The sequence below is a fragment of the Anastrepha ludens genome, chromosome 2 (genome assembly GCF_028408465.1).
Source record: "Anastrepha ludens isolate Willacy chromosome 2, idAnaLude1.1, whole genome shotgun sequence".
NCBI lineage: Eukaryota > Metazoa > Arthropoda > Insecta > Diptera > Tephritidae > Anastrepha > Anastrepha ludens.
Window position 1 is genome coordinate 65992870 of NC_071498.1, and position 441382 is coordinate 66434251.

The 441382-nt window shown below is 36.9% G+C and overlaps 17 protein-coding genes across 34 annotated transcripts; 6 read left to right on the forward strand and 11 right to left on the reverse strand.

Moving 5' to 3' along the window:
- Positions 1 to 2311: 2311 nt before the first annotated feature.
- Positions 2312 to 30048, reverse strand: LOC128871680 (CDC42 small effector protein homolog). Of its 2 annotated transcripts, none has more exons than XM_054113625.1 (3): positions 29931 to 30048; positions 5751 to 6119; positions 2312 to 3793 (listed from the first exon to the last, which is right to left on the reverse strand). In XM_054113625.1, the coding sequence occupies exons 2-3, from the start codon at positions 5994 to 5996 to the stop codon at positions 3785 to 3787; spliced, it is 255 nt and encodes an 84-aa protein (XP_053969600.1). In that variant the 5' UTR covers positions 5997 to 6119; positions 29931 to 30048; the 3' UTR covers positions 2312 to 3784. The 2 variants fall into 2 exon arrangements, with proteins under 2 accessions (XP_053969600.1, XP_053969599.1); XM_054113624.1 differs by lacking the exon at positions 29931 to 30048 and adding an exon at positions 29790 to 29876.
- Positions 26290 to 30014, reverse strand: LOC128871679 (uncharacterized). Its single transcript, XM_054113623.1, has 2 exons — positions 29927 to 30014; positions 26290 to 27413 (listed from the first exon to the last, which is right to left on the reverse strand). The coding sequence occupies exon 2, from the start codon at positions 27281 to 27283 to the stop codon at positions 26411 to 26413; it is 873 nt and encodes a 290-aa protein (XP_053969598.1). The 5' UTR covers positions 27284 to 27413; positions 29927 to 30014; the 3' UTR covers positions 26290 to 26410.
- Positions 30049 to 42074: 12026 nt separating the features above from the next.
- On the forward strand, positions 42075 to 45968 carry LOC128871681 (probable cytochrome P450 6d4). The gene is made up of 5 exons (XM_054113626.1): positions 42075 to 42873; positions 42947 to 43099; positions 44950 to 45146; positions 45211 to 45450; positions 45534 to 45968. The coding sequence occupies exons 1-5, from the start codon at positions 42338 to 42340 to the stop codon at positions 45953 to 45955; spliced, it is 1548 nt and encodes a 515-aa protein (XP_053969601.1). The 5' UTR covers positions 42075 to 42337; the 3' UTR covers positions 45956 to 45968.
- Positions 45969 to 46251: 283 nt separating this feature from the next.
- Positions 46252 to 50054, reverse strand: LOC128864932 (cardioactive peptide-like). The gene is made up of 3 exons (XM_054104748.1): positions 49978 to 50054; positions 46620 to 46690; positions 46252 to 46534 (listed from the first exon to the last, which is right to left on the reverse strand). The coding sequence occupies exons 1-3, from the start codon at positions 50052 to 50054 to the stop codon at positions 46254 to 46256; spliced, it is 429 nt and encodes a 142-aa protein (XP_053960723.1). The 3' UTR covers positions 46252 to 46253.
- Positions 50055 to 53695: 3641 nt separating this feature from the next.
- LOC128871685 (probable cytochrome P450 6d4) lies at positions 53696 to 58067 on the forward strand. The gene is made up of 5 exons (XM_054113631.1): positions 53696 to 54492; positions 54566 to 54718; positions 57049 to 57245; positions 57310 to 57549; positions 57633 to 58067. The coding sequence occupies exons 1-5, from the start codon at positions 53957 to 53959 to the stop codon at positions 58052 to 58054; spliced, it is 1548 nt and encodes a 515-aa protein (XP_053969606.1). The 5' UTR covers positions 53696 to 53956; the 3' UTR covers positions 58055 to 58067.
- A 184-nt stretch (positions 58068 to 58251) lies between these two features.
- LOC128871687 (cardioactive peptide-like) lies at positions 58252 to 74513 on the reverse strand. Of its 2 annotated transcripts, none has more exons than XM_054113638.1 (3): positions 74424 to 74513; positions 60787 to 60850; positions 58252 to 58634 (listed from the first exon to the last, which is right to left on the reverse strand). In XM_054113638.1, exons 1-3 carry the CDS (start codon positions 74463 to 74465, stop codon positions 58354 to 58356), a joined length of 387 nt encoding a protein of 128 aa, XP_053969613.1. In that variant the 5' UTR covers positions 74466 to 74513; the 3' UTR covers positions 58252 to 58353. The 2 variants fall into 2 exon arrangements, with proteins under 2 accessions (XP_053969613.1, XP_053969612.1); XM_054113637.1 differs by lacking the exon at positions 74424 to 74513 and adding an exon at positions 63928 to 64632.
- On the forward strand, positions 67567 to 78658 carry LOC128871686 (uncharacterized). 4 transcript variants are annotated; one of them, XM_054113635.1, is made up of 7 exons: positions 67568 to 67867; positions 73648 to 73766; positions 74497 to 74631; positions 76791 to 77126; positions 77200 to 77400; positions 78131 to 78244; positions 78310 to 78658. In XM_054113635.1, the coding sequence occupies exons 3-7, from the start codon at positions 74503 to 74505 to the stop codon at positions 78427 to 78429; spliced, it is 900 nt and encodes a 299-aa protein (XP_053969610.1). In that variant the 5' UTR covers positions 67568 to 67867; positions 73648 to 73766; positions 74497 to 74502; the 3' UTR covers positions 78430 to 78658. The 4 variants fall into 4 exon arrangements, with proteins under 4 accessions (XP_053969611.1, XP_053969610.1, XP_053969609.1 ...); XM_054113634.1 differs by having other exon boundaries at positions 67568 to 67856; XM_054113636.1 differs by lacking the exon at positions 73648 to 73766 and having other exon boundaries at positions 67567 to 67867; positions 78310 to 78582.
- Positions 78601 to 95505, reverse strand: LOC128871684 (uncharacterized). Its single transcript, XM_054113630.1, has 10 exons — positions 95033 to 95505; positions 84672 to 84872; positions 84317 to 84613; positions 83841 to 84258; positions 83590 to 83772; positions 83333 to 83505; positions 80940 to 81087; positions 80621 to 80862; positions 80070 to 80556; positions 78601 to 78811 (listed from the first exon to the last, which is right to left on the reverse strand). The coding sequence occupies exons 2-10, from the start codon at positions 84729 to 84731 to the stop codon at positions 78684 to 78686; spliced, it is 2136 nt and encodes a 711-aa protein (XP_053969605.1). The 5' UTR covers positions 84732 to 84872; positions 95033 to 95505; the 3' UTR covers positions 78601 to 78683.
- A 3469-nt stretch (positions 95506 to 98974) lies between these two features.
- On the reverse strand, positions 98975 to 148232 carry LOC128871682 (protein winged eye). Of its 3 annotated transcripts, none has more exons than XM_054113628.1 (10): positions 145749 to 148232; positions 145414 to 145557; positions 122786 to 122932; positions 122550 to 122666; positions 109075 to 112829; positions 106247 to 106478; positions 104977 to 105845; positions 104730 to 104909; positions 104428 to 104589; positions 98975 to 100962 (listed from the first exon to the last, which is right to left on the reverse strand). In XM_054113628.1, exons 1-10 carry the CDS (start codon positions 146368 to 146370, stop codon positions 100651 to 100653), a joined length of 6540 nt encoding a protein of 2179 aa, XP_053969603.1. In that variant the 5' UTR covers positions 146371 to 148232; the 3' UTR covers positions 98975 to 100650. The 3 variants fall into 3 exon arrangements, with proteins under 3 accessions (XP_053969603.1, XP_053969604.1, XP_053969602.1); XM_054113629.1 differs by having other exon boundaries at positions 104977 to 105875; positions 109075 to 112796; positions 145749 to 148230; XM_054113627.1 differs by having other exon boundaries at positions 104977 to 105875; positions 145749 to 148230.
- A 1747-nt stretch (positions 148233 to 149979) lies between these two features.
- LOC128857910 (E3 ubiquitin-protein ligase RNF220) lies at positions 149980 to 151711 on the reverse strand. Its single transcript, XM_054093740.1, has 2 exons — positions 151238 to 151711; positions 149980 to 151176 (listed from the first exon to the last, which is right to left on the reverse strand). Exons 1-2 carry the CDS (start codon positions 151520 to 151522, stop codon positions 150298 to 150300), a joined length of 1164 nt encoding a protein of 387 aa, XP_053949715.1. The 5' UTR covers positions 151523 to 151711; the 3' UTR covers positions 149980 to 150297.
- Positions 151712 to 152810: 1099 nt separating this feature from the next.
- On the forward strand, positions 152811 to 174787 carry LOC128871688 (transmembrane protein 47). Of its 5 annotated transcripts, none has more exons than XM_054113641.1 (7): positions 152811 to 152984; positions 156870 to 157234; positions 157359 to 157434; positions 162548 to 162734; positions 162805 to 162954; positions 167189 to 167251; positions 167319 to 174787. In XM_054113641.1, the coding sequence occupies exons 3-7, from the start codon at positions 157384 to 157386 to the stop codon at positions 167477 to 167479; spliced, it is 612 nt and encodes a 203-aa protein (XP_053969616.1). In that variant the 5' UTR covers positions 152811 to 152984; positions 156870 to 157234; positions 157359 to 157383; the 3' UTR covers positions 167480 to 174787. The 5 variants fall into 5 exon arrangements, 4 of the variants coding, with proteins under 4 accessions (XP_053969616.1, XP_053969615.1, XP_053969617.1 ...); XM_054113640.1 differs by having other exon boundaries at positions 152811 to 152976; XM_054113642.1 differs by lacking the exon at positions 156870 to 157234 and having other exon boundaries at positions 152811 to 152976.
- Positions 174788 to 190308: 15521 nt separating this feature from the next.
- Positions 190309 to 207526, reverse strand: LOC128871690 (uncharacterized). Of its 2 annotated transcripts, XM_054113644.1 has the most exons (9): positions 207017 to 207526; positions 206600 to 206754; positions 194826 to 195227; positions 194244 to 194757; positions 194039 to 194158; positions 193807 to 193971; positions 193561 to 193669; positions 190932 to 191125; positions 190309 to 190770 (listed from the first exon to the last, which is right to left on the reverse strand). In XM_054113644.1, exons 1-9 carry the CDS (start codon positions 207096 to 207098, stop codon positions 190718 to 190720), a joined length of 1794 nt encoding a protein of 597 aa, XP_053969619.1. In that variant the 5' UTR covers positions 207099 to 207526; the 3' UTR covers positions 190309 to 190717. The 2 variants fall into 2 exon arrangements, with proteins under 2 accessions (XP_053969619.1, XP_053969618.1); XM_054113643.1 differs by having other exon boundaries at positions 190309 to 191125.
- Positions 207527 to 208582: 1056 nt separating this feature from the next.
- Positions 208583 to 211040, forward strand: LOC128871691 (signal recognition particle subunit SRP72). Its single transcript, XM_054113645.1, has 5 exons — positions 208583 to 208809; positions 208902 to 209275; positions 209342 to 210169; positions 210235 to 210755; positions 210811 to 211040. The coding sequence occupies exons 1-5, from the start codon at positions 208698 to 208700 to the stop codon at positions 210938 to 210940; spliced, it is 1965 nt and encodes a 654-aa protein (XP_053969620.1). The 5' UTR covers positions 208583 to 208697; the 3' UTR covers positions 210941 to 211040.
- Positions 211041 to 211608: 568 nt separating this feature from the next.
- Positions 211609 to 213309, reverse strand: LOC128871692 (pseudouridylate synthase 1 homolog). 3 transcript variants are annotated; one of them, XM_054113648.1, is made up of 4 exons: positions 213187 to 213309; positions 212560 to 213073; positions 212212 to 212482; positions 211609 to 212138 (listed from the first exon to the last, which is right to left on the reverse strand). In XM_054113648.1, exons 1-4 carry the CDS (start codon positions 213289 to 213291, stop codon positions 211613 to 211615), a joined length of 1416 nt encoding a protein of 471 aa, XP_053969623.1. In that variant the 5' UTR covers positions 213292 to 213309; the 3' UTR covers positions 211609 to 211612. The 3 variants fall into 3 exon arrangements, with proteins under 3 accessions (XP_053969623.1, XP_053969622.1, XP_053969624.1); XM_054113647.1 differs by having other exon boundaries at positions 213148 to 213309; XM_054113649.1 differs by having other exon boundaries at positions 213144 to 213280.
- A 5221-nt stretch (positions 213310 to 218530) lies between these two features.
- Positions 218531 to 226977, forward strand: LOC128857914 (glycine receptor subunit alpha-2). 2 transcript variants are annotated; one of them, XM_054093754.1, is made up of 8 exons: positions 218531 to 219339; positions 222613 to 222796; positions 222857 to 223083; positions 223253 to 223335; positions 223415 to 223549; positions 226077 to 226143; positions 226217 to 226538; positions 226619 to 226977. In XM_054093754.1, exons 1-8 carry the CDS (start codon positions 219227 to 219229, stop codon positions 226766 to 226768), a joined length of 1281 nt encoding a protein of 426 aa, XP_053949729.1. In that variant the 5' UTR covers positions 218531 to 219226; the 3' UTR covers positions 226769 to 226977. The 2 variants fall into 2 exon arrangements, with proteins under 2 accessions (XP_053949729.1, XP_053949738.1); XM_054093763.1 differs by having other exon boundaries at positions 226217 to 226529; positions 226619 to 226976.
- A 3938-nt stretch (positions 226978 to 230915) lies between these two features.
- Positions 230916 to 255846, reverse strand: LOC128871693 (myotubularin-related protein 13). Of its 3 annotated transcripts, none has more exons than XM_054113652.1 (19): positions 254836 to 255846; positions 254487 to 254587; positions 253756 to 254091; positions 253427 to 253646; positions 253068 to 253194; positions 252566 to 252940; positions 252252 to 252495; positions 250233 to 250538; positions 249989 to 250173; positions 249556 to 249913; positions 249330 to 249484; positions 240760 to 241163; positions 239853 to 240665; positions 239411 to 239797; positions 238667 to 239341; positions 236076 to 236985; positions 235169 to 235293; positions 232762 to 232844; positions 230916 to 231715 (listed from the first exon to the last, which is right to left on the reverse strand). In XM_054113652.1, the coding sequence occupies exons 1-19, from the start codon at positions 254888 to 254890 to the stop codon at positions 231623 to 231625; spliced, it is 5952 nt and encodes a 1983-aa protein (XP_053969627.1). In that variant the 5' UTR covers positions 254891 to 255846; the 3' UTR covers positions 230916 to 231622. The 3 variants fall into 3 exon arrangements, with proteins under 3 accessions (XP_053969627.1, XP_053969626.1, XP_053969625.1); XM_054113651.1 differs by having other exon boundaries at positions 238655 to 239341; XM_054113650.1 differs by having other exon boundaries at positions 238667 to 239797.
- Positions 255847 to 257312: 1466 nt separating this feature from the next.
- On the reverse strand, positions 257313 to 271786 carry LOC128871694 (uncharacterized). Its single transcript, XM_054113653.1, has 7 exons — positions 271145 to 271786; positions 269867 to 271039; positions 267884 to 268039; positions 258946 to 261808; positions 258126 to 258270; positions 257976 to 258045; positions 257313 to 257908 (listed from the first exon to the last, which is right to left on the reverse strand). The coding sequence occupies exons 1-7, from the start codon at positions 271328 to 271330 to the stop codon at positions 257873 to 257875; spliced, it is 4629 nt and encodes a 1542-aa protein (XP_053969628.1). The 5' UTR covers positions 271331 to 271786; the 3' UTR covers positions 257313 to 257872.
- Positions 271787 to 441382: the final 169596 nt, after the last annotated feature.

A 441382-nucleotide genomic window follows, 5' to 3' on the forward strand; every position in this document is an offset into this window, starting at 1 on the left:
TATAATTTTCAAGAAAATCGTTTGGATTTATGGGCAGAAAGTTACTGCCAGAAGCTTTGACCTCCGCATGAACGAATCAAAAACAGAATGTTTGTGCGCTGGAAACGTTCCAAATGAATGTACATCTGCCGTATTGGGTGTTGTTGTTGTTGTAGCAGTAACTTTGCCCTGTCAGTGTAATGTAATCACTGGTCGTCGTTGTCTAGCTCATCTAACGGTAGGCCCAAGAAACTAGCTGTTTCGACTGGTTGTGTCCAGAGGGAGATGAGTGGGTTTGATGGGGCATATGAAGAGGTGGTTAGTGTCGTGCGGGGTGCTTTCACATGCCGGACATATGTTTAGTATGCCGGGGTCGATTCTGAATAAGTAGGAGTTCAACCTGCTACAGTATCTAGAACGTAGTTGTGCCAAGGTTACGCGGGACTCTCGGGGAAGTTGGAGCTCTTCGTCTGCGATGGGTGGAGGTTGGACTCCGATGATGGCATTCGGGGGTCGGGGGCTTAAGAAGGTGGTAAGGGTCTCCCGATGAATGTCGTTGCCTGTCTGTCTGTACACTGTCCGATCCAGTAGGTGTCGGTCTGTTTTGTCCTGGATCTCGTCCGCGTAATTGAGGAACTGCCTCCAGACGTGCCTTGGAGGTGGCTCAGGTTCAAGCAGGTGTATGCATGGGTGATACCTGCGATAACACTCTTGCTGAGCAGTTTATTATGCTCCTTAACAGGTAGAATATGGGACTCGTCGTAAAGATGTTGTATTGGGGACATTATTAGACATTCTGTCGCGGTCCTTATGGCAGGTCTGTACCTCGTCCACTGCTAATCACTGGTTCCAGGCGACCAGACAGGCGCATCATAGTTTAGAACCGGTCAGCCTATTGCCTTGAAAGTCGATAGCAACATTTCTTTGTCCCAAGTGCTGCCGGCCAGCGCCTTGAGGACCTTGTTGCAATTCTGTACTTTAGTGGCAATTGCGGTTGTGTGCGCTGAGAAGGAGAGCAAGCTGTCGAAGGTAACTCCCAATATTCTGGGGTTGTTGATGTATCATCGACTTTCACCTTAAATTGCAGCTTGACTTCCTTTGTCCAGGTGGTGAAGCGGGCCGCCGTGGATTTAGATTGGAAAGTTGTAAGTTCCTCGCAGTGAAGAAGCGAGAAAGGCAGGCGAGGTAGTCGTTTACCTTGGAGCATAGGCCATCAATATCATTGCCCGACGCCATTATCGTGCAGTCGTCGGCGTAGGAGACCAGGGAGACTCCCTCTGGTGGCTGGGGGAGTTTCGAGATGTAGAAGTTAGGAAGCAAGGGTGAGAGGACACCACCCTGCGGAACTCCTTGTTTTATTTTCCTCTGTTTTGATGTTTGGTCTCGAAATAACACCGACGAATGACGACCACTCAGGTAGTTCGCGGTCGACCTCTTTAGCCCTGGCGGGAGTGTCGACTGTAAAATGTCATCTAGTAGCGTGGCATGGCTGACTGTGTCGAAAGCCATTTTTAGGTCCAACTCTACCAAGCAGGGGCGGTTTTGGTTGAGCCCGCGGTTTACCTGGGTGTTAATGACGGTGAGTGCCGTGGTGGTACTTTTGAGAGCGGGCGGCATCGTTTAAATATCTTCGATCTATCATCTCTACGGACGCATCAGCTAAACAAGAAGTGAGTGCAAGGTTCTAGGTTCTTCGTTTCTTTCTAAGCGAACGAAGCTGAAACTCTATAAAAGAATAATTAGGCCTTGCCTTACTTATGCTTCTGAAACCTGAGAGATGCGTATGGCGGATGAACATAAACGTTTAACATATTTCAGTGAAAAATTCTACGACGCCCGGTACGGATAGAACACGTAAACTATCGCCTACGTTATAACGTTGAATGCCTAGCTGAGCTAAACGACTTCCAAATCGCCGACTACATCAAGCTTCAGCGTCTTGAGTGGGCTGGACATGTTCTGAAGATGAACCCAAACGAAATTGCAAAAAAGATCTGCTATAGTAAGCTGTAGAGAGCCTCATAAAAGCGGTCGCCAAAGGAATACATGGATTGTCGCCAATATATTTGAAGTGAAAAACAGCAAAGGATCGAGATTCTTGGTCGAAGTTAATGAGACAGCCCAAGGTTCAACGCGCAGCGTTCAACTCTTCGTACATGTATGGGGAATGTTTTTACTGCTATAACAACAACATGATGGGGTTGAAAAAAAAACGTGCATAGGAGAAAACGCTTTTTTAATTCTGTTTCACCACTTTATTTGCGTTCATTAAATTTACGTATCTTTTTAATGCATAATTTCGAGTCCAAATAATTCCTAATACGATCATATACATTTTTTTACAATATTTTACGCTGTAATTGTCACAACGTTTACTACCTTTTTTACAATCCAGATTTTTATAAAATAAGAATGTTTACACAATTTTCTGTGAGAAAAAGAACTTACAGTTAAGTAAATACGTATTTTATTTATTTTCTATTATTAAAACTGTAATTAGTTTATAATAAATATATGTAAATATATAAATAGTTCTTTGTGGTATTCACGCACATACATATGAAGACACATACATATGCACTCACCATTAGCAGTATTCATTACGATTTCTGTAAAATTGATTGTGCGTTTAAATGCATTTCAAAAAATTCAACAACTATTTTAAATTTATTTTTATTTCGATATTGTTTTTTTATTTTTTATTTTTTGTTAACCGGTTTTTTTTTCTATGTACGATTATGTATGTGAAACTGCTACAAAATATGCTTTCAGTACAATTTATCTAATGTTTGGTTGTGTCAAAATTCAAAATTCTAATTATAAATAAAGTAAAATGTACGTCCAAGAAACTGTGCTCTCGTATTCGCGGTCGCATTTACTCCAAATTCGTTCGAACAAAAAATTATGTAGGCAGCTTAAAATGCTTTCTTAAGTACACAAATTAGTGCAAAATAAAATGCTTAATAAACATAACCTAAAATTAAATTATGTATATTTCGTTTTGATTTTGGTTATTCAAAATTCTTCAAGTATTGCTAGTAAAAACACAAAAGAATCCATAAATTGTAAATAGATGTTAGCGAAAATTGCATATGTTTTTATGCTCAAAAAAGAAAAAACAAAAAAATACAAAACAATTTAAAGTTCATTAAAAATTAAAGGCACATATGTACATAATCTCTTACATACTCCATCTACATACTTTTAAAAAGCATTTTTCAATTTATTTTTTTTACACACGCGCTGCATACTTTATTCTTGTGTTTCTGTTTGTTTCTTTTTCCTACAAAAGTATTCGTATATAGTCAAATTATTTAAAATCGACTGCAGTAGTTGCAAAAGATCGAAAAGAAAAATATCAGTTGAAGATTTCATAAAAAAATGTTCAAATATTTTACTTTTTTTCGATACTCTTTTTTATCACCACTACTAAGATATCGATTTTCAGCCCTTTTTGTGCTAAGACCCAATGATAAATTAAAAATTAAAGCAAATTCAAAAATGTTAAAAGATTTGATACTCTTTAAAATTGTGTTTCAGCTTCCAAAGTCTTACAATACATACAAAACAAAAAAACATACATATGTATATTTTATAAACGAATACAATAAATCATTGCGTGAGTGTTGTAAAAAATTTATAAGTATGTATGTATGTATGTATACATGAGATTCAATTGATTGCACTACGCTGATCGGGGTAATATCGTATTGTGTATATAAAGCGCCCGGATTAGGTGATGAAAATCCAGCTAAGGGTACTGTGCCGCAAGTGATATGATGAGCTTCGGCAGCGTTCATTAGCATCAGCAGGCCTGCATGAAGAAAAGAAAAAAAATGAAAAATTGCATAAGTAGGTACATACATACATATAACATACTTCAACAAAAATTTGCCTCAACTGCAATCACAGTTACAAGCAAATAAACCCCAATGGAATTCCTCTAAGGCTATCTTCAACAAACACGATGATATAAAATAAAATATATACAAGGGTTCGTCTTAGGCATACTAAGGCCACTCATGTTTTTGCATCATAAAACGAGAACTGCAGCCCGTCTGTCATTTTTGCAACATTTTCCCACTAACCATCCCAGTACCCCAGCCTTACACAAACGTACTCTCCATCCCTCTCTATACTAAACAAACCGAGTGACTCTCATGCTAATATGATTTAAATTTTTTTTTAGAAAAATTAATCTTAAATATTATATTTAAACTTACTTATGCATATATAATATATTAAGTATATTATAATAATAATCCGTTCTTTTCGAAAGTAGCTTTATTAATAATTTCCAAGGTTGCATAGTTCTTACAACTAAGTTAACAAATATGACCTTAAAAACTAATAGTGAGAGTCAAAATGTAAATTGTTGTAATTTTTATGTAACAAAGAGAAACTTGAAGAAGAGATGTGAGAATATAAGTGGGAGAGGTAAGGAGAAAATAAGTAATAATACGTTCACATATAAGTAGATGATCTACTTTTTCGCGCTTAACTTAAAATCCGTAATTAAAAAGCGCGATTTCCCATACAAAATTTCTCTCCCAAAATCTGAGATTATGAAATAATCCCAGATAATAACGATACTTATTGACACACAACCTTGTGTTTTCTGTGTTATCGATAATTATTATTACGAATGTAAGGAGAAACATCAAAATAAATGAAATGGATGCCGGCAAATAAAACAGGTCTGTAAACATAGTTCTAATAAAATGTTTGTTAAAAGGGATTCATTTTACAGAAAAAAGCTTGCGTCCATAAACGTTTTGTCCTCTTATTACTTATTATAAAATGTAAAATAGAATATCCCATGCGCATTGCTGCCATAATTTTTTGCATCCTCAGTAAACGTCGCATACGGATTTCCTCCAACTGTTTATTATTAGCAGCCAATTAATTAGCTATTCCATCTCCTTGTATTTTCTTGATATCATTAATAATAACACTACGTTACAAACACGAACTTTTTTCTGTCCTATGAACCAAATATACTTGGACTTATTGAACAACCTAGTAAAATTAAAAATGTTTCGAAAATTTCCTACAAAAACTTGAGCAGTTGAGCAATGAACGAGTTTCGAGCGAATTCGGGAATCTGGTACTCTACTTTACAGGCGTTACAGGCATTAAAATTATGCAACTCCATACAATAATTGTCAGGCGTGACATTTATATATTAATCTCTTCTTTACGCTTAAATATCAAATAAAATACTAAAGCATAAAAATAGCCAAAATCTAACCAAAATAGAAGACCAAAATACAAAAGTGAAGAGAAGATTTTTCCCATAAGCAATTTATCGACTGAAAAAATGTGAATTTGATGAGAATACAGCTTTTTTATTTCAAACAATTTGAATTTGCAATGCAATGCTAAACTTTCAATAAAATATGGAAAGAGCTTTCGATTAGAATCTTACCGTTTAGTGGACCGAGAATGAATGTTCGAAACATCTTTTTGTTACTAACGCCTGAAGAGACCAAAAAGTAGATAATTTTGCTACATAAGCGGCGTATGCGACAACGCCTGAAAGGACCGGCATGAAGTTCTAACTTGAGAATTTTAATATGGAGATTATCTATGTCTAGCACTATTGCACAATAGCACAAAATGCAAATATTCTATATCAAAATGTGCAAGGGAGAGTACTCACATTGCACCACTCAAAGTTACAATAAAACACAAAAAATTGCACACTCCACAACTCTTTTACACCATTTTAAAACATTTTTTTGTTTTTGTTTTTTGTAAATTTCACTCACCTGTAACCGTATCGAATTCATTTCGTAGCCACCTTTACTCTGCATCTGTGTTTGCAACGCATTCAGATGATTCGTGGAGAGTTCTACATCGGCCGAGCCGATATGTGCGGTGTGTACGAAATTCGTTGGATTACCGATCATTGAACGATCGATACGCAGGCGTTGATGGCGTCGTCGTGACGGTGATTGCGGTTGATGAAAACAGCAGGAGAACCATTGCAGCCAAATATCGCCGGTAGATGCCATTTTACGGGCTTTGCTTGTGATGGCAGCGGTTGTGGAGGTGTACGATTTTCGATTTCCCTTAGCCACGGTGACGTTTATTTGTTGATATGGTGGAGGGGCGGCGTATGTTATTTTCGAATTAAACTGTAAATAAAATGAATAGCTTGATATTAGTTCAGAGAATGAACAACTGCGTTGCAAAACCATACAAATCTAAGTAATGAAAATCTAAAAAAATATGAAGAAAATGTTACTTAAATGTTATTTGCTGTTGAGTGATGTTGTTGCCTTTGAAATATTCAATACTACTAGTGGAATAGAAATATTCGCATATGGATTTGATATTGGTGCTTACTTTACTTATGTAAGCTTACATGGCAAATTTCAGCGTGATATGTCACATAGTTTGTTTTCTGTGCTACTGTAAACAAGTCAAGCTCGAGTGTGTTCTTCGAATTTAACGATGGAAATTCAAGTTGAACAAAGAATTTGTTTGAAATTTTGTTATTCCAACAAAATTTCGGCTTCAGACGCCTTAAAAATGTTGCAGACAACCTATGGGGACTCTGCTCTATCGCGTGCACGTGTTTTCCAGTGGTACAAATCGTTCAAAGAGGGCCGTACATCGGTTGAAAACTTGCCTCATGAACGTCGTCCAGCAACATCAGTAAACGACGAAAACATCGGAAAAGTAAAGGAAATTGTGCTTGAAAATCGCACAAATCGCAAAATCGGTTAACGCTGAATATTATTTAGACGTTTTAAAGCGTTTGCGCGAGAACATTCGTCTTAAAAGGAAGGAATTGTGGGACAACAAGTCATGGTTCTTGCATCACGATAATGCACCAGCTCACACATCACGTCTTGTTCGCGATTATTTGAACAAAAATAATCTTAATATCGTTCCGCAAGCACCGTATTCGCCTGATATGGCTCCGTGTGACTTTTTCCTGTTTCCCAAGCTCAAGTTGCCGCTCCGTGGAAAACATTTTGAGACAATTGAAGTCATAAAAGAGAATTCGAAGAACACACTTGAGCTTGACTTGTTTACAGTAGCACAGAAAACAAACTATGTGACATATCACGCTGAAATTTGCCATGTAAGCTCATAACAGTCCTACCAAAAAACAAAAAAATTATTTTTGCCATATGTCATCCGCGGACCGTTTTATTGATAACGTCTCGTTCATATTTTAGCAGAAGGTACTTACAGTGGTGAACACACATGTGTAAGCGATATCAAACTAAAAGCACTTGAAAAAAATGCTCAAACCTTTGGAAAAATCTTAGTTTTCACTTCGATATTTAGCTTTGTTTATCATTTGAAACTAAATATTTTCTTAAATTTTTCTCATATGTTTGTCATCAAAGAAAGAAGAGGCCTATCAAGTGGCGAATAGATGAAGCAACTGGTATAAATAAACATATTTCGGCAGCGCTGGAATAGAGCTGCCTAACATTACATTTGCTTGTAAAATATTGAGTTATATCAGTTTTATGAGGTATAACCATACTCGCTAGTGGCGAATCTTGCTCGACAACTTTGTTGACTTTGTTGTTGCTTTCACATGCAAATTTCTCGTCAAGTTAGCCGAGCAGAGAAATGACGACTAGAAAAGGCCTTATATTACGTACACCAAACCATACTGAAACGAATTGAGAGGGTGTGGCCAATAACAGGCCGTTAGATATGCGGCTCTCAGCGAATTTGACAGCGAATAAGCTAATGGGCTGATGTAACAGGGGATGTGTTTACAAAAAAAAACTGAGATTGTATTACAGACATACAAAAAAAAACACAACACTTGTTTGCCGTGTGAACAACCACTGATTGGACGAGTGTGTGAATTTGTGTGAAATTATCGTGCAGCTTTCGGCTGGCGATAAGATTGTGTTAGTGATATACGAAAAAAAATTAATAAAGCCTACACCCATGCTGCTTCGTTGACATCTCAACAACGATTGATGGAACGAGTGTGTGAATACATATGATATGGCCGACCAGCTTTCGGTTGCCGAATCCCCAATGTCGTGGCAGCCAAAGTTCCCTCATAATTGTCTTTTTCTCCATAGTTATTGCCCAAAGATTGCAAATCTATCATCCTTTACCAAACTCTCTTTTTACACGGTCTATTTTTACACGAATCTCAAACCAAAAAATGTTTTTCTAAACAAAACATAATTTTTAAAAGAATGCCTATTAATAATTTTGAGCAATAGCAAAACCACATGAATTGAACTTCGAATTGGTGCCACATGCACCGTATTCGCCATATTTGGCTCCCAGCGACTACTGGCTGTCCGCAGATCTAAAAAAAAGCTCGCCGGTAAGAAATTTCGCTCGAATGAAGAGGTTATCGCTGAAACTGAGGCCTATTTTGAGACAAAAGCTGACTTCAAACAACAGATGATTTATGATGAGCTTTTTCATGGCAGAAATACACTCGGAGGTTTGAAAAAAATTTTCTATTCCTACATTTGGTGTTTCATGCACGAAGATTCAAACCTGCGCACTTTCGAATGGTAGTCGCGCACCAACCCATACGGCATTGGAACATAGGTTCTGTTTGAATGTCATTCATATTTTTATATATTGCTCATTCCACAACAAAAATTATATAAATCAAAATTTCGAACTTTGACAAAATTCACAAAAATTTAACAAATTTCAAAGAATTAGCATTAAAATGTTCAACTTTCGAAAATTTCTGGGTATGGAGTTATAACATATGTAAAGCTAATTCAATTCTAGTATAATGAAGTGACAGATTGAAGTTAGAATGAGTGAATCGCGTTGATCTTTGACACTTTTTTTGAGCACTTTCTTCCATACAAAAAACATACTGAACATTTGCTTTATATGGCAGAAAATTATTTATATTATTTTGTCCGTAGGTATATGCAGATATTCACACACACATATGTATTTATAAGGCATTAATTCGTCCCCTTAGTATAACAATAGCCTATGTGCTCATAGGCTATTATTTTTTTATTGAATTTTTGGATTCTCCATCGTCGATTTTATATGTGGTCAAATTTTGGTCAAATTCTAGTTCCAGAAAGGGGGTCAAAACGTCAGTCAAAAATAATAAATATTTACAGACATAACGAGATTTGAGTGAGAGCTACTTTCGACAAAAAGTTTGAAATTCATTTTCTCAAAACATCAAAAAATTTATAGGCTATTTTAATACTAAGGGGACGAATTGATATGTTATTATACATTTTCACATTTGTGTGCCTTAAAGCGCACCGTAATTATAATTAAAAGCAGTTTACGTAAAAACTACCAAAAGCAAACGAAAGTAAAGAAAAAATCTTTGCTCCAATTAATGCGATTGTTTTTTTTTAAGCAAATGTGGGCTGGCTCAACTAAGTATTTTCTTCCGACACTTCCATTCAAATATAAACATGTAAGTACACGTTTCCGCACACAACTTTTTCACCGATTATACCGACACTACCCGCGTTAACACGACCAGGTTGGGGCCAGCTGGTACACAAAACTTTGCTTTGCCGGCGACCAAATACGCATATGCAGGCATGCCAACTTCATGGATGTCACTAGTCGGTTACCTGTGATGCCCATACACCATTCCTATGTATGTATGTACACTCACACGCACACATTCGTTACGTTGATGGGCTTTTCTAGTTCTTAGTGTGACTTTAGTTGTCACGGTGGTTGCACCTTGGAGGGCAATTGCATTAAGAAGCTTGAAAAAACAGCAATAATAACGTGGTTTGACGAATTACAACAATTTAAATTGTCGAGTGAAAAGCAATTAATACTGCCGCCAACCGAAAATGTGGCATACATATCAACGAATGAAAGTGTTTGTCGACATTGCGTGTGAGAGGTTTAAAGTACGACAAACAACTATAAAACAATGCAATAAAATAGAAATACTATATTTATATTAAATATGTAAAAACATCTTGATTTTTGGGTTGGTTGAGTGGCTGATAGTTAAGAGCATTTTTCTTTGGTGGCTATGTACATACATATGTATGCACATTAGGTGGATTAAATTTTTTCTATTTTTGACACCGCTTCTAGCAGATTTGGATTCTACCTAAAACTCTAAGAGAAAAGGTCCACTAGCATAGCTCCAAAGACAATTTCCAGGGCCTAAAATTTTAAAAGAAGCTTTCTTTAATTAGTACGAGGTTAATACGGAGATTAATATTATATATATTGTATATGTATACAGGGTGAACGATGTGAAGTGTTACCTATTCAAAACACCATAACTTTTTTGTGTTAAATTAGTTTTAATTGATTTCAAAGACAAAATTGTTCAAAAATTATTACAATTTTAACATATAATAGGTCTATTTATAAGTTCGTGCGGTTTTACAACAGATGGCGTAACTTGATTATTATTCCATCGATCCACATTTCCAAACATTCATTGGAGAGCTACTGTCGTAAGGCACAAACGTCAGTATAAGTTTTTTATTTGAAGCGTAAACAACAATATTTTTACCACACTTGAAAATGTCGAATTTCGTGCCAAATAATGTGTTTTTGCGGGGAATTCTTCTTCATTATTTTAATATGAAGAAAAAAGCAGCCGAAAGTCATCGTATCTTGGTGGAAGTTTATGGTGAGCATGCTCTATCTGAGCGAACGTGCCAGAAGTGGTTTGCACGCTTTAAAAGTGGTGATTTTGGCTTGGAAGACGAAGAACGCGAGGGTGCGCCGCCAAAGTTCATGGATACCGAATTGGAGGAATTGCTCGATCAAGATCCGGCTCAAACGCAAGAAGAGGTTGCAAAAACTTTGGGAGTTGATCAATCAACCATTTCCAAACGTTTAAAAGCCATGGGAATGATCCGAAAGGTAGGCCATTGGGTGCCGTATGAATTGAAGCCAAGAGACGTTGAACGCCGTTTTATGGCATGCGAACAACTGCTTCAACGGCACAAAAGAAAGGGTTTTTTGCATCGAATTGTGACTGGCGATGAAAAGTGGGTCCATTACGACAATCCAAAACGTCGGGCAACGTATGGATACCCTGGCCATGCTTCAACATCGACGTCGGCGCAGAATATTCATGGCCTGAAGGTTATGCTGTGTATCTGGTGGGACCAGCTGGGTGTTGTGTATTATGAGCTACTGAAACCGAATGAAACGATTACGGGGGATGTCTACCGACGACAATTGATGCGTTTGAGCCGAGCACTGCGAGAAAAACGGCCGCAATACGCCGATAGACACGACAAAGTTATTTTGCAACATGACAATGCTCGGCCACATGTTGCACAAGTGGTCAAAACATACTTAGAAACGCTCAAATGGGATGTCCTACCCCACCCGCCGTATAGTCCAGACCTTGCGCCATCCGATTACTATCTCTTCCGATCGATGCAACATGGCCTGGCTGACCAGCACTTCCGTAATTACGATGAAGTCAAAAAATGGATCGATTCGTGGATTGCGGCAAAACCGACCGAATTTTTCACAAAGGGAATCCGTGAATTGCCAGAAAGATGGGAAAAAGTAGTAGTAAGCGATGGACAATATTTTGAATATTAAATTTGTAACCATTTTACGTCAATAAAGTTTCAAATTTCGAAAAAAAACCGCACGAACTTATTCATAGTCCTATTATGTATTCACTTTAGTTCGATATGACCACCTTTTGCCTTGACTATAGCCTTCAAACGGTCAAAAAATGAGTTGCAGGCTGCACTAATGTGATCTTGAGGTATTTTGGCCCATTCTCGTATAACACTGTGCGACAGTGATATTATACTTTTATGGAGACCTAGTACAACTTGTAGGTATAGTAAAACTAAGAAAAATGGTATAGGAGAAATTTCCAATACACCCCCAAAATCTCATTTTATAGCCATAAAACCGATTTTCAGTAGATTGATGTGAAGAATCACTCCTAACTTCGCCAATTTCCATCCGATTTCGAATTTGTTTCTTTAGTTCGAATGAACAAAAACAAGCCTTTTTGACAGTGTGTTGACAATTTTTCTGAAATGACAACTGACGAGACTGTAGACGGAAGTATTTGGTATTTTTTTACTTTTTCTCTATTTTTTCAACTTTGACATAATTTTTACGATATTATCCGATATTGAGGATTTTTTTAGAACACTACTGTTATAGTAAATTTAATTTTGCGTTGAATGAGCTATATTTGACAGTAATTGAATTAAAATTAATAGAGTTGTGTGAATTTTAAGATTTTTTTTTTTTTTTACTAATTTGGTATGTAGGTATAACTTACGCTAAATGGGAACAAGGGCGCGTAATAATATTTAATGGAGTATTGTGCAGTGCAGCACTGTACGTTTGGTACGGTGCGGTATGGTGCAGTACACAACGGAGCTGGTTCCAAACTTAAAAATGCATTGGAAACGGCCCTTTGGAGTTTAGTATGGTACGGTACATTTGTCATTCTCTTCATCAGTTTTGAATTCTTCTCTGTAAGAAATTCGATCATCATCATTCATCTGAAGTCGTCATCAACTAAATTCCATTGTTTAAATCGAGAAGCGAGCGTTTCAGATTGTCTACCCGATAGAAGTAAATCACGAGAACGATCCTGAAAATCTGAATTTGATACAATGTGTCGTTCTGAAGACTTAGAACCAGACGGAAAGTACTCTTCATCATCAGGTTTATTGTTATGAGTTTGATCATCATCAGCAATGAGTTGAACTTCCTTCAGTTCATGACCTACAGTTGAGTCAATCATATCGTCCAAGACTACGGGGTTCTTAACAGTTGCAACATCAGCATACTTTATGTGCTTTCGAGTTTTATAATGATGACCGTTTACGTCCGTTTTACAAAAATAACAATCATCTGGTTTATGATAAGGCTGATGATGCCACATCATCGGAGAATATAAAGAAATTCGACTTTTCTGGCAACGTTTTGATTTATATCTCTTGAATTTCAATGAACACTCAGTACAAGCAAATTCCGGTTCATACCAGCGATCCGAAACATTATATGTAAGCTTAAAGAAATCGTTGTAGCCATCAACCAGAGCTTTGTTACTCTGTAACTTCAAACAATGCTTTTGATCCACAAACCACATATGAAACAAAACTTATTGGGATTATAGCACATTTCTTTCTCACAAATTGAAGCAAAACAATGAAACTTTGACGTTTTAATTAGGTTAAATTATAATAACAAACTTCTTTTCTTAATCAATGTACAGTGTGAACTTTGGTACACTTGGGAGCTTTTTCATATTTCTATTGAAAAAAAAAAAGTGTGATAATATGTCAGACATTTACGTAAGTTCTAACCAGTTCTGTTGTATGCAGTACAGTGTACTCTTATGTATACATATATATATACTTCAATAAATATTACGTATGTATCTATAATAACGCATCAAAACACGTCCATATTCCCATTTAGCGTAAGTTATACCTACATACCAAATTAGTAAAAAAAAAAAATACAATCTTAAAACTCACACAACTCTATTAATTTTAATTCAATTACTGTCAAATATAGCTCATTCGACGCAAACTTAAATTTTCTATAACAGTAGTGTACTGAAAAAAATCCTCAATATCGGATAATATCGTAAAAATGATGTTAAAGTTGAAAAAATAACAAAATTCCAAATACTTCCGTCTACAGTCTCGTCAGTTGTCATTTCAGAAAAATTGTCAACACACTGTCAAAAAGGCTTGTTTTTGTTCATTCGAACTAAAGAAACAAATTCGAAATCGGATGGAAATTGGCGAAGTTAGGAGTGATTCTTCACATCAACCTACTGAAAATCGATTTATGGCCATAAAATGAGATTTTGGGGGTGTATTGGAAATTTCTCCTATACCATTTTTTTAATTTTTCTATACCCACAAGTTGTGCTAGGTCTCAATAAAAATATATTTAATTTTTTTTTTTGGCACACAGTGTAATCGCTTTTTTCTGCGCATCCATACTGGCATATTTTTTAGTCCTCACCTTGCTCTCCAAAATGGACCAGATGAAATAGTCCATCGGATTTGCGTCTGGCGAATTCAAAAGTCATTGTGTGGACGGAATGAAGTGTGGAACATGCTTTTTTAACCATTCTTGGTTCACACGAGCTTTATGAGACGGTGCCGAGTCCTGTTGGAACGTCCATGGTCTATGACCGAAATGTTTGCGTGTCCACGGCTCTAAAGCAGCTTCTAAAACATTTTCCCGATAATAAGTCGCAATTCACTTTGACACCAGGCTCGATAAAAACGATTGGAGAGCGTTCATCAGCGGCCACTGCGGCCCAAACGCAATCACACTATTACGTTTGAATTCTATCACAGAAAAAAAAATTCAACAAAACTGAGACGCAAATGCTTTTGATGGCTTATAAACAATACATTGAACTGTCATTAGTGTGAAGTTGGTAACAGTTCATATCGTTCACCCTGTATATAATTGGCGCGTACTCCTTTTTTGTGTATTTGACCAAGCTCCTCCTCCTATTTGTGGTGTGCGTCTTGATGTTGTTCCACAAATGGAAGATTAATATTAGGTTGTGGAAAAATAAATGGTCGATCTTTTACTTGAGCACTGGATGTTATATTTTATTACAAACTTGTACTTGAATTTCTTGGTAGGAAAAATTTATTTTTTATATCATTGTTTACTTAAATAACTGCAAGATGGCGCTAATTGTTGAAAATTATTTTTATTAATATATTATATATTTTTTTTTAGTTTTTCTTTGATGTACATATAAATGCAGTCACTTTTCCGTTTAAAATATTAAAAGATTACATACAATATGCTTTGTATGGGCTATAAAAGTACATACCCAGAAGTTTTCTAAAGACTAATGAAAAAATTGTATATTTTGATGACATTTTTTATAAATTTGTTGAATTTTTTACAAAGTTCGAATCTATACGTACCAAACCATTCGGCTACGGTGGCCACCTTTGGGTTCATTATTTGCACCAAATATTATTAATTTTCAAATCTTCAGCTCAGACCCTCATCAGTCTGCCCTCGCAATAAGTCAAATCGGTAAGTTGTGATAAAATAAAAGTTAAGACTGGCGCTGCAAAACATTTTATTTAGATTTCATACATATCTACTTCAACCTGCAACCTTTTCTATATCCTTACACTGCTTCATGAGAATCTTTCATTGTTCGAAACTAAGACTTTAGCTCTTCTACTGTACCTTTTAGTGCACGCGCGGCTCAATTTCTGACGAAAAAATTAAATGGTCTAATACCGTAACTTCAAATTTGAAACCTGAAGAAACCTCTTGTGAGTGAACCAGAATCACTCCGCATTATCTGGCTTGGTAGAGAACTCATTACTTACTTACAAAATAATTTGTTTAACATATGTAAGTCTTTGATTACCGATATTAGCAAAATCGTCGCCATCCAAAGTGTATTTGTACATTTTTTTTTAAAAGAAGAGAAACGCGAATTGGTCATGGTTGCGATTTCACTAGAAAGGTAACTATTTAGAATAGTGAATTTTGCTGCAGGTCAGTTATGAATAGTCACAGATAAGATGAACGAAGCAAATGTTTAGCAAGAGAATAAAAGCTACAATAACAAAGAAAAATAATAATAATAATTGAAAAAGGTCAAAGGAGTTCTACTTGGCTGATAAATTTTTAGATATTAGTTAATTAGAAATATTTGCATATTTATACACACCGGCATGTACATAGGTATGTACATGCACAGAATTTCCAGGTACAAGTTAATTTGTCACAACCTCTCATTTTACAAACAACAACAACTAAGCAACTTATGTACTTTCTGATAGCAGCTGACTCATTACCGGCGCAAAGCCGGTGCCAGCCTGCCACTGAGACAACAATAATTTATCATTTTGAATACGCTGTGGCATTTATGATTGCTTTGAGTGCACAATCAAATAGTTTTTTAATTTTATGACAATAACACTTGCGTGCGAATATAATTTGGCATAAAAGACAATATTTAATTGCTGATTGTAAAAATGTACAATTACTTACAAAAGCCTGTAGACGTTTGTCATTCGAATAATTTTTCGTCTTTGCTTAAGCCATTTATTATCCAAACCAAAAAGTACATTAACCCTAGAACCCTACCCATATTTTACATTGACTTTTCCTACCTTCCTTTTATAGATTATATTTTCCAAATAAGATATAAAAATGCGGTTTTTTAACTTCAGTGTGTTTATTGATTAAATTTGTATTGAATTATAAAAAAAAAATTCACAAAACATGCTTAGAGACATTTGCTAATAGGACTATGAATAAGTTCGTGCAGTTTTACAACAGATGGCGTAACTTGATTATTATTCCATCGATCCACATTTCCAAACATTCATTGGAGAGCTACTGTCGTAAGGCACAAACGTCAGTATAAGTTTTTTATTTGAAGCGTAAACAACAATATTTTTACCACACTTGAAAATGTCGAATTTCGTGCCAAATAATGTGTTTTTGCGGGGAATTCTTCTTCATTATTTTAATATGAAGAAAAAAGCAGCCGAAAGTCATCGTATCTTGGTGGAAGTTTATGGTGAGCATGCTCTATCTGAGCGAACGTGCCAGAAGTGGTTTGCACGCTTTAAAAGTGGTGATTTTGGCTTGGAAGACGAAGAACGCGAGGGTGCGCCGCCAAAGTTCATGGATACCGAATTGGAGGAATTGCTCGATCAAGATCCGGCTCAAACGCAAGAAGAGGTTGCAAAAACTTTGGGAGTTGATCAATCAACCATTTCCAAACGTTTAAAAGCCATGGGAATGATCCGAAAGGTAGGCCATTGGGTGCCGTATGAATTGAAGCCAAGAGACGTTGAACGCCGTTTTATGGCATGCGAACAACTGCTTCAACGGCACAAAAGAAAGGGTTTTTTGCATCGAATTGTGACTGGCGATGAAAAGTGGGTCCATTACGACAATCCAAAACGTCGGGCAACGTATGGATACCCTGGCCATGCTTCAACATCGACGTCGGCGCAGAATATTCATGGCCTGAAGGTTATGCTGTGTATCTGGTGGGACCAGCTGGGTGTTGTGTATTATGAGCTACTGAAACCGAATGAAACGATTACGGGGGATGTCTACCGACGACAATTGATGCGTTTGAGCCGAGCACTGCGAGAAAAACGGCCGCAATACGCCGATAGACACGACAAAGTTATTTTGCAACATGACAATGCTCGGCCACATGTTGCACAAGTGGTCAAAACATACTTAGAAACGCTCAAATGGGATGTCCTACCCCACCCGCCGTATAGTCCAGACCTTGCGCCATCCGATTACTATCTCTTCCGATCGATGCAACATGGCCTGGCTGACCAGCACTTCCGTAATTACGATGAAGTCAAAAAATGGATCGATTCGTGGATTGCGGCAAAACCGACCGAATTTTTCACAAAGGGAATCCGTGAATTGCCAGAAAGATGGGAAAAAGTAGTAGTAAGCGATGGACAATATTTTGAATATTAAATTTGTAACCATTTTACGTCAATAAAGTTTCAAATTTCGAAAAAAAACCGCACGAACTTATTCATAGTCCTATTACAAATTTTTATTTGATGCTCTCCACATATAGGTATATTGCACTTGCTGCAATAAGTATTGCTTTTTCTGTCTTTCTTGTAAGGACAGAATCTACATCGCCCTTGCTTTATGGGGCGCCAATTTTGGCGCTCTTCCAAAAAAGGTGTTGAGTTGGAGAGACAAAGTTTTTAAAAAAAATATGTCTATTCGGTACATTTTCTGTATTTGTTGCGTTACTTAGGCTCAGTAGTATCATCGAGTTTATATCAACGCTGTTTAGTAATCCAAAGAAAACGCACAATGGCCATCGACGGGTTTTACGTGACACTGAATAAGTGTGACTTAGTTGATCAAAAGGATCAACTCCTCCTTTTGTCTTGTTGTAAAAGTCAACCATTTCAGGCAAAACAACAGATTTATCTTTATCAGGTTTAATGTGCATCGTTGATAACAAGGTGACTATCCTTTTTTGGCTGCCTTTAGGTGGACAGTAAGCTAATAAAGTTAAAGTTAGAGGTCCACTATATGCAAATTTAGCAGAATTTCTTCGAAAAGATGGTTTATCTTTCATTTGTGAAGAAATTTCTCTTTTATTTTGTTTCAAAGTACCAATTAATGTTATGTTCTTTTCCAGTTAAGTAGTAGCGGAAGGTATTGACGTGAACCAATTATCACATGTCAGGTTCCTGTTAGATCCGTGTATGGGAGATGTCAGAGACTGAAGATAATAATCAGAAACTGGTTGTGTTTTCGTTGTACTTTCTTTACCTAAGTACAGCTCTGCGTTTATCATATAAAATGTTTTTGAGTCACACATCAATATTATTTTTATACCATATTTGTCAGGTTTATTAGGTATATACATTCGAAATTGGCATCGGCCTCTGAACGCAAGCAATTGCTCATCTATTGTACAACAACTTGTTGGAGTGTAAAAACTGTTGCTTTTCTTCACAATGTCATCAAATAGTTCTCTTATTGGAGCTAATCGATCTTCTCTACGACGTTCTTCACAAGTATTTTTATCGTCGAATCTCAAACAGTTTCTTAGGAACTCAAATCAAGATCCAGACATCGTTGCTCTAAAATATGGTACTCCTGTGTCTTCATCAAATAATTCTTTTACCGTGACAGAATTCATCTTTAAAACTCCAGACAAATAATATAAACCTATCAAAGCTTTTACTTCAGTAATGGTAGTGTTCCGTGTGTACGATGGCCTAATACTTGTAGAGCTATCATCTTCGTCGTAGTTTTGGCGATCGTTTTTATATTTTAGACGTTGTAAATTGAATTCAGCATTAGTGTAACACAAAATAGTGTAACAAAAAATAAAGACCAAGCTTCTAATGGTGTAGAAATTTTTTTACCACGTCCTTTATTACCAGGTGGGTGTAATATAATGTTTCGTCGGGGAGTACGTCCAGATGATTGCGGAGCTTCTCCACTCCATTTATATCTGTTTGAGTCGTACATTTTTTTGGGCACATCCAACACTTTTAGAAAATCACTTGTTCTTTCTGGTAAGTTATCCAATATTTCGTCCTCCTCTGAAGAAGTTTCTTCGTCAAGAAAATCTTGAATGATTTCATCCGGCTCAGCGTCTGAATCTACACCTCCGACAAATTCATCTTCATCAGAATCACACTCGAGAAGTCGCTCAATCATATCATCACTCCACTGTCTTCTGGAACCCGCCATTTCACTTTACTGCTTACAATACTGAATCTACAAAATAAATGTACTTAGTAACACAAAAACAATAGTCACTTTGTTTAGAGCTTAGAAATTCAAAATCACTTTATTTGCAGTTTTTAAATGGAAATTCACTTTGTTCGCAGTTTAAAAGCAGCACAAATACTAAAACAAAAATTTAACTTATTTTCCTACCCATGGGTACTACAGCACCCAGTGCTAATTGCTTAAACCACTTACCGGCGGAAAAATTATTTTAAAACTGATGAAATGTCAAAGACGGGTGATATTATGAAAATAAGAAAAGCTTTAAGGCAAAGCAAATTGTTATTTTCGCTCACGCTGCTAAAGTGAAAATACTGAAAAGGTAAAGAGGAACTCTGGAAAAAAAGGACTCGTATAGTTCAAGGGAAAAATAAAAAAAAAAATATAGCCTAGCTTCCAACTACTTTAAGTAAACTGTTCTCCCATCCCATTCCTTTCGCCATTCCATTTCAGTATAAATAAAATATTTACCATACTTAACTTTTGTTTTCCTTTGGCCAAAATAATTGTGGACTCTGCTACTAAATGGGCAAACCAAATGAAGGAAAAAAAGTAATTTCTTTAAAAAAACCACAAAAAATGTGCACGTGTGTATATACTCAACATTGCGACACACTCAACGAGCTTATTAATATGCGCGACACTGCCAACTGGACATCGGAAATGATTTCGTATGTAAGATGCGGTAAATGCGTCAGACGCAGACAGCAGACACAGAATTTACATATCGCACATTTACTTCAAAAGTGTCATAACACAAAAATCCAAAATCTCGTGAAAAATGGATTCAAAGTTTTGAATTTATTATGCCTCCCTAAGTAAAAGGAAATACATATTTTCAACTAATGAGATGCTGTTAATAGATATCGCCATGCATTTTTACCCAGCATAAAAAAAGAGCTTGTAGTCGTTCCTGCTGACTTATCTAAAAAAAAAGATGTTTTTGGATTATGACACTATTGAGGTAAACGAGCGATATGAATTTGTATTTGCATTTGCTATGTGTTGGTAGAGAAAAAGAAGTAAAAGTAAAGTATGATAAAGTATACTGGAGCATTGAGCAATTCGTATGTGAGTTCAGAGTAATGGACGTGAAGATTGGTTTTACATGCAAAGCTTGACGTTTTTGTTAAGTCATAGTTAAACTCAAAATATTATGTGGAGAAGTACATGCCTTGCGTATCAAAATATTGAGTTATCTAAAATTACGATATCAAGTTGCTCAAAATAGTTGGCTTTAAACTCGAGTATCTTTATATGGAAACACAATAAAGCGTTTGAAAAGTGGCATTTTGCAAATTGAAATATAAAAAAAATATTTGGTGTCTTTTTCGCAGAGGCGAGTTAAACCACTTTTGGGCAGTAAACTAAAGTTGTTTACATGATTAAAACAGTAATTTTTTTTTATCTTGAAATAATCAACATGGTGTAGACTCCAACCAGGCACTAAGACAGAACTTCAGGACACAGAGAAATCTTTATAATGCTATCTAAGCAGCATCCAATGTTTTGCGCGCCTAAGAACGATCTTATGCCAATAGTTTCCTTTGGAAGGAAATTTGATGTCAATGGAGGAAGAAAATATGTCACGCAATGGTTTAATCCAGAGTACATTCAAAGAAATTTGACGGATATTTTCTTTATAGATGATTTCAAGAAAGTAATTGGTTCCGGAGTCGGCACTTAAACGATAGTAATAAGTATTGTCACGCTTCGGAAGAAGTGGTAACTGTTTTCCAAATGGAAATTATGCCATTATGAAAGTAGCAGAATAGATAATTGAGAGGAGATGGAGCGGGAAACAGATTGGAGTATTTAGTGACAAACAGGTTGCACTGAAGGCCTTGGAGAACGCGAAGTAAGCCTCAAAGATTGTAAATGAAGATTTGTCCCACCATGAATTAATTGGCCAACTGCGCATCAGCGGTTATCCCACAGGTACTGGAGCCAATAATCGGAATCAGAACTACTGGAATCATGCATTGGATCAGCGATTATACATGCATATATGCAATTTACTTAAAGAGCGATGGCCCGGTCTAGAATGTTGCAGAACTGCGAAGTGTTTTGTGACAAACTCGAACAGAAAACTGCCTTTCTTCTAAAACTTGGAGGAAAAGAAGTTCGGTTGATGGTCGTTATTATTACAGGACACAACACATGGGGTCAGATCACATAGCCGATTATTCTTCCATAGTGGCGTTCGGCAATGACATTCGTGGTTTTAGTTACAAAGTAAACTTTTACCTCTAAAGACTCCCTTAACTTCTTCACAGTGAGAAGCCTTACGACAAAATATCGAGAAACTGTAACCGGGTTCACCAACTCTGCTCCAATAATGCTGTTATAGGCGACCAATTACCACCTAATACTGGCAAAGAGTTTCATCTGGTTTAGGTTCTGATATTTGGCAGATTAAAGTTCTATTCATTTCCTGCTTGTGAAGGAACCAACTTATATAACACCACTTTTGCTTTGGTCTGACTTTGTTGAAACTCTTGCCTAACCGTTAATGGGCACCAACGACCACAAAGCTGATGCTGACAATACACCATTTTTATCAAAGCGGCGCTTTCCAGGTGTATAAGTATAGCGGGAATAAGCATTAGACATATCGGCCGGATGTGGCCGGAAGAAAGCCACATACGCTCAGCCTAACTCAGCTCCATCTTTGGTTAATTGAGAGAGCTGAGTTTGGATGAGGTATTGTGATGAGTAGAGTGAGACACGAAAGACTGTGAAGTCAAGGTACAAACCTCATTCATTAAACTGTAATTACAATCAAAGTGTGCAGTCTAAACAAAATCTTCAAAACGAGATGGAAGCACAAACAGCAAAGATACGCGAAAACGACTGAGATGTGAGTGTTCTAGAAGTAATTTCTCTGCTTTCGTCGTCACATTTCAGATTATCAACTGACGGTGCACGCGCTGCGGGTTGTTGTTGAAATAGCAACATGAATGATTGCGTAATGCTGCTGAGGTGACACTCTTTGGCCGGATATAAAACCGCGTCGTTCCGGGCCTATTAAAATCTACGATTAGATTTGCCATATGAAAGCACTTCAAAGGCCCACCAATTTCTACAAAGCTTTGTAATTCTGCTAAAACAACCACAACACTTTGGTTCTGTATCGAGATACATAATTCGTTGAATTCGATTATATCCACATTTCAATACTGTGTTTTCTATCACAGCTGAAGGATATTTTTTAATCAGACACACCTACTTTCATGGTAAGGAGCGTACATTCATGCCAGAAGGGTTGGATATAAAACAAAATACTAATGCAATACTAAATATTTAGTGCAAGAATTTGATGAGTCACTTATTGATTTTGCCTTTCATTTACACTGTCGCTGTAGTATAGTTCAATTTACCATTACATTCAAAAGTGTACACTCTGTGTACGAGTAATAGAGATTATAGTTTGATAGGCCAGCGAAAAAGTTTACCACGCAATTTTTCGAAAGTTGTTTGCGCATACTGAGATACCATGAAAAATGCACAAAAAGGCACTTTTACAATACTTATGTTTCACCAATCGGGAAAGCTTGAGAATTAAACATTGTCAAACGCAAATGCTTGTAACACTGCTTAAAAGATTACCAAATATAAAAAGAACAGTGGAAGATAATGTTTCTTTGAATTTTGTTGAATTTAAAGCAATATAATCGCGTCCACAAAATAAAGGAAAATATAACAAAGAATAAGAAAAAGAACATATCACTCGTTTGCTCCAAGTGTCAAGCATATGAGTGAGATAAATATGCGGAACAGACCGGCATCTATTATTTTATGTTGTGTAGAAATACTACATTATAATGAAATATCTCTTAATTTATACTCAGGGCACAATAGTAAAATGAAAAATTTAAAGTTGGTTTTATCGATATTTCGTTTTTGTTGGATTATGAACCTCTTCCAAAGACAAATGAAAAAAAAAAAGATAAATAAAAAAAAAAATTACAAATGAAAAAAAAAAAAAAATATCGCAAATAAAAAAATGTACAAATGAAAGAAAGTACAGATGCTCATTTAATATTCTTATTCATAATAAAAAATAATTGGCGCGTTCACTTCTGTTAGGTGTTTGGCCGAGCTCCTCCTCCTATTTGTGGCGTGCGTCTTCATGTTGTTTTTATTCATATAATATTAAAAATTCTATCGGACTATAAAAATATTTCATTTTTATAAACAATATACAAAAAAATAACGTGTCACAGGATGTTCCATCTATACATGGCACAAGTGAACTCTGAATAATTTAATGAAAAATTCATCAATTGCGATTTCGTCCGATTCAAATTTTATTTGGTGTAATACAATTTATTGGGGTAATAACAGTAATTAATATCGAGGTTACCATTTCCAGTGATGTACATTTGGGCTATATTTTTTTGCATTTTCCATAACATTTTTAAGAATTTATATTAATTGGGGAAAAAGAAATCCATTATTTTCTCGGTAGATGGATGCAGTGATCGATATCTCGTAAAGTATCGATCAAATAATTAAAAATTTATGCTCGTTGTGAAGGTGACATTTCACACTAAAAAAATTCGTTTGCTATTTTTTGTTTGTTCCATTCAGTTGTGAGTTACAGGGTGTTGACAATGGAAGTCAACAAAGGGAAAATTCGTTCCACTTTACAATTTTTCTTTGATAAAACGAATTGCTGAAATTGTGATTGGTGTTTATGCTGCCGATGCTGTAACAGTTAATTACGTGCAATTTTTGTTTCGTCGATTCCGTTCAGGCATTTTTGATGTCAAAGAAAATGCCGACGGTGTCGATAAAATCACAGAAATAATCGAAGTTTTTAGTAGCCAATGCATCGCTCAGGAGCTAAAGATCGATCATAAAACAGTTTTAAGCCCTTTGCGCAAAATTTTTAAGCAAAATAATGGATTTATTTTTCCCCAAACTAATATTATTGGCGTCGATTTCCTCGCGAGTATTAGCCTTTAGAAGATCGAATATTTGAAGTCTTAAATAGCCACACAGAAGAAAGAACGGCATTGTCAAATCGAGTTAGCGAGGAGGATGAGTTTCAGTGTGCCCGAACCGACAGTTTTGTTTCTTTACCCTTAATTGGCGCGTACACCCTTTTTGGGTGTTTGGCGCTCCTCCTCCTATTTGTGGTGTGCGTCTGGATGTGTTTGCACAAATGGAGGGGCCTACAGTTTCAAGGCGACTCCGAACGGCAGATATTTGTATGAGGAGCTTTTCCATGTCAGAAATACACTCGGAGGTTTGCCATTGCCTGCCGAGGAGTGACCGCTATTAGAATAATGTTTTTCTTAATTTTGGTGTTTCACCGAGATTCGAACCTACGTTCTCTCTGTGAGTTCCAAATGGTAGTCACGCACCAACCCATTCGGCTACGGCGGCCACGGTTTTTGAATATTTGCAGAGTTATTTTCAAAAAAAATTTCGGGTTTCAAATTTTTTGGCATAGACGTTTCTAAAAAGCTATCCTATAGAAGCAAGTCGAGAAGCAACAACTGTTAAAGTTCTCCTGCGTCAAGTGCAGTTGAGAAACCCTTGTATATTTTTTCAATTCCTGCGAACATCTTTTTAAGAAATTACAGCACATCGCTGAAAGCTACTAATTTCTGTATAAGTATATAGTGAGTCAAAAAAGTATTAGCACACTCGAAAAATCAAAGTTCTCAGTGCTATAACTATTATTCTAATGGAAGTATAAAAAAAAGAAAACGGTATTTTCTAAATGTATTTATTTATTACGTATCTGAGCAAAAAAAAAAAATGTATAACGACATAGGTTTACAAGCTCAAACTGAAAAGGTAAAATAAGGCACAAATTCACATCAAAAAAGTATTGCCACAGGTAGCGTAATCAGCTTGCTCCATTGCAGCTGTAACGCGCTAATACTTTGTGGGTCCTCCTGTAGACTGAATAACGGCCTGCAACGTCTCTTCATGCTATTTACCAGATTTGAAGTTTCGGAAGGTGTTATTTTATTCCATTCAGCAATTATTTCCTCTTTTAGAGAATCCTTTGATGTTATGTGGTGGGATCGTATCTTCCGTTCCCGAAGATGCCACACATGCTCAATAGGATTTCAGTCCGGCGATTGGAAAGTGTTTTAAGCTGTTTGCAATGGTATATTAACCACTTCAGCGCAAGATAAGACGAATGTTTTGGGTCATTATCTTGTTGAAATTGTCAAGTTGTCCCATTAAGGCCCAGTTTTTTGACACTTGCATTTAAATTTTCTTTAAGAATGTCGCGATACACATGCTTACCCATTGTCTCATTTATGAACACGAGCTTTCCGACACAAGATGCCGCGAAACACCCCCAAACCATCACATTTCCTCCACCGTATTTAACTGTTTTGAACCGGTTGTTTTCTTGAAGCTCTTCATTTGGCTTTCGCCAAATATTTTGTGCTCCATATAATCCAAATAAATTGAATTTTGATTCAGCACTAAATATGATGGTGTTTCAAAAAGCGTCGGGCTTATTTAAATGCTGTTTAGAAAATTCTAGCCTGTTTTTCTTATTTACCTTCGAAATGAAGGTCATGATACCCAGACTTTTATAGGGTATTCAAAAGTGATTGCGACCGTATGCAAATCCTAAAACGTACGAATAAGTAAAAAGCAAGAGTAAAAATAACGGGAGTTTACCGTTACGAAGCCAAAAGCATAAGCTAACATAAAGAATGTGCCAATACTTTTTTGATGTGAATTTGTGCCTTATTTTACCTTTCAAGTTTGAGCTTGTAAACCTACGTATGTATGTCGATATTAATTTTTTTTTTTATTCAGATACGTAATAAATAAATACATTTAGAAAATGCCGTTTTTTATTTTTGTATACTTTCATTCGTAGAAATGTTATAGCATTGAAAACTTTGATTTTTCGAGTGTGCCAATAATTTTTTGGCTCACTGTATGTATGTATATGAAAATATTTTTGTTTTTCTGCTGTTCACGCAATTTTTGTTTTGGGCTTTTTCTTCTGCAGACTATCGCATCTTTGCCTACCATGTGATGATTGATATTGGTATCTGCCCAAGCAATAATCGTTGCGCATAGTTATTCATAATTATCGTTATTTTATTTATATTTCATTGTACACAATTATTTACTCGCTTAAGTATATATTTATTTGTGCCGTATTGTTTCAAAAGACAATGCATGACAACTCACATCTCGTTTAAGTCAATACGATCACCAAAGAACATTCACTACATTCGACAAGCACTTCGCCCTCTTCGTCACCGTCACCGTCCCCATCAGCAAAACCAGCGCCTGTAACGTCTTCATAAACACCAGTCTTTTCACTGTTTCTGTTGCTGCCGCAATTCGGTGAAGGCGCATTCTCTGCATCACTGTCAGCAGCGGGTTGGCTGTTTTGCTTATCGATGCCATTATCGAGGTTCATTTGTTTTTGTTGCGTTTCATACTCTTGTGGCGGTTGATTGTGGCTGTGGTCGTTGGCAGTGCGCTTCTGGTTGCTTTCAAGTATTTCACTGTCTGCTGACTCATCAACAATGTACTGACCGCCACATCGACAGTCATACGTATAGTACCAGCATGTACCACCCTCAGCTGTCTTGCCCTCGTAGTATTCACCAATATCACTGTCACTGCCACTGCCATTGCCACTGCTTGTTGTTACTGTGGCGGCACAGCGTTTCATGTCCGCAAGCTTTAACCGTGCAAAAATATTACTGTGGGCTTGGAACTTTGTCAACATTATTTCGGCATCGTAGTGGCGTCGTTTGGTGGGATCTTTGAGCGTATTCCATGCTTCATTTATGGTCACAAATTCTCCATTGAGTTGATCTAAAGATGTGGTCATTGTCAATTCAGCATTTAGGTCAACAGTAGCAGCCGAAGTGGACGCAGAATCATTAGTTACGCTGGTGCTATTATCAACTTGCGTTGTTGTTTGGGTATTGGTGTTATCGTGTTGTAATTTATCCGGATGACATTGTAGAATTAATTGTTTGTAATTGCGGCGCAACTCTTCGAAGCTTGCTGTTGGTGTGCACTTCAATATCTCATAGAAATTCCGTTTTGACATTATACGTCGATGATGGGCAGCGGCAGTTACAGCAGTGGCCCTTCTCACTTCACCACAAAAACGCAATTATTTTAAACAAAAATATTTATTTTGCTCTGGTAGCGAGTTAGTATTTATTGATTGTTAAGGCCTGCAAGCAAATAAATTTAGATATATTCAATTTTAGTTCATTTGTCAATTTATATGCATACTTACTTTGTAAATGTTGTATGAAAAGCGGAAGATATGAAATAATGAGATATTGCTTTGCGTGACCGCGATTACAAAATTCAGTATACATATATGTATTTATTAATACATATATAAAATTATTCAATTCTGGCATGACTCACGAAAGGAAAGGGAAGCATTTTAAGAATTTGTCACTTTTTTGCGATGCTTAGCCCACAGAAGCGACACTCCTTTTTAGAAGTGTACAAGCGCAGACAAGGAGTGGGAAATTTCAAACAAGGAAACCATGAATATTAGTTTATTGATCACAAGCAACGAACAGGAGGTCAATGGCTGCATATAAGCGACCAGACGTCGGTAAGACAGGTGTAATGGAAAACGCAATCAATTGATTAGGTTGGAAAATCAGGAAACTTTTATATCTATGTACATATGGGCATACAACCATACGTGCATACATAAATTAATATAGATGCTTTCCATTTCAATTCAACCGGGCTATTCGGGACATGTTCTTCGATTTCGATGTAACTCAAATATGTTGCTCTCTGGCCAAAATAATGAAACACGTATTTTTTTGTTTGCCCGAAAAAAATTTTTTTCGAGATTTATTGGCAATTTTGTTTTCCCGGCTCAAAATCGATTTTTTTAATTACATAAGAACATTTTTTTTAATTGCTCATAACTTAGTCAAAAATGAACCGATTTTAATGATTCTGGGTCCAAAATGATCGTAATTACTTGCACGAGCGACTTCATGTACAAACAATACCAAAAAAATAGTTGAACATTTTTTAATTTGCAAAAAAAAAAAAAGAAGTGCGAAATTTTTTCGAAATTCAATATTTCAAAACGTGTATTTTTTTTTAACTTGAATTTTTGAGACCTGTTACGCACTTTTTCGTATCCACCAGTGTACTAAAGAGATTCGTTGGGGAATGGTGATCCCATGAAGAAAAAATTGAGTTTTCATTCGGAGTTGATACTCAATTGAACAAAAATCTGGGTTACTCCAGCTCCCATCTTATTGTGTTGAATGAGCGTTACCTCACAACCGAACTAAACGGAAGACATTTTTATGAGGAGCTTTTTCATGTCTGAAATACACTTGGAGGTTTGCCACGACCGCTATTAGAAATAACTGTTTCTTAATTTTGATTCTCTCTTGATTCCGAATGGAAAATTAAATAATCTCTATGTCATTGGCGGCCACCGTAGCCGAATGGGTTGGTGCGTGACTACCATTCGGAATTCAAAGAGAGAACGTAGGTTCAAATCTCGGTGAAACACCAAAATTAAAGAAAGCCATTTTTCTAATAGCGGTCGCTCCTCGGCAGGTAATGACAAACCTCCGAGTGTATTTCTGCCATCAAAAACCTCCTCATAAAAATATCTGCCGTTCGGAGTCGGCCTAAAACTGTAGGTCCCCCACAACAACATCAAGACGCACACCACAAACAGGAGGAGGCCAAGCACACAAAAAGGGTGTACGCGCCAATTATAAATATATATTTATATTTCTCTGGAACATGCCGTTCCCTCAGATTTCCATTATTTCTCTGTTACATTAACTAGATTTACAGAAAATGTTAAACAATTGTACCCCCACTGTACATAAATATGTACATATGTGTATGTAATACACACACAAATTCATTAACAATGTCAAAAAATGCTTGAAATAAGAAACCAGTTTTCCGAGAGAACAAAAATAATAGTTATAAAAACAATAACAGCAACGTATAAAGGTAACATCAATTTCTTGACGTTGACCCAATTCAACTGCTGGTTGCGTTGGGGACGACTGGTGCACATAGCCATAAATAAGTCCAAATGTGGCAAGGGGAGGAATTCATAAACTGTGAAATAAGCGAAATAAGAAATGGTGAATATCTAGTGGAGTTTATGATTGAATCGATTATGGACAAATAAAAAGATTTATGTGATTATGGACAAAATGCCGTGAACAAGGAAATACAGCCGCTTTGAATGCGCTATAAACCGGCTTCCAAGGGAAGCAAGCTGAAGTTCAAACCCACAAAACTCTGTATGTCTGTCGTTCTATATTCAAGCACATAATATGCGTGTACATATGTACATACGTATGTATATTTGTATGCTTATCCAAGTTTGCCTGCGATTGCATATATTTTCATACTTTTGTACAATGACACACGCATGCTCACACTACGTATAAGTGTTATTTGTTGTTTTTATATTTTACTGTTGATTTGACACACCAGACTTACGAAGATTTTCGGCATCTTGTTTATTTAATATGTACCCACACATTTGATTAATTATCATGTTCATAATTTCAAAACATTGTACTCACACAAACTAGGTCGTAATTTGTGAATGTTATTCGTGTGCGGTTTTATGTTTTTATACAAAGAATTGCAAAGTTTTCGTCTAATGTAAACCGACATCTCTCCGATATATCTGTTTATAATATTACTCGTTCGTACTTACTTGCCTTTTTTGGAAATGTCGCTGGATTTGTGCTCCTCCCACTATAAGAAACAAAGTCAAAGCAAGACGACGGACTCAAAAGTTCCACTACACTGCTCGTTAATTTTCTTTCACACGCTTTTTTCTATTGCACACTCGTTTTCAACACATGTTGTTTTGTTTTTAATTCAATTATAAAATTTTTACCAAACCACAAATTTGTTTAATAAATATTTATAAACTTCATTGAATGAAGTCACCGAAATGATTTTGAAGAAAACACGCAACCGTATAATAGTTTATTACGAAAGATTTCCTAAGAAACTAACAGCGTTGCCAACAGCGCTATCGATCAGCTGAAATGTCACACACGTTTATTAAAATATACACGACATAAAAATTGTCAACCAACAACGCAGGGTTGCATTTTTGTGCTTGTTCATTAACGTTTGCAGTGTTATCGTAAAAATATTCATAGTGTTTTCTTTTCTCATAAAAAGATGTAATTTTATTATTATTATTATTTATAGGGGATATATACAATATAACCCTAACTTAATTAGCACACTGGCTACTAGGGCCTTCATTGCTAGATGTAATTTTATTTTATGATAAAAAAAATATTGCCGTACGCTCTCGGACCAATTTGGGTTCACATGATAATATAACAAAAAAATTCAATAATTCTACAATATATATTATACATATATGTATAATGTAATATGATAATAGAAGGTGACGCACAATTAAGCATCCAAATTGTTTTTGAATAACTTTTCTACTAAATAAAAAATTGTTATTGAGTAATTGAAATCTTTATTTTGACCTTTAAGCTTTCCAATCATATTTGTATACTGCAGTGGTCTAGTTAAGAAGTGCCAAACACGACACCATTTGCAAAATTGTACATTTTTCGTTAGGGTGCTTAAATTTCCGCTATAATGAGATGGAATAATTTACTTCCATTTATGTAACAATAAAGGTTTCTCACAGGTAATTTGAGGAACGTGCGTACACAGATAAATTCAAATCAAGCGGGCAATGATCACTTTCACTTTCTGTAGAGGGTAAAAAATGCCACACATTGGCTTGATTAGAGTGCCTGAGAAAAAACACACAATTCTATGAATATGCTAGGAAAAGATCGCGAAAGTTTGATAGACCTGAGACTATAAGGCAGAATAAATGCGATATTATTACGGGAAAAGTAAACTCCATTAATTTAATACAAAAGTTAGAAATATTTATGGGTATCTTAGTGAGCGCAATAACGACAGGACAAAATCTGAAAAATTTATTTACACACTTTCTCTTATGGATTTAATAAAAAAATCACATTTTGAAAGCTCTCACATGATAACGAAATTTCAAATTAGAATACTTCTATTACCGCAATTGCCATTATAACCAAAATAGATGAGATAAGTACCATTATTTTCTTTTAAATAAGAAGTTATTATAAATGTATTCAAATAATTTATAAACGAATTGACTCCTTTATAAATGAAATGAATTTTAGTTGTTATTAATTTAATTCTAATATAAACTTTCTTTGAAATATTTCTTCTCTCTACTCTGTTCCAAAAATAAAGTTGCCATGAAGTGCAGTTAAATCAATTATGTCGTGCTGTTGTGGGGAGTTGTTGCTTTCAATGTGTTCATGTAAGCAAAATAGCCCAACACAGCGTGGTCAAGAAGAAAAAAAAAAAATAGCTTTCTGCTTTCCTTTAAACTATTGCAACGGCAAGAAAAAATTATCAGGATAAACATATGTATTTAGCCGATAGTCCTGGTAGCTAGTGCTGTAAACATATTCATTTATAATTTTAATTATAATTTAATAAATAAATAATAATAATAATAATATAGGTACTATATACATATATAATAAATATATTAATGGGTCTCTCATACTTATATGCTTTATATAAAGTGTGACTCCATCCTTCTGTTCCAAAAATATCCTGAGTTAGTTCGAGTATACAGTACTGTAGTTGTGCATCGCATTCGATGAAATAACACGAAGCAGCGCTGCTTTGCGTTAGAACTCCAGCCAAAGTAAACATTTGTAAGATGTGGGGAATGATATGAACGAGAACATTTGACTGCTATTAGGAGCATTTTTGAATCTGAAACTGAAACGGTTTGAATTTCTTGTAATTATTAGTTCATAGGCATTACACAAATTTTCATTCCACAAATCACATAATAGAAGCTCCGTTTCATACTTTTTACTTTACAAAAAAGAGATGCACAACAGATTTGCCAGTACTGGCACCCCACATACAAAATAATTTCTCTTCGAGATTGTGAATCTAAATATGTTATTACTTACTCACTGTTTTAACCAACATTGGGGCATACACGTTTTTTTTAGCATCAGAGCCCACTTAAGCAAGTAAACTATAATTGCTCCCAAGGTCAAAAGCACAATATTGGGTTTAAAAGGTAGAATTTTACTCCCCTGTTTAGATCAGATTTCCATTCAGAGTTCATTGTGAGCGGATATAATTGATTAATTTTTCGCAAGTCATACTATCCAATGCGAATGAATAAAATCATGAAATTGATTAATGTTAACATCACATCCTATCAGAGAATATTAATGAATTTCTGCACAGAGACCCCAACATAGGATCGGAGAATGTTAATAAAATTCTCTTGACTGATATGATATGATGTTAACATTAACGTTCTCTGCTGTGCATTTTACAGAGCGGAAAATTAAATAATCGGACTTAAATAATCAATTTCGTGTTTTTATTAATACGCATTGGATAGTATGACCTGCGAAAAATTACTCAATGAGTTGTAATGACCCAATCAACTGTGACCCGTCGTGACCATTAAAAGAACTGTTATATTTAGTTGCGTTATTGGTTGTACAGATTCGGTTATTTTCATAAAGTGTAATTTTGCGTGACCATTAAAATAGGTACTTTGCGGATAACTCTTGCATTTTAACTAATTAAGTGAAAAATATTGAATGTAACGTAAGTCGCGAATTAGATAGTTCATTTAATAACTAAAAATTAATATGAATTTCTTTCAGCGATGGGCTGTGCGCGTTATTGCAAAAAGAAAACGACTTGCACTACGATAATTTAACATCAGCGACAACTGCACAGCGTCGATTGTATAACAATAGCCTATCAGCCAGAATAGCTCGTAAAGTTCCTTTGTTGGTGCAAACAAATTTAAAGAAAAGGAAAATTTTGCTCTAGAGCACAAGTCATGGTTTCCATCTAGGGAGGAATAGAATAAAGGATTCTCAATAAACAACTTCGATGTCGGAGCTGGTATATATTCTCATAGACTTAAAATTGAAAAATCTGTGCGTCTCCCTAATGACTACAATGCCTTTCAGGCGGAGGTAGGGGCAATTGGGGAAGCTGGATACGGCGACAACAACCTCTAAACTGGTGGAAGAAAACAGGACTAGCCTTACCATCTAGAGTGAAAACTATAAAGTTACCTTAAGGCCGGCGGGCCAATTAGATGTCCTAAATTCAGTAGTTTTCGCGAAGCGTTGTAGGATGAGAAAAAAAAAACAATTAGCCAAATGAAGTTTTGGGGATAGTTTAATATATATTTGAACTAAACAAAAAATTTGTACAATCTCCAACAATATATTGTAAGCCGAGTTATCAATAGATTCCCAGAGCGCCTTGCCACTGAAGTATCCAACTTCTGTACAAGATACAACTTGCAATTTTCATCTGAAAAAAAAAAAGATTATTAATTTTGATGTAATTATCTTCGATGTGAACTAAGAAAATTGGGAGAAACACGTAAAATTCGAATTTTTGGGGAAGGTAGAAAAAAAAGTGGTTTTTCAAGGAAAAAAAAACTCTTCAACTGGGTAAAAAAGTCGCTGAAAAAAGTTTTTGGATGTTTTTTTTAGTTCACATAGAAGAGAAAACAATACTGAAGATAACGTATTTTGAATGAAATGGATAGCTCGTTTAGTTTTTTTGCAATCGTGTACATAAATTAGGTAAAATCGTCAAAATGAAAAGCCGAGAAAACGCGCTTCAAAGTACAACAATAAGCGCACGGTTGCTCGACGCCGTACTACGCTCGGCTCGGCTCTGTAGCTCTGCAAATACTTGGAATTTAACTCCGAAAATTTGTGTCTCATGTTCTTGAATATCTAAGCTATTGATTTCAGGACAAAAAAAATCGATTTTTTTGACCTTTTAATTGGCCCGCCGGCCTTAATCTGGGTCCCGGGACATCACAGCATTGAAGGTAATGGAAAAGTAAAATAACTGGCAAGAAGGGGATCTGCCATGAATAACGATTTGGTAGCAATCGTCAACGTTGATAAACATGAAACGATGGGATGCCTAGAGACTAACGGCAGTCATAACCGGCTTTTGGTCTGTCGGAGAACAAGCAGCCAAAATGGGGATCCCAACGAGGATGTGGCAACAAAATGATGCGGAAGCGCCAGTTGGATTCTGCTCGAATAAACACTTACACTAACCAACCAACAAGTCATGGTGTGGACCTGAGGGTGTGAAAAAATGGTATAACATACTTTGGAGCAATGAAACCAAAATCAACTTATTTGGAAATGACGCTGGGCGAGATGTCAGACGTTCTATAGGACAAGAGTTCTCACCGCGGTTCACAAAAAAATAACAGTCAAGTACGGTGGCGGCAACATAATGATTTTAGGATGCCTCCCTTGGTATGGAGTAGGACCTATTCACCTCATAACCAATAAAATGGACGAATTGATTTACAAGGGCATACTTCAAAAAGTTATGCTACCATTTGCTGAGGAGAATATGGCACTTCGGTGACTTTTTATACAAGATAATGACCCAAAACACTCCTAAACCCCATTGCAATCCTTTGGGGAGATTTAATTAAGCGAATCGGCAAAGAAACATTCAAAAATAAGAAGGATTCATGGCAAACTTCACTCCTACTAAGAGAGTATACTGTACATTTTACAGTCTGGATATTTTACAAATACTTCAAGAATGTCGCAAAAATAATCAATTTCATGAATTTATTTGTCGCTTACATTGCTAGCTACCAATATGCGCATTGGATTGTATGACTTGCGAAAATTTACGCTATGAGTTGCAATGACTCAAGCAATTGAGACAGGCCAAGGTTTTCCTTATATTTCAGTTTAACTTAAACTTATGGTACTTTTCGCATTTTAGTTTCATGCTTCGTTCAAACACTGGGATGGTGGCCATCGCCGACTGAGTGCTTTGAAATTAATCAACAACATTTAGACAGATAGTCGCTATGCTAAGCACAAAGTCACTTAGTAACACCAGCAGAACTTAATATTTCATGCTTACTATCTTAACAAATAAAGACTTTCTGTTATAAATAACATACACACATATATATACAATATACAAGCACAAGTATTAGTAAGCAGCATGGCGGCCTCGGCGGCACACCTCCATCCGATGGTCCAAATTTTCGATGACGCTGAGGCATAATTGAGGTTCTATGCCGTTAATGTGCCGAATTATCTCATCCTTTAGCTCTTGAATTGTTGCTGGCTTATCGACGTTCACCTTTTCTTTCAAATAACCCCAAAGAAAGAAGTCCTACGGTGTCAAATCACATGATCTTGGCGGCCAATTGACATCGCCGCGACGTGAGATTATTCGGCCATCAAATTTTTCGCGCAAAAGAGTCATTGTTTCGTTACCTGTTTGTCAAGTGGCACTGTCCTGTTGAAACCACATATCGTCCACATCCACATCTTCCAATTCGGGCCATAAAAAGTTCGTTATCATCTCACGATAGCGAACACTATTCACAGTAACTGCCTGACCGGCCTCATTTTGGAAAAAATACGGCCCAATGATGCCGCCGGCCCATAAACCGCACCAAACAGTCACTCTTTGTAGGTGCATTGATTTTTCGGCAATCACTCTTGGATTATCATTCGCCCAAATGCGGCAATTCTGGTTATTGACGAATCCACTGAGGCGAAAATGTGCCTCATCACTGAAGATGATTTTCTTCACGAAGTGCGTGATTTTGATTTGAACGCCCGTTTTCATAATAAGCCTGAATAACTTTAACGCGTTGCTGGATTGGTTCTTGGTTCTTTCCATGGTTCAAATTGAGTTAGTCTGAATTGAGGTGTGGTTCACATTCAACATCGGCCCATATACATACAAGATGAAGTCCAACATAAACAAGACTGGCGTCATTATAATGTTTTTGATGGCGCCATCTTTTAATGAGTTAGTACGTTGGAAGCTACATCCCTAGCTTACAGTGGAAGCGAAGTTATTGCATCTAAGCAAAAACTTTAAATTGTCCGAAAAGTACGGTAACTTATGTGTTAAAAAAGGTAAATGAAACAAGGTTGAACAAAGGCCTGAAAGTAGAAGAAAAAAAGCCATTGTGTTGCAATCACAAGCCAAAGGAGTGGTGTCATTATTTCGAAAAAAGCTGACCTTTCAATTTGAGATGCTGCAAAAAAGGCCCGTATGTCGGAAGGATATCGTCCAAGAAGTGTGCAAAAGTGAATGTTTACGTTCATGTAAAAAGATTGCATGACCCAATCGAAATAATAAACCAAATAAGAGTAATAAAACACGCGCGCGAAAATTATACAGTCAAAGATATTCATAAATATGGCTGGGTGGTTATGGATGATGAAACATACGTCAGATTCAGTAAGCTGAGTTTTATACCGCAACGAAGAGAGGAGGAAACTCAGGTGCCTTTATGGGGTTAGGGGTAGTCTGAGGGCCGAAAAAATAAATTGCAAAAAAAAACTCCAATGTTTTGAAAACTCTCATTACCCCTAATGTCAAGCAATCGGCCAGCATGTCTGCCAGAAGGAGTACTTGCAAAACGTTTGCTGCCATTCATAAAATAACATAATGGCTCACTCTGTTCTGGTCCTATTTATCTTCATATCATTAAAGCCGTCTTGCTATGAACTGGCATAAAAATCACGAGGTAAATATTGTTGAAAAGAACCACAACTGACCAAACTGTCCTCAATTGAGACTCATTAGAAAATATTGGGAATTGTTTAAAGAAAATTGGGAATTGTTTAAAGACGAAAAAAGAAATTAAAAATGAGCAGATGGACAAAAATTGATGTCCATCGCCTAATGGGAGGAGTTAAATCTACTTTGCACCATTTTGTTTGTAACAAAGAAAATTAAGATGGGTTTTTTGTTCAACATAAATTTAATAAAGAAGAAAATAAAATAGAAATTGTTTTGATAGCTTATATAACTTTGATGTTATAGCGATTCGGCCCGACCTGATTTTCGGCCGACCAATATTTTTCGTATCCATTCCTTAGTGGTTGTTTTTTGTTTGTTACGCTCATCCTTGTTCGTCAATTAAATTATTCTAGTATTGCTTAAAAGTTATTATTTCCTATATCTCCCAAAAGATACTTTTTCGAATGTTCCTATTGCCTTCTCATATTTGTTCGGCATCGTCCACCGCACGCATTTATATTTGTGTTTTTTGTTCGGCGAATCTGCGAATCTGTTTTTAATTGCGTAGCGAGCCCAAACTAGAGTCCTGTTGGGTGATCTCAACGCTAACATTGATAGTTTATGCTGATTCCTAAGTAGACAAAGTTATATACAGCTTCGAAGTTACCAAAGGTAAAGAAAAATTTGAATCGCTAAAAATGTTTACGCCGAAAATTCGAAATATAGCCCTTTTTGTTTTTTTGGTGGGTGAGGTAGAGCGATCATCGTTTGCTGCGTTGAGTGGTGTGGAATTGGACCAGTTCTATTCATTCATGTCTGAACCCTACATATTTGTAGCCAGCTTCATGCCATAAGCTCGTCTTTTTTTGTCTATTGATCACAATTGACTCGTGCATCCAGGCCCTTTTCTTTCTCACATATGAATATCTTGGACATATCGATAGTCTCCATTGCTCCGCTTTTTGTAACAAAAGGAACATCGGAAGAAAACGGTGTTAAATTTGTTAGTATCGACTTGTTCCCGTTTGATATCATCGTGAGCGTTACCTCAGGTGTTCGTGAGGGTCGTTTGTTAGTCATACAGTTAGTGTCTCCTTACTCAAGAGTTTCTGTTCTTTAGCCGCTCACTCCGCGTATCCGAGGTACTGCATTAGCTTTGCTGCATGTGCCTTAACAGCATTCCAGTTATTGTTTGATGAACACATGGCTTGTATCGGATTGTTCACCTGCAACGGGTGTCCAAGTAGCGTTCTTCCAGCATTTGACGTTCGTCTCGAAAACGGTCACATTGGAAAATAACTTGCTTTGCATCTTCGATCGTGTTGAAGCAGTGCGGGCAGTAGGGGTTGTCTCCCAGCCGAAAACGAAATCATCCGTGCCCTCTGATTAGCTGCTTTCGATAAAAATCAACGTCGCCGTGTTTACTAACCACCCATGGTGCGATTTCAGGTATACCCCTATGGGTTCAACGCCCGTGGACTGGAGGTGACTCTATGCGCACGAAATACGAGGTGTGTTCAAAAAGTATGGCGAATTTTGAATTTTCGCGATTACGTATATTCGAATTTAGATTTTTTTATGGCGATATGTTGGTACTCATGTCTCTCACTCATACTCACAACATTTTGAATGTTCAGTTAATTGTGGACAGCTGCTTTGCTTGCACGTGTTTCGGCTCGTTTTCGATTTTTACCTATTCAAAAAATTGGATCAAAGAACCTGTATCAAATTTTGTGTGAAAAACGAAATTAAGTGCGCGCATGCTACTTTGGACCAAAGCAACGTTTATCGGTGGTACAAAATGTTCTCAGAAGACCGAGAAGATATGAACGACGAAAAGCGTCCCGGACGCCCGAGCACTTCAACAACAGACGAAAAAATTGATGAAGTGAAGAAAATGTACTGGCCAATTGTCGAATCACCGTTAGAGAAGTTGCTGACATATCGGTTGGCTCGTGCCATTCTATTTTTTTCAATGATTTGGGCATAAGACGGGTCGGCGCAGAATTCGTTCCAAAACTGCTTAATTTCGACCAAAAGCTTACATCGCATGAACATTGCTAATGAGATGTTGGACTCTGTCCGCGACGACCCAAATTTGCTCCAGAGGTTCATAATTGGTGACGAATCGTGGGTTTATGGGTATGACGTGGAAACCAAAGCTCAATCATCTCAATGAAAGCTGCCGCACGAACCAAGACCGAAATTATGCGCAATTTGCGCGAAGCAATCCGTCAGAAACGCCCGGATCTGTGGAAGAGCAAAAATTGGCTCTTGTATCACGATAACGTCCCTGCTTACACATCGTTACTTGTGCGCGACTTTTTGGGAAAAAACAACACACTAATGATGCCATAGCCTCCGTATTCCCCAGATTTGGCCCCTTGTGAATTTTTCTTGTTCCCGAAATTGAAGAGATCCATGAAAGGACGACGCTACGCTACGATTGACGAAATAAAGACGGCATCGAAGGAGAAGCCGAACAAGATAAAAAAAATGATTTGTGGAAGTGCTTCGAAGATTGGAAAAACTTTGGCACAAGTGCATAATATCTCATGGGGATTACTTTGAAGGGGGCAAAATAGATATTAATGAATAAATAAATAATTTTTGAAAAAACACAAAATTCGCTATACTTTTTGAACACACCTCGTATAGTGCTGTATTCAAATATATGTGTATGCACACATTATTTTGTGCTGAAAGGTAGTGCAATTTTACCTAGAAAGACGGAATTTATTTCATTTCTTTTCTGATATTTGGCTAATTAAATATATGTATATAAGAAAGCAAGCTAGTTTTATTAGGAATACTTTTTATTTTATTTACAGTTTTCTGACAGCCAGCAGCTGATTTGTTTTCATAATACACAAAGGATAATAATTCTCTCTCCAAGAGAAAAAATTACAAGTACAATGTGACCCGAGAACGTAACCACACTTGTTTATGCCATATGGACATAAATCGTAAAATCAATCAGTTAAGAATATAATATTGAAAACCCCGGTTTCTGTTGATAAGAAAAAATTATTTGCATTGTCATTTATATATGTATGTGCGCATGTATATGTACATATTATATTATAATTATACACGAACATCCCAGCAGACATTCAAGCTCTAAATTTATTTGAGAATGATTAAAATCAAAGGTTTTTCTAAAATATTAAGCATTTGAAAATGATGTGATACTAATTTGAGAGTTATAGTTATCTAAAGGAAATCCCCTCGGTACTCTAGCGTAAGTGCACTAGCCTGTCATCCCAGAGGTTGTGGGTTCGAATCCCACGTAAAGCACGCTCCTCACACTTTTTCAAATTTACCTAATTTCCCTGTTTCTAAGCAAACAAAAAAAAACTTATTCTTTCCATCATTACTCCCGTACAATTTGCATTGTGGCTGCTAAAACAAGCAAAAACCAAAGAAAAACAAACAGTTACACATTGCATCAGTGACGTCAGCAAGAGGAAGCGGGCAACTGCGGTAATAGCGCAGACACACCAAATTTAGCGAAATCCTCAACCATCTGTGCGATCCTTCTGCCAGAAAAATGTGAAACACGTGTTTTTCCTTGTTTTTGCTTGTTTTAGCAGCCACAATGCAAATAATGCGCTGACTATTGCGCGAGAGTAAGGATGGAGAGGAGAAGTTTTTGGGTTTGAGGAATGAGATTTTTTTATTTGTTTTGTTTAGAAACAGGGAAAGTAGGTAAATTTGAAAAAGTGCGAGGAACGTGCTTTACGTGGGATTCGAACTCACAACCTCTGGAATGACAGGCTAGTGCACTTAGAGTAGAACTACCGAGGCCGCTAAAATAATACGCAAATGACGTCGCTCAACACTTGCGGCGCCGTCAGAATTGAGAAGGAGCTCTCCGACCCGTTTGATACCAAATGAGATTTCAGGGTGAATCTCTGTCGAGTGACTTCTTTAACTTCATGCAGGAAAAGACCGTGGAGCCGCAGAACTTAATCGCTCAGGCACAATTTTTTTTATAAGAGCATACAACTGTTGGCGTTTGACATCATCGGCCTTAACAACCGCACTGTTAGTTCTGCCTTTTCCAAACTGGATAAAGAACCAAAGCGAATGAGTATGGTGGTGAACGAGGACTAAACGAAGTACCTCCTGTTATCAAACAAATAGTGGCTGCGTTGGCTGGGTCATGTCGTCCAAATGGATACAAACGCGCCAGCTGGTGGTAGCAGAGGAAGAAAAAGGCCTCCTCTGCATTGAAAAGATCAGGTGGGGGGAGGACTTGGCTTATCTTGGTGTTTCCAACTGGCGCCGGTTAGCACGCAAAAAATGATTGACGCACTTTGTTAAACTCTGCCAAAATCGTTTGAGAAGTTAGTAGTAGAAACAACATAAATAAAGAAATAAGAGACAAACAAAAACAAGCCAAAAATACGAAAAAGCTCTTGCGGAAAATAATTGAAAATAACAGAAACAATTGGAAATTCCAGATAACAGGAATAAAGAAATAATTGATAATAGCGGATACTAAAAAAATTACAAAAATACGGAAAATAATTCAAAATAACAGACATAATTTGAAATAACAGAAGCCAACTGTTTGAGTTAACTCTTTTGGTGGACATTTAGGTCTTTGGTGAAAGATAACAGCCTTAATTGCAGTTAATCTCGGAGTATAAAATTACTTGTTCAGCCTTCCATCATTTCAAATGAAACTCAAAGAATAGCACAAAATATAAATCTCATTTCAATTTGAGCATCGCATTTAATATAAAATTGAGAAACTGTAATCCGGAACGTTTGAAACTGTGTTTACTGGGTTATGGCTATTTATCTTTGTCATTGCTTTGTCATCATGATGCAAAGAATAATGAGATGGCGCCCATCGTGGTCCCGTTACTTTGCGCTCAGCGAATTTGACAACTAGTTACGTGATTTTAGCTCCAGTATGGCCAGATTACCATTTTCGTAACTTGATTTAGAATTTTTTTTTTGTTATTTTTATTATTTTTTGTCTCGGAGTTTTAGTTCATTCCACATGACATTTTTCTAGCCTATTCTAATTAAAAGTAATGTTTATAATTTTGTAAAATATAAATTTTTTAATAATTATTTAAATAATTCACTCAGTTTTATTTAGCTTTACTTTTTTTTAACATCTGGTGACGTCACGTACGCTCTGATGGGCGCAATCTTGTTTCTATCATTCTTGCTTTGTCATTGTGCGCGCGCTACATTGCTCTGCTCTTGTTTTGTTAATAAATTTATATGTAGTAGCGAACTTCAGCACAGTCGCAGTTCACAAAAGGCAATGCACAAAATTGGACGTTCGTAGAACACCCGCGTTTATGCAAAAGTTATCGTGATCTTACTCGTACCGGTTTCTCAATAATTTATTGTCTTTTCTGTATATACACACATACCTGTATATACTCGTATTATCACATGCGCAGTGCGGTTCAAAGTACAATAGTATCTACTTCACCGGAATTAAGTGAAAATGTTCGTGCTTCTCCTCTTTTTACTGCTGGGTACAACACTCTTCTGGTTGACCAAGCAACAATACTCTTATTGGAATCGTCGCAATTTTCCAACCGATCCTGATCCGCAAATTCCCTGCGGTTGCTTGAAATCAGTGGTTAAGCATGAAAAATCTATGGGTGTGGCAATTTACGATGCTTACCTCAAGGCAGCGAAATTACCATTTATTGGTGTTTATTTGCTCTTCCGACCGGCCGTCTTGATACGTGACCCAGAGTTAGCGCGTCAAATACTCACACAAGATTTTAATAGTTTTCACGATCGCGGCATTTATGTGGACGAGAAGCGCGATACCTTGTCATGCAATTTGTTTAGTTTGCGCGGTCAAAGTTGGCGATCATTGCGTCAAAAGTTGACACCTTCCTTCAGCTCGGGTAAATTGAAAGCAATGTTTCACACGTCCGATGATATTGGCAATAAAATGGTTGCACATCTGAATAAAGTATTGCCGGAGGAGGGTAGCGCGGAATTGGACCTGAAAGATATACTTGTGACGTAAGCATGAATTTTGGATAGAATGGGAAACAAAAAGTGAAATGAATATTTTGCATTTTCGCTTATTCAACAGCTATGCTATCGACATAATTGGATCTGTTATTTTCGGTTTGGACATCAACAGCTTTGAGAATCCAAAGAATAAGTTCATATGCCTTGTACACAAAGCGCGGCGCAACAACTTAATAAATGCCAATATTGGAATGTTAGTCTTCTTGTGCCCATCGTAAGTAACTGATAATTTTATCGATCATAGTAATAAAAATATAAAAACAAAAAGCAAAAAGCAAACTAAAACAATAACAATAATAATAAAGTACTAAAAAAAAAAAAATAAAAAACACAAACATCAATAAAATAATACAAAACATAACAAAAACAAAAAAGATAACAATAGTGCCGACATGACTCGTAGCCCGAAACTACCGTCGTGCTCGGTGAAAATGAACTCCGACTCACGCGGTATGCGGGTGGGAGAGTGGTGTAGATTATAATAATAATAATAACACTTTTAATTTTGGCGTGTGAGAGATTTTAAAATGCCGATTTTTAATTTTTTAACATTCTGCTTTTGATATTAGAACAAGTTTCTTATTTTGCATTTGCCTGGTTTTGGTTTTGCAATAATTTGAGCAATTTTCCATACTTTTGCGAAATATTTCAAGTTCAAGATTTGATTCAATAAGTTCCTTATATAGATAATTCCCTTCTCTGGGAGTTCTCTGAAAATTTTACCAGTTATTAGGTCGTTTCCTGGCGACTTCTTAGGATCAATTCTCTTCTATATGCATTGTTTTATTTCTTCGACTTCTTAATTTCTTGGTTTGCATGAATCCTTTTTTTACGTGGGTGTATTATTGGTGAAAGTAAGTTTGAAGTGTTTTGTGAAAACTTCAGCCTTGTCAAGATTCATTCAAGTCTTCTAATAGGTGGTTCGTATAAAATTTTATTTTTGATTTTGCTTTTAGCCTTCCATAGTGAATAGTTTGTCGTTATACCAGGTCCAAGATTTTCGATGTGTCTCTTAAGTTTTTTATATTTATGGTCAAATAGTATTTGTTTGATTTCCTTTGAGGCTGCGTTCAGCTTGTGAGGTGGCAGCTATGTTAATGAATATTTTTGAATGAACTAGTCATTGTGGTTTATTGGCTGGATGAGAGAGAAGTTGTTTGCGGCTGTCATGTGTTTTTGTTAGTGTAATGGATATTATCGGTGTTAAAAGTTAAATTTTTGTTCATGTTTTTTTTTGAGTTGTTTATTGTATTTTAACCGGTAGTTCTAATCATAATGCACAGAATGCAGAGATGTAGTCAACATCATACCGTTAAATGGCTCTCAGCGATTTTAAATGAATCAGCTGATTGGCTGCTGTAAGCTGGGTTATGCACGATGTAGAGAATGCAGAGGCTGACAAGGATGATAGATTTACTAGGTTTGGCAATTAACTATGCTGAAAAACAAAACTGTTCGAGCAACTTCGGCTGTCATGTCACAGGAGTACTCGACATCCGAATTCTGTCCGCTCATTTCACACGTATTCACACATTCGTCCAATCAGTCGTTGTTCAGACGGCAACATGGAAGGGGATGTGTTGATTTTTTTTTGGATTCATAACTTCTGTTACACCAGCCATCAGCCGATTCTGTCAAATTCGCTGAGAGCTGGTTAACGGTCTGATATTGGCCATATTTGTAAAAATATTTTCCCATGGAGGTGTGGCCAGCATTAGACCATTAACCGGCTCTCAGTGAGCTTGAAGGAATGAGTTGATTTGCTTACGGTATGGGGAATGTTACGGTGGTTTGTTTACGGCGAAATCGTCTGAACCATATATACATATATACATAAATGCCTAACTGCGAACCTCTCTCATTTTATGTAAGAGCTCGCCAGGAATTCGTTTGAGTAGTTGGTAGAACTGCCAACCCCTCGGCTGATAAACAGCTGATAGACGAAATGACGAGCTGCCAGAAATAAGGCGCCAAAAATAATTGCCGGGAACAGTTCGTTTTCACGTAAATTCATTTTTTTAAATTTTGTTAACAGATTTTACATTTCTTACCTATGCATTATAGCCTTGTGCAAATCATGACACGTTTGGGCTTCACAATTGATTTAGCTGTGGGGTTGCGTGAAATAATGAAAGAAACGATTGAATATCGTGAGAAGCATAACATAGTGCGCAAGGACATGTTGCAGTTGATGATGCAGCTGCGTAATACTGGCAAGATCACCGAGGATGATGACAATTGGAGTGCCAAGCCCAACGCAGGTATTAACTATTTTAAAACTTTCCAACATTTTACGCACATTTGAGATCCGAATCTTGTTCACAGCTGTTGGCGTAGAAAAAGAATTCACGTTAGATCACATAGCCGCACAGGGTTCCATTTTCTACCTTGCCGGCCAGGAGACCACCAGCTCAACAGCTGCTTTTACCATTTTCGAATTGGCTCAATATCCAGAACTGCTTGAACTTGCGCAGAAAGAGGTGACTGAAGTACTGGCGCGTCACGATGGGCAGTTGAGTTATGATGCTTTGCGCGAAATGTCATTCCTGGAGTTGTGCTTACAAGGCAAGTGATAATGCAAACACGAAAGAAAAAAACAATTTGTTGTAATAATTAATTTTAATTAATTAATAATTTTATTTTTTTAGAAACTAATCGCAAATACCCGTTGCCCTTCTTGAACCGTGAATGCACACAGGACTACACCATACCCGGCACCAACCATATCATCGAAAAGGGCATACCCATCCTTATCTCTTTGCTGGGTATATTTCGCGATGCGCAATACTTTCCAAATCCAATGACATACGATCCACACCGCTTCTCGCCCTCAAGTCCCAATTACAATGTAAATGCGTATATGCCTTTTGGCGCTGGACCACGACAATGCATAGCTCTGCGTATGGGCATGTTGAATTCAAAATTGGGCGTTGTTAAAATCTTACAAAATTTCAACATTGAAATTATGAGCAGACGTGAAATTATCATCGATAATCACTCCGTGGGTATTCAATCAAAGGGTGGTGTAAAAGTACGTCTCTCAAAGAAAACACAAACCACAAAAGAATAGCAGGCTTCATGTTATATTAAAAAAATTTAGACTTCCTTGGTATTTTCTATATGTAATTAGTGTAATAACATACATTTAGGCGTAGTAACGCTGCATGCAATTGTAACTTTTTAATTTTTATTTATTTTAATTGTATTTCTTATTTTTCAAAATGTTTTATTTAGTTATGAAATATAATAAATGTAACTCTATTTAAATCTCTGCGCTCGATTTGCTTGAAAGAATCAATACTTTTTCCAGTTACACGACTACATTTTTATTTCTATTGTTGTTGTTATTTTTCCTTATTGTTCGTTGCTTAGACACCTTCAGTATTATCTTGGACTTCTTCACGCTGCCTCATTTTTTGTTTGTTCTTCTGTCGGAATATTTCCTTGCTCGCTTCTTTGATGGCTTCGAATATTTTAGCCTGCGACATTATTTGTTTTTGTACATTTTCCACAGCTGGCTCAGCATTTATATCGATCAGATCACTTAGCCCCTCAGACATTTCTTCGTTGTTATAAGTTTTTGCTTCGTCCATTTCAGCGCGCTTCCATAAGGGGTAAGGTGGGAGAGATGAACGCTTTTTACAGCAACCTTTGAATGGAAGTAAGAAGTGATTAAGACATTTGACGTTAACAAGAACAAGTGAATATCTGAATAATTATTTACTGCGAATTACTTAAAAACAGAATAAAAAATAGATATACAGTGCTACATTTTCGTTTAAACGCATTGCATTTTTTTCGTTTACTTTAGAACTGTTTTAAGATTACAACAATAACAACAACAAATATTCTTCCAAACTATTCAATTTCATGAATTTATTTGTCGCTTACATTGCTAGCTACCAATATGCGCATTGGATAGTATGACTTGCGAAAATTTACGCTATGAGTTGCAATGACTCAAGCAATTGAGACAGGCCAAGGTTTTCCTTATATTTCGGTTTAACTTAAACTAGTTTCATGCTTCGTTAGTATCTTATCAAATAAAGACTTTCTGTTATAAATAAACTTACATACATATATACTATATGTATACTATATGTACTATATATGTATGTATATAATATACAAGCACAAGTATAAGTAAGCACAGCCCTCAAAGATCGAAAGTAGAGTAATGGGCAGATAAATAATATACTTTGAAATGCGCAAATCTATTTCCAGGCAATAGGAAAGCTTATCGCTGTTACATATTCGGCAGAATAAAGTGGTAAATAAATACTTATACATATAAAGTGTGGTTAAGTTTCAAGGGCCGGTGTTGATTTTGAATAAAATACAATTTTTTTAGGAATTTATTGTCATTCCTCTTTATTATGATAATATTGGTATGGCTCAATTACGTATGGAACAAAATATTGGCCAAATGGCCACCGCGGGCTCGGCGGCACACCTCCATCCGATGGTCCAAATTTTCGATGACGCTGAGGCATAATTGAGGTTCTATGCCGTTAATGTGCCGAATTATCTCATCCTTTAGCTCTTGAATTGTTGCTGGCTTATCGACGTTCACCTTTTCTTTCAAATAATCCCAAAGAAAGAAGTCCTACGGTGTCAAATCACATGATCTTGGCGGCCAATTGACATCGCCGCGACGTGAGATTATTCGGCCATCAAATTTTTCGCGCAAAAGAGTCATTGTTTCGTTACCTGTGTGTCAAGTGGCACTGTCCTGTTGAAACCACATATCGTCCACATCCACATCTTCCAATTCGGGCCATAAAAAGTTCGTTATCATCTCACGATAGCGAACACTATTCACAGTAACTGCCTGACCGGCCTCATTTTGGAAAAAATACGGCCCAATGATGCCGCCGGCCCATAAACCGCACCAAACAGTCACTCTTTGTAGGTGCATTGATTTTTCGGCAATCACTCTTGGATTATCATTCGCTCAAATGCGGCAATTCTGCTTATTGACGAATCCACTGAGGTGAAAATGTGCCTCATCACTGAAGATGATTTTCTTCACGAAGTGCGTGATTTTGATTTGAACGCCCGTTTTCATAATAAGCCTGAATAACTTTAACGCGTTGCTGGATTGGTTCTTGGTTCTTTCCATGGTTCAAATTGAGTTAGTCTGAATTGAGGTGTGGTTCACATTCAACATCGGCCCATATACATACAAGATGAAGTCCAACATAAACAAGACTGGCGTCATTATAATGTTTTTGATGGCGCCATCTTTTAATGAGTTAGTACGTTGGAAGCTACATCCCTAGCTTACAGTGGAAGCGAAGTTATTGCATCTAAGCAAAAACTTTAAATTGTCCGAAAAGTACGGTAACTTATGTGTTAAAAAAGGTAAATGAAACAAGGTTGAACAAAGGCCTGAAAGTAGAAGAAAAAAAGCCATTGTGTTGCAATCACAAGCCAAAGGAGTGGTGTCATTATTTCGAAAAAAGCTGACCTTTCAATTTGAGATGCTGCAAAAAAGGCCCGTATGTCGGAAGGATATCGTCCAAGAAGTGTGCAAAAGTGAATGTTTACGTTCATGTAAAAAGATTGCATGACCCAATCGAAATAATAAACCAAATAAGAGTAATAAAACACGCGCGCGAAAATTATACAGTCAAAGATATTCATAAATATGGCTGGGTGGTTATGGATGATGAAACATACGTCAGATTCAGTAAGCTGAGTTTTATACCGCAACGAAGAGAGGAGGAAACTCAGGTGCCTTTATGGGGTTAGGGGTAGTCTGAGGGCCGAAAAAATAAATTGCAAAAAAAAACTCCAATGTTTTGAAAACTCTCATTACCCCTAATGTCAAGCAATCGGCCAGCATGTCTGCCAGAAGGAGTACTTGCAAAACGTTTGCTGCCATTCATAAAATAACATAATGGCTCACTCTGTTCTGGTCCTATTTATCTTCATATCATTAAAGCCGTCTTGCTATGAACTGGCATAAAAATCACGAGGTAAATATTGTTGAAAAGAACCACAACTGACCAAACTGTCCTCAATTGAGACTCATTAGAAAATATTGGGAATTGTTTAAAGAAAATTGGGAATTGTTTAAAGACGAAAAAAGAAATTAAAAATGAGCAGATGGACAAAAATTGATGTCCATCGCCTAATGGGAGGAGTTAAATCTACTTTGCACCATTTTGTTTGTAACAAAGAAAATTAAGATGGGTTTTTTGTTCAACATAAATTTAATAAAGAAGAAAATAAAATAGAAATTGTTTTGATAGCTTATATAACTTTGATGTTATAGCGATTCGGCCCGACCTGATTTTCGGCCGACCAATATTTTTCGTATCCATTCCTTAGTGGTTGTTTTTTGTTTGTTACGCTCATCCTTGTTCGTCAATTAAATCATTCTAGTATTGCTTAAAAGTTATTATTTCCTATATCTCCCAAAAGATACTTTTTCGAATGTTCCTATTGCCTTCTCATATTTGTTCGGCATCGTCCACCGCACGCATTTATATTTGTGTTTTTTGTTCGGCGAATCTGCGAATCTGTTTTTAATTGCGTAGCGAGCCCAAACTAGAGTCCTGTTGGGTGATCTCAACGCTAACATTGATAGTTTATGCTGATTCCTAAGTAGACAAAGTTATTTACAGCTTCGAAGTTACCAAAGGTAAAGAAAAATTTGAATTACGCCGAAAATGCGAAATATAGCCCTTTTTGTTTTTTTGGTGGGTGAGGTAGAGCGATCATCGTTTGCTGCGTTGAGTGGTGTGGAATTGGACCAGTTCTATTCATCCATGTCTGAACCCTACATATTTGTAGCCAGCTTCATGCCATAAGCTCGTCTTTTTTTGTCTATTGATCACAATTGACTCGTGCATCCAGGCCCTTTTCTTTCTCACATATGAATATCTTGGACATATCGATAGTCTCCATTGCTCCGCTTTTTGTAACAAAAGGAACATCGGAAGAAAACGGTGTTAAATTTGTTAGTATCGACTTGTTCCCGTTTGATATCATCGTGAGTGTTACCTCAGGTGTTCGTGAGGGTCGTTTGTTAGTCATACAGTTAGTGTCTCCTTACTCAAGAGTTTCTGTTCTTTAGCCGCTCACTCCGCGTATCCGAGGTACTGCATTAGCTTTGCTGCATGTGCCTTAACAGCATTCCAGTTATTGTTTGATGAACACATGGCTTGTATCGGATTGTTCACCTGCAACGGGTGTCCAAGTAGCGTTCTTCCAGCATTTGACGTTCGTCTCGAAAACGGTCACATTGGAAAATAACTTGCTTTGCATCTTCGATCGTGTTGAAGCAGTGCGGGCAGTAGGGGTTGTCTCCCAGCCGAAAACGAAATCATCCGTGCCCTCTGATTAGCTGCTTTCGATAAAAATCAACGTCGCCGTGTTTACTAACCACCCATGGTGCGATTTCAGGTATACCCCTATGGGTTCAACGCCCGTGGACTGGAGGTGACTCTATGCGCACGAAATACGAGGTGTGTTCAAAAAGTATGGCGAATTTTGAATTTTCGCGATTACGTATATTCGAATTTAGATTTTTTTATGGCGATATGTTGGTACTCATGTCTCTCACTCATACTCACAACATTTTGAATGTTCAGTTAATTGTGGACAGCTGCTTTGCTTGCACGTGTTTCGGCTCGTCTTCGATTTTTACCTATTCAAAAAATTGGATTAAAGAACCTGTGTCAAATTTTGTGTGAAAAACGAAATTAAGTGCGCGCATGCTACTTTGGACCAAAGCAACGTTTATCGGTGGTACAAAATGTTCTCAGAAGTCCGAGAAGATATGAACGACGAAAAGCGTCCCGGACGCCCGAGCACTTCAACAACAGACGAAAAAATTGATGAAGTGAAGAAAATGTACTGGCCAATTGTCGAATCACCGTTAGAGAAGTTGCTGACATATCGGTTGGCTCGTGCCATTCTATTTTTTTCAATGATTTGGGCATAAGACGGGTCGCCGCAAAATTCGTTCCAAAACTGCTTAATTTCGACCAAAAGCTTGCATCGCATGAACATTGCTAATGAGATGTTGGACTCTGTCCGCGACGACCCAAATTTGCTCCAGAGGTTCATAATTGGTGACGAATCGTGGGTTTATGGGTATGACGTGGAAACCAAAGCTCAATCATCTCAATGAAAGCTGCCGCACGAACCAAGACCGAAATTATGCGCAATTTGCGCGAAGGAATCCGCCAGAAACGCCCGGATCTGTGGAAGAACAAAAATTGGCTCTTGTATCACGATAACGTCCCTGCTTACACATCGTTACTTGTGCGCGACTTTTTGGGGAAAAACAACACACTAATGATGCCACAGCCTCCGTATTCCCCAGATTTGGCCCCTTGTGAATTTTTCTTGTTCCCGAAATTGAAGAGATCCATGAAAGGACGACGCTACGCTACGATTGACGAAATAAAGACGGCATCGAAGGAGAAGCCGAACAAGATAAAAAAAATGATTTGTGGAAGTGCTTCGAAGATTGGAAAAACTTTGGCACAAGTGCATAATATCTCATGGGGATTACTTTGAAGGGGGCAAAATAGATATTAATGAATAAATAAATAATTTTTGAAAAAACACAAAATTCGCTATACTTTTTGAACACACCTCGTATAGTGCTGTATTCAAATATATGTGTATGCACACATTATTTTGTGCTGAAAGGTAGTGCAATTTTACCTAGAAAGACGGAATTTATTTCATTTCTTTTCTGATATTTGGCTAATTAAATATATGTATATAAGAAAGCAAGCTAGTTTTATTAGGAATACTTTTTATTTTATTTACAGTTTTCTGACAGCCAGCAGCTGATTTGTTTTCATAATACACAAAGGATAATAATTCTCTCTCCAAGAGGAAAAAATTACAAGTACAATGTGACCCGAGAACGTAACCACACTTGTTTATGCCATATGGACATAAATCGTAAAATCAATCAGTTAAGAATATAATATTGAAAACCCCGGTTTCTGTTGATAAGAAAAAATTATTTGCATTGTCATTATATGTATGTGCGCATGTATATGTACATATTATAATTATACACGAACATCCCAGCAGACATTCAAGCTCTAAATTTATTTCAGAATGATTAAAATCAAAGGTTTTTCTAAAATATTAAGCATTTGAAAATGATGTGATACTAATTTGAGAGTTATAGTTATCTAAAGGAAATCCCCTCGGTACTCTAGCGTAAGTGCACTAGCCTGTCATTCCAGAGGTTGTGGGTTCGAATCCCACGTAAAGCACGCTCCTCACACTTTTTCAAATTTACCTAATTTCCCTGTTTCTAAGCAAACAAAAAAAAACTTATTCTTGCCATCATTACTCCCGTACAATTTGCATTGTGGCTGCTAAAACAAGCAAAAACCAAAGAAAAACAAACAGTTACATATTGCATCAGTGACGTCAGCAAGAGGAAGCGGGCAACTGCGGTAATAGCGCAGACATACCAAATTTAGCGAAATCCTCAACCATCTGTGCGATCCTTCTGCCAGAAAAATGTGAAACACGTGTTTTTCTTTGTTTTTGCTTGTTTTAGCAGCCACAATGCAAATAATGCGCTGACTATTGCGCGAGAGTAAGGATGGAGAGGAGAAGTTTTTGGGTTTGAGGAATGAGATTTTTTTATTTGTTTTGTTTAGAAACAGGGAAAGTAGGTAAATTTGAAAAAGTGCGAGGAGCGTGCTTTACGTGGGATTCGAACTCACAACCTCTGGAATGACAGGCTAGTGCACTTAGAGTAGAACTACCGAGGCCGCTAAAATAATACGCAAATGACGTCGCTCAACACTTGCGGCGCCGTCAGAATTGAGAAGGAGCTCTCCGACCCGTTTGATACCAAATGAGATTTCAGGGTGAATCTCTGTCGAGTGACTTCTTTAACTTCATGCAGGAAAAGACCGTGGGAGCCGCAGAACTTCATCGCTCAGGCACAATTTTTTTATAAGAGCATACAACTGTTGGCGTTTGACATCATCGGCCTTAACAACCGCACTGTTAGTTCTGCCTTTTCCAAACTGGATAAAGAACCAAAGCGAATGAGTATGGTGGTGAACGAGGACTAAACGAAGTACCTCCTGTTATCAAACAAACAGTGGCTGCGTTGGCTGGATCATGTCGTCCAAATGGATACAAACGCGCCAGCTGGTGGTAGCAGAGGAAGAAAAGGACCTACTCTGCATTGAAAAGATCAGGTGGGGGGAGGACTTGGCTTCTCTTGGTGTTTCCAACTGGCGCCGGTTAGCCCGAAAAAAAATGATTGACGCACTTTGTTAAACTCTGCCAAAATCGTTTAAGAAGTTAGTAGTAGAAACAACATAAATAAAGAAATAAGAGACAAACAAAAACAAGCCAAAAAATACGAAAAAGCTCTAGCGGAAAACAATTGAAAATAATAGAAACAATTGGAAATTCCAGATAAAAGGAATAAAGAAATAATTGATAATAGCAGATACTAAAACAAAAATGACAAAAATATGGAAAATAATTCAAAATAACAGACATAATTTGAAATAACAGAAGCCAACTGTTTGAGTTAACTCTTTTGGTGGACATTTTGGTCTTTGGTGAAAGATAACAGCCTTAACTGCAGTTAATCTCGGAGTATAAAATTACTTGTTCAGCCTTCCATCATTTCAAATGAAACTCAAAGAATAGCACAAAATATAAATCTCATTTCAATTTGAGCATCGCATTTAATATAAAATTGAGAAACTGTAATCCGGAACGTTTGAAACTGTGTTTACTGGGTTATGGCTATTTATCTTTGTCATTGCTTTGTCATTGTGCGCGCGCTACATTGCTCTGCTCTTGTTTTGTTAATAAATTTATATGTAGTAGCGAACTTCAGCACAGTCGCAGTTCACAAAAGGCAATGCACAAAATTGGACGTTCGTAGAACACCCGCGTTTATGCAAAAGTTATCGTGATCTTACTCGTACCGGTTTCTCAATAATTTATTGTCTTTTCTGTATATACACACATACCTGTATATACTCGTATTATCACATGCGCAGTGCGGTTCAAAGTACAATAGTATCTACTTCACCGGAATTAAGTGAAAATGTTCGTGCTTCTCCTCTTTTTACTGCTGGGTACAACACTCTTCTGGTTGACCAAGCAACAATACTCTTATTGGAATCGTCGCAATTTTCCAACCGATCCTGATCCGCAAATTCCCTGCGGTTGCTTGAAATCAGTGGTTAAGCATGAAAAATCTATGGGTGTGGCAATTTACGATGCTTACCTCAAGGCAGCGAAATTACCATTTATTGGTGTTTATTTGCTCTTCCGACCGGCCGTCTTGATACGTGACCCAGAGTTAGCGCGTCAAATACTCACACAAGATTTTAATAGTTTTCACGATCGCGGCATTTATGTGGACGAGAAGCGCGATACCTTGTCATGCAATTTGTTTAGTTTGCGCGGTCAAAGTTGGCGATCATTGCGTCAAAAGTTGACACCTTCCTTCAGCTCGGGTAAATTGAAAGCAATGTTTCACACGTCCGATGATATTGGCAATAAAATGGTTGCATATCTGAATAAAGTATTGCCGGAGGAGGGTAGCGCGGAATTGGACCTGAAAGATATACTTGTGACGTAAGCATGAATTTTGGATAGAATGGGAAACAAAAAGTGAAATGAATATTTTGCATTTTCGCTTATTCAACAGCTATGCTATCGACATAATTGGATCTGTTATTTTCGGTTTGGACATCAACAGCTTTGAGAATCCAAAGAATAAGTTCAGATGCCTTGTACACAAAGCGCGGCGCAACAACTTAATAAATGCCAATATTGGAATGTTAGTCTTCTTGTGCCCATCGTAAGTAACTGATAATTTTATCGATCATAGTAATAAAAATATAAAAACAAAAAGCAAAAAGCAAACTAAAACAATAACAATAATAATAAAGTACTAAAAAAAAATAAAAAACACAAACATCAATAAAATAATACAAAACATAACACAAAACAAAAAAGATAACAATAGTGCCGACATGACTTGTAGCCCGAAACTACCGTCGTGCTCGGTGAAAATGAACTCCGACTCACGCGGTATGCGGGTGGGAGAGTGGTGTAGATTATAATAATAATAATAACACTTTTAATTTTGGCGTGTGAGAGATTTTAAAATGCCGATTTTTAATTTTTTAACATTCTGCTTTTGATATTAGAACAAGTTTCTTATTTTGCATTTGCCTGGTTTTGGTTTTGCAATAATTTGAGCAATTTTCCATACTTTTGCGAAATATTTCAAGTTCAAGATTTGATTGAATAAGTTCCTTATATAGATAATTCCCTTCTCTGGGAGTTCTCTGAAAATTTTACCAATTATTAGGTCGTTTCCTGGCGACTTCTTAGGATCAATTCTCTTCTATATGCATTGTTTTATTTCTTCTACTTCTTCATTTCTTGGTTTGCCTAAATCCTTTTTTGCGTGGGTGTATTATTGGTGAAAGTAAGTTTGATGTGTTTTGTGAGAACTTCAGCCGTGTCAAGATTAATTCAAGTCTTCTAATAGGTGGTTCGTATAAAATTTTGTTTTTGATTTTGTTTTTATTTTATTTTTTATCAGGTCCAAGATTTTCGATGTGTCTCTTAAGTTTTTTATATTTATGGTCAAATAGTATAGGGGTTTTCAGTAAGAGCGCTTCAACTTTTGAACTTTTTTGAATAAAACAAACGGTTTGACTTTTTTAACTAATTTTTTTTTATTATCGAGTTTGAACATATACATTTAAGTATGAAATTCGATTTCTTTTGCATGACCACCGCGTGCACGTTTTACGAAGTCCAATCGTTAAACCCAATTTTCGGCCACTCTTTTGCATAAATCGGCCGAAATCCCAGCAATTTCGCTTTCAATATTGACCAATGACTTCACATAACCCCAAAACGGGACGGCTTGTTAAATGGACCGTAAAATGGCCGTAATGCTCTTAAAGTAGCAGCAACAGCACGATTATTTTCATAAAAAATTTGCACGATTTGCAATCGTTGCTCAAGTGTGTAGCGTTCCATGATGAAATGTATTCTAATGAAGTTTACAAATGACAAGCGAAAAATAAAAAATATTGCGTCGTTCGCTCTCCCTATCGGAAAAAAGTTGAAGCGCACCTATTGAATAACCCTATATTTGTTTGCTTTCCTTTGAGGCTGCGTTCAGCTTGTGAGATGGCAGCTTTGTTAATGAATATTTTTGAATGAACTAGTCATTGTGGTTTATTGGCTGGATGAGAGAGAAGTTGTTTGCGGCTGTCATGTGTTTTTGTTAGTGTAATGGATATTATCGGTGTTAAAAGTTAAATTTTTGTTCATGTTTTTTTTTGAGTTGTTTATTGTATTTTAACCGGTAGTTCTAATCATAATGCACAGAATGCAGAGATGTAGTCAACATCATACCGTTAAATGGCTCTCAGCGATTTTGAATCAGCTGATTGGCTGCTGTAAGCTGGGTTATGCACGATGTAGAGAATGCAGAGGCTGACAAGGATGATAGATTTACTAGGTTTGGCAATTAACTACGCTGAAAAACAAAACTGTTCGAGCAACTTCGGCTGTCATGTCACAGGAGTACTCGACAGCCGAATTCTGTCCGCTCATTTCACACGTATTCACACATTCGTCCAATCAGTCGTTGTTCAGACGGCAACATGGAAGGGGATGTGTTGATTTTTTTTTGGATTCATAACTTCTGTTACACCAGCCATCAGCCGATTCTGTCAAATTCGCTGAGAGCTGGTTAACGGTCTGATATTGGCCATAATTGTAAAAATATTTTCCCATGGAGGTGTGGCCAGCATTAGACCATTAACCGGCTCTCAGTGAGCTTGAAGGAATGAGTTGATTTGCTTACGGTATGGGGAATGTTACGGTGGTTTGTTTACGGCGAAATCGTCTGAACCATATATACATATATACATAAATGCCTAGCTGCGAACCTCTCTCATTTTATGTAAGAGCTCGCCAGGAATTCGTTTGAGTAGTTGGTAGAACTGCCAACCCCTCGGCTGATAAACAGCTGATAGACGAAATGACGAGCTGCCAGAAATAAGGCGCCAAAAATAATTGCCGGGAACAGTTCGTTTTCACGTAAATTCATTTTTTTAAATTTTGTTAACAGATTTTACATTTCTTACCTATGCATTATAGCCTTGTGCAAATCATGACACGTTTGGGCTTCAAAAATGCTTTAGCTGTGGGGTTGCGTGAAATAATGAAAGAAACGATTGAATATCGTGAGAAGCATAACATAGTGCGCAAGGACATGTTGCAGTTGATGATGCAGCTGCGTAATACTGGCAAGATCACCGAGGATGATGACAATTGGAGTGCCAAGCCCAACGCAGGTATTAACTATTTTAAAACTTTCCAACATTTTACGCACATTTGAGATCCGAATCTTGTTCACAGCTGTTGGTGTAGAAAAAGAATTCACGTTAGATCACATAGCCGCACAGGGTTTCATTTTCTACATTGCCGGCCAGGAGACCACCAGTTCAACAGCTGCTTTTACCATTTTCGAATTGGCTCAATATCCAGAACTGCTTGAACTTGCGCAGAAAGAGGTGACTGAAGTACTGGCGCGTCACGATGGGCAGTTGAGTTATGATGCTTTGCGAGAAATGTCATTCCTGGAGTTGTGCTTACAAGGTAAGTGGCAATGCAAACACGAAAGAAAAAAACAATTTGTTGTAATAATTAATTTTAATTAATTAATAATTTTATTTTTTTAGAAACTAATCGCAAATACCCGTTGCCCTTCTTGAACCGTGAATGCACACAGGACTACACCATACCCGGCACCAACCATATCATCGAAAAGGGCATACCCATCCTTATCTCTTTGCTGGGTATATTTCGCGATGCGCAATACTTTCCAAATCCAATGACATACGATCCACACCGCTTCTCGCCCTCAAGTCCCAATTACAATGTAAATGCGTATATGCCTTTTGGCGCTGGACCACGACAATGCATAGCTCTGCGTATGGGCATGTTGAATTCAAAATTGGGCGTTGTTAAAATCTTACAAAATTTCAACATTGAAGTTATGAGCAGACGTGAAATTATCATCGATAATCACTCCGTGGGTATTCAATCAAAGGGTGGTGTAAAAGTACGTCTCTCAAAGAAAACACAAACCACAAAAGAATAGCAGGCTTCATGTTATATTAAAAAAATTTACGACTTCCTTGGTATTTTCTATATGTAATTAGTGTAATAACATACATTTAGGCGTAGTAACGCTGCATGCAATTGTAACTTTTTAATTTTTATTTATTTTAATTGTATTTCTTATTTTTCAAAATGTTTTATTTAATTACGAAATATAATAAATGTAACTCTATTTAAATCTCTGCGCTCGATTTGCTTGAAAGAATCAATACTTTTTCCAGTTATACGATTACATTTTTATTTCTATTGTTGTTGTTATTTTTCCTTATTGTTCGTTGTTTAGACACCTTCAGTATTATCTTGGACTTCTTCACGCTGCCTCATTTTTTGTTTGTTCTTCTGTCGGAATATTTCCTTGCTCGCTTCTTTGATGGCTTCGAATATTTTAGCCTGCGACATTATTTGTTTTTGTACATTTTCTACAGCTGGCTCAGCATTTATATCGATCAGATCACTTAGCCCCTCAGACATTTCTTCGTTGTTATAAGTTTTTGCTTCGTCCATTTCAGCGCGCTTCCATAAGGGGTAAGGTGGGAGAGATGAACGCTTTTTACCGCAACCTTTGAATGGAAGCAAGAAGTGATTAAGACATTTGACATTAACAAAAACAAGTGAATATCTGAATAATTATTTACTGCGAATTAATTAAAAAAATAATAAAAAATAGATATATTAAAACTGCGTATTAAAAGAAAGGGTGATCAGATTGGAGGTACTTTTTCGAACAGTAGTTGTTTTACTGATGTCGCGTGACTACTGTCAAACTAAATACATAATTTTTTTATTTATAATAATTTATGCGTAATTTATTTTTCGTCTCGAACCAGTGAATTCGTCACCAAGATCGGGTGATATTAAACCTTTGGACTTTTATTTGAGTGGGTACGTAAAGTCTAAATACTTTGTGGATGAACCAGCTTCGATTGAGGTATTGGAAGCCAACATTACTTAAGTTATTCCCGAGATACCGACCGAAGTCCTCCAGCGAGTCATTCAAAATTGATGTTTACGGATGGCCGAATTACGGCGTAGTTGCGGCCAACATTTGAAAAAATTGATGTCAGGAATGGTTCTACCAGGAATGGGACCTGCACAACATCATCGTTGTATAGTAACTCAACATCTTATAAAACAGAACTTTGAATAAAACCTTTAATTGCTCCCTTACGAGTATAAGCCCCATTGACCCAGAAATAGAAAGCAAACGACCATTCACTTCGTTATCGGCTCTAAAACCTTAGGCCAGTTCGGTTTGGTAGTCGCTTTGACTGAAAAATAGTGCTAATGGAAAAAATTCCTGCATCCAAGATTCGAAAAAGCGCCACATGATTGTCAAGATATCAATGATTGAATCCGCAGGAATATAAATGTTTGGCGCGGATTTTGAATTTGTAGCCACTTTGGATCATTAATTTTTTAAAAAGCCTTTTTGGTCAATGGTGAGCGTTACAAGCTTGATTATATGATTACTGACTCTTTGTGATTCGAAGCAAAACAAAACTGGCTTTGACACCGAAGGAATCCCGCAAAATCCTTCGCAGTGCATAAAATTCCGCCCATCTATGTAAAAGCAAAAATGTAAGAAATGGCAAATCCACCGTTCGAAGGGCTATTCTAAAACATAAATGTGAATGTAGTGACATGGTATGGGGAGCAATATCGTGCATCGAATTTAAAATTGTAGGCAACAAAATAACGGGAAAGAGCTATAAAGCTCTGTTAGAATCATCTTTTCCCGAGATTTGTGAAACATTTGGACCTCTTAATGGGATCATTCAATAGGATAATGCACCTATACACAATTCAAGTGTGGTCAAACTTGAATCGCGTCCCAAAGAATGTTAAAGCATAGCCCCAGTATTCCCGAGATCTGAACCTTATTTAAAATCGATGGGTATGGCTTGCTCGCAAGGTTTATGAGAATGGGCAACAATTTGAAAACAAAAATGCTTTAATTCGAGACTGAAATGAAATTTTATTAGTCTGTTTGGAGAACTTGAACAAATCCATTCATTAACGTGTTAACGAAGTAATTTAAAAACAAGGTGACAGCTCAAACTATTAAGCTTTAAATAATAAATGTAAAAAATTGCCTAACTTTATTATAATTTTTTCTTATTTGTTTAGTGCCTCTTTTCAAGTGCCCTAATAAGTCAAAAACAGCATTACAGCTACCGAAGTTTTATTACTGCGAAATACCGTTAGATGGAATAATATTCTGATGCATGTTTCTTTTCGAGCAAAGTACAATCTTCGCTTGGATTTACACAAAACCTTGGATTACTAGATCAAATGCGGTTGCTTTAATAAACATTTTCTTCCATAAAAATAAATGCCTCTAATCAAGTGAACCGGAGCGCAGACTATCCGAGAGATAGACCAGAAACCGTTAACAAGGTCTTGGATGCTAATAAAATCCTCTACAACAAAGGCAGCTACGTGAATCAAATCCTTTGCCATAATTCAAGAAAAGTTGTGATCTTTCGAAATAATAAAATAATTTATACAAATTTATTTATATTTCTTTTAATTCAATTTTTTTTATTTAAAATAAAATAAATTAAAATTAAAATTAAACTAATTAAAAAAAAAATAAACTTGTTTTTGGACCACACTTTATTTAATATTTGGGTGGTATTTTAAATAAAATAAAGTTTTAAAAATAAACTTAGTTTTAGACCACCCTTTATATAATATGTGGTAATTACATACCTGTAAAGGCATTACAGAATGGACGCTTCTCATACTTCCACTGAATGATGCCACTTAATTTGTGCTGTAATAAAAAAACCAAACATTAGATTACATAGACATTTGAAAAGGGTGTTTTATAGACGTACTACTAGTTTTAATAGGCATATCTCAAAAAACTACCTCCTGAACCCTATAATTTCATTACGCATTTGTTCAATGCCTGCTTCACCAGAATTATCTTACCAGCTCAGTGGAAAGTGGCGGAAATTAAATTGGTGCTTACAGGGAATGAAGTGAAATCTTATCGTCCTATCAGTCTTCTACCAGTTCTACCAAAAACGTTTGAAAAAGCTTTCTTTAATCGTCCGTCGGGCACCCGGTTCTGGCCAGACTGGCTTTTTCAACTTTGGACATGAATTTAACATATTTCTATTACAGCTAACGACTTGAGCTTCCAGGTAGCTTCCTAAAATTTAATTTTCTAGATAACCCTTTGAAAAAGATCCTTGGACAGGACGAAAAAAGGCCAGCCCCGGTGCACAACCGAAGGTTTTAAAAAAGATGTCGAACGGAGTGTTAAACGTTTAATGGTTGTTATTGAACGCAAACAAATAATCCCAATACATTAACTCGGTTTTACGAAAGAGCATTGAGCAGATTCAAAAAAAAAAATTTCTTCAGCAGTTTCCCTGGACATACCACAAAATACGACCGAGTGTGGCACAAATGTCTACTCTTTAAAATAAAAAAGGTTTCTGCACACTCCGAAAGAGTCAATGTTTGATGTGGATTTTGGTCCGCCGGTAGGTAAGTGGGTAGGTAGGTAGGTAAGTAGGTCTGGTGGTTGCCAATATGACACACATAAACCTATCGTAGGTCCGTTGTGACACCACTGGAACTTCTTCCTTACTCTATGGGATCCCTTTTAAAACATTCTGTTGCTTTTATAAACGAGCGTAACTTCGTTAGTTTAAGATGCGCTATATCTGCTACAAATGTTAAAAAAAAACAAGGCCGGTATCATTTTTATTCTTTTATTTCATCTAAGGTGTGCTAGAAACTGCAGCCGCTAAGAATTACGATCAAAGGCTGACAACAAACTTTGTGGGGCTTAGGATGGAGGGTAAGGATTTCACAATAGGAAAACAAAGACGATACTATACCGAAATATTCAAGAGTCTTTGCATAAACAAGTAAGCCTACAAACAGTCCGTTATTGCCTGCGTAACGCTGGTTATCATATCAGAGTGGCACGCCGCAAGCCCTAGATTTCAGCTATTAACAGAAAAATATATATATATATAAAATATAGAACTGAATGAAAAAATCTTATTCCTACCATTAAGCATGGAGGAGGAAATGCAGAGGTTTGGGGGTGCATGGCTGCATCTGGAGTAGAAAAATGGTTTTATTGATGACAAAAGGGACAAACATATTTATTCAAACATTTTCAAGAATAATTTGCATGATAGTGCTGTTAAAATTGGACTAGATGTTAAAGGGTTCTTGTTTTAACAATGACCCAAAGACTCATCTTATCTTGTGCAAGAATGGCTTATTTACCACTGTAACAGCTTAAAACGGCAGCCTCAATCACCGGATCTGAACCCAATTGAGTATGTCTGGGAGCTCTTAAAAAGGAGAATCAGAAAGCGCAAAATAACATCAAAAGCGTCATTAAGTCAGCTTAAGTGTTGAGTGGAAGAAAATTACAGCTAATGAAACCAAGGTATTGGTGAAAAGTATGCATCGACGTTTGGAAACAGTTATTAAAGTTAAAGGCGGCCCAATAAAATACTGAATACTCGTTTTTTATATTATTTGTTTAATAAAATATTATTTATATGGCTATGTACAAATAATATTTTTGCGTAAAATTCTGCCTTAAGTTCGTTATTGCCTTAAGTTCTCTAACTCCAGAAATGAGTTGGGAAGTTTTTGTTCCTTAAATATTGAATAAAAATGTTATTTTTTACGAATATATCCAAATGTTGTACTTTGGTATAAATCGTGCTAAGTATAGGTGTATCTGTTTATAAACTGTGAGTGGACGAATAAATTGTGTGATCCCTGTTCATCTTTTAGATGAACGTTGAAAAACGAAGAATGAAAACTTTTAGAATTGTCTCACTTTAGTTATTGCTTAAACTGTGAATAAATAAAATTACACAGGTCTATAAAATTCACTTTGTTTTGTTTAAATAAGACAAGTTTTCGATGTAATTTTGCACGAATTGCAAATTATGGGATTAAGCTAAACTCAAAAAAATTAGTAAGCAGAGGTCCTTACTCGTAGTGTCGCTGATTACAAACTTGATGGGAATTTTTCAAAACTAAAAATGATGAATCCAAGATGGTGGTTGAAGTTAAAAAATTTGAGCTTAGGTCCTGCAAATCATCGCTTGGGTTTTTTTCTGGATGTCTATCATAGCCTTTTATGTCCGAAATCATGCGAATTTGAAAATAATAGCGATGAAAACTCAGAAAAACTTGCTTTGAGTTCGTTTACTACTACTTTTCTTAAAAAGTTGAAGTACTAAGGACTTTGTATTTATATATTTGGCACTTATACCCTTTTTGGGTGTTTGGCCGAGCTCCTTCTCTTATTTGTGAGGTACGTCTTGATGTTCCACAAATGGAGGGACTTACAGTTTTAAGCCGACACCGAATGGCAGATATTTTTTATGACGAACTTTTTCATGGCAGAAATATACTCGGAGGTTTGCCATTGCATGCCGAGGAGCGAACGCCTATTAGAAAAAACTTTTTCTGCATTTTGGTGTTTCACCGAGATTCGAATCTACTTTCTCTTTGTATTCCGAATGGTAATCACGCACTTAAATTAAAGCTTGAGTTATTCACATTTTATTTGATCTTGCATAAAATTTTCATAACGTAAGAATCAGGGCTAGTTTGCAGTCTCAGACACGTCAAGTTTTTTAAAAACAGTTTAAAAAACACCCAAAACACGTTTTTAAGGGCTTTTACCCTCAATTTTCTCAAAACTGTGACGTTATGGGCACTTTTGAACACCAGAATCGCGCGTTCAGCTTACAAAATTACCTTATAAACCAGTCTTATACAAATACAAAAAAAAATATCATGCAGTCTTGTGTTACAGAGAATTCCAATTATATAAATTCATTCGTTCATTCTTACATTTAAAAAGTTATTATCCGTTTCGATTTGTAATGCGGAATGTACACACAGTAATCCAACCAATGACCACACCTTCCAGGCCAACATTTTTTTAAATTTGTTTTACTTAAAATCTGTTCGTATACGTCCTGCAATCAAATGCTCAGCAAGTCTCTGCGTTAACTTTTTCTTCACAAAATGTTTTAATAAAAATTTACATTAATTCCCTTAGTTAAATATAACTTTTTTAAAAAACTGTTTATACAATTTTCACCTTGCACAATTTTTCAAAATCTACTTCATATGGCAATTTATTCTATATTCGAAATTTCGAAAGCCTTCTTTGGGATAACCGTTCTGTGCAGCGTTCGGCGCACAATTGACCGTCAAAGTGGACGACTTAACTTTTAATTGTCCCTGAGCCGCCAACTCACTATACAAAATTGTGGCTGTTGGTGAAGTGTTGGCTGAGCAGTTCAGTATATGTAGTCGTATATGTGTATATGCATAGTTACCAACACTTGTAGGCGACAGGACCCACTGCTGTGCTGGAAAAGCGGTTTTCGTGGTTAGCTATGCAGGATCTTATAACATAATTGGCTTTTGTTTCAATTTTCCGTTGTTCGTTTTATTATTATTTTGTTTTTTGTTTTCTTTTCTTTTTTTTTTGGTTGGATTCTCATTCTCAAAATGTTTTCACGGTATTTTGCAAATGGACTACTTAAATTGTGATGTGTCCCGGCTAATGCATGCTTAAACTCATTTTTCAAGCATTTTATGAATATTTTTATATATAAATGCACTAAATATGAAGGGAAGTGACTCTAAAACTGGGTGATTCTCAATTTTATTTATCTATTGATTCATACAATAGTAACCTAGATTCGTTGTTTGCGCGTTCAAATTTAGTCGAGGAATGCCTGATTTCTCTCTCGATTGCATCTGAATACTTCGATATTAGGCTCATTTGGGTTCCCGGTCACAGGGACATAGTTGAAAACTGATAAGCTGGCTAGATAGGGGACTCTGCAGACAGCTTCGCCGTGAAATGAGAAGATCAGGGTTCCCTTGAGAACCTGTGTTCGCTGGGTTATTGCACAAACGAGAAAAGTCGCGAGATTCTTCTGGCCACGGGTAGATCGAGAGCGCTTGAGGGAACTTCTAAAACTAACAAAGCAGCAGCTCTCGAATTTTATGGGTATCCTTATCGGGCATTGGCCGTTAAGTATTCATGGGGAAAGACTTGGGATTACTACTCGTGCGCCCCGGTGATATATTCTGTTGGTGTTATTGGGTAATTTTTCTTCGAATATATGCCTGGAAATGGGCTTTCCGTTAACGGATTGTCATATCGAGATAAGTTAACAAAATCTTTTTGACCTATTATTGATTGCCACAGCCAATGGAAGAATCAATTTAGTGGAAACGAAATCGATGGAAGGAGTAATTTCACGAAATGGTGCAGCTATTCGACCGCCAGATCGACTAATTTAACGCCTTTGGACGTTTTCTGTGGAGCCGCCTCAAATATAGAGCGCAAGCAAGAAACAATTGATGCTTTGTAAAACAATAATCAACGCCGAGATAGAACTCCAATTGTCTCTAAATGTGTATAAGAAAGCAAGCAGAGAATTTTCGGAAAATATTGGCCATCATTTTTTAATTTGAATTGAGATAACTAAATGGGATTTAAAAGATCTTGTATGTGGGACCATGGCCATGAATTAAGCAGTAGAATAGAAACTATTACAACGGCCTTTATGCAGATTAGTAAACTGCTGACATGCCGGGGCATACCAATTATTATTAAGGGCATAATATTTTAAATGATACGTATGATCGACACATTTATATTGATGCCAGGCCAGAACGTTAAAAACTGCAAGCGTAGACTAGAAGACTTTGAAATTTAATGCTATAGAAAAACGATGAGAATAAGCTAGACTGACAAAGCATCACAAGACATCCTATTTATATAGGATACAAGTTCCAAGGAACATGCTAACGGACATGAAACAAAGAAAAATCGCTTATTTCCGACATATTACAAGAAGCAACCAATGCGAAATTTCACAACTGGTGATACAAGGAAAAATTGAAGGACAAAGAGGAATTGACAGAAGAAAAATAACTTGGCTTGAAAATATCAGGTTTCAAAACAATTGGCGAACTAACAGAGGCAGCAAGAAACAGACACAAATTTAATGACATCATCAATAATAGGCCTCCTAATATGGCCTGAATGCCGTCCGACTAAGATCAAAATAATTTTTGTATGTAATAGTCAACATCATCATAGCATCACCGTTCGGTGTAAACCATTGCTACAATTCGCCTCCACATCACTCGGACTTCAGGAATTCTTTTGACATCAAATATGCCCATAGTCCATGAATAAGTCATCTTCCATGTTATCTCTCCATTTTTTTCTATTCATTCAGCACTACTACAAGGTACTTAAATTCATAGACTTGTAATCACGAACATCCAACATGGATACGTCGACCAGATTTAAGATTTAAACTTAATTTAATTTAAATGGGTATATTGCCACATCCAGCTTTGATTAGCTTAGGGAGCGTAGGCGTCGAGGATAGAGAGAGTGAGCGAGAGGTGTATATAAAATATAGCATTTTTGCTCATCATCATTAATTCCTAGAGTTCCAATTTGGAGCATAGGACCACTTTTTTTACTTGTTTATTTATTTCAGCTTTATGGCTCGGAGGCCAGTTGCCGCGTATCATTTCAGCAATTTATTGAGCCGAAGAGTCTATGTGAAGAGACTGGCTGTTATAAGAAAACTCGTGATGGTAAGCATAGTACCATTTCATAAGATATTTTGTGAATTTGTGAATGAAGAACATGTTCTAAAATTTTAACTTGCTTCATACTGTACAAAACTTCTTGGCTGGTGTTGCAAATAACGAGCTGGATTTGAAGCCTAAAGCGCAGCACACACGATACATTGTATTGTGGAGCATGGGCTGTACTGTACAGTTTTATTGTACCTATTTGACTGTGCGGGCGATATGATGATATGTGCAATTTTATACGAAAAAGAAGAACAAGATTTCCTGTTTATGGTACAACAACGCTATAACAACAGTTCCGCGCGATACACCTTATCATACAACCTAAAGCTTCGCCCACCACAAATTTAAATATTTCAATATTTTTCCAACAATTGCACCATCAAAGGAATTGGTCATTCATCAAGGCTACATACGAACAACTGAATATGCTGCACGACACAGCCTTGTACGGTACAGCTCGTTGAATTGTGTGTATTCTGCATAATATTTCTATAAGCTAATATTTCGCGGTATTGAATGCCAATACTTTTACGAACAATATTTCTGTGATCTTGGAATATGTAATAAACAGTTGAAAAAGATCCGCAAACATCGGCACTTCAAAATACTTTGTAATCACATATTTATGGTCGATTTCCCTCAAACAAAAAAATGGAGTCTGACTGAGTCTCAGAGAGCACGGCAGATTGAATGCCGCTCACCACATCGGCCGGCCGAATGCATTTTTTCGATTTTCCGATTTTCGAAACAGCCGGTAAGTGTCGCAACGTTACGAGAACGCGACGTAACATAGTCTATTTTTATAAATATTAACAGAAAAGTGGTGAAAGCATTTTTCGGCAAGCTGAACGTGCTGCGCCAAGAATTTTTCCGAGTCATACGCTCGCGCTCGATTCGCTATTGCAATATGAAAATACTTTTCGAAGTGAACGGGTGTTTTGCGGTATAGTGTAAAATAAGATAGAACTGGACAAAAAAAATACAAAAATAAAAATTGTGAAAGAAAAAACAAAAAAACGGTAAACAAGTGTGAAATAGAGTCTGAAATTTGTAGAAAGATTTACAGTTATATCATAAATAACGAAGTGTATTTAAAAAATCAACAAAAATAATTTTTACAGAAGTTTCGCACAAAAGTGAGTAAAAAGTAAGAGAAATTAAGTAAGAATGCATGTGTGGTTCAAAAATATGCTCTGATTAATGAAAACTGTATCCAAATGTAGCTATTTTTCTTTAACCAAATGTTTAAAATATGAAAACTTTGTAAAATTTTGAAATCAAAATCAGCTAAGAATAGCCGCAAATAAAATAAAAACCGCAGTGAGGACCGCGTAGCAACGCAGAAGTTGCGTACACATTGCATTTTTTCCTGTATTACCTTTTCGATGAAGAGAAAAAAAACACGGAAGCAGAGGCGAGACGAGAAGGCAGACGGTGACAAATTTTCCCCACTTTCCTGTCTATAAATACGGATACTATTTTAAGAAATATGCGCTTTTTACGTTTTTTGCTGTGTAAATTTATTAAATTCGCTCCATAGGTGTGGAATAGCAGGGAAATCTTTCCGTTAGCTGTGAAAGTAGAGATGGCGGATTTTTCGTGGATCTACATCTAAATTTCATTAATACATAGGTGAATGTACATGCAGAAAAATATTTTAGAGAGTGTTGAGAATGGGATTTTATTCTTCACGTCTCACTTCCTTGTTGGCGCATTTTGCGTGAACTCAGGAAGCCAAAGACATTTGTTTATAAGAAAAACCATCTCGAAATTCCAACACATCCGATTTATCACAACTACTAAAATAAATTTTACACGTGCAACTACCCTGCAGGAAAACCAGTACTAATAAAATAAATTTCGAATTTAGAAATCAGGCTGAAAGTGATTAGATTTTCGTAAACTAGAAGTGGACTGTTCTAATTTGTGATTTTGACCTATTAAGGTTTTGTTAAAATGTTAATTAAAAGTTGTATATACTACAATGATGAAATTGAATTGTTTATATAGTTTTCTATCTTCTTTTATGCATCCAACCGTTTTCGTCGCCTTCAAAGTATTCCATCTTTGACACGAAACTCACTTATGCCAATGCCTTTTTCCAATTCTCGAAAAAAATCGTTCAACTCGATTTCCGAGACGGCCTTCAATTCACGTCGAGACTCATTCTCAAAAATTGACTGTTTGTGCACTTTATGGTCATATTTCAAAACAAGGAAGGAGACACCGTTATCGATATAGGGCGATGTTAACTTACTTTCCGTGACCAAAACTCGGCAGCATCGATATATCTGAGCTTGGTTTTCAGCAAGATAGCACTACATGCCATAGAAGCGACGCAGACCCCGAGTTTGTGAATGAGAAATTTGAGCGTTCAATTGGTCCTCGTTGGGTGTTTGGCTGAGCTCATCCTCCTATTAGAGGTGAGTGTTCTGATGTTTCTCCACAAGTGAAGGAACCTAGCCTCCGAGCGGCATATAGTTTTTTTATGAGAAGATTTTTCAAGCCCGAAAGACACTCAGAGGCTTGACATTACCTACCTAATGACAGTCCTTAGATAGATAGATATATTTAATGTGAGGTTTGCACTTCGACTTCATGGTCTTTGTGCCCTCTACTCATCACAGTATCTCATCCAAGCACAGTTCTCTTATCAAACTTAAGATAGAGCTGGCTGGGCTGAGCGGATACGCCTTTTTCGGCTGCAATTGGCCGATATGGCTCAACCTTCTACGCGGCATAGCGCTGCATCCGAGGAGAAGGTGTATTGGAGTCTCTGGGGATTGGTCACACAAACGACAAGAGTCAGTGGACCATCATGAGCCGATCATGAACAAATGACTGCACAATCTGCAATGGCCTGTGGGAATGCCCGTACGTATTATCAGTTTATCCTTGGGAAGCGTTATGAGTTTCCTAAATCTCTTTTGATTGGATGGACTCAGTCTTTCAACACTGAAAGGTCTGACACTTGGTCTTTCCAACGAAGTTAAATATCTAGGAGTAATCTTGGATAAGAAGCTGACTTGGGAGACACACGTTTCACTGAAGGTGAATCGTGCATTGAAGATTTTTCAGCAATGCCGTAGAGCCTTTGGCGAAACTTGGGGTCTGAAACCTGCTGTGGTCCTATGGATATACACGGCACTTATCAGACCAATCATCACTTACGCTTCTGTGGTCTGGTGGCGATGGAGCATGATTAAGTCCACAATCCGGGAACTATACAGGCTGCAAAGAAGTGTATGTTTATGCATCACGGGTGCCATGAGTACAACCTCTGGTGATGCCCTAAATGCTATGCTTGATTTGCTCCCCCTGGATCTTAAGATACAACAGGAAGCAATAAAAGCAATGTGTAGACTCCATAAATATGGTTTCTGGCACGAAGATGGAACTTCGGGACACAGAGAAATCTTTAAGTTGCTGTCGGAGCAGTATCCACTGTTTTTGGCACCTAAAGATGACCTGATACCCACAGTTTCATTCGGAAGGAAATTTGATGTCAGATTTCCATTGCGTGAGTTTTTGCCATCCTAAAAGTAGCCGAATGGATAACCGAGAGGAGATGGAGCGGGAAACAGATTGGAGTCTTCAGTGACAGTCAGGCTGCACTGAAGGCCCTGGAGAACGCGCAGCAAACCTCAAAGATTGTTCAAGAATGTAAGAAGAAGCTTAATTCTGTCGCAAGACAAAACAGGCTTGTACTTATATGGGTTCCGGGACACTCCGGTGTTCAAGGAAACGAAATTGCCGACGAATTGGCCAACCGTGGATCAGCGGTGCCCCCACAGGGGCCAGAGCCAATAATCGGAATCAGTCCCGCAGGAATCAAGAATTGTATCAACGATTATGTAGGCAGTCTACATAAAGTGCTTTGTGACAAGTCCGAACAGAAAACTGTCAAACTTTCTACTAAAACTTAGAAGGAAAGACATTCGGTTGATGGTCGGCATCATTACAGGACACAACCCATGGGGTCAGCATATGACCACCATTGGAATCATCGAGGACCTGGTATGCCTGTCATGCTTGGAGGAGGCGGATAGCACTGAGCACTTTCTCTGTGAGTGTCCTGCCTTTGCTAGAGCACGACTACGAGTATTGGGTTCCGATGTCATGAGAATGAGTAATATTCGTTCTCTAAAACTGGAGGATATTTACAGATTTGCAGATCTGAAAAATTCTCACAGGACTAACTATCTCTATCTCTGTCTCTATTCTTTCCTATCCCTTTCTCTGATACTTTTCTCCCTCCCTCCTTGACTATCTACCCCCTTTCCAGAGCTTTAAATACAATGGGCTTTTTAGCCTGAGTGTTTTAGGAGCCACCAAATCTCCTGGTGCTCCTTGGCTCGACCTTTTCAAATTCATTCAATTCATCCAACCCCCCCCCCACCCTGTAAGGACTTCGCTTGGTATAGCCCCATAATTTTGTGCCAGCGAACCGCCCTTAGCCTTAGCTCTTCACTCTTAAGCTTCTCCTTGATGGTATGTTGCCCAATTGCAAGGAAAAGCTTTCCGCAATTTGTAACGTCAATGCGTCCGCTACTTCGTTCCCAGTTATACCCCAATGTCCTGAGACTCAAATTAGCCGCATGCGTTTGTGCTTTCCTAACAAATTCAATATCTCGATACACTCAAGGCCCAGTGATGACTTAACCTCACACCTTAACAGTACCTTGAGTGTCGTCTCACAGTCGCTCAGAATGGCAATTCGTTAATTCCCCCAATTCCTGCCTAAAATGATCTCTGCACATAGACAGATGGCATACAGAACGGCACAGAATGCTTGGTATTCCATATGCCTTGTGGTGTCTTCGATCCATCTGTATAGGGGCAGTCCTTAGTATAGACTATCACTTTGAATAATACGTTACACATATTGGCCAAAGACATCAAAAATAGGGCCAATAACTTGAAGCTTTGCCAGCAAAGCCGAGGCGACCATTTTAAAGATGTCGCATTCCATATGTAATAGTAGCTTCAGAATAAAGTTAGATGAAATATTCTGATTCTTTTTATCGTTGTTATTTCCGATAGCTTTAATTCGATCACCCTATATAATATTACTTGTATATACTGGTACTTACTTTGGCATACCCTATGATCAGAAAGTACCGGAACTGTTTAAATCAAACAAAACAGAGTTAAATTTCAGCAAACTGATTTTATCTCCTTCAAAATATGACCCGTCTGAAGCAACACACATGTGCCAACATTTAACCCAGCCCTCCATGCATCCCTAGTAGACCGACGAAGGGATTGCCTTCAGCTCCTTAGTTGCATTCTCTTTGATCTCCTCTATCGACTGAAATCTCTTTCCACGAAGTGGTAACTTCAACTTGGGAAACGAAAAAAAGTAGCACGGGGCCATATCAGGTGAATACGGTGATTGCACGATGGTTTTTACTTCGTATTTGGTCAAATAATCTAGCACAATTTGGACTCGATGCGATGGCGCGTTATAATCATGCAAAATCCAAGAATTGTTTGCCCACATTTCCGGCCGTTGGCGACATACAGCATCTCTCAAACGCTTCAAAACGGATAAATAATATTCTGTATTGGCTGTCTGACCCGGTGGAAGGTACTCATGGTGCACTACGCCTTGGCAATCGAGGAAAACAGTCAAAAACACCTTCCCGGTACGTTTTGATTAAAGGGTACTTACTCTAAAATTTTAAGGTGATTTAGTGCAGGCTATACACAAATTTGAACTTTTCAAATAGTGAATTCTTCTTCTTTATTTGCCTATTCCATTCACAGAATGTTAGCGGTCACAACATTACGATATTAAGCTGCTTGTACGAGTTGCCCAATTGTTCGAAGTCCAGTCCATTCTCTTATGTTGCTTAACCAAGACATTTTCTTCCTTCCTATGACACGTTTACCCTCGATTTCGCCTTGCGTAACTAACTTGCGTTAAAGTTGGTTTTAACATTAGACGTAACTTCCAGTGTCCAAGACTCAGCACCATCGGCAAAACAGACCAAACATAGCATTTAAGATACGGCAGCCGCAAGTTTAAATTTTAGTTCCTGTTACAGAGAACCTTCCGGTAGTTGTAAGCGGATGTTCTAGCTACTTCTATTCGACAGCGAATTTCTTTATCGCTTTGTCAGCTGTCGTTAAGCCAACATCCCAAGTATTTCAAACATGATACTCTTTGAATCGAGCTACTACAGGGTCCCGCACTCGAAGTGTAACCAAAGGAAAAAGCTATAAATTTAGTTTGGAAAGTTACTTTTATTCAATTCAAAGTAAAAAATGTGTCAAAATAATACAAAATTAGGAATCAATTTACTTTTGCTCGATATAACCACCTTTTGTCTTGACTATGGCTTTAGACGGTCCAGAAACGAATCGCAAACTGCTCGAATGTGATTTGCAGGTATTTTGGCCCACTCGCGGACAATGGCGTTTTTCAGCGCCTCGAGACTGGTGAATCTTTTAGTTCGGACCTTGATCTCCAAAATGGCCCAAAGAGAATAATCCATCGGAGTCCTGTTGAAACGCCCATCGTCTGCCATCGAAATGTTTGTCTGCCCACGACTTCACAGCAACCTTCAGAACACATTCCCGATAATATTGGAGAGCGCTTATCTGCGGTTACAGCGACCCAAATCATTACCTGTGGCGGGTGCTGCCTCCTGGTGACCAATCGATGACGCAAATTCTCGTATAAACGGTCCGTCAAATAAACCCTATCGTTTTGGAAGTTTACGTATTGTTCAATTTGAAAAATTTTCTCGTCGAAAACAAAATTCTAATTAGGATGTACTCTACAGGATTCACGGGGCGTATGAGTACCAAATACATATATACTAGAACTTCAATTTGTGAATTTATAAGTTATTATATTACCATATTTTTGAAAAAAAAAAAATCAAATTGCAATTTCATGCAAATAGCTTCTTTTTTTAGCACGAGCATTGTGGAAAATTTGCGATTATAGTACATATAGAATACATAGATTTGCCGCAAGAGAAATTTCAAAAATTGTTTATTTTGAAAGTGGGTCAAGTTTACTTCCGACAAAGTAGGTAAGATGATTTGTGCTACTTTCTAAATAAATTAAGTAAAATTAGTAAAAGTACGTGTATATGTATATATGTATACAGCTTTGCCTGTCACCTATATTCCGTGAAGACACATTGACAGGTGCGTTTTTAGAAATATCTGCAATTCCGCGGAAAATAATGGAACACTTAGACTTACGTTGTGGATGCGCACATGTATTAAAATGTAAACAAACAACAAAACTTGTGAACACATATGTATATGTATGCATATATCTTTATATACGGAAAAAAAGTTTTATTTAAAAAAAATTTACTTTACAAGTCGCTTACACAGATTTTTCTTTTTTGGGTTATATAAAAAATTTATAATTCATTGTATGATATTAATAATAATGAGCACATTTTCGTAATGTAAAAACATAAATTTCCCACTCGGTTTTTGCAATTTCCCGGTCATTTCCATTGTAAGTATTATTCCTACTCTTCCATGTGAACAATTAATTTGTATGAATTATTAATTGTACAGTCATGTACGGGCAAATTAAAATGTTTTTCTTTTTTGTGTTCTTTTGTTGTTTTTAATAATTTGTATCTATTATATTCTGTTGTATCACCTTTATTTATATATACATATATTTGTCAATATGTTTTGCAAATACTCAAAGAAGAGGTACATACATACACACACATATAAGCGTTTGTAGAATTTCTCTCCAACATTCCGGCATTTAAATTTTATTGATATTTTTAGGTGAAGATGTCAGACACCAACAGTGAAACATCCGCTCGGCAGCCGCAACAACGCGCAAATGGCACAGACCGCTCCCCGTCGACTGAAGAGAATGAAGTCCCACGCGAACCTGCTCTGGTACACAAAGACATAAATGTAAGTGTTATACAAAATTTATTTGCATCTATAGTATGCGCATACGAGTACTTATAAGTTCAAATACCTACTCGTGCATAGAGAAACGTAAGACGCATACATTTTAGTGATTTAACAGGCACATAAAAATAAATCGGTGGGTTCTACTCCGGCTGCGACCGGCAAATGGTTTCTTGCGAGACGTTTTTTCTTGGTAGAAATACACTCGACAATTTGCCATTGCTTGGTGAGAGGCGACCGTTAATAGGGGGAAAACTGTTCTCCTTTACTTTACTTTGCTGCTTAACGGACCAATCGCATGGTAGTTACAGTTGAAACCACTTGACTATAGCGGTCGCATAAAGGCTTAACAATTAAATATATATTTGTATGTCTCAAGCAAAGCGTCCCAACTGATTTGAAAGTGTGAGAAAGTTGTTTCCGTATACTGAAGCATGCACCTACATAGAGTCGGAATAGTAGCATAGAGAATTAAAAAAGCATGTTGAGGATCCAATTTCTCTTCAATCCTGTGTGAGATCTCGATGTAAGAGAACCCGTTTTGGTTGGCGCAAGGTGGTGCAAAATTAACCATCCAATTTCGCTTTTGAATTACTTTTTTTTAACTAAAAGAAATGATTTTCAGAGATGGATTATTTTGACCTTTATGCACTCCATTGCCCTACTGTTTGTATATTAAGCTGTGTAGTTCAGAAATGCTAAATTTGATTCCGATAGAGTGATTCATTTGTAGTCTTAAATCAGTAGCCCAGGTCAAAGATCTGCGAACTTATTTTAACAGACATAGTGATTGTATCTACAAAACTAATACGGCTATGCAAAATGACGTTGTTCAAAATCGGCAAAGTCGTCAGAATCGGGAAGGACCTCTCCGAGATCTGGTGATGAACGAGGACAAAACGGAGTAATTTCTGTGATCAAACAAACAGTTGGCGCCCTCACGTATCGATACCCACATTATTGCTGACAGTTATGATTTCGAGGTTGTAATAGACTTTCTCTATTTAGGAACCAACATTAACACCGATAATAATGTCAGCCTTGAAATCCAACGAAGAATCATTCTTGCCAACAAGTGGTTCTTTAGAGTAAACAGGCAATTGAGTAATCTCTTTATCATTGAAATCATCTCTCTCAAAACTAACACTTTATGATCATCATCATGCACGTCCTAATGTATGGCGCAGAAGCTTAGACGTTGAAAGAAGTAGAAGATTTTCGGACCTTTGTACGTTGGCGACGGCGAGTATCGTAGGCAATGAAATAATGACATTAGTAGGAATTTTTAATCTGATATTGAAGAACATAGAGTTACATAACTACAACTGCAAACATCGAAGAAATTGGCCGCAATACTACATAAAATGGTGAAACAAATAAGCCAACATGCGAGGAAATTCTATCAAACAATCTGTACTTTACAATACTTACTGTTATAATTTCGTAGTAGTAAATAATTTAGTTTACTGTTTTTCCAATAGATGGCCTAGTAATCTCACAATCTCGCATTATATAAGGGCGAATAAGTTACGCTAGGTGACGTTAGAAAGATAAAATGTAGTAAATACTACAAAACTTCTGAAACAGTTTTGTAATTACTTGACTCAGTTATTTGCGTGAAGAGAAAATACATCATATATGTGTTAGAAGTTTTCTTCAATAAAGCAGAAAAGATAAGGGACTCACCATAAGCTCCGCAAGCTTGGTTTGGAGGTTCTTATGCACCCACCACGGACCACGCACCAAATACTATCATCTACCCCTATCTATGACAAATAATATTGTTGGTGAAAAAATCACCTTAAGAGGTGAAATTCGACTGTTCTATTTTTTTTACCAATAGGGACGAAAGTTTGTGTGATAGTGGCATACTGGAATTACTTTCAGCAAATTAACGAAAAAACGGCGCACATTTAAAATAAATCTGAACAATCTGGCAACGTATTTATTTATTACACCTGCTCTGAGCTACTCTGTCCTATAAATTCTATCTCCACAAACCAAAAACTCACTCAATATATCCCTCCTATTGTTTGAACGGCGGCCCTGTTATTGTTTGAGCAGAAACGCCTCAAGTTGGAGTGTTTAGCGGAAAAAGATTAGTATTTTATATATGAAAATAAAAAAAAATATTTAGATTTTATTTCCACTTCTTGCAGATTAAGACTGAATTGGAATGCCTCGTCAAATTGCTCGATGGCAGAATCTACAAAGAAGAAGAGACTGCCATGGAAGAATTGCACCAGTATCTGATCGAAGACGAAGGCTCATGGGTGTTGGGTGACAATTTCCTCATTTTCGTGCAGCGCATATTGCGTGATGACAACTTTTCACCCGATACACGAGTACATTTGATACGTACATTGGCTTATGCAGCGCTTAAGGATGACGTCATCATTATACTGCATCAGGATCGACGAGATCATACGCTTATGAACTTTGCGCAAGACATTGAAAAACACACACCAGAAGAGCAACAAGCGTGGGCGATGTTTGTAAGTCAATTCGAATGTTTATCTGCGTAGAAGGAAATGAATAATTACGATTAATAATTGTTGTTTGTTTTAGATGTGTAATCTGTTTGAAAATCTAGGCCCCTCTGAATGGTTGCTTTATATCTCCGAATGGGATTATATGGGTCAAACGATATCGAATATACGAGTTACAACAAAAGTAGCGGTACATTGTATACTTTCGAATTGTCCACAAATGAAGAATACCGGTTCAATGATACTCTACAATATTGCCATAAAGGAGGTGAAGACAGTGGTAAGCATGGAAAATACATAGTTGGTGCATAGATATGGTTCTTATAGTCGCATGAAGAGAAGTGTTTTGAATGAAAGCTAAACTAATAAATTCAAGCAATAGTAGGATTTTAAGCGCATTGAGGATCTCAGCTCTCATTCAAAAGAAGGGTTGATCTTCATAACAATGCACCTCAAATATGTAAATAAAACATGGCAAAAGCTAGGAAATGAAATTGAAGTCACTTCATTATCGGTATTTATAAGTCCCAAGTAATGAGGAACAAATGATATTTTGAGATCGGTAAGATTTTGAAAAGCCAAGATATCTCTTAACAAACAGACACCAGGAATGATGACGAACAAAGATGTGAAAGTGCTAGAGGCAACCAAGAGAACTATTCTACGCAGGGTCACCAGGTATCTCAACATGAATTGCGAAAAGTACATAAAAGTATAAGCACCAACTTGGATTGACTAAACCATACAGTTCACAATCATTATTGATCGACGGAGAAACTCCCTTGATTTCCCGTGGCGATGATGTCGATCACGAAGAAGGCCTTGTTCCTGTTCCCAGAAGCTAAAACTGAATTGAATTATTTGCTAGCAAGACAAGGCAATATATTAGCTTTTGCTTATTTTACTTCACCCTTAAATACTTACATGCATGGATATGTATTATAAGTTTTTCGTTGCACACGAGTATTCACCGTTGATACGTACATACATATGTTATATATAATCTACAGGTCTTTGATGACGTTGCTGTGGAACTGGCCATGGCTATTTTGCAATTCTTTCAAAGCAGCCCAGTGGAGGAGCAAGTTTTCCGCACGCTTAAGGCATTGGCGCGTTTCTTGGAGGTGGACAACTCCTTTTTTTGTAATTCATTTTTATATTTTATTAATGTTTTTTTACTTCATTTAAGGTCTCCGCTGACGTTGCCGCCATCATCCAGATGATTGGTCCGCATCCCAAGCAGTTTGCCGGAATGAGCGAGCGCGTCGATGAGTTGGTGAATAATATTAGTCGCAAAGTGCCGGCTTAAAGCCATCCCTCTGCACACACTTCTACATACGTACATATATTTTAAAAATAACTTCTTCACAAGGCATATTTAATTTTAATATTATTTTTATTCATTTATTACTATGCGTTCGAAAAAATAATTTTACAAATAAGCACACTTTTTCTAAAGTAATGCAAGCGACTTTTTGTAAAAAAAAAAATATTAAGCTGAAATATCATTGTTTAGCTTTCATGCTTACTGAACAAGATTTTGAGGTTGTTTTTGTATTTGATTTACACCGCTGAATCGCCACAGCACCAGCTGAAAATGTTTCCTTTGCTGGCGCGCAACTGTAACCAATTTTTTTGATTTGACACAAACATTTCTGATGGCAGTTGGGTTTCTTGGGCGGCAGCATCAGCTAAAGAAAGGTTGAGGGGAAATTAGAGATAAATAAAGGGCGTACTATAGATCAAATGCTTAATTAAAAAAAAAAAGTTTATTAGAAAAAAATAATAAAAAATAAAAAGCTAAATACTAAAAGTAGAGTTTGAAAACCTGTTAGGTTAAGTTTAAAAAAACCGGCATTAGGAAAATTTGTGAAAATGGGCATGGTCACTCAACTATGACGCCCACCGCCCATCCAAAGTTAAGATCGTAAAAGCAGATGCAAGATGAATGAATTTCGAATAATGAGGCTTCTGAGAGACATTAAAGCTCATAGCTTGTTTCCACGACTGCCGGTTCTACGTCACCGGAATGGCCCCGACTTATATCCGGCCAAGGACGCTCACCTTGAAAGGCTGAAGAACATCATCAACCAACTGATTGGACCTAATCAGTGTGGCTTTAAACCTAGAAAATTTACAATCGACCAAATATTCACAATAAGCCAAGTCTAGGAAGAAATCAATCAAAGGAGAATCAACACACACCATCTTTTTTTCGATTTAAAGCTGCATTCGATAGCCCGAAAAGGAGTTACCTATTTGACGCAATGTCTGAATTTAATATCCCCGCAAAACGGCTATGCAAAATGACTTTCCTCAGCAGCGCCGTCTGAATTGGGAAGGACCTCTCCGAGCTGTTTGGTGCCAAACGAGGTTTCAGACAGGGTGACTCGTTATCGTGTGACTTCATTAACCCGATGCTGGAAAATATCGTGCCAGCCGCAGAACTTAATCGCTCGGGCACAATTTTTTATAAGAGCGTACAATTGTTGGCGAGCCCCTTCTACGGCAGCTGTATGGAGGCTGAGGTGGCGTCATCTCAGCTGCCTTGCTTTTGCGAGACTAATTTTGAGGCCTCTCGGCTCTCACCATTTTGCTACAACTGTGGAAATATTCGGTTTATATATCATCTCGCCTCACCATCAGCACGGAGCGGTTAGACCAACAATAAATAATCATCGTTCGAGCATTCTCTCTTATCTATTCCTCTTTCCTGCTGCTCTTTTCCACTTACAATATACCATCTGAGCTAATCGTAATGTCTCCTCTCATCCCACCTTAAAAATTACCGCCATTGCACAACTTTTCCATTCTTAATGCCGATAAAGAGTAATAAATATATATTGATAGATCAATTCGGCTGTTAATGAGCCCTTACACAACACCGGTGTTACAAGGTGGTACAAACCTCCCTCAGCATCTAAAAATCAATCACAATCATCTACTCACCGCCCACTGCCTTCCGATCATATTCAAATTTTGGCGATTGAATTATCGAAATTACATCCTCCGGCTTACGCAGCAATATTTTACCCACACCCTTGCACATGCGCAACACCTCGTGGTTACTCAACTTTTCCAACTGAGTCACGTCCAGCAGAGGACAGGCCAGTATCCACTCGCGCACGCAATCGAAATCATTGAGCAATTGCACGGCGCCGTTTACACTGAATTTGATGCGTTTCATATAAATATAGTCCAGCCAAGCCTCGCAAATAATCTTTAAAATCAACTTCAAAATAACCAAATCCTTGGTGGCTTTAATGGCAGGCAGAAATATTTGGTCCAACACATAATCAACATAATCGCTTTTCCCATCTTCATCGAAAACGCGCTGCTGCCAATGCGAGGCAGGCGGGAAGGCAAGCTTGAAATTGGCAAGACTGAGTATGCGACAAACTTCGGACATGATTTGCACGCATTCTTCGTTAGTTTTCTGTAAGGCGAGAGAATTAAACATTTAAAATTAAAAAGAAAATATGTAACTAAAACTTTGTCACCTTCAATTTATCAATATTGATATTGATCTCCAGCATCAACTTAGCGCGCAATGCAACATTGACCAGCATAAGAATATCTGTGAGATCGGCAGTTAGTTTTGGTAGCTTGTGGGTGCTGAAGCCGGCTAAACAAACGCGCACATCGTGCTCCAAAATGCGAAAGAAACGATCCATTTGCCATTCACAGCAAAGTTGTTTGGCTTGCTCTTTCACCCACAAACGCATGGAGTGTACGGAATGATCTGAAAGGAAATGTTGTGTATAACAAATTATAGGTTATGTTAAGAAGGTACAAGCTAAATAGACTTGGGCTGCTCACCAATGCGGTGCAATATGGGTATTTGTTCGGCCACAGGTAGAGTGCTGATTTGCATTTGTACTTCACTGCTTGGAAAATAGCTGTTGCTTAACTCTATCAAATTCTTGAAGACCAAGTCCCAAAAACCGCCAGTGTAGGTGCCCAAATGCTATAAAAATACATGAGAAAACGAAATTTGTGACCCAGGGTAGGATTAAGAAACATAACCTAAAAATAAATCTAGAAATTAAGTGATCGTGTTTGTTGATTAAGAAACATAATCTTAAAAAAAATTTAACGATTAGGTGATCGTGTTTTTTGCTCAATTTCATTGCTTTGAATCAAGCAACCGCATGCATTTAAAAATTTAACGATTTCACTTTTACTACTGAACTTTTTCCCCATTGAACTTTCAAGTCTCAAGGTTCAACTGCTTCTAAACAAATGGCATGCTCCAAGCGCATAAGACGCTCTCTCGAGAAAATTTACGTTCAGGTCCATTAAGTTCTCTAATCTATACATCATCATCGCATTCAATGCTATCCGCCTACGAAGCCTAGCAGGAATATCGAGAGGAGGAATAGGTGTACGATACTGACTTTGTGGGATAATTTATTCTTACAAAAATTCTATTTTAACCCTTCGTTGGATGCCTTTTTTAAAACCTTAGGTTGGGCACCCGGGTCTGGCCTTTTTCGCCCTGTTCGAGGATCCTTTTCAAAAGATCATATATTTAAAATATAAGCTACTTCGAAGCTCAAGCAGTTAGCTATAATAGAAATATGTTAAATTCACGTACAAAGTAGAAAAAGCGATAAGCTTCCTTTCTTTCCTAAGCCACAAAAAGGCTCTGATAGATAAATGTGTTGGAAAGTGGCGAGGTGCAATGGAAAAATATGCAAATTTATATGTTTTCATTAAGTCACAGCCATTTGCATTTATTTGTTATCAAAACATTATTTTGCCAGGGCTTGATCCAATTCTTAACTGGGCACGGACGCTTTAAGTTATATCTTCATCGATTCTAACATGAGCTGGATCTCATAGCCAACTATTTTGCAAGAGACGTGACAGAAGACGTTTACCATGGCTTCTTTGAGTGTTCGCTATTCCACGCTTATAGACGGAAACGAAGCGAAGCTCATACCGCAAAGCAGCTATAGACTGCAGAATGCGACGTAATAGCAGATACGAAAAAGACACGAAGAACCCTCAAAAGAGTACTGTGTAGCAGCACCGACTAACCACTTTTCCGCATACGAAGTAATGCTTGACGGAAATAACAAACTTCGCAAGCTGGTTTCATAGATCCCCTTGAGGGTAATGCACTATCACATATACGAGGTGTGTACAAAAAGTATCGCGAATTTTGATTTTTCGCAGGTTACGTATATTCGAATTTCGATTTTTTGTGGCGATATGTTGGTACTCATGTCTCTCACTCATACTCACAACATTTTGAATGTTCAGTTAATTGTGGACAGCGGCTTTGCTTGCACGTGTTTCGGCTCGTCTTCGATTTTTACCTATTCAAAAAGATGGGTCAAAGAACATGTATCAAATTTTGTGTGAAAAACGAAATTAAGTGCGCGGATGCATTCCGAATGTTGACTGTGCCATACGGGGAAGCTACTTTGGACCAAAGCAACGTTTATCGGTGGTACAAAATGTTCCCAGAAGGCCGAGAAGATGTGAACGACGAAAAGCGTGCGGGACGCCCGAGCACTTCAACAACAGACGAAAAAATTGATGAAGTGAAGAAAATGGTATTGGCCGTCGTACCAAAACTGCTCAATTTCGACCAAAAACAGCATCGCATGAACATTGCTAATGAGATGTTAGACTCTGCCCGCGACGACCCGAATTTGCTCCAGAGGGTCATAACTGGTGACGATTTATTGCTCCATCCATCTCATCTCCAAAGCTCCATCATCTCATCAGAGCTGCCGCACTAACCAAGACCGAAAAAAGCGCGCCAAGTTCGGTCGAATGTAAAAGTTTGCTTACCGTTTTCTTCGATTGCAGGGGCGTTGCGCATCATGAGTTCTTGCCACGGGTAAACGGTCAATATGCGCAATTTGTGCGAAGCAATCCGCCAGAAACGCCCGGATTCGTGGAAGAACAAAAATTGGCTCTTACATCACGATAACGCCCTTGCTCACACATCGCTGCTTATACGCGACTTTTTGGCCAAAATCAACACACTAATACTACATCTACTTATTCTTTTGCCTGCCGAGGAGCGACCACTATTTAAAAAAAAACCTTTTCTATCATTTCATGTTTCATTCCCGTAGATATGAACTTGGGCATATCCAAATGGTAGTTGCGCACCAACCTTATCGGCAACAACGGCCGCCCTACCACAACGCTCCTAAAAATAAGAAAACTTAGACAATTGCATTAATTTGTACCTCATCTTGACCAACAGGTCGATATAACTGTAAAGCACGTTCCATCGTTGCCGGCTGACAATTTGTTGACAATAAAGTATACCGAAACAATTGATCCCAAACGTTATTGGCGACGAAATTTGTGAGACTTTCAGCAACGCCACGCAACGTTGAGTAAACGGGTTCCGGAATGTCTGCAAGAAAGTGAAATTTAATTAAATAAATGCATTCATACATACAGCAAATGATGGCATTTTTCTAAGCACACCACTACTAACCTTCCTGCGTATGATTCTTTAGCCAGTTTCTCATAGTTTCCACATGCGTCAGCGGATAACAAGCAAGCGGAGTATCAATCCACCACAAAATGATGTGATCCAAAAGGAGTCCAACATTAGACCACATCAAACGCATGCCGCGCATAACAAACTCACCCAACTCCTCACGTGTGCAACTTTTACCTACAGCAAAAGAGAAAAAAAAACATTATTTACATAAATTCTTTGGGATTTGCTTTGAAATCGGGTACCAAATATGCTCGGACAGTAATCGTACGCTTTATCTATAAGCTGGGTGAGATATAAACGTTCACGCTGTAAAAAATGCTCAGCATATTTGCGGCAATTACTTTTCTGCATACGCCCCTTACTGCCCACATCCTCATTGTCATTGCTGTAGCTGCGAAACTCATCATTGTCACCGTGCATGTTGAGCGTGAGAATGCGTAAAATTTCCAAACTAGAGGCAGTCGATTCACAATTTTCTCCAGCGGCAACATCCGCCGTGGCAGTGAGAGTTGTTGCACTTGGAGCCGCTGCAGCAGGCATGGCGCCGGAGGAAGTGCCTGCAGCTGCAGCTGCTGCCTCGGCTTGCTCCTGCTCACTCAAGTTGAAGAGGCCGAACAGCAAGTCCAGTGAGTTTTGTTCGATGCGCGTTTGCGAGGCATGCTGGTAAAGTGTTATTTGCATTTATCAATTAAATGATTTCAGAAGACATGTAACTTACCTGTAAGACGTGTGCGAAGTCAATTGGTTTCTGCGGGAGCAACAATGCTGGACACATATTACTGCATATATTGGCATTCCACTCCGCACTAGATTCATCTGCTCCAGCTTCACCTGACTGTCGGTCCCTCTTCTTACTGGTTGGAGTCGCAGCGTTTGCCTCCTGCGACAAGTCATCGCCATTGACGATATCTTTTGACTTCTTGCGGCGACACCATTTATTGTAGAGATTTGTTATTTGTAATGCCCAACTCAACCACATATCCGACTGTGAGGACTTGCGTAGCAATTGTGTGACCTACTTAGGAAATTTGCAATGAAATGATAGATAGATGATTGAATTTCTGGCAACTTACCGTCTGTTTGAGAACGAACAGCAATTGACAAAAGCGTCGATCATTGATCTCCACAAGCATATTGTATTTCTGCAATAGCAGGGCATTGTATGGGCTGCGCTTGATTTTCTTATTTAATGAGTGTATGTCCTGGTTTTGCGACTCGTCCTTCAGGTTCCAGTATAGTTCACAAACATGTTCCACCTCTTCCAAAAGTGTATTCTGGCGTGAATGTAAGAAACGAAGTGGACATCAAAAAAGGGAAAGAACGATGCACAAAATCGGTCAAAATTGGCCCGACTGGGGATTGTAAAAGATCATCATTTTCTGACAGCTTTGACCTCGCTGAATCGAAAAATGACACTTAGAATGTTGTAAACCCTGGGGAAAGTGTTGAAAAACCACCCTCATCCCTTAATCTCAAAATATGAATATAAACTGTAAAACATTTTAATACAAAAATAGCACGAGTTTTATTCTCATATATTATTTAATTTTATAAGCAATTATAAGTAAAAAGATGTAAAATCAGATACACCCTTATCAGTTTTAAAAAACCACCCCTTTGCACCCTTACATTGAGTGAAGTAATTATCTATTGTTTTAATCATTTTTTTCATCCCAAGATTATTGTCATTAATAATATTTTTTCTCTCAAGCGAGCTGATAATTACCCCATAGAATTTTAATACCTCCTGGTATTTTTGAAACCACCCCTATTATATCCTTCTTACAAAATACAATCAAAAGTGTCCAAAAAGCCGAAAGTTGTTTCTTTTTCTAATCCATATAATCTTTGTCCTATATGAATGTTAAAAAGACTCTACTAAAATTCAAAATCCCCACACTAAAAAAACTCACCCCCTTTACACCCCTTATATAAAAATAAATCATTAAAATTCCCAAAAAAGCGTAAGAAATCTATTCTTTTTTGCTTTCGTTACTTTTAGGTTTTTAGGGACATAAAGCAACATTTATTTAATTTATTCTGCGAGGGTAGTTGCCGGCAAATATAGTTTTTTGATAAATTCATTGAGTTATTTGAAAACATATTTTTTGTAAAAAACTAATTTTTTTATTATAAGGGGTGAAAAGAAAATTCGTTCTCTGATGTGATAGGATCCTCTTGCTTTTGGTGAACTTTAATGATTTAATTATTATTCTTATTGCAAAAGGGATGGGTACTATAGAAAAAGGATTGAACCTTATTAGTGTTTTTAAGCAAATGATAGAGGTAGTTTTGTAATATGACCAGGGGCTAACAGATTCTTGTTTATTTTTACCAAGTGGTTTTGCTAAAAAAATTGACAATATTAACACTATTTTTTTATCAGTATATAAGTTTTGACTATTACTTATTTTTTAAGGGATGTAAAAAAGGTTGTTTTTTAAGCCATCAGGTGCTCCTTAAATTGATTAGAATGTTTTTGAAATAAGGTCAAGAAGCAAGTAACGAAAGCAAAAAAGAATAGATTTCTTACGCTTTTTTGGGAATTTTAATGATTTATTTTTATATAAGGGGTGTAAAGGGGGTGAGTTTTTTTAGTGTGGGGATTTTGAATTTTAGTAGAGTCTTTTTAACATTCATATAGGACAAAGATTATATGGATTAGAAAAAGAAACAACTTTCGGCTTTTTGGACACTTTTGATTGTATTTTGTAAGAAAGATATAATAGGGGTGGTTTCAAAAATACCAGGAGGTATTAAAATTCTATGGGGTAATTATCAGCTCGCTTGAGAGAAAAAATATTATTAATGACAATAATCTTGGGATGAAAAAAATGATTAAAACAATAGATAATTACTTCACTCAATGTAAGGGTGCAAAGGGGTGGTTTTTTAAAACTGATAAGGGTGTATCTGATTTTACATCTTTTTACTTATAATTGCTTATAAAATTAAATAATATATGAGAATAAAACTCGTGCTATTTTTGTATTAAAATGTTTTACAGTTTATATTCATATTTTGAGATTAAGGGATGAGGGTGGTTTTTCAACACTTTCCCCAGGGGTTACAACATTCTAAGTGTCATTTTTCGATTCAGCGAGGTCAAAGCTGTCAGAAAATGATGATCTTTTACAATCCCCAGTCGGGCCAATTTTGACCGATTTTGTGCATCGTTCTTTGTATATTGCCATCACAGATTATGTGTTTTTCTTCTATCAGAACTACAAAATGGACTAGAAACCTTTACTCTAATTGTTTAATAGGGACGCAAATGAATAGATGCATTTTTTTCGCCAAAAATCTGCAATACTCAACGGGCTTAAGAAAAACTTGCTTGGTTTCGTTAACTTTGGAAAATAAAACGCAGCAACTTTGGTATTAAAATATTTACCCTGGCAAAGAAATGCAAAAATAATGAAAATTTCAAAAAAATTATTTAGTTAATTCATGACAAAAATAACACAAAATTAATTGTCTTCAGCATCTTACATTAAAAAATTGTAAATACGGCAGGAAAAAATTATGTTTACTCATATTAAAAAGTTGTTAATAGGATGTGTGGTAATCTTTTTAAATATATTACACTTATAAGCCGACTTTTTATAGAAAACTCCAACTTTTTTTGTTTCGTCTGGAGAAATATTTTGTCACTCTTCTAAAAAGACAATTCAAGTTTTGGGAAAAGCAAAAAGTCACAGAGGCTATATCCGGTGAATACAGTGGTTGTTCGATGATATTTGTCGAGTTTTTGGTCAAAGAAGTGTTCATAATATGAGTCTTGTGAGATGGTGCGTATCCATGAGTTTTCTTTCCCCAAATTGGGCCTTTTCCTACGCACATTTTCTCTCAAAAGTCGCATAACTTCCAAATAATATTCTTTATTTACCTTAGAACCATTTGGAACGATATGATAATCAAAGAAAACGAGTAGCATCACTTTCACTTCTGACCGACTTTAACGTGGTTTTTTTGGTTTTGGCTCACGTGGATAGCGCCATTCAGACGTCTGTTGACTGGTTTGCATGTCAAACTCATATGCCCACGTCTCATCACCTGTTATGATGCGCTGGATAAACTTTGAATTCGAATTCACTTGCTCAAGCATGTCTTCAGCCACCTTCTTCCGATGAATTTTTTGAAAGAAATTCAACTCTCTTGGAACGAGTGAAGCAGCCACACGTCTCATGCCCAATTAACGGTGTAAAATGTAACGAATCGATTCGTAAGACACGCTAAAGTCATGAGCTACCTCTCTCAAACTTAAGTGATGGTTCTCCAGCCCCATTTCTTTGACTTTGTCGACGCTTTCATCCGTTGAAGACGTTGATGGGCGACTAGATCGGGACAAATATTCCACGACTTCTCGACCCTCTGCAAAAGCCTTATACCACTCGTAGACTCGTGTTTTTGATAAAGCCACAGGCTTTTTGCAGCATTTTCAAAGATTCGGCATACGAAATGCCGTTCAAAACACAAAATTTAAGACAAATTCTTTGTTCGATATTTTTATCCATAGTGAAAATCACAGAGCACACCTACGCTTGACTGATATAATTAAATGCCAAAAATAAGTTAATCGACAGATCCCGCTCAAACTCTGCGACAGAGAACAGTTGTACCCACATTTCAGAAAAAAAAAATGTGGACAAATATGTAACGCGCGCTTTTTAATGACAAATTCTCGATATTTTTTTGACAGAATGTAAGCTCAGAATTATGTTTGGGGTCATTGTCTTGCCACATCTCACAATCCGAGCCGAGAACCAGTCGACACTTGGCAGATAAATTTTGAAATCTATCCATAATACTTCCCACAAACTCAAGATTTCTTACTCCGTGGGCTGCCATTGTGCCCCAAGCCATTACATTGCCGCCACCGGGTATGATCATAGAAGTGAGGTTCTCCTTTCTCAGCGCAGTATTCGCTGTTCTGTATACAAATCTTCTCACATCTGACCCAAATATATTATATTTACTTTCATCTTTGCAAAGGTCGTCCGGCTTATCAATGTAGGTTTTGCGTACTCTAATCACTTTGCTTCATTCTTTGCTGAGATAAATGTTTCCTTGTAAAGTAAATCCGTTGTATCCTTTGATTTTAGGTAATTTCCGATGGTTTGCGGGTTAACAATTGCTCATCCAGTTTCCAAAAGGCTTGCTGAAAATTGGGTGCTCCGATTTTTCCGTCAGCTTTAACCATTCGTTCGTTTACTCACGCGGGTTAACAATTGCTCATCCAGTTTCCAAAAGGCTTGCTGAAAATTGGGTGCTCCGATTTTTCCGTCAGCTTTAACCATTCGTTCGTTTACTCACACCTCCTTCTCACTAAATATTCTTTTTCGTCCGCATCCTTTTGCCATTTGAAATGCCCTACTCTTTTCATATGTTTTCATGGCCGATTGATGGATGGTAGCACGTAGTCTGGCAGCAATTGAAGATATTTCAACGTAACTCTTTCCTTCGGTTTCTAAGCTTATAATTACTTTTTTATATCATCCGGCACTTCGGAAGGCTTTTTAGTCGCCTGACTCTCCATGTCGAGGTGTTTATTCTTGAAAAGTAAGAAATGCACTAAGCAACAACGATAGAAACTTCTAACAAGTGTAAACATGTCGCAATATCATGTACCGTTATTCACCGAAACAAGTATTGAATGATTTTTGCGAAATGCAGTTTGTCAAGAATATCTTTGCATAGTGAAGAAAAATATAAAATTTTAGCTTTGATCGCGAATTCCAACAACAAATAAAAAAGCAAACAAAAAATTTATACACATTCCATTACTGTACTTGTCTACGACTATTAGGCGCCAACAGTTATTAAATAAACACACACATTACAAAAAAACAACAAAACAAAGATGTTTAATCTATTTAAAAAGTGTCAACAAAATCTTTGCATAACTGATAAAAACAGTAAAAAATGCAGTCTTTTGGGGTTAATATTTTGTATGTCCTCCTTGGGCATCAATTACCGGTTGAAGACGACTTCGCATTGATTTAATTAATATAGTTTCGGAATATCATATTCCTCCAATGGTATTTTTCCCCACTCTTCTCTGATGAATCTTATTAATGCAGTTTTATTAGTTAGCGATCTTTTTCCTACTTTTATTTTTAAATTAACCCACACATTTTCGGTTGGGTTAATGTCGGGACTTTGGGCGGGAGTATCAATAACTTTGGTGCGGTTGTAGAGTAACCGGGACCTGCATAAATAAGATTTATGTTTGGGATCATTATCTTGATAGTACATATTTGTATTTAAATTTGTTCGAATTTTCTGGGTCAACAAAGCCGAATTTTCTAATACTGGAAGTCAATTCTTTTTTTTAAATATCAAGATATACTTCCTTGGTCATTATTTCGTCCAAAATTTTGATTTCACCCACTCCCTTTGTTGATATACAACCCCAAACCATTCCTGACAGTTTTCCAAACTTTACGGTAGGGATAATATTTTTGTTTTGTAGTGCTGTGAGAGGCTTACGCCAAAAATCTCTGGGATCCATCATGGTAGTAGAGCATCATTTTCATCTCATCTGAGAAAATAACATCATCCCAGTACTCTGTGGGAAGTGATATATGCTCGGCGGTAAATCGCAATCTTTTATCAACGTTTTGTGCTGATAACAGGGGTTTTTTCCCAACCACTCTTGAAGAACATTTGTGTTTTTGCAACACTTTTCGAACAGTTTCATGAGAAACTCTTAACCCGTAATCTTTTTCCACTTGAAGAGCTAATCCTCTTGTACTGCTTTGCGGACTATTATAAATAGTTTTAATAATTTTACATTCAATTCGCTGCGTCACTTTTTTTAGTCTGCCTGTAGATCCTTTCAACTCGAGTCTTTCTTCATTTTCAGGGAGAACATATCGGCGATTTCTCTGGCTGATTTGCCTTTGTAGTGATTGAAATACACTAATTGAATATTTTTTAAAACTCGTTTTCCTGGCATTTTTTTATTCAAATCTGAGATCACTTGTAGCACTGAAGACAATCACTTTATAGCTAAATAATTTCTTACCCCTTTCACATTCCATACCATTTGCAAAAAAACCCAAATGAATGAAATTCGCGGAAAATAACTGCATTTTTTGTTGTTTCCATCAGTTATGCAAAGATTTTTCTGACACTTTTTAAATAGATTAAACATCTTTTTTGTTGTTGTTTTTGTAATGTGTGTGTGTTTATTTAATAACTTTTGGCGTCTAATAGTCGTACACAAGTACAGTAATGGAATGTGTGTATAAAGTTTTTGTTTGATTTTTTATTTGTTGTTGGAATTCTTGATCAAAGCTAAAATTTTAAATTTTTTTCACTATGCAAAGATATTCTTGACAAACTGTATGTTTGCTGTATGTACAATTATTTGATATTCATTTGAATATAAGACAAGGTTTACTCAAATTAAAAAGAAAACTGGTACAAAACGTCAGTGATTTTTTATTGCCATTTCATCCTTAAAGAATGACTATTAATTGTGAAAAAGAATTTTCGTCTGTATTCATTAATGCCACTGATATCATAATTTCTATTCTGGAGCAGGTCCTGTATTTACACTTTTTTGATGCAGTGTATGCATATACATAGAGTCAATCAAAAAAATTTTCGCACACCGATATTTTTCCATGTTAAATTTTTATTAGTTTTGTATGAAAAAAAAGTAATTATTAATAACTTAAATAAATCAAAGTTTCAAACCCAAATTAAAAAACATTCAGCAAATTTTTAACAAAATCAGTTTTTAACGGAACTTCAAACTTTCTACCCAAGATTTTACATTTTTTTCTCGTATGCAATTTGGGTTGAGTACGAAATTTTTATGGTACAAAAACCCAGCATTCAAAATTTTTTGTATTAAAATTATAATATGTATTGTAAAATTTTACTCAGTAAACAAAACAAGCAAAACAATGGATTTAAAAATTATGTATTAAAAATTCTGAGAACCGTACAAATAATAATTATTAATGTTGAATTACCAATTATTTTCATTTATTTTTTAATAAAAAAAAATGGGTTCTAGTTACAGACCAAAAAAGCTAGACGACTGCTCTGACTAAATCGTCAGAGGTTGCATTTCCAGATACTCCCGTATGGCGCGATACCTATAGTAGAAAATTTCAAGTAAATTTTCCAGCATAATTGAGATTTAACTCGTGAGCTCGAAACTTAAGATTTTTTTTATATTAACTTGCAGTTGGTTGATTGGTTGAAGTGGTGATTCTCCAAGAATCCAATTGCATGCAGCTAAAAAAACACCTGATACATACATATTAGCATTAGGATGGCCCAAAACATAAGATTACTTGATGGCCAAAAAAAGTGAAGCAACTATTTTTCCTTTTTTAAAAATTCAACCAAAAATAAAAACACGAGATAAATATTTTTTTAACTTAATATTTTTTTCATTTTAAAATAATACTTTGTTTTAATAAAGCATAGGGTATAATTTTTTGAAAATTTCCGAATTATTATTTAAAAAGGGAAATAAATAATATTGGCCGGTACACATTTCTCTCATGGGAAATTAATGGTAATTTTCAAAGCGTTGGCGGTACGCTTCATATTTTATAAAAAATAATTAATAGCTTTTGTTGCCACATCCTCGCTGCCAACAAGTTATATGGCTTATTTCTTCACGACTTTATGCAGTCTGTGCTATTGAGAAACCTTATAAGATTGTTTACATCTATACCAGACAGTTCAGCCTTTTGTCAGCAATATCCTTCAAGGATAGACACATTTGTCGAGTTCTACACATATACACATATACACATGCCCCACAAAGTCTGCGTTCACCCGAATAACCTTCTTAAATTTATTAAGAACAAAATTGAATATTATCATTTAATTAAAATCTTTACAATTTGTTTATTCCCAGCTTTTAAGGGCAAAACAAAAAAAAAAACAAGATTCCCCACTTCACTTTTTAGATAACGGGAAAATAATTTTAGCAGCATGTAAATGTGGCACCAAAAAGTCTGCGTTCAGCCTGTTTATTTTAATGATACCGTTAATTCTTAGATATTTTTCCTTGTTTATATTAATTTTTCACTGCGCATTACTTCGACTGAATGTTAACAAAGCTTAGTTGAACATTTTATTTATAACTGGAGATAATTAAAGATCATGGAAGGAAAAGGAAAAGAAATAAGCGTTTCTGAGAGGAAAATAATTATAAAAATGTGGAAATACGGAAAAAGTTTCCGAAATATTGAAAAATCTATTGGGAGAACGTATTCCTCTATTCAGCGAGTTGTAACAAATTTTCGGCAAACTGGAATTTTTACATCTAAGCCCAGGTCAGGGCGTCCGAAAAAATTATCGACCCGGGAAGAGCGTTCTATAATCAACTTGGCAAAGGTTAACCCCCGGATTACATCCTCAAAATTAGTTGAAAACATAAATCAAACATTTAAAAAAAGTATTTGCGCTGAAACTGCCAGAAAAGATCTACGTCAAGCTGGATACCATGGTAGAGTCGCCCGAAGAAAGCCTTTCATTTCTCTTGTGAACAGACGTAAACGCATTCAATTTGCTAATGAGCACATAAATAAGCCTCCCGAGCTCTGGAAAAAAAGTAATATTTTCAGACGAAAGTAAATTTTGTATATTCGGAATAAAAGGCCGTCAAGTTGTTTGGCGAAAACCTGGAACTGCTCTTGAAAAGCAAAATCTTGTTGGCACGGTTAAGCACGGAGGTGGCGGGGTTATGGTTTGGGGCTGCATGGCGGCAAATGGAGTGGGTCAGTTAGAATTTATTGATTCGACGATGGATAAATGGGAATACTTGAACATACTAAAACGAAATTTAAAGCAAAGTGCAGAAAATCTCGGCTTATCAAGAACATTTTGGTTTCAACAAGATAACGACTCGAAGCACACAGCCGAGATCGTTAAGCTTTGGCTCTTGTACAACGCCCCAAAACAGCTTAAAACACCGCCACAGTCCCCAGATCTTAACCCCATCGAGCATCTGTGGGATCTATTGGAAAAAAGAATTCGTCAGCAAGTGATTACTAGTAAAGAGGTTTTGCGGAGTGTCATGCAGGCAGAATGGAGGAAAATAACAGCAGAGGAAACAGAGAAACTAGTAAGTTCAATGCCAAATAGGCCGAGTGAAGCCCTGAAGCAATGTGGATATCCAACTAAATATTATATTTAATTTTTGCATATAGCATATCATGTTTTTGTATTAGACTTTAAGACTGAACGCAGACTTTATGGTAGCTTTATTTCCTTGTTACACCCATTATTCACCGTTATCTAAAAACTTATGTGAGGAATTTTCAAATTTATTTTTGTTTTTGAAACCTAAACATATAATAAACATATAAATATATACAAATTTATTAAAATTATAAAATCAGGTTGTGTGTTTCATTCACTAAAAAGTTATTGTTGGGTGAACGCAGACTTTGTGGGGCATGTGTATATCGTCCCCTTAGTATTAAAATAGCCTATAAATTTTTTGATGTTTTGAGAAAATGAATTTTTAAACTTTTTGTCGAAAGTAGCTCTCACTCAAATCTCGTTATGTCTGTAAATATTTATTATTTTTTGACTGACGTTTTGACCCACTTTGTGGAAGTAGAATTTGACAAAATTTTGACCACATATAAAATCGACGATGGAGAATCCAAAAATCCAATAAAAAAATAATAGCCTATGAGCACATAGGCTATTGTTATACTAAGGGGACGATATAATTAGCGCGTATACCCTTTTGTGGTGTGCATCTTAATGTTGTTCCACAAATGGAGGGACCTACAGTTTCAGGCCGACTCCGAACGGCAGATAATTTTATGAGAAGCTTTTTCATGGCAGAAATACACTCGGAGGTTTGTCATTGCCTGCCGAGGGACGACCGCTATTAGAAAAATGTTTTTCTTAATTTTTGGTGTTTCACCGAAATTCGAACCTACGTTCTCTCTGTGAATTCCGAATGGTAGTCACGTACCAACCCATTCGCCTAGACGACCTTAGCTAGATTAAAAAAATCATTTAACTTCTTCTTTGTTGACCAATGATCTTGTTCTACCATGGCGGCTTTGGTTTTCGTTCCGCCTTGAAGGTGGACAAGATTTATGATAGGCTAGAAGAGTTTTTGAGATAAGAAGCTATGTTGTCGTCTCCAGACCGAATGATGGGTTCAAATAGAACTTCAGGAATTTTTCGTACTGAACCCAATTTGTGTTTTTTGGGTCTATGAAAGCCCCTTTTTTTGCGTTAGCTTCAAATACACTGTAAAGTTTATGTACCTATGAACAGAGAGCTTAGGTACCTAAGGCTTGTAAGTTGTTATCGCAACAGAGAGTAATATCTAATACTTCTTCTGATATAGGACTGATGTAGGTCGAAATATTTTCTCTATTTTTCTCTATATTTAACTTGTTCTGTAATATTTAGTTGAAAAGAAACTCACCTCGATTATTCACATCTTTGTTGCCCTCTTCCGTAAGCTTTTTCAGCTCAATGGGTGGCGTCTCGTCGTTGTGAGCCATGTAGCATGAGGCAAAGAGTCTGAGCCCTCTGTCCTCTCCCTCAATGGCAATCACAGTGTCAGGTGATTTGTTCTATAATTAGATAGTAAGTAGGCATTTACACATTGTTTCACCAGGAAGACCGATTTAGTCTTCCTTGCTGTTAGAACGTAGTATACATTTATGTTATCAAACTGCAGTCCACCCATCTCGTTTCCGGATGTTATCCAAGGTTCCTGGATTGCAGCCATATCGTAGCAAATACTCTCTAAGATTTTAAAGAGCTTTCCTTAAGCCGTTGTGTTATGATGGAGATTGATCTGCAGGATATTTCCTTCCAACGAGGTCAGAAGCCTGTTTTGCGGGTACAGCTGCCGTCGCCGTTTCTCCGCTCTCCATCGCTTAATCGCCTTTAAAGTGTAGTGCCAGTGTAGCTTGCGTCCCGGATTATTAAGCCGAGATCACGCTCCACTTCGTCAGCCTCCAGCGTGTTGTCGTTTCCGTCCTGCGGGTGACGTTTTTTGAGGCGTAAATAGACACTGCCAGTGCCCCACGACATCTTCCCAAAACGCTGATACAGTTTGTCCTCTGCTTCCTTATTTATTTGGATGATCAGATCACGTTCATTTTTGGCATCTGGTTTCCCTGCGTGTAGAAGTTTCCAGTCTGCCGTCGGAATGTCAGGGTTTTGTCGTTGGAAAAGCAGTAAAGCAGCTTCTGGCTTAACCGTGTTAGATACCCGGACCTTAGCTCTCGGTGCGCATGGAATGTTCTTCCTATCCACTATTTCCAGTTTTGCGCCGTTCCATAAGCCCTCCAGAGCTGGAACAGTCGCAGTGAGCCATTTTAGCGTCGCATCATCAATGCACTTAAGAATTTTCACGCCCGTTAACCATCCAGCTCCATCAAATGAGGGCGAGGGTTTGTCCGGCTCATTAACGATCCGCGCAACGATGGCTTGCAGCAGTTTTTCATCTACCCGCTTCCATTGATCCATCGTCATATGTCCATTCGGATGACTTCGGTCGATCAGTGCTACGATCAAGTGTCGTTTGGCTACATCACTGACCTTAGATATCTTCTTGGAACTACTCGGCTGGTCAGTACGATTTGCCCATTGTCCCGGCGGATTTGCAGGAGCTGCAGTCGTACGAGGACGCTTAGCTACAGGTTGTTCGTGTTTACCGGATCTTTTGCTTTTCGTCTCCTCTATGATTTTCGTCTCCCTTATGCTTTTTGCCACATTCTCCTCAATTTTATTGGCAAAGACAGGATTCGTTGTCGCAAACTTTTCGTTTCTTGAGAAGTGCTCTCGTCCTTTCGTAATTGTGCTTTCGGCCCACTCCAAACGTTCCTGCTCCATAGGAGTGAGGGAACTCTTGTTACCGAGCCGTATTCTGATTTTGACCGCCGCTTTGTATTGGGCAAGGGCTTTCAATCCCTCCTTACTCGGCTTCTTCCTCGGTCCGTACCTGCTCTCGGAAACAGCACCTGGCGTTGAAGCTTTCTCAGCTGTGTTTATGGTTGCCACGCTACTAACGTTTTCTAGAGCCCAGTCTGATTCGACTGCGGTACCTCTACAGGCTAACCAGTAACCTTGTTTTGCAGTAGTATTTCGACTGCTGGGGCCTGCAACCACCGCAGCAGAGATGTGACCGCTGGCGACACGCAGAGGAGAATAAATTTCCCCACCGTGCCTGCCGGTGGTAGCAGTCACTACTCCCACCGACGTTTGAACCGATATCCCGGCCCATGTTTCTTTCTTTGTCGACGCCATGTTGGTTTTCTTGTTCAGGGACTCCTCCCATAGCGTTTTATGCCTACCCGCCAGACACCTCTTGACCATGACTGCAACAAGGTTCTGCATATCTTCGCCCACCACAAAGGTGCTGGGAGGAAACATACATACCCTGTATACAGCCTCAGCTGGGCCTCTTACCGCCTTGGTCCTCGCATCCTCGCCCCCTTGCCAATATCGAATTTCGAAAATTCGATTATTAGAACTGAGACGGAGATGGGAAGAGCAAAGATGTCGAGACCCATTGTCCAGGCGGCACCCTCGCGGAGGGTTCAGTCAGAGGATTTTTGCCACCCATAATCAAAAAAAAGCCGCAATGAAACATAACCTCAAACACGGTTCGAATTCGCTTTGTTTGTACTTTTAGGTTAAAATATCTCGGAAACCTAATGCGTAGGCCCCGCTGATGTTACAAACTATAATTTTCATTTTCTATGACAAATTTACCACCAGCCAAAATTAAATGTTAATAAAATATGTTCAGATATATTATATAAAGTAAAGGGACGAGAAATAAAATAATTTTCTTCAGCTACAAATAAAAAAATAAATTAATTGAGAGCAAATTTATGCACTTCTAAAAATAGCGACTGAGTTATACCTCCTGTAATGTACATAAACATTTCCTGCCACCTTTCGAAAGGTTTTTTCATGAGGCCTTTATACTCACATGTTCATCGAAAACATCAACCTTCACGTCAACGGCAATGCGATATGTGACACGCCTCAATTCCTTGCCCAATTTCGTAATCTCCGTGAATGTTTGTATGGGTGGCGTTGATTTATTGCGACAATACCACTTCGGTGTGGAGCTCATCTATTGGATTACAGCAAAGGCAGCAAATTCAAAAAAACACAACACAAATTGCCTCGCTAAAATGTGCGGACGATAAGCTATTTGAATTTGTATTAATATTTCACTAAAGCTGTACGTTTTTTGTAACTTTTACAATTTATACAAAAGCGCAAACTTCCAACACAGCACAAATTTACTCACAATATCGCTTAACCCTCAATATGTTGTTGGATCGATGCTCAAGTGGCTACATATGCGACTGCCAATTGGCTGCATGGCAACCGAGTTGCAAGTAGGAAACAAAGCCACAGTTGCTTCGTTTCACCAAATTTATGTAGTTTATTGTACGTGCGTTTGTATCTATAGTACGTACAGTCTGTCTAATAGAAACGTGGCCGGCATAACTTAGAAACTATTTGACCTTTTCGATTCTAACAAATTGTTAACACACAATATATTCAATAAAATGTACTTATATAGTCACCACCATTAGCTTGAATAGCTTCAGATCTTCTTGCGCACATTGTGGATGCAATCCGCTCCAAGTCAGCTGAATTTGCCGTAATAACTGTTTGACCGTTCATATTTGTTCTCCTTTGAGTTCTTGCTTTACTTTGCTTTTTGTTCAAATATTTGCAATAAGGATGATATCAGGCGACTGCGAAGACCAGTGCAGCATTTCAATCCCATTTCGCTGTTTCCACTCTACTTGTCTGCTTGTATAATAAAATCGAAGTTTGACTAGTTCTTCCAAACCTCGAATTGGCGTAAATACAAAAAAACGACCAAATACTTTTTCGGAGAAGCAGCCTCAAACATGAACCTTAACTGGATACTAAGAGTTCCTTGAAGTTATCGATTATTAGCAATATACCAAGTCCGACATGTGCAACTATTCGCCAAAAAAAAGATTCATATGTGAATATTTAGTTTCTTTTCGTTTGTTTTCCGTTCTGAATTTACCTTAGCCCATGCAAGACTTTTTTGTGTGATATAGAGAGCAGCGGATTTTTCAAGGTACTCCGGAATTTTAAGTCTTCCAAAACGTTCTCGAATCGTACCTTCAGATACATTAATACCACATTTTCTTAAAGCTGAGTCACGCTAAGATAAGTTCGGCTTTGCCACAAACAAATCGAAGATCTTCTGATCATGGGTTGGAGATATATTTTTTTTTTTGTTTTTGGATATCGTCAACGTTTTTAGCTTCGGTTTACCGTTTCTCCCATTTATTTATAAACGGATTCAATCTTTTCAAATATTTTGGGAGATGCGTTCGACAGTTTTGGATTTTAAGGTGTGTGTACATAAAAAAACTGCTTCGTATCAATTCTCACACGCGTAACTCATTTTATTAAAAAACAACGTACGTTTTATAAATTTTTCACAAAAATTACGAATTGCACAACGCGTATTGCGAAAAAGTTACGACTATTTAGCGGCATTTACATTTTTTTTATAACACAACTCGAAGTTTCAATTTTGACGTTCACACTTCTATTAGACAGTCTGTATGTGCCCGTGTGTAGAAATCAAAACACCACTTATTTTGCTTTGTTTATGCTTATATGATTCTTTATTTTTGCGTTTTTTGTTGATTTTAGTTAAGATTCTTCATTTGTGTGTTTGTTTTTTTTTTTTTTTTGTTTTGTTTGCATTTTTTGCTTTCGTAATTTTAATTTTATTTTTCAATCTGAATAAACGAGATGTAAATATACAACGCATTCTCTCCATAGTCATAATCATCAAAAATCATTGTTAGCAATTATCATCAAAATCATTCTCTTCATCAACATCATCAATTATCATCGATCGACTATCACAATAAATTGTTACAATTATAGTATTTCTTTTTAGTAGTTTCCTGTGCCTAGTGACTGCTCCGACACTTCATTTCCCACGTGCACGCCATCAGTACCCCCCACCTATCTAACGCTATTTGCTTTTCACAGGTTTTTGTTTTTCTTTTTTGCTTCCTTCTTTTCCTTAGTTGCTGGAGTTTATCGTTTTTTTTTTTTTTGTTTTGTTTTGGGTTTCTCTCTCATTTTTTTCAATATTTTAGTTTTAAATTTCATCTGAAATATAGTATATATATATAAGTATATTTGTTGTATAACCGTTGTATTACTGTCCAAAAAAAAATATCCATTTTGTTTGTGTAGCAATATTTTGTTGAATTTGCTTTTTTCGTTTATTCTTTATTTCTTACTCCTTCAATTCTACAATCGTCGGTTCGTTTATATGTCCGTCCGCTCGCCTTCACGGTTCATTATATGTGCACGTTTTGTGTGTGTATATGTATATAGATATATTTATGTTTTATTTATTAAATTTAAAATTAAAATTATACCTTCATATCATAAATGTTGCTAATCGAATTTTAGCTTGCATAATTATATATTTATATATATATATATATACGGATATATATATATATATATACATATTCATATATATACATACATAATGTAGAATAATATATTTAGTATAATATATAGTGAATCTTTTTGTATCATCTTGTTTTGCAATTAGCTCCTTTTTAACTCTCTCTCCTCTAAAATTAAATCGTTTCACAGTTATACTTACACATATAGTATAAACATACAGCACAACGTAGCCGGCCTAGTTAAGTGACATGTATGTCGCTCTTGTCTGCCGTCTGTCGGTCCCTACAGTGCATACGGCACAACATACACCTATGCAGTAGTAGTACGCACTATGTTTTAGTATTAGTTACTTTGTCATCATGTTTTTTTTTGTTTTTGTTTTTTTTTTAATCTACATATGCATATTCATATATATTTTATATATATACTTATATGTACATATGTAATATATATACATACATATATTGTAATTTTTTTACATAAATGTTTCACTGCATTTTTACCTTAATTTACTTTAAATCAATTTAAATCCTTCGAGCCTCGACTTACTACTTTTTTTGTTGTTTGTTTGTTTGTAAATTAATCAACAACCGCATTTACATCATCTATGTCTATACCGTTTCTCTGTTGTTTCTCAAGCTGTTGCTGTTGCTGCTGCTGTTGTTGCTCTGCTTTAAACGCCGGTATCTCGTCTTGTAGATTAAGCACCTGTATTCGCGGATTGTAATAGCCCGCCAAGTAATAAGTATCATTGTTATCGTAAATAGATTGATATTGCTTTGAATCAGTTCCGAATTTGGCAAAATAACGCTCAAAAGGAAGTACTTCACAGCGATGCGATATTGTCTGAACATCGTTTTCGTCCTCGTGCGGTGATTCAAATAAAGCACCCTGTTTAAAAGAAAGAAGAGGAGTTGAGTGATAAGATCAGTAAAATCAATTTATTTGTGTATTTTAAACTTCTTTGTTTTACAAATCAGTGTTCTATATTTCGCAATGTTTTCCGAAATGGGAAAAACGGAGTATGCAGAGAATTCACACCGCAGAGCAAATATTTATTTATAATTTTTAAAATTTTAAGGTATTTAGTACTTCGTTATCAATGAGCGGACTCAGACCAAAAAAAGGGTGACAAATGAGTTAGTTTGAGGAGCCAACTGAAGAGAGGGCTTGTATCATGAGAGGTTATGTAGAGAATATGGAGGCCATATATGTATAAAATATGTGAGACTCCACAATACCCAGTCAGTGAACCGCAATTTAAGTTTTTATAAATTTTGTTAACATTTTTTATAAAAAAACAATTTTATATATATATATATATACATATATTTTAATATACCTATATACTTTCATATACAATATATATATATTTTGTTTAATATATATATTTATATATATATTTTTTTTGTTTTTTATATATATATGTATATATTTTTTTATATATTATATATACAGGGCTTGATTGAAAAGTAATGAGCCTTATTTTTGTTAAGCAGTTTTATTAAACCTTTTGGCTTATACAACTAATATTCTTCAAAACAGGACCCTTGGTAGCGGTCCTTCCACTGCAGGAAACATTTTTTAAACTCATCCGCCGGAATCGCGTTCAATTCGGCTGTCACAGTTTTTTGGATCGCCTCGATGGAGTCGAAACGCCTCCCCTTCAGCTTTATTTTCAGGTGCGGCAACAAGAAGAAGTCCGGAGGGGACAGGTCTGGGCTGTAGGGTGGGTGGGGAAGCACCGGAACCCCCATCTTGGCCAATGCAGAGGGGCAGAGGAAGGCGGTGTGCCGGCGCATTGTCGTGATGAAGGGTCCAATTGTTGACGAGGTCGGCCCGAACCCGGGCGACGCGGTTTTTCAGCCGAAGGAGAACTTCTTTGTAAAATGCCGCGTTTACAATGCTTCCTGGAGGTACAAACTGTTTAGCTTTACGCAAAATTTGATCGAGTAACGTTGCTCCAACGATCGCTGCATTTTCGGCACTGCAAAATCCTAACACACTTTTAAAACAGCTTTCACGCGCGGAGCGATGTTGACTGCACTGCTGTTGCCAGCGAACTGGGGCCGGTTTCTAGTGGAAGGGGAAGGTCCAACGATCATTTTCCCCCACCAGCCGATTCGGTTGATCGGTTGGCAAACACTCCGCGCGGGAAGGCTCATTACATTTCAATCAAACCCTGTATATATGTATATATATATATATATTTGTGTTTTTTTTTTATGTATATATTTTTGTTTTTTTTATATATATATATTTTTTTTGTTTTGGGTCTTCTCCGGGGAGGCCGTCATTTTTTTTTTTTAACTTCGGTATACCATTGCACCCATTTATTTATGAATGTCTTCGATTTCTTCAAATATTTTTCTGCAGTACATTGTAACATTTTTTTACCTTTAGGGTGTGTACATAGGAACACTGCTTCAAATCGGTTTTCATGCGCGGAACTCATTTCTAAAAACATCGTACACTTCCTAAATCTCTCTCAAAATTAGCAAATTACACAACGCGTATTGCGAAAAGGGTACACCTAAGTACATATTTAGCGACACCTCTATAACGAAACTCTAAGTTTGAATTTTGTAGGTCACGCTTCCCTTAAGCAGACATATATTTTTATATTATCTCATTTTGATCTCAATTTAAAGTTATAATCTTACATTATGAACTTGAAAATATATAAAAACCATTTTTGGGTTAGCAGATTTTTGGTTGAAAAGTTTTGAATGAGAAAACACGATGTTTGGAAAAAATGATTTTGAGTGATGGAAATCTTTATTTTGACTTTTAGGCATTCTATTGCCTGTATGTTTGTATACTTCAGCTGACTCGCCCACAATTGTCAAATATCATTGACATACGACGTGCAAAAATTACAAATCTTCTCTCTCTCTTATTATATATAAAAAATCATATAACTCAATCTCTGCTCCTTTTCAAGTTATATAGGCCACATATTTCAACACATCAAAGCCTCGTGGGCGCTAAGCAAACTAACTTTTTTTGTGAATTTTTATTAATACTCATAACACAGTTGAAATGATCATTTAATATCGGTGAATCAAAAATGTTCACGGCATAGAGTACATGGATTAGACTTTGGAAACAAGAGCCATGACGAGTAATCTGCTTTAATATTTCCTTCCTAAACCAGAATAAGATTTAAAATTAGAAAATCGAACGTAGTGACTTCAGATTTGATCTTTATTTAGAGACCAATGCTCGATCACCCTATATCCGACCGCAAGTACCAGCATTTATACAATACAAAAAAGAATTAACTAATAGGTCGGTCGTTATGCAGGGTATTTTTTTTTTAGCTGCATGAGAACTATCGATATCTATAACTGTGGTTTGGCAGCTGAGAATGTTCAGTACGGTTTGGCAAATCCTCATGAATCGTTTAACGCCAGAACAATACTTCTAAATTGTGGAAATTGACTTAAAAAAAATAGTTTCCAAAAATGTATCAGCTAAACATCGACGACATTTGGCTCCAACAAAACGGCGCAACTTCCATAGAGCGCGTTTCAATATCGATTTATTGCAATTTTCAAGCCAAACCTCCTTTGACGCCATAGGCCCGATTTATTGGAAAAAGTACAATAGTCAAAAATTAGACTGATCGAATGGCTCACGTAACTCTTAGTTGCGGCGGGCATATGCCAGATATCCTATTCAAAAAATTATTGCCATGAAGTTATCTACCAGATTATAACAAAAAACTCATTCCAACAATATTTCTGTTTTGTATTGTTGCAAACGGGAAACTTTGAGAACCGAGTGGCAACAATAGCGTGCGAATGACATGCCAAAACAAAAACATGAATTCGCTTGATGGCAACAGCCCGATGGCGAGACAGAACTCGCCAGAAGTTATGATCTAGATTGATGAACGTGTGCATGTAAAGTAAAGCAGTTAAGTGTTGGAAATAGAGTAAAGCAAGTGGTGTTGCCATTAATTTGTGATTTTTATTTGACAATCCAATGATCGAACTCAGAGGAAATATTGTAAGAGATTTATTTGCACTTTAACGTAAGCAAATTGGTTACAGCATTATCATTTTAAGTTCTGAAGCTCTTAAAAACACGCGATATACGTAGAAACAGCAGCAACATTCCTTTAAGTATCATCAAATTTGCTTAACTATTTCTATGGAAATGAAAATTCTAACAAAAAGTTTACTCATTTACGACTTAAGGTAACTTCTTCATCCTAATTAATACTTTTATTTTTTAACTAAATAAGTTTGCTCGCCCTCGAATGCAATTTTATGACTATTTCTTAATTTTTATTTCTTAAATAGGCTAATAACTTAAACAATAATAAAATAATTTTGGCCATTTACTCACCGGATATTTAAGGTTTGGACAACCCGTTGTCTCCTCGGGGTGATAAAACCATCTAACTCGCACCACTTTATTGCTAGACGTTGTCTCCCACATTGATTCAATACGTCCTATATATGGCCTATCTGGTCTACCAGTCGATAAAAATACTGCACAATCCCCAACCTGAAATATATTAAATAAAAGTTATAGATTAATTCACTTTCCAACACTTTAATGCAATCTAAGTACTCGTATAAGAACTCGATATCTTCGGTTCTCTCTTTCTTTGATACTCTTTTTTATTTTATTTCATCGCCACTTACGGTTATTGTTTCTTTGCCCCTTTTGATTGTTTTGTAGAACTGCTTGCGGGCTCTACCCTTAACACCAGCTTTGCGATACGCTTTGCCCTGCCAACCCCATAGCTGTCGCTCCGGCAAGAAGGCGGCAATCTTGCTGCCCTTCGAATTATTATGTTCCACCTCATCGTCATCGCCTTTGTTCTAGAAGCCAACATTAAAAGGAAAATGTGAGATACCGACATTTAGGTCACCTACTTATTTTTATTACCTCATCCGATAGTTCGGACATCATATTAGAGGTGCTTTCCTCCTCCAAATCCAAATGCTCAGTTTTGACTTTAGCATTTGTTGCTGCCGCCGCTGCTGCCACCGCCGCAGCGGTTTCCATTTTAATTGCCGCAGTTAAAGGTAAACCCGACGATGCGCTTTGCATTTGCGACTTATTGTGACCAGTCACTGCTTGGAAGGCGCCACCCTGAGTGTGATCTAGTTGTGCTTCTTCTGGCAGCCCCACAGCGACTTCATCTTCATCATCTTCTATTGGCCCATTATTGCTGGGATTATCACTAACTGCCACAGAGTATTCACGTTTACCCTTATAAGATGATGGTGTTGACACCAAGAAACTCCCGCTCGGCGCCACACCGGCATTCTTGATTACAAACGTGTTGTTCATGCCATTGATAGCTTCACATTCGCCATTCGCCTTGCGATGATGATGCTTCTTGTGCTTTTTGCGTTTTTTGTGCTTATGATGTTTGCGATTACACTCAGCGGATACAGCGGCATTGCCGTCAATACCATTTGTGCTATTCACAGTCGCAACGACCGATAATCCGCCATTAGAAGTTATAGCAGATGCATTTGCGTTTGCGGTCGCGTTAGCGCTGGCTGCCAATGCTGCAGCAGCTGCCTGCGATTTTTTCTTCAAATTCTTAATACGTTTTTTCTCCTTACGCTGAGCGCTGATTTCTTTCGCGCTCTGCGTTGGTGGCTCAATGCCGCATGTCAATGGTGCAACTACCGGCACATCGGAGAGAGCGAATGTGGAAGTGTGCTCGTGAGCATCATTGGAATTATGGCTACTGCCAGAGCCGTTAGCGTTGCGCGCGGTTGCGCCAGACTTCTTGTGCTTGCCTAAAGAGTAGAGGGGATTATCGTTGTACTCTGAGGAGTTGGGACGTACGTTTAAAAAGAAAAGAGAACGGAAAAAGTAGGGATACAAATTAAAACGCACGAAATATAGAAATAGGTGATCAATCGAAAATCATAGATGAATTGAAGTGGTAAATGAATTTGAAATTGATCGGAAATTTATGGTTTTAATTTTGAAGGGCAATAAAATGACAAAAATTCAATGGCATTCAAAAAATAAGAAAATTCGTAGCACATACTTTTCGGAAGCGAAGAAATCTCTTCATCATCCAATAAACTTTGACCCAAAATTTCCGACCCTTTTTTTAATGAAACTGAAATGAATGGGCGCAAAAGAGATGAATATGAATAATCATTGTGGTGTTACATTCGGTCTCACTTACCCACAATGGGATAATCGCTTAGTAGGAAGCGAATATTCTGCAAGCGTATGCGGCCGCTATCGCCATCATCGAATTCCACGCTCACCGAATCATTGGGAGTTTCACCATCGTCAGACGATTCAGAATCGATAGCACGTCCCGGATACAAGCAACGATATTGCTGGCTCCAATAGGCACAGAGTCGTGTGCCAACAGGTACACTCTCCACAGATTTGGGTGCCACCTCCAGAATCTGAAAATGGAAAGAAATATGAAGCCACGACTTATATGGATGTACATATTTAAGAGGAAACTAAATGAAACAGAAAAAAAGTACATAAAATAAACCAAAGAGCATTTAATTTCAGGAGCATGTTCACTTCGATTTCATCTCTTGATATTATGGTTAGGTTAGGTTAGGTTATGGTGGTCTGTACGACCAACTCACTTCGAACTTACAAGTCGATACGACAGTGCTCATTTATTTTTCGTCGTATAATAATTTTGTGGCTTTAGAGAATTGGAAAAGTATCTGCCTACCTATATTAGAAAACCTGCTTTATTTTAGCTACGGCTGGGCAATTGCAAAGGAAGTGCTCAACTGTGTCTTCCTCTTTCGCATCTCTACAACTTCTACATTATACTACTATTCATAAGAAAAAACTTCCAGTCTCAAGGAATGCCTGCCAAAGGCCTTCGACCTTCGAGATATCTTCTCTTGCAAGGCTAAGCAGTTCCTTTGGCTTTGTCTTATTCATTTGCGACCACAGCAGCCTAGCGGTTACACATGTGCTTTCATGACCTACTGGCCTCTTGGATAATGTTGTTCTTAATTATTAGTTTGCTCGTGGCCATAAGCATCCTAATGGTACTTCTATCGCTAAGCAGTTGATGAGCTCACATTTTCCCTCAATATGATATCATGACATCGGTAAAATTTTGTACAACTTTTTTCAGCGTAACCCGCAATAACTCGCCAATATTGCGCCAAATGTCGACTTTCAATCGTAGTTTGTTCATCAGCTCCATGTATATCCACAAAAAGTAGTCAAAAGGAGTCAAATCGCAAGGCCCAGGCGTCCAATTGACAGGCGACCTTATAGAAATGATGCGGTCACCAGATAAAGAGAAGGTTTTACAGGTTGTACTGCATGTCGCACATTGTTTTTCGTTCGTTGATTTAGCACTTCGATATATGATATTGAAATGTGAAGCCAAAAAGTCGCGAATCATTAGCGTTGTGTTCACGACGGAAAGGACACAGACGGTTGCGTTAGCGCGATGCCGCTACTCAGTTTTAGTGAGCTTGACAGAATCTGCTGTTCAGCTGATATAATTTTTTTTAAATTTTTTTATTAGCAAACAGCACTATCCGTAACTATAAAATTTTTGTCTTAAAATTGCGTTATTTTGACATTTTACTCTCAATTCTCTTTCATAGCTCATCTAAAATTACGTTACGTTACAATACCTCTCAAAATTCAGCTATGAGAGAGTATGTAGTCATACCTAAGCGATACAAACAACAACATACAGTGATTTTTCGCCTCGTAATGGTCTCGACGGCCTAGTGAGAATTGTGCTCACTCTACATAACATAAAGGCTGAAAAGTCCCGGGCCTAACACATAGATGGCACTAGTTTTATTGCATTCACCTTTTTTTTTTTCAATTTACTAACCTTAAAACGACAGGTGTTAAAATTTCATGAATGAATTTCGTGTTTTAATTTTACACTACTTCTTGATAGGAAAAAATACCGTTCACGCAATGGCTTGAAAAGTGTTATGGAGACTCCGCGCCATCAGAAATAACAATAAAATAATGGCTGGATGACTTCAAACGTGGTCGTAGAGTAGATTGTGCACAATACTGTGGACGTCCGAATGAGATGGTAATACCAGAAAACATCAAAAGAATCAACAAAATCGTTTTGAATGATCGGAAAGTGAAGTTGCGTGAATTAGCTGAAATCGTTAAGATATCTAAAGACTGTCTTGGCTTTATATTGTATGAGAATTTGCCTATGAAAAAGATTTGTTCAAAGTGCGTACCGCGTTTGCTCACTGTTTTGTTTTATCAAGACAACGCACCGTATCAGACACAAGTCAATCAAAACAATGGCAAATCTACATGAGTTGAACTTCGAATTGCTCCCACATCTACCGTATTCTCCAGATTTGTCTCCCAGCGACTACTGGCTGTTAGCAGACCTAAAAAAACTGAACGCCGGTAACAAATTTCGCTCGAATAAAGAGGTTATCGCCGAAACTGAGACCTATTTTGAGGCAAAAGATAAATCGTTCTACAAAAGGGGTATTGAAATGTTAGACCGGCGCTAGAATGATTGCGTTGTTCTTGATGAAAATTACGTTGATGAATAAAGCTAATTTTGAACAAAAAAAAAGGTGTTTTCTTTGTTAAGCCGGGGATTTTTCAGCTCATTTGTTATACGCCGCAATTTTGTTTATTCGCATTCCCATTAAGTCCGAAATTAGCATCATTGCAAAAAATGGTTCAATTTCCTTGCCATAGCTGGTCCAATGACTTCAACTTCTCCCTCAGGTGAATCTTTCACATGCATAGATCAAGATTTTTCCTCTAAATCTTACATGCAGTCATTTGGCAGGGAACGATTATATTGAAAAGAATGATGGCTTCACAACAAATGAATTTAAATGTAAATCAATACACACAAAGGAAAAATAATAAAAAAACGGGCTGAAAAAATGTTCTTAATATACCACCACTATTCCTGGCATTGACCGAAAGGGCTGTAAACTATTTAAAATAAGAAATATGTAAGTGATGCACGGATAAACAGTAACAACAGATAAACACAATACTTACAGTGTCCTTAAAAATCTCCTCGCGGGACATTATATGCGACTTATTACCGCGTTCCCCATCCAAAGTAATAGCGTAAACATCGGGCGGTTGCAGTGGCTTCATGACCCCTGCATAGAAAAGTCCGCCCATATCGGCTAGCACACGTGTCTCCTTCCGATACAAATGCTCGCTGGTTAGCATTAGCTGATAATCACGCGGATCTGTGGGTTTTCTGCATTGTTGCGATTGCGATTGCGACTGCGTCTGATGTTGCTGTTGTGGCTGCACCACCGTCGATAGCTGTTCTTGTCGCTGTTGTGCCGCATGTTTGGAAACCTGCGGTTGAATGCTTGCTCCCACGATTTTATGTGTGAGCGGCGATGACGCGCTAAGCGGGCGCTGCTCATCGGCCGAGGAAGAGAGTGTTTCATTCGAGCATCGACTGGACGCGAGCGAAGAAGACGAAGTTGTGGCAACTGCCATTAGTTTTGGCTCTTTACATACAATCGTCGAGTTCGCACTCTTATCCGATGAGATGTGTTTTTGCGCCTGACGTTGAGGTGTACCACCATTGAGCAAGCCGACACCAACTGACGCCGCCGCAACGGCACCCGCCAAGGCGCTGGGGCCCAATCGCACTGGTTTGTAAATGGCCATGGATGGACCGTTAGAACTACTAGCCGAAAGCACATTGTTTTCTTCTGAATTGTCACATTCGGCGGGCGGAAATTGTGCGTGTAGTGGTGTTGGCGTCGCTGATGGCGCCTTCTCGCCGAAACGCAGAAAACTGGAACGATTTAAGTAGGGTGTCGATGTAGCACCGACACCGCTATTGGTGGAGAATTTCGGAAATTTGTAATCACAGAGTGGTAGAGTGGGACCAGAGAGGCTACCACTGCAGCTGGCTCCACTGAGCGACGCCAATGAGAGTGTTGGCTGTTGCTGTTGTTGTTGTGCGGCAAGCAATTTTGCGCATTTCATTTTCTTCTTAAACTTCGATATTTCACTGAGCTTTCGCTTTTTCTTGTGATATTGTCGCGATATATTGGCTAAACGCAATTTCATATTTTTCTCCATCATATAGAAAATCTCTTTCGCATTAGCCCATTTACCGAGTCGCAACTGAACGCTGGGATCCATACGATCAAAGGCACTCTTCAGCTCCTGCTGTAATTGCTCGTCCTCAAAGTCCACGTCTTCGGAAGCAGATGCAGAGGCGGCAGCCGCGGCAGCAGCAGAGGCCAACAATTGTTGCTGATGATGTTTGTGTTTGCGCTTCTCCTTGGCATATTTCTTCTTACTCTTCTTCGAGCATCGCTGGGACTTCTTTCCACCTCCGCCCAGTGTAGACGACGAAGACGACTTCGATGATTTGGAATGCTTGTGTTTCCTACGTTTTACTGGCTGTTCGCCTCCGCCTCCTATACCGAGGCCAAGTCCACTCGTCGAAGGTAGTTCAATGCCTTCCATTGAGGGAAAAGAAGATTGTTCTAAACGATAGGGCGACTGTTGCTGTTGCGACAGATGTGATTGACTTTGTGACTGAGGCGTTGGAAAGCGGAAGGAGGATGTAGAAGGTGATGGCGGCGTTTCGCTATCACCAAACAAATTACCTCTACTGCTCTGAACTTCTTCCTGGATACGCTGCTCGGCAAGGGCACAAAGCAAGTTCAATCCACCCAGTGGTTCCACAGCAGGTGTCGGCGTAATGGGCGGCGGTGCAGGCGTAGCCACGGAGGGCAACAAAGGAAGCGCTGCTGGTTGACGCTGCATTTCAGCCTCTCTGGGGTTGCACGAGTCGCAGCTACCAGATGCCGCCTGCGACATTGCGGACTGTTGTGTCATTAACTGTGACGTTAGTGGTGGTTGCAATGGCATTGGCTGTGCTGAAAATTCGTCGGTCATTGAAGAGACCGGTACGTCTATGTTATCGAGTGGTTCCTGTTTGACACGTACCATTGACAGGCCAACGCCCACACCGATACCTTTACTCGCCAGAGTGCTTGTACTGATATTAGAGAGTAATTCGAGACCGGTTAGATCCTCTGCGCCAGACTGCTGCTGCTGTTGGTGGTTTTGATTTTGTTGATGCTGCTGATGCTCACTACGATGCGATGGATCATTCACCAGGTCTTCGCCTATAGACGATGCCGTTGAAGGCGGAGGCGGAAGCAGCTGTGGCTGCGAAGGGAGCTCTTGGTACTCAGCTTCTCCATTTGTCGTGGTGTTTGCTTCATTATGGCACTCAAAATTATTCGTTTCTGTTGTTTTTATGGCGGTAGATGCTGACGTTGTTATTGCCAATCCACCACGTTCGGAGCAATTTAGGACATTACCATGATAACTCTGCTTAGTTAGTTCCAAAGGCTGTTGCATGTCGTTATCATTCATACAGCTCGGTGAGTCTACCGATCCCCGCTGTGTCGTGTGTAGCTGTTGCTGCAGTTGCTGAAGCTGTTGCTGGTGTTGCTGTTGTATGGCAAGGGGGCATGTAGAGTTCTCGTCATCGCTACATACCGGCGTATCGGTTTGTATATTTACATCCTGCATTTGTGGCGGCGGTCCTGTCTGCAGTGCTTGCCCATTATTGGTAATCACACGCGGTACGCCCACCACAATACCACCCACCGATTGTTGCGGCGGCGCTTCCACTGGGCTGGTTTTAAAGTTGATTGCCGTCGCTTCATCTCCCAGTGGCGTTGGTGGTCCGATAGCCGTCGAAAGTGTCGCTGACGACCCTGCATTGCCGCCACCACTTAAGAAGATACCTGTAGGTGTGACAGTTGTAGCGCCGACACTACCAGCCGCACCACGCGGCAATGATGCGGACAAATTGAGCAAAGCCGGGGACGGCGTCGATGTGGTGTGGAATAGTAACTGTGGTTGCAGTTGTGGCCCGCCAGCAGCTGCAGCCGCAGTCTCCATAGTCGCCGAAGTGGGAGGCGTCGGTAGGCGCATTAAATTCAATGCTTGTGCATTAGCAGCTGCCGCAGCATTTTGCAAATCCAACAAATTCGTTGTAGTTGAAGTAGTAGTAGTCTTGTCGCGACTTTCGAAATTCAAAGCGAGCGGTTGAGTCGGCGCCGATGGGGCACCACCCAATGAAGTGTGGCCTGTCTTAACCGATGCTACCGCCGCAGCCGCCATGAAATCTGCGGCATTCCACTCTTCAATCTTCATTGCGGTAGGTGGTAAGATGAGTGAAGACGGCGGTGGCGGCAGCGAAGCTGTGGACGGTGGCGGCACGGGTTGTGGTAGCGTCAGCGTTGGCTGCAGGGTTTTCTGTGGTTTTGGTACATCGAGCATGGTGGTGCCAGGTGCACCTGCAGCCGCCAAACTTAGAAAACGGCCATTTGTGTGGCTGTTATTTGGATTATTGCTCATACTATTGCCACCGCTGCCACCGCCGCCGTTACCCGGTGGTGCAGAGCCCGCGCTCGCCAAACTCAAATTGATTGAGCTTGTGGTTTGATGTGTGCTCGTTTGTTGTTGATTGTGTTGGCATAATGTTGAAGTGGCGGCAGCTGCCGCGGCTGCAGCTGCGGCCGCAGTTAAGTAATTCGAGCCGAAAAGTTGGAGCGACGTGGCGTACGACTGCGGCTGTAGCGTAGAATGTGGGCTCATTGAAGGGAATATGAAATTGGGCGGCGGCTGTAGGGTGGCTGCCGCAGCGGCTGTAGCCGGTGTTGTACCCTGCGGTATGTAGGATGGCCAGACGAAAGCCGCCGCCTGTTGGAACGGATCTGTGGGGGCATAGAATGGAAAGTTTGATATGCCTATGTGGGTTTTTGAATTCGAGACGCGATTTTTTGTATTTTTTTTTTTTTAGTTTTGTGATTTTAAATCAGTTCAAACAAGGCAACAACAATTTTGATTCGGTTTCGAAATATTTTTTTTTAATTTCATATCAATTGTACCGATCAGGTGGTGGTGGTGGTTTGATGGTGATGGGAGATGGGATGGAAAAAGAAGGTACCAAAGCGAATTAGTGAATATGAAAATTTGCAGGTTTTGTTGAATATTATTTTCTTGTCTTGTTAAGTACTCTTTTTTGTGAAAAATGAGACATAGCAAAGCATTAAAATCATAAGCATAATTAAATATATATAAATATAGAATAAAGTAAACGATTTTTAAAGGGTTTCCCAAAAGGATGATGTATTTTGAAAACTTTGAAATTAAATTAAAACTATCGGCAGCAATTTTGCTTAGACTAAAAATTTTCAAAGCATACCACGACATTTTAAGAGCTTACCAACCCTATAGGAAAACCCTTTCTGATTGTTTGGCTCGGATTTTCAATTGTATAATTACCTAATAAATTTTACTTTGAAATATTCAATATACTAAAACTTTTGTTAATTACAATCAAAGTAATTTTTCAAATAACCAATTGAACATTTTCAAGGGGTCGCTTGCTAAACAGTCATATTTTAGGTCCCGTTAACGAGCTACAACTGAGCGACTTCATTAGAATCAAACAAAGGGGGCCTTATTATACTTATGCATTATTTTGCATGGAAAAGAAAAGCGGAAGAGTTTTTTCAAAAGAAAAAGTGAAAGGCGAGAAGCAAAGATGTGACTTATCTAATCAAAGGTTCAAGGGTTTACAAGGGTTTTCAAAGCTGGGGATTATTATAAGGTACTGGTGGAGGATGTTATTCTCGAACATCTCGTTCGTTTGCTTTCATTACAAAAAAAACTACTTTAAATAATAATGCAGAAATTACCCCCAGCTCATCTTTAATGCCGTTTAAGGAAATCGTACTATGATAGTAATAAACTCGGATGGCACAAACTCGGGTGAAGCGTTGTGCAATTGCAACTAGTATACTTTAGTATAAGTATATAAAAGTATACTTATATATATATAAGCCATAATGCTCACACATGACAGCTGTCAAATAACAACGCTTTATGATATCGATACAAAAACACTGCGTAAAATTCAAAATTGGATATCTTAATGGGGCACCCTATATTAGTTAAAATATTTTGTAGTGTACATTGTTGTTAGTTTGTGTAGAAATCGAAAAATTTAGTGCCACAGTTTTCTTTTTTTCTTATCATCATTACATTTTAACACTCTACTTAATTTTCATTTGTCGAACCATTTCTTGTTTTTTTATTTAATACAGCAGTCTAAGTCAAAAATGCAATTTTTTTCAAATACAGCTTATTTTACAATAAGGATTTAAGACAATGAAAACGAAATTTCTCACATTTTTGACATTTTTGCATTCATATATAAAAATTGTTAAAAGTGTTATAGAAAAACGTCTTATTGGAACAACCTATTTTTGAATTAGTTTAGATGAGGTTTGACAGGTTGTTCTTAGAATTCTTCCAATCCTATTCTAATGAAGAGTAATAAAGATTAACTCAATTATGTCTCTATTTGGCTATATAAGCGAGTTCTGATTATTCGCCCGCTCGTTAATATTTAATTTTTAATAGGGAATTATGCTATTGGCCTATTTATTTTACTTGCCCAGTACATGCCCGCAACTCTCAACCAGCTTAGAGACGGTTCATTTAATAAATTTCAGTTGAGGACGCGCTTTCGGCACAGGTACACGCCTTTTCCGCGGTTCGTTCTGTCATAAGCCGTCAAAAATGTCATCAAATGATTTCATTAAGTTTCTGAAGTAGCGAGAAATGTTGCCTCTAGCCTTACGTACCGTCCCTTGCACGGCTCAAGCCCATACAATGCAGTTTGTTAGAATCGAATGGATCAATAGCATTGGTCATAGTTTCTAAGTTAAGGCGGTCACGCTTCTATTATTTATTTATTTATTTATTTATTTATTTCAAGAAGTTGAGAAACTTGCCTCTAACTAACTAAAAAATAGAGTTCAATAGTACAGAAAATTTTTCCATAGCAACTGAGTAATCGAGCAAGTAAGAATTGGAGATCGCATTCAAATCACGAAGAACACGTTTAGTAGAAGTATTGCAGAGCATTACGGATAATTCTGGGAGGTATAAGAAAATTAATAATTAGAAGCTGAAGTGGGCAAGCAATTTCGCCTTTAATAACATTGAAAACAAGCGAGAGAACAAGAATCAATCTCTACTTTCTAATGACTTCAAGTTGATTAGACAGACTGTAGTAAAAAGTTGATTCTCATAAGAACTGCTAGTACGCGAATTTTAAAACTATCGATACTGAGTAGTAAAAGGTACACAGTACTGGACATTAAATTGAAATTTGTATTCAATATGAACTCATAGCAATAGTCAAGTCCCGAAAAAGTATTATACCTACAGTACTCAAAATAATTCAGTACAAAATAATTGAGTATCAAAACAAGATGAGTATAAAATATTCACTCTGCTATCCTATTTTGAAGTTAGTAATGCTCGTCTGATCACTTGTTGAGTTGTTTCTTTCGACATTGAAGATCTTTCCGTCATTCAAAATCGGCTGTTTGTGAAAACTAGAATGCTGAGCAGATTGAAAATAAAGTACGCGATACTTTAAAAAATACCAGATTCTTAGAAGAATCGTTCCCATTACTTGCCACATACAAGGTGGTGCAAAATTAATCATCCAATTTGGTGCTTCAATAACTTTTTTACTAAATAAAAAAATAAATATTTAGAGTGATGAAATTCTTTATTATGACCTTTACGCGCTCCATTACTTGTTTCTTTGCATACTGCAGCTGTCTAGTTTACAAGAGTCAAATATGATTGACGTACGACGCCATTTGCAAAAATTATAAATCTTCCGATAGGGTGAATGATTTGTGGAACAACATCAAGACGCACGTCACAAATAGGAGAAGGAGCTCGGCCAAACACCCAATAAGAGGTGTTATTTTGATAAAAGATCAATGGTTTCGTTGCTTGTGTGGCACGTAGCGCCGTCTTGTTAAAAATAAAAGTTGTCCAGATCAATAAAATCCAATCCCGCCGGACCATAAACCACACCAAACAGTCACACGTTGAGGATAGAGAGGCTTTTCAACAAATAACTCTTGGATTTTCTGAGCCCCAGATCCGACAATTTTGCTTGGCACCGAGGTGGAAATGGGCCTCATCACTCAAGATGATTTTTCGATGGAATTCCGGATCATTTTCAAGCATTTCAACGACCCGATCAGCAAAGACACGACGTTGTTGATGATCGGTCGGCTTGAGTTCTTGTGTTAACTGGACTTTATAAACCTCAAGATCCAAATCTTTATGCAAAATACGATGTAATGACGTTTGTGGAATGCCTAATTCCAAAGAACGACGAGGAATGGACAAACTGGGTTTTCTTCAACACTTTCGGCTAAAACAGCAATATCTCGGCTGTTCTTGAGCGACGTGCACGGGTTTTATTCTTCACATCACTAACTTGTCCCAACAGCTCGAATTTTTTCACCAATTTCTGTATTGCGGTCCGACAAGGTGCTCACGATGACCCAAAAATGTTCGAGTTTTACGAACCATCTCTGCCAAATTTTCACCATTTTTATAGTGAATTTTAATAATTTCATTGGGTTATTTAAGCGTGTATCGTTCCATTTTTATTAATGGCGTAGTTTCAAATATCAAAAATTGACAGCTTCAAAAGTAACATCTACCGAAATAGCAGGCTATTCAAAATAACACCTGTTATTGGAAAACCATTTATCTATATAATATTATAAAGAGGAAAACTTTGTTTGTTTGTTTGGTTGTAATGAATAGGCTCAAAAACTACTGGACCGATTTTAAAAATTCTTTCACCATTCGAAAGCTACATCATCCACGAGTAACATGGATTATATTTTATTTTGGAAATAGGGCTCGAGATATAGGTCAAAACGTGGACCCGGGTAACCTTCGGATGTGTATGTACAATATGGGTATCAAATGGAAGCTGTTGGTGAATGCTTTAGTCCAGAGTATTTTTCATGCCGCTCCGTGACTAGGGTCTCGAGATAGAGACCAAAACGTGGACCCTAGAATGTGTTTGTACAATATGGATATCAAATTGAAGCTGTTGGTGAATGCTTTAGTACAGAGTATTTTTCATGCCGCTCCGTGACTGGGGTCTCGAGATATAGGTCAAAACGTGGACCCGGGTAACCTTTGGTTGTGTATGTACAATATGGGTATCAAATGAAAGCTGTTGATAAGTGCTTTAATACGGGGTAATTTTCATACCTATTGATGACTAGGGTCTGGAAATATATGCCAAAACGTGGACCCGCCGTGTCTTTGCACCGAATTAAACCAAACTTACACACATTGTTAAGGAGGTATTGAAGATGGTTTCCGTATAGTTTGGATACCTATTGGTAGACAGGGTCTCGAGATATAGGTCAAAACGTGGACCCGGGTAACCTTCGGATGTGTATGTACAATATGGGTATCAAATGGAAGCTGTTGGTGAATGCTTTAGTTCAGAGTATTTCCATCCGCTCCGTGACTAGGGTCTCGAGATAGAGACCAAAACGTGGACCCTAGAATGTGTTTGTACAATATGGATATCAAATGAAAGCTGTTGATAAGTGCTTTAATACGGGGTAATTTTCATACCTATTGATGACTAGGGTCTCGAAATATATGCCAAAACGTGGACCCGCCGTGTCTTTAAACCGAATTAAACCAAACTTACACACATTGTTAAGTAGGTATTGAAGATGATTTCCGTATAGTTTGAATACCTATTGGTAGATAGGGTCTCGAGATATAGGTCAAAACGTGGACCCGGGTAACCTTCGGACGTGTATGTACAATATGGGTATCAAATGAAAGCTGTTGGTGAATGCTTTAGTACAGAGTATTTTTCATGCCGAATTTTTTTGGAGTGGATTTTGGAACAGTGAATAATTTCTTACGAAATTTGAGAATTTAATGTGAAATCCGAATGAAATTATGTGTTCGTGGGAAAAAATTTTTTTTTCGTTTTTTTTTTTTGAAAAATATAAATGGATAATGGTTAAAAAAGCTCCAATGCTTAATAAAACATATAAATTGAAACGAAAAATTCATGGATGATCAGGAAAAAAGACGATTGTTTATTCATATGCGTTGGTTTGAAATTTAAAAACAATCTTCTTTTTTCCTGATTTTCAATTTATATTTTATATTTACTCAAAAACAAATAGAAAAACAAAAAATATTGTTTATGCCAAAGCGCTTGAATAAAGAATAAAGAAATAAATAATATTGAAAATCATATATTTTCTGATCTAAACCATATCTATTCTATTTTAGTGTGCCCAGCGAAAGGGGCCGGGTTTGCTAGTATATTATACATTGATCACATTTATATTCTACTAAAGAATGAATTCGCCTTGTTTCATTCTGGACTGACAGCCACATGGACACGGCGAAAGAAAAAAACAAATCAGTTGATTTAACGATACAACCTTTAATAGATTCGCCTTGCTACCTTCCAAGGGTAGATAGTTTTTTATAAACTTTTTCGCGGCAGAAATGCTTTCGGAGGTTTGTCATTGCTTCCCTCTCGGTTACATTTTGTTACTCCAACAGTTATTTGTATGTTATTTCTCTCTAACAGTTCGCCGTGTCAAGCTCTCCTTTAGTTTTGTTTCTCATGGTAATTTTAAATTCCTACCAAAATATTTTTTTGCTCTCTTCTTCTAAAGCGGATTTACATATTTGCAATTAGGATTTTTTGGCGCTATTTAACTTTTTCAGCAGTCATATACATATTTACATATGTATATATAGTATATGTATGAAATTTGCATTCCTCAGGCGCCATTGTTGTAATCAGTGGTAAACTCCAAAATTTTGAAGATTGTATTATAAAAAGTTTTAGCCATTTCTGGGTGCCTTAAGCATGGCGCTCCTTTTTATTTTTATTGTAATTTTTTTTTTATATAGCGATACCGGAAGTCAACGCTTTTGAGTTTTGCTATGCGTATGACCGCCGGCAGCACACGACACCGCATTAAAAAATGTGCATTGCTAGTGGTGCAGATATCGCCCAAAGTGTTAATTAATAGTATAGACACAATCTACGTATGTAAATCAAATAATAAATAATGAAGTCAGCTTATCTACCTGTTTTGGTCTGTCTCATAACAGAGTAAAAATTTATATACAAATATTATTGGACTGATGCGAAAACCTTATTTCAAATACTATAAGTTAATGTCATCTCTAATCTACATCAGCACAGATTAAGACGTGGAATTTTCGGATATGCTTTCCAAAAGATTTTCGGCATATTCTCTGCTCTAGCAGATTTTCTGAGCCTGCCATTGTTGCTGTAACAGCATAAATATTCCCTATACATACAAACATTTTTAATGGAATTGTCATCTGGTGATTGTTTCGGTCAAGAAATAGTATTGTCTTTGTCCGAACATTTATTTAATTTTTTTCGGGTTTTCTGTTGAAAAAAACAAATGTGCTCAAAACCTACCGTAGACATGAAATGCCAAACGATAAAAAAGATTTTTTCTAATAGCGGTCGCCCTTGGCAGTCAATAGCAAATCTTGAAGTGTATTTCTGTCACAAAAAAAACTCCTCTTAAAAACCCTTATCTGCCGTTCACAAGCAACATAAAAATATTTTTTAATGTTGTTGTTAATTTCGCAAACATACCTTCTGCTCAAATATGAACGAGGCGTTATCAATAAAACGGTCCGCGGATGACATATGGCAAAAATAAATTTTTTGTTTTTTTGGTAGGACTGTTATAAGCTTACATGGCAAATTTCAGCGTGATATGTCACATAGTTTGTTTTCTGTGCTACTGTAAACAAGTCAAGCTCGAGTGTGTTCTTCGAATTCTCTTTTATGACTTCAATTGTCTCAAAATGTTTTCCACGGAGCGGCAACTTGAGCTTGGGAAACAGGAAAAAGTCACATGGAGCCATATCAGGCGAATACGGTGCTTGCGGAACGATATTAACAGCTTAACAGCTGCTTTTTGGAACTTGTAAGCCTTGACCTTGAACTCATTTTTCAATATGCGTCGAATGCTGCCTTGCGATATTTTCAGTTCTTTGGCCGTTTTTTTCCACTTCGACGTAGATTTCGTTCAAGACGAGCCTTCGCTTTCAGACCCATTTCTGGCGTTGTTGCGTTTTTTTTGGTCCACCTCCATAGCGTTTTGCAATGCTACCAGTATCAAAGTAACGTTTTATTCACTTTGAGATGACTGAGCTCACGAAAAATGGCTGGTTGTGATTTTCCAGCCAAATATAACGCAATCACACTATTACGTTTGAATTCCATCACAGGAAAAAAATTCAACAAAACTGAGACGCAAATGCTTTTGATGGCTTATAAACAATATATTGAACTGTCATTAGAACAATTTTGACGTTGATGTCATGAGCTGTTTTACAGATACAAGCAGTGTGAAGTTGGTAGCACTTCATATCGTTCACCCTGTAGAAAGTAAAAGAGTAGATAGGCAAGGAGAAAAGGAGAGGAGTAACAGCAAGAAAGAGATAGGATGAAATAAAGACAGAGACAGAGATAGCTAGTCCTGTAAAAATGTTCCAGATTCTGTGGCAAATCTGAAAATATCCTCCAGTTTGAGAGAACAAATATTAAACATTCTCAAGACATCGGAACCCAAAATTCTCACCTTGCTCTGGCAAAGACAGGACACTCACAGAGAAAATGCTCAGTGCTATCCGCTTCCTCTAAGCAAGACAGGCAAATCGGGTCCTCAATAGTTCCAACCAATGGTGGTCATATGCTGACCCATGGGTTGTCTCCAGTAATAATACCGACCATCAACGGAACGTCTTTTCTACCAAGTTTTAGAAAAAAGGTTTCTGTTCGGGCTTGTCACAAAACACTTTGCAGTTCTGCAGCGTTCTACACTGTACCTAAGTGTTAAATCAGTCATCTCTTGTCTACTTGTGATCCAAAAGTTGGTTTGTTACCAATGTTTTGAATAACCAAATCAGTCGACAGAATGATTATTGTTAAAACAACAACAAACAACAACAGAATGAAATCCAGTAATTTGAGACCTCTGGGCTTGCATTTTCTGCTTCCCCATACAATGTTCTGCTAGTTTGCATCACAGGCCACTAATAGCACCAGACACTAGATTCTACATACTGTAAAGAGTCGTAGTGTAGGTAGGCCGAGTCTACGATAACTTCGACACTATTCCTACTCTTTCAGTACTTAATCTTTGAAGCAGTGATATCTCTAGAGCATGACTCTTTTCAAACCATGTGTTCGATCAGCCTTAATAGGCTAATACATGTTCGCGGACTCACACTTCGTCCGCAATGAAGGATTCGTCCAGATCACTTGTGACACACTCATGGTTTTTGTATTAGTATTATGTGTGTTTTATGACATGTTGTTTTACTTGTTCGATTGCTGTCGGTTCGGTTTGCCGTCGGGTCTGTTCGGTCGTTCTCTATCACAGTTGGACACACCAAGTGAAGCCAAGTCCTTCTCCACCTGATCTTTCCCATGCAGAGGAGAACTTCCCATTCCTCTGCTATCACCAGCTGGTACCGCCTCGAATACCCTCAGAGCCGGAGCTTTTGCATACGCTGCCATCTATTGTCTATGTCGCCATAAGGCTCAGACAGCTCATTGTTCCATTGCCTACGATACTCGTCGTCACCAATGTACAAAAGTTCAAATATCTTCCGCAGAATCTAGCTGTCTAGTTCACAAGTGTCAAATATGATTGCCGTATGACGCCATTTGCAAAAAATAATAAATCTTCCAATAGGGTAATTAAATTTGCGCCACCTTATATTACATTAGTATTTTGGACGCAGAGCAGTATTATTTGTGCATCAACAGCAAAGTTATAATTTTTTGAAACGTTGCATACCTTTAGGCATACAGTCCAATCGTGATAGTCCGACACATACGGGACCGACTCGTTGTCGGATTATCAAATATTCCGGACTACCGAAGGTTCCATTTAATGACACGAAAAGACAGAAAAAAATCACATCAACACCGTCAGAAATCGCGAGCGAACTGGCGTCGTTCAAATTTAATGACAAATACGTTGTGACCGGGAAACAAAACACAATTTCCCTCTGCTGCTCTGCTACGACTGATCAAAATAAAATAATGCCAATTGCATCCATAGACGTTATGAGGTTGTCGGATTACCGAACGTGTCGGATTAAGAAATGTCGGACTATCACGATTGCACTGTACTATCAAAAACGAATTTTAAGTGTGAAAGTAAACTGCCGGATCTCACTATAAGCACTTTTATCACAGCAGATGTCCTAGTCACATACTAATAATTACCAATTACAAATACAACGTGTGGCACCAAAGTTTTCAATAAATGTTCTTGGTCTCGCTAAGCAAAGCAAATAGACGAAATATAGTTATTAAAACTTCACAGGTGAGATATGAATTCATGTACGTGTGTATGTATGATTCAATGTATGAATATTAGAAGGTAGCGAGTGTATGAATATGGAATAAAGCACTCTCTACTAAATGCATATTTACACACTTAAATACATACTATGATACTATGCATCTGCGAAGGCATGAGTGTGGATAAAAATGAATGAACACGTACCTAATGCGGCTGGTGTAGCCGGCAGAAGCACCACTTGACCGCGACTTGGATCGCGCGAATACTGCAAACCCACCGTGGCTGGAGACATGGAAATCACTGATTCAATGGGGAGAGCATCTAAACAAAATCAAAAACGAACGTATTTATGACAATAAATTAAGCATTTTCTGACGAGATGTGAAGATAATTCAAAAGAAAGAAGAAAAATTCATAAGGGAATATACTTTTGCACTCACTTTGATACTGCCAAAATGTGGATGGTGCGCGATTCACACTCTGTACACCTGCCGCGCTAAGGGCTAACTCCTCGGCAGTCGCTGAGCCGGCCACTAAGTCACCGTTGCCTGTAAAATAGATGTTACTGCAACCCGTACTAACGCCACCTAAAAACATGTAATTGAATTAAAAGAGAAAAAAAAAAACAAAAATTAATATTACATAATATAAAAGATTTGGTATGAAAACGCATAAAAATGCGGAAGCGCACAAAAAGAACGCGCCTAAAAGTTTGTTGCTTCATCACCTGAGTGTGCCAATGCGCAAGAAAGCGAAAAAATCGCGGGAAAAGAAGTCAAATTATCACTGTACTTCTTTCTACTATTGAATTCTAGTTAATTTCAGAGATACAAATACAAAAATTATAATTTTCTGTACAATTATGTTTATTAAGTTGTTATTGAGCCCACAACTTCCAAAAGTCAACTAAGTTTCAGGAAATTTGCAACGCAATACTTTGCATATGTGTGTGCATATAGACGTTGTGTATATGTGTGAGTGCCTGTGCGTATATGCGTTGACCTTGAACTATTTGTAGGAGCTGCAGTTGTTGTTATTCCTCTCCTGCTGATGCTACTGTTGTTGTTGCAGTTCTCATCGATAATATTTACATACACACATCCGCACACACACGCACACACTTAGTGAGTTAAGTGAGAAGGAATTCATTTGTTGTTGTGTGATTTTGTTTATTGCAATTGTTTTTGTTTTTCCCTTCTGTGGCTCATCATTTGGTCAACGCTGTACTTTTCGTGTTGCCTTCTCACATTGTCCTTGCCGCACAGGATTAACATTAAATACTCACACATTGCGCATAATGTGACTGTACTTTCAGGTGCAACACGGCCGTGGTGGTGATGGTGTTGTACATATACATATATACATTCATGCATGATAAGTAAGACTATTGACGGCTGTGATGTGATGATGACAGAAATCAAAATAAATCTAGAAAACAAGAAAATTCATTCGTTCTCCCCACCCATCGGCATGGTCTGGATTTATAATGACGCTACAAGGAGTTTTTCCTATTCGCCGCAGCGTCCCCAAAAACAGTGTAAAGAGAGTTTTATGAACTACCACAAAAATGTCACACCTCCAAACTTCATTTCCAGTCAGTGCACCGTCGAGCTTACGCTTCCAGAACGACCCAAATTTATGTCCCTGCATACATATAACGGGGCCAAAGACAGCGACTGTGGCAGCATTGACCAAAAACTGTTTTTTTAGTTTTTTTAAGTTCTACAACAACAGTAGCAAAAATGACAAAAGCTACGTCCATATGTTATTGTTGTTTCATGTTCTTTATTTCATACTAAATACAAATAATTACAATGGCATAATAATAAATAACAGCTTTGATTATTATTAACAGCAAAGATTATTTTGGCACATTTAATTTTTTTTATTGTGTACCTTGCGGATAATATAAAACCCATATGCATATATACATATGTATGTGTGTTCACTTGTATTTATTTAATTACTCAACTAGCCTCTTTGAATTTATATTCAAGAATTAAAGCATTTTACAATGAACAAAAATCAAGTATTTAGAAAAAGTCGCGCTTAGAAATTTAAGCGCCATTTTCCTACCTAACCAAGCAAATTAATTTTACTAACCGAGCCAACAAATTATTTCCCAACTTCAAAATGCCATTTGCCGCCGGCATTCATCTCCTTGAAATGGTCGCTTTCTTACTTGTTGAAGCAGCGAGATGTCGCTCGTGAAGCCCGCCAAAAGTAGAAAGCATGCTTTCTCTCGCTTACTTCGCGTTAAGTGAGAAGTCGCTTGCTTTCAACTGTCATTCTCGTAGTTTGACATCCACTTGCGCATTTCGTAGCATCTTTCATTGTGGCCAAGCCATATCAATAAGGCAGCATCAGTAGAGCAAAAACAACAATGGCGAGTACTTTGTTGTTGCATGAAAGCGCTAAAATGTCAAATTTGTCGGTGGTGTGTATTTTGTTGTGGTCTGAATTCTCTGCGCAACAACAAAGAAAAGGTCAAATCAGCTGCTACATGAATGATAGCACACAAGATTGCGCCTTCCCAAGTGCCGTGACGCCAGCACAGCAAATAATCAAACCAAAAGAAGAGGAAGCATAAGAAAGTGAGTGGAAAGTCAAGAATATACCATAAATCGTGCACACATACAACTACACGTGCATATGTTTCCAAAAAACAATTATTGTTTATTTTCTGTGCTCACGTCGCTCAATTGTCAAATTCGCCAAAAAATAAAGTAGCAGTTTTCGGCAGGGCCACGTATCCTCTAAATCGCGCGACTGCTTTTTTGTTGGCGTGCCTTGATTGTGACAACATTATCTAGAGTGGCTGATTTGCGAGTTTGTGCCTTAATTGTCAAAGTGGCCTGCTTCTTTGTTGTTGCTTTGTTTGTTTCTTTACATTCTCACGGAAATTTTTACAATCAATGCACAAAATTGCAAAAACAAGAATAAATGTAAAGGTTGTGGTTACTCTAATGACACCAGCTCTAAAAATTCGCCTTGATTTTCTCGCACTACAAAAAGGAGACAATCAGGCCATTTTCTTTCTTCCTCAGAAATCCTTTCTTATTTTCGTTAAGATTGAATAGCCTACATGCCACGACAAATGATGGCAAATGAAAGACTATTTGTTAGAAAGTCCCGCCCCCGAAACTGTATCTCGCTTGTGAGCAACAAAACAAACCAAAAAAAAGAGAATGCAATTGAGCGTCTCACGCATGTGAAGTCTGGCCGTTAAGCCGTTTTGTTGCCTCAACTGAGCGAGAAAGACAAAATATACATACATACCAAGAATGATAGAAAGAAGATTGCGCCCATCAGAGCGTACGTGACGTCACGTTTGAGTTGTGCAGTATTGCCAACCATTTGCTCTTCGCAATAAATTTAGTGCTTTTTTATACCGAAAATGCGAAAATTTTGAAGTTTCGTGTTTGTTTCTTTTTTTTTAATTTAAAGCTACCGAAACTTTAGGTTAAAAAACAAACTATATTATTAAACAAAAAAATTTTAAAAAAGGTCACTCTGAAAAGATTTTAGTGGTAATGAAAATTTTTTTACTCTTATAAAATTTGATGTTTTGAAAGTGTGAATTTAAGTTTTTGCTCCTTTTAAGGTTATGGAAGAATATTAAATGTCCCTCTCTGAACTCTTCTTAAGATTGAACACTTTTTACACATTTCAAAAGGCGTTTGAATTTACTGAATGCGAATTAAAACCATAGAGGTGTAATCGTTTCTTCTGGCCATCAATCCTTAGTGAGACATAGGACATTAAGAGTTATATTCATTGTAAAAATAAGCAACGAAATACCAGAAAATACTAAAGAAACCATACTGACATTTTTACAAAAAGAGTACTTTATCTAGTTACATAACTTCAAATATAGCAAAAAATTCGTTCCCTTAACAAAAGAGTCTCGCTTAACAAAAAAACTCATAAATTAAATTACACATAAGCATAGCACATTTATTTAAGAAAACGCACATTTTAAAGACAATTTGTCACGCATACAAAGTTCTTTAAGTGATTCAATAAAAATTTGTTGGGTTATTTTCTTTGAATGGGCATTTTAGTGCGTTTTTATATCCAAAGCTAGGCAACACTGCAGTAGCGAGAGAGAGATTTGACTGCCGAAAGCAGAAGAACACCAACAACACCTGTAATCTCGGGCAATGCCACCAGATGTTAAAAAAAAGTAAAGCTAAATAAAACTGAGTGAATTATTTAAATAATTATTATATTAAAAAATGTATATTTTACAAAATTATAAACATGACATTTTAATTAGAACAGCTAGAAAAATATCATGAAGAAAGAACTAAAACTCCGAGACAAAAAATAATAAAAATAACAAAAAAGAAATGCTAAATCGAGTTACGAAAATGGTAATCTGGCCATACTGGAGCTAAAATCACGTAACTAGTTGTCAAATTCGCTGAGCGCAAAGTAACGGGACCACGATAGGCGCCATCTCATTATTCTTTCCATCATGCGTAACAACGGCAAGGCCATTTTGTTCAACAACTTTTCATGGCAGAAATACATTCGAAGGTTTGCCATTGCCAACCGAGGGGCGATCGCTATTAGAAAAACGTTTTCTTCATTTTGTGTTCCATAGAGATTCGAACCTACGTTCTCTCTGAATTTCGAATGGTAGTCACACACCAATTCATTCGGCTACTGCGGCCGCCTTAACCATTAACCCTTTGCTGCATGAATTAATAAAGCGTTGAAAAAAAATTGTTTCACAGCGGAAATAGTTTTATTTAATTATCGAAAACATATCGAAAGAAAAATAATGAAAAAGTTTTATACTTGTTTCATGCTCATGTTCACTAAAAGACTTGAACATGATCCGTAACATGCCACCGACAGATCTGTTCATCAAAGAAATCAAGAATGATAGATTACAAGGCTTGGCCAACCGAAGCAAAAGCGTGAGAGCAACTTCGGCTACCATATTATCGGGGATTCGGCAGCAGAGTTCTGCCTGCTCATTTCAAACGTATTCACACACTCGCCCAATGAGTCGTTGTGCAGTCGACAACGAAGCAACGTGAGTGGGAACTGTGTTGATTTTTTTCATATATTACCAACACAATTTCCGTTTCTTCGTCAACAAATCGCTGTCATGGCTACGGTTATTTCAGCCAATCATCTGATTCCTTCAAATTTCATGACCCCGGATACATCAGCCAACTAACTGATTCGCTGAGAGCCAGTTGGCCAGTTGAACTCTTTTCACCATGAATATAGAGGTACATATAAGGTTTTCCAATAACAGGTTTTACAGGTCAATGGATTGCGCTATCGAGAGATGGTTAACGATTTTTTATGGCCGGAATTGGATGGTATTGATTTGGACAACGTTTGTTTTCAACAAGACAGCGCTACGTGCCACACAAGCAACGAAACCATTGATCTTTTACGGGAAAAGTTTCTGGACCGTGTTATCTCTCGAAGAGGTGATCACAATTGGCCACCAAGATCTTGTGACTTAACACCTTGTGACTTTTTTCTTTGGGTCCACGTGAAAGAGAAGGTCTACGCCAACAGCCCAGGGTCGATGCAAGACCTCAAAGATGGAATTCGTGAGGCTATCGAGGACAGAGGGTAGCCACTTTGCAATTCGGTTATGGACAATTTCATTAAAAGCATATTGTCCTGTTAGCGTGGTCGTGGTGGTCATTTGCTTGATGTTATTTTCGACTATTAACGGCTTACCTTCCTCTTTATAATAAAATAAACATCCGATCATTTATATTAAAAAATAACATTTTTCTTTGAATATCAAAATAACACCTCTTATTAAAACCCCCTTTACTTTGTACTCCCGCTCACAACGAATATTTTGCCGTCAGAAGTCGAGACTCGAGGCTATGCAGCACTAAGGGATCATTTTTTTCGGTTAGTGAGACAGCAGTGAGTATAGATACATTACGATGCGTCAATTGATCACAAAAGAATTTCAAAGCCAAAAGTCAGTATCCAGATTCATAGGACGACGATATTACCTACTTTTATATTCATGTGAAACAATTAATAAAAAGTATTTTTTCAAAATTAACCACTTAATTTTTTATACTACCACGACCATACTTGTGTAATATAAACAAAAAAAAACATAATCTTAAAATAAATTATAACAGAAAGACGTATGAGCAATTTAATTACATGTAACTACAAACGTACATTTGTAGTTCTGCGGGTGTCTGTCTTTTATGCACATTAAAGGTAGAGGGTACAACATTTTATCAATACCTAATAAAACTATTATAAAATTGCAGAATTCTATAAAGCACTGAGATAAGATAACTGTTTGCACCTAAAAAGTTACTCAAGAATTCTAAAAAAACTTTACCAGCCATATACAGATTAAACTGGTATTCACACAAAGACGTCTCCAGCTAAAAATATATGAATTTTCGAACTGGATCAGGCGCGTGTTTCTATAGTTTTTACTTCTATTAACAACACTCAGTTCGCAACCAAACACATTTCTCATAATGATTAATTTTTCCTTCTGCCTATTTTCAAGTTAGTAAAGAAATAAGTTTTTTTATGTATTTTGAAGTATAGGGTTTTCCAAACAGAGGAGTTATTTTGATATTCAAACAAAAATGGTATTTTTTAATGTAAATGACCGGATGTTTATTTCATTATAATATAGAGGAAGGTATGCCGTTCATAGTGGAAAATGTAATAACATCAAGCAAATGACCACTACGAACACGCTCACAGGACAATATCCTTTTCATGAAATTTTCCATAACCGAATTGTCCTCGATAGCCTCACGAATTCCATCTTTGAGGTCTTGAATCGACCCTGGGCTGTTGGCGTAGACCTTCTCTTTCACGTGGCACCAAAGAAAAAAATTAACAAGGTGTTAAATCACAAGATCTTGGTGGCCAATTGTGATCACCTCCTCGAGAGATAACACGGTCCGGAAACTTTTCCCGTAAAAAATCAATGGTTTCGTTGCTTGCGTGGCACGTAGCCCCGTCTTGTTGAATATAAACGTTGTCCAAATCAATACCATCCAATTCCGGCCATTAAAAATCGTTAATCATCTCTCGATAGCGCAATCCATTCACCAATAACATCTGTTATTGCAAACCCCTTTACTTAATATATTTTACATTCGAGGAGATCGAGAATAAATCCTTTTATATACATAAATGTGGCATAACTGCCGAGCTTATAAAAAATGGATGAACGGAACTACAAAACACCTTGTTAAGTCTTACAAAACATATATGAGAATCTGAGATTATATCAACAGACTAGCATAATTTTACCAATCTATGAGAAAGGAATTTCGTTAAGAACAGCGTATAAATTATTCCCGAACGTTCCAGACCGGAGATTTCATGGATACGCTGAACAAATATTGGGCAAGTACCAATGTGATTTTGGAAGTGGAAAATCGACGACCGATCAAGGCTTTGTAGATTGCCAAATTTTTGAAAAGTCTCGTGAGTATAAAATCAATAATGGAGACGCATTATCTACGTTTATGTTTATGTTCAATCCTAGATCCTAGACTATGTAATTAAAGATGTTGACCCATCAGCGACTACATTCACCAAAACTTCCTAAATATGTGACTTCGCTGATGACCTGGTGATCCTCGCGGGAAATATGAATGTTCCAAAAGAAGTATTCCAAGCACTCCAAATAAAATCAAAATGCTTTGGATTAAAGATTAATGAAAGCAAAACGAAAGACCTCGCAAGACTTAACACGAGAAAAGCGACAGGTCTTACAATTGGTAATCATAAATTTGAAAGCGTGGATCAAATTAAATATCTAGGACTGCTTCTCAGTAGAACGGATGATGTAACGATTGCTTTCCAAGACCGTGTGCAGGCTGCAAACAGGGAATATTTTGCCCACGTTAAACTGTAAAAAGCAAGCTATTGTATACAAGAACGAAAGTCAAAATATAAGTATATGATTCGACCAGTGAACGGTGCGAAACGTGGACACTGGAAGCAGATACAATTACACAATTAAGCGTACTGGAAAGAAGAATACTAGATCCAGTACGAGAAGAAAATAGTCTCTATCGCATCAGATATAATAACGAACTAGAGGAATTCTTGCAAGGCGAAAACGTCGTACGGCTTGTTAAGTCGCAGCGCATCTGACGGCTAGCAAACGTTTCCAGAATATTAGATGAAGGAAAAAAAGTTTTGGATGCACGCATGTATGAAGAAAAACGAAGTGAGCGACCGAGGAAAAGGTGGTTAGACGACGTTGAGAACTACCTAAGAAGCATAGGAGTGACCAACTGCCGTAGTCTAGCTATGGAATGAATTGTGGAGGAAGCTAAGTCTCACACCAAGCTGTAGTGATATGCCTGATGATGATGAAGATGATGAAATGTGAAAGTTTGTTCGTTTCTTTATTTCTAATTTATAGTCATCTGAACCGTTTATCAGACGGCGATGAAATTTTAGTGAGTTGTGATGAGTACAACTGAAAAGGTGTACGAATTTGTTTGGCGCACAAGGTGACGTTGTGATCGAGATATTAATATCGGAATATGTCCTATTTAAAAAAATAAGTTAGTCGGCGCTGGAGCCGAGATCATACAAAAATCGTATTTATGGTCAATATTTGGAATATATCTCATTTTTATTTACTTTTATTATTTTTTTTATTTTTATTAATTTTTTTTATTTATTTTTTTTTTATTTATTTTTTTTATTTTTTTATTTTTTTTTTTATTATTTATTTACATGAGAACTAATTATAACCCTATGTTCCACACTGGAACTCTAGGAGTTTATAATGATGTATTATATATAATTAAACAAATAAAAATAAACGCTGGCTACTACAGGTAAGGCCTTTGGTGGCATATATCTTATACTCCTAAAAATGTTCTAAAAAAAACCTACTAGGTTGGCAGTGTGGTCGAGATATCACAAAAAAGCATTTTTATGGTCCGAATTGGTTCATACTCGGTATATGTCTAAGCTGCTTAAAAAAAAGTTGTTTGCTAGAGCTAGATGGTGGAGGTGGAGTGAGGATATTGAAAAACAGAATTTTGGCCGGTTTTGGTTTATACGCGAAATCATTACTAAATTTTCCCATCAAGTGGCGAGGATTCTGAAAAATCATATTTATGATGATATTTCGTTTGTACTCGGTATATATCTTAACTAATAAAAAATAAATATTTCTGGCAATTCTGTTCCAGGTGGGCGAACTGTGGTCGAGAAATCGTGTCAATGTTTACATGTTTGTTACATTGGATATATAAAGTAATTGAGTTAAAAGGAGACTAATATGAAGTTATATAAAAAAAAATACTCGTACTTTAATTTGCTTGTGTTTTAAGCAATATAATTACCAAACCACCACCGTCGTAATAGCAATGCATGGTGAAAACTTTGTAGAGGTGTGTCACATAGCAGACCGTTATTCGACTCTGAGCGAATTTGAGAGAATCAGCTGATGGGCTGATGGCAATTTAGCTTGTGTTAATGATATAAGAAAAAAATCAACAAAACCAATGCTCTTGTCATGGCAACGGTTTGTTTACGAATACAGTGTATAGAAATTCCTTCTTAAAGAGATCTAAGTGGTTTAAGCAGCTTTGTTAGGTGATGGAAATGAACCACCGAGTGTGTTGTCTTAGATAAGTAACGTGGCTAACCTAATCTAGCCTTTTAAGATCCAGTGATTGCAAATACTGTCAAATTATTAAATTGCATAAAAATTACTCCTAAGGGTTTTTTGGGATGGATGATTACAAATGCGATGCCAGTTTTTCTTAATTTAAAATGTCGGATTCAAGACCGCAGACGGAAAATCAAGAAGCATGCGTTTTTACCACCATTTTTCTCATGACGTCGCTGACACTTTTATTAGACAAATTAGATATCTTCCATCTTTGTCTACGAGTTTTCCATTAACCAGGTATTTCGGACAGACTAGCTTCTTCTTATCTAAAACTGAGATTCGATCATATTTGAATCCATTGAACAACTGCATCACAGTTGGGGAAGATTGTGTAGGGTATCCACCGGCAGCATGATTTTATTTATTTGGAAATTTTTTCGACCAAAAATTAAAAGTGAATTACCAGTCAATATTCCTCTCATCTGTTCTATCGAGAAACACGAGACCCATTTTATAGAACTGACTGGAAAGATGAAAACTCATTTACAGGGGCGGCCGCGGTAGCCTAATAGGTTTCTGCGTGACTACCATTCGGTAGGGCCCGGATTCGAAACCCGTTTTTAGCATGCAACACCAACTGATAAAGAAAAATGTACAATGCACTGTCACAAGAACATTTTGACAATGACAAAAATCCATGAATTAAAGTACGAATTGTTGGAGCATCCATCGTATTCATCAGATTTGGCCCCTAGCGACTCCCATCTGTTTCCAGATCTAAAGAAATTGATTCGTGGAAAGCGATTTTCATCAAATGATGAGGTTATAATATCTGTGTATTTTGCGCATTTTGTAGCCCTTCCAGATTCTCACTTCAGGGATGGAATTCATAAATTGGAATTTCGTTGGAACAAAGTGTATTGATGTTCAGGGAGATTATACTGAATAAGAAAGTGTATTTCAACCATATTTTTTCTTATCGAACCGCAAAACTTGTTGAACAAACTAGTATATAAATCAATATGGAGTTTAGTACGGTTTCATTTGATAAATGGTACTCGTAGTAAACCAAGAATGATAGAGAAATAGATTGCGCCTTACGAGTTCGCCGTGTCGTAAGAGTGCTTCAATAAACCACCAGAGGAAGGGGAATTACTTGTAGAAGAAAGCAATGGAAACAACCAAACACAAGAAATTATACGCACACACACACACTTTCTAGCCACGGCGTCTTCCGCATAAAAACGCGAAAAAACTGCATTTGAAGGCTTTAAATTCATTTGTGCTTTCACAATTTCACACACTGCATTTCATTTTCATTAGTTTGAATCTTGCAAATCACAATATTACCAAGCCATACGCTGAATTTTCACAAATATGTATTTTCTCCTCCCTTTGTTTGCTTTGTAATGCGAAGGGAGCAGACGTCAGACGTGTCAAAATGACGAAAAATAAAGTAACCCTTTAAGGACGCCGGGAACTCCTTTCGCCTTGGTAGGACACAATAGAAATGTCAATTTGCCACACCAACACTGCCTGTCATCAAACACAGGTACATGTTGATCGACCCTCGTATGGTTGATATTCAAGCTTAATAAAGCATAAAGGATAAAAACCCCTATTCTCAAATCCTCTTACACATACATACATACCATATGCAATATGTTTTAATAGTACTAATCGCCTACACCGCACAACAACAAAAGTCTCAATAATTAAACCACATTTCTTTCTCGTTATTTTCGAACCACTCGAAAGGAAATATCCAATCAAATGTTTTGTATTATATTACAAGAATTCACCCACCATTAATTTACGAGCTCATTAGTACGCATTTTAGGAAAATTGGACATAAGAAAGACATTAATGCAATTTTTAATTTTACTCAACCGCTTGAAATGCCTACTACTCAAGGCACAAGAAAAAAAATTATGAACACCGAAGAATGTTTCGCGCGACCGAGGGGTGAAGTCGAAAACATGTTTTTAAATGCAAGTGGGTAGGTTGCCATATGGTTACACCATCTCATACCCAAATCCATGGCAGTGGCATTGTAAATATGTGTAACAAACGCAGCATCCATCCATCCATCCCTTCTGCGAGCGAGCTTATAACGCTGTGCTGCATCTATTGAGAACGATTGCTTTTCGCTACGCACTACATACACACATACAAGTATTGCTTTGTTGACATGCCCACCTTGCGAAATGTACTCGTAGTAGCATTGAAAGAACACAGCGACGGCAACACAAAGGCAAAACACAACATAACTTTAAAGAACAACACTGTAAACACCCCCAGTGCAAATAATAACATAACCTAAACACAACTGAAGCAAACGACGTTTTCACCTCAGCGAATTTTGCACTGTCAAATAGCCACAGGTACTACGCCCTGGCATTGATCACATCCATGAAATAAGTCGACAATAACGGGGCGCCGTTTCACTGAGATAGATTTATTTCCAATGCTGCCGACGGGTCAACGAATCAGAATGACCGTATATTTTTATTTGTTTGATGTTTCTAATTGAAAATTGAAAATAATATACATTGTTTGCATGTAAATAAAATGTTTAAAAGTGGTGGGAACTCGCGGTGGAATTTTACAAGTGAAGTAATAGCAGCAGAAAGATCTGGCACTGCCTTATTCGAATGACGTGTCTCTTAGATTTTCTAAATGGGGTAAATGATAGAAATGTAGAGTTTTACCCTTTTTGACTATTAAAGGGGCAGTTGCTTGACGATTTTTGTAATGCACATAAGAGTTAAAATTACTCTTTGGGATATTCCCCGCAATGAAAAATAATGAACACATAAATTAAGAAATTTTATACATATTTAATTACTATTTTTTTAATCAAATTAGATATAAGCTAACTTGTAAAGGGTGATCAGATTGGCGGTACTTTTTCCAATAGGGTTTTTTTGACAGATCACGCGTGACTACTGTCAAAGTAAAAACATATTTTTTTTCAGTATTCATTGACATTTTGTCATGGAAAGACTTACTTACTTACGCCTTAACAATGTTTACAAATCGTGCGACTGTACATATTACAAAAATCGACGCTCTGTAAAAAGTGTTCATCGCGCGCTCAGGCCAACTTATGATGATGAGCGATGAGGCCCAGTTTCGGCTTAATGGCTACGTCAATAACAAAATACCGTATTTGGGCTGAAGAGCAATCCGAAGCCATTCAAGAACAGCCATTGATTGCATCCGTTGAACACAACCGTTCGGTGCGACCTATGAGCTGGAAGAATCATCGGCCCATATTTCTTCAAAGACGAGGTTGACACCAGTGTAAGAGGGAATGGCGAACGCTATCGCGCCACGATAAACAGCTTTTTGATACCGGGAATTGAAGTCCGTGATTTCCACAATATTTGGTTCGAACAAGACGGAGCTATTTGCCACACAGCCTGTAAAACAATGGATTTACTGCATCGTCGTTTCGGTGAGCAATTTATCTCTCGCCGGAATGTAAAATCTAAATGCTTTGTGGACAAACCAGCTTCAAGATACCCTCCTCCAGCGAGTCATTCAAAATTGCCTGATCACGGCGTTGTTGTGGTCATCGTTTGAAAGGGATTATCTTTAAAAAATAAATGTCATCAATGGTCAATAAATGTCGTCAAAAAAATAAAGATTTCCGAATCAATGTGACTTTTCGTTGTTGTTATTTTAATTTAAAAGCCGATACCTTTAAATTGCCCACCCTTTATTTAGTAATTAAAAAACAAACACTAACAATAACAAAAAAGTTTCAAAACTTTTTCACGTGACGACCACTCAGAGCTGGAAGCATCCAGATCCTCATATTCTATGTTAAACTTGTGACTAAGGGTTTAAAACACAACAATGGCAAAAAACACCTATCAAAATAGTGAAATTACCACAAGTAATTATAGAAGGAAAAAGAGTATTGATAATTTTATGAAGCGAGGCAATGAAATACATGACATCCGTATCAACAAAGACGTTAAAGTGATTCATCAAAACGCAAGACGAGTCCTTAGTGAGGGGTGAGGTTCAGCGCACCAGAAAGGGCTAATTTACTGACATTTTCGTTTACTGGGGCGGCAGCCCTTTGTTGCGAAAAACCCGAATCATTCTGATACGTAGCACCGGCTGCCATATGAGTGCCCACTCACCTAACACCCCTCTCCCTTTAGACCCAATCCGTTGAAACAGACTATTTCCTGGGCCTACCGTTAGATGGGTTAAACAATGACGATCGGTAACTATACCGCACCGCATACGTATTCTTATGTTCATCCAATCAGTCGTTGTTCAGACGTTGTCTTTTGTCACCAACACAAACTCAATTTTTTTGTAAAGAATCCGATGACATGATTCCGATTACATCAGCCTATTAGCTGCTTCCTCCAAATTCTCTGAGAGCCAGTTGGCCACACGTTCTGAATTCTTTTCACCATGAATGTAGAATCAAGGATTATCGATTACTAGGTTTGGCCAATAGCTGTGGTGAAAAACAAAATTGTAAGAGAACTTCGGTAGTCACGTTATGGGGGTGATTTGCACGATCATTTCACATGTATTCACACACTCGTCCAATCAGTCGTTGTTCGGCAAAGAAATAACATGGCCCAAGACTGTGTTGATTTTTTACGTATATTGCCAACACAATCTCAGTTTTTTGGTAAACAAACCACTGACATTACCCCGGTCGTCAGCCAATCAGCTGATTTTTTCGAATTCGCACCGTTCGTCGGTTCAATTCGGTTAACGGCCTGATATTGGACACACCTTTTAAATTTTTGTTCCACCATAAGGTATACGCCAGCTGAATTTTGCCCGCTCATCATTTCATACGCATTCTTATGCACTTCCAATCAGTCGTTGTTCGAACGCCAAAGAAGTCACAGCTGTCACATCCGCTGTTACGACCGCAGCTCAGTTCAATGTTTCTTTCTAAATCGTTGAATGACTGTTAACGGTCTCATGTTGGCCACACCTTCCGAATTGTCTCCATCGTGAGTAGTACAAATTAATCGTCGTTAAATACTTGAAATATTTTACCCAAAAAATTAAGCTTTGTGCGAATCTCGTGTGAAGATTTTTTCAGTTCGCCATAGGATGCTTCGTCCATCCATGTCCAATCTTGTGTACATGGAATAAACCTACGCCTTCATCAATTCAAGCTTTTCTGCAAATTGCATAACTTGATTTGGGATTTTTAAATTCTTTATTCACATATAAGTGGCATTTCACAGATTTGACGCATTTTCCCATAAAAAATCAAACGGAAAATTTAAGAAAAAAAGAAAAACAATGTTGTAAGCAAATTATATTTGGAAAATAATAGTGAAATTTCTCCCTAAATCTACATATGTAACATAAATATCTCCAAAGAAGCAATGCATGAAACGTTTAACGAATAGAGACAACTTTCCAATCTACATACATAAATATTATATAAGGCAGTCAAATGTTAAAAACTGAACGGAAATAATCTCACCCTTGTTATTTTACATTTTTTATTCCACCATGGTTGGAGCTTCTTCTTCTACTTTATTTAAGGTTGGAACTGAAGCCCATAATTCTTAAACCTTTGCTTTTCTTTGTGCGATTCTTTTCTTTGGTATTACATTTCCCTTGTTTTGTAGAAATTTTTATTTTTTAAATATGACCACCTTTATTTTCATTGTCAAATATGCACCATTATTTTCAGCCAAGCCGCATTCAGTAAAGGTGGTGGCACTAGACCAAAGACAATATTTGGACGTCTGATTGTCAAAGCAAAGTATTGGCAAGGTAGAAAACAAAGAATGAATTCGCCTTGTTTCATTCTATGCTGACAGCCAAATGGACACGGCGAAAGAAAAAAAAATCTGCTGATTTACCGATCCCACCCAAGAATGATATAATACACGATTGCGCCTTCCGAATTCGCCGTGTCGTAAGAGTACATGAATAAACAAACAAAAGGAAGGGGAATTACTTGTTTGTGAAGAAAGCAATGGAAACAACCAAACACAAGAAATTATACGCACACACACACTTTCTTGCCACGGCGTCTTCCGCATAAAAACGCAATCAAACTGTATCTGGAGGCTTTATATAATATTAACTTATGCTCTCGCAATTTGACACACCGCACTCCGTTTTCATTAGTTTGATTAGTTTAAATCTTACAAATCAGAATACTATCAAGCAATTCACTGAATTTTCAGAAACATGTAATTCCTCCTACTTTTGATTGTTTTGTTCGTTTGCTTTGTATTGCGAAGGGAGCTGACGTCAGACTTGTCAAAATCGCGAAAAATAAAGTAATCGTTTTTTAATGGCGCCACCTTAGATACTCAATTCGCCTTGGATACCACATTTAATAGATTCGCCTGTTTTCGTTTACATCCGTAATTTCTTTCGTTGTGAAGAAAATGTTAAACCACTTGTTGTTGCTGTGGGGGAATGCTCCTGGAGTGACAGTACTTGGCCGAATATAAATTCAGGTCGTTCCCGTAATGCAGAACAGACATTACGTTAGTCAAATGATTTTGCGTAATGAACGAAAACTCTTCATTTACACCTGTAATTCTGTTTTAGTAAGTGAAATTACTAAGCGAGCGCTCGACGCCAACGTCGCGCAGTTCGACGAAATTCGTCGTGCGCCTATACTGCGGTTACGCCAATACCATATGATTTTTCAACGGTCGCAGATGGTGGGGAAGTCGGTATTTGCACAGAAATAAGCAGAAAAAAGGAATGAAAGCGACAAGGCAGCTGTCAGGGAGTCCTAGACTTTCACTTACTTAGTACTTGCACAGGGGTAAAGTCAACGAACGACGCTGACGGGGGTGGCATGCGCATGTCGTACTTCTATTGCACAAGCAAGCACAAAAGAAAAAGCACAAAGCGTGCCACAAAAGGAAGAATCCACCGCAAACAAAACCAACGACGTAGAAAGGAAGAAAGGAGCTGAGAAATTGTAAATGCAGCTTCACTAACAACAAAAAGTTACTATACATACATACATACACACATACACATATCAATTTTATTTCAGACTTTTTGCTTCAACAATCAGACGTGAAGAGCAAAGATAGAGGAACTTCACACAAGGAGCAATAGCAGTTAGGGTGGAGGCATAGGGCTTCACCGTATCTTTCGAATTGGCAATATGCTTGTAGTACATACTCGTATGTATGTATAGCAATTGGACAGCTGGTTGCTGATCACACGCTGCTCATTCATACACACCATCCATGCCAGCGGTGCTAACGCTCACCCACATTGTTTCTCCATTTAAGTGAGTATTCTAAAGAACTCACTTCAAACTCGTATTGTAAATTAAAAGGAAGGAAAATTCGATCGCCGGCGAGCACAAATTTACGCATCACCCGAAAAACCGATAACCATAACCAATCTGTCCGTTGAAAAAGGAATTCCCATGACGCATTCTATAATCTTGTTAGTGCTTTAAATCAACAAAGTAATGAGATATATTAAATGACACGCTTACAACCAGCTCTAACCAACCGATCAACCAAAGGTAACCCCAGTAACTAAATACTCGTCCATTCATCAGACTACCACCATTTCAACTAACCGGCACTATTGCCATCCCTCCCCTTCTACTTCCACTTTCTATCTACTCATCCGGCCAAGCGTACTCACTCCATATCCTCTCAATTCAACCACCATTATATTTTAATGCGTAGGCATCATGCTGCTGAGATTGTAGCAGAAATTAATAATAAAAGTTAAAGTATAAATTTTTGACAATAACAAAAGGAGCAAGGGGGTAGGTAATTGTTATGAAAAGGGAGTAAGCTGTTAGAGGGCACTTGAAGTGGAATTGCAAAGGAAAGACATAAACGTGCATACATATGTGCATATGGAAATGCATACACACGTGTATTTGTGTGCATTGTAAGAGCCCGCATGCTACGAGTATAGAGACCACAGACAGCAGCAACAAATCGTTGACGTTTTTATGCATCTCTACGGAAAAGTTAACCCGAATGACTAAAATCACTTAACCCTTCTTAGACTTATTATGAAAATTTGATGAAATCGAAATGAGGGAGCACAAATTGCTAAATTAACAGAACAAGAAAAAATACAACAAACAAAATATTAAATTTAAAAAATTAGATCAAATAAAAAAAAATGTATTAAAAAAAAGTGAATTAAAAAAAATTTTACTAAAAAAAATAAAGTTAAATTAAACAAAAAATAAAATGAAATTAAAGAAAAAAAGAATTAAAAAAATAAAATCAAGAAAAAAATTAAGTTAAATAAAAAAAATTACAGAAACGGGGAAGTTAAATTAAATTAATAAAAATGAAACAAAGTTTAAATTAAAAACATTAAAAGTTAAATTAAAAATAAATTTAAAAAAATTAATAACTAAATTTAAAAAATAAAAAATTAAGTTTAAAAATTTCAACAGAAAAACAGAATAAATTAAAGAAACAAAATAAAAACAAGTAAGTGTCTAAATTAATCCGGAACGAAAGTTTTCATATTACATAACTGACGCATATTTTAATAACTAACATTTTTCGAAATATTAATTCAGTGGTTTATTAGCCTAATAACGACTTAATTCGGAATTATCTCAGAAATTAAGTGCAACTAATGCGGATTGACAACTAAATTTCCCACTTGAATTCTCATAATTCAAGCGGATTAATGGAATTTTCGATGGCAACATTGCCGAAAAATTACAGTTAATATCAATTGTGAATAGAAAATAATAAAACGTTTAAAGAGAAGAACAAGAAAGACTGGATGCAATGCTAGTTTGAATTGCAATTTAAGATTTTTTTAATAAATAATTCTTTTTTAGTATCAGAGCAGCTAATACCCGTATTTATTGCCTGCGGTCCATCTTTTACTGAAAAAACTATCCCGTAAGCAAATCAACTAGTGAAATCTGCGTAACAACCTTCTCTAAAACTACAATTTTAAATTTCGATTAACACCGCTGTCTGACTAAGCCATAAGACGCATTCTTCCTAAAATTTGATATATCAGATTCTTAAATAGGAACAAAAGAATTTTTTATTTAAATGCAAATTCTCGAATAAAATATATTTTCTGGTCTGGCAATGCCAAAATATCGGGCAAGATTTAAAAATTGTATCTGTGGTTAATTTTACAAGCGAGCAACGTTTGCAAAAATTACTATGAATTCCTAAGACAGTGATCGCCACTTTAAGTAATTTAAAGGTGCCCTCAAACTTATAGCAGAAAACAAATAAATTTAAAAAAATGTTTTATGTAATCAAGTCATTAAGCACCGTAAACCCTAGTAGCCTATGTGTTAATTGAGTTAGAGTTATAATAAAAAAAATGTTTTAAGTTGCCTCCAATTTGAAGGTTTTTATACAATTTATTTCCAATTTCGAAAGTTACTATCACTTTACAAGTTTTTATTCTTTTAAAAGTACAGTTCAATTGTTGCTGGGTAATGATCTTTGAAGAATTGATATGGAATATTAATTAAAGTTGCCTAATTTATCGAAAATATTATTAATAAAACTTAACAAATTAATAAACACTCGAAAAAGCGATTTGTTCATGCGAACTGGCCTGTCTAAGCGCATTTGCAAAATTTTCTGCTTTTATTTTTTTATATTAATCGCAATCAAATCTTTCACGATCATTTTCTTCTCTATTTATTTATAATTTTTATTTTAATTAATCGGTATTAACTTTTATATCCACGATGACACATTAACGAAAGAAGAATAACAAAACGTCAGGTCGCAATTTAATATGAAAAGTACTAATGGCAAGTATTTTCCATCGCAGTGTAAAAAGTCAAGAAATAAAATATACTTCAAAATTGGGTCATTTATCCTTAGTATTTTACCGAAGGTCTTCGCCTGCTTGAAATTTTTGGCGAAGCAAGAGAGAACTTAGTTGCTTTCAACTGTCATTTTTGTGGTTTGACAGCCATTTTCACATAATCCTCACAGGCAGAAGAAGAGTAAGCGAAAGCAAGTGGAAACTGCCAGCAATAACTAATAATAATTTTGGGAAAAATAAATTCTTTTTTTGCGTAAAATTTTTGCCCAAATAGTTTAAAAATGTTTTATAGTCGATCTTTAGCTCCTGGGCGATTCTGCGACTACCAACATGCCGGTCAACTTCGATTATTTCTGTGATTTTATCAACATTTTCTTTAACATGAAAAATGCCTGAACGGAATCGACGATACCAAAATTGCACATAATCAGCTATTACAGTATCGGCACCAGAAACACCATTCACAATTTCAGCGGCCTGGCTTGCATTTTCGCCTTAATTAAAAAAAAAACTGTACAATATACTGAATTTTCTCTTTGTTGTATTCCATTGTTAACACCCTGTAACTCACAACTGAATGGAACAAACCAAAACCAGCAAAAGAATTTTTTTAGTGTGAAATGTCACCTTGGCAATGAGCCTTAACTTTAAATTATTTCATTGATACGTTACGAAATATCAATCACCGCATCCATCTACTGAGAAAATTATGGATTTCTTTTTCCCGAAACTAATACATATATATATGTATATATAATTGGCGCATACACCCTTTCTGGGTGTTTGGCCGAGCTCCTCCTCCTATTTGTGGTAAGCGTCTTGGTCCACAAATGGAGAGACCTACAGTTTCAAGCCGACTCCGAACGGCAGATGTTTTTATGAGGAGCTTTTTCATAGCAGAAATACGCTCGGAGGTTTGCCATTGCCTGCCGAGGTGCGACCGCTATTAGAAAAATGTTTTTCTTAATTTTGGTGTTTCACCGAGATTCGAACCTACGCTCTCTCTGTGAATTCCGATTGGTAGTCACTCACCAACTCATTCAGCTACGGCGGCCGCCGAAACTAATATTTAATTTTATTCTGGCATAAAAATGATAATTTTTCTTTTACTAAAACATTAAACAAGTTTACAATTAAATTTTTTCCTGAAGGATGATCCTAATCACAAACTATTTGCTAATTTTTCTCTCCCGCCTTCTCAACCTCAACTCTATTTGAGAAATTTCATTGAGTTTTTATAACATATGTAAATGCGATTTTTTTGTTTCCGAAAATGTATTAATTTTCTTGGTCTTAAATGCAATGGGTAATACTGCCTGATTGCTTTGAAAAAATTTCCTTTCCGATTCCAATTCTCATTCCGAAACGGACGCTGCAGCCGCATTACATTGTGTGTGTACACCGTGCGGTAGTGCAGGAATTCGAAACCCACTGCGGGTATGAAACACCAAATGGCGATGGCCCCACGGCAGGCAATGGCAAACCTCATTTGCCGTTCAAGAGCGGCATAAAAAAACTGTAGATCCTTCTATTTGTGGAACAACATCAAATCGTACACAACAAACAAATTGGATGTGGAGCTCGGCCAAACATCTAATAAACAAATTTTGATTTTTTTTTTTCATAAAACTGTGTTTAATACTTTTTCTCTCATATCATATTTTATTTCACAAAGCATCATTACATTTTGATGTTGATTTAAGCGTTTGTGAAAGTGAACAATGCCGATCTGGAAGCCAACTTCCACTCCACATATGCAACAAGCCAACAAAAAAACACAATGATAACGACTTCATTAACGCATTAATTCATCCAAAAATGCAATGTGATTGAAAAGTGGGCTGAGTTTGAATTTCATCGAAATAAACCGGTCTAAACTGCTGGAACAATCGAATTTGCATATAAGGGAGTGCCATTCTGTCAGTGTTGCCATTGGTGTTATATATCCGTAGGCCCAGCGTGCGTATCGACGGTGTGAGACGATAGAGGGGTGTTTAATTAGTTGCCTTCAGTTTGTAATGATAAACGCTTGTGCGGAAGGGAAGGTATACACCCATGTGATGATCAAGGTAGAGATTCTCCAAAATTTACATATTTTGATTTTGATATTGGTAATGGTTGTACGGGTTCGGATAAGGCCTTTATGGCCCGAGACCAGATTGATCTATTGTGCTTAATATTAATTATTATTGCGAGGAATCGAATCAGCTCCTTGAGAGGGAGCATTTGTAAGTATTCATTCTCTAGTAGGTACGACCCTAGGATTCTGTGACTCCTGTGACCTAATGCTTCACAATTGGTTATTAAGAGTTCCATGGACTCCACTTCATCACAGCAGAACCTGCTTAAACTAATGCAGGATAATCTTATTGTATTGAAATGTTAAATGTAAGTGCTCCACAGAGTAATCTGAGGCCCTTTTTGTCTAGAGCTAAAGCAGATTTTGTTCTGTTGGTATTAAAAGTCAGGAACTTTTTGGAGTAATTAAGGCCGTTTGCGCCGTTCTAGAATTCCCTGGTTTTTATTTGGATCCATTTTTTGGCTTCCTGTTTTAGGTTGTTTTTGCCAAAGCCGAAAAATGGGGTTGGTCTAATAAATGGCCTTTCCGCCCCCTTTTTTGGCATAAAAGTCTACGATAGTTGAGCTCTGATAGTACCAAGTTGTTGTTGTTTTAACATACATTTTTAAGCAACGCTGCTGCAGTGACAGTCCTTGGCAAATAAAATCCAATTCGTTCGTTGCCAAATCGGCATTATTTTTCAAAACAAATTATAGTAAACTTTTAGATCCTAAACCGGCCCCCACTAAGTACTGAAACGTGTTAATTGAAAAACCACGCATCGTTGTGGTCCTTGGGCGGACTTTAATTCAGGTATTTGGAAACCGTAAAATAATATCAAATTTGTTGCGGGAGTTACAAGTTTTTGCGATAATTAACAAAGGGCAGCCTAGCCTAGCGAGACTATTTGCCCCTCTTACAACCTCCATAACCCATAACATAATATGTATGTATGTAACCGAAGAAGAAATAATATTGTAGTGGAACAGAGAAGACAAGCCATTTGACGCACTCTGGATTCAGAGTTTGAAATATCTTCTGAAAAATGGCGCATGCTTCACAGAAAAATTAAGATTCTCATTGAATATGCTTTTGCTCTTTTAGGGACATCCGCCCCAGTTGAACAAGTCTTTTCGACAATTAAAAGCATATGGACGACCAAGAAACCCCACTTATACATAAGTCAAAACGCTGAAGTCTACATTAGTTCACTAAACATATTTTGAAACAAAAGTGCTTAAAAACTATTTGAGAGAAAAACCAGGTTTGTGGAAGCACATTTTATAGCGGCAGAATTAGCTTCAGGGCGCTTCGATATCGAATACTTTTGACGAAGAAAACTCGATTCGATCGTTTTGAAACTTTGTTTACGAAATTATATTTGTTTCATTAATAATTATTGTGCAAAAGAGACTTTGCGTTTATATTTTAATGTCGTTCATCGTTCCCCCAGAGATATGCCTGCATATGTATTAGGAATGACCAAATTCTCAAATGCGCTTTCATTTGTGAACAAAATGGCTAAGCCATCCGAATTTTGAAAAAAAATTAATACAAAAATATGACTTTCTTTAACGCAAAGGTCAATCAGAACTTACCCAAATCCGCCACCCGTATACCAAAGCAATTCATATCCTTGTTGAGTGCCTGTTGTACAGGAATCGTTGTGGAATTGGAGAGTGTGCCCGCCGTTTCCTGTGGTCGCTTACGCGCCACGGCAATACCAACGGGTACCGCGCTATCTGCAAGCAAGAAACAAAAGAACGCAGAAAGCCAAAGGCCGACGCTTCACTGTAGTCGCAATGCAAAACAAAGCACCAAAATTCATGAACAATGAGAATGGTAAATAATATGTTCGTATGTGCATGGAAATGCATTACTTAAATAATGCTAAATCGGTTTTATTCTTTCTAATTTTTTACTATCAACATACTTGTGGGCGCTGTGGTGAGCGCATTCACTGTGGCCGTTTTGTCCATTTCATTCACCTTCGGCGAGGACGCTTCAATCTTCACTAGCGTTGTCAGCGTGGAAGATGAAGACATTGTTTTGGAAGCGGCTGATATGGAAGCGGAGCAACTAGACGTTGATGAGGCCACACCAACGCCCATACCAACACCAATGCCGCCGCCACTTGCTGATGATGTGGACACGTGATGTTGCTGGTGATGCTGTTGCTGCTGTGTTTGATGGCAATTGGCGGACGTCACCTCCGAAACTTGGCAAGGTTCGCGTTTAATTTGTAAAAAGGTATAAGTTGATGTGGAATTTGTTTGTTGATGGTGGTGATGCTGTTGCTGTTGATGCGGATGATGAGCCGCGGTTGCACTACCCAATGGCGATGTCGTTGTAGTGACAAAATGTGGGCCGCCCGCAAGACTAAAGGGCTCCAAATGCAACGGTCCACCATTTGACGTCGCCGTAGATGGTACTAGAAAGGTAGTGGTGGCCGCAGCAGTGCTACGCTCAAAATGCTCTGAGGCAGCAGCGACGGCAACCGAAGAACCCAGCAAATCCGCAGCAGTATTAGTGCTATGACCATTGAATGTTGCCATTTAAGTGTGCACACAAAAGGTGTTTTACAGTATGTATTTATTACTTTAATTGATTTTGTATTTCTATTTAAGTTGGTTTTGATTATTATTGAAATTTAATATTTCTTTGTATAACTCACAAACATGGCGACGGGATTGGGTACGCGTCGAAGTGCCGTCGCTAAATTTCAATTGAATGATTTTGTTACTACTTTTTCTATTGTGGGAATTTTTATGGAGACCAGCGTGGCCAGCGAAAGAATTGCGACGCAAATTCATTGAATACATTTTCTAAATGCAGATATTCTCTGCACTAATATTTAAAACATTTAGAAATGTTAATGCTGTTTATGCTACATTTTGGTATACGTTTTTAGCACTTCAGTGAGTTCAGTTCAACACTTTTGATTTGAAAATTTTGTTATTTCACAGAGCAGGTTCGTTATGGCGCTTCATCGCATTCCGACTTATTAATTAGTTGGAACTTCGCACACACACACAAGTATATACAAAATGACATAATCCCGCCGCTGTGGTCTCGCGCTGTGGTGGTAAATGCGACAGTCGGTACGAATGGCCCCCCTCGGAGCGAATAAAACTTTGGAGCGTTTCCAATTCACTGGCCAGCAGCACCATAAAGTGTTTTGGAACAATTGCAATTTATTTTCCAACTTCGTTTGAAACGTTCACAAAAATCCTTTTGAAATGTTGTATCTTAAGTGTGCGAAAAAACGCGCGCGCCTTTCAATTTCGCGAATTCGAGTTCCAGGAATTCAACTTTATTTTTTTATTGCCAAATGCAAAGCCGCGGCCAAAACTGGATGGCTGGCTATTTGGTTGGCTGGTTATTTAGCTAAATACATTCGTAGATTTGCCGTCGCGAAAAGTGCGAAAACACAACGACGGTATAGTGACGACGACTACAACTACAACGACACGATGACAAAAAAGCAAGTTTTCACTTTTGCCTTTGCCCGTATTCTCTGCGGGTGCACAAACACATGAACACGCCCAATCTCACACACATCCAACGACACTATACTGCACTGCACTAATGCCCAGCCACTTTACTAGCTCCTTTTTCGTTGAATTGACTTTGCGTGTTATTATAATTTTATATCTTTTTATTCATTTATATTATGCACTTTCGCCTTTTCAACTATATTCGAGGGCACACAAAACTTCTTTTCGTACACGTTATATCTTCGATTGAATGGCAGAATTTGAGCAATTCTCCTGTGACGACGGCACATCCATCCATCCAACTTTTCGTTTACGTACTCTCCCTCGCTTCGTTGCTTGAATTAATGGTTTTTTTTTTGCTTGCGTCAATTTCAATTCCTTCTTCGTTCGTGCCTTTTTCGTGTAGATCCTCCACCTCCACAACTAACAGGTATATATATATTTTTTATTTTTATTGCTATAACTATCGCTTTGCTTTGCACCTCTTCTACTTTGTACGAGTTTCTAGCCCCTTCTTTTGCACTCTTCTTCTATCGCCTCCAGCAATTTTCAACCATTTCCGTTTCTTCAACATTCATGCTCCTCCTCAAAATATCAGCAACATTTCAAAGTTGTAAAACTCAGACAATTTTATATTAAATCACTTCCACTTAATATTTCCACTTCACATATATACTAAATTAAATATTTCCAAAAAATTTACATTAAAATGTAATAAAAAATATATTTTTAATTTGTTTTCATTCCCGATTCACAATCTATAGTCAATTCCGCGTTGCCGAAAGTTGAGACTATCTTGCCGAGCTGTGTGGCATTAATAACGGCGGTGGTAAAAAAATGTTGACTGCGGCTCTTTAACAGCTGAGTGCACTGTCAAAGGAAAACAACGCCGAGTATCGTGCATTTAACGACGGCAAATGGAATGATTACCGATGTTTCGCCACAATTCATGTTGGAAATACCGATTGGACTATTATTATTATGTGAAATAACTTAATTCGGATACTGTAAGTTATATTCATGCATATATATTTACATCATTTCTTTTTTAAAGTTGGAAACTAATAAAAAATTTCACACCGAGCGTAATAAAATTGTAGTTGTTGTTCGTTAATTTCTGTCGTATATTTCGTTTTTGTAATATTTCTGATTTTCCGAATAAAATTCTAACGTGGTACAAGTTTTATAAAGTCGTAAAAAATGTTTTAACGAAATTCTTTAAGACCACAGCGGATTTGTAGTGTTTTATAATAGAAGTGCTAATTTGCACAGAAATAATAAGTAAGTATAGAGTAAATTTATTTTAAAATATTACAGTTTACAGTGAATATACAAAAGGCAATATGATAGCGTGTGAAGCCAACAAAAATTGTTGAAAAATAAGTAAATTCAATATTGCATTGCACTTAATAACCCACTTTCAAGCATTGCAATTTCCTTAACTGCATTGGTTATGAAATATTCAGAGCTTTTAGATAACGTAACAAAAACCAAAAAGCCATCTCCAGCTTTCTAAAACATGTGAACACTTACGGAGCTAACACAGAATACAAATTCACTGATAGAATTAAATATTTGCAACTTGAATCTACTAAATTTTTAGTGGACCTCACATTCACGCTTCATTATACCTTACAAGAATAGAAAAAATCTGATTTATTGGACAATAACACCTACTAGTTTAACGAGACAACTCATGTATTTAGAATTTTAATCCTAAAGAAAGTTAGTTTGATTTTGCTTATAATTCAATACCACCTCGCTTTAAATTAATACGTGTATCACTGTGCACTTATTAAACGACTACTAATATTTTCACACATGTGTATCCATTTCGCGACAGCGTAGCGAAAATATTTACGAACGGAAGGGAAAAACATACATAGAAATATAAAACGGACTCAGAGAACACGGAATCACGAAAATGACGGATTTCGGTTGGCTTTTTTTGTTGCTATTTTTCATAACATTCGCAAAATGCCGGTCCCCCAGCCATCTCTCATACATTTAAGGGATGTTTGAAAATAACGGGTTGGCTACGAAATATAGCCAATCATAAAGCAAAAACGCTGTAGAAAAGATAAAATTACAAAAACTATACAATTTCGAGTGCATATTTTGTTATAGGTAATGTTTTAAATATCATTTTATGTGTAAGAACATACAGAAAAACTCAAAATTGATTATCTTCAATAACATAGGACTCATTCATTTATAAACAGTTCCTCTCCTTCCTTTAATTTTTTAAGCAACTGGTACGATTCGGCTTTTGTTAAATACACTTTCCAGATGGGCTTGGGAAGTTTTTGACGTATTCTTGACATACATTTTTATTTAATTTTTTTGTATTATCCAATGAATTCCCCAGTTTTAATTTCATATATGTTTGCCTTCTGCTTACCAAAGGCATTACTAATTAAATCGTCGCTTACTCTCCAAAATACAACTATCAAATGATAATTTACCTAACGTACATAGGTACTTACATATATGGAATTGGACAGTATATCATTCGTTTAATTTTACTGTGCCTCCAAAATAACTATTCTGTCAACATATTGCTTTACACGAAGAGTCAGCTTTCACACGTTAGATTTGGCTGCGAAAAATCGCACTCTACTTTTCCAATATCCCACTCAGATGAAAGAAATAAAAGTTCATTTAATCTGCGTATGTATATACTTCTATAATATAGCTTCTTACAGCTAAATTATATCTTATATTTTTATTGTAACTGCAACACAGCTTAGGATCTGTTTTCCTTAAAGGCTAATTTTATTATTTTTGCTTATTCGAACTCAATATGGGCGTAAATATGCAAATTTGTAACAAAAAGAAAACTGTTTTTTTTAACCTAAACATAAGTATGTATGTATAAAATGTGTCTGGATTTACAAAAATCAAAAACTGTAATTGATTGAATGAAATCGACTTGAAATTTAAATTAAATACACTGGTTATGCTTCTATCGTTACTTTACTCCATTCACATATAAATTCTACGTAAATCCTTAGGCGTCGTAATCAAATTGCACTGTGGGCAGAGTTTTCGTGTACCCAACGAGCGTAGCCAGCACTCCTCACAATGTACATGCCAACAAGCTACGGAAATTGCTGGGTTTCGATAATCATCCAAACAAATCAAACATTTAAACTTGTTCAGTGCTTGATTTTCGTAATGTCGTAATTTTATTTTTAGTGACTCTATTATCTGCGGGTTATTTTGTTGTTCACTCATAGAAAGTAGTCTTGTGGTGGGAACTTGTGCTTCTGTGGATACTACACAGGTAGTTGGGTCAGTCCGTGGAATGCATGCCTCTGTATTTGCGACTATCGCATTCGCGTTTTTTGTGCGACGCAACTCCGCCGCGTTGTTGCTTGAACCAGTTGTTTCTGCAGTGCCAGTTATTAGCCGCCGCATATAGTTTGTTACATCGCTATCTGCACTGTTACCATTTTCCTCCGAACCGGCGGGCGGTATAACATCTGTCTCACCATACTGAGCCGGTCCGTAGATTTGTGTGTCATCCTCATCAACATTCAAATCTTCGTCCTCTTCATCGCGAGCCTGACTACTGCTGCTGCTATGATTTGTCACAATCTGTCCTATACCGATTGCTGCATAACCGCCTTGCAACAGACTTGAGACACGTATGCGTTTTTGACCAGCCCATTCGTATTCTTCATATTCCTCACCATCTTCGTCTTCATTGCTTGAACTGCCCCCATCACGCCCATTGATGGTGCCGTTACTACGTAGTAGACACTGTTCAACATGCTGTTGAATTTCTTCCAAGCGAAAGCTGACATTGCAAACCGGGCATTTCTGATCGGCTGGTGGTGGCGGGCGTTTACCAGTTCTTCGCTGAAAGCAAATATTATTTGTATCTATAATAATTGTGATTATTTATATACTGCCAACAAACCCTTATACGTGAATGCCGATTTCGCTGCACGCGTTGGAATATTGTCCACGGTTTTCGTCGCTCCTCACTAAGCGCCACTGTATTGCTAGGGCTTTGTTGTGTTATTTCGGCAGTGGCTTCGCTTACCGCTTTCATTTGTAATTGTCTTAAACGCTCCATCTCTTGTTCGAAATGTGCCTTCACTTCATAACGTTGCAGTTTGCATTCACACGTAGGACACTGTAGGTACTCCTCGGCTACACTGCCAGACCTCGAGCGACTAATTGTTTCTGATGTAGCCTCCATTTTTATTGTTGCCAACAACCAATTCTCATAAAAAGCCAGCTCGATTTTCCATAAATATTTCGATTGATAATACAAAACAAAAGTTTAGCTTCAGGATGGTATTAGCACAAACATAAGAAAAAACAACGATACACATACGCACACACTAGAGACGATTGCTTTGTTGACGTCTACGATTGGAAGAATTGACAGTTGCTAGCATTTGACAGTTAAGCCTTCCAATATGGCGAGGTTTATGTGCTAAAAAAGTAGCTTCCATTATAAAGCAATGTTCTAAAAGGAAATAGGGCGCTCCAAATGGCTACAATTCCCTTCTCTATTAATATTATTAAAACTGATTCATGAATAATTACCGTGATTCAATAATTAATTGTAATAGTAATTGAATCATGAATAATTACGACATTTTCTTTTTTTATTGTTAGAAAATATACGCAGATCCGACTCTTTACTTTCTAAGTGGAGTTCTGGACTTCTTTTCTAATTTCTCGTTTACACGGGACAGTTTTGCAAAGACTATAGCAATACATTCACACCACACTATTTCGCGAATACATTCCCAATTCGCTCACATAATAACAAGGTCTATGGTCCCGCAAATTGTTAATTCAAAAAAGTTCAGTCAATGTATATATTTTTTTTTTAATATTTATTACCTTATATTTCTCTTAAAAGTTAATATTCATAAACCGAATAATAACGTAATATTTAATACTAAACATCTAAATATGTTTCCTAACCAAGTGTTGTCTTAAAACTTTAATATTAAGAATTGAGTATGCCAAACAAAGATATATACATACTCGCAGTGTTTTGTGTCCTGCTTTTTTACAGGGTTTCCTGTCTCTTCCGCTAACGAAACTCGATTAGTAAATTCATCATCCAAAAACCAATTAGAATCTAAACTGATACTAATTAGTTCTTGGCTGGAGAATTTCTATCCACATTTTGTTAGCGAAACGGGTCCGAAACTGCACCTTCTTGTTCTATTTGAGCTTCATTTCAAAATGCCGTTATCAAAAAAGTAATTGAAAATTTTTGGCTTGCTCAAAATGAGGTGTGCTCAGCTATTAAAATTAAAAACAAATTACCTCATTTTTATAGAAAAATTAAATTAAATGCAAAAGTTTGAGTATATTGGTAAAAAGGTGTCAGCTACTGAAAGACAAATGAGTTGAAATTTGCACGTGTAAACTTTAATTAGTGTGTTAGAACTGTTTTAGACCACGTATTCGTAAGCCACTTTCTACGAATGCAACCCTTTACTGATTGTAAACATTGCGGCGAATTCGAGAAAGAAGCAGACAAAGTAGTAAAGTAAAGAAATTTTCTCGACGAAAACGAACACAATTGTTTATGTGTGATCGCGAAAGTAGAAAAACGTCAATTTTTTATAATTTAATTTTTATTTTTACTTGCTAACCTATTAAAGGACGTGTGGTGTTTTTGGAAATGTAAGCGGGTAAAAGTTTTTTGATGTTAGAACTGCATAAACGACGAGGTTTAATAGTACGGTTCGCAAGTGATTCTGTCGCCATTTTGGTGTGTATGTCGTGTCAGCGTATGTGTGTGTAAAAATAGCTATTTGAAAAGGGGATGTCGAGGCAAAAGAGAAACAATGCCAAACTTTTTAGTTAAAACAGACAGTGCTAAATAGTATTTCAATCCATTAATTACAACAATTTCAAAGTAGGTAAAACTATATCCTGCGAAAAGTGCTACGTTTCGTTTAGTTTTGTGAGCCCATATATGTACATAATTTTATGTACGAAAATCGAAAATGTCTAGCAGAGACGCAGGTGAAGACAAGTTGGCGCAGCAACAGTCGCAGCTGAAACAACAACAGCAATTAGTTTTCAGTAACAATGCAATTGCTAACATAAATATGAGTGGATTTAGTTCTTTCGACAGCGATTCTCTGCCCGAATGTTCAGAGTTTGATTCAGAATCGGTTACTTTGGATTACTTCAAAGAAAGGTACTTTTATATGGTTTCCTCAAAATAGATGGAAAGTTTTGCATTTTGAATGCCTGCCTGGCTTTGCATCTGCAGCAACCACACATCATACATATATGTTTATGTATAAATGTAGGTGCAAATATGTAATTAATAACATGTGCACATAGTTGCACATCTCATCTGCCTATAACCAGATATTCGCATCGCCAATTGTAAATATTTAAATAGCAAATTGTCTGCCCATAAACATACAAATATATTTTTTAGTGTTCTTAACGGCAAAGTGCAAATTATATGATGTTCTATTATTTACAAATCGGATACATATGTATGTGTATACGACTTTTGCTTGTTGGGCTTTGTTTTTGTATTGTTGTTGTTGTTAGTAATCAGCATGTGCCCGCCCTATTTGGCAAGGCTTGTAAAAATTTAGTAATTGTGCAAGAATTAAAAAATTGAGTTGCTACTCTTAAATTAGCAAACAAACATTTTGCATAGTAGATATCTACATGCATATATCCATTTGAAATACTTATTATCATTACACTAAGCTAATTATGAATTTCCTGAAGTGGCCAAAATATAATTTATTTCGCTTTACTCATTCATTTATTTGTGCCCGATATGTGAGCACTCCAAAGTTCTATTTACAGCCTTTAACATAATGTTTGCATACATTGGCATTCCGTTAATTTTTCTACTTGAGTTTCCCCTGGCTTTCTTGTAATTGTTACATTTTATTTATATTCCTTTGTTTGTAGAGATGTAAATATGAGATGCGGAAGCTGCACCTAATAACAAATGAAGTGGCATAAATTCAACAACGTCAGTTTGTCCCTCTTATTCATTTCTAATTTACATATTCTCTTTTGTTTTAGCACGTTTGTTTGGATTACATTTTCTGTGACCTTTCGTAGGGCCAACAAACCTCTCTTTGGGCTTTTATTCGCTCTTTATAGAGCAGCTGTTTAATGTTTCTATGATTTAGGGTGCGTTATCCAATCATTAGCCAAAGAACTTGACATGCATAACACGTAATCATGAAAGAAAAAAAAACAGAAAAAAAAATTCTATATACAGCTGTCCACAAAATAATAGGAGTGCCGACATGAAAAATGTTCAAAGTTCATTTTTTTAGAAATGGTTTTATTTCAAAACTTTTAGCGTAACATTATTCACATGAGCTATATATGTACTTCTATTCGTAGTTAAAACATTTCAATTAAACGTATACATAAACTTAAAATTTAATTCAGGTAAAGATATATAAAAAATTGCTTCCACATAAAAATAGGAGTGATTTGTATAATACTTAGTTTCTCTAAACTTTTAACACTAAATGGTCTTAAAGCTCTTCAAAACTATTTAAAGACATTAATACTTCGTGGTATATCCTCGATTTCTTAACACTGCTTCGGACCTTCGTAGCATTGAGTCGATGAGATCCTGTCAACGCTTAATTGGGATTCCTTCCCATGCCTCTTTTACCACCTTCCATAAATCTTTCGAATTGGTGGGTTTTTGTTGATCAACACATTTTTTAATATCGGTCCATAGATTTTCTATTGGGTTGAGGTCGGGAGACTGAGCAGGCCAGCGCATAAGCTCAATCCCATTGACTCTGAATCATTCTTTCGCTGACTTACTCGTGTGCTTAGGATCATTATCCTGTTGAAATATCCATTTTAGGGGCATATTCCATGTGGCATATGGTAGCATAACTTCTTCTAATATCCTCACATAAACCTTTTGATCCATAGTGCCTTCGATTAAATATATTGGACCTACGTCGCCATACGAAAAGCTACCCCATACCATGACCTTAGCGCCACCATGCTTCACTGTTTTTGTTGTGAATCGAGGATTATATTCCATATTGGGTGGGCGTCGAACATACTTTCTGGAGCCTGAACTGCCAAACAACTCGATTTTACTTTCATCTGACCACAAAATATTTCGCCATTTACTAGCCGGTCGAGATTTATGCTCCTGTGCAAACTCAATACGGGCTTGCACATGCTTCTTTTTTAGAAGGGGCACTTTCCGGGGACTTCTTGCGTATAAATTATGATTGACCAAATGTCTGCGTACAGTTTCAGCACTAACTGGTAAATCAAGATCGTCGCGTATTTTCCTTGCGGAAACAAATGGGTTACCTTTCCAGGTGCGTATGATGTTGCGATCGTCCTTAGAGGAAAGTTTTTGTTTTCGCCCGCATTTTTCAGCTTTTGTTTTATAATACAAGGCCTTTGCTATCATTTGTGCAGAACATCCAAGTATATTTTGAATTTCCTTGTACGTTTTTCCGTTGTTCTTGAGACTTTTGATTAAAGCTCGCATCTCTTCCGTGCAATGATTTCCACTACCCACTAAGGCAAAATAAATCAACCCAAATATTAACAATAATTCTTCGAAATTACCAGTAACCTTCTCACTTTTCGATTTTTGTAAATATGTTTGCAAGTTTATCGATATTTTAAGAAACAAAGTTCGCACTCCTATTATTTTGTGTAGCGCAATAACAACCTTCCACACCAAAATATATTACAGTTTTAAAATAGGGAAAGCAATAATAAATTTCGATTCACATTTCAATACTAGTGACCCGTTAGGTGTACCGTTATGAATCGGCTACACTTGCGTTAGCGATAAAAAAAATTGTGCACTCACTTATATTTTTCATATCGGCACTCCTATTTTTTTGTGGACAGCTGTATATAATTGGCGCATACTTTCTTTTTTCGAGTGTTTGGCCAAGCTCCTCCTCCTATTTGTGGCGTGCATGGGGTTGTTGTTCCAAAAATGGAACGATCTACAGTTTTAAGCCGATTCCGAAAGGCAGTTTTTTTTGTATGAAGAGCTTTTTTATGACACATTTGCCATTGCCTGCGAGGGGCGACCGCCATTAGATAAAACTTTTTTTATTATTTGCATTACTATATGACGAAATTATGATGAACAGATAAACAAAAATCAGCTGAACAACGTTCGCCCTCACTTCGTAGAGTCTAGAGAACGCCACATATATACCTGGAAAGAGCACAACAGTTCGAGAGAAGAAAACGAAAATTTGACAGCTCTGGCGCCGTGCGGAATAAATGCGCCATTATTACGCGAAAAGAAAACGCCATAAGTTCCCTTTCTTCTCATGAAGTTTAAAACTGTATAACCACAAAATCGGTAGAGTTTATGCATACATGTTTTTTTGTGCCGGAATTGAATGCTATATGTATGAGTATATTTTGAGTTCCTATTTTCGTTACTGCATGGCTAGTAAATGTAGCGCCAATTTCGAAATAGTTTGTACATGCAAAACAATAGATTTTATTCCATACTAATCGAATGAACTTGTTCTTATTTCACTTTTCTCTTTCCCCAAAATTAACAGATTTTAAGCAGCTTAAAACAAGTAAAACGTACGCATTAAAAATTAAAAATAAAAATTTAAGTGCAAATTTTCGGAACAAAACGCACAGCAAAATTGAAAAACAAAAAATTGTGTGCAAAAAAGATAACAAAATATATTATAAAGGAAGAGTTGTACATTACTATAAACAGAAAAAGTTAAGGGAGCAGTAATTGAAAAGCCAAGAGGCTAATGAAGGAAGGTTGAAAAAAGAAGTGAGGTTTAAGCCAAATCAATTGGTGGTTCATATAAACATCTGTTGAGTTGTAACGCTTGTGTTGTTATTGTTGTTAGGAGGGCCCACTAACACCCTGCTACTAACAAACACACACATATTGACTTGATAGGTACGTATTATTAACCGGCATTAATAAGAGCGAAAAAAAAAATTTCCTTGTTAAATAGTTCAATTCGTTCATCCTTTTAATTTAAATTGAAAATAATGTATCTTTATATCTTGTTTGTGTACAGCTCGCGACGCCCCTCACCATCAAAAATGGCGCCCACAACAACTATTGAAACAATAACAATCACAAGGCCACTCAAGGTCGGTATACAAACTCATACAGCCGTGGAAAGTACTTAAGAGCGATACCATTTGAGACTTTTTTCAATGAAATAACTTAAATGTTTTGCATATTCGGTTTTATTTTGTAAATTTCAAATCTTTTCATCAGTACGAGTATCAGTCTTTTTGTCTAAGAAAAACATACTATATACTTTTTTCCATGAAGGATCAGACTGCAAACCCCACAACTGATCCGAAAACCGAATCGGATGACACCCCAAAGAAGACTGTTGCGGATAAAATCCTGGAGAAGAAAATAAAATCGGGATACAAAAGCTCAGTCAAGTTTCTTGAGAAACTGAGCAAACGTGACCCAACTTCGCTCTCCACACGAGATAAGGCGCTGATGAAGAGGCATGCATACAACGTCCGGAAGTATGAGAAGCTGCTTGCTTTGAATACGACGGTAGTTAAACGCGAAGCTCCCAGTCAAGACAGCCAGAAAGAGATGAACGAGACTGCATCTCCTTTGCAAAAGCTGGAACAGCCTTCAAAGTCTATGGCCTCAGTCGAAACAAAGCCTTTGAAAACGGAGAGTGCCCTCGACTTGAGTCCTTCGACTTCAAAAGCTGCAGCTTTGGCAAGAAAAACAGCGGACACATCGCCAAAGCGCCAAAGATTCGACAATAATCCGGTGTTTGAGAACAAGCGTATGAAGCCATTTTATAGCTTAACCTCGCCACCGGAACTGCAAGTAGCTATTATCGACCGTGGTCAGCGGGAAGGCAAAATTAGAAACGATAAATGGCTACTAGTGGAAGAGAAAATAATGAGATTTATTCTCACACAGATCGTTCAAGGCTCTAAAAACAAGGTCTTGTTTGATGGCGTCAAGTGGCACAAGGGAGTCAAGGTGGTCGGATGCAGCAACAAGGAGTCTTTAGAGCTTCTTACATCTTTTATTCGTAGTCTTGACGAAATGTGGCCTGGATGCAAATTGGATGTGGTGCCGTTCAAGGATGGACCTTTTCTAACGACCGTGAAGATGTGGATTCCACCTCCATTAATGGATGATGAAACTACCCTCTCACTGATAAAAGGTCAAAACGAAGAGGTGCATCCCGAAAACTGGACCATAGTGAGAAGCCATAAAAGGGATAAGGGAAACGGCAAAGATATATGGCTGAGTATTAGTCAACGATCGGAACAAGTCCTCAAAGACCTGCACGGTCAATTGAGATACGGAATAGGGCATCTTAAAGTGTTCCTACCCGAAGAGAAGAATAAGAGCAGCAATGAAACCACAGCCGCTGAAGGTGATGCAAATTAATTAGCATCACTGTAGAGCGGCAACGGTGGACTTGCTGCTCTTTAAGGAGGAGGAGGCATTAGGGGAGGGCTCTAGTACATTAACGTGGACTGTGCAGGGCAAAGTCGCTGGCCTTGACAACTCCATCTATAAGCTATTGGTTCCTGCTACTCAAGGTAAGATAAGAAATTACATTTTGGTTAGGAAAAACTTTAATGGTATGTTAATTAACAATATATTTCTCTTCCCGAAATTTTGCATCGCAGACCTAGACGGAGGCCCCAGACTTGTGCTTTTGTGCTTACATCAACGTACCTACCTTTTAAAGAAGAAGACCCGCCATCGCAGGCTCTCCGAGACCTTGTCCCATGGATCAGTGGGGGGAGTCGGCACGTGGTAGTAGGTTGCGATGCAAATGTACACCATTTGACATGGTATAGTAGCGATATAAATAGACGTGGTGAGTCTCTTTTGAATACTTACTCTCTACTAATCTTGATATATGTAACCGGGGTAATCATCCCACATACTATAAGAGGATTAGGGAGGAGGTTATTGATATAACCTTAGTCTCAAATGTAGGCTCATTCAGGGTTGACAACTGGCACGTTTCACCAAAGTGCTCTTTTCGGATCACTATAGAAATGTGTTCACAGTCAACATAGAACAATCTAAACGACTTTCCTATAGGAATACCTGAGGGGCAAGTTGGATAAAGTTCTATAATCTTATGGCTAAGTTAGATCCCCCTGAAGACGAGGAAACAACTATCGCTTCCAGCTTGGAAAATAACCTCAAATTGTTGACATGTGCAACAGATGAAGCTTTTCGCAAATCTCGTTCAGTAAGCAGGCCTCCAAAAAATGAACTAAATAAATCCATGGTGGGTCAAAGAGCTCAAACTACTAAGAAGACAAACAAGAAGGCTTCACAATCCAGCAAAGGCGACAGAAGTTTGGGATTGCTACCGAAATAGTTGCAATACTTTTAAGAGGGAAATAAAGAAAGCAAAGGATGAATCCTGCCGAATGTTGTGTAAAGAATTGGAGGACACATCTGAGTTCTCAGGACTTAGAAAATGTCTCTCCAAGGAACCCCGCAAACCAAGCAGCTTCACAAAACCAGGTCAGGAAACACTTGAATATCTCTTGCAAACACAATTCCCTGTATGCGAAGAATGGATAAATAGCGTGCAAAGTTCTAGCCCTTCTGGAATTCAGATGAACTTGCAAAGGAGAGTAAGGTAACCTGGGCGCTAAACTCCTTCCAACCCTACACGTGAGGAGGACCGGAGAGAATTATACCAACGATGTTACAGCTGTCAATAGGAACGATGAATATATGTTTAGTTAAGGTCTTTAGGGAATCCCTATCTTCAGGGAGGAAGGTTAGGGTAGGTCTTTATTCCCAAAGCAGGGAAATCGGGCCTTAATACTGCGAAAGATTTCAGATCCATTAGTCTCTCCTCGTTTTTACTCAAAACATTAGAAAGATAGATTGATCTACATATCAAGAACACGTTTAATGCCGAGAACTTCAGCAATGCCCAAAATGCTTACTAGAAGGGTAAGTCTATAAAAAGAGCACTGCACGAAGTTGTTGGAACAACAGAGAAATCTCTTAAACATAAGGAATTCACTATGGTGGCTTTTTTGGATATCGAAGGAGCGTTTAATAATGTTGAAACCTAGTCCTTAATGAATTGTTTATTACCATGAGCAAGAAAAGGTTCACGGTAGGTGCTTATGCAGACGATGTAGTCATACTGATGACAGGGAAGTTTCTCTCGACTATGAGCGGGCTCATGCACTCATGCAATCAGCGTTAGGGGAACTCTCTAAGTGGGCGACCTCAAACGGTCTTATGGTTAACCCAGTCAAGACCGGACTTGTTCTGTTCACTGAAAGATATAAGATCCAGAGTTTTCAGTTACCGTCTATAGATGGAGTAACACTAACTCTATCGAACGGGGCCGGGATTAAGGCAGCAGGCATGCTAAAAGAAAACACACACGTTCATGCATCAGCTATACTATCTGTGGAACACTTGCAAGACGTATCGAAAACAGACTATCTGGTTCCCAAGATAGATTTGAACAAAGACTATAAAATGCGAATACCCGACAGAAACAATTGACAGACCAGAGTCATATCAGATGATTCTCCATATTTATACTGATGGCTCGAAGGTTGACAATGGCACTGGTTTGGAAGTGTTCATCAAATATTCTTAAATTGCTCCTTTAGACTCCCAAACTGGTGTAGAATCCTCCAAGCTGGGATCTACACTATAGACAAAGCAGCAGAAGCGATAAGACTAATGGATTTACCTCCAGCAAACCTTACCATTTTTGTTGATAGTCAAGCGGCGGTCAAGGTACTCGCCTCAACGCGCATCAATTCATCGTTCAAGATGTGTTAAAAAATGTAGGACGTCGCTCTTGCTTATCGAACAACAACACAACACCACACTTTGTTGGATCTCCGGCCACTATGGAGTGGAGGGAAATGAAAGAGCGGATGAGTGTCCAAGAAAAAGCTCTGAGCTTGGCTTTCTGCGAGTGGTAGAGGGCATACGCTTTCCTTTAAATGAACTATACACTGCGACTGGCTTGACGATGGATGTCAGCAGCATGCTTCCTGGGATCATCTTTTGACAATCTAACGATCATCCTATTAATCTGGCTAATGGTCTTTCAAGCTTTCTCTTTCTGGGAACGTTTTCTGCTGTTTTATACTCAGAAAAATATTTCAAATCATTAAAAATCATTGTTTTTGAAATAACACTGTAGAATACTCCGGTCTTTTGCAACTCTATGATAACACTGTGCGACAGTGATATTATAATTTTATGGAGACCTAGTACAACTTGTAGGTATAGTAAAACTAAGAAAAATGGTATAGGAGAAATTTCCAATACACGCCCAAAATCTCATTTTATGGCCATAAAACCGTTTTTCAGTAGGTTGATAAAATGAGATTTTGGGGGTGTATTGGAAATTTCTCCTATACCATTTTTTTTAGTTTTTCTATAGCCATAAGTTGTGCTAGGTCTCCATAAAAGTATATTTAATTTTTTTTTTGTCACACAGTGTAACTTTTCGAAGAGCTGGTGTGCAATTTCTCCCTTTCGACATTATTGAATAGTTTCAAGTAAAATAAAGTAATGTAGAAAACTCCAGACCCTTTATTTTTTACTTACTTACCAATATAAAACAGAAAATAATTCACAAAATTTTGGACGAAGACTGAATCGTTCTTTAAGTATTTTTCTCAAAAAGATTTCAGTGCTCCTACTAAAACGTGAAGAATCAATGTGAACGCTTATAACGCAGGATAACGCATTTTAATGAATGTAATCACATATAATATATTCCAGCGCAAAAAGTACCGTTATGGCACTGTGCTTGATAAAAGATGCGGCAACGGTTGTGATTGCTAACACATCGTTCTTAAGTATTTTTCAACGGCTGCAAATGGCCACATATATTTTAATAACTTTTTTTCAATTGTTTCGTTTTCGTATTTTGGTTTTGTGATCTCAAGGCCTGGCGGCCGCCGTAGCCGTATATCTCAAGGCCTGTTTAACAGTCGACCAGGACTGAATATTCCTGAAGTTGACTTCTAATTGAGATCGAAACCTCCTCGAATGAACAACGAATAATAAAAGCAATGTGTTTTTATTTTGTTAAACCGGCCTTGAGCTCACGAAATGAAAAAAAAAAAAACGAAATAATTTTTTGGTATGAATATCGCTCTTTCAGTCAAGTAAAAATACTTGAATTTGAAATGCTTGCAATTGAATTAATTAATCTGGTTTTACAACATTCTTTCGCATCTGTAGGTCATTGCATTTATATGCGGTGTCATCGTTGTGATACTGATGATTATGGCATTAGCTTCCACGGACTGGTTAATGGCTGCTGGCTGGCGCCAGGGTCTCTTTGTGCACTGCATTGAGGAGGATGTTGATTCACCGTTGCCATTCAACTTGCACGATCCGCCTGGTTGTTATGCCAGTCGAGATGTGGGTAAGTAGGCTGTTGTAAGCTAGTTTCGAATTTAACGCCTTTCGAATAAACGCTTTTTATAATATTTTAGCTTACATCAAGGCTACTGCCGCTTTATGCATAATCACATTGATAACAGACGTTATTGCCACCATACTCACTGGACTGGGTTTGCGAACACAGAATCACAATGTGAAATACAAATTCTACAGAATTGCTGTGCTGGTGATGCTGTTGTCATGTAAGTCAGTCAATATTATCATACACGTGACTTTAGGTAAACTTTACGCTAGAGTGGGTAAGAAAGTAGGTCAGAAAGTAATCAGTTTACAAATGCATGCAACAAACCGTCTTTCCAAGTATCCAATATTATAGAGTAAGAAGAAGACCAAGTTAGACATGCCCGTCACCTTTCATTATGGTTATTTATGAAGTATGTAAAGTGGTCCTATTGGGGATGTGTGGTGTTACGACTGAAGTCAGGTAGAAACTTACTGGCATCATGCATTGATATCTCTTCCTTTTCCAGAAGTTATGGTGCTTAAGGGCCTATCATTGTAATTTATTTTCTGGCATTAATAACACTGTGGAACAAATTCAGGTTAGCAAAAATTAGGTCCATTATGAGAGTGGCGGGTGAAAATAGAGGCGAAATTAGAAGACCCGTTTTTTTATGTTAGTTCGATTTTTTTTTTAATCGGCCTTCGAAGTTTGCAGTCAAATGCCGATTTTCAGTACTTATATTGTTTCATAAGTACCACAAAAATTTTCGAAATCAATTTTTTCAAAAATTGTAATTGTTGCACAGGTCTCTAGCAATAATTTGGCTTTTACAGATTGAAAAAATATCAATTAGTCGACGAGTTATAGCCAAAAAACCATATAAACAATTTTGCTCCGATTTCGAACTTCGAAGGCCGATTAAAAAAAAATTCGAACTAACATAAAAAAACGGCGCGATACGGGTCTTCTAATTTCGCCTCTATTTTCACCCGCCACTCTCAGAATGAACCTAATTTTTGCTAACCTGAATTTGTTGCACAGTGTAATTCGAATTCAAAAGTTAACGTATGTACGTCTCTCGAAACTTGCTCACTTCTTCAATATAACGAACCAAACAATAGCCCCTTATAAACGGACTATTTGAAGCTTCAGTTTTGTCCATTGAATTTTTGACAACTTTTTTTATGCTAAACTTTTGAAATAAAAAAAAATTGGTCATAAGTAGCGAAATTTCTTTATTTTTTATTTATTATTAATAAAGCCAAACATACAACCATAGGTTATTTTTACAATGATTGACCTTAAGAATAGTTTACATAAAAGGATAAACAGTAAAATTAAAATTAAAATTACAGATAGTAGTAAAGAAGTATAAGTTGGAGAAAAGTTTAAAAAAAGGAAAGTAAGGTAAAAATAATAGTAGTAGGAGTAGGGATTGACGGCCGCCGTAGCCGAATGGGTTGGTGCGTGACTACCATTCGGAATTCAGAGAGAGATCGTCGGTTCGAATCTCGGTGAAAGATCAAAATTAAGAAAACGTTTTTTCTAACAGCGGTCGCCCTTCGGCAGGCAATGGCACACCTCCGAGTGTTTTTCTGCCATGAAAAAGCTCCTCATAAAAATATTTGCCGTTCGGAGTCGGCTTGAAACTGTAGGTCCCTCCATTTGTGGAACAACATCAAGACGCACACCGCAAATAGGAAGAGGAGCTCGGCCAAACACCCAAAAAGGCTGTTCGCGCCAATTATATATATATAAGGAGTATGGATTAATTGGAAGAGATTTAAATAATGTGGAACCATTTGAGTACATTCAGCAATTTTCGGCAAGGTAGCGAGGCAATTTATTTTTGAAACACGAGCTTTCTTTTATACGCTTAATTTTGTAAGGTAAGGTATTCCAAAGACGGACAGAGATACAAAGTATTGACGTTCAGTCACCAATCAACTGTATTTCATCGGGACTAAGTTTAACGAACGGCAGGACTTCGAAAACATAAGTCGATCTTTGAGGTATCTGGGTTCCTTAGTGTTTATGATCTTCTGGAGTAAAACTAAACATTTAAACCTAAGAAAGTCGTAAAAGGATACGGAAGCCATTTTTTTTTAATTATCAGAAATATTAGGTCAGTCCATAAGTTCGTGCGTATTTAACCCATAATATCACTTTTGTACGATTTTGGCATGCAAAAAATTATTCGCGGAATATAACGGAACTATTTATATTTTCTTTGATTTATTGTGCATTCAACAAGTGATTTTAATCGCGGATAGAAGCACGTGTTGTTAAAAAATAAAATGTAATCTTCGAACGCGTATAAGAGGCATATTTTGTATTTTTTTTTATAAAAGTGGTAAAAATGCAACAACTGCTGCTGCAGAAATAAACATTGTTCCCGGAGAGGATACCGTGAGTGTAAGGACTGCGCAAAAGTGGTTTTCAAAATTCCGTGGAGGATGCCCCGCGCGCTGGTCGTCCTGAAGTCTTTAACTCCGACGCCTTTCTTGAACTCATGGAAGCTGAGCCAAATTTGACAGTCGATATGATAGCTCAGAGATTAAATTCATCGTATGGAACAGTTCACAGGCACCTGGTTCAATTGGGAAAGGTTTCAAAAATGGTTAGATAAAGATCAAACACCAGAACCGACCCCTAGAGATGGCCTTAAGAAGATTCTCCTGTCTATTGGTGGGATATGGCCGGTATTGTTTATTATGATCTTCTGCAACCAAACCAGACGTTAACTGCTAATTATTATTCCCATCAGCTATCAAACCTGAATGAGGCACTTAACGCAAAGACGCAAAGTTTTGTTTCACCACGACAACGCAAGACCTCATACCGCAAGGCAAACATTAGGTAAGCTGAACAAGCTCGGATGAGAGTTAATGCCGCATCCACCATACTCTCCGGATATTGCACCTTGTGATTATTACCTTTTGCGTGGACTTCAATCCCATATGAGTAACAAGAACTACTCCTCAAAAGAAGCTATAAAAAGGGATATCGAAGCGTATTTTGGATCCAAGGGCAAACAATTTTTAAGCAGGGAATTAAAAATTTGCCTAAACGTTGGGCAGACATTGTCCTTTAAACATCTTTTTTATTAATTTTAAAACCACCTTTAAAAAACGCACGAACTTATGGACTGACCTGATAATTTGAGAAAACCAGCAATCGCAAAATATTCACTAGAGGGTGCTATATTTTTGCCCAATACTGTACGCCAAGCACCGTTGGCGCAGCACCATTTCAAGCTGGGACAACAATAGCGCATAGCAAAATACTTCTCTCTACAATTTTATTCCCTGGATATAAAAAATTAATAAATAATTGGCGCGTACACTTCTGTTATGTGTTTGGCCGAGCTCCTCGTCCTATTTGTGGCATGCGTCTTGATGTTGTCGTACAAATGGAGGGACTTACAAGGGATTCCCTGGATATGACTGTTGTGATAATTATCTACTTCCAAACTAAAAGAATTGGCTTAGGAAAACCAGTTTTAAGTTAAATTTCGAGGCTACAAAATTCATAGCCCTCTAAGTCTAAATAAAATGATTTTAATGGAACCTTCTATAGAGAATGGATTTATTTTTAAATTTCAACTACTTTTCAGCCTACCATCACAAAGAAACATACTCGTATTTTCACATTCGAAATAAAAAAACGCTGTACATATTAAATAAGGGCATATTAAATCGTGTTAAAACAAAACAATTCGTGTAAAAAAATATATTTTTTTCTTTTTAACTCGTGTTAAATCCAATTTTGTGTAAAAAAATCGTGTAAAAAGAGAATTTACTTATCAATCTCAAAATATAGTCTACCCAAATCATCCATTGTTCGAGGGATGCTGAAAATCTTCTGTTAGCTCCGTGAATGTGGAGTCTTCTCCTTTACAACTTCAAGTAACTCAAATCGTATCTCTTTTAATACGAACTTCACCATAGAAAAGAGGTAGAAGGGGCATGGCACAAGATCCGGCGAATAAAACACTGGGATGTTGTACTTGGCTGAACACCTCCAGACTATCTTCACGCTAAACAGCGGGTGGATGCTGGCTTTTGGCGCATTCGTTCCTCTATACGAGTGTCAGTCTCTTTATTTATTAGCTATACCTCAAATACATTTTTAACCCTCCGTTGGTGGCCCGGGTCTTTTTCGACTATGGTCGTGAGTTTAACATGTTTCTATTATAGCTAACGATTTGAGCTTCCAGGTAAATTTAATTTTCTATCGATTTATGGATGTAACCTTTTAAAAAGGATCTTCGAATAGGACGAAAAGAGGCCAGACCCGAGTGCCCAACCGAAGTTTTTAAAAAAGGTGTCCAACTGAGGGTTGAAATAATTGCTATTCAAATAATGAACACCATCCATAGATATGAAATTTATGCATTCTGTATAAATACCAGGATGTATTCTGTATTTCACAACAAAAATAATTATCACTTTATTTCATTTAATTTTTAGTACTGGCTGTTTTGTCTGCACTTATAATATATCCTGTAGGCTTTGCTGGAGAACTCAATTTGGGTAAGTTACAAATAATACTTATTTAACTGTTTTATTTTTCTTTACTGATTAACTTTTTTTACTGCAGCGAATCGGCCGATTTGGGAATTCGGTTGGGCCTATGGTGTTGGCTGGGGTGCAGCTATCTTCCTGTTTGGAGCCGTTGTGCTACTGCTATGCGATAAGGAGTCGGAGGAGATCTATTATAAGGAGAGAAAAATTGTACATGAAAACCAAATGCGCGCCTAGGCCAGGCCGCACGACCTGCCTGACGTCGTTCTTTAGATATTTAAGTAAATTATGCGATTTCTACTGATATAATACTACTAACTACTACTATTACAAGAACAACAAAACAACAAAAACTAAATTCAACAACATCAAGCCGTAAACAGTAGGAAATGAAAGCAAGCAAAAAGCAAAGAAACTAAAACAAAAAATAACAATAACGAACAAGAAGTAGAGGAAAGCAAAAAAAGTAAAAAGAGTTAGAACTTCTGTAATATTGTCATCATTGCCGTCAACCAGAAAACAATACAAACACACAGTGAAAAAATGAAGGAGCGCAGTTAAAAACAAAGCAAAATCCGATCGAAAAAAAATTAAAACCAGCCCCAATCAATACATATACAAACATACAACCAAAATACACATACACGCGCATCAAATGATAATCGCCTACTGTCACGCATACTTACGGCAGTAAAAAAATTTGGCTTTTCAATATCCCAAAGCATATTAACAAAACAAAGAATAAAAATAATAGCAAGTAAAATGAAAAAACATCAACAAAAGCTATATAAGTCAAAGGCACATTTGATATTTAATAAGCAAACGCAGAAAATTGTAGTACACTTGCATACATACAGGTGCTTGTGAAAATCTGATTACCGTTACATTAATAATACATACATACGTGCATATCAAACTGAAATATTACACAGAACTGAACAACTTAGTTCCAATTAATAGCGCATTTCAACATATTATTGACACGCATTGATGGCGACGTTTCACGCAAACATATATACATACATGGCTACTCGAAACACGCAAACACTCACACATTTGTCATACATTTGGGTGAATGCATTTTTATAATCACTTTTACAAGTCCATACATATACCTACTACATAAAAGCATACATGTATTCATGGTGATCGTATTTAACCGTTTAGCACTGCATACGTATATACCTACAAGCATATATCTATATATACATGTATTAATCGTACATATACATATGTATTCATTGTTTCCATTCTCTTCAAATATACATACACACACATATAAATATATAACATATAATGTCACACATATGTAACTGCTTGACAAACCTTTTAATCATCCTTAAATCATCCACACTTCGTTCCACAATCCCACAATTATTATTATTATTTTTTTTTTTTTTTTCATATCCATATCGGTGTAAACTCCATACGAAATAAAGAAAATTAAGTAAATGAATATGGATCGTACCGTGAATGTAAGAAATTCTAATTAAATATAAGCGTAAAAAATTGTAGCGTAAAAGGCTAACCACAAAAAATGCAAAGAATTAAAAAAAAAGTATTATTAAAATACAAGTAAAATGTTAAAAGAAAAATATTTTAAACAAATATCTGGAAAATCAATGTAAATTCACGCTCATGAACCTACCAATTCACACCAAACCAGCGACGATGAATACGTGAACCGAGTCATATATCAAGTCACAAGCAAACACACACCCATATAAATATAATTAGCCTCCACATATTACATACATACACTACAGACATACATGCACACATAGATTTACAAAAAAAGAAAAAAAAAATCAGGTAGCTATATTTTGTTTTATGGCAAAGAATATGATGCTTCCTTTTTGTTGGCTTCAAACAAGAGCAAACACGTTAGGCTTCGTTGATCTTCTAAAACATTAGAAATAACAAAAATTCCATCGAGGCATTAGAACGCATGCCATACGCTCCTTCGACCGCGCAATCTGCAATATGCACACAAACTATAATTTCATGTAAATATCAGCTAACACTTGAACAACTGCTGCGCGCGCTCGCAACGTAAAGAGCAGCCACTGGGTCGACGAGACCACGGCAGTCGGTTCTACGTTACCGTTATATGCCCAAGGACTGTCACTACAGCAGCATTCCTCGCAATTGCATGGGGATAAGCATTCCTGCTACAACAACAACAACAATGAGACCTAGTGAAGAAACTTGGTGCAACCGCTCTTCCCAGGAAATCTAGTTTTAATATTTTTAGCACTATCGTTAAAAAGTTTTGAGGGGGCGGTCTTATAATGCATACTTAAGTTCTAGATAAGCAAAATCTTAATTGAGCACAACTTGAATTTTTTGGAATATTTGCTTTTCATAGCACCAACTTGCAGATTAAAAAATATAATACGCGAAAATTCTTGGCTTATGTATATGATTCAATTGTTAAAGGTTTGCTCATTTGTGACGTTAGAATTCTGACGCACCCTTAAAAAAGGTAGCATTTAAGAAAGACGAGAGAAGTGGAAAAATTAAATACCACATTGGTAAAAGTTGCAGCCAAAATTGCCAAGTCTGATATTAAAAAAGAAAAATGAAAGAACGAGAACCCGGACACGAAACACCAAATTATAGAAAATGTTTGTAATAGCGGCGGTCGCTGCTCGTCAGACAAAGTCTAACTTCAGAGTGTACTTCTGCCATGAAAAAGGTGCTCATAAAAAACTAACTACCATTCGGAGGCTATGATTAATTACATATTGCTAAATAAATTATTGTTGGTACAATAACTTATGCATTTTTAAAGTAACCTTTTCTAGTAAGTACTTCGCAACCGATGTTTGAAAGGTTTGAAAGGGCTCAGTTTGTAAAAATGTTCAGTTTTCACGCGCATTGCCCCAAAAGGATGCTCTATGATATCCTGATTTAAGTGGTATGTCAGGATGTATTGCATATCTTTTTGCCGCTGGATCTACCGAGCAAGTTCTGGCTCGTAAACACACCTTTTTGAAAACGAAATGTTTTTCTTGCAAACATTACTTTTCCTTCATTTTTACTCAAAATTTCTAGAGTTAGTAACCCGGTTGTTCTTAAGGGAGCCGATTTGTCAAGAGGGAACAAGAAAGCTGCTTACTGAGCAAACCTTTTATTAGTGAATCATGGTTCATGTACATATTTTGACATTTAACGAAGTTACAAAAAATGATTAGTTCAAAAGTAGATGCCCAGAAAAAAACCTTTAAATTTTGTAATTTTTTGGTCTTTTTTTTTTGTTCGCACCCTATCAAGAAATTCTTTTCCATTGAACCTCAATAAAATCCATTTCATATTTTTCTCCCCCAAATCCAATTATTATTTTACTTTTCACTTTGTATATAGTTATAAGCTGTAATCAGCTACATTAAGCTCAAGTATTTTTTTTTTTTGTTTTTTTTTAATAATTAGGGGTATTTATTTAAAAAACTAATTTTTCTTGATTAAATTGTTTTCAATAATTTATTTCTTTTTTCTTTTAATTTTTAAACTTTTTTTTGTTAATTTTCTTTTTATTTATATTAAATTTCTTTTATTTATTTATTTTTTTTTGGTTGATGATTAGGAACACTAATGTCCCCAATGTTATTCTAACAAATTTTTGTTTTATAAACAAAATTAAAAAAAAAAAATTCTTTTTTATTAAATATTTTTTTTTAATTTTGTTTCTTCGTTTGTTTAAAAATTAGTTTTTCTTAAATTTTTTGATAACTTTTTTTCCAAAAATTTTTTTTATTAAATATTTTTTTTAATAAATTTCTTTTATTATTGCTTTCTGTCACTAATGTTTCTAATGTTATTCCAGCAGCATTCTTTCATTCTAAAATATTTCACGCTACAACAGCCTGACTAAATCGTTGCGTCTAGATTAAGCTCAAGTTTTTTTTTTAATAATTTGGGGAAAATGCAAGATCTTAGCTTCGACTTTGAGTATGCTTTAAGTAAGCATTTTAATACCGCCCAAGGCAGCGTAACAAGCGTCGCATATCTGGCATATCTAAAGTTCTAGCGCTAATTATAGAGTATTCGTCGGACATGTACCCTTTTTTTGCGACAACGTAAGTGTTAATCAGCCAACCAATCCGTGTTCAGAATGTACCTCACATGTTCCTCACATATTTACACACAGCACAGACACACAAATTTGCATACCGATGTATATTTTGTTTTTAATTTATGTGTCAGTTTGTAGGTAATTGCGCAAATTTGAAGAAAATTTTTGCAAAACACTTTTTGCTATATTTGTAACTGAAAAAATTTCTTGCTACACACAACTTGTAGTACAAATATTTTCTCGAAATTGTTTATCACAGTCGAATAGACTCAAAACTGATATTATTTGCTTTAGAGTATACGAAATATTTCGAAAAATTTACTTACTTAGATGTGTGTGTGAAAAACTTATAATTTTAAGCAATAAAAAATGAAAACAAATGGCAGCTATATACAGCGCAATTGGCAATGTGGCGTCAAAACACAAAAGAAAAACAAAAAAACAAAAAATAGTAAACAACAATCTTACACAAAAAGCACACAAGAGTACACATACATGCATAAACACTAATTAAAGATAAGCTTATTGTTTGAATTGATGTTTCCTTTTTGTTTAAGAATTGTATTTTTTTTTTTTTTGTTAAAAGTAACTAACAAACGCTGGAAAGTAATGACGAGAAGTGAATAATTCTACTAATTATAGTTGAGTTAGATAACCCTGTTAAATTGTTTTGCCTTTACACGGCCTTTACTTTGTATATTTAAGTAACTAATTAGTCTGTCTTCATAAACTCTTTATATTTATTTTACATCTGAAAATATTTTTGAGACAAATATTTCTTTGACAAACCAATTTATTTTACTGCGATAAATTATGAACTTTTGTAAAAAAATACATTTCGAAGCATTGTAAAGCTGTATTGGTGAGTATTTAAAAGTTTAAACAGCTAAGTCGGCTTAATTTGCTTTATGAAAGTTTCGTAGAATAGTTAAAAGAGACACAAAAGAAACAAAATTTAAAGCTTCACAAAAAAGTTTTTCATTGCTTTGCGCTTCATTACATCAGAACACTTCAAATCGTCCATGTTCGGTAAGACAGACAATTTATATGTTATTATTTACTATTATTGAGTTAAATGAAAAAGAAAAAATATATATAGTATAAACAGTAAAATGTTTAAACACTACACACTGCTAATTTACTTGTACAATTTGTACAAAATAATATCTATTATATAATATTATTTATTTTTAGTGCTCTCTATTTTACCCTACGAATGTAATATCCGAACGCACTGACTATAGACTTCTTCTACCTATACATAATAATGTATATATACAATTTTTTTCTAATCATGTATTGGTCTGATTTACAGTGTTAATATTAATAAACTAATTTTTTGTTAGTAATTATTTTTATTTTTTTACTATTATTTTTTATTAATCTGTTTTTATTATATTTTTTTACGAATTTTTAAGAAAATTTAAGGAAACATTTTTTTTTTTTCAAATTAAGAAACAAAAATAAAAAAATTAAATAAAAAGTTTTATAAAAAATTGTAAAACAAAAAATTATTAAAAAATTTATAAAATTTTTTATAAATTTTTTTACAGTTTTTTTTATTATATTTTTTATAACCCGTTTTTCTTAATTAAAAAAAATTGTTCTAAAATTTTTTGTATACATTTTTTAGATGATTTTTTGTAAATTTTCTTTTACTAATTTTTTGATTAATTTTGTTCTTGTTAAACTCTTCATTAATTTGAAAGAATTTTTTATTTAAAATTTATTACATTTTTTTTACAAAATTTTTTTATTATATTATTTTATAACCTGGTTTTCTTAATTAAAAAAATTGTTCGCAATTGTTTTTATAAATACATTTTTTAGATAATTTTTGTTTTAATTTTTTTGATTATTTTGTTTCTGTTAAACTTTTTATTAGTTGGTACGAATTTTTTAAAAAAGTAAGAAACAAAATTTTTATAAAATATTTTATAAAAAAAAAATTATTTATTAAAAAATTTTATAAATCTTTTTTTATTAAACACTTTTTTATAGATTTTTTTATAATTTGTTTTTTGTACATTTTGTTTCTTAATTGAAAAAAAAAACAAATGTTTCATAATTAATTCATATCTTTTTTAATTTTTGTTTCTTAATTAAAAAGAAATGTTTTTCATAATAAATTAATATCTATTTAATTTTTGTTTCTTAATTAAAAAAATGTTATTCCAGAAAAATTGTTTGTATAAAACCTTTTTTTAATTTGTTTTAAAAATTTTGATTTTCTAAAAAAATTTTTTTGTAAAATGTTTTTTTTTTAATTTTTTTATTTAATATTTTTGTGGTTTTTTATTCAATTTCTTTTTAGGTTTTTTTTTTTATTAAATTTATTTTTATTTTTTGTTTTTTTTGATGAGCACTAAGGTTCCTAATGTTATTCCAGCAGCATTCTCCAAAAGTTCAAACGAAACTATTTCACACTACTACAACAACAACCTAACTAATTTGTTCCGACTACAGTTGGGCCAGTGGCCCAATCCAGTCTGGCCACAATCTACCAGTTTCCGCGTAAAGCATTATGCTATATAATCTGCATTAGATTATGTTGTAAACCTCAGTGTGACAGCGTCACTGTTTTAAAGAGGATTCCTCTTTAGCACACTTTGGTTTTGACGTTCGGAATGTGCGGGTTAACGCTGCGTATCTTCGAGGCCCTTTTTATTTCAATACCGGTATGAACCCGTGTAGTTTTAGCAGATTTGCTGTTGTTGTTGTAGTAGCTTAAAAATTCCCCATACATGTATGTGAGAACGGATTGGCAGAATCATCCAACTTTTGGATTTAGAAGTCCCACTCCGTCCATCTACTTCATAGATTTGATCGTTACCAAATTCTATTAGGGCAGTGATGGAAGTATGAGTCGTAAGGAGCCACTGGGTTTTCACGAACGAAACTTGTGAACTTGCAGCCCGTCAGTTAAGGTTTATACCTTGTGGGTCGAGCATGGAGATTGATATATTTTTATTACTGAAATCCAACCGCTGTAGAAGAGTGGTTTGTGCGTGGCTACTAATCGGCGGGGCCCGAGATAGAAGACCAGTAAATTTTGGAGAAACCTGTTTCGGCGGTTAAAGGCAAATCTCTTAATGAATCTCGTTTTTCTTTCTCGAAAAAGCTTCTCATAACAAACCATCTGCCATCTGTAAGTCCGTCCATTTGTAGGACAAGCTCTGCCAAATACCTAATTACTTAATTATTAACTAACACTTTTTCGCCCCACACATTTATTTTAGTAAATGTGGTTTGTTAGTATGTAAAGTATTTTGAAAAGTAGCAACATTGTAAATTGGACCGAAATTAGTTAAAACTGCTTACGTCTCTTTATTTATATTATTTTGGTTAAGTGTACTTTGTATAATTTTTCTGTATATTATTGTTTGTAAAATTTTAATTTTCCTTATCTAATATAAACAATGTTAAATAACAAAAAAAAAAAAAATTGGTATTTTTATTTGAATTAAAAATCGGTTTCGTTTTATTCAAAAATAATCGGTAAATCGCTTGAGAGATGATGCAAACTGAAAAGCGAAATATTTAAAAAAAACATGGCCTGCCTCAGAAAAACGGAATACAGATTCGTTATCTATGAGTTAAAATTAAGTTTACGTGTCTCAGCGTTTTTATGTGTAATTTAAGCGTCCCTACTGCGTGGTTGGCTCAAACTAATGAGAGCAAAATCTTCTACAATAAAAATAATACTCGAACCTGCAATTTGCACATTAAAGATGGCAGAGCTAACCCCTTACTGCTTAATACGTATTTGAATAGCCATAAAATTCCATGCTTACGGAAAAAGTTCAAGTCAAAGTTAGAAAAGGGTGAATATTTTTTTTTTTCAAAATGCTTAATATAAAAAATTTAATTTTTATTTAATATTTAATTAAATATATAAAAGTTGGTTATTTAAAAGTTAATATTTAATATTTTAATATTTAATTTTTTTATAATCAATATATGTGTATGTACTTCCGATTATTTTATATTCTCTTTCAGGGCGAAACAGGACTACATACAAAAAATTGTTAAATTACTCCAATCTTAGTCTACTTAGAAAATATGTAATAGCAAGTAATTATGCTTAAATTTTTGACTGGAGAGGATAACTGCTCTTCCAAGGTGTTCTTCCAAGTTTATAGATTAATACATGAATAGTCGCAGGTGATACCTTCCAACGCTTACTTCACCAGTCCATAAAACATGTTACCCGATTCATTAAGATGGACCTTCTTACAAAGATCCAAAAGTCCTTCAGATAATCACCGAGCAGGTGTTGCAAGTTTTTTGTATTAAATTTTTTCCTTAGAATTAAGACGGGTGGCGAACTGAGTCTTCTCGCACCTGTTTAGTAGCTCTGCAATATATTGATCCTACCTATTTTTTATAACTCTTAGGGTAGTCCAATTGCTTTGTGTGCGGTTGGTAATGAGAATGAATGATAGAGCAATATTTTCAAATAACGGGATTGCAGACAAAGCTTCAAAGTATATCTGCTTTGAAAAAAGCTTCTCATGAAAAAGGATTATAAAGTTTGGTTGGGTTTATGAAACTTTAGGTTTCTTCTCCATGCACACCATAACTTATTTTTAAAAGTTGTATGCGCCTAAAAAAAATATTAACCGATTAACAAAAAGCACTGGGGCATAGGTATACTTCAATTTCGACATTCTCAGCCATTTTTTTGATGCTTCTGGTGCTTTTGAATCAGCTTCGTTTCAACCACTGAGAGAAAATATCCTTGTACTATCAAATTTTTGACTATAAAAATGAATTACTTCCTTTTTTTCTTCATTTTGGTATATTTTAAACTTAAACTTCGCACCAATTATCAAACAGCTAATTGTTATTTTACCAACTACCGATCAAATTAAGAACATAGAATTAAATGAGAAAGCTGATGAAGTGGCAAGACCGGGAGCATCCTATAACGAATCAGAAGCAGTAGAAATAGGCTGTCTCCAAGAAGTGCGCAAAAGGAAGATCTTCTTGGTATTCCATAAGCAGGGCATTAACCGATGGACTAATACGAATACCTGCAAAATAACTAAACAAACGTGGTCCAATTTCAACAAATCCAGAACTGACGAGTTGTTATCAAGAAGAACCTAAAGGAACAGTATTTCACTACCTGTGTGAGTGCCCAAGTTTGAGAGCTCTACGGCATAGCATACTGGGGGAATTCTGAATGGTTAATAATGACGTTTTTGTGCTAATTGGATACGGAAAACTGCCAAGTAACGAAGTAGCGAGCTCAGTGTGAAGACCTACAGTATTGCCATTATTACAGTTTAGAACCGAGAATAATTAAATTTTTACACCTTATTGAAGGGCCATTTCGGTAGCATTTTGTGTAAAAATTTTCTGCATTGAACTGGTCTATTAGGAATGGAATGTGATTCGTAATACTTACCAGTTCACCTCAAACACCCCTGCGTTGAAGCTTACGTCATTTGGATCAAATATCATTTCAACCATTTTAGTAATCCGAAGGTTTTGCTTGATACATCGGCTCATTTGATTTGCAACCTTTTCGATCACCGGCGCTACACATATATACATTTGTATATTTGTATTATGCTCGGTGCGCTCGTTGGGTATAGAGTGTAGCTCCGAGTTCGGCGACTGCTGCCCCACAACGGTAATGATAGAGTAGGTTTTATTTTTTACTTCATTGCTAATTTCTGCTTGAAAGTTTAAAATATTTAATAGTTTTTTATTAAATAAAAAAAAAATGTCTTCTATCTTTATCAAAATAATTTGTATGCTACGTATGGATTAGGTAGTATTAGGTTACAACAACAACAAAAAATTTATATTATTGAATACTTTTACACTTAAATTTTTTTTCTTCCAATGCACAACAATACCAAACACACATACATACATACATATCTGCAAAAGAAAGACAAAGATACTCTGAAACTTAAACTTTCATTCAAAGTCCGCCAATGAAATGTACTGCCTTATACTCGTACGCACATCAGCAGCTTTTTTCAGCATGTTTTTTAATATTAAATTACAGTAAAAGACCAACAACAACTAACATGTTGCAAGTACTCATTTGTTCAATTAAAATTTTTGGTATTGTAGAAACTTTCGCAAAAATTGATTATTAGAGCAATCAAATTTTAGAATTCTCCATTTGAATTGAAACGCATAGGCAAAAATATTACAAAAAAAAAAAAAACACAGGCATGAATATTAAACACGAACAACAAAAACTACAACAACAACAGCAATAACATAATGCAAAGAAGGCAGAAAATAATAACAACAAAAATATATCTAATTGAATTGATAGCAAAGAACAAAAATGACAACACAAAAGCGAACAAATAACAAAAACAAAAACAACAACAAACCAAAAATAAACAAAACAAAACAAAATTGAACAAATCGTAGGCAGGGACGTGCGGTGGTAATTTAATGTATGTATTTATAATTAAACTATGTAGTAGTAGAAATAAAATCCAAAAACAAAAAGAAAAACAGAAAAAAAGAAATTCAGTTGTATAGAAACTAAATTTCAAACTAAATAATAAAATAAAACTAAGCAGTAACAAAATAAAAACCAAATTACTTTTAAGCGTAAGACATGTTTTAATTGCTAAAATAAGATAATAATAAAAAAAGTGATTTAATTAATTGATTAAAAATGATAATTATACAAAAAAAAATATTTATAAAAAACAGTTTCACTACAATATTCGCAACTTTGTGCTGTAGTGTAGTTCAAAATTCGCCAGCGCTAAATCCTCAACGCCAAAATTCACTGAAAGGCTTGTGCTTCCAAATAGAAGGACTTCGAAAAGTTATTGTAGTAGCAGCTGGGTACTATAGTTAATAATTTCGACCTGAAATATCTTTTGTGTCCTACTACATGTTTTAGTGAGGCCCTATGTTCCACCTAGGAACTATGAAACAATACATATACATGTTTTAGAAGTATTTAATATTTGCGAACAAATTTCAAAATATCTGCCTTTAGGAGCATTCTTGATTCCATGCGTGCACCCTTTTTCTTACCTTTCATTATTCTCCAGAGAGAGTCTACATTCTGTCTCATTCCGAATGTGAATTATTGAGAGATGGTAATTTAAATAATAGTAACCTGTCAGAAAACCTACTATTTTCTTGATATCTACTTCATGCATGTTGTGCAATTCCCTATTGTAGCCAAAATATTATATTTATTAAGCCTTTTGGCTTGTAGGAGCTCTTGTGTGACTTCCTCATGCTCTCCTAACTCTTTAAGTATTCTCCCAAATATTACTACAGTATGGTTCTCCTCGCCTTACCGAGTTCCTCACCAACTTCATTACCTTTTATTCCAGAGTGACTCGGAACCCGGCAAAGTACACTTTTATTTGTTGCACTGAGTTGCTTTCGGTTGTTAAAGCATTTATAAACTAATTTCGATTCCACAGAATGTGAAGCTAGTGCTTTTAATGCACACTTGTTGCCCCTAATATGATTTCGTGCTTGGACCATAGATCCCCGCGACGACTCCTGTATTTGTTTTAGAACCATTCGATACTCTAAGGCCCTCCCAGTTCCTATACATCGCGGTCTGAGAATTTTCCTCTCGAAAGCCGTTCATCGGTGTTCGTCAATGTCCAGGACTCAGCGAGAGGATGAGTGATTGATAGAGTTTTTTTTTGTGTATCGAGAGAGGGCTCAGCTTTTTAATTGCCTACGAAGCCGAAAGTAGTACCTGTTGGCAAGAGTTATTCTTTGCTGGAACTCTTGGCTGGCGTTGTTGTTGATGTTAATGCTGGATCCTAGGTAGACAAAGCCCTTGATTATGCGGAACTCATAATTTTCAATCGCAGCCTGCTGTCCAATACGCGTAGACTTTTTGGTTGTCGCACAAATAATAAGACAGAATGTGGTGCTATCTCAAAAAATTTAGATTAGGTAAGGTATATCTCAATATATCTCTCAGAGATTACAAGGGTTCGTAGTGTCACCAGTTGGAGTCGTGTTAAACATAGATCCTGTTATGTATCTTGGCGAGTTTTAATAAACAGTTTAGGGAGGGTTCACTCAGAGGATTTCTGCCAGCCCTCATAAAAAGTAACACTACTGCATTTATTATAGCTCGAGAACACTTATAGTTGTTGTACTATGCTCATAGTCTTAAATTACTCGGGTGTTTCCATAGGAATGTAAAATATGTTGGCAGTTATGTAAATGAGCTTAAATAGCGCTCTTCTTGCCCTGCCTGGTCTCTATGAAACTTAAATGTTTAACGTACGAAGACAAGCAACTGCATTCTCGATTGTATTCTCTAACAAAATGTTTGCAAGAAATTTCCCCTCACAAATAAGTTCTAAGTTAATTATAATTGTTTTTCCCGGTGTTACCCGAGTGTTGTTTGCGAAACGTTGTTGTTATGCATTTTGTGTGTTCATCTAGTGCCCGAAGGTATCAATAAAGACAAGAGGGGTAAAAATGTCACCTAATTGAAGTCAATTATATTCATTTAAGAACCAGCGAGTTCCGTGAGAGGAATGAGTCGGGACTGCAGCGTCCTGCCTTTATACAAACGTTTACCTTTAAAAAATCACTAGAATCTAAATTGAAAGTCTTGGTGGCGATAAATATGATTCAAGTAATTAAAAACATTTTGTTTTTTACTTTTATTTATTATTTTTTAAGCGCAAGTATGTTTCCTGTTTACGCTTGTATACGCTGTATACGCTTAAATTTTTATTGAACTCAAGTATTGGGTTTTACGTTTTCTTATAACAAAAAATGATGCAAATGATGCCAAGAATATCAAATGAAAGTAGATAAGTCACGATGGCAAGAAATGATTTTATGTTACACGGGCCAGATGCCTTCCTTCTCGTCTCATCTCGTCTGCTTTATGAACATAGGCTAGAATTCAACACTTGAGCCATGTAAAAGCAGTCTTAGGCTACCAATGCACGCAGGATTTTTGGCGTTGCGGATTTTAGCGATCGAGCATGTCAACCATTCGTTGCGGTATTTGAATGTATTATATAATACTACATATACTGTATTGTACTATTTTAATTGTACAACAAATATTGGAAATCGGAAAAAATACGATAGTGCATAAAATACAAGATATTCGTAAATATTTAAGTATGTTAATGAGTATAAGTTCTGATTAAATTTAATATGTATTGTATAAGATTTAAAAACCGTTAGAGCTACATAAATATAATGCAAATTTCATCTTGAGAAAAATTGAGGGGAAGTTGATAACCTCTTTTTTTATAAATACGTTATAAAACAACAATAACTCATGTTAAAAAATGTATACAAATAATTGGCAATTTGGATACAACAAAAATGCGACAGTTTCTCAACTAACGGTTTAATGATAGTGGACATGTTACTGTCTAAGCGATGTTGGATTGATTCATACAAAATGTGGACCCAATTTTATTTTAATCTTAAAGTTTAAATAAAGGTGAATTATGTATTCTCAAATTTGGCCATAACTTATAAAATACGAAAAATTAGAACCAGAAAACTGAGATTTTTACAAATTACGGCAGGTACCCTTGGCAGGTAGAGTCAGACCCATTGGGACTAGGTTTTTGTTGTTGCTACTTTAGAGATAAATTGAAGCCGACTGGCCTATTGTGGTATCACCACTTAAAATAATTTCGCATGAAAGCGAAGAATATTAAACCGTGCTTTTAAAAATACAACTTTTTTTGTTATCCAGAAAAAATTTCATATGCACGTGAAACTACAGTTTTTCTCTATATTATCTAAATTACATATTTCTCTATATTTGTCCCGGCGAAGAGTAAATAAAAACGTTTCGTTTGATATCCATATCAATATCATGGAGTGAGTAAAAGTATTTAAAATAATAAAGCCTCCAATGCTAGCGCTGCACTACTTTCAGTTTGTATAATAATTTTATTGTTATGCAAACCTTTATAAAATAAAATAAAAATAAATAAATAAAACTTTAAAAATTAAATTGATAAGAGAATGAAAAACTGGGTATTTAACATTCGGCCGCCGTAGTCGATACGTGACTACCATTCGGGGGTGCATAGGTTCGAATCTCCGTGCATGAAACACCAAAATGAAAGAAAGTTTTTTATAATAACGGACGCCCCTCGGCAGGCAATGGCAAACGTCCGACTATATTTCTGCCCAAAAACTCCTTATAAAAAAATATAAATAAAATCGGAGTCGGCTTAAAACTGTAGGTCCCTCCATTTGCGGAACAACATCAAGACGCACGCCACAAATAGGAGGAGGAGCTCGGCCAAACACCCAAAATAAGAGTGGGTGGTAGTAGGTTAGGTTTTTGTGGCAGTCGGTTTAGAGTAGCCAACTCCCTTCGACAATCTAAGTCCGTTATGGAACCACTGTGTAACAGGGGTGTTTATTTTTCATGGTACCAGTTAAACTCATTTATAAAACGTAGGATAGGTTTTATCCCAACACCGGATAGCTCCGTAAGAGAGTCAAAATAATATTTTCCCAACAACCTTGCTCTACTCCTAGCTAAGGCTGTACAATTACCGAGAAAGTGTTCTACTGTTTCTTCCTCTTTCTCGTCTCTACAACTTCTGCAGTATTTACGCGAAAATGTTTCTAGCTTAGAAGAATGCCTACTTAACAGCTAATGACCGGTGACACAAGCCACGACCTTCCAGATGCTCTCTCTTGGGAGGTTAAGCAATTCTCCTGACCTCTTATTTATTTGAGGCCAAATTATCCCAGTTGTAACACAAGTACTTTCTTCTCTCCATCACCAATTGGCCTCCTGGAGAATATTATTTCTTATCCTTGATTTGCACGTTGCCATAGGAATTCCAATATTTCCTCTGTTTTCAAGCAGTGGAAGATTAGTACCCTTTCTGGCTAGCTCACCGACCTTGCAATTTCTTTCATTATCTCTATTTCTCGGAACCCATATAAGGCTGACCTTGAAGACGTTGCTAATATCATTTAGAGCTGCCAGGCATTACTGAAAAACTTTTGATCTTAGAATAATTGCCTACATTGATTTATTGTAATTGTTGTTACGGCGGGTGTAAAATGGTGAACGCGCCAATTATATACGAGTATATACTAAATATTGTATATATAAAATCTACAGTTTTCAATGCATATGAAATTTTGCCTGGTTAACTTTAACTTTCGCACGGTGTTGTAAATGTTCGCCTCATTTGGGACTGCTTTCAAAGTCATGGTTGGAGAGAAAACAGACAGTTGTGTATTCTACTGAACGCTACTCACTTCGGGCTTGCAAAGTATTTTTTTTATTATCTTCCTAACCTAACTTTTTTTTACTTTTCGTTTTGGTTTCTTCTTTGTTCAAAAATCAACGCATCCAGTCGCCACTTCACTTCGTTGCCAATTTTGCTTCAGATGACCAAACCTCGTAATATATCGTTGTTGGAGTATCTCACGACGTGTCGCATATTCAGTTCTCTTCAAACGAATCGAATGTTGACGTCGCAACTGCCTTGTAATAGTTTCACTAGATTTTAGCAGCACGTAAGCCGCGGTGTGTGGACTAACTCTGAGTGACTGAATTGCCGTTCGAAGGCAACTTAGAACTATACAAAGGCCTAACCACATTTGAGAGGAAATAAGAACTAACTTACAATAGTGGATGGGCGTAAACATGTGGAGTATATAAGTACAGGGTGTCGCATTAAAGAACCTAGAAATGGGGGCTATGTATAGAAAGCGTGGCGATATCGAAGCGCTCTTTTTCTTACGACCAAATATTTGTTAATATTTTGGCATTCTGCCGCCCCAATTTCATTAATATTGCGTCGAATCTTGCCCGTCAGTTTGGGAATTATTCTTGAGCCATTGCATATATTTTTTCTTTGGAAAAGCCCAAAGGAAGAAACCCAACGCTTAATGATAGTCTCTTGGCGACAAAATAATTTTTCCGGGGCGCAATATAGCGATATTTTAAATCTTTTTCGCGAAATTCTCTACATCGTGGTAATGGATCTTCGCAGTGTCTATGGGTTATGCGTCCGTACGATTTTCCAAGACTTAACCTTAAGGGTTATATACCTTGTGAGCCCGAAAAAATGGACGATTGTCATAATTTTTTTTAAATATGTTTCAGAACTTTTATTCACATGAGGCATATATACTGAAGGGTAACTCTCGAAGAATATATTCTGGTGTTTTTATTTTAAAAAATATTATTTATTGTTGATATCGCCCCTCCCACGAAACGACGTTTTTTAGAAGAGGCTTGTGGTGATCACGGTAGCGCATGAGCAGCTCAACTGAAATCAAAAAAATTAAATGATTATTGTAGAAAAATGCTAAATGTTTTTTTAATGAATCTGAACGGTTTATTTACCTAAAAAAATTTTTTCCCGATATGAAAACCGCTTTGCACCAAAAAAACGATTTTTGAGGGGTTGAAAAATTAAAAATAAAAATTAATTCCAGCGAACTATGCAAATATTTATAAAAAGTGAACCGTTCAGCTTCACGAGGTTGTAACTTCGAATAATTAAAAAAAAAAGTTTATGCAAATCGGTCAAATAGTTTTTGATAAATAATGATCACCGCGACGGTAATTTTCAAAAAACACGACTTCGAGATAATCGCGTCTAAAGTTTTGCGTGCACTTCTTTTCCAAGAAAGGGGGAATATCTCGGTATATTCTGGCCTTCTTCAAGCTGAAGTAAAAAAAATTATGTAAGTGTTTTTGATTGGCTCACCTGCTTTCCAAACTGGGTAACAAGTTATTTGAGTATTTTTTTCTATGCAATTAATTATTCAAATCAACTACTCAAATTATGTGAAAAAATTTAGTAACAAAAAATTTGTTTTTATATTGTATTGCAAGCAATTTATGGGAAAGTTTAGTTCACTAGGATTTCGTTCTTCTGAATCAATCCAACGGTAGGTAACGGTAACCAAAAAATAAAATATAATCATTTTTTGTTTCATACTTGTGTATGTAGCGTTGGTACGCAACAACAACAATTAAAATTGCTAGTGATTTTTTAAAATTGAAAAAGGAAATATACATACATAGTACATATATATAATACATATATCTAATAAAAACGAGAAAGATATGAACATTTTTAAAATAATGAAAAATCAAAAAAAACGAATGCAAGTTAAAGTTGTGTTATTTACCTAAAGAAGAAACAAGTGAAATTTAATTATTTCTCATAATAAACATTAATTTTTTATAAGAATATTTCGGCAGGTAAATTTATGATAAAATATATTATAATAAAAAATAATCCTACTACATATATCATATTTTCAACTGTTCTTCTGCAGTATCTAACCAATATATTAAGCGATCTAATGTTTTACTATCCCGTTTGATTTTTTTCCATTCTTTTTTAAGTTTTTAATATTATAATCGACTTCCGGCATAGAAACAATTGAAAATCGATTTTTTTCGTTGTTTTTGTAAATAATTCAAACATGATTTCGAATGTAAGGAAGCATACCATATAGTACATTTACACACACATACTTATATATATTATATATACACATACATATAATATATATTTATAAATTTTTTTGTACACTTGACATACATACAAATTTATACATAAGTACTATATTGTAATTACATACACTTATGAACATGTATGTAAATATACATATATACAATAATATGTATGCATACATACTTATACATACCTAATATTTACACATCCCTCCAAATTTTTTAATCAACCCTTGTGAGAAAAGAGAAAATTCAAAATTGTAATACTATTTACTTAGTATAACAACGGAATTGTTTTCAAAAATCAAAAAGAAAGTACTTCTATATTTATTATATTGCACTTACTTACCTACCTGGGTAAACAAATTAATTTCCAGTATGAAATCTAGTTTCAACTTTTGAAATGCAAACAAACGAAACCACAGTAGCAATGAATTCTGTAATAGTGAATAGTAAATAATAGTGAATAAAATTAGTTTGCCCATTTGAGAAACAGTAACTGTGTGTGCATACATACCGATTTAGAGAATACCCATAGGAAGGCACACCCATTCAGAAATAAGATATTCTTTCATAAGTACTCCCACAAATCAAAAAGAAATCTACAACCATACACACATACATATATGCTTTCATAATAAATACCTAACAAGTGAATAAAGTATAGCAATTATATACGTACATACATACAAACAATATTGAATAATCAACGCTGTAATTTATTTGCTTACATATATGAATTGGTGAGTAAAAAAGGAGTTACTTCGACTTCAGGCCCAAAGGAAACAACACCTGTACTCTTATAAGGAGGGGACATAAGGAGGCTACATAAGAGGTATGGATGTATAAAATATTTATTTTTTGAGCAAACAGAAAGAGAAAAAGCAATTATCTGAACTTGATAGTTCGGTTGAGCTCGAGTGAGTATTAATTTCCAGCTTGATAGGACTACATATATAACTGGATTGTCTACTTTTTCGTGCATAACTTCCCATCCGTAATTAAAAAGTTACCCATCCAAATCTCTCTCTTTTCTGTGTAATTATTATTACAAATGTAAGGAGAAACGTAAAAGTAAAAACTAAATAAAATGTCCGCCGGCAAAGAAAAGAGGTTTGTAGACATAATTCTAATAAAATGTTTACTAGATATTATTAGTTATGCATCCATATCACAGAAACAAGCGTCTTTCCATAGACGCTTTCGCTTGTTAGAGCTTATTGTTAAATGTAATATCGAACTTCGCAGGCATTTGCTGACATATGTTTTGCAACCTCAATAGGCATCATTTGCGGATTTCCACCAACTGCCTGTTACTAGCAGCAAATTTCGCAATTAAACTAACTATCGTTTCTCTTACCCCTTTCTTCATATCATTATCTATAATTAAACAAACCAAAAAGAATAAAATATTCCACCGACCCAATTTCTACGAAGAAAAATCTTTCAAAACAGTCTTTTTGGGGATTTATTGCTAATCACTGCATATGTGAACGTACTTTACATCGATTACCAGGTAGACCATAGAGTCGAGCCATATATGTAGGTCATAAGCACGAATGATAGAATATAAGATTGCGGCCATCAGAGAGACGCGACATCCCACTGGTACAGTTGCACGAGAACAATGTCAAAATGCGAGCAAGAATGCAAGAAAAATATTTTTGACATTTAGTAGAATAAAAAAAAAGTCAGCTGCGCGGTAGAGGGGGGAAAACACGTCAGCTGAACAGGTGAACTTGTAAAAAAAATTGAAAAGTAAAACTACTTTATGCCGATTGAAATTTTTTTACATAATTTTTGTTCCGGGAGCCAGGGGTCATTTTGATCTCATCATTTTATGACGACTGATTTTAATACTGAAGGCAGACGCCATCCAATGGATGACGAAACCAACCGTCAGCTGGCCCAGTAGCGGTGGTTACGTGCGCGGAATGCTGCTGTAAGTAACCAAATCAAATAAAAATACCTCACTTAAACAAATCAGTTGTTTTTTTTTCAAAGTTATTCAATGTTTTCATACCGACATAAAAGATGGCGCACCCTGTAGAATTTTCATAATTTTTGCACAAAGTTTGAAAAAAACAAAACAATTTATATGATTTTTGTTGTATTAGTTAAACTTATATAAACAATTAATAGACGCTAAATAACCAAATTTTATTTGTCCATGAGTGTAGGTATAAAATAAAAACACATATGCTTGTACTACGTTGTTCCTAGTTACGCCCGTACCCAGGGATCCACATGAGCAGGTCAAGCTAATTTACAATTTCCGAAAATAACCGAATCTATGCAACCAATAACGCAACTTAATTTAACAGGTGTTTTAAATTCACAACGAAGCAGTAAGTCAAATCTCATCTAATCTTACGTTGGAGAGAGGGGGGGTCTCGGCAAATATCACGAAATTTTTTTCTGATTGAAACAAAAAAATTGTACATGCTTAAGATTTAATCTCAAGCGTAATCGTAGTATGATTAAGATCATTCACTAATTCGTTCAAAAGAAAATAATTTCATTCATACTTCGACGTTATACATTACTACTGTCAAACCACCATATTTGTTTTATACCAAATAGCTCAATTTAATCTGAATTTGCGGTACAGTGTAGCCCGTCGGTTGTTTTCGCGCCACTATGAGCCGAACGCCCTATCACTCACGTTGACGTTTGACAATTCCGGACTTTAAAGAACATGACGGAAAATCATTTGCTCCATTTCTAATACGCGTACCGATTGAACCGCTGAATGCCTTCATCAGCACGCCTATTGATCTCTATTGCCCAAGTATATGTGATGATTTAGAGAAAATATGCTACAGTACATGCGGTATGCTATCACAAGAGCTGCAGAGCACAGGCGAGCAGCTCACATTGCACCAGCTAAGCAAGCGTGTATGTACCGCAAAGTGCGAGACCCTCGCGGATTGTCACAAGACGAGCTAATGAGTTACTGTGCGCAAGCGTCAACGGCTTAGAGTGGCTAGATTAGAACGAAGTTGAAGGAGCACATGATTTTACTGAAAATCATATGGACATGTTGGTCCCAATAGTCTCTCTTGAAACCGCGCATGATTCTCCATGGACTGAATTAGAGTAGATATTCTTTTTTTAATCGCAGTAGTTACGATTTAAGTCTTCTATTGTTAAATTTTTATTACACTTATAACTCTCAGCAATATTGATTACTAGTCTTAACAATAACAATCCAACGCGTTTACATAAGAAACCCACATTTTGAAAAATCTCACGTGAGATTGGGGGATGGGGGAGGGGGTTGAATAAAATCTCACATCTCACCCCTTCAGAAAATTGAAAAAAACACCTCACGTAATTTATGGACGCCCCCTTACCGTGACATGCTCAACGAGTTCTTGTTTCCAAAAATTGAAGAGTATGACATGGACGACATTTGGTTTCAACAGGACGGTGCAACTTGTCACACTGCCAAAGTTACACTCGAACTTTTGGCTACCGTTTCTGAAAACCGAATAATCAGCCGAAATTCCGATATCAATTGGCCGCCTCGGAGCTGTGATTTAAGCCCGTTGGACTATTTTTTGTGGGGAGCCGTTAAGGACAAATGCTCTGCGAACCATCCAGAGACGACTGATGCTTTAAAACACGAAATCGAAGTTGCCATTCATGAAATTGGAGCCCAAACAATCGAAAATGTGCCTAAAAATTGGGTTGATCGAATGGCCTACTGTAAAGCCAGTCGTGGCAGTCATTTGAACGATATTATTTTTATTCATAAATGACAATGTTCAATCTTCAAAATAAAAAAAAAAGTTTGAAAAAATATTGATTAGTTTTTTTTTTATAGCCACTTCAAAAAGCAAATTTTACATGGCCCACCTTGTAAAATTTTGTTTAAATTGCTCTAAACTCTTAATCTTTGTTTATAGAATTTGAAATTTTAGGGACCCGAAGCAAAATACATTGTTCTTGTTGTTTTTTCTCTACTGCTACTAGCTGTTCAATTTGCCTTGGTATTGTGCAAGTCCTTTCCAATAGGCATTGCTCAAAGTGGCTTAGTTCACGTACACGTCTTTTGCTTAATCCTTCGGTTGAAATTTTGTCCCCATATCTAACCCCCATTACAACACCATTGAAGAGCCAAGACAAACATGCACTGCTACTTTTGTATCTTGTACCGCGTCGGTTGACTCAAAGTTTGCGATCAACTTTTTTATTCCGGGCTTTGTTGAGCGAAAATATCTAAAAAAAAATTCAAAGAGCACCTTTCCCAATTCCAAACATTACACTTAAAATAAAAAAAAATTGTGGGGTGCGTCTTGATGTTCTTCTACAAAAGAAGGGGCGCATTACATTAACAGCGAACTGTGATAGCTGCCAAAACAAAACACTGCTAAAAAATCGAACTTGTAAGACGCTGCATTATTTAATTGCGTTTAATTGCACTATTAGTACAAATGGTTTGAAGTACTTTGTGATGTTCTTTTTATTCAGTTTTGCGTAAAATAACATGCAATTACTGTTCACATATTTTTATTTTTTAAATATTAATTGTATATATTATTATTATTTATAGGTTTTGTTTTTGTTTTTACTATTTTGTAAAATACGTAATTGAATTATGGATCGGTACATACATATGAGTTGCCATACTTTACAAATGTAAGTGTTCGAGAGGTGTCGCCCCATACATATTTTCAAATAAATCTATATTTTTATATTTAACAAAATGTCACCAACAATTAGCCGTACAGCATAATAGATAGTGGACCGAGAGACAGATTTGTAAAAAATATTTAAAATTTTATTTTATTTCTTTCTTCTATAACTCGTTATGATTTAGTATATATGTAAGTAGACGTGTGATGCGTGTTTGTGTATATGCGGGTGTGTACTTCTTTGCATATAATGTTGTATAAAGCATATATGTATGTATGTGTGTAAGATACTATCTCCTCTTCTTTTTTTTTTGTTGCTTATCTCTTTCATCTATTATCACAAACTAATATACCACAAAGCGAAAATGTGCGATAAATTGTAGTAAGAATGTGCAGCGAAAAATTAGTGTACGCTCTGGCGTTGGGGCAAAGTATAAGGAATAGTTTTTATTGAGCAATCTTTTTCATTTGGTTTTAAACATTTGAATGTCCAGCAGATTTTTTTGTTCTTTTTTTTTTACCAATTCCAGCTTGCTTTTGAAATGCCACAGCTTTTGCTAAAAATTCACAAGTTTTACTCCCTAATGAGATGTGCATCATGTCACTACTAATTCAAGTTGCCTCTTTCGCATTTAATTTTCTTTAAAGAATGTTGCAGTCTTACACCAGTGTTTTCTTAGTTAAAAAAGCGCCTTTTAAGGTTTACAAGAGCAAAAAACTTTTGAATTGAAATGTGTAGCGCAAAAATTTGAAGTCGATTGGACTTTTGACGATTTGGCAAATATGGAAATTTAATCTTTGCTCAAATCTAATTTAATTTTTATATATTTTTTCAATCTTTTTATGAGTTGGTTATGCTTAATGTTAGTTTTGTCGCGCACAATAAAGATGCTTTAATAAGAGATGTTTATTTAAATTTATATACAAACTAAATATACTGATAAATACAAAAAATATATACTAGCAAAAAATAAGGATAAAACAATAAGTATTTGTGTATATATGTAAATACGTTAACACAAAATATAAACGGTGAATGCTTTGAACGCGTAATTCAAATGGATTTAAAAAAACAACCTGAGAACTGCACGCTACAGCATTTTAAATATAATAAAAATACAAGTATAGGTGAAATGGTTGAAGTGGCCGTCTGGCACTCCCCAAGTAGCACAAGTATAAGAACAATAACAATGTACCAACTTCATTTCGCATTTTTCTCTCTTTTTTTCGTTCCTTCAAATTATCAATTTTCACATGACTGCTTTTCTTCTCTTCCGTTCTACTACAAATGTTTAGTGCGCATTTGAAATTTGAAATCCAAGACTTTTGGAAAATTGTACAAATTCTAAAAAAAATATGAAAACAAATACTATTCACTATGAAAGTAATATTTTTAAGTCAATGAATTATATCTGAGATTGCTATCGATAGCCACATTGCCATTATTGGCGTTTGTCGTTGTGGAATTGTTTTCGTTTTCCCCACCAGTGGTGGTATGCTGCTCACCGTTGTCAAAGGCACCACCAATGCCGCCATTGTGATCTAGCTCGGGTTCCATGTCAGAACCGAATTCGGTATAGCGTCGCCGCCACGGCCACACTTCGCGTATGCTGTCTATGAGTCGTTGCTGAAACGTTTTGTACTCCATATCGACAGATTGCGTTTCGCCAAAATTAAAATCGGCTACCTCAACTGTAAAGCTGCAAGAGAAAACGGAATTGAATTAGTCAAAAATGTGATGAAGTATTTGCGGTATATTTAAAAATAGGTAGTAGTAGAATTAACGGTATAGTTGTAGTTGAAGTGATAGGTTAGGTTAGGTTAACCCGGCTGGCATTAAGCCATGCGTAGACCTCTTGGTCCCTAGTGTTACCAGATGGAGACTGACCTCTATTAAGATTTAAAGTAAACATAAAGGAGTATGCCAACATTGCAGAGTTAGTTCTGAAAAATAAATTTCATAGGTTTATGTAAGCACTATCGGCTTTGTTTGCTTGGAAACCACTTTTTATGACCATAACCTAACCTGGTGGTCGGTATGTACGACCAACTCACTTAGACCTTACAGGCTCATTGTGACACCACTGTGCGTCACGGGAACCTCATTTACTTTTCTTCATGGAACCAATTTGTGACTCTTATGAAATGCAGGATTAGTTTCAACCCCACGACAGACAGTTCCGTAAGAAAATTGGAAAAAATATTTACCTAGAAAACCTGCTCTGATTTTAGCTAAGGCTGAACCATTGCAAAGGAAGTGCTCAACTGTTTCTTCCTCTTTCTTGTCTTTACAACTTCTACAATATTCATGGCAGAAAATACCTAATCTCAAGAATTGCCTGCCAAATAGCCAATGACCGGTTATACAAGCCACGACCTACGAGATATCCTTTCTTGAGAGGCTAAGCAGTTCCTTTATGACTACGTTTGGCTTGATTTTTGTGGAAAATGTTCATTGGTAATGATGTTACTGCCTCAAAATAGTACGGAATTGTATACACTTGGGCTCACATAATTAAGTCACTTTATCGTTTTACAATATTCGTAATACATTTTTTTCGTAAATTTTTTTATAAAAATATAGTTCATTGGAAACTAACAAAAATCTTATAAATCAAAGTTTCAAACTTTGTAAGAAATTCAGAATATTTTAACAAATTAAAAGAAATTTACATTAAAATGTTCAACTTTTTAATAAAAATCTTAAGAAAAGTTCTGAGTATGCACTTTTATAGTCCATTAAATTTTACGAGGGTTGACTTTCGTATTTTGCGCCTTTGCAACGCTACGTGTGGTGAGCTTTAATTCGATATTTTTATTGAAAACTGATATGGAGTGATTACGTTGTAAATTAGAAATTCGAAGAGTGGTATCATTGATTTCATTCGTAGCGGCCAAAGATGATAGATTACCAGACTTGCTATTTAGCTATGGTGAAAAAGAAAGTTGTAAGGGGAACTTTGGCTGCTACATCACTTGGGAGATTCTGCACGCTCATTTCATATGTACACTCGCCCAATCAGTGGTTGTTTAGACGGCAACAAAGAGTCATTGGTTGATTTTTTCATACTCCACTAACACAATTTCAATTTTATTGTAAACCTATCCCAGAAGTTTCAAAAGAGAACTCAGAAATAGCAACTTTTATTTTACCAATTTGTAAAAATATGGTAAATTAGTGATATGGACGACATTAATTTGTATATATTGAGAAAAATTCGAACACCGTCTTCGCCTGCTGCAGCATATTACTCCACTTGCCTCGGTTTCGGGCCTGCATATCCCATGCCCAAAATCCCAAAAATCTACACCGTCAATCCATCTGGGCGGCCCCATCTTCTAAGTCTGTGGCACTTTTCAAAGAGTATTTGTTGGAGTGGGTAATCAGTATTAGCTCGTGATATGTGACCCGCCCATCTCAGTCTGTTGATCATTATTGTGATTATTACATACGGGTGTACATACGGCTTTTCGAGTTTATGCTTGTAGCGCTTTCGCTATTTGCTTTTAGTATATATCGCACCAAAGATCTCTTGTTTATCCGCATCTCGGAGTGACCAGGTTTAAGCACCGTATAGTAAAGTGGGAAGAATAATTGAGCGGTACAGCAAAATCTTCATTCCCCTGTCTAAAAGGCGGCTCTGTAAGAAATAGCAGCGGAATCTATGCGCAACCTCTGTAGAAATTTTGCTGTCATGATCAATGGTTATAATCACCGATTTTGAGTATTTGACCCACATTCTGTCTGGATAACCTTTTTAAGAGTAATATTGAAGAGAATACATGAGAGTCCATCCCCTTGCCGGGGTCCGTTCAGGGCGGCGAACTCTCGGGACAGATCGTTTTGAAAACTTGCACTTCATTGTATGAAAATTTAATTGGCTATAAAACTGCGTATCTAAACGGTGTTTTTAATTCTGATTATTTTTTGAAATTTGCTCATTTTTTGCGAATTTCGTACAAAGTTTGGAAGTCTGATTTATAAAAATTTTTTATCAAATGAATTATATATTTTTATAAAAAATAATTACGAATAAATTTTTGCATGTAAAAAAGTAAAAAAAATTCAGTAACTTAATTAAATGTGTACAAATATGCTAACGAGAGTTGAATTATGCACGACCAAAACACTTACCGATTTCGTGATTGCACATAATACGAGACTCCGAACACGATTAATATGACAGCGATTAAAGTGAATGACACGGGCACCACCACCACGGACAATTGCGATTGCACTTTTGCTAAATGAAATAGAAAGATGCGGTATTAAAATAAATATTCCAGCAACACCAAATTATCAGCTTAGATTTTGTAATGCAATCGCCAGATTTAAGTAGCATGCGATGTGCGCGCGCTTATCGCGTATGTGAATATGTACCTTCGTAGATGTTAATAGTGACTTGATTTAACTTCTCAGAGACTTCATTACGTATGAAAAATAAAACAGTTTTGCTCTCGTAGAAAAATCGTGTGAAATTGTATTCGCACTTATCAAGCGGAAAATAGTAGCGACAGGTCTCGTTGCCAGTGGCGTTATATGGGGCTATACGTATGAAAAGAAATCATTTAAAAAAAAAAGTAATAATAATGTCTTCGTAAAATCAACTCACCATTGAAGATTTGAATGCACATCTGTAACGAAGCAGATCCCTTACAATGCACTTGCAGTCGCAACATATCACCACGTTGTAACCAATTTTGACCGTTAGCTTTGAAATCCGAGACGGGTGCTATGCAAGCAAATGTAAATTGAATTGATAATTTTAATCAAAATAATAAGCGCTTATTTTGATAATGTTGCCTATTCTAACTAACCTTTGGCGGAAACATAATGCTGAAATAAGCCCGTCAACTTTTTAGGATCACGCTGAATGAACTCGCCACTGACACAATTGTAGGGCGGCAATTCGTCCATCGACAGTGGTGACATAAGTATGGGCAATGAGAGTTTTTTGGACGCCGATGCTACGCTTGTGTTCGAGCTGTCTGTTTCCGCGTTGGTTTGGTTGCTCACATTAGGTGTTGCTTCTGCATGCATTGCAGGTTTGGCCGCCTGGCTTGGTTGATTTGCTACAGGTGACGACAATGGTATTGGTGCAGCTGCGCCGCGACGTTGGCGATGCACTAATTCTGATGTTGTGGCATTTGCTGAGATAACTTTGGGTGGTGTTGTGCTGCTATTTGGCTTTGGTGTTGTGGTAGTGGTACTGGTTGTTGTTGTGGTAGTAGTAGTAGTGGTTGTTGTAGGTTTTGGCGTTGTCGTTGTTGTGGTGGTAGTGGTTGTAGTTGTAGTAGTTGGCTCAGGAGGTTTCTCGAACGTCGCTACGACCTGTTGAGAAAAACACCAAAATATATTAAAAAACCTCAATTAAAAAAAAATGTTACACCCTAACGCACCAATGCCTCAATTTTGTAATCCTCTTCTGGTTCAGTATACTGCGCCACATAGCTCAGCCCTTTGACCGCGCCTATATAAGTACAATTTCGGTACCAATATGTTTGCACTTCATAAGCCTTTTCGGCGAGTAATTCCGCATCGTTCGGACGCAATTGTATGGTGTGATTGACTGGCTTCCCCGTGGACACAAAATTGTTTTTGAGCTTGGTATCGTTTTGTAGCAGCAACAGTTCGCCACCCAAAGATTCGTCGATTTTGTAATCTATATGATTGGTGGCTATATTTATCCAAATAATGTAGTTTTTATCTACTTTCAAGGTGACCCTATAATCGCCAGGTTTAGTTGTATTCATTGGATATGTTACGGACCAATTGCTATATGGGTACTTGCTGTTGATTTCCTGAAAATTTAAAGAGAGTTAACTTTTTTATTTACAATAAACACCTACGTATTTACAAACACATCTATGTAAAAGTATGAAATATATTTGCAAAAATTTGACAACAAATAAAATTACGCGTAGGAAAAAAAAATTTAGGAGGTGTGGCCAATATCCGACCGTTAACCGGAATTCAAAGAATCAGCTGATTGGTTGACGTAACCGGCGTAATGACAGTGGTTTGTTTACGAAAAAACTAAGATTGCCTTGGTGATTGGACGAAAAAAATCAACACAGTCTTGGCTTATATTACTTCGTGGCCGTTTGAACAACGCCTGATTGGAGGAGTGTGTGAATGCGTGTGAAACGAGCGGCAGATGTGGCAGCCGAAGTTATTTGCTCACGTGGTGAGAAGATTTTAAAGGTGAGCTCTTTAGCAAACCGTTATTCGGCTCTGAGCGAATTTGGCAGAATCAGCTAATGGGCAGACGTCACTTGGGATGTATTTACAAAAAAACAAAAAATGTGTTAATGATATGCGAGAAAAATCAACCAATGACACTTCGTTGCCGTCTGTACAATGATTGATTGGACGAGTGTGTGAAATGATCGTGCAGAATTCGGCTGTATCTCACAAGTAACGTAGCAGCCGAAGGTTGCCTCACAATTTTCTTTTTCAGCATAGTAAAGGCCGCCGTAGCCGAATGGGTTGGTGCGTGACTACCATTCGGAATTCACAGAGAGAACTTAGGTACAAATCTCGGTGAAACACCAAAATTAAAGAAAAACATTTTTCTAATAGCGGTCGCCCCTTGGCAGGCAATGGCAAACCTCCAAGTGTATTTCTGCCATGAAAAAGCTCTTCATAAAAATATCTACCGTTCGGAGTCGGCTTAAAACGGTAGGTCCCTCCATTTGTGGAACAAGATTAAGACGCACACCACAAATAGGAGGAGGAGCTCGGCCAAACACCCAAAAAGGGTCAATTACATATAAATACATATATATAAAGAGCAAAGCATCCTTGACTCGCTCAAATTCGTTTCACTATAATTGAAGGTCAAACCTGGTCTCTTACCCTTGGCTCCCATGGTAGCCGGAACGTCAAATTATCACATACCAGTATGTGCATTTTTTTTAGATATTTAGCTGAATTTTTTCTCGAAATTTTTATATTTTTAATTATTTTTCCCTAGTAGTGGAGGGCTATTATGGATGGTTTGCATGATAAGCTCTTTTCATGGCAAAAATGCTCTTGAAGGTTTATCATTGTTTAACGAGGGCATTCTGCTCATATTGTTCCTGGCGCACAAGAGCATACTTTTGGCTCTAAACCAAATTTACAGATGACGAGCTAAGGCTACGAAACTCAAACTGGCGTCAAACTGTGAACTACGCTAAGCAAACCCTTCACCATGAACTATTAGGATCTAGGTTGAAGGAATCGAATTTGCTTCATCCTGTCAGAAAAAAAAACGCGAATTTTTTATACGCCTGTTTTCCACCTCAGGGAGTCAAAATGAAGTAAAAAAATACGTTATATTTTATACAAAGTTTCTTGATAGTTTAGAAAATATTACAAAAAGAAAAGAAAATTGTTGATTTGTGAGGAAGTGCAAGTAGAAGCGAGAAGTGGAAGGGACGAGCAGGGTATTGGCCAAAAGCAGACAAAATCAATTTTATTACACGACCGCCAGACGACTAATAATCGAAATTTCGTCTAACCTTCTAAGATACGTAAATGACTCTATGGTCAGAAGAGAAAACTTCATAAATTGCACTTACCTTTTCCGAGAAATGCATTTTTGTGCAAACATTGTTTTATTGATATTTAAATACGAATAAGGCAGTAATGGGTTAAACAATCATAAGGAGTCTGGAGGAAATTTATACGCTTTTGCCCACTTTTCGTTTGATTTTTCTTCAACTTCGTAGCTTGTGCGACTTCAAATATTAGAAGTCTTTTGCCTTCCCAAAGAGAACTCTCGGGTTACTTTTTCGATCTGCTACTATTTTTAAACATTCTCATCGCTAAGGATCGTCAAATCGGATTAGTCAAAAATATCAAGACGGCAGAATCAAAAAATCATAGTAACCGAAAATCTATTTCTTTGACACGTTGAATGGAAGTTTTTTTTTATTTTCGCCATTTTGAATTGTTTCACTTACTATATCCAATCTTTTCTGTTAGCCATGGACTTTTAAATACAGTAGGTTCTGTTTTTATGCGGTAGATACGTTCCGCAAGAAACAGCATAAAAAAAAAACAGCATAAAAAAAGCTACTAGTTCTATAGTAAAACTATAGATACGTTTCAAATGCTAAAACCGCATAAATCTGAAATAATTAAATAAAATCGCATAAACAAAATATTGTATCTTTGAAAATTATATCTTTATATATCTTCCATACTTGTAGGGTTAGCATTTCTGATGTAATCTGTGATGAGTTTTTGCTTAGCTGGTTTAGAATCTTGTTTATATGTACAATTCCCGATAGGTCGACATGCATTTTGTAATTTAAAAAAAACCGCACTATTTCAAAACCGCATAAAAAAAAGCCGCATAAAAACAGAACCTACTGTACCATAAAAAATTATAATAAATTTAAAACGAATTAATATGATATCATAAAGAATTACAAATTTTTTTTTAAATATATACAAAAATTATAATAAAAAAAAAGAAAATTAAAAAAGGAATACAAAAATGTAAAAAGAATTAAAATAAATAATATACAAAAATTAAAAAAAAAAAAAATTGTTATTAGAACAACAAATAACTTTTAACTTATTTCCAAAAAAAAACCCAAAAAAGCAAAAACCATTCTTATTAATGACCTGACTATAAAATAAATTTCCCATTACTTATCTCATTGATATCGCTCAAATGATGAAATACCATTATTTACTTTAGTCATCAAAAGAATATTATCTACAACATTTCAGCTACATATTTATAATAAAAGAGCTTTGCACTTAACACGGCAGTTCGCGTGCGCCCCCAGTAGCTCTGAAATTGTATTCACAAATTGGAAATAGATAGCCCAAACTTCTCCAAACAAAGGAGTGCCAATGTACAAATTTACGTAATTGGAATTCATAAAAATACAAAACATTGAAATATAGGACAGATTTTAAAATTGTATTCCAGTTTTTTTTTTTCATAGCAGGGATGAAAGACGCAAGCATATGTTCAGCAGAGAATTGTTATATGTGAAAAATGCATACGTGTTTTTAGAAATTGCTGAATGAAAAGCTAAACAAAAAAATATCAGACCAACGCCTCATTTGTTAGTTGAACACCAGGTGCCTCTACAAATCATGCGGCTATTTCAGAGCTCATGAACTCTTTTAGCGAACCTGATGACATGGAGATTTATTTCTTAATTGGGGCTCATTCAGACATTTAATGGGGGAAAGGTAATACAATTTCTTGGTAACAAAATTTCAGGTAAAATGCAAGGCCCCGATTTATATTCGACCAAGTGCTACTTGTTCCAACGAGATCCCAATTTATGAATTCCATCCCTGAAGGGAGAATCTGGAAGGACTGCAAAATACGCTTCCACAGCTGTTATGACCTCATCATTTGATGCAAAACGCTTTCCACGCATGATTTTTTTTAGGTGTGGAAATAGATGAAAGTTACTAGGGGTCAAACCTGACGAATACGATGTATGCTCCAAAAGTTTGAACTTTGATTCATGGATTTTAGCCAAAGCCTCGAACTCGTTTCGGAGCCGAGGAACCAGGTTCACGGCACTCTTTAGACTCTTGTTTTGAGTTAGGATCATGGTGATAAACCCAAGTCTCATTCATAGTGATGAATCGACGCACAAAAACCACTTTATCCTTTCGAAAACGCTCTAAATGTTTCTTGAAACCCAATACTTCAGTCAAAATATTGTTTATACTGCCCAATGAGATGCCTTGGGCTTCTACTAAATCTGTTTCAGTCACTCGACGATTTTCCTATACGATATCCTGTATTTTTCCAACGATTTCTGATGTTGTTGCTGCTTGCTGTTTTTAGACGCCCTTGACATCCTTTCAACTGTAGGTACTAATTGATGGCGAAAACACCTTAAACACTTCCAACATTTCATAAATTTCCTTAGCTTTTAAAACTTCCAAAAATCCATCCTTGTATCCATCACGCTGTACTATTATTGGAACCCTGCTTAGCCAATCTTACCTCTAATTTCCTCTCTAAACAAAAAACTCCTTCTGCAAATGCCCCTCCCGACTCATAAAATAAGCAGTAAGGTCACTTGCAGCCGCAATCACTGATGCCTGTGTCAACCTATACGAATGTGCCGCTGTCTGGACCACAGCTTAACCTAACTTTAACCTTAACATATTCGGGAAAAAAAACATTCGAAAACTATTGTAAATGCAATTCGCCTAAAGTATAGTAAAGTAAGATGTATGTAATAATAATAAAATGCGGGCCATTGAAAAAAACAAGTTCAATGCTATTTATAGTCGTCCCACATTTTGCCAGCGCAAGTCTGCCTTGACATGCTCAATATCTACAGTTACGCCTCGAAGAAAGAATTAAATGGAAGAACACGTGCATATGTCATATTTGTATATACATATGTGCATGTGTATGTATGTGCAGGTACAGTACGTTAAAATTGTAAACATACACCTGCTTTTAATGATTTGCCATGTTAATATTTGGTTCAAACTGAATTTCAGAATTTCAAATTAATAGAAGGTAAAAAAAGAAACGATATATAAATACAAGGTGGCGCAAAATTAATTACCCTATCGGAAGATTTATAATTTTCGCAAATGGCGTTATACGTCAATCATATTTGGCACTTGTGAACTAGACAGCTGCAGAATTCAAAATGTTCAAAAGATTTCCATGCAGTTATTCGAAAACAAAATTGGATGATTAATTTTATGCCACTTTGTATAAACTAACACAATACATCACACAACCGAATAAATATATGATGGTAATCTAACACTCCACATTCACAACCAAAAAGTCACTGAGGAAATAACAGAGCAGCGATTGGCGTGCCCGTGGGAAACGCCTACCCAGCAAAGTACAGGTCAATTTGCAAGCATACGGGCTTAGCTTTTAGTTTTAGTTGTAAAATATCAAGCAACGAATAAAGACCGGTCTCGTCCGGAACAATTATTTTGTTTAACCACCGTAGCCAGATAGTTTAACTTATATGTTTGGGATATCAAAAGGTTTCGAATGATGAGAGAAATCGATTTATATATAGCCCATGTCCACAGAGCTTTAACTGCATCTAAGCATCGTATTAAAATTTCCATGCAGAGAATTTAAATTTTCTATAGAGCCCGTTAACACCCTTTCAAGACCGAGTTAGCAGTGCTTTGCTGGCTAACAGAAAATGCTATGTTAACAGTTGATAGCTGTATTACAAATATGGACCTATTTACAAGATACATTCTATCAACTATAAATTTTACCACAAAAAAAAAAAAAGATTAATCATTTAGTTTCGTATGGCATAGATGAAATTATGTTTTCATTAACTTTTAGATTGCTGCAAATAAGGCCATCATTCTAACATAAAACTATTAAAATCAAAAGATTTGTCTAGAGCACAGAAAACAAGATTGTACAAAATACTGATACGACCCCTCCTTACATATAGCGCAGAAATATGATCGCTGAAAACAAATGATATTCATCAGTTGTTGTGCTTCGAAAGGCGCGTCATAAGGAAAATATATGGTCCGGCGAAAACAATAGACGACACCTTCCGCATTCGCTACAACAATGAAATCGAAGAAATTCTTCAAAAACAATCTGTAATACGTTTTACCAAAGCAGACACAGATTAGATGGATTGAATTACACAGATTACTGCGGATGCGAAATGCTAGAAAAGCTTTTATTTCCACAGGAGGAAGAAAAAGTTGGCGCCCACGAAAGAGATGACGTCGAATCAGATATTAAGGAAATTAACGTACACAACTAGAGAGATGAAGCCATGGAGATTTTTTTTTTTTTTATTAATATAGTTCTGCTAAAGCAAACGCCAAAATTTCAAATTTTTACGATAATACACAGAAATACACAAATTTTACGGTTTTGTAGAATTTTTTATGGAAAATTTTTTTTTTATTAAAAATAAACAAATAGTCAAAACTTTGCAATATGTCACAGAACTTTTATTGTGAACAAAGCTTTATTTCAATACAGCCTAAGCCGACAAATTGAAAATTAGTATAGCAAAGTGAGGCACTATCGCCTTTACAACGGTAATGTAAAACAATACAGTAGGTTCTGTTTTTATGCGGTAGATACGTTCCGCAAGAAACAGCATTAAAAAAAACAGCATAAAAAAAGCTACTAGTTCTATAGTAAAACTATAGATACGTTTCAAATGCTAAAATCGCATAAATCTGAAATAATGTAATAAAATCGCATAAAAAAGGGCACTAGTCCCATATTATTACTATAGATACGTTCCATAGACCGCATGAATCTGAAATAATTAAATAAAATCGCATAAACAAAATATTGTATCTTTGAAAATTATATCTTTATATATCTTCCATACTTGTAGGGTTAGCATTTCTGATGTAATCTGTGATGAGTTTTTGCTTAGCTGGTTTAGAATCTTGTTTATATGTACAATTCCCGATAGGTCGACATGCATTTTGTAATTTAAAAAAAAACCGCACTATTTCAAAACCGCATAAAAAAAAGCCGCATAAAAACAGAACCTACTGTATTCACAAACCATTTAAATACGAAACACAGAAGGATGATATCAGAGAGAAAAATGATCTCATTTCAAAAAAATTTATGGATATCTAGTAAACTTCTTTATCAAATCCTAAACTTAATATACAGTAGGTTCTGTTTTTATGCGGCTTTTTTTTATGCGGTTTTGAAATAGTGCGGTTTTTTTTTAAATTACAAAATGCATGTCGACCTATCGGGAATTGTACATATAAACAAGATTCTAAACCAGCTAAGCAAAAACCCATCACAGATTACATCAGAAATGCTAACCCTACAAGTATGGAACCGCCTGCATAACCATCGATATCAGACGTGTACATTTCCTCAAGTGACGACAGTGATTTTACGCCAAATCCTAAACGAATGCGCAACATGTGGGTATTATCTGATTCTATTTCTGACGTAAATTTATTTTTCGATTCTGACGTTTTTTAAATAAAGATAATATATAATTTTCAAATACAATATTTTGTTTATGCGATTTTATTTAATTATTTCAGATTCATGCGGTCTATGGAACGTATCTATAGTTATAATATGGGACTAGTGCCCTTTTTTATGCGATTTTATTACATTATTTCAGATTTATGCGGTTTTATCACTTTTGAAACGTATCTATAGTTTTACTATAGAGCTAGTAGCTTTTTTTATGCTGTTTCTTGCGGAACGTATCTACCGCATAAAAACAGAACCTACTGTAGTCATTGCATTTAATCTTATCAAACACGATCCGGAATTCACAGAGAGAACGTAGGTTCAAATCTCGGTGAAACACCAAAATTAAAAGAAAAACATTTTTCTAATAGCGGTCGCCCCTTGGCAGGCAATGGCAAACCTCCGAGTGTATTTCTGCCATGAAAAAGCTTCTCACAAATATATCTGCCGTTCGGAGTCGGCTTGAAACTGTAGGTCCCTCCATTTGTGGAACAACATCAAGACGCACACCACAAATAAGAGGAGGAGCTCGGCCAAACGCCCAAAAAGGGTTTACGCGCCAATTATATATGTATGTAAGAAGAACCAAACACCATTCCCAAACAACAAATATAATTTTGGAATGTATGAATGTATAAAAATATTTTGATTCCGTTTTAGGCTCAATTTTGCTTCAACTATGGAAACGTTTCCTTCTTGCAGGCCTAACGAACTAAAAGGAGAGTCCAACCGAATGTTCACGAAATAGTGGAGGGATTTGAAATGAAATATTTTCTTTTTCGACTTATTCGACTTAAAGCTTAATACACTTCTCAGGCTTTTCATAATTTATTGATACGATAAAAAAAATGTCTTGTCTAATACTTAACATAGTGAAGTCTGATTTGCACTTCATAATCTGTAAATTCTCGAAGCCATTTCTTCATTAGAATAGGATAGAAATAAGGCTCAAGCACTACATTTCTGTTGTTAAATGCCACTGATTTTTTTATTTTATTTTTAATTAATTTTTTTTTTTTTTTTTTTTTGGTTTTCCAAAACTGCTGTGAATTTAAACAAAAAATTACACTTAATTGCAAACCTGAATGGAGTGAATGAATGAGAATGCAATACAGGCATGCACACATGAACTGTCTTTCACACCAACCGATGCGGAATTCACGATAAAGAATTAAATTTAATTATATTCGTCACATTTTCCCTGAATTGATAGTCATTAATTTGCATAAAATTGAATGAACTACTTTGCTTACAATAAAAAAGCAAAATAGAAAAACTTAAAAAATATAATATAAAACTAGCAAAAAATGCAAATGAATGAGATAACAATAATAATATTCTATATGACAAATATAATAAAGTACAGCGGGATAGCAACTATTTATGAAGTGCACAATTGCGTTTGAACTGCATAGCTTATTGCTCGATGTGCCTCATAGGAAAGCATATGTGCACGTGTCGATGAATTTTGATGAAGGTCGAGTGGGCAAAATTTTATCAATAACTGCACGAAAATGCACGAAAACTCAAGTAAGGACGGAATAGATGTACATATATAATATAATACTTGCCGTAGCTTCTTCTCATATACATCCCGTTGCAAAATAATAAGCAATTTTTTTTTAAATATAGCTTCAACTGACTACAAAATACCGTTGATATTTGACTTTTCTTTGTGAGGTGTCAGGCCGTTTCACTTAATGAACTATTTAAACAAATATTAATTATGCAAAACTATAAAATATCCTGTAAGAAATCATGCATTTCTAAATGTACTTTATAAATAAACAAGTCCTGTAATTCAATCTGTAAGATTTTTGCACAGTAGACTGAAATCTGGGTACCAGGACATAGGAACATAGAGGGCAATCAAATTGCTGATGAGCTGACCAGGAAGGGGCCAATTGAATTGGTCTCAGAAATCTCCTACCCAGTCATCGGCATCCCCCTGGCTGTTGTTAAAGAGGAATTGCACAACTTATTTCTTGTTTGGCAGCTAGACGATTAAGGTCACTGGGTGCTCGTTTCTTCGACAGCTTGGGGCAGTGCGCCAACCTAAATCCTTTCAACCTTCCCTATTACATCAACAACTCTGGCTGGCTGTAGATATCTGCCCGTTGGAGGTTTCAAAATGGTGTCAAAACGACGCTTTAGTGCTACTTGAGGAGTGCCAGAGTGGTACTTCAACCTTTTCACCACCTACCTACCTACCTAGACTGAAATAAAATTGAAATGCAATGAAATGCTTTCATAAATAAAGAATTGAAATACAAATGGAACCATATTTTTAAGTAAAATTTCTTGCAATTGGGTCGCTAAACTTTGCAATGAAATTACAGACGAAATATAAACAAGTTCGTTTGGGGGTGTGCAGCTGAATCAACTTTGAAATTTTTTGAAATGCGTCAAGCGAAACTCCAAAATAAATGAGCCTTATTCTTAATTTGTAGTATACAGGAAAGTTTTTCTTACAAATATTCCTGCTAAGAGAATCGTATAAATTACAATAATTACATTCCAGGAATGCAGCTACAAATCCAAAAATCCCCGATGAATTGTCATGCTAGACAAATATGGATATATGTACATATTTACATTTACCTGCAAATATGCATGTATGTGTGCATAATGTATGTATCATACATACTTGACACATTGCAAACGTACTCCACCATTTCTTGAGGTAAATATTCGTCTATTGTAATTCTGTTTTATATTCTAAGTACGTCTTACTCTAACTATTCTCGCTCCTTCTATTTAAAGTATGCAAATTATACATACATACATGCATATAAACGAGTACAATGCACACATAGTTACTTTCAAACGTGTTCATAGTGTACGATTATACTGACAGGTTACAGTTGGTTACGTTCGTAAAGAAAGTAAAAACAATCAATAAAAACGTGTTCATAAAGAATCTTTGGAAATTATAAGTTTCAAAAATTTTAGTATGCTCTATTATCAAAACTATGTTTCGAAGTGGTTTAAGGGGTTAGGGGTAGTCAGAATTTTGAAAAAATTGGATTTTTTTGCATTTTCTTAACGCATAATATCTTAAAAATATTGTGTGAGAATTTGAAGTGAATCCGACAAATACTTTTCGAGTTATTCAACAATTAACAAAGGGCGCTCGGGCGCTCCATAAATCGATAACAAAACTTAAAATGTGGTTTTTCTCAAAACTATGTTTTTTGAACTGGTGATCACTGTAACTTAAAACCCGTTTGGTAGATTTCAATACAATTTATATTGCTTTTGAAAAACATAAAAAACTCGGGCCTCAAATGATTTTTGTTTTCTAAAATTTCAATTTTTTTTAACAATTAATTGTCGACTTTTTCTAGAAAATCTGAAAAATATTTCCTGAAATTGTTAATTTTGAAAAAAAACTTTGATCAGGCACAAGATTATCTATTAATAAACTAATTTTTCTTGTCCGATTGATTTTAGATGAATCTCCAAGGACTTGTGATGATCACCCCTAGATGATACCAACTATAACAGACCGAAACAAAAAGTTAAAATTATAATGGAATCTTTTATTATTAACGGTATTTGTGAACCCAATGGAAAATCTTTGGAAATTCTTATAAACAAATACCTTTGTATATTACTAAGAAAACATTAATGCAGTTTAAAAATCACAAATTTTTTAAGAGCTCATGCAATAGAGAATTTGCATTAAATTTTGTGTTTTATGAGTATTCGTATATATTGGCTAAGGTTTTTGGTATCATTAATACTTTATTGCCACTTCATAAAAAAATTAAATCATTATAATTCGAGTATTTATAAACGTTGTTGTAAGTCATTATACGTGATTTTTCTGTATATAAAAAGTAGGTACGTAAGCACTCATACAGAATTCTTTGATACTCGCAAGAATTACGAAGTGATAAAAAAGAATTTGCAAAAACTAAAAACAAATAAATAAAAGTATTTGTATAAAGTGTATTAGTCATGCCAAAACAACTACTAGCGCATGTTTCGTATATGTACACCCCCGGTTTTTGTTTTGAAATTGTTTACGATTGAATGAAAAACCAAACCTATTCGAAAATAATGCTCTATGATTATTTCCACCTTAGTCGGGATTATATGCACTAACATTTTGAAGAGTTTTTGGAAAAGTGCATTTTGTTGCTTCAACAGTGAGAACTATGGTAGATCCAATACTCAATCATAACAACAATATTGCTTACTCACCACATGATTTGGGACTTGTGCATTATCCTCCCAGTTAAACATATAATCTCCCTTATTTGCCACTTGGCCATCATCATACAAAACAGCACTGAAGTTCACGGTGCCACCGATGACTGATGAACCGCTGCTCTTTATGTCGACGTAGTAGGCTTTCACTAAAAACAAAAGTATTAATTAAAAATACGAGGCATACATAATAATATTTATAAAAAAAAAACAAAAAGAAACAAATACAAATCTATATATTTATTAAACATTTAGTGGGCGTATATCGATTTATTGCAGCAAAACTATCGTTTAGCGAAAAAAAAAACTGTAAGCACAAATGAGAATCACTGTAGGCAGACGGTAATGCAATCATACAAGGCGGCCGCCACTAGGATGCTGTGAAATGACAAAACGTATGTACCATATTACCTGTGGTCAACGGACCCAACAGCAGTGAAAGCAGCAGTACTATGTGTCCGCACTGCTTTTGGCACGGCATTTCCGTTCCCATCTACAACTTTGCTGACTTTACTTTTTTGTTGAATAACGTATGGTCTTATACTGTTGAAACTATTGCAAGTTATATTACAATTACTATGTTATTTATTTGCACATTTGTTTTGTATTTGTCAGTCGTCGCTAACGCCAGCGCTAGTGACAATCACTTTGTGAATAGTACGCTTTTTTCTTTGCTCTGCACTTGTTGTTGTCGACCCCTCTCGCACAATCCCACCCACTTTTCTGTTAAACTATTGCTGCTGTCGCAACTGCTCTGCTAAATACAGTCGCAATTCTCTGATTTGAATAGTAAAGGATATGATTTATGCGACTTAATTAAAGGTAATTTTCACAAAAACGATATTCACTCCAACTGCGTACCAGAAACTTCTCAACTTTTCGCAGACTTGTGCTCTTCTGCTCTTGATCAAAGGAAGAAAACAGAACTTGTAAAATAATCACTTATGCTGCCAGATATCAAGTTAAATGTGTCGTTGCCACCGAAAAAAACAATACATAAATAAAAAAGTAATTTTGGTTCACCAAAATTGTTTACGTGATAAACGTCATATATCCGCAACGTCGTAGAATATATGCAAAATGTTATATAATATGTTAAAAAAAAGATGAGGATGGTTTCTTATATCTAGAATTCGATAAGATCAATACGAAAACTGAACTAGATGCCAAAATAGTTTATTAGAATATTCTCTACATAAATATTTGAATAGTGTATCCGAAGGCAAAATTTTGTAATTTGCTCCTTTTGTTACATGGAGAACCATATATTTGGAAGGTCAAAATCATTTCGTAAATGTTTTCACGCTTTACTTCTTCAGTTAGCATTATTTTTAATTGTTAAGTTCAATGCAACTAAAAAATTACTATATTAGTTTCGAAAAAAGAAATCCATTATATTCTCGGTAGATAATTTAAAGTTTATGCTCGTTGTCAAGTTGATATTTCACACTAAAAAAATTCTTTTGTTTTTTGTAGCATTCAGAGGGGAGTTCCAAGGTGTTAACAATGAAAGGCAACAAAGAGAAAATTCGGTACATTTTATAGTTTTTCTTTGATAAAGGAGAAATAAAAGCCTGGCCGCTGATATTGAGAATGTGAATGGTGTTTGTGGTGCCAATACTGTAACAGTTAACTACTTACAATTTTGATTTCGTCGATTCCGTTCGGCCATTTTTGATGTTAAAGAATATGTCGATAAAATAACAGAAATAATCGAAGTTGACCGGCATGTTAGAAACCGTAGCATGGCCAGGAGCTAGCTAAAGATCGACCATAAAACAGTTTTAAACCATTTATAAAATTTTGAGCAAAATTATAGATTTCTTTTTCCTAAACTATTATTAAGTTACAATCGCTGGACACATATTTGGTTTACTGATATCTGACAATCAAAAAATAGCTGCTCGATTATAATTGATTGCATTTCTAAATTTTTAAAGTTGCATTAATTTTTAGGGCACATGAGTCTCGTTGTCATGTCACCAATTGTCAATCTCGTTTGCACTTGCTGAGGTGTCAAGTAAATGTGAGTTTTATGTTGGAAAGTTTTTTAATACGCTGGATGTATCCCTAATAGGAAAAATTGATAATAATGTCTAAGGATCCAAATCAAAGAGAAGCCATTATAAGGGCTGCGTATGCGGATGTTAATAAATTCGGTCAAAATGGCGAATACGAGAAGGCAGTCAAGGCAGTAAATAGGGGTAAGTTGCTTGGTATATGTGAATTTAAACACCACTCCTACGTAGCCTTAAATTAATATAGAAACTATTAAATTTCATAATTTATCCTTAAGTTTTGGGTATTGCACCAGACGATCAAACAGCATTACACTGCAAAGTTGTTTGTCTCATTCAGCTATCAAAATTCGACGAGGCTTACAAATTCATAGAAAAAAACAAGCTTGCCTCCACTTTAGTGCTGGAGAAGGCCTATTGCGAATACAGATTGAACAAGCCCGAGCAAGCATTGAAAACCATCGACAATGGTAGCATTAATCCACTGCCAGCCAGCTTGAAAGAGTTGCGCACCCAAGTTCTCTATCGGCTTGAACGGTATGAAGAATGTTTCGATGCCTACAAGGAAATCATCAAAATCACCAACGATGACTATGAAAATGAAAGGCGCACGAATTTGAGTGCTGTTGCTGCTAACTTGGCTGTGGACAAGGTATAAATCAACTAATCTGAATAAATTGAACTAAAATATTATACAAACATATTTTGTTGTTTTAAGAACAAGGAAATACCCGAGCTGCCCGAAGAAACATATGAACAGTACTACAATGCCGCTTGTATTGCTTCGAATCGTCAAAGGTATGCTGAGGCCGAGAAAAAGCTGCGCGCCAGCGAAAAGCTATGTCGTGAAACTCTGGAAGAGGATGGTGTTACTGAAGAGGAAATGCGCGAAGAATTGGAGCCTATACGTGTGCAATTGGGATATTGTTTGCAAATGCAGGGCAAACTAAAAGAAGCGGCAGCTATTTATACCGAATGTTTGCGCAATAAGCCCAAGGATGTGGTCTTAGTCGCCGTGGCTAGCAATAATTCGGTGGTCATCAATAAGGATCAGAATGTGTTTGACTCCAAGAAGAAAATACGCTCGGCCATGTCGGAGGCCTGTGATTCGAAATTGACCAGCCGTCAGAAAAAAGCAATTGCATTAAATAATTGTTTGCTTGCATTATTTACCAACTCCAGTGACCAGGTTCAGCAGTTATGTCAAAAGTTAGTTGAAGCTTACCCTGATGTAGAGTTCCAAGCTCTACTCATACGCTGTTCTCAACTTACCAAGGATAAGCGTCAGAAAGAAGCTGTCGATTTGTTGAATAAATATGCCGCTACGCATAAAGAAAACGCATTCGCATCGAAATTTGCGGTTGTGCAATTGTTGCTTTCGCAAGGCAATCGCAAAGAGGCGATTGATGTGTTGCTTTCACTTGGCGAGCAAATGTACAAGCCCGGTATTATATCTGCACTGGTAACTCTATACTTGGGTACAGACAATAAGCCCGCAGCATCAGAATTGCTGAAATCCGCTGTCGAATGGTATAAAATGAACAATGTGAGATATCTCTTTAAAATTTCAGACACATTTCACTTATTAATACACTAAATATTCTTATACAGGTCAGCAGTGGCGATTTGAGCGATATGTGGCGCCAAGCCGCGGAATTCCATTTGCGTGGCGGTGCGTCCGAGACTGCAGCCAGTTCACTTGAAGAGCTGCTCAAGCTCAACGCCTATGATATGAAAGTATTGGCTCAGCTGGTTATTGCATATGCACAATTCAATCCAAAACGTGCCTTAGAATTAAGTAAACGTTTACCCAAACTTGAAACACTCACCACTGCCTCTGAAATTGATGCTTTAGAAGCGGCCAATTGGGTTATGTCTACAAAGGCGGCTAAAAAATCGGCGAATGCCAAAATCGATCAATCGCCGGGCACACCAGTTGCCGAGAAAAAGAAGAGTCGTAATCGTAAACGCAAGGGTAAACTACCCAAAAACTATAACGCTGACGTACCGCCAGATCCTGAGCGGTGGCTGCCCAAATACGAGCGTACTGGTTTTCGTAAGAAGCGTGACCGTCGTGCTAAGGATATTATCAAGGGCTCACAAGGCATGGCTAGTGGCGCCGCTGACCAATAGTAAGTTACATAAATGCTTTTTGACATTTGTAGATGTTAACTTTGTTGTTTGTAGTGATATGTCGAATCGTGCAAATCTTGGTAAAAACTCTCCCGCCACACCAGTCTACCAGGAACCGACACCTGGACCCCGCCAACAGCATCGCAAGGGTGGCCATAAAAAGAAGAAGGGTGGACGTTTCTAAATGCGAACGCTAAGCTGATGGAACCTTTTAAAGCATGCTTTTCATATATATTAGAACTATCATATACGAGTATAACACAAATGTGGGAAATGTTAAATTAAATACATTTGGTTTTACTGAACAAATTAGATTTTTCAAAAAATTACTCCGTAGAAGTGCTTAGCTCCATAAAATTCAGGTGTTGAGTTTCGTGCACCGATTCGATTTAATAGCCCGTTGTTTGAAGGAACGGGCATGTCGTTGTTGTAATGTTATAAAATGTTCCTGAAGTGTTACTTTCGTTCTGGCAATGTGCAACCCCGCTCGACTATCGTCGGAATGATTGGGAAGACTTGTAGTAGCTTAAACATGGACGGGAAATACTTCTGGATTATCACTCCATGGCCGAAAATAAATCCGTATCGTGCCGGTGACGTAGAACCGACTGTCGTGGGAACGATTAGAAAGATATCTCTAAAATTGACTTCTATTATTTTATTCGTGGCCCCATTGGAAAATATTGCATCTACTAATTTGTAATAATTGAAGTGCAAATATATTCAGCAGCTGCATTTTACTGTTACCTTGTACCGGGTGGCTTAAAGTCGAGCAAACTGTATATATTAACATATTAATCAGCAAGAAGGCTCGCAACTAAAGGTTTACATATAAAAACTTAAATCAAAAATTTAATTATTCATCGTCATCGTCATTATGCTTCTTCCCGCTCTCGTCATTGCTTATTGCTGTCTGTGCATCATCTCGTCGTGCATCGTATGAATGTAAAGGTAATGTCTCTAACCATTCCAGCATCGAACGTTCTTTATACTCTGTTTCATATATATTGGCGTAAATATAACGTTCAATGAATTCTTTTATTTCATCCTCTTGCTTAACCCAAGTCAGAGGTTCATGTATGCCATCGCTGCCGTAACGATCATTGTAGCGTTCATAGTGCACTGTATCCAATACTAAGCCCAAACCAGGGGCCATCGGCAGATCTAAACGTTCTTCGGTTAACGCGCGATCCAGTGTGGCCGTCATGGTATTACCTCGCGCAATTGCTATCGCTAAGCCGACCATTTTTCGAATTTGATGTAGCATAAAACTTTGCCCCTTTACTTTAAGCGTCAAAAATTCTAAGCCTTGTGGCGTAAGGAATGGTTCGGAGCAGCTGAAAGACATAATGAAGCGTTTCGCAGAAGGATCTAAAAAGTTTCTGGAACAAAAGTGGCAATGTTACATATAAAGCAAGAATCATTATGTATATACGATTAATAGTTTTGACTTACTTCCGGCTGGTGAAATTGTGAAAGTTTTTCGTGCCTTCGTACAACTTCAATATGTCTCCTATCTTTTGCAGTTGAGCAGCTTCAATTCGATAGTTATCAAAACCATATTTCTGCGTGTAATCCGCAAACGCAATGGACGGCAGTGTGTATGTGTATGTGCGCGCATTGCACTGATCTTTCGCATTAAAACCTTTAGTAACGCGCTCAACGCCAAAAACGCGTATTTGCTCAGGTAAATCTTCGTTCAACGCTTTGATATCTACTGGGTCAGCTGTAAGAAATAGTAAACACTTTTTATAAGGAATTTCTTACTACAAATTAAGTTTATATATAACCCCATGCCCTTACGCAATTTCATTGAGCACACTTGCCGCGCCGCCGAAACACCTTTATCGGTGCGCGCCGCTCTCTGAAAGCACGCCGCTTGTGCTGCCTCAAAACTTTCCTCTGTTATCCACTTTTGTTTCAACATCGCTTTGAACAGTTCCTCTTCAATAGTTTGCATGCCGGGATTACGCTGCATACCAAAGTAATTTGCACCACAATAACCCAGAAGTATTGCGGACTTTTTCCGCTTTACACGGTCAGCCGGATCAAATGCTGGACGTTTTGTGTCCCCCGACTGCTCATCTTGTGTGTTCCAGTCCACCCATTTTCTGCGTTTCAATTCACGCTTCTGACGTTTGGCATCTTTTACTTGCTCACACTTTGCGGTTCGCTCAACTTTCATTTGGGCCTCCTGTTGATCCAATTTGTCCAGCGCCTCAGACATGGCAGCGGCAAACCCTTTAGGATATTGTTGATGCTTTGTTAATGAAGAACACTTTTGCAACCGCAGTAAAGTGTTGGTAGTAGTCACCAGCTATTAGCGAAGAGGAAATTGCTAGGTTAGTAGGAAGATAAACATTATTAAAAGTACGCAGCCAATTCACCTGCCTTTGTGAAATTGACCGTTCCCTTAATTATCAACATTACTTTTATTGAGGTTCCTTTAATTACTACAGGTGTCCTTGGTCTAGCTTTATAAAACCAATATGGTACTTTCCAGCTGCAATATGCGCTGGGCAAATGTAAACACATGTGGAATTAGGTATTGTAATTGTAATTGCGATATCGATATTACCGATACATTTTTATTTCGATACGATAACTTTTACATTTTGTTTGACAAATGTCATATCATCATCACATATCACATGTTTTTTCATTTAATTTATTTCAGTTTCAGTTCACTTTATTTTACATATACATTTAAATTCATTAATTTCATTTCTGTCATATAATACGTAAATTTTATAACAAAAGATACTACATTTTAAAATCAGATACTTTTGTATTAATTTAATTTCATAAAAAATAATCTATTCCTAAATAACATTAAACATGCAAAAATAATATATTGCCAACTTCCTTCGGCTCAAAACTCTTGCGCTTCTCTGTTATTATATTTCCGCCAACAAAAATTTACCTTCCGCTGCTGCACTACTTGCAGGATGAATGAATTTGCAGCGCGAATTTGGACAAGTGGGGATTATTTTTTGCACTGATTCTTCACCATTCAAATAATGTGAATGAAATCACCCTGCAAATTATAAGGGATGTATAATTTACAAAAATTTGCAAAAAATAAAAAACCCACCACTGAGAAAAAAATAACTCAATCCAGCGCCTATCTCCCAACAGCAGGAATTCACTCCTCGTCCCAATCCAGCTACTCAACTACAATACACTCTCATATGCGCAATCTGTAAAAAACACGACAAATATTCCAAGCGCAAATAATTAAACTCCATACCTTAAAGAAAACACATCTGGAGCTCCAAATGAAATGAAAGATTTGATTGTCCTCCTCAAACAGTTTAAGCAGCAGATGACGTCAGTGATGACCTTACTTGTTTCCCTCACGACTAAAAACTCCAACTTTTCGATACCATATATCTCATATTATGGAACGCCAATGGTCTATCTAAACACGTACTCGAGATTAAAGCATTGCTCAATACCCAGAATATCGATATTCTTCTAATATCGGAGACCCATTTCACAGAGAAGAGCTATTTTCAAATCCCAAATTATAAATTCTATCACACATTGCACCCCGACAAAAAAGCACATGCTGGATCAGCAATTCTAATTAAAAATACCATTAAACACAATTTAATTAACTCCTACTGCACAGAAGCTACTCAAGTGACTAATATTACTGTTGAAGACTGGAAAGGCTCGATTATAATCTCAGCAATATATAGTTCGCCCAAGCATGCAGTTAAATCAGAAGAGTACGAAAAGTTTTTTTCACCCCTAGGAAGCAGATTTCTCGCTGGAGGTGACTATAACGGAAAACACACATATTGGGGCTCCCGCCTTATAACCCCTAAAGACCGGCAACTTTATGCAGCTATTAACAAATTAAATTTAATACCCATATCATCGGGTTCCCCAACGTATTGGCCATCGGATTTGAAAAAAACTCCTGACTTGATCGATTTTTGCGTCGTAAAAGGCATCACACCTGGTGATATCAAGTGCAGCAGCTGCTTCGAGCTCTCCTCTGGCCATTCTCCCGTAAAGATTGAGCTTTATAACCCCCTTGCCAACACACCCGCTCAATGTTACCTTCATAATAACAAAACTGACTGGAATCACTTTCGATATCTAGTATCATCAACGATAAATTCAAAACTCCCACTAAAAACTGAAATTGATATTGCTGAAGGTGTTGAACACTTAAACTGCTGCTTACAACAAGCTGCTTGGAATTCGACCCCGCCTATCTCATTTCCAAAAAAGGCACTACAAATTTCTCCCAGTATTAAAGTAAAAATACGAGAAAAACGGATTGCAAGAAATAAGTGGCAGCAAACTAGACACCCGTCAGATAAAAACAACTTAAATACACTCACAAGGCAACTTAAAGAAGCTCTTGTTAATGAACGAAAAATAAATAAATAATTGGCGCGTACACTTCTGTTAGGTGCTTGGCCGAGCTCCTCCTCCTATTTGTGGTGTGCGTTTTGATGTTGTTCCACAAATGGAGGGACCTACAGTTTCAAGCCGACTCCGAACGGCAGATATTTTTATGAGGAGCTTTTTCATGGCAGAAATACACTTGGAGGTTTGCCATTGCCTGCCGAGGGGCGACCGCTATTAGAAAAATGTTTTTATTAATTTTGCTTTCACCGAGATTCGAACCAACGATCTCTCTGTGAATTCCGAATGGTAATCACGCACCAACCCATTCGGCTACGGCGGCCGCCGTTAATGAACGAAGCACACAATTTAATCGCTATCTCAGTAGTCTAAACGCTACAGCAGATTCTGAGTATTCGCTATGGAAGGCTGCTAGAAGTATAAAAAGACCTATACGCCAGATACCTGCCCTTCGAATGGAAAATAATGAATGGGGTAAAAGGGACTCGAAAAGAGCAGCGACATTTGCCCGGCACTTGAAAAGAGTATTTGCCCCACACTCAATGTCCCCTTCACCTGGTACTCTAGAAGACATAATTCTATACTAACACAAACCTATCAAATGGACCCACCCACACGTAAATTCTATAAATTTGAAGTGAAATCTGCCATTAAAAATCTGAGCACTAATAAATCTCCCGGCTACGATTTTATTACAGCCAAAGTATTCAAAGAGCTCCCAGAAATAGGAGTTACTCTGTTAACGTATTTATTTAATGCAATTATACTAACTGGAAATTTTCCTGCCCAATGGAAAGTGGCTCAAATTAAAATGGTCCTCAAACGTGGCAAAAAACCAGATTCAGTTGAATCGTATCGTCCAATAAGCCTTCTACCAATCACTTCCAAGCTTATGGAATGTCTTATTCTTAAAAGACTGTTTCCGATCATCGAAGAACGAAAAAGAATACCCAATCATCGGGGGCTTTGCAGGGTTCACCAACTCACCCTACTATATTACAAACTCGCAAATACATTATGACCTCCAAATATCCAGTGTTATGCAAAAAATAGAGAAATATGCAAGATCCCACAATCTCAGGCTCTTAGCTCACTCTAACTCCTTAATAAAGGAAATGATAGCAAATCCCGACTTTCCCCGACTCAAAAGAAAATCCACCACAGATTTCCTCTTTTAGTGGGAAAAAATGAAATAGGTTGTACTTAAACTGGGTCTACAAATATTTCTTAATGTATGTATACAGCTTGCAATAAAAGTGTTCTTAAAAATTCAAATAAGTCAAAGGTTTCAGTTACTTCAACAATTTCTCGGCTGTACTTCTCTACTTCTACTTGAGGAGTTTCTTTAGGTTTTAGTGTAAATTTGCTTAATATCATCGTGAGGCAATTTTGATGACCTGGGTGAAAGTGCAACTGAGCTTGTTGTATCAGAGAAAATTAATATCCGGTGGAGACAATAATGGTTCAGGTTGTGAACTTGGAGTCGTTTCGCAATTATCTAAATTATGAACGCACGAAACGCAAATTTTTTTTATTTCTGTAAGGTCATTTTGCTGTTTACTCTTAGCTGGTGAATACAAAAAGAATGCAGTTTTATGCCATAAACTTAAATTTTTAACCCATATGTCATCTAAGTTCTTAATAAGTTTCTGCTTTAAAATTTGCTTTTAATTTTTAGTATGGCAGGTAAAACAAAAAAATAAGTAGGGTGAGCTACAAAGTTGGATTGTTTTTTTAAAAGGTGATTTCAAAGTTATTGCAAAGTGCACAATTTTAATAGTCGAAATATTAATATGCAAGAGAAGTCCGCTTTTCCTATTTTCGGCAAGCATTTCCTGGATAAATAACCAGTTATCTACAATAAATATTTCAAATATTATATTGTTAGAATTCTATCGTGTAGGACAATGACTTATTAGAAAAGTTGGCAACTTAAAAATTTTTTTGCAGGCCTGGAGCGTTTCCCGCTAATTCAGGTGTTCCATCGAAGGCCTTATCTTAAACATTGCAAAAAAATGGCTACTGCAGGTGAGACGTGTGACATTTTCTAAAGATTTTACAATATATTTCGCCCTATCTGTTACGAATATTATTGATTCTATGCTCTTTACGCGAAATTCACAAAATAATTATTTTATTTTTAATTTTATTAAAATACTATCTCCCGTAGAATTTTCAAAGTCCAATGATTTCAGTCTAAGAACCATATCAAATAGCTTAAAATCTTTTCGATGGTGCAACGTGGCACCTAAAAAGTGTCGATTTACATAAGGGTCGGACCAAATATCTATTGTAGCAGATGATCTACCGCTATTAATAACTTCTTTTATTTCAGTTTTTGGTTCATTTCTGTTTTCATCTGCCGACTTATGAATATCGCACGAAATTGTTGTTAGGTCAGGCAGTAAGTCATTTATATCTACACTTTCTGCATGCTTTGCGCCAATTTTAATCAAAAATCCACAAACTCGAGGAAACCTGTGTCATTAATAATTGTGAAACGGCGGTAATCTTCAACAAACCATGCTGTAAATGTAACAATAGCCTTTTACTTGTCGTCTGCTGTGGCAGTTTTTAAAATTTGTGGGTGCTTATGAGCTCGGCCGAATTTGTGCAGTATATCAGCCCTTTCACTACAGTTTAATCTTCTTTCAAGATTTCGGAGAGTATGCAGAGAACATTAATGCTACGTTAGCGTAGCAAGAATGATATAAAAAAGATTGCGCCCATCAGAGAGTGCGTGACGTCACATTAGCTGAGTTGTGCAGTGTTGTCAACCATTTGCTCTTCCACGATAGGCACCATCTCATTATTCTTTCCATCATGTTAACGTAGTAGGTGTGTAATCACACTCTGAGAAAGTAAAAACACTAAATTTTTCAATAAGAAATGAACGACGCGCTATACAAGAAAGAACAATACTTTTTCTGAACGCTTTCGTATATATGCTAATCATTCTTTTGTGGGATATACTCGTTGAATTGCCGGAAATACATTTAAATGTTATATGGTAGCGCCGAATTATTGGCATTCGCTACAGGTGTCTATACCGAAGCCGACAGAGGTGCCATTGAGGCTTTTCATATAACTAAAAATACGGCGATTTGAATTTGTAACGCATTTCCGCCACATTAAATTTCAAGAAAAGGAACACAGGAATTATGCATTCAAAAACATTTGATAAACATTTATTCAACATAACCATCTTTTACATTAAATAAAATGCGTAAGAGAATGCATCACGTGGCCGTAAATTTTTTTTTGATTTGCGACGCATTCTCTGAGTTTGTTTACATTTTTAAATGCTCACGGAATGCAAAGCAAAAACTGATACAAAAATAAAAAGGGAACAAGAGTTGTTAATTTGCTTTTATTTGCATGCATTTGCTGCTACTGCTTTAGCGCCATGACCACCCAACTGTCAATTTGAAATGCAAGAATGCAAATCCGCAATTGAAATGCACTCAAAGAAGCCGTACAAAGCAATTTATCACACTTGGCCACAAAATCACACGATAAGTGTCAAATAAGCATATAAATTTCGAAATTATTACAAAAAGGATTGTTGTAATCTTTTTGCCGCATTAAAATGTGCTTTTCTATTTATTGGGTTATCAAGGAAAGGGCTGCCTCAAAGTTAATGTGAAATACCATAAGTGATGATGTGCCACATTTTGTTGCAACGATTTTCAAGTAAATTTAAAGTGCGACCAAAATTAATACAAATAAAAATCATATGGACGAGCCATATATACACGGAAATTACTGAGGGCATTACATTTGGAAAATAAATAATAATAATAATAAATTTTGAAAAGTTTACTCTGCAAACCTTTGCAATGCCATTGTCGGAAAAAGTGCAAATACAATACTATACAACCGCTTATATATAAATTGTTAAATAAGTGCAAGATTACTATAATTATTTAATACAAATATAAGTCGCTAAATTAATGACTTTTTGAAGTCAAATGTAAAATATTTGCTGCATTTTTATGTAAAATCCAAAGGCAGCATTGCTTTAATATTTATTATATAAATACTCAAGAAATTTTCGCTCCAATATCGTTGTGTGTGCAACAAAATGCGTACAGTGTTTAAACAATTGAATCAACAAAGATTTCTAGTCATTTTCGTCATTCATTTGTATTTGTTGGAAAAATCAATATTGATGTGCAATTGTGTTCATGGTTTAAGGTGAGAAATGAATATCGAAATATTAATTTTTCTATAGAAATCTTACACTCATTACGAAAGTTTTGGTAAACCATTTGTTGGTACTTCATACAATTTTTAACTGTGAACGTCCATTTTAGATTTTCTGTTAATCTGGTAAATAATGTTTCGCAACGGTTAATTCTTAGTTATTGTGGGCGTTTAAGTGTTTATTCCTCCCTTTCACTTCGAAAATAATATAAAATTGTTAGCGAAGTATAGTCTAAATATAAAATGAAGTACAGGGTGGGCCAAATAAGACCTAGTACTACTACGCAGCAGGTCCATAGTTTGCCTAGCAGTATGCGCAGTTGCTCCATCTTGTTGAAACCACAAATTACGATACTGCTCCGCCATTGGCCGCAAAAAGTTTTCAATCAATGTTCTGTAAGAAGCTCCTGAAATCGATTCCGGCGTTTCATCCTCATTTTCGAAAAAATATGGACCGATAACTCTAGCGGCCATAACACCGCACCAAACAGTATATTTAGATTGGTGCAGCTGATGTTGGTGTGATGCCCTTGGATTTTCAGAGCCCATAACATGACATAACCATTTAAATAGAATTGCGCTTCATCCGATATATGCCGATATTTATGCTGCGTTAAAACAATTGATCGTTGACAAGAGTAGAAAAACTCGATAATTTTAACCCGTTGTGTTGTACTGTAGGGTTCCATAATAAATTTCCAACAATTCAATTCTTATTTGGCCCACCCTATATAACCGCTATAATAAAAAATGTCAAGCTTGCCACCACGATAATTTATTACTCAATAAGCCAGTATGTAACAAGCTTTTGAAAAGCAGAATTCTCGGTGAATGAAAAGCAGAATGTTGGCTGGCAAGTAGACAATTTCAAAAGTTTTACTGACAAAAATCCGTGATTGATGAGACATGAGTGTACTGTCTATATTTTTGACGACAAGAGACCTGATGCAACTGACGGTATTGCTTAATTTACATAATTTCATATATCTATCGTAGTTTTGTGGGAATGGTAAATTCGGACGTCTCTATTTTCTACTCTGTCGAAAGATACTTTAAGCAATAATTATTGTCTGTCGATTCCTTTTTGCCTGTTACCAGTATTTATACTTAGTTATGCCATAAGTTCTGTTACAAAATAGGTCCGTTATAGATATGAAACTATAAAACGTTTTCAAAAGAAGTTAGTTTTATTCAACCATACGAAATATTTGCTTTTAACAAGCCTTCAAACGATTAGGCCATTCAGTTATTGCAGCACGCATGGTTTCTATGGATATTGACGTGAGGCCTTTCTGTGAGGTCTTCGACAGACCATGTTGTCTTCTAAGGCATCCTCCTGGTACACTTTTGCCTTCGTCTTAACCCGTTTTCCGCAGAAATGAAGAGATGTAACGCCTTTACAAGACATGCCCCTCCAAACCATTATGGAGTCTGGATGGTGGCCACGTTGAACCCTGGGAACAACATTTTTTGCGTCTTTAGAAGTTTTAGCATAGATTTTGTCGTTTTGCTTATTAAAAGCTTTTTCAACAGTGAAAATTTTCGCATCTGTGGAAAGAATATTTTCATGGCCGTTGGCCGCGTGTCACCGAATCAGCTGCTTGCTTCTGTCGAATCTAATTTTCTTCAAGCGCGTTGCCAAAAGATGACCAGTTGAGCGACAGAAGTTTTTCTTGTGGAGATCATTTCTAATTAGTCTAGACAAGGGCATGGTCGATACTTTCATGGCCCTGGATATGATTTTCTGCTTTCTAAGAGGATTTCTGCGAATTCTTTCTCGAACGGCTTTATGGCTGCACTGGTTTGAATCACGCGAGGGCGATTTTTTCTGTCTGTCAATTCAGACGTTTGCGATTGATCGTGCGGTAAACAAATCTTCTCGAAATATTAACTGGTTTTTGTTCCTGGTCAAAAAAGTTATACACTTATTTTTTATTTTTTTATTTAATATTTACCTGTGTGAAAATGTACTTTTCCGTCAATTTGGTATAAAATGTTTACAGACCGATATTATTTAATCTCTTCTTCATAAATGCACGAAAAGTTACACCAAATATAAAAAATAAATTAAGTTTTTTTTGTATAGTTTTTTCTAACAAAAACATTTTGTTTAAATAAAACATAGACATTGTGAAGGCCATGATTATATGTAATATAGTTTATACTGCTTTTTGGAAACTACTTTATTTCTTTACATAGGTTAGAAAAAAAGTAGTGGAAGAAACTCTAAAAGGCGCAGATCGACCATGACTGAAACCTTTTTGTTTGGTTAGCAAAGTGCACCTAAAGGAAGTTATCAACGATAGGCAAGACTAGAAATTCATACGACGCTCGATGAATAGTCCAGAAAAGAGCCATAAAATAAACTTGTAAACCTATATAGAGAGGACCTTCCAACTCTCACTGAACACCATAGGGGATATTATAATCTTCGTTATCATTTCAGGAACTTAGGATTAGCAGAAAACTGCTTCTGCCGTGCTTACGAGCTAGATAGTTAGAGTCTCTTCACAGCGAATATGTAACATATGAATGGGGGCTACTTTTAATTCATTGCTGATACGGAAAAAAGTCTGAAGAAGCCTCCAATTATTAGCTCGTGGTCAAGCACAACGGACCACACTAGAGATCACAGAGATGAAATTGTAGAGATGAGGAAGAAGCAAATTGAGCACTTCCTTGGCTAGATTAATTGGGGGTTTGCACTTCGATCTCATGGTCTTTTGTGCCATGAGCACTTCCTTTGTAATTGCCCAGCTTTAGCTAAAATTAAAGTAGGTTTTCTAGGTAAATATTTTTTCAATTCTCTCACAGAACCGTTTGCCGTGGGGATGGGGATGGATAAGAGCCAAAAAATGGTTTCAAGAAGAAAAATAAATGAGGTTCCGTGTCGCACAGTGGTATCACAACGAACCTGTACGGTCTAAGTGAGTTGGACGTACAGAGCTACTACTACCTCCATAAACTAACCTTATCTAGAGGTCAAAGTATTTTGTTGAATGTTTGGCCGAACTATTATTAAAAAATGTGGCGAGAAATAAAACGAAATACCCTATTGCACTAGTAGAGCTTAGCGTATACACATTTAACATACGTACTTTCGGTCAGGCGATAGTTTTAAAAGTTAAAAAAAAAAGTTTTAAAAGAAAACTGCATTCAAGAATAATTTTTAAATTTTGCCTAAAATAATGGTCATAATTTTATCTTAAAATCATTCAACAATAATAATATAAATACATAAAATAATAAATTCTTCATCTTTAGAAATACCACTGAAAGCGCAGAATTAGTAACCGGCATCGAGTCAAGTTTATCATTGCCAGATATTCTACCAATACCATCGAAAAATTACGATAAAAATCGTGCCCCGAAACTACTTGGACAGCCCACTGTTGTCTACTTCCATGTGACAGTGTTATCATTGGATTCCATTAATGAAGAATCGATGGTAGGATATTTACCGAAAATTGTACACAAAATAAAATGAAATACACGTCTCTACTCATAGACATATGTCACAGACGTATTCCTAGCACAAAGTTGGCGTGATCCGCGTCTACGACTGCCAGAGAACATGAGTGAACAGTATCGTATATTGGATGTCGATTGGTTGCATAGCATTTGGCGTCCCGATTGCTTCTTCAAGAATGCCAAAAAAGTCACCTTCCACGAGATGAGCATACCAAATCATTATCTATGGCTGTACCATGATAAAACCTTGCTCTACATGTCAAAGTGAGTGGAAGGAAAATGTAATAAATTCTAAATTTTAAGAGAGTTATCAAACAAAGTATAAAAGCTTATTAAAAAAAATTGAATGCAATTTGTGTATTACCAATGAACCTGTAAAATAATTTTAAATTAGAAACTAAATTCAAGCAACTTGGTTCCGCTTGCCTTACAGACTAACTTTGGTGCTATCTTGTGCCATGAAATTCGAGTCCTATCCGCATGACACACAAATCTGTTCCATGATGATTGAGAGTTGTAAGTTTGCCAAATATGATAGTTTTATGTATAATTAGATTTTAGAAAAATTATTATTTCTACATATATTATTTTTTAGTATCACACACAGTTGAGGATTTGGTATTTATCTGGAATATGACCGATCCGTTGGTGGTTAATAGCGAAATTGAGTTGCCGCAATTGGATATATCAAATAATTATACAACCGATTGCACTATCGAATACTCAACAGGTATGATTGTGTTAGATTTACGCGACGAAAAAATATAAAAATATATGCACATTAGACCGTACTGACAAAAAGCTTATCGCACACTCCTGAGTCCGAAGTATTTGCTAACTTGGAAGCAATGAGCTTTGAAACAGAAAAAAATGGCATCTTAAGACAAAAATATCGACATATTACACTCTAATTCCGACTATAAATATCAAAGATATGACGAAAAATGTAAAAAGGCGACCGCTACAAAAACTTCCTTCGGCACAAAAAAAAAAAAAAATAAATAAAAATATAAGTCCGAATTTCCTTCGGATCAAAAAAATTTCCGGACCCAAAGTTTAATGATTTTTGCCGAGTTTTAATTTACTGGTAGTAATGTGGTACTTTAGGGTAGCATAAACTGAAGTTTGATTGGCAAGTACTAAAATGGGAACTTGCGGCCAATGAACTTTGAGACAACAAAAAAATGTCTTCCTGAGACAAAAACAAAAAATCGAATATCATACTCTAGATCCGACTATAAATGCTGAAGATATGACGAAAAATGCAAAAAGCTGATCCTTATGTTCGAAAAAAAAAATCCGAATTGCCTTCGAACCGAAAAATTTCCTTAGCAATGGCTTCATGATTTTGCCGAAGTTTAATTTACTGACACTAGTGAAACGGGGTGGTAGAAACAGGTTTTGGGGGTAAGCCTGAAATAGAAAAAATTGCCTTTTCGTGAAAAAAAACATCGGTGCATCACACTCTAAGATCCAATATAAATGCCGAAGATATGACGGTCAAAAACAATTTTTTTTTCGAAATAGCCGTGCAAAAATATTTTGGACACGAAGTGTACGGTGAAATTTTTGTTTGCTTGTAATTTAGTAAGGTCTATGTATATACTATTTATGTATGTATGTGCAATATCCAGTAAAAGTATAATAGGACAAAAGCTGAAAAAACGAAAGACTTAAGACACAAACTTTATTTGAATTCCTTGTGGATTGGCAGTGTTATACGGGCACAAACAAAAATAAATTATTTTTCGATCATATGCCTATTTCTGGTTTATCCGACGTCGTGGCTAGTGTCTTTAGTTTTGTTATATTATATAATTATAAATAACTGCGTTGCCTTCTCAGCTTCTTGAGATGGTTCGTTTAACACTCCTTAGTTCTATTTACACAGTCTGTCTAATAGAAAAGTGATCGCTATAGCTTGGCCAAATCCTAAACGACAAAATCATTTTTCGGAGAAGCAGCCCCAAACATGAACCTTAAGTGGGTGCTGGTCGCGCTTCTCTTAGACATAACATTTCATTTTCAAAATGGTCTGCTTACGAGCAACAACTCGTTCAAGAGTTTTTATCGGCATATCCAGGACTAGTATGACATGGAATAGATCCTGACATACCGCTGAAGTCAGGACATGATAAAGTCACTCATAGAGAATTTGAAAAGCTTTATTTCTTATGATGTGGTGATTTTGAAGGAATTCATGTTGGGCGTTTCCCAAAGAGTTACAACAGGGAGAATAATTGGATAGTCCCGGCGCAATTAATAACAGCCGCAGATTTCATCATAAGAAAGTTGTGATTGGCGGAACTTGTTTCCAATTAGCCTACCGTCACATGGGTGAATGGAGTGTTCAGAAGAGGCTTAGCAAAGCATAATACCAGTTTTCTGAGTGCTGCTAAAAAATTCGAACAAGTATTCAAAAATTTTAACGGTACAACTAATGTAAATGTAAAATTTATTTTTTAAACTATACGCAGTTTGTTTCTATTTAAGTAAAAAAATACTTTTTTGCTACCACTTTTACCAAGAAAGAATCAGCTTTTTCCACTTTCTTCATCTTCTTAAATCCAACCTTTTGTAAGGAAGTGTCAAATATCTAAGGTCACAAGTGAGCAAACCTTTAATAATTGAATCATGATTTCTAAGGCGGATAAATTTTGGCAGAAATCATTTATTTTCAAAGCATTGTTGATAATAGAATTGTAAACAACAAATGCCCTCTTGGGGTTCGGCTTTTATTGCTTTAATTCACTTTTTTTAATGGGAGTGGACACAAATATTCGCGATTATTCGTAAATGGAGGTACAAGGATACTTTTCTAGATATATGACTGCATGACTGGATAGAAAACTATCACCAAAATTACTTACAAGTGATCCTCCCGTTATAATTTATCACGGAGTCAATCGGCACTAAGAAAAATGGTTCATCCCGTTCCAAAATACACTTACCCACGTTTAATCGATATTATTTTTTTAATTGAAAATTAATTTTCACAAAAATATGTATACATAATTTTCAAATAAAAAACATCAAATCAGCTGTTCTACTAATATCACCTTGAATAGATGCGCCTGTCATAAACATTTGTATTTTAACGAGGCTAGTCGAAAGAAACAGATCTCGTATTTTTATTGAGCCAATAAAAAATTTATATTTATTTATTTATTATATTCTATTATATTTATTCACGTTTACAAAATATCTAACTTTCCCAAATTTCTTATCATTCCTCACTTCACCATAATGACACTTAGGCAACTTCACTTGTCTGGCTATTGTTTTCAATCTGCGTCGACGTCTTGGCTATCACCTCTTTCACACGTAAGCACCCACCGCTGCTTCTAAACGAAATTATAATTTGATTTAAGTTTCCTTCTCCTGCAACCATTGACAGCTACATTCCGTCTGCGTTAATCGTGGTCATGTCATGGATTTCTTTTTGGATTAAACCCGAAGCGATACCGGCACGCGTCACACTGGGCGTCACATCGCTACTCACACTCGCCACACAAAACACACAATCACAACAATCGCTGCCACCGGTATCCTATGTAAAGGCCATCGATGTGTGGATGTCATCGTGTTCGGTATTTGTATTCCTATCGTTAATGGAGTTCGCTGTGGTGAACAACTACATGGGCCCGGTGGCGACGAAAGCCATGAAGGGATACTCGGACGAGAACATACACGATTTGAGTGATATGAAGGTGAGAAAGGTGAAGTAGTCTAATTTTATTTATATTTTTATTCACTTAAATGGATTTTAACTAACTATTAATGACGCTTTCTTACTTAGAATCACCATCGTGAATCCATCATTGAGCCGCAGTATGACACATTCTGCCATGGACATGCCACAGCGATTTATATTGATAAATTCTCACGTTTCTTTTTTCCATTCTCATTTTTTATACTGAACATTGTGTATTGGACAACATTTCTCTAGTAGTTAGTGTTTAAAATAATCGCTAAAAATTGTTATTGTTTCAAATACATAAATATGCACGTTTGGCATATGAAAAGTTTTCTAAAAGAATTTTTTAAAAGATATTTTTGTATAAATCAAATGAAGTAGTGGATTAGGTATGGGGCAAGTGGAATAGCTGATGTTTTTTTAACAGTTTTTGGAGTTGCTGCAGTGTTAACCAATCTAAGCAGGGAAGACAGAAAACTGAATTATTGTTTCGAGCAATTTAGCACAGCGACCTGTAAGATCTATTCATCTATTCTATCATGGAAACAGAACTGGAAAGAGATAGATCGCTGAAGTAAAAGAACTTGATTGGGTCCGTCAATGGTGGACCTATCAAAGTCCGCTTAAAACAACTTATCTAACTCATCCCCATCTTTTGCATCGTAAAAATACATCGGTAGCAAAACTCTGATGAAGTAAGGATCCTGTCTTCAAGTTTGCTTTGTTTAATGGGAAAAATATTTATTTATTTACATATTTAATTATTCAAATGTTCTTACTAACTAAAACTATAACTAGAGCTAAATAAAATAAAATTGAATTTAGTAATGTAGAAAACACATTCTTGGACAAAGAAAAATCAAGCAAAATAGAATTCGGAATCTCGTTGAGTCCTCGAAGTGAACGCATTAATGAGGCATTTCTTCAGTAATTCGTATTGAGGGTCTTAAGGTAAGAAGGAAAATTAAAACGAAGTGTGCTCGCAGAAGGCAAGGAAAGAATAGTACTTCTGCTTTTCAGTGACTTAACCCCTTCGGACCTCATGTGCAGAATTATGCACATAATGTTTAAAGGCTTATAATATTTTTATTTTACTTTGTTGACAACACTTGGGACCCAATGTGCATAATTGTGCACATGCCGGAAAATTCGGAAAACTTAATAAAGGTGTATGATTTGTCAAACATTTGTTTTTATGATGTCCTTCTTACTAATAGTTAGTAAAAAAATAATTTTATTATCCACTAGCGGACCCGACAGACTTCGTTCTGTCAAATAGATTTTGAATGTGGCAGTTTATATTTCGACCTTAAGACTTTTTTACTCTGCTGACCCTCACACACCGCCCTATAATCATGGTGACGGTTCTGTTCAGGAGAATTAAAGAAAATGGTCAGCTCGGGTGACCTAAGTATTTTCGCTTCCACGAACTTTGGCCACCCTTTTGGGACCCACTAAAAACCCCGACTGGGATGAATGCAACATATCCAAGCGTTGGACGAACAAAAGATGTAGAGAATAGTTTCAGAGTGTAGGGATCTGTGAAATTAGAGCTATTTTGTCGAACAAAGACCAGCATGATTAAAAAAAATAATAATAAATAGTTGGCGCGTACACTTCTGTTGAGTGTTTGGCCGAGCTTCTCCTCCTATTTTTGGCGTCCGTCTTGAGATTGTTTCTCAAATGGAGGGGCCTACAGTTTTCAAGCCGACTCCAAACGGCAAATGGTTTTTATGAGGAGCTTTTCGGTAGCAGAAATACACTCGGAGGTTTGCCATTGCCTGCTAAGGGACGACCGCTATTAGAAAAAACTGTGATTTAATTTTGCTGTTTCATATACGAATATTCGAACCTACGCACCCACGAATGGTAGTCGCACACCAACCCGTTTGGCTACGGCGACTTCCTGATTTAGCTATGATAAAATTCATCATGCCCGTCCTAACGTATGGCGCAGAAGCTTGGACGATGACAACATCCGATGAAGCGACGCTTGGAGTGTTCGAGAGAAAGATTCTGCGTAAGATTTTTGGACCTTTGCACGTTGGCAATGGCGAATATCGTAGACGATGGAACGATGAGCTGTATGAGCTTTACGACGACATAGACATAGCGCAGCGAATAAAGATCCAGCGGCTTCGTTGGCTGGGTCATGTCGTCCGAATGGATACAAACGCTCCGGCTTTGAAAGTATTCGATGCGGTACCAGCTGGTGGTAGCAGAGGAAGAGGGCTGCCTCCTCTGCGTTGGAAAGATCAGGTGGAGAAGGACTTGGCTTCACTTGGTGTGTCCAATTGGCGCCGGTTAGCACGAGAGAGAAACGACTGGCGCGCTTTGTTAATCTCGGCCAAAATCGCGTAAGCGGTTATCGCGCCAATTAAGAAGAAGAGAAAATTGTTTTTGGTCTTGTCAACAGACTGAAGGGGTGTACCAGAAATACTGTACGACGTTCGTACTACGTTACGTAATTTGGAGATCGTAACATAATGACACTTATTGATATTGAGATATACATAGGTGATACCGACAATACCATAAATACCATCTATTGATCTCTAATTGAACCCTAGAAGCATCTTTAGAACTCCGCGTAAAACGAAAAACTGTCTTTGTCATTAATAAAAAGAACAAAGAGTATAGGTCCTAAGATACTTCCCTGGGGTATACCAGATGATGCAATAAAGGGAATAGAAAAACCCCCTCGATTGAGACCACGCAGTACCTGTTACTTAAATAGGAACTCAGCCACTTCAGAAATATAGAGTGAGTGTTTTATTTAAAGAAAAAACATCTAGGCGCGTCTTGAAAGGACCCTTTTTATTTGAAATAGACCCCACCATACCAAATATTTCAACGAAACCCACGTACTACCATCTCCCATTTGGTCCGACCCAGTTGAATTAAATTAATTAATTAATAATTGGCGCGTACACTTCTGTTAGGTGTTTGGCCGAGCTCCTCCTCCTATTTGTGGTGTGCGTCTTGATGTTGTTCCACAAATGGAGGGACCTACAGTTTCAAGCCGACTCCGAACGGCAGATATTTTTATGAGGAGCTTTTTGATGGCAGAAATACACTCGGAGGTTTGCCATTGCCTGCCGAGGGGCGACCGTTGACCGACCCAGTTGAATTAGCACGCCTTTTTAACTTACTGTATGGAATTTATTCCCCTAAACAAGTAGTTCTTCTCGAGAATTGTGGCTAGAGATTGAGACCTGAAGTGACAGGTAGCCGGAGTGATTTTCTTTAATTATGTATGTGAATGATTAGCCTTTGGTCAAATCATAGTTATATGCATTGGCAAAAATATTCTCAGGCATTTTGATCTCTTGGTGTTTGATTTAGCGGATCTTGTGTCACTTTAGTAAAATGCCTCTCCGCTAAGCAGATCATCAGAGCCTTCGGGAAACTGATTGGGTTGGGTATACGGCAGTGTTGCGGCCGCCTTAGCCGATAGGGTTGGTGCGTGACCATCATTCGGAAGTACGTAGTTTCGAATCTCTGTGCATGAAATACCAAAATGATAGAACGTTTTTTCTAATAGCGGTCGCTCCTCGACAGGCAACGACAAACCTTCGAGTGTATTGTTTGCTATTTTTTGTTTGTTCCATTCAGCTGTGAGTTACAGGGTGTTAACAATGGAAGTCAGCAAAGAGAAAATTCGGTACATTTTACAGTTTTTCTTTGATAAAGGCGAAAATGCAAGCCAGGCTGTTGCAATTTTGATTTCGTCGATTCCGTTCAGGCATTTTTGAAGTCAAAGAAAATGTCGATCATGTCAATAAAATCGCAGAACTAATCGAAGTTGACCAGCATGTTAGTAGTCGTAGCATCGCCCAGGAGTTTTAAACCGTCTACGCAACAATTTGTGCAATAATTGTGGATTTCTGTTTCCCCAACCTAGTATAATTATTAAAAACCGTATTTTGAGTAAAAATAGTGAAATTTGAAAGAATCTAAACATTTGGCATGCCCTTTACTAGCCGTAGACGAGTTGTGGTGCCTGCTCACAAATAAAAAAAATATGACTAAATATAAAATATGCACTTACGGTACCTCTTTGCCACTTTTTCCTGTGAAAATATCAAAATTCTTTTATTTGTTATTAAACAATACATTTACGCATATTTATTTATAAATTTAACTTTTCTCCTTGTATTAGTATTCTATCAGTTGATCACATTGAAAAAGTCTATTTATTAATTATATATGTATGTGTGTATGTAATATTTTTTTATTTACGTAAGCATATTGATATTCCATATTCAAATATCTTTTGGTACACAACTTTATATGTATATTTAATTTAATATATGTATGTATTTATTTTATATAATATTTTTTTTGTATAGAAAAAAGGAAATATTAAAAATTCACATTCATACTAAATACAAGGTAATTGTAGTATGTTTATAATATATTTAATAGTAAAAATTATTAATAACTAGAATAAGAATAATTAGACTAATCAAACATTAACCCACTATGTAGTATGAATGTACAGCTGTAGATACTATACAATACATACAAATGCAGCGCAATGTTATTACACAGAAGTTACATTTCTAATTGTAAGAAAAATAAGCCAAGGCAACAACTGAAATATACAAGAATAAATACAAAAGGCGCGGGGATTCGCATGCGCACAGATGGGAGAGCGTCATTATATACATACATATGCATATTTAACTATTTTAAATATGTTCATTAATATTTATTTTTCCATTTTGCTGTTGACAGCGTAAAAAACACAAACAAAAAATAAAAACATTCAAAAAGAAGGAAATTAACACACACAACACTTAAACATACATCGGTTTGTCGCTAATATGTATATAATAACTGTATATAGATATATATATATATATATATTTATATAGATAAGCTTCGTTTGCATTGTTTTGTATTTTATACTATTGCTAAAGTTTGAATACAACACTGCATTTTTTAAACTTTTTTATTTCAAGTACTCGTCATTTCTTTTAAATTTTTTTGACTCTTTGTTTTCGTATGCAACTTAATTAATAACTTAAGTAAAATCTTAAAAATAATACTCGCAAGAAACGGATATATGAGGAAATGTTTTTGCTAGGCGGCTAAGTTCATCTACTGTAGGCAAGCTTGAATTTTTTCGATCCATTCTTGAGCTAAATTCGCATTAACCGCATAGAAATTGTAGGTGCGTCGATTGGTCTTCAACTGCGAAAGGAGATTACACGTAAATTATAGATGGCGTATGTGTTTTAGATAAATAAATATATGTATGCAAATCTATGTACGAGCGTCACTATTAATATTTTGAGCCTTGGTTAAGTGCTTAATGCTTGCCCAGAAAGTGGATCCACTTGGACGAAGAATTCAAGTGCATCCTTTGTGATACCACTGCAAGGGAGACGAGGTGAATGACGCACGAATGGAGAGAGCAGAGGGTTATAAAATTTATAATTAAAAAAAAAAAAGAACGAAATAAATACTCTTGCCGACCGATTTTAGATACAAATCTTTTCTAAAGCTCCATAAATACGTAAGTGATATGCTTTGTTTTGTTTAAAATATTATAATTTTTTTTTTACCTCTCATTAAATTTGGGAAGAGCAGAATCCAGACCTTTTAATTGAATTGACTTTCCTTATAGAAATTACAAGAAAAAACGAGAATCTGTATGTTAAAGAAAAAAAGTACATTTGGTCCAAAATGGGTTAAGAGTGCACGATAAACTAACATCCACTTTTGGCGATTAGAGTACAATTATTACAACTGTGAGGTAGGAAACGAATAGTGGATTTATGCGCGTGGGATTGAAACTAAACTGCAATCCTCTATATGATTCTTTCACTTTCAGATCAAACAAACCCAAATAAAAGTCATTTGTGTGCGAATCGCTTCGAAACTAGCTCATTTTTATATGCGGTTTTTCAGAAAAACTAACTAGCCATGTGGCAACAATGCCTTTAGAGCAACGTACAGCAATCAGTACTGAATGATTTGTTTGACAGAAGCGTTAGGAGAAATGAGAAAAAGCAACCCCCAAAAATTGGCGATTCTACACTACAATGGGGGCACTCGTGCATCTGCTCAAACAAGTGACTTTTTGAATACATAAAACATCCAATCAATGGACCATCCGCCATTTAAGTCTGATTTGCAAAAGTTTTTGAATCATAAGGGGGAATATTTTGAAAAACAGTCAATGACAAATAACTGTTTCTAAATAGTGACCTTCGTATGTATTTGCGATTACTTACATCAAAGAAACCCTTCTCGTCGATGCGTTTCGTACCGATTTGTGCGGGCTGCGCCGGCGTAACTGATTGCACTTCCGCCAATTCTGTTTGTTTAAGGAAAATAAGAAAAGTACAAGAATCAATATGGAAGCCCTATTAATTAAAAATATATATATTATATATAATATTATATATGCTTACATACATATATACATATGTGAGCCAACTTATTTGAATCTCTAAATAATTAATTACTAACCACTCTTGGAAATTTTAGTACTTTAATTCCACTTTTCTTAAGAAAAATGTTTAAGCCATGAGGCGAATGGGTAATAGTTCAAATATTGCATTAATACTATACCTTTAAGTTCTTTTCTCAATAATCAACAGATGGTATGCTACATACGTACATACATACATTCATAGTCAATAAAATGGGTATGCGACATTTGGATCAGTTTTGGCTATTTTACTTTCGTTTATTTATTTTTATTTTTTTAGGGCCTCGACAAGACTCCGTCTTGCGTTGGTTTTATTAATCTATTTGCTTTTTGACAGGGTAGGTGATTAGCCTACCGCTATCAGTCCTAAGGAGTTGCTTAGGAGCCAACGCCTTCTTACTGCTTTAAGCGCCATTAGTTTTTCACATTTTTCTGGCAGAAGGGTCATACAGATGGTTGAGGACTTCGCTAAATTTAGTGTGCCTTGCGCTATTACCGCGATTGCCCGCTTCCTCTTGCTGGCGCCACTGATGCAATGTGTAACTGTGTCTTTTTTCTTTGTTCTTTGCTTGTTTTAGCAGCCACAATGCAAGTAATGCGCTGACTTTTGTGCGGGAGTAAGGATTGGAAGAATGAGGTTGTTGGGGTTGAAGAGTTTTTTTGTTTTTAATAGAAACTAGTATATTAGGAAAGTTTGGAAAAGTGCGAGGACCGTGCTTTACGTGGGTTTCGAGCCCACTACCTCTGGGTTGACAGGCTAGTGAACTTACTCTAGACAACTGTGACCGTTTATTAGTTCCATTAATTTTTCGTTCATTTAGTGTCCATTAATTTTTGGTAAAAGCTTAACTCATTATGTAACAAAAACCATATAAATCGGAGTTTAAAACTTTGTGCAAAAATTATGAAAATTTTTCAAATGTTTACCAAAATATCCATTATCCATTGACCAGTAATTTTAGAATAATTTTTGGTATGCCGTCTTATAGCACATTAAATTTTAGTCGTAAGTTAGTTAAAAGTCGAAGTTGCAAGTGGTTTTTGATTGGTGGGTTGATTTTTGAATTTTGTTTTGCTAACAGTGTCACACAATTTCTTCCATACAAACAAAGAACGTTCGTCATTAAATATAGTAAACAAAAGTAAAACCGGCAAAACTGGTCGCAAAATGTCGCACACTAATTTTATTGTTCATGAGTGTATACTGGGACGGCAAACAAAAATTTTGTTCTTGATGTTACCACCTAAATTTTTTCTATTGAAAAAATAGTAATAATAGAAAAAAAATCGAACTTTTTTTCATTTAGTCGTCAATGCTTGGAAAATTACCAATGGAAAAAAAAACTTTTTCATAAATTTTAAAAATTTTAACTTTAAACTTTTTAAAATTATTTAATATCCTCTTTTAATCTCCCTTCACTCTTGGATTTATTAAAAAAAAATTAATATTTTTTATACGGACCCTGCCTGTTGGAGGTCTCATAATGGTATCAAAACGGCGCTTTAGTGCTACTTGAGGAGTGCCAGGTGCACTTCAACCATTTCACCATCTACCTACCTATCCGGACCCTGACAAAACTAAAACTTTTTAGGTAAGATTAAAAAATTTATTGAATATCAATCATAAATTGTCTAAACAATTTGTTAATACAAATTTTTTAGGCCAAAAATAAAGTAAAGGAGATAAAATTTTATTTTATTTTGGATGTTTTTAGGATCGGGAGTGGTAAACAAGTTCTAAACAGCCTAAATTCCTTGGGCGCAAAAATTCTGTACTGCCTGATATAAAATTCTGCTCACAAATATACCATAATTCTGTATATTTTAAAGTATAATTTTGTAGGAATTAAAAGGAGAAACTAAGTAATACCGATCATTTTATACCAAGTTAACGGAAATGAACTGGTAATTAGTGCACTGTCCCCATTGGGATGCAAGGTAATAAAAATGTCTTTTTTTTTTGGCCATAGAACAAATTTAGAGGGTAGGAACAAAAAAATTTTTTTTTGAATGTTTATGTACATTTACATATAAGTATATGGCATAAATTCGCGTAACCTTCGCAACAAAAGACGACTTCGATATAATATCTTTTCAATTTCGTTACACAGGTTATGTGGAGGTTCTGGTAAATTTAAAGCCGACTTAATTTTTACTATAAATTGGATTTTGCTCTTTGATTTGCTCTTGCGTTACTTGTCACATACCTATAACTCCTTTGCACTGCGAATCTTCGCCGGAGTCATAATAGCGTAGTTGATGTTTTATGGAGTCCAATACAAACCAACGTTGCTTCCAGCCTTTTAAAAGCGCCCCTCGTTTGTAAAGGTGACTAAAAAGAAGAAATAAAATAATGTATTGAATAATTTATCAATTTGAAAGCATAAAATTAAAATAAACTAGAAATTATGCGTATTGGCAGCGACTGTTGGTTTAACTAAAAGGCAAAGCTCTGGTTTCAATCAATCCTATCAATATCGGTATAGGATAAATTGGCGCATAAAGCCTTTTTATCTGGCGAAGGTTTTGAGGAACTGGTAAGCTATCGACCTTCAGTCAGGCTGAAGATTCTAAATCAGTATACTGATCATTAGCTCTAAGGCAAATGTAAGCCTTTCATTAGTGTTCCCGTGATACAGGTCTGTTTCGAAAAGCGAGACAATACGAGAAATGTGGTGAGAAGTTTCACTGCGAAGCACTATTTTAAGTTTAATCGTGTAACAAAGGAATGGAAACATGCACAACAATCGCTCTCATTATAAAACAGCTTGAAATATCTGAAATTAATCTTTATTTTATTAGACGTACTTTCGTCTCAATTCAGGAATGTATGAAATGGCGTGCCTGGTATTTCTGAGGAAAAGCATTTTGAATTTCAAAAGCTTTGTTCACACGACAATAGCTTCTATTGCCCGACTTATCTCCGGCCAAGGACAGTCACTTTAGCAGCATTCCCCAAAAATGTATGAGAATGTTTATGCTGTTACAATAACAACAACCTTTGAAGTTTTATAAGGATGCTAGCCGCCTATGAAAAAACAGATTTTCTACTCTAAAGCTGATGAACTTCACTTATACTCGTAAACTAACAAACCCAAGCGCTTTTCGACTCACCCTTCATGTGTGCGATTTTCCGCCACATTGCTGCTAAACTGATTATAGAAATGGTGACTGGAGGTGCGTGCTGTTGTAGCAGCACTGGATGCAATGCTTGAGGTGTCACCTTGCGAGATGTTCACATTTGGTGGCACAACTCCGTCGACGGCCTTATATTTAGTGCAATTCTTCAATGACACTTCGGTGCATTTTTCATGATAAGAATTGCCACAGTCCATACAACGATAACCCACTGGACCCCACAAAAGCTTGGTGCAATGGTTGCAGTTGGTGGGTGTGGTGTAGGGATGCTTCTCAAAACGATGCGGATGAAAGAATTTATCCTGATAACCACTCAATCGCCCCTTCATGAGAATCTCCAGGGTGGAACGTTTGTGCGCCAATTTGCCGTGAGATTGCAAAAGCATGCTGCTCAACGATGACTTGCGTGTCAACTCCTCCATTTGCGGCACTTCCAACTGATCCCATACTTGCAACCATTTTTGTGGCAACTGACCACGCTCGGTTTCTGCTTGTCGCACATCGCTAAGCAAGCATACAAATGCATTCGGATTGGTCTTTTCGATATTATCATAGCCAGCACTAATGACGATTCGTTTGCCACGCAACTCGCAGAGATCGATTTCATCATCTGCATTAGTCAATTCTAGATCGTAAGGCGGACCCTGTGCCAATTCTTCGTTGGTATAGTAGGGCCAGAGATCGAGTGAGGGCAGTGAGCTCTGCGGTCGTAGTACATCGTCACGCACACAGTACATGAAATTGTAGAAAATTTGTGTCTTCGCGTGCTGACGTTCAATGTAATCGAAAATGGAGTGACCGATGCGATTGAAATTCACTGCTGATTGCGCCGCCTTACTGCGCACGTCCATGGGGTAGACGCCTTCGTCATCGGAGCCGGTGTTACCTGGGATTATAAAAAGGTTAATACAAAGTAGAGAAATATATATAGTTATATATAATACAACAATAAAAACCAAAACTCATGCTTATAAAAAATTTGGAGAACGCTTTGAATGGAAGAAACTGCAGAACATCGCCAACAACAAAATAAAAAAAAGTATAAAAAATTAAAAATTAATAATAAATAAATAAAAATATTATAAAAACAATTAAAAATTAATCCAAAAAATTTATAAAAAAAAAAAAAAATTAATAATAAATAAATAGAAAAACAAACAAAAAAAAGTAATAATAAATAAATAAAAAAGTAATAATAAATAAATAAAAAACTAATAATTAATAAAAAAAAAATTAATAAAAAAAAATAAAAATTTAATTAAAAAAGACGTTTAAAATAAATTTAAAAAAAGTAAACAATTGATTTAAAAAAAAATTGTCAAAAGTCAATATATTTTGAGCGACTTTAAACTTTCACAGCATTATATTGTACCAAAACTGGATAGGCTATACTGCATACCAAGAATTTTTTAAAAATTTTAGACTAAAAGTTTTGTTGATTTTTTTTTATTTTGTACGAAGGTTGAAACTTTGAGTTATACGGTTTTTGCTATTTAAACAATCAAAACTTTGAAAAGATGTGTTAATATTTTATTGCGATCTGTAATGCAAGAATTCGATAAATTAGAAAAGATTAGAACTTTTTGTACTAAAATACTCTTTATTTTTTTCCTCATCGGGTTTAACTACTTAAAATTTAACTAACAATACGTTTTAGTACTAAAGATTAAAATATGAAAATATAGACACATCTTTTTAGATTTTTTCCCGAGTTTTCCCTCAATTTTTTGCGTGTCTTAACGTTGTTTTATAAGTGAAGGGGTTTACATTTTTAATTTTAGTACTAAAAATTGGAAATTATTCAGTAAAAATTCAAAAATTCATTAAATTGTTTGAAAATTACAATAAACCACTGTCAGTACTAAAAATATCAATGCAATATTTGGCAGGCAACTTGACTTTTACTGCACTACATTTTAGTACAATATAAACCATTAAAAATCAAATTATTAATTTAATGCGTTTAGAACTATAGTACCTAGTAAGATTCGGCTAAAATGATTATAAACGGCAAAAAAGGATTGTCCTGTGGAGTTAGTTTTTTTACTAAAAAACATTTGTACTAAAAAAATATGTATGTATATTTTTAGTACTAAAATTGGAAATTACTCATTAAAAACACATAAATTCATTAATTGTTTGAAAATTACAATAAACCACTGTCTAAAACTATTAATACATTATTAAATGCAGAAAAATTGACTTCTATTGCACTACATTTCAGTACAAACGATTAAAAAGCAACTTATTATATCTATTATATTACCTAGTAAGAAATGGCTAAATTGTTTACGCACGACAAAAAAGATTGCCCTGTGGAGTTACTTTTTCCACTAAAATATATATTACATACATGTTTTTAGTACTTAAGATTAAAAAGGAAGAAAATGTATTAATTTAATCAAATTATAAGAATGCTACAGTATTTTTTATTTTGAACACAAAAAAACACACATAATTTTTTCTACTAAGAAGTCTTAAGCCGAGGTTCCCTTCCTATTTGTAATGCGCGTCTTGATATTTGCTCTTCCATCACACACTCACTGAAAGCTTACATTTATAATTACCCAAAAGATGATGTTTGGTGCTCAACGAGCCACGTTTGTCTTCTACGGATGCGATACCCAAATCGAAACGCTCCACTTCACAGTCAAACAGAAATGTGCGGAAACGACATGACACCATATGGTAGGCCAGGAAGCGTACATAGAACTCATTGAATTCAAACGCCATTGGAAATTGCTTTTGTATTTGGTAAACAGCATCTAAGAACTGCAAAAATGTTGGCGCAAATGCAATACTTGAGTTGCCATGGGCCGGCTTCAAATTGCTACGGTGCGCAAAACGATGTCCAAATGCAATCCAATCTTTCTCGATCAGCACGCGAAAACCCTCCATTGTGCGATAGTAGGGATCAAGGCAGAGTTGTGCAATGGATGATATTTGCGCAGTTATATCCCAGCCATCCTCCAGCGAAAGCATCACACTAGATTCCTGCAAATCCATTAAGTCGACCACAGCCCCGGAAAGTTGCAGCAGGGAAGAGATTTGTTGCAGCCACTCGGATTGTTCAACACTCTTGGCGAACGTCTGGTCGGCGTCGTTGGTTGTATTCGATGGTAAACAAGCGCGCATTAGCTTCTTAAAAGCGATGCGTGATTGGCGGTAATCGGCATAGTCGACGGCTATAAATTCAGCGCAGAGATCCGCATTTATGCCGGATTTCGTTTGAGATTTTTCACCTAAATACGGGCAAGGAAATTTCTTACTAAAATATTGAGAAATGGGAGCATAAAATATTTTTTGCCTACCTAACACATATAAGCGCAACTTCCGATACGCTGCTGCAGCCGCTGTCACCGATGAGTTATTCTTTATGGTATTCGATTTCGGTTTCAAAGAATCGGTCCAATTGTTCGTTTTGGAATCGCTCCCAGGCGCAATTCCCGATTTATGTTTGCGACTAACTTCCGGCGTCAATGAAGTCTCCGCCCGATTGAGGTAAGACGACTCATCGCTAGCGTTTAGCAACAGAGAATTCATGGACAAATTCATGCCGGTCAAATTATATTGTGCCAATGCTAAGGAGAGATTTTTTGGCATTGAATCAATGAGTGCTGAAATATATTTATCTTGTTCGTGATAGTTAGCGACGTCGTGTGACATCGTATTCGAGCCGGTGGAGTTCTTCAACATGCCTGTTAAATAAAAAAGATGTTTTTTTTATAGCAATAAAAAGCATTTAATACCCACCGATCACCGATTTGCTGTGTGGTAGAGCTCCTCGTATCAGCAGCGCGCCATTGCGATGTCGCCACGTCACCACCGGTATGCGTTGACTCTTGTAGCAGCGCCCCAAATGGAGCAGTGCATCGTCATTTATCTGCACAGGTGCAACCAACAGCGCAGGGTACGAACGACACAGACTGTAGTTGGCATTGACTGTGGTTATGCGGAAACCATTTTGCGTTTCGTCAAATCCTAATCGCTTCCAATCACGCACATAACTGCGTTCACGCATGCGTTCCACATCTTTCGCAGTCAACAATCTCGGCATTGTGTCAGTATTTGTTTCGAACTCGTCATCTTCGAGTTCATCGTCTAGAGAATGTGTATCTATGGCTTCCGTCGATGGGCCGAGCGTATCAAAATCCAGAGTAGAAGTAACCAATTTGCGTTTAGTTGGCGCTTTTTGTTTGAATTTACGCAAAATTGTTTTCTTTGCGAAGCCTTTCAGTGTTGAGTATTTTTCTTTGGTTTTTGAAGGTGCGGTGCCATGCATAATAGTACCGAACGATTGGAAGGCGAAGTGTTCGAACTCATCGATCGGATGCCGCGCCTTCGTGAGTATTTTACGGAAAGTCTCAATCATTTCTGGTGTTACCTCCGTGTCGAATGCAATTTTCATTAGTTGGAAGGTGCTGGAGCGTAACTGTAAACCCTCTGGAAGGGTTTGATCTAAATGCGATAGGTAAAGTACTGAGATCTTTTTCTCCTTCAGCAGCGAGGAGATGGGAAAAGCGCGTATGATGGTCTGTTCGCAAGCAAGCGGATCACAGGGGGAACCTAGAAAATTTCCAATAAGAAATCAAAAAAAAAAAAAAAAAAAAAAAATGGAATAATATGAAAGAGAATATTTCATTCAATTTATATTACCGACCTTTGAACACGATACGATAATTTGTTAAGAACAGCGCACCTTCGGCAGGTATCCAGCTCTGCGTGTCATCCTCTCGTCCGTCGGGCATGAGATAGCAACGCAAGTGATCTGTTACGATCTCCTCGCCCGGCAGTAGACATGGCGTTTGTATCTTTGGCTTTTGCACATGTGGATGTCGTTTGGACTCTAGATACACCGACTCCAGCATTTCAATATGCATGTGCACCACACCTGGCACCATGTCGTGTAGATTGCGTATATGCTCCGAGGTTACACCGCCTTCGGTGCAGACGCGATCAATGAAACGCGAAACTATTTTACCGACGGTGCCACCCACTTCCAAGGCGTCGTTCTCCTCAAAGCCTTCATCTGAATGTTCACTTAAGCTATGCGAGCCCATAATACTATAAGAATAAGAAGTTTGATGTTTGGCATACAGAAGTAAGACAAGTTAAGGCGAAATCGGTTATGCGCGTCTAAGAAATTTTTTAGTACAATATATTTATGGCCATGTAAGTGTAAATTTATCGTAATGAAAACTATTCAGCGTACTAAATACTATTTTAGAGTTTGTGCAAAGCGTTTAGAACTTTATTTGTGGGAAATATGTATGTACTAAAAATTGTGTAAATTGTATAAATTTATGAATTTAATGAAAATTATTCAATGTACTAAAAATTTATATCCAATGCAAAGCGTTTAAAACATTAATTGAGGGAAATAAAATATGTACTAAATATGTTCTAAAAAAGTTCATCTTATATTAATAACTGTATGACGCACACCACCTCGCTGCTTTGAGACTAAGCTATATTTCGGATTTATATGTAGATATTATACAATACAAGGTGTGGCTATTAAATAACGAGACTAATGCCAGGGATCGTCTACTGCTTAGCTAAAGCATTGCTGCGAACAATGAAATATATGCATGGACCGTTGTAGGAATAGAGGAAGGGTGAATGTATGTTTTTTGGAAGATAATATTAATAAAAAGATGATAATAAGTGTTAGCTTCGTTTTTTAATAGCCACACCTTGTATACTTACACATATTAAAAATGGTAAAATACCTAGCATTCTGCCGGCTCTGATCCGTAATTTATTTATAAGTTTTGTCAGCGGAATAAAGCGCACCAGCAACGCTTGGTATGGAGTTCTAGGAGTTATCTATATTTTTTGTGGACTCTGAACTTTTCTAATAACGTTTAGAAAAGTAAATATGTACTAGTAACATCTGGGTGGACATAGGCACCTCTGTTTTTACCGATGGCTCCAAGATGGAATTGGGAATGGAAGCAGGAGTTTTCTCTAGATCAACCAACTCCTTTAAACGGCCGAAAACTAGTAATGTTTTTCAAGCAAAGGTCTTCGCGATCCTGCAGGCTTGCAAAATGCTTAGGGATCGCTATTGGGAGGGAGACATCTATTTCTTTTGCGGTAGTCAAGCTGCAATCAAGGCCAAACATGGCGACGACAATGTTGCAGCTCCCTTGTGATCAAATTCTGTAAGGAGGACATTAAACGTCTCGAACGTTCAGGAGGCATTTATCTTATCTGGGTTCCAGGGCTTAGGAACATGGAGGGAAATTAAATTGCCGATTAGTTTACCAGGAAAGGGTCGACAGAACCGAATTCAGTTGTCCTCATCTCATACATCGGTATCCCCATGACCGATGTTAAAAGGAAACTGCAGAATTCCTTCTTAAAAAAGCAAAAGACAGACGGAGTTCTATTTTATTGTGTGTTATCTCAAAAACACTTTAGCTTCAGTACGACAGAAGCAGGTCGCTTAAAGTGCTGGGGATCTCACGCCACTCAATTTACAAACCCAAAGCGGTCGTCACGGTTACTGGGTGGGTTATCCGAGATGCTTGGACTTCCTTACAATTCTCAGAACAGCACTTGTGTGGATCCGGCAGAGGGTCTGGAGGCTAGGCGCTAGAGATTCGTTGGTTTGCCTTTTGGGGATAGCCTGAGGCAGTTCTAGCTCCAGTTTCTCTCTTTTACTACATCAACAGCACTGGATGGCTGTAGATGGGTTTCTCCCTTTCAGTTTTGTAATCTTTTGCAGGTAGTGGTCTACGTTATGGTATCAAAACGGCACTCAAGTGCTGTGTCTTCCTGTGCGAGTGTCTACCATCTTGAATAACGGTTGCTGAGGTTCCATTTTTCGAGGATATGAACAATCTAATCTACCGTTACGTTGGATATGTTGACTGTATTCACCAAAAAATTAAGATATTTAAACATACGCTTGAGGAAATATTCTTTCAAAGACATCAAAATGGGTCTCTAAGGTCTCTAAATGAACTTTTCAAAAACAGCCCCTCTTACAAGAGGTGGTTAGTCCTACTAGACAGTACAGAATAATACCGTAAATAAAGGGTCTTTAGAAAGTGACACCTAGAGGTTAGTAGTGAATAATTCCTAGACGGTCCCTTTTATTCGATCGAATAACGTCGTAAAATGATTGAAATTCATTTTAAAAATGGGCGATCTTAGAGAACAACATATCCTAAAACTATTGATTTCTTTGGTGGAAATAAACGTCCGAAAGAGTCGAGAATTCAAAAGTTGGTGGAAAATTTCAAGAAACTGGTTCTGTTGAGGAGAGAAAAAGGATTGGCATACCGAAAAGTGGATATTCTGTTGAGAATATTGCTGCTGTGGCGCAAGTTTTGCTGAATAACCTTCAACATCGACTTCTCGACGTTCTCAAAAATTAGGTATTTATGAATCGACTTTTTGTCGAATTTCACCTGTAGACGTGCACGTGGTAGACAGTCAGAAGATATAATTTCTCACTTATAATTGTTAAGAACTGTAATTTGAATTCAAATAGTGAAACCTGAAAAAATCTAATTTTTTAGATGTTTTATTTTAAACGTCTAGGCGCGTCTCTTGAAATACCATTTTTCTTTTACTGCTATAGGGCTAAGACCCCTTACTTTCAGATTCATGCTTTATCATATGGCTTTAGTATTCAGTATGCGCCAATTCGCTGAAGTGTAAACTTTCAATTCTTTTCTTCTTCAAATATGTTATGAAATTTATCGAATGTTGTTGGAAGTTTGCAGGTAGTTTACGCTGCCGTTGACAGCATGCGAATTCTTTTTTCGACGCTATAAAAACGGTAGTTTTAACAACGAGAATAAGAAAAGGTTCGAAGACGATACGAAAAATAAACCATTGAACTCATAAATATTTCAAACAATGCCTGAGTCTAAATATGTAAATGTATCGAAATGGCCTGCAAGTAACACACAAATGTTCAAGGCTTCAATGCACTAAAAATTTAATTACCTAAAATAATATATAAAAAAACATACAAAATAGCATTAAAGTAAAATATGAAAGTATGGAATATATGAACTTAATTTAAGTTTCAAATTACAACAAAAAATGCCGAAAATACTACCGGTGAAATAATTAAAACAAAGTAAATATTCTTTAAATTAAAATCACACTAAAATAAAAAGTGAAAGACAAAATATATGCATTCATTACAATAAAATAGCATAAAACCAGTCGAAATAATAATTTAAAAAAACGAGGACTAACTAAATAATATAAATTTGCGACATGCAATTTAAATTTAAAAAATAAGTTTAAATATTGCAAACAAAAAATAAAAACTCGTGAAAACATTAAAAACAAATCAAGATTTGCCGTGCTTAAGATTAGCAAAAAAAAAAAAGAAAAAATAAAGTCATACCTCAATTTAGTGAAAGTATTTGTTCTATAAATAAATGGAAAGATCTGATATTACAAATTTTAGCCATTTTGTATATATAAATATCTGTAGTTTATGCATGGAGTGAAGTAATATACTAAAATATAAGTACAAATTATATATAAATAAGTACTAATATATATAAAGGGTTTTCCAATAGATAGTAGATGTCACTTTTGAAGCTGTCATTTTTTGATATTTGAGAAGTAGAAACTACGCCATTAATAAAAATGGAACGATACATACTTAAACAATGCATTGAAATTATTAAAATTCACTATAAAAATGGTGAAAATTTGGCAGAGACGGTTCGTAAAACTCGAACATTTTTGGGTCATCGTGGAGCACCTTGTCGGACCGCAATACAAAAATTGGTGAACAAATTCGAGCTGTTGGGACAGATTAGTGATGTGAAGAAAAAACCCGTGCACGTCGCTCAAGAACAGCCGAAAATATTGCTGTTGTAGCTGAAAGAGTTGAAGGAAACCCAGGTTTGTCCATTCCTCGTCGTTCTTTGGAATTAGGCATTCCACAAAACGTCATTACACCGCATAAATTGCATAAATATTTGGGTCTTAAGGCTTATAAAGTCCAGTTAACACAAGAACTTAAGCCGGTCGATCATCGACAACGTCGTGTCTTTGCTGATTGGGTCGTTGAAATGCATGAAAATGATCCCGAGTTCCATCGAAAAATCATCTTGAGTGATGAGGCCCATTTCCACCTCGGTGCCAAGCAAAATTGTCGGATCTGGGGCTCAGAAAATCCAAGAGTTATTGTTGAAAAGCCTCTCTATCGTGAACGTGTGACTGTTTGGTGCGGTTTATCATCCGGCGGAGTTATTGGTCCTTACGTTTCGAAAATGAAGCTGGAGCAACAGTTACGGTGAATGGATTGCGCTATAGAGAGATTATTAACGATTTTTCATGACCGGAAATGGATGGATTCTGATCTGGACAACGTTTATTTTCAACAAGTCGGGCTACGTTCCACACAAGCAACGAAACCATTGATCTTTTACGGGAATAACCCTCTTATTGGAAAACTCTTTATTATATTTGACAAGTTCCCCAGGCGGCATCACAATGGGCTATGAGCCTGAGTGTGTCCCACAGTGGACCACCGTTTCTAACCTAACCTTTATAAATTTAAATCATGGATGGCCAGCATTATAACCGCAAAGGTTTCTTTTTACACCTTTCCCAACGCATTAGGGTGGGTCTCCTCCGCTGAAACAGACTGGATTTATAATCGGTCAAAAATGCATACGTTCTCAAAATATTTTGGGAGTGCTTTTGCTGTTATTACAAGCAAAACCAAATTTGCGAAGAAAAAAAAAAATCAAATTTAAAGCTTTTTAAACTTCTTGCACAGGAGCAATAATGTATTCCATATCGAACTCGTTACAAAATATCAGGCCAGTCCATAAGTTCGTGCGTATTTTACCCATAATTTTACTTATGTACGATTTTTGCATACAAAAAATTATTCGCGGAATATAACGGAACTATTTATATTTTCTTTGATTTATTGTGCATTCAACAAGTGATTTTAATCGCGTGTTAAAAAATAAAATGGAATCTTCGAATGCGTATAAGAGGCATATTTTGTATTTTTTTAAAAGTGGTAAAAATGCAACAACTGCTGCTGCAGAAATAAACACTGTTCCCGGAGAGGATACCGTGAGTGTAAGGACTGCGCAAAAGTGGTTTTCGAAATTCCGAAGTGGTATCTGCGACGTGGAGGATGCCCGCGCGCTGGTCGTCCTGAAGTCTTTAACTCTGACGCCTTGCTCGAACTCGCGGAAGCTGAGCCAAATTTGACAGTCGATATGATAGCTCAGAGGTTAAATTTATCGCATTCAACAGTTCACAGACACTTGGTTCAGTTGGGAAAGGTTCCAAAGCTGAGAAAATGGGTACCGCATAGACTTTCCGTCGCCAACCTTCAGCAGAGAGTGAATGTGTGTTCTCAGCTGCTGCAACGACTTGAAAATGAAAGTTTTTTGAACCATATCGTTACTGGTGATGAAAAGTGGGTCCTTTACAATAATCCTGTTCGCAAACGCCAATGGTTAGATAAAGATGAAACACCAGAACCGACCCCTAGAGATGGCCTTCACCCCAAGAAGATTCTCCTGTCTATTGGTGGGATATGACCGGTATTGTTTATTATGAATTTCTGGAACCAAACCAGACGATAACTGCTGATTATTATTCCCATCAGCTATCAAACCTGAATGAGGCACTTAACAAATATCGACCGTCTTTAGTGAATAGACGCAAAGTTTTGTTTCACCACGACAACGCAAGACCTCATTCCGCAAGGTAAACATTAGGTAAGCTGAACGAGCTCGGATGGGAGCTAGTGCCGCATCCACCATACTCTCCGGATATTGCATCATGTGATTTTCGCCTTTTTCGTGGACTTCAATCCCATATGAGTAACAAGAACTACTCGTCATAGGAAGCTATGAAAAGGGATATCGAAGCGTATTTTGGCTCCAAGGACAAACAATTTTTAAATTTTTTTAGCAGGGAATTGAAAATTTGCCTAAACGTTGGGAAGACATTGTAAATAATGAAGGAAAATATGTTATTGATTAATAAATATTTTAAACATATTTTTTATTAATTTTAAAACCACCTTTAAAAAGCCAACGAACTAATGGACTGACCTGATATATTCTAGCCCGTGTAACCAATTGTCATGGTGGCAATAATGATAATTTTGGTTGATAATTTTTACGTAATTAATACTCACTAAAAAACAAAGGCGAATCTATACAAGGTGAAGGCACTAGAGCAACAACAATGACTTGTATGTTTTTTTTTTGCAATTTGGTAGTTTGAATCAGGGCGAAATTTCTTTATGTTTCACATTTAATTTGCTTCAACTGCACTTTGACTGTAAAATTGAAACTACTAAGCGAAAGCAAAGCAATGCAAAAAACAAAAACCGTGTTTACAAGATGACTGTTGATTAGATCGAGCAGGTAGTAAACCTCATAGTTTTTAAAGGATTACAAAGTTCCAAGTAATGGATGAATTTTTTTAGAGTTCTGCTGTTCCTCGCTGTATTTCTACAGTTAAAGCCACAATATATTCATACGAGAAAATTTTAAACTGTGCTATGTCTGAGCTATTTGAAATATTACCGTTGAAAATATAGCACAACTAAACTAAAACTTTAATTGAATAATGAAACTCCATGATTCGTATAACAAAATAGGCACCCTTAAAGTAAGTAAAGACCGAACTATGTATTATTTTCTTGGATGGCTCCAAATTCTCAAAACTCTACTCTCCTATACGTAGTGAACAAATTTTTCTATTCTCAAATGAAACACCTGATAGCTAAGTATAAGTATAACTTCTTAAGGATCTTGACACTTTAGCTACAGTGAGACTTGAATGGCTGATTGAATTCGCCAAACTTCGTATAACTTTAAGGAATGTTGAAATAGAATTGGAAAAATCACTCCTGAATGCCACAACATGCCTTGAAGTAGCCCATCCTAGCTAGCCCAACTTAATATTTTCTACCAGCGAAGGTATTTTATCAGCTGTATTAAAAAAAATATATGTATAGGGTTGTTCAATAGGTGCGCTTCAACTTTTTTCCGATAGGGAGGGCGAACGACGCAATATTTTTTATTTATTTATGTGAAGTCATTGGTCTACAGTAACAAGCCGGCGACGATTTGTGAGCTCAGAGCCAAATGAACGCGAAATTGCTGGAATTTCGGCCGATTTATGCAAAAGAGTGGTCGAAAATTGGGTTCAACGATTGGACTTCGTAAAACGAGCACGCGGTGGTCATGCAAAAGAAATCGAATTTCATACTTAAATGTATATGTTCAAACTCGATAAAAAAAAAAAAAATAGTTAAAAAAGTCAAACCGTTTGTGTTTCATTCAAAAAAGTTCAAAAGTTGAAGCACTCTTACTGAAAAACCCATTATATAAAAAAATAAAAATAAATAAAATTAATACAATAAATAAGTAAAACAAAAAAAAAAACAAATAAATATAAAAATGATAATAATAAATAAATATATAAAAAATAATATATATATACATATATAATTGGCGCGACCACTCTTTTTGGGTGTTTGGCCGAGCTCCTCCTCCTATTTGTGGTGTGCGTCTTGATGTTGTTCCACAAATAGAAAAAAGAAATAAAAAAAAAAAAAAAATATCTCCTTAGTATTTTACCAAAATAAGCGGATGCAAAACTAGAATTTTTATATATTTTTTTAAAGGAAAATCCCCTTTGTTCGAGTGATATTTCAAGCCAAATAATCCCATACGGGCTCACTGAATGTTCAAGATAAAATAGGAGGAATTAAAGCAACCACTACTCAACTAACTAAATATTACAATATTTTTTGCCATTCCTACCAATGCACCCAATGAAAATATTACCAAATATGTTAAAATATAAATATTAAAAAATAACTCCAGGTCTACCCCACGAAATTTCAAAAAATTTCGTCCTTATGGCAGTCAATGCTTATATAATTTATTGGGCCTTATCATAAAAATAGATTTTTAGCTCAAATTCAATTTTCTGAGTAAGAGAACACATTTGTAGAAAAACTACTTTAATTGTCAGTCGTTACTCATGATATGAGTTTGGTTTTACAGACAAAGCTGTACTCAAATTGTGTGCATCACTGATTATCTAACGCCCATTACGTATGCTACTGATAATCTTAACATTACTAAAACAAATAAAAGTATTAAGAAAAAAAAAAACAGTCCAACGAGAAATTCTTCCTTTGAAAACAAACTAAAACACACACTTTTCAAACTGTCAAAGCTTAATGCTTACCTATTTGAAACGCTTTGATTATCGTCCAGGCGAAAGGACTGCTTAGGCTTTGGCCCCACCGCATTTACGTCTGGTGGTATTAGCAGCGAAACCATACGATTAGCATAATGTATAGCCTGACTGTAGAGCGTGGATTCCTCTGATTGCGCCAATTCCTACAAAGAATTTAACACAAAAAATTAATCCAAAATAAATTCGAGTTCCTTATAAATTCTGTGCTAATTACCGTCTTTTTATCTTCCTCAATCATTGGACTTTTACGCATTTGCTCGGCGGTTATCTCAAGTGCAGTCGGTTCTTCCAACGGTACATCGTCCAGCACGATATTCGATTCTTTATTGTGTTCATTTTGACGGCGACGTTGCATATACAAAGCTTTGATTTGCGTCTGCACATCTTGATAAAAAGTGGATTCCCAAAATTGTAAATTTTTCCATATCGGGTGATCCTGTATACAAGTGTAGGCGAATTGTACAATGCCAGTCGATAGTTTGCGGCAGAAGATAGTTGACATGGGTAGGAGTGCTGCCGCAACAGTATACTCATCAACACCGGTGGAATTTTGTACCGTTTTGTTCATAAATCTGTGTTTTAATATGGACTTATTAATTCGAGTGATATGCAATTAATTATTCCAAATACTATGAAAATAGACATACTTTATAACTAAATCGAATTGTTGATGATCGAGCACCGCTTTGTTGCCATGCACATAGCCGAATAGTTCACGACAGAGTATAAGGCGTGCGTCACGATGCTTGAGTGTGCGCATCACTGCCGGCACTAGTTTGCGCGCATCGGCGATTTTATTTTCGAAAATGTAAGCGACACAAGTTTTCAGTACCTTTAAGAATAAGAAATATGAGGTTATATTTACAATGCAGTAGTAATATAAATTTTTACCTCAAGTCGACGTGCTGAATTTAATACTGCCGGGCGCACATCAAGCACTTCGGGCAACCGCGGTCCCATTGGTATGATGCGCATTTGATGACGCAACACAGTCAAACGATGCGAGATGCAGTTCTTGCGCATACCATCGTTTATAATTAGTTCTACCTTTTCACTGTTAATGCGTGGAAAGGCCGGCTGGTGGATGCGGTGGAAGGAGCCGTCCGGTGGGCGTAGTACTTTTTGTGCATAGACCTGTTGATTGGGACATTCGTTTTCGCAGAGGGTTTTCCCCAACTCCTGGATGTGTATTGAAATCTAAAAGAAAAGCCAAGGACGGTGTCACGAGGTGTTAATACTTGTACTAAAAGTCAATATACATGTTTTTTTTTTTTAACAAAAATTTGAATAAGCTTAAAACTATGAAATAATAAAATTTTATAAAATAAAATTTAGAAAAATTTACCAGACTTGTAGTAGGTCAATTGAATTGTTATATTAAAAAAAATTGCTGATGTCACAGCGTATAGCCGGATTTAGATTAACACGTTCCGGCAATGTAGTGTTCGATTATAAATTGTGTACTAAATTTGTACAAGAAATAGAAGTAAAAAATAGGATTCACGCACACTTTTATAGAAATTATGATTATGTAGAGTGGTGCAAATTTAAATTTAGTACTAAATTTCCAAGAAAAAAGATTGCCTGGAAATGCATGTGATAATTTAAATTTAGTACTAAATTTCCAAAACAAAACACACAAACTAATTGCTGGCAATAATTTAAATTTAGTTTTCAACTTTTGTACTAAATTTCCAAAAAAATAGTTCTTTGCAATGGATGTAAAAATTTAAATTTAGTACTCAACTTTTGTACTAAATTTCCAAAAAAAAAAGTTGCTTGCAATGCATGTAACAGTTTAAATTTAGTACTCAACTTCTGTTTGCATATTGAATTTTTAGTACTCAACTTATGTACTAAATTTCCAAAAAAAACAGTGCTTTCAATGCATGTAATAGCTTAAATTTAGTACTTAACTTTTGTACTAAATTTCCAAAAAAATAGTTGCTTGCAATGCATGTAACAGTTTAAATTTAGTACTCAACTTTTGCAACAAATTTCCAAAAAAAATAGTTGCTTGTAATGGATATAATTAATTTAAATTTAGTACTTAACTTTTGTACTAAATTTCCAAAAAAATAGTTCTTTGAAATGGGTGTAATTAATTTAAATTTAGTACTCAACTTCTTGTATATTGAATTTTTAGTACTCAACTTCTGTACTAAATTTCCAAAAAAAAAATAGTTGCTTGCAATGGATATATAATAATTAATTTAAATTTAGTACTTAACTTTTGTACTAAATTTCCAAAAAAAATAGTTGCATGCAATGTATGTAACAATTTAAATTTAGTACTCCACTTTTGCACTAAATTAAAAAAAAATAGTTGATTGCAATGCAACCGAAAATAGTTGAAAGTAGCCTTTGTATGTTTATCAATAAAACAGAGCCAATATTTTACGTTGTGTACTAAATTTACACCAATTTTGTACTAAAAATAGTACGTTTGAAAAATTTATAAATGTGTGTGCGCATTTAGTTTTATAAAATTATTATTAATTAAAATAATACTAAATTAAATTGAGTACTAAATTAAAAAAAAAGGTCTTTGATTTAATTATTATAAACGCTGAAAAACAGGTGTACAGGTGCATTGACTGGCACTGCTGCCTTAAATATTTTTCATCAGGTTCTCCTTAACCTAGATGTTCCTTGCCTCAGGTTGAGAATTGGATGGAAGCGAAATTCTTTCAGTAAATTTCCAGCCTTGCATACAAATTTCCGAATATCAACCGGATCATTCTTGATTTCATTCGGATTCATTTGATCTCGATGAAAGATGTGCAGTCTTGTCTTTGCCAAGGCAATATAGTCGCATGAGATATGCGCTGGGGTTTCATCATCCACCAGATGAATTGCTACTTTTGCTTTAATTTTTTTTCGTTAGACCAGTGAATATTTTCAACTTACCAAATTTTTATTTTGCGCCTCACTTTTCAGTATCTCATTCATCGAACTGTATAACTCATCCCAGGCGTCAGCCGAACGCCATGGCGGTCCACGTTCGTTCACGAAGGTCGTGAAAAACATGCTGTCCAATACGCGAAACAAAAATTCACTCTCAATCAAGTCGCGTGCACCCAGAAAACCGGCCTTGTGAAATGTGATCACCGGCTTGGGATATATGCGTATAATTGTCAGACACGAGCGGTAGCTATAAAAATATTGGAAATATATGTTTAAATTTGCTACCATGAACAATTTTCTAAAATGTATGCATTTACCCCTGCAATAATTGCGCGAAGAGGCGCATGAAAATTGCGCGCAATTCCTTATCAATTACTGCATCCGATTTTGGGTAGTTCGTTGGCTTCTCGATCGATGGAAAGGCCAAGTCAGCCTGTGACAAATTCGGAAACAGTATCATTGCCAGTAGTTCTTGTGTTTGTTCCCAAAGTGGTGATGGCAGTATGGGTACTGGCGGTGACAATGACTCAGGTATCGTCACCATCCCTCCGTCTAAATCCACAACTATAACATCCAGCAGATCGGTGATTTCGCTCACCAACGAACTATGTATGCCCATTATGAAAGGTGTGGGTGTGGAGAGCACTTCGGTTAGTGGTGCCGGTAGTATCGGAATGTACACGTGCGTATATCTGTGATAGCGGGAAAATAAATATATATTTGTTAAATAAATACATACATACATATGTTTGACTATGAGTGTGAGGCCAAGATCATTGAATTTAAGAGTGAAAAAGTATTTTTGTTTGTAATTTTTACCTGAATGGATACATGAGCGATACCAGAGCTTTACAACTTTCAGTTAAATGTGAATAGCTTTTCGAATGGAATAGAATTTTATTCTCCGTCATAACGGCGCACAAAAGTATAAGTACATTCTTAATACCTAAATACGATATGTCGTTGTGTCACCGAGCATATGAAGGTAATAGCGCACGCCAAGCCAATTTATATGAGCGGCATGTTGCGGTTTGGTGGTTTGTATATTGAATTTTTGTACAGCGCAATGGATCATATGAAATGTATTGTAATAAAAAATGTATTTAGCATTAAATAAATAATCTTTTAACATACAGACAAGTATATTTGTATTTTTATACTTATGTTTTGCTTCATACCTAGTTGCTTAAAAACAAAATAAACAGATGTGCCAGTTACTGGTAGCGATGGCGATTGCGGCGGCTGCAGCGACTGCTTATCGCCAGCGCCTATGGAGAAGCGTACTTGTGGGCCGCCCGCAGGTGGCACCTGTATACAGCCAAGTATATTACCGATGAGATTCTCCAATGCGTAAGGCAGATTCTCGATGTATACAGTGTAAATAGTACCCAGACAGTTCTGCAAACAGAAAATTAAATTTAGATGCGCGCTTGTTTGCATTTATATTGAGTTAATATATATTTTTCCAAGAGTAAGATTTTTTTTAAACTTATGCTAACCCACTCACCTTAAATGTGTCTGCATAGTCGAGCCGCGATATTAGTACTAGGCATTTCGGCGCATACATAACGCTGTGATGTGAAATTATATTATTGCTGCCACTGCTACCGCCACTTGTGCTTGCCGTAATGGCTGATTGGAATTTGGTGCCAGCTATGCCGCTGACCGTCGCTGTCGCCTCATCCTCCTCATCGATGACTTTGTTAAGTGTGATTGCCAATGTTTCGTGGAAGCTAAGACAGGCGCAGTAATGCTTGTTCGCATCGATATCAGTGAGTACGGAAGTGAAGAATTTCGGTTCTTGCTTATCATACGACAAGCCCCAGCCAAGGGGTTGACAGAACTGTTTCAATGCAATCATTCATGATGTTTGACCACGAGAAGAAAAACATGAAATGACAAAGGCCAATAAAATAAGTGTGCAGACATACATACATACATAAAAGTAAGTTAAATATAATTCTGCTAATATGACTATTAATTGTCATAAGTTCAATTAAATGCATTAGTTTCTAGCCGTTCATATCATTTTTTTCGTCTTTATTACACTGCATGAAAGTTTTCTTTGCAACAAATTTTAGTTAGTCACTTTGCTGCTTTTAAAATGTAATAATCTTGCTGAAGCGCGATTCAAAGTTCAATCTCTCATAATTCGTCACACAAATTCTTTGTTTAATCACTTCTGTATTTACATATATATATTTAGAAATACGTTTTTGCATACATATACACACATACCCATTCTATGCCCTCAATAAATGGCGTATCCGGCCAGTCCTTTTCCGGAAAACGCTGCACGATCTTGCCACATGAAATTTGGCTGTTACCAGCAGCAGTTCCTAAAATTTGTCAATAATAAGAATATATTTCAACATTGGCTTATAAGCGCTAATTAATTAACCAAAGTAACAAATTATTCAAATTTGGTTAATTGTTGTGGCATTTCTTAAACAAAGATAAAAAAATATATCGAACACCACCAGTGGCTTTCAATTTAATGTATGTAGGTACATTTTACTTCTATTTGTTTGTGTAGTGGTTGAACTTCTTCCGTTTGCGAAATTCCCGTGGTAACTTTTTTACTTACGTTCTTTATCGTTATCATAGCCGACAATAACAAAATAATCAGCAAGCCGGGACATGTCGTCGACGTTGTTGTTTTTGTAGCGTCTCGTTGCTTTGACTCATTTCAGCCGGCCATCTACCACAGATAACCGCCTTCCGCGCTTAATGCACCTGCTCTTGATAAAGTGCAAAAGCAAAAAAGAGTTCGCTGACGAGGGCGTCCTCGGCGTGGTCGTCGCCGTCGCTGCTATCAAAGTGACTTTTATACTGGTTATGTTTTTCTTCACATGCACACTAGAGGCAGGCAGTTGTATGCTATTTTTTAATAAAAGAAAAATTCTTTTGTTTTTTCTTGCACTTTTTCCTTATTGCGAGAATAATATAAGCCACACCGTTTCACTACCGCGCAACCATCCCTTTTACAAGTAGCAATGTCATTGCCTGAATTATTAAACAAAATCGGCGGCGCTGCCGTCACCGTCACCAAACCCGTACATGGCCAAATTTGCATAAATTTCTCAATTAATTTTGTTCGCGCTACGCATAAATTAATTTACAATATCTTTAATGCTTTTTCGGCCGCGTTTCACCAACACAATGGCTACGTTTGCTGCTTCAACAAAACTTCGCCATAAGCTATTACATATGTATAATTTATAATTTTGTTAATCAATTTTTTTTGATCTAAAGTATAATCGACCACTGCACAACAACCACACCCTGTAGAATTTGTGTTTTGTATCTTTTGACACTGATGGCGTTGCGTTCCAACGAGCAATCAGCGAACATATAAATCTGATTTTCGCGCACACACAATACCTATAATTCAATGCAAATGAAATTTCTTCTTAAACTTTTATTATAAACAAATTGGCGCGCACGTCCGCCGCCGCCGCCGCTTCTAGTCGAGCACAAATTCTTAGCTAATACACCTTTCTCTACTTAATGTTTACACGGCACAGATATCAGCAACATTAAGCTCAATTCTTTCGCTTTTTCCAAACGCCAGCCAACTACACCCACGAAGCCAGCTGGAAAATGAATTAAACCATTCCAAATGGAAATAAAAAACTGCCAATTGGGTGCCGTGCTTGGCGTTGCCATACACCCCACGTGTCAAATTGGATTCGGTTTGTGTCTCTGCTATATTTCTCTGATTGTGCTTCTTTATTTGCTCTGAGCGTATGCAAAAAACAATAGAAAACAAGCATATTTCATTACTAATTGAAATATATAAAAAATTTTACAACGATGGCAAAACATAAACCATTATTATAAATGCATTAATCCAAGCTTCAACCCTCCAATCTTCCCAGCAACAACCACAGTTCTCTGCGCCTGACCCACAGCAACCTCTTTCAAAACAACAACCTACAAAACCACGTTTGTCAATTCTGCAACGAAGAGACACTTTCTATCCAACACATCGTTACAAATTGTGAAGCATTACATTCAATAAGACAATCAATATCAAGCCACACAATAGAAGAACTTCTGTCCGAAGTTATAAAATTAATTTGTATTTTGAAATCTAAATTATACATGAATATTATTATATAAATACTTATGTTACGTAAAGCTGATGGCCTAGTCGCTAATGCTTTTTAATTTCATTGTGATTGTAATTCATTACTTTTCCAATTTTCAAATAAAAAAAAAAAAAAAAAAAAAATATAGGTAGTTTCTAAGGCTTATGCAATTTTTCTTTTAATTACTTCAAATTCAAAACTTGTATACAAACTAGAAAACCTATGTTTTATTTCTTGGAATAAAATGTGGATAAAAAAGATTGCTTTTACAAAGGAACATTGAAATAAATTAATGTATATTCAAATGCGTTGCTAAATCGCCTCGGCAATTATTCATTTTGATTGCCTACAAAAGCCAAAAACTGTGACAGAGCAAAATGTATTAATGAAAATATACTGCACTCCATTCTGTTAAATCACCACTGTGGAGTTACATGGTGGAATGTCTTTTAATGGTGTGGCCAATATCAGACCGTTAGCCGGCTCTCAGCGAATGGGCGACATAGCAAGAGTTATGAATCGGTTTGTTTACGAAAAAAACTAAGAATGTGTTAAAATTAACATAATGTCACTTCGTTGCCGTCTGGACCACGACAGATTTGTCGAGTGTGTGCATATATCTGAAGTTATCGTGCAGGTTTCGGCTGGCGAATACTCCCGTGACGTGATAGCCAAAGTTTCCTTCACAATTTTCTTTTCCTCCATAGCTAAATAACCAAGGATGATAGATTTCAAGGTTTACTTCATAGGTGGATCTGCAATGACATCTCCCAAAAAGAGTTTAACGAGCTCAAATGTTCCTGGATTGACTATATTTTCCAACGTTTTTCAAGCGCATAGATCCCGTGAAATTTATTAAAAGGTAAGATTCTGTGTAGGAAAGCGCTGCTAATGTCAAAGCAATCTATGATTAAAAAAAAAATTATTTTGGCTCACCTTGTTTGTGCTTTCAAGGCCATATTCTAGCTCAATTAGTCATTTTCCTTTGTATATTAAAAATAGTTCCTTAGATTTCGTTAAAACTGAATTATATTTTTTTATTTTTTTGCTTCAAATTATTATTTTCAAAATATCCCCAAAATACTTTCGCGGATGTGGTGGTCTTACCTACATACATGAATTATGTACTTATATATGTATATACCTGTTTTCGCAATCCTTGCTTATGAAATTAGGTTCATTCTCCAATGCTGTGGCTGGGGAATTAATAGAATTTCCTTAAGCAAAACGAGTGGAAACATAATCTCGTATATACAAGAAGTACATATTTAAATACATGATCGTTCGCATATGTATGTATGAATGTGTGTATGAGGGGAACCATTTGTGTGAGTTTTTCTGCGAACACACCACGAAATGCAAAATAATCAATTGGAAGCAATTGAAACTGGTACGATGAACATATACAAAAAAAAAACTAAAAATAGATATTGTGTTAGCATGAAAAGCTTGTTTGGTTTCCCACACACACAAAAATATTAAACATCGCCATTAACGTACAGCAAAATGTAAAGGAGAAATTCACAGTTTTCACCGCAACAATTCGGAGCATTTCATGATGCGCGCCTGAAAGAAGATACGTATTGAGTTAAAGTGCTAATATACTTGTATGTATGTTGTTATTACGACTTACCTTCAGTGTTTTCATCTGCTTGCTTTGCATTTTGGACAGAACCGGTTTCGTTTCTCGACATGTTAGAAGTCTGTAAAATGAAAATAAATTCCCCGTCATATTTTGATCATCGTAAACTGAGATACATAAATTAAAGAAAAAAGTCCTTACTCCTCCACAGCTTCTGAATAGCTGTCTTCCATTTGCCGGTACGTCTTGCCGCGTGTTGTATATGGGCTCTTGGGTGATCTGGGTTGCATCCTCAAACTATCCAATTTTTCTTGGGCCATTTCAACGTCGCGCTCTAACTTGCATACTATGAAAGAAAAATATAGGTAATTTTAATAAATTCTTCGGCGCAGTAGTAGTCATATTCTCTACTACATACATATGTACATGTAAAGGGCGGGACTTTTTTGATATGCAAAAAGGAGAAATACAGTGGCGTGAAAAAATGGAACGCGGTAAATTGCAACGTTTTGACTACATACATATTTATATATTTTTTTCATAATAATATAGTTCCCACCACAACAAAAACCATATAACTCAAAGTATTAAAAAAGTATTTGAAAAAAAAAACATTTTAAATATTTTCGTGAAGATTTCAAACTCTTTAATTAAAACCTTTAGAAAATTAAAATTTTTAAAGAAATTAAAAACCAAATTTAAAAAATTAAAAAAAAATTAAAAAAAATATTTTCCAATCTTTTAGTCAGTCTGTAGAAAAATTTTAAATATGCTGTTTTATAGACCGTTTAATATTTCTTAAAAATTCTGAAATTCTGAAAGTTTGAAGCTTTGATAAAAACTAGTTGAGTTTTTTGAAAGTTTGTGGCAAGCTTAAAACTTTAAGTTATATGGTTTTTGTTGTGGAATGAACTATATTTTTGTAAAAAAATAAAATAAAAAATATAAATTTTTGCAATACTATTATTATTGCTATTATTTTCACCGCCACTGTACATACTATACACTACTTTATACATACCCATTTGTTTGAGCATCTCCTCCGAGCTGCTGCAGCAGAGAGCGTTTTTGCAATGGCAGCACTTGAAACCCTCCCCATCCTTGAAACCCTGCTCGGTGAGTATCAGATCTATTAGACACCCTGGATGCAGTTTGTCTGCGGCCATGAACACTTTCCTATGCATATAAGCCAATTCGCGGAAGGACATACATTGTATGCCGTTGTGCAATAGCTTGTGACAGAGGGCGTAAAATTTGCTCTTCGGCACAAGGCTCTTGCAGAAACAAAAGCCACATTCCATCATGAATGCATTCAGGATAGCGCGCAATTCCTTTTCGAGTGCACTGCCCGCGTTTATATTCGTTATCATTGTATTGGCATTGGAATCGATAAATTGTTGGAAAGCGTCATCAGCTGGTGCATCTGAGATTTTAGGTTTACGTCCTTTACCACCACTAGAACTTGGCCCACTCCGGGGTTCTCTACCGGGTGCGCCTTCGCGAATAGCATCTCTTACCCTGGCCGCAACTGCAGAATCGTCACCTGAAGGACCTCCTGCTTTACCATCACCGCCGGACCGTTTAGTACCAGGAGCGGCTCTAGTAGAGCCACCGGCCCCCGGACCGCTATCTTGTGCTGTGGCAGCAGGACCTGTTCTTTGACCAGCATCACCTTTGTCATCAACATCTGAACCTTTGATTTTATCTGCACCTGGTCCACCTTTATCAACAGCTCCAGAGCCACTGCTTTGGCCTGTCCCAGGTTTATCCTTTTTAGTAGCGTCAAGCGAACGAACTTTATCACCGTCAACTTTTTTATCAGCATCAGTTTCACGTTTCGTACCAGCCTCAGGTGCGCCAACCTTGCCTGCCCCAGGACCCCCTTTTTTACCAGCATCTGTCCCGGCCACCTTGCCTTCATCACCAATCGAATCTGCGACTGGTCCACCCCGTTGACCTTCATCTGGACTGCGGTCTTTAGCTGCAGTAGGCCCATCTCTTTTAACTGCAGTAGGATCTGCACTCCTGCCTATACCAGGGTCATCCTTTTTAACTGCTCCAGGTCCACCTTTTTTATCAGCATCAGGTTCACCTTTTTTACCAGTCTCAGGTACGTCGACCTTGCCTGCACCAGGATCATCTTTTTTACCAGCAGCGGGCCCACCTTTTTTACCCGCCTCAGGTACGTCGACCTTGCCTGCACCAGGCCCATCTTTTTTACCAGCATCGGGTCCACCTTTTTTACCCGCCTCAGGTACGTCGACCTTACCTGCACCAGGCCCATCTTTTTTACCAGCATCGGGTCCACCTTTTTTAGCAGCATCTGGCTCACCGGCCTTGCCTGCACCAGAACCATCTTTTTTACCAGCAGCGGGTCCACCTTTCTTACCAGCCTCAGGTACGTCGACCTTGCCTGCACCAGGACCATCTTTTTTATCAGCATCGGGCCCACCTTTTTTAGCAGCATCGGGCTCGCTGGATTTGCCTGGACCAGGGCTATCTTTTTTACCGGCATCAGGTCCACCTTTTTTATTATCCTCAGATTCCCCGATTTGTCGTGCATCAGGTGCATCTTTTTTACTAGCATCGGGTATAACTTTTTTACCTGGGTCAGATTCACCAGTTTTGGCTGCACCAGGCCCATCTTTCTTACCAGCATCTGGCCCATCTTTTTTACCAGCATCTGGTCCACCTTTCTGGTCAGCATAAGGACTACTCTCCTTGCCTGTACCAGGGGCATCTTTTTTACCAACACCAGGACCGCCGTCTTTAGTTGCACCAGGGCCATCTTCTTTACGAGCATCAGGCCCACCTTTTTTAGCAGCCTCTGGTTCGCTGATCTTGCCTGCACCTGGTTCATCTTTTTTACCAACACTGGGTTCACCTTTTTTAGCAGCCTCAGGTTCGCCGAACTTGGCTGCGCCAGGTCCATCTTTTTTACCAGCATCGGGTTCACCTTTTTTACCAGCTTCAGGTTCACCGATCTTGGCTGCACTAGGTCCATCTTTTTTACCAGCTTCTGGTTCGCTGATCTTGCCCGCCGCAGGTTCATCTTTTTTACCAGCAGCTGGACCGCCGACTTTACTTGCATCTTCTTGTGTGGTGCCAGGTCCACTCCTTTGGGCTTCTTGAACGGCAGTAGGGCTGCCTTTCTGCGCATCTGCTTTTTTGGTCTCAGTAACATCACTAACTTTTATTATTTCTTTTATGGCTGACTCTGGATCGATGCCTCGTTTAAGAAGAGCATCCTGTAAGTTTTTGTTCTCTTCCAGACATTTCTTATTCTTAGCTTGTTCTTCGAGCAGTTGCCTTCGAAGGTCGGCAATCAATTTCTCATCATCGCGCGTGGTAATCGCATTTACAGCATTCGTTAATTGAGCGTTCTTCAGTTGTATGTCGCTGATGTCCCTCACTAGTTTGATTGATTCTTGTAAGTCTCTATCAATACCTGCCGTATCCTTTGCGGTTTTACCCACATCCGAATCCAATTTGTCCACGCGGTCAGAGAACTCGTTCAGTTTATTCATCGCATGTATGTTTAGGTCATCTTTACCCTTCTTCAAATTCATAATATGATCCTGAGCATTGTTTACATCACTTTGCAACATTTCATTTTGTTTAGTCAACTGTTTGACGATATCTTGTAAACGACGCAGCTCAGCGCAACAATCCTCGGGACTAAGACCGTCGGTAATGGCAGGTCCGCCAAATATGCCGCCACCGATTTTGTCGCCATCGCCGCCACGCTTCTTCAGTTCTTTTTTTATTTCACTCAGTGTGGCGCGCGCAAAGAAGGTCAGGTCATTCATATAATCGACGCATGTTTGAGTTTGTGTATCGTGCAGATTTTGAATGGCATTACCCTGGAGCTCGTCGATGACATTCTGTGCGTTGGTTCGTTCAAAACAGTTAGTGAAAAGTACGAAGGAGAAAATTAAATGGGTGCATTTTGTATTTGGATTGCAGACACAAATTATTATTAGGTGTGGAGTTCACTCACTCCAGACCTTCTACTATGATTCAACTTTATGTTTATGTTTCTGTTTCTATAGGTTTTCCTCTGTTGTTTATTTCATACATTTTTTTACTGATTTTCTATTTAAACTACTTTACATAGTATTCCTTTCTGTTCAAATTTAGTTGTTAGTATTTGCGTTTCTGTATTCGAGACAGCCGGCCATGAATTGTCATCGAATATTGCACAGGAGGCGTACACTTTTCGAATTCGAACTCTTTTTCTGTTACGTTTCAAGCCCATCTCTACTTACTGCCGCTGTAAATACGATGATGCCGAGGATATTTAAGCTTGGAATATACATATGTTTTTGGTGGTGGTATGAATACGATACTATGACAGGCAAGTTGCGTGTCCGATCCAGAGCCAGCCATGAAAGAGACAACTGCCTATTTAGTTAGTAGTAAGCACTCGTATGAAACACTTTGGATCAGAGTTAAACCAGTCCAAGAACTAGGAATCCAGTAGCACTTCCCTAAACATGAGTTCAACCGAACTTTCACTGAAGTTTAATCAGACTTATGTACAAGATATTTCAAAAACCATTTCTAAATATTTTCACAGTGAATTTGTAAATGTAAAGTGAATGGGAAAAATATCTTTTTTGATTTTGGCGTTCTTTCTTATGTCGGTTGTAAGGTGTTTTATGTGTTAACATTGGCGCTTCCATCCTTTATTTAGTATTTGGCAGAGCTCATTCTTCTATTTGTCGTGTGCGTCTTCATGTTGCTCGACAAATAAACAGACCTACAGTTCTACACCACCTTCGGACGACAGATAACTGCTTTATGAGGAGCTTTTTTTTCATGGCAGAAATACACTCGGAGGTTTGCTCTGCCGAGGGGTGACCGCTTTACAAAACATTTTTTCTATCATTTGGTGTTTTCATGCATGGACACCACTTGAACCTGTGCACTTCCGAAAGGTAGTCATGCACGAATTCATTCGGCTACGACGGTCGGTTTGAGGTTTAGTCACAGAGATTTAAACGGAAGCTTAACGCATAGAAATTGTGAAAATCTACGATCAAATGTAGAGATTTTGGAAGAAAGTGCGAAAGTTTCGTTATCTCGCACCATGGCAGTTTGAGTTGGCCATCAAGAACGCGTATTTTATTTCTGTTGGATTACATTCTTTAGGGCTTTCCGGACGGAATAACCCAGAAGCAATTTCTGGACAGTTCTGTCTTCTCTAAACTGGATAAAGAGACAAAGCGAATGGGTTTGGTGGTGAACGAGGGCAAAACGAAGTACCTCCTGTCTTCAAACAAACAGTCGGTGCACTTGCGTATCGGCACCCACGTCATTGTAGACAGTTATAATTTCGAGGTTGTAAAAGACTTCCTTTATTTAGGCACTAGCATTAACACCGATAACAACGTCAGCCTTGAAATTCAACGTAGAATCTCTCTTGCCAAAAAGTGCTACTTTGGACTTAGTAGGCAACTGAACAGTAAAGTCCTCTTTCGACGAACAAAACTAACACTCTACAAGGCTCTCATCATGCCCGTCCTAACGTATGGCGCAGAAGCTTGGACGATGACAACATCCGATAAAGCGACGCTTGGAGTGTTTGAGAGAAAGATTCTGCGTAAGATTTTTGAACCTTTGCACGTTGGCAACGGTGAATATCGCAGACGATGAAGCGACGAGCTGTATGAGCTTTACGACGACATAGAAATAGCGCAGCGAATAAAGATCCAGCGGCTACGTTGGCTGGGTTATGTCGTCCGAATGGATTCAAACGCTCCGGTTTGAAAGTATTCGATGCGGTACCAGTTCATGGTAGCAGAGGAAGAGGAAGGCCTCCTCTGCGTTGGAAAGATCAGGTGGAGAAGGACTTGGCTTCACTTGGTGTGTCCAATTGGCGCCGCTTAGCACGAGAAAGAAGCGACTGGCGCGCTTTGTTAAACTCGGCCAAAATCGCGTAAGCGGTTATCGCGATATTTTGGTTAAAAGGGTTGTCCATTTTGTCTGAGTCTACATTGTTTATTATTATAAAAACGTTAGACGTTTTCAAATAAACCTAGAGTTTTTGTTTGAATTATCAAATAAAAACGAAAACAATGCTGCACAAAAGCCCTATCATACCCGCCCTTGTACACGGCGCAGAAGTTTGGACGATGACGACAAATGATAAGAGAGCACTGGGAGCGTTAGAGAGAACAATTCTCCAAAAATCTCTGGGGCTCTTCGCATAGGCGAGAATGAGTTCCGTATCTCATGGGACAGCGAGCTGTGTGAACTATACCGAGATCGGTAATAGTGAAGTGCTTTAAAATACAGCGGCTGCGCTGGCTTGGCCATGTCTCGAGGAAGAACGAAAGTGCTCCGGTACGGCAGTCCTTCGAGAGGGAACCTAATCTACTTTGGCGAGCCCAAGTCAGGCGGATGGCACTGAGCATTTTCTCTGTGAAAATAATCTAGAAAATTCTCACAAGACTAGTTATCTCTGTCTCTGTCTCTAATCTATCCTGTGTTTTCCAGTTTTTCCAAAAAGTTAGCTCTTTGAAACTCTAAAGTTCTAAGAATTAAATTGATAAGAAAATGAGAAACTGAGTATGCAGCATTACCTGAAAAAAAGCACTGCTGTTGTAGGTATGATAGCATCTTATTAAAGCTTGTATGTGCGGTGTAGTCACCGGTAGTCTTCGACTAACTCATCTAAGTAGGCCCAGAAAGCGTGCTGTTTCAACGGGTTGGGTCCAGGAGGTGTGTAGATTTGATAGAGCACTTGAATAGGTGGTATGTGGGGGTCGATGCCGGATAAGTAAAAGTTTAACCTGCTACAATATTCAGAACACAATTGGGCCAAAGTTACGCTGGTCTCGAGAGGCAGTTGAAGTTCTTTGTCTGCAATAAGTGGTGGTTGGAGGTCAGGGGTCGGCAGCTTAGGAAGGTTTTAAGTAGATTTAATTGTGCATTCTTGTTACACGGTGTTATACCAGCATAGGCATACCGAAACCAAAACTCGTAAGTATATTAAGTGAAAGGATAACCCTACTTTAAATGTTCAAGGCGCTTGAGCTAATCAAGCCAATCAATGCTCTGACGAGTATATCTTCCATTTGAGTTTGGTGAATATTCTTTGTTTTAATGAATGTGTCTGTCTATATATTTTTACATTCCGATACCATTTTAAAAACAGTCTGAACAAAATTGCAATACTCTAATGGAGCCATAAAAACACCAGCCTTCATCTAAAATAGTAAAATATACTAAGCTGTGGCTTTGCAAAAAATTTCCATTTTTTAAATATACATACATATTTTTTCAACAATCGATTTATTCAACTTCACAAATTTCTTAAATATTGAACAACAAAAACACAGTGCAAATACAGGTTGATTTGTAAAAAACAATTAATTCAAAATAATAAAATGTGTCCTTTAATGCAGTAGTAGATATGGGCGTTGAAAAAGTAAAAAAAATATACACATATATGCATACATAATTATGCATATATGTACATATATATATGACTAAGCGAGACTGAAACATTGCAGTCAGTTATCCGACAAACAATTTTCATTATCATGGCCAGCATCTGGGTTTCGATTGCACATACAATAGCCCATATTTCTAAACTTTCGAGCCTTGTACTGGGTATGAAATCGAAAAGAAACGAAAATAAATTCTAGTACTCACTCACAATCCTAATATATGAACGTACAGTATTGTGCACGACATTTGCAACTATGTTGTGCTTTTAATAAAACTAAATTTTATTTTCGTACTGAGTTCTTATTTAATATTTTTAGAATATAGCGCAAGTTTTAAGCTTGGCAAGAATAACAAAAACAGTTTTTTCTGCTTCCTGTGCATTGATTAATATCACTATAATACCACAAACCCAGTAAGTGTAATTTTGTAGCTGTAGAGAACCATAATTTATAATGTTTTTTTAACTAAAACTTTTGAATGCGCACACTTTTTAGCTCAAGACAGAGAATAAATAAACAGCTTTACTAACTTGACGAAAAGAATTTTCTGGAAATACCTAAATCTACAGCTACCAAAGCCATACAAAAATATTACCAAAAAGTAAGTATGCAAAATATATTTTCTGGAGGTCGCTAATACGAACGTTGCCTTTTATATTTTGCGCCTTTGCAATACTACGTATGATGAGTTATAATTCGATATTTTTGGTATTTTTCAGCACAAACTTACATATAACCATTTAATTTACGAGGTTTATTTATTCTTTTACAGTGAGTTGAAAAAATCATATTGACCAAAGATGGAATTACTTAACTCGTAAAAATTTTCGTGCGACGATTTATTACGATTTTCGGCATGGATTATCGAGAGAGGAGTGCATTTATAAACTTACAGTATAGTACTTCGACTTTTGGCGTTGAAGCATTACACTTGGCAGCTATGAGACACTGGGTGTCGATCCTTGCAAGCTGAATTTTGTGAAGGCCCTCCAAAAACGGTTTTTATGCCAGAAATAATCAAAGCAAGATCATAATGTGACATATCATGAGATAGAGGCTTGCTTGGGCATTAGTGTGATTAGCATAAATTTATTAATGTACTGGTAAGAACATTTCTTCGTCAAGAAGTTTTGCTCTTGTTGGATACCGCATAATTTGACAATTGTCAAAAAAAAGACTCGCCCCGATTTGAGTAAAGAAATGTTTAAGAAATTCAGTCACTGCGGTTCAAAGTGCGTCTATGACTTCGTAATAGATGACGAATTTTGCATCTATGCATATGAGCGGGAAAGAAAACAGCAATCGGCAGTACGAGTGAGCTTATCCCAAGAAAAGTAGTTCGTGTAAGAGGCACCTCAAAGCAAATGGTAACCTGTTTTTCGGAAAATCTGACCATGTCGCAACTGTATCACTAAAGAAACTTAAAGACACATAGAAAGTGGCCCGCCGTCTCATCCTCCTCTTCACATGCTAGGCAGAGTGCATTGTATGAGATGCCTATCTATTCCATGTGCTTCGCTCATAGAAAGTGGCCCGTCATCAGTCCAACCAGCTGCCTACAGTCCATTCTGCTTAATGACAGGAGGATCTGCGACAGTCAGTCGGACAGGACAGGTAACATCAGTTTTGTCCATCTGCAGCCTCTCTTGGTCTGCCAAGCTCGCTTGTGGGTTGAAGTAACCCGTTTGCTTTGATCGTTGCAGAAGGGAGTGGCGAAATGGGCTCCGGACCAAAGAAGTTGGCCTCAGAAACCATCCTAACTAAAGAGTCAGTCAAGGTCTCGTTACCCGCGATTCCCAGGACTCATGTAAGCATTAGGATATTATGTCTACCAACATAGTTCAACCTGGATGTGCAGTACTCAACTACCCTTGAAGTTGTTGGATGGCTGTCTAAGGCCATGAGCGCGGCGCTGCAGGTACATACAGATCTGCCTATTCACCTGTTTTCCAAAGCAAAGTTCATTGCTTCTTGAACAGCATACACCTCCGCTTCTGAGGGGTCATAACCATTTGTTTGCCAGAAGTTTTCAGACAATTAAAAAATGAAAGACTAGTAGAAAAAATGTTATCTTAATTACGCAAAATCTGGTTGTTACTTCATCAGACATAAAAAATTATCTTTAAACCATTCAATAAGTTTGACGGCTGTCTATCGACGCAACCCCATAGCAAATATAAGAGCAAGCAGGACTTAAAAGCGCCCGATTATTTTCGAAACATGGCTAAAAAAGGCTAAAGACTACATTTGCACTGCTGAGTTGTTTGTAAAGTTTCCAATCTCAAATTCTATTTTGTATAAAATTTCGTCTGTTCCGAAATAGAAAACAGTTTTATTAAGATTTTTTAAACAAGGTGGACCAAAATTTTAATAAAATGCATTAAATTGTAAGAAAAGCTTGGAAAGTAGCAGCTTAATTCCGTGTTGCAAATGTTTTGCACCACTCTGTACGTATTATAATAATGAACCTCAAGAGTACAAAAAGTAGAATTACCAACTTACCATTAACTGCTTATACTGACAGTCATAATCGTTCAGAGCCCAATCTCGTTGCATCAGCTCGTTGCGCAAACAGCCGATTTCCATTTGCAGGCATTCGGCTTTTTGTGCTTTACATCTGGCGTGTTGTAGTTCTTTCTTCATATCCTCCAGATGACACTGTGTGATTAAATAGGTAAAGAACGAATATTAATATTTGATATGAATATTGATATCCTTAGTCTTTAGTGCTCTATAAAATCCTTTTGTCTTTGCTTTTACTTTTATAAAGTTGAATGAGTACTAATGACTTGGGAGCTAATGGGAGTAGGGCTGGCTGACATTTCTGACTATATATACTTATATATGCTCCTCCTATTTGTGGTTTGCGTCTTGACGTTGTTCCACAAATGGAGGGACCCACAGTATGACGTCGTCCCCGAACGGCAGACGGTTTTTTTATTGGTAGACATGGAGGTTTGCCATTGTCGATCGCTATTGGAAAAAACAATTTCTATCAATTGGTGTTTCCTGTCCAGGGTTTTTAGTCTGTGATCCGAAGGGTAGTCACACACCAATCCATTCGCCTACAGCGGCCGACATTTCTGACGGGGCAAAGCAAAACAGAGGCTGCGCGGCGACCCCTTCTAAGTCGGATCTGGTCTTGTTCATAAGAAAAATAAAAATCACTGAGTTTTCTATACTAAAGTTGGATGGGACATTTTAGAATCACTTTTCTGAGGTAAAATACACAGCGCTTGTTCTTGATTACAAATTATATTGGAGGGAGATGGTCTGCTGAACCTACAGATCAAATCATAACCTTAACCTTTAGAACTCTAGTCGAGTTGAAAGCACTAAGAAACTAATTAGAAAAGAACAAATACTCGCACCCGTCAGTATACCAAGAGAGGTGAGTAGCGTACCATCGTATGTCTTAAATTGCGCGCATTCTCAGGTTACTAGAAACTTGTTATTTATTATTTATTTGTTTTTTTTTCCTGCTGGAACCGGCGAGTGTATGCCTTCAAAGGATCCTTCCCCACCCAAGCCGCTTCAAGCAAGGTTTTCCACCAAGAATAGTGTTTGCACTAGTGAAGTATATTTTGAGCGGAAGTAGCCGCCATCACCGAAAGAGTCCATTGATTGCTTCTTAGCGTAATACCCTTTTAGGAAATCAACCAGTATTTAGGTACGGCGAAAACAGAGCTAGAGTAAGGCCTCAGGCTCAATGCTGGTGCGCTCAAAATATGTCGGATAATGTTTGACTTTTCTTTTAGTCTCATATATGGTAAATACTTCGCTTTCAAACTAAAGTAGGTGCCATTTCACAGGGACATTGCACGAACCTGCACAGCTGATGAGATGACTACGCAGGGCAGCCTCGAAGAGCTTCTTCTGAGAAAAGAATTTGTGCCCGTCTCAAGTGGGCGACGCTTAGACAGGATGCCTTCATTTTGGTTCAAAAAACACTGGACGACAAACAGGTTATATAGATTTGCATAGATTTTCTGGTCGGAGATGGACCAATAAAAAGTTTTAAGGCTAACAAAGACCAGCTCTTCATCTTGAAAGGGGTTTTTAACGGGCACTGTCTCATCAGAATTTTTGCTGTGTGATTTACTTTAATTTCAAGGCTCTACTGTCGTAAGTGCAATCAACTCAGCAGTTTCTACTAAACAGCCCTGCTGTCTTACGATGCTAAAAGTCACACATCTGATTTATAACTTTTTGTACATTTATGTGCCTGAGGAATTATTGGGGAATTTTTTTCCATAGACACACAACAAATTTCCATTTTTAGCTCGCAAAGTTCTTTGCTTTCCCTTTCTCGTATTTCCCTCATTTTTTCTACTTCCGCACGGCATTTGTGCTAGTTTTTTAACAAATCGTAGGGCGGAATAGCCCCTGTTGGTGATTTTAATCTACTAAAAATCACTAGTGCGATTGTGTTTGATTTGTTGCTTCATTTAGCTTAAGGCTCTCGGTAATTTCAAAAACACTCACCTTTAACACCTCTTCGTCGAACTTTAGTTTGTCGATTTGATTTTCATAGTACTCCTGCATTTGCTTCATCTCATACTCCATTTTGACAATGTGCTTGGATTGACTATCCAAGTCATTCGATAAACTATCGGACATTTTGTCGGCTTCCTTGGCTATCTTTTGCAACTCGTTTACCTTCGCTTCGAGATCTTTGAAGGTCTTACATTTATCACGCAAAGCATTACGCTCCTTAATAATCGCCTTGAGCGTTCCAATATCTTGATCGGACATTTTATTCCGATTGCTATCCACGCGTTCCTTCAGTTTCTCATCCTCGAATTTACGCAACAACAGCACCTCTTGACGCAGCTTGTTCACTTCGTTCTGGAGAAACGCTATATCGCTACTCTTTTCTGGCTCTATTTTGACTGTTTCGTAGGATGCACGTAGTGATAGCTTCTCCATTAGCCGCTTGAGGTAGGCATTCTCGGCTTGCAAAACTTCATAAGCCCTACTCATATTCTCGAATTTATTGTAGATCTGCAAGAGTTCATTCTCCTCGCCCTTGCTGATTTTGCTGCTCGAAGTAAGTTTCTGTATTTTGTTGTAGAAATCCTTCGAATGATTGCTATCGAATTTATCGTTCATAATGGCTTTGATCTTCTCGTTCTCCATGTTGGCTACTTTCAATCTTTCATTCGATACATCCAACTGCTTTTCGAGATTTTTCTTGTGCAACAGCAGCTCCTCTAAGCGACCCATATGTTCGGTGGCGCATGCAAGTACACTGTCAGCAGCAACCATTTCCCCTTGACCTCGTTTGCCGCTCCCACTACCACTAGCAGAGCCAGCTCCTCCTGCACTTCCTCCTCCTCCACCTCCTCCTCCTGGACCACCTCCGGGACCGCCGCCCCCACGACCTCCTTTTCCGGGGGCACCACCACCACGACTACTAGTTCCAGCATCCATGTCATCACCCTTACCATATCCACCGACATGACCGCCTTCATCGCCAGCACGTTTGCCACCGTCTCTGCTGCTATCGCCACTGCGACCCTTACCTCCGCGATCAACCGCTCCTCGGTCACCGCCTCCGCGCCCCAAGCCTCTCGCGCGTCCTCCTGTGCGCTCTGGTTCATCCCCTGCATTATCATCATCGTACTCTCCACCGTCGCCATAACCGATGCCCCCAACCTGAATTTAAAAAAGGTAAAATGGATGTGAATTGTGGATTTCGAGTTTGATAGGCTATTGGTATCGGAATCTTGCGTTCACAGCTTAGATTTCGTTTATACCTACCGGTGACTGACACGTGACTAAATCCGAAAGGAATCTCGATTGTAAGGACTCATCCATTGCCCATGAGCGATCATCGATAGTCGACTGATAGGTCTTCAACTTGACACAAGCTTTGCGGCACTCATATTCGACCGATTCGTTCATAAAGGGCACATGAAAAAATTCCTTTTGTGTCGAAAATGCCATTTTAATTGAGTGCGAAGTCTGCCGTAGAGAATTTCTGCCTGATTGGTAGCGCTAATGGAATAGGTGGTCAATTGATTTGTGCGCGGCAAACTAATTACTTCCTATTACTTTTGGTGTTGTTGAAACTTTCTTCAGGAATTCTGCTCTTCTCAAAAATTAGTTTTTGTTATTTTTTGTTTGTTTTTCTTATAAAAACTCGCTTTAGTCCTGTTTGTTCTTGCTGCTTTTGTGAATTAGTATTAATTATTATTCCGGCACTGCAAGCTTTTACACACAAACTTAAAGCGGTTGATATTAATTGTGTCGTTGTTGTTCGTTTTATTATCTAATGATGGTACAAAGATATAAATTAATTGTTGAAAAACTTGAAATTTTTGAGGTGCAATAAGTTTTTTCGAACGAAATTCTAATTTCAAAAGTGCTTTCGCCCGAGTTTCCTATATTTTCCAAGAAATGTTTTCACTAATTGATTTGACTCGAACTACTAAGTTTTTCATTTCGGTTTCATAGTAAATAAGTACAGTAGGCTTGCACAGTGATCACAACTGGCACTAGAAATATTTGCTGTAATATCGTATTTCTCTCTTCGACTTCGGGTGCACAATGAAATGAATCTGGAATAGATATTCGTTGAAGAGTAACTACCGGGTAGGTAACTGAAAGAATACCACATTTAGCTAAAAGAAAATATAAATAAATACAAAATTGATTTCTGTTGAGCTGACGAAGATGGAAAATCGGGAAGACCTATAAAGTCGAAATCAAATTTTTATGTGAGGTAAGATTAGTGTACAGGGCTAGTTTATTGGGCCGGCAACCCTCGGTCGGGAAAAACCCGAGTCATTCCGAAAACTTAGAATCGACTGTCATGGGAATTTTTAGGTCGCAATGATCAGCCGAGGATGACAACGACATTTTTGGATGGACATTTAGCGTAGCTGAGTAAATTGTGCTACCAAAAGAAAATATTATTTTTCTACCTTTTCTCGATTATAGATTAGATTGTACTCGGCAATTTTCGAGCAAAGGGAGCTCTGAAGCATTTTTGGTTGCGCGCCCCGTGAAGATGTACAATAATGGGGCTGGTAAACTGGTTTGCCGTGCCCTGCCGCCGGAGTCACATAGTTCGAATGCAGAAAAAATTACTAGTGGCAAAAAGGCTACTTCAGGCGTTTCCACATCCAATTTATCTAGACTCTTTGAGTAGTAAAAGATGACGTAACATTGGTCAATTTATTTTTTCTTTGAGACTAAGTTTTTTTTCGTCATAAATGGCAAATTAAATAGGTAAAATTATCGAATATGGAGTGCCTGAAGCTGAAAAATTCTCCATAAGAAGGAATTGTGGTCAGGTCAAGTGGCAGCTTCAGCCAGGAAGGCTCACATCTCTTCTAAAGAGAAGCTACATTGCATTCTTTTTAATTTTTTCGCGTCTAAAAAACTTTATATTTTATATATTTTTTTATTACTTGGTGCGCTCCAGAGGGTGTAAGATATGCCGGTTACACATACTTTAGTCAGAAGTTAGAGAAAAGTGTTTCAGCGGGCAAAAATCCTCTAACTAAGAGTATTTTCTTGAGAGTAATTGAGACTCTCTCTCAGTATGAAATGCAGGCTTTAGTTTGCAGTTTTCCTATCTGGTAAATCATCTATCCGTGCTCAATCCGGATTCTTAACTTTATTCTTATTCTTATTCTTAGCTTTTCCTTTCATAACCATAGCATTGGACCTTAATCTAATTTGAATTCTTAAACCGACATTGCGAATAACTTAACAGCTTATCAGCTATACAATGCTGTTTAACCACAGTTAAGCCAATGCTGGTCTTTTAAGACACCCTTGTGAGGTGCACTAAAAGGCATTGAGGAATGCAACACTTGCAGCAGCACTAGCCATGCTATGCCATCATTAGCCACTTCGAAATGTCTGTAAAACAAAAGAGTGCTGTGATGAACACTTCTTTAGAAAATAAATACTTAAAAACTTAAGTACTATCATCTACATATTTCAAGACCACTTCAAAAATGCATAAGAACTTCATCCTTAAACGTTCTTTAAACTTCTATAGATTTTCTTAGTTGTTGGTCGAAGTGTTTATAAGCTTATATACATACATCCATACATATGTACATACATATTCCAACGTATTTCCTAGACAAGTAAAAGAAAGTCACTAAAGGAGCGAAAGAAAGAGCAGAAGGCGCCACATGCAAAGTACCTAATGCCAAGTACTGCACTAGACCATGCAATGAATGCATAGCATGAAGAGGCGTGGCGCATTTATTATGAATTGCTGTTGTTTAAGTTTTTAGTTTATAGAGCAGCAGATGTCTGCGCGCCTTTTTGTTTCTCCTTACTTTTTGCTTTAATAACTTTCATGCCATACCGTTTTTCGTGCGCATTGACTTTGCTGCTGCTACACAACTTGGACGACTGCCCACTATTTTATGCTCGTACTTCATAACCGTAGCATCGCTGTAACCTCTTTGCCACTGTGCTAAGTGTCACAGTGTTGATAGTGTTGTTGCTGCTGCTGCTGCTGCATTTACTTTCCATTTGGCTACCAATTCTGCTACTGCTACTGTTGATGTAGCTGTTGCTCAGCTGTTGATGTGCACACTCACTGAAATAAAAAAAGCGACAAACTCTAAAACTCTAGTATATCCTATCCTCAGAGCTTCAATGCGAGCATAGCAAGTTGCCAGCTCCAATTCTACACAGTACTCGTACAAGTACTGTAGTCTGTGTAGTTGTGAGTGTTTTGAAGTGCTAACATCACTTCCGGTCTGCAGTTGATTTGCATTTAGTGTTGTTGCCGGAATAACTACTCTAACTTGTCGACGTGTTTCCTTTCGTCCTTCCTTCTATTTTATTTTGTTTCCCGACAGCTTGTTTGTTTTTGCTTTTTGAGTTTTTGACTGTCATTTGAGAAGCGTAAATTTCACGCTTGATGTTTTGCCACTTTGCGGCTCATTTATAATTCAACGTTGCTTCATTTTGTGCTGCACTCATAATGTTCTGCATCCCTTAAGAACATAAGTATAGATGAATGCACTTTGTGTGTGTGCTATAAATTGCGGGGCGTATGTTTGCTTTCGCATTATGAATTTGTGATTCGTGTGTTAACAAGTATGCGTTTTTTATTAATAAAGTGACGACTGTTATTAAAATTTTAAATTTGGAGTACTTAACGTATTTTCTTTGAGATCTACTGTTATATGTAATGCACGTACGGATCAAAGTATTTAAGTGAACTGAAAGTGTTGTGCATAGCCTTTGAATACTCTTGAGCTTTGATGTTATTTGCCAAGTTCAAAGTAAAAAATCAATTACACTTTTTTTCGTTGCATTTCGTCTGGTGGTGCCCAAAAACAAAAAAAAAAAAAACAATTATAATAATAAACGTTATATTGCTTTCTTTCATTTCAGAGGCTCATATTTGCATACTCTCTTTTACTGAATTTTTTGTCTCAAGTACAAATTTGTGAAGTCGCAATAATTTCTCTTGAACAAGTTGAGCCAATTCGGCGGTTAGAAATTGGTGTAAGCGACAAAAAACAAATTTCAGTACAGATATTTACTTCATTCACTTTCCTGTTTACTCTAATACCCTTAGTACCTTTGGCAGTTTTGATTATTTTTACAATAATCGCAAGGATTTTTTTTTGTATTTTTTGTTGTTATTTTTGTTATAAATAATTATTATTATTAAAATTTGCTAAAGCGCCGATAATGCCAAATAATTATAAATATTAAGCCCAAATCAAAGTTGAAAAATTTCAGAAAAATTGTAGAAACTTCATACTTTTCTTCCCTATAAACGAATGCATGAAATGAAAAAAAAAATGAAAAAAAATGCGGAAGACTTTTATAGGTAAAAGCTATCGGTTATCAATCCAAATTTAGAGCATCTTCACATCTGCATTTTTTACTGAAATTGAATGCCCTTTAAAACTATCTACTTAAAACTTTTCTAAAAATATGATACATTTTCTTAAAAGTAGTACCAAGACCAAAGACCAACTTAAGATTTACTCGGCAAATAAATATATTGATGTTCGGCGTTGTTTTGGTATAGACTTGTATACTATTTCTTAAATTCTCCTTAAATTTCTTCTTCTTATGTGCAATAGACTTTATGGAAAAATCAGATTGCTAAATATCCTTTCTTGTATTTAAGACTTATGTTAAGAGAATCTCTTTAAAAATGGCCGAAAGACACTTTTGGGCTATGTTTGAGGTTATGCAACAAGATAAGGTACTTTGTTTTCAAAAAGGTCGTTATGGTTTCTTCAGTATTTTCTGGCATTTTTTGTTTATTTTTACTATTAATACACCTCTATACCTTTATTTCATATTCAGTAAATTCAAATGCTTTTTTAAATGTATAAAAAGGTTTTAAATGTTGGGAAGGGTTAGAGAAGTAGATCCAATATTTCTGCTTAACTTCAAAAGTAGCAAAAAATGAGATTTGCTCTTTTAAAACATCAAATGTATAAGAACCACCTAAATTTCATTAGCTCTAAAAACTTCTCAAAACAATTTTTTTAACTTACAATTTTGGTAACTTCAAATTTAAAAAAAAAAGAAACAAACACTAAACTCAAAAATGTTTGCATTTTGGGTGTAAAAACAAAAACACTAAATTTATTGCGAAGAGCAAATGGTTGGCAACACTGCACAACTAGGCTAGTGTGACGTCACGCACACTCTGATGGGCACAATCTAGTTTCTATTATTCTTGACTTTGTATTGTGTAGGCATTTGTGTAGTAAAGTTCTTTCTCTATCACACTCTAATCACACTTTATAAATTTAGTTAAATTAGTAAAGAGACACAAACTCGTAATCAACCTAGAAAAAAATTTGTAACTAAACGCAAAACTTTATAAAAATAATTTGCTAAATAGTTTATCTATCTAAAGTAGCATTGGTAGTTGTGTGGCTGCCATAGATTAACGTCATTAGGTCTTACATGTATCCTCGTCTACACGTTTCTGTTTGTAAATTTGCCAACAGCTGGTCAGTCGGCTGTGTTGAGAGCTTACACGCATACACATTCACTTACAATCACTTACACGTGTGCATGCATATGAAGTGAGAGTGAGTGATTTAAATGTTAGTTATTGTAGTTATGCTCTTGTAGTTTATTTTTCCCCTACTCTCTTTTCCATTCATATCGCCACATTTAATTCACAAAACCCCATGCTTGTTCGTTTATTAATTCCAAAGAGGTTTGATCTGCAATTTTATGTACTCGTTTCTGCTTGTAACTTCTTTTCTTTGTTTCGCATAAATTGGCAGTTTTTTTTGGTAGTTTTTCCTAATTGCAAAAATTGTGATCAATGTTGCGCCTAAAAGCTTGCATTAATTTTTCTTCACACACTCGCTACTTCCATTCACAAACGCATTTATAATTTACCCATTAGACAAAAGCTTTCGAAAGGGGTCGCAAAAGATTTTGTTTTTAATTTGACTAGTTAAGAATGGATTATGAATTCGAAAATTTATAAATCCATTAACCGACTTTGTAGTAAAATTTGAATGCGATTTCGAACGAAATTCTAAAAGGAAATGAAATTTCGAAATTGGCATGAAATTTTGTTCGAAAGTATTTGTAAAAATAGGTTCGTACATAAGATCTTGCAAGTCGCCGCTCATGAAAAAGTCTATATTGAAATCAAATCTGTTCTCTATATAAAATGTACGTGATTTCGAAAATAATTCTTATTTGCTTATAAATTATACCCGAAATGTAATACAGTAGGTTCTGTTTTTATGCAGTAGATACGTTCCGCAAGAAACAGCATAAAAAAAGCTACTAGTTCTATAGTAAAATTATAGATACGTTTCAAAGTGCTAAAACCGCATAAATCGGAAATAATGTAATAAAATCGCATAAAAAAGGGCACTAGTCCCATATTATAACTATAGATACGTTCCATAGACCGCATGAATCTGAAATAATTAAATAAAATCGCATAAACAAAATATTGTATTTTTGAAAATTATATCTTTATTTAAGAAACGTCAGAATCGCAAAATAAATTTACGTCGTCAGAAATAGAATCAGACAATACCCGAATGTTGCGCATTCGTTTAGGATTTGGCGTAAAATCACTTCCGTCACTTGAGGAAATGTACACGTCTGATCTGGATGGTGATGCAGGCGGTTCCATACTTGTAGAGTTAGCATTTCTGATGCAATCTGTGATGAGTTTTTGCTTAGCTGGTTTAGAATCATGTTTATATGTACAATTCCCGATAGGTCGACATGCATTTTGTAATTAAAAAAAAACCGCACTATTTCAAAACCGCATAAAAAAAGCCGCATAAAAACAGAACCTACTGTATATTTTACTAGCGTACTATCTTTATTTCTTTAGAATTAATTTCCGACCATTTTCCGGCTTAATGGCTACGTCAATAAGCAAAATTGCCGATTTGGGCTGACGAGCAGCCCGAATCCATTCAAGAACAGCCATTACATCCATTGAAAACAACAGTTTGGTACGGCCTATGGGCTGGAGGAATCATAGGCCCATATTTTTTCAAAGACGAGGTTGGCGCCAATGTAACATTGAATGGCGAATGCTATCGCGCCATGATAAACGACTTTTTGGCGACGGAAATTGAAGCCCGTGATCTTAACAACATTTGATTCCAATAAAGCGCCGCTACTTGCCATACTGCCGCTTCTTTCCGTGAAACAATGGATTTACTGCGCCTCGTCTCGGACCAGTGGATTGACCACCAAGATCGTGTGATATCACACGTTGGGTTTTTATTTGTAGGACTATGTAAAATTTAAGTGCTTTGTGGATAAACCAGCTTCGATTGAGGCATTAGAAGCCAACATTACAAAAGTTATTCACGAGATACCGACCGAAGTTCTCCGCGAGTTATCCAAAATTGGTGTTTAGGGAGGGCCGAATTACGGCGTAGTTGCAGCCAGCATTTGAAAGGGATTGTCTATATTTTTTTTAATGTCTATATTTATTTATTTATTTATACAAATAGTACATAGTAAGACTAAGGTCTTTTGATAGTACTTCAACAATATTATAAAAAAAACTGGAATGTTTTTAACATACAAGTTTCTTAATCTAAATTTTACACCAGTTCATTTACAAATCAATCCAATATATTTAACTTAACTATAATAATAAGAAGAAAAAAAAAAAATTAAAATAAAAATAGCAGTATGAAAAGAAAAGAAGGATTTAGAAAAGAAAAAGAAAAAAACAAAAATAGTACAAGTAATTAGAGAATGTAAAGAGAAATGTAATGCGCTACTTTAATGCAATCAAACACTTTTAAAATAATTATAGACTTGTGCCCTGAAGTTAGATCTGTTAAGTCCAGCCTTCACAGTGTCGGGTAATGAGTTCCACACTTTAATAGCGTTAATGAAAAATAATCTAGATGATGGTAGGTAATTAAATTTTGGAACGATGAATTTGTTGTGTCTGCGAGACCTTACTGGTATCAACTTCTCTGTCAGATAGGGAGGAGACCTGAATAATATAAGTTTGCACAAAAATATGCAATTCCTAGCAGATAAATAGCTATTAAGGCAACAGCCTAGTAGCCTTGATCTGAAGGCAGAGATATGGTCATATCTGCCAATCCCATATACATACCGCGTGGCGTTATTAAACGCCACATTAAGTTTATGGCAAGATGTGGAGTCGAGTTTGCTGTATACCACCTCAGAGTAGGTGATGAGAGGCATAATTAGCTGGAGAACTAATTTGCGCCTCGTTTTCTCTGGCGTGAATGTTGCGGAGACACTCAGCTTTCGCAATGTAGCGTAAATATTCCCCACAACCCTATTTATATGGTCAGCACAGGTAAGTTTTGTGTTAAGAATAAACCCCAAATTTTTTACCTTATCCATAAAGGTAAGGGAACTTGTACCTATCCACAATTTAGGGATATTGTCAACATGCACACCACTATTACATATAGGTAAGACATATGACTTTGACGCGTTCAGACATAATGAGTTATCGTTAGCCCATACAGAAATAGCAGACAAATCACTGTTTATTTTGAAACATAAATCTTCAACGAGACCAATACGACTGGACAAGTACAATTGTATATCATCAGCATACGCATGGACATTCACGTACTGACAAACGGTAAAAACATCATTGACAAAAAGACTGAATAAAAGTGGACCAAGAATAGACCCTTGCGGAACACCAGTTTGTACGTATCTTGACTGAGATGTTAATTTACTGGTCTTGACCTTCTGCGTTCTGTCACTAAGGTAGCTGGCCATGAGCTTCACCGCACTGTCTTTGAAGCCGAAATAGTGTTTAAGCTTCAAACATAATAATTTGTGATTCACTGAGTCAAATGCTTTAGAAAAGTCAAGTAAACAAAGTAGAGTCAAGTCTCCGTTGTCAAAACTAATTCTAATGTCGTCCATTATTTTAACCATTGCAGTCGAGCAACTGTGACTTTGTTTAAAGCCAGATTGTAGTGGAGAGAGTAGACGATTGTTCTGTACAAATGATGAAATTTGCGTGGCCATCAAGTTTTCGCAAACTTTGGAAAATGCGGGCAGTATGCTGATAGGTCTATAGTCACCAGCGTAAATAGCATTTGTCTTTTTTGCGACTGGGAAAACTATAGCCTTTTTCCATGCTGCTGGGAAACATGAACTAGTCAAGCAATGGTTTATTATATGGGTAAGGGGCCCTATTATATATTGTATGACTATACGGACGAATTTTAGCGAGATGCCATCATCGCCTACAGCATTAGACTTTATTTTGGATAAAGCTTTCAGGACATCTACCTCACTAACGGTCAAAAATTGAAACTGTTCTTTTAGAGTAGCACAAAGTGAGGACTCTTTTAAAATAGGAGCACAATTTGTTTTCTTACCAACACTAATGAAGTAGTCATTGAGTTCATCAAGGTCAATCTCACATTCGGAACTTTCCTTGCCATGGATTTTAAATTTTTTTAGGTTGCGCCACAGTTCTCTTGTTGGAAGTGACGGATCAAGTTTCGAGTAACTGTACCAACGTTTCGCTTGTCGTATTATTGCAGTGGTTTCATTTCGGACTACCTTGTACCGACGCCAAGAAGTATCCGTCAAGTTTTTTCTCCACTTAGCATAACACTTGTTGCGCTTTCTAATGGCAGCTCGAACTTTCGAGTTGTACCAAGGACATGAACTATTTAAAACATTTACAGAACGAAGCGGAACATGAATGTTAAATATCGAGGATAGGTTATGGTTGAGGAAGTCAAGTTTATTATCAACAGTACTAAGAAACCAACATTCATTCCAATTTATAGAACCCATGTCTGAATACAGGGAATTAACATTCAACGATTTAAAATCACGATACTCGTAGGTGGCACATAAATTTGGACGATTCATCACAACATCTAAAGTACAAAATATTAAGTCATGGTCGGAGATAAAGTCAACTTGGTCGAATTTAAGAATATGTGACAAGTCACATGTTATAAAGTAATCAAGAAGACTAGGTTGTGAGTTATTTGAATATCTCGTTGGTGTAATTCCGTTAACAATACAAAGTCCAGCTGTTGCCAACTGGTCGAATAGTTTACTACTACTAGGCTCATTTTTTAAAATGTTAACATTAAAATCACCACACAACAGGATACGTTCGTAATTTAAGACAGATTCAGACAGGTCAACAAATAGTTTATCAAGAGCAATACTTTTGTTAGGATTGTAAACACATGCAATTAAAATTTTATTCATGCCATCAGATACTTCAGTAAATATATATTCATTTTCACCGTTATTTGATTTTGCTATCAGTTTAAATTTCAAACTTTTTTTGCAGTACACTGCAACTCCCCCCCCTTTTCTATTAGGATTACGATCGTTTCTCAATAAATTGTACCCATTTAAGGAGAGGTTGAAATCAGGGAGGTCATTATGAAACCAGGTCTCTGAAACGCAAATTACATCGACTGCAGAATCTTCAAAAGTGCACCTAGTAAAATCGAGTTTTTCTTGATTTAGGCTACGTGCATTAAAATGTACTACATTAAAACCATCATTTTGTTTGCACATAATATCAATGAGAATTTTCTTATTTTCATTAACGTTCGAACTCAGTTTACCGAACAGACCTATAAATTTGAGTAGTACGAGTACTGAACAAAAACAGAAACAACAAAGCACGAGCACGCAAGAGTATATGTATGTATGTGTGTTTGCAAAAATGATTGGCATAAACAAAGATAGAAGAGCAATAAACAGAAAAAATGCAATAGTTAGAGTAACAGAGAAAATTAAGAAGTAATACAAGTTGTGTTAAGGTAAGAGAAAAGCAATAAAATAAAGAAAGAGAATAAAATAATAGAGAGTATGTAGAGCATAAACATAGATACATATTAGAAATTCTGAGCTTTAAATGTCTATCAAGGAGCATTAGGTGGCTGCAGCAACTGCATTTTCAATGCTATCAATATTAGTCACCCTAACTGCTTTGCATTTAGGGCGAACGCGTACATACACAAAACCACGAATAGTGAAGGCGGCTGTGATTTTTTGTTCTCGCCTGCGCTGCATAGCGAAACGCATTAGTTCGCGATTGCTTTTTGTGAGACATTCGTGTATGTGTAATTTGCCTTCTGATTTGAGTCCAGCATCGCAGAGTAATAGTGGCCGCTTTTTGGCTTTGCAGTAATTAGCCACTGATTTGAATAATCTTGAGCGATCAGCAGGAGAATTTAATTTAATTATAACAGCAGACGCAGCAGAGTTGCTCTGCTTACGCAATCGAAAGGCGGAGGAAACTTGTGGCGCTGGCATGTTTAGCGTGTGACACAGGCTACCAAAAATAGTGTCAATGTTCTCACCTTCAATGTGCGGCAAGCCGTTGATGATGAGATCGGTGGAGACTGCTTGGTTTTGGCACTCGTCCAGCTGAGTCTTCAATAGCGCAATTTCACCCTGTAGTTGACCATGCAGTTGGATTTGCGCTTCAGCTTTTACCACGCGTTCTTCCATTATTTTCATGGCTTTCCGCAGATTCGCCATCTCAGCCGCAATTTCGCCAAACCGCTGCATAACGCGCTCTTCGGAAGTTTTCACTCTTTCGGAAATCTCTTCGATGATACTCCTTCTCTGCAACTCGAGTTGTTCCTCTATCCGCTCAAGCCAGAAAGGAGGAGGCGAGCTCCCTTTTTTCTCCCCTTTAGATAGAGTGCTCGCGCTGCTTTGTGGAGTGGATACCGTTTGGCGTGTGACTTTTCCTCTTGATGCCATTTCTTGCTTGTTATAATTAGCAAAATTTTCAACTTCACTTTGTATTATCGCACACAAAATTATTTTCGCGACCACAGAATTAGAGTGTTCTATAAGTGTTCAAAGAGACACGTATTCTCTAAAACAATGCAAATTATCTGGGCACAAACTCAAGTAAATTAGAAATAACTGCAGCGCACAAAAAAAAAACACGTCTACTCGGCTTGCATGACAGTTCACTTTTTTGTCTTTAAAAAATAAATGTCATGAATGGTTCTACACAGAAATAATGAAGATTGCCCAATCAATTTGAATTTTCATTGTTTTATTTTAATTTAAAATCCAATACCTCTACATTGATCACCGTTTACAAATGTATTTTGAATATGAACGAAATCAGCGCTTAAGTCCAATTTTTTGGAATATGTCAACTTCTGCGCTATCTATCTATCAAATTTTGGAATAAAATATTTAGCTTTAATAGGTTCAGAGTTTCTGCCAAATCCATCATAAATGATTTTTTAAAATATTTCGACCACAGCGATTTCTGCGACATTGACAATCATACGCGGGAAAACGGCTATATTTTAATATTAATTAATTTTTTATTATTAATTTTATTATAATTTTAAATTGGGTAATTTTATTTTCATACTTGTTACGAAATATCAAAGACTCGACAAAGTTGGCATCTCTTCGCTTACTAGGCGGAGACTCGTAAATACACTACATTCATATTTTCATTGCATATTTCTAGACGTCATTAGCCACTTACATGCATATGCACGAGTATACTCGCACACAAGCAGGACTGCTGGCATTCACCTCGGTTAGAATGTTGAACAACTCTCATTCGCATGGCAATGGCATAATTCTGAAAAGCAATTAACTCTGTTGGTGCACACAAATGCACGCATACATATTCATTTAAATTTACATAAAGATCGGAAGTGCTTAGCAACAGGCGCTGGCGGTTGGACAGAGCAGTTAGAAAAATAATATTTCTATGCAAAGTGTAGCTGTTGAAAAGGCAGGTAAAAATATATAGTGCACATAGTAGTAAGAGTGCGTTTCCCTCAAGCATTAGCACGCCAGGAATTTATCGCATGCATTCGAATTTAACGTTTTTGTGTGTGTGCACTTCAGTGACTGCTCTGGGAGATAAACCGAATTTATGCAAGCAGCAATTATTAATTTTTTCGCATTACTACGTACAGTACCTTAGCAGAGCAAGTAATTTGTTGAAAAATTGTAGTTTTCTTACACAATTGAGTACATTCGAATTTTAGTACTGAACGACCTCGGCTCTCATCTTGCCACGCACATTTACATTTTTCGATATACACAAACATTTGTGATTGCTTTGCGTTATCTGCACAAATTTGTAATTTTAGAAAGGCTTCAAATGCTGACTTAAGAGTTACGGGTTATTGCTTGCGGTGTGAAGTTTGCACCATAAATTGTGAATGTAGGATTTTGGAAATTTTGATTGGGCTGGCAAACGGTGCCTTGCGTTAAGGCAAAGTATTTTATTCTAACGCCTAGAGATATACTATATTTTTGTTTTTCCATTTTCTGTAGAAGTAAAAAAAATGTTGGGATTTATCACTCGAGAGCAAGCGAAATATGTAGGTGAGATTTTAAGCCAAATTATCCAATTATTTTGCACACCATCTTCAATTTTTCTGAAAATTGGTTTATTTGTGGGCTTGAATATAATATAATAATAAGTAAACTGAAAAATTAAAAAATGCTTTTTATGATTTTGGTGTTTATTCAATGATGAAAATTTTGGTCTCGGGTTTTTCAAAGCCAAATATTTTGGGTTCTTTTTAATATTTTTATGAAATTTTAGTTTTTTATCCACTTTTTTTTTATTTCCTTTTTTCATTTTTAAAATTTTATTTTTATTTTTTAATAGCTATCGCCCCTCGGCAGCCATGGGAAGCCTCTGCGTGTATTTCTGCTATGAAAAGCTCTACATAAAAACCGTCTGCCGTTCGGAGTAGGCTTAAAACTGTAGTCCCTTCATTTGTGGAACATCATCAAGTCCCACGCCACAAATACTAGGAGGAGCTTGGCCAAATACCCAAAAAGGTCACTCCCATTTTAAAATATTTTTTAGATAATGCAGGTGCCCTCAGCGAATTTGACAATGCCAATACGACGTAACTAGTAGCACCAGTATGGCCAGATTACCTTTTTCGTAACTTGATTTAGCATTTTTTTGTTATTTGGTCTCTGAGTTTTAGTTCTTTCTTCATGATATTTTTCTAGCCTGTTCTACAATAATTAAAATGTAATGCTTATAATTTTGTAAAATAGTATTGTACATTTTTTAAAAATTAGTTCAATAATTCACTCAGTTTTATTAAGCTTTACTTTTTCTGCGGTTCTTGTTGGTGTTCTTCTCCTTCCAGTAGTCAAATCTCTCTCTCCATACTGCATTGTTGCCTAACCTTGGATATAAAAACGCACTAAAAAATAAAATACAAAATTTTTATTGAATTACTTACTTACTTTGTATGCGTGACTAACTGTGTTTAAAATGTGCATTTTTTTTAAATAATTGTGTTATGGTTATGTATAATTAAATTTATAAGTTTTTTTTTAAGAGAAACTCTTTTGTTAAGAGCACGACTTTTTTGCTATATTTGAGGTTATGTAACAAGATAAGGTACTCTTTTTGTAAAAATCCCGTTATAGTTTCTTCAGTAGTATTTTGTTGCTTATTTTTACAATGAATGCCCTATGCTCCACTAAGGATTGAGGACGGGAAGAAACGATTACACCTCAATGGTTTTAACTCGCATTCAGTAAACGCCTTTTTTTAATGCGTAAATCGGTTTTCAATGTTAAGAAGAGTTGAGAGAAGAATATTTAATATTTTTCTATTAAATTAAAAGGAGCAAAAAATTAAATTTGCACTTTCAAAATATCAAATATTATAAATAAGAACCAACAAATTTTCATTAACACTAAAATCTACTCAGAGTGACCTTTTTTAACCTTCTTTTGTTTAATAATAAAGTTTTTTTTTTAACTTATAGCTTCAGTACCTTTAAATTAAAAATAAGAAACAAACACCAACTTAAAATTTTTCGATATATATTGTAAAAAAACACTAAACTTATTGCGAAGAGCAAATGGTTGGCAACACTGCACAACTCGGCCAATGTGACGTCACGCATTCTCTGATGGGCGCAATCTTGTTTCTATCATTCATCATTCTAGTACTATATATAAGAAAACTGTTTTCGATCTTGGACCTAACATATCTAGAAAAAAAATTAAGATATATATTAATAGAAAAAATTATCTATCAAATATTATATAAAAGTATACAAATTAAATATAATAGTTAAATATAAAAAATAAAATACTCATTTTATCATTAACTACAGGGTTTGATTGAAAAGTAATGAGCCTTCCCGCGCCGAGCGCCTGCCAACCGATCAATCGAATCGGCTGGTGGTGGAAAATTATCGTTGGACCTTCCCCTTCCACTAGAAACCGGCCCCATTTCGCTGGCAACAGCGGTGCAGTCAACATCGCTCCGCGCGTGAAAGCTGTTTTAAAAGTGTGTTAGGATTTTGCAGTGGCGAAAATGCAGCGATCGTTGGAGCAACGTTACTCGATCAAATTTTGCGCAAAGCTAAACAGTTTGTACCTCCAGGAAGCACTGTAAACGCGGCATTTTACAAAGAAGTGCTCCTTCGGCTGAAAAACCGCGTCGCCCGGGTTCGGCCCGACCTCGTCAACAATTGGACCCTTCATCACGACAATGCGCCGGCGCACACCGCCTTCCTCTGCACCTCTGCATAGGCCAAGATGGGGGTTCCGGTGCTTCCCCACCCTCCCTAAGGCCCATTACTTTTCAATCAAACCCTGTATACACACTTAAGTCAAATTTTATAAATGACTAACACAGCATTAATTTTTGTGAAATAAAGAAATAACCAAAATTTCACAAATACATAAATGCTAAAATTAATCCGGTTAGCCTAAAAAACATGACATTTTTTTTAACTAAAATCGGCTAATTATTTTGCTTTTTCTTTTGTTAGTTACGGAGCTTGTTCGTTCTCTCATGAGAACTGTTAGTTCCCTCAAACCAGCAATAATCGCGCATCATTCCTTCGCCCCAGAAGCCTTGGTAACATGGCTCTATCACCTTCATTTGTTTGTAGAATCTTTCTTCAGCTCCGAGATTCTCTGAACAAAAATTCAAATGCGAAGAAAGTAAACTTTGTTCGAGATTATAAAACTATGTTATCACTAACTCATTGTTTGCCGTCTCAATTTCGGTATACATATCTATGTACTCATAACCAGACGTTGAATGTTAGCAACAACGTCGTTGTAGTAGCTGCAGTTGTCGTTCAAAAACCCCATTGGCAAGCAACAAAAAAAAAAAAAAATCCAAGAAAAACCCAGCTGGCTTGCGCTCTCTACGGAGAACATATGGCATGGATGTATGTGTGCATGTGTACATATTTGAGTAGTTGAAAATATTCAATATGGCTTTATGCAGATTTTGTCGCACAATTAAAAAAGTTCGAAAGTCAATTACTGAGTACATGCCGGAGAATACGAGAATATGATTGACTGTGAGGGGTAGATTACATAGAAATATTCATACATATGTACATGAAGAGAGATGCATTGCTATACGCTTTAAAACTGTACACCAAAACCATTTGTGGTTTGTGAAATTTTAAAGTCGATATTTGAAAGTGAAGGAGGAGCTATTTTGGGGTAAAAAAAATCTATTTAAGAAATGTTAAGTGTAGATTCTATGTGAGGATTTTTCCAATAACGTAATGGGGCTATGCGTACACTTGTGTTAATATTTTTGGGTATTCTGCTGTTTCCGTGGCGCCGCAATCTTATGGCGGATTCTTATAGAACTTGACAAAAGAAAACGAAATGAAAGAGTAAAATGTTTTGATATCTCGCTTAGTTTTCGAGATATTGAATAAAAAAATGCTGGAATTTAGAATAATGTACATATATTGGGCAATTTTTGGCAAATTATTATGTCTTTATTAATGAAACTTGGTGGAGATGTTAGTGAGGTGTTAAGGAACACTCTTTATAACTCCAAACTATTCGGGAAATAATAATTTCATAATTATTTGCCTTCAAAATGCCCTTTGGAACTTCACTATAATTTGCCACATTATGCTATATATTTTTTAACACTTCACTAAAATTCACGAAATATACACTCACACGCGTGTTTTTACTTATTTTTATCCTTATATTCGAATTATTTTTATTAAAATAAAATGCAAATGCACTTGTCCATACAGTCACTTTTCAATTTTAAACGCGAATAAGAAGAAGATTGGAATGACAACAGTATGGTGTTGCCGGATGCCTGCAAATGAAATATGAACAAAAATTAAGTATTTGAGTTTAGTGTTAATGTTGGGGATGGGGGTTATTGTGCCTCCTTACTACATACACTCATATGATGTTTTAATTTTGGGTTCAATGGTTTTAAAACGGAAAGGAGTTCTACGCAAAAATACTGTGGATTGCGTAGCCGGAGTCGGACTGATGAGGGTTATTTTTTTGAAGCGCGGCCGAAGGCCGCCCACGCGAAAAGCAGTTCTATTATTATTATTTTTTATTTAATATCTCGAAAACTAAGCGAGATATCAAAAAATTTTACTCTTTCATTTCGATTTCTTTTATCGAGTCCTATAAGAATCCGCCATTAAATTGCGGCGCCACGGAAACAGCAGTATTGCCATATTTTTCATCCAAATTTGTTTTCGTAAATTTTGTATAAAATTGTAGTTTAGTAAAATTAATCATCCTATCGCACGATGTATAATATTTGCAAATTTCGTCATACGTCAATTATTTTTTAAGATTTCTGAACTAGAGAGCTGCAGTATACCAACAGACAAGCAATGCAGCGTGTAAAAGCCAACAAAGTAAATATTTCCATCACTCAAGTTTTTTTTTTATTTAGTAAAAAAATGATTCAAAAACAAAGTTGATGATTAATTTTGCCCCACCTTGTATATCCGTATTTCTGTTAACAGTATTTGGAAACCCATTGGTCTTCATACCAGCAGCTGTAAGGAATAAATGCAGGAGTAGATATTTTCTTTGGAAGTCGCATTCCTATTGAATCTTAAATACCATACTCTCCATTCCATGTATGTACATACATGAGTATGTATATGTGTGGATATGATAAGAAAACTTTTCAAAACGCATGTGGATACGTGATATACGTACATTTGCATGTGTAGGTGAATAAGCGTCTTTTTGACTCACATGCGTTTATTTATTTTCACATTAAATTGACTCAAAAGTTTAGAAGTTGCAACTAATCAACTTTATATTTTTCAGCAAAAATTTTATTATATTTTAGATATTGGATGAAATAACTTAGAATAAGCTTTAAAATAATGCTCACACATAAATATCCACATATGTACAACTATGTATTTTGTGAGCTCTAACTCAGGAGATACAAATTTTTGTCCGAATAATTTACCGTTTATGACAGTTTATAAGATAGCAGGGTTTATTTTTTATTATTAATTTTTATGCAAACTGTGCAGTGGGCAACCGAAGCATTAACCAGGAATATTTTGATATTTTTCCTCTTTTGGACGGGGTGCATTGCATAGGTTGCTGTTTAAGTCTTGAGATATGCAATACGCAATCGCACCGAAGTATCCACCACAGAGCCCAAGAATAGATATTCAAAAGTATGACAGATTGGATCACACAATTAGATACAATAATTCGCAGAACCCATCATGTCCTTTATGCACTAACTATAAACTACATCTACGAAATTTCATTGAAAATAGCTGCGGATTGATAGCAACACAATATTTGACTTATTACAACAACATTACATATAATGTTTTAATATTATACTTGTAGTGAAAGGAATTTTTCCAATATCCAATAACGAAATTAACCCTTACACCTTCTCCGTTTTGACTTACTTCGGCCGTATAAGTTGAGTTTTGAGCTTTGCTGTGTTAAGAGGCTCATAGTAGAACTCCCTCTGTTATGTGTATTTTTAGCGCTTTCCAGCAGAAGAGCCAAAAAATACCCATATAGTTAGAAGGTAGAGTGTTAAAATGTTGCCCGTTGTTTTATCCATAGAATTGCTGAACATACTACATCTAATATGTAAGAGTAACATTGTTTCCTACGCTTATTCACCATAAAAGTGTGCAAAAGGGTAAAAACATTGACCCCACTTAAAATAGAATTCTGACGAAAACTTTCAGATCGCTCTTCAATATTTTTTTTGGTCTCCTCTATCAGAATCCATTGTTGGAACCTTGTTATTTTTGATGAACTTCGATTTTGTCGTACAGTGCAATTAATGTTAATCTTACTCAGATGGCTCCTGGCTACTGGCTGCATTTTGAATTTCATTAAGAGCATGAAGGCTCGGTTGTTGTGCCAGTAAAAATCGCTGCTGTGATTGAACTGATATTACAAGAACGTTTTGCAAGTTTTTCAAGTTTACCTAGAAGTATTTTATGCGGCATTATTAACCAATACTGGAAGATATTATTTAACCTGTATATCGTTTAATTTTAAGTACGCCAATCCTTGTTAAGAACACGCCAATCAAGAGGCTAGAAAGTATTCAAAGGGCGGCTAGCTTCGGTATTTTTGAAAATTGAATTTTGAAACGGTTGAGTTAAAGAGCACCAAGAGATTTGTGGTGGCGGCTCCTAAAACACTCGGGTTAAAAAGCCTATTGTATTTAGAGCTCTTTAAAGAGGGTAGATAGTCAAGTAGGAAAGGAGAAAAGTATCAGAGAAAGGGATAGGAAAGAATAGAGACAGAGGTAAAGGTAGTTAATCTTGTGAGAATTTTCCAGATTCTTTGGCAAATCTGTAAATATCCTCCAGTTTTAGAGAACGAATATTACTCATTCTGACGATATCGGAACCCAAAATTCGTAGCCTTGCTCTTGCAAAGGCAGGACGCTCATAGAGAAAGTGCTCAGGGATATCCGCTTCCACCAAGCAAGACAGGCACATCGGGTCCTCAATGATTGCAATGGTGGTCATATGCTGTCCCAATGGGATGTGTAGTGTAATAATACCGACAATCAACCAAACGTCTTTCTTTCCAAGCTTTAGTAGAAAGTTTAACAGTTTTCTGTTCGGGCTTGTCACAAAACATTTTGCAGTTCTGCAGCGTTCTAGACCGGACCATCGCTCTTTATGTAAATTGCATACATAATCGCTGATCCAATTCATGATTCCTGTGGAACTGATTCCGATTATTGGCTCTGGACCCTGTGGAAGAACCGCTTATCCACGGTTGGCCAATTCATCGGCAATTTCGTTTCCTTGAGCGTCGGAGTGTCCAGGAACCCATATAAGTACAAGCCTGTTCTGTCTTGGGACAGAATTAAGCTTCATCTTACATTCTTGAAGAATCTTCGAGGTTTGCTTCGCGTTCTCCAGGGCCTTCAGTGCAGCCTGACTGTCACTGAAAACTCCAGTCTCGATTATCCATTCGGCTACTTTAAGGATGCCAAAAATTACGGTTTGGAAAAGAGTTGCCATGATATTGATATTTACTACTATTGTTTAAGTACCATCCGACTCCAGATCTTACTTCATTCTTGGACCCATCTGTAAAGAAGATATCCATCAAACCTCCCTGAATGCATTGTGGATTGCTTTATTGGTCACGCAATGGATTGCCAAGCATAAATCTAGGCAATCTTAGAAACCCTTTTAGTGCTGTATAAAAGCGTAGTCACATTAACAGAATTCTTCTTTTATCACACAGTACAGCATATTTCCTTTAATCTACTCTGGGTGCCGGAACATAGTAATATTAAAGGCAACTGTAAGGTAGATGAGTTAGCTAGATTGGGCTCCTCGCTCCAAATTAGTCAGAACAAGGTCGACCTACGCATGCCCTTAGCAACATGTAAACTTTTAATAAAGTTAAAAATTTTAGACAGACACACCATTACTGATGCAAATTCCAACTGGAAACAATTAAACACCTGCATTATCAGTACACAAACGTGGCCCTAATGGAACTTGGGTCGCACTAAGAGTCTACTTAAATTAAGTAGGAAGGATTTAAGAATCATAGTAGGGGCTCTGTATGGGCACTCTCTAATAGGAAGGTACGCTAGTAGATTAGGGGCATCATCCAATGACTATTGCAGAGGCTCAAGAATAATATGATAGAAACAAGATTGCGCGCATCAGAGATTACGTGACGTCACATTAGCTGAGTTGTACAGTGTTGCCAGCCATGTGCTCTTCGCAATAAATTTAGTGCTTTTTTATATATCAAAATGCGAAATTTGTAAGTTTGGTGTTTGTTTCTTATTTTTAATTTAAAGCTACCGAAACGGTAAGTTAAGAATAACTGTGTTTTTAAACAAAAGAAGGTTAAAAAAGGTCGTTCTGATTAGTGCTAATGAAAATTTGTTGATTCTTATAAAATTTGATATTTGGAAAGTGCAAATTTGATTTTTTGCTCTCTTTAAGGTTATGCAAGAATATTAAATCCTCTTCTCTCAACTCTTCTAGACATTGAAAACCTTTTTACGTATTTTAAAAAGCGTTTCAATTTACTGAATGCGAATTAAAACCATAGAGGTATAATCGTTTTTTCCGGTCCTCAATCCTTAGTGGGACATAGGGCATCAAGAGGTGTATTCATAGTAAAAAAAAGGAAAAAAAATACCAGAAAATATTGAAGAAACCATAGCGACATTTTTACAAAAAGAGTACCTTATCTTACTACATTACCTCAAATTTAGCAAAAAAGTCGTGCTCTTTACAAAAAAATTTCTCTTAACAAAAAACTCAAATTAAATTGCACATAACCATAACACATTTATTAAAAAAAAAAAACAAAATAAGTTAGTGCGTTGGAAGTTATATCTCTAGCTGACTTTCAGTGAAAGCTTGGTAACATTCGGTTCATTGGAAGCGAAGTTATTGCGTCTAAAGAGTCAGTATGTTTGTGTGATCGGTTAAAAAAATGAGTTTCGAATAAGGAGCTAATAGCAAATTTTGTTTAAAAATCGGTAAAAAGTTTACCGAAACATTTGAATCGATGATTGTCTATCTCGTACCAGAGTTCATGAGTGGCTTACACGTTTCAGAGAGTAGGTCGTAAGGGCTTATGTAAATGACAATGAACATACGGGCCGCTCAAAATCAGTAATCACCGAAAGCTCCATCGAAATTGTTCGTAAATTTAACAAAAATAAACCGAAATCATCGTTGAAATTCATGAAATCGGATTTTAATATCTCCAAAACATTGATTTATCGCATTTTAACTGATCATTTTTGGCTTACGAAAGGTCTGTGCACGTTTCATTACGCACAAGTTAACTGATGAATTCAACATTCGAAAGACCTCATTAAAGAGGCGGGAAAGGCGAGAACTTCCTTCAAAACATTGTAACTGGTAATGAAACGTGGTGTTTCTAGCAAGAACCTGAAACTAAGCGTCAAAGTGCCGAATGGAAGGCCTCAGACGAGCCACCACCCAAAAAATCGCGTTTGGGGAAGTCAAGTCGATTCTCATTTGTTTTTACGATTCCAATGGAACTGTCTACAAGAAGTTCGTGCCTATGGGCCAAGCCGTCAATGCAATTTTCTATCTTGGCGTTTTGAAGCGTTTCTTACGTAACTGCTCTTGAACTTATGTGGCTGCCGGGAAACTGTGCTCTTTAAAGCAATGAACGGGCTGATGAAAAATACCAAAAATCTTTCTAGAAAATCTAATTAAAGCCGAGGAATAGGGATGCAAAGTTCTATATAAAATTTGAAATATTTGGTTTTAGTTATATCAGCTGTTTTTTAAGAGCTTGAGAACTTAAAATGATAATACAAAACAGTACAACAAGATTTTTTTACTATAACCTGGTAAATAATTTCATGGCGTTTATTTTTTGAATATGATATTCGACCATATATTCGTCGTGGCTACGAGTTCCACGGTTCATTCGATCAGTCCAATTGTTGACTACTTTCTGTAATAAATATTGTCTCAATGGTGGTTTGAATATTGTAATAAATTGCGCTGCGTGGCAAGTTATGCCGTCTTCGTGGAATTAAATTTCATCGATGTTTAGCTGAACGAATTTTGGAAACGAAAATTCAGTCAGAATGGCTCCATAGTGCACGCCATTCATCGTAGTAGCAGCTCCTTCCTCATTTCGAAGAACTAAGGACCGAAGCGTGTAAATCGCACATGAAATGGACGAAGTGCACTATGAACTTCACGAATATATTTGTTTTTTTTTTTTTCAAAGAAAATTTTCATAAGCGTTGGAAGCGTTGTTCTGGAGTTAAACGATTTATGCTGACTTGCCAAACCTTACTGAACAAAAATGACAACACAGTTTGCCATTCCCAGCTGTCAAATCAAAATTATCAATATCGATAGTTCTCATACAGCTAAAAGAACACCCGATACAAGGTGACGCAAAATATATCAGCTTATCGGAAGATTTATAATTTTTGCAAATGTCGTTTTTTGCCTCGTTTTGTCGCGGAGTATAAAAATGCTTGTTTTATAGCTACTAAATATTGGTTTTCATGGACAATATTTTGAAAAAGAATAAAACCACTTTTATTATATATAAGTATTCTTACTTATCGACTTGAACTGATGGGCATGGACTTTTTCCATCATTTTATAAAGCTAAACTATCACTCGTCTATTATTAGTTATACTCATTTACAATTTAATATTTTCTGAATTTTCTCCTGCCCATTGGAATGCCCGAATAAATACATACTTTTTCACAAGTCAGCTTGTAGTGTGATTCACTAACACATTTGAACGATACTCGCATTGTTATCTTTGCTTAACCACAATTTTAACCCATTTCATAACGAAAGCCGATAAGACAAAATCAGCTGTTCGGTTAACATGTCGATTATCGCAAACTAAACGACAACAATTTTGCTGTGGTTAAAGTAAACGAGACAGCAATAATTAGTAGTTTGAAATAAAACGTTGCAATTATACTAACAAAAACTTGTTAAAATAACGCGAATATGTTTTTCGAGTATTTGACTTGTGACTAATCGCGTCGAGAGGAGGTGATCAGCCCTTAAACAGTGGATCGACGCTTGTTCCGGGTTGTGGACAATCTTTTCCATTTGGCTCCAAGGAAGTTCCAATAACTATTCCGGTTTATTCCAGACTGGCCGCTATCTTCGAGGTTTCAGACAAACAGCGATTTTAACTGAGAAACAGGTAAATCTTCAAACTAATTCAATTCTAAATTCTGCTTTTATATTACTAGGTTCTAGCTACACTGTCCGTAGTTGAGCAATGTCCATGAGTCAGTCGCCCGTTAGCCGTAGCATACGAGTACATCGTGTAAAACGTGAGGTTTCCTAAGATCTAAGTGGAGCGGCAAAAGAAATTTTTGATCAAATTCCTTGGCTGGGGCGCTGCTCCTTTTAAAAGCTGTCGATTATATTCTAAAGAATTATATATCTAAGAAGTATTAAGGGGTTAGGGGTAGTCAGAGGCCCGAAAAAATTATGATTTTCAATAATTTTTGTTTTGTTAATTCCTTTATTTTAAAATAATAAAAACATAGCATACATACTTCAACTTTGGCAAAATTTCAAAAAAAAGTTATTATTGCTTGTGTGGAGCCCGTTTCTCCTGAAGTCCCTTGCGGTGATCATCACAAGTCCTTGCAAATTCATTTAAAATCAATCGGACCAGAGAAATTAGTTTATTATTAGCTATACAACAAATACAACAATAACAAGTAATGTTAACATGGGTATACGAGTAAATTCACCTTCATATGCTTCGGTTATGCATGGAAATGAGCCTAAAAGAATCATAAAAAGCGGTAACACTAAAACAAAAAATTTAACAGTGACTAAGCCGTTTGATACTGTTAATAGTGAATGTATTAGATTATTTGGTAGTAATATTTCTGACTGCATGAAAAAAATTGTAAGCTTTTCAAAAGCATATAAACAGTTACGTAATGATGACGAAAAATCAATTGCCCTGTTTGGGTTACTAACAGAATTAAGAATCAATAATGATTAACAAAAATATCAAATGCATACTCATAAACGTAAACTCTTTGATATCAAAGCACAAAAGGCACTACTTTAACCTATTTTTGAAAAAACACAAACCGGATATATTACTTATAGCCGAACATCGCCTCAATCCAAGACACAACGTTAATTTCAAAGGTTATAACTTTATTAAACAGACCGACAGCGCTAGACAGGTACATAATAGGCAAAACACGGGTGGTACGGCTACTGCTATTTGCATAAGAGAAGAATATAAATACGAAGTTATAAAAGTTCCAGACACTGTTCATTTTGAGAAAATAGCTTTAAAAATTTTCTGTACAAATGGGGAAGAAATCTCGTTTGTATCATTATATAATCGCCCATCTGATTTATTACATGTAAATGATCTTAATTTAGTTCTAGACTCTCTTAATTCAAATAAAATAGTAATTGGAGGAGATCTCAATGCTAGGCATACCAATTGGGGAGACTCCGTTATAAATAATAACGGGCGTATACTAAATAATTGGCTTCAACACTGTCCCACATTAAACTGTATACCAACAAAGCATCCCACTAGGATATCTAGGCATTCAGCTTCATACTTAGATATATTTTTAGTGTCACCGTTTGTTGGAATACAATTTAATGAAGTAAATGGATATATTAATTGCTTAAACACTCATGGATACGAATCGGATCATAGTGGAGTAGAATTGATCATAAAATCAGATTATAATGTACTTAGTTGTCCGTTAACTGAGTTTTTCAATTATGATAAAACTGATGTAAAACATTTTAATGATATATTGTTAAGCAATCTTAGTACAAACTATTTACCAATCAATCGTAACGTAACACGAAATGAAATTGATAACTGCATTATAAATTTAAATAAAGCCATCGACACAGCTCTTAACTCAGGAGCTGTTCCTAAAGTAGAAGTGCGCAATCGTGGGCTTATAAACCTACCTAGTGATATACTACATTTAATTTCCGAAAAGAAACGATTACGTCGCATTGCGTCAAGATGTGTTAATCCTCAGAGGAAAAACACTTTGACAGCTATAGTGCGTAATATTAGTAAGATTATAGAAGAGCGTATTTGTATACACGAAGAAAAATACTGGACAAATTACTTTTCCAATATACGCATGAATAACAAAACATACAATAAAATTAAGGGATTGTGTGGATTAAAAAAAGTGTTAAAGACACCAGATCTTGTAATTAATAAAGACGATATTGATATTGACTTCCCTTATGCAAATCCGGCTGGTAACAATAATAGTGACAACATTGTTCTTACAGAAAACTTACATAAAATAAATGCATTAGCCTATAAGTTTGAACAAATACATCGACAGAACCAGCAACTCGGAGATACAAATTTTACAGCTCATGTTGAAAGTAGTGTGTTAGAATTAGCTAACACAGCTGAGCCAATTGTACATTTTACGAACAGCATAACAGCTGATGGTGAACAAACTACAGTTGAATCTCAATACACTTTTATAAACGCGGAGAAAATTGACATAATCTTACGATTAAAAAATAATAAAAAGAGCTGTGGGGAAGACGGTATCTCAAACTTTTTGCTAAAGAAAACAACAAACACTTTCTGGAGATTCTTAGCAATTATCTTTAATCACTCACTTAATATAGGCTATTTCCCACTGGAATGGAAAACAGCAAAAATAAAATGCATTCCGAAACCAAACACTGACCTTAGTTCTCTTGTTAATTATCGCCCAATATCTCTTCTTTCAAATATTAGTAAATTATTGGAAGATTTTTTGCTTGAAAAAATAAAACAACATATTGAAGAGCGACATGTCTTAAAATACTATCAATTTGGGTTCCGGCCATATCATTCAACATGCCACGCACTAACTTTACTCTCTGATTTTATTTGTAGTAATTTAAATAGACGACAGGCGACGATATTAGTCAGTCTAGATTTGGAAAAAGCATTCGATACTGCTTGGGTGGAAGGAATCTTATTTAAAATGTACAGGAAGTTCAACTTCGAAAAAAATCTTTGCATAATGTTGTATAGTTATTTAAAAGAGCGATCATTTTATGTTAGTGAAGGTATATTTAATTCTTTGACAAGAGACGTTCGCTCAGGTGTGCCACAAGGTTCTTTGTTGGGGCCAATTCTCTATAACATCTTCTTAGCTGATTTCCCTGACCCACCATTAAGTTCAGAAATTAATAATTGCGATATTAAAGTGCTCATATACGCAGATGATATAATTATATTGGGATCTCACCAACGCATAACCAAAGCTAATGAAGCCGTTAACTCATACCTAAATGAATTAAATACATACTTTCACAAATGGAAGCTAAAACTAAACTTCAATAAAAGCGAAACAACTATTGTTAAAGGAATACGTAAAAACTTATATCCAAATGCTCGTAAATATGAATCTCAAATTAAAATAAATGGATTCAACATAAAATACAAAGAACAAATCAAATACTTGGGCATAATTTTTGATAGCAAATTCACCTTTGTAAGACATATAGATTTCATTTTGACAAAAGCAAAAAAAATGTTCTTTAGCTATTGTAATTTATTAAGAAGGCAGGGCGGACTATCGAACTGTATTAAAATAAATATTTACAAACAAATAATTAGACCAATCATACCTTATGCTCATCCGATATGGTTCAACATTTCATCGAGCCAAATGGAGAGACTCAGACGATTTTAACGATATGTTTTAAGAATTTGTAGCTTAAATTTAGTTTATAACATTGATCAATTTATAGCCAAATAAATTATAGAAGTTTAATATACGTTATCTCCTTTTTACGCCCTTTTTGGGAGAATATAAATGAGTTTTAAAATTATGCCAAAGACATTCCAAATAATAATGATAACCTATTGTATAATCTAAAGAAAAATAAGTTTTAAGCTCCTAGATAAATAGGATAATGCTAAATAATCTAATTTTATCATAACTTTGTAAACTACTATGTTAAAATTATTTTGGGCAATAAATGAAATGAAATGAAAAATTAGCTAATCTTGTGCTTGGTCGATGTTTTTTTTTTCAAAATTAACAATATGGCGGCCTCAGGAAATATTTTTCAGATTTTCGAGAAAAAACCGACAATTAATTGTTTAAAAAAAATCGAAAGTTTTGAAAAAAAATCCTTTGAAAAAACTCGTGTCTGAGAGTTTTTTATGTTTTTCAAAAGCAGTATAAATTTTATTGAAATATACCAACGGTTTTTAAGTTACAGTGATCACCAGTTCAAAAAAAAAAAGGTTTGAGAAGAACGCATTTAAAGTTTTGCTATCGAACTACGGAGCGCCCGAGCGCCCTTTGTTAATTGTTGAATAACTCGAAAAGTAATCATCCAAGGGAAGTTCACAGTGTCATTCGCAATTGAATCTGGTGTCAAACAAGGTGATGCACTATCCTCTGCCATATTCAATTTGATGCTGCATTTTGTTATAAAAGAAGTCAACAAAGGTGGTACATTACTAATTAAAACAACGCAAATATGTGCCTATGCAGACGATATCGCCATTCTTTCGAGGAAAACGAACGACTTAAATGAAACCTTTATAAAAATTGACAAAATTGCTAACGATATTGGCCTCTTCGTTAACGAGTGTAAAACGAAATACATGCTGAAATCAAGACGGCACACAAATGCACAGAATCTTCATGTAGGTGCAACAATTTCAATATCTAGGTGTTATGTTCACTTGTAACGGTAACTCAACACCCGCAATCAAAGATCGCGTCAACGCCGCCAATAAAGCGTACTATTCACACCTTAGTTTGTTCAGGTCTCGTCTTTTATCTAGATCTACGAAGCTAACCATGTATAAAACTCTTATACGACCAATTTTGACATATGGCTGCGTGGTGTGGACTATGAAAATTAATGACAGTGCGCTTATTGCGAACTTCGAAAGGAAAATTTTAAGGAAAGTGTTCGGACCCATTAAAAATGAAGATGGCAGCTACAGAATTAGGTACAACTCGGAATTGAACGAACTTATCAAAGACGAGACAGCTGTGCGCTTTGTAAAGGCGCAGCGTATGCGGTGGCTAGGTCACGTGCTCCGTATGCCTGCTGAATCCGCTGTAAGGAAAGCAATGATTGGAAAGATAATTGGTGCGAAGGCGAAGGGAAGACCGAGAAACCGATGGATAGACGCAGTAGGAAGCGATCTCACAGCAATGGGAATTCGCAACTACGAAGGAAAAGCAAGCGATAGAACACTTGGGAGGAGTTTTGTGAAGGAAGCTTTGACGCACCACGCGTTGAACTCGAAAAGTATTCCTTCAAATTTTCGTACAATACTAGCGTACCCTCGCCCGCTTCGCTATGCGAAAAATTCAATGATTTGCTGAAAGAGAATAAAATTAATACGAAACAAAGCAAATTCTTTGATACAATTTCATTCGAACTTTATTGTAACACTTTTTGGTAGACAACGTTTTTGGTTTTTCCATCTTTCGCTTAAATGAATAATGACGATGGTTTGCCTACTCGTGAGCAAGCTACATACAATTGTCCATGAGAAAAAATTGGGTATTCTAAATTAATACCGCACATTTGTAGAGACTGTCCTTGCGCCTTATTAATTGTCATAGCGAAGGCAAGGCGAATAGGGAACTGCAAACGTTTGAAATCGAATGGTATATCCGTCTGAATCAGTGGAATTCTGGGTATCAAACGTCTTCTCCTTTGTACTTCCCTTTCAAAATTGTTGCTTCGATAATGTTACCCATTAGCTCCTTCACAGCGAGTCTGGTACCGTTGCAAAGTCGTGGCACATTAATGTTGCGCAGCATAATAATCGGTGCTCCAATTTTTAATCGAAAATTATGAGGTAGTAGACCTGGCAAATCGAGTGAGTTTAAGAATTCAGTTGGATAATTTACGACATCATCTTGATCAGTAATAGTGTCTATTGACTTATACGCAAGTATGTCACCAGGTATTTGATCTAAAATAGCTGAATTTATATCATTGACGTCCTTATTTTTCCCAGCTAAAATTGCTCTTTCGCTGAGCCAATCATGGTTTTTGTAATGTTGAACTATGTTTGGAAATACACTCTGTGTCAATGCCTCTTTAGACTGTGCAAAAGTGCAGAAATTGTTAGGCAATGTTATCATTCCTGTTGTTTTTGAAAAAAGGTTTATTTTTTTGGTTAAAAAGTGTTTTTTTAAGTTTTGAAAAGCACTTCGCTCTAACAAATTTCTTCTCAGTTAATTGCTGAAAATTAAATATTTTGAAAAAACTATTTTTTTTAATTTAACGTTTTTGAGAAAATTTTGTTCTTGAAAAAATTTCATACTTTTGTAAAAGTTTAAATTGATTTGTTAAAAAAGATTTTTTTCCGCTTTGAAAAACACCCCCTCGAAAAAATGTATTCTCTATTAATAGTGGAATATGAAATGCTTTGAAAACATCTTTTTTTTTTAATTTTGTTTGGTTTTCAGAAAATTTTGTTTTGAAAAAATTTCATACCCTTGAAAAAGTTTTATTTTATTTTATTTGTTTAAAATTTTTGAAATTTTTTTTTTGTAATTTTAGAGAAACACCTCTTCGAAGAAATTTCTTTTATCTTTTTGAGGAAAATTTGGTTTTGAAAAAATTTCATGCTTTCGAAATTTTTTTATTTTACTTTATTTCTTCAAAATTTTTGAAAACAATTTTTTTTATAATTTTCTAAAAACACCCCTTTGAAAAAATGTTGTCTATGTGTCATAGTGGTATTCCATTAATTTTTAGGATTATAGTCAAATACTTACAAATATCTACGCTTTCACAAATAGCAACAATAAACCAATTTCCTCAAAACCAAAAAATTTACTGTTTTTCTATAAAAAATACTAAACAAACAACGTAATAAATTTAGAATTTTGTGTTCACGAAAAAACAGTATTGTTTTTATTGTATTAACTGAAAACCAAAATGTTGCAAAAAATCAAAACAAAACTAAATTATTTTTTTGTGTTCATTTGGTCCATATGTTCCATAAAAAGTTGATATGGTAAATAATATGCAGGGTCTGATACACGCAAATTTCCATTGACCATTATAGTGACAAAATTATCGATCACCAATTCCAACAGGATTTCAAAATCAGAGTTGGAATGAGTTGTTGTGGAATGAGTTGTTACTTCTGAAAAAATGAGAAATAAACAAAATAAATCTAAAAATTCAAATTCTAACTTTATCTTGTGTATGTTCTTATTACCTTTGAATTTTTCCAATGAAGCACCATTCATTTTAAATTTTCCAAGAATTTTTTTTACCATTTCGCGTTTCTTTCCTTTTTCATTCGATTCCAACATTTGTTCATAGCCGAAAACATCGATTGCAAACGCATTCATTTCCATATAGAATTGATCAAGGAAAGCATTGCTCAATTGAATTGAAACATTATTTTCATTCGAATCATTTGAAATTTCTGTATTTGACTCTTTAATTACAACACGACACAAATCGTTTCACAATAACGAAAAATTCAAAAAAAGTTGTACACATAAAATGAATGTCGATTCGAAACTTACTATAATCTAAGAATCGAGCAAGTGTTGTTTTGTACAATATTTTGATTTTTTCTTTTTTTATATGAAGAAAATATTAAAAAAAAAAATTTTTTTTTGCTAAAAACCTTCCCCTAGTGGATCCCTATAATATGAAAAAAAGAACGAATTAAATTGGCCTCGTTTCGGCCAAAAAAATTGCGTACAAACGAACATCATTTCATTTTTATATTGTAATATATAGATTTTAAAGATGCTATATTTTAAGAAAAAGCAAAAAAAAATCTAATTTTTTGAAAATTCTGATTGCCTCTAAACCCTTAAGTAAATATTAATTTCAAATAAACAATTCTTTTTCATACTTTCTTGTCGAATCGTTTAAAGTTAGCGAATCGGAATACTGACCTCGCTATAAGAAATTAATACTTTCATTAAACTTTTATTGACACAACTTTTCAGACCGCACCTAAGAATCTTTTATTGTTTAAAAATTGCACTAAGCCCCACCAATTTTGTGTTCGACACGTGGAAAGTGTTAAGTCGAATTAAGTTACTTTGTCAAAAGTCCATAGGAATCGTGAACGCTTACAGCATTTCGACACTAAATACTTAAATCAGACTACGCTTGAATGCCCGAAAATCTGCACCAGACAAGTCAATGAATAATTGAGAACAGGAAATTTCCATAAAGCGATGCGGCAAAATGAGGCCACTTTAGGCGAGTGGGTTTGTGCGTCACTATCATTCACTTGGTCTTTGGTTCGATGCTCACAGAGGACATGAAATACCAAATTACCAAAAATGCATTTCTTATTATAGCAACTCGAATTCATTTGTACCAAAGAGAAACAAGACATTTCTCATCCCAACTAACTGTTGTTCGAAAGTTACATACAACTGTAAGTCCCTCCAATTGGAATTGACTCCCGGCCAAACACCTAACGTGGCATGGATGCGCTAAATATATTTATGTATGTGTGTATTTGTGTATACCAAATGGAAGAGATGGAGCGCAGTTGTGGGCGCACGAGTTTATTGTATTAAAAAAACATTTTTCATACCATTCAATATTCTCATTCAAATTTGTCGTATTGTGTGTCAATAAACGCTGCGTGATGTGGACACTTGCAACGCCTAAAAATATACAATACGCACAAGACAAGTGTGGTGTGCGAGTAAACAAAACACGTAAACAGCACGAAAACAAAAGATGTCAGTGCGTTATGACGCCAAAGTTGGTTTTCGCGTGTCAACAGCAACAATGCCACGGCTGCCATGGCAAGCGCGTCGCGTCGGTGTCAATTTTGTGCGGGTGGGCACAAGGAGTACGGATTAAAGCTGCCGGTGATGGCATATAAAGGCAATAAGAAAGAAACATTATTAAATAACAATATGGCGCCTTCGTGCGTACACAATACAACGCCTCAAAAACAAATAGCGCAGTCACAAATAGAAACCTTCTTTCATTCTTTTCGTTATTTAAATGGCAAACAAGCAAGTGATACTTTGCGCCTGCATACTTTTACGAGTTCTTTAAGACAAAGTACACTTGTACTAATATTCCCGTAAGCACTCATTTCCCTGCAGAGAATTGAACTGGTTCGTTTCTAGTGAATTTGGAACCAGTTGGTATTCCTTCTCTTTTTCAAATGAGCAATTGGTGGATTTTACACAACGGAGGCTTAGGAGGTGTCAATTGCCTCCCAATGCGTCCTTTTTTGCATAGTTTGGAGTTAGTACTAAATCCGATAGATGACATTTATTATGCTGTGCATCCTGCTTTCGATAGTCTCGATCCTGCATTAGATTTGATAAATTAAAACTATGAGCAGCTACAGTGTCAGGCAGTCGAAGTGTAACCAGTTAAAAAGGCAATTAAAAGGCCATACATTAAGTTTGGAAAATTACTTTTATTCGTTTCCAAGTAAAAAATGTGTGAAAATAATACAAAAGTAAGAGCCAATTTACTTTTGCCCGATATGACCACTTTTTGCCTTGACTATGGCGGCCGCCGTAGCCGAATGGGTTGGTGCGTGATTACCATACGGAATTCACAGAAAAAACCTTGGTTCGAATCTCGGGGAAACACCAAAATTAAGAAAAACATTTTTCTGATAGCGGTCGCCCCTCGGCAGGCAATGGCAAACCTCCAAGTGTATTTCTGCCATGAAAAGGCTCCTCATAAAAATATCTGCCGTTCGGAGTCGGCTTGAAACTGTAGGTCTATCCATTTGTGGAATAACAGCAAGACGCACACCACAAATAGGAGGAGGAGCTCGGCCAAACACCCAGAAAGGGTGTATGCGCCAATTATATATATACAGTAGACTCGCGGTTGAGGGCACCCCGGATTGAGGGAACTACTCGGTTGAGGGGACCACAAAAATTCTTTCATTGAGTACTCTGTAGAGGGAACCTTCAATTTAATATTGTGCGCTGTTTTATTACGGTTTTCGACGTGGATTATTGAAACAGGAGTGTATTTATTAACTTACTTCGACTTTTGGCGTAGAAATACCACACTTAGCCACTGTGAAATGTTGGTACAACGAGTTCCAATGAGTTCCTGGGTGATCCAGGATGAATTTCGTGAAGGCCTTCCAAAAACGGTTGTTGTACCAGGGGCACATTCAATATTGTATTCAATATTGCATGAACATTTGGTCGGCAAGAAGAATTGTTCTCGTTGACAATTGTCCAAAAAAGGATTCCCGTCGATTGGTGTAAAGGAATGTGGAAGAAATTCAGTCGCGGTGGTTCAAAGCACGTCTATGACCCCGTAACAGATGACGAATCTTGGTGCTATGCACATGAGCTGGAAACAAAACAGTTATCGCCAGTATGGGTATTCCAAGATGAGCTTAGTCCAAGAAAACTAGTTCACGGAAGAAGCACCTCAAAGCAAATGGTAGCCAGTTTTTTTTGGGAAAATCCGGTATCTGGTTATGTCGCAACTGTACCACTAAAGGAACTTAAACAGTCAGTTCTGCGTGGGACACAACCATTTGTTTGTGAAAAGTTTTCGAAGAATTAAGGAAAACCAATCGCCGAAGACAAATCTCCCTTCACTAAGACAATGCGAGCATTCACGCATCGGGGCACACAAGAGGGGGTTTGAGCACTCAAAAGAACGAATTAATGGGTCATCCGCCTAACAGCCCTGATTTGGCACCTACTGATTCCTTTTGTTCCCCAACATCAAAAATAAAATGAAAGATCCACGTTTTTCCACGCCAGAAGAGTTGTTGGAGGCTTTAAACAGCTCATTTTGGAGGTATCCATTTCTGAGTGGTCAAAGCGCTTTGAAAATTGGTTCAAGCGAATGCAGTGTACCGACTTTCAAGGAGCATATTTCGAACAACAATAAAGTCCTTTTCATTAATATTTAACTTTTTGGTTAAATTTTTACTTTGTTTTCAATATCGTTCGCAAAATATGAAATGCAATCCTCGTCATTCAAATAATGCATTCGGAAAAGTTGTATATTTTGTGAAAAAGTCGCATAGTGGCATTATTTCATACATTTTATGGCAATAAAATATAGATGGAATGCTGCTGGGATAATTAAATTTTTTGCGCATGCTTAGTTTAAGCCAATTAAGGAAAAATCTAAAATTGATTAAAACTCGTCATTCTCTAGGGGATTTCTAAAGATTTCCTAATACATATCTTAATTTAAGCATAAAAAAGAATATATCTTAATGAAACTCGGTACACAAGTTGCTTTTAGATATTAAAAATATAGCGGTATTTTTTCAAAATTGTAAAAAAATGAGAAATTTCTCCAATTAAAAAGGAGGAATTGCCCGAATTCAATATTTGGATTGACTTTCAGGATTCCTATAGGACTATGACGAATTTTCGAAAAAGGGACTAGGAACTGCATTTTTAAATTTTGAATGCATAGTTAGGTTAGAGTAGTAAATTGAAGCTGACCGGCATGTTATTAGTCGTAGCAATGCCCAGGTGCTAAAGATCGACCATAAAACACTTTTAAACCTTTTGGGACCGATAAGTTGCTACCCGTAAAATGAGTAACGAAGTGGTTCGCAATTGGTGAAATCGGTACTAGTGCTGCACCAGGTTTTTTGTCTCTGTAGGAACACTTGGTTATGGCTAATGTACCACACACCCACACATACATATTCATATATAGAGCAAATAAATAGATATGTATGTCCAAGTTTGTGCGCCTGATGGTAACGTCGAGATACTAAAACGCCGACATACAAACAGACATTGTGAAGTGCCGGGTAACTGTCATGAACTGCTGTGATTTGGACGCGTCGAAAATTACTTTGTGGTGGCCAAACGGCAAGCAAACGAATGGAAAGTGAAACTAGATGTCACATTTGGAAAAATTTTTAATGAAATTTTCGATTTCCACCTAGCTAACGCCAGCGGAGTTTTGCATATGCGCAATTATGTGTGTACATACAAACATATCAATACATATACAGTGAGTTTAACAAATATGACACAGATTTATCACTACGGGGAGCGTAAAACATACTTTAGAAAAAATATAAAAAATGCTCGTTATTTTTTTTATATAGGAAAAAAATACCCAACAGCGTAAGCAAAAAAAAAAATTATCAAAAATCAACGCGATTTTTGAGCGTCTTTAAACTTGCACATTATTATGCCAAAATTGAATAGGCTATTAAAATGCATGCTCGAAATTTTTTTACAAATTATGATTGAAAGATTTAAGATTTTAAAAAATTCCGTTGATTTCTTTTTACAATATTATTTTACAAATTTCGAAATTTTATTTTATCTTATCTTAATATGGTAAATATTTTCATAGAAAAAGTTTTAGAATTAAATGAAACACAAATAAATTGTCTGAATTTGTACTATAGTTTCCATATTTATATACTATACTAAATAATTAGTTGGTTGGTTGGTTGGTTTAAGGGTGACCCCGCATCGGAGTGCCACATAGACCGCAAGTTGGGTCCGTTGTGTTGCCCTAGAGCTCATTATTTTAAATGATTTCCCCACCTAACCGAGATTTTGATTGTAGATTTTGGTCAAAGATATTAATTCGTTTCGAAAATTTGATGAGAGATTCGATTTTCAGGTCCGAGAGTACTGAAAGATTGTCAATTGTTGGAGAGCCTAGAAGAGCGAGTCGACTTCTGGCTAGACCCGGACAACTGCACAGCAAATGTCTGCTCGATACTTCCTCATCTTCGTCCTCGCAGTATCTGCACAGGTCGTTTTGAGGAACCCCGAGCCGACGTGCGTGAGTGCCCAAAAGGCAGTGGCCGGTGATAAGAGATGTCATATGCCTTAGTTCGTCTTTCGAAAGACTTATAAGGGTTTTTGTCTGTTTCAGATTGTAGGATGGCCAGATTTGTCTGGTCGTAACGCAAGTAGTTTCCACTCGCCACCTACGATCAGCAATGCTGTGAAATTCTCGATCGATGAGCACTTTACATGTTGAGAGCGGAATGTGGATTGTGGGTAAGTTACTAACATTTGATTGCGCAGCTCCAGCTCTTGCGAGCTCATCAGCTTTGCAGTTACCTTCGAATCCACTGTGACCCGGTATCCAGATAACTTGGACAGAATTCTGAACACTTATCTCGTTAAGAGATAAGAGACAGGATCGAACCACATCTGAGTGGGTATAAGAGGAGCTGAGTGCTCGAACGGCCGCTTGATTGTCGGTGAAAAAGCGGATATCCTCTAGTGATATTCTATTTTCTAAGAGAGTTTTCGCAGCATACCAGATAGCGCATACTTCCGCTTGGAATACGCTACAGTAGTCGGGTAATCTAAATGATAGATTGATGTGAGGGGAATTGGAAAAGATTCCAAATCCCACTTTGTCGTCTTGTTTTGAACCATCTGTATATATAATCAGAGGGCCATCGATTTCGGTAAGATTTGTCTTCCATTCTTCCCTAGTTGGGAGTGAACAGGAGAATAGCAAGGGTGGTGATGGAAGACTTACATGATAGTCTATGTCGGAAGAGATAACAGTGTTCCTGTTCAGTATGGCCGAATGGCCGAGATACTTATTCCATTTCGATATAGCATTCATGCGTGTCGCTGCTTTCGCTGCAATCGCTTTGCCAGCCAGATCGATAGGGAACAAGTGAAGCAACGTGTTTAGAGCCTTAGTAGGTGTTGTACTTAAGCATCCTGTTATCAGGAGGCAGGCTGTTCTTTGAACTCGATCAATTGTGGTTACTCTACACCGTTTTTCGATAATAAAATAATTAGTTAATTAATTTGAAATATATACAGTTTCAATGGAAAGTATCGGAAATCATAATGCTACCCAAACTAGGAAAAAATCCAAATGAAGCAACATCTTACCGGCCAATCGCTTTGCTTCCGGTAATGGGTAAACTCTTCGAAAAGTGGTTCTGCTCTGTAAACTAAAAACCCGACTTCCATTGCAGTTCACTGACATTCTGAAATTGTATTATATTATATATCAAATACATTCTGTCAAAAAAATATCGGGAATTGTTCATTTAAAAAGCGCGCGATACACACACTTGTACGCCTAACTTTTTTTGTTGGAATGTTGCTACAACTGTCCTCTATAGTGTCGCAGAGTTTGAGCGTGATCTGTCAGTTAGCTTGTTTTTGGCATTTAATTATATCAGTCAACTGCAGGTGTGCTCTAATATGGATAAAAATATCGAACGAAGAATTTGTCTTAAATTTTGTGTTTTGAACGGGATTTCGTGTGCCGAATCGTGGAAAATGCTGCAGAAAGCGAGTGTGCTTTATCAAAAATACGGGTCTACGAGTGATATAAGACCTTTGCAGAGGGCCGAGAAGTCGTGGAAGTTTTGCCCCGAACTGGTCGCCCATCAACGTCTTCAACTGATGAAAACGTCGACAAAGTTAAAGAAATGGGGCTGGAAAACCACCATTTAAGTTTGAGGGAGGTCACCCGTGACCTTAGCGTGTCTCACGAAACAATTCGCAACATTTTACACCATAAATTGAGCATGGGACGCGTGGCTGCTCAACTCGTTCCAAGAGAGTTGAATTTCTTTCAAAAAATTCATCGGAAGAACGTGGCTGAAGACATGCTTGAGCAAGTGATTTCGGACCCAACGTTTATCCAGCGCATCATAACAGGTGATGAGATGTAGGTATATGAGTTCGACATGCAAACCAGTCATTAGGCATGGTGCTATCCACATGAGCCGAAACCCAAAAACCACGATAAAGTCGGTCAAAAGTGAATGTCCTGCTACTCGGTTTCTTTGATTATCATGGTGCTGTGCACTCGGAATCTGTTCCAAATGGTTCTACGGTAAATAATAAACAAAATGTGCGTAGGAGATTGTGGAAAGAACTCTCATGGATAACTCTCATGCTCCATGATAACGCACCGTCTCACAAGACACATTTTTTTTTTTTTTTTTTTTTTTGTCGGGACAACTAGCACGTGCAGCACTCAGACATTAATTGAGTCCATTGTATTACACTTGGATTCCCTTTTAATTTTCTTTAAATCTACCCGATCTCCGAAGAAATCTGAGTAGATCTTGTGGTGCCAAGGAGCCAAGATGGTCGCTTCTTAACACATCAGTGCCAAAGACCTCAAACCTGATTCGGGCGAAGGCGGGGCAGACACACAGGAAGTGGTCCGCCGTCTCATCCTCCTCTTCACAAGCTGGGCAGAGTACACTGTCTGAGATGCCCAACCTTTCCATGTGCTTTGCCCACAGAAAGTGGCCCGTCATCAGTCCAACCAGCCGTCTGCACTCCCCTCTGCTTAATGACAGAAGGGTTTGCGACAGTCGATCGGACATGACAGGTAACATCAGTTTTGTCCATCTGCAGCCTCTCTCAGCCTGCCAAACTCGCTTGTGGGTAGTAGTTACCCATTTGCTAACCGTGGCCGTGATGGCCGCAGAGGGGAGTGGCAAAGCGGGCTCTGGGCCAAAGAAGTTGGCTTCAGAGCCCATCTTAGCTAAGGAGTCAGAGGTCTCGTTACCCGCGATACCCACGTGTCCCGGGACCCATGTTAGCATCAGGCTATTATGTCTGCCGACATAGTTCAGCCTGGATTTACAGGACTTCACTACCCCTGATGTGGTTTGAGGGCTGTCTAAGGCCATAAGCGCTGCTTGGCTGTCGCTGCAGACACATATAGATCTGCCTCTCCATCGTTTTTCCACAACAAAGTTCATCGCTTCTTGAACTGCATACACCTCCGCTTGAAACACAGATGCATGCATTCCAAGAGCAAAGAGCAGTTTTGTCCCGCTGGATTCCACGTAGACCCCAGAGCCGGAGCCATGCTCGGTCCTGGAGCCATCCGTAAAAATGCGAAAACAGTGTCTGCCGGGCTCATTTTCTGAGTCTCCCCACAACTGAGCCTCTGGTAGCACTACACTGTATCTCTTTTCATGTACGACTCTTGATGGCATTGAGTCAAGGGGCATGGAGAGAATCGTTGGATCGATGTCCATGCCTTCTCTGTGTTCCAATGCCGGACAAGGGCCGTACCAGTTCCCACTGTGTTTCAGTCTGCAGATGGCCTTCAGGGCCTCTCCTCGGATGAAAGCATCAAGTGGTGGTAGACCTGAAGTAGTCGGAAAAGCTCCGGTGCAACAGATGGCCACAGTGCGCTGTAGTCTCGATAAGGTCCTCCTGACTCCCACTAGGGATAGTCTACTCATCCAGACCACTGATGCATAGGTGATAATGGGTCTTGTCATAGCCGTGTAGATCCATAGGACCTTGCTAGGAGAGAGACCAGACGTTTTCCCAAAGACACCTTTGCACTGCCAGAAAGCTGTCAGCGCTTTGGATGCCTTTGTCTCAACGTGTGATTTCCATAGGAGCTTACTATCGAGGATTACTCCTAGATATTTAATTTCCTTGGATAGCTGGATTGTGACTCCTTTTAGCCTTGGCAGAACGAGTCCGTCAAGCTTCCTCCTTCTGGTAAAGAGGACAATACCAGTCTTGGCGGGATTTGCCGACAGCCCGTTCGCACAGCACCAAGTGTCAATCCGATCCAGAGTTTTCTGCACTTTCCTGCAGATGTTCATAAGCGAAGAGCCTGTTACCAAACAAGCAACATCGTCCGCATATGCTTGTGCGTAGACTCCCGACTCGTTTAAGGTGGTGAGTAGAGGATCGATTACCATGCACCAGAGTAATGGAGACAGCACACCGCCTTGGGGGCAGCCTCTGTTAACCCCAGATGACACCTGCAGATCTTCCTCTGCTCGCACCGAAACGATTCTTTGGGCCAGCATCGAACGAATCCAATTTACTAGCACCCGGTCTACGCCGTGCCTACTAGCCAAGACACATAATGTGAACACTTTTTTGACCAAAAACTCGACAAATATCATCGAACAACCACCGGACACCGGATTTAGCCCCCGGTGACTCCTTTCTTTTCCCAAAACTTAAATTGCCACTCCGCGGACGTCACTTTGAGTCGATAGAGGCTATTAAGGAAAATCCGCTAAAGAAGCTGAAAAAGACCTCTTCAAACGCGTTTAAAAGGTACTTTGACGACTGGAATAATCGTTGGCATAGTTGTATTGTTTCGAATGGAGTCATTTTGAAGGTGACAAAATAAATTTTGATGACTAATAAATTATTTTGCGTTTTATTGAGCAATTCCCGGTAATTATTTGACTGAAAATAGGTACTTCTGAGTAAAGCAAAGAACAGGCGTATTCGAAAATGGGAGAAATATCGGAGTACCACAAGGCAGCATACTCGGATTCGTACTGCATTTACACTATACCTCAGACTTGGCAGTATTAAAAAGTGCAAAGTAGCTGCATTTGCTGGCGTTACTTGTATCTTAGTCGTAGAATTAACCGAAAGCAAATGCATCATGAAATTGTAGAAATCCATTGGTGAAGTTCTTACATGAACTGAAAATCGGAATATAAATTTGAATGAAACCAAATGAGTTCACTTCGGTTTCACTAACAAGAAAAGTTTTTATAAGCTTAACTCCCCAATTCCCATGCCGAATTGAGTCGAAAAAAACTTTGTCTTAGATAAATTCCTTGTACTCGTATATGTACATTTGATAGGAAAAAATAAATAAACAAGAGATTAAAAACAAATTAACTAAATGTTTTTTGTTTTAAAATAAATAAATGTTTTAAATAACATTTTTTGAGGAGAATTTAGTTATAAAATAGCTTTAATTGCGTAAAAATTTTACAATAAGAGACTTTGCTTTTGATTCAAAGTGACAAATTTAATTTTACAACCAAGTTTCAAAATGCAAAAAGGAATATTTCACTTCAAATAAATTCATATTATAAAATTTTATGAAAACTGAATCGAGCAGCTAATGCCCAAGTGCCTACATGATAATTCTGCTGTGATGAAATTTTCTTCAACAAGTTTTGGTTTTTCTCAAGTAGTCGTAGAGCTTAAAGCAGCTTTGCTCCAAAGTATGTTACGTGAACAAGGCAGACTACAAAGTTTTGACTTGTAAGTAGGGTTTTTCGGTCGTCCAGATATTTTAATTGTCTAAAAAACTCGTTTGACTGGCCCGAACGTCCCTGGTAGAGCTTATTAGAAGCATATTCAATGAGAGCCCCAAATTCTGTGAAATTTCTCATAAGATATTTGAAACGATTGCCTTCTCTTCTCCATTCCAAAATTTCTTTTTCTGTGGAGGTCTAAAAGGGGTTTTGGAGGTAAGGAATTGCTCGATGAAGGAGTTTTCCCTAAGATGAGGGAGAAATGGTCAAGTACTTTTTTTAACTCTTATCAGCTGTGAGTAACGCTAGGAACTGAAAGGCTAAATTTGTGACCGCCTGGTTTGAATATCAAAAAAAAAAATTGTATTCGATTTTCTTCAACTCTACATATTTGGATAATTATTATAGTTTTGCTTATTTATTTACAATATAATCGTTGCTACGCTAAAAAATCCACTAGCAAGAATTTCAGGAAATATGCGCCCAAAAACACACTACACTTTTTCCAAATGCATTGCATGTAATAACATAGACTACATAAACTAACCGAGAAGATCCTCTATTATATAACAGGAAATAAAAATACCTTCCCAGAAACATGAAAGTGCATGTCGGCTCTATTTACCTGCCCACATCTGTAATGCAATAAGGCCAATCCATTTAAAAATTAATCGGTTGACAAAAAATTAACTAAAGGTTGCTCAACTTGTGGCCAATTCTGTATATATATGTACTCGTATTTAGATTGTATATATCTACTTATACATTTATCTGACCTTGGTGCACAGTTACTACGGTGATATCCTCCTGAAAAATCTATAGGTTACACAGCTGCGCTACTTTCATTTCGCATTGGCAAGTGCTTTAATAGTTTCGACACGAGTGAGAGTCTGAACAAATATATTTTTACGATTTTTTACAGCTGTACATATAAGTGTGTGTATGTATGTGTGTATGACTGCATGAATGCCTATAAAACCAGCACAAGTAACATCCTTTGCGAATTCAACAGCGCAGTCTTTTACATTCTCCATTTTTTGGTTGTGTTTTTTTTTTTGTTTTTGCCTTTTTTAAAAGTCACGCTTCTGAATGTTGTCACTACGACCCGCAGCTCAATAAAAAGGCTGAAACTGACATACGTTGCGTTTTGGCACGACTGTTGACAAAGATGACACGCGCAAGTAGCAGCAGTACAGATACAAGCGACTGGGGTGCGAGGGAGAGAAAGAGGCAGGCTAGGTAGAAGTACCAGTGCAGAAGATGTGTAACACAGGTGCGGCGAGCATGTGTCACAGGAATAGTAATTTTCTGCTTGTGTGTAACTGCAGAAAGTGCCTTGCAGTGGCTGAGTCTAAACTGGCGTCTGTTGTGCGCCTGTTGGTTATGCTTCGGTTTTACCTACTACTATCACTTTGCTTCTCTGGGCATTGCTTGCCTTGGCATTTTTTCATTTTTTTGTTTTTTTTTTCTATTTTACTGTCATTTTCATTTTTCCACTGCACCATTACAGTTTGCGCATTAAAATGAAAATTCATTGAGTTGCCTGTTGTTAATTTCCCAAAAGAATTTGCACTTTTATGTACTCTTGCTACAAAAACAAAAAAAAACACTTAAAATACAGCAGACGTGTAAAATGGCGTACACTGATATTGATAGGACAAATTTGTAGGTTGGTGTTGGTGTATACCCATGGAGAAGCTAACGAAAGTTCGGTGTCGTAGTTGAGATAGTCCAACAAACATATTGGAAATATTAAACAAGAAAATTCTAGTAAAATTCTCACTCCAAGAAGGTTGGCCTAACTTGGTAGAGGCCTAACTTTTCGTCCACGATACGTGCATTACTATAAATAAATTAATAATTGGCGCGTACACTTCTGTTAGGTGTTTGGCCGAGCACGCCTTCTCTTTGTGGTGTGCGTCTTGATGTTGTTCCACAAATGGATGGACCTACAGTTTTCAAGCTGATTCCAAATGGCAAATGGTTTTTATGAGGAGTTTTTCCATGGCAGAAATACACTCGGAGGTTTGCCATTGCCTGCTTAGGGACCACCGCTATTATACAATTTTTTTATATAACTCTGCTCTTTCATGCATGGAGATTTGAACCTACGCACTTCCCAATGGTAGTCACGTATCAACTCGTTCGGCTACGGCGGCCGCGCACTACTATAGACATTGATAAAAATATGCGGAAAGGAACGGTTAGATGTACAAATAGACATATGATATGTACCTCGTTTGAATCAAGTATGTACAGTGTGTTAAATAACTATGAGACTTATTGAAAAATTTTGACAATTTCTTTCTTATTTAATTTCAATATTCTTTTTATGAAAACAAAGTTAATTCTACTAAAAAAAACCGTTTAAATAGTTTCAAACTTTCCGAAAATTAAAAAAGAAATTAAAAATTTTTAATGCAAAGTTTCGTTTGTTAGTGATAATTTCTAGAAAAATTTTGGGTACGCAGTTTTGTAGCACACTGAATTTTAGTGTAAGAAATTGTAAGTTTCAAGTAGCTTTAAAATTGAGTTGATTTTTGACAATTTTTTTGCTGATGTTTCTAGTATTCGTTTTATGAAGAAAATCCACAAGAGCATCAGCAGAAAAATTGTCATATATCAATGCTAGTTTTGAGACACTTTAATTTGCTTCTTTTTTATACCAGAATTCAGTGCTATAGAACTGCATACTCAAAATTTTTCTAAAGCTTCCGATTAAGAAGTTTGAAACATGAATTTCTATGGTTATAGTAGAAGAATGGCCTACGCCATTTCAGGCTAAAGTGTTAGCAATTAAACCTTGCAACAGCTATTAAGGTTTTATCTAAAATTAGGCGAAGGCATGTTATAACACTCTTTAGCTTCTGAAAGGAAAACAAAACATTAATGTTGGATGGAGTACCTGACCACCGCGGTAATGCAGGAAACGAAGACTCTAATGAGTTGGAAAGAGCCTTTCGTCAGCTGCCTTAACTGATCTAGTTCTAGTAGGCTAGTGAAAAGGTACTAAGTATCTGCCGAGGCGGATGAGCTGGCCAGAGAAGGGATCTGTAATGTAGTTTACCCACGAAAGGAGAGGTTTTAGATCCCCTCCATAACCTGTGCTGTGCTCCTGGAACGATGGGCCTCGCGTCACCTCGGCGAGCGCTGGGCAAGTACACAAACCTGTAAAGTCACGAAATCGATCCACACGTGGCCAGAAGCGTTCGAGGGATCTTCTGAGGATGACAAAATCTCAGCTCTTAAATTTCGTGGGTGTTCTCCCAGGTCACTTTCCGTGAGATATGCATACCGTGAGATTTGGACTGACTTTTTGCGTCAGTTGTTTGGAGGATGAGGTAAAATCATCTCAGCACCTTCTCCTTAGCTGCCCTGCTCTCGCGGGACTAAGTTTCAGGCATCTTTTTGAATACCTTTTTGGCAGGACGGTCGTAAACCATTTAGTTTGAAACCCCTTAATTACTTTCCCGGTCATAATCGACTAGGTTTGCGACTGCAGTGACTTCATTAAAGTGTCTGAAGGCGTTTTGCGAAAAGGGAGCTAGGAACGTGATATTGGAAAACAAAGATGAGATAATACCCAGTTGAGGTATTCAAGACCAAGTCAAGGCAGGAGAATTACCGACTGCAGCATCTTCGTCATTGGAAAGAGAAGAACGAAGAGGTTATAGAGACTAAATCTGCTATCGAAAGTCTTTCCACTGTTAAACATTTACAAATCACCAGCAATTAAGCGAACTTTTCCCGTGCCCTTGTGGGTGTGTTTATATTTATGCACCTGTACATACTCGTAGAATGGTGGTACTCGAAAACCAATGTATGTACAGATGAAAAGGCGTAAACGATAAGCGAATACAGAACTTTTGTTTGCGAGCATTATTGGATGCGTTATATTGATCCCTGGTGGTCGTTAGTTACAAGCCATTTTGTTGATAGCTGTTAAACTTAAGCTTCATTTCAATATTGAAAAAAGTGTAGGCTTTAAAGGAACTTAAATTCATCTCACGCTCCAAATTTATCAAATGTCGCAAATTTTACCGAGCGTTAGGACTAACTGTGATTGCCTCATATGTCGGAACGTTGACAATTACACATTCGACATTCTTGCTTAGTTCCTCGAACGTTGATGGCTGGTAGGCTTAACGTCAATCTAACAAAAGAATTACCATCGCGCGAGCGATTACTCATTTCTCTCTCTTTAGTAGAGCAATGTACCAGATGTGTTGCATGTAGCGAACCCCATGGACCGTTAGTTAGTTGGTTGATTGAAGTGGTGATTAACCTTCATGCAGTCAAAAAATGTGTTTTATCACCAAAGGTTTCGATGAAGTACCAAATTTTCTTCAAATAAAAAAATCAAGAAGTTCAGGTGTTTCAACTAATTTGCTTTTATAAGGATGTAGAAGAGATTTTTAGACAAAATTTGCCATAATGTTAACTAAAAATTCCAAATAAACTGGTCTGGCTCAATTGGAACAGAAGATGTGATATATTTGGTAGGTCTGTCGATGCATTGTTTCAGCATTCAGTAAATAATTTTTCATGTCATTCGTACCTAGTGGGGCTTGATATCTATGTATTCAAATGTAATCGAGATAGAAGTCAGACATTCCTCGACGAGTTTTGAACGCAGCATAAGTGAATCCACTGGACCAATTGTTAAACATGAAACGACGGGACGCCTGAAGACTAACGGCGGTCATAACTGGCTTTTGGTTTGTCGGAGAACAAGCAGCCAAAATGGGCATCCCTCTCAACACATACTGTCACAGTTGTAAACAACCGGAGAAAGAGGAAATAATCTCCCACTTCCTCTGTGAATGCCCTGCCCTTTGGAAAGAGAGAATCTTAACCCTGGGCAAACCGCTGTTCGAGAGTCTTAGATGTAAGCAACCTGATAAGGTTCTTAAACCGCACAGACTGGATATAGTCTTGCTCCAAATAACTGTTAAACAAGTTGGTAACGAGGATGTGGCAACAAAATGGTGCGGAAGCGCTAGTTAGATTCTGGATAAATCACCACTCAAACCAATCAACCAACCAATTGCTGCTTAGCTGTAGGAATAGACGTTTATTTCTTTCTATAATAGAAGCTACAATGCTTTCCCTTGGATTAAACGATATTCATCCGGCAGCGCAAAAATAAGTTTGGTGGGGAGATCCTTACAGAAAACTCCTTCACCGGTTTTACCGTCCGGCTTCGAACCGTCTGGAAACAGGTTCACTGAGCCCGGTAAGCAGATGCTACAACACGCTCGTGTTAGAGATACAGGTGGAAAAAGTGCCGTTTGCACTAATTGGGGACATGCGCTGGTCAGAAACCGCGGATTTGAACTCGAAGTTTTGGGTAATCCTAGAGTGTCCATAGCTTAAGTAAAATTCATAATCCATGCTTCTTAGCCAGATCGCAGCGACACTTTTTCACCTATGATGTCTGTGGGTACAATATTTAGTATCGCGTGAAGCGCTACGATAGGAGTGCTCCAAAGGGTCTCGCTGATTCCGACGAGTGCAACCTTTTTCCTGCTCATTATTGGACTCTCCCTAAATTTTATGTGAATTGTTCGATTCAAGTACTTCACCTTGACATAAAACGATAGCCTTTGGTCATCGTTGGATCCATAGGAAATAATAATAACATCCTTTGTTAGATGCTTGGCTGAGCTTTTCCTCCAATTCGCGGCGACCGCTCTTAGAAAATGGCTTTTTCTATCATTTGGTGCTTAATGCTCTTAGTGGGGTTTCGAACTCTGGCCCTGGCCGCCCGAAACATGATTTACAGATATGCTGCAGTCAGCGGCCCACTTGACAACTAAGTTTTGGTGTCCTTACATTGGCTCCTCCCTAGTACTCAAAAGCTTTTCCTTTACAATGAGTGCCAAATTATCGCCGTAGAAAGTCACCCGACGGCACCAACTCCTCGGTTACTCCAACAAGTCGTTAATCGTGATCATCACAAGGAAGAACGATGAGAGAACTCCAAGTGTCCCAACTTATTCGTCGCTGGAGGGAGGACGGATTTGTTTTGCCACGATCGTTCTGTCGTTAAGCATCTGGTGCATAAACCTGATAAGATCAGTTGCTATACCTGTATTACCCAGAAAATTGATGATTGGCTCTAGTAGGATCTTATCAAAGGCGTCATCGATATCGAGGAAGACGCCTGATGCAAACTCTTTTTACGATAGAGTTTCCTCTATACTCTTGGGAGCAGAACTACGGATTAGCTTTTAAGTTGGGCCTTAAGAGTAATACGAGAGGACTTATTTATAGAAGAAATGTATTTGGTTTATTTTGATACATTCACATTAAAATCAAATTTGAAATCTCTTACTTAAGAGGCGCAGCATTGAGGGCAGAGAATAAGGTGAATTTCTGTTAGGAAAATGTTTTTTATCTCTGAACACTCTGTAGGCGCAGCCGAGAGTAATATTTGGTGTAGTTGTTTATTTTATTATTGACCATCAAAGTATGAATATTATATTATTAACTTTAAGCAGAGCTCAAGGCTTGAATTGAAATAAAACACACAAATTTATTTCCTTTTATTTATTTATCCGCTCGATATTTTGGCTTCAGTCTGAAGTAAACTTCAGAATCTTACGGCTATGCCTGGCCGACTGGTATCAGCGTTCATAATATTGGTGTATTTAGTAAAAGGGAGATCTGAAATGTAAAGATTTCAGTTCCTAAAACTCTGGATAAATAAGTATTTGAATCAGTCAGTGGAATATACGGGTATATAAAAACTTGTACCTCAACTCCTTATGTGTGGCATACAAAGAAGTAATGGGATAATACAGCCAGCGAAAAAACTATAGCACATTAACATTTTGACCAATTTGAGCAATTTTTCTGTTTTTTTGAACATTAATTATTTTTTGTAAATTATAGCTTATTATCGAACAAAGACAATATAAACTAAAATTTTAAACTTGTATTAAATTAAATTAAAAATTAAAAAGTTCCAGGAACTTTTACTCGCAATTTCATAATTTTTATTTTAACCCGGCTGGCATTAAGCCACGCATGTTTTTATTAGAGTTTATAAAAAAAATTTGGTATGCAGTTTCATAGCCCATTAAATTTTAGTCTAATAAAGTGCTAGTTTGAAGTTGTTAAAAAATTCGGTTGATTTTTTTATAATTTTTTCTCAGATGTTGTCGGACATTTTCCGCATGCGATTTTTTTATGAGGAAAATGCGCAACACCAGGAATATCAAAGTTCAACGAGTATTTTGAGCCACTTCAAGCTAACACTTTGTTGCGCTAAAATTAAATGGACAGTTAGACTGCATTTCCAAATTTTTTTTAGCAATTCTGATGAAAAAGTTTGGAATTTTAATGAAAATGGTAAAATTTTGTAAAGCTTGTACGAAGCTTGTATCTGCGAATAATTGGCCTTTATTAAAGAGTGGATTACGTCTTTATAAATCAAACTTAATGAAGTTAAAAAATAAATAATTAAATAAACAAAACTGAATAGTCAAAACTTGTGGAAATATTGCGTTGCCATAGTTTTTTCGCGTGCTGGGGGTTTTAAATATTTTAATGCCAATTACTTGCAGATTTACTAACAAAGTTCACAAGTATCAACAAAATTTAAACCAAAAACTAAAAAAAAGTTGAAATAAAAGGAAATTAAATGTTGAGCATTGAGCCCTCACTGCATACATATGTGCGTACAGACTGATGTGGCTGCAAAATTTTCAGATATGAGATAACTCTACCCAGTTGTTGGTAATTTACAGCTCATTAACAAACAAAGTATGAAAAAATCGCAGATACAATTTTCATGTGAATTAAGTGCTTATTATGTATGTATGTATGTATAGCTATAAATTTGTGCATGAAGATGTTAACTGTACCTGCATATGCAAGCTACCCACATTAGGGTAGATTATATTTTTTTTTTTCGTTTAAATCACTTTTGGCAGACGAGATATTCAATATAGAAATGCCCGACACTACCTTTTTAATCGGATACGCAAACCGCATAAAACCTTGAAGAAGCTCGTAGAAAACTTAACCAAGTCATAATGCGCCACAGAGAAAACGGAGTTAATACTTCTAACCAAGAACGACATCCTATTAGAAATTAATAGGACTATGAATAAGTTCGTGCGGTTTTTTTTCGAAATTTGAAACTTTATTGACGTAAAATGGTTACAAATTTAATATTCAAAATATTGTCCATCGCTTACTACTACTTTTTCCCATCTTTCTGGCAATTCACGGATTCCCTTTATGAAAAATTCGGTCGGTTTTGCCGCAATCCACGAATCGATCCATTTTTTGACTTCATCGTAATTACGGAAGTGCTGGTCAGCCAGGCCATGTTGCATCGATCGGAAGAGATAGTAATCGGATGGCGCAAGGTCTGGACTATACAGCGGGTGGGGTAGGACATCCCATTTGAGCGTTTCTAAGTATGTTTTGACCACTTGTGCAACATGTGGCCGAGCATTGTCATGTTGCAAAATAACTTTGTCGTGTCTATCGGCGTATTGCGGCCGTTTTTCTCGCAGTGCTCGGCTCAAACGCATCAATTGTCGTCGGTAGACATCCCCCGTAATCGTTTCATTCGGTTTCAGTAGCTCATAATACACAACACCCAGCTGGTCCCACCAGATACACAGCATAACCTTCAGGCCATGAATATTCTGCGCCGACGTCGATGTTGAAGCATGGCCAGGGTATCCATACGTTGCCCGACGTTTTGGATTGTCGTAATGGACCCACTTTTCATCGCCAGTCACAATTCGATGCAAAAAACCCTTTCTTTTGTGCCGTTGAAGCAGTTGTTCGCATGCCATAAAACGGCGTTCAACGTCTCTTGGCTTCAATTCATACGGCACCCAATGGCCTACCTTTCGGATCATTCCCATGGCTTTTAAACGTTTGGAAATGGTTGATTGATCAACTCCCAAAGTTTTTGCAACCTCTTCTTGCGTTTGAGCCGGATCTTGATCGAGCAATTCCTCCAATTCGGTATCCATGAACTTTGGCGGCGCACCCTCGCGTTCTTCGTCTTCCAAGCCAAAATCACCACTTTTAAAGCGTGCAAACCACTTCTGGCACGTTCGCTCAGATAGAGCATGCTCACCATAAACTTCCACCAAGATACGATGACTTTCGGCTGCTTTTTTCTTCATATTAAAATAATGAAGAAGAATTCCCCGCAAAAACACATTATTTGGCACGAAATTCGACATTTTCAAGTGTGGTAAAAATATTGTTGTTTACGCTTCAAATAAAAAACTTATACTGACGTTTGTGCCTTACGACAGTAGCTCTCCAATGAATGTTTGGAAATGTGGATCGATGGAATAATAATCAAGTTACGCCATCTGTTAACCGCACGAACTTATAAATAGACCATTAGCATCCAAACTTGCTCAAATACGCTAACCACAAAAAAGGTTTTCAAATACCTAAGCTAGACTGAACCCAAGACTAAAATTCTGAACCCAAATAAAACACGCAGCAGAGTAAGTCTTGACATTTGGCATCTCTATTCAGTAGATTAATGGCAAACGTCGGTGGGCCAACACAGAGCAAATGGCAGCGAAGTATGGGGAGATGCGCTAAATTGCAAGGCTAAACACAAATCTCTGGAGACTATGCAACGCACAGCGGCACTCAGAGTTGCCTCAGCCTACCGCATTGTCTCTGGCGCTGCAGTCTTCGTGATCAGTGGGCGAAATAGCCGTCGACGCCGTGGCTCGGGAACGAATGGTTACATGTGACTTCAAGAATAATCACGTCATAACTAACGTCGCGGAACGGAGATGCCAAACCAGATGCTGTGGTGGCAAAGTCGATGGGATACAAAGCTGAGTGGCGGATGGACGGCGCAGCCGATTCCTACAGCAGGCAAATGGATTCAAAGGAACTTCGGGGAAGTGAATTACTCCTTAACTCAGTTCCTCTCGGGCCACGGATACTTCCTAAGATATCTACACCGCATGGGCAAGAAAAGCGATTTCAAGTGCATATACCGCGAAGCGCCGAGCGATGACGTTGATTACACGTTTTTTAGTTGTGACAGATGACTCGCGGAAAGAGATTTGCCGAGTAACATAATCAGCAGAATGCTCAAATTCGAGGACAGCTGGATTGCGTTAAAGAGATATATCGAGGACGAACTACGAAAAAAATGTAGACCTTGGCACAGTGTTACAAAGCGAAGCCGCAAAGATAGAGCCATGATAGAGCCAATAGCATGAAAGCTGTCTACAAATACGGTGCATCCATTCTGGGCCCTCTCGAAGTAATGCAGAAAATAGTCCCCAGGGATTGTTTTAGTGGCCACACCACTCGATGCAGTAGACGACGGTTGTTGTAGGTGCGAAGGCCCCGTTTTGAACCCACCACAAAAAAAATTATTAATTATTAATTATTATTTATTATTTATAATTTGTGATTTATGATTTAATGTTTTACGGCGACCGCCAGAGCCGACTGTGTTGGTGCGTGACTACCATTCGGAATTGAGAGAGAACGTAGGTTCGAATCTCGGTGAAACACCAAATTCAAGAAAACCATTTTTCTAATAGCGGTCGCCCCTCGGCAGTCAATGGCAAATCTCCGTATTTCTGCCATGAAAAAGCTTCTCATAAAATTATCTGCCGTTCGGAGTCGGCCTGAAACTGTAGGTCCCTCCATTTGTGGAACAACATCAAGACGCACACCACAAATAGGAGGAGGAGCTCTACCAAACACCCAAAAAGGGTGTACGTACCAATTTAATTTATCATTTATTCATTATTATGTCATTTATTACCACAAGTAACAAACATAAAATTTTAAATCTTTAATATAAATATCCAAAATTTCGTTTATATTTCCAAATTTTTTTAAGCTACGGGCACCTCAAACCGTTATCCTATGCAGTTAATATTTTGTCATTTTGATTAACTCTTATAAAGACAACTTTTCATTGTTATGCCATTAAAAAAAATCCATTTTCAAATACTAACGCTCCACCTTAATGCAGAAATACTCGTAAATATGAGCAAATGAAAGGCCACTGATAAGATAATTGCTTTTGTTAACCAGCCTTGAGCGCAATGTATACGTAAGTAGTTTTATAAATATGGGGGAAATATTATATAAATATATTTACACGGTAGCCCATCGTATTTGCGCATGACATGCGGTCACTGGATCCTAGGTTCGAACCGCACATCAAATAGTTTCACGTTCGCGCGTTCAGCGTTCAGCGTTCACCCTTCAGTTAGCAGTGGCAAGCATTTGAGCGCCATGATAAAACCATTAAAAAGCATCCCATACTACTGTTCAAAGGCTACATAGGTCACCCCATTTGTGGGAAAAAATTGGATAGAAACTTAGTCTGAATACCCCTTAATGATGTGAACGCTAGTTTACTACTACAATAAATTACTCTAGCAAAGCGACACACATACATAAATATATACATTCTTATCTTTATATATCATATATGTATATGTATGTATATATATTTACCCATATGCCAGTGAAAGTATTTAAGTGTTTATGTACGGACCCCTAACCGTAAAAATTGCGTGAGCGCTAAAAGATAACTTGACGGAAAAGACTTTTTTGTATTTTTCCTAATTTGCTTGGAATATTTCTTTATTACACTAAGATACAATGGGCTATAGAACTGCATACCCGAAATTTCTCTAAAAATTTTAATTTAAAATTCAATCGGCTATAAAACTGCATACTAACAATTTCTATTTTCTAACAATTCTTACAAATTCTTAATAAAGATGATGCTATGATCTCAACATTTGATTTAAAACGCTTTCCACACTTGCACTTTTTAATTCTGGAAACAGATGGAATGGTGACTACGGTAAAAGCTCCAACAACTTGAACTTTAATTCATGGACACGATGCATTGTCCTGATGGAAATGAAAATTTCTCTTTTGCAAACTGGGTCTCTTTTCACCGATTTTCTTCCTTCAGCTGGTCTGAAAGGTCACAATAATATTCAGAATTTATTGTTTTACCAGTTTGCAAGCAATCCACAAACAAAATTCTTTTCGCATCCCAAAAAACTGATGCTAACACCTTCTTGGCCGATTTCTGGACACGAACTCGTTTCGAAGCCGAAGATCCAGGTTCACACTACTCTTTAGCCTCCTGTTTTGATTTAGGATTATGGTGATAAATACAAGTCTCGTGCATTGTGATGAATCGGTGCAGAAAATCCACTCCATCCTTTCAAAAACGCTCTAAATGTTGCTGAGAAAGTCGTGTGTTTTTGTTTCATTTTTAGCGAATGCGGTACTCATTGTGCACACAGCATTCTGGAGGTCAATACTACAGTCAAAATATTGCTGCACTGCCCACTACGATTTCTGGTCTTGTTGCTGTTTGCTGGTTTTGGGCGTCCTTGACATGGATCGTCTTCAAGGCTTGTACAACCTAGTACTAGACATATATCAACTTATATATACTCGTATTTCGAAAACGATTTCGTTGAAATTTTCTTTACAGATACTGAATACGCAGTAATTGAATGGGTTTGTGCGTGACTATTATTCGGAATTCACAGAGAGAACGTAGATTAGAATCTCGGTGAAACACCAAAATTAAGAACAACATTTTTCTAATAGCGGTCGCTCCTCGGCAGTCAATGGCAAACCTCCGAGTGTATTTCTGCCATGAAAAAGCTGCTTATAAAAAAATATCTGCCGTTCGGAGTCGGATTGAAACTGTAGGTCTCTCCATTTGTGGCGCAACATCAAGACGCACACCACAAATAGGAGGAGGAGCTCGGTCAAACACCCAAAAACGGTGTAAGCGCCAATTATATATATATATATTGTTACTATCAATCCTATACCAATGGAAAATGAATGCGGTAATTGAATAAGGGCTCATCACACTCATCACATACAAACTGAAATTTCCATACTGCATAATTCTGAGTTGTAGCATTTTTCATTAATGCCAAATTACTGAATCATAGTTGGAAATATTGAAAAATGCCATGTATAAGGCAGTTAATAAAAAAACAAAAAAATAGGTGATGTCTAAGTGTCGTTTTGTCTTAAGTGGTAAGCTTTTTACTGTTTAAGAAATATTTAGAGAACTTGAAACTAACTACTTTTTAACTGGGTAAAATATCACAAATTGGCTTTTACGGCACCTTGCGAACTCATTAGACTCCATTTTTAGCCGTTTAAAGTTTACGACTTAAGACAATACGATATGTAGGACATCTTTGTTTAATACATCATCACCGTTGTTAGGTCAACAATCCGGTCCGGGTTTTGGCTTGCTGTAACATTTGTCACCAGTTTGCTTTGCCCCTCGTTGGAGTTCTTCAACAATGCATACCAAATTGCTCAGCGTCCCGATCTACGTCATCCAGCATCGCAGTTTTGGTCTTCCTTTGCCTCATTTTCTTCTGCAAGATTTTCTTCGGTGGTTACGCTTCGTCTGCCCTTATAATGAAACCAGCACGTCGTAGACGGTTCAGTTTTATTGTCGTGACAATATCCGGGTGTTTACATAGTCTTTGAAGTACGTGATTGAAATGTATTCTTCAAATGTCGTTTTCGGAAACAGAACCAAATATTTTGCGTTGGATTTTACGCTCAAAAACGTTGAGTTTTTGCTCATCGGCCCTGTTTAGTGTCAAAGTTTCACTACCGTGCATGCGTACTGGTACGATAAGAGTACGAAAAATTCTTATTTTTGCTGGTTTTCCAAGAATGCAACGTTTTAAGTGTCTTTGTAACGTAAAGTAGCATCGGTTTGCGGCAAGTATTATTTTTCAGTCGTTATGCTGATTTTATTCTTGATTTCGACACCGAGATATTTGAGTTCTTGAATAATTTCGAAAATGTAGGGATCTGTTTTAAGACTTTGGCGCATGTTCTGCATTGCTTCTCCTTGTGGTGATGCACCAGTGCCCTCCTCCTGTCTGCGGTAAGTGAGAATCCCATTCTTCAATTTTTATAAAGGCTCCCTTCTTTATTATTACTTTTTCCAGCGCGAGATTAAACAGCAGGTATGAAAGCTCCACCACCTTATTTGAGGCCATTTAGTGATAAGAATTCCGATGCCTGCGAAATCAACTTTTCAATTTTGACGACATTTCTAATATTTCTTAGTGTTGAATAAGTTTGTTTGGGACTTCGAATTCGTCCGTAGCAGCGACGAGATGGGTTCGTATAATACCATCATATGCAGCTTGGAAGTCAATAAACAAATGAAAAGTGGTTACGTTGCTTTCTTGGGTTATTTCAAGGATTCGTCTTAGTGTAAAAATTTGGTCTATAGTTTGATTGATTTGAAACCAGCCCGAATATACCAAATCAGAAATACCTAAAGTTTACAGTTAAACATAAATCTAGAGGATAACTCTTTCGCTTGTTGACACTCCAACTTCCATTTCCTTTACGTATTTTTCGCGCTACCGCAAGATAACGGGTGTCGCTTGCGCTAAACCTGCAAATCGCAGTCATATCCTCGTAACTATGACTATTATCGATATATTATTTTATCAGCTGGCGTGTTATGGGTTTCGGAAAAATTCTGCATGAAAAAGTAAATTTCGGAAAAAAATTCGCTTATGTTAATTTCACGGTTAGTTTTAATGCGTGTATTCATATGTCCATCTCTTGATCTATTAATGTGCATGTTTTACTTTTGTTTGTTTCTGTAATTACATTCACTTAAAGCACAAATGTGTACACTGAACAAACGGATATACACATGGGAACATTGCACATTACACACACATACACACATATCAAATGTATGCATCAAAATTGCATTAATAAGCAGAATGAACATAATGACCGAACACAAGTGGGCGATAATACATACAATGGTAAATGCGTGTGTGGGTGTGTGTATGTGAGGTAGGGAGCTCACAGGATATTAAGGATGTAAGCAGGTCGACAGAACATCGTACAAAGCAAATGAGCAAATGTGAACAGCAAATGTTGTATGCAGAGTGGTGACTCAAGGTCTGCATGCATGTAATTAAATGTTTATATGTATGCGTATAATTAGAAGCATGGAAGTGTAGGTACATACATCTTATGTGACGTCTAGATTTATCTATCACTAAAGTGATTATTTGCGAGAGACTACACAGCTGCTGCAATGCAATTATAGCTAAACTATTATTTATTTAACATCACAGACTGGCAATCCCTGGTAAATTTTACTAGGAAAACTCCACTTTACAGGTGGACTTATAAGCAGAAACAAATTAAATAAAAATAAATAAATACTTACTATTTTATACGCATTTTAATTTACTTACCTTTTTATATTCAACCTAAAAACTCAATTCAATATTGCAAAATACCCTAAAAGCTCTGTTATGGTGCTCACCAACGTCAAGCAGGCCCGTGTCAGCTGATACGATGAAACTAAGGAGAGCCTCATGTACAGGCTGTGTCAAAAACCGTCAAGGAACCGCGATTATTCATGCAGTAAAAAGATATATGTATATTTTAAAAAATTTTACATGAAAGTATGTACAAAACTACTAGTCGCAATTACTTTTCATGTTTTTAACCAGCTTTTCTGCGTAGCTCGTCGACTAACAGGATTCGATTTTGCAAACTTGACGCACAAGTTACTTTAAATCATGGACTGACCTTCCGGCAAGATGCGTTTTCATAGTTCCCCACACATTTTCAATGGGGTTGGCGTCTAGGGACTGGGAAGGCCAGCCCAATACTGCGACGCCATTTTGTTGTTTTGTAGTTTCTCAATGTGTTGTTCTGAGAGCAGTGGTTTTGATGATGTGGGGCGGTAGGACATGTTCGCCTCCTTCAGTCGTCGCTCAATGGTGTTGATAATCATATCTATCCCATTTTTAGCAAGAACTCATCGTGCTTGGCGTAGTCACAAATAAGAGTCCCGCTTAAAATGTTAGACGATCACTTTACCCTGCTTTTTTGTCGTCACTCGCTTCAAGCCACGCTCGGAAAAGTCATCAACATTTTTGTACACTGTATACCGCTGATTTCACATCATAACAAACTTTTCTGATTTTTTAATTACTTTTGCAGCCCTAATTGGGCCCTAATTTCTGCCCTTTCGAATGCGTGCATAAAAATAGCGCCTCGAATCGCTTCGCGTCGCGTACGACTCATTTTTGTTTGGTTGCGCTTACGGGAACGTTCCGAACGACACTAACCGGAATTAGCACTGTCGTCGCAGCCATTGAGATGGACTATTGTGCAGCAAAAAGAAGAACGAAATATATCTTGAAGTTATAAGAAAAAAATCGGTTCTTTTCTTCTGACACAGACTGTAAATGAATTCTCACCACCGTTTCGTTCCGTAGTATCGTAAATTTTATCGTAGGATTTTGGATTGTTTCAATAGAATCGTGACAGCTGATTGCTCTCTCACCATACAGGGCGCCAAACAGTATATTTCGAAATCATTTACAAAATAAACTCAGAAAACTTTAAATTTTTATTAAAATAACTTAAAAACAGTGTTGAATAATGTTAATTATAGACAAATGAACTAATTGCTTTTGTTGGTTTTTGGCTTTGGTTTATATACAATTAAAAATTGTAACTGATAACGCGGATGTGTGTAAAAGTGTGTATGCAAATATATCAATGGCAACATTGTGTCGATACCACCAAATACAAATACACACAAACCGATGTGTTGATAGATATGTAACTAAAAGGGAGGTTTGACGGATATTTTCTTTACCGATGGGTTCAAGAATGAAATAGGCTCTGGAGCGGGATGGTACTTAAACGATAGTGGGAAGTATCACTATACTATGGGGGAAATGGCAACTGCTTTCCAAATGGAAATTTTTGGCATCCTTAAAGTAGCCGAATGAATAATTGGGAGAAGATAGAGCGGGAAATAGATTGGAGATTTCAGTGACAGTTAGGCTGCACTGAAGGCCCTGGAGAACGCGAAGCAAACCTCGAAGATTCTTCAAGAATGTAAGAAGAAGCTTAATTCTGTCGCAAGACAGAACAGGCTTGTACTTATATGGGTTCCTGGACACTCCGGTGTTCAAGGAAACGAAATTTCCAATGAATTGGCCAACCGTGGATCAGCGGTTCCCCCACAAGGGTCAGAACCAATAATCGGAATCAGTTCCACAGGAATCAAGAATTGGATCAGCGATTATGTATGCAATTTACTTAAAGAGCGACGGTCCGGTCTAAAACGCTGCAGAACTGTAAAGTGTTTTGTGACAAGTCCGAACAGAAAACTGTTAAACTTTCTACTAAAACTTGGAAGGAAAGACGTTCGGTTGATGGGCGGTATTATAGAGGACACAACCCATTGAGGACCCGATGTGCCTGTCTTGCTTGGAGGAGGCGCATAGCACTGAGCACTTTCTCTGTGAGTGTCCTGCCTTTGCTAGAGCAAGGCTACGAGTTTTGGGCTCCGATGTCGTGAGAGTGAGTAATATTCCTTCTCTAAAACTGGAAGATATTTACAGATTTGCCAAAGAATCTGTAAAATTCTCACAGGACTAACTATCTCTATCTGTGTCTCTATTCTTTTCTATCTCTTTCTCTGATACTTTTCTCCTTCCCTCCTTGACTATCTATCCTCTTTCCAGAGCTCTAAATACAATGGTATTTTTAGCCTTCGTGTTTTAGAAGACTTATTCAAATTTGAATTTGAATTTAAACTAAAAGAACGCAGTTGTGTACGGGCTACGGTAAGGGTCTACGATACGTTGGTGAGTGTGAACACCATTGGAAATTTAAAGGCTGTTACGCAGCACGTCATCACGATTGCATTAATGATCCATCGTCCATGTTTATAATGCTTTGTTTCCCTTGTTTGTGTTTTTTGCTCTGATGCGTTTCAATATTTTTCACAGTTATACGAAAAATCTATTTTGTATGGCATATTTGGAGCAACATGACACAAGGTGAGCCTAGGTAGTGCTGTTTGATTTATAAAAAGATCTCACATATACCTCTATGCATTTGGAGTCGAAGATATTATTTTACGAAAATTTTAATGCACGTCTTCGCAAGCAGTCTAGCCCTTTGTCAGCAATATCCTTCAAGGTTGACAAATATGTTGATCCTAGGCACATTTATCGAGTCCCACAAAGAGCAGGGCATTGGCAAAGTCGGCATTTCAAATTACCCCTAGCATTCGCTTCTTTGCATGTGTGACACGCATCGCTCTGGACTAATCCCATTTTGGCTGCGAGATATGGGGTGAGACAGTGTCCCATCAGTACTCCAACCAATATTTTGCAGCCTTTCCTGGACAGTGATAAAATAAAGGTTTCAGTTTTCGTATTCCAAGTCTTAAGCATAATTTTGGCAGTTTTGTACGAGATTGAATATTCTCATATCGACTGCTAGTTCCTCATTTAGTTCCGTTTTCAGAAGGGAGAGTGATAAGAAAGAAGAAAATAAGAAATCAAGAGTGATATATCTGCTTAGCGAGCTCATCGGCTCTTTCATTTACTTCTATTCCTAAGTGTCCTGGTATCCAGTAAATAGTGATCGAGTCATTTCCGCAGAGTTCATCCATTTTGGATCTGCTTTGTTGAACACATTTCGAGTTAGTGCAAGGAGGCATAATTGCTTGTCTATCAATGGAAATGCTTGTCCGAGTATTAAGAGGAGTTAATTCCAGAGCTAATTTAGTTGCTTTCGTTGCGGTATAGATTTCAGCTTAAAATATACTACAGCAGCTTGGGAGTCTGAAAGACATTTGATGATCAAATTGTGGGCAAAGATAGCCGTTCCTACTCTTTCCGCCATTTTGGACCTATCTGTAAAGAAATTGTATGAATGGTATAGTACGTGGATTCTAGACCATTTCCATCATCATCCATTTTGCTGTATAAAGACGCTAGGCCTTGTACCAAATTTAACGTGTGGAATTGCGTAGTCTTACATTCAGTTTGAATCCAGAATTTTATTGTGATCAAAAAGCCTCTGTGAGAATTTTCCTGACATCTTCAGTCTTAGAGCAGATCTTTTGGCTGAGTTTCTTACTACTCAGTTTGTTTGGATGCCAATTGGGAATTCTTTCTATTGCCAATGCTGAAGTTGTGCTCATAGCATCGATTACTCATATTCCTGCGATCCTTAGAACGCTTTCCACTCTTTTAACGTAAGTCATTTTATAACACGTCGTCCACCATACATACTAGCGAGCCATAGAGCATTATGGGTCTGATAGCCACCATGTATATCCAATGTTTGAGTCGAGGAGAGTCTTACCGAGCATTCTTTCGCATGCGTATAAGGCATTAGAGGCTTTCTTTGCTCTTTCTTCCACATTTAATCTCAATGACAGTTTGCTACCTATAATAATACCTTGGTAGTTTGTCCACGGTTTTGGTGTCAACTAAACTCCTGTCAGCCTCGAAGGTGACCAGTTTGGAATCTTGTATTTTCTTGTAAAGAGTACTAAGCTTGTCTTGGAAAAATACTCAAAATAGGTGAATAAATTATATGGCAGGATGATTCTCTCACGGTTCTCAATTTACGTAAAAACATAACTTAGGACTCTAAAATCTACAGTTCTCTATGCTCTCTAAGTTAAGTGGAGTTTAGGCTTACCAGATACGTGATGCCAGACCAGCATTAGGCCTAAGCGTAGCTTACTACGTAAAATTTGGTCAAGTCTTAGCTAACAGAGCTCGTATCCTTCTATATGTACTAGCCCTAAACTCAATTCAACATTCTAAAAGACCCTAAGCTGCCAGGTCGGCTTGTAACCAAGGATGATAGATTACCAATCTGCCATTGGGAAAAACACAATTGTGCGAGCAACTTCGGCTACCACGGCACCGAAATGCCGGCTGCCGAATTCCGCCCGCTAATTTCATATAGCTCCTGGTGACGCTTAACCGTGCATGTTCTGCAGTTTATATGTGTGCGTGTCGGGTGCTTGACGCTAATATCTAAAATTTTTGATTTTCATCATGCAAAAGCCGACAACAAGTATGTGTGACACGAAGCAAGTACGAGTGTCACCCGACACGCACACATATAAGCCTGCTGGACATGCATGCTTGAGCGTCACCAGGGGCTAATAGGCATTCACACACTCGTCTAATCAGTTGTTGTTCAAAAGGCGATGAAGTAACACGAGAGAAGACTGATTACTTTCGTATATCATCAACACAATCTCAGTTTTTTCGTAAACAAACCGCTGCCATGACCGCAGTGGTATCCGCCAATCAGCTGATTCGTTCAAATTCTCTGAGAACCGGTCTGATCATGGCCACACCTTCTGAATTATTTGCACTAGGCTTGAATCTGATAAGAAAGGCGAGCTGCTCGCTATCAATCTTTCCGCACTAATTTCCACATCTGCTGAAATAAAATAAATAATAATGAAAATAAACTGGAAAAAGGACAACACTTTTCCAAATAGCAAAATTAGATACACTATGGTGGGCAATAGAGCTATTAGAAAAAAAAGTGAAGTACGAGTTGTGGCTATGAAATAACTAGACTGTCGTGAAAACTTCTCTTTCGAAAGTAGTTCCTCTGGCTTGTAAGCAAATCGGAGTAACTACGGTTTTCGTTCGCTTGAAAAATTTTGAGAGTAACAAAGAGCAATGCATTGTTGCCAAATTTCACAGGATTCCTAAAGCTCCATCTATTAGCTAACTTACAGCTTTCCTTTGGTTGCTAAACTTCCTAAGATAAAAATTCGTAAATCGGGCTGCATAATGAAAAATTTAAAGAATTAAGAGACAAAGAAAAAAAATTAAAAGCAAAAAATGTTGTCATTCAAAAATTAATTTTTATTTTGTTTTTATTTATTGTTTATTTATATCAGTAGTACAGAGCAAGACTGAGGTCTTTTAATAGTACTTCAACATTATCTAATGCAATTACAATGATTTTAAAATTAAAATTTACTTTTACTTTTGATTTTTTTTTAATTTTTTGTTTTTTCGTGGTTTGGAAATCGAGGTACGCAAGAAAATTTATGATAATTCGGGACAAAACTTTGTTTTGAAAAAAAAAAATTATGGAAGTTCGGGACAAAATTGTTTTTTTGTTTATTGATATTCGTGGTTTGGAGATCGAACTAAAAAAAAAAAATTATGAAAGTTCAAGAAATTTTTTCTTTTGTGTATTTTGTTGCTTAGTGTAATCCCAAGTTCTAATGCTATTTTTGTTATCTTTGTTGTAACGTTTTTTGGCTATGCTGAGGACCTCCACTGACACCATTAGTTTATTAACAAAAATCAGCGTACTAGCCAATGAATTGTGACATCAAAAGAAACACTTTGTGATCAGTAGAAATTTCAGATAAAAATTAGACATATATACACTAGGGTGTCCCAAAAAAATTAAAGTGTTTTTTTTTAACGCATACCCTCTTATTTTGTTTGAATGGTCTCAAAACATCTAAAAATAAAGTTTCGTCTATTTAGAATCACGGCAACCCGTGCCGAGTTGCGCGGAAACCTAACGGTACTTGTATAGTACGGCGCGCGCGAAGTGTCCGATTGATTGCGTGTAATTACTTGTTTGCTTTATTAGTAATCGCGTTTTTTTCGTGTAGTTAACATGTCAGTGGAGTTACGAAGTTCCAAAAAGAAGATATTTTTAATAGGGGACGTAAAACATCAAATTACCGGTTCTAAACTTCCCTCTAACGGGCAAGTACTGGCAGTTTTGTTCTATAATATTCGTGAAGTGAACTTAAGAGTCAATGAAAGTGCAAATCTCACAATTCGTGAGTGTATTATTTATTGGGAAAAGGCACGTATACCGACCAGATCAATATCTAACTGTGTTAAGAAACTAGTTAACTTATACCAAGTTTGGAGAGAATTGCAAAAAAATGCGAAAAAAAACTCAAGAAGTGTTCGAACAGCGTCGACAGGAGTTTGTTTCAAACTTAAACAATTTGTTTGACATCGCACATGCCGTTGCTCTTCAATTGATTAAAATAAATGAAGATAAGATCTTCTTCCAGCGCCAAAGAGAACCAGGTCGGCCCGCCCACTTAGCCGGAGTGGACAAAAAAGTAACAAACAAAGAGGAAAGGACGTGCCATAGCCACCATTAACATCATCTTGCGAACCACCACTAGAAAAGTCATCTTCTAATTCTGAGACAATAGAGTTAGAAGAAAATAGGCCCAGCGCAAGAGAAGCCTCCTCTCAGCCCGATAAAACTTCTATGCGGAAAAATATCATAACTCCCAAGTTAGTTGCCGCATTAGACAGGTGTCAGTTAAGTGCGAGGGATTCTGTCTTTATAATTGAAGCTACTATTGAGCCTCTGGGGCACAATATGGATGAATTCCCTATAAGCAAGTCCTCCATCCATAGAGTTCGTACGAAAATCCGAAAAGAACGGGCTGAAGCTATAAAAATTGATTTTCAAAACAAGGTCCCGGACACGGTAACTCTCCACTGGGACGGAAAACTGTTGCCAGCTCTAGACTCACGTAAAAGTAAAGAAGAACGCCTACCGGTAGTTATTACGTACGATAATAAAGAACAAATTATTGCTGTTCCTAAATTGGATAGCTCGACAGGAAGGGAACAGGCAGACGCAGTTTGGGATGCTATTACGAACTGGAACCTTGAAGACAAAGCGCAGATTCTTTGTTGTGATACTACTGCTTCTAACACAGGCCGCATAAATGGAACATGTATACTTCTCGAACAAAAACTGGGTAGAGAAGTGCTTATTTTTGCTTGCCGTCATCACGTTTACGAATTAGTACTTAAAGGCGTGTTTGAAGCGAAAATCAGTCAAGTAACGACAAGGTCAGACATCCCATTATTCAAGAAATTCCGAGAAAACAGAAAAAATATCGATCCCGAGAAAAACAAAGCTGTACAGAAAAGCTATCTTGTTTTAATGTTTCGGAAATTGACAAGCTGCTAGAATTCTACAAAACTGAATTAACCAAAGAAATCGTTAGAGATGACTATCGCGAATTAATTGAGCTTTCAATTATATTTCTTGGCGGAGATTCAGAGAAGAAAAATAAGATTCGGCCTCCAGGTGCTATGCACCAGGCTCGATGGATGGCGAGAGCCATTTATTCATTAAAAATATCGTTACTTAGCTCTCAATTCAGAATTTCAAACAAGGATAAGGCAGCTCTGTTGGACGTATGTCTGTTTATCGTGACATCCTACGTAAAACCCTGGCTCCAATGTATTTAAGCAGTAAAGGCGTCGTATCAGGATTTGTGTTTTTTGAAGGCCATGAAAAATTACGAAACAGTAGACAAAAGCATTTCGAAAGCAGCTTTGCAGAAGTTTTGCCAGCATTTGTGGTATTTGACAGATGAAGTATCTATTCTGGCTTTATTTGATGATGATGTCGATCTAGAAACTAAAGTAAAAATGATTGCTAACTTAACTAGAGAAAACCCAACAGCCCACAATAAACGTTACATTGCATCCAAAGAAGAACTCTGTGGCCCACTTTTTGGTACGTTAATTAAGCTTTGATTTTGTTCTATGACTAAGTTTGCTAATAGGTATAATTGATAACTGATCTATCTGTTTTAATTTCAGAGAGAAACATTGATGACGTCTCTGTCAAAAGCAAGTTCCTGTTTAATCGACTCCAGATTGACGACAGTTTTCTGAACAAGTGCCCCTCTTCGTGGTCAAATGATGATTCTTTTCTACAGGCTAAAAAGAAGCTGCTAGGACTGAAAGCAGTTAATGATACGGCAGAAAGAGCGGCTAAGTTAATGCAAGACTTCCATGGTTTGATGACTGTTCAAGGGGAGCAAACAAAAATTTTTATTACGTTGCGTACAAGAACACAGACAGGTATATCCCGACTGTAAAAAGCAAACTTTGAAAAGAAAATTCGATGATTGATGACACTTTTATAATAAAAAGAAAATAAATACGAAATATGTGTTTTATTTTTATTTATTTAATTAATCTAAAAATTCAATTAAACTTTTCTCTATTGTGAGCCTATAGCTTTAATACTAACTTTTAAACATAAAGTTTGACATCAAGTCGGCACGGGTTAATGACATCCGATCTCAATAATATTTTATATTTAAGTTTTTAGAGTCAAATGGAAAAAAAATAAAGGGTATGCGTATTGAAATTCCGAAAATAAAAATTCCCCCTTGTAGCCTGGAACACCCTAATATACACACACATATACATTCATTCTATAATTATAACAGGATTAGTACAGTTATTGCTTATTGCCAAAATTACGAAAACTCAATTAGCCCAGTGACATCGAAACACTTCCAGCCAAATGCAACTACTTGGCAATTAACTAGCAGGAATTTGTGCCCACTCAGATAAAATAGAAATTAGGCAGTTTTCCAAATGCAACTGAGTATGTGTGTGTGTATTTATGTAAGTATCCGCTCCACTTACAACAGGTGCCAGGAATAAAAGTGAAAAGCCAAAGTAGAAAAGCCAACAAGGACTTCTGCTACGAAAACCAAAAACAATTAATGCAGACCAATATTCGGTGTCAAGTTGTAGAAAAAAAGCAAATTTGACGTCATTCAGTAAATGAGGCCAATTATAGTGTATGAAAAAAATTAATTAAGCGCAGCGGACACCGACTAATGCAAGTAAAAATTTGCATAATTGTTAATGAAACTATGGCTACTTCGCTCTTGTCTATGATATGCCTGTATGTATGTATGTATGTAGATGAAAGAAATTTTGTGGAAAATGAAAATTAATTTCAGTTAAATTTGACTCTAACGAAAGCACGCTGCCTTTTGCCTTTCGAGGCACTAAATTCGATTCAATTAAAAATTGTTACCTCAGTGGCTCAGCTAGGTATTATAATATAAGTTTTAACAACCTACTAAGTCACACACACACACACACGCACGTTCTTTGGTCAAACGAATTCAAGGCAGTTGAATGTGCCAGTATGCCTTTAGTCTCAAGAGGCCACTGATGTTGGCATGGCTACGGCCACATTTATATGCAAATTATTCGCGTATTAAGTTGCACGGCGACTTAAGTGATTGAACATAGAGTGGTACCATCTTTTGAGGCAGTCCACCCACACCGTGCGCAGGATGAACTGTGAACTGATTTAGGCGGTTGAGGAACGACTGTTGCTTTGGGCGTTGTAATAAAGCTTTTATTTGAAAGGTTTTGGCTCTAAAAATGTTAACAGAGTCGTTTGTGTGCGTATGCTTTACTACCCTGCAAGAAATGTCGCCCACTTGAAAATAACTAACTGCTGTGTATTTAAATAGATTTTTAACAACACCGCCATTTGAATATTTGAAAATTTACAAGGGTGGAATATAGAAGTCGTGCCCATCTCAACATAATTTGTGTCTATCTGTCACTTTGCCGAATTCTTCTTCTTCTTGATTGGCGCGATAACCACTTAAGCAATTTTGATTGAGTTTAACAAAGCGGATCAGTCGTTTCTTTCTCGTGCTAACCGGCGCTAGTTGGACACACCAAGTGAAGGCTTTAAGTCAGAGGAGGCCTTCCTCTTCCTCTGCTACCATCAGCTACACCCCATGATATGACCCAGTCAACGAAGTAGCAGGATCTTTATTCGCAGCACTATGTCTATATCGTCGTAAAGCTCATACAGCTGATTGTTCCATCGCCTACGATACTCGTCCTCGCTAACGTGCGAAGGTCCAAAAATCTTCCGCATAATCTTTCTCTCAAACACCCCAAGGGGCGTCTAATCGGATAGTGTCATCGCCCAAGCTTCTGCGTCATACGATAGGACGGAAATGATGAGAGCCTTGTAAAGTGTTAGTTTTGTTCACTTCCCTGACAAAAGTGACTGGTAATCAGATATCCTTTCAAACGCTTCAATAATAGTCAGTGGAACAGAATAAATATCAAGATTTTATTGAGCAAACCGTAGAGAGGACTTTCACTGACATCATTTTTCATCTTCAAAACTTGCCTTCTTTTTAAGTACTCCAGCTGCGATCAAGGCTTTTAGGTCCACAACATTTAGCAAGAATAAATCGAGATATCTGCTACTTCTAAAGGCTGCCTCAGAGTGGATGTTAAAAGCCGAACCGAACGTAAAGCTGATACCAATCGGCGCTGATGAAGATTAGGCGCCGTAGAGTGGGGAGACAGAAAGTCAGCGTTGAATCTCGCGCCTAGTTTTCTTTTGAAATTTTATTTATTCTTCTCCAAGTGTAATTTAAAGAAATGGATTTGTGAGATACAGAATATTTTGCACCGAGCTCTGTACTGAATAGTTTTGTTCATAAGGAAAGTTTGGAAAGTATTCAACAATTATAGAAGTTCTCGGGATAAGGGAAGCTTGCAGGATAATTAAAAACCATCCACAAAAACTATCAGAAGTATGTATTTTTTCAGATAGTAGTCCTCGCGCTGTTAGTTCTGCCTTCTCCAAACTGGATAAAGAGGCAAAGCGAATGGGTCTGGTGGTGAACGAGGACAAAACGAAGTACCTCCTGTCTTCAAACAAACAGTCGGCGCACTCGCGTATCGGCACTCACGTCACTGTTGACAGTTATAATTTTGAGGTTGTAAAAGACTTCGTCTATTTAGGAACCAGCATTAACACCGATAACAATGTCAGCCTTGAAATCCAACGTAGAATCTCTCTTGCCAACAAGTGCTACTTTGGACTAAGTAGGCAACTGAGCAGTAAAGTCCTCTCTCGACGAACAAAACTAACACTCTACAAGACTCTCATCATGCCCGTCCTAACGTATGGCGCAGAAGCTTGGACGATGACAACATCCGATGAAGCGACGCTTGGAGTGTTCGAGAGAAAGATTCTGCGTAAGATTTTTGGACCTTTGCACGTTGGCAACGGCGAATATCGCAGACGATGGAACGATGAGCTGTATGAGCTTTACGACGACATAGACATAGCGCAGCGAATAAAGATCCAGCGGCTACGTTGGCTGGGTCATGTCGTCCGAATGGATACAAACGCTCCGGCTTTGAAAGTATTCGATGCGGTACCAGCTGGTGGTAGCAGAGGAAGGGGGCGGCCTCCTCTGCGTTGGAAAGATCAGGTGGAGAAGGACTTGGCTTCACTTGGTGTGTCCAACTGGCGCCGGTTAGCACGAGAAAGAAACGACTGGCGCGCTTTGTTAAACTCGGCCAAAATCGCGTAAGCGGTTATAGCGCCAATTAAGAAGAGAAGAAGAAGTCCTCTTATCTTTAAAGTCACCTACAACCAATTCAAAAATCGACAGATAATGAAAAGAATAACTTAATGCCTTAGCGCGCGGGACAGACATCACTCTCATCTGGGTACTTGGCCATAGGAACCTAGAAAGAAATGAGAAAGCAAGGGCAAGACAGGAGATATCCTATATTGTATCCGAAGTGGCTGTACTTAAGGCGTGGGCAAGAGGAAGATCTTCTCGATATTCCAGAAGCAGGACGTTGGCAGATGGACTAACACGGATACCTGCGAAATAACTTAACAAACGTTGCCCTATTTTAACGATTTAAAACTGATGAATTGTTAAGAAAGCAACGAGTATATATATTCAGAATTACGTCAAGGTTATAATTAAATGAGATTGAAGCATCTCATAAACCTCCCAAAGGCAAAATTGAGAATGCTTGCTGAGTTCTTATCGGTCATTACATACCACGTAATCATCTGCACAGGCTCAGAACGTGGTCTAAAAACTCTGAGACAGAATCACCAAGCCCCGTCACATTTGCTTTCCGCATGCGATGCCATATCTAGAAGAGGAAGTAAGCATAGCGGCTTGGTGCGGCTCAGGCAAACATAGTATGTAGTATCCTAGGTTTATTGCAAGAACTGGGTTCGGAGGTGATATTGTGAAGTGTTGAAGTACAAAAGATCTTAAGGTCGAATATTAAATCTCCATTCATCTATCTTTCGATCCATCATCAAGCTCAAATTTAGGCTTCCGGACCACTGTAGTGCACCTCCAAGCTGAGGTAGCCGCAATTAAAGATAAATGAAGATGGGCCTCGCGTCACCTCAGCCAGCGCTGGGTTAGGGCGCAAACATGCAAAGTCTCGATACCCTACTGGCCACGGGTAGTTCAGGGGCGCTCGTGAAAACTTCTAAGGCTAACAAAGCCGCAGCTCTCGAATTTGGTAGGTGTTCTTCCTCGACATTGTCCGTTAGGTGTTCATGCGGTGAGACTTGGGATGGCTTCAAGTCATTTCTGCAGAAGCTGGCTGGGAATGAGACCCTTCTTCTTAGTTGCCCTGCTATCCTCGATCAAATATTTAGACATCTGGTCGACTTTCAGTAGCTTGAAGCGGATAAACGAATGTAATTAGCCGCTGTTGGGCGTTAACCTTTAATCCACAGCCCCTTCCTCCTTTTTCTACCGCATGTTGTGCTTTTTGTTAAAATCGAAGAGCTCATGACTCTATGGCAGCAAAGAGTTAGTTTTTGTGAATGTACTCGATGGCCTCTCTTGGAATTTCTCCATTTGAGATGCAGCCTTTTTGCTGGTGTATGTAGCCAATGAGCCAAAAATGGGCGTCATCACTGAACACATTTTTTCATATAGGGTTATCCAAACAGAGGTGTTATTTTGATATTCAAAGAAAAATGTTATTTTTTAATGTAAATGATCGGATGTTTATTTCATTATAAAGAGGAAGGTATGCCGTTAATAGTGAAAAATAATATCAGGCGAATTACCACCACGACCACGCTTACAGAATAATATCCATAATTTTCCATAACTGAATTGCAAAGTGGTTGCCCTATGTCCTCGATAGCCTCACGAATTCCATCTTTGAAGTCTTGTATCGATCCTGGGCTGTTGGCGTAGACCTTCTCTTTCACGTGAAAAAAGTCACAAGGTGTTAAATAACAAGATCTCGGTGGCCAATTGTGATCACCTCTTCGAGAGATAACACGGTCCGGATCAATGCTTTCGTTGCTTGTGTGGCACGTAGCGCCGTCTTGTTGAAAATAAACGTTGTCCAAATCAATACCATCCGATTCCGTCCATAGAAAATCGCTAATTATCTCTCGATAGCGCAATCCATTCACCACTAACATCTGTTATTGGAAAACCCTTTGCAATTAACCATCATTTTCGAAATAAATTTAATAAAATTTGAATTTAAACTTAATTATTTTTTGTTATCAATGACGCATTCCTACAAGGCATCTCACATGAAGTATCAGCCAGCTGAGTTTGGTAATTACATATTTTAGTAGCCTACATTACGTGAGTTCGCTCTGATGGCAATCATGGAAATTACAATTAAAATATTTCAGCGACTAAAATGCCTAAATTTATACTTTCCTAGTACTTTGATCACAAAATTTATTTGTGCCTTGGTTGTGCAAGTCATTAAACTAAAATTCATTAAAACGAATGAAGTCTGAAAATTACACCACTTTGACTGGCTGCTGGCATTTGACCTTAATTAAAATGGATAAAGAGTGTAAATGTAATTAGTTTAAAGTTTAAAGATAGGTCCAATACATAAGGATGTCTTAGCATACGGATTTTTTCCTCAAAAAAGTGGTTCTATGGTACCGTTGCTTGGCACTAAGTGAATTTGATAGAAACAGCTGTTGAGCTGGTAGATATAGTAGGTAGGTAGGTTAGATGGCAAGAGTACCACGGGTACACTACAACCAGAACTAGAGTGCCCTTTTAATACCATAAAGTAGACCACAACCTGCGAAAGATTACAAAACATAAAGTGGTGGAGGAGAGAAAAGGGATCTAGGCTAGAGAACTGCCTCAGGATACCCCAAAAGGCACACTAAGGAAGACGCTTAGCCACCAAACCCGGGTATTCACAAAGAAAGTGTTCCATAGTCTCTTTCTCTGCGGGATTCTCACAGCTTCTGCAATGAGAGTTGTATGGCAGTCGAAGCTTCTTCGCATGCGTTCCTATCGCCCAGTGACCGGTGATCGGGGACAGGGCTAAAAAAGGCCAGACTCGGGTGCCCAACCGAAGGTTTTAAAAAGGTGTCCAACGAGGGCTAAACTTGTTTACCAAATGCTATTCTTAGACATCAAAAACTATTACGACCCAAACGATTACCATAAAACTCGTTACTGGCTACATTTCCTCTACTAGGGGAAAGTATATATTTTGCACGGACAGTACATCTGAGATCGCAGCGCCGGCGAGCGCAAACACCAGAGCAACTTTAATTGATATTTTAATCGATATTTTTAGTTTTCACCTTTTTCTTTGGTTTTGGCATGCATTGAGCTACCTACAGAAGCAAAAATGATCGCTGAAAATATTTTAGTTTGTGAAAATAAATATTTTTTGTTTTGTTCTTTAAAAAAGTTGATTACAATGAAATTTACGTTAAAATATGGAATAATATTTATTTATGGATTCGGTGGAAGGTAAGCAAAACATAACTAAGACATTTTTGAGTGCTGTTGATATACTGACAACAAAAAAAAAACAACAAAGCCGCTGGAGCAGACAGACTTCCCGCCGAGTTGTACAGAGCTGGAGGTGTAGAGCTGACAAACCGCATGCATTCGCTTCTTTGCATAATAAGGTCGGACGAGAGCATGCCAAGCGAATGGAGCTTGAGTGGGCTGTGCCCAACACATAAGAAGGGTGATCCTGCAACCTACGCAAATTACCGCGGGGTAAGCTTGCTTAGCATCGCATACAATGTCCTGTCGAGCGTATTGTGTGAGAGAATGAAGCCCTTCGTCGACAAACTGATTGGATCCTATCAGTGCGGCTTCAGACCTGGTAAGTCCACCATAGACCAAACCTTCACAATACGCCAAATCCTGGAGAAAACCCATGAAAAACAACTCGACACGCACCATCTCTTCGTCGATTTCAAAGCCGCCTTTGATAACACGCATAGAAATCAGCTCTACGCCGCTATGTCTTAGATTTGTATCCCCACAAAACCATATCTCCGTTGGAAAGACCCAGTGCTGCAGGATTTGTCTTCACTCAAGATTTCCAATTGGCTCCAACGAGCGGAGGACAGAAGCAGCTAGCGCCATTTTGGATTTGTTTCCGAAATGATAATGAATAAAATATTTGATGTAAAAAATCTCTTGGAACGGAGTTTTGATGCCTTGGCCCGGAGCGAAGTCGGATAATATTGTGTTGTCGAATACAAATAACCGCAGATGGCTAACATTCTACCACTTTGTTCCATCTCTGGCGTGGAAAAACTGATCTCACCACTTGGTTCTGGCGCCGCCGTCAACTCCTTCAACAAGTCATCCTCAATTTCTCCATCGCTGTCGAGTATTTTTCTTGTGGCTCCATTATTTCTTCCTGCTCACTATCGGATGCATCTTCCCCAGGCAAATAATCACCATCTCGATAACCATTGCCACCACCAAATGGATCCACTTCATCATCGTTATCTTCATCTGCACTTCCACGACAAAGTAAGTCTCAGTCGTCAAAGCCGAAGAAAGTCGGTTTTAATAATCAACACTCAGATCTCTTCCACGTGATTTTGTGGTGTAAATGAACTCCACTTCAAAGTAGAAACAATCATATTTCCATAAATTTGTATAGGGGTCCAACTTATTTTCGTTCTGTTCGAGAATCCTTTTTAAAAGGTTATTTCCATAACTCGATGGAAAATGAAATTTTAGGTACCTGGAAGTTCAAGTCTTTTCACGATCAAAGTCAAAAAAGTTCAGGTCAGACCCGGGTGTCCAACAAAGGCAGGAAGCCTTTGGATTTATCAAAGAGATTTCTCTAGAAAATGTGTCAAATATTTATGATTTTATATATCAAATTGGGCTTGTTAGCTCTTATGATTTTGTTTATTCATTTTCTGCACAATTTAATTATATTGCAACAAGTTTTTTTAATTAAGTAAAAAATATATTACCATAATTATACAAAATAATATTTCTAATAAATAAATAAATAAAACCTTGTAGTATTTTGACTTTGATTTTCCGCTACTTTTGACATACTTCATTTGTACGTAACAATGCCATAATAAATAATAGACGTGATTGCTTACGTATCATAGATTCCCGCTGTGATGCCATTCACCGAAAATAATTGGTGGTCAAACCAACTAAGGCAATGGCATTTGCAAAGAATACAACAAAAAACAATAACAAAAGGCAAAATAATCAAAAATTATGGCATGTAAAACAAAACTACAATAAACAGCTCACAACAGCTGGTGAAAATAGCAGCAACAATACAAGGTATTTAAAAAATAAGTGAAATGATTGGATTAGGCAGCCTCGAGAGAAGAAGTTTATTTGGGAACCTCTGTGAGTGACTCTCGTGTGATATGTGTGGGTATATGCATGTACACTCCCAAGCACGCACACAGCAATTTCGTTTTGAGGCTTAATATTTTATTAATAAATATTGTTTTGCTGACATTTAAGTTGACAGCAGCAATAAAAGTAACCAAAACAAAAGTATGTAGCTCACTTGGGCTTCACTGGGAAAACACTGCAGATGTTTTGGACAGGAAAACCACGAGTGGTTCTATGGGGGTGGACAATTGAAATGAAGTGAAAATAGCAGAAAAAACCAAAAATGTGCAGAGTATTTTTGTGGTATTTGCTCGTCAAGTGAATGCAGACACTTTATTTCGTATGCGGATGAAATAAAATGAGCAGAAGGACGTATGCGTAAAAGTAAGTGGCGGGTTTAGTGAACTTACATGTGTATATTAGCGATATAATGAACGGAGAGAAGGTGTAAAAGGACAAGGGGCTTCATCTATTATTTAGGGGCATTGACATCAGCTGCCCTGAGCATACAAATGGGAACTTAAGGCTGCTCTGTGAGGGGTGACGATTCTGTAATTTTTAAATCGCGACATTTTGAAAGGTCAACTTCAGTCAACTTCAGGCCAACAAAATTTAAGAAACGCAAAGCAACGACTATTGATAGAAGCAGTAGAGCTGCTGATTTTATTTTATTCAACTGCCGAATTTTGTTTGAGTCACTCTTAACTGTCAGCCTTTGTTTATAGATTTTAATATTCTACAGACCAAAAGCACGAACAAAGTGCATTGTTCCACTTCTTTTTGCACTACTGCTACTACCTGCTCAATGTGCCTTGAAAAAATGTAAAACAAGTCTAACTTCGGAAGAAGCCGAACTTTATAAACCCGGCGAAACTGCGTGACAACAACATTCGCTTGTGATACAGCAATACTTTGAGTAAGCAAGACTGCAAACGAAGCGACCACGCAATTGCAAATCGCCATAAAGAACATTTACGATTGGGCAAAGAAATGGCATAGTCGACTTTATGTAAAAAAAGTCTCTATATTTAAACTTTACATACAACAAAATACAATACCCCATATATACATAAATGGGGCACAAATTCCCTACTCAAATACAGCAAAGTTCTTGGCATGATATTGGATGTAAAGCTCAGATGGCGCGAGCACATAAAGAAAAAAAGATGATTCAGTTTCTGACACAATGAAGAAGGTAGCTAATTCTCATAAAGAAGGACTGAATGAACACATAAACACTGAGGCCTCGTTCCTTGCTGACACAAATAAATAGAGAAGAAGGCTTAAGCGTAAAAAGCCATAAAATTTGGTCATCAAAAATACTGCTCTGCAATCGCCTATCCACTTTTGTTAATGTTTGACAAATCCCTTGAACGAGGAGATTTCATAGATGCCTGGAAAGTGACAACCATTAATCCAGTATTCAGAAGTGGAAATAAAAACAATGTTGCCAATTATATAGTATACCAATTTCCAATTATCCACGGTTTCAAAATTATTTGAATTAATAGTGAAACAGTTTATTTTGCAGTTAGTCGTTATATTTCAGCAGACCAACACGGCTTCATGAAAAGTAGATCTACTGTTTCAAATCGTGCAGTGTTCTCTGAATATTGTATATCATCTGTAAAAAAAATCAAGTTGACACTGTTTACATAGACTTTTCAGCATTTAATAAGGTTAATCACAGGCTTTTAGTTTCCAAATTGAGTGCTATAGGATTCCATTTCACTCTTTTGCATTAAATCCTATCTCTCCTCTCGGAAATGTGTCGTTAACGTTGATGTAGCATCATCTTTATCTTTTATTGCATCCTCTGGTGTACCCCAGGGAAGTATACTGGGTCCCCTACTTTTTATAATTTTTGTTAATGACATTTCTAGTTGTTTTAATAACGCAAATTTTCTCTTGTATGCCGATGATTTAAAGATATACACGGGGATAGCAAGCACAGTGGACTCTTTAAGCCTTCAATCTGATTTAGATAATGTTGTTGCTTGGTGTAAAAGAAATAAGTTAGATTTAAATATAAGGGAGTGCTTTTATATTTCTTATTCTAAATCTAGTTCTCTTATACCCATTTTCTACCACATTTGTGGTTCTAGTTTAATCAATCGCAGTGAAATTACTGCTCTTGGTGATCTTCTCTTTTCAAAAACATTAAAATCACACTATTTCAAAGTCTTATTCCGTACTTGCGTTTATTCGACGTTTTAGTTCGGACTTTGTTAATCCAAATACTCTCAAGTTGTTATATACGTCTCTGGTGCGTTCGAAGTTGGAATACGCCGTCTTTATTTGGATACCATATTATTAGGCTTGAACGTGCCCAGAAAACTTTTGTCTAATCTAGTCTAAAATCAATATATTAGAAGGACTATTCTCTCCACTATTTTCCTTTTCGATTTAATAAATGGGGTTATTGACTTCCCATTGCTACTCGAGAAAGTCAATTTCAATATTCCTCAGCGAAGTTTACGGAATCATGATTTTCTATGGTTATGGAAGGTAAGAACTAATTATGTTTTCACTCTGGGAGAATTTAATTCGCTTTCAAATCATACTGGCCTGGATTTCTCTTCCACAAAGAATCACTTCAAATTGGTACTAAATGAATTGTTGAACTAAATTCCAAGTATTATCTAATAATCTTCCTCTGTAAATTATAAGAAATGTTATCTTTCTCTTTCACTCATTACAATTTCAACTAGTTAATTATAAGTTAGTTTTGCTTTGATTAATTTATTTAGCATTAATCTATTTTCATAGTCTGTAAGAAATACTGTATTTTTTTGACTATTAATTGAAATAAATAATAAAAAAGCTAGTTTATTTATTTTCATAATTTATTTGAGTAGAGGGTCCCAATACTAATTTGTTTTATACAAACTCACTACAAATTGCTCGTTAGTTTTAAATACTTTGTAAGTAGTCCAAATGAAAAATTAAAATTTCAAAGAATCGCATATCTTTATCTTCCATTTTAAAGTCACTACTTAGAAGTGCCGTCGCCGTTGCCTAATTCACCATTCGGAATTCAGAGAGAATTGGAAAAAATGAAGAAAAAGTATTTTCTAATAGCGGTCGTTCCTCGGCAGGCAATGGCAAACCTCCGAGTGTATTTCTGCCTTGAAGATGTTCCTCACAAAAAAAAAAAAAACTATATCTGCCGTCGGCTTGAAACTGTAGGTCCCTCCATTTGTGGAACAACATCAAGACGCACACCACAAAGGGGTGCACCTGAAAAGGGTGCACGCGCCACTTAGAAGCGCTTCGCACTGAAACAGCTGATGAAGTTGCTTCTCCTTGAACATACATATTATGCATCTCTGGGTGAGCTGATTTCATTGGAAAATATTGGTGAATCAGTCGACCGCATAGCGAATGCCAGCAACGCAGTCTTCTCTATCCCACGTCCAATAGTTTTCTCGAAAGGGAAGAGAAAGCCATCTAGGGGTGTCAATGAAACAGCCTATTTGATCAAAGAAAACAGGAAGCTGTTTAATAAGGCGAAACTAGACGGCTTCTGACACACAAATAAGGAATTTTTAATAGTTTTAAGGGGGTATTCTAGTCTAGAAATTTGAAAAAATCGAAAAATTTTTTTTTTCAAAATTTGATAGTTTAACTATTCAAAAATATCTCCCTAAAAGGATTTTTCAAAATTCGAATTATTTTCGAAGCTACAACTATTTTAGTGAGGCGACAGCTTGACTGGTTTGAGCGGACGCCGAACTTCAAAAGTGTTTTTCTCGAAACTACTTCGTTCGATACGGTGGCACGATATCTCAAGTGCTAATCAACCGATTTGCTTGAAATTTGTCATGAATATTCCTAAAATATATCTCTATCGTATGAAGCTCGAAAAACTGGAAATTTCAATTTTTTAATATGTGTAAACAATTCGAGAAAGTTTAAAAATAAGAGAAAAATCGACCTCAATTTTTTGAGTAGCCGCCATTTTATGGAAAAATTTTTTTTTTTCCGTTTTTTTCTGCTTCATACGATAATGACATTCATATTAATTAAGAATTTGTATTTTTTTTTTTCAGATGACCACAAGGGTAGATATCGTGACGACGGGGACACTGCCTTTTTTTCCCCCCTTCCACTTCAAGGACGCATAACTACAACTAATTTTTTTTTTTTCAAATTTATTTTGTGTGCTCCTAATATATGAATAAATAAATGATAAAAAAATGTATCGTAAAAATATCAATAGCTTAAAGCATAATTTAAAAGCACCCAAAGGAGCTCATCGAATGATTTCTCTGAAAGTAGAAAGGGTACACTGTAAAGTCTATGCTAGCCAATCGGCTTACTTACTCTTTTAGTTATAGCCATAAATTAAACGGCGTCTGAACGTTATTTTGTGGCGAGTTCCTAAGTGCACTCGTGTGCACACATTTCCCCTATTGTAGCAGGAGACCTAGAATGTCTGTTCAAGCTCTAAACGCTACTAACGAGACTTGCATGCACTTGACATATATATATTATATTTGACGAATGTTGAGCACGGTGAAGGCCGTAATTCGTATCAAAGCACGAAAAAGCTTCCCCCGTAAAGTATACAATATTTATAAGGCTTACCTGACTCTTTTACTTAATTCTAAAGTGTTTGTTGGACATACACCTGTTCGACAGAAGTTAAATCTGAGTAGCCTGCCCAACAGGTTGGCCTGTGGAGGCAATCTCTCAAGACATATGTTAGTCTTTAGACAGTTAACACTGCATTTCTCTGAACTTCTCACAGATTTCTCTATCCGCAAACAGAAGTTTGAGGGTCGTGCTAGGGCAATCTTTTAAAGTAAGCAGGATTGGAACGAGGCGAAAATCGGTACCGATGCTGGTAACTCTGCCTCTATGGACGTTTTCAAGATGGAATCAGAAGTCGGGTTAGGGGGTTTCTTTAAATCAGCCATTTTATCTATTTCCTTAAAACTGTCGCATACTGCTGGAGTTTTTCTGAAGTCTGCGATCTTGCAGTATGCACGCTTAAGCAACGCGTGCGCGAAAGATGCATCAAATTTTTTCCGATAGTCAAGTTGCGATCAAGGCTCTGAAGTTGCCATGGTGCAGATCCAAACTGATCAACTCCTGTAAGAAGTAGATCCAATCTCTTGGGTGTGCAGGAAGCGCTTAATCTGATATGGGTTCCCGGACATGGGACATAGGTTCGACTGAATTGGTCTCAGAGATCCCCTATTCGGCCATCGGCATCCTCCTGACTGTTGTTAAAGAGAAGATGCATAGCTTATTTCAAGAAAAGCTCTCGAAATTGCTGAGAGTGCCTGGGTTTTAGCGTTAGAGAGCCACGAAGTAGACGCCCAAATGTGCAACAACACCAGAAATCATTGAGCAATTGCACTCTTTCGGAATTGTTCAAGTTTGGCTAAGAGTAAAATGGCTGATATTAAATAAATAATAAATAAATAATTCGAACGCCCACTTCTGTTGTGTGTTTGGATGAGCATCTTCTCCTATTTTTGGTGTGCGTTTTGATGTTTTTCCACAAGTCATACCGAATAATGTGTGGTGTGAAACAGCTCTTAAAGTTCAATCAATTTTTTCGAACTTTGCGCCTGCAAATATGTTACAAGAAGGGTATTGCCCCTCCTGATAATCAGGTTTATGTTATCAGAACGACCTGCATTTATAGCTGGTCAAGTGCTATAATGTCAGCCATGTTGTTCCAAAAACTTGCTGTTACAAAAACAACAATAAAAAGGCGATGTCTTTATGTATATATGTATGTAACTCTCTAGGCAACGAACAAGTGAGCGATAGTAATGGAGAGTGAGAGAAACCATCAAAGCTTCAGAACTTGAACAATTAAGTGCTTTAAATACCAAATTCGTAAAAAATTTATAAATTTATATACATACATACACATAGGATGTACATAATTCAGTAAGTGCCACAACTCCACCAGCTTCGTCTCTCATGCATGCCAAAATAGCAAATAATGCTGACATTGGTATGCTAAAAATACCGAAATGCGCTCCACACGAATTCCTCAATTATATTAAATACAATACAACACAAAAAACATATGGCAAGAGCCGAGGCGTTTGTGTGAGTATACAAGAAAATACAGAAAAGGAATACGCCAGCCGCAAAGTGGAACTTTATTGGATTGGTGTCATTAAGAAATCATTGAGAATGAAAATAAAAATAATGCAGCATAATCCTCCGCAGCGCGATGTGTGGCAAGCGCTCCTGGGCCACGCTTGACAGCTGTGTAGTTGCTTGTAGTAGAAAAGGTTAGCATTGTGGGCCTTCACAGATCTTTACATGAGCACAATTAAAGGGTTTGCGCATCTCATATTCTCATTAGTCCATGGGAATGTGTGTTGTCTCACCCCTTTCGCAAAGCGCTGCGTCACGTACATTCATTAGGATGCGTATGTGTGCGTGATAATTGTTGTCATTAGAGCTGTGCATACTTTTTGGCAAAATACATATTATACTATATTAGTATGTAAGCACATTGGTAAAATATACATACTTTGGGCATATATAGGATGGTCCAATAGCTGTGGTTTTACAAGGTGAACTCCAAAATAAACAAGAATGAGCTAAAATAGAAACGACAGGAGCTTTGTTCTGATAACTTCGAGTTTATTTATTCAAAATAGTCCCCTCTGGCCTCGATACATTGTTTTGCGCGATTTAAAAGCTTTTCGGAAGAGTGTTTCAGGTTATTGACCGGAATGCCCTTCAGGATTTCGGTACAAGCCTTACATGCTATCCACGCTATCCAGTACGGGCGCAAAAAGTTTTCATCTCATAGCCAAATGGATTTTTTCGAATAGTTAGAAGTTACATGAAGCCAAATCAGGTGAATATGGTGAGTCATTGATGGTTTAAATGCCATTTCTAGTCAAAATATCAGCCACAAGAGTGGATCGATGAGATGGCGCATTATCGTGCAATAAGCGCCAGCTTCCTCCTTCGCGGTATTCAGGGCGAATTCGATGAATGCGATGCAACAAACGCTTCAAAACGCCAAGATAGAAAATTGCATTGACGGTTTGGCCCGTTGGCATGAACTCCTTGTGGACAATTCCATTGGAATCGTTTAAGCAAATGAGCATCGACTTGATTTTTGACTTCTCCAAACGCGATTTTTTGGGTGGTGGCTCGCTTAGGTTCATGTTGGAAACACCACGTTTCATCACCAGTTACAATGTTGTAAAGGAAGTTTTCGCCTTCTCTCGCCTCTTTGGTCTTTCGAATGTTGAATTCTGAGCAATTTTTAGTCATCAGTTAACTTGTGCGTAATGAAACGTGCACAGACCTTTCGTAAGCCCAAATTATCCTTTAAAACGGGATAAATCGATGTTTTAAAGATATTTAACTCCGATTCCACGAATTTCAATGATGATTTCGGTTCATTTTTTATAAACTTACGAACAATTTCGATGGAGTTTTTGGTGTATACTGATTCTGGGCGGGTCGTATGTTCATTGTCATTTATGTCCTCTGAAAACGTATAAACCACTCAAATTTGATATTAGCTCTTTATTCGAAAATCATTTTTTACCGATCACACAAACATACTGATACTTTAGATCCAATAACTTCTCTTCCACTGAACTGAATGTCAGCAAGCTTTCACTGGAAGTCAGCTAGGGATGTAACTTCCAACGCACTACCTCATTAAAAAGACATTTTTATGACGCCAGTCTTGCTTATTTCGTACTTCACCTTGTAACGACATGAAATAAGTGAGGTGGATATAGACGTCCATTCGTGCGCAAAAATTAATACACTTCAATTGAACTTGATGAGCATATCGCCCTTTTTCGGGGGTAGGTTAGTATTAGGTTAGGTTAGGTTAGTCAGGTTGCTTGTCTAAGACAAGACTCTCGGTGGCCCATTGGATTTCCATACTCTAACTAAGTAGCAACCATTTGGAATTCAGAGAAAACGTAGGTCAGAATCTCAGTGAGAGACCAAAATGAAGAAAAGGTTTTTTCTAATAGCGGTCGCCACTCGGCAAGCAATGGCAAACCTCCGAATGTATTTCTGCCCTGAAAAAGCTCCTCGTAAAAAATATCTGCCGTTTGGAGTCGGCTTATATGTTAAGTCTACAATTATGTCCGTCTGCTTCATTTCAAAAGCTATAACTCTCTTTGTTTCTCATTTTATTCCAAAAATTAACCGCCAGCCTAAATTCCATTCTTATTTATGTTTCTCCAAATGGTTGGAATAACATTTATCCCTAATAGCTTTTGAGTGGAGTCGAATTGCTTTTGCGCTGAATATTATTCGATTTTCTATGCCTTATTCGATGAAGTAAATAAACTCCAACGTTACTTCATTCAAATAATCCTCAAACTACCCGAGTTCACTCCGAATTATGCAATAACACTAGAACCTAATTTAGAATATAGCCACATTTATTCTTTAGAGTTAAACATGAAGTATATCTGGAAAACCATTTATAAATACAATTGCAACAGACTCCCACACAAACTGGCACAAGACATCGTAAGTAAAAATGTAAGCCAAAACGACATCTGAACGACAGGGGAATGGAGTTCGGTCTGAAGTTTGAAGAAAACGTCACCGCTATAGACTGGCAAGATCGCTGTGTGCAACTTCTTACTAAAATGAAAACAAAAGATCTCAACATGGCAAGGCAGAAAGCACAGTCAAGCGCGACGCGAATTTATAAATATTTAGACTACTCAAAAGAGGAATCATATACAGGGTGGCGCACGAATCGTGCTACAAAAACAAAACGTAATAACTTTTTTTCTGTGTGAGTAATCGGCTTTTTTTTTTTTATTTTGCAGATTAGTATTTAGATTTACAAAAAATGGAGGCTTGGGATATCGAAAAGAGGATTTGGATAGTGCAGCGGTACCATGCTTTGCAGTCCATCATTTCCGTCCAAAGGGAATTTAGGCGGGAGTTTGGCGGCACTCCCCCGAGCAGATGGACCATTATGAGGCTGGTGAACATGTTTGCTGAATCTGGAAGCATCGCACGCAGACCGTACCATCGAGATGCCCATGTTCGGGTCGAAGCCACAATCGCGGCTGTAGCATCGTGAATTCAGGCAAATCCAAGAGTTTCGACTCGTAACTTGTCGGCGCAAATTGGAGTTAGCAGACGGTCATTGCAGCGGATAGTTCATGATGACTTAAACTTGTTTCCGTACAAAGTTCAAATCACAAGCAAATTAAACCCTCTGGATTTGCCTATTCGCCTGGAATTTTGCCAAAAAATTATTGAAATGGCCGAAGAAGACAACAACTTCATAAATTGCTTGTTTATGTCTGATGAGGCCCATTTTGATCTAAACGGCAATGTAAACAAGCAAAATTGCCGTATATGGAGTCAATCAAATCCGCAAATACTCCATGAGATGGAACTGCACCCAGAACGAGTCACAGTGTGGTGCGCAGTTTCATCAAGGTGCATTGTCGGGCCATACTTCTTCGAAGAAAACGGTGTAACAGCGACTGTAAATGGGGACCGTTATTTAAACATGTTGAAGGAGTTTTTTATCCAGAACTGCGGCGAAGACGTACCCCTTTTAACAGCATTTGGTTCCAGCAAGATGGAGCAACTGCACATATAGCCAGACCGGTTATGGAGGAGCTCCAACGAAAATTTAGAAATAAATTGATATCCAGAAATTCCACTTTCCGCTGGCCCCCAAGGTCACCTGACCTCACTGCACCAAATTTTTTTTATGGGGTTATCTCAAACAAGAGGTGTATAAAGCAAAACCAAGTAATTTGACTGAATTGAAGCAGTCCATCACAACAATAATTGAGGCGATCCCGACTTAAACCCTTCAGTGCGCAATGAACAATTTTCTCATCAGGTGTCGCATATGCGTGAATGAGCATGGAGGTCATTTACGTTCTATTATTTTCAAAACTAATTAGTTACATAAAATAAAATTGAATTATCTATACAATAAAAAACAAAAAGTTAAATACATTGATTAGAAAAAAAGTTATTACGTTTTGTTTTTGTAGCACGATTCGTGCGCCACCCTGTATTAAAGAAGATATGCGACTAGCTGACATTACAACAATTTTCAAAGCAAGATGTGGTTTACTGAAGCTAAATGCAACTACGTGAGGAAATACTCAGAAAATATGCACCCTCTGCAATTTAAACGAAGAAGAAGATATGCAGCACTTCTTAGGAAGATGTCCGGTGCTGAAGGAGATCAGAACAAGATCCCTAAACGCAGCGAAGCTAAATGAAGCAGAAGTAATAGATAAACTTAATAGCCACAATTGAAAAAGACTAACTTGCTTTATATACTCAGCTTTACGCACAGAGATTTTTTTATTGCAGAGTTTAATTTTTGATTAGTTTTTGAGCTGTGACAACATTGTTATTGCCACAAATTTATTATTTCTTTCTTTATGTATTTATATATTTAAATGAATTATTGTATAAATTTTTGAAATGTAAGACGCAATATTTATAAATAAATAAAGAATTACCAGTACTACTTATTCGATTTTCGATTATAGATATTTGATTTTAATATATCCCAACTTTGTTCAAACAACGGGCGACCATTTTGTAAAATTTTAACCATTGAATTAAATTTCTCCATCACCACCAGACCACCCTGTATGTATGTATATACACACATATATGTGTGTGATTTGAAAATTTCCCGCGGTTACTGACACTTTATCAAAATGTGCTTTTCAGCCACGTACAGACACAACAACACAGCCAGCAATAAAATTAACAAATAATATTAGTGTGTTAGTGAGTGTGCGGTACGGCTGTAACCTCTGAAGTGGCTTACGAAGCAAAAAATATGCGAGGAATTACATTTGTTTTGGGCGTAGGGCAACCAATGCTATCCCGCTAGCCTTCCAGCCAAGGTTGACTCCACACAACCGCCTCGTGATTCCCCTCTTTGCTTCTCTCCCTCGCTCTTGTCTCTCAATTGCGTTAGCGTTGTATGTACGTGCTTGTCGTTAAAGAAACTGTGCATGGAAATTAAATTAGGTTTAAATTGTAATTAACGTTTAACATTTAATGTGACAACATATTTTATGGCACTTAATGAGTGAGGTTAGAAGTGAAATGTTGCGAAATTGGAATTATCGGTTCAAAACATTCACATCAGCGAATACATTTCTTATGCCCATATGTACTTAGTTTGTACTTACATCTAATATTTACAAAACATGCATATGGCTGGGCATCTCAATGCACGCACACATTAAAGTTGCATACAAACATACATATGTATGTAAATGTATGTATGTAAATGTAAATATGTAAATATACATGTGCGTGCCAAATGGCACACAGAGAGCCAATCCAACCGTAAAAGTCGGGCCGATTACAATACATTTTGTATGTAGAGCGAAAGGTAGTCGATAAATTATGTTATTTGCTGTATTTCATACATATTTACGCGCAAACAAAAGTAGACGAAACCATTTTGCACATATTTACATGCATACACACACACGTATGTGCATAAATGAATATTAGTGTGAAGATCAGCGTCCTAATTATGAATAATCGCTTTTGTGCTTCCGCAAGTACACCTCCACATCCTCATATGCACCTACACACATGCACGCAATAGTGAAAGATTGAAGCTTTAATAAGGAATTATGTGCACTTCTTCTATTATTCACATTCATTGGCGTCTAAACAGCTTACGGGTCCTAGGAGACCTAACTGTTGCAGAAAGTCCTGTGAATGGATGTTGAAATTGAATGTTGAAATGTCGTTGAGCGTAAAATACTTAGGTATGCGAATGTATCATAATTACCAGCCACTACTTTTAAACAGATATACGAATAATTTAGTTGATTAAAATTAAGAAATTTGCTATAAATAAACGAAATAAAGCAGATTTGAATGACAATTGGTTTATTACTCGGAACTACTCTTATTTGGTACTCATGGTACTTATTCCCGCAATTACGAAGCAACGGTATTGGGTTAGGTTAGGTTATGGTGGTCTGTACGACCAACTCGACAGTTCGATTGTGATACCACTGTGCGACACGGGAATCTTATTTTTTTCTTTATGGAACCATTTTGAGGCTCTTATGAAGCGCCACACCGCGCAGTTCCATGGGAGAATTGAAAAAGTATCTATCTAGAAAGACTGCTCTGATTTTAGCTTACATACATCACAATTCAACTTTCATTTAATTAATTTTTTATTAATACCCAATGACAATTTATGCCTAAGTCCAGCTTTGTTAGTGACGATAAAGACTCTTTACCAAGTTTTTCTTCAGATATTGTTTCGCATCTTAAATTTGATTCTTTAACGCTATCTCCCTGTAAGCGCAAAGACGGCGATGTGGTGAGTGACATCCAGAGCTTGCTTGGATTAAGGAGGGAAGACTTCTCAAGCCTATTAAAGAGTGACAACTGCGCGTGTCACAGATAATGTGAAGGTCCCGATCCCTCAATCGTGGACAAGGTGAGAATAGCGATAATGTGGATAAGGAACAATAAAGCCGCGGCAACCAACTGACTACCCATCAGCAATCAACTGATTGAACCTTATCAGCATCGATATTTGACCAGACATCCACAATAGCCAAATCTTGGAAAATATTCAAGAAAGGAGAATCAACACACACCATCCGGCAGTACGGAAAGGAGTCTGAATTTGGTGTCCTCGCAAAACTAATAGGGCTATGCAAGATTGCGTTGCTCAATACCAGTAGCGCCGAGAGAATTGGAAAGAACCTCTCTGAGTCGTTTGATGCCAAACGAGGTGACTGACTGTCGTGTGACTTCTTTAACCTCTGATGCTGAAAAATATCGTGCGAGAGGCAGAACTTAATCGCTCAGCCACAATTTTTTATAAATAAATTTTTTTATAAATTTTCGATTTTATTGACATCGTCGGCCTTTTGCCTTTTCCAAACTGAATAAAAAAAAATTATTAAAACAAAAATTTTAATTTAATTAAAAGAAACAAAAATTTTAACAAAATATCGCCTTTTCAATAAAAGAAGGATATGCCGAAAAGTGTGTCATGTGACATGCACAGTTTTAATCAGTTTCATTAAATTCGACTCCCTTCTTATTATTTTTTGTTCTTTTTTTATCTAGCTTTATTTCTCTGCTGAAGGAGAGTTTCCCACAAGTGGGGAGTTTTGTTGCGGCCTCTAATATGCAAATGTGGTAGTCCGCCCCCTGCACTGCATGAATTTAATTGTTTGCTTTAAAATATTCACATTCCAGCTGTCCGTTTTTCAATCAATTTTATCGAAAGCAAATATTCGGCTGCATAACATTTTATTGAAACTCGGCGTACCATTAGCATAAATAATGTGAAATAAATTGGAATAAAACAAATATATCAGCACATCGTATAAAATGACATATTTATGGACTAAATATCCAGCTAAACATTTGCAAAAAGCACAACATAGTAACCAATTCAACCACAAAATGGTTATAAACAGATTAATTTAGTGAAAACAAATATTACAGACTGCCATTTATGTATTATATAAAATGCGACGTGATAACACACAATGAAATATTTACTTATGACTGCATTTTCCAGCTAAATAGTGGCGTAAATAATAATTAAGCATGCAAACAGGCGCACAAGCAGGCAGATAAATGGCATAGAGAAAAATACGCATACGCATACCGAATGCATTTAAATGTTTCATAAATAAGAATCACGTCACGTGCCTTTGACTATCAGCTGCCAACACTCAGTTATTGCTAATGAGCGCACGTACATACATACACATATTTGCATGAAACCGATTGGGACTTCTGCGTTACTACTATTTGATGGGTTCTCACATATGAGAAAGCATATGCAACTGCTCGGTAGTATCATATTATATTTACATGTTTCTGTACATATGTAGAAGGGGGCACAAAATTAATCATCCAATTTGTTTTTGAATAACTGAATGAAAAAAAAGGCAAAAAAAAAAATAAAAAAAAATAAAAAAAATTAGTTTTGAACGATGGAAATCTTTATTTTCACCTTTACACACCCCATTGTTTGTCTCTTTTTAGACTGCAGCTGTCTAGTTCACAAGTGACAAATATAATTGACTTTCGAAACTGGGTGGGCCATGTAAAATTTGCTTTTTGAATCGGCTATAAAAAAAAAAACTAATCAATATTTTTTCAAACTTTTTTTTATATTTTGAAGATTGAACATTGCCATTTATGAATGAAAAATAATATCGTTCAAATGACTGCCACGACGGGCTTTACAGTAGGCCATTCGATCAACCCAATTTTTAAGCACATTTTCGATTGTTTGGGCTTCAATTTCATGAATGGCAACTTCGATTTCGTGTTTTAAAGCATCAATCGTCTCTGGATGGTTCGCGTAGCATTTGTCCTTAACGGCTTCCACAAAAAATAGTCTAACGGGCTTACATATATCACAGCTCCGAGGCGGCCAATTGATATGGGAATTTCGGCTGATTATTCGGTTTTCAAAAACGGTAGCCAAAAGTACGAGTATAACTTTGGCAGTGTGACAAGATGCACCGTCTTGTTGAAACCAAATGTTGTCCATATCATCCTCTTCAATTTTTGGAAACAACTCATTGAGCATGTCACGGTAACGCTCGCCATTTACTGTAACCGCGGCTCCTCGCTCATTTTCGAAAAAAAATGGCCCGATGATGCAGCCAGACCAAAAACCGCACCAAACAGTGACTCGTTGTGGATGCATTTGCTTCTCTACAGTAACGTGTGGATTTTCTGAGCCCCAAATCCGACAATTTTGCTTATTGCCGTGGCCACCGCTGTGAAAATCAGAAAAGAAGAAGAAAACTCACCACTTTGGAAATAGGTTTTCAATATTTCCCAATTTCGTTCAAGCGTATAGCGTCCCATTTCGTAAATGTCAAACCTTTAAGTAAATTATGAACACCTTTGACATGCCATTTGTGTTATCATTCTCAAAACAATAGGTGGTTCAAAAAGCAAACGCTATATGGCCCACCCTGTACAATGCAAAAAATCAAGTGTTGTGAAGTGATTGAATTTTTATTTATGGAAGGTTTAAAAGAAATCTATGAACGAATGTTCAAAGTGTATAAGGACTTTTCACCATCTATATACAGTAGAAAGATGACCTGATGAATTTAAACGTGGTCGTACCAGTCCTAAGGACGATCCACGTCAAGGGCGTCCAAAAACAGCTGTAACACCAGAAATCGTAGAAAAAATACAGGATGTATATCGTATTGGAAAATCGTCGAGTGACTGAAGGAGATTTAGTAGAAGCCCTAGGCATCTTATTGGGCAGTGTAAGCAATATTTTGAATGTAGTATTGGGTTTTAGAAAGCTGTTGGGACAATCGGTGCCACATTCGCTAACAATGGAACAAAACACATTCGAATGCGACTTTCTGAGCAACATTTAGAGTATTTTCGAAAGGATAGAGTGGATTTCGTGGATTCCTCATAATGGATGAGTCTTGGATATATCGCCATGATCGCAAATAAAAACCGGAGACTAAAGAGTGGTGTGAACCTGGATCTTCGATCTGTTTGCAGATTTAAACAAATTAGGCGTGGAAAGCGATTTTCATCAAATGATGAGGGCATAACAGTTTTGGAAGCGTATTTTGCACTCCTTCCATATTTTCACTTCAGAGATAGAATTCATAAATTGGAATCTCGTTGGAACAAGTTTGTTTATGTTCAGGGAGACTATACTAAATAATAAAAAGTATTTCAAACCATAAAACTGTGTTTATCTTATCGCACCCCACCATTTATTGAACAACCTATTATATATTTCGAATCCTCAAAGCCGAACAACAAGTAGGAAATTAAGTCGAAGGGCCCTTAAAGTAGGGGACGCCGACTTAACTCTATCTGGGTACATGAAATATCTGGGAGTAATCCTTGATAAAACCTTGACCTGGAAAAATCACTTATCGTACATCACAAACAAAGAGTTGAGAGCAATACACGTATGCCAAAGGCCATACGGTAAAACATGGTGCCTGCGGCCAAAGATGAGGGCATGGTCTTATAAGACAATAATAGTGCCAATGATCACCTATGCCTCTCTGGTATGTTGGCCTAAAGTAGACCAAACTAATACTCAGATAACACTTAACAAGGTATACAGAATAGCCTACCTGAACGTTACGGGAGCAATGCGAACATGCCCATAGCGGCTTTAGGAATGGTCACTGGATCCATCCACTATATTTTGTAGCCAAAGAGATGGCAATCAGTGCAGCTCTAAGGCTTCCTAATCTGCTCCATCTCAAAGAAGGCAATCTTACAGGACATGTAAGGATTCAATCCAGAACTCTCTGTGCCTGACAGTTCACGACAAGATGGAAAGGAAACTAGAATTCTTCAAAAAATTCTAAGTGGTCACTAGTGATCGCTCAGCGTGGGGAAACCATGAAATACTCCTAAAACAGGGTGCATAGGTGTGGTTGGTGGGTCCATAATGGAAGACGGTAGTGCCGGAGCTGCAATTGCCGGACCACATTTCAAAAAGGGAGTTGCAATGGGAAAAACCACTTGCATTTTCCAGTTGGAGGTCCACGCCTTAGAGCTGTGTGGCGGAGAGACATTATCATTCTCTCTGACAGTCAAGCAGCTCTAAAATCGCTGGATAGCTTCTTATTCCAATCAAGGTTGGTCTGGGAATGTTTTAAAATTCTCAGCACCCTAGCTTCAAAAAACTTTGTTATCTTGATGTGGGTTCCGGGACATGAGTCACGTTAATCGAGCCTAGAGATAGCGAGCGGAGAAATGGGCAATAGAAGAGGCCTATAGTAATTATGTATTTATAAGTATATGGATATGCGCGCTTTTTCTTTATCTCTTCAGATTAAATAAAATATCGTTGAAGAAAACCGTCGCTCTGTCTAATACCTGCCTGTGTGGAAGAATTTTCAACTGTGCCATTTAGTGTTTTGCAGGATCATCATTGCTATTCTGCTTCGAAATATAAAAACTAGTTCTTTGAAAATGCCTTTATTGATTGACATTTTATTTTTAGATTTCTCTCAATTCAAGTATTCTCTATCATTTCTCATTAAAAAATTTATACATTTCACACAAGAATGATAGAAAGAAGATTGCGCCCATCAGAGAGTGCGTGACGTTACGTTTTTCCGAGTTGTGCAGTATTGCCAACCATTTGCTCTTCGCAATAAATTTAGTGCTTTTTTATACCCACAAATATTGAAGTTTCGCGTTTGTTTCTTTTTTTTAATTTAAAGCTACCAAAACTTAAAGTAAAAACAAACTGTATTATTATACAAAAGAGGGTTAAAAAGGGACACTCTGAGAAGATTTTAGTGCTAATGAAGATTAGTCGGTTCTTATAAAATTTGATATTTTGAAAGTGTGAATTTAATTTTTTGCTCCTTTTAAGGTTATGCAAGATTATTAAATGTCCCTCTCTCAACTCTTCTTAAAATTGAAAACCTTTTGACACATTTTAAAAGGCGTTTGAATTTACTGAATGCGGATTAAAAGCATAGAGGTGTAATCGTTTCTTCCGGCCATCAATTCTTAGTGGGACATACTCGTAGGGCATCAAGAGGTGTACTCATTGTAAAATAAGCCACAAAATAGCAGAAAATACTAAAGAAACCATAGTGAAATTTTTTCAAAAAGAGTACCCTATCTAGTTATATAACCTCAAATATAGCAAATAAGTCGTTCCCTTAACAAAAGAGTCTCGCTTAACAAAGAAAACTCATAAACTAAATTGTACATAAGCATAACACATTTATTTAAAAAAACGCACATTCTATAAACAATTTGTCACGCATACAAATTTCTTTAAGTGATTCAATAAAAATTTGGTGTTTTATTTTCTTTAAATGGGCATTTTATTGCGTTTTTATATCCAAAGCTAGGCAACACGGCAGTAGCGAGAGGGAGAATTGACTGCCGAAAGCAGAAGAACACCGACAACACCTGCAATCGCGGGCAATGCCACCAGATGTTAAAAAAAGTAAAGCTAAATAAATCTGAGTGAATTATTGAACTAATTTTTAAAAAATGTATATTTTACAAAATTATAAACATTACATTTTAATTGGAACAGGCTAGAAAAATGTCATGAAGAAAGAACTAAAACTCCGAGACTAAATAACAAAAAAATGCTAAATGAAGTTACGAAAATGGTAATCTGGCAATACTGGTGCTAAAATCACGTAACTCGTTGTCAAATTCGCTGAGCGCAAAGTAACGGGACCACGATAGGCGCCATCTCATTATTCTTTGCATCATGCATTTCACACCTATTTTTATACCTTCCATCCTTAGTGCGACAGTCGTACAATGTGTACAGCGCCTTGACAGCCGCTCATTAAGCGCTGATTTTGTATTTTTAGCTAAGCGTCAGATACCAAAAATTGTGAATGGCTCGTTGATATTTGGGCGAATATTAACTTCCATTAGCGGGGGCAACAAACCATTTATCTATTGGCGTATGAATGTTCGGACTGGCGCGTGGCATGTTTTGTGGAAATGCCTGTCATCCAATTAAGCTGGGATTTTAGCTGGGGTTGTGTACGCTTTCGTTACAGCTTCGCCTCCTCTAGTTTGTGATAGGCCTTGTAAGCTGCAGACTTTCATAAATCAAGCAATGGGATTAATTTGTTGCAGATTTATTTTGCACTCAACGTAGGCTCAGCAGCTGCGGCAAAATTGTACTTAATGCGCAGATGTTCGCTAAAGTGAAGGCCTGCATAATCCAATTCAAGCGGGTGCACAAGAATTATACGCACTTATGCTGTATGCGTTATGCGTATGTATGTGTGTGTGTTTGTTCTCACATATTGTGCGAGGCAATAAGGTAATGAGACGTAGGCTAATAAAATAATCTTGCTATGATTATAAAGCTGGTGGGCGGTGTGTGATAAAAGTATTTCCCACAATTCTGAAATCTCACAGACAAATTTGATGCAACCGAAGTTGGGTTTTTAAAAAGTAAAAATTTGTAGAAAGTATTTTAGAACTATTCAGGTTATTGAATGTGTGGTATGCGTCGTGAAGTGGCACGGCAAGTACTCCTAGAAATTAATCCACCTGTTGGCTTATAGAAAAACTGTTTGATGGCATCAATCAATTTAATATGAAGACAAAATTGTAAAAGTATCGCATATTGACTATCCCAAGTTTTGCTTATTTATTTTTTTTATGATTTGTTTTTAATCCAAGTCTCAAACTTTCTGAGAATTAAAAGCAACTTCAACAAATTTTCATCAAACTTTACATTTTTTAAAATGGGTACTGCGTACCCAATAAATGTGAATAATAAATCTAAATCAACCCAATCAGTAAAATGCGGTTGGTTTTTGCGGCGAAAGGGTTCTAAATTCTCGGATTTTTATACCCGCAAACCGTTTTTTACAACTTTCTTCGTTGGAATATGTTGCTTCCATTTGAAGGCATTTTTTCTTATTTCTATTGTCCATAAGATGGGACATGTTGTAAAAGTGCTTCAAAAATGTCCACTACGTTCTTTGAAATTTTCTGATCCTGTTCCTTCCTATAATCCTCAAGGAAGATCGGTTGTTTCTGTCTTCGTCCGCCTTTAACATCTTTAAAGGAGCAGTCCATTTGCCGACCTTAATGGAAAGTATTAAAATTGTCTCTTTGAAAACCTTGTGCAAGTTTTCTCCCCTCCTGCAAGATAAGTGTACGACTAATTATGCAAGAAATTCCACTTTGACTTTGCTTTTCGTGAATCTCATGAGATCTGGAATTATGTTTTGTTAGATTTCGTATTGCTTTATCGCTTTATTATATTCTTTTTTCAGATTGATTATTATTTTGCTTTCTAACTTGCTTTTATATCTGAAGTTAAGCAGCCTGAATTCTGAACAAATAAATAAACTAAGAAGTCATCGATGAAAGAGATTTTTATTTTGATTGAGAAATGTTGAACGAAGCATATGGACTTAAAAATATAGTCTACTTGAAAAATATAATGGTTTTTGCCTCATATTTCAGGGGCTTATTGGCTTCAGCGCTCAATAAAAGCGAAACCTGATATTAACTTCTGAAAAAAAGTTAACATTGCGAGAGTATATTCAGTTGCCACGGCACCGGGCAGCAGAATTCTTCCCGCTTATTTCACACGTATTTACACACTCGTCCAATAAGTTGTTGTTCAAGGGTAACTGCGTTGGTTTTTTTCGTAAATCACTAATATCAGAACTTTCGTAAACAAACCGCTATCATGAACCTAGTTGCGTCAGCCAATCAGGTCATTCCTTCAAAATCGCTGAGAGCCAGTTAACGGTCTGATTATGAGTGGCCAACATCATGCATTCGGTACATCGTGTTGTATTATTAGGGCCTCCACACACGGGTCGTATTGTCAACGTAGAGTATGCGGCAAAATGTACGCAAGGCATATGCCTTCATTGTCGCACTGTTGTGTTCAAAAGGCGAACTCAGTTAGTCGTGCTCGTCGCAGCAAACATGCAGCATAATGCAGCAGCTTGTAGTTTGTTTTTGGTTTTCAGTGTTAGTATTTTGTTTTTGAATAGTTGGTTTCAAAATTTCTACAAGCCCCCTTAAAGAATTTTTAGACATTCTGTGAAATATCTGAAATTTATAATCATTGTAATCATTTGTGTAAGCAAAAGTCTGAAATTTGTAATCATCCTCTTGTAACTCCCTTGTGGCAATGAATAATCAGCTGTTTGAGTTATTCCTCATGTACTCATGCACCCAGCGCCTCCTTTTTATTTTATTTTACCTCCGATAGAGAAGATAATATATAATATTAAAATAAAAAACCTCTTCATCGCTCGTTATTTTGACCACTCGCGTTTACGCGATAGCTAGTTGCATTGTGTGCGGACAAGCAAGCGTATCGTCATCGTCGCTACATTTAAAAATATTGTAGTGCCGCTGACGATACGACCTGTGTACGGATACGCTTATTGTTGTTTTTACTCTTAATTTCACACAAATCAGCTATTTCCAGCATGCAATTCCAAGAGTTTTTGTGACTTTAAATGCACACACCGAAGTACTCTCGGGTTTTAATTGCTCATTCGCGTCTTTGCGTTCTTCTGCACTCAATTGACTTCATTAATTTGAATTATGGCTGCGTTTTAAATTGGTATCATTGCGGTTTATTAGTGAGATACTCAGCAGCAGTCACCCAGCAGCATTCTAACTTAATTTTGCCTTAAATATTTGACTTCCGTTTGCGCTTAACCGCACTCTATATACCGACCCACTTCCCCACTCCGTTATCGTTAACTTTCCCCAACATTTACTGGGTGTAAAACTTGGGGTTGTAGACATTTTGTTTTTGGCATCAGCAACACTGACATAATTCATTTGGCGAAAATGTTGTACGATGTTGTTTTTTGTGTTTTTGTAAACTACATACTACCGTATTTTCTTTATTTTATTGTTCCACTTTCAATTGCCATTGCAGCTGTCATTTGGCTCAAAATGTAAACTGGAAACTGTAAAATGCGACAAAATGTCCAAGCGTGTCCTTCATTCCTTCAAAAGGTTCAATGCCCATTTTTTTACTCATTAAAATGGTAATTGATAGTCTATTTACAGTTAGTTCAAAGCGAGGTTATTGGTGCACAGTGGATCTCACCTATATAAGCAGTGGGTAAAAATAGTACACAAGAACGAGTTTTACAGCATTTTTTTATTTGATCTACTTTCACTTAGGAAAGAAAATATGTGAGGATTGGCCTACTGCCATGCCTCCTATTCTTGTGGGCGAAATTTTTAAAAGTTAGCCGATATTAAATAAATTTGGGTCGCGCATTTGTTTTCCCTATAAAAGTATAAAGCTGAAATACTACCATCAAAAAGTCCCGGGAACAACAGCCAGGAGACACTCTAAGTCAACTGATTTGAGTTCTGTTTACTTTTGTTACGCTGTCACATCTGTGATTAATATTCCTAACAAAATATGATTGCCATTGCTTGAAATTTGTAAAAGTTACGTCGGCTTGAGTAAATCTACCTCTGTACATGTTGCCGATTTCTTACAGCTTTAAAAATGAATTTGAATTTAGAACAACGAGTTTGTATTAAAATTTGCATTAAAAATAGTTTCAATGGTTCGAAAACCTTAGAAATGTTATGAAACTGTTTCGGTAATGAAACTCTAAATAAAACAGCGACAGTTATTTACAAGTGTCACGAACGCTTCAGAAGAGCACGTGGGACCATCAAGGATGGCGCCTTTACGTTCGTCGGCATTGGAAACTAATGAACACATAAATAAAGTGAAAGAAAAGTTGATCAATAACCTTAAATTAACCATCAGAGAGCTGACAGAGGATTGGAATATTGCTTCTGGACGCATTCAGGACGTTGGAGTTAATAATTTGTGTTTGCTCTGCGTTGCTGCAAAGTTGGTTCCAAAGGACCTGAATTTCATATAAGACAAGGGCCGCGCTCATATCGCCAAAGACATGATTTCCTAGGCTAAAGAATCATTACCGTAGAGGAGACGTGGTTTTATGAGCTCCGGATGAACCCAGCCCAAAAAAACCTCGTCTTCGGTCAAAAAACGAAAGCGATGCTTACGGTTTTTATGGACACAATGGTGCCGACCACTACGAATTTTTACCAGACAATCAGACTGCTAACAAGGACTATTATTTGGGCGTTATGTGACGTTTTCGTGAAGCAATTCGCCAAAAAAGAGAGGATTTGTGGGGAAATAACTCGCGGATAACGCTACGTCGCGCAGTGCCACCATTATCGGTTAATTTTTGACCAAGAACGAAACAAGTACCATCCAACCCATCACCTGATATGACACCCTGCGATTGTTTTCCGTTTGATCGAGTAAAAAAGTACTACGGGAAATGCGTTTTAACGAGCGAAACGAAGTGATGGAAAAATCGAACACTGCTTAGAAAATAGAGTTCCAGAAATGTTCGAGAGCTGGATCAAACACTTTAATAAGTGCATTGCAGTTGGTGGAGAATACTTTGAAGGCGATAATATCACTTTTGAGGAATAGCTTTATACTTTGAATTTTCTGAATACATTCCGGGAACTTTTTGATCAAGGTGGTATATTGAAAATTGATCCACGGCCAAGTTCGACACTCACACAAAATGTAGCTTGAGGCAAATTGCTCTTCCTTTTCTTAAAAAATTCCCTATTACGTCCAGCATCTCGTAGGTTTAAAGATTAGACTCAAATTAAGTTTGTGCATGGACTTCCGCTCACTTGCGCGCGGATTATCATAGTAGCGACGAGCTCAACATTTTCATTTGTTTTCAAGGTCCGGATGAGCCCAAGCTGTGTGTTTTTTTGCCACGAACTTGTCGCCCGGGATCTTCGCACCCATGAACGAATCAAATCTTCAATTGGGCCATCACATAAACGCCGCAAAGACGAGCAGTTCCACACAAATCATTGGCCTTGAAATATTTATCGATTGCGAACGCAAGCATCCGCCCTTTGCGACATAGTGACGAAAACCTCCTCATAAAAATATCTGCCGTTCGGAGTCGGCTTAAAACTGTAGGTCCCTCCATTTGTGGAACAACATCAAGACGCACACCACAAATAGGAGGAGGAGCTCGGCCAAACACCCAAAAAGGGTGTACGCGCCAATTATAAATAAAAAAAAATCCTGCCTCTGGACACCCTGTTTGTGTAGTATGTATTTCATAAATAAAAAAGTTACAACCTTCCAAAGACAGCTTACAAAAAAAGTATGAAAAAAACACATTTTGAAATGTCCACTTTTAGAAGCAAATTTTCATATTAAATAGAGGAAGTCGTGCGGCGTATCTTAAGATGTAATATGTATTGGGTTGGGGAATAAATTCGTAGCGCTTTTATATTTCCTTTTATTTTACAACGATTTGTTTGCTTTTTGGCAGAGGGTAAGTATTCATTCGATAGAACTCTTTCTGCTCTACAAAACTATGTTAATTGTATTTTTGAGTCATATATTTAATTTTTTATAAGTTTTGCTCTTCTTTGCTTTTCATCAAGGCCAAAAATTGCCGAAGCAGCCCGGGACAATTGTGAAAAGTTCAAAAATGGCTACTTTGACGTCGATGACACGTCCCGCAGCAGAAGGCTTTCTAAATTCAATGAAGAACGTTTTAAATCGCTTTTGAAGCAGAACAGTCGCCAAGCCAGCAGTCATAAAACGATTTTTATTCTCCTTTATTCAATACGATTTACAAAAAATTGGGAGCCTGGGGGCCTCACGAGCTCAAAAAATTTTTACGTTTACGTTGGCGCTCGCGGATAATTCAGTGGTTTTGAACCTCTTTCAGTTTTTATATATTTTCGTCAGGTAACAGCTGCACTAATTACCTCATAATTTTAAAAACCAAGCATTAATTTGGGTTTTTTCAGAGTATTTTCTAGAGTTTCCATCCTTTGTTGTTTTCGTATTATTATTCACCTACCTGCTAAAAATCGTACGCATGAATAATTTCGCAGGTAGCGCTTTGGCCGATTCCAAGTTCTTAACTACTACACCAACTATAGAGCGTACTTACAATTTTTTTTTGACTACTGCCCTGAGTTACCAGCAGTAACGAAACGTATTTATCTTCGGCTTTGGCTTCGCTTCCACTCTGCAACATAAAATTCACAAAATTAAGCTAAACCAAATCAAAATACATAAATGAACGTACCCCTGTCGTTCATTCAATTCCTAATGGTAAAAGCGCTGAAACAGAAGCTACTTGAAACTTCGCTGCACTTCAAGCGCTTCAAGCAAAGCTACCGTTTGACCTCATTTCATATACATAGGTATGTGCCCATAATTATAAAAGTGGTATAAGTCATATATTTCTTGAGATATTTGAGGCGTTTTCTTTGAAAGTCCCTTTTGACAAAGAATTACTTAATGATAAAAATTAATATAATAGAATTTACTATCAACTTTTTATTTATAAAATTTTTCCAAAAATATCTGTTAAAATTTCATTTGTTTTTGCGTTTGAACGAGTTAAAAAATATTTTTATATTATGCGACATTTTAATATTGTATATAATTTTCATAGTCTTGATTAATAGAAATTTATTATCAATATGAAATTTTGCATGAATTTCATACGCAAATGTTGTTTTTAAAGCTCTAATTGACTTAGACCATTTTCAAAATTAAATGCCCTACAAATTACTTAATGCAATAAAGAACTATGCGTTTTATTTGAAACAAAAACTTTAATGAAATAATTCATGAGCATTTATTTATTATTTTCAAAAAGTAATCCATTTTTATAATTTTTTCTAGTTTTTAAGATCCTTAAGCTGTCCCCTTACTTGTAAAAATTTCGAAAAAAATTTTTTTTTCATAAAATGTTAATATAATCCTTTAAGATAATGTTAGAAAAATTTTAGAACGTATATTTAAGTATTTCTTGTCAATCGCGACGACTCTATTCTTTGCGTTCGAGCGCTGGGAGAGGTATAGTTACATTGTATTCAAACGTTAGATGTGTTTTTGTCAAAACTATATTTTTCGAATTGGCGTACACGATAACTCGAAAAGTTATTGATCGATATCCCTAAAATGATATATTTTTTATGATATTACTTTCTATATGAACAAGTTTTCGAAATTTTTTTTCAAAAATAATGTTTTCGTAGCAAAAATAGTAGGAAAATTCGCCCCAAAATTAAGTTTTTTTGAAGCATTTTATTACACGAATTTTTTTCCATTGTTGTTAATTCATATAGAAATTTTGACATTAATAAACAAAAAATTTTTTGGTTTTTTGTATTCAGGTCACTGACGCCGATGCTACAATGCTCGCCAATTGAGAAGCCCCGCTGCGACCTTGCTGGAAGATTTGCCATTTTAAATGATTAAAATAAAAAAAAAATGTATATTATTTTAATGAATAAATAAACTGTATGCCAATTTTGAAAAAATATATTGACTTTTTCATTTTAAATAATTTGATTGAAAATCAGAGAAAATATGGGCATTTACAGGTATCTGTCCCCGTGAAATGTTCACGATAAACTGGAGGGATGTATCCTAGTAAGCAAATATACATACATATAATATAGCCATGGGCCATGTAAAATTTGCTTTTTGAATTGGCTATAAAAAAAAACTAATCAATATTTTTTCAAACCTTTTTTTATATTTTGAAGATTGAACATTATCAGTTATGAATGAAAAATAATATCGTTCAAATGACTGCCACGACTGGCTTTACAGTAGGCCATTTGATCAACCCAATTTTTAAGCACATTTTCGATTGTTTGGGCTCCAATTTCATGAATGGCAACTTCGATTTTGTGTTTTAAAGCATCAATCGTCTCTGGATGGTTCGCATACCATTTGTCCTTACCGGCTCCCCACAAAAAATAGTCTAACGGGCTTATATCACAGCTCCGAGGCGGCCAACTGATATCGGAATTTCGGCTGATTATTCGGTTTTCAAAAACGGTAGCCAAAAGTTCGAGTATAACTTTGGCAGTGTGACAAGTTGCAAGGTCATGTTGAAACCAAATGTCGTCCATGTCATCCTCTTTAATTTTTGGAAACAAAAACTCGTTGAGCATATCTCGGTAACGCTCGCCATTTACTGTAACCGCGGAAGAAGAAGAAGACTCACCACTTTGGAAATAGGTTTTCAATATTTCCCAATTTTGTTCAAGCGTATAGCGTCCCATTTCGTAAATGTCAAACCTTTAAGTAAATTATGAACACATTTGACATGCCATTTGTGTTACCATTCTCAAAAAAATAGATGGTTCAAAAAGCAAACGCTCTATGGCCCACCCTGTACCTTTATGTTTTTCTTCCGTTACTGGTCTAGGTGGTGCATAATGGAAGAAGTTTCAAAAGTTCTAGACCTTTTTTATTTTATTAATCGTTGATGACCTGCAGTACACAGATATAGATTCTGGGTTTCAAAATCTTTTAGTTTCCAAAAATGATCAAAATTAGATTTTCTTTCATTATATTAGGCAAAAGTAATCCTTTTTTCAAAAATTTGGCATTAACATGTTTTGATTTGTTTGACGGGTATTTTTAATTTTTTGCTCGTTTTCTTTTCTTTTCTTTTCTTTTCTTTTCTTTTCTTTTCTTTTCTTTTCTTTTCTTTTCTTTTCTTTTCTTTTCTTTTCTTTTCTTTTCTTTTCTTTTCTTTTCTTTTCTTTTCTTTGTAGTTCAGAAACGTATCGAACGCAAGCAGCTATTCTCCACGATTGGCCAAATAAACGAAAGCAGCGCGATGATCGATGTATTAGTCACTATCGGCTGTGGGGCAGGTTGTATTCCTCAAGCTATCCTCCAGTTACCCTTAACAAAAATTATTATAAAACTGAATGCTTTAGAAATTTTCATTACCTTACACATCTCATTGTGGCCTTTGAGTTTTCTTGCCCGCATTTCGCGTTCCGCTTGTTGTCATAATATTACATTTATTTGCTCATCGTATTTCGCTCCCTTGACACAACTGACATTGTCTGTATGTATGATACTTAAGTTGTACCAGCGCCGCTTGGTTGTCCGTTGTTGAGGCTCACATGGGCGTTGGGGATTTCGTAGACAATTCAATTTAAAATGGTTTTCCATGGCAACTTATTTATTCCACTTTTATTTGAAACTCTGTTTTTATTACATACCATGAAATTCGATGAAATTACATACACACTTAGTATGCATGAATGCTTGTATGGCTATGTATGTGCATGTAGATGTATATAAGATGCTTCTTAAAAAAGAAATAATAGCAGTAAAATGTTTAGGAAAAACTAAGTGTAATTTACAAAGCGCCATTGAAGCCAGCTGCTCACTGTTAAAATGTAAATTAAGCCGCTCAGAATGGCGTTTTGTATTGCAGGACCCGCCATGTAAAAATAAGGATTAATGAAAAGTATCTCCAGCCCCCGATGAGATGAATCTATAAGTCCATATGTATCTTCATATTAAATACAGTAAATATGTTTTGAGGTTATCCAAAGGCTGTTCTTTAAAGGCGGAGAAGCTTACATCGAAAAAAAAACTTAGGTTAGGTTGAAGGGGCTGTCCGCTGTGGGAAACACTCAGATTCGTAACCCATTCTGATTCCGCGTGAGGAACTTGTCCTTATCTCTTCTGAAACCAGTGTGTGCTTTTTAAAAATTTTACAAGATCCCTGATTTTTGCAGAACTGAGATCTTCCAATTCATTACAAATTGTCTACCTATAATGATAAATCTACGTCTAGATAGAGCCGGACAATGGCACAGACGGTGCGAAATCGTTTCTTACTCTATCTCATCCAGACAGCTTCTGCAGAAGTCAAGTCATACCGAACCTCTGGGCGTGCGTACCTATTATACTGCCAACCCCGATATTACTGAGATAAGTGTGCTAAGACTGTGCTTCTTTGGCTTATGAGATTCTGTGCGTTTAGCATTTAGAGTCGATTACAATTTTCGGGCGATTCTTCATGTGGTTTCATTGTGCCATCTTTCATTCGCTGTTCCTACAATTTCCTCTCCGACAAGTAGCTTACATGTTTGCACGGCTATGTCTATGCCATTGTCTGTGCATCTAGCATCTATCAGTTAATTTGGTGTCGATTTTGGCTAGTTCATCGGCTCGTAGTTACCTTCAATGTCACAATGGCCAGGTGGTATGACTGAGCCATCTCTTTAAGAGATGTGCGGCATGTCATGGATACCTTCACCGCTTGGATATCAGTGAAAATGCAGATATCGCATCACATTGTTCCAATGTTCCGGCTTTAATTTTTGCCATCAGTTTAGCCCGAAAGACATTACAGTAGTCGGGGAAACGAAAACTGAAGGAGATACCCAGATGTACGCCGCCTACTTTTCCTTGAAGGTAGTAGTATCGTGAACGTCGTAATGACAAGTATAGGCGGGAGTAAACAGTCCGAATACATTCGTAACGCCAAATCTTAGGGTTTCGTATAATGTGTCTACGACGACGTTAGACTAACGGACAAAAATTAGAACGAGTAATAAAAAGAGGATTTTAACTGAACTATAAATAAAAATAAATTTTTGAAGTACATGTATTTTTATATGACTTCCACAGGTGGAATAAAGGAGTTAATAAAGGAAAAATCAATCATGGCATTGATACTGTAGTAGCCCTTCCGGTTGTAGTAGAGGATTTTTTCTTTAGTTGTGAAAATAATTTTTATGTGCGTCCCATCCACACACAAAATGATGCCAGGAAATCTATATTTTTGATAGAATTCCATCTTGCTTTGCCGTTTTTCATTGGCACTCATAACGAAATTGACCCACTGAGGACACAATCGTGTTTATAGTGACGTCAATACGTCTTTTAGTACATAGCTAAATGTTGACTGCCCCATTGGAACGTCTAAATCTTTGTCAACTCCGTGCTGATAGCCTCCCTCCGTAAGAAACCGTAGAACAGAGGATATCGGAGAACTGAAGTTACGGATGACGATCTCGCTGGGCTTGCGCTGTCTTCAATAAAACTCAAAACTTTATTTCACCGGTAGTTTTGGTAAGCCTGTTTTAAACCGTATTTAATTAAACAAAAAGGCAAGCACTTACATCGGTTCTTCCATATCGAGAGGGTTGCTTGCATCTCTCAATATTTTTCGCTCAATTCTGAGACTCCGTTTGCTTCTCTCACTTTCCTTCTCCATTAACACAACCGCGTATGTCAACAAATACATTTTAATTTTAAAATTCATCTAACTTGACAAAAAACTGAAAGATTATTTGCTAAATTGTAGTGAGCTTTTGTCGAAATATCAAAATTTGACATTTAAGTTTGGCAGCGCTTTTTTCGAGCTCACATGGAACAAATTACAATTTTTTCGTATTCGTAGTAGACATTCGTATTCGGAGGTCTTTTCCAACGGATTTTATGACAGGGCTGAATATCAATGAAACTTGTTGAATTGAGAGGTATTTTTATGGCATTAATGCTTAAATGAGTTTAGAGATCCAATTTTCACCCCCTCTGTGCCGAATGTTAACTTGTAAGTACTCAATTTTTGGTTTATCACAGTAGGCGTGTCTCATACCACTTTACATATCCCCAGAGAAAATAATCAAAAGAGATATGGCTCCACCCGAACGAAGTGGACAGTGGTGGCCAAGAAGCGCACAAAACGAAGATTTTTTCTAAAAGTAATTATACTCCAATAATGGCTTGTGGATTATCGTAGGGTAATCAAACACGTTTTTCAAAATAAATATTAATTTAAACATTTTAATGTGAGAACAAAGACGGCGATCTGGTTACTGACATCCAGAGCATTCTTAAATTATAGAGGGAACACTTCTCGAACCTGTTAAATAGGGACGACAGAATTGTCGTTCCGCTACTCGACCATGACGAGGTGAGAATAGCGATAACACGGCTAAAGAACAACAAACCTACAAGCGCCGACGGACTGGCGGCTGAGCTATTGAAACATGGCGGCGAGGAACTGGTAAGGTGCATGCATCAGCTTCTATGCACAATAAGGTCGGATGAAAGCATGTCTGCCGATTGGAACTTAAGTGTGCTCTGTGCCAATTACCGCGGGATTAGTCTTCTAAACATCGCCTATCGCCTATAAGGTTCTAGCGAGCGTATTGTGTGAAAGGCTGAAGCCCGTCAACCACGTTAATATGATATTGATATTGACATCATCGGCCTTAACAACCGCGCTGTTAGTTCTGCCTTCTCCAAACTGGATAAAGAGGCAAAGCGAGTGGGTTTGGTGGTGAACGAGGACAAAACGAAGTACCTCCTGTCTTCCAACAAACAGTCGGCGCCCTCGCGTATCGGCACCCACGTCACTGTTGACAGTTATAATTTCGAGGTTGTTAAAGACTTCGAGTATTAAGAAACCAGCATTAACACCGTTAACAATGCCAGCCTAGAAATCCAACGTAGAATCTCTCTTGCCAACAAGTGCTACTTTGGACTAAATAGGTAAATGAGTAGTAAAGACCTCTCTCGAATGGATACAAACGCCCCGGCTCGAAAGTATTCGATGCGGTACCAGCTGGTGGTAGCAGGGGAAGAGGAAGGCCTCCTCTGCGTTGGTAAAATCAAGAGAAGAAAGACTTGGTTTCACTTGATGTGTTCAACTGGCGCCGGTTAGCACGAGAAAGAAACGACTGGCCCGTTTTGTCAAACTCGGCCGAAATCGCGTAAGCGGCTATCGCGTCTATTAAGAAGAGGAGAAGAATTTGAAAACGCTCCTCCAATGTGATTCTGGGTATATTCGGAAACGCATTATAATGCGCAGTAATTGCAGGGTTGGCAGCACTGCCAATGTGACAATTCATGCAATTGATAGATTTGCTGACGTTTTGCAAATAAATTTGCTGCATTAAGAACGCGCTCTGCAGCATAATGGAATTACTAAGTTTCGTAGCCGACGCTGCATGTGAGCCCAAAACTGATAATTTTTTATTAAATTTAAGGAAAAAACCGCGTGAAGCTTAAAAGAAGGACATATTTTGTAAGAAGTTTATTATTAAAACGAAAAATACCGAAAATCAAATCTTTTTTGAAAGAATAAAATCATTTCCCGAGGATATATTTTTTTCTCATTTTCGAATGAATTGGTCCACTTTTGAGGTAAGTTTTCGATATCCAGTTGAATCAGTTTTTAATAAAATAATTTTATGAAGTGTTTAAAAGCCGCCCTAACTCCATTTTGGTTAACTGCAAGAACCGGTCGTTGTGGGAAATCATTAGAAAAATGTTTATACAGTATATTCTGTTTAGCTGCCTATTCGCTTAGCTGCATTTACTGGTTACGTGCATAATTTTATAAAAATGTGTCACACAAAATGGATTTTGTATGAAAATTAAACGGTTAGCTGCATTTTCGCTTAGCAACACTTTTCCGTTTAACAACCCTGTTTTTTAGGAAGTTTTGGTCGCTTTGTATGAAAAATACTTCGCTTAGCAGCACTAAAAATTTTCAAAACTTAATTTTATCTACAATAGATCTATGTATCTCTTTTCAGCACTTGAAAAACTTCACAAAAATGCAAGCTATATGCACACAATGTTACTCTCTTTTCAACTTGTAGTCTGTTTCTCGTGCATATATTTATATGTATGTACATTCATACATATTTTCACTTGTTCGTACGAAAATGAATAAAAGAGTTACTGCGTTGTCTATAAGAGATAAATTAAAAATTATAAATCTTTGTGAAAATGGAACAAAAAAGAAGGACGTTGCAAACAAATTCAAGTGCAATATCAGCACGGTCAACAGAACAATTAAAATGGCAGAAGAAATAACCAGAGTTAGTAATTCCGCAAATTTACAGCGAAAAAGGCATACAAACGAAGAATACATACATTGCGATGACGAGCTTCAATGTAGAGGACTTCTTACAGATGAACAAATTGTTGCGAACCTGTGCGATGTGCCTTCATCTGAAATCAGTAGTGGAGATGAAAACTCAGAAGAGAATCATGATGTCTCAAAAGCCACTAGTGTTAAGGAGGCATTATCCGCATTAAATACCTTGGAAACATTTTTCATGGAAAACCCTATGGAAACAAATTTTAAAATCTTTGAAATGGAAGAAATGATTGTCAAATTTGCAAAAACAAAAAAAGTTTCACAAAGTAAAATCACTAGCTATTTTTCGTAAAAGAGTTTCTATCGCAATATGTACATATTAAAATACCTTCATTATACTTTATAACTTCTAAATATATACATAATTTTTTCAACTAAATATATCAAACAAACCAGAGTTTTGGGTTTCCGCTTAGCTGCACATTTCGCTTAGGTGCACGAAATCATGTGCAGCGGAAGTAAATACACCTAAACGGAATATACTGTACATTACATTATGGAAGTTATGTAATAGCAGGGCCAATTTCCGGCAGCTTTCGGATCGCTTTGATAGTGCTAAGGGACTGCGCATTATTTTTTCAACAAAACAATTAAAGAAATATGTAAATTGAAAAGCGAAATAAAATGGCGATCTGTTGAAGAGCAACAAACAATTATGACTGAGTTCGAAAACAGCAGAGAAAACTCGTTTCCCTTTGTATTTGGTTGCTTAGACGGAACACGCTTTAATATATCTACACCTAGCGAAGATGCTATCAGCTACTATGACCGGAAAGGGAAATATTCCGTTCAAATGCAGGTAAATACTCCGAAGTTATTACTCTCAAAGTTTCTAAATGGCGTCATTGACAGCTCAATGAGCTTTGTAAATTTTCAGTGGGCACATTGATTGAGTGCCTGGTACCGTATACCTCATCAAATTCCTCGTAGTGAGGCCATGATGTTGCTTCCCAACCAGTTGCATTACTTCTTTTTTTATACGCTTGTAGGTGATTAATAGATTTGAAAACTTTCGTTTAATGGCAGTCTTAAAATTTTTCCTGCAAAAATTGCTCGACTTTTTATGCAGAAATGACACTGCGTTGCATTTACAGTGCTGCCATATTTGCGTTTTTGAACACTATGCTCATACTGTAAACGTATGCTGCGCATTAAAATGCGTTTCTGAATATACCCTCTATTCATAAGGAATTGTTAAGCCAAACTAACCTCAAAACGAGCGGTGGTCACAGAAAACCGGTGCTGTTAATTTAAATTTCACTGCCTGTTAAAACACCCACTCCCTAAAATGTTATCTATCTTATTGGGCAAGGGATTTCTTAAATGCTGACGCCTAAATCGTGAGTTTGGTGCCCCTTTTGAGAAACTTCGCAAGAAAAGTTTAGGTATGAAATTAATTGCATGTAATAGAACAAATTTAATTTATTTATAGCACGGGTAGGTAGTGCTGGTAAACATATTCATTTATAATTTTAATAATAATTTAATAAATAAATAATCATAATTTATTTCCTTAATATTATTTGCGTATCTGTCTGCCTATTATTATTACGAATATCTGTAAATTCGTGCTGCCGCACCCCAAGTATTGAATCGTGTCTGATCAGTACGTACGGCCTCGTATATCTTGAGCTGCGTCCTAAACGTGCATAAATCTCAGGGAAAGTTAGTTTCTGTGTACTGGAACGGCGTTCCGCATTTGGTTCCTCCGACTTTGACAGCAGGGCTCCCATGGTTTTGATGTTGGCGCTTGGTAGTTGCAGTAGTAAATGAGCTGAATACGCGTTGTGGTTCCAATAAATCACTGATGTTGTATATTGTAAATCTCACGACTACTTTCCGTTTTATAGCGCGCCCAGGATTATTTTTAATGCACAGGGAAAGAGATTCCGCGTCTGGTACCTGCTTGAACCTTTTCTGTTTCGTTTTTCATGTCACCTTTGGAATAATTAAATATTTGTGAGTATACGAGTACAAAGTCGTTGAAGTAATTTTTGGCTCTGAATTTAAAAGAAAAACAAAAGGTGATTTTTTCCAGAAGATAAATAGCGCGAGCCTTTTGTATCACAGGGATAACCAGATGTATGGAAATAATATTTGCCAAACTGAATCAATAGTTAAGGGTTCGTTTAACGGCGGAAATAGTTATTATAGTTGTGAATTTATTTCAGTGGAACAATAAAATAAATCCAAATCAAATATCTGAAATAGTCCTTTATTGCATCTGTCCCTTTTGTTAAATGTTAGGTAAATGGAAATCGCTTTTCAAGGACACGCGGGTAGTTGGTGAATTCGAGAAAGAGTAATTTGGATAATATCTATGAATAGTTACAAATGTAGGTAGAATTTCCCAAATGTGTCGATTTTTGCACGAAAAACACCATCTATACTTCGATGCCTTAGCATTAAAAACAAAACAAATTTTCAAAGAATTTTTTTGGTGGAAGGCGTAAACGGTGTCATTAAGCGCGGAATACCATCTACATTGGAAAATAAATATGTAAAGGTCACTAACACAGTTTAAAATACAACAACTGAACAGGTAAGAAGTGTAGCTTCTATTTACCTCGAGAGCAACGTGCAAGGAAACGAAGCAGTTTTAGTCCATAGACCAGCCAAGGAATCTCTCTACCTGCGCATCAAAAACAATCTTGAGCGCGCTATAAAACGGCAAGCAGTCGCGAGATTTTGAGTATTTAATATCAGTAATTTATTAGAGTCACATATTGAATTCAGCTCATTTACTGTTTACTACCAAGTGCCAACTAAGCATGGGAGGAAAGCAATCGAAACCAGAAGAACCAAAGGTCGAATGGCAGTCCAGCAAACAGATACCAACTTTCCCTGAGAGTGAGGAACCTTTAGGCCCCTACCCAAGATATAAGAGTCAGCCGATACCGATCAGAAACCATTCAACATATCAGCAGCAGCGGCAGAACGCTTTTAGAGATACCCGTGATGATACGCCAGAAATATTGTACAAATAATTTAAATATTTTCATTACACGCTCGAGATTTTTTCACAAAAGTGTAACCAAAAAAGCAGGTTATTTATTTTGTATTTTCAAAAATTATATTATTTAAAAATAAAAATATTTAAAAATAGAACAAAAAATAGTTTTATTATTTCGATACTACAACATAGGTTAGGTTTGACAGCCGCATCGCACATAGGGAGAGCGATGCTACTTAGACCACGAAATGGGTCCGTTGTGAGCTGGGCTAAATTTTCCCTTCCAGATTGAACCATCCTGAGCTTTGAGTAAAGCGTAAAATGTTGTTGATACCTAAAGTGTATAGATCATCTACATTCACTAAGTAGTAGGATCTTAAATATCGTGTCCTGTTTCTGGCTAGAGCCGGGCATGTGCAAAAAAGGTGTTGAATTGCATCCAACTCCTCCTCATTTCTACAGTTATTACAGAAATCATGCATGTAGACGCCAAAACTCTTTGCGTGATTTCCTATGAGACAATGCCCTGTGAAGACCCTTACTAAGGTCCTAATTGGAAGTCTACGCAGTTTATAATATTTTTGGATAGACGTAAATTTAGGCTTGGCCATGTTTGCCTAATAATTCCACAGGCACATTGGCACTAATCCATCTTTCATTTACAGAATTGATTAGTGTGTCCATAACAAGAAGCTTTATAAGTTGTGCGAGGTTGGTAGGTTAAAGTGGTGATTCATCCAAAATTTAACTAGCCCTTCCGCACCATTTTGTTGCCACATCCTCGTTACCAACTTGTTTAGCAGTTATTTAAAGCAAGACTATATCCAGTCTGTGCCATCTCGAACAGTGGTTTGCTCAGGATTAACATTCTTTCCTTCCATAGGACAGGGCATTCACAGAGGAAATGGAAGATAGCTTCCTTTTTCTCCAGTTGTTTGCAACTGTGACAGTACGTGTTGTGAGGGATGCCCATTTTGGCTGCCCAAAAGTCAGTTATGACTGCCGTTAGTCTACAGGCGTTCCGTCGTTTCATCTTTATCAATGTAGACGATTGCTTGAGGTTGTAGGTGGGCCATAACGTTGCATTTCTAATTTTGCATTTCATCTGGTCTCTCTATGTACAATCCGCGATTCGGAAGTATTTTCGGGAAATAGTATTCTTGACTGCACCTAATGGTGTGACTACCGATTCTGATCCGTTATTCATGGCACATCTCCCCTTGCCAGTTCATCTGCGTTTTCGGTACCTTCAATGTTTCAATGTCCCGGCACTCAGATTAAAGTAACTTTATGATTTTCACTTAAGGTTATTCCTACTAACAATCTGAAGGCTTCATGAATAGCGTTTATTTCGCTTGAAAACCACTGCAGTGATCGCAATATTTTCTGATCATTCACCGGTATCCACTTTAGATGCGTCCTTGTAGATCTTAATGGGTGCGTTGGCTAATGGATCTTCTTCAAGCCCTTCTAGTTTAGCAGGGATTTTCACTGAGAAATTCCGTAGAAAGCAGAGAATGCGAGAGTTATACTCACAATCACTGGATATATCCGTATAGGAGTCAAAGATGGTTGCTTGCCCATATGTGACAGCCTTCCATTGTAAGCTCGCTCTGAGCCTTAAAGTGGAATGAGCTCTTAAAGCCATTAAACATGGGGAATCAAAAAGAATGGCATGGGGAAGTTTCTCATAATATGGCGCAGGTCTCATACACATAAACTGATGACATGATGGGCACCAATATTTATGTGGAAATAATGCAGAATGTTATGTTGCCGTATTACAGACAGGAAATGCAAATAAAATGAGTCTACCAGCAGGAAAATAATCCTAAACACAAGAGTCGAAAGGCCACTGATTGGTTTCGTGCAAATAAAATTGAGGTTATGGCATGACCAGCTCAGTCCCACGACTTCAATTCAATAGAAAATCTGTGGGGGGACTTAAAAAGAGCTGTATACTAAAGCTGTATGCCAAGCCAAGTAAATATCAACACCTGTGCGAAATTGTTAAAAATGCGTGGCAGAAGATTCCGAAACAGCAATTGGTGAACTCAATGCTCCGCCCTTGTGCTGTGTAAAATTTGAAAAAATTGAAATTCAACTAAATATTAGTTTCAACTTTGTATCTGCAAACTTTGCCAGTGCAGTTTTTTTTTTTATAAACTGGGTCAGAATGCATTACTTATTGGGTTGGGGAATAGGTAGGTAGGTAGGTAGGATGGCAAGAGTACCCCAGGTATACTACAAGTAGCACTTACGTGCCGTTTTGATACCATAATGTGGACCACTACCTGTGAAAGGATTTAGGGAGGAGAGAAAACCGTCTACAACCATCCAGTGCTGTTGATGTAGCGGAGGAGAGAAAAGGGATCTAGGCTGGAGAATTTCATCAAGTCATCCCCAAAGGGCACGTTAAGGAATCTCAAGCGCCTAGCCGCCAGAGCCGGACATTTGCAGAGAAAGTGTTCCACAGTCTCTTTCTCTGCAGGATCCCCACAGCTTCTGCAATAGGGGTTGTACGGAATTCCAAGCTTCTCCGCATGAGTGCCGATCACCCAGTGACCAGTGCTACTTTGGACTAAATAGGTAAATGAGTAGTAAAGACCTCTCTCGAATGGATACAAACGCCCCGGCTCGAAAGTATTCGATGCGGTACCAGCTGGTGGTAGCAGGGGAAGAGGAAGGCCTCCTCTGCGTTGGTAAAATCAAGAGAAGAAAGACTTGGTTTCACTTGATGTGTTCAACTGGCGCCGGTTAGCACGAGAAAGAAACGACTGGCCCGTTTTGTCAAACTCGGCCGAAATCGCGTAAGCGGCTATCGCGTCTATTAAGAAGAGGAGAAGAATTTGAAAACGCTCCTCCAATGTGATTCTGGGTATATTCGGAAACGCATTATAATGCGCAGTAATTGCAGGGTTGGCAGCACTGCCAATGTGACAATTCATGCAATTGATAGATTTGCTGACGTTTTGCAAATAAATTTGCTGCATTAAGAACGCGCTCTGCAGCATAATGGAATTACTAAGTTTCGTAGCCGACGCTGCATGTGAGCCCAAAACTGATAATTTTTTATTAAATTTAAGGAAAAAACCGCGTGAAGCTTAAAAGAAGGACATATTTTGTAAGAAGTTTATTATTAAAACGAAAAATACCGAAAATCAAATCTTTTTTGAAAGAATAAAATCATTTCCCGAGGATATATTTTTTTCTCATTTTCGAATGAATTGGTCCACTTTTGAGGTAAGTTTTCGATATCCAGTTGAATCAGTTTTTAATAAAATAATTTTATGAAGTGTTTAAAAGCCGCCCTAACTCCATTTTGGTTAACTGCAAGAACCGGTCGTTGTGGGAAATCATTAGAAAAATGTTTATACAGTATATTCTGTTTAGCTGCCTATTCGCTTAGCTGCATTTACTGGTTACGTGCACAATTTTATAAAAATGTGTCACACAAAATGGATTTTGTATGAAAATTAAACGGTTAGCTGCATTTTCGCTTAGCAACACTTTTCCGTTTAACAACCCTGTTTTTTAGGAAGTTTTGGTCGCTTTGTATGAAAAATACTTCGCTTAGCAGCACTAAAAATTTTCAAAACTTAATTTTATCTACAATAGATCTATGTATCTCTTTTCAGCACTTGAAAAACTTCACAAAAATGCAAGCTATATGCACACAATGTTACTCTCTTTTCAACTTGTAGTCTGTTTCTCGTGCATATATTTATATGTATGTACATTCATACATATTTTCACTTGTTCGTACGAAAATGAATAAAAGAGTTACTGCGTTGTCTATAAGAGATAAATTAAAAATTATAAATCTTTGTGAAAATGGAACAAAAAAGAAGGACGTTGCCAACAAATTCAAGTGCAATATCAGCACGGTCAACAGAACAATTAAAATGGCAGAAGAAATAACCAGAGTTAGTAATTCCGCAAATTTACAGCGAAAAAGGCAAAGAAAGGGTGTTCATACAAACGAAGAATACATACATTGCGATGACGAGCTTCAATGTAGAGGACTTCTTACAGATGAACAAATTGTTGCGAACCTGTGCGATGTGCCTTCATCTGAAATCAGTAGTGGAGATGAAAACTCAGAAGAGAATCATGATGTCTCAAAAGCCACTAGTGTTAAGGAGGCATTATCCGCATTAAATACCTTGGAAACATTTTTCATGGAAAACCCTATGGAAACAAATTTTAAAATCTTTGAAATGGAAGAAATGATTGTCAAATTTGCAAAAACAAAAAAAGTTTCACAAAGTAAAATCACTAGCTATTTTTCGTAAAAGAGTTTCTATCGCAATATTTACATATTAAAATACCTTCATTATACTTTATAACTTCTAAATATATACATAATTTTTTCAACTAAATATATCAAACAAACCAGAGTTTTGGGTTTCCGCTTAGCTGCACATTTCGCTTAGGTGCACGAAATCATGTGCAGCGGAAGTAAATACACCTAAACGGAATATACTGTACATTACATTATGGAAGTTATGTAATAGCAGGGCCAATTTCCGGCAGCTTTCGGATCGCTTTGATAGTGCTAAGGGACTGCGCATTATTTTTTCAACAAAACAATTAAAGAAATATGTAAATTGAAAAGCGAAATAAAATGGCGATCTGTTGAAGAGCAACAAACAATTATGACTGAGTTCGAAAACAGCAAAGAAAACTCGTTTCCCTTTGTATTTGGTTGCTTAGACGGAACACGCTTTAATATATCTACACCTAGCGAAGATGCTATCAGCTACTATGACCGGAAAGGGAAATATTCCGTTCAAATGCAGGTAAATACTCCGAAGTTATTACTCTCAAAGTTTCTAAATGGCGTCATTGACAGCTCAATGAGCTTTGTAAATTTTCAGTGGGCACATTGATTGAGTGCCTGGTACCGTATACCTCATCAAATTCCTCGTAGTGAGGCCATGATGTTGCTTCCCAACCAGTTGCATTACTTCTTTTTTTATACGCTTGTAGGTGATTAATAGATTTGAAAACTTTCGTTTAATGGCAGTCTTAAAATTTTTCCTGCAAAAATTGCTCGACTTTTTATGCAGAAATGACACTGCGTTGCATTTACAGTGCTGCCATATTTGCGTTTTTGAACACTATGCTCATACTGTAAACGTATGCTGCGCATTAAAATGCGTTTCTGAATATACCCTCTATTCATAAGGAATTGTTAAGCCAAACTAACCTCAAAACGAGCGGTGGTCACAGAAAACCGGTGCTGTTAATTTAAATTTCACTGCCTGTTAAAACACCCACTCCCTAAAATGTTATCTATCTTATTGGGCAAGGGATTTCTTAAATGCTGACGCCTAAATCGTGAGTTTGGTGCCCCTTTTGAGAAACTTCGCAAGAAAAGTTTAGGTATGAAATTAATTGCATGTAATAGAACAAATTTAATTTATTTATAGCACTGGTAGGTAGTGCTGCTAAACATATTCATTTATAATTTTAATAATAATTTAATAAATAAATAATCATAATTTATTTCCTTAATATTATTTGCGTATCTGTCTGCCTATTATTATTACGAATATCTGTAAATTCGTGCTGCCGCACCCCAAGTATTGAATCGTGTCTGATCAGTACGTACGGCCTCGTATATCTTGAGCTGCGTCCTAAACGTGCATAAATCTCAGGGAAAGTTAGTTTCTGTGTACTGGAACGGCGTTCCGCATTTGGTTCCTCCGACTTTGACAGCAGGGCTCCCATGGTTTTGATGTTGGCGCTTGGTAGTTGCAGTAGTAAATGAGCTGAATACGCGTTGTGGTTCCAATAAATCACTGATGTTGTATATTGTAAATCTCACGACTACTTTCCGTTTTATAGCGCGCCCAGGATTATTTTTAATGCACAGGGAAAGAGATTCCGCGTCTGGTACCTGCTTGAACCTTTTCTGTTTCGTTTTTCATGTCACCTTTGGAATAATTAAATATTTGTGAGTATACGAGTACAAAGTCGTTGAAGTAATTTTTGGCTCTGAATTTAAAAGAAAAACAAAAGGTGATTTTTTCCAGAAGATAAATAGCGCGAGCCTTTTGTATCACAGGGATAACCAGATGTATGGAAATAATATTTGCCAAACTGAATCAATAGTTAAGGGTTCGTTTAACGGCGGAAATAGTTATTATAGTTGTGAATTTATTTCAGTGGAACAATAAAATAAATCCAAATCAAATATCTGAAATAGTCCTTTATTGCATCTGTCCCTTTTGTTAAATGATAGGTAAATGGAAATCGCTTTTCAAGGACACGCGGGTAGTTGGTGAATTCGAGAAAGAGTAATTTGGATAATATCTATGAATAGTTACAAATGTAGGTAGAATTTCCCAAATGTGTCGATTTTTGCACGAAAAACACCATCTATACTTCGATGCCTTAGCATTAAAAACAAAACAAATTTTCAAAGAATTTTTTTGGTGGAAGGCGTAAACGGTGTCATTAAGCGCGGAATACCATCTACATTGGAAAATAAATATGTAAAGGTCACTTACACAGTTTAAAATACAACAACTGAACAGGTAAGAAGTGTAGCTTCTATTTACCTCGAGAGCAACGTGCAAGGAAACGAAGCAGTTTTAGTCCATAGACCAGCCAAGGAATCTCTCTACCTGCGCATCAAAAACAATCTTGAGCGCGCTATAAAACGGCAAGCAGTCGCGAGATTTTGAGTATTCAATATCAGTAATTTATTAGAGTCACATATTGAATTCAGCTCATTTACTGTTTACTACCAAGTGCCAACTAAGCATGGGAGGAAAGCAATCGAAACCAGAAGAACCAAAGGTCGAATGGCAGTCCAGCAAACAGATACCAACTTTCCCTGAGAGTGAGGAACCTTTAGGCCCCTACCCAAGATATAAGAGTCAGCCGATACCGATCAGAAACCATTCAACATATCAGCAGCAGCGGCAGAACGCTTTTAGAGATACCCGTGATGATACGCCAGAAATATTGTACAAATAATTTAAATATTTTCATTACACGCTCGAGATTTTTTCACAAAAGTGTAACCAAAAAAGCAGGTTATTTATTTTGTATTTTCAAAAATTATATTATTTAAAAATAAAAATATTTAAAAATAGAACAAAAAATAGTTTTATTATTTCGATACTACAACATAGGTTAGGTTTGACAGCCGCATCGCACATAGGGAGAGCGATGCTACTTAGACCACGAAATGGGTCCGTTGTGAGCTGGGCTAAATTTTCCCTTCCAGATTGAACCATCCTGAGCTTTGAGTAAAGCGTAAAATGTTGTTGATACCTAAAGTGTATAGATCATCTACATTCACTAAGTAGTAGGATCTTAAATATCGTGTCCTGTTTCTGGCTAGAGCCGGGCATGTGCAAAAAAGGTGTTGAATTGCATCCAACTCCTCCTCATTTCTACAGTTATGACAGAAATCATGCATGTAGACGCCAAAACTCCTTGCGTGATTTCCTATGAGACAATGTCCTGTGAAGGCCTCTACTATGGTCCTAATTGGAAATCTACGCAATTTTATAAAATTTTTGGATAGACGTAAATTTTGGCTTGGCCATGTTTGCCCAACAATTTCACAGGCACATTGGCACTAATCCATCTTTCATTTACAGAATTGATTAGTGCGTCCATAACAAGAAGCTTACAAGTTGTGCGAGGTTGGTAGGGTAAAGTGGTGATTCATCCAAAATTTAACTAGCCCTTCCGCACTATTTTGTTGCCACATCCTCGTTACCAACTTGTTTAGCAGTTATTTACAGCAAGACTATATCCAGTCTGTGCGGTCTCGAACAGTGGTTTGCTCAGGGTTAACATTCTTTCCTTCCATAGGGCAGGGTAGTCACAGAGGAAATTGAAGATTGCTTCCTTTTTCTCCAGTTGTTTGCAACTGTGACAGTACGTGTTGTGAGGGATGTCCATTTTGGCTGCCCAAAAGTCAGTTATGACTGCCGTTAGTCTACAGGCGTTCCGTCGTTTCATCTTTATCAATGTAGACGATTGCTTGAGGTTGTAGGTGGGCCATAACGTTGCATTTCTAATTTTGCATTTCATCTGGTCTCTCTATGTACAATCCGCGATTCGGAAGTATTTTCGGGAAATAGTATTCTTGACTGCACCTAATGGTGTGACTACCGATTCTGATCCGTTATTCATGGCACATCTCCCCTTGCCAGTTCATCTGCGTTTTCGGTACCTTCAATGTTTCAATGTCCCGGCACCCAGATTAAAGTAACTTTATGATTTTCACTTAAGGTTATTCCTACTAACAATCTGAAGGCTTCATGAATAGCGTTTATTTCGCTTGAAAACCACTGCAGTGATCGCAATATTTTCTGATCATTCACCGGTATCCACTTTAGATGCGTCCTTGTAGATCTTAATGGGTGCGTTGGCTAATGGATCTTCTTCAAGCCCTTCTAGTTTAGCAGGGATTTTCACTGAGAAATTCCGTAGAAAGCAGAGAATGCGAGAGTTATACTCACAATCACTGGATATATCCGTATAGGAGTCAAAGATGGTTGCTTGCCCATATGTGACAGCCTTCCATTGTAAGCTCGCTCTGAGCCTTAAAGTGGAATGAGCTCTTAAAGCCATTAAACATGGGGAATCAAAAAGAATGGCATGGGGAAGTTTCTCATAATATGGCGCAGGTCTCATACACATAAACTGATGACATGATGGGCACCAATATTTATGTGGAAATAATGCAGAATGTTATGTTGCCGTATTACAGACAGGAAATGCAAATAAAATGAGTCTACCAGCAGGAAAATAATCCTAAACACAAGAGTCGAAAGGCCACTGATTGGTTTCGTGCAAATAAAATTGAGGTTATGGCATGACCAGCTCAGTCCCACGACTTCAATTCAATAGAAAATCTGTGGGGGGACTTAAAAAGAGCTGTATACTAAAGCTGTATGCCAAGCCAAGTAAATATCAACACCTGTGCGAAATTGATAAAAATGCGTGGCAGAAGATTCCGAAACAGCAATTGGTGAACTCAATGCTCCGCCCTTGTGCTGTGTAAAATTTGAAAAAATTGAAATTCAACTAAATATTAGTTTCAACTTTGTATCTGCAAACTTTGCCAGTGCAGTTTTTTTTTATAAACTGGGTCAGAATGCATTACTTATTGGATTGGGGAATAGGTAGGTAGGTAGGTAGGATGGCAAGAGTACCCCAGGTATACTACAAGTAGCACTTACGCGCCGTTTTGATACCATAATGTGGACCACTACCTGTGAAAGGATTTAGGGAGGAGAGAAAACCGTCTACAACCATCCAGTGCTGTTGATGTAGCGGAGGAGAGAAAAGGGATCTAGGCTGGAGAATTTCATCAAGTCATCCCCAAAGGGCACGTTAAGGAATCTCAAGCGCCTAGCCGCCAGAGCCGGACATTTGCAGAGAAAGTGTTCCACAGTCTCTTTCTCTGCAGGATCCCCACAGCTTCTGCAATAGGGGTTGTACGGAATTCCAAGCTTCTCCGCATGAGTGCCGATCACCCAGTGACCAGTGATCACCGCAATGAGTTTGGGAATTGAATGCCGGGGGATTCCCATCACCTTAAACGTTCTGTTTCTATCGTATTGAGGCCATAGTGCTTTTGAAATAGCACACGATGAGACAGAGCTCCATCTGTCTTGCGCTTTTTTAGAAAGAAATTGTGTAGTTCCCCTTTAACGACGGCCAAGGGGATACCGATGCCTGAGAAGGGGGCAGTTGGAACCGGTTCTGCCGCCCCCTTCCTGGCAAGCTCATCGGCAATTTCATTTCCCTCTATGTTCCTGTGCCCAGGAACCCAGATGAGGGAAATGTTTCCTGCACGTTTGAGACGTTTGAGTTCCTCCTTACAGGAGTTCACGAGAAGAGAGCTGCAATACGGCGACGACAGTGCCTTGATTGCAGCTTGGCTATCGGGAAAAATATTAATGTCTCCCTCCCAACAGCGATCCCGAAGCATTGTGCATGCCTGCAGGATCGCGAAGACCTCTGCTTGAAAGTCGCTGCTTGTCTCCGGCAGTTTAAAGGATACCGAAATGCTGGCTGATTTAGAGTAGATCCTCGCTCCCACTCCAGACTCCATTTTTGATCCGTCAGTGAAAACAGAGGCATCTATATCCGCATCAACTCTCCTCTCTTTCCAAACTTGCCTGCTCGGAAAGATAGCCCTAGCACAACCCTCAAAGCACAGTTTGCGGATGGAGAGGTTGGGGGATAAGTTCATAGCATTTTTTATTAGAGTGGTCGAAAAAAATTAGAATCTTTGCGGCGCCCGAAAAAAGCCTTCCTTTTGATGAGAAACTACGGGGAAAATTTTGCTCTTTGGATTTAAACAAAAAATCAATCAATCAATCACATTTCACACTGTATTCATTATGATAGATATTTATTACTGAAAAGACCTGATCCACATGGTAAAACCATACTCCTTCACGACAACACTAGGGCCCATGTTGCACAAGTCGTCCAAGCCGCACTCCAAGAGTTCGAACGGGAGGTCCTTCAGCATCCGCCGTTTTCTCCGTGCATTGCTCCCACCGATTACGATCTTTTCCGCTCCCTGTCAAACCATATGAAGGATGTTACCTTCGATATCAAAGAGGTCCTTCAAAACTGGCTTCTTTCATACCAGACCAGGCGATTGTTAGCGGAACGACATCAACAAATTGGTCGAGAGGTGGGAAGAGGTTCTAAACACTAACGGCGAATAGGTAATTGATCAACTTATTCGTATAATTATTGTTTTTTGTTTAAATAAAAGTCTTCGGTAAAAACGTTACGATCTTTCCCTAATCCAATATATGTATGGCTACTGCTATTTTAGTGTAAACCCTGAATTTTGACCTTTTGTCATAGAAAGTTTTGAATTCGTTATAGAAGTGGTTTAAAGATGTGTTCAGTTACAGAATAAAATAATATTTCAAGGTAATAATAAAACCTTTCTAATCATTTGATGAACATTTTTTTTTTGAAAAAATCTAAACTTTTTTTGGTACTGCTATTTTCATGTTCGTGTGGGTGTGTAGGTGTATAGAAGATCACACTTTTCAATTTCTTTTTTATGTAAATTTGCATTCAACAGCAAATTACCATAATCCATTAACGGAATGAGAGTGTCAGCAGTGGCGGCAATACCAAAAACAACAACAACATCAACAAGAAAAATCATAAAACAATAGCAACAATAAAAATGTCAACAATCACGAGTAAAATTTGCACTAACATCAGCACCAGCAAACTACTTATAATATACAAGTAAATATATGTACGTATGTATGTGTGTATGTACGTATATATGTATGTATGTATAGGATAGTGATGATGCAGAGAACAACGAGAGAAGGATTGAATTGTGAATCAAGAAGGATTACTTTGACAGCATTCGGTTGCCATGTGCCACAATACATCACAGGCACCGCATGGCACACAGCCAAACATACATACGTGCGCATGTGTGTGCGAGCGTCGTGCAAGTGCAATGGATCCTTGCTAGTGACACAGAAAGCGCAGTTGCACAGAAGGGAGTGTATATATTTACTATACATGCACACATATGTACGTATATAGGTAGATTTATTTGCTAGGGTGCCGTTTTATTTATGCTTTATGGGCACACGCTGAGCTGCGCATCAGAAACACGCACACTTGCGCTCGTAGAGTGGATGCTCGTATCTGCTTACATATTTGCAAGTAGTTATTGTGCGAGAGATTACAAGACCTTGGCAAAAAGCTTACAATAAAGTTATAGACACACACACACATATATATGCCCTTCCATGTACACACATTCGAAAAAAATTTGCACTTGCAAAAAATTGCATATATTTTCTATGCTATTTTATGAATATTTGCATTTCTACTTGCCAACCCCCGCTGTTTCCATTCAAGCTGCATGCCAAACAGATACCATCATCAGCGTCACACATAAAAGTAACAGTAAATAATGTAGTTGTTGCGAAGAATAAGAGGAATAATTCTGTAATAATTTTAGTAGCTGCTTTATTTGCTTGATGCTTTAAAAAAACCTGGTAAGTATTAGGTTGGAGAATAAGATCGTAGCGTTTTTACAACAACAATAATTATATCAATAAGTTGATCAATTATATTATCGCCGTTGCTGTTTACAACCATTTCCCTACTCTCGACCAATTTGTTAATGCCGTTTCGCCAAAAATCGCCTGGTCTTGTGTCAAAGACGCTGTTTTAGCCAGTTTTAAAGGGCCTCTTTGCTATCGAAGGTAACACCCTTCATATGGTTTTACAGGGCGCGGCAAAGATGGTAATCGGTCGGTGCAAGGTCCGGAGTATACGGCGGATGCTGAAGGACCTCCCGTTTGAACTCTTGGAGTGCGGCTTTGACGACTTGTGCAACATGGGCTCTGGCGATTGCGTGAAGGAGTATGGTTTGACCATGTCGATCAGTTCTTTTCAGTAGAATAGCCTCATTCACGAGGTGTAGCTGAGCGATGTAGAGCTCCTTGTTGACCGTGGAATTCTTTCCGAGCATTTCCCAGTGCACCATGCCCTCCCAGTCCCAGCAAACACACATCATGATCTTCTTTGGATGAAGATCCGGCTTGATTCTCGGCTTTGGAATATGTCCAGGAGCCACCCGTTCCCTTCTTTGCTTCATATTGATTACACAGGCCGACAAAATTTAACCAACATTCAGACCCAGAAACCAGACTATATATTTCCGAAGGTTTATGATGCGCTGAATCCAAATCTGGCCTCAGAATTGCTCTATTAGTTTGAGTTTTCGAGATATCCTAACCTAAAAGTGCAAAAAACCCCATTTTTGCCCATATTTGATGTTATGTAGCCTTGCAGATGTTTTCTTTCACCAAAATTAAAGAATGGCATCTTTAAATACAATCCTTCTTTTTTCAAATGGCGTTTTGTTTGCTCAAATATCATTTTTTTTTCGCAGAGATATCGCATTTTGAAATTTTCATGTTTCGAAATTTTCCTACACCTGAAAATCGATTAAGATAACATAGACATGATATATTCGATTACTAATTTTCTTGAATTGAGTCTTATTTTTCTTAAAATTTTGTCTCACACCATAAGTGTGCTGACTCACCACATCCCTACACTATCTAACCTTTGGGTACCGAGTCACACACAGCCCTAACCCCTAGAAACCACCCCTATCATACCGCGAGCAGGCTAACCCACATAACCGCAAGCAGGCTTTCCCACAAACTCCAAATTTACATACTATTAATCCATATATTTCAGGCCCTCAAACCCAAGAAAATTAGTAAGCGACTATATCATGTCTATGTTATCTTAATCGATTTTCAGGTGTAGGAAAATTTCGAAACATGAAAATTTCAAAATGCGATATCTCTGCGAAAAAAAATGATATTTGAGCAAACAAAACGCCATTTGAAAAAAGAAGGATTGTATTTAAAGATGCCATCCTTTAATTTTGGTGAAAGAAAACATCTGCAAGGCTACATAACCTCAAATATGGGCAAAAATGGGGTTTTTTGCACTTTTAGGTTAGGATATCTCGAAAACTCAAACTAATAAATTAATTTTAGTTATCAATCCGAATTTTGCATGGACAGAGAAGCAGATATTAGTTTAAATTATTTCGGATACTTTTCCTTGTAGACTAGTGTTATAGACACCATTTCTCATCTGCTGTGACGATCTGGTACAAAAGGCTCTGATTATGACCGCAAGTTGTTAGATAGAGGGCTAGATGCTGAGAAGCAATTTGAAGGCGACTTTTTTTTTTTTCGTTGAGTTCGTGAGGCACCCAGGCCCCAATTTTTCAGTAAATCCCATTGAACGAAGGTCATTGATTCAGTTCCATTTTTCCGCCAATTCGCGACTGGTTTGTGGACCGTCCTCCTTCAAAAGTGAATATTTTAATTATTAACTTACATAGGCACATACACATGTATGTATGAATGAAGTGTTTTCGTTTTGTCGGATCCTTACAAAGAGATTTGCAGAAAAGATGACGTAAACATCACTCCAACCATTGAACAGTGCTCGAGTGGGTTTTACTTAGGTAGGTAGGTAAGATGGCAAGAGTACCCCAGGTACGGTTTTACTTAATCTGCAGAAAATATTTTCGAGCTACGCACAAATGTGTTTGGAATTTATTGGCTGATCCCATACAGATGAAAAAATGAATACCTAAAGTTTACTGAGAAGACGAAAATTATGGGAGCGTAAACTTCTTTATGCGAGTTTTACGTGGCTTAAGGGGGGAGCCTGGTTTATGAGGTCTAAAAATTGCATCTCTTTGCGATTTTTTTTTAAGGAAAAAATTAATTTAGCACTGCAAAGTTTTTTCTATCTTTTAATGAACATTTAAAGTTTTTTCTATCTTTTAATGAACATTTAAAATGTATAAAAAATTTTTATACTGGTTAAAATAAGTTGAAAAAAATGTTTAACATAGAAATTAGTAGAGCGCTGCAACGCTGAAGTTTCTAACTGGCGTACAAGATACAGCTCGTAATTATTATCTAAAGCAAAAAATTCAAATGGATTTCTAATTATCATGATTTTTTATTCTAGATGAACTAAGAAAACTGAGAGAAATTCCAAAATTTCAACTTTTTGCAGGTTTTAAAGAAAAAAATGCCTTTCTATAAAAAAAAAAAAATTCACTTCAACTTGGTATAAAAATCTTGAACATTTTTTTTTATCTATTTTGTTAGTTCAAATAGAATAGAATTTAATACTGAAGGGAACAAGCTATGATTCATTTCGAAAGGTTCATTAGTTTTTTTTCATTCACGTACGCCAATTCAAAGAAATCATAAAAATGAAAAGTCGAGAAAAGAAGATAAAGTTTGTACTATAGCTGTCCGGTCACGGCGTAACTACCTAACGCTCGCCTACCTTTGGCTTTGTATCTACGGAAATATTGAGAATTAGGCTCTGTAACTTTGTGTGAATATTCTGAAATATATTAGGAATCGCTTAAAATGAAAAAAAAAATGGATTTTTTTTACCTTATAAACCAGGCTCCCCCCTTAATCCAAGGGTTGGAAAAGAAATGAAGGATTTTAAGGAAAATTCCAATTCGGGGAAAAAGGCAGGTCTTTAAGAATAATGATAGCTGTTAGTTTATTCTAGTGTTAGTTTATTCACTCAATTTCCTTATAAAATCGCTATACCCGAGCAATAATTTTCTAAATATTCATTTCAAAATTTAAAAAATTGAATGAGGTGAATCTCCGAAAAAAGTTTTTTTTACGGTGTGCATTTTAACTCACAACAGAATCATTTGAAACAAAAAAATCAAAATGCATTTTGGTAAGTAGATATTTTTCGAGGAGGATTTGTTTTTGCCGATTTTTCGCTGCATTTGACGTGAAAAAAAATGGTTTTCGCTAAACAAAACTGTTAGTTTGCCATTTTAAGATTTAGAATTATTAAACAAAAACAAAAAAAAACAGGAGTTTTCAAAACAATTCAGTTATTTTTTTTTGTAGAGTTATGGCATACACGGACTGCAAAAATATCACATCGAGTAGGGATGGAAACCCGGTCTGGACCAACGCCGCTCAAATACTCATAATTTCGTGAATTTGCCACAATATTTTTGATATATGTATTACGCATTCATCGATATCGAACGCTCTTTTAGGGGTTGTATACAGTTAGAATTTTCTAAAAATCGATTTTTTTTGTTTTATTTTCTTAATGTGCATATGTACAATATATGTATATACCTAAGAATACACACAGAATTTTTAATATTGCTCCGGTGAATATTTTCGAAGTTACACTCAAATTTGAGAAGGCGTTTCAGAAAGGCTTGTAAAGATAATCCACCTCATCGGATCCCTTTATGAGAACTTCAAACTGGCAGTGCTTTACGAAAGCAATGTCACCGACCAATTCATCACCAACGCAGGCATGAGGCAAGGTTGTCGCCCCTTCTCTTTGCTATCGTCCTAGATGACGTCTTGAGCCAATTGATCCTGCATAAAATAGGCATCGTAAGGAGTCTCCCCAGACATCTTGAAAACCTGGAGTTTGCCGAAGACATCTGCCTCCTCTCTCACAAACTCACTGGCATGCAAGCCAAATCGGACAGACTAGTCACGCTGGCATCTCCAGTCCAACATCGCCAAGACCAAGGTAATGAGAGTCAACCCCAATAAAGTAAACGTGTCTTCGCCTTCGGTTTCACTTCTTCTGCAACCTTAGAGTTTTAAAAATCTGAGGGACGCAGTGCTATTTCTAATTATAGCCACCTTCGATTCGACACTTCTCTGCTGCTTGGGCTCTGCTCGCTTGATAAAAAATTGATTTGCATGTGAAAGCGACAACAAAGTAATCGAGAATGATTCACTACTAGCAGCTTTTGACAGCTCTATTACAGCGTTACCAACCATTCTACTGGCTAGAGTGCCAATACTGCATTAACTCAACATAACACCTGGGAAAATGATGGGAGTTGATCTGTTGAATCCAAGCATACAATTTATCCTCTTAAGATTTAGTTGTGGCCAGAGCGCTTTCCATGCAAAAAAAAAAAAAAATTGTTAAATTTTTCCAACGGAATTACTAAATTTATTGTACATCAAGGCTTCCACCGAAAATTTACGTGAGCTGAACCGATTTGAAAGTACCTCCTAAAATCGATTTACGAATTTTTTTTATATGATATTTATAATTTAACAAAAAAAACATTTTTCTTTTAATATTACTAACTAAATCAGTTAAGACAAAATTTCCAAAAAAATCACTTCAAATGGTTTAAAAGTTTTCTTCAAGAAAAGTCTGTATAAAAATGTTTACAAATTTTATCAACAGAGCGAAATCAAAGAGCGAAAGAGTTTCGTTAGCTGTGTGACAAGTGGCACCGTCCTGTGGAAACCACATATCGTCCACATCCATATCTTCCAATTCGGGCCATAAAAAGTTCGTCCTCATTTTGGAAAAAATACGGCCCAATGATGCCGCCGGCCCATAAACCGCACCAAACAGTCACTCTTTGGGGGTGCATTGGTTTTTCGGCAATTACTCTTGGATTATCATTCGCCCAAATGCGGCAATTCTGCTTATTGACAAATCCACTGAGGTGCGCGATATGCATTTGATTTGTTCGCCCGTTTTCATAATAAGCCTGAATAACTTTAACGCGTTGCTCGATTGTGCGTCTTCCCATGGTTCAAATTGAGTTAGTCTGAAATTGTAAAATGTCAAATGAAATGTAGAAAAAACTTGACGTTTAGATGTGGTTCACATTCAACATCGGCCCTTAAAATTTAACCACCCTTAATACATAAGCCTGGTAATCTATCATTCTTGGGTTAGGCTGTCGGAGGGCAACCGTTGGCTTTATTATTTTATTGAGTAATGCCTTTTTGCCTGTTCAACATCATCCCTTTCTGTTACTAGTTATTGTAAATTTATTAATAAAGTTTTTTGGTCCACTATAATATTCTACTCCTCATTTCTTTATTAAAAATTAATCAAATAAAACATTCAGTAGGTTAAAAAAAAGCCTCAATAATTGCATCAGGAATATATACTTGTATATGTGGATCGAGAATGGAAGTAGTGTTGGAATTTCTAATATAGTGGAATTGAAAATTTGATATTCAAATCTAGAAAAATGCTTCGTAAGATTATTCAAAGTCTATCTTTTATATGGTAAATATTTTGAAAAAAATGATATAAATATTGTTTTGTTGTTTTATAGCCTCGAAATATATTATAGCAAAATTTACTGGCAATTGTAAATTTACAACCAAGTAATATTTATTGATACAATAACTGCAGAAAATTAAAATGACTATTGAACTTTCAAAGTTTATTTTTGGTATTTGTATCGGTACATACATCAGTCGGTTAGTAAATTGCTGGCGTACTGAAAGAACGAAAGAAAGTGAAAATAAATCAAGCAAACAAATGATGAAATTTCTCATACACACGAGCTGGTGACACAACTGCTTGTTGGACTTCCGTTGTGGAATGTCCAACATACATTTCACATTTCCATACATACAAACTACTACTCCTGCTCTGCAGTGAAAAGCTAAACGACTCAGCAAGCATTCAAGTTCATGAATTGATACTTGATGGAAGAAATCACACTGGTCCGAAAGTGCCTAAAACTGAACCATTGTAAAGTGACCAATTAAAGGTGTATGCAGAGCAAGGATTTTTCTATTATCTATTATCTGATATAAGTTAGTGGACTGGCAAAATGTGTTCCATTGTCCAACTCGTTTTAATGGATTGAATCGGCTCCTGTATATTTTCTTCATTATATTATATTTATCATCTAATTATTAATTACGCTTAGCCGCGCTCAACAAATGATCGAAAAATCAACTGTGAATGAGAATGGCAAGCTTTTTGCACACCGCAGTAATATTTGGGAACTTCTGGGAAGAGTCCTCCATTTGCTTTACGTAGGCTTGGTGGGCTTTGTTTTAAGTTCAAGAATGATAGAGAAAGGGAGGGGAATTACTCGTTTGAGAAGAAAAGAGTAGACGAAGGCAATGGGAACAACTAAGCACAAGAAATCATACGCACACACAATACTTTCTAGCCACGGCGTTTTCCGCATAAAAATGCAAAAAAACTGCATTTGGAGGCTTTATATTAATTTGTGCTGTAACAATTTTACACGCGGCATTTCGTTTGCATTAGTGCGCTTAGTTTTAATCTCACAACTCACTATGTAACCAAGCCATTCATTGAATTTTCACAAGCATGTAATTTCTCCTACTTTTATTTGTTTTGTATTGCAAAGGGACGTCAGAGTGAAGAAACTATTTTTCAATGACGCCACCTAGAGTGCTCAATTCGCCTTGTTTTAAGTTGAAGAAGTTGAGCGAAGGCAGAATAAATGTGGTTGCTAAAGCAAACGGAAATCTGATATTTCAATTGATATAAAAATGAATATTTTTTTCTTTGCACGCAAAGCTGCTAAACCAATCAACAGATTTGAATGAAACTTCGCCAAGGTATTGCTTGCAGTTGCCGAAAGAATATAGGTTATATAGAAAGAATATATAAATAAAATAAGGCCATACAAAGTAATTTTTAAATATTATAAATTTTCGCAGCCATTCGTGGCTGAATACTGAAATTTGGTACAAGGACATAAAATATTAAAACTTTAACCACTCAGAAAAGTGGGCGCCATTGAAAAAGGAGTCGTGGCAGTCCCCATGTAAACCAATTCTTTTTTGTTGTATAATTTAGATAATATTCAGGGTAGAGTATTATGATTTCGAGATGTATAAAGCACCAATGCCTTAATAACACCAAAAAGTAGACGATATTGGTCAAGGGAGCGTGGCACCTCCCATACAGAACAGTTTTTAATATTGCATGATTTCGAAGCCATTCAATTTTAATGTCTTAATATTGCCGAAAGGTGATCGGGAAGTGTTAATGAGAGGACACCAAAATACCAAAATACCCTAGCCAAGATATTTCTCGCTTCAGCGACGCTATACGAGTTAATTAGAAAGGTAGGTTATAAAGTCCAGCATACCTATGTCTATTCCCAAATTGGGGGGCGTGTTCACCATGTGAGATGCGACTGTTTATATAAAAAGCATAACTGGTTGCATAGGGGGTGCACTGGGAGTCCCTGGAAAGGTCGCTATGGCTTTCCACCTGTGGCCTTAAAGGGACGATGTGAGTTCGCTCTGCCGATGTGTTAGCTCCGGTGTATGTCAGTAACCAGCTGCCTCTCGCACACCGGCCAGGAACTGTTCATCGGATGAAAGGTTAGTAGATTTGGCTGCTCCGGGCAAGTGACGGTCCGTCCGTGTTTTTCCGGAATCGATAAAGCATAGGTAAGACCTCAGGGGACTGAGGTAGAAGCATCGTCTCCGAGGTACCATCTGTGTCAGAAGAAAAGAACCGGTTTTCTGTAACTTCAAGATATATTTCGTTCTGCTTTTTATTGCACAATAGTCCCATTCAAGGGCTACGACGCCAGTGCTAACTCTGGTTAGTGTCGTTCGAAACTTTCCCGTAAACGCAACTAAACAAAAATGGCTGAGAAGCACGTGACGTGTTGAGGCGGTATTTTTATGCACGCATTTGCAGAGCCTTTTCGTAAGAAAACCACGACTGCTTCGCTTGTCACCACAAAAGATGAATACGCCTCTTACGAATGGTTCATTGCCAACCAGAGCGAAACCAAATTAGATGTAAATACAGTAGAAGAAAAAGGTGCATCTCCGCGACAGGAGTTATTCTCTAAATACGTGCTGAAGATGAGGAAGCCGTAATGTCTTGATAGTGCCGAAAAGTGTTCCGGAATTGGTAAAGGGAGCGCAACAAACAAAAAGTAAGTACTGAAAGAAAATAATCCAACAATATTGAGTTTCGGTCTGCACACTAAAACAAAGGTTCTCCAATAAAATTAGTTTTTCTATAAAATCTCAGAGGATTAGATAGCTCGGACACGTGTTTAGAATGTCCAAAGACAGAACAACTCGAAAAGCAGTGAAATTGCACCCGGTTGGAGGCCAAAGAAGAGGACGTCCCAGAAAGAGATGGCTCGACGACGGGGATGTTGACTTTGACAAACTAACCGTGTGGGGGGGGAAGGAGGTAGGTGCGCCGGCTCACTCGGCATTTGACAATTTTGTTGGTTTACAATCGATTTTCAACATTTTTGCATGTCAAAACAACAAAACTGTCAAATCTCCTTGGTAAAGATGATATAACTCCCTCAATTTTGCTCTGATTGGCCTGAAACTTTGACATATAACCTTTCAGTAAAAGTGCTATAACTCGCTCAGCTTTGCTTTGATTGGCTAGAGGAGTCAACCTTTCTAGATAAGTAAAAATTATGAAAATCAGTTGTAAAACAACAAAAGTGTCATATCTCCTGGGAGACAGATGGCGCAAGATTGTGAATGAGGCAATGGTTCGCCAAGGACTGTGATGTTAAGAAGAAAAAGAAAAATATTGATGGAGTTAACCAACACCTTTTTTTGTCCATTATCAACTAGTTCACTAACTGGAACAATGTCGATGCAGTGACTGACTGGTCTGGTAATAGATGTTATATTGATGGAATTCACATTTTGTAGGCCATTGCCATGTTAAAAACACCAGTTGCTAGCATCAGAAAAGATAGAAGGCGAATACTTAAATTACAAGTCAAACAAACAAGTTGGCCCTCTCATTGGCAACTATAGAACCAACCTAAGATATGTAGTTCAGAACTAGTAAACTTGACTGCTGGGTATTTATTTAGCCTTTTATTTGCATGCACTATAAATATTGACAATGCATATATTTATTGCTAGCAACATTTCCAATATTTAACAAAGTGTAAACAATATTTTACTTAAATGTCACCCATACACATCCAGATACCCGCACGTATTTCTCTATTGTAATGGGAGAGTATGTAGTGTAGAGAGTCTAAGTGAAGAGGTGCTGAAAAGATTGAATAATGGGAGATAAAATGTGTAAAGCATTAGCAACAACGAAGAGAGCCACACAAACAGTTGCGAACAACTAATTGACAACAACATCAGGAGTTACTTTTATTAACCCAGGTAAAGTTTTTCAAGCAATTATTGTAGTATCCCGCTCTAAAGAGATTCATTTATAGCCGTCTTCGATTCGCTTTGTGTTAGCGAGTGGCGCGTTCCGACACGGCTAATTGAGCTGCTTGCAGTTGGCTTTGTTTTTAGTCAACAGTCAACAACAAAATTGAGACGAACGGGAACATGATCAACTCGGTGCCCCTCTGTCTTCCCCTTTGATCTCTCTACGAAAGGTTACGAGTTACCACAGCAAAATTTGTCGCGTTTAAACATATTCTAATAAGATTTGCCTAATAGTAAGAAAGAGCGAAAGAGAAAGGGCGACCAATTTAGAGGGATCGGATTTTAAATTCAAACAAAACAACGAAAATTCATATTGATTGGGCAATCTTTATTATTTTTGTGTAGAATCATTCATGAAGATATTTTGAAGATATTTAATCCCTTTCAAATGTTGGGCGTAATTCGACCATCCGTAAATACCAATTTTGGATGACTTTGTGGAGGACTTCGGTCGGTATCACCTGACTTACTATAGAAATGTTGATTTCCAATGCTTTAACCGAAGGTGGTTTATTCACAAATCATTTAGACTTTTCTTAGTACCTCCACAAATAAAAGTTCAAAAGTGTGCTATTACACGATCTTGGTGGACAATCCACTGGTCCGAGACGAGAGATAAATTGCGCACCGAAACGACGACGCAGTAAATCCATACTTTCACGGGCTGTATGGTAAGTAGCGTCATAGAGTCTTGGTGAAAGCAAATGTTGTGTAGATGGCGGCCTTCAATTTATGGCATCCAAAGTCGTTTATCAAGGCGCGATACCGTTCGTCATTCACCCTTACATTGGCGTCAGACTCGTCTGTGAAGAAATATGTGCCGATGATTCCTCCAGCCCATAGGCCGCATCAAACGGTTCTTTCCAATGGATGTAAGGGCTGTTTTTGAATGGCTTTGTGTTGCTCTTCAGCCCAAATACAACAATTTTGCTTATTGATGTAACCATTAAACCAAAAATGGGACTCATCGCTGAACAAAATTCAGGTCCCAAAATGCGGGTCATCGGCGAGTTTTTCAAGAGCCCAACGACTGAAATTATGATGCCTTGGAAAATCGAACTGCTTTAAATCTTGGACTAGTTGTATTTTCTACGCTTTCAAACCAAGGTATTTGCGTAAAATTGTCCGTGGAGTGCCATAAGATAGGCCGAGTTGCCGAGTTGCCGAGTTCGGCGTCGAATCGATTCTTCCGGCCCTTCTGCAAAACTCTCATTTACAGCCGCAATATTTCTTCACGTCGAGCTGGACGTGGTCTAATCAGTGGAGTATCATCCAATAATATAAAATTATTATACATTTTTCCAATGGTTTGCCTATAGTGCGTTCGGTAGGACCATCATAAGTTGACCTGAGCATGCGATTACACTTTTCACAGAGCGTCGATTTTCGTAATACATTTTTACGATTTGTAAACGTTGTTGCGGCGTAAGTCTTTCCATGAAGAAACGTCAATGAATACTAAAAAAAAGGGGAAAAGACATTATTTCTAAGAAAGAAGAAAATAACTTTAAAAATTAAAAATTCACACCTTGTCAATATCTAATGCTTTTACAATTGAGTATTTACCTTTATTTCCTCGGATTATGTAGATAGAACTCGAAAATCATTTTCCACAAAATGCTTGAAAATAAGAGATAGAGTTAAAAATTTCCCAATAAAAATTATCCTGCTGATAAAAAATAATAATAAATAAATAAATAAATAAAGAATAACAACAGCTTGAATAAATGCAACATAATCGCAGACAGCATAGAGAAAAGCCAGATGAAAAGTTAGTTCGAACAAACAGAAATAAGTTGAGGGCGAGCAAGCGTATGAACGAGACAGATGATGATACAGTGCGAATGCATTCTTTGGACTTAACTGGATAGCTGAAAGGTGCACACTTGTAAATATGTACACATGTACGTATATGCCCACTTTTTGCTAATACTCTTGGACACCGTGCACAGACAGCCGAAGCTTGGTAGTTCAGACGCCAGAACAGTCAATCAGCCAGTGAGCTTTAGTAAATCAATGACAGCTATTACACTTACATATGCAGGTACATATATGTATGTGTATGCAGTTAGTAGTCCCGCAGTGAGTGCAACATCCTGCAAATAGCAGTAACTCGACTTGGCTTGAGGCTTAGTTCGACTAGCCGTGGTGGCTAGAAGGCTGGAAAGGATGCAGTTGACTGAGAGCTTGTCGGTACGGATTCGCGATTGAATGCATGGTGGACAGGCAGACACGAAACTGTAGAACTTTTAAAACGCTAAAATTTATACATACACACATACATGTATAAGACGCGTCGATTGAATGGCTGGAAGCAGCCTCAGGTGCTTAACATTTATTCGGCTTATCTACAATTTTTATCACGCTTTGTATTTGTTAAGGGTGATCAGATTGGCAGTACTTTTTCCAAAAGTTTTTTTTGACAGATGACGCGTAACTACATTCAAATTAAATACATAATTTTGTTCAGTATTCATTGGCATTTCATCATGGAAGGACTTACGCCTCGACAGCGTATAGAAATCGAAAATTCAATCAATTATGAAAATCGAAGCTTTGTGGGAAAAGTACATCGCGCGCTCAGGCCAACTTATGGTGTACATCATCGTCATACAGAACGCGCTATTCGGCAAACCATCGACAAAATTGAGAATAGTTTTATATTACTGGATAAAATTCCACTGATTAGACCACGTACAGCTCGAAGTGAATAAAATATTGCGGCTGTAAATGCGATTTTTGCTGAAGACATCGGAAGAATCGATTCGGCGTCGAACTCAACAGCTTTGCCTATTATATGGCCCTACGTGGACAATTTTACGCAAATACCTTGGTTTGAAAGCGTAGAAAATACAGCTAGTTCAAGGTTTAAAGCAGACCGATTTTCCAAGGCGTGATCTTCGTAACATTTGGTTCCAACAAGACGCTATGGCTCCACTTGCCATTAAGTCCGTGAAACTCTGGACTTACTGCATCGCCGTTTCGGTGTGCAATTTATCTCTCGTCTCGGACCAGTGAATTCGTCACCAAGATCGTGTAATACCACATCTTTGGACTTCTATTTGCGGGAACAAAGGGGTATGTAAAGTCTAAATACTTTGTGGATAAACCAGCTTCCAGTGAGGCATTGGAAGCCAACATTACTAAAGTTATTCACAAGATACCGACCGAAGTGATCCAGCGAGTCGCCAGTCATTACAAATTGCGGCCAACATTTGAGAGGGACTATCGTTAAAAAATAAATGTCATGAATGGTTCTATAAAACAAAAAAAGATTTTATTTCAATTTAAAAGTAGTTAGCTCTAAATTGATAATAAGAAATAAACTGAAAATTAAAAATAAAAATTGAAAGTTTTATTATAGATTTTTTTAAAGTGAAATATAATTATAACTTTTTTTATTTTAATTTTTGGATAAAATATATGTACTTTTGCAAAAAAGTCCTAACGGACACCTCTATTAAGCGGACACATTTTTCAGTAGGTACCACAAATCTTTGATCATTTTTTTTAATTTTTCCCCTCGAACGGATGACTCTCCCCTAACACCTTAACTCTTCCATAACATATTATTAACTGTTTTTACGCTTTTCTCATAAGTTAGCACCTCCCATAAGCAGACAAATTTTTCAGAGAGTACACTGTATATTCTTCTTCAAAATTGATGAGGGCTTTTTTTGCTTATTTTTTAATAGTTCGGACTCTGCTCAATAATTCCTGTTAATTTTATAATCCAATTAACAAAACTTTTCGAGCTACAGTCAAATACGTCCAGCGAAATAGTGAAGAATTAGGCGTATCTACTTACCAATGAACGTAGCTTCGCTTCGATCAATTTACAAAAGGATGTAATGTGATGAGTTCGTGTGCTAGCGCTTCACTGCTTGCTTTTCATCAATTTTCGATTTTTTATACAGCACTGGTTTGCATCCTCAATGCAGCTAACAGAAAACGAATGCAGGAGAATTTACAATGCATTTCATGTAAATAAGATAATAAATCAACTTTCACCAAACAATGAAACGGTCTATACGCTGCTGCTATTTCTGGCCACTTTCAAAAAGTCTGTTTTGTGCAAACCCATAAAATTCTATTGGCGCAGCGAGATAAGCTTTTTGCTGATAAGATATACGAACACATACACATACACAATTATTTCATCCTCCTCTGGAAAATACAAAATAGAAAGGTTTCTAATGCAAAACCCAAAGCATTTGAATGCTAAGCACTGCTGTTATCTACAAATACACCACACAAATAGGAACACCAACACACCTTCTCCTGCCCATCCGAGCGCCCTAACTATCTGCCATTTAATCAACTAGCCACTTTTTCACCGGCATACACAATTCCCCCTCCACACAAACACCCATTGATGCTTGGAAAGCGTGACATCGCACAAAACCATTGAAAGATAAAGCAACCGTGTGTGGATGTGCTGAAGAGATGCTGATGTATGGTACTCAGTACTCAGTACTCAGTGCTTTGTGTTTTTATGACCATGTAAACTGAAAGCGGGTGAGCGAGCATGGAAATTTAGGATTTTTGGGGAATTCAAAATCAGCAAAGTAGAAAATCAACCACTATGACAACCGCATATTGAAGCATTTGCATTTAAATGCAATCGCATGCTGCAAAATCAGGCATACATATCCATGCATGCAAACGTACAAATGTATACAGTAAAGGAGAACAGGCGCGCACAAACCCCTTTGGAAGTTTTGATGAGAATACAAGACGTACGAGTAAGGGTACAGTAATTTTTATCTTAGCGCGAGTAAATATTAAAATTATAATAGAAAAGGTGTAAAAAGCTCAAAAAGAATATCCCAAATGAGCAGTAGTTGTAATCTTCATATCCATATGCGGGTAAATATGAAGGCTGCCTCTTGATAGGATAGCTTTCGCAATGCTACATGTGATGAGCTCTAATTCGATATTTTTGCCGAGAAGTTTGTTAATTTTTACCATAAATTTAGATACAACGTTTTCACTTACGAATTTTATTTGTTTTTTTCAGTGAGTTGAAAAATACATCTCGCCCAAAAGATGATTAAGAAAGATTAATTCGTGAACATTTTTTCGTACGATGATTTATTACGATTTTCGACATGGATTAGCCCGACAGGAGTGCATTGATCAACTTACTTTGACTTTTGACATTGAAGCAACGTACTTAGCTATTTTGAAACGCTAATAGAAGGAGTTCCAACGTGGCCGTCGATTCTTGCAGGATGAATTTCGTGATGGCCGACCAGCAACGGTTGACAAAGTGCGAGATAGAGGCCTTAATGGGAAGAGCAGATGAAATCGTAACAGGTACAAATCTTGGAGCTATGCTTATAAGCCTGAAACAAAACAGCGATCAGAAATACGGGTGTATCAAATCAAGCTTAATCTAACAAAAGTAGTTCACGGGAGAAGCACCTCAAAGAAAAACGTCGGCTGTTTTTTCGGGAGAAAATTGGAGCTGGTCACGTCGCAACTGTACCACTAGAAAAACTTATTATTGTTATTATTTATTAAAATATAAGTAAAATTACAGATTAATCTAATGTAATCGTATAAGCTACCAGGACTATCGGCAATCCCTCAAAACAGCCAACAGCTGAATCGTACGCAACCATTTGTTGATCAGAAGTTTTCGGAGAATTAAGGAAAACCAATTGCCGAAGACGAATCATCCTTCACCAAGACAATGCGAGCTCTCACGTGTCGGCTCACACAAGAGAGTTTTTGAGCACTAAAAAGATCGAGTTAATAGGTTATCCGCCTAACATCCCTGATTTGGCATCTGCTGATTTCTTTTTGTTCCCGAACGTCAAAAATAAAATGCAGGCTCAACGTGTTTCATCGCCTGAAGAAGTTGTTGAAGCCTTTGAACACCTCGTTTTGCAGGTATTCACTTCAGAGTGACAAAAGCGCTTTGGGAATTGGTTGACGTAAATGCAGAAGTATAGTGGCTTCCAAGGAGAATATTTTGAAAAGCAGTGAAGTTAAAAAATATTTTACTGTGTTTTCATTATTGGGCACTTGCAGCACAGCATCTCGGCTACGGCTCGTTTATGCCATAGCTATGAGAAACTGCACACCAATTCTCAAATAATATTTTTTCAAGAACTGAGGGTGTCTGAAAGACAAATACAGGGCGTGGGAAATATAAAATGGGAGTATATTCTTTATCAAGGGGAGAGGTTCGTCCGCGTACGTGTATTATTATATCAAAAGCGATTGACAGCAAATTATTATTGGGGTCACAATAAAAAGGTAGAAAATAATCTAATTCGTCTGAATGGTGAACTGCCCTTGACATAATACCGAAATTGAGGGAAAGAAAATATGAAGCTCCACAGAAAAAGTATCCGAATATTCCAATTTGTTTCAAGGCTTTAAATCCGAACGTGCCTTTGGAATTAGCTCTAAAAGTCTAAACTTAGTTCTAAACTAACCAGTAAAGACGAAGTTGCTACATTGATCCTCTTTGACTTGAACAATCAAGTCCGGCTACAATTATTGCACTTTATCGCCTCTTAACACATGGGCTGAAAAGTTCCGTGCCTAACATACAGATGGAACTAGTTTTATTGCATTCACATCTTTTTCAGTTAGTACTAACCATAAAAATACAGCTGCTAAAATTGCATGATATTCTGCTCATTAGTTCATGAGTTATTGTGCTAAGAGTGACGCTACTTTTGTTATTTTCAAAAAGAATTTCGTGTTTTAATTTTACACTGCTTATTGATGGGGAAAAATACCGTTCAAGCGAAACAATGGCTTGAAAAGTGTTATTGGAATTCCACTTCATCAGAAACAGCAATAAGACGATGGTTTGCTGACTTTAAACGTGGCCGTGGAGACGAAACGCAGTATAAGTCCAAATGAGGCGGGAACGCCAGAAAACATCAAAAAACTCCTCAAAATCGTTTTGAATGATCGAAAAGTGAAGTTGCGTGAGTTAGCTGACAGCGTAAAGCTGGCAATAGAACGTCTTGACTTTATACTACATGAGTTTTGACTATGAGAAAGCTCTGTTCAAAGTGGATGCCGCGTTTGCTCACTGTGAGCAAGAATGTGTTTATGATGGCGAAGTAACGGCGAAACTTCAAGAATCGAACTTCGAATTGATCCCACATTCAGTGTATTCGCCAGATTTGGCTCCCAGCGACTACTGGCTGTTCGCAGACCTAAAAAAAGTGCTCGCCGGTAAGAGATTTCATAAAAGCATCTCAATGCACGGCTATCTCTCTCTTAAATCTATTTTTATTTGACCTTATAATCTTCACTTAATTACTGTTACCAGTCCTGGCCAAATTGTTAAACAACATACTTAATGTCAATGGACAGATGTATAAAATAAAGGGGAAAGAAAAAAAAAAAAAAATTACTGTTACTTGGGTTTATTGTGGGCCACTCAAAAAAATCTACAAAACCCCTTAAAAATTTTCTGGATGCGCACCTGATTTGGTTGCTTGTGTATTTGCTAGAGTGATACTCCCATATGCAAATGTATGAATGTATGAATGTATGTATGATGCAATTGGATATTTACACATTTTTGTCGGTTTAACCAACAAATGTGCCCTGATGTGGCATGTCTCATGCGTTGCTCCTTTCAAAAGCGTTGAGCTACTGTAACGATTTCAAATGTCCAGTTATCGCTTCGTTAGACAACAAAGTCGGTCAACATTTTGTTATATTGTGGCTGTTTTTGCTAACCCAGCTCTTTTAAGTGATTTAGAAGAATATTTTAGGGATGTTAATTCCAAGATCCCGACATCCCGGTGCGAATGTAGAGACAATTAAAGATCCACCGTGACTTACACACCAATTTTACGGACGAGGCAATTCGAAAAATCCAAAACGCAAGCAAAAGATAAATATATAGACTACTCACACACCGAAATCCATTGATATCTATGATGAATCTCACTGATTCACTGATCGAAAAAGGCTGAAACGTAAAACTCCCACTGACCTTAATAAACAGTGTTATAAAAATAATTGCTGAGATGCTATTAACTTATTTAAAAAATGATGTAAATATCTAGTAAAATACACTTTTACAAAATACATTGAGATGCACTGGCCTTATACGTGCCCATTTCTCTTTTCTAATTATTTTTAGTCAAATTACTTATTGCCGCAGCGACAGGTGTAATTCCCAGGAAAGAAAAAAAGGACATATAAAAAAAAGTACAGTAATTAACAAGGCTTGGGGAAAATTGTGCAATATTTACAAACTTAAAGTACAGGGTGAACGATATGAAGTGTTACCTGTTCAAAACACCATAACTTTTTTGTGTGAAATTAGTTTTTATTAATTTCAAAGACAAAATTGTTCAAAAATGATTACAATTTTTACATATATTCACTTTAGCTCGAATTGACCAACTTTTGCCTAGACTATAGCCTTCAAACGGTCAAAAAATGAGTTACATGCTGCACGAATGTGATCTAGAGGTATTTTGGCCCATTCTCGTAAAATCGCTTTTTTCAGCGCATCCATACTGGCATATTTTTTAGTCCTCACCTTGCTCTCCAAAATGGACCAGATGGAATAGTCCATCGGAGTTGCGTCTGGCGAATTCGAAAGCCATTGTGTGGAGGAAATGAAGTGTGGAACATGACTTTTTAAGAATTCTTATTTCACACGAGCTTTATGAGACGGTGCCGAGTCCTGTTGGAACGTCAATGGTCTACAACCGAAATGTTTGCGTTTCCACGGCTCTAAAGCAGCTTCTAAAACATTTTCCCGATAATAAGTCGCATTCACTTTGACACCAGGCTCGATAAAAACGATTGGAGAGCATCCATCAGCGGTCACTGCGGCCCAAACCATTACTTGGGAAATTGCTTCGAGTGGCCATACGTAGGCTCAAATTCTCGTATGAGCATTCGGTCAAGTAAACACAATCGTTTTGAGTGTTTATGAACTGCTCAATTGGGAAATTTTTTTCATCAGAAAACACAATGTTAGGAAATTTGCCATGTTCGTGCAAGCGCAACAACTTCTTTGCTCTTTCGCACCGAACTTTTTTTTGCTGGGGTGAAAGATCGTGTGCCTTTTGGAACTGTAAGCCTTGACCTTGAGCTCATTTTTCAATATGTGTCGAATGCTGTCTTGCGATATTTTCAGTTCTTTGGGCATTTTCTTCCACTTCGACGTGGATTTCGTTCAAGTCGAGCCTTCACTTTCCGAACCATTCCTGGCGTTGTTGCGGTTTATTCTGGTCCACCTCCATAGCGTTTTGCAATGCTACCAGTATCATTGTAACGTTGTATTGTGCGATACACAAACATTTTATTCACTTTCATTCTCGTGGGTCATTATCAGCAAATCAGTTGATTCCTTTAAAATAGCTGAGAGCCGGTTAAGGGTCTGAAGTTGGCAATTGTTTCTGTATTCTCTCCAACGTGAATCCAAGGATGACAGAAACCAGGTTTGCTCGTTATATGGTGAAAAAAAAATGTTGAGGGGAAATTTGAATTCTACGTTATTCTTTTGTGTTCCACAAAACTTAACTTTAGCTTAGTAAACGAATGACATCGGCATATCTGTCGAATTCGCTCAGAGCCGATCTTTTCAGATCTTTTCACCATGACGTGTATAAGTATTATAATTATTATTCTACATAACAATCATACTCAAAGCGTGTTTGCTTTCATATTTAAGGCACCTGTGGGGCTCCAAGAAAATAATAGTTACAATGAACAAAAAAAAAAAAATCTAGAAGCTTACTTAAAGCTTAAAAAAGTTAAATTATGTGAGTAGTGGCTGACTGCGTTATAAGAGAGCGGACGACACTTTAGCTAAGAACTTTGTCCACTGCTTCTTTTAATCTACTCGTACTACAGTTTTTACATAGAATCTACCACACTACTGCTGCATATAAAGGGTTTTCCAATAAAAAACAGGTGTTATTTTGAATATCCCGCTATTTCGGTAGATGCCAATTTTGAAGCAGTCATTTTTTGATATTTGACAAGTAGAAACTGCGCCATTAATAAAAATGGAACGATACACGCTTGCATTGTTTAAGCATTGGAATGATTAAAATTCACTATAAAAATGATGAAAATTTGGCAGAAACGGTTCGTAAAACTCGAACATTTTTGGGTCATCGTGAAGCACCTTGTCGGACCTCAATACAGAAATCAGTGAAAAAACTCGAGCTGTTGGGGCAAGATAGGGATGTGAAGAATAAATCCCGTGCACGTCGCTCAAGAACATCCGAAATTATTGCTGTTTTAGCCGAAAGTGTTGAAGAAAACCCCGGTTTGTCCATTCCTCGTCGTTCTTTGGAATTAGGCCTTCCACAAACGTCATTACACCGTATTTTGTATATGGTGAAGATTTGGGTCTTAAGGCTTATAAGTGCAGTGAACACAAGAACTCAAGCCGGCCGATCATCAACAACGTCGAGTCTTTGCTGATTGCGTCGTTGAAATGCATTAAAATGATTCGGAATTGAATCGAATCTTGAGTGATAAGCCCATTTCCACCTCGGTGGCTTCGTCAACAAGCAAAATTGTCGGATCTGGGGCTCAGAAAATCCAAGAGTTATTGTTGAAAAGCCTCTCTATCCTCAACGTGTGACTGTTTGGTACGGTTAATGGTCCGGCGGAATCATTGGGCTTTACTTTTTCGAAAATGAAGCTGGAGCAACAGTTACGGTGAATGGATTGCGCTATCGAGAGATGGTTAACGATATTTTATGGCTGGAATTGGATGGTACTGATCTGGACAACGTTTATTTTCAACAAGACGGCGCTACGTGCCACACAAGCAACGTAACCATTGATCTTTTACGGGAATAACACCTCTTATTGGAAAAACCTTTAGATCACTAGGCGGTTATCTTGCTGGAAAACTTTAACAAGGGTATTTGTACTTAGGGCAGAGTACGAGCGCTTTTTTACTGCTTTTACTTTTTTTTTACTGCTTTTTACTTTCTTTTCAATTTCTTTCATAAACGTCCAGAGCGCTTAGTGTTAAAAAAAGTAAAATAATTTCTATAGTAACCATGAAAAGTTTACAAAATTTAAAATAATTTTAAAAATTAAGAAAAAAGCAAAAATAGTAAACTCGTTTTGTTGATTTTTTTCGTAACATTTTTTGGACATTTGCTAAGATAAATTACAAGAAGCGAGAAAGAATATTCATCTGCAAACATTTTATATCAAATATAGCATTGTTTCCTAGGAAATTCTATGCTAATTTTAAAAGTGCTGGCGGTACGTGTAAATTTTAAATGACATAAAGAAAAAAATAGGTAACTACTATTTTTGGCCATATAATAAGTTGTAGGAGTAGCGTAAAGAAACGAATATTTTTTTGGGCCACCGTAATGAATATAAAACCATTTTGGACTACTTTAGCTTTTTAATAAGGTTCCATCGCCCAAAAAGTTTGAGATTCGATGTACTGTATACTCGTGATGCGACCTAATAGAGATTTGTTTTGTTGAAAATCTCTTTTATGCTAGATGATTTAGAAAATTAATATAGCTCAATTGGGATTTAAACCTTAAGCTCTACTTCGTAAATTAAAAAATAAATAAATAGTAAAATAAAAAACCTTTGAAGTGTTAGCTTACTAAGGAGTCGATCGCATCTGAACTAAGTAATATAAAGCAATTAGCACATATTTATGAAGGGCAAGCCCAAAATTACTGCTCTTCGCAGTATAGAGAACTTTATAGAAAAGGCATTGCACGACTCGAGTACATCACAGATGCCTTAGTTAACATGAAAGAATGGCCGAGCAACTACCTGCAAAAATATCTATGATATAAAAGCCTATCACTTCAAGAAGCGCGGGGCGACCAACCAAGAGATGGCGAGAGTGTTGGACCTCCAGTTCAACCGATACCTGACTTTTAATATAGTAAATATATTTGTTATATCGATTATGTATAGAATATTTTGCAATTCCCGTCATACCCAGTGGGACGTAAGGCCTCTAGTTTCAATTGTAGAACCAATTTTATTTCCGTTTGAACATGAATTTGGCACCTCCAAGTCCGATATGCATGCTTTCGAGGTAGCTGGATTTTCCAGACCGGTTTCCTTTCTGGATTACACTCAGGTGTTTTTTTCTTCTGAAATTTCAATTAGCTCAAGAAAGGTGGAGTACTTCGATAAGTTACAGGGTCCGGCACGCGAAGTGTAACCAACTTCAGACCGCTCGCGTAGCTGATGCCCGTCCATCGGCTGTCTGTTAGTTGGCTAAATGACAGTCCAGAGTATTGTTTGTTGAAAAAAGAAAATCAGTAATGGATTTCAAACGTAATAATGCGATTGCACTATATTTGGCTGAAAAATCACAACCTTAAAGCAAATAAAGTTTATGTTTATCGTTACAAAGAACGAAGGTGCTTCGCTTGGCCGAAAGCGGTAAATTTCCGAACATTGTGTTTTCTGACGAGAAAAACTTTCAAATTGAGCAATTCGTAAACTCCCAACACGGTAGGGTTTATTTGACCGACCATTCATACGAGAATTTGAGTCATCGATTGGCCACTAGGAGACAGCACCCGCCACAGGGTGGGATGCATTTTGCTTCACTTTCATAACCCTCTGTACATAGGTAGTTGCCAATAGAATGATTGTAATATTTACTATATCAAGCATCCCACGCTTTTAACTCTAATTTGAATTACTCTATTTGTATCTTAATTTTTGTTATAATTCTGTTCTGAGGTAGTTGACTATGACTGATCGTTCGATTTGCTATTACTTCATTATAGGTCTCTTTGTCATTAAAATTTATTTTCTACTTTTTAGTTCGATTAGCAATAAAAGCGTGTTTTTTAGTTTTTTTAATCTATTTTTTTTATAAGTACCTTTTTCATGGCAGAAATACACCCGCAGGTTTGCCATTGCCTGCCGAGGGGCGACCGCTATTAGAAAAATATTTTTCTTAATTTTGGTGTTTCACCGAGATTTGAACCAACGTTCTCTTTGTGAATTCCGAATGGTAATCACGCACCAACCCATTCAGCTACGGCGGCCGCCAGACGCGAATCCGATGGATTATTCCCTCTGGGTCATTTTGGAGAGCAAGGCGCGAACTAAAAGATTCACCAGTCTCGAGGCGCTGAAAAAATCCATTGTCCGCGAGTGGACCAAAATACCTAAAAGTCACATTCAGGCAACTTGGGATTCGTTTCTGGACCGTCTCAAGGCCATAGTCAAAGCAAAAGGCTGTACAAGTGTAAGGAAGATCTGGTAAGCTGGTAAGACAGGCGCTGCAAAACTTCGGTGGACCTTTTAACGACGAGGTAGACTCCTCTGAAACTCCCTCACTCGTTAGCCCTGACCGCACCTCACAAGGGAATGGGCTCCTCATCCCCAATATGATTGCTTAAATTACCAAGGTGAGAGTAGGAATTGAGGAATTAGATTGCTGATAGCAGCTACCTCAGCTTTTCTAAAGCCCGACCCAATTAGGTTATTACATTTTCTTTGCAGTTTCTTTTTCCAGAGTGAGCTGCTGAATAAGTATGCCTCCACCAGTTTTCAAGCAACTTTGCTGTACGATCGCCTGAAAAATTACACTAAATCCAAACTAGCTGGCTTTAATGGGATATACAATATAAAACATAACTATGGCAGGCATAACATTCTTAATTCCATTTCAAATTTCCTTTATTTAAATATCAAATGAACTCGGTGCAATAATTCATAAATATGGCCAGTTTGTTTTTACAACTATTTAATTTAATTGCACAAATCGCAAAGGACGACGTCACTTCGATAAGTGTCAGTTGTCCGCATAAACTTTCAAAGTATTCGACTTCTCAACTGAAAATGAATGAGCTCTTCTACTGCAGCAAGTATCGAATATCTGTGAATGAGCTCTGCAACTGCAGCAAGTATCGAATATCTGTTTGAAACTTGAAAACTTTCACTTCACTACCAACACTTTCACTGGTTTGTGCAAATCCCTTTGAACGTTGCTTTTCGCACTCAACAAATCAGACACACCTTTAAATGCAAGGGTCGCCTGAAGCTCTCAAATGGCATGTGTGTGCGAAGCGTGTGTGCCTTCAACTTACTTTCATTGACCGACCGCAGGTGACAACGGCAACACCAACACAATTACATTAATGCTCGCTTCCCTTTTACTAAAGTAGGTACTCACTTACTTACAACAGACAGCCATTGAAGAAGGAGCATACACTGCCACTTCAATTGACTTTTTGAGGCTGACATACCCTCGCCACATTCCGATCTTCCTCTACCTCTCCACTTTTTTATCCACTTCACTTTTCATCTGTGTGGTGTAAAGTAAATGATTCGAACTGCTCCACATTGACACTCAATATTTGGAGTATTTCCGCATGTAAACATACACACGCACCCGTACTCGTAAACCCATACTTTTGACAGAGGTTACACTGTTTGTGACATTAACGACTTGAGTCCTTCGTTCTCTTATACTTATTCTTTTTTATTCATTCCAGTCGTTTTTTGTTTTCTTTTTTTTCAATGCAATGTTCTATTTTTTTGTTGTTGAGAGAGAGAGCTCACGAGTACTCGTTTGCTGAAATCTCTTTTTATTTGCTCAAAGAGTCAGATTTGAATATATAAAGCTGAGTTGGGCATAGTGCACTAAATAATTAATGTAATAATCAGATAGTTAAAACACTGAAAAACTGAAGAATTATTCATAATGAAACCCTTATTTGAATTACCACTTATTCTTGTGCAAAGTTTTGTTTTAGTGGTAGTTCAAAATGCCAAACCCTGATATAAAGTGACACTTCGATGATTAACTATTTAAAAGTAGGATATAATAGGACTATGAATAAGTTCGTGCGGTTTTTTTTCGAAATTTGAAACTTTATTGACGTAAAATGGTTACAAATTTAATATTCAAAATATTGTCCATCGCTTACTACTACTTTTTCCCATCTTTCTGGCAATTCACGGATTCCCTTTGTGAAAAATTCGGTCGGTTTTGCCGCAATCCACGAATCGATCCATTTTTTGACTTCATCGTAATTACGGAAGTGCTGGTCAGCCAGGCCATGTTGCATCGATCGGAAGAGATAGTAATCGGATGGCGCAAGGTCTGGACTATACGGCGGGTGGGGTAGGACATCCCATTTGAGCGTTTCTAAGTATGTTTTGACCACTTGTGCAACATGTGGCCGAGCATTGTCATGTTGCAAAATAACTTTGTCGTGTCTATCGGCGTATTGCGGCCGTTTTTCTCGCAGTGCTCGGCTCAAACGCATCAATTGTCGTCGGTAGACATCCCCCGTAATCGTTTCATTCGGTTTCAGTAGCTCATAATACACAACACCCAGCTGGTCCCACCAGATACACAGCATAACCTTCAGGCCATGAATATTCTGCGCCGACGTCGATGTTGAAGCATGGCCAGGGTATCCATACGTTGCCCGACGTTTTGGATTGTCGTAATGGACCCACTTTTCATCGCCAGTCACAATTCGATGCAAAAAACCCTTTCTTTTGTGCCGTTGAAGCAGTTGTTCGCATGCCATAAAACGGCGTTCAACGTCTCTTGGCTTCAATTCATACGGCACCCAATGGCCTACCTTTCGGATCATTCCCATGGCTTTTAAACGTTTGGAAATGGTTGATTGATCAACTCCCAAAGTTTTTGCAACCTCTTCTTGCGTTTCGACCGGATCTTGATCGAGCAATTCCTCCAATTCGGTATCCATGAACTTTGGCGGCGCACCCTCGAGTTCTTCGTCTTCCAAGCCAAAATCACCACTTTTAAAGCGTGCAAACCACTTCTGGCACGTTCGCTCAGATAGAGCATGCTCACCATAAACTTCCACCAAGATACGATGACTTTCGGCTGCTTTTTTCTTCATATTAAAATAATGAAGAAGAATTCCCCGCAAAAACACATTATTTGGCACGAAATTCGACATTTTCAAGTGTGGTAAAAATATTGTTGTTTACGCTTCAAATAAAAAACTTATACTGACGTTTGTGCCTTACGACAGTAGCTCTCCAATGAATGTTTGGAAATGTGGATCGATGAAATAATAATCAAGTTACGCCATCTGTTGTAAAACCGAAACGAACTTATTCATAGTCCTATTAACTTTAGGGGAACTTTTTAAACGAGTACAGCATTTGATCGCAGATATACCAAAAACAGTAAAACACTAATGGTGTGGAGATGCTTTTTGGTCGGAGGGCTAAGTCCAATATTTTGAATAAAAGACAAAATGTGTGCGCTGGATTATGTGAGAATATCGGATACGGTTATGCTTCTCTATGCAAGAAGAAATGACACAAAGATGGAAGTTTATGCAGGATAACAATCCTTCCTTTTCGTCGAGACAGACTAGCAAGTACAGGACTGAGATACAATTAAGTTCATTCCATTTCACTCGGGTTCCCTTTTTAAATTTCTTTAAATCTACTCGAGCTCCGAAGAAATCTGAGTAGATCTTGTGGTGCCAAGGAGCAAAGGTGGTCGCTTCTTAACACATCAGTGCCAAATACCTCAAGCCTGACTCGAGCGAAGGCCGGGTAGACGCGCAGAGTGCCCCCCACATGCTGGGTAGAGTGTACTGGCTGAGATGCCTATCTTTTCTAAGTGCTTCACCCATTGAAAGTGGACCGTCATTAGTCCATACAGCTGCCTACAGTCCTTTCTGCTTAATGACAGGAGGCTCTGTGGCAGTCGGTCGGACATGACGCTTGTGGGTTGAAGTAACCCGTTTGCTAACCGTGGCTGCAGAAGAGAGTGGCAGAACGGGCCCCGGGTTTCAGAGCCCATTCTAGCTAAAGAGTCAGAGATCTCATTACCTGCGATACCCACGTGACCCGGGACTCACGTTAGCTTCATGCTATTATGTCTACCGACATAGACCAACCTGGATGTGCAGTACTCAACTACTCTTGAACTGGTTGGAGGGCTGTGTAAGGCCATGAGCGCAGCTTTGCTGACGCTGCGGACACATAAACGTAGATCTGCCTCTCCTTTTTTCCATAGCAAAGTTCATCGCACACAGCTCTGCTTGAAGCACAGGTGCATGCACTCCAAGAGCAAAGTCCTGTTTTGTCCCGCTGGATTCCACTTAGAGACCAGAGCTGGAAGCGTGCTCGGCCCTGAAGACATCCGTGAAAATAGTGTTTACCGTGTTCATTTTCAAAGTTTGACCGCAATTCAGCCTGTAGCAGCACCACACTGTATCTCTTTTCAAGTACGACTCTTGATAGCATGGATTCAAGGGGCGTGGCGGGGATCATTGGATTGGGGTTGATGCCTACTCTGTTAATCCATGCCGGATAGGGGCTATACCAATTCCCATTGTGTTTCAGCGTGCAGATGGCCTTCAAGGCCTCTCCTTGGATGTAAACATCAAGTCGTGGTAGATCATATGTATAACAATCCTAAGCATTCATCAAAATTAGCAATGGAGTGGTTTAAAAAAGAAAAAGGGGCTGTTTTGTTGTAGAATGGGCGTCACAGTCTCCTGACTTAAGCGCAATTGAGCATCTTTGGACAAAACTGAAAAGGATAATCGGGCCTCAAAGCTACAAATAAGGAAGATATGTGGAACCAAATTTCAAAATCTTGGTGCTATATTTTTTCGGTTAAAAGTGCAAATTTAGTAAATTCAATATATCGAAGATGTGAGGAAGTCATAAAACAAGCAGCAGGTGCTACAAAATACTATGTAAATTAGTGCTCCACAGCTAAGCATTAAAATAGTTATAATTTTTGTGGTAATACTTTTTGTTTCTATTATTTTTTCCAGTGTACGTTTCTTAAACTCGCTGAAATAATATTATGCTGTAGAATATTTGGAAAAGTGGCTTTTTATTTTCTTAATTTGCATTAATTGTATGGAATTGTAAAGCCCAAAATATCCGGAGTTTTAAAAATAAATAAATAATAAATAAATTTTTATTTGCAGTGATAGCCAAGCCACTCGAATCTTTTCAAAAATATTTCCAAAATGGTGTGGAAATTAAAGTGGAAAAAGCTTGAACTTCTGTTGAGCTCTTGAGAGCGTTCAATTGAGCCGGAACCAATTTTAAGGTCAAGCAAAGCGAGGACAGTCTGGCACAACAATGCCCTCATTAACCAAGTTCATGCGAACAGTTGGTTCAGTACTGGCACCAATTAGGTATTTCCTGAAACAATTAAGTATTTCCCGAAAAAACAGGAAAGGTTCTATCTTTCTGGCGTTTTGTGTGAAACACTAAAGCTCATTCATTGTCTTATTATATCTTTTATACACCTCGAAAACTCAAAGTGGCAATATCCGTTAAGATGGTTCTTGCTTTGTTCGAAAGTGAATTCTGCGAAAGATTTATAATCCTTTGAATATTGACTTTGAATGTCGCGGATGTTGGAGCGAGCAGCAGCTTTACTAGCTATGCCGAGTCTAGCAAATGGACGCAAATAATCCAGCGCTCAGGGTGGAATGGTAAAATACAGTCGAAGGTTTTATTTATTTGTTTATTATTTCCAGGGAGGAACAAAGGGCCACAACAAATTCCTTCCATTGAAATCTGTTCTACGTCAGGCTCTTAGCTTCTTTGAAGGTTTTCCAAATCCAAGAATCGCCTCCAAGTGTTCGATGACCTTCCTCGTCTACGGAAGTTCAGTACGAAAGAAGTTCCCCACTGATGAGGTTAGAGAATTTGACGCTTCCTCGACTAGAAAAAACTTCAGCGCTGAATATGTAAGAACGTATATGATGTGATATCCTATGGTCGTGACAAGGACTTCTCCCTTTCGGCGATGCAACGACCCAGTGGAAACAGAAACTCGCCTCAATTGGTATTTCTAACCACGACAGCTAGAAGGAAAAAGAAAAGACTGACCTGCTTATTTGAACCAGGACAAAATCTGTTAGTTGGACATAGCGCCAGTTACAGCTATGGAGGAAGAATTTTATAAACAATTCTTTATAAAAATTAGATATAATATATTATAAGATTTTTATTTTCAGTTATTGAAACGAGATGAAGTGATGCCAACCAGGTTCAAAGCCATGCTAATATAAATTTAAAATTAACGGACGCAGGGACTTCTAAATTGGTTAAAAACCGCACCGATAAACGAATTGTTGGAAAAGGGAAAATAATAGCCATTAATATTAATAAATAAAATGGAATCCAAACAACCGCAATGACAATGCAAATTCAAAAAGAGAATAACGGGAAAGAAACGCCGAAAACAAACAACCTAAATAAGGACAAAGTGCGGCTGTAATAATAAATTGATATTAAAATGGTTGCATAGTAATGAACCAAGACAAATCAGGCACAATTTCAAAGTGAGCAAAGGAGAAAAGAGAAAAAATAGAATTTCGTGAAAATAGAATTCGAAAGGATGTTAAAGTGTGTACTATGCGTGGGCTGAAGAATGGAATGCGCTGCGCTGAAACAAAAAATTATGGCAAGGCTTAAGTAAAAGAAAAGGAAATGCAGAACTCGAATTTTCAGAACAAGAAAGAAAAAAAAACAGAAGTATTCAGTCCACAATAGTTCGCAATAAATGTGATTCAATTTGTGTTTTGTTTGGAGCGCTTCACAGGAAAGCTACAAGCACAAATTTTTAAGAGAAAAAGTAAAGATTTGGAGATTATTTGCTGGGTACTTGTATTTTTAAGTATATATTATGTACCTCAGCGATTCAATGTTAATGATCCAAGTATTTTGGATATTTTCGTAAATTTTTCTGAAAATTTGTTTATTAGGCTTGAGATAATAAGAAGAAATTCAACAAATAAAAAAAATTTTTATATTGAGATTTATCCAATGTTGAAAATTCTAGTAAGATTTTTTTAAAGTGAAATATTTTAGGTTCTTTTTAAATTAAATTTTATTAAAAATAAATTTAATTTGGTTTAAATTTTTTTAATTGCAGTTTATGAAACAATTTTTTTTATTTCAATTTTAACAAATCATTAAAAAAAAAATATTTCGGAACAAATTAATTTTTTTGGTGACTTTTAGGATAACATTTTTTTTGTCATTTTTGAAAAATAAGGCACGACTTAAGATTCTTAATGAGGGCTACAGATTTTGGGTATTCCGAAGACACCATACCTATGAAGTGAGACTTTCAGCTATTAGCCCATAGATGTCGCTAGGAGTATTTTTAAACCTTCCCAAATGTCTTGTTTTTTTCGTCTGTCACCTGTTAGCAATATTAAGTTCATTGTTTGTTACGTTTCATACAACAATGCATTTTTTTTCGCTCTTAAAAATGTCGAATTTCGTGCCTTCAAACTACGATTTCCCGACATTGTGAAACCACTTGTGAAATGCTGCTCTCCCGGTTCAAAAGGAGGTCTTTTTTGCATCGAATCGTTACGGGCGATAAAAACTGGGTGTATTTCTCCAATCCCGAGCGTAAACGATCGTATGGTCCGCCCGTCCACAAGCCAAAAACAACGGCCAAAAAAATCGCTTCGGCCGCAAGGCAATGCTGTGTGTTTTCTGGGATCAGCGTGGTATGATTTGGTACGAGTTATTAAAACCAGGTGAAATAGTTGACGGTGCACGCTACCAACGACAACTGTCCGATTTGAACAGCGCTATACACCAAATGCCCAGAATATGCCGATCGGCCTCACAAAGTAATTTTCCTTGATGACAATGCATCGCCACATGCGCCGCCACATCGAACAAGAGCGACCTGGGAATTAGTGGAGACGTTCGATTGGGAACCGCTGGTGCATGCGGCTTATTCACCAGACTTGGCGCCTTCCGATTATCATTTCTTTGCATCGATGGGCCACGCACTTTCCGACCAGCACTTCAATTCTCACGAAGAAGCCAAAAAATGGCTCGATGATTGGTTTGCGGCCAAAGACGGCCAATTTTTTTGGCGCGGCATCCACAAATTGCCTGGGAGATGGGAAAAATGTGTCGCTAGCGATGGCTATTATTAGATTAAATTTGAATATTGGAGATTAAATTTCTAACCATTTTTTGTTAATAAACGTTTGAAAATGAAAAAACAGTCTCACTTTATAGGTATATACCAGAAACGGGTGCGTAGTAGAGAACGATCGGAGAAAAACCAAAACCATCGACTTCCGAAGGCCGAACCAGTTATAAACAAGCAACGAATTTTTAAAAATTCAGTATTTTTTTATTAATAAAAACCCAAAAAATATCTATTATTAAGCTATAATTTAGCTGTTATTTATTTTTAAATTTAATACTCATTGTTGGATAATAGCTTAAGGGCATTTGCACTTCTCTGGGGGCACAAACTATTGGTAGAGGTAAAGGTGGAGCTAATCTGCAGCGCTGAATACTTCCTCACTCGTCTCACCGCACTCGGTAGAGGAGCACATAAATAGAGTATTCATTAAGATAAGTGCCTATTTCATTATTTAATGAAAAACAATTATTTTCAATGCACCGCACGAAAATATTATAAGTCATGTATTTTTATTATTACTAGGGCTATCATAGGGCTAACAATTTTTGTTTTTAATATAAAAACTTTTAATGTTTTTCAATTTAAATTTATCATTAAAATACCCAAAAATAAGCATACATTCCACGAAACTTAAATCAATTTTTAAGATAAAATCTATAGAACGAAAAAAGTATAAGACCAATTTTATTATATTTAAAATAAACAAATATAATTCTTTGGGTTAGTTTATAATTTGCAGCTTATAATGCTTTTGCAAAGAATACAAATGCGGACAAAACTCGATTTTCGTGTTTTACTGCAGTCATAACCGGAATCGAACTGAACTTTGGGGCACACACGGCCGAAACCGAGGCTGTGTCAAGAGATTACGACTCGTACCATACGACTATTACTACGCCACACTTCTAGAATAACAAAATCATATCTTTAAGAACAAAGGAAGTGCAAAGGGCAAACGAACATACGACCGTTCAAAAGAGTCATGTTCCGATGGCTGCTTTACATAAGTTTGGCTTTGAAATATTTTTGGTATAGTTTTAGCGCTCTGAATAATATTTGTTTCTGAAAATGAAAACAGAGCTTGAAGGAAACACATTTTTTTGATGATGGTGAAGTGAAGTCGGCTATTTCTGTATTTTGAAGGCAGATTCTTTTATTTTATACATAAATCGGATGCAGGATTTGAAGGCGTAAGTAATACGCAAATTAATTCGTCAATTACTCTGTTTCCGTGGCGTATTTGCATTTAACTGTGGCAGCTCTCCGCTTGTTCTTCTTCTTTACTATAATTATCTGCTGAGAATAGCGGTAATGGAAAAAATGGGAGTTTTTAAGATTTAGGAAAAACAGTCACCTACTATTAGAAATGGTAGGTGATGGAGGAAGTATAATACGATTTGATCTCCTCCACAATTCTTGAGGTGTTCAGCAACTTCCTCGACATACTATGTTTTTACAATATCTTTTTCTTATTTATTATTTTATCTTCCAAATTTGAATTTTCTGGCTAATTACATAGTGGTTCACTCATTCGTTCTGGTTTGGTAGCTAATTACGATAAATTTCCTATAAAAATTAAGAAAGATATGTCTTTAATTGTAATTTGGAAGGAAATTGAAACTGAATTACTCTCTCAATATTTTATACGGCAAATCACATAGTTTGAATGGTAATTGGGACGAGCGAGAGCGAATTACGAATGAGAGAGCAAATCACGTGCCGTGGGTACAAAGCTTAGTCTACGATAGGCAATCGAAGATATTTTACTTTTGTATTTTTAACTGAAATAGTGACGCACTTACAAACAACATCTACAGCCTGGCATCTGTGAAGTATCCTCAACCAAAGCACACTTGTGTTGGTACTCACTTACATATTTTCACACTTCAAAATATGTACGCATAGACGCATATGCTGTGCAGAAAACATAAAGAAATACGAATTTTTCAAATTCTCATTCACATTCACTTGCCATCAGCGATGCTTACAAGTTAAAGAGCCTCATATCACTTACAAGAACAAACAAAACATGGAAGATATGCGAATAAAAGCGTCAGTAAATAACAAGGCGACTTACATATAAATATAAATATAAATATATTGCATTTATGTGCATGCTTCGAGGCGGCCGCCGTAGCCCATTTGGTGCGTGACTACCATTCGGAATTCACAGAGAGAACGTTGGTTCGAATCTCGGTGAAACACCAAAATTAAGAAAAACAAGAAAAACATTTTTCTAATAGCGGTCGCCCCTCGGCAGGCAATGGGAAACCTCCGAATGTATTTCTGCCATGAAAACGCTCCTCATAAAAATATCTGCCGTTCGGAGTCGGCTTAAAACTGTAAGTCCCTCTATTTGTGGAACAACAGCACACCACAAATAGGAGCAGGAGCTCGGCCAAACACCCAAAAAGGGTGTACGCGCCAATTATATATACATATATATATGTGCATGCTTCAGTATTGGTATAAAAACTAAGATAATAGAAGTAATAGTTTTGTATGAAATTGGGCACTAGAAAACACTCAAAAGACTTTTAGTGCGATAATTTGGTTGTGTAAGTTGGTGCCACTTAGACTACTCAATGCTGCTGTTATTACTGCTGCTGACGCATTGACCCCTGTTGGAAGAATTTTGGTAATGGTCATTTGAGTTTACTTCATGTTGTGTACCCGTTGTACATAGTTTTGTTAGCTTAGCTGTTATTGTTGTTCACTGCTTTTACGTGCCGCAGATGTTGTAAAAAACAATTTATTGCCGTCTCTAGTAAATGTGCGGATGTGGTTTCATTTATTTGGCTTGACTTTATTTTCATTTCAGTGAAGTGTCCAAAGAGTTTACCACTATAAACTTAGGAATAACTTAATTCAGTTAAAGTAAGTCAGTTCAGTTCAGTAATCTAAGTCTAAATAAATTTTTCATAGATTATTTAAGTTGAGTATAGCTGAATTTACTTTTCACATAACCTTTATTATGGCATAAGAAAGAGGACAGCAGACAATTAAGTAGAGAAGTGTAAAGCAAAGTATAATTGAATAGAAATTTATGTATTTATCTCCATATAAGTACATATAAATTTATATCAAGATCCATATCCAAAAATATATTCAGATGCCAAAATCGGCTCTGAGCGAATTTGACAGAGTCAGCTGATGGGCTGACGCCACTTGGGATGTGTTTACAAAACAACTGAGATTGTGTTGGTGATATACGAAAAAATCAATCAATGACACTTCGTTGCCGTCTGAAGAGCGACTTATTAGTCGGGTGCAAAATTCGGCTGCCGAATATCCCAAGTTACTTGGCGGCCAAAGTTCCTCTTATAATTTTCTTTTTCACCGTAATTAAAAAGTAGGAGTTGAAAATTTATCATCCTTGTACATTCGCATCTGTATATCTATACCTATAACTCTATTATCATATCCATATCCTAATCCACCTCCGTATCCTTATTCATCTATATTTGACATCCTTACATTCTTATCTGTATTCCTATCTTTATTATATTTCTTTCCAAATTCACATCCATATCCATAACCAAATATATATCCATATGGATATTAATACCCATACCAATATTTGTCTCCGTATTCATATCCATGTCTATATATTTACGTATCCATATTCTATATCGATTCCTATATCCAAATTCATCGAACGAATATGGAACTCCGTATAAAAATCTTTATACCCGCATATCCACACTCACATGCATATCACAATCCTTATTCATATTCAAATCCATACCTAAATCCATATCCTTATCCTTATATATACATATATATACATATCAATATCCATATCCATATCCATATCCATATCTCTATCCATATCCATATTCATATCCATATCCATATCCATATCCATGTCCGTATTCCTACCTATATACCTGAACATCGACGCTCACATTTATATCAAAATCCATATCCACTTTCATATCCATATCCATATCCATATCCATATCCATATCCATATCCAGATCCATATCCATATCCATATCCATATCCATATCCATATCCATATCCATATCCATATCCATATCCATATCCATATCCATATCCATATCCATATCCATATCTATATCCATATCTCCATCCCGATCCAATCTAGATCCATATCCATACCTATATCCATATCCATATCCATATCCATATCCTTATCCAATCTATATCCATATCCATATTCATATCCATATCCAGATCCATATTCATATTCATATCCATATCCATATCCATATCCATATCCATATCCATATCCCCATCCCGATCCAATCCAGATCCATATCCATATCCATATCCATATCCTTATCCAATCTATATCCATATCCATATTCACCCATATCCATAACCGTAACCATATCCATATTCATATCCATAACCATATCCATATTCATATCCATATCTATATCTATATCTATATCCGTATCCATATCCATATCCATATCCATATCCATATCCATATCCATATCCATACCCATATCCATATACATAACCATAACCATATTCTTATCCATGTCCATATCCATAACAATTACCATATCCATATTCATATCCATACCTATATCCATATCCATATCCATATCCACCTCCTTATCCAATCCATATCCATATCCTCATCCAATCCATATCCATAACAATTACCATATCCATATTCATATCCATATCTATATCCATATCCATATCCATATCCATATCCATATCCATATCCATATCCATATCCATATCCATATCCATATCCATATACATAACCATAACCATATTCATATCCATGTCCTTATCCCGTACATTATTCAGTTCACATCGCGTGATGACAGTGCAGAATTTGATTCTCCTTATAGGAAACGCTTTTCCTCTTCAGTACTTCGAAGTCCTCAGAAAAATGCGGTCTGGTTTTGGTTTAAAAATTTGTGGCGGCCCGTGCAATAGAGCGGCTCTCCAATTTTAAATCACGCTTCTATCCACTTTCGAAATTCGTGGGCAAATCGGAAAATATTAAATTTTATAGTTCCTGATTCCTGAATTTAGTTTTATTAACAAATAAAAATTATTAAGATTCCACCTAATAAAGTTTACTGCAAGGCATTTTGCATTTAGCAGACGGAAATATGAACATAAACGCGTTTTTGTTTCGATTTTTACTACTTTTACCCTGTTCTGCATCTTGCCCTACGATTAACACACAAGCTGCCAATTGAGTTTGATGATGGCAACAAATTTCGCGGCCATTAAAAGCCAACTACCAGCGCACATTAAAGAGCCAAAGCGAAGCAGTGAGAAAGAGCCGAAGTGGCAAAACGCCAAATCAGGCAATTTCTTTGCTATGATTTTAATAGACGTCGCATGGAAGGAGCTTACCATGGCTGTTGGAGGACTATTAAAAAGTCATTTGGTATGATTTAGGTGCAATTAAACCTATGACCGTGGCCCTGGTACTGGCACTTGAAACTAAATGTGACTCCTACTCATACTACTCCGCCGCTTATATCGCCGCGAAGTGTGACCGGTGTGCTGACACAAGCTTCAACTGTGCTTCATTGCGGGCTTACGGACATACATTTGTACATACATACAGCGTACACGTGTACATATGTCAAAACTTTGTTAATTACTTTGCCTGCGTCCATGAGCAGGTGGTACATTTTTGAAGACGGCGGCTTTTTTGCAAAGAGAGTTCTGGCCACATAATCAGAAGGGAGTAACTTTACTTCGTGCAGCGCCGTGCCACCTTCTTATAGTAGTCTTGTTATAGGAATGGTATATATGCAACTTTCAATGTACCTCTTTTGAGTTCAGAATCTTGAACAATTCGAGTTAATTTCGGTTAATTCCCACTTTGCGCGGGCCTAAAATCTGCACCAAATAATAACTTTTTATTCATCTATTCCCTAATGTAAATATTTATAGATTGAATGGAAAACTGGTTTTGAAAGTACAGCTTATTCTATAGCTACATACTTTAAGTTGCTCTCATGGGCACTAAACTATTTTTTATGTTATACTACATAAATGTGGCTGGGAACACTTCTTCAACAAAGTGAGAACAGTTTGGATTGATATTTACTGTCAATTGAGACCTTTATTATCAGGATTCGTTTGACAATTTTAGTTGATCTGGTTGATACGGACTCTATTAGAAAGTGGAAACATTTTTTTGGATTTGCTTTTATTAAAAAAAAGTCAATAAGTCTGTGTTTTAAATTAGAAGAATAGGGAGATGTATTGTCACTCAACTCATTTTGCAGTATTATTTCACGTTCCTTAGGATGGGAACAGTTTACTACGCTTTCGCTTTTAACTGTTAGTTAAGATGTTTAAGTCATAGGTCGTTTGGAAAATCTTAAGTGATTTTGCAGTGGGAACAGTTTTTCAGAGTTGCTTTTATTAAAAGAAAATAATCAATAAAAAGTGATAATCAATCTGTTTTTGAAATGAAAGGAGATATATTGTTACTGCATTGTTGTTGTAGTGTTTTTATATGTTTCTTAAAGTGGGAACAGTTAATTACTTTTTCCGTTGTTAGTGTTAAATGACATTTTTACAGTTATAGATACAATTTTAAGTGATTTGTTTTATACACATTTTATTTTCTAGAACAGCTTTTATCAAAAGACAATAGTAAGTGATAATTAATCTGCCTTTAAAATAAAAGCAGTGCGAATATATATAATATGATAAATTTTATATTATATTATCTTAGTATGAAAACAGTTTAATAGTTTTTTGATTTTTACTATCACTTAAGATTTTTCTATTTATAGGTAGTTTGGAAAATCCTAAGTGATTTTGTAGGCATTATACTTTTCAGTGTATTGTATTGCCATTATACTTTTCAGTGGGAAGAGTTTTTTATAGATTAGAAAAAACTAATTATTGACAATCAATCTGTACTTTCAAGGAGTAGAAAGACATATTTTTATTCAACAGATCTGACAGTGTTATTGTGCATACGTATCTGAGGAACAGTTTATTACTTTTTTGGTGTTCACTGTTAGTTAGGATCTTTCTAGTTATATATCGTTTGGAAAATTGTGGTTTTCTGGCATATATTTATTCAACAATTCTTGCAGTGATATTATACATGCCTATTTTAGGATGGGAATAGTCTATTACTTTTTTGGTTTTTACTGTTAGTTAGGATCGTTCTAGTTATATATCGTTTGGAAAATTTCAATTTCTTATTATAACTCCATGGGAACAGTTTTTTGAACGTCTTCACTGGATGAGTGTAAAATATATTGAATGAGCCTAATGGGTTTTGGTAAGTATTTCAAAGGCTGAGTGATAAGGTGTTAAGTATTCTGCTAAAATAAATGCAGGAAGTATACCAAATACTCCAGGGGTAGATACAGGGTGGGCCATATAACGTTTGCTTTTTGAACCACCTATTTTTTTGAGAATGATAACACAAATGACATGGCAAATGTGTTCATAATTTACTTAAAGGTTTGACATTTACAAAATGGGACGCTATACGCTTGAACAAAATTGGGAAATATTGAAAACCTATCAACCCTCACCACTTTGAGTCTTCTTCTTCTTTTCTGATTTTCACAACGGTGGCTACGTCAAAAAACAAAATTGTCGGATTTGGCGCTCAGAAAGTCCACACGTTACTGTAGAGAAGCAAATGCATCCACAACGAGTCACTGTTTGGTGCGGTTTTTGGTCTGGAGGCATCATCGGGCCATTTTTTTCGAAAATGAGCGAAGAGCCGCGGATACAGTAAATGGCGAGCGTTACCGTGACCTGCTCAACGAGTTGTTTCCAAAAATTGAAGAGCATGACATGGGCGACATTTGATTTCAACAGAATGGTGCAAGTTGTCACACTGCCAAAGTTACACTCGAACTTTTGGCTACCGTTTTTGAAAACCGAATAATCAGCCGAAATTCCGATATCAATTGGCCGCCTCGGAGCTGTGATTTAAGCCCGTTGGACTATTTTTTGTGGGCAGCCGTTAAGGACAAATGCTATGCGACCCATCCAGAGACGATTGATGCTTTCAAACACGAAATCGAAGTTGCCATTCATGAAATTGGAGCCCAAACAATCGAAAATGTGCTTAAAAATTGGGTTGATCGAATGGCCTACTGTAAAGCCCGTCGTGGCAGTCATTTGAACGATATTATTTTTCATTCATAAATGACAATATTCAATCTTCAAAATAAAAAAAAAGTTTGAAAAAATATTGATTAGTTTTTTTTTATAGCCGATTCAAAAAGCAAATTTTACATGGCCCACCCTGTAGTATTTTAATTTCCATGGAAACGATACCTACGTATGGGAACCCATTTCATTCAATGCAGCTGGATTGATGCTTGGGTTTAAACGGATGACATCAATGAATTGGTGAATTCTGAAAGGTGTTAAGATATAATATTATATTATAATAGGAACAGTAAAAATGTAATTTTTAGTGATTCAAGGGGATTGAAAAATATTTGCTACGTTTGCAGGGGGAAGAAATGCATGATGATTGAGGGCAGTTTAAATAACGCAGAAAAGTTAATTTTTTAATTCACTTAATTTTTTCACCCAAACGCGTGCTTAAATGAACCAAACGAAGTGTAGATGCTTATGAGGTAATACATTTTCTGTCCTTCCCCATCTTCCAAGCCACGGGAGCAAATAAATAGCCTACCATTTTTACAGCTCAATCAATAACCCGCTCACAATAGCTCAAACTAATATCCTTAAATCCTATAACTGGATTGATTGAAGCATTAGCCAAAACCGTTCAATAGCCGACGGAAGGTGATTGAAGGGTTTTATGGTAGTGCTGATTGTTAAGAACAAAAAGTGGTGTTGAATGTATTTACTTATATTCACGGTATTTGATGAAAAACCTTTAGATGGCAAAGGAAAAAATTAAATACACTCCTCGTCTTCCTAATTAGTCAACGCAATGGGCTGCAAAAATTAATAACTTTTTTCTGTCCACAATTTCTCAACACACATGTATTTGCCTTACGCCGCTACTTAGTATATATTGAAAATAATTCTCTTCTTCGCTTCTTCTTGCCTCTCCCACTATTCTTGTCGCCTCGACAGATTGGTTATAATTTAAAAAAATTGGCCACTAATCTGTTTCTTTCACTTTCCACCGCATCCGTGAAGTACGAAGAGCTGCAGCGTGAATGATGTTGTGCTGTTTAATAAACTAGATAAATTCACTGAGGGACCAAAATGGTAGAAGCTGAAGCAATAAACTGACCCGAGCCAACAGTGGCTTTTCGGTCGTAATAATGGTACAGCTCAGCTTATATCTCTTGGGTAGTTGGTGACGTTGAACGCTGGATGACTGAAAATGTCGAAGCAGGCACAGATTGAGGGAGAAGATAAAAATTGTGCAGATTACTGATAATTTCCGTTATAAATTTGCTAGAGCTCAAAAGAGTTGATGAGAGCGACAAAAAAAAAAAACAAAAAAATAAAATAAAATAAAAAACAGAATAGAAAAAAACGAGCTTTGCTTGCTAACAGCAACGTAGTGTATGTATGTACATATGTGTACTTATATATGTATATTCTTGAGAAAAACTGTGCTCACGGCCGCGCTATAATTAGAGCGATTACCGCTTGATTGTCACTCTTTTCTTGTCTTTCTTTCCTTGTTCCTGCATTGCACTTATTTTGGTATGTATGTATGCGTTGTATGTATGTATTTCAGCATTCGTAAATACATATGTATATGAGTATATTGCCATACGTTTAAGCAGCAGTAAATAAATAAAGTCCACGATCTTGCTTTCCTATTTCATATTAATCTTCTGAAAGTTTGTCTTCACACATTTCATTCTTTGAAACTAATCAATAAAGCAAAATATCTTAAATATAAACATACGAATTTTTATGTTACTAGGTTGTTCAATAAGTTTTGCAGTTCGATAATTCGATAAACACAATTTTATGTTTTGAAATGCACTTTAATGTTTAGTATAGTCTCCCTGAACATCAATACACTTGTTCAAACGAGATTCCAATTTATGAATTTAGATTTATATATTTTTTATTAAATTTTAGTCGTTTTTTTATCAAAAAAATGTGTAGAAAATTTGAAAAATTCAAAAAATCTTCATTATAATTTCACACTTCTTATTTATTGAGGTATTAATTTATTTATTTATAATATAAATCTATAGTACACAGTGCCTTGCCGGATGGAAATATAAAAAACAGGTCAGGTAGTCGGGTCGTCAATGCTTCTAGAAAATTTCTGGGTATGCAGTTGCGCATCCTATTCAATTCTGGTCTAATAATTCGCCAGTTTAGCGTAACTCAAAATTTGTATTGATTTTTGGTATTTTTTTATTGGTGATTTTGTGCAATTTCTCCTTACCACAAATGCACGATACTCGAACAAAAAAATTTGGCTTTCTAGGCCACTTCAATGTTCATTGGGCTATAACTCTGCATACTCGAAAATTTTCTATCATTTTGATTAGAAAGTTTAAAATCTCCATCAAGAGTCACTCCTCCCGTTGTGCAACATTTGGAGACAGAGCATTGCAAACTTGTACAGGTGGCTCAAAGTTGAATGGAAGGGTTGATTCTGCAAGGGAGTATTCTGCAAGGAGCTCCCATCAAGCCCAAACTTAGGCTACCGCACTACTGCAGTGCTTTCCAAGCAGAGATAGGCGCAGCTAAAGAAGCAGTAGATTAGTCGCGGAATGCCTGACTTCTCTCTCGACTGCATCCAAATACTTAGATATTAGGATCATTTGGGCTTCCAGTCACAGTGGAATACCAGGCAACCGCTGGGTTAGCTAGACGGGGGAACCTTGAGATGTTTTCATTGCAAACTGAGAGGATTCGGGCTACCTTGAGATTCTGTGGTCTGCTCTTGCAAAGATGGACGTCGCGTCAACTCAACGAGCGCTGGGTTAGTGCGAAAACGTGAAAAGTCGTTAGATGTTTCTGGCCACGGGTAGTTTGAAGGCGCTTGATAAAACTTCTAAGGCTAACAAAATTGCAGCGGTCGAATTTTGTGGGCATTCTAATCGCGCCATTGCCCGTTAAACATCTATGCAATGAGACGGGGAATTGCTTCAAATGATTTTTGCTGCTGCTGTCTTTCCTCTTTGTTTTTTCTGTTCTTCTCCCTCTGTTTACTTGTGCATGGTATCTTAATGGACGATTGTGATTCTTTGCTCGCACTGGAACAGTCTTTTAACCTAACCTAACCAAACTCGGCTTCGTTGGCTGGGTCATGTCGTTCAAATGGAAATAAACGAGTATTTGCTGCGGTACCAGCTGGTGGTGGCAAAGGAAGAGGAAGGTCTCCTCTACTTTGGAAAGATCAGGTGGAGAAGGACTTGACTTTACTTGGTGTTTCCAACTGGCGCTGGTCAGCGCGAGCCAGAAACGACTGGAGGGCTCTGTTAAACTTGGCCAAAATCGCTTAAGCGGTTGACGCACTAATTTCAATTTGTGTGGCCTTTGTTGGAGAAAGAACTGCGTTTTCATACAAAACTTTATAAAATTAAATAAGAAACATTTTCTCCGATAGTCAAGCCGCGATCAAGGCTCTGACGACGTTATGGGACAGAACGAAACTAGTAAACGCCTGTAAGGTGTGCAGGAAACATTACTCTGATCTGGGTTCCCAGACATGGGACTGAATTGGCCTCGGAGATCTCCTACCCGGTCATCGGCATCCCCCTGACAGTTGTTAAACGGGAACTGCACAAATTATTTCTCAGGAATGCGCAGGAAAGCTCGAGCTCCATTTCTTCATGTGCTATTTCGAAAACCCTTTGGCCCCAGTACAATATATGCAGGACTCAGCAAGTCTAGGGAACTCCTAGATATTTAATTTCCAAACTCTTAGCTGTGTTTACCGGTTACTGGACGATCGGCACACACGCGTAAAAGCTAGGGTTACCATTTAACCCCTATTGCAGAAGCTGTGAGAGAAGGAGACTGTTAAGCACCTTCTCTAAATGTCCGGGTATGGTAGCTAGACGACTAAGGTCACTGGGTGCTCCTTTCTTCGACAGGCTGTTGGAGTGCGCCAACCTAAATCTCATCAATCTTCTTCATTATATCAATAGCACTGGCTGGCTGCAGATATCTGCCTGTTGAAGGTATCATAATGGTATCAAAACGGCGCTTGAGTGTTACTTGAAAAGGGCCAGACTGGCACTTTAACCATTTCACCTACCTGTCTAATTAAATAAGAAACAAATCAATTGTGAAACTTCATCAATAAATACCAGTGCTCCAGCTATTAAACACACTGCATAGTTTACTTCCTTAACAAACTTCTAGGATTGATGTAAATTTAGCTAATTTTTTAATTTTCATTCTCCTACTTTCACTTTCAAACTACAAGCACTAATTTTTGATTAAATTTTAGATTCAAACATACAGTTTTTAAATTTAATACTGACATTATTTTTAATACCCACAACTATGACTTAGCTGCAGCTGGCCACTGCGATATCCTGCACATCAGCCGGCGCTTAGGAGCATTTCCTCCTTTGTCGTGGCTTGACGCTTTAACTTCTGCGTTGCCTTTTTTATTAAAATTATTGTTGCTTGCTTGTTTTTTGTGCTGCTTCCACCCGCTCGTAACTCTCTTTTCTGCTCTTCTTCTTTATTGTTATTTATATTCTAACCGCAAGCTTCATGACCTGTGTGTCACAAAATAAATCTGGCAAAGCTGCGTTGTCGGTGTCCATTAAATATTGATTTCCTTATTATCCTTGATTTTCCTCATTTTGTAGTTGTTGCCAATGTGACTTTTGTAGAAGTCGGATGGTTCCTTCATTCTTCATTATTGCAGTTGACGTGGTTGGCTTTCTAGATGTGGTTAGTTAGCAGTTGGCTGCTATCTTCTCATCGCACTTGCTGGCATTCTGACTGCCGTCTACGACTTGATGTTTAGTGGTCACGTAGTTCAAACTATTACAAGTATAATGTAAACGGTTTGTACGCACATAAAGGGTGACTCTTTAAGAGCTTGAGAACTTAAAATGATAGTACAAAACATAAATATTGTTGGAATGAATTTTTGCTTTTATTATTGTATAATCTGGATGATTTCAAGGCATTTTTTCTGAACATGATATCCGGCATATGTCGAATTACATGGCTCATTTGATCAGTCCAATTTTCGACTAGTAATGAATCTAAATTAGCCCAATCAGCAAAAATGCGACGCAAACGATTGTCATTTGACTTGAATTCTGCACGAGCTGTATTTTATGGGCCCGTAAGCCAAGATCCTTAAGTAAAATGTTCCACGTAGTCAATGAAAAAAGTTCAAGACAAGTTGGGAATGACGACGAACATCCATTTCGACGTGTTCTTCAGCACTTCGCTGTATGAACTTTGTGAATGGATTTATTTTTTTTTAAGTAAATTTCCACAATTTAGAAGCGTAGTTCTGGCGTTAAACGATTCAGAATGACTTGCAAACTGAACAGAAACGTCAACATAGTTTGCCGTTCTCTGCTGTTAAATCATAGTTCCCGTTATTGTTGGTTCTCATGCAGCTAAATAAACACCCTATACATATTTAAAGATATATATATGAATAAATATGGATACATACATACGAATCTGGGGCTGTTCTACTACAAAAAAAAAATATTTGGTATTTCGACTTGGCAATTTATGCATGTCTGAATAGCAATAAATTACTGAATAACAATGAAATATTGAAATTCTGTATATTTAAAAGTCATTCTTTTTAACTTCATCAAAGATGCATGGCTATAAAACGTTGAAAATTTAAAGTTGCTTTACCGAAATGCCGCACATTCCCAGATATGGGGAAAATATTTAAGTGAAAATTCAATACAATTCCCAGTTTCAACTTAAGCAATTCGCTAAAATTTTTCTTCTTTAATCTTGTTGAACTTCACGGAACTCCCACGTGCATAGATTTAAGTGTGCCGATAACCGTTAATTTAAATTTAGAATGAAATAAAATTAGATTCCTTTGCTGCAGCTAAAATTTTTCAGGATTGTCTTTTTCATTGCTAGACAAAGGGTACTAGAATTACTAGAACTATAGGGTATATATATATAAGGCGTTTTTCAATAGGTGCGCTTCAACTTTTTTCCGATAGGGAAGGCGAACGACGCAATATTTTTTATTTTTCGCTTGTCATTTGTAAACTTCATTAGTATATATTTCATCATGGAACGCTACACACTTGAGCAACGATTGCAAACCTTGCAAATTTTTTATGAAAATAATCGTTCTGTTGCTGCTACTTTAAGAGCTACTTTTTCCAAAAAATCATCTTCAGTGATGAAACTCACTTTTGGCTCAATGGCTTTATCAACAAGCAAAATATGCGTTACTGGGCAGAAAGCAATCCACACGTGATTCATGAGGCACCGTTGCATCCCGAAAAAATCACTGTTTGGTGCGGTTTACATGCCGGCGGCGTAATTGGCCCATATTTTTTCGTTGACGAGAACGATCGCCCCGTTACTGTGAATGGAAATCGTTACCGCGACATGATAAACAATTATTTTTGGCCGCAATTGAATGGTATGGACTTAGACGACATGTGGTTTCAACAGGACGGGGCCACAAACCGCACAGTACACGCTACAATTGATTTGTTGAAGAGTAAGTTCGATGAGCGCATTATTTCCAGAAATGGACCGGTCGAATGGCCGCCGCGCTTGTGTGATTTGACGCCTCTAGACTATTTTCTTTGGGGTTATGTGAAGTCATTGGTCTACAGTGACAAGCCGGCGACGATTTGTAAGCTCAGAGCCAATATTGAACGCGAAACTGCTGGAATTTCGGTCGATTTATGCAAAAGAGTGGTCGAAAATTAGGTTCAACGATTGGACTTCGTAAAACGTGCACGCGGTGGTCATGCAAAAGAAATCGAATTTCATACTTAAATGTATATATTCAAACTCGATAATAAAAAAAAAATTAGTTAAAAAGGTCAAACCGTTTGTGTTTTATTTAAAAAAAAAGTTGAAGCCCTCTTACTGAATAACGCTTTAATTAGCGCGTACACCCTTTTTGGGTGTTTGGCCGAGCTCCTCCTCCTATTTGTGGTGTGCGTCTTGATGTTGTTCCACAAATGGAGGGATCTACAGGTCTAAGCCGACTCCGAACGGCAGATATTTTTTATGAGGAGCTTTTTCATGACAGAAATACACTCGGAGGTTTGCCATTGCCTACCGAGGGGCGACCGCTATTAGAAAAATGTTTTTCTTAATTTTTGGTGTCTCACCGAGATTTGAACCAACGTTCTCTCTGTGAATTCCGAATGGTAGTCACGCACCAACCCATTCGGCTACGGCGGCCGCTGTGGAATTATAGGGTGGGACATGTAAAATTTACTTTTTGAATCGGCTATAAAAAAAACTAATCAATATTTTTTCAAACTGTTTTTTTTTTATTTTGAAGATTGAACATTGCCATTTATGAAAGAAAAATAATATCGTTCAAATGATTGCCACGACTGGTTTTACAGTAGGCCATTCGATCAATCCAATTTTTAAGCACATTTTCGATTTCATGAATGGCAACTTCGATTTCGTGTTTGAAAGCATCAATCGTCTCTGGATAGTTCGCATAGCATTTGCCCTTAACGGCTCCCCACAAAAAATAGTTCAACGGGCTTAAATCACAGCTCCGAGGCGGCCAATTGATATCAGAATTCAAAAACGGTAGCCAAAAGTTCGAGTGTAACTTTGGCAGTGTGACAAGTTGCACCGTCCTGTTGAAACTAAATGTCGTCCATGTCATCCTCTTCAATTTTTGGAAACAAAAACTCGATGAGCATGCCACGGTAACGCTCGCCATTTACTGTAACCGCGGAAGAAGAAGAAGACTCACCACTCTGGAAATAGGTTTTCAATACCAGACTGATAATATTTGACTGAAAATATTTGACTGATCTTTTATCTACTATAGCGAAGAAACAAATAAATATGACGCCGTAATAGACTCCAGCAAAAATTGCCCTTTCTTCATTTCTCGGATAATGAAAATATAATATGAAACTCGAAACGCTTGGTAAAAATTCACAACATTATCAACCGCTTCAAGGCCTTAGTCGCGGCAAAAGGTGATCATACCGAGCAAAAGTACATTGATTCTTAAGGGGACAGATACCTGTAAAATTTCGAAATTTTTATTTTTTCATAAAATGTTGATATAAGCCTTTAAGAATATGCCAACACATTTTTAGAACGTTAATTTACTTACTTTATTTACGTACTTCTTATATTATAGATCGTCAACCGTGACGACTTTATTCTTTGTGTTCGAGCGCTGGCAGAGGTTGCCGACTTTAGACGCGTTTTTCTCAAAACTATATTTTTGAGTTGGCGTACACGATAACTCGAAAAGTTATTGACCGATCTCCCTGAAATTTTGCACACATCTTTTCTTTTTTATGGTATTACTTTCTATGTGAATTTACAAGTTTTCGAAAATTAAAAAAAAAAAATATTTATTTTCGAAGCAAAAATAGTAGGAAAATTCACCCCAAAGTTCATTGTTTTTTAGAGACATTTTTTTCCGCGAATTTTTTTTTTCCATTTATTGTTAATTCATATAGAAATGATGACATTAATAAACAAAAAAATGTTTGGTTTTTTGTATTCAGGTCACTGACGCCGATGCTATAATGCTCGCCGGTTGAGAAGCCCCGCTGCGACCTTCCTGGAAGAATTGCCATTTTAAATGATTAAAATAAAAAAAAAATTTATTATTTTAATGTATAAATACATTGCATGCCAATTTTGAAAAAAATATATTGACTTCTTCATTTTAAATAATTTTAATGAAAATCAGGGAAAATATGGCCGTTTACAGGTATCGCTCGCCTTAATTTTGTTATATTTTCACACATTTTTTACTTTGAGTTTAAAAAAAATTGAAAATTGTCTTGAGAAGGATGGCTAACGAATGAGTTTGCCAATTGCATATGGCTGTATATTCAAATCAGAGAGTTTAATAAAAAATCAACAAAAGAAAAAACAAAAAAAAAAAAACACTTTAATACACGCACTTAGCCCCTTATCTGACGATTTAGCAGTGCGGGTGCTTTCAGAAAATGTATAGCTAAAATATTTTAATTTTAATGAATATATTTATAAAAGTATGGATTTTATTTCAGCTGTAGAAAAACATATTTATAACCTCCTCGTTCCTCACGTGCAGCCTACTGGACAAATTTTAAATGCTCGTAGAAACGTTTTTAAAACAGTTATTGAGCTAGTGACCATTTGTATAGCCAGCTGCAAATATTGTTTGTACTAAAATGTAAACACTTTTTCTCAAAGCTGGTAATACTGTAAAATAAAGCGCATTGAGTCTCATCACCTGAACGAAAAACAGTTTCAGTAAAGTAGTAAGCCAAAATATTTCATATTTTCAAAATTGTGAAGCAGAAAAAATCGAAATAATATTTAATATTATTGTTTAAACTACAGTTAACAAGAGAATTTATATCTCAATTACTTTCTTCTAATACCGTTATATTTGGCAATTTTTTTCATGACCAGCCAGCTGCACATTTGTAACGTATTAGTATAAATATGGCAAGTAAACTTTCAGAGCAGCAAATTTTCGATATACTCTTGGAAAGTGATGCTGAGGGAATGTCAGATGATGAAGACGATATGGAGGAGCAAATTGGGCTAGATTCGGAGGAGGAAACAACCTCGGAATTATTCGATGAAGAAGAACCTTCCATACCCGAAGTTCTGCAGCAAACACAAAACAGAAAATCTAAATAGTTTTCAAAAAACTTTACCAATTCTTCTGATTGTCCTGACGAACTTGAATGGGATGTTGAAAATAGACAGATGTGGACACCTTATAATTATTTTTGTGAATATTTCAATGACGATTTCTGGAGTTTGGTTTCAGAAAAAAGTAATATGTACGCTTATCAAAACAACAACCGTTTAAACGCAACTCCTTCTGAGTACAAAAAGCTTGTAGGCGCTCATATTATAGCGGGGTACATGAAATTTCTAAGGATACATATATATTATCGACCTCAAATTAAAGTTCCAGTTATCACCCAAATCCCTAGAGATCGATTTTTCAAGTTGAGAAATGCCATGCATTTTGTTGACAATATGTCAGTTATCGAAGAGGATAAAAATGATAAACTTTGGAGAATTCGACCAGTACTAGACGTTTTGTTGGGAAAGTGTAGATCGATACCTAAGCCCAATAAATGTAGCATCGACGAGCAAATGATTCCATTTTCAGGAAAAACGAGTCTTAAACAATACGTAAAAGGTAAACCAAGTCCAGTGGGATTGAAAAACTTTGTTTTAGCATCGACTAATGGTTTGATACTGGACTTTTTTATATACCAAGGGGCAAATACATGGCCCGACGGAAAGCCTGATAAATATAATATTTGGGCATTGGTGGTACGGTAGTAAAAAAACTTTCTACACACCTCAATAAAGGTTGTGAGATATACATTGACCGCTATTTTACCTCTACAGCTATTCTCGAGTATTTGTTGGATAAAGGTATATTTGCAACAGGTACTATTCAATTTAACAGAGTGACTAAGGAGCTTCGGGCAAAGTTATCGAACGACAAAGCGTTGTTAAAAAAGGGAAGAGGTAGCTTCGAAGAATTCATAAGAGAAGATGATAAAATGTGCATTGTTAAGTGGATGGATAGTCGCTCTGTATTAATAGCTTCAACATCGAGTGGATCACATCCTCTTCAATCCGCTCGACGATGGGATAAAGTAGGCAGAAAATACATCAACATCGATTGTCCAAATACGATTTTACGTTATAACCAATGCATGGGAGGAGTAGATTTAGCGGATAGGTACGTCTCCTATTACAGGATTGCTATTCGCACCAAAAAGTGGC

Excerpts from the sequence above, each read along its gene's own strand:
- LOC128871680 (XM_054113625.1), bottom strand. The coding sequence starts at position 5,996 with ATGGCATCTACCGGCGATATTTGGCTGCAATGGTTCTCCTGCTGTTTT.
- LOC128871679 (XM_054113623.1), bottom strand. The coding sequence starts at position 27,283 with ATGTCAAAACGGAATTTCTATGAGATATTGAAGTGCACACCAACAGCA.
- LOC128871681 (XM_054113626.1), top strand. The coding sequence starts at position 42,338 with ATGTTCGTGCTTCTCCTCTTTTTACTGCTGGGTACAACACTCTTCTGG. Across the intron at positions 43,100-44,949 it reads TTAGTCTTCTTGTGCCCATC|CCTTGTGCAAATCATGACAC; the intron begins GTAAGTAACTGA and ends TATGCATTATAG. Across the intron at positions 45,451-45,533 it reads CCTGGAGTTGTGCTTACAAG|AAACTAATCGCAAATACCCG; the intron begins GCAAGTGATAAT and ends TTATTTTTTTAG.
- LOC128864932 (XM_054104748.1), bottom strand. The coding sequence starts at position 50,054 with ATGTGTTCATCAAACAATAACTGGAATGCTGTTAAGGCACATGCAGCA. Across the intron at positions 46,691-49,977 it reads CAGTACCTCGGATACGCGGA|TAAACGAAAAAAATGCAATG; the intron begins GTGAGCGGCTAA and ends ACAGTTCTAAAG. Across the intron at positions 46,535-46,619 it reads ATTTTTTATTCTGTTTTTAA|GTTGCTGTAAAAAGCGTTCA; the intron begins GTAATTCGCAGT and ends TTCCATTCAAAG.
- LOC128871685 (XM_054113631.1), top strand. The coding sequence starts at position 53,957 with ATGTTCGTGCTTCTCCTCTTTTTACTGCTGGGTACAACACTCTTCTGG. Across the intron at positions 54,719-57,048 it reads TTAGTCTTCTTGTGCCCATC|CCTTGTGCAAATCATGACAC; the intron begins GTAAGTAACTGA and ends TATGCATTATAG. Across the intron at positions 57,550-57,632 it reads CCTGGAGTTGTGCTTACAAG|AAACTAATCGCAAATACCCG; the intron begins GTAAGTGGCAAT and ends TTATTTTTTTAG.
- LOC128871687 (XM_054113637.1), bottom strand. The coding sequence starts at position 64,014 with ATGTTGGCCTGGAAGGTGTGGTCATTGGTTGGATTACTGTGTGTACAT. Across the intron at positions 60,851-63,927 it reads CGGATAATAACTTTTTAAAT|CACAAATTAAGTGGCATCAT; the intron begins GTAAGAATGAAC and ends TTTTTATTACAG. Across the intron at positions 58,635-60,786 it reads ATTCTGTAATGCCTTTACAG|GTTGCGGTAAAAAGCGTTCA; the intron begins GTATGTAATTAC and ends TTCCATTCAAAG.
- LOC128871686 (XM_054113636.1), top strand. The coding sequence starts at position 74,503 with ATGTCAGACACCAACAGTGAAACATCCGCTCGGCAGCCGCAACAACGC. Across the intron at positions 74,632-76,790 it reads TGGTACACAAAGACATAAAT|ATTAAGACTGAATTGGAATG; the intron begins GTAAGTGTTATA and ends CACTTCTTGCAG. Across the intron at positions 77,127-77,199 it reads AACAAGCGTGGGCGATGTTT|ATGTGTAATCTGTTTGAAAA; the intron begins GTAAGTCAATTC and ends TGTTTGTTTTAG.
- LOC128871684 (XM_054113630.1), bottom strand. The coding sequence starts at position 84,731 with ATGCTTGTGGAGATCAATGATCGACGCTTTTGTCAATTGCTGTTCGTT. Across the intron at positions 84,614-84,671 it reads TGTTCGTTCTCAAACAGACG|GTCACACAATTGCTACGCAA; the intron begins GTAAGTTGCCAG and ends TTTCCTAAGTAG. Across the intron at positions 81,088-83,332 it reads GACCTGTTGGTCAAGATGAG|CATTTGGGCACCTACACTGG; the intron begins GTACAAATTAAT and ends GTATTTTTATAG.
- LOC128871682 (XM_054113627.1), bottom strand. The coding sequence starts at position 146,370 with ATGGCAACATTCAATGGTCATAGCACTAATACTGCTGCGGATTTGCTG. Across the intron at positions 105,876-106,246 it reads AAGCGATTATCCCATTGTGG|AGTACAACGATAATCCCCTC; the intron begins GTAAGTGAGACC and ends CCAACTCCTCAG. Across the intron at positions 104,590-104,729 it reads GGGGCAAAGAAACAATAACC|GTTGGGGATTGTGCAGTATT; the intron begins GTAAGTGGCGAT and ends AATATATTTCAG.
- LOC128857910 (XM_054093740.1), bottom strand. The coding sequence starts at position 151,522 with ATGGAGGCTACATCAGAAACAATTAGTCGCTCGAGGTCTGGCAGTGTA. Across the intron at positions 151,177-151,237 it reads ATCGGCATTCACGTATAAGG|CGAAGAACTGGTAAACGCCC; the intron begins GTTTGTTGGCAG and ends ATTTGCTTTCAG.
- LOC128871688 (XM_054113639.1), top strand. The coding sequence starts at position 153,303 with ATGTCTAGCAGAGACGCAGGTGAAGACAAGTTGGCGCAGCAACAGTCG. Across the intron at positions 162,735-162,804 it reads TTATGCCAGTCGAGATGTGG|CTTACATCAAGGCTACTGCC; the intron begins GTAAGTAGGCTG and ends ATAATATTTTAG. Across the intron at positions 167,252-167,318 it reads TGCTGGAGAACTCAATTTGG|CGAATCGGCCGATTTGGGAA; the intron begins GTAAGTTACAAA and ends TTTTTACTGCAG.
- LOC128871690 (XM_054113643.1), bottom strand. The coding sequence starts at position 207,098 with ATGGGAACGGAAATGCCGTGCCAAAAGCAGTGCGGACACATAGTACTG. Across the intron at positions 195,228-206,599 it reads CACAAGTCCCAAATCATGTG|GAAATCAACAGCAAGTACCC; the intron begins GTGAGTAAGCAA and ends TTAAATTTTCAG. Across the intron at positions 193,972-194,038 it reads GTGCATTCAAATCTTCAATG|CCCCATATAACGCCACTGGC; the intron begins GTGAGTTGATTT and ends TCATACGTATAG.
- LOC128871691 (XM_054113645.1), top strand. The coding sequence starts at position 208,698 with ATGTCTAAGGATCCAAATCAAAGAGAAGCCATTATAAGGGCTGCGTAT. Across the intron at positions 208,810-208,901 it reads AGTCAAGGCAGTAAATAGGG|TTTTGGGTATTGCACCAGAC; the intron begins GTAAGTTGCTTG and ends TTTATCCTTAAG. Across the intron at positions 210,756-210,810 it reads AGTGGCGCCGCTGACCAATA|TGATATGTCGAATCGTGCAA; the intron begins GTAAGTTACATA and ends TGTTGTTTGTAG.
- LOC128871692 (XM_054113647.1), bottom strand. The coding sequence starts at position 213,291 with ATGTGTTTACATTTGCCCAGCGCATATTGCAGCTGGAAAGTACCATAT. Across the intron at positions 213,074-213,147 it reads GAACGGTCAATTTCACAAAG|CTGGTGACTACTACCAACAC; the intron begins GCAGGTGAATTG and ends CTTCGCTAATAG. Across the intron at positions 212,139-212,211 it reads CACAATTTCACCAGCCGGAA|AAACTTTTTAGATCCTTCTG; the intron begins GTAAGTCAAAAC and ends CTTTTGTTCCAG.
- LOC128857914 (XM_054093754.1), top strand. The coding sequence starts at position 219,227 with ATGCGTACAGTGTTTAAACAATTGAATCAACAAAGATTTCTAGTCATT. Across the intron at positions 222,797-222,856 it reads CCATTAATGAAGAATCGATG|ACATATGTCACAGACGTATT; the intron begins GTAGGATATTTA and ends CTCTACTCATAG. Across the intron at positions 226,144-226,216 it reads GGCTATCACCTCTTTCACAC|CTACATTCCGTCTGCGTTAA; the intron begins GTAAGCACCCAC and ends AACCATTGACAG.
- LOC128871693 (XM_054113650.1), bottom strand. The coding sequence starts at position 254,890 with ATGTCCCGGCTTGCTGATTATTTTGTTATTGTCGGCTATGATAACGAT. Across the intron at positions 254,588-254,835 it reads CTATGATAACGATAAAGAAC|GAACTGCTGCTGGTAACAGC; the intron begins GTAAGTAAAAAA and ends GACAAATTTTAG. Across the intron at positions 232,845-235,168 it reads GCAGTGCAAAGGAGTTATAG|AATTGGCGGAAGTGCAATCA; the intron begins GTATGTGACAAG and ends TTAAACAAACAG.
- LOC128871694 (XM_054113653.1), bottom strand. The coding sequence starts at position 271,330 with ATGGCATTTTCGACACAAAAGGAATTTTTTCATGTGCCCTTTATGAAC. Across the intron at positions 271,040-271,144 it reads TAGTCACGTGTCAGTCACCG|GTTGGGGGCATCGGTTATGG; the intron begins GTAGGTATAAAC and ends TTTTAAATTCAG. Across the intron at positions 268,040-269,866 it reads TCGACGAAGAGGTGTTAAAG|TGTCATCTGGAGGATATGAA; the intron begins GTGAGTGTTTTT and ends TTAATCACACAG.